The following is a 462500-nucleotide window of genomic DNA, read 5'->3' on the forward strand; positions in this document are numbered from 1 at the left end:
AGAAGCGTATTGCTCAAGGAACCGGATGTGCGGTAGTTGAACTGAAGGATACACAGCTGAAAAATAACTTATGTTTAAACTACTTTTACTGGCTATAAAGACCACCCAAAGTAAGCTTTTTCTAAACCAGGTCCCCCATCTCTCTCCCACTCCCATGAAAGGTAACCCAGACAGTATTCAGTGCTCTCTAAACTCCCCCACACACGCAATTGCAGTTCTGCCAGCCAGTCCCTCTTTAATCTGCCCTATCACTTTGTCTGACCATTCTTGCCTTTTTTGAGAATCTGTGTGGAACCAAGATTGTACCTGGGAGGAGTTCAAGAACTCCTGAGACCCCAGCCAACTGCTGGACGCACTCACAGAGCTGCAGGTCACAAGGAGCCATGAGTCTCGCTGTGTGGAACACAGGAGAGGAAAAGGACACGCGTTTAACAGCGAATTGAATGTGTGAAAGTCCTTACTGAACATGCTCCTGTTCTGAAATCTTGTATCAGAAACCAGAGGTCGTAGGTCGCACACCAGTGGGACCTGGCATCTCCATGACATTACACAATGAAAATTCCACCTTTGGGGACGCAGCTTACTTCAGCAATTTAAGGAGCACATCTAATCACTGTTTGAACGCAGAGCCAAATTCCTATCTCTAGGTTTTTAAGGAATGATCAGATGAATAAAGTATGGCACTGTGATATTCTAATCTTTGTCAGTACAAAGTTGAGGATGACTGTAGTATTTTCTCTCTCAAGTCTTGCCAGAACTCAGAAGATTCATCAACAACTCAGAATAACCAGTTGTTTTTACTGATAATTCTTTGAAACCTCTTGAAGTGCTACATTTCATTGTATCCCAGGACTTTCTTCTCCCTCTTAATTAGGGAGATTACTACTTGAAAAACGAGCGTGTTTTATTGCAGGAAAAATTATAAATCTTATAAATTTAAACTAGAATCAGCCCCACTGAGTTGGGAGGAAATCAAAGGACTATAAAATCTCTCTCATTCGCCTTTTCCCCTGGCAGCTGCCAATTCTTTCTAATGTCAGCCTCTAGCCTGCGCTCTGTCATAATGGGCTGAACTTGCAGATTCTGCAAAGCTTAAACATTGACAATTTGAACAAGCAGCGGACACGTGGTGCTAACAGAGAAGAAGATTGTTATTAAACACCTTTGAGCTTATCAGCCCAGGGCTGAACGTCTTAGATAGCTGTATCCAACTGAAGAATTTAATTTTTTAAACTCCCAATTATAAGGATAAGCAGAAACTCCTAGAATTCAATATGATGGAAATTAGAATTTCATATAAAACGAGGGCTTGATTCCTCCATGCAGATGGCTGTATATTTTCTTACTCGTTCCTAGAAAATAAAAGGGAATTTATTTCTGAGAGCGGTGGTCATTCTCAATTTATCCAGAAGTACCATACCATACTAAGACTACAGCATGGAATACTACCGTGATTGGGTGAATGTTTTGCTTCCGAACCTCAGCAAAAGATGAGATTGTTCTTACCAGCACTGGAATCAAGTAGTTCCTTAAAACCACAGAAACGCCTTCTGTGTAAATGCAAGAAAAGGTGATGGGGGTGTGGGGTGATGAAGGGGTAAATAAATTTGTGGGAATAGAATGCCAAGTCAGTGTCTTCTTAGACTCAAACAGAGCTTATCTGGTGGCCACTCCTTCCTACTAAAGGAGAGTGAAGAGAAGGCTGGCTGAGCCATTAGTGTCACTGGATACAGGTGCCTAGCTGTAGATTTTATTCCTTTAACTGCAAAGGACAGAGCCTAAAGTTTCATTCCCTATCACATCTGTGACCAGTTGTACAGGGTTTGAGACAGACTATGTTCAAGAATGCACACCATGCCTCAATAAACTACTTCCCTCCACCATCTCCACCAGCAGCCCAGAGCCAGACCACAGGGCCTCGCCGGGCCAACAGGACCACTTGTCTTCGAAATAGCCACTGAGTCCCACCTTGTGTAGATCACACACTTTTTTCAAAAAGACTACTTGTGTTTTTGAAGCGTATGCATAAAATGAGTAATGTGCACTGGAGCCAAAGGAAGGTTCATGGCCAGAAGAGGCCTTGGATCCACACCAGAGCTGGAATCGCAGGCAAAGTTACAATAGGCCTGAGGTCGATGGGAACTGAACCAGAACCTCTTTAAGAGAGCTGTATACCTCCTCACTGAGCCATGCCCAGCTCCCCAAAAAGCCATGGAATCTGATTTTAGTCTTGTAAGGTGATAGCAAGCTGCGGAATGGTTTTCTGTGGGGTGCTCCTTGAGTGTACACATGCTTCCTCTTCCTGATGTAATGCTGGTTTTCATTGCTAACGAAGCCACAGATTTGACCATAGTAGTGTGCCAAGGCCAAATGGGTAGTGGCCCCATCAACCTCTCATTGCCAGCTGCTGAATGAGCATCCCTCTGCTCCCGGTCAAAGTTTTACATAATGAAGCATTTGAGGATCATTATGAGGATATCTGCACAACACATGTAGAGGCAACACGTGGCTTTTCTCACTACCAGACTTGTATCGAGTTGGTTTATTTGTTTATACTTCAAAAGCTTGAGTCATTTGTTTACGCGTGCTTTTAATTTTTTTTTTTGTGTGTATGTGTTGTGCGTGATAAAGGGAGCAGCCGGTGTATGCATTTGACTGTGTGATGTGCAGAAACCAGAGGAAGGCACCCAGTGTACTCTTTTATTGTTCTCTGCCTTCTTTCTTTGAGGCAGACTCTCCTGACAACCTGAGAGTTCAAGTGTCGGACAGCCGAAGCCAGTGAGTTCCGACCAGGAACAGGATTACCCGCCATGTGGGCCACACCCAGCTTCCTATGAGCTGCTGAGCTGAAATCAGGTCCTGGCTTGCATAGCAAGTGCTTAAATCAATGAGCCCCATTCTCCAGTCCCTTTATTTTGAGTCTAGACTGTGATTGACCTGGAACTGATCCTCCTGAGTCTTCGCCCCAGTGCCGGAATTGCAGCTGTGCACCAATTCGGCTGGGCTGCCATTTATAACAATGATAGTTCCACACCGCCCCCGCTTAACCTCATCCCATCTATCATACGCACAATTACATTTAATCGCCATGGCAATCTTAAGAGGAACGGCCCTGACCACCACTAAGCTTGGTATAACCAGCTTGCCAAAGGCAGCACGAAGCAAGTAAACAACAGATGGATTCAACTCAGGTCTGAACCAGAACCTATGTATATTAACCAACAATGTTCCAAGTCTATAATGGAAAAAATTGAGCTTGGGGTGAGTGGTGTTTACCATTCTTCTGCTGAGGAGAAAGTTCTGTAGGAAGGGTTTGCATCGTGTTAGTATGCTAAAGTTTGTACTTGAAATGCATGAGTACTTAAAGCAAAAAGACAGTAGTTTGGCTTGGTCAGTGCTACTAGAGCTGATCTGTAGATGGTATCAATCTATGGTACTCTGATATCAGTCTATGATGCCATGGAGGTAAGACCCTGAGAATGCATTTGAGAACAGTTAAGGCAATACTTTGGAGAATAATGATAATAAATACAGCATTGTGTTTGGGCTTTACACCTTACATTTTCTGATAGTTCAAATATAGTGTATTTATAAAGTTATCATTTCTGGGGGTTCCAGGGATGACACAACAGCAAGAGCATTCACTGCTCTTTCAGAGGACTGGAGTTCAGTTCCAGGCACCCACATCAGAGGCTTACAAAATGCCTGTAACTCCAGCTCTGTAGACTTATGGTCCTACCGCACCTGCACCAATGTACATAACCAGGAACATATATACACATACATTTAAGTAGAAGGATCAGTCAGTATTTTATCATGTTAGTAATTCTACACAAACACCCTTGGTACATACATACTGTCCAGGGTGGTCTTCCAAGTACCAAATTTTACCTCTACATTCTGTCCCAAGAAGGCCCCTAAAAGAAATGCCACCTGCTCCGTTCTACATACTGCCACGCCTTCACTTGATAGTTAGAGAATGATTGCTTTTGGTCATTTAAAAATAATATTTCACACACACACACACACACACACACACACACACACTTTTAACAGGTTGTCAGGTGATTTAGTCACACTACTCTGCATCCCAGAATACTATGTCTCTCTCCAGTCCTTGACCACACCTGTATACTGGACACTGGAAGAACCTCTCAGACATATGCACAATGAAGCCTGCTTCAGGAAATGTTTGATAAATGTTGAGTGACCCATGGAGCTAGAAAAAGCATGTTTCCCAAGTTTAATTTCTATTTTCTTTCATGGAACAAAAAGAAAAAGTATGATCCTGGCCAACCTAAGATACTGACCACGGTAATTCCAGTGAGAATGTTGGAGATATTTTATACAGATTTTTTTTTTTTTTTAATTGCCTGAGCAGTATCATGGCTCCTCTTAGGGCAGAATACAGACATATATCTGGTACTGGAAGTGAGACATCTTACAATTTATACCCAGGAATCAGGATTGGCTTGTTCATGATTTCGGGAAGCCAAGTATTTAAAGAGTCAATTACTGTGACTGGTGATAAAATGCTGCTGAAGTGAAAATGTTCCTCTATGAAAGCTTTTTAAAAAGGAATCTTTCCCCACGCCACAGGCTGTTTTCCTTTATTTTCAGAGTTGTGTCCTGGCTGCAGAAACATCTGGGGACAGTGACACCTCCTCTGAGTCAGATAGAGTTGATTTTCATCACAGACAAGCATGAATGCTTTGTGACAAGAGTGGAGAGAATGCTGTCTTGCAGTTGGTCCTGTCTCCAGAAACTGTATGAGAGCATGTATGGGTCTTTTGAAAAATTATAAGAGCAAATAGGATGGCCTTCCAGTGGCCTGAGTGGGAAGTCTTAGATGTCTCCTTCAGAGTCTGAATGGGAGGAAGATGAATGGCTGGCGAAGTTACACTGCAGAGGGATAATTCTCCTGGGCAAAGCTTATAAAAGTCCACTGACAAACTCAAAGTGGGAGATGATATTCTGGAAAGCAATGGACTGCTTTCAAAGTCATTTGATTAGGGGGAAAGTACCATCGGTGAAAATGATGCTGTCCATTAAGCATTTTGTGTGAAGTGGTGCTTCCCTGACAAGTATGGGTAAACACTGCCCATGTTTGATATGGGAAGCAGCTGGCTTATGTATGTAATTAAGTGGACTAGGGCAACGTTCAAAATTGAGGTTGTCTCTGTTGATGACTCTACACGGATGGTTAATTAGGCTCTTGTTTAAAAGAAAGGGGAAGTAACATTCATTTTGGACATAAGTTGTAGGTATAGTCTATGTTATTTTTATGAATCCTATTGTACAGTCCATAAGGTAAATGTATATGACTCAGTGTTAAATTATAAACGCTAATTTTAGTATCCATATGCAAGCTTTGAGTTTATTTATTTTAAATGAAAGGTGCCCATACTTAACAGCTCTCACTGCAAGAATCTAAAAAACTAAGATATTTTGGCTCCGAACATGAGGACGTCTTCTTCCTTTCCTTCTAAACAGGTTCAACGCTCAGATGGAATAGATACTAAGCAGACAGAGCAGGAAATATCCAGCTCTTCCCCATCCTCCCTGCCAACCTCACATTTTAAAAATATGTAGAATATTAAAAAGCGGCGGATTATGCTTTTTTTCTAAATTCAATTGGCAGTAATAGGAGGTTGAAGCTTCAGGATCCGAGGATACTGAATGGGCGCAGGGCAGAGCTCTCAGCCTCAGGCAGCCTGTGCTAAATAAGAGGTTTTCTATTCAACCTGGTAATGGTAGGAAGCATCCATCTCCTGGGTCTCAGAGCCCGGCCTGAAAAATCTTCCTCAAGTGGAGAGCAGCTTATTAACGCTTTTAAAGAAGACTGAAGCCAGAAAGACATTTCTGGCTCTGGCGATAAAATAGATTAAAATTAATGGAGACACCGGTACATTATCTTCAGAACGGGAATAGAGAGAGTTGCTTTAAATATCCCGGTCCTCGGAGTCACTTACAAATAATAGCGTTGTAGTAATTGCCTCCGAGTTCTCCGTGAAACGGCCCTGTGGGCATGCAGGAGTGATCCATATGTAAGCTATTTCATGTGCTGGTTCACAAGCATGTGTAAATAAATACACGAAAATGAGAAGGTTTGAATGGTCATTATTATGCAAATGAGAAGACGAATACATATATGCAAACAAGGTGATGAATACATATATGCAAATGAGGAGACAGATATACGCAAGTGAGGAGACAGAAGAATATCTACATGAAAGCCACCAAAAAAAAGGTAAAATATCAAGTACATTTCAATAGCCCTCATTAGTCTAACCAGAGGTATTTGTAATCTAACACATATATGTGGTTTACTTGAAACTGTGTAGGAGCTGGGAGATGGCTCAGTGGTTATAAGAGAGACGTGCTGCTCTTCCAGAGGAAGTGTTATTCCCAGCACTCACGCCAGGTAGCTCACAGTAACTTCTTTATCTGACTTTACTGCTAATGCTCACACCTTGCCTGACACACAGAGAGACACAATACACAATAAATAAAAAATAAAATTAGAGACGTAAGTAAAATGAATGAAACTCAGCGTTTATAGTTGTTGTTGATCTCTCAGGCTGTCCAAATATCCAGAGATTTGCTAATGCTGACCGTTGAGTGCCCTGGAGGTTAAATACAAGTCAGCATTCCTTAGCTTAGACATTATTCCCCACTGCCAAAATGCGAGTCCTTCTCTTTATCTCGGAAGTGGGAACATACATGGTGTCTATCAGCCCACCCCAGCCTAGCCCTCACTATCCCAAAGTACCTGATATATCTCGAAAGCCTTCAGCCCTGGCACACTGGCTTCTCACATGCCAGGTATCCACTTGTTTACTATAGTTGCAACGTTTTCCTCCCAGGATAGCTGTTATTACCACCCCCTTTCTTCCTCCCTCCCCTCCCACTTCCTCTCCTCTCTCTCCTTCCTTTCCCTTCCTCCTTCTCTCTCATTTCCCTCCTCCCTACTCCCCCCCTCTCTCCTTCCCTCCATCTTTCTCCTTCCCTCCTCTCTCATTCCCTCCCTCTCTCTCCTTTCCTTTCCCTCCCTGTACCTTCTTTCCTCCCTCCTTCTCTCCATCTGTCCCTCCCTCCTTCTCCACTTCTCTCTCTCCCTCCCTCCCTCCCTCCCTCCCTCCCTTTCTCTCTCATAGTCTCTTACTCCCTTTCCCTCTGGCTACAGGACTGAGCCCTGCTCTCTTTCTCTTGTTATCTTTCTTCCTCTATTTCCCACTTTCCTAGCCTTGGCTGCATTCAGTCTGCTGACCGTGTTCAGTCTCACTTTTCTCTCTCTGCTGTCGGACTTTTCCAGATGTCGCTGGTTTCCTCCCCTCCCTCTCCCTCCCCCTCTCCCCTTCCCCCTCCCTCCCCCTCTCTCCCCTTCCCTCTCCCCCACCCTCTGCCTCCATTAATCTCCCCACAGAGCAATGAGAACCTTCATTGTGTCACTGAGTGGCTGGGTGTGCACTTTCTTTACTACACTGGATACAGTAGTTGCATATATTTGTTTAATTGGAGACTTCTCTGTTACCTCTAACATCCTTTGATAGTGAAGTGTGCTTTGCTGGGAACTTATGGAGCCCTTCGGGTGAATGGTTTGGGAGCCTGGGAGTAATTATAGGTTTTCATCAAGGGCTCCCCAAGCTAAAACTTTAAGTACTCTTGTTTTATACATTATAAGAAGCTTTATGGCCCTAGACGTGTCTATGTTGTATGCTATCTGTTCTGCCTCTGTGCCCTTTAGAGTTCTCATCTCTGACTTAAGTGACTGGAGGTAAATAGTTATGGTTTGGTTAGGAAGCCTCCTCGCTAGTCTCAGCTTTTTGTCCCCAGCTGGCAGCACCATTTTGAGATGTCCCGGAAACTTTAGGAGGTGGGACCTAACTAGAGAAAGTAGGCCGCTGGAATTGGGACATTAAGTCCCTACCCTCTCTCCTGGTCTGCCATGAGGCGAAGGACACTTGCGGTATCCTCCCAAGGCTCGCCACCTCATTCTACCCATTCCACAGAGTCAGGAGACTCCATTATCTGAAACTGTGAACCGGAATCCATCTTTCCTTCCTAAAGCTGTTTGTGCCTTGAATTTTCTCCATAGCAATAAGATCCTCACCGGCACAGGAGAAGGGACATGGCTCAGCTGGTAAAGCACTTGCTGCATACACAGGGGGACCGGAGTTCAGAGTCCCAGAACTCATACATAGCTGGATACAGCAGCACACATGTGCAATCCCAGTCAGTGCTCCGTGGCGAGACACAAGGGAGGCAGAAAAAGGAGAGTCCCAGGGGGTTAAAACTCCACTCATCTGCAGCAAGGATCTCTGCTAGAAGGGTCTCTAGAAGACCAACAACTAAAGTCCTCTGACTTCCACATGTCTGTCTCTGTGGCACACAGGTGCATGCATGTGTGCTCTGACTTCCACATGTCTGTCTCTGTGGCACACAGGTGCATGCATGTGTGCTCTGACTTCCACATGTCTGTCTCTGTGGCACACAGGTGCATGCATGTGTGCTCTGACTTCCACATGTTCATGTCTCTGTGGCATACAGGTGCATGCATGTGTGCTCTGACTTCCACATGTCTGTCTCTGTGGCACACAGGTGCATGCATGTGTGCTCTACTTCCACATGTCTGTCTCTGTGGCACACAGGCATGCATAAGTTTGACTTCCACATGTCTGTCTCTCAGGGAGATACAGGTGCATGCATGTGTGCTCTGACTTACATGTCTGTCTCTTTTTTTTTTTTTGTAATACAGGCGGCTTACGTGTGCTCTGACTTCCACATGTCTGTCTCTGTGGCACACAGGTGCATGCATGTGTGCTCTGACTTCCACATGTCTGTCTCTGTGGCACACAGGTGCATGCATGTGTGCTCTGACTTCCACATGTCTGTCTCTGTGGCACACAGGTGCATGCATGTGTGCTCTGACTTCCACATGTCTGTCTCTGTGGCACACAGGTGCATGCATGTGTGCTCTACTTCCACATGTCTGTCTCTGTGGCGCTGGCTAGTGTGCATGCATGTGTGCTCTGGACTTCCACATGTCTGTCTCTGTGCACACAGGTGCATGCATGCCTGACTCCACATGTCCACCCTGTGGCATACAGGCATGCATGTGTGCTCTGACTTCCACATGTCTGTCTCTGTGGCATACAGGTGCATGCATGTGCCTCTGACTTCCAGTATGTTCAGTCTCTGTGGCACACAGGTACATGTACGTGCTCTGGATTTACATGTCTGTCTCAGGGTATTACAGCATGCATGTGTGCTCTGATTCTCCACATGTCTGTCTCTGTGGCACAAGTGTGCTTAATGCACCACTATTGACACAGAGAACTTGCTTTTCAAAGACTTCATTTCAAACTAGAGGGGCTATTATTTCTTTTTAATGCACAAATATGAAACACGCCAGTGCTTTCTGACAGGTGGGTTGGGAGCCAGCTGGTGCTGCTAAATGAGCCTAAGCGCCAGCAGTTATTGAGGCACACGACTTCATTTAATGGACGTGGACCAGACAAGCTGTAACTCGGTATTGTTATAACTTAATGGAACAAATTGTCAAGAAAATGTGGGTCAGGCCTGGTGAGGCTTGGCAAACAGCAGAGCGTCTCTGTGCTTACAAGCATCTCCCCTTGCCAATCTGGACGCTTGATGAGCTCTTGGCTTCCTGGACTAAAATGCAAATGCCTCAGCAGAGGAACCCATCGAACTTGTCACCGGTCTAAGCTCACTGGCATTCAAATGTTTTGACTTCATCAGTCTGTATAAATTTTACTGGGTGTCACACTGACTTATTGGGCTGGAGGAAACAGGGTAGGAAACCTCACAACAGGGAAAGAATACAAAGATTACCTGAGTCAGCCACATGTGTCAGGGTCTAGTAACACCTCCCAGACAGACACGATTCTGTTGGTTGTTTCTAAGACTACAATGTGACATAGTGGGCTCACAGATGTAACCATGGTATGGTGGTTGGAGATGGAAGATTGCTCTGAGTTCACAACAGCTTGGGATGGGGAAAATACCTGGTTTTAAAGCCAAGGAGGAAGGGGGAGGAGAATGGGGGTAGAGTTGGTGGGGAGGAAAAGGTATGGGAGGAAAAAGGAGAAGGAAAGAAAAATCAAACTACAAGTAGCTAATCTGATGACCCTTTCGCCTCAGATAACCACTCATGAGCCGGCGATTGAAATTCCATTGTTTTATTTCATAGCTGATTCTAATCCATGCCTCTATGGCCTGCCCTGAAACCTAATTTTTCTTTTTATATTCTAGAACCCTGTGGCTATCTCTATGTTCCATCTGACCAGGGCCTGACTGTTCAGTCTGTATGGGTAATGGAGCTCCTGCGTGGACTTTGGACCCAGCACGCCTGGTTCTACTAACTGTCATTCCTCAGTCATTGTGCTACTGTGAGCCGCTTAGCCCCTTTACACGCATATTTGCTTTGTCTTTACTTTTGACGGATGCTATTTCCCGGAGGTTGATGAACTGCAAGGGGGGTCCGTAGAGCTTTGTAAAGGATCACCGGCACGGAATACGGGTTTGTGCAATAGAATTCTATCTTCCTGTCTTCTAAGTGCATTTTCTCTCTCCTCGCCTTTCCAAGGTTGTACAAAACCATAATAGATATTCTACATTCACCAAGTCAGCAATACCACATTTGCATCATGACAGAATTCTGATGCCTGTTACACAACACAGAGGTACCTTGTTTGGTGGCATTGATCTACAAGGTTCCATCTACCCTTTCTCACACATGCTCCTATTCCACCGTGTCATTCTTGAGGATATTGTGACACAGTCCACACAGCTTTTCAGCTTCCAACAGCATACATTGGGACTTCTCGCTCACTCTCCAGTCCCACAGCCTCCAGCAGGAAGTGTGTAAGCAGCAGTACCTATGGCCATTCAGAAGGAGCTCCTGATGCCTGGCAGCAGTAAGCCACTGAGGTTTGCTGAATTGATATATTTGGTTTATTTGTTGGTGATCCCACCGCCTACTCATATCGAGTGCCCGATATGTTTGCTTATTGATTGTTAAGGTCGCTTGGATTTTCCTAATCGCTACTTTTTTCTATATACCAGTATCTTCCTAGGAACCCCAATAATGTTACTTAATGTCTATTTACTTGCTGAATCTATCTTCAATTCATTCGGACATTTAAAGAAGATATTGTCCAAAATTAGATGTTTACTGCAGCTTGTTGTTTTTGAAACAGAGTGTCATGGCTCAGGCCAGCGACCTCAGGATCCTCCTGACTCTGCCTTCCTGGAGTGCTGGGATTATAGGGGCGGTCCTCCCAGATCTTTGGTAATGGCTCATAGGAGGCAGGCTCAGGTCTCCTGTCAGCCTTTCCTGTGGCAGAAGTGTTAACACAGCAAGCTTGGATTAACCCCAACTCTAACATTCCAAGAAAAATCAGTTGTTGGGAGAATCAGCCTTGAGCTTTGTAATATCCCCTGCCTGACAAGACTATAATGGGGGTGTCTCAGGCCCCAGGCCACTGCAGCATTGTTTTGACTTCTGAGTTCAGAGATTAGAGTAAAGCCAATACGCAGAAACCTTGGTTTACATGACTGACGCCAACAAAGATCATGTACAAAGGCTCAGATGAGTTCCTACAACTGACTGATGCTTTAGGAGAGTGAAGCCCTGTACTGCACTGAAAGCAGCAAGGCTGAAGCTTGATATAACTCAGCTGTCTGCTTTGCCTCTAAGTACATTTTGATGTGTACTTTAAATACGTCAAACTTTTTAACTATGAGTATTAGAGGTTTCCTCAACCCCAAGTCCTTCCCTTTACTAATTTGGCTCTGAATTGCTTTTGTAGACTCCTGTATACCACTGACTCTATTCTAGTCAATGATCTTAAACAAATGAACTTTCATTTAGGTTCATGTTCCTCATTTATAATAAGGGAATATAATTATCACCACCACCACCATCATCACCCTGTTTTATGCTGTTTTTCTTTCAAACTAAAGCATTCCCTATTAGAAATCAGAGGGAAGTTCATAAGATTCAGGGTAAATGGAAACTTATGCACCCAGGAAGCTTCAAAGACCTAAAGATCCACAAGGTTCTCTTCCCAAAGGTTATCTAAGCGCCTAGCAGTTGGTAAGGAGAGGAGACTCGGGCTGAACTTAGATACTTGCAATTGTGCAGGGAACCTAAGATGCAGCTTCTGATTCTTCACCCTGCTGAGTGGGCTGTCTAGTTCACTAAGCCTAACTTAAGTAGAATTGGTTTTAGGGCTCATGTCTTGAGATGAACTGACATCGTTCAGATGTCCCCAGGAAAAGTCACACAGCATCTGCTTTGCAGTGGAGTTGTGCTATCAAGTTATTTTTAGTGAGAATTATTATAGAAACGCCTGGAAAAAGCTTTCAAGGCCAGCACATAGACAGCAGCTTTGGTATTCGACCAAAGCCTGTTTCAGTTGTCTCTCTCGTGGGCTCCATTCCAGGACAGAAAGTCGAAGTTATATTTGTTTGTCTGTTCAGCATTTATTTGTCTGAAGTTCTATTATTTACCATTATCAATCATCTATCTATCTAGTTAATTTCTATATCTATCAATCATCAACTGAATCATCTATCTGTTCATTCAGCTTCATTCTATTATCTATCTATCTATCATCTATGCATTCAGTTCATTCTAATCACCCACATTCATGTATCTAAAATTCATTCTGCTTTATTCATCATCAAATTCATCATCTATCGCTCATCTTCTATCTATCTATCCATCCATCTATCTATTCATCTATCTATCTATCTATCTATCTATTCATTCATGATCTGTTCATCTTGAAGTTCATTCGCCTTATATTAATCTATCTATCTATCTACAGAGAGAAAAGAGAGGAGAGAGAGAGAGAGAGAGAGAGAGAGAGAGAGAGAGAGAAGAGAGAGAACCCCAACACGAGATCTTTTCAAGCCCCAGGACATTTCTCCTCTTGCTCTTCCCATTTCCTAGCGTCACCTTTCATCGTTCTGCACGGTACACTCTCTCTTTCTCCATCTTTTTAAAAAGTCCCCTTTGTTTTCTTACCGAACGCCCATCCTTGTTTCTTCACTGTTCCCAAGTCGAGAGTGGGCATTGCGAGTTTTGTCTTTGCTTCAACATGTCTGTGATGGCTTCTGATATTAGCCTTTTGATCACGGGTCTTTCTCTTTTAAAAGACATTCTTTAGCTTAATTCTAAGTCTTAGTCGCTATGCAGTGGTTTTTCCTAATTGCAGAGATGTGCAGTCAAAAAGTAAAACTGCCACCCATATTTATACCTTTGAGAAAGCACGGGAAGCCCAGGCGACAAGCAGCAGGGCTGACTGGGAGCTATGACACGACTCTTTGTGCCACAAAACTTGGCTGCACAATGCCCTCAGTGTATATCCCGACCTGGCTTGGAACTCGACTCTGTAGACCAGGCTATCCTGTATCCACAAAAGAACTAACTTCCTTTGCCTCTGAGTACTGGGATTAAAAGTGTGTCACCACATCCCATAGAAAGAGCCCTCTTAAATGACACATATTCTCCCCCTAAATCATACATATGAGAAGAGAGAAAGAGCATTTGGACCCACAGATCGGAGAGCCATCACTTACAACACAGCCTGTCTATTCTCCTATTCTTTTTACTCTCCTGAGAAATTGTCCCCACCCTCCCTTTGCAGAGGGGTCTTTGGGGAGCTGTCCTTGCATGCACTTTGTTCATTTATGCACCCATGTTTTATTGAGTGCCATATCTGAAGTGTTACTCCAGGCCCTGAGAGACTGAAATCCACAAAAGAACTCTGTGCTCATGTATATTGTAAACAAAGGAGGTCAGACATTGACAAAGATTAGTACAAGTATGTGATATGTCAAAGGAGGAGGTACCAAAGGAAAAATTAAGCAGCAGCATGAGCTGGTGTGGAAAGTCCCACAAACAAGAGGGCGAGGTGGGAGAGTATTGTCAAGATGGAGCGAAGGAGGCGCTGTGTCATCAAGTGGTAGGATCGCTTCCTCCAGAAGATTTTGGAGGCTGGATCGAGACAGAAAGCTAGCCAACAGTGTGAATGAGACTGCTGAAAGGCAGACTTTCTGAGTCAGTGCCCTGTTGCTCTGAAGAGCTGTGACCACCAGCATGTCTTGTAAAAGAGAAACATTTAGTGCTGACTTGCCGTTCGTGTTCAGTCTCATTATAGTCGTGGTGGGAAGTATGGTATGCAGGCAGGCAGACGTGGTAGCTGGAGAAGGGGCTGAGGAGTTCAGATCCAGCAGGCAGGAGGGAGGAGCGAGAGGGAGAGCAAGAGCCGAGAGAGAGAGAGGCAGAGAGATGGATACTGCCGCTTGAGCACTTTGAAACCCCCAGTGGAGGTACTTCCTCAATGCCAGCCACCTCCCAGTCCTTGTCAAATAGCACTACCTCAAATGACAAAGCATTCAAACTCTAAGGAGCCACGGACCATTTCCCATCCAAAATTACCACACAGTTAGAGACTGAGGAAAATGGATTAGAGTGTAGCAGAAAAGAAATATGGGTAGCTGAGTGGGGTCATTCACGGCTGTGAACAGACACTATAACCCAATGTAAGTCTTATTTTATTTTTATTCTTTTTAATGTTGAGACATATACTTACATTTTCCAGATGTTATCTCCTCTCCCGAGTCACCTTACATAAGCTCCTCATTCCCCCTCCTCATGTAGGTATTCCCCTCATACATCTTATTGCCCTTCTTATTCCCTTGCTACGAGGGATCCAACCCTGCAGGGACCAAGGGCTTCCTCCACTGTGTGTGCAACAAGGCTATTCTCTGGTGCTACATATCCAGTTGGGAGCTCTGGATCAGTCCATGTAGAGCCCTTTGCAGGTAATTAGTTGCCAGAGCTCTGGGTTGGTTGGCGTGGTATGGGGTTGCAAGCTCCTTCAACTCTTTCAATCCTTCCTCTAGTTCAAGAGGTCCTGTTCTCAGCTCACTGGTAGGTCAGTAGCATTGACCTTCTGTATTGGACATGCTTCTGGCTGTGTGGCCCCAGGAGAGATCTATATCCAAATTTTTCCACATGCATTTCTAGCTTCATCAATCTTATCTATTATGGTTGCATATATATATATATATATATATATATATATATATATATATATATATATATATATACCATGTAAGTGGTGGCCTGAACATGGCCTCCTTTGAGCACCTGTCGAAACCTTTGCTTCCATATCCCTCCTATGGGATATATTTTTCCCTTTGTTGAAGGGCAGGGAACATCCGCATTTTGGTCATCCTTCTTCTTGAGCTTCCTGTGGTCTGTGGATTGCATCTTGGGGAGTTTCAACTTTTGGGCTAATATCCACTTATCAATGAGTGCATACCATGTTTGTTTTTCTGTGATTGGGTTATCTCACTCAGGATGATATTTTCCAGTTCCACCCATTTGCCTATGAATTTCAAAGTCATTGTTTTTGATAGCTGAGTAATATTCCATTGTGTAGATGTACCACATTTTCTGTATCCATTCTCTGTTGAAGGGCATTGGGGTTCTTTTCCCCATTTCTTGGCTATTATAAATAGCTACATGGAAGAACATAGTGGGAGCACGCGTCTTTTTTTATATGTTGTGGCATCTTTGGGTATATGCCCAAGAGAGGTATAGCTGGATCCTCAGGCAGTTCAATGTCCAATTTTCTGAGGAACCTCCAGACTGATTTCCAGAATGGTTGTACCAGTCTGCAATCCCACCAACAATGGAGGAGTGTTCTCTTTCTCCGTGATCCTCGCCAGCATCTGCTGTCACCTGAGTTTTTGATCTTAGCCATTCTGACTGGTGTGAGGTGGAATTTCCAGGGTTGTTTTGATTTGCATTTCCTTATGACTAAAGATGTTGAACATTTCTTTTAGGTGTTTCTCGCCATTTGGCATTCTCAGCTGTGAATTCTTTGTTTAGCTCTGAACCCCATTTTTTAATAGGGTTATTTGTCTCCCTGCCGTATAACTTCTTGAGTTCTTTGTATATTTTGGATATAAGGCCTCTATCTGTTGTAGGATTGGTAAAGATCTTTTCCCAATCTGTTGGTTGCCGTTTTGTCCTAACCACAGTGTCCTTTGCCTTACAGAAGCTTTGCAGTTTTATGAGATCCCATTTGTCGATTCTTGATCTTAGTGCGTAAGCCATTGGTGTTTTGTTCAGGAAATTTTTTCCAGTGCCCATGTGTTCCAGATGCTTCCTTAGTTTTTCTTCTATTAGTTTGAGTGTATCTGGTCTGATGTGGAGGTCCTTGATCCACTTGGACTTAAGCTTTGTACAGGGTGATAAGCATGGATCGATCTGCATTCTTCTCCACGATGACCTCCAGTTGAACCAGCACCATTTGCTAAAAATGCTATCCTTTTTCCATTGGATGGTTTTGGCTCCTTTGTCAAAAATCAAGTGCCCATAGGTGTGTGGGTTCATTTCTGGGTCTTCAATTCTGTTCCATTGGTCAATCTGTCTGTCTCTGTATCAATACCATGCAGTTTTTATCACTATTGCTCTGTAATACTGCTTGAGATCTGGGATAGTGATTCCCCCTGAAGTCTTTTTATTGTTGAGGATAGTTTTAGCTATCCTGGGTTTTTTGTTATTCCAGATGAATTTGCAAATTGTTCTGTCTAACTCTTTGAAGAATTCGATTGGTATTTTGATGGGGATTGCATTGAATCTGTAGATCGCTTTTGGTAAAATGGCCATTTTTACTACATTAATCCTGCCAATCCATGAGCATGGGAGATCTTTCCATCTTCTGAGGAGCACTGAATCTGTAGATCGCTTTTGGTAAAATGGCCATTTTTACTATATTAATCCTGCCAATCCATGAGCATGGGAGATCTTTCCATCTTTTGAGGACTTCTTCAGTTTCTTTCTTCAGAGTCTTGAAGTTCTTATTGTACAAATCTTTTTCTTGCTTGGTTAAAGTCACACCGAGGTACTTTATATTATTTGGGTCTATTATGAAGGGTGTCGTTTCCCTAATTTCTTTCTCGGCCTGTTTCTCTTTTGTGTAGAGGAAGGCTACTGATTTATTTGAGTTAATTTTATACCCAGCCACTTTGCTGAAGTTGTTTATCAGCTTTAGTAGTTCTCTGGTGGAACTTTTGGGATCACTTAAATATACTATCATATCATCTGCAAATAGTGATATTTTGACTTCTTCCTTTCCAATCTGTATCCCTTTGATGTCCTTTTGTTTTCTGATTGCTCTGGCTAGGACATCGAGAACTCTATTGAATAAGTAGGGAGAGAGTGGGCAGCCTTGTCTAGTCCCTGATTTTAGTGGGATTGCTTCAAGTTTCTCTCCATTTATTTTAATGTTAGCCACTGGTTTGCTGTATATGGCTTTTACTATGTTTAGGTATGGGCCTTGAATTCCTATTCTTTCCAGGACTTTTATCATGAAGGGGTGTTGAATTTTGTAAATGCTTTCTCAGCATCTAATGAAATGATCATGTGGTTTTGTTCTTTCAGTTTGTTTATATAGTGCATTACGTTGATGGTTTTCCGTATATTAAACCATCGCTGCATGCCTGGGATGAAGCCTATTTGATCATGGTGGATGATTGTTTTGATGTGCTCTTGGATTCGGTTTGCCAGAATTTTATTGAGTATTTTTGCATTGATATTCATAAGGGAAATTGGTCTGAAGTTCTCTTTCTTTGTTGGGTCTTTGTGTGGTTTAGGTATAAGAGTAATTGTGGCTTCATAGAAGGAATTCGGTAGTGCTCCATCTGTTTCAATTTTGTGGAATAGTTTGGATAATATTGGTACGAGGTCTTCTATGAAGGTCTGATAGAATTCTGCACTAAACCCGTCTGGACCTGGGCTCTTTTTGGTTGGGAGACCTTTAATGACTGCTTCTATTTCCTTCGGCGTCATGGGGTTGTTTAACTGGTTTATCTGTTCCTGATTTAACTTCGGTACCTGGTATCTGTCTAGGAAATTGTCCATTTTAAAAGCCTATATTCAACAAAACTTGAAAATCTGCAGGATGATGAACTTTTTTTGAGGGGGAATGTCACAGTCTTTGGGGGATGGACAAGAAAGGACTAGGAAATGAGTGTGATTGGGGTATATGATGTGAAATTTCCAAAGAATCAATAAAAATATATTTTAAAAGAGTATTTTTGATGGGTAAACTTAGTATTTTTGTCGAAACTGGAAAATGTCTTGCTTTATTGCTCAAAGATCCTAAAACCTAACTCATACCTTGAGAGTAAGAGAACTCTCCAAAAAAAATGAGATCAAAGACAAAGGTAAGAAAGGGAAACAGAAAGAGAGAGAGAGAGAGAGAGAGAGAGAGAGAGAGAGAGAGAGAGAGAGAGAGAGAGAGAGCGCAACAGAGGCCCCTAAAATACATGTTGTGAGGACATGGTTTCTTAGGGTTCTTATTGCCACGGTGAAACACATGATCAAAAGTATCTTGAGGAGGAAGGACTTATTTTGCCTTACAGCTTCTGATCCATTTACCCAGGGAAATCAAGATGGAAACGCACGGTAAGACCCTCGAGGTGATAATTGATGCAGATGCCATGGACAAGTGCTCCTGACTGGCTTGCCCCTTGTAACTAGCTCACCGTCCTTTCGCACCCAAGACCACTAACCCAGAGATGGCACCACACATAGCTGGGCCTTCCCATACCATCAACTGAGAAAATGGAAGATGTACTACAGGCTTGCCCAGAGGCCAGGGTGATAGAGAGTCATGTTCACCATTGTGCTTCCCTCTTTCCAAATAACTAGTGTCAAGTTGATAAAAAAAAAAAAAAAAAAAAAAAAACCAAGAAACAAAAAAAACCAAAAAACAAAAAATACTAACCAGCATCTATATGTTCTCCTACAGGGAGAGTTTAGCAAGTGTCTCTAGGTTTTGTTTTGTTTTTGTTGTTTTATGTTTTTATTGTTTGTTTTGTTTTGACCATACACTGACTCCCTGAAGATATTCATTGCCCAGTCAAGTGATGGATGTTTTGATTGGTTTCAATTAAGCTGATCTACACCAAAGAAATCAAGGACAAAACTTGTATTTTTGCCAGTAAAATTATTGTTAAGAAGTGGGGAAAGTAAAGATAAATTTGTGAGATGGTTTGTGTGAAAAATAAATCTTCATCAATTATAGTTAAGCATTCTGAAACGATTATACTGAAGCTATTAGCAAGCCAATGGCATGCAAAATCATGTGATGTGGAACGTTCTCTGAAATTATCTTATTTTAGAATCTATTTTATTGAGGCATAATTTACAGACAATAAATTATACTTAAGTGTTTGGCTTAATTATTTTTGAGTAACTATACATAATTGTGAAATAATTATCCCAAGTAAGATATAGGATATTTTAATCTATCCTGAAAATTTCCTTATTTACATCCATTTGGAGTCAATTCTATGGCACTTGAATCAATGACTTTTATACTTTTATCACCACAAATTACTTTCGGTTTCTTTTATAATTTACATAAAAATAATTTGTATTCTCTCTCTCTCTCTCTCTCTCTCGCTCACACACACACACATACACACACACACACACACACAGAGGGGAGAGAGAGAGAGAGAGAGAGAGAGAGAGAGAGAGAGAGAGAGAGAGAGAATATACCTGGATTCTTTGTTTAAATGCCAATAAAATTCAACTATGTTGCTTCTATTGATAGTTTATGTCTTTTTAAATTCTAAATGCTGTTTACTGGTATACTGGTATAATCTATGATAGCTTTTTTTTTTTTTTTGAGACAAATTCCTTTATATCCCAGGGTAGCTCTCACTTCCCTGTTAAGAATCTTTGCTTATCTTACATAAGGACTTGATGAGAACTGGAGTAAAAATTTGCATATAAACATCAATGAGCTTCTTTAATTCTGGTCAACATAAGTAAAAATAGAGTAGAGCGTGCCTATTCTTGGGGAAACCATGTGTTTCCTTGCTTCTCTTTCATCCTCCTCTTTGCACTACAACTTACAGCCTTTGCTGTCACTGCTTTGATGAGTTCTCTGCCTCTTTAGGAATGAGTCAGGCCTTGGTGTCTTTGAGCTGTTTTCTAAGTTAGAAAGCAATGCTAAGCACAATCCACAAAATCACCCTTGCTCATCCGTTCAAGAACACATGAGCTAAAAATGACTTTGATTTCTGATCCTCTTGCCTTTACCTCTCTAGTTTTGGAATTACAGGTCTGAGGTACTACACTTGATGTAAACTGGCCATACATATTAAATTAGCTATTTTATCGACAGACATTTGGATTGTCTCAAGTTTTAAGTAGTTATGAATATTGCTACTGTAAACATCTCCCTCGAGGATTAATGGGCATTTGGATGTTTTTCTCCTGCTAAAATATGCAAGTTGAAACAGCTGGATCAATAGAAGGTTAATTTTTAGTTTGGAAGCAGTTGTTGCATTCTTGTTGACAGGAGAAATGTAAGATTGTTTTAGCTGCCGTGGTAGTTTGGATGTAGAATGTCTCCAAAGGACCGTTTGTTAGAGAGCTAACTCCCAGCTTGGCAACATTGAGAAGGCTTAGTGTGAGGGTCTAGCTGCTGAGCCTCATGCATTTGAAAGAAAATGTGGGATGCTAATCTTTTCTTCTCCCCTTCCCTTTCTGGTCACGAAGGGAGCAGTTTGATCCTCCACGTGTTTCTTCCATGACATCCATCCTTGCCACAACTCAAAACCGCAGAGCCAACCTAAGAGAGATGAGAGCCTCTAGGACGGAGAGACACAGCAAACATTCTCGCTTTATAAGTTGAGCGGCTCAGGTATTTGTTGTAGTGACTGAAAGGTGACAGCTTTTCTCTTCTTCCTTCTCCCATGTTACAAATTGTGGTTTGAATGAAAAGAGTCTCCCATAGGCTCCCCAGTTCATGATGCTCTTTGGGAAGGTAATGGGTAGATCCGCATGCTGGAGGCGGGATGTTAGGAAGCAGGATTTAAGAGGTCACTATTTGCTCTCTGTTCTTTGTTCATAAATGAAGATGTGATCTCTCAGCTTCTGCTGCAGCCACTTGCTGCCTTCCACACCATCATGGATTCCTGCTGCTAAGCTGTAAGCCAAGATAAAGTCACTCTTCTCTAAGTGGTTTTTGGTCACAGTGTTTTATCACGGCAACAGAAAAGTAGGCAATACACAACAAATCTGTATCTTTTTAGTTGCCTTTACATGTCAACATCTCATTATGTCTTCAAATAGCATGTATGTACTTCCTAATTAGCAACATTTCAAACATGTACCAGTCAATCCTGGTTTCTTTTTAATGGTGTGTTTACATCCTCTGTCCAGTACATTCTTTTTCATAATGGCATACGTGTATTTTGAATTTAAATTTCTGTATTTAAACATGCCAGCATAGATGTAGGTAGAGTTAGATTTTGACATTCCTAACTGTATCTCCGTGATGTTTTTAATTTTTTCTCCATCTTTATTAAATTGGGTATTTCTTATTTACATCTCAATTGTTATTACCTTTCCCTGTTTCCAGGGAGCATCCCCCTAACCGCTCCCCCTCCCCATCCTCCTCCCATTACCGCACTCCCCCCAACAATCACGTTCACTGGGGGTTCAGTCTTGGCAGGACCAAGGGCTTCCCCTTCCACTGGTGCCCTTACTAGGCTATTTGTTGCTCCCTATGCAGTTGGAGCCTAGGGTCAGTCCATGTATAGTCTTTGGGTAGTGGCTTAGTCACTGGAAGCTCTGGTTGGTTGGTATTGTTGTTCATACAACAATGGGTCTCTGTTTTTAATTTTTTTAATTGTACTTTTATTGTTTCTTTAGAATATTTGTATGTTGATTAAATGTAATTTTCTGATGGTTCCAGATTTCTGAGTCCTTCTGAGGAAGTCAAACTCTTTGCTCATTACGGGTCAGCAAGATTTTCTTTCTAGTTTTTATTAGTCTTTGTGTTTAGATCTTTGCTCCATCTCAGGATTGCATATAGCATGAGGAATGGTCTAGGCATTCTTTTGCTTAGATCGGTATCTACTAGTTTTATTACAATCTTTTGAATAGACTTTTTCTCTCAAGATACTTTATGCCCTAAGTGAAATATAGTTAATGCTGGGGTATTAACTTTATATCCTGAGCTATCCCTAAATTCATTCATTTTTTTTCTTATAACTGATTCTTGAGGGAAAGCGCTATATTAGCCAGGGTTCTTTCAAAGGAATGATTAATAGAGTGAATATATATTCATATATATATATATATATGGATTTTGGATAGATAGGGATAGATAGATAGATAGATAGATAGATAGATAGATAGATAGATAGATAGGTAGATAGATTTATTACACTGACTTACAGGATGTTGTTGTATTCTGGCAATGGCTGTCTCAGATGACAAGGCTGAGAATCTGGTAGTTGTTAAGCCCACAAGGCTGGATGTCTTTAAAGTTCCAACCTCTTCTTGAATTCTCCGAGAGCAACTGTTGTAGTCCGTGCTCCACTGGCATCTTGAAGAAGTTGGATTTAATACAGGCCACAGCAAAGGGAGAGAGTAACATGCCAGAGTGAGGACAAAAGGCAAAGAGCAAAACTTCTTTCTCCCATGTCCTTTCATGTGGGCTACCACCAGAAGGTGTGGCCCAGATTTAGGGTAGGTCATCCTGCCACCAAATAACAAAATTAGGCAAATCCCTCAGAGGCATGCCCAGCAGCTTGGATTTTAATTGATTCCATATGTAATCAAGTTGACAACCAAGATTATCTATCACAAGAGGTCAATTTGATTTTCTGCACAACATTTGTACTGCTTGAATATAGGGGGTTTTCCCTCTTAATGCCTCATTCTCCTAAGTTTTTCTTTTCTTGAGTTATTGAATTGACTAAAGCCTTGAGTGCAAAACTGTGTAGACATGTTAAGCAGGAATAACTTTGCTTTGCCTATCATCTCCTGGTAAAGTAGTTTAATATTTCACTACTACGGATGATGTTAGCTCTAGATACTATGTAGCTTTGATCAGACAGAGGAATTTTTCTTCCAATTCATTTCCCAAGAGTTTTGTTATGAATGAATATAGAATTGTATACATTTGCTGACTTGACCTTATGGCTGTTCTTTATCTTGTGACTATAATAGATTACTTATATTGCCTTTCAAATGCTAAATTCAAAGTCTAAATGTTAATTTCAAACCCTAAACTGAGATCTTCCCTCACTGAGGTCTGATGCATTTTCACTTTAATAAACCTGTATACTGCATTTTCTGATATTTTCTAGGTGTGCTCATCTGTGTTCGTGTGAGGGATGTTGGTGTGTGTGCATTCTTCTTTCTAATAAAGTCTTTGTCATTTCCTGTCTGTGTAATGCTGTTACCAGGACAAAAGAAGAGAGGGCTCTCTTGTTTTTGCTTGAAAGGGTTTGTGTAGCCTGGATATTTATTCTCTAAAGCACAGTGCTTTATCATATTCGATAGAATTTGTCTGGCCTTGGATATTTCCATATGGGAAATGTTTTTCATCACAATTCAGCTTCTTAGGCAACATAAATCTACTCAGATATTTTGACTACCTTTTCTTGACTTTGTTACATTGTAACTTTATAGCATTCATCAATTTTAGATATGTTGCTGCATTTTATTGACATAATGTTAAAATATTCCCCTATAACCTTTTCATGAATGGAGGGCCTCCAGAAATCATTTCTATTTTATAATAGATGCTAACACCGAATTTTCTTTTTTTAGCCAATCAGTTCACTGAAAGGTTTTTAATATTACTTAATTTTTAAATTAAAAATTTTATATAATATAAAAGTTTGATTATATTTTCCCTCCCCTAGATCTTTCCTACTTCCCACACACCCAACTTAATTTTTCTCTCTTTTATTATGAAAAAAAAACCTCTACAAAAACACAAAATAAAAGTCAAAGTAACAAAACAGACAAAAAATAAAACAAAGTGGAACAACAGATTTTCAGAGATAATTTTTAATTAACCATGTTATTACTCTAAATAGCATATTTTTTATTATTTTTATAATGATCTTTCTCTTTAACTTTCATAGCATTTAATTTGGTCCAGATTTTTGAATGCTTTAACTTTCAAAAATAAATATTTTTTCTTACGTAATAATTTTCAATAAAGTTTCATTGAAATTGCCTTCCATAATTTTGACATATTATGTTCTACTTTCATAAATGTCAATTTCACCTTTTGTTTACTTGTTCACACTTGGATGCTTTTGAAATTCATTATTTAATAACAGAGTGTGAGTTACCTTTTCTCATTGTCTTATTGGTATCAACTTCTGATATGTAATTCAATTAGCTATGACTGTAGCGAGAGAGCATGAACTCTATGTCTATGAATGTTTATGTATGTATGTATGTATGCGTGTATGTATGTATATACACATGAATTTATGTAAGTATCCATCCATCTTTATTTCTTTGTAACCATCTATCATGTTTTAAAACATACTCTACTTATTTTGAATTTTGAGAATACTAAAAGTATGGTGTAGATAATTATTTATTTACTTATTATAAGGTTTGCTCCCAGAGCCATGACCTTGAAAACCACATGCTCTAACATGAGCTACACTCCAGCATGCTTTTTTAGGTTTTATAATTGTTATATACAGAAAGTTTCCCAATTAAATTTTTCCATATGTTCTTCTTAATAATTGCTGTTCATTACAGCAACAATTTTAGGATCTCACATGTTGACCATCTCAATGGTTTCTGTATGCCAAGACACATGTCTTGCCTGGGTCCTTTGTTCAATGATCCATGCACTGTAACTGGGGAGTTGCATGGTGTACCTTTCTTTCAGGAGTTCAGGATTCTGTTCCAAGTTCGTGTAGCTGTTGGTAGAGCTCAGCTCCTGAAGTCTGTAGGAATGAGGTCCCACTCTTTTCTTTTATAATGTCTTCATATTAGTTTTCTCATTGATGAACCAAAACACCTGACAAAAGCAGCTTCATGCACAGTTCCAGGACACAGTTTATTAAGGCAGGACTATAATGGCAGCTTGAGACAGTTGGTCACATTGTATCTACAGTCAGGACGTAGAGCTGGATGACAGTTAAGACTGTGTTTTCTTTTCAGCCCAGAACAGTGTCCCATGAGATGGTGACACCCATTTATAGGGTGGATCTTTCCAGATCAGTTAACCTGCTCTAGCTAATACCTCCCAGGTGTGCTCAAAGACTTGTCTCCTCCAGTTTACAATCGATATTCACCAGCACAGCCTCTAATGAGAAATTCTAACACTGTGTTGGATAAGAACAGTGAAAACCAGACATCCTTGCCCTAAGAGGAAACACTTAATATTTCACCATCTAGAAAAATGTTAGCATTTCTTTGAGATGTCCTTTTTCAGATAACGTTCTCCATCATTTCTACATTTATGAGGACTACAATGAATGAATCTTAGATTTTTGTCTCAAATCTTTTCTGTATGAATTGATAGAATTGTGTGAATTTTCTTTTTTATCCCGTCAATTTGACATATAACAATAAATATTTTCAGCCAATCTTATGTAATCAAATAAACAGCACACTGTCATAGTATATAATTCTTTTCCTATATACCAGATACTTAATTCTATTTTCTATAAATTTGTTAGGTTTTTCCATCTTTCTGTTGAGTACCAAACCTAGTATCTCACAGATGATAGTCAAGGCTCTACCACTGACATACCTGCTTTTTGTTGTTGTTCTGGTGTGTGTGTGTGTGTGTGTGTGTGTGTGTGTGTGTGTGTGTGTGTGTGTGTGTTTATAACAGTTAAGAGTGGTCTGCATGATTTAGTTTAATACAGCCTTTGTTTGGTTCCAAAAGTACTAACTTTGTAAAAAAATTTTTGAATATTATTTTCTTCTTCCATAGCTGAAGAGAATGTGGTTCCTCCTCTAAACATTTGGAGGGTTCTACAGGGAGACTATTTGAACATTCAAGTGGCTTTCATGCTGCAATTCAAATCCCTTATGTGTTACGAGGGTTGTTGTCTATTTAATGCTATTTCACTGGATTTGGGTATTTTGTGGAATTTGTCCATTTGATATAAGTTGTGTGATATTCAGAAATATGATTATTGATGATGTTCCCTAATTATTTTTTATAAAATCTGTAGAAACGGTAATTGTTATTTTATTTCTGACTGGTAATTTGTAATCTTTTTCTTAGTCAAAAATCTTTTGACTTAGTCAAAAGCAAACTAAAGCAGAAATAATGAAGAAGATAAATAAATGAAACAAATTATTCTTTGAACAGATCAATAAAATTAACAAAATATTCAGCTGAATTTACAAAGTCTCACGATGCTGTAATGCTCACGTACATACTTGGTGCTCATGTACCTCATAAGTTCTAAACTTTTCACCCTTCTGTCTCCAGCTTCCAAACGCTGAGATTATTGGTGTACATCAGTAACAATGTTGGTTCGTGCACTGCTGGACATTCAATACAGAACTTGTTCATGCTGGGTAAGCAGCAGCTCAGCTGGGCTACATCTCCAGCCACTAAATGCAATAGTTTTTGCTCTGATTTTCCTTCATTGTTTTATTTAATACTGTAGTCTCTCTTTTGGCATCGCCTCAGCTGTGTCTCAGACATTTCTGCCTGCTAGATTTTCATTTTCCTTCAGTCTCATATTGTTTAATGACTCCACTGAGACTTTTTTGCTTCGTGGATTATTAGAAGTGTGTTGTTGAGGGTTTTTTTTAACATTTATTCCTGTTATTGATTTCTAGTTTAAATATATGGGTGTTAGAGAATACACGCTAGATGATTTTTTTTTTTTGCCTGGTATGGCTATATTTTTCTAGTTTGGTGATCAAATTCAGGGCCCTGGACAGTTCAAATTACCCAATGGCAGAGGAAGTGATTCATTTTGGTATGTATGCTCTGCTCACTTGAGTGTTCTGCTGTTGTTGGGCAAAATGATTTGAATATCACTTACGCTTCACTGTCCGATCCTCTTGTCTTTCTGGAGATTTGCTGATTTTCTGGTTAGTTGACAGCTAGATAGCTGTTGAAGTCTTGAGTCGTGAAGGTGGATTTGTCTATTTTAAAGGAGTCTCCTTTGATTTTCTAGACCAGTGGCTCTCAACCTTCCCTGGGCTGTGACTCTTTAATACAGTTCCTCATGTTGTAGTGACCACACCCCCAACCACAAAACTATTTTCATTGTTGCTTCATACCTGTTATTTTGCTACTGTTGAATTGTAATTTAAATACTTGTGTTTTCTGATGGTCTTAGGATACCTCTGTGAAAGGGTCATTAAACCCTCAAAGAGTTGCAGTAGATAGGTTCAGAACTTCTAGATTGTAGCTGCTCATATAATGCATCCATTTCATTTTTATGCATTTTAATGAATGGTATTATAAAAGAATATGTTGATCCATTAGTATATGAATAGCTATACCTTGAGAATACATATTCCTTAAGGAAACATGATCCAAGAGTTTGGGAAAAACGTAGCCCAAATAAAAATATTTGCAGCAGCTTGTAAAGAATGTTAAAAAAATTTGTGTTTTGCCTTGATCTTGTATAGGGTGCCATTGTGGATAAGAAGATTAGTAATATAAATTACTCTTGCTGATGAATAGGAACCTAGAGTTGGGATTCCCCTTAAAAACTGATGCCTATCATTTTCCATATAAGTTTGTACTGCCATATGTCACATATATCTTCAGTTCTGGCATATGAAAATTGTAGCTCCCTTCATTATAGAGAATTTCATCACTAGCTAACTTTTATTATTTTTACTACCAAGCTACTTGGCCTATTCTGGGAGTCATTACTATTCATAAAGTCCCCATGTATAAAATGTCTTGGTCTCTTAGATTGTCCTTCTTAACTTAATGATGACTTTCCTTCACCCATCTTACTCTCCCATTGATATGGACACATCTAGACATCATCACAGAATGTTAAGCATCTGTCTGTCTATCATCTGTCTTTCTGCCTTTCAAATGATCTGTGAACCATTTTAATTTCATTACACATCCATTGATCCTATTATGCTCTTATCACTAGTGGCGCTTCCTATTGCTCTCATATTTCCTTTGACATACAACAAATGGAATAACCCATGTGTTTCTTCTTCCAATCTTTGGTTGAAACCTGGGTTAAGACGCAAGCCATGAAACATCACTATGGAAGGTCTATATATAGTTCTCTACATTTAAAGAACATATCACAGGAAGAAAGATGGTAACTGTTTGTCCCCAGACCTTGCTAGGTAATCCTCTAATGCCTAGACCTGTAGTAGCCACCTTGAGATATAAAAGATCATTCATAAGAACTTTACCATATTAAATGAAAAAGGTACTAAGTTACAGAGGTGACTGTTGTCATAAAGGATGCTGTTAGTCCGTACTGAGTCATTCACCTTTGAACTTTTTAATGCCTAGTACTTGGCTTAATTAAGGTTAAATTTTTCCTTTCTTATCATTTTATTTTTTTGTAACTAAATGTATCCAAGCTGGTGCTTTCATCATTCTACCAAACACCTGAAGGAGTCTTCTTACCTCTTATCCAGAGTTTTTCCAGAGCTCTCCTCAATCCCCTTACTCTCCCTTTGTCTACCCTTCAAACCCACTGGCCCCACTTTGCAATATCTATTATCTCACATACTCATCTAGAACTGTAGTACTCTCTCAAACACACACACACACACACACACACACACACACACACAATTTGATGTGATATATATTTAATATATATGATAGGATATGTATACATATATTCCTCCTTTAAAACTTTCTTTAAAAAATTGATTGATTTACTGATGAATAACAACTGAAAGCCTGAGTTATAAAAATCAGTTTAGCATCCATCCATTCCAGAAACGTTCACTCTTGAAGCCTTCAGCTACCAAAGAAGTAGTACAAATGCCCTGACACTGGCATGCTGGAAGGAAGCCCAAACTCTTTTCCCATGGGTACCATGTAGAGAATTTCAGAGACCACATTAACAAAGAGATGTCTAGCCAGCTCCTACTCTTCCAGGTATTTCTAAGCCTAATTGCAAATTCATGAGATCCCCTAGACAAGAATTATCTAGAAAAAGACTCTGAATTTCCAACCCACACAAATCATGAGCGATAATAAAATTGTTATTTAAACCATTCGATTTTGTATCTTCAATAGATAACCAGAAAAGCTCTCTCTCTCGCAGGATGTCAGTTTTTTCTTAGTGCTTGGCCTGCTTTGCAAATAGCTGGAATCAACATTCAGAATGTCATGTGTGGGAGTGGAAATGCAGTCAGAGCAGCAGTCAATGTTTTCTCTGCTAGAAGGTTCTTTTCTACCTTGCATAGAACTTGCTTTTCTGTATCCTCAGTCTCACCAAACCATCCCCTTCTTAGTGTTCCCTGATCCCCACAAGTCTCTTGGTGATTTATCACCACAGCCAGGTCGATTACTGCCCTAGCTGCATTCACCAGTTTGAAATAATTCTTTATGACTTTCTTCTGTGGGGCCCTTCTCTTTGTTGTAAAGGCAATGCAAGCAAACCAATGTCATTTTTTCCTTAGTATCTGCTAACCAACCAATGACCAATGCAAAGCTCCAAATCGGTGTGCAAAAAAGTTTACAATGAGTTTATATAAATAATTTCAACTTGTTTAGGGTCCTTGAAGTAAAATTCATAGGCATGCTCCCACTTTCAGGTCTCAGGGATACCTCAGACAGTCTACGGCTTCCATCAGATTCTCAGAAGCAATCCACTGGGCTCACAATATCAGTGTCCATTAACTTGGTGGCAGAACATCACTTGGGATAGCACAGAGATATATACAGGAAAATTCCAAGAAAATGAAGAATATATAGTATCTTCCCAGGAATGATAGTGGGTATGTGCACTTAAACAACTCAATCAATGCATCTTTAAATTTAAAATGAATTCAATAAAATTGGTGGAGAAAATCTATTGAACTTGCTTCACTGTATTCCTTTCAAGACAAAACATAGAAAATGCTTCCATTATTAATGAATAATTGTTCATTAATATTAAAACTCACTTTTGGGCTAGCCTTCCAAAAGGAGTTGACTTACTTAGTTAGGGTTGCTGTGAAGAGGCACCATGACCATGGCAACTCTTATAAAGAAAAACGTTTAGTTTACATTGGTTTATTCCATTATTGTCATGGCTCTGGCTCGAGAAGCTAAGCGTTCTACAAGTTGATCCACAGGCAGCAAAAGGAGACTGTTTGCCACACTATGTGTAGCTTGAGCATATATGAGACCAAAACTTGCCTTCACATTGACACACTTCCTTCACCAAGACCATATCTCCTAATTATGGCACTACCAGTGGGGCTATGGCGGGGGGGGCGGGGGGCAATTACATTCAAACTACCACAGGGATATATGAAGTCATTAAGCTCTAAAATTCTCCAAATTCCTTTCTTATTGCCTTCTTACTCTGTCCCTCTTTAAAGTCTCCCTCCCTCCCTCCCTCCCTCCCTCCCTCCTCCTCCTCCTTCTTCCATTTTTTTCTGTATATATGTGAGAGAAGCCAGTTTAGCACTCTAAAATACTTACAAACACAAGGAAAACTAAACATTTTCTCCTCTAAAATTATACCTTGTGGCAAGAAGTTATCAATAAAAGACCACAAGCTCTGAGTGGAGGGTAGGTGATTCATTATTTTTAAGTCAGTAAGGAAGTAGGGCTTGTCTCATTATTGGCAATGCTATACCAAAGCACCTGAGGCTAGAAGATTTATAAAGAGGAAAAATACTTCTCACACTTCTGGACCCTTAGGAAGTCAATGATCAAAGTACTAGTAGAGTCAATGTCTAGTGAAGACTCTTGTCAGTTTTGTGGCACTTTCCTACTGTTCCTTACACAGCAGATGGAATAAAGGAGTGAACGGGGCCAGCTGGCACCCTGAAGTCTCTATCACAGGACACTAAGCCTTTTCATGAGGACTTGATAAATTCTACATTCAAACTACCACAGTTTATTTAAATTCATAAACCCCATTTGTTAATACATTGCACTGGGGATTAACATTCAACCTGAATTTTGAAAGAAAGCAAATATTACAAGCCCAGTAGAGTTTTACAGGACAGATGTGCATAAGAGAGAAGCAGAAAAATTGATAAGGTTGAGTATTCCTAAGTCCAAAATACAGAATACAGGACACTAAAATTGGAAACACATTGAAGTGTCAACATGATAACAAATGAGAAACTCCACTTCTGACTTCATGGACAGCCTGTGTCAAAATTAAGAGGTGGTAATAATTTATCTCAAGATGCCTTCATGTTTAGTGTATAATATATATCTAAGACCAATGAGTTTTGCCTCTAGTTTTAGTCTTGGATTCTATACCTGATATTATGTATATACAAATATTCCTGCAAAAAATCAGAAATCTAAAGTCTCGCCTTTTTTGTTCACAAAGATTTGGAGAGTTCTTATATCTTATTTTCCAAGTCCTCCATTCTCTACTGTGATTCTTTCCTAACTCTCTTCATTTCAGTCATGTTGAGGTTCCAGATCTTATGATGGATTTTTTTAACCTGTAGATACTGCTTCTCCTTTACAAACAGGATTTTTTTCAGAGCTACCCTCTGAAAGTAAATTGTAGTTATATATGGAAACTCAAGACTTCAAAACCATATTTTGTGGTACTTGGGGATCAAAAGAGTTTGCATTGCATGATGAAGACTCTTCATAAAAAAAATCCTCCAGTTTCTGAGTTGGGTCTGAAGATTCATTTATGCATGCATGTGATATATATATATATATATATATATATATATATATATATATATATATATATTCTATAGATATATACCCTTGTAGGCTTATCTTTGGAGAGGTGGAGACACTTGCTAGTAAGGATCTTTTTAATCTAGTAAGAAGCAAGAACCTAAAAATAATAGTTGGATATGTGAGTGTTGTGATAACAGTATGTACCTTGTGTTATAAAAGTGTGATAGCCCAAAGCCACTTATGACTGACTGAAGAAGCTAGAGAAGCCTTTATTCTAGAGGTACATTTTCAGTTATTTGATTAATATTTCATGCCATTCCTTTATTGTATGTCTACATATCTATGTAGATATTTATAATCCACACTTACCCAGGTCCTCAATGTGATATATATTCTCTTGGTTGGTTCTTAATTTTAAAACAATGAAAAGATGGTAAGAGTTTCTCTGTTGCCCAGAAGAGAAACCCGTAGATGGGAAAGATGAAAATATTGTGCACATAATACAGGTGTTGAAAGGCAGAGTCTAGAATCGAAGTCAGGTTGCATTGCAAGTATAGACATTCTTTCTTCTTTTCATTCTCTCTTCCTTCTTTTCTGCCTTTTCATCTTCTTTTTTATTCTAGGTCCTTTCTGCCATTTCATTTTATACAGTGAACAACTAAAAGAATAGTTATTTGGAACTTAAAATCTGGACAAAGGCATCTCAACTTATCCCTCTGAATAAGGGAGTCTGGGCAAAAGCTCAGGTTTGTCACCATGTGCTTAGGCACCAGCCTAAGGCTGGTCCAGTTTTCAACTTGTTTTCACCAATCTTCTCTAACTCTGTTCAATATAACCACCATGTTGTGGTTCCAGGTCTAATAATGTCTTTTCTGAGTCAATAAATACGTTTGATTCCTTATTTTTTGAGAAATGATGGTTTCTGTAGTAAAATCTTTTATACTATTCACGTATTAATGAAAGGAAGGATAAAGTTATGTTTCCTCTGAAAGCTTGGGCATGATGTTAACATGATGATAACCACACTAAAGATAATGAACACTTTTCAAGGGGGGATAATGACTGCCAGATCATGGACCGCTGCTGTGACTTCCATGAAAAGAAGCAGATGAGAAGACTTGTGGGACAGCAGGAAAGAACCCTCAAGATAACTGAACTGTGCTCTTCTCAAAATAACCAGAAAAGTTCTCATTCGTTTCTTTCAATTCACATTGGTGAGAAGATGAGCTCACTGTGTGATGTCTTTTCTAGAATAAACCAGATGAACATTGCTATTTGGACAAACTCATTTTATTCCAATCCATGTTCGCTCTGCACTGTGCTGCTAGTTTTATGTCATCTTGACACAAGCTAGAGTCCTTTTAGGAGACAGAAACTCATTTAAAATGACCCTACCAGATCGGTGTATGAGCAAGCCTGACTGCATTGTGGTACATTTTCTTGGCCGATGATTAATGTGGAAGGGCCCAGCTCGATGTGTTTAGTACAATCCTTGGGCTAATGTTTCTGGGTACTACAAGGAAGGCTGAGAAAGCCATTGGGAGCAAGTCCATAAGCAGCACTCCTCCATGGCCTTGGCCTGCAGGTTCCTACCTGATTTACCTGGATGATGAAAAAGAATCTACAAGGTGAACAAGTCCCTGCCTCCCTGCGAGTTGCTTTTGGTCATGATGTTTAATCACAGCCATAGTAACTCTAACTGAGATACATAGATTTTTTTAAAAGTTTGGCTCCTTTAGTAAGTTGGTCTATAGTAAGAAAGGGCCTTGCCATGTTCAACAGATATCAGACCCAATAGACACATCCCAGTATAAACTAATATATCACTGTTGGTAAATAATCTCACAGGAAATAAACCTCTTATTGATCTGAGGCCTTATGTAACACCACTATTCACAGGAAGCATGGAGATAGCAACCTGAAGTTGGAATTCTCCTTTCTAGAATATGAGCCCCATTGTTGAAGGAGATAAAATGTTAGCCAACATCTGTTTGCTTACATTGTCTTCTTGGGTTACGTTCTGTGATTTTTTTCCCACTGGAATATGAGAAACTGCTCCTGTCTCTTGTAGGAGACACAGATGCAGGTTATGGATGAATGTCAACACAGACTTGTCCTAATTGTTCTCTGTAAGAATTAATCTAAAGGAGAAAATTAAAAAGGATTGTACACCTGGCCTGGGTTAACCTGGTTATACCATATGGATGCCTCTCTTCTGTCTCAAATAACCAAACAATGACTGCTCAGCTCAGGGCACTAAATGATTTTGAGTAGTTAAGGGGTCTCACTTAAAGTTCATGCCAATTACTAAACAAATATCTTAAGAGAAAATAGCTGGCATGAAGCAGTTAGCTACCAACTATTTATTGGCTGACAAATGCTTATGTCTTAACTATTTACTGAAGTCTTATTATACTTTCAAGTCCGAGCCACACAAACTCCCACCTTCTGACTTGTTCATTCTTGTTTGCCAACTAAACATTCTTTAAACCCTACATTGTAGGGTCCTGTATGTTTGCTGATGTGTGCTGCTAGGCCTCTGTCAGTTATTCTAATGGTTATATGTCTGTTACTCATTCATTAAGATGTTCCAAGTAACATCTGTTCTAAGTTTCTTATGTGTCTCTCAATATTTAATATACAGACTCTTCATACAATTGGCACACAATAAATGTTGCTGCCAGTGAAACTGATAGATTGGGAAAAAATTGCCTTTCTTGAGATCCTCAGCCTGTATCTGGATTGAGATATCTACACAGATAATTAAAACCAAAAAAAGAAAGGAAGAGAGAGAGAGAGAGAGAGAGAGAGAGAGAGAGAGAGAGAGAGAGAGAGAGAGAGAGAGAGAGAGAACCTAGCTATTTTTATTTGCACTGAGCTATCAGGAGTCTAGGTCTGCAATGGTCAAATTCTCATCTTGATGTTTTAACTTCTTTTCTTCTCAACTGATATAGACAAAGCTAGAGCTCAGAACCATCCTAGAGAGCCAGAGTTGTTTTTTTAAAAAAATGTCTAGTCTAGCATCTGCTTTGAGAGAAAGAATAAAGGTGTCATTTTTATCTTTAAAAAAATGATCACCTCACTTACTGCATTTTGGTAAGTGGTAGGTAGATGCCTATTAAGATAATGATGGTAAAGCTGAATAGGACTGTTGAGTGAGGTCAAGAGTGGACTGTGGGAGACAGAAGTTTGTATTTGGTACTAAGATAAAAGATGTTGTTCACGCACACTCTCCCCCATTTATCACTTAGTGGGAAGTATTTTCCCCTGGTCCTTGTGAGGAAAACCATGAGTTCTGAACCCCTAGTGAAATCTGAGAGGGAATGGAGGAAGCCGGATTGATCAGGCATCCCAAAGGAGGGACCATCTCATACCCCTGCAAATGTGAAGAACAGAAATTGAAAATGGAGGTCATTGAGAACTTGCATTCTTCAGAGGTGGGCTGCTTGGGTAAGAACTGTCTCTCCAGAGTTGAGACAGATTTAGCCCATAGCCCATATAGACACTCAATAAGGAAGCTTGTTTTTCTTCTCTTTTTTTGTAGTAGGTCATCAACTAAAGCATTTATAGAACTTTAAAAACATGCTTCACACCATGGATTCATTACACATACATATACATACATTACACATACATACATTAGTATAGTAATACTAAATCTAAAACAACTATAGACTTGGTTAAAGTTACACAGAGAAACAGTGACTGATTTCTATGGAGAACAACACTATAAAACCCTTCCTTTATGAGCTAACCTTGGTATCAATTCTTTGCTGTAATTAAAATAAAAGTTCCTGCAGGAAAACAAGGCAGGGATAGAATCTTGTCGATTACCATTAATTACCATGTAACCATTGTAAAAGTTATCTTTGCCCAGCATGCATACATGCACATATATGTGTGAATGGAGAAGCAAGGATGTTTATGGGTATTTGCTTCAATAGTTTTCTACCAGGATCTCACTATTTTAGTTAGCGTGACTGGCCAGCAAATCCCAGGGATTCTCCTGTTTCTGACTCCCACAAGCTAGAATTACAGAAAGATGTACCAATGCACCCAAATTTTTATATGGATGCCCGGGATCTGAACTAAAGTTCTCTTGAATAGAAAGTACTGACTTTGCCATATCTCAGCACCCAATATACATGCCCCCCCAATGTATTGAGGAATAATTTTACCACAGTAAACTACATACATTTGAACAGTTCATTTTGAAGAGTTTTGATGGGAGAATGGATTCATCAAACCACTGATGCAATCATCTGGAGATTGCATCATTCTCTGGAGTTTTGTGCAAACCCCTTTAGAATGTTTCTCTCTTCAGCCTTGGCTTTGTCATTCTCTGGAGTTTTGTGCAAACCCCTTTAGAATGTTTCTCTCTTCAGCCTTGGCTTTGCTTTAAGCAAAGACTGAACTCTTGTCTCTGGGGACTGGGTTATATTGATATAAATGGAATCATATGTGCATCTGGCTTATTTTGCAAGTCTTATGCCCCATGACATCTACTTGTGTCCTGATGTAATGATGATATGCTCCTTTATTCCTCTGTGATTGTCCATCATGCAAATTAGCTGGCTCAGCCATTCACCTGCAGACGGGCACTTCCACTCCTATTCTTTGGCCATCATGAAAGAAGCTACTTTGAGTTTATATGAAAGTCGTTGGGTAGATACATGTTTTCATGGTCATCAGGGCAGAAATGCTGACTCATGTTCTCTTTCAAAATGATGAGACTAATGTAAAAGTGAAGTATGGCTCAGAATGATGCTATGGCTAGACCAAAGCCTCAGAGAACTCCTGGAGTCTGTTTAACTGCACGTCCCCCTACACTGCAAGCTCCTTTAAAAGATCAGACACAACCTGGCTATGTTTCCAGAAAAGTAGATGAATCTATGTTGGTTTATCTATCCCTCTGCTTAGTTCATTTCTAAATATTCTTAGTGAGCTTTAGTTTGTGATCCCACTGGGTCACATGCTGATGTTGCTTAGGGAGATGACAAGGCATTGTTCCTGGATGTGGTAGGGTGTGACATTACTCCCCAGTGCTTTCTGCTGTAAAACATTTCCAGTGAATGGATGAGCAAGGACAAGGATTCATGGAGAAAAAGCATGGAGGAGCCCAAGCAGTTGGGTAATTCTCAAAAGGAGAGTCAAGAACCAGGGAGGATAATGGGGTTATGGTAACGCTGTCACAAATAACAAATTCAAAGACCTCTAGCACAGCCTGACACTGTGCTAGCACAAATGACTGAATGAAAGGAAGACTGTAGACTAGGAAGTGTTAGCAAGCTTCCATTCATTCTAAGAGAGTGCCATCTCTCAGCTCTGGATAACTTAGCCATAAACAGTTATCACATAAATAACTGATGTGTTCTGTGCTGTTAACTACATTTGTTGGGGGCTAAAACCGAGGCATTAAGAGTGACTCCTTTTTTGTGACGAAAGTGCATGTTTCTGAACTTTTAATTAGCTTGCTGGGGCATGAAGGATAAAACAAAATCTATCCCAAGCTGAGTCCAGCAGGCGTGTAGCTTGAGATCTTTATTCTGGATCTTTATTCCACAGGTAGTCCCTCCAACTCTAAAGGTAAGAAGACTGACTTCTATTCCAAAGAGAAGGAAGAAATGAGAGCCATGAGCTGTAGTAGTAATCACAAATGACATTTTGGAAAGACTTCAGTTTGACCTTTAGAGGCAAGAAGACTTGACCACACAGTAGAAGCAAGTGAAGAAGACCAGGGAGCAAAATTAAGGGAGGCACCAACTATGAGATTGGGGCAAATGAAAGACATAACCAGACTGAAGAATGCTCACAAAAAATCAGATGTAGGAGCAGCATAGGAGGGGTACACTGCAAATGCAGATAGCTCCGCCTTCAGCTCATGTGATTTCAGTCTGTGGTTGGGAGTGAGACTGTCCGTATTTGATTCTGAATCTCTCATAGACTTCTGTAGACCTGGGGACAGGTGCTTTCAATTCTGTTCCTGGACTGGCTCCCCCCACAGGTGAGAGCTTGTGTGAACATCAAAGGAAACAGAAGCCTGTCACTTGATGTATCTTCTATGACTCCGGAGAGCAGATCTATCTATATCCAGGAAGCTGAGTCCTGAGGTTCCCAATCCCTGAGGGAATCTATGGCTCTCACATGTTCCTGGCTATGCTGCACTGAGTGAGTCACATGACCTCTCTGTATTTACTTCCTTCTTCCAAATGTCACAATTAGTTTATATAAGTAAGATTTGTTCCAACTGTGGAGGAAAAACATGTATCCATCATTGGGTAATTACAGATTTACCAAAAATTCAGACCAAGTAGCTCCTAGTCTGCGTGTCAGCAGCAGGTTATTTCTAATTCGTGTAGGCATTTCCATTTTCCCCTATCTTGATTGAGCCTCCTGTAAAGAAACTGAGCTGCGTCCATAGGTCTTTTCCCTAAAAATGTCTCCTACAGATGCCTCCTCAAGCTCCCATGCCAGTTCAGTTCCTGGAAGCAAAGACTCCCTTAGAAAATAGAAGCACTCTTTGGGATTTTTTTTCCTAACCCAGGGAAGTGTTTGCTGCTTCCCCACACTGGGTACTGCTGTTGCTAAGATCCCTGCCCATCCTCTCCCAGGTTTCTTCCCGTGGTAGGCGGTGATTTGGCTTCTCTGAGAAGCTGGCCTGACTTCTAGATTCAGCAAGAGCCAGGAGCTCTGCAGAAATAGAGATGGTGACTCACAGAAGAGTTCCCTAGAGCTTTCATCGTTCTTCTGAGAAGACCGAAGCCAGATCTTATGTAACAAAAGAGATCCGAGCACACAAAAACAATAGCTGTTCTAGAAGTTCATCTATCCAAGTGGAGAAAAAGCATTATTAATTGGCACCAGAAGTCATCATTAAAGGGGGAGGTCTTCAATTCTTTAAGAAATTCCTTCAGTTAGCAACATAAGGGAAAGCCTCAAGGTTGTGAATTAGTCAAGGGAAATGGGAGAGTGAAATTGTTCTCCATTCACACTGGAAGGAATTAGGAAGGTGCTAAATGGAGAGGAGAGAATTGATATGGTGAGACGTTGGCAGATGCCACGAGGTAAAATTTTTGCAATTAACACTGGCACCCATTCTAGGTGGGGATGTAATGGCCCCTGCATGAGGTTTTGGTATCCAGGAGACTGTCACATCACTATCCTATAGAGATGGACAACTTTTCTTCTTATTGCATGGATACTGACAGCATTTTTCACAAGATCACACCGTCAGTGATAAGAATAGGTTCTGAAGAACAGTCCAATACCAAACTGCACTGTATAAGATTGTGGTTATGCAGCGTAACAACTTCTAACTTCTTATAGTTTAGCAAATGAATTTTTCTCTCATATAGCATTGTCCAAAGATCTACTACATTCAGAAGGGCATTTAGAAAACAATCTGACATTGTTGGCCATGATTTCCAGATGCAAAGTGGCTGTGCAAGTAACTAGTTGGTTCTGGTTCCTATTTTTAAAATCTGGACTAGAAGTAGGTTTCAAGCTCTCTTACTCTTGGTCCCAGTAGGAAGACCAGTCGTTATAAAACTCATTTAATTCTCAGGTGACATAACTGATGATTTCAGAGGAAGAGTCTATCCAAATCCAGGGCTTTGGATTTGAAGACATGTGGTAAGGACATACAGCATCATGAAGGATGTAGAGTTGAACCGATATACATGGTGGTTGTTGAGTATGGAATTTATCTTGCTGTTACCATGGCCTTGAGTGCAGTATCAGGTGCACTCATAGACAAAAATTCAGACATATTTAATAAGTTTTAGAAGCTTCCTGAGATATACAGGAAAAGTTATGAAGGAACACATAGTATAGAATCAGTGAGGCTTTAGCCATATCATCTAAATATAGGAGGAGTTGTTTCAGAGGAAGAGTCTATCCAAATCCAGGGTTTTGGATCTGAAGACATGGGGCAAGGACATACATCATCATGACCACTTTCTTGCATACTCCACTCTATTCTTGTGACTTAAATGCTGATTTTCTTTAAACATCTTTGATGTAAATGAACACCACGATTCAATATACTTTAGAACCCAAAACTTTCTCCCATCCTCCAATCTCTCCGTATGATTTCTCTGTTGATGGTGTGATTTTAAGTATTAAAATTAATACTTAAGAATTAATGAGAATTGGCAAGAATATTTGAGAATTAATGAGAAATGTTACAGGTGGATGGGAACTGGACCAATAGCTCTTCCTCCATTAGAGAGATGCAAGGGGTGGTGGGTGGGCTGTTAAGGAGGATGAGGAGGAGAAACAAGTGTTCTTAGACAAAAACTATCACTGGGAGGTATCTGCTGGGAAGCTCTGATTTTACCTAACTCCTTAGATAAAACACACATAGAGTCACAATGGGATCCTAATGGATTTTGCCAATGCAGGGTGTAAGCACCATCTCCCACAGTTAACATGATTGCAACTTATGAATGGATCTTTTTATTGCTTACCATTTAAACATCCTTATATATGTTTATTCCTTTTATCTATATTTGCTACATGTATGTAGTCATCTTCTGATTTCTATGGGGGGATTTATTCCAGAACTCTCAGGACATCTGATATAAAGATTTTCCTGATCCTTATGTAAAGGGGTATTTGCGTATAAACTATCCACATTCTTCTATATATTTTATTTACTTAGCAATACTGGCGATTGAACTCAAAGCTTTGTGCACACTAAGCAAGTACCCTCCCAGTGAACCATATCTCCAGTCTTGAGTATATTTGTGTATTTAATTGACTGACTCTTGCTATGTAGCTCAAGATGGCTTCGAACTTGTGGTTGTCCTGCCTCTGCCCTCTGAGTGTTGGTATGACATTTCTATCATAGGCAGCTCTCCAATTACTTACAGAGAAGACTAGGAATTCTATGTAAATAAATGTTATACTGTAGTGCCTAGGAAATAATGTCAAGGTAAAGTCTATACCTACTTGATATTTTTATGTTTTTGATGTTGAATTCATAGACTATGGGAGGTCAACTGTACTCTTGTAACTTCATGTCTAATGTTTCATATGTTTCATGCTCCTCTGCTTAGCTTCTGTTCCCTTTAGCCAAATGAAACTGTCATATGTAAACATGATGTTTATATATGATGTATATAAATATGTTATATGCATACATGGTGATGAGTGAGTCACTTAGATCTTCACAGCAAGGTCTCCTCTTGCGGAGGAGAGCAGAAGAACTAAATGACTCTCAAGAGTCAAAGAAAAAGAAAGTTCTGTATGAATATTGACTTATAGAGATGATACCTGGTGAGGTGTAGGACTCTAGACAAGCCACGTGGATTGTTTCCGTCTCACTTCCACCATTTGCAAAACAGACGCATTGACACCTGTTTCACAAATTATGGGCATTACATTCAGTAACTGTAGGAAAGCCCCAAGCCCACTGAGAGGTGATTAGGAAATGTTCGTTTTCTTGCCTTCTTACTCCTCGGTTGTCACAGTTAAATCATGGGAGTCAGGTTGAACAAAACTTTTCTACCTATACAAACAAAATATCCGCTGTGTTCTTTGGAGATGAGTTAATGTTAATTAGCACAAACCCACTCATTTCTATTGAGGTTTTCCTGTGTGCCAGTTAATAAGCTGGCAGCCTCCTGGGACTGCATGATTTAGTCACAAAGAAAGGCATATTTGCTTTGCAGTTGCAATGCCATCACCGTTCATTTATTTAACAAGTACATTTACAGTTTTGCATTGGTTTGCTAACACTGCCACAACAAAATACAGACAGCTGGCTTAGACAACAGAAACATTTCTCACCACCTTCGCAGCTAATAGTTCAGGTCGGAGAGGGATCAGTTCTTTGTACTTGACTTACAAATGGCATCCTCTCCCCATAGGATCACAGAACCACCTCCCCTGTCTATGACTTAGTCTCTTCTAAAAATGCCCATGGTATTAGATTAGGACTCCCTGTGAGATTTCACTTTAGTTTACCTCTTTAACCATTTGCTGAGATGGCGAAAAGTGTGAACTTTGGAAACAATGATATTTAGCCCATAACAAGTATGTCCTATGCACCAGGTATTGTAAGATACAAGAGGTGTGATGATGAGTGAGTGTGGAAACAGGATAAGGATTAGAGAGAGAGTCAGATGGGGGAGAGGGGGAGAGACAGAGGGTCAGAGAGACAGACAGACAGAAGGAGACAGAGGGAGAAAGCACCATGAAGGACAGTCAGAGAAAGCAAGAGGCTTTGGGAAAGCTTTGCACCTTTGTGCTGAACAGCAAGCTATCTCCTTTCTGAAACATTCTTTCTTGTTGCCTCTCTTTCTCCTGTCTATTCTGTATTGCCATTTCCCCCTTGCTTCATTTGATATGTATGTATGTATGTATGTATGTATGTATGTATGTATGTATGTATGTATATATGTATGAGTGTGTGTGTCTCTGTGTTTTATGTATCTGTGTATGTGTGCATATATATGTATGCATGCCCATGTGTGTATGTGTGTATGTGTATATGTGTATACATGCCTATGTGCGTATATATGTATGAATGTGTACATACATGTATATGTCATGTGTGTGCATGTAAATGTTGTGTATGTGTGCTTATGTGTTTATGTATGTGCCCATGTGTGTTTGTATGTACGTATGTATGCAAATTTGTGTGTATATGTATGTATGTACAGGGACCCAGGCATATGCATGCACACATATATGTATCTTCTACTCTTAAACTGAGCTCTCTGGATATAGAAATGTTTCCTTATGCACTCAGCTGGTGCAGGGCCTGGTGCAGTGCCCGGTATGTAGGAGATTAAATGTTTGATGAATAAATGAATCAAACCTGAACAGGCTCAGCTCGGTAGGAGCTGCAGCAGGGGCCTGTGGGATCAGGCGATGGGTGAGATGGAATTTTAATAAGAGGCAGAAAATTCAAGAATCTGAGACATCTAAAGGCTGCTGCCGTCTGCCTTCCCTGCCGTCAGCTGCAGGCTTTCTGAAAGGCAAAGGCGGATGAAAAAAATTTTGTGGGCTGGTTAAAATAAAAACCTGAAGAGTGACATTTTAGTTTAGTTTTTAATTGTGAGGCTCCTGCCAGAGTAGGGGAAAGAGAGCTCAGCTCACCTGCAAAGGTGAGCCTGAAACCGTGGGCTTCTTTCTTTAATCTTAAAAGCTCAGAAAGAGGTGGGAAATGGGGGGAGGTAATGTTCGTTTTCTTGCCTTCGGTTGTCACAGTTAAGTCATGGGAGTCAGGTTGAAAAAATCACAATTTACAGTTTGTACTTCTTAACATGCCGGACACTGTCGTTTGGTTTTTGGGTATTGTTTTTGTTTTGTTTTGTTTTGTTTTGTTTTGTTTTATTGTGATGGGTTTTTGTTTTATTTTATTGAAACAGGGTCATGGTCTGCTGATGTTCTTGTCCTGCCTCTGCCAGGTAGAACAGATACCTTGAAACGTAAAGATCCTCCTGCACCAGCTTTCCCCATTGTTGGGATTACAGACATGAGCTACTATGCTAGGCTCTGTGAACTCACATCAAGTTGTTACCAACATGACCGTACTCCCTTGTCACACAAGTGTCGTGAATCCAATCATTTTCCTTTTGAATGGAAGAGAGACTGCTCTTAGTGTTTGTGTAAGCAGCTCTGAGCACCCACCTTCTAGCTCTTGGTGCCAGCGTTTCTCCTGCATCTCCCTGACATCATTCTGGGGGTGGGAACACACTGTAGCTTATAGAGTACTTGTCTAGAACGCACAAAGACCTGGGTTTTATTTCCACCATGTATGAGCTAGACATATAAGCTATATAAACATGCCTGTAAGGCAGCACTAGAAGCAGGATGACAGGTCTTTCAGGGCTACCCTGGTCCACATAAAATCCCTGCTAAAAGAACATAAGGAATGGAGGTGAGAAGGGAGAGAGGAAGGAAGAGAGAGAGAGAGGGCGAGAGAGAGAGAGAGAGAGAGAGAGAGAGAGAGAGAGAAAGAGAGAGAGAAAGGTCAGTCACAGACCAGTACACCAGTACACAAGAAATGGACAGAAACTATTTGTTCTCCATGCCTACCTTTTCATTGTGTTCATATCAAATACAACTGTGAAGAAATCAGACCATGGAGTTTGTGGTATGAGAGTCAATGTTACAATGTCTGTCAGAAGGAATGAGCATCCTGCCTGGTCACTTTGAACTGGCTCTGTGTTTACTATAAAGAGGCTTATGACTATAGAAATATGAACAGTCATGGGTAAGGGAGGAGCCGGCCCTGCTGCGTCTGGACTGGAAACTGTTTAAATGAGTTTGTTATCTCATAGGACAAAACTACAAGGTGATTATTTGCCTGTATCTCCTTAAACAGCCTGTCCTTCATTGATAACCTTACCACTGTCACTCGCCAACACTATTTGTGCTGAAAGTAGGAAAATAAATATTTGCTAGAAGAGACGTGTTTGCCCACCTCAGTATGCCTGAGCAATTTCTCTTACTGATGTGCTCCCTGACATCATAGGGGATGTCATCACAGCTGGAATGCTTGCCAAGGTTAGGGCACCTGTCTACAGCAGTATGCCCTGTGCCATTGGCTCCTATGCAGGCTCCATGAGCAGTAAGAGAAAGTCACAGATGTAAGTGGACAAAGATAATTCTAACCGGACACCAGAGCAGTTTTCTAGGTGAAGAGGTAAACAGTGTATTCATCTGACAATTATCTTTCATTTGTCTCACAATTTTTACTTTCTTCACGGAGACTGTGTGTCCTTAGCGACTTCTCCTCAAGGCTGTACTGTGCAGGCTTTTGATAAATCCAAAGTGAGGTGGGTCATCAGAAAGAAATTTTGCTGGACCATCAAGTAGGGAGAGTGGTCCAGGGATAAGTCTGGGTAGCAAACCTGACTATTTTCTTAGCAGGCTTAAGTAGCATGGATTCTTGAGTTAGGGGCAGGCCTTTCACTTTCGGCCTTTTCAAACTGTATGCTGGAATCGCATCCATTTTGAAAATCATAATTACCTAAATTTGAGAAAAGCAAGTCATTGTTGATATCAGTCCAGCCTCGCTGCTTCTGCAAGGGAGATTGTTAGCATACCATCTGAGCCAAAAGGCAAGCTTTCCAGCCCAGTGGCTTTTGTAGAGAAATTCCAGCTTTCAACTTTCAATCTTTTGGCTTTCGGAATTCTGCAAAAGGGATTGTGGGGATGGAGCACATCGTTAAGTGAAGGTAGAGATGCTATAGACTTCTTTTAGGGCCATCAGATACTCTCAAGGGAAGTCATAGGCACACAGCAGGAATGTCCTCATCGCGGCTAAGCCTGCTGGGAACCTGTGCTACTTAGACTCCTCTCTGAGGAATCACACCTTCTCGCCCAACCCTGCTTCAGCCCTAGGTTGAAAGTAGAAAGGCTTTTTACCATAAGGCATGCTTGTTTATTGTTTGTTGTTTGGTTTTTGTTCTCTATTGTTTTCACAGAAATTACAGAATTTTAATTTTAAAAGATGGTATGGCATTAACAACTAAAGGGCTTTAAAATCAGACCATCTAAAGACAAAGCCACTTATTTCCACATTGAGTTTTTTTTTTATTTACATTTCAAATGTTTCCTGGCCATAAGTCCCCTATCCCATCCCCATCCCCCTTCTTCTATAAGGGTGTTCACCCTCCCCAACAACCCCCCATTCCCTCCCTGACCTGACATTCCCCTGCATGGGGTGGGGTCCAGCCTTGGCAGGACCAAGGGCTTCTCCTTCCATTGGTGCCCAACAAGTCCATCCTTAGCCACATATGCAGCTGGAGCCGTGGGTCTATCCAAGTGTAGTCTTTGGGTAGTGGTTTAGTCCCTGGGAGCTCTGGTTCATTGGTGTTGTTATTCTTATGGTGTTGCAAACCTCTTCAACTCCTTCAAACCTTTCTCTAACTCCTCCAATGGGGACCCCATTCTCAGTTCAATGGTTTGCTGCTAGCATTCACCTCTGTCTTTTCTGTCTTTGTCTCACTCTGGCTGAGCCTCTCAGTAGACAGCTATATCAGGCTCCTGTCAGCATGCATGCATTTCTTGGCTTTATCAACATTGTCTAGGTTTATGCATATATATATATATATATATATATATATATATATATATATATATATACACACACACACACACACACACACACATATGGCTAGATCCCTAGGTGGGGCAGGCTCTGAATGGCCATTCCTTAAGTCTCTGCTCCAAACTTTATCTCCATATCCTGCCTATGAATATTTCTTTTCCCCCTTTTAAGAAGGACTGAAACATCTGCACTTTGGCCATCCTTCTTTTTGAGCTTCTTGTGGTCTGTGGATCTCCAGATGTTAATAAGTCTCTGTGCTAGCCTCGTGCAACTATAATCAAATACCCAAGAAAATGTCTTAAAAAGAGGAAAGGTGTGTTTCGGCACATGATTTCAGATATTTTAGTCTACAACTGGTTACTGGCCTGGGGTCAAGGAGTACACCATGTCAGGAGTAGCTGGGAGAAGAAACCTATTCACTGCCTTGCAAACAAGAAGCAGAGAACAGAGGCTAGGCTCTCAACATCTTCTTCAGTCAAGATCTGCTTCCCAAATTTTCTATGATGTTTTTAAAAGCCCACCGGAGACCAAGACTTCAACATATGATCCTTTAGGGGACAATCCAGATTCAACCTAGCCATGTATGTAAAAATTTTCATTTTAGCAAAACCTGAAAAATTTGATTTTTAGAAAAGTAACATTTCTAGAAAGTAGTCTACATTTTAAGCACATTGGCATAAATTAAGAACAAAGGATCCTATGAGAGGACTCAGCAGGTTAATCTGTTTGCTGTGCTAGACTTGAGATCTAAATTCAACCCTGGAACCCATGTAAAAGAGAGAACAGACTTGACAAAGCTGTTTTCACACACACACACACACACACACACAAAAGAGAGAGAGAGAGAGAGAGAGAGAGAGTAAATAAAACACTAAACACATAACAAAATAGAATCTTACTAGTAATCTTGCCATTGGGAATGGAGAATGATTTTTTTGAGGGCAACACTTAGTTTATGGCTTGTGCTACTTCTTGAGCTTGAGACTGTAGTTATAACCACTGTGAGCTTGGCTGTAGAATCCTAGTGTGTATCTGCAATCACCAAATAATGGCAAGTTTTGGCTTCCTGTTGAAAAGTTGACATGCAAACTAGAAAGAGATAGAACTTACCATAAACCAGCACAGGAAGTACAGAAATCCATCCCACAAAGAAACGGAACCTGGTAGACAGTCCACTGTACACTGCTGACACCAGGAACTGTGTTCATATCTCAGTTCTCTATGGGTCAGATCACTGAACTTCTCTCCACGCATATTTCACACTCTGAAGTGGAGCTACCTGGGGGACAGTCTTCTTCCTGTGTTCCTGTGGTTAGTTTCTGCAGACTTGCTTAACTTTGGCTGGAAAGTATGTGGGGAAAGAATAAGAGTTGCATTTATACTCACACATACTAGCATTTCCTTGTCATTGTTACCCAGCAATGCCATAAAACATATTTACGGAGCATCGACATTGTACTAGTTATTATAATAATCTAAAGATAGTTTTATTTATGCTGGAGGATATATGAGTTCTATGAAAGTAATCTGCTGTGTGTGTGTGTGTGTGTGTGTGTGTGTGTGTGTGTGTGTGTGTGAGAGAGAGAGAGAGAGAGAGAGAGAGGTGAATATATTCATGTGTACACATATGTGTTTGCTAGTGTGTTTGCCTCTGTGTATACATATAGAGGCTAGAGGTTCATGTTGGTGTTACAACAATGCTAAGTCCAGGAAGGAAACTGACACCTAGTTCATAATTACTTCCAGGAATAAGGTTCATTAGAATGAACGGGCCTCTTAAGGCCCATGATCAAGCCCTAAGGTTGGAAGAGGAGGACTAGGTAGAGAGAATATAGTACATGGAAATCTAATTATTCTTGGGAGGCGGGGATAAAGAAAGATCACTTCCATTTAAGACCTTAAGAGATGCGTCCTTAAGAGTGAGAATAAGAAAGGAGCATGGTAGCAGGAGCCTGAGAAGCCTCTTTGGGAACATCCTTCAGAATGCCCCCCTGAACAAATACCCTCGAGCAGTTTAGAGACAACCCCCCTCCCAAACAAAGTAAAGATCTGACTTTTATAACCTTTCATAAATGGTGATAAGTTTCAAATTAAGTAGTTTTAGTTCAACATGGCATGAGTGACAAAGAACACGAGGATCCAGGTACTATAAATTGAGAGCTGTCAAGTGACAGCTCAGACTACTAGAGAGAGCTGCCAGGAGGTGTGGCCCAATTCAGGCTAAGGGCGAGGCCTAAAGGTGCAAGCAAGCCAATGTTCTAACACTTGGAAATCTTCTTCGAACAACCTCTATCTTATTTGTTGAGACAAGGACCTGGAGCTCTTGATTTGGCGAGACTGGCTGGCCAATGAGAATCCAGGTCACACCCATCGCACCCACTGAGTACTAGGATACCAAGCAAATGTTGCCACACTCAGGTTTTACTACACAGAGGACTGAAGCAATGACAGAATTTGTTGCATATGGGGTTCCTGACACCAATCCTCTGCAGATATAAGGGAATAACCATCTCAGCTTAACAGACCTAAGACTACGAAGCCAGGTAACATATGCAGAGCTGAGATTACATACTGCTAACATTGGGACCCCGGTCAGTGTAGTCATGTCTGTCAGTGACAATTCTGGAAGTGGGAACTGGTCTCTTCCTTCCAGTCCAAAGCTCTTCTGGGACATCATCTAGGAAGTCTGGGTGCTCTTCATGATAGATGGACTTTCAGGACAGGTAGATGCTGAGAAACGGGAGGAAGGCTGGGCAAGAAAAACTCTACTCCACTCATATCTCCTCCTTAAACAAAATCCTCACGACAAGCAAGCAGCTTGAGGGCTCCTCTCTAATTTACAATATGAAACTTGAACTCTCAGTTGATGGTAATGTGAGCTGAGACAAACCCAGGTGTCTTAGCTAGGGTTTCATTGCTGGGAAGAGGCACCATGACCACAGCAAGTCTTAGGAAGGAAAACATTTAGTTGGTTACAGTTCACAGGTTTAGTCTATTAACCTCATGGCAGGAAACATGATGGTGCTCAGGCAGACAGGGTGCTGAGAACTGGCTTGAGCTACTGAGACCTCAAAGCCCCCTAGTAACACACTTCCTCCAACAAGGTCACACCTATTCCAACAAGGCCACATCTCCTAATAGTGCCACTCCCTATAGGCAGAACATTAAAACACATGAGTCTATGGAGGCCATTTCTATTCAAACCACCACAGCTGAGATACAGAGGTTTAGAGTGAAGATGTCTTCAAAGAGGAGCTGTTGAGGAGAATGCAAGACCTCTGAGGAGCTGGTGCTCAGTGGAGGACACAGCTTTTTCACTTGGATGTGGCTAAAATGTTTATAAACTTAAGATAAAATGTACACTATGCCAACGGTTGTGCTGGACAGTAATGAATACATTTCCTCAATGCTGTATGAGCAGCATGCTACGTGCTAGAGCTTAATATCAACTTGGTACTTAAAGGATGTAGAAAACACAATGAAATCCAGCTTAAATGTGGGGCTTGAATAAATAAAGATGTGGGATATAAATACAGATATGTCTGCCTGAAGGAGATATGATACATCTGTGTGGCTTGAAATGTACACACACACACACACACACACACACACATACACACACACGATAACCAGGCACAAACACATGCATACATAAACACATATATGCTGGTGAGCATACACATTGCAAGCATACAAACATGTGCAGGTAGACACACAAATACACTAATTATGCACACACAAATGCACAATACACATCTTCTACATTTTCTGGTGCTCTGATGGATAGAATCATTAGTATGCTCAGTGTGTGTTACATGCTAACAACAAGACTTCTCATCTTTACCAGAAAACCTTTCAATTACGAAATTTCTCCTCTAATTTTCTGTCTTTCTCTCTCTCTCTCTCTCTCTCTCTCTCTCTCTCTCTCTCTCTCTCTCTCTCTCTCTCTCTCTTTCTTTCATAAGGCTGCCGCTCAGGAGAAGCCTATTGTAAGAAAAGGGGTCTGTATTTTAATCATGTCTAGTATTAGATTACAGGAAATCTTAAATGCTCTGTTAATTTGGAGGATTCAAAACATTCAAGGCTCTTGGAAGATTGTGATATATAACCTTAATTTACCTAAAAGAAAATCCTAATGGGGTCCAATAATTTGTGGCCTGATACTAATTTTCATGCAATATCGCAATGGCCATCCATCCTCTCCCTGGGGAGTTTCCTAGGAAGGTGCCCAGCCCCTCTAAATCACAAATGGAATTAGTTTGCAGGCTGCAATGGTATTTCTTTGTTGAAAAACAAAATCACAGGACTTCTCTTTATTTCATTAGCTGTTATTTGGAGGAGGCTGCCTGGTGATCCCTGGGGGGTAAAGAAAAGAATTTAGAGTTTAAATATAGTTTGGGATCGGTAGAAAGCAGAACATTTTTCGGTATAAGGAGGGAAGGAATGGCAACGCTGTCCTCCTGTTACGGAAGGTGCCTGAAGAGAAGCCTGAAGGGAAGAAAGGAACCTGAGATCGGCGTTATCCAAGGAAGTGACATGTGTTTGACCATTAAACCTATCGCGTACCTTTCGCTGCAGTCAGAGGAGAGGTGCCTTCAGAAAGTCCCTCCTTGGTTGTGTTCTGGAATGGATGCTGGAGGGATGGAGAGTTTGGAAGAAAACAAAAGCCAATGTACCACTGCCTACATCTCAGACTTCCAACAATCGACCATGAACATATCCAGGAAACCCCTTCTTTCCCCATCACAAGAAGGGGTTGTGAAGGGACGAAGAAAGCCCATTAGCAACACATTTCTGGGCGTTTTAAAAGGTGCTCGAAATCTATACTAGTTTGCCAGTGCCCCCTGGACTCCGGCTTTAAGGACTGAGTGCCCACATGGGTGGGGCTCAGCTGGCCTTGGCCTTTCTCAGAAATGTCGACATGTCTAATCCCACACTCCAGTGCTGTGAGCCGACCTCTTAGGAGGCGCCTGGCAGCATTTCAGCTTCTCGGGAAGATGGAAACTTATTAGAAGGGAATTATTCTAGTGTCTTCAGACACACAGCCTTCCTGATACACATCTCGCCCCTGACAGCAGACTAACAAGACACATTTGTTAGCATTTGTGTTCCAGAGAATCAGCAGACACTGCCCTGCCCCTTTGTCCCAGCCTCAGAGGGAGATGTGCTCAGTGAGCAACAAGATTCAGGTATTTCATTTCACACGTTTGAGTGGGAGATGAGGTGCTATGCATTCCACTGAGTGCACTATGCCAGCCAAGACTCCATGTAGGGTAGAGCTTTTGGTGTCCTGCTCATAATAGCTGCACAAGAAATCAAGCCTATTTAAAATCTATATTAGTAGGATACAGTTGTTTATAGAATTCATGGCTGGACAGACAGAATGGAAGAAAAACAGATTAAAAACTGATAATTATATAGCTGGGTCTTACCAATCTAGCAGGCATATCCCCAGCACGCACGCGCGCGCACACACACACACACACACACACACACACACACACACACACACACACACTAGTAAATGCACATGTCCCCAAGAGCTACTCACAAGAAAACCACTTAGGAAGCTTAGCTCTTCTTTCAGAAGCTATTGTTACAAGCTTAGTTTTCTGATTTCCTATTTTGGTAGCACATTAGAAGCAGCAATTTTAAAAGGCCAGAGCTTGCTGCAAGCAGGAGGAGAAGCAGTGGGTGGAGGTGACCCAGCCATCCAGAGAGTGGGAGAGAGGCAATTAGAATAATCTGCCTGCAGGATTCAGACACCAGAGAACTTCAGGGGAGTTTGAAATACAAGTTAGCAGCCTGATGTCAACGTCTCAGTGTGCTGGAAGGGGTTTGAATACCTGGGTCCTATTTTATCCAGGCACGTTTAAAGGCCTCAGTTATAGACTCAAAGAGAAGGGAAATTAAGAGAAGAAAAGGAGGGAGAGGGAAAGAGAAAGGGAGGGAAGGAGAGGAGAAATAAGTGGTGGAAGAGACAAAGAAGGTTAAGCAGGCAGGGATACTAACCACTATTCTATATGCTCAGGAAATACTTATGAGGATGAGCTATAAAAATGGTGTTTCTGTACATGACATGGCCCTTACATCTCCAAATTCCACAGCATTTGTAATTGCTCACACAAGATCAAGCCAGTTGGCATGCTGACCTAGATGGAGGCGGTGCTCTCCAGGCCCCTGACCTATCCATGGAGCTGTTGACAGTTAGTAGTTGCTGGGGGAGGAAGTAATTTTGAGGTAATTCCTCTGGGAGGATACCCACACTCTTGGATGCTCCATGCCCAAGCACATATGGGCAGCCCAACTGCACTTGGAGGGTTATTAAAGTAAAATTTTATTAATATTGCAGAAGGATATGTTGGGAGTGATGGGGACAATTAGAGGAGAAAAATGGGGATGAATATAATATTTCATCATTTACATGCATAAATTCTCCAGAAGAAAAATTATGATAAAAACAAAGTACTAGAAGTCTGAATCTTTACAGGAAAAAACATGGGTATTTATGATCTTTTGGGGAAAAATGATTAAAATGTTGAACTGTTGACATTTTAAAGGAGTGTTTCATTATTTGGACTGCCTCCTGAGAATGTTTTTGCCAGTTTCTACAATGCCAGGTAAATAAAACCTCAGTGTGCTGCACTGTGTTTGAGAATTCTTAGTGTTATATACAAAAAGGAAAGACTTTGCCTCACTACTACTAACTATGGTTAATAGAGTCCTATGGATCTTTTTGTGATGATGTGAACATTTTTGCTTATGCTCTTTTAAAAACAGTTTTCATTGGTATTTGTTGTTGCTGCTGCTGCTTCTGTTTTGTTTCTTTGTTTGGTTGGTTGGTTTGGTTTTTGAAACAGGATCTCCCACAGACCAGGCTGGCCTAAGCTCACTATGTCATCAAGACTCACCTTGAACCCTTGATCTAACCACTTCCAACTCAGAAGTGGGAGGACTGATTGCCGTTTTGAGTACCACCTATTAATTTTCATTTGCTACTATAATGAATTGACACTAACCAGTATCATAGCCTACAGAGATTTATTGTTCTAGAAATTCTGGACGGGTGACACTGTCTGATGGATGAGTAGATAACAGCGGGGCTGGCTCCTTCTCATACCTCAAGGGGAGAATTCATTTGCTTGCATTTTCCAGCTTCTAATGACTCTCTACTAACTTTGATCCTTAGATTCTCCTTCCATCCTCAAAGCCAGTCATGGATCATCTTCAGGCCTCTCCATCTCACCCAGGATTCCTACAGTTGTGTCATAGTTTCCTCCTCAGCCATGAAGACTCAGTCTACTTCCTATGAGGACACTATTGTCTGGGCAGTGTTATGGTGGCTCATGTTTATCTTGTTAATTAGGAGGATGGGACAGGAATATTGCCAAGAAGTTGAGAACAATCTGGACTACAGAGACAGATGTAAGCCAACCAGGGCTATAGAGTGTGATTCTACTTCAGACAACAAATACAAGAAGACATCACTGGCAACAGAATATGTAAAGCTAACCTTATCATCCGGATTTCATCCCAGTCCATTAGTCATAGCTGTCAAGGGGACAACCGTAGGTTCCACAGACTGAGGCTTGAAGATCTTGACATTATAGATCATAGCCAGTAATTGTTTACTTAGGCAAACACCTCCTTCTCAATAGATTTCACTTCTCTGTATCACTCTGATCTCCCTCTGCCCATTATCTCAGACCTCCATTCTAACTGAAGAAAGTCAGTGTCTTAACCAGATTTGGTGAGTAGGAGAGAATGAGGCACCCTTTTCTCAGTCCTTTCTACACTGCAATCTTAGCTTCAAAGGCTGAGTCCGAAGATTGGGGTCAGGAGGTTGGCACCCACTTGTGTATGAGTGCCCTGTGATGAGTGCTCAGTAAAAATGATGTCATTTTGTACCGTACTATTTGTATTGCTGTGATGAAATACCTGAGGCAGGCTAGCACTGGCTATGGTAAGGTCTCATGATAAACAGGAATTACATCAGGGGAAAGAAATTAAAGCTTGGCCAGACAAATGGATGCTTGAGGCTTAAGCTTGGCTTTCTACAAGAACCAGCTTTCAAAAGAACTCAGTCCATTTCCTTCAAAGGCCAGCTACCTCAGTGAACCAATGGCTTCCCACTCTATGTCCTTCCTCATGAAGATCCTAGCTCTGGGGAATGGCACACTGAGGACTGCCAGTCCATGGACCACTGGGACATAGACCTCATCCCAAGATGAGGATAACAATTTTGCATAACAATTTTGTCCCATCTCCCACTGTTGGATTCAGTTAAAGAAGAGATGTACCTTCCCAGACAGTCACAACAGTGATACATTTTGCTATTAAAGTTAAAGCAATGTCCATTTCACAGAGAGGAGCTTATAGTCTTTCCCAAGAGAATGAACTGTGAGTATTAAAAACACAATTGAAATGCTGGTGCATATTTAATTAATTTCAGGTGGTACTTTGTGCCAATGGGACCTAAATTCACAGGTTGTAAATATGCAGATCCAATCATCTGTAGACTGGAATAACTGAAAATATGTGCATCTACACTGAATGTACCTAGTTGTTTTTCTGGTCATTCCTTCATAAACAGCACAATGTAAGCCCTGTCTGGGTGGCAGTTACATTATATTATGAATTAGGAGATGGGGGTGGGTGATTTCAAGCACATGAGAGGATGCCTTTGGGTTCCATGCAAAAACCATGGTGTTCTATACAAGGGACCTGTGCATCTTCAGATCTTGATATCTAGGGAGTATCTTGGAGACAATATCCCGAGAATGCATATACAATGCTTGTGGTTGCTTTTCTTAATTTGACAGTAAATTATGGTTATTTTTCCATACCTTTCTCTTTGTAGGCTCAATTCTTCTATAGCTGAGTATAAATGTCTCCTTATTTAACCACACACCTAATCTGACAGCTGATGTACATATTTTTGTGATATCAGCAATGGTACAATAAACTTCCTTTCATACTCTCCTAAGAAATTACCTAAATTGCTTAACTTCTCTACAAAACAGTTTTCAAGGCTGTAAAATGGTTATATCCCTGTCAAATAGTAATAAATAATGATATAAGGATTCATGTTAAAGTAAGAAATTCATGTTAAAGTAGAAATTAAGCTGGTTAATAGATGCAAAGTACTTATTATTAATAACTGGAATACAGTTCACTATATATTACTATTATTTTGTTTCTGTTTTCCTTATCATTAAGTATATTATCACATAATCTTTATTGACTCCTTCAGAGAAGTTCTTATGTTTAGAATGGCTGGATCAAAGCATACCCATGTTGTAGATTTGAAGCACATTGATAAATCTCTTATGGTATCTTCCATATGAATTGCCAATACCAGACAATTTTTAATCTGAAAATATAACCAAAGGCAAAAAATCTCATTCTCATAGTTTCATTGTTTATTACTACCAAAAGGATACTTCTATTATAATCCTCATCTATTTGATTTCTTTATTTAGTATTTGTTTTGCTTTCAACAATGAATCTCTTTTGTTATTGATCAGTAGGACTTATTTATAACTTGAAATCCTCTCACCCTTTGGAGTTTATCTTTTTACACTCCCACCTCATCATTATGTGTATTTTCAATACCTCTAAAGCCTCAACTATCATTAATGGCTATTACTAGAAATTCTGTAGTAATAAGAATATTCATAATTATATGCCTCTGTCTATGCATGCCTTTATACTAGGGACTGACCTTGAACTGTGCCTATGCTCTACACACCATTTGACACTGAGCTTTCAACCCCTCCCCCAGGCCCAGAATAATGTTTGAAATAACAGTAAGTAACTCAAGCAGATATTGGGTTATTTCTTTTTCCAAAAGTAAGTCTTTCACCACTAAAAAAGGATAAGAAATCAGTTACTGATGTTTTTATCTTAATTGTATGTATTCTTCTATATCTCTAATTTATTGGCCAATAAAAGCAATCAAATAGTAGAATACATGAAAACTAGCACATATATCTTGAAGATTTTGTCTCTTGGTAAGTCTGATTACTTCCAAATGCCTTTATGGAAAATAACAATTGCATCCCGTGGTGTCCTATGAGGAATATGTTATATTCAAGGATTGGACTTTTGTACAGGTTCCAGAGCCACTGCTGTTCCATGAGGAAGAGCCAATGTGTTTGGAGGCAAATACATGCCCAAGTCTGAGTCTCAAATTAGCAAAGTCTAACTCATCTATCCACATAGCCCAATTTTCTCATTCTCTATGCACATCAAATGTTGTGGGGTGAATTATATTCCCTGGCCTAACTCCAAGGTCCTAAGAAGAAGAGTCAAACCTTGGGCCATTGAAGATATAATGACTTACATAGATGTCACATAGGAATAGGATGGTTCCTACTCCAATATGCCTAGTGTCTTTATATAAACAGGAATTTTGACATAGGGGAGAATGAATTCAAAGGCCTGGGTGATAATGGTACATCTGCAGGCTAAGGAATATCAAGATTACTGACAGAGCACCAGAAGTCTGAGAGAAGCTTGGAATAGATTTTTGTTCACAGTCCAGGAAGGAACCATACATGGCCCCTGCCTTGTTTTATCTTATGAGTCTATTTTAGACTCATAGATTCCAGAACCACTTTTTATGCCACCATGTTTGCAAAGACTGTTAGAGCCACCCTGTCAAGTTACAGTTACATCTCTTCTCCCAGTGCACTATCTGTGGGAATGCTATCAAATATGGCATTCTCCTTGGCAGGGTTTCTGTGCCCAAAGGGGTTTTTTTTTTTGGTGTGTGTATATGTGTGTGTTTAAATAAAGACACTGGTCCTATTGGTTTAAGGACCAACTGAACAGTGGCAGGATAACATATCAATTACCTATCTTGATATTCAGGAGTATAGCTTCAGATTCTAAGGGATCAGGAACCACATTGATGCCTGTAAGACTTGCTTTTAACTTGTAAGTGGAAGTTCCTGGAAAGAATTGATGCTTGCAGTGAACCTTCTGCAAGGCTGATTAATGGACTAGAACTTCAATGACACGGAAGCATCTTTAGCCCTCTCCCTAGCTAGTCATTACCCTCCTATATATGTAATGTAATATCTTTGTGAGCATTAGATTTAAAAAGTAGACCCCCTGTTCCCACCAACCAAAAGGGTAAGAGTACCATCAAACAGTATCCGAGAACTACAGATGAAATATCCCCATTTGTCTGTGACCTGACTAACTGTTATTTCCACTAATGTATTTGAAGAGGATCCTGATTTGTAGTTTTCCTTATTCGGTTATTATAAATGTTCATGGAACTCTTACCTCATTATAACATAGAATTCAGGGTGACCTTAGTGTATGTTCTTGGTCCCTGGTCACTTACATTTGGCTCTAGAATAAACCATTAATTATCCCCTTTGTGGTGAGAGTTGTGTTTTTGTATTGACAAATGATAACGTTGGCGTGCATTAAAATGATGTATGATGATTGTCTTGCCAGTTTCAGAAGTTACCTAAAGCCAAAAGCAAAGCAAAGTCATGACCTTCTGATTCATCAAAGAGTACTCCGTACGGTACACAAGAACAACATTTGATGTTCTCCTGGTTGGGTTTGACTGACAGAGATCTCAGTTGCTTAGGCAACACCTGAGTTGCTTCTTCCCATACCTAATTGGAGGATCCTTGGGTTGTGGACTTCTCTGCTTGAGAAAGTCATTCCACCTGAACCACAACAGCCCTACCAGGCAGCAAGATGATGGAGCAGACATTTGTTTCTTCTGCTTTTTCTGGTAATTCTAAAGAAAATGTCACATGTCCAATGAATCACAAGGACATTTTACTGATATTGCTTCTATGAACATCCTGAATTGTACTTCCTCTGTTCTTTGAGACAACTATGATCCAAAATACCCGCCAAGTGCCCAAGGTCCATGGGACATTCCTACCCTTAACCTCAGAGGTCCTATTATTTGTTTCCGAATCTTAGTAACCCCTGTACAAGTTTTTAAAGATTTGTCTTAATTTTGTCATGTATACACATTTTGGGGGTGTGCATACATGAGTGCAGGTGCCCACAGAAGCCAATACATGGTAGGAAATCGAATTCTTGTCCTCTGCAAGACTAGAATGGGCTCTTGTGAACAGTCTCCCCACTACCCAGTTCATAAAAATTTGAAGTGTATTATTAGAGGACATGTACCATGTTCTTGTCCATCCCCCACCCATGCTGTATAATATATCTAATTTTCTCTTCAACCAGATGACCTCGGCCTCAGACTCTACACATGCTGCATTAACAAAGAACTGGATGACTTTTGGGCGCACTAATTGGCCTGTCAGTCAGATAATGTGTGTACAAACCACAGAGATGATGCCCAGTTCAGAAAACAAAATCTTTACTGTAATTTTTATAGCTTGTTGTTGTTGTTTAAAAGATGTATATTGTATATACTATGATTGACTTCATCTGATTTGAGGAGACCAAATAAGAACATGAATGTGAACTAGTGCCAAGTCTGACACATATTGTGGTCATGGTCAATGTGACATGAGATGATTGCAAAATAACCCCTGACAGAAAGGTTCAGTACATGCTTTTGCAACTTTTGACGCAAAGGCAATATATATTTGGTGGAAATTGTATGTTAATTTTTGAATTAGGATCTTGCCCTGGACAAGGGACATGCAGCAATGACATTTTTGCCCCCTCAAGCTACAACCCCTAAACAACACCAAGGGTGAAGCAGCTTAGCCCCCACAGTACTCTGTGCAGATCAGCTAGACTGTTAGGTAGGTAGATGTATTAGATGTTTTTGACTTACAGCTTTTTCAACTTACTGTGTGTTTGCTAAGACGTAATTTTACCATAGGTCAGACAGCATCTCTAGTAAGTTTATGTGTGTATGTAACATGAATGTATCTGTTAAATATGATTAAAATTATTACTTATGGTAGCCAGGCTGATCTCTGTTAGTTTGAAGCCAGACTAGTCTACATAACAAGTTCCAGGCCAGCCAAGGCTACACAGTGAGACCAAGAGGCAAAACAAGGCAAAATCTATAAATGGAGTTTCCTTATTCTATGCATTGCTCTTAGAGCTCCTGTTTCAGCTTCCCTGGCTAAGGAGTGGACTGGGATACTAAAGGGTATTTCATCTAAATCAATCTCAGCTCTTCTTTATGGAATCCAAAAAGAGTAATCCTAAACTACCAATAAAGCCTTTAAAAAAAAAAAACCCACCAGCTACCCTAAAGGCTGAGGCAGGAGGAAAGCAAGCACAAGGCCTGCCTGGGATACAGAGTGCACTCAAGGTCAGACTGGACAATTCAGTGAGATCCTATGTCAAAATAACAAGGGAAAGGACTAGAGGAGTTAGCCTGGTGGTGAGTGCCTGTAGTCCTGGTAGTGAAAAGACAGAGACAGGAGATTCCAGGGTAACCTGGTCTATGTAGTAAGTTCCAGGCCAGCCATGGCCACATAGAGAGACTCTATCTCAGGGTGGGAGGAGGGGAGGGAAGGGAGAGAAAGAGGGAGGAGAAGAGGAGGAAGGGGAGAGAGAGAGAGAGAGAGAGAGAGAGAGAGAGAGAGAGAGAGAGAGGAGGAGGGAGGAGGAGGAGGAGAGAGAGAGAGGGCGAGAGAGAGAGAGAGAGAGAGAGAGCGAGAGAGAGCATGTTTGATTAAGATGCCTGCTTAATCATGGTGCCTGCCTATGAGGATGGAGCCCAACTGAATTTTCCATCGCTAGGTGCTAGCAATCCTTAGGTCTTTTCCATCCAGACAATTCTACATTTCCATGTCATCTGTTTATGAATCACTCCACATCCCCACCCCTCTTTGTTTAATGCATACTGAGAAAAAAATTAAAACATTTTGAAGCTGCTTGGTTATCAGAAGGTCTTACCATTTGTGGAAACGTTTCCCTTTAAAACAAGTGGAAGGAGATGAACTGATAATTACTTCTGAGCTTAATGAACAGTCTAAGTAACAAACTCACATTAAGGAAATGGTGTGACACTTGTAGTTTTGACAACTATTTTAATACTGAGGATTGAACCCAGGACCTTGCAGTTGCTAAGTACCTAAATCCCCAGCCCATTATTTCTGAGAATTCTGAACGTGATTTTTAGCATTGATAAATAATTCTAGTACTTTATCAATAAAATAGAAATACACTTTTATTTTAGAATTTTGTTAAAAATATTTCAAAAATATGCATTATCTTACTTCTCCAAAAGACCTATTATTGAGTTCATGCAGCGAACTGATGTCATTTCATTATATGCATAACGACTATCCATAACTTCATGTATTTTAAGCAAGAATAGGATCAGAACACAGTTTCTATTTTGTGATTTCTTCCCTATCCTGTAAATACTATTTTATAATTGTGTGCCAAAAATATTTACCAAACTATTTTCAACTTGAACAGAATTAGTCCATGGTATTGTATTAGGGCTTCAAGAAGACTCTAGATGAATACATTTTTCATATATAAGTTCTGAATTAAATGAGACATAAATGTGACCTTAGTCTCTGACTAAGTTAGAGACTTGTAGCCTTCTTAACATCAAACCTTGACACTGAACAAATCTTTCTCCCAAGTCTCAGACAGCAGTAGACAATCAGATCCTGCCCCAAGAGGGGATAAGGACCCTTGAGGGTAACCCTTAAAATAAAATGAAGCCTGGCTAAGAATGCCCTACTTCTCATTCCCAAGCTCATCAATGACAATAATCACCCACCTTCTAGGGAAGATGGGGGAAAATGCTAGAAGCAGTAGAGAGTACCACAGCAGAGCTTTCTCCACTGAAAAAGATGCATTAGAAAAAGGAAGTAGCCCAACTGTGTCTGTAGATGCACCATGATTTATATGACCAGCCCCTGGGAGACACTTGGCTCCTTTCCAGTGATTCCATTATATCGCAAATTATTTTGTCTGGACACAATTATTGTCCCCACAGGTACAAAATGGATGCTCAGTGTTGTCTGGGATCCTATGATTAGTGTGGGACCCGCATTTTGAATTCAGGGTCGCCCGACTCCAATGTACACTGTCTCACAGCTTCAAAGTCACCTAGATGGTACCTCAGGTACTGTGGGGAAGGCTTCATGACAAGGGTGTGCTCTCAGCCATAGGTAGAGGACAACTGGAGAAGTAGCCAAGTTGTGGAATAGTCTGGTACCAAGTGTCTGTGCCATTGGGAAAAGTCAGTGATGGGACAGACGTAGGTTTGGCAGGATTCTGTGAACAGGGAGACTTGTTCTCAGTGCTGCCAGCCAGGCTGAGCGCTCTGATGGATGTCTGTCTTCAAAGCATCTCTCTTAAGCACTGCCCTGCTTCAGTTCAGCTGACAACACCCACACCTAATCTTAGCTTCCTAAGAAGACAGAGAAATTACAGACAGGTGTCAGCAGAGCCCGAGTCTCTGTGGCTTTTATGGGAGACATTGTCATAAGCCATAAAGTAGAAAAAGTAGCACCCAGGTGCCAGTGACAAGGCTCTGCTCAGATGGTAGGGGTGACAGCCTTCCTTAGAGACTTCCAGTTTGATCTGAAGATGGATGTTTCTCTGACAGCAGACACTTCTGCTGTGTCAAACCTCACACTAACGGATGGCTCTCGTACTCTAAATTCTAGCCTAATGCCTTACAGCATTTTATGTTCCGCCTCCCCACTTCTTCATATCTCAAAGTCCTGCTCTCATTCTGACTTAAAAAAGAGTCACAACCTTGCTTTTGTGTCAGATGTAGGATGTGTTTTATTTAGCCAGAATCGGCTAAGATACTAGAAGTAGGTTCTTTCCCTAAAACCGGCTCGACTGAATTGTTTTGTTAACAAGTGTGGATATGGTGCCCGTGGTTGGATTCAGAGAGGAAAAAAGAAACAAAAACTAAAACAACTAAAAGACGGAAGTAATAGGATTCGGAGAGGCAAGACTTGATGTGGTTCAGGATGCCACCAGCAGAAGGCAAAGAGCCAGAGGAAGGCAGGCTATGGGCGGAAAGGCATTCATCAGTGCCTTTCTTTCTAGCTCCTGGGTAGTCAGAGCTTCTCGCTTCTGAGGCTTTGTATTAACAACGGCTTTCTGTCTCCTGTGCATGAATGACGCAAAAAGGAGTGATGCATATTCCTTATTTACAAAGGTATTGAAAATAAGACATGTGCAGTGATAAACTAGTGGTTTGTGACGCACGCACGCACGCACTGGGGGACAGCTCCGTCTCCTTCAGTTTGTCTTCGTTCTTACTCCTTCTACCTCTTGCTCCAGCTCTCCTGCTTTCTTCTACCCAGAGGAAGAGTTCTATGGAACAAAAAGGTGCTCTGTGCAACCCTGTACTGTCAGCCTCGCCTTAGACCGAAACCCTAAGGTGTGATTAAACCTAACGAGCTTGTCGGAGAGTATGCTTTAGTATGAACAATATTGAAGAAGCACAACATGGAACCCGGGGGTTTCGTCGGTGCAATTGCATTGCTGCTGTAGTTGTACCTGTTACTGTTGGCTGCAATCAGGGACTATGCGCTGTAATTTTAGAGCCCTCTTTTTCTCCTCCCCTGCTTTGTTTCAATTCAGAAAATTAGTGAGCTAGTCTCCCCAATTTTCAGCTCTCCGTGCCATGCAAAGTGCAGTGGAAATGAAGTTCAAATGAATTAAAGTTGCAAGTTCAGTACGAAAAATTGCAATGCCAAATAAGATAAAGGAAATGAAGGCCCTGCTTGAGGAGGCAAGTTCCTTTGTGAGCACACTTATCATCTCCGATGTTCAGAAGCCTGGTGCCGAGAACGGTGTCCTGATACACAATGAAAATTTAGTGACTACATATAGCTCACATTGTAGTAAATGAAATTTAACCATGTATTAAAGAGCAATGTAGTTGATATTGAAGCTAAAAGCAGAAATCAGTCCTAGAAGGAAACAGAAATCTTTGATCTATTGAGTCTCAATATTAGGCAAATGACCACCTTGTTTGTATTCAAGTAAGTTTAGTGAACATTCCTTCACATAATCTCTCTTGCTAAGGATTGCTTGATATGCTCCTATATCGAAAGACATGGCAGAGCCTCCAGTGAGTACATTTATTCAGCTTCAGATTTTCTCAGTCCAGTTAACTAAAAAAAAAATAGTTTGGACCAGTGAGACAGCTTTTCTGGTAAATGTGCTCGCTGCACAGCCTAATGACCAAAATTTGATCCTCAGAACTTACACGGTTAAAGGAAAGGACAATTTCTGCAAATTGTCCTCTGATGGGATCTGACACGTGTATGAGGGAAACAACACACATACATACAATAAAGAAATGTAAAGAATATTTATTTGTTTATTAACATCTATGGAGTGATGTTGTGTTAATAATACACTACATACATCTAATCTTGGGAAACCCCAATGTCATGTTTATTGTTATAACAACATTTAGAGCTTATAAACATAAGGCTACTTCTCTTCTCCCTCTTAAAACATGGAGAAATGACTAAAATTCTAAATTTTTGGTCAATATTATCATACAGGTGGTATTTGGAATTATATGTTTATGTGTAAGATTTGAGTGGGCATTGACAGTCATTTTCTTGCTTCCACATAACACTTAAAAACCTGAGCAAATCGAAGGCTAGAGAGATGGCTCAGTGATGAAAAGCAGTTGTCATAGTTCCACAGGACCTGGGTTCAACTCGCAGCACCCACATGATAGCTAATAACCATCTGTACAGTTATGGTGCCAGCAGATCTGACGTAAGTACCAGGCATGCAAATGGCATACAGACAACATGGGAGCAAGATGCCATACACTTAAGAAATTTAAAAACATATTAACTTAGGCATATCAAGGTCAAAGATATTTCCCCCCTCTGGAAAAATAATGCTGGAAAGAGAAGCTCTTCTCAATCCATGTATTTTGGGGGATTTCTGTTTTTTGAGATGTGTGATGCCTTTGAAACTGAGGAAAATGTTTCAATTACCCAAGACAAGTGCTCATCTGTCATGAAAGGGGCACCATGTGCAGTGGTCATAGCCAACAAAGTAAGAGTGGTAAGGTGAACCTGAACCAAGGAAATTCTGTGAGGTGACGGAGTCATGGCCTGAGAATCATTGTACATAGGAGCCCTGGGGTTCTATTGCTTTCCCCTTTGTAAGCCATGAAGTCATTTTATCTCATCCCAGCATTACTACAAGAATTGAATTGTTGGGTGGCCCTCATTCAGAATACTTGCAACCAGAAGACCTTCCAGATTCTAGACTTTTTTGTCTTGAAATATTTGCATGCATGTAGAAATGTATAATGCATATATTCTATGAGGATATGAAGTTCATTTATGTTTGTGTACATCGAACACATGTAGCCTAGAGGTGATTTAATACAATGATCTTAGTATTTGTGTGTTTTGAAGACAAAGCATCTACAAAAGCCAAGTGTGGAATTTACTACTTGTGGCATTATTTTCAAGTTTGAAATAATAAGATTTTGGAGCTTTTGGAGTTTTTGATTGAGGTGATTCGCTTGGTAAAATTAGTCTATAAATGAAAACATCTCCTAATATGAAGATAAGTCACTCTTACATCCATCTAGCAAAGGGGAGCCTAGGCATGTGATACTGTGCTTCTCACTCTGTGTTCCTTGTCATTTTCCTTCTCTGTGTTCCTGCCAAACACTACCCCTAGACCTTCAGTCCCATCTGTCAAATGCCACTCTGACAACTGAAGGTTCGGAGGCCTCTCAAAGCATGTCTGAAATGGAACATTCATCTGCCCTTGATATCTGATCATTTTCTAGATTCTTACCATAGAGATTGCAATGCCATTGCCCTGCAGTATTCAGTAATCACAGACAGTTTGCCCAAGCCTGCAGTCTGGCCAATAGCGCTTCAATTTTCTAAGAATCAGTTACCTGGTAATATGTCCAGCTCTCTCTCTCTCTCTGTGCATGTTATGTAGGTGTGGTATATGTGTGGTGCAAACAAATGAGCGTACACATACTGAAGCCAAAGCAGGACTTCAGTCCTTCTCCATTCTCCACTTTATAATTCTCAAACAGAATCTCTCAGTGAACAAGACTGGCTAGCCAGAGGCCTCTCGGGATCTACCTGTTCTTTTCCCCAGTGCTGGTTTTACAGACACACATAGACGTGCCTAGCTCTTTACATGGCTACTAGATCTCTGGCTCCGGTTGTCTGGTTGGCACAGCAAGCATTGTTACCCACTGAGCCATTTCACCAGTCTGGTTCCATCTCCTTTGTAGAATGGATTTTGTCTACCTGAAATGCTATGTTCAAATTCAAATGCCTATGAAGGTGACTTTATTTGAAAATAGGGTCCACACAGATGCAATCAAATTTGTATCCTACTGGAGTAGGGTTGGCCTTCCTCCAAGAATTGGTGTTAAAGTTTTGTAAGAGAAAGGGATAAAAGAACCTTTGCCAGTGGGGGAGAGCAGAGGCTTGCTAATGTAAAATAGCATGCCATTCTTTATTAGCTAGTTCTAAGTGGTTCAGTAATATTGAAACAACAAAGGTATCAGAGAATGAGACAGAAGAAAGGGCTGGAGCAAGAAGATTATGGGAGATCTGTTTTATTCTAGGGAGCCTCGATTTTACTAAGAGGTTGATAGCATTGCTGGAGAGCCTTTATGGGTGGCTAAACAAAGACAAAGATATTTGCAAAGATATATCAGTCATCCCTTTACATTTATTAAAAAGTATATGATGTTTCATATCATGTACAGATAGTGCACCCTATGTATATATGCAGTTTTCATGTACTTGTTTCTACCAATTTCCACCGACACATGCACCTGTATAGTTCAGTGGGAGTTTTCAGTCAATTTAACTCCATAGTATACAGAATGCCAGGAGAATAAGTTGCAAAGTCAAATGCCTCAGGTCTACCTCTTACTGTCTGAGTTTCTCATAACCAGGCTTTCTCAGTGATTTCCTGTGAGTTTACTCTACAGCTGAAGGACAAGCTGGTGGAAGAAAATACAGAAACGGAAGAAGGAAAGGCCACTGATGAAAGGCAGCAGATGAGAAGCTAACCATGAGAGACAGCAGCACAAACATTAACCTGACAGGCAGATGTGGCAGTGCTGGCAGAGATGTCTCAGAGTCTCCCCGTTAAGGGTTAATAGGGTGCTTGCCCACTGCCATCCAGCAGGAGCTGGTTGGAAGCTGCTGCTAAAGGCAGACAAAATGATATTCCAGTCTGAAGACAGCCAGGAGGCATGCACATGGTGAGGTCAGAGGGGTTTGGTCTGCACACCCATATCTGCCACTCACCAGCCTTTCCCAAGTCCCTTAATACCTGCGAGCTTATTTTCTTACTATCAAAATGAGGACCACAATCCTCTGTCTGGGAAAGAGTAGCACATTTTATCAAAGGATAAACAGATCCCATGAATTCTATGCATGCCAGTGCTTATACACCAAAATCAACAGCAAGTTCAATTTTTGCAAAATAATGTTGTCTTTCTGCTAGCCCTGCCTTCTCGGCATTCATCCTACTTCTCAGAGAAACCCAGCGGGTGAGTTGGGAGAACAGAAAACCTTGAACTCCCTGGGATAAGCTCTTTGAGCTGAGAAGTGACACACGCCTCTCCCCTGAGTTTCTTGTGATCCAGTGCAGTCCACTTACAGCTAATATTCCTGCTGCCGTATCCAAAGAGGGTGGCAGTGGCAAGGTCACTGGTGTCCAAACAGAAAGCTAGTGCTGTTTCCATGGTGTCATCCTGAGAATGCTGGTTGTGACTGTAGCAAAGAGGAATGCAGTTCTCAGAGGAAGTCAACTGCTAAGCATGGATACCTCAGAGAAGGGTGATAGGGTGACAGGCTTATACCTGGACAGAGACTGGGAATGAATGCTCCTCTTCCAGCGAATCTCAGAGTCCACCTCTGACCACACAGTCCTGGGAGTTACCATCCCCCAAGTACAACAAGAGAAATGAAATGCACTTACCTTAAGCATAGAGTTTGAGGGGCCACTATTGTTATTGTTTTAATATTCATTTTATTTATTAATGGGTGTGAGGCTGTATCAACATGTGTGTATGAATGCACGGGTATGTACACCAACAGTGGCCAGAAGGTGTCTGATCCAGCAGAGATGGGATTACAAGGGTTTGCTGGATGCCTGGCTTATAACAAAGGCGCTGGCCCAGACTCTGGTTTCTCTGACTGTACATCCAGTACCGTCAACAGCTGAGCCATCTCTCCAGTCCTCAAATTTGAATTTTAACAAACACATTTCTTTGTAAATAACCCAGTCAAGTTAATACAACATTTCTGCCTGCCTAGAACATTTTCTCCTGCTATTCCATTCTTCTTCCCATGGCAACCACTATTTTTATATCTATACCTACAGAGCAATCTTGCCCACATCATAAAGCATGTTTTCTTTTGTGTCTTGCTTCTTTCATTCAACACGGTGGTTTTGAGACTCATTTATGTTGAACCATGTAAGGGTAGTTTGTTCTTTTTTTATTGCTAAAAAATATCCCATCACACAATAATCTCCCATTTTATTTATTTTCATGTTGATGGATATTTGGGTTGCTTCTTTTTATACTTTTGTTATTATGAATAAAACTGGCATAAACCTTCTTATATAAAAGTTCTATTATGGACAACTGCCTTTTCTTTCCTTTATAAAATACCTTAGAACAGCTCTTGGCAAAAAGGCATACAAATGCCCCCTAAATGCATGTGAAAATACTCAGTATTATAACAGGACATGTACAATTAGTTTTGGAATCAAGTATCACTACATTCCACAAGGATGCCCAAAGGTTGCAAGTATTTCCTCTGAGGAGACAAAAATCTGAAAGACTATTTCAAGTTTTTAATGCTTTTTGATAGGGGCATTTTGAAACACCCAAACAAAATAAAATAATCTAGTGAAGCCCATTCTGATTCAAAGCTTGTTCCTCTTTACCTGTGATGACCCTCTATGGCTCTCCAACAACAACCACTTATCCACTTTTCTGATACCATCTGGAAATCCGACAGTTCAGTTCTACCCTGACCTCAATTGCCTCAAGTTAGTTCAGACTCAGAAAGTCAAATCCTGGGCCCTACAAGACTTCTCCCACTCCAGATGATAGCCACAGAGGGGTTTCTGCATGTCTGCCTGGCTGCTCGCAAACTCAGGTGTTCCCTTCTCCCATAGAGCTCAGAAGAGTGCCTTACACTTACTAATTTGCTTACTTATTTATTTGTTTATCTATATATTCATATATGATATACTCAAATACATATATAATATTAATATGATGCAAATATAAATTTATAATATAAATGTTATGTCAAATGCAATATGTTGTATATTAAATATATTTTAATGTTTAATATATTTAGAAAAGGCTCTCATGACGTCCAGGCTGCCTCTAACTCACTATATAGCAAGGTTGTCTTTGGGCTACAGTTCCCTGCATCTACTATCCAAGAGCTAGAATTCCATGCATAAACCATCACACTTGGTCCATGCCGCACTAGAGACAGAAGCCAGGGCTCTGTGCATGTGAAGCAACCCCAGTATCACCTCAGCTCCTTCTCCAGCTCTGTGCCATTTTACTGCAGCTCACAAAGAAACATAGCTAGATCCTTGGCCATGGGCAATGAAATGGCCTCTCTCGTTTCCCCTTCCTCAGGGTTGGAGGGGGAAACCTGGAGGTCTACTTTCTCATCGCACAATTGGTTCTCCTGGGCTTGACTTTCATCCTTCCTTCCATGAGGGAACCTCACAGAGTGCCTCATTAGCATAAATGCATTCATGGCTGAAAGATGCTTCCAGGAATAACTAAGTCCAACCGAACCACTAAAGAAATCTTGGGAACTTTGTGCTAGCTAAGAGGGACAAAGAGCAGTGGGGGCTCCAGTTTTCTTGTGCCTCACACCCAACAGTGCCTCATTTGCACGTTAGCTGCAACATTTTCTGTCTTTAGAATGTTGCTGCGGTGGCTTAAATAAAATGTGTCACATTGTTTGCCCTTTAATAAGGGCATTTTATTAAGCTGTAACCAAAACATCACTTTTATCCCCCAGTAAACATTAATAACAATATCTAATACCCTCTGCATAGTAAGATTTCCCAATTCATTTTAAAGTGCCTATATAATTGGTTTGCATATTGCATTTGGCTATTGTTCATGTTCTCCTGTCTTATTCTTGAAGAGTCCCCATCGTATTCCGGCCTTCCTTACCTTTGCCATCATACTGAGGAAACCAGGTCAGCTTGTTAGAATCAACATGATGTTCATGTTATCATTCTTCTGATTTCATCATCCCTGGCTTTTCTTTCAATAATAAGGCAGATCTGCAAAGCTCAGTTTCTTGTTATGTTTTCCTTTCTTTTCAAGAGTATCTGTTTGGCATTCGTGCCTATTCACACGTGTATGGGTAAGCACGCTAGTGCACCTGTCTGTGTGCACCTGGGTATGTCTGTAGCTTCTTTGCTCGGTTTCCATCTTATTCAGTCAGATAGGCTCTTTAGCTCACAGATCCAGTTATTCTAGCAATCTACCTTGGCCCAGACCCTATCTTTGCTTCCTCTAGATTTCAAACTGTCCATCGCTTCCCACTGACTTTTTCCTTTTGTTCATCTGGGATTCTAGAACCCAAACTCCAGCCCTCATATTTGCATTTTATACACTGAGCAATCTCTCCAGCCCATGTATCCCACACTTTTAAAGCAAGAATACTTTATGGCAGGCATTTCACTTTCCTTTATTTTTAGTGTGTGTGTGTGTGTGTGTGTGTGTGTGTGTGTGTGTGTGTGTGTGTGTGTGTGCTTTGCTTTGGGTCCTGGGAGGTTATAAAAGTAAACACCACATGTCATAGTCTTGCCATGAAAGCTCTTATAGCCCAGTAAGGGAGCAAGGGAGATAAACAATCAATGTAATAGTATAAATGCCAGGGAGGATTTGGGCTGGAATATAAATTCTGATAGGAGCATTAAGACTACACGAAAGTGATAAATTGGTGGCTCTGAGCAGAAATGCAGGGTTTGACAGCCAAAGAAGAAAGAGTGAGGAAGAGTGTGCTAAGCCAGGGATCTGCTGGCTTTGGGGGAGACACAATACCCCAGAAAAGGTTGTTGGGGCTTTATAGGAGAGAAGAATCTTAACTTAGTCTTTTGAGCACTGGCAAACTGGCAGAAATTTATGTGAGGATAGGAAAATGAATGGAATTGGGAGATCCATTAAGCCCATAGTACCTTAGTGTCAATAGGTTCCTCAGGCCAAGGTAGAATTCATAAATAGCATCCCAATGCCTGTGGCCCCAGACAAAAGCCATTGCCCCACGCCATGTTTACTCTGGCCTCTGACTCAGTGAGTAGTGTTTGTAACCATGGAAACAATTCAGATTCCCAATCTTGGAGGAGTACAAAATAGGAATACACCATTGTGGGGACTATGCAGATCAAAGTTATTGGCAAGAGCCAATCAAGTTATGTCACTGCCTGACATCCAGCCAATTGGTGACGTTCTCAAGCCACTCGAGCTTGCTAGTGGTTAAACAACTAATCCTGGGCCATGCTCAGAGGTATCTGAGGAGAACGTGGACTTCTAGAATGGGGGAAAATGTCTCCAACAGAGCCCTGGCAGGTGGTTCAGCAGGGAAGGGCAATTATATCAAAGCCTGACGACCTAACTTTGTTCCCTGGAATTCATGTAGTGGAAGGAGAGAACCAACTCCTGTAAGTTGTCCTCTGACCTTCATGAGAGCCCATATTTGCACGCACATACACATGTGTGCGTGCGCGCGCACACACAGACACACACACACACACACACACACATACACACATACACTAAAAATAAAGGTTAAAGAAACAGTGACACAAACTGTTCAGAAGTTTATTTATTGTGATCTCATAGGGCCATGAGACTCCCCCTACATCAACTTAGCATAAAACAACAGTCCCTGATTTATTCCCAGCTGCTGCCGTCGGATGCTGGATGCTGAATTGAGAGCACTGCAAATACTGATACATACCCCAAACACATACCCACCTGGCACTACTGTCTGTCTGTCTGTCTGCATGTCTGTCTATCTAACATCTATAATCTATCCTCTTGCTGAACTTATGCAAAATCTTCAGGTGATTTTAATCCAGTGGGTTTGCAAAAGACTGAGATAATTCAAACAAAGAACTCAGTTGGGGTAGTCAGGAATGGAGGACGTGTTACTCAGTGCAAGGGCCAGTGTTCAACATCATAGCAGGTGTGGGGAGAAGCCCTACCCAGTGTGAATCCAGTCATGCACTTGCTGGAATCATGTAGACCATAGAAAGCTAAATGTGGGAAGAAGAAACTAGATTTGCCTAGCTTTGACTGGAAGGGGAAGCTGCAGAACCATACCTGGGAGTCCTCTGCCATTCAGTCTCTCTCCCAGGAACCCTTAGCAGGGAACTCTGGTCAAGCACTGAGAAGTTGTTTAGAAATTTTAGCAGGCAACAAAGGACCTGTGTTTTCTGCTAATGGAAGTTATAAAATAACCAAATACAACCCAAGTGGCTACTAATCTGTATATTAGAACTGTTTTGGTAGTTTTATTGTAATCTACAAAATTTCCTCTTTTCCTAAGTTTGCTTATTCAAAAAATATGGGTCATTTATTTCTGAGGACTCTCTTTCCATAGGATTGGCAAAAATCACATTTCGCATAATTGTTCAATTGCATTATTTCTCAGTGCGTACAGTGCCTCAGAATAGCACACTGTCATCATAAATTGAGCACTTCCTTTCAGAAGTTTTTCTGCTGCCTGGGAGAGCTGCTCTTTGGTCCTGGGGTATCTCACACCAGGAATGAAACAGTTACATTACAAACATGTGGATTTCTTTTTCCCTTTGTGAATCTGACACAACACACAGTGAAGTTCACCTGTTTTTGCTTTATTTTTTATTAGTAATAATTGCCTTTTGAAGCTTAATTTTGTTTTAAATCATATAAATTATTTGCTTAGTTCCAAAGTTGAGTCTATGAAAAGACGTTACAAAACCATTTCCCCAGGGGGGGACCATTTTCTTTTAATTCATGGCTTATTCTTCATCATTTGCTTCTTTTGAATGTGAGCAGGTATGTGCCACATTCACGCGCCTTCACTTTAAAATAGCATACAATTCACATCACATATTGAGGTGAATGCAGGGGAAATTTGCATCTCTATAGCTTATTGAGTCTAAATCATATCTTGACTTTCTTTTGTTTAGTTGTGCTTTGGGAAGCAGGAGCAGGAGGAATGTTATGAGTTGCAACATCAACCTGGGCTACGGAGTGAACCCTTGTCAGGAAAGAAAGAAAAGAAAGAAAGAAAAGAAAGAAAGAAAGAAAGAAAAGAAAGAAAAAAAAAGAAAGAAAGAAAGAAAGAAAGAAAGAAAGAAAGAAAAGGAAGAAAGAAAGTAAGAAAGGAAGGAAGGAAGAAAGAAGGAAGGAAAGAAGGAAAGAAAGAAAGAGGGTGGGGCAGATTTAAAAAAAACAAAAAGAAAAACAGAAAGGAACAAAGAAAACTCATGGTTTTAATGAAAGTGTCCCCCAGAGGCTCAGATGTTCGAACACTTGATATCCAGTTGGTGGAACTGTTTGGGACAAGTCAGGGTGCAACCTCGGGGAGGAAGTTTGTCACTGCCTTGCCCCCACTCTAGTTCATTCACTGTACATTGTGTTTGTTTGGAGAAAGGAGCTTCCTGCTTCTATGGCTGTATCTGAAGCTTGCTTTCATGCCTCCTGCCATGATGAACCCTTGATCCTCTGTTGCCCTAAGCCAGCAGAAACTCTTTCTTCCAGAAATGGCATTTTATCACCACAACAGAAAGCAACCAATATGGTAGCTGTTAAATTTACACACAAGTATTTGTGTATTTTGTTTTATTAATCAAATGAATAATGTCTTTTTTGAACCTTTTTATGTTCCACCTGGCTCTGATTTTAACATGTGAAAGCTATTGTATTTTACTTTTGTGTTACAATCTGTGTTTTGCTATTTTTTTTTGTAATAATTACTTTTTCATCTCTCTTCTGTTTCTAGATGCATTGTTTTTTCAGTTTTGTTTTGGTGGTAAGACAAGGTCTTGGTATGCTTTGTTGACTTGCAACTCAACAGAAATGCACCTGCCTCTGTATGCAGAGTGCTGGAATTAAAGGGGAATGTTTACATGCCCAGCTACATGCATGGCATTTTATCTTCAAAATATTTTATGTCCTACACATACTGTGTATATACTGCATATAGTGTTTATGGGGGATATGTATTCATGGGTGCCTGCATGCAGAAGCCAAAAAAGATACCCGATGTCTTCACCCTACTCTGTGAGACATGCTCTTTCCGGTTGAACCAGAAGTTCATCATTCCAGCTAGGTTGGCCAGCTAACATAGTCCAGTTGCTTGTCTCTGTCTCCAATGCTGGGGTTATGGGTACATATGGCCATACCAAACTTTAATATGCAGACTGGAGCTTTGAACTCAGATCCTTTTACTCACATACTATTCTTACTCACTGTACCATTTCCTCAGCTTCTAATATTTTATTTTCTAACTGAATGTTACCTCCCGCCAGCCATCCTTGTGTTTTGGGTTGTGTTTTTCTTACTTAATTTTGCATTCCAAAACAATGTTAATAAATAATATTAAATTAATCAGTATGTTATTTGGAAATGGTGAGTATAATTCTTCTTAGACGACTTTAGTATAAAAGTCTCTGGCATTGTACTTAATGTTCTGTAGCACATCTTTATATATGTGAAGCTAATATCTATGAATTCTTATTTTAATCAATTTCTATGTATCAAAGCATATGCATATCAGAATTTGCAAATAGTCATATGTTTTTTTCTCTTTGGACCTATTCATATAACCAGTTGTATGAATCCAACTTCTCACATTAGAGTAGCTTTACATTCTTCTAACAAACACATATGGTTGTAGCATATATGTAATATAATGTTAGATCTCATTTACTGATATTTTATTAAATATTTTTCCTGAGTGTTAGTTGAATGTACTCCTCTGTTTTTGTAGAATTTTATCAACTTCCATTTAATTTATAAAGTGTACTTAGCACCTTTCCTTCCTTTTGACACTGAATCTTAAATATTACTGGTACTGGAAAACACATTTGCCCTTCTACTTAACCAAGGCTGTCTGTCCACCAGAGGAAAGGGAATGGCCCAATGGAGGGTACGAGGCTTTAGCTACGAGGGAAGCTTGAAACTCTGGATGACTGTGTGTCAGAGTCTTAGAGCTATTTTTCATTTGAGAAAATTGGATAACACATAGCAGGTGCTACAGAATGTTGGATATTATGATCAAATGACAGAAAGAACAGGGGCCTGCAGAAAGTCATGAATCCTAAATCAAAGTCAGCATGTGAGATTTGGCAACAGGATGAAATATTTGAAGCTGGCAACTCCTGGGTGTGCGGTTATCGGTTTTATAGACACCCTAGTGGTTAATGGCAGTTTCTCATGTGTGCAGAGAAGTAGAGAAGAAAGACAGGAAACGAACTGACATTGAGGGTGCTTACTAAGTATGGAGGTAAGTGCTGAGGTATTTTCTTACTCAGTCCTTTTAATCCAAACCAAAAGCCTATCAGATTGGTGATCCCTCACTTTCAGTACTTCCAGATGGAGAAATAATTATTCAGGGTATATGACTTTCTGGGAGACTGGGTGCCTAATTCATTAGATTTAGAACTGACAGAGAAGATACCTGAAGGAACCTGGGAGTATCCTAACTATCACAGAAAGAATTGTTTTCTTCTCTGAGATTATTTATCTGAAGAGTAGATGGTAGAAAGTAAAAATCAGGCACAGGGATATATGGATACCCTCAGCACTGGGGAAGTTGAAGCAGTAGTATCAGGAGTTCACAAGAAAGAACCAATGAAAGAGTGAAGGGAAGATGGCTAGAGCAGTATCCAGTAGATGTAGGTGGTCAATAAACACTTAGTAATTGAGTAACAGTGCATGCTGAGTTCTACTTTTGAAACTCAGTGCAATATAGCCTGGGCTATATGAGTTCTTATCTCAAAAAGACCTCAAACTCTCCTGAAAGGAAAATAAATGTTAGAAAATAGAATTAATAAAATAATTGGAGAAATCTGTATTTTCAGTAAATAAATATCAAATGTATACTCCCAAGTATTATATCCAAGCCCATTCATATAAAATATATATTAGGGAACTTATACATACATATCTGTCACATATATGTAAACATTTTACATATATATATAATGTTTTGGCAAGAGTGGGTTAAAAGCTATAATAAATATGGATGGACTTCTGGTTAACTTCTTAAACATATGTATGTGCATGTATATGTAGGTAGATTCTTAATTTTTTTATTATTTATGTATTACTACATCTGTGTGGGTGTATGCCCTTGGAGGCCAGTAGAGGGTGGTGGATTCCCCCTGAAGGTGGAGTTATAGATGGTTATGAGCTGCTCAAAATAGCGCTGAGAGTCAGAACTCTGGTCTTCTGTAAGAATACTACATGCTCTTAACTGCTCAACCACCTCTCAAGTCCTACATACATTGAATCACAGAACTTTCCCCTAGCAAAGGAGACTGCGTGAATGCATCTGCTGTGGTCTCTGGTGGTTAGCCTGAGCTCTTGGCTGCATTTGTCTGAGTTTGCACATGATTTCACAAGAAAGAACCAATGAAAGAGCAGAGGGAAGATGGCTAGAGCAGTATCCAGTAAATGTAGGTGGTCAATAAACAGTAATTGAGTAACAGTACATGCTGAGTTCTCCTTTTGAAACTCAGTGCAATTATTTCGCCCTTTTAGAGACTTAGGAAGAAGTGAGTGCACATTCCTAGGGGCCGAGATGCTGCCAAGGAAAGATGGTGCCCATGTTATGCCTCTGCTTATGAGATGATAAACGGGTTCAGGAGCTCTTAAATGATGAAGTGTATTTTAGTGGCCTTTGGGTTTCTCTTCAACTCCAAATCTTATTCGGTGAACACTCGTAGAGTAGAAAACCCAGCAAGGGGCATACAAGTGCAAGTTCCAAATGGAAAAAAATATACAGAGGAGCAATTTACATGAAAGGCACTTAATCTCCCTGCGCTCAGAGGAAGGTCAATTATTATAGATGCCAAACTGGGAAACGGTTGAGAATATGCATCGTAAATTATTTTACGTCTGTGGTGAGAGGAACTCAAAGAGAGGGTCTCACATACACTATACAGCACCTCACAATTGTGTGTCTCCGGTTCCCACATAAATTGTTTGTTTTTAAAAACTGAGTAAAACATTCTAATCTTTGATTACTTTTTACTTAAAATGTGGTGTGTGTGTGTGTGTGTGTGTGTGTGTGTGTGTGTGTGTGTCACTTGTAGCAAGCAAAGGACAACTTGCAGGAGTTGGTTCTTTCCTTCGACCCTATGGGTTCAAGGATGATCTTAGTGCTCAGAGTGGGTGGTGAGTCCTTCTATTCAGTGAGGTCTTTTACCCCTCTTGAAATCATGATAATTATTGATCATAGCAGCTTTCCTTCTCTTTCTGGACAATATTCATATTATTGAATATAGTAAAAATAAAGAAGGAAAAGAAAATTCCATGTTGACTTTCATGTCCTTGATGAGGACTGCTGAGGGCTCTCCCTCCTCTCATCGGCAGTGCTGTGCCAATTGTCTCCTTTTGCGCTGGGAATCTACTGGATGCTTTGTGCTTCGATCTGTAAAGTTCACAAGAATGTTCACCAGTTTTCCACTTGTCTTTTAACTTAGTTGACTGTGTTTCATAAACCCAGGAGCTAGGAATAGAAAGTCTTGGAGGATATAATCCAGAGAGGGAAAAACAAAGCAAGCTTGTGGGGACTGAAATCAAAATGAGTGGGAGCATCGAGAAGAGCAAAGAGACTGAAATGTTTATAGACGTTAGCAGCATCCAAGAGGCCTCCCTGAGCCAGGTATATACTCTGAAACACTTGAGGGTTTTAAACAAGGGTCCCCAAGTTGAGATTTAGTTTCTACTTGTGTGCAAGCCATCCCTGAATCGGCCACTAGAGGGAGACAGAAGGTGACAGGGCAGTCACAAGACAAGCCCTCCCCTCCACCATGACCTTCACAGTGGGAACAGCCTGCTACAAGAAGAGAAATGTCCCAAAAGGAAATTGACTGTCTCTGATTCAGGAAAAGTGGCAGTGACTGAAATGATGCCTCTCTAATTGGAATCTTATATATTTCTGATATTATTCCAGTAGCAACAGAAGAATCTTTAAAAGGAGAATCAATTAATAGGTATCCAAGCAGACCTCATATAAAACAGGAGATCTGAGGAGCTTTTTGGTCTGTATATGGTCCGGGCATTGGAGATTTGGATGTTTTATTTGCACTTCCGTGCTAACAGGAGGTGCTAGCCTCCAACCAGTTCAAAAGAGACCAACACGGATCAACAGGATGCTATGGGACATCTTATAATTAATAATGCTGGACTTCAAATCTTCAGTGACTAAAGGTTTCTAAAATGCTTAATGCTATAAGGCATAGCATTGACAGTTAAGAGAACTACCGAGTAAACAACAGTTAGAGAGCAGGCCGTTTACTACAGTGCTGGGAAGTGAACACCAGCTTTGCCAGGGTGACTGTCTTGACTGAGAGTGACCTGGAGCACACTGTGGAAGGTTAAAGATGGTAGAATAACATGAAGGGATTCGAGCTCTGGCTTAGCTACATGCTGTGCGACTCAGGCAAATGACTTAACTGATCTGAGCTCACTTTCTGACTGAAGGAATTAATCCGTGCAACTTTTGACACAGCTAAAACACATTCAAACACTGTCAAATGGAAATTAGTCCTTCTGTGGTGATTGTCCCCTTTGACTGATAGGGTCTCTTTTGTATATGTTCAAGGATTCGGTTTGAGTTTGCTAATTTTAATGGTTTAATCAGATATGGGAGTAAGTACATCACTTCCTACTGAGTCTCCTTGTGACCACGCAAATCATACAACGCCCTTCTTCTTGATTTCCCTATAACTTCCAAAGCAGGGACTCTCTGGCCACCACCTCTGCTGCACCAAACACTGCACCCGGAAACAGCAGTCATGGTTCAGTTTTGTGACTAGGTTAACTTTCTTCCAAAGAGCCATTAATTAAGGTTCAAGTGGATAAAAAGGATGTCAGTTAAGTGGCAGTGCCTTTACTTGTGGGACCATCTCATGCCTGCCAAAAATGTTTGATTTTAAAAAGAAACATCATCACAACAAAACTCATATGTAGCAAAATAAATTGGGTATATACCGTCGATTTGAATATGGTAGGAATCAAAAACAAGGGGCCAGTGTAGAGACCTCAATGGCTGGGAGAAGAAGGTAGCATCAGCATAGAGGCTCAGGAGAGCTTCATTCTCTCAGAGGTAGCTGAGTAAGATGTGGGTCTCTCACCATGCTGACTGCTGAAGCTTGACATACTGGGAAATCCTGCGGCAATACTGTGGCCATTTACAATATTAATAAAAGGGGCATTGCAATGTTTAACTTGTCTTAGGATATATATGGCTATAATAAACTTTCCAAAGGCAAAATGAATGCCGCCCACTGGCTGAGGGAGGAGGTGACCTACTCTCCTAGGTAAAAGAAATGATGATCCCAAGTTTTGCTTTTAAGAACAGAAATTTTAAAACGATTATTTTGCTAATGAAAAGAATTAAATGTACTTGCTAATTAAAGCAATTAAGCATTGCTACTCATTTTTATGCCAACCACACAAAAATGATGCTATAGGCTATGTATTTCTGACACGTGAAAGGGTTTGTATTTGGAATATGTCAATTCATATTTCAGCCATTTGCTCGCATACTGGAATGAATTCTACCTTCTCATATAGCAGCTTGGGAGTTCATCCATACTGTGTGCTTGTATTGTGAGGTAATTATAATCAGCCTTGAAAACTACCCATCTGCACTACCTCTCGCCGCCTCATCGGATGCTGTGTGGAACTGGAGGCAAACGAGCACAGTGACGTCAGAGCAAACTGGACAACAATCTCACTCAAGATGTCACAGAAATCGGTGAGCTGGAGACCCGGAGAAAACCAACGGCAGGGACCGGATGTTGGCAGATGACGGTCAAGAAAGCCTATGGGAGAATTACTTCTTACTTGAGGGGAGGGGAGGCTTTTTGTTCTAGTTAGTCGGCTATTTGTTACTGTAACAAATTACCCGAGACAATCAACTTTTAAAGAAGAAAACGTTAAGTTAGACTCACAGTTGTAGATGATTCTGTGCAGGGTTGGTTAAGTTTAATGCTTCTGGGCATGTGGTGAGGTAGTGGATCACAATAGGGAGTAAAGGTGAAGAATAAGCATCACCTCAGAGCTGTGACTGAGGACAAAGGGGGCAAAGGACATAGCTGAGAAAAAGGAAGAATACCCAACCACTCTTCAGAAGTATGCCTGAAGGAACTAAGGACCTCCCAGGACCCCTCCCAGAGATCCCACCGTAGTTCAATAACATTACAGGCTGGAATCCAAGCCTTCAATACTGTCACTGTGACTCACTCCATATTAAGACCTTTTACATATACATTAGTGTCTTCCCAAACCCCTTCATAGAAACACCTAGAGTAATGTTTGGTCATATATACTGACAAGCTGACACGCAGCATGAACCACTACAAAAGCCCATTTCTAGGTCGCATCCTTGGGAGAGTATACTGTCAGCCCAGTCTTTCTTCACACTCCACTCCACAAAGCCTTCAGTTCAGCAGTAATGCAGAGACAAACAAGGTAGTGTGGACAACGGAATGAATTTCTCAAAGAAAATTCATTTGCATTTACTGAATTGAGGGTTATGACTAGAGATGAGGACAATGTCCCCTTTAGTCTGCAGCAGACATATTTGATTCTGCCTTGTCAAGTGAACAAATTATTTGACAACTGAAAAAGTAAGACTAAACAAACCATAAAGCTATAGGATTTATCTCAGTATTCTGGGCTGTTGTCAAGATAACTCTGGAGTCATTGTACACTGGAGATGTGTTTTAGAAGGATGTTCGGGAGGTTTTTGGTAGAAACATCACAGAAGCTGTTGGTCCTGCTTTCTGCTTGCTATAACACCTAATCTCTCAGTGGTACACGGTGTCTGGGTGGTCAGCATTGATCACTTGGTGAAGATGGCATCTTCGGGGCCGACATAGAAGACTTTGGTCCAGTTCTTTGGTCCCAGCCATCTCCCCAGTCACCATAGAGTTTATGATAAGGAAGACTCAGCTTGAGTCATCTAACTGGCTTCTGATGGAAATTTTCTAATTTGATGCAAAAAAAAATTACAGCTTAGTTTTTCTAATATCTAATTAATATCATGTGGTTTCACAGTTTATCTGTTTTTCCACAGCAAGTCTTCAGCCCTGAAAACTCTCATAAGTTTCGAAATATACTGAACTTAGGTCCTGATTTTACTGAGCACTGAACCCGTGGCCTTGTGCTTAAAAGCAAGTGCTCTACAATTGAGCTAATTCCCTACTCAGGGTTTGTCTTGGGTTTTGTTTGTTTGTTTGTTTTGGTTTTTTGAGACAGTGTTTTTCTGTGTTACCTTGGCTTTCCTGGAGCCTATTCTGTAGACTATGGTAGGCTTCAACTTAGGGCAATCAATTTGTCTCTGCCTCTCAAGTGCTGGGATTAAAGGTGTGTAAACACTCAGGTCTTCCACTCCTGATCTTTAAATTGTTGTATTCCTGTATTGAACTTTGATTTGCTAAAATAGTAAGGCTTTATCAAACCCATTATCAGTAAATGTTAATTGGTACTTTAGTAAAATCGGTCCCAATGTATGTCATTAGTAGAGACTGGGGATGTCGTTCAGTTGGTAGAATATTTGCTTAGCATACACAGGGCCCTAAATTTGAGGTCCAGTACCTCAAAAAAACCTCAGATATGGCAACACTAACTTATAATTCCAGCACTTGGAAAGCAGAGACAGGAGGATGAGGAGTTGAAGGTCACCTTCATGACTCTCTCAAAACAAACAAAAAAGTCAAAGTTATGTTATTAAATAAATCAATGATGTTTTGTGTTTTTATAATTCTTTTTTCCAGTTTATTTGTTCCTATAATTCTTAATATTCCTTTTTGGGAATATTTTAAGTTCATACAAAGGCACATGACCAAAAGGTTTTGTAATCCATTTCTCTTAAGTATAATTTCAAAAAGTTGCCAACTTTTTATTTCTTCTTCTTTGGAAAATATTTATTATTTATTGTTATTTATTACTGCATCTCTGCAAAGACCACTTAAATACTAAAATGAAAGAAAATTTATAATAGAGTTATTTGGATTTACTTAAAACATGTTGGTGTCCCTCAAATTTTACTACTGAGGAAACTTCTACAACATGCCAGTGTTATGGATTGGGTTACTTCCTTGCACAAAGGCAATGGTGAAGACTTAAATCCAGAAAGTCATTCACTATGCTTGGAAGTTGGGTTGATGCTTGTGTAATTCATTAAATTTAAATGAGACTATACTGAAGCAAGGTGGAATCTTAACTTAATAGGTCTTGTAAAAACACAGCATAAAGGGATGGAGAAATGGATCAGCAGTTAAGAACACTATTTCATAAGACCAGAGTTTGGTTCCCAGTACTCACACCATATCCACCTGTAACTCTGGTTCCAGGGGTTCGATGCTTTGTCCCTGTCTCTTTGGACACACACACACACACACACACAGAGAGAGAGAGAGAGACAGAGAGAGACAGAGAGAGACAGAGGGGGGCAGGGTGAAGTGAAGGAGAGAAGGAAAGAGATTCAAACTATTTTGAAAGAAAACTGCTCATGTGAAAATTGCTATGTATATTGTGATATATAAATTGTGATAATAAAAATCACATCCAAAGAATACACAGGGCACTGCAGGCTAGGAGAGAGGCTTCCTCGGAGCCCTGAGAAGCACCAACTCACTCATAGCATTGATGTGGAACCCCAGAGCTCTGGAACCATGACATAATGAATACTGTTGATGTTAAGCCATGGAGTCTGTGGCACTTTGCCATGGCAACCCTGGGAAACTGATTTATCCCACCAGTAAGGATGTTTCATGAATCTGTGTTAGCACTCCATTGTAGCAACTCTATGTTGATCATTTATGTCGTTGTCCTTGAAAGGATTCTGGGCACAGATGAGGCACCTCAGAACTGAACTTGAATGAAATTATCTCGGTAATGTTCTATGAAGCAGGTTCTGAAGCAGGGTGTCTAGAAGAGGAGGGGGTGGTCAGTAGACACATGCAAAGTGATAGCAGGAGCCTCAGCATGGAGGACCTCTCTTAAGGGAAGAGGCCAGCCACGAGGTTAAAGGCAAAGTGGAGTAGAAGAGTCTATGTGGCTGGGTCATGATGCAAAACTCTTGAATTGACTTGTGAATTAAACAATTGTGTATCAAGATTTATTAGACTACGGCTAACTCTTAAAGTAATTTTTTTTAAATTTTGTACATAAAAGCTCTAGTTACAGATATTTTATCCTGTGCTTTTCCTCCAACTCCCACATCTCCCCTACTTCCTCTCAAATTCATGATATATTCTTTTTATTATTGTTACCTATATGCATTTACATATATGTGTATGTATGTACATACAGACAACCTATGGATCTATTTAGTGTTGTTCTATGCATGTATGTTTATGGCTGGCTACTTTGGATTGGGTAACCTATCATGTAATCTGATCCTCCCTATCTTAGCAGCCTGCAGTTCTTCACCTGTAGACGGGCCCTTGTGAATGTTTAACCTTCCACATTGGTATGTTGGCTGGTATTGTCACATGCAGGTCTTGTTTAGGCAATCACGAAGCTGATATTTTATGGGTGCATCTTCCCTGTTTTCTCTTGAAGACAGTATCTGGGAGAAGGGAGCCTGCTCTTATTCTTATAGTATTTCTACTCTTCTGAGATCTACCTTGAGTCTTAGATACACGAAATATATATATTTATGTATTTATATACACATATACATATGTATGCACATGTATGTATATGTATACATGTATATGGGTGTACGTGTAGTTTAAATTAATTTATGTCATATGCGTACATGTATATTTTAAAATAAGCTTATAGCCTAGTAAGGGCACCAGTGGAAGGGGAAGCCCTTGGTCATGCCAAGAATGAACCCCGGTGAACAGGATTGTTGAGGGGAGGGCAGTAATAGGAGGAGGATGGGGAGGGGAACACCCATAAAGAAGGGGAGGGGAAGGGGCTAGGGGGATGTTTGCCTGGAAACTGGGAAAGGGAATAACAATCGAAATGTCAATAAGAAATAAAGATGGAGAAAAAAATAAAATAAGCTTATAAAATACATATTCCTATGGCATTTAAAAAATATCCTTAGTGTTATTTTTCTCACTCCCTCCGTCTTCTGCATTGATGTCCTTTTCTGTTCCCCAGTTGATACCCTCCCCTTCCAACTTCCCCTTTATATCCTCTGTATCCTAATGTTTCCATCCCTAGAGGTCCTTCCCCATCCTCCCTTCTTCCCTCCATGGTTTCTGAGTTCAAATATATATTCAGAGAATATATATTCAGATCTGAAGTTTCAGAGCTCAGATCCACAGATATGTGAGAACCCGTGACATTTGTCTTTCTGGGTCTGGGTTCCCTCAACTTGGTGTACTATTTTCTAGTTCCATCCATTCATCCACACATTTCACAATTTCATTCTTCTTTGCAGGTGAATAGAATTGTATATATTGCCCACATTTTCATTGTCCATTCAGCATTGGGAAATATTTAGATTGTTTCCATTTTCTAGCTATTGTGAAAGGAGAGACAATAAGCATGACTCAGCAAGTTTCTCCATAGTAGGATGTCAAGTCCTTAGAGCACATGCCAAGGAGTCCTAACACTGGGTTACGTGGTAGATTTACTTCTAGTTTTTGAGAATTCTCCATACTTATTTCCAGTATGTAGTCCCACCGACAGTAAATGAGGGTCCTTCTTTCCCTACATCAATGACAGCATTTGTTTTAAGGATCAATTTGAGTTACTGAGAGAAGATTCCATTATGTAAACAGAACTAAAAAAGTATTCAGGAATGCTGCCTTTGAGTAAAGATTCAACTGTTGTGGCAACAGAAATACTATTCTCTCGGTGCATGCATGTGTAACAGGGTATATGACAGTTTATTCCTGATTTTAAAAAGTTATACTCATAATTATAGATACCTGTCACATTGGAAAAAATAATTGGCTCTGTTATTCTGAATTCACAAGATTACTTCTAACCTTTAGTACATGCCACTCCTTGCACACAGGTTCTTTTCCATGGTAGCCATGAAAACAAGCCCCTCCTATTTCTGAGGGACAGAAGCCTAATTAGCTAAGGACCTCTGCAGCTCTCCGATGCTCTCATGTCCACCATTCTTTCAGTACTAAGATGTCATCTAACGGGCTGCTTCAGCCAGCAGTTGTCAGAGGAGGGAAGCTGGGAAGGAGACTCCATGAACAAATAGCTTTGGTGTCAGTGCATTCTATTGGACGTTTAGACTTTTCAGAGACTAGGGTCTTCTCTTCCAGCTCCCAGTCAGGGATCATACCTGTAAGGTGATTGGACAGCTCTTCTAGGGTTTCCCTGCCAGTCCCCCTTTTTCCTCAGACACTTTCCATAACAAGGCTCTGGCATCACTTACACTACTTCTTGTCTTTCTCACAGGACCCAGAGAAGTACAGCCAATGTGATAATGAGAGACAAAGTTGAAGACGTGCAATGCATGTTTGTCACGGTGCTAGTCAAAAGAGCAAAGGCCAGGATATTTCCTAAAACTCAAACTATAAAAAGAGATGATAAATTCAATCAGAGTACCTCATAAATTCAATTACTGTATGGTTATTTAAAATTTATGTTTTCAAAGATTAATGAAATAAACAAGGGAATGATAATGTTGAGTAAAGCAGATGTAAGACTATATGTATTTTATTACTATCATATTTCAAAATAACATAGGTATGCATAAACAGTTCCTAGAAAAATAGGCTAACACAAGAGTAATTTTTTAGGACTAAAAGAATAATTTAAAAACTTAAGACTTACTTAACAAGAAGGAAACTATGCTTGCTACTAGAAAACTAGCTAAGTACTCTGTCATAGTGACATCATGGCTGTTGGAGGAGGACCTATAATCTTACTCAACCAGCCCAGCCCCTAACAGCAATCTAAACCCTTGTCCTTATATCCACACATAAATGTAATCTTCACAGCCCATCAAGGAAGCTTCTCCTTGCAACAGACAGGAACCACAACAGAAAACCATGACCAAAAAATGCAGAATAATGGAGTCTAGTCCCAATGGCTACATCTACAAAACACTTTCATACCTAAGGCTCAGGAAACATTGTCTAAAAAGTGCTGGAAAGATTGTTAATAGCCAAAAGATAATGGTGTTTTCTGTAAGATAATGCATGCTATTAATGTCAGAAATTAGACCCATGCATTAAAAACAATATGACTTCCTAAACATGAGCTGAACAAGAACAAAAGCAATAGACATGCCTAACTGGATGGGGAAAAGCTCACGAGGCCCTGGCCCTACATGAAGAACTATAGGCAACTAAGGGCCACTGAGAGCAAGAGAAATATTCTTCCCCAGGGAAGAGCACACTAATTGGTTATTCATTATCAAATGGTAGGCCTTGAAAACTTACATCCAAGTAGCATTATATAGACTGATTATGTTATACTTAGGAAAATATATATACATATACATTTATGCATATAAATTAATTAATGAAAACGATGGCATGAAATTGAAAGAGAGGTATGTACAAGGGCTTAAAGGGAGGGAAGGGAGGGGAAATACTACATTTATGTTATCTCAGAAGAATATATTGTATTTATTTGGGCGATTGCCACAGCATGCATGTGGAAGTCAGAGAGTTGGAACTGGCTTTCTCTTTATCTTGTGGGTCCCAAGGATCAAATTCAGTTTGCTAAGTTTGGGAAGAAGGGCCTTTACACATTGAGACATTTCACCAGAACCTCAAATAACTCGTCAATCACTTCTTCATTCTTTTAAAATTCCAAAACAACCTGAGAGGTCTTCTGTAAGTATAATTACAATTAAAAACTTATACAATTTTTAAAGAGATTGGTTGTGCAGTTTCCTAAAGGCATACCTAAAATATGTGGACACATCTGCAGGATTTTCTACATAACTCTTGAGGGTTTGAGGGGTTTCTTGCTTGGTTCCTTTTTAAGCCACCTGTCTTGTGTTTCTGTAACTCTCTTGGAAAGGACAGAATAAGAAAGTGACACTTTCAACATGGCATGACTCATAGAGTCTGTTCACTGCCCAGGGTAGGGAATAAATCCCTGTATCCCTAAATCCCTAAACTTTTGTTCTCATTGCTCCAACTGCTAGTCAATTAACAGGCACGCAGACTACAGTTGAACGCCTTGAGGGCATTGCCTTTTGCCACTCTCAGTGATTTCTCAAGTGTTGCCTGGATCATTGAGTTGAAACATCTATCAAAAATTCATCATTTTAAAAGAATTTTAACCAAAGTCATTGTCCTGGTTAGGTATTGTTGTCACCTTAACACAACCTAGAGTCATTTGAGAAAATGTAGGAAGACCTAGCCCACTGTGGGTGGTTCCATCCCTAGGCAGAGAGGCCTGGGCTATATAAAAGTACTAATTGAGCATGAGGCAGAGAACAAAGCAGTAAGCAGTGTTCTCCATTGTTTCTGTTCCAGCTTATTACTTTAAGTTCCTTCAGTGATTTCCCTCAATGATACCTGAAAGTGTAGGCCAAATGAACTCTGTCTTTCCAAATTGGTTTTGGTCATGGTGCTTATCAAGCAAACATATACTGGTATCAAAACAGTATAATTCTCTTTTTTTTCTTTTTTTATTGGATATTTTATGTATTTACATTTCAAAAGTTATCCCCTTCCCTGGTTTCCCCTCCAGAACCCCACTATTCCATCCCCCCTCTCTGCTTCTATGAGGGTGCTTCCCCACCCACCCACTCTCTCCTCACCACCCTGGTATTCCCCCACACTGGGGAATCAAGATTTCACAGGACCAAGGGCCTCTTCTCCCATTGATGCCAGACAATGCCATTCGCTGTTACATATGCAACTGGAGCCATGGGTTCCTCCATGTGTACTCTTCAGATGGTGGTTTGGACCCTGGGAGCTCTGGGGGAATCTGGTTGGTTGATATTGTTCTTCCTATGGGGTTGCAAACCCCTTCAGCTTCTTCAGTCCTTTCTCTAACTCCCCGCAATGGGGTCCCCGTGCTCAGTCCAAAGGTTGGTTGTGAGCATCCGCTTTAGTATTTGTCAGGCTCTGGCAGAGCCTCTCAGGAGACAGCTATAACAGGCTCCTGTCAGGAAGCACTTCTTGGCATCTGCAATAGTGTCTGGGTTTGGTGTCTGTATATGAGATGGATTCCCATTCCTGTTCATACTAAAAAATATGCAGATAGATAGTCTTCCCTACTTTACTTCCTCACTTTATTTCTTGCAGTATCATGGACTGACCTTGGGGCTTTATGCATGCCAGATGAGTATCACTGAGATAGATTTCCAGACACGTCTTCACCTTCTTATACGTTGATAATTCTTTAGGAACTTGGAGTTTCTGACCCCCAAATGCCAATGTGTTTTTATGACTTTGCATATTCCATTTTCTCTGACTGTAATGTTATCTAGATTTCCTAGTATAAGTTTTCTAAGCTGTTCATTTTTCAAAGTCTTACTTGGTTAGAACCCTACCCCTTTTATTCTCAAGACTGATACAATTGAATTAGTACTTATTTGAATCTATTAACTTATTCTCCATCATATCGTTATAATGGAATGCTTAGTTTTATATTGTTGTCTCTCTTACTAGACATATTCCATTATTATTATTATAATTATATACAGGACGGAAGAAGATGGGGAGAAACAGAGAGAGAATAACAACTAAAGTGATGGAAGCTGATAAGTCTTAAAGTCTCAAGGTCTATAGGGCTTGTCTTTGTGATGGTTGATTTAATATTACCTTAACTAGACTAAAGGATCCCCAGATACCTGGGGATATACTCCCTCTGAAATAGTTTCCAGAAGACATTAGCATTTGAATCAATAGACTGAATAGAGAAGATTCACTCTAAGTTATGTGGGCAGGCATTATGAAATTCTATAAGGTCCCAAATAAACAACAAAAAATTTAAAACAGAATGAATTTGCTCTCTGTTAGGGATAGAGTAGAGTGTCCATCAACTGTTCTTAAACATTACAACTCTTAGCTCATGGCTCTTTAGGCCCTACAGTTGAAACTAGCATTTCATCTACCTCCAATCCTTGATTGTAGGTCTTTAGATTCAGGCTTATGCACTAGCTCTCCTGGTTCTCCATCAGATATCCTAAATGTCCATCTTGTAGACAGCAAATGGTGAGACTTTTTTGCTTCTGTAATCATATTAGATAAATCATATAATCTCAATATAAATAATTCAACATACTTAAAATAAATATATGTTTGTCTATTATCTATATATAGTTATCATTTATCTATAGTCTCTGCTTTTTGTCTATCTATATTCTATCTACATATTTATCTAGAAGAGAAAATGCTACTAAAAGTTTGAAGACCCAGAGGACTGATACTTCAGTTCCAGGCATGCAGGCTTTCTAACCTAGGAAGAGCCAATATTTAATTTGATTTCGGTCAGAAAAGAAACCTTCCCGTACTTGAGTGAAGGTCAACAGTTAGCCCTTCAACTAATTAGATGAGGCAGGCACATTGACATTAGACAGTACAATCTGCTGCCCAGTCTACCAATCAAATGTTAATACCAACCAGAAACATCCTCACGAATACTTCTAGAATATTTGACCAAATATCTGGGATTACCAGAGCTCAGTTATTAAAGTAGTCACCATCAATTATAAGGCTACCCCTGGTTTGTGACCTTTTAAACCATATTAAATCTCCAGATAAAAATGATAACATGAGCAGCATCTTGTTAAGCATCATATAGTATTCTTGAGTGTAATTAGAAATTCTCTGATGTTTAGGTGGTGGTGTTGTTTTGTCAATTTGAAACAAGCTAAAGATATGTGAAAGAGGGAATCTTAATTAAAGGGTTGTCTGGTGGAATAATCTGCTTTTTCACTCTGAAAGCCTTCTTCCATTTGATTACTGACCTTAGTCCCTGTTCATTGTTATACTTAAACCATCTAGGGAATCTCTTGCAGTTCAGACACTCATCCTTGCTTCTGTGGAATAATAGGCCAATTCTCCCTTGGTCTTTAGGAAGAGTCACTCAGAAGTTCTCCCCTAACTGTGTATTTACGTGCATAAGGAGCACAAAGCAGCTTTAACTCGGGCTCAATCGAATCATTGCATATTTCCTTATTGTGTGGAAGTATTTTGCCTATGGAGATAAAAGCACTAGGACAGCAGAGCATGATGGTATGTAGGATCTAGAAATAAAAATCTTGCTCCTAGGTCACTAGGGATACAATAAATGCTGATACTCTCAGATTTTCCACCTTGATTCTCAGATCAAGTGGGACACACTGTATAGCATGTAGATTTGGAGCGTATACAGATTTCTTTAGAACCTTACTCCATCCCTGTAAGATATTGTCACCCAGCTGGGACTGTATCTGAGTTGTCAGAGGGCATTCAACCTTTCTGTCAGGCCATCTGCTTCAAGATCATAGAAAACAAGGCAGTGAATCGTAGATTCCACATGCATGGGTTGAGTGGCACAGTTTTTTGTCTGTGAGATGTGTTTCTTAATAATAAAAAAAAGTTGAGTGGGATATCGTGTTGAGTAAGGCATGCTAGAAGCCTGTTGGTGATAATTTTGATAGTCGCATTGCATTCTGGAACGTGAATTCCTATGCAAAGAAATTAACAATAAGAATAAAACATTGCTTATTCATGATGGGAGTGGTCCAATGTAATCAGCCTTCCAACAGATAGTTGAATCATCACTCCAGGGAATGGGGTCCTTTGGAAGATTCAGTGTTGGTTTCTGCTGTGAAGAGATTGGGCACTCAACATTCTTTTCAGCCGGGTTGAGTCTGTTAAATGAAAGGCCAGGGTGCTGAGCCAAGGAATAAGCTCTGTCCTTAGCTCCACAACCATTTTCTTCATGATCTCATGAGGAATCACAGGGTTGACTGGGGCAAGGAGAATCCTTGACATTCAGAGAATGGCTCATCCTGTACACTGGCTCCTGATGAAGTCATTTTTTTTAAATAGTGAGCATGGCCACAAGAAAAAGTCTTCATGGTTTAGTCTATTTGAAGAAGTCAATTCACAGCTCTGTTACCATTTTTTTAGTCGTATTCCTCCCAAATCCCTGGTATCCCAGCCAACCCATTTGCCACAGCCCATGAATTAACATATAATCACACAACTAGCCATTTCTTCTTGCAGGCAAAGTGAAAAACCAGACGCAACACTTGAAATCCTCCCCACCGGAAAGATCTCCTTTTACCACTGTCCTTCGGGGATGAATCAGAAAAGCTCCCTGCATTTGTTGGCACCTCCACACCATGTAGGTCCACCTTAAAATACAATCTAACTCATTTCTCCTTCCGTCCTTCCTTCTTTCCTTCCTTCCTTCCGTCCTTCCTTCCTTCCGTCCTTCCTGTTTTCAATTAATTGTATGGTTTCATCATGGCAACATGATGTAAAACCTAGAAGGAAAAAGATAGTATAGCAAAAGTTGGGAGCCCTGGGCATTTTAATTTCTCTAACTTTTTTCTTTTAAATTTACATGTGAAAATGCCACGTTCTTGTGGGGAAAGAGTGTGATACTTCAATAATACCTGTAATGTGTAATGATAACAATCTGAGTAATTAACTTCCTTACAATTTCTTTATTTCTAGATGTCTAGAGAGTGTTTCTTTCTTCTAGTCCATCATGAGTAGGTGACACTGTTCATAAGCTATAGTCCCATGCTGAGTACAAGAATGCTAGTAGAACGTATATTTTTTATTTGTACATCATTAAACAGCATTCTGTCCCCCTTTCTGCTTTTCCTTTTCTAGTGTTTGTTAATCATGCCTACTCTTTCAAAATTTGAATTATTTTTGCTACTGCAAATGAGAATGTAAAGTACTTGTCTCTGTGTGCCTAATTTATTCAATTAACATGATGTCTTCTAGTCCTACCCATTTTTAAAATTTATTTATTCACTTTATATCTCAGTTTCAGTACCCCCTCTCCTCACAGTATCCCCTCTCACAGATTTTCCCCTGTGCCTCCCTCCCTTTTTTGATAAGGGGAGCCCCGTTCTGGGAATTACCCGTACCCCATTATATTTACCACTCCCAGGCACATCAAGTCCTTGCGGGGCTAGATATGTCCTCTGAGGCTAGACAAAGGGGCCCAGTTAAGGGAATGGGATCCACAGGGAGGCCAGCAACAGATTCAGGGACAATTCCTGTTCCAGTTGTTGGGACACCTGCATGAAGACCAAGCTACACATCTGCCGTGTATGTGCAGGACACTCTTTGGTTGGTGGTCCAGCCTATAGACATCTCCAAGCATTTATATAGCTTTCTTAAATATCGTGGTACTACCTGTACCACAGATGCTACTGCCTACAGTGGGCTAAGCCTGCCTATACCAATTATCAATCAGGATATTGTCCCACAGAAATTACCACAGGCCAATCTGATGGCGCCAATTCTTAACTGAGTTCCCTCTCCCCCGGTAACTTAGTTGTATCAAGCTGATAGTAAAAATTAGCCAGTGTGTAACTACTTCAAAGTAGGCATGGTATTTCCATCTTGCTTCCTGTGTACCAATGTCTGGTACGTGTTTCAATCAAACAAGTGAACCAAACCTTTCTCTGTTCTCTATCATTACTTCTAGAACCTTGTTTACAGGCCTCTCTCAGAAAATGTGTTTCTTCCATAATAGTCCACCCTATTTCAACATATCTTACATACGTTCCCTCAATTTCTCTGATCTTACAAATTGCAAAACTCATGTGGTTCTTCAGGAACACACAGTACCTCTTCATGGGTTACCATTTGCACCTTGTCTTTGTGAGCCAGATAGGACCTGAGTGCTAAGATAGATCCCAAAGAAGGGTGGTGGGTGGGTGGCTCCTGAGGAGACTAAACATCGTCTCCTTAGCAACTGCCTCACGGAGGCCATTATAGCTCCCTCAGGAAATGTAGTGTTAATCCCCACAGTCTATTTTACCATCTTTCGGTTCAAATACTAATCTCCAAAAAGACCCTCATGGGAACAACCAGAATAATGTTTGACCAACCATCTTTGTATCCAGTGGCCCAGTCAAATTGCTACATAAAATGAATTATCACAGACTAGGGTGATGGTTTCATTAGTAAACTGTTTGTTACACAAGCATAAAGACCCCAGTTCATATTCCCAGCACCATATAAAAGTCTAGGACAGTGGTCCATGCCTATAATCACTTCACTGAATAGGCAGATTCAAGAAAATATTTGAGAGGGGCTGGCCAGGCAGAATGGCTGAATAAGCAAACCTAGCTTTGTTGTGAGGCCCTTTCCCCAAATTAAGGTGGAGAGACTGGAAGAAATGGTTCAGAACACTCCTTGTTCTTTTGGAAGACTTGAGTCTGGGCTCCAGCACCCATGTGAGATGGCTTACACCTTCCCGTAACTCCAGACACAGGGATTCACTATGCTCATCTGGGGCTTCCCATTCCACAGGAGCCTCCAATCACATAGGTACACCAACACACACACACACACACACACACACACACACACACACACACACACACACACATACACACACGCCAATGAATTCATACAATGTAATCATCACAATCCCCAACACTTGTCTAGTACATGATGAGAACAAAAGCTTGAGGAGTTGAGCTGGACATCTAAGCTGCTATGGACGTAAGTACTGATTCATTTGTAAATGAGGTTTTATCTAGTAGCACATCTTCCAGCTTGCTCTATATACTGAATTGTTTGCTATGTATCAATAAATTCACCTCAACCTATACAGGGCGCTAAGAGATTTTTGTCCAGTCAAAGAATTGGAAAGAAAAAGTTGTGTTCTGATTCAGAGATTCACTAAAAATCTACACGGGAAGTAGCATTTAAGTCTAGATAGGCCTTTAGTCCCAGCAACTGTGGGGTAAAGGCAGGCAGATTTCTGAGTTTGAGACCGGCCTGGTCTACAGAGCAAATTCCAGGATAGCCAGGACTATACAGAGAAAACATGTGCTAAAACACCAAAAAATAAAAAGTACCATTTATGTCCCACATTAAAGGATGAACACAAGATCCAGATTTTGTAACTGTTACTGTGAAAGAGTAGAAGGCAGACACAACATTGCATATCTCTACTGTGTACACACGGTGCTCTCTTCTGTCACCTTACAGGTGCAGGTCCTGACAAGAGGACCCCCCACATATGGGAAATGAACTATAGGGTCTTTTTGCTCAAGGTGAACAACTGAGAAATCCAGGTACATTTACCATTTTTGATACCTCTAAGCATTGTACCAAAATATATATATTTTTGCCAACATAAAACCAAAATACAGGTAAAAGCTGGTAGTAGGAGAGTGAAGCAACTTATTCCCAGGGCTGTTTGATGGCACATTTTGCATTTGTCCACCCTTTACTTAAGATGATATTGCTTTTGGGTTTTGTTATGGATGCATGTAAACACACAAATGATATAAGAATATTCAGAATATTCAGAATAGAAGAGAATGGAAACAGTAGGATTATCTAGAGGAGGGGACAGTTAAGACAATTAAGTCAGTTCGTTCGTGGCAGTAATTCTCACATCGCTTAAAAATAATGACTAGGTTAAGGACAATCCACTTGGGAAACAAATCAGTCAAAAGCTAGAAGTGACCAGATGAAAGTGGGGGATAAGTGACCTGTCCCCAGCACACAGTCCTGATAGTAAGTGCTATTTGCAGGAAAAGAACGATGTCTTCCTTAATTCAGCTATTTGGCTCTTCAAAGGCAACGAAAGGCAAACCTGGCCAGTTTGGGGAAGTGTACCATTATGTACAGTTATTTTTCAAAATACATTGTTTGATCTTGGATTAAGGTAGGAGTTTTATAAAAGAAAAGTATACACACACTTCAGATGTCGGCCCAAATAATAAAGTCAATTCCCAGTGAGCACCAGCACAAGGGCTCTTTTGTTTGAAAACTGTCCAGTTCTAAGATTGTCCTTGGTGGGATTTGGAAACTGTGCAGAACACTGCTATTCTTGGGCACATAGAATGTCTGCAGGAGCCTGAAGTCAGAAGTAAAGCTTTTCTGTATAGCTCTATGACAGTATGAGGGAGACAGGAGCCCATGGCTAGGGCAGATGGAGAGAGTGGAAGCAGCTAAAAGCAGGGCTGGGTACAACAGAGCACAAGGAGAGAAATCACATGATGTGATACTCAAGCTTAGTTAGAATGAAACTGGTGATGGTCAGAAATATGGCCAAAACACCTGCCACTTAACTGCACTCAATGTATTGACCAATTGGTTACACAGCTTGGTGGCTCTGTCTTTCTCTCTGTGTCTCTGTGTCTCTCTGTCTCTCTGTCTCTGTCTCTCCCTGTGTCTATCTCTCTGTCTCTCTGTCTGTCTCTGTCTCTCTGTCTCTGATCTCTCTCTCTCTCTCTCTCTCTCTCTCTCTCTCTCTCTCTCTCTCTCTCTCACTAACACACCCGTAACCTACTTTCACAGATCTTATCTATCTGAGGACTAGGCCCTGGGTTGTGCATGCTAGCCCTTCATGCATACCACACTCAACAGAGCTATTGGGAGACTTTTAAAATATAATTTCATATAAAGGCCCAGATTTCACATTTATATGACAACCAATAGGCAGACAGTCAATGGTGTTCTTCCAAAAAAAAAAAAATGATGTAGTGTGTGCTTGTGTATGGGTGGATATGTTCCACAACCAGCACGTGGGGTCAGAGGACAGTTTGTGGAATTGGTTCTCTCTTTATCATGTGGATCCTGGGAATCAGATTCATGTCAGCAGCCTCGTAGCAAGAGCCTTTACCCACTGAGCCATCTCATGTGCCCTGCCGCTCTTCTTGCTATTATATAGACCCTTATTATTACAGGAAGAGACAACAAGCAGGGTCTCCTGAGCTACCCCCAACTGTGCTGCTTTGAACCATGAGCCCCTTTGTGCCTGGATTTCAGATTTTTCATGGACCTTCTCTATTTCAAGCAAGTACCACACTCTGGGTAATTTGCTTCTTCAGGAATGTGTTCTCTCATATTGTGCAGCTGCAGGGTTCCTTTGACACTCTAGACGGTAGTTCTTCCATGGCTCTCACCATGAACGGTTCTTGCAGTTTCTAGAATTCCGTATCTGAGAGTAGCATCACTTTAATTCTGCCTTCTCCCTCTTTGTCTGTGTCATTAGTTGGAGCACCCATCCTGATTCAGTGTCAACTCACGGTAGCAACACCCACATAGTCCTTATTTATGAAGAAGCACATTCATAGGTGAAGTGTGGGGGGCAGTTATGATTAACTTCATACTCATTCTCTGTAAAAGAGGACTTGCCGTTTCTATAGATCTTGGAAATAGGAAGGTTCACTCAGCTTTGGGCTGGAAGAGAACACATGTGACCCAGGGCTGGCTACTCCCTTGGCCATAGAGACCGGCTTATGTGTAGGCAATGTCCACACTAGTCAGTGAGACACCAAGATGAGGTATTTGTTGAAATCTGCAGAGAAAACATCTCTTTCTGCTGCCAAATCCATAATCTGTAATTCTAGTAATGCCCACAGTTACCGCAAGGACAAAGGCTGCCAAAGAATCGAAAGGCCAACAATACAGCCATAGGGTCCAAGACTATAGAACATAATTTGGGCCCTTGGATCCTCCTCTATCTGAATCCAAATGCATATGCCTTTTCCAATTAATGTTAGCAAATCTCTTCAGCCCTTTTTTATTTGGGACATTTGGAACAAATTTTTTTTTAGTTATAAACAAGATTCTTGAGTGAAGTCCTGTCTTTCTTCTCTTGCTACATGCTTTCTTCCCTTATGAATGAGATGGGCTGTATTATCTGATAACCATATATACTTGAACAGGCCCGTTTCCTAGCAGCTCACAATTGACCATGGATACAGACACAGGCTGTGGACTGTCTTGATTGACAGCATGAAATAGGAAGGACCCAGCCTGTCCTGACTCACTTTGCAGCCCACCCATGATTTCCTGTGTAACCTCAGGCAGGTCCCCTAACCTGTCTGTGGTAAGGTGTCCTCATCTTGAAAATAGAAATGGTGACTCTCTTTTTTTCTTATGGGATTAAAAAAAAGGATTCTGTGAGTTAATATTTATAAAGTGCTTAGAAAAGTGTCTGACACTTTAGAAGAGCTACTTATCACTATGGACCAGAAACTATTATTCCTGATTTCAGTATGAAATGGATACTACATCTGTATTTTACAAAAGACTGAGGTAACAGGCTTAACCTGATTAACACAGTGAAGAGGGAACAATGCTGGACCAAGAATGGCTTTGACCATTCTCCCATAGGTTAGAAGTAGATTACAGCTGTCTTAGGAGCAGCTCTGAGATATTTGGAATTCAAGAGGATTCCCAGGGCAAACAGTGTTTTAGGAAAGGGATCCTGAACAACAGAGATTTAAACAAAAAACTTTTAGTTTAATTGTGTGTCTATATGTATGTATATGCATGCGTGTGTTTGATGTCTGTGTCTAGGCACACATACCATAGCACATGTATGGAGGACAGAGGACAGAGGACAACTTTGTGGAGTCAGTTCCCTCCTCCACTTTACATTGATTCTTGAGCTTTAAGTAACTCATGTTGACAGCCTTATATAGAAACCACCTTCACCCAGCCTTCTGCTATCTTCGTGGCCTTAAAAAAATTATTTACTTATTATTTTGTGTGGAGATATGCATGTGCCACAAGGTCAACGTGTAGAGTAGAGGGCAACATACAGAAATGGACCCTCTCTTCTACCTTCTGAGGTCAAATGTTGAACTAAATAACATCCTCAGTCTCGGCCATAGGCACCCTCACCCACTGAATTGTCTGCCTAGCCCAGGGAGACCTACGAGTAATCAAATTCGCCTTACTTTTTGGGCTCATTATATAACATCACACCTGCCTCGAAATAAGCATCCAACAAATCAATTTTTCACAAATAAGTGAATAATTAAAGGAGAAATTTTAGACACCCCTGCTACATGGTAGCCTGACCCTGGATTAGGAGTGTAATTTGCTAGGACAGCTCCTACTAGAGCTCCTACTAGAGCTCCTACTAGTCATCCTGATAGACTTCCAACCATTTAATGTATCAAACCATACTGAACACCCACACGTGCCAAGCTTCATGTTGAGTTTCAGGAAGTACTTAGTGTGTATAAAGCCAAGCCATCATCAGCCCATGCGGGAGCCTCAGCCCACATGGCTGTGCACAAGAGTAAGGGCAGATGTCAACACAAAGAGCAGCAATGTAGCTGGGGTAAGATGGAATATAAAGGGGTGATTAAGATAATTTGGACATGGATGTCCTCTCCAAAGGGGAAATGTCTTAAATGGAGAACAGCTTAGAACTGTGGGAAAACTAGCTATATCAGAAGCCATGAGCAGATACATGGGTTTAGAGTGGAGAGGAAAGAGTTCAGTGCACCCCAAACATGAGATGGCACAGATATGCGAGAAGTGGATGGGGTGGGGATAGAAAGAGGTGGAACTGATGTGACTAAAACGGAAGGAAAGGTAGAGATGTCATGGAGTCAGAGAGAGATGAGGTCCAGCTAGCTTACTCTTTAAGTTAGAAAGAAGAGAACATCACAGATGTTCCACCTATTGAAGATCAACTCTTCCTTCAATGGTCCAGACTATAGTCTTTGACTTGACTACTAACTCCTAGGAATTAAAGTATTTTCACTGATGATGGCCTTTCCTACTTGTTTCAAATATCTGTTCGCTTTCCTTTTGGTCAAGAAGACATTCTCGTGACCATCCTAGGAAATGCTATGTACCACGCTTTTAAAATTCAGGGTGAGAGAGTTCCAAACTCTTTGATGGTGAACCAGAAACTCCCTCCTTATGTTTCCGATGGACTGTGCATTTCCATTGGCTGCTGAACAACCAGTGATGCTGTTGTAAAAATTACGTTTAGAATCTATAGAGCCACAGAGCCTTTTCACACACATCATCCAGAAGCGATGAGGGAACACTTGAAACATCTCCAGACCATGCTCAGAGCGAGGGCGTTACTTACTTTTCGTGATGAAATACGGTGTCCAAAAAAGCAAAACTGAAAAGGCAACCACCACAACAAAACAACAAATAAAAACATAAACAACCCCCAAAAGTCAACTTAAAGAAAGATTGGCATGCTTGGATTATAAGAGGGTGCGTTCCTTCATGGAGGAGAAATCATGACAGCTAGAATATAAGGTGGCTGGCCACATTGCCCCTGCATCCAGGAAGCAGAGACCGATGAAGGGCCTTTTCCCCTTCAATTCAGTCCAGGAATTCAGGGAATGGTACTTTCCAATTCAGGTCGGCCTTTCCCTTTCAGCTAACCTTTTGGGAGACACCCTCATAGACATATCCAGAAGTGTTTCCATAGTGACTGTAAATGCACGGAGCTATTAAGATTCATTACCACAGTGAAGGTTTTGGTGCATGTTGGGGATTCTATTGGTGGAGGAAATCAATATTCTACACCCCGTTTAGTTCTTTAGTCTTGTCTGAGTTTAATCTATCCTCCTTGTATCTATTAGTCAAGTTGCTTGAGTAAAAAAAAATGCATTGTCTTTCTGGGTTCTGATGGTTAATTTAATGGTCAGCTTGAGGAATTGCCTATATCAAGTTGGCCTATGGAATGTCTGGGGGAAGGATTGTTTTAACTGTCCTTATTGCTATGGGAATGCCCACTCTGAATGAGCAGCATCCTCTGGTAGCTGGAAGAAGGGAAGCTCCCCATTCCTGCATCATCTTGACCTTTACTCTTGCTGAAACATTCATCCTCTCCATTGTTGTTGCGTCTGATTCCTTTGCTGATAGAATCAATCAGCTTCTTTAGGCTTCCAGCACGGGCAGAAGACTTGCAATTCTTTAGCAATACTCTAGGCCTTTAGCTCCATATTGGGACTGCTGAGACATGCAGACTCACAGAATGCACCACTGCCAAGTTCTCCATCTGTTTGGTATGAGGCAGCCATTGTTGAACTACCTGTACCACACTGGAGAAGCTAATTCAACAAGCTTCCCTTTCACACTTACTAAGTTCTGTTAGAGAATATTGACAGACACGGGCTATTCAGCCTCTGAGTAACAATGCACAAATCTCTTTAAATGACTTGTATGGTACTCTACACTGGCTTCATCTCTTTTTAAAATAATAAATGTATTTCTTTTTGTAATTAACATTTTGCGGGTTTTATAGTTTTATACATGAGTACTTTATTTCCACATCTCCCCTCCGCTCCTCTACTTCCCTCTCTACTTCATGATCATTTAGAAATAGATACATTTTTTTTACTGTTTCCACCTCTTCCCAGGTCCTTGTCATATTTGATGCTTGATATGTTCATTCGCGTGACATCTTTTCGACTTGCTATGATATCCTCAATCTTTCTGCCTTATCCCTCTGAAAGATCCTCAAGGAGGATCACAAGTGGTATCTTCATTGTGAATCCTTCCTTGGTTTATGTAGTAGAATGGATTCCTGGACGTTCTCATTTGTAAATCTGAGGGTGCATATCATATGATGCCTTTGATGTTTTCTGTCCCATCTCTACAATCATCCATTAACCATCCCAGGCTATTGTCTGAACTCCATGTGGACAATCTACCTTCATTCTGACATCAGTTCATTCTTGTAGTCTCTTCTAATAAAATATTAATGACTACGATCGTACAGTGAATGTCTGCATGATCATGATCAACTTACAGTCATTCATTTTTGCCATCTTTATAAGAAAGACAGGATTGTTATTGGTACCCACTTTATAAACAAAAACACAGAAGCACAGAGAAATTAGGTTTCATGGCCGTATGACAGAATGTAGATGTCACGATTCAAGGCTGGATGGCGAAACTACAAAGTTTGTCCTTGAGAACTGTATTCCTGCCTACTTGTCCAATGTAAAGACCCCAGAGTTGAAGAATAATATCTCCATGATCCCCTGGTCTAGATGCTGGCTTCGTGTCTAGTCACTTGAAAGCAGAGATTATGTTTAGAAGTCTTTCCCTTTCAGAGTGTCACAGCTGTACCTTGCACTTACCAATTAGTCAACTGTGTGTTGAATGAAAGGCAGACTGCCTGAGTAAGGCATGGGCACTGGAGGAAGGATAGAGAGGGAGCCCAGAAGAGGGGTGAGGAAAGTAGTATTCTGAAGCAAATGGAACTGAGTGGAATAAACTGGCAAGGATGTCAATGAACAGAGGAAAGGGACCAGTCAAGGACAAAGATGGGTCCTTGAATGGTGAAGATTCCCAGGAAGTAGAAGGCCGGGAAGATCCAGCTGCCATGAAATCAGGGTGAGGCCAATGGCTACCAGAGATGCTGGTTTTCCAAGGGAAGATAAAGATGAGAACTAGGCTTGGTGAAACCTTCCCATTTGAAAGTGCAGGGGAGTATTTTAGTGGAAGGTGAAGTAAGCATTCTGTGCAGTAAACATACAGGCATTTGTTTTAACTTAGGTTCTGAGCTGAAACAGCATGGTGACTGCTTAGGGTACCTAGAGTGTCTGTGGGAGAATGCTTAGATGGTAGTCAATGTTCAAAATGCAAAGTAATATGTAAATAATCATGGCTCAGTTGTCCAGGGCCGTAGAATAATCAGCTGGCTTTCTACTTGCTCATGCTTTGATGGTATACCGACACCACCATATTGAATTTTCCTATTTGCATTAAAGGGCTGACGAACACTTGATTTTCTTTACTTGTGGGTCAAAAGGAGAAGACTGAAAGCTAATCTCTCTGGAGCAGCAGGGAAAGAAGGCAGGACAGAGGCAAGCAGAAAGCTGATATTGCAAAGTCAGCCATCAGCAGGGGCTGGAGACTGTTGACAATGAGGCTGGTGGGAATTGCTAGACCAGGCTTCAAGAGAATGTACAGGATGGAGAATAAAATGCAGTTCAAGAGCCTCCTTATCCCTCTCCGTCTTTCCCCATTTCAATAGTCCATACCCCTTAGGCACCTTCAATGGCCACTGGGTACACTCAGGATGAGAAAATGCTAAAGATCGGTCTGACAAAAGGTGTGTGAACCTTGTCTCTAATACTTCCTCACTGCATGTCCTTACAGAACTTTCTTAGTCTCCTGCAGCCTCAGTTTCTATATCTGGACTGTGGGGATAGTAATCAAATCAGTTCCCTAGATCTATTGTGAAAATAACAGACCACCCTCACATTCTGAGTTCAGTCTTCAGCACAGAATCTGTTTGTAGCAAGCCCTGACCAAAGGTAGCAAGTGTTACTTTCCATGTAGAAGTTCTCAAAGGAAAGAACATAGAAAGAGCACAGCTGACCCAAAGGGGGGATTATTCTTTTATCTCTCATTTTAACTTTTTCCGATCACAGCATGCACTGCAACTTGAAATGATGTTCCCAGTGTTGACCAGATCTTCTCTGAGGTGTCTTCCTTACAGTCGCTAAATAGGGTAGCCTTTCTGCTGCCACCTTTGACCTGCCTGTGCTCTATAGCCCCTAAGCTAAAAACAGGTACCCAATAACCATAACTTTGCTTGAGCTCATAGGTGTAAGGGGCCTTACAAGCTACACACTACCACTGTCCCCACAGCAGGGGCGATATCTGAGGGAGGTCCTGGAAATATCCCTAGTTACTATGGAAGTCAACTGAATAAATAGTGATGAATTAGAAAAGGTTATTCTCTGGGGCAGTGAGTTGTCTCCGAGGTAAAGGTACTGGCCTCAGAAACCTTGAGATATACTCGCTCTTTTGTTTCCTAGATTCCATGTAAATGTGGAAGGAGAGAATCAGATCCACAAAGTTGTCCTCTGACTTGCATACGGACCTCTTTCCAACATACAGTAATAGTAAATGCAATTTAAAAGGTTAATGCATAAGACTGAGTAGATGATGAATGGGTATTATAGGTAAAGAAGAGATAAAGCACAAATGTGTCGCACATGAAGGGAAGATTATTTCCTTGTGAAGGAAAGATAAAATGATTGCAGATAAATAAACGATGAATGAATGAATGAATGAGAAGCCCGGGTCTTCTTGCGATTCAAATACCCTTGTAGCATGAATGTAGAGAACTCAGACATTTTTCTACTCCTAAGGCTTTTTGCTAAAATCGAAAGCATAGAATATGGTGTTTCTGTTTTCTATGCTAACATTCTGATTGGAAAAAGGGTAATTGCAAGCAGCAAGATGACTGCGAGCAGAAGACCAGTCTCGAGCCTCCTGAAGACACAAAGATACAGGAGCAAGCCTTGGGAAAGTCACATGTGAAATTTTTAGGGACAAACAGCAAATATTTCTAGTGATAATTTGGAGGGCACTGCAAGGGCAACCCAGGGTAAAGCTTGTCTGAACCATAGCATAACTTTCCCTCTGTGGGGTTTGATCACTCCTGGGCTGCACACGGCTGCCTAGGAGCTCCTTTGACTGTAACGCTGACAGGAAGAGGTAAATGCAAACTTGGGCAGGCACCGAGCTCCAGAAATGTCTTTACTTGGGGAGTTCCTGCACAAGGAATTGTTGGCTTTTGCAATGGCCACCATACTGAAACATAAATCACGAGGAATTTGTTTGAAATCTCGTCTTTAGGAGGTTGTGTGTTTTGACAAACCTTGCAGCAAATTTGGCCCAGCTTTTGGATTTGTAATGAAACCTGAAACCCAGCATGCTGGCCTGCCTTGGGGTCTCCAGACACATGTTCTCAGCAGCCTAGCAGTAATAGCTCCCCTAATCCCATCCTGGCAAGTGACATGACTATGTTGGCCTGCACTGCTGCAAGTTTGGGGTAGACCCTGCAAATATTTCTTGCAGGTGAGACCCAAGACTGAACAAGACAGCAATTTGGGGACATTTTTACTCCAAGATGTAAACCACAGAATTAACAGCACCTATTCCTCTGTTGGCTAGTGACTCTAAAATACCCCAAGCCATATCTGGGGCAGAAAGTTAATTAATCTGCTTATTAAAAAGAAGAAATGTCTCATTTGCATGCATTTGCATCCAGGTCTTGCATTCATCTTGCTTTTCTGTGGTGCCTTCCCCCTTACCCCCTTAATGCAGCTGACTTAGCTAGGTGTGAGCTTCTGCTTTGGATTTTCTGGGGCTTGGCTTTGTTTAAGTATCTGGATAAGCACAGGGCCATGGCAATTGGTTCTTTTCTAGATTCCCTAATGCTTTGCAGCAATTCTCCCCTCCCATGGGCTATTTGGGGTTTCTTCTAGTTGCCATATACCACAATTAAGATTTATAGACTTGGCCACTCTTGGAAGGAAGCAAAGACCTTGCCCCATCAGAGTTGGGCATGTTACTTGGGGGACAATAAATTCAATTATCTGCAATTTCTTATTCAACTGAATTTTCCATAGTCATTTTTTGTGGGATGCTTTTTCCTTTGCTTTTCATATCTTACTGAGCAGTCTGCTTTTTTGGATTCTTTTCTTCTCTTAGAAATATCTCATAGAAATAAAAGCCCATTGCCTCTTGGATGGATTTTAGATGGCTCCTCATTCAGGTCCGGGGTGATACTGTTTTTACCTGAGACTGTGTAGGCAAGCTGAACGCAGGCCCCCTAAAACCATCTTCCAAAGGGCTTTAAGCCCTTTTGGGGAGGATAGGAAGGGGGCTGGGCATATAAGTAGTTTGGAAGGCAGGGGGAGGGGAATGCTAAGCCGCAGCTCAGCTCCCTATCCGAAGTGCGGCAGGTACAGCCAAAACTCTGTTGGGAGATGAGGGCCCAGAGGAATCTTCCCAGGAGTGAATCACCAACCCCAAGTCAGAGGGACCAGAGTGCCAGTGTTGTTGTGTTTGGGAGTCATCCCATTTCTGATACATTACAACAGTGTGGCTGTCAGGGGTGAGAGGCTCAGGCAGTGGGTGAACCCACCTCTATGCTAACAAGCTTAACAATCAGGCTTGCAAGGTCTTGGCTAGAGGGGGAAAAATTAAAACTCAGCCTTAGACCTCTTGTCAGACTATGAGGAGAATTATATTTTTGAACTAGTCTACAGTGCGGACAGGAAATGACCTCTTCACCAACTGCTTCTTTAAAAACAAGCAGTTGGAGCCTCTAGCTATCCAGCGCTCGCTCTCTCTCTCTCTCTCTCTCTCTCTCTCTCTCTCTCCTCTCTCTCTCTCTCTCTCCCCCTCCCCTTCTCCCCCTCCTTCCTTCCTCCCAACCTCCAACCTCCAACCTCCGCTCTCCCTCTCAGAGCTCCCTGCGCCCTCCCTCCCCTCCCTCCCCCTCTTCGTTCCCTCTCCTCTCTCGCTATAGAGGGCTCCCACAGCACTTCCCAGTCAGTGTGCTCAGCCTGCCTGCCTGCCTGCCTCTGTGTGTGTGTGTGTGAGCGTGTGTGCGTGCGTCTACTTTGTACTGTGAAGAACACAGCCCATGTGCTCTGCATGGACGTTCCTGATACTCTATTAAGCTTGATTTTCGACAAGCAGGCAAGATGTCCAGCACACCACATGACCCCTTCTATTCTTCTCCTTTCGGCCCATTTTATAGGAGACATACACCATACATGGTACAGCCAGAGTACCGAATCTATGAGATGAACAAGAGACTGCAGTCTCGTACAGAGGTAAGTTCTTCTCGTGCGTTTGTGGATTTTTTTTTTTTAAACTGTGATGGGCTTTTCCTGAGGTTCTTAGCTGAATTCTGTGGGAAGTGTCCCACCAGCTACTACCGCGTAGGTAGAAATGAGCACAGTAGGATGAGCCCACGAGTTTGAATGCTGGGTTTCCAGGGACAGTAACTCTTGGAGCTGGGGACAGTTTTCTGCCGGAATCTTAGAATCTGGAAATAGACAAGCCAGCACTTGGTTCACATGCAGAGTCTCTAGAAATGCAGGTTTCCCAGAACTCTGGTGCTTACAGGCTTAGAGATGGTCCTGTTTGTTGAGATATAAATTGCAAGAGATTTTGTGGGTGTCTGTGTCTGTGGTGTGAGTGTGTGTGTGTATGTGTGTAATATAATATATTCATATATTTCGCAAGTTCCTGAGAAAGTCTGGTTTGACGTGAACTTACTTTTTAAAAGTGACTAAAATTGAGGTAAAAGGGACATGAGAGGAGCCTTGTGTACTTTTCAGAACTCCCCGGAGGTGGGGTCGGGGAAGACACACGTTTGCCTGTTTCTGTGTTAAATTCAGAAACAGGTTGACTGAGGAGGTGGGGTTCTATGCCTTCTCGTTTCTCTGGTTGTGCCTCCCAAGGCTCTACCCTGGGACAGGAGGTAGCTCCCCATTGAAGCCAGCAACAGTTCAGCGCATTTGGGATCTCCAGAGAGAGGGAGACTGAGCCTCTCAGGCAGTGAGCCAGTCCCGGACTTCTTCAGAACTTTCCAAATGCAAAACTCCAGACTCCCCTTTCACAATTTAAATATTTAATTTTTCTCTGGGCTGGCTGAGTGGCAAAACGTACTGCTGCCCAGTGCTCATCTGCCTGTAAGTTGGGACTTGGTGTCGAAGTGTTTATTGTAGGTGTGTCAAAGTCTCTTGAAGAAACACAAATCTCTGGGAATTGAGTTTTCTCTGCATAGTACAAACACCCATAAGAGTCAAGCCTCAGAGGTGTTGGCAGAATAGCTTTGGTAGGTATTTAGATTGAAGATTGACTTTTAACTCTGAGAAAGGATTTGATTAAGTTTGCATGATAAAATAAAACACACTTGCCTTGAATCGTCTAAGGAGCCTTAGAGAATCCCTGATGTTTAATGTATTGAATAGGGCTAAAAAGATGATGTGACCTGCTTTCTGATTGGTTAACTGCTGGACAAGACCTTGTGGGTTTTGTTTGTTTGTTTCTGTTTTTTTTTTTTTTTTTTTTTTTTGTTGTTGTTTTAAAACCTGGCTGTCTTTATCGTCACTTTTTTTCTTTATATGTTAATGCACCATGAATGTTAAATATAATTGCTGGCACTTTGCCTCTTTCTAGAAGCCAGAAGCTCCTGTACAGTGTAAACCCTGTGTTTAGAGTGCTGAGTTCTTGGCAGTAAAGAGGATTGTGTGAGTGTGTGTATATATGTGTGTGTGCTTGTGTGTGTGCATGTGTCTGTGGTGTGTTGCTTTATATGTGTGTGATACAGCTTCTGTCTTCTATGAAAATCTTTGTAGCAGTGTGTTGGAATCTTCAGTCCCTGTCCCAGCTATCAGTGACAGAGCCTGCTTTCAAAATTGGGAGGATTGGGAATGTCTTACAGTTGAGGCACCCAGTAATAGTAATAAAGTGTTCAATTAAAAAAAGGGCAACTGTCACGGGGATTGATAAAAAGTTAAAAAATAAAAAAATAAATACAATTAAAAATCTCTTTGCTAAGTATTTCTAAATAATAATAATAATAGTAGTAATAGTAGTAGTAGTAATAATAGAAGCGGTCAGACCATAGGCTGCAATGGATTAATTCTTGAACATAGGATTGAAGGACAACCTGTGTCCTGCTTGCATGTTAGAAAGTTGTTGAGGTTTTGTGGTGGTGTCTTCCCATCCTCTGGCTAGTTGAAGCAGGATAGCTATTCTTGGGTTCTGGGTGTCTCTGAGCCTATCCACAACCCTGGGCAGCTAGCTTTGAGCTGGGAGACCTCCCATCCCTCCTGGTCCCCATACAAACCCTAAGATGGAATGGATTCTCCACTGTTTCGTGTTTGAGATGTTTGGAAAGTGACCCATTAGGAGTATGCTTTTCCAAAATGACACATTAATCTTCCTTGAGAGCTAAACCCAAGAACTTCCAACTTTTAGATTACAGACTGTGACTGCAAGAGATTGCTCTGGCTAGAGCTGAAGGACCAGGACAGGCGAGCTTGCTTTGAGAAATCTTTGAGTTTTTAACTGTCCTGACACCCAAGTACTGCGAGCTGTTTTTCAGTGTGTTCTGGACCAACCTTCACACTGTACCCTCTTATTAAGGCTTTTAAAAGTAATTATATACATAATTACATTGACACCTTTGTCTCAGCACAAGAAGTATATTTTCATAGCCTATGATAAAGGACAGTAATCATTAATTGCTTCTACTGTGTATATATATTCACATTAAATATTAAAATTTGATAATAATGTGTACTTAGAGGAAAAAATAACTTTGCATTAAAAAGTTACAGGTAGCATCACAGGTGGTTCCTTTTCTCTAAAACATATAATGCAGCCTGAGTAGAAATTGCTTACAGTCACCATATACTACTGCAAGATTGACCCATCTGTTCACACACAAAACTAAATAGATCACCTTTACTATTTAGCCAATGCCTACAATCATAAACATTCTCTCACACTCTGTCCTTTTCTTCTCACTCCTATGTGCACGATATATAGTTTATTATCTCCTGCTCCTCTCCCTCTCTTTATCTCTCTATCTCTCTCTCTCTCTCTCTCTCTCTCTCTCTCTCTCTCTCCTTCGTATTCTCTTTGGAACATGTACTCAGCTAAGAAGAAATTCAAACAAGTAATTCTAAAGGCCTCTCTCTTTAAAAAAAAAAAAACACAAAAAACCAAAAGGTAATAAATTAGCGCAGAGCCATGACATCACTCACTGCCCTTGTGGGATTGACCCCCAGGATATTCACCCATGGGCATTTCTTCCAATTAAATCAATGTGCTTCAAATACTGGGTTGTATTGGTTTAAGGACCACTGGGTTGTGAGTTAGTACTATTTCTAGCTTGATCCTGTCAGGAGTGAGTGTGAAGTCTGGATTTCCCCACCTGCAAATCACCTGCCATAACCCTTGAATTTGAAAACTCAGCATGGTTTGCCTTAATACGAGAAAGTATTAAGAAACAGAGTAAGGACTGCAGACATTATGCTTCATGGGTGGTATTTAGTTCAAACTTACAAATGGTAGTGAAAGAATCAGCTATTTCTGGAGAAAACTTCAAAACCTGGGTCCTGGCACAGCTGGCTCCGGGACAGCAAACCATTGGACTAAGTAGCTTTTCACTTAACGTTTTCTGAGTAGCAAACCTGGGCTTCCTGGAGATAAAGGAGGGTGGGGGGAGGCAGAGAGGGCCCCAGAACCTTGCCATTGAAATCCCAATGACAGCTCTGCTGTGAGGGGCCTGGTACCTCCCCCACCCCCAGGAGCTGAAGTTGCTTGTGGGACATCTGCCTCTGAAAACTCTCACCTCACATTGCCTGCATTTATTTTATTATCATGAGGCCATTTAGCTCTCTAATCTTTGTGGAAAAACAACAGTTTAAGAGCTCGTGACCTAACCTCTTTGGAAAGGAACATGAGCCCATTAAAAAGTTAAAAAAATATTCAAATCTATTTTAAATGCAGATGCATATTCTAGGAAGTAAAATCTCTTCCCAACATTAACACCTTAGTAGATTTGGGTAAATGTGTGAAGTCCCAGCCCCACCCCAACCCCCCACCCTACACCCACCAAGCTCTCACTTTAAAATAAACTTATGAGGAACTTTGAGATGTGCCACAGTCTTTCCTTGGTCAGTAGAGAAAATGTTACATTTTTCCATTTAGTATGCGACCATAAATTGACCCCCATGTCTTCCGAAATCCATTTATTTGAATGGTTACACTGCACATTTCTTTTGGGAGAAAACAGCTACACAGTTTAGCATGCAATTTAATTTAACATGGCACAAAGATTCCAATCAGATAGGACATAAAAATATCTTCTAAAGACTTGAGGATTTTTGTCTGAGGAAAGCTATAACAAAACAAAAACAGCTGTTAAAAACAAAACAAAACAAAACAAAACAAAACAACAACAAAAAACCTGAGGTCTACATTGTGAAAGAAAAATGTAGGTGTGCTCACTGCCCTGGTGAATATGAATTTGAGGGCAGAAATTGACTAATGCTGGATTATTGTAGAATTTAAGTCAGATCATCAGACTGACTTACACAATTCTTTGTTACTGTGGTTAAGTTCTCAGTGTCTTATTTCTTTAAAGCCAACGGCCAAGAATGCTTCCATTTCAAAGAAGATTGTGAACTCTATTTTCTTCTACATCGTCACTGCACTGATTTTAATAAAATTACATAAAACAGCAGTTACCTGCAGTGTCCTTACGTTTTTGAATTTTTCTTCTTTTATCAACATTATACACCCTATTGTGAATGAGAAAACTGTGACTACTATAGAAAGCAGTTCACAGGAGGGTTTTAGACTAATTATAGGGTTTACTTTTATACCATTTAATAGGAAGGCTTCGAAATGTTTGAAGACCTTAAAATTCATATTGACTGTTTTTTCACCCTTCCTCAGCTTAATTCTAAACCACCCTAGGGATGGGCGAGAGGGGGCGTGTGTGCTTTGCCCTCATTTATTTTCGCTCCATTTGTATATACTCAGTCCCCGGGTCCCAGCTTGTAGCATCATGGTACCGGCTCAGTACCGGTGATGGTTCCCACGGAACACAGACCCAAGGAGGTTAGTTACTTTGGATAGGTAGAAAAGAAGGAAACTTTTCTAATACTTAGGTGATCTCTCCCCCTAGGAATTCAGAAGGAAAACTTGCCAGTCCCCTGAGCTACAGTATAGGAAAGACTTTTCAATGTTCAGTAAAAATAAGAGGGCGGGCCCGTGGCTTTCTGAAGGGGGTTGGGGAAGCGTGGGGGAGGGGCAGGTATTAGCAAGACCAGCTATTTTGAAAATGTTAAATGAAACCAACAGTGAAGCTTTTTAAAATAGGAACTTCCAAACTCCCTTGTTTTTCAAGCCGCCTTCATGGCTTCAGAAAACAGACTACAGGGCTTGCTAACACAGTTCCCTTCTCCTAAGGTTCCCCCACCCCACCCCACTTTCTTACTATGGGAACTGTTTTTAATTAAAAATTGCTGCAAACGAACCATTTGTATGGAAGCCGAGAGGAAGAAAAAGAAGAAGAAGAAAAACATCTTTCAACTCCCATTCAACACAGATTCTTATCAGGTGAAACCCACACACATTTATGAAGGAGGATTTAAACATGATGCAGAGTTTTGAGCATTTACTGTTTTGTTTGTGTTTCAGAAAGAAATTAATTTAAGTTGTGCCACGAGTCTCCTCTTATTGCAACCATCCCCATTAATTTTTTTTCCACAAGGAGAGCAGGGCACCCCTTTTGGGGGAATAAACAAACAAAGCATAAAGCAAACAGCTATAAGCATCCCCTTTGTAAGTGGCTAAGGACTGTGTTCACAGACTTTTAAATGTAGATTGAGCTGGTAGGCTTCAAAATAAGAAGTGATCAAAGTGCTATCTTTTCAAAGTATCAAAATGCACAGTGTTTAGGAAATGTTTCCATGCTGTCCAAACTACTATGTCCCCCTGCTATAGTGTGGCTATGACACAGTTTTGTTTTGTTTGTTTGTTTTCCATTTATTTGAGCCTAGAGTTATTTTTCTTTTAATGTAAATCCTAGTGGCATCCATCAGAACATAGGCAAGTCTTTTGTTTTTTTAAAGATTTATTTATTATATATAAGTACACTGTAGCTGTCTTCAGACACACCAGAAGAAGGCATCAGATCTCATTATGTGAGCCACCATGTGGTTGCTGGGATTTGAACTCAGGACCTCTGGAAGAGCAGTCAGTGCTCTTAACCGCTGAGCCATCTCTCCAGCCCTAGGCAAGTCTTAATACTCAGTTATTCCTTCAAGAATTCCCATGCTTCAGGCAGTGAAGATACCAGGCTCTGCCAACAGAGAGGACTGAGACCTTTTCTGTCCTTTAGAAGCTCGCGATTGGGCGATGGAAGGAGGCTTAGAGACATACCATCATGGTGGGACACCATGGTGGACTTGTGGGGCTGTTTTGTGGGTATCTTCTGCCTAGGGAAGGCCATGCCAAGAGGCAGCTGGAATGGTTGTTACTCTCATTTGTGTGGGGTGTTTACACTGTTGACGATAGTCCTTAGTGGGCTCATGCTACCCGCTGTATTTCTACTGAGAGGTAAACTGGGAAAGAGAGATGTTTAGGTCATTTGTCTTAGGTGATCCTTGTTACTGACACGCAGCCTCAGAGTTCTTTCCTTTCTGGTGTAGCACGTCTAGAACTAGGATGTATCAGCAGAAGTCTTGTTTCACCTATACAAACATTTTTATTGTTGTTTTCTCCCAAGGGAGCTTAGGGAATAGCTCCCAGGAATGCTACACATGACTGCTCTGAATTGGTGTAGAGCTGGCTTACTCTGTGTTTGTTTGTTTGTTTCTCTGTCTTGGTTTTTGAGACAGATTTTCTCCGTGTAGGCTTAGCTGTCCTGGAATTCACTTCATACAGTAGGCTGATCTTGAACTTATAGAAATTCTCCTGTCTCTGCCTCCCCTCCCAAATGCTGCAATTAAACACGATAGTCACCATGGGCAGGCAGAACAAGATTCTAAGAAATCCTCTGAAAGACCAAGATGGAGAATAATACATCTGGGTTATTGGGAAAGACCCCGAATCATGTGCCCTATAGAAAAATACTTGATGAATTCATTTTACCAGAGGGTCTCTGAAACTGTAGACTCTTATGCATGGCCACCTGGTAGTTTTATTTAAATACATATTCATAGTTTACTTAACATATATCTACTTTTCTCTCCAGTACTTAACTGTTAATGCTGATGTTTGGATTGTCTTTTTTTGTTTGTTCATTTGGTTTTAGGGAACGATGTCCTAAAGTGTAGCTCTGGGTAGCCTGATACTCATTACACCGCCCAGCCTGGTCTGACATTAAACTTGGATCAGTTTTCCTGCTTCAGCTTCCTCAGTGCTGGGATTATAGGCGTGACCCACCAGGCCTGACTCTGGGTTAATTGAAACAGTAGCAGAATGAGTAAAGACAGGATTGCAACTTTGACAGTTTCTCTGTTGGCAAGAGGAGCCAATATAAGTATTAGGAGATTAAATTGGAATTCAAATTTGGATGGCATAGGCTTCCTTTGCAGATAATTAATTCGGAACAGGAGAGGACTAGGAGGGGACAGGATTCCATGTGTGCGTTTCTCCTTTTCCCACTCCATCCATTCCCAAACTACAGCGAGTGTGTCTACTGCTAATTTCTGTAGTTCTTTGTGGGAGAAGCAGTTTCTTTCCCAAGTTTGCAGTCCACTCTGGCTACCTTTGAGGCCAGTGTCTTTAGAGTAGACCTCTGCCTCTGACTAGAGATAAGACAATCTCCTTTGATGCTCTGCTCTGCCTGGTATGCATGCCTACTGCTTTTCCCTGAAGAGATAGGGGAGAGAGGACAAAACTGCTTAAGTCTCCAAGGGGAACATCCAGGAATCTTGAGGGGCTGGACTTTCTAGCTTCTCACATGCATGCCTACAGGTAAAGCCCTGTTCAGGCTGCCCACACCCTGTGGGGATCTGCAGCTGCAGTCTGCATTAAGATCAGCTGGACCACATTTTATCAGTGTCCTTTGCAGTTTTAGCCTTCCGATTAGAAAGAGAAAGCATGGAATTAGAAAGTAGGTAGAGCCTTCTGAAGAGGGTCCTTCCTTGTCCTGGTGATGTTATGGTACCCATCTTTTCTGGAGTGGGGTGGCCTGTGATTTCTGCTCCCACTCCACGTCACAATCGCTTCTCCATAGAAAGCCCAGGTGATATTTTTGGTCACCTTCCTTCCCTTCCCCTGGGAAAGCCTTCTAAGAGCCTACTCTGGCTTTAAGGCCAATCTAGCCATTCCCTTCCTTGCCCAGAGGGGTCTGTTAATTTGCCCAGTTGCTCGGTGTCTGGCCTCTGTTGAGGACTAGGCCAACACTCTTCTATAGAATAACTCATATCACTAATAACACACATTATTTGGATTAGAATTTGCCCATGTACTGGCCTTCTTTACAAAGGATCAATTTCATATCATCCCCCACCCACACACACACACACAGACACACACACGAAAGACCACGGTCTCAGCGAAGATCTCACGATCTTCTCCCCTTCTCAGAGAGAAGTTCCTTAATTTCCATTCTGGTCTCCTTTCTGTCACGTGCCCTCTTCATTGGCTTCTTAGGAATCTTTGTAAACTGATTTTTGCTGCTGCTGATTTTGCTACTGGCTCCTTCTGCTCCTCTTCATCTTCTTCAACGCATTCATAGTTTTACTAATTCTTTGGGAATTTCATACAGTGCATCTTGACTATAGTCAACTGCTGCCCCTACTCCTTCATCCCTTCCAGACTTCTAGTCCCACACTTAAAAACAAAACAAAACAAAACCCCAAACCCCAAACATCAAGTCTGTGCTGACTTTAGACTCCTAGATATCAGGTTATCCAATAGACTGCTCCACTTACTGGGTAGGCTGGCTTCCTCCTTTTCTCCTTCAGTTTTCTCTTGTTCTGTAGAGAATAAGAAGCCCTAAAGAGGGCAGGGACATAGTTGTCCTGTTTTTCATGTTATCCATCCCACAGCAGGTGGATGGCATGTTGGGCAAGAAAATTAAATTGTTTTGCTGGTGTTTAGGGTGACTTGGCATTTGCCCATAATTTTACAGTGTAATTGCCTGCAGTTCTGGTTGGAGCCAATCAGCCTGAGAGACATTGCCACCTGTAGAACATGGTGCTCTGAGAAAAGAGATCCATCTCTGAGAGCCCGATGGGAGTCTGTGTGAATCTTCTGACTTCTGATTAAAACTCTTGTTAGTGATCCTAGAGGTATTGTTTGGTTTGTCCAGAGTTTTTGCCCAGTCTACCTTTCTCTCTTCTTCCCCTCTCTCCTCTCGTTCATTCCCTCTTCCCCTCTCCTCTTGTCTCCTTCTCCCTTTCTTTCCGTCTCCCTCTCCTTCTCTCTCTAGATCTACCCAAGACTCATAGAGATTGCATTTCCTAGATCATCTTTGCATTTGTAAAACTTTCTTCCAGGGCCACCAACGAACTTATCTGAAGTGATTTGCACCACAGAAAAATATGGATAATTATATTATGGTACAGAGGTCTGTAATAACAATGTATTTGCTAACTATATGGTGAGTGTTTAGGAAGCCCACTTATCCCAATCAGATTGGTGTTTAGCGTTTGTGTATGTGTGCAACTTCGGGTAAGGACAGTACAAATATAATAATAATAATATAACAACAACAACAATATTGCCACCAGGCCCTTTCCCATTTCTTGGAAAAGAGAATCAACATAAATATTGCTTACAATGAGAGCGATTTAGGTCTTGTGTCTATCTCCTACTTGCTGTGAAATTGTGGGGAAGTTCCATAACTTTTCTGAACCTTGATTTCTTAGACTGACTTTTTATTGCTGTGAACAGCAGATACTTGTACTATGCCTGGCATGGGAAAGGTGCCAAGTAGAACTATGGTGGTTGCAGGATGCACTTGTTCTCTAATCTTTCAGTTAAGTGCTGTGAGCAGTACAAAACTCCAGCTTGGTATCCTCACCCAACTTTATGAACAGAACTTACTGTGACATTTCCCTGCTGTGTGCTTTTGGTGCCCCCCATGTTTGTGATTTTTCTCTTGGGACTCTTCCCTGCTGCATAGTAGTGATGACACACTAATTGTACACTATTGTGTGGAAGAATGATGGCTTTGTGAGGTGCCCGTATCTCCCCCAAATCCAGATCATTATTATCCCTTAAAATACCCAGGACTCAGTATTGAATGTTGACCAATATATGAGGTCATATGCACTCCATCTGCTTGGGAAAATACTGTGGTATTTTTCACTGTATCTAAGAAGTCAGTGGAGACAACTGACCATTGTAAGGATCCCCTTTATCACTGCCTATGTGGAGCTGTCTAAGCAGCACTCCAAAAGAGGGCTGGGGAGCACAGCTCTGAGGGCCTTGACTGACCATTTATTCTGAGAAGGAATACCTATTAACATGCAACCTGTGACAGTTACTCCAAAGGAGCTGGGTCAGCACCAGAAAGCCAGAAGTACCCTCTATGTGGCTAGATGGAAAAATAGCCTTTTCACCAAAACATTAGGGTACTTTATGGTTTAGTCCTTCACACAGTCAAGGCTCACACTGTGATCAGGGAAGCACCAAGCTGTTCTATTCAGTCTCTTTGGACAGAGGCATCAGGTTCATTGTACACAGGACACATGTCCTTGCTTTCATTTATGTTGCAACATTATGCTGACCTTCCCCCAAAATTTCACAGTGGATGCCCCTCAACTTATAGTGAATTCTACATAGCATATCTATCTATTGATGCTATATGACATATGTCTTTCAATACTTCATCCACTTGTGATGTTTTTAGTGACTTATTTTTATTTTATGTATATTGTTGTTCTGTCTGTTTGCATGTGTATGTGAGCGTGTGAGAGTGTCAGATCAGCTAGAACTGGAGTTATAGACAGTTCTGAGCTGCCATGTGGCTGCTGGGAAATGAACCTGAGTCTTTTGGAAGAACAGCCATTGATCTTAACCACTGAACTATCTCTCCAGCCCTCTTACTTGTGATTTTTATTAAGAATTCTGTTAATAGACAACTATTATCAACCTCTTTGTAGATTTATATTGCATAGTTAGAATATATCAAGTTATATATTCCCTCTCTCTCTCTCTCTCCCCCCCCTTTCCTATAGAGCTTGTTAAATTTTGCTTCCCAATGTAGGTCACTTCTTAGGACTCATGAGAATTGTATCGCGATACTAAAAAATTGTATAGCAAAGCAAAAGCTAAACCAATAAACCAGGCAGACCATTTGGCAGCACACACACACGCGCGCGCGCACACACACACACACACACACACACACACACACACACACACACACAATAGCATCCATTCTATGCCTTATAGCCTTATCCATGATTAATCTGCAATTGGCTGAAATTTCTAACTTAGAACTGGAATTAAGCAATCGTGCTCATTACCTGCTTGTCAAGGCTCGGATTCGGCAATGTCTGTTGCTTTCAAGTTAGTGAATCCCCGGCTTTCTGATCTGGAATAGGTGTTGTCTACCCCAAGTCATGATTCTGAAGCAGTCCAGATCCAGGTAGGGCTGCCCCTGACTACAGCAAGGTCAACTCAGAAGTCATATCTGGTTTTGCAAGATTTACTCCTAGAATCTAGAACTGGTCTGTATTGAGCCTCTTGCCAGCTCCCCGTGTGTCCTGGGATCTCAAAAAATCCTGTATACTCCAAGCTTCTTTTCTCTCTTTTTGTTTTTGAAACACATGAAATGTAGTTTTGCTCTGGAAGATAAAGCTATTGATGCTAAGAAATGCAGAAATAAGTCATATGTTTTAATCTGAGATCATTTTCTCTGCCAATTTATTTTAAAAGTCATTTCTTATGTCTTAAAATATGTCCTTTTAAAACTTAAAGGCACCCATACATTGTTAATGTAAAGAATTTGTAAAATGCAAGTATGATAAGATGGCAAATAAATATCCTCTTTAATTTTGCCATGCAAATATTGCTGTTAACAGTTTGGTTTCAGATTTAAAGCTTCCATTCATATTTGTATACATTCTGGAAATTCTACTTTCCTGGGGACACATTTTAACATTCTTTTCTATTTAACTTTGTATTATATTTTTTATTGACTTGTGTGTACATACAGATGCATTTGTACCACATGCCTATGAAGGTGAGAGGACAACTGGAAGCAGCTGGCTTCCAGCACTCAGGTGTGGGCCCATGGGATGGAATCAGGTGGTTCCCATTTGCTAGGAAACGTCTTTACCCGCTGAGCCATTTCATAGGCCATGAGCATCTTTTTAAATTCAGCTCTTTTAAGTAAAATAATGAACATTTTATCATGTCCTTAAAACTGCTTAAGATGTAATTTTAGTTGTCTGAATTATTCAGGCTTCTGTTTAGTCTGTTTTTGAAAACACAGGCACACACACACACACACACACACACACACACACACACACACAATTTGTTTCCTTTTACTGTAGTTTGTATTCACTTCCATATTCATAGCGATCAGCCTTCTCCCCCAGCAACATGGAGGAATGCAAGTGTAAAGGAATTAGTTGAATATGTGATTTCCAGTACCATTTAATGCTAGTCAGGAACCCTGAACCAAGGGGTTTTGTCTTTTTTGAGACACTGACTTCCTCCTCCCCATTTGAGGACAGATGCTCTTTTCCCCCTAAATTTCATTCTTTTGTATTATTTCTAAGTGAAGAAGCAGACAGCCCATACAAAGGTCCATAAATCAAAAGACTTTTGCACTATTCATTGGGAAAGAGGGAGCTGAAATTAATGTTAAGAATCCTGTTGTTCTAGAACTAGTTAGTCTGGGTATAGTGGGTTAATTTATGATTCTGTTTGAAGGACATCTTTTTCATTCAAGGAGAAAGGGTTGCCTCCAAATTGGGCTATGTCACAAGGTATATGGAGTGCTATCTTCCTGTTCTCTCAGGATTGAAAGGATTTTGGGGTCAGATACTAGCTTATTCATGTCCCTGCTTGTCCCCACAACAATTGATATCCAATGCTAACCCTTTTTAAAAGGCACATTTCCCAGAGCCTACCACTCTGTAATTAGTTTCTGAGTTATCACTGTCTTTAAGTGGGCACTACACACTCTACAAAGCAGGCTCACGTTCTGTGTATCAATAACAAGGAAATGGCCAGTTGTGTCACACCTACCCTGGCATTTGCATTAAGCACTTAACTTGTTGAAACCATGCAAATGTATTTCTTTGTTTAGTGGTTAAGCAGTCTTAGGTGAGTCAGTGCACCCTCTGTGTCTTGATTGTCCTCATGGAGAATAGGTAGGAATGACAGAATTATACCTCTAGGTTATGAAGACTGTCAGAGGTAAGTTTTACCAAGTATTTAGCACAACTCTTGTATCATAACATTAACTCCAGTTACTACTATCACTGTGCTTTTCAGTTTGATATATGTATGGTCCATCTTCTGTGCATGCTGTTCCTGGTCCAGGGATGGAGAAGACAGGTTTCCTGTCTAATAGGAACTTAGTGAGGAGACAGTAGCTATTTATTAAGAAGGAAGTTCTCAAAGGATGGATGGGAATCTGCCAGTTCAGCAAGAATGTTTAAAATGGTGGTTTAGGTAGAAGAAACAGTGAATGCAAAGAAATTGAGCTTTCAAAGGTGATGTTATGTTTGAAGAGTGGGGCTTTATGCATAGTTAGGGTTTAGGGTGTAGATGAGTACGTGTGTGTGTGTGTGTGTGTGTGTGTGTGTGTGTGTGTGTGTGTGTGTAGGATGAGGTTGTTGAAAGAGGTAAGAAATGAATTTGGATAGAAACTGAATAACAGAGTGCGGATGAGTTTGGCACGCCCATCCAGGGCTGGTACTGCTGTATTTTACTGCTCTTTATGCTGTAGAGATGATAAAATGGTCTTCAGAAGGGTAAGCACAATGATTGCCCTTCGCTGTGCCTTGGTTTGCCCTTCTGTGAACCCCTCCGTAGGGTTGTTTTAGGATCTTTCAGGAGAATGGTCCTTTTGGTTCTTCAGCCAAATCCTGGCGTGTTATAGGAATTCAGTCAGCACTGGCTTCTACTGTCCAACAAAGGGAATAAATGAAGGTGTGTGGGCTCAGAGAGAAACAATTTGCTCTATCCTCTCTCAAAGTAACTGTAGAAAAAGGACTGCTGGCTGCCTCATTTCTTCAGAGGAAGGATTTGGTAGATGGAGAGATGCACAAAAGAAAAATTATACATACTTGCTGGCTGGCTGTGCTATTTTTAGACTTGTGTATCTGAGGCAAAGGATAAATTTTCCTGTTTTTTTTAAGATGTAAAATTACTGTTAGCCAAGGTTATATAATTTGCCCAGTGGTGCTCTGTCTTTGTATACCACGGAGGTCCTCACTGCGGGGCAGGGAACCTCCAGCCGCTATTTGGGAGAATGGGTCTTGGTTCTCCAGCTTGGCATCTTCTCCCTCTCAGTAGAACTGGGGACTTTAGGGAGAAATCAGCAGGGCTTGGTACGGTTTCTGGGGATTCTTCCTCAGCTGGCACTCAGAGTGACCCAAGGATACTGTAGTGACAGGACACTGTCAAGGGAGAGAGAAATGTAGCAAGCTGAGCCCTGCCACAATCAGGGAATGACCTCAAATGTCTGAGACTCTGTTTCTAGGTTGGTTAAATATAAAACCCAATGAGTTCTCATGAGAAGAACATTCCTAGCGCTGAATGGACCAATGTAGACAGATGACCAGGCTCAGATCTAGGTGCTATCTACTCCCCTCCCTACAAGACCTTCCTTGTAAACTGCCCACTTGCAGTCTTTGGTTCGCTTGTCAAAGGTCTGTCTGGAATCTTTCTCATCTTTTCCTCTGTTTCTTAAGCTAAGCTAGTGGCCTTGGAGAGGCCTTTCCCTTTCCTGTGCCTGTTTCCTCCTCTGCTCTCCTTGGATTAGACCTGAGAGAAACTCAAGGCCCTCTCTTCTGCCCTATGCTGGTACTGAGATGGACTGTTGGTTTCTGTTTTAAATCTGCTACTTTAAGGATGACATCAAAGTCCACAGGGAACTTCTGAGTTCCTGAGGAGCCTCCTCTGCCTGCTTTTCTCCCACCTTCTTGAGTGAGAGAATCTTGCTGAGACAGGGTATGTAGAGGCTCGCATTTCTGCTAAACACTGGCTGGTGCCATGCACCATGCACCATGCACCATGCACCATGCACCATGCACCATGCATTAGAACCTGCACCTAGCGGAAGTCCCAGAGATTTGTTTTTCCCTGTCATCAGGAAAGCGGTGCAAATGCATGGTGCTCCACAACTACAGAGTTCAGATTTTCCAGAGAGGTTAAAATTCTCCTGAACCAGGACTAGGAAATAAGCTTAAGTAGTGTTAGTTTATTCTGCAAAGACTGTTAATGCCTGTTGGCTAAGTGCATTAAACTGCTTTGAAATGATCTCTTGTGCGGACTGTTTTAGACACTGCTTGCTGGGAGGGTGATTTAAACCTATTTTTCCTGGACTCAAAACTTTGCATTTATCTGTTGAAAAAAATACTGCATTTGAAACAAATAAACATGAAAATATAGTTTATTATATTTCCAGGCGTTTGTCTGGAAGAAAAAAATATGTCAAGGCATTTATAGTTAGGAACTGAAATCTCAGCCTTAATTCACTCCATTGTATTTATCAGGGGCTCAAACCTATATAATATTACCCACTCTCTAGAGACTGCCTTGAAGGGATACCAGATACTTTGGGTATAATGAGAGGATGGGGGCGGGGGGGGGGGGAGAATGGTTGGGGAATGGTTTCCCAATTCTACATTTCCTGTTTTTTTTTTCTTCTTTTTTTATGGAGGCAGGAGAAAGGCAGAGAAGAAAGGACTCTGTTAGTCTTATTATGGCTTTGGTTTTAAAACCATTTAAGAAGTAGCATTCACAGTGGCACCCTGCCGTGTCTGGGATTGAACTACACTGGCGTCTTCATTCATCAGTAGCTGCTGTGTTTTCTTTATTATGTGCTCAAGGATGAAGGACCAGAGGGAAGACCTGTCCTTAGGATGTTCTCAGCCTAGCAGGAAGGCAACCAGCTAGACATTTAGCTATGGTAGGGGCCACAGAGGAGATGGGCATGAGGGGTTTGCTGAGAGCAGCAGGAATAAGCTTCCAGAAGGATTGGAATACTCAAAACTACACTCATCTCGGATTCTTTGTCATGACAGGAATTGTGGTCTGAGTCTGTATATGTTTGATTTGGGGCACCATTTCCTTGCTGATGGTGCTGGGTATCTGAAGATATTAAGAGGAGGGGAGCTCCCTAATCAGCTACAAAAGGAGACACAGGCAGGAAGCAGCAATGCCTTGATCATGGTTATAACCAGATTCTTTTACCCATTGGAATTTGAGCCTGAAGTGAGAGAGAGGGGGGAAAGGGGCTCTTCCTCTAAACCCATTTGAAAGCTAAGATGTCTCAAAATTAATCCCTTTTATTTTCCTGGCCATGAGAAATTGTCTGTGAACAGGTAGAAAATTTAATCCTTAACAAGGCGTTGACCATAGCCCATAGCAATTTTGTGACACTTCAAGTTATTACATAGTGAATTTAAAAAAAAAAATCCAAATCCTCCTCTCACCTGTGGTGTATGGCCAAATGATACTAAGAGAACTCCGGGAAAAAGCAGGTTGTCCAAAGCTGTGAATGACTCTATAAAGCTAAGGCCAGGGATTAGCTGAGGAAACTACAGGAACAATTTTTTTTTTAATTCTTGGGTTGGTTTGTTTGTTTGTTTATTAACAAGACAGGGTTTCTTTGTATAGCCCTGACTGTCCTGGAACTCACTCTGTAGACCAGCCTGACCTTGAACTCAGAGATCCACCTGCCTCTGTCTCCCAAGTGCTGTGATTAAGGGCATGAGCCACCATTACCACTCAGCTGAATTACATACTGGGTGTGTGCCCAGGTGCTGTTGCATCGCTGATTCCATTGAACCATATGCTTCTGTTGATCCCTACCTCTCAGACTATAAAATCAAGACTGAAAGTGACTATGCCATATTCCCAGGGTTTCAGAATTAGCAAGAACTGCTCCATGGCTTGATCCAGACTGCCCAAGTCCAGAGAAGAACTTTATGGCTCAACTACGAAACCTTCTAGACAGTGCTGCCTTTATTGATGAAGGAATTGGGGCCTGAAGAGATCTCCTGTTTCTCAGGGGCCGCCACCTCCACCAGGAGCCCAAGTATAAATTATGAGAGCCATACCCATGTATTTCTTGAGCTCAAGGAGCATACCTGTGTCATTAACACAGAATCCATGGTTAGAGAAAAAAAAGAAGAAACAAAACAAAACAAGCAAACACAAAACAAAACAACAAACACTTAACATTGGTGGAATAAGATAGGAAGACATTTTCTCAGTTTCACCACCATCTGCTCATGTGAGCAGCGGGTGCCTGTGATTTCCAGCTCCAGGCAGTCTTTGGTGTAATGGTGTGCACTCCACCTACTTCCTAGGATCAGCTTGAAATGGCCATAACAACATGCCGGAAAGCTCACCAACTCTTAAACCCCTGGATCCTCTGCTGAACTACATGCTGTGATGTTACCCATCCTCTTGCAGATCCTTGTTCCTACTTAGCTTTGACTAGATGCCACCTTCATCACTTCCAATTTGTTCAACATCCTTTCTTGTTTAAAGATAATATGTTTATTCTCTTTGCCATTTTTCTGTCTCATTATTTCTCCCGAGTCATTAGTGGTCCCATTCTCCAGTGCCTCTTGTTGTTGAAAAGCTCTCACGATTCTCTCAAGCCCATTGCCACTTCGTTGTCCCGTCTTGCTTTTCTGTAGAAGTCTTAAGTGTGGCGTTAGAGTTTTCTTTTATCCACTATTCTCATCTTCAGATATAATAGTAGACACTTTACTGTTCCGAGATTACTGAGCACAGTGGAGGAACTCAACCAATGTTGCAAAAATCTTTCCCTCTTATTGGATGCATAGACTCTTATGCCATCCCTTAGAATGTTTTTATGCATGTTTTCTTTCTATAACCTGTTTGCATGTATATGGTTATATGAATCTGGGATTCCTCAAAAAGGCTTACAAAACCATTGATTTCTTTCTGGATCTATGATGTTGACATGCCCTTTTTATCTTTGCTTGTCAGTTCAGGAAGCTCGTAATGACGTAGTTACTCTCAATAAGTTGATGGATAAAGGCCAACAAGATGACACAGCAGTCAAATACACTTGTCACTAAACCTGGTGAACTGAGTTCAATTCCTGAGACCCACATTGTAGGAGAGAACTGATCCCCATAAATTGTTCTCTGAGTTCCACAAGTATGCTGGACCATGTGCAGTCAGTCCTTCTCCACAGAAAACAAAATACTTAAAAATATCTACAACAAACATTGCCTGAGAGCTTTATTTAGATGGTTTGCAACTGAGTCTCTCTCAATTTCTATATCTCAACAAGCCAGGAGTAGAAGAGGGTTTATGGTAGCTTGAGATTGTGTGTTTACCTCATGCACAGGAACTGTGCTAGAGCCTAAAGATGCAAAGACAGCTGGAATTGGGAATGAGAATGAGGAAGAGGGTTGGGGATTTAGCTCAGCGGTAGAGCGCTTGCCTAGCAAGCACAAGGCCCTGAGTTCCGTCCCCAGCTCCAGAAAAAAAAAAAAAAAAAAAAAAAAAAAGAAAAAAAAAAGAAAAAGAGAGAATGAGGAAGAAGTTGATTTGCAAGGAGCCACCAGGAGCTCCAGCTAAAAAAAAATCTAATGATCACCCTGGGTTGGCAGTAGTCTCCAAAGGGTGGCATTGTCATTATTTTTCAGCCACGCCTGCCTGTTTTTCTCACCAGGTTAATGCTAACTATAAATGGAAACAACAGAACTGAAGGTATCTTTGAATGAATGAAAGTGCTCTATTTCCACACTGAGAAACAGACACTGACTCAATAGCTAAAGAGGTTGGTACAATGGATGACGCATTCCTTTAATGAGAATCAATAGAAGTAGTTGTTTCTGGAAATAGCCTCTTGTTTGCCGATTACCATTAGTTACCATTACCAGTCTAATGCCTTTCCCTCTAATATACCTAGAGATTGGTGATGGAATTAGCTATGCAAATTGAATTCTTAAAAAAAGCTCTACAAACCTGTATGTTATATTTATAAACTTTACATTGTACTAAAGTCAGCAAATGTCACAGAATTAAAATCAGTAAATGCAAAAGTGGAGGTTGCCATGGCAACTGTAACTACCCATATTGCATGTAAAATGGAATGTACATTAGGATTTACATTTAATCGTCTATTAGCAGGAAAAAGAAAGTCCCATATAGAGCAGGTGCACTATGGGTTTGTTTGTGTGCCTATAGCAACATTTTATCTTTTAAACTTTAGGTTTCATCTGCAGAAACTCCTGTGTATATTCAGATTTTAGGCTTCTCTAGGGAAGATGAATTAGGTAAAAAAAATATTAAAGAATATTAGGGCAGAAGGGTATAATCCCAGACTTCCATACAGCACACTGTTGCCTCATAAGTTAACAGTCACCTTGGTGGCTTTCATGGAATGACAGACTCAGATGCTAATTGTTTATGAAATTCACACTTAGGGTACTTATGAACGATGTCAGAGGGGGCAGGCATAGTCACTTCATCTAAACCTTTGGTCCATCTAACATGATTTGGGGACTCCGAGTTGATTGTACAAGGACACTTGGGAATACGGCAGGATTAGAGTCCTACATGCGGGTCAAAGCCCAAGCTCATCAGTGTTTTGCCTCTGGTGGTCCTGTTGAGTTTTTGTGTCTTGTGCTGCTGTGTCTGTTCCCTAAGATGGAAGGTTCTAAGAGCCCGCCTTTTCCTCTTACATCAACTGACTGTAGGACAAAGAGGAGGGTGCCTGGCATGCTGCAGCCATAGCCCTCTCTGCGGGGTCAGTGGCATTGATGCGGTGCAGGCGGCTTTCCTGCAAGCATCATCTCCAGAAGTTAAGCTCGGACTTTGATTTGTCATGCCTGAGAAGGCAGTCCTTGCCTGGGTGCTGGCTCCTTAGATCGCACCCCTCCCTTCTGGTGCACGGTTCTGAGTCATCCACAGCAATACCGTTCTTCCTCCTCAGATTAGTCCATATCAGATGACTGTATACAGTCTCTGCAATGGAACAGAATTTTCCTTTAGAAAATTGGAAGAAATTCTGCTAGTGACTAAACATATGATTCATGCAAAAAATACGGTTGATTAAAAAAAATAATTTAAAGTAAAATCAACCCTGATTTTTTTTCTCTTCTCACAAACTTTAATATTCTTTGGTATTACTTGGTTTTGCTCTAAACTCCCTGAGTCAGAAGGTCTGCAGTAGGCTCTCCACTTATTATGTAGTAACCATAGCAATTAGAATTGGTCTGATGTCAATCACTTAATTCTTATATAGTTTTAGGAATAGAACCTGGTTACACATAGATCAACATGCTGAGAGCCAGAAGCTATGTACTGATCACTACCCCTTAACAGGGTTGTACTTAATACAAGACTTAAGATGTTAAGTCTTTCCAACATCACCTTCAGCTCTTTGTCTAGGCTTGGCCCACTTCTCTTTCCAGTGGCTATTTGTTGGCAACTTTAAATGCACTTGCTTTATGGTCCATACTTCCATTTGCTTATTGTTGACTGTTTGGTAACCATGGTGGTCTGTCCCACCAGCTTGCATTTTGATGTTCTTGCTACCTTTTCCTACCACATAGCAGTATTGTTTTACATGTGGAAAGAACTGTTTTAGACCTAGCTAGAAATATTCTTCAAATGTCATTCCTATGCATCCACATACATGGCTATAAAGAAAACCAGTTGCCTAAGCATCCCCCAGATTTATCATATACAGAATTATTCTTTCGACTCAACTTATCTAGAGGTTTCCAAGTAGAATAACCCTTGCACCATCCCAAGCATTGGTGAAACACTATTTTTCAAGTTCCCTGTGGATGATTCTAGACTATGAACAAGTCCTACATTAATATAATAGTCCTTAGTTAATTTTCGATTCCATCTCTGTCGATGTAGTATATCTTACTGGATATACATTCTCCCTGACTCCTAACCTTAACTGTTGGATTGTGAGAAGCCAAAGAGCGATCCACCTCTGCCTCCTACTTTCTCCCAAGCTACTTACTCCTCTTAGGTAAATTATGATGCTTCAGTCTTTAACATTTGTACATGCAGAATGACCACAATGTCTTGGCAAAGAAGGTGAATCAGAGTGTGATTGTAAAGGACACCTTTAGGTATTATTATTAGATTGACATTGGGGAGAACATCTTAGAGGTAGTGCAATCATACATAGGCATTTTACAGAACTTTGCTGTCTTGGCACCTTCTTTTTCCTAAATGTTTTCTAAGCATTTTTGCTAAGTGTGATATAAAACTGGACTTGAGAGATTAACCACTCTTCAACTTACATATTATATGACATGTGTAATAAATACCTTTTGGTTTGTGATTTAATTTTATTGTAAATGTTTTTCATAAGAGGCCTTCGTTTTGCATGGCTTGGTCTGGTTCATGGTAAAAGGTGATGTTTTAAGATGATAGTTTCTGGAGATAACTTTTTATCAGCGTGTCTGACAAAAATAGATGTAAAAGTCTGTTATTCTATATGCTAAAAAAACAGATGACAGTCTCATGCTTATAACTGTCAAAAGTAAAAGTCCCCCAAGTGTTTTATCTGGTAGATATTAATCATATGTAATGTGTCCATACAAGAGACTTCATAGCTAGGAACAGATATTGTTACTTACTACAGTAAGTAGCCTCACCAGCATGCTAATAATCAAAGATGCTTATGTCAGAAGACTACATTTTGTGTCTTCCTGCATTATAAAAAATATTGATACAAAATTAAGAATACTGTGAAGAAAAAGAAAGTGACATCAGGGATTAGAGCTATGATGGCTATGCTTTTACGTAATGGGGTCAGGGATGCCCTCCTTGGCTACATGGCATTTGACCAGAGACCCATGTAAATCTGAGAATGGAACCTCTAATATACTAGTAGCCGATGTTCAACAGCCAGATTTTTTTAAAAAGCACATTGATATGCCTACTTCAATTCCCTGTATGAGTTTTACTGATAGGAAGATGCAATTTACAGCTTAGGAAAAATAAGGAAATGCACAGCATTCTTTATTAAACCGATTGTGTAGCCAGCTAGCTCTCCCCACCTGCTTTCATTGATTTTCACTGAACTTCAGTAGTCATAGCCAAACACTAATTTTAATTGATGAATAAGCATAGATCTGACAGGAATACTGACGATAGTTTCTTTTACATTAATAAGAAACGAAGAAAAAAAATGAAAGTTGCTGAGGTGAATTTCTGAACCCCATTCATTCATCAATGACAAGGGTTACTGTGTATTGTGACGTGGCTTGTAGTTTTCAAATGCCAGAAGAATGTTCCAGCAAGTTTTCTATTCTGCACAGTGTAATGGCTCATGACACAACCCATTTTTCTACTTAATCTACACTATTAACATTTTCCATTACATCCATTTTTAAATCCAGACAATCAACAAAAATTTTACCAGTTTCTGATATAAACACAGGTACATCTTGATTTCTGATGGAATTATATCCCCCACAAATCTATCACCAGCTGAAATATACTGGAAAGAGAAAGCATGTCTAATAAGCCTAAACTCCTTCACAGCACAATGTGGCCACATGATGTGCTGATGTTACCTTCTTCAACTGGGGGTCTCGATGCTGACCTGAAGCTTCATCTCACCGGCCTCACCACACAAGCCTATGAGAGGATCTGAATTCAGCTTCGCAAACAGTCTCTCTCAAATGTTTATTTTTTCCATGCCATCATCAAGCTGAAACATCATCATCAATATATCATTACTTGAGGACCATTCATAATCCTACTAGGGCTCAAGCTATCAACCTGATTTCACAAAACACGGAGTTGGGGAAGAGATGTCCACCGTTCTAGAGAATTCCTGCTACAGGTGCATCCGACACAGCTAATCTCAAGAGCACCTGTAATAAAATGTGCCTACCCACCTGGGGAATTTCGTTTTCTTATTAAATAACTTTCTCTGTTTTAGAATATGCAACATTTTAATAAAGAAGCTGATATCTAAGTAACCATGAAGGATATCCATTTATTACCCCAAACAATAGAAAATATAGCTTTCTAAGACCATCATGAACATTAAGAAAAATAAATTCATAGCTGGGAGTTATGTTGAAGCACAGTGGTAGCTGCCTCAGAAAATGCCCTAAAGTTTAACCTTGTGAGAGCTGAGAATGGGAGAGAATTCCCTTGGTTCCTGAGTGCAGCAGGCAGACCTTTGAGGGAATAACCCTGCCAGCACAAGAAACAGTGTGTGAAGGCCTCCACTGGGGTTCCCAGGGGTCTGTGGACTCAAGGCAGGGCTGTGAAATAATGAATAGTCTTTGTGTGTGGTATAATGGCAGCTTAGAGGAGTAGGGCAAGTCCAGATGAGTCCACACCCATCCTCCAGCACTTCTCTCAGCAGAATTGCAGAGACCCTAATCAGTCTCGTTTAAAGAGCCACTTGTCCCCTGGGCATCCCTTTTCTGTACAGTGAGGAAGTTGAATGGATCTGATGTTTAAATTTTCAATTCTGGCAATGTTGGAATCTGAGTAAGGAAAGAAAAATCTTTTTGAGTCACGGATGCGGTGGGCTACTATCTGTGGGTGCTGTCTCTCCAAGGCTAACAATAGCTTTTTTCATGTTTCCTTAACACTGGCAAGGCACTGGGTACTCTTTCAGATGTGGTGAATTCACCGAGTCTTTGGTACCTGCTAGCTTCATCTCACAGTTGAGTGGTTCTTCTCTGTCAGTGGTGGATACATAACTCCACATCCTGCTTTGTCCAGGAAAGCATTTGTGGAGAGTTAAGTGTTCACTTCCATGGTTGTTGCATCTCCACATGATCATCCACTCACACTGGTCTGTGTTAGTCACTCTGAGCAAACAAGTTCCAGGGGCTGAGATGTGAGATCGGAAAGGCTATAGGCAGACTAACAAAGGGGACATGATGATGCTCTTGGATCTCCACTGTGACTTTCTAGATCATTCGTACATTCAGAACTTGAGATAGATGACTCTTCCTCAGCATTCACAATGGAGGATGATCAAAGATATTTCTGTGCTTAATTTCAGGGCAGCCCAGTCACCTGAGTATGAGTTGGTCTCTTCATCTTGAAACACAATGTGATAGTAACAAAAATAACCTTATCCATGCCTTCTTGGAATCTGATAAATACATATTGTTGGATGGTGCCCTTTTGGCTACCTCTAGTTCAGAGCAGTCAGCATAACAAGGTCTGTCTTTCTCATATACTCAGGTATTTTGAACTGTTGTTTAAAATGTTCATAATGTCCTAATTTCAATTTTAAAATATTGTATTACTTGTGTGTTTGGGGGAAGTTATTTAAACTCTCCAAATCTTAACTTCTTTACCTGATGCCAGAGATGAAAGTGACCTTAATTTCAATGTTAAAATATTGCACTACTTGTGTGCTTTGAAAGGAAGTTATTTTAAACTCTCCGAATCTTCTTCGCCTGATTCTAGAGATGATAGTAACAGGAACCATAGCAAGAACTATGGTTCAGAACTAAACGAAGCAATTTTTCTGAAGCACGGAGGCACTTATGACAAATGGGAACACCAGCTGTGATATTCAGTATGATCAGTGATGTCATTATCATCAGCATCATCAATAATATCACTGTCTTCAACATCATCACCACCATAATCATCACCCCTACTAGCATCATCCACTTCTTTGCCAAGAAGATCAATCTCGTCCCTGTGTTAGTCAGCCTTTCCCTTGCTCAGAGAAATGCCTGAGATAAACAAGGGAGAAAAGATCTTTCCTTACAATTTCAGAACTTTCCGTCCATGGTCACTTGGCCATTTTCCTATGAGTCTGCAGTGAGATGAAACATTATAGTAAAGTTTGTACGGTGAAGTCTACTTCATAATGAATTACTCAGGGAAGACTAACAAGATGCCAGGACCCAGGCATCTTTCAAATCCACATTTCTGGACTGAAGAGATGGCTCAGCAGTAAAGAGCTCTTGCTGCTTTTACAGAGAACCTTAGTTTCATTCCAAGGACCCACATTGGGTGACTCACAGCAGCCTACACTCTAGTTCCATGGGGTGGGGTCTGACACTTTTTCTGGCCTCTGCTAAGCACCTTCAGAAACGTGGTGCACATTACTTCATGGAGGCACATGCACACACACACACACACACACACACACACACACACACAAATAACTAGGTAAGTCCCTATTATCACTACCTAATATTCAAATTCTGAGTCATCAGTGGGTTAATCATTGGAATGTAGTCAGACTGGCAAAGAAAATTAACCATCATATTGGTTTTGCGTAAGTAGAAGACTCTGACAGCTTGCTTTGATCCCAGAGGTGGTTTACTTCCTTAAGAGGCATAGGTGTTGACCAGTACTGACTCTGGTAAGACTCTTTACAGATAGTAGTATTTGCTGTGCATTTTAATCAGCAAAATTTACTCAGCTAGACATGTATTGATTTGGATTCCAGCATCTTAACGGTGCCCCTAGAACCTGAGAAACTGATTTTGAAACAATTAGTGTTTTTGAGTAATGGTATATTGTCACTGTCAGGATGCTCTGAGTGTAGAGGTTTGGTTCCTGTTCTTGCTAATGTATTAAAACATGGAGATTCTAGTCAACTTTATCATGTTTACTCGGCCTCAAACTAACATCAAATGTAATGAAGTGAATATTACCTTCGTAAATAAGATAGTTAAGGTTCACTCAAATGATTAATTCATGTGTACCTTGGGTACCTTAGGGTAAAATTTTTCCTTTATCTTGATAATTTGAGTGATAGCAAGTTGATTTCACTCCAGGTGACAACCCTAACAGACAGCAAATTGTTCCTGAAGCTGTCAGATTAAGACAGGGATAAAATGTGGTCACTGACTACTGATATCTGTCTTGTACATAGGTGTGCCCAAGGCTGACATTCTATCTTAGGACAATGTTGTATTAAAATGTCTTATAGCAATCTGATTACTGATTATGCTGCCATCCTTCCACAAACACCTTGAAGTCTTAGTGCTACTGGGATAGTCTGCAAGTGAGTTACTAGTGCTTATTTTTCTATTTCCAGGGGTAGCAATTTTCTCTCTCTCTCCAGTAACCCCTCTTTACCTAGAAAACAGCACCTCTGTATACACCACCTGCTTTACTAGCTGCTCCTCTGTTTTCTTTCATTCTGTACTGTCATGAAAAATATCAGTCCTTGCTTATGAATCTGTTATTACCTAAGACTTTGCAGGCACAGCTGAGTGATAACAGGGGTGGGGTTTGATGTGCGTGAAGTGGAATTAGGTGAATTAGATAGGATTCAAGGTTGCTCACTCGTATGAGTGTCAATGAACACTAGCATTGTCAGCATCTGAACTGGGTTGCTCATTGGCCAGAACACTTGCACAACTCCTCTTTGGGCTCTTTTCTTTGTCACAATGTGGTGTCTTTGTTCCCAGGGCATCAACCATCTAATAGACACTATGACTACCAGAAGCCATATTTCCATATTGACTCTTAAGGCTTTATCTCAAGTTATCATATCTTAAGAGTATAAACATATCTATATGTTTGCATTTTTATGTAAAATTACACACACACACAAACACACAACATACACACACACACAAACACGTATCCTTGGTGTTGTCACCGAAACATGGGAGACTTAGCATTTTGTACTAATAGAGTCATCAGTGAAGATTCTTTTTCTACTTCCCAGATCCCTTTGTGCCTTCTCTCTTTGTCTGATTATACAATCATGCCTTGGAAAGCAGGAGCCTGGAGTCAAGTTCTGCTTCTTTCTGTCTCTCCACTGACTGACCATGAGCATGCCCTTGAGTAACTCACTCCTCATGGAGGCTTGGCTCGCTTCTTCTGACAAAAGAGAATATCAAACTAGCTGTCTTCTATCACCTTCCAATTTGTTACAAAATTATTTGCTGTAATTGATCACATGCTGCATATTTCTTATTAAGTATATTTTTAATATGGATAAAGAAATAGAAATTGGTGTATAGGGCCTTAAAAATCAAAGAACTATTATAATTCCATTCTCAAATTCATTATTTGTTTGCTTTCCCCAAATGCCTTCCTATGAGGTTGCAAGTGAAGGCTGATTTGTGATCTTCATTTTAATAATGTGTGTGTGGGTGTGTGTGTGGGTGTGGTACACATGTGTTTGTATGCATCCTTGCACATGTGTGACCTCAGTGTAGGTAAGGCCATTAACATGTATGGATGCATATGCACACATATGCACATCCTGTGGAGTCCCAAGGTAGATTAGAGTTTTCCTATTACTCTTCATTGTATCTATTGAGGCATGATCTCTCAGGTCAACCTGGGACTTGCTCAGAAGGTAATTTTATCAAGCCAGTTTGCTTAAGGATAGCATTTTGATTCCTAGAATTGTACCTTGGCTTCCATGATCATCTGTGGGTTCTGAGGTTCCAAACTTTAATCGTTGTGCTTATGTGGCAAATGCTTTACCCACTGAGCTGTCTCCTTGGGACTTTTTACCTACATTTTTATGATCCTGTATAAGAACCGTGTGTGCCCTGTTTGTTTTCTAGATTGATGCCTTTTTACGTACTGATTGCTTTCCAATGGTCCTTAGAAACAAATCTACACAGTAGGCTTTCCTTTCTTTAGATCTCCAGCCTTTATCAGGTAGTAGATAACATGTTAGGCTAGAGCAATTCCTATACTTCCATGCAGAGATAAAGTCTTTGAGAGAAAAAATGACCTGGAGAGGCACCAGACTTGTATACTGATTTAGGAAGCCTGTCTGAGGGAACAATGGAACAGAGTCCTGTACTCAGGCAAGATATGTTACAGAGGTCTGCCCAAAGAATGGCCTAGCTGGGGAAGGCAGTGGACACAAAGGCAGGATGAGTCAGGAGTATCTCTGGATACTTTCTGGGAAGGGCAGCATGCCTGAATGGGAGAGAGAACAGAAGTTTCTACTCCAGAAAAGGATTACTCCTTCTCCGTTTTTTTTCCAACATGAAACTGGATCATGCCTCAAGTGCCTGGTGGAGTAGAGACTGAACATTCTCCTTAACACTTCATTCATTCATTCATTCATCTGCTGTGCACGGCTGATTTAGTCTAAGAAGGATAAAATGGACATATCTCCCTTCCATTGAGAGGACTGTGGTTCCATCTATGAAGACCCAGGTAGAAAACCCTTCTTGTCAAGTGACTACTCATAGGAAGAAGCTGGGGATACTCCTTGCTGTGGCACTAGACCTGTCATCAGACTAACCCAGACTCCCTGTAATTCAGGCCAGTGACAGAAGAAGTTCTGCGAGTATATGTGCAAGTCCCAGGAAGGATGCAGGGATGTTTAGCATATAGGGGCCAAGAGATACACTTCTGAGTCCTGATATTCTCAGAGTCCCTAGATACATTACAGTGCAACCAAGTGAAGTCTGAGAATGGACCACTGTGTCAGAGATGTCTGCAGTTCCCTTGTCTGGATTTTTTTTTATTTATTCCTGGTGCCTTGGGAGAGATCTTTACTACTCTAGTGATAATAGGGTCACTGTAGTCTTTAATATTTACTTCAGATTTAACCTGTGTAGATCATCTGGCACCAAAGAGAGATCTAAAGTTCATTTTAGTTGTGTAAGAGAAGTCCAAGCAACCTGTTTTGTTTACTGGAGTCCTCATTACTGTATCGAAGGCCAGAACTGGATTTGGATATAATGAGTCACTCTTTGATTTCCTCCTGTGTTTGTTTGCCCGTTTGGCTCTTACAGAATTTACTCTGCATTTTAGTATGACAGTCTAATAGACTTGTAAAGTGAAAAAGAGCAATGTGTATTTGCCAGGTTAGAGTCATCACTACAAGAAAAACCTTAGAATCCTACCACCTCAATAAAATCCAGGGTCCTTTCCCCTCTGTCTCTCATTGGCTCATATATGAGCTGTTGGGACCAGTGATCAGATCCTGCTAGTGGAGGAGTTGTGATCCTGGTGCCCTGGCCCAGGGAAGCCTTGGTTTCTGTATTCAAGCACTCAACTGCCAAGAGGGCTTGCAAAGGGGATATAAGCAGGCCTAGAAGGGATATCCATTGGGTTTACCTCCTACTTCACAGAACACAGTCATATGGCTCTACCTCCAGGCAGAAGATATGGACAGTGTAGTCTAGAAGCAATTAGAGAGACAGATACCAGCTATGACACAAAGTGTTCAGCTCCCAGGCAGTCTCAGAACTGATGGGTGTGGGATGCAATTAGCAGGGACAAAAAAAAAGGCACATTCCCTAGTCCACACCAGAAAACCAAAGAGCAAGACAGTCTGCTCTTTGCCAAAGCACTCATCCTGGCCTTCTGCGCACCCCTGTTTAGGGATCTGCAGTGGAGCGAGTCCAGGGTGAAAGGAGACCGAAGCAAGCATGACAAATGCTCCTCTCGTTCTGTCTTTGCTACCTTTGGCACCCTTTCAAAGAGGAATTAAATTAATACCTTGTTGATTTGTAACTCTTGCCCTTTAAGCATGTAAGCGCTCCTCACACTGGATGTCAGCCTCATTAGTCAATACATCAATACTCTTAAGGAGTCTGCTCACTTTGCTAATAAAGCCAAGTCTTGGTTGTTTTTTTTTCCCATCTGTCCATGGCTGAGCTGGTACCCTCTGTGACCTGGTCCAAGTAGGCAGCTCCAGAAGCATGGGTGGGGGGTGGAGCTTTGCTGGGCTATCAATGGCCTTCTGTGAGCTCTTCCGTTTCCTCGTCCTTTTCCTTTTCCTGGTGATCAACCTCTGTAGGACTTGGCATCTTTCTACACCTTGCATAAAGAATATCCAATTTGCTGGACATCAGGGGCAGTACGTGGTGGCTCTGTGCCCATGTCTTTTATCGTTGGCTTAATGATTCTGATTTCCTTATATTCCTGTGGGAAACTGAAAGCCTTTCAGAAAGCACTGATGGCTACAAACCGTGTGAGTAGCTGATAGGGCTGTTTGGAGAGAATTCACAAGAGCGAGAGCCAGAGCCACTGCGCTTTTAGATTCACACAGCTAGGCTAGTCCTATAGTTACATTGGGATCAACCTTAGATTCCAAATATTTAGGGGAGAAATCTATAAGCCAAAAATGAGAAGAAATAGAACATTACTCAGGACCTGGAGGATTATGCAAGTCTTGAAAGATTTCAGTTCTATTTCTATCTAATACATGGAGATATTATATCCCAAGGAGTGAACCCTGTCTTATGAACAACTTCCTTGGGCTGGTACTAATGGAAAGATGAAAGAAATTGTCACTGGAATCTCACTTTAGAAAAGCTTCCCCATGGCCTTTCATTCTTACAGCAACCTTGCAAGGGATAGCAGCATGCTGTCTTGCAAAGGAAGAAGTTAAAGTCTAATTTGATTCAGTAACTTGACCAAAGTCAAGGCTTGGACCAACGGATCAGAGAATGAATTTAGTACTCTGCTCACTCTTGCACAGATTGGGACTTCCGGAGCCTGGTCCTACCTGTAACTAGCAGAAGGGGGTTAGAAGCCAGTGGAATATTAAAGAGTAGGGAGGCGCCTGGAGCTAAGCTTTGGTTTTCAGCAGCATGGAAGGGCTGTTGAGCCTGCGTGTTGTATATTCTTTGATCTCATCTGAGTAGGGGGTCACTCAACACTTTGCCTGTTATAATTAGAAGAAGAGCTATGGGCATCTAATGAATAGAACCCAGAGATGCTGATAAACATCAGACAGAATATAGGACAGTCCTTCAGCAGTGAATTAATCCACTCACTGTCTATGGTAGTGTCCTGGAGAGATCTGACTTGTGACTAAGGTGTTGCTGGCTGGACCTTGACTCATAATCAGTTCCCATATTCTTTTTCTACCTCTGTTGATACCTTTGTGCACCATACCTGATTTTCTTCATCTGTACAGGTAGTGAAATAAGACAATGGAAAAAATATAGAGGTAGGAGGGAGACTTTCAGAAACATCCCAGTGATTGTGCTTCTTACATATGCTTTTTCTATATTCATATTCTAGCCAGAGGCAGAGAGTAGCTCTCCACATCCTAACAAAATCACCTGCTTTGTGGAGAGGCCTTTTCTTTACCATGTCTCTGGAAGTAGGTGGAAGAATTCTTGTGTAAAGACTCCTAGAAAGTAACATAAATTTCATTTTTTTCATAACTGTAAAAATGCTCCTGGGTATCCAGCTTTTTTACTGGACATATAAGGACTGATGAGGTCCTGACGTATGGTAGCACCAAGGTCATGGTGTGCATAAGTATAAATTCATCAACACTGACTTAGTTCTCAGATATGGGTGGCTGTCCATGTGACTTTAGCATTATAAAAGGTCTTTACGGAATGGTCTGCCCTGGAGTATATGCTCATTCAGTGAAATTGTCATAGAACTCTGTGGAAGAGTCACAGAATTTGTGACTGTAGAAAACCACAGATTTTGCTCTCTGCTTTTATATAGGAACTAACAATGGTGATGTTGAGTTGCCTATGACACACAGCTGATGGGGTGGCAGCCTTAGGCCTTGTTTATGAGGGTGGACATTTCAGACAGACTACTACATCATGCTGGGGATCAGCATTCAGCGAGGACAGGCTGCTATTCCCCTCCATTTGGCCAGATGGATCAGTTGGACAGACTTCTGAATGCAACACAGATAATCAGAGATCCAATGAGCTCAGCTGTGGGAACCATTTAATGTCCTTTGTGACAGTGTTGCTACTAGATGACCAGGGCTCTCAATTGGGCTGAACAGGTTTTTGTGCTACATCTCTTAGAGAGCGTCATAGGATTAGATGCTACAAAGAAGTACAGAAGTGTAGCAGGAAATGTTTTCACAGAGTTTGGGAAGATTCTTTACTAGGACACCAAAATCCATGTGTCTTTCTGTGTTTGCCATGGTTAAGAAGGTGCTATCTTTAGATGACTACATCCTGGTGCTCTTCTTCATGTGTTTGAAGTTGATCAGGTGTCCTTGGGTTGGGCAGGCCTTTTGGGTCCTATCTTCATTAACCTCTGAGATTTCTCTTTCCAATGAAATAGGAACTCATCAGGAAGTTGTAGGCAAAGAGAAATATTTTTAAAATGCTGCATTAAAGATTTGACATAGTACCTAACAAATTCAAAGATCTCCAATAATGTCAGTTATTCTCCTGTCTTATTACCGTCTCTGATATTTCATTATGAAATATGATAAGGTTCTCAACAAATGCTGCTTCCCTTAGACTTTGAGTAATTTGTCTGCCTCCAACTGACTGTGTAGCTCAGGGAGGGACATTTTCTTCTGTGGTTCTCACGTGTTCAGTAAAATGTAGATACCCTTTTGGTGTATTCAGGATCTCAGTGACAAGCCCCTGAGTTTGTAACTCTTGACCTGTCACAGTTACCATCTCCAAAGTAAGAGTGCAAGAAAAAGTCCCAGCAGCTGGTGAGGATAAAAAGAAAAAGAACACACCTCACACCTCACTCCTGTCTTCACATAGACATTGAGGAAGGGAGAGTAGAAACAAGCTGGTGAAGACAGCTCTGGAATTGGGAGCGTTGTTCATAAAGAATCGCAGGCCATGTGGAGTTCTTGCTCTGTGTATCCATCACTCACAGAATTCAGCTGGTTCAAGTCAAATGGTCAAATGTCCCAAAGCCAGGCCCTTTGCATTTCCTGTAGTATATTCAGGAGTGGAACCTCTAGGGAACAGAGTTAACACCTAACACTCACCATTCACTGGAGTATGCTAAGCTCAGTTTCCTTGTCTGTAAAATGGGAATAGTAGAAACCATGGTAGGGCTTTAATGAACCATAGCAGAATTCTGGGTTTAACAATATCCTAAGACATAGTTTTTCTTTAAAACTATAGTATTTCAACAAGGTTCTGTTTGATTTCATGAAGCAATTACCAAAATATTGTTCTAATAATTAATCATTTACTATACAAATAAAGCAGAGGATAGCTGTTACATTTGCCCCAGAAATAGTTTTACAATTAGCAAAAGCTTTTAATAGATTCAGTGGAAACATATTGTTAAGAATATGTGGTAATATGTAATAATACAGAAAGACTTGCACATTGACGCAGTTCGTGTAGTTCAATAAATACTGTATCGGATTCAGGATGGAAAGAGGATGTTGGCGAAATAATTGTGATGTGATAGCTTAAAAAAAATAACAGCAACAATAGGCCAGTATGCATGCCAGCAGGAAGCTGCAACAATACCCCCACCTTTTTCCTGTACCTTGCCTGAGTTCCTTCAGGCGACACAGATAACTGATGGGCGATAACGTCCAGGGTTGGCTTTGGTGCCCATGGAAAATAGAAGAATTAGTGTCAAACTGTTATCTGATCAGAAAGTGGACATAGCAAACGCCCTTTTTAAGCTATGCTTAAGGAAAGTCCCTTGTGAGCTCAAAGTCCTCTTTCCACCAGAACTGTTCCTCCAACTGCTCAGAGAAGACTTATTCTTTGGGGCATTCAATGCAATTCAGGTCAATTCTTGCCTGATATGTGGTGCATCATGGGATCAGTACACACAATGCATTACTATCTGCAAATAGCAATTTGGGGGCCACCAAAGAACTTTGCACTTTCATTGCGTATGCTCATTATTTATCCTGTGAAGCTCAAAAGGCAAGTTCTGCAATCTCCCATAGAGCCTAGATCTTGAGGTAGTAGCCTCTACCGCCCCAGCGCCTTAGTTTCCTCATTTGTGCATGAGGCATATTGATCTTATGTGTATCTAATGGGCAAGTACGAGGCTTGTATATTCTGGTCAAGTGTTTAGCCAGCCACACACCGGCTACTGTTCACTGTGCATCAGTATTCAACAGCAATTTTTATTAGTAGTAGGCCTGAGAGTGATAAATTAGGGCTACATCAATGTACTTACTGAACAGCCTCATTCTGAACATCATTTTAGGTTGGGCAGAGTGAAAAGAGATGGTAATCAAGCAACATGCACAAGGAGCGTGAGAAGTAACATGATAGGTTGAAGGTCATTGTACTCAACTATTTGTTCAAAGTCAGCTGGGACTGCTTGAGACTGTATCTCAATACACACACACACACACACACACACACACACACACACACGCATGCACATGCACACACATACACAAAATCAATCAATCGGTCATTTGTACTTAATATGTTTGGAGCATGGTTGGCCATCAGGAACTGAAACTACAGAAGGCCAAGCCTTGAATGTGGAAATACTGTGTTAACCATCTAGTTGTTACTGAAAAGCAATTGGCTAACTCCTATAGTAGCCAACCTTAAGAGGTTGGGGGTATAGTAGGCAACCTATAGGTTGAAAGTATAGCTCAGTGTTAGGGCTTCTATATAGCACGTATGAGTTCCTAGATTCAATCTCTAGCAAAAGACACAGTTCATTGTACTTTGAAGGGACTGTACCAAGTTATGTTCCCTTCACTATTTGAAGTAGAAGAGTGTCTACTTCCAGGTGTCACAACAAATAGTCAATGGTCCTTACTGCTAATTTTGAAAAGTTTATCCAAGTTGATGGATCAATAAAGGCCATCTAAATTTAACTTTTTCATTTTATTTACTGAAGATTCCAAAGATTCTGGTACCAGGATCCCCCAACATTTCCTTTTAAAAGTTTGAGAACCCAAAGTCCTGTTGTCTGAGATGGTTTTGCTTTTGTGAAAATAATATCAATATTTTTCAGTTGGAAATAGGTTGATATTAATTTTATGTTTAATTTGTTGCCATAATGTATTGGAGAAAATAGACATGTGGTTGAAAAGTATTGGCCAGACTGATAGTCGCTTGAGGTAATTACAAACTTTCACCTGTGCTCCTGCACCAACTCTATAAATAGTTTCTTAAAGGTTGAGGTCAGAATGGAATCTGAAAAAATGTCCAGAGTTTTGTGCTGTATTAGTAAAGCACATTAGTCTGTCTTACACTTTAAACGGCTATTTTATTCACTCATGAATTGGTAATATCATGTATTGGTTATTTGAAAAATAGAAGTTCATTGAGTTTTGCATATTTTCCAAATTTGACACATTTCATTATCCAGCAGCAAAACAAACAAGCAAAATATAAAAACGCAAAAATAAAACCACATTCATTAGCCTCACCATCGATCTCATTTGAAAAGTCTTTGTGAATTGGGAAGTTGCCATACTCTGAGAAGGAGATAGGAATTTTCTACATTCTGACTTTCTCAATTTTCAAAGTCCATCACTGGCAAGAAACTCCTTTGGGTAAAACTTATGTTTTTACCAAATATACTGGTGGATGACCAAAGCTCTCTGCTTATTCTTTCAACTAAAACGCTATCACAGGAAACAAGCTACTACCTGGCTTGCAAACTGCAGCGCCTGCTTAAGACCATCTCTATTTCTTTCTCTTTCTCTCTTTTGACTCAGAGTAGTAAAAAGGCATATGCTCAAGCGGAGACACACTGCAATTTATACATTCTCTAAAACCTATTTATTAATTAATTTATTTAGCTGCTTTATTAAGCAATCCTTTGGAACTTTAAGCACAAGGCAGCAAGGTAAACAGTCAGTCTTGCATAGTGTGAGACAAACCCCTTCCTTTGGTTAAGTCGTCCTGGCTTTCCCACAGGTGCTGTGTGTCAGCAAGACCAAGGTCAACACAGGAGAAAGGCAAGTGGTGCACATTTTGGTGGAAGCACTCTTGAGCTCCTGTGTCCCCTGAAATCATCTAGAGCAATGGTTCATCATCTTCTTAATGCTTCGACCCTCATGTCGTGGCGCCCTACTAGCCACATGATTATTTGTGTTGCTACTTCATGGCTGCAATTTTGCTAGTGTGAAGAATCATAATGTAAATATCTGCATTCTCTGATGTTCTTAGGAGATCCCTATGAGAGAGTCATTGGATCCCCCAAAGGGTTTGTGAAACACAGGTTGAGAATCAGTGACTTAGAGACTCATGTGCTAAGTGCCTCGAGATTCCTTTTCTTCCTCCTCCTCGCGAACATTTACCGCACTTTGGTTTCTTGATAGTAGCCTTCTGAATAAACGTGCTGGTATCTCTTAGTGGTTTTGATTGATTCTGGTGCCTGGTGATGCTAAACAGCTTTTTGTGTATCTGTTGGTCATTTTTATGTCTTATTGGAGGGATGTCTTTGCAGGTCCTTTGCCTGTTTGTTTTATTTTTTTAAACTGAGCCGTTTGCTTTTTCCATTATTGACTCATATATTCTCTTTACAATTGCATATTAAGCACCGATCAGACACATAGTTTACAGATACCACTTTCTCCATCCCTAGGCTGCCACTTCATTTGGTTGCATTAGAAATTAAAATGAAGAACTACAGAAATTATAACAACGCACCTTCATAATGCTCATTGCACCTCATGTAAGGAAACATCTCTGTTCCATTTGCAATAGGATGAAAGGATAACACTTACACAGCTTGAAAAGGAATCTTGATATTGGGGAGAGAGGAGTTTCTTTGCTTGTATACCACTAATGGACTGTGCTTCCTGCTCCTGTAAGAGATGTGGACACAGGTGTTCCTGAACGATAGAGTGATCTTCCCTTTCACCATCTTCTAAATTCTGTCCAATGAATATAAACCAATGTACTTCAATATTTACATGAAATCCCGGATAGAGTAACCACTGTTTCTTAAAATATTTGGATCGCTAATTTGATTTACATAATCCTGAGTGACTTTCACTTTGTTATATTTAGCCCAAGAGAGTACAGATCTGACCTCGAAGGAACCAGTAAAGGGATTTAAAACAAATGTTACTCTTGCATCAAATTCATAGAAAAAATGAGTACATAAAATTCTAAAAATAGTAATGTCAAACTAGGAAAAGCTAGAGCAAGCTAGTTTTCTGGTATTTTCCTTTAGAGTTATGTATATGTATTCCCCGCCACATATCTTACCAAGGAAATACGTAATCATAAGTGATGGTGAACAGTCGTAGAGTATCTTCTTGATATTTCTTGAGATACTTTATGAGTGGATCCTTCTACGTGTAGTCATTCTTAGCTTGGCCCATGTGTGTGAAAGTTCATCATGGTAACAATGCATTTCAACGTGTGTGAGGGGAAAGGAGCCATCCTGTTTATGCTCTCTTGTGCTATGTGACATACGCAGAAGCATCATTTCCTTCCACCCCAGGCATAGCTAGAGCACAGGATGCCATTGTGATTTTTAGTTTAGATGCCTTGGTATTGTAAGGATGGGAAGAGGAAACCAAAGTGTACCTACGGTGTTTTGGAGGCTGGGTACACTGTGACTTTTGCATGTTTCTCATAATTTTCACCTCCATAAGAACCCTTTTTAGCAGCTAAGAAGTGAATCGTACTTAAGATCACAAAGCTGGAATCTTCCATAATCAGCGTTGCTCTTCAGCATCTGTGAATTCAGAAGAAATCAGGCTGCCATGAAGGATTGTTTAAATGCTAGCTACAGTTACAACCCTGTCAGGAAAACACTGTCCAGTGCTCTCTCTCTCTCTCTCTCTCTCTCTCTCTCTCACACACACACACACACACACACACACACACACTTTAGAAGGTCTTCCCACATGGCTGGCTTCTTCCTTGTTGACCTCCCAGCCTTCCTAAGCCAGTGCTTTCAAGGATCATCTTCTCACTCTTAAACCAGTCTGGCTTCATGCCCGCTCTTTCTCTGAATCTGCCTCTGAGACTGCTCACCCAGAATGACATCTGTCAGGTCTATCTTTGGGCTGTGATTTCTTGTCACTAAAGAGAAACCAGGTCTCTTGGGTTTAATGGCTATGGTCCTAGATACTTTTATTTTACAAGTTCTATTGTTCTTTTCTTTCTGTTCTTTCCACTTTCTCCTTGTCAATCTGCCTTTGTGATGGAAGTGACTCCTGCCTACTTATCTGAACCATTGACTTCTAATGACTTTCCTGTCCTTTTGTGTTGATAACTTGAAATTTAAGATGGAGATACCATATCCTAAAGGTTAAAATTTAGTTCTGACAACTCCGAAAGCGGGTCGTTACTCACTGTTCATTGGCACCAATCTGCATCTATGCACCCTGACATGTATGATATTTTCTAGAGTGCCCATTCTGAGTGAGTCTTATCTTCATATATCTTTCACAACAATCTCTTCCACCTCTTCAACATACACAAGCACAAGCTCACGTGTCCCCTCTCACCACTTGTATATCTGTATGCTATTTCCCCTAAGTTTCTGACTCTGGGTTTCTACTTCAGGCTTGGATTATCAGACAGCTGCTGCCAATGCATACTTTGGTGCACAGCAGATATCACAGACTTCCAAGTCCCAAACTAGAAGCATTGTATTAGTGACTTTTCTGTTACTTTGATAAAATATTATAATCATGGCAACATATAAAAGGAAGGGTGATTTGGGATTGTGGGTCGAACAGTTTAAGGGTTCTTATGATATGGGCAGCTTGGCAGCGAGCGGATGGCAGGTGTGAAGGCTGGAGCTGGAAGCTGACGGCCCACCAACCACTAACAGAATCCAGAAAGAACAAACTCAGAACAGTACAAAGGTTTAAGCTGTCACAGCTCACCACTAGTGCCATACTACCTCCAACAAAGCCATGTCTCCCAAGCTTCTACAAACAGGGTCACCGCCTGAGAACTGGACATTCAAATGCCAGAGACGGTGGGAGGCATTCAATCAAACTACTATATCCGTCATCCTGTTCTCTTCCTCTAAACCCTATTTCTGTGAATAACTCCACCATCTACCCTTTACCTAATCCAGAATTTGGTGTAAGTATTCCGTCCTGAGCCATGCTAGACCAGAGAAGACACCGTTAAAATTGTTTCTCAGGCTACACCTCCGGATGGCAACACGAGGTAGATGGGGGTCTGGGATGATGATTTGGTTTTTTTTTGGGTGGGGGGAGCTGTTCTTAGAATATTAAAATTTCTACACTGATATTCTGAGGGTCTTTATGCTAAGGAAAGGGGGAGATAATTTTTTACAAACCATATATCTTTCCTCTAATGTGCCAGGTCATACGTATACTTAGTAACTATTTCTGTGAGGTGGACAGAAACTTTCTTTTTTCCATTTTTCTTCATGCCAGAGAAAATGAACCTCATTTAAATTAAATTGCTTACGCAAGAACACTCACCAAGTAGATGGGGTAAGAAATGGGGCCTGGTAAGGCACATATTTCAAAGCCTCTGATCGTTCCATTATTCTTGGGTGCCTCTAGCTCAGTCTATGTACGGGGAGGGAACATGGCCCCTTGAGCATTTACAATGAGACCCACAGAAACCTGACCCTATGTAGGCACTTCAGAGGCCCATACTTAACAAGAAGTATCTCGAGGCTCCCCATTTCTCGCACTGAGATTATCCACTGGTGGATCTATGTAGCTTGCTTCCTACTGATGCAGCTAATGGATAGATGGCGTCATAAAAACGGATGAGCTGTTTTTGGACAAAAATAATCATGTCATTAAATACCCTTTGATATTTCATCCTGGACTCTGCTGAGTGATATCATTGGAAGGAATGTTTACTGCTGTTGACATTCTTCTCTCTACTGAGGCTTTACCAGGAAGGATACTTTCTTGTTTGTTTTGATATTTGTGAGTCACTAAATCTCATTTTTAATTTGTCTGCTTTTGTATTTAATTTTTTATCACGTCTCTTGTTTTTAATATATATAATTTTAATATGTATATAATCAAGTTTATATATGTACTTGTAATATATATATATTACCAGTATAGTAGCTTCTCAGCTTCTCTTATTCTTTGGGGACCAACCAACTAGAACCTTAGTTGTTCATGTTTTGAGCAAGTGACACTCTGAAACACAAAGCTAAGATACTTCCTACAGAAGAGACAAATTTAAAGAGTGTAGTTTTCCTCCAACTTTATGGACAAATTCACAAAGGGATGATGTTGTTTTTACATATGAAGGATGCATACTGATGGACATCCGTATGAATACAGTCAGAGCCATGAAGTGACCTTGGTCTCCAGAATCCACAAAGACTGTTGAAATACAGGATCAGGCTGATAACAAAAGGATATTGCTGAGTCATCTGCCCTGTCCTTGCAATTGAGGGCTTCATTTCCATGTAAATGACAGGATGGAATTCATGAAGAGATATGGAGAGGTTATCCCTGCAATTGAGACATCTCCTTCTAGCAGCTTCTCACCAGGTGTACAGGACTACTTTTTGCATATTCAGTGTTTTTATAGCTCTAGAAATACTTTCCTACCACCTTGGGATGGGAACAAAACATCCTTCAAAGATCTGATTTCCATGCATTTAGGCCATAAAACCTGGAAGGTTGAGACCCGTTGACAATAAGGGAAAACACAACTAGTTCTTTAGCATTCCAGCATTTGCAATCTGTGGCAGTAGGGAAGAGAAAGGAATGTATTTTGCCCTCAGTGGTCACTGAGAATGCTCAAGTTTTAATTAATGACTAGGTAGCACATGTCAAGGAACGTGAAAAGGAACATGAATTACGGCAAGAACTGAGCAAAGTCTGAGACAGTGTGAAGTAGAGAGGAGAGAAAACTGTGTGAGCATGCTGCATACATTGTCCTAATATCCAGCCTTGCTATTTATCATTTCTTCCTATGCAAGCAATGTTATTTCTCTGACATTCCGTCTCCACAGTTGAGGATTCATAAGAACTACCTAGCCTGAAAATTGATGATTACATGAGATATTATAGGTGAACCAACCAGCTCAGTGCTGGAACCACAGCAAGCATTGGCAAGTCTCTATGCTATTATCATTAATAATACTATGTTGATATTAAAAGTATATAAGACAGTCCCTCTGCCTTCAATCCTACACCATTTAATCTTTATAAAAAGTGATCTTATTTTAACCAATCAGTAACTTCTTTTTGTTATGTCTGTACTTTACAAGGAAAGTAACTTGAGAAGCCAAATATGCCCTTTCTCATCTTATTTCTACCTTAGTCTTCATCTGCCTATAAAACCAACTTCTTCTATTGAGCCCATTGGAATACTCATTCTATTCCCCAGAACGACTTAGTTACTCATCCAAAGACTGCAAATAAAGCCAATTAAGATGTTTCCATTAGCTCGTCATTTTGGCCATTGTTGAAGGCAGCTGTTGACAGTATGTGACCTATATACTAACAGATATTTGCAACCATAACATTGAAGCCTTCAGTATTAATGTTTCTATTTCTTTGATAAGAGACCTGGTATGGAAAGGTTGATAACAGTCATTGACGTTCCAAGGAATAGACTGGCCATCAACATTTTCATGACCTAGATAAGGATCACTTGATCACACTCAGGATAGCTGTGGTGATGGTTCAGGACCAGCTCCATGTGTGCGGTTCGTGAAATCTCATACCCTGGCATCTTCTGTTTTGCAAGACCTAGGACCTTCAGGACACTAAGAACAATGCCCACCAATCTTATGCAGTCCTCACCCTCTAGCCTCACCATTGTGAATTTGAGACCTTGCCGAGCTCACTGAGATCTTTAGTCTGGCCTGAAACAATTATTCTTTGCATCTCCGATGTTGACTGCTAAGAGCCAGCATGAACTTTCCCCCAGTGGGTCATAGATTCTGTTGCATCTGCTTAGAAGTGTTTACTCTTGACACACCATTAGCAGAAACTCACCATGATGTCGTTTTCCCCTCTTGTGACTTTGAACCACAGACCACATTCCATTTGCTTTGAACATTTAATACTGAATCAAGCCTGGAATCAAATGAATGTAGACAGAGAGAAACATTAGGTGGTATAGGACAGGGGAAAGTGGTGCTCTGAAAGATGGGCTAATGTCATAAGAATATCCAGCTGTGGGCGTGGAAAAGGAGCACTCTGACTAACAGCTTAAGCGAGGGTGGGAATAAGTTGAGAAAAGGTGTGGGAAGTGTTGTCTGGAATCCAGATTCAATCAATACTATTTCTTAAAAATTAACCATATCAGTGATTCAAAGACCTACCCAGTTACACCAGGAAACAGCAGAATTAGGGGCTGGGCTGAGGGAGCAGTAGAGTGATGGAGCACTTGTTTTGAGGGTAGCAGGGGCTGAGCAGGAACATGATGGAAAGACTTAGGTTTTTTTGTTTGTTTGTTTGTTTGTTTGTTTGGAGGCTTAGAAGGGCTGCAGAGTGCCTGTTTTCACTGTTTCTTTTTGGTGTTGTAGAATGAACATCAAGTGTTGATGAAAAGATGGTTCTTAATAATAAGCCATATTTTTAATGGGAGGACATCTCTACCAAAGAATTTGAAAGGAGGTATTGAAGGAGACTGGTGGAAGTCAACCAATCACTTTTCTCATTAGTTCCTGTCACTTGTGGATGTACCACTGATCATTCTCAACAGGGAAACAAAGTGCTTTGCTTTTGTTTTCAAAAGAAAATGAACACAATAATGTGGTATCATTCTGAGGCCGTTAAGTAATGTGTGGAAATATATATATATATATATATATATATATATATATATATATATATATATATATATTGCAGAAAGACAGTTCTGCCCTCAAGAAGCATATGTAGAGAAAATGCCATCTTGGGAAATAATTTTTCCTCACAGTAGATTTACTTTGGATTAGTCTCTGTGATAATACCCGTCGCCTCATGTGGTCCTTACCATAACTATATGATGAGTGAGGATAACAAAGCCACTATCATGGTGCAGAGGTTGGATTCAAGGTTGGAAATTCCTGTTCCGGAGCCCCTCCTTTTTTTGCCTCATTGAACCTTGAGGACTAGGTGGACTGGCTTTCAGAGAACTACCAAGCAGCACTCTTCAGGGCTCATGAGCTTATGCCTTGTTCTGAAGCTGGAGGCCTTAGCAAATGCCACCATCAAGTCTGTGTGGACAGAGCATTTGAAAATTCCAGACTTCTATCCAGATTGACCTCTGGATATTTATTTTTATGTGCATTTCAAATATTTGTCAAAATTATACACTCAATCATTTTTAGCACAATTTTGAACAATGTGAATATATATTTTAGAAAACTGTCTAGACCATTGATTATTTTTAATTGCTAGAAACTATCAAATGAGGTCGATGTTTTTTCAATTAGTTTCCTTTGTTGGGCTGGCTTGGCCTTGCTCTTTCTCTTCTTTCTTCTTTGACAATCTTAGTTACATCTGTTGTACAGTTTCTTGACTTGTTCCTATCATCGGATTAGCCCCACATAGCAACAAAACCTTATTTTGTACGTCGGAGGTATTTGTCAGACAAAGGCTTGGGTTCCCACTTGGCAGTTGGGATCCGGGGGTAGGACTGCCTTATTACACTTTATACCTGTTGACTACATGTCAAAAATAACACATGGGGTGGAATTATCAAGATGAGTTAAAAGCATTTGGAAAGATAATAGGGTAAAATATGTTCACCAAAGCCATGGAAAGAGACGAGTCCTCCTAGAGATGCCCAGCAACGGACATTTATAGACTCACAAAATGAGTATTGGAAGGCCACTTTGGTCCTGAGGGCCTCTTGGAGAAGCTGGGAAAAGGCTTTGGGTTCTAAGACTTTATGATGCTGTAGGTTGCCTCCTATGTAGTTGACATTTAATTTGAAAGTGGTCTATTTAAAATGTCATCTGGTTTTCATTTGTAGAGAGAGGCCCACTTGAAAATGGGATGTTAGGCTCTGTGACCCACTGCCTAAACTGTTTTTGTAGTTTGCTTGAGTTGATGGTAAATACAAAGCTCATTTTTTTTAACAGCAGTGATGTTTGCGGAGGACTTTGGAGTTTACAAAACATTTATCACCTACCCCATCCTGTCTTAAGGAAGGGTATCAAGGAGAGAAAGTCTCCACTCAGCTTAGGTGAGAATACATAATGGATAACACAGCTCGGATTTTTTTTTTTCTCCCTGGGTTAGTTGCTTTTTGAGATGAAAAGTAATGTTCTCATTCAAAGTCAGCTATGTGAGAATTAGAATCTTATTCACATGTGACAACTTCTCCAGGATTTTCAAACACCTGTTAAGACCATATACATATGATAGATAATGCCATTCAGTGAGTTGTTTCCCCAGGTGGGAGGATTTGAATAAGCCGTGTCATCATCTAATTTAAATATGCTCTGTCTCCAATTCGGATAGGCAAGAAAAATAATCATTGTACTGGGATCTTGTAAGTCCACTCGAGTTACCTATGTGCTAAAACGGACCTTCGTGCACTAGCTGTGTTAGTATGCTTTCCCTGGAAATGCAGGTCTGTTCAGAAATGTCAGGGCTAGCTATGGTCATGCCTGCCCTGAATTTTAAAAACTGTAATAACTGAATCTTTTGCTGCAGGAGCCAAGAAAGAAATGGTATTCTATAATTTTCCTTAGAGACTTGGGTAGATAAGGCCAGGCATATGTGGTGTACCCAATCAAAACACAATTTCACAGGTTCTGAGTTTGCATGAGATGTGGGCTATCTCCTGGATCCCGGGTTTGAGTGTGCATGCAGAAACAGGGAAATGCTGCTGTGACCAAATACCCACAGATGCTCCACTGATGCAGACTGTGTTACTGCTGCCTGGCTCGTCCTCATAGGGCCTTGTCCCTGGAACCAGTACCTGAGAACAGGGAAGCACCCCAGAGGCTGTCACTGGAGAAGAAGGTCCCTATTCACACTCCCACCATGCAAAGAACGACTGTTCTCTGCACATACAGTGTTCTTCACATTGCCAAGTGCTGTAATACACTCCGTAGTCTTGGTGAGTTGGGTTCTCTCCTGAGACTGAGATAGGCTAAGTAAGTTAAAACGTACAACTTTTTTGACACAGGACAGAGGCAGGATTTGAATCTAAGTATGTTGGACCTGAGGGTCCATCTATTCTCTAAACCCTGTGCTATTCTAGGGCCACATAGTCCCAGATATCCTCAGGGTTGTAAGTGAATTACAAAAGCTATGGGGTTGGAGTAGCTTCCCTCTCTCCCCTCTCTCCCAGTAGTGAGCCTAACTGTTCTTCATCATGGCTTCCAAAATGTAGGATCAGTAGCCAGGCAGGATGAGATAAAAAGTATTGATATCATTCCTATGCATATCTGTTTGTTTTATTTATTTACTTTTGCAGGGGTTAGAAGCCCAAGCTGGTCTTGAGTTCTCTATGTGACCAAAGATAACCTTAAACTCCTGATACTCCTGCTTCCTCTGACCAAATGCTGGAAGTTCAGGCATGTGCCACAGTTGTTGGCTGCATCTCTTGGTGTTCAGGTTCATTTGTAAAGATTTACATAATGATTATCATAGTACAAATTTCTGTCATATATTGTCATGTAAAGTCATTTCCATGTAGCCTTTTTCTGACCTAGGTATCAGGTTTCTCTTTAGTCTGTACATCAAGTGGTGGGACACAAGATGTTCAGAAACACTTTGCCCCCTTCTTGTGTAGAATTCCTAGTCCTTTGCTGGCATTGAATGTTTGCAGTCCCTTCTTGCAGGACACGTGTGGGGGAAAGTGGTATTGATTGCCTGTGAGAATTTCTAACCGACACAGAGCAAAACCCACCTTCTCTTAGACGCAGGAAAGAGGGCTGGAAAGAAGAGAACGAGGTTCCTCAGAGGCTCCGGCACTGAGAGGTGCTTTTAGAGAAAGCTCTTTCAAGATGCATGAACTATGCTTTCGCTATTTATTTTCCACTCCATGTGGAAAACTGAATCATTTATTAGCATTAATGGAAAACAGATTAATGTCCTTTTGCCCACACTGGAGCTGCAGGCTTTGCCAGGCAGAAAGACAGGTTTATAATCTCAGTGTGCCCTGGGAGGTCTATAGCAAGGTGCTTCCTCTGGTGTGTTCCTGAGGAAGTGACAATGTATCTCAGGTGTCTTTTGAGGATACTAAAAGAAGTGTACCACCATCCAAACAGGACTTCCTAAAATTTCCTCCAACACCCTTCACAGTAGCTCTTACAAAAGCAGACCTTCCTTTTTAAGGGAAGACACATGTTTGCTCTTGAAATAAAGTTTAAAAGGGACTTTTCGAGATGTGGAGCTACAAAGTCAATACGGCTCATGGTCATATGTGCAAAACTTGAAGCTGGAGCCCAGTAAAGCCGTCACGATGAGGTTGGGAGCCTGCATTTGTCACTGACTTATATCCATTTCCAACTTCTTCTAATAAGACAGATGATCACCCTCTTCCAGCACTGGAGATGGAATATCCTCTCTCTAAAATATTTAGATCTTGTGTTTCCATTTCAGAAGAAAATGCCATGTTGCAAGAGCACATGCAGAAGAGGAAGATGCCTGAGTATTTTACCTGGCTCATAGGACAAGATATTCCTCTTCCTTAAAGGCAGATTGAATCCAGCATCTATGAATGGGCTTTCTCTGTATTCAGACATTCTGAGATGCTCTGGCAGTGAGAAGCCTTGTTCCTACCTTCTCAGGTCTCCGCAGCACTCCCCCACAATTTCCATTTTCCGGAAATCATACATGTATACATCATCTTGATGCGCTGATGTGCTTAGCAGTGGAAGCTGAAAGGCGAACTACACATACCTGCCTAAAGTCCCACCCCAAAATGGGGTGACTTGGAAGAAGCTGTTTTATTTGTTCATAATCCTGGGCCTTAACACCTTTGGCTATTGTGAGTCAAGTAGGTCTTCTGTCCTTGTCATAAATCACTGAGATGTCTGCTGCATTATGGGTTGGATGAAGAAATTAACCTCAGGCAGATAATGACTGCCTCTTGATATTGGGTGTTTTTTGGGTTCTCATATCTCTATCAGCTTGGTTCATGTAAAAGTAAAATTCAAAGAAAGCAATACAAGCTTGCAGATGGCTTTCAAATCTCCACCTTAATCCTGTTTTCTAATACTCTGTAGACCAAAAAAGCATCATGTAGTCAAACTCCGAGTCAAAATGGATAAAGAAGGTATGACTTATCGTGAACAATTACTGTATCAGTCAGCCATAGGCTTTGACTTAAATAACATTTGCCATTAACTTTATTTTGTGTGCATGTGGTGCTAAGATTAAAACCTAATGCCTTACAGATGTTAGGAAAGGGCTTGACCATTGAGTGGAACTCCTAGGCATTCAGTGAATTTCTTTAGAACATACTGTGGGCTTAGTATGGGGCTTAGTACTTCACATGTGTCATTTTATTAACTATGTGTGATAGGATATTAGGACTTGAAATATTCTGAAGTTACTTAACTTGCTTAAACTCATACTGGGAGTAAATGACCAGGATTTTAACACGTAGCTGAAGAAATCCAGAAACCAGTTCTCTTCTCTGCCTTGCTATGGATTTGCACAAGAAACCATTTAAGATATACCAGGTGATATACAAATTTCAATGGTTATATAACAACTCAGATCAGTAAGAAGCTCAGTGAGTTCTTGAGATTTTAATTGAACCTTCCTGCCAAAGTAAAAGCATCTAAACTTCAGTTTAAAAAGTGAAAAGTTCAAACTCTACCGGGCAGTACTATAACTATGATTCCATTATTTAGGTTTTATGAGCTACAGTGATGTCATCCTCCCAACAGAAATCTTGTCCCAAGAATTAAATACAATCATAATTCCATGCATGGAACTTTGAGCATAGACTGGGCTTCTGGGAGGAACTGAGTAAGTCCCAAATGGCTGCAAGGAGAAGACAGGAAAAGAGAAGTCACTTCCGACAATGAGAACAATCTATGTTTAGATAAAGAAGAGCAGTTGTCTGACCATAGGGATGACCCTTGGCTTCCATGTAAGCAGTTATGATTGGCAGTTTAAGGCCATGGTTAGGCAAGATTAAGGCCAAGGTTAAGAGCCTTGAAACCCAGTTGGAGTAGTAGACTTGCCAAGCTAAAAATCCTATGAACCTCCAAGTCCTTTTCTGGTTTAAATTTGATTCATACCTTACAGGCTCGCATTTTGAGCATTCCACCTCGAATCTTTGGCATGTTTTGGAGGCTCTGAATCTGTCCTAGTTACTGTTCTGATGCTGTGAAGAGACACCATGGCCAAGAGAACTTATAGAAGAAAGCATTTAAATGGGAGCTTGCTTAACTGTTTCAGATGATCATCACGGCAGGAAAAATGGCAGCCAGTAGGAAGATATGATGTTGGAGCAGTAACTGAGAACTTCGTCTTACTTACATCTGATCTAGAGAGAGAGAGAGAGAGAGAGTGAGAGAGTCTGATATTGGCTTTTGAAACCTTAAAGCTTATTCCCATTGACATAGTCCCTCCAACAAGGCCTGTCCTATCCTAATCCTCCCCAACTGTGAACCAAACATTCAAACATATGAGTCTATGGGAGTCATTCTCATTCAAACCATCATAAAACTCTTTCAGAGATGAGGCCTAACTAGCAGAAGGAGGTAACTAGAGGTGTACCTTTGAAGGTTATGTCTGGCTCTCAGAGCTCTTTTATTCCTGAATTGTACCATGTGAACTAGATTCAGCCGCAAGTTTCTGCCCATCATTGTCTAATGAACTCCTTTCTTAATAAGCTGAGATTGCTCTGAAACACTGAACCAAAATAAAACCTTTCTTCCTTTAACTTTTTTCTGTTAGGTATTATGCCACTGCAATGTAAAACTCAGGTTACCCTGTACCGATTGACTCTCCTGATGAGTTTCCACATGGTATTTTGAATCTGGATCTCATGTGTCTAGTGTGTATATCTCTTTTGCAGTGTGCTCATATTTTCCTCTTGGCATCATGCTTAGTAGATGTATTTATTCCACACAAGTCAAGAAACACTATAAAGCAATGCCCTCTTCTTCACCATCCTTGAAGGTCCTGATGGCAAATATTTGCTAGGAGGAGAGCCATCTAATGGAGCTTGGAGGAAGGGCTCTATCTTTGAAAAATAAATCTATCTTTTTAATTTCCCCAAGTCAAAATATTACACCTACAGTGTGACTAAAGCTTTGAGAACAGGTAAGTTCATTTTTTATGGCAGTTGAGCTGAACACATTTTGCCTCTTTGCTATGGAGATGGTATTGGCTTGGCAAGAAGCATGAGAGAATTGTCTAGAAAAATGTTCATGTTTTGACAAGTGTGATCATAACATGCAGATACACCTATTTTAAAAGTCACACTATAAGCTGATTCCTATACCTTTTGTACCACATAAGCTAGGCCTCCAGTTAAATATCAGAAGCCATATTCTAGAATGTCGGTGCTCCAAATGGGCATTCTCTCATTTTCATTGTCATATTTGAGTCAAGCCACTGGTGTCAATCAGTTGGTGTTTAGATTGTATTTGCAACATACACCAATTATGTGACCTGGCGAAATTAATTCCTTTGGAAATTTAAGTTTCCCAATTTCAAAAATGACCTTCATATAGTCACTAATTGCTTCAACTAGTATTGCATATGTTGATTTCTATCCTGGTAGTTGATGGAAGAAATAAAGTAGACAAGGTAAGCCCTTCCCTCTTACCATGAATACTATTATCTGGTATGGAAGGAGTCACATTTCTGTACCAGTGAGGACATTAAAGTGTGGATGGGCTTGTGCCATACTAAAAATCCATGCTTGTTTAAAGACAATATCTACCCTAACCCCAGCTCAGCAATGTCATGCAAGTGTGATGTCACATTTGTGCCTAATAGGACCTTTCAAGAGAATCTAGATGTCATTGGCCAACTCATTTACATACTACAGACTAAGCATATTTACAACCCCTAGGAAAGTTTATTCATTCGTATAACAACTATTAAAAATCTTATTTATTAGTATGCCATGGATGATGTGTATAGGCGTTTATGCCACAACATGTGTGTGGAGGAACAAATTTGTGGAGTTTATTCTCCCCTTCTCTTCTGCATAGGACCAAATACAGGACTCCAGATTTCCCCAGCAAGCATGGTTATTTGCTGAGTCATCTCACTAGTCCTACATTTATTTATCCTGTATTCAATCAATGTGAACTAGTCTGTGAGGCAAGTTCTGGAAATCAACAAACCTCCCCTCACAGGGGAGACAGAATTTTAAGAATGACCAACTATGCTCTAGAATGCCAGGAAGAAAGAAAATGCATAATAGAAAGCTATCAAGGTAAAAAGGCACATTTTAGGGAAAATATCCAGGGAGGACCTCTCTAGAAGGGAATATCTCAGCAGTCTTCATCACTAAGTGAGGAGTAGTGGGGTAAGAGACTCAGGCAATGCGAGTAAATAGTGGGGCATGGAAGGGTTGGGATGGGGTGCACAAAAGAGAGAGTGGTAGAGAGTGAGGAGAGGCCAAGGTGACACCATTAGTAGGAAAGGGTCCACTGCAGGTGAAGTCATCAGACTCTGGCATGTGCCCAAGCAACATGTCTAGAGGAAACGACTGAAAGTCAAAGGAAAAGCAAAAGCATTGTGTAATTCTGTTCAGTGCACTGTTACATGGGTGCATAGTTCTCAGTGATACCACCAGTGAGAAGGAAATTATTCTCAGCTGTAAGACTGTCTCAAGAAAAATAACAATGATAATAATACTAAGTTATAAAAAAGCATCCATCTTAAAGTCATTCATTGTCTAACTGGAAACCTATAGTTGCTAGGGAACTTTCTCGAGTGTCTCATTGCTTAAATATTAAATAGATTTAAATTTTTTGATGATAATTTACTGAGTATATTTAGTTATTTGTTTTCAGATTGTTATGCCATGAGGTTAATATAAAAGTATGCTTTTATCCCTCAAATACATATTGTCCAACAGAAGTCATTAGAAGGAGAAAGAGCTGGGAACTGCTTTTTTATTAACCATTTCAGCTTCCTTTTGTGGAAAAAATGCCAATGAACCTCTCTGGTCATGTACTAAGTACTTATATGAGTTGTTTTTTTCTTTGCTGTGACCAAATATGTTCCAAGAAGAAACTTATGGGAAAGCATGGTGGTGGGAGCGTCTAGCAGCTGCTGTGGCAAAAATGTGAACATGCTTACTCATCATTGGGCTGACTGAGAAGAAGGGAGATAAACTACTGGTCTGTAATCCAGTTCCAGCATCCAGCGTCCTGCCCAGTGGAAAGTGCCACCCATGTTTAGAGAGGTTCTTCTAGTAAGAAATGCCTTTATAGACACATTTACTCATAAAACTATCTTAGGTGGTTTTTCTTCTTTCCCTTCTCCTTATTTCTCTTTCTTTGACATTTTGTTCATTCTCTTCGTGTGTGTGTGTGTGTGTGTGTGTGTGTGTGTGTGTGTGTGTGTGTTTGCCTCTATGTGCATGTGCTTCTGTGTGTATACTTCTGTATGTGTGTGCCTCGGTGTGTGTGCATGTGTGTCTCTGTATGTGTTCCTCTCTCTGTGTGTACAAATGTATATGAGCATGTGTTCATACATAAGAAAGCCATAGTATTATTTTGAATGTTGTCCTTAGGGACCAGTGTCCATTTTTTTCTTCCTTTTCTTTTTGTTTTACCACTTTGAAGTGATGCTAACTGGTCAATGCACCCCAGAGATCTGACCATTTCCAGCTCTGAGGCACTGGAATTCATACTACCGTGCCCTGCTTTTTTTTTAAATCAACTCTAGGGATTGAACTCGGGATCCTACGCTTATACTGCTAATTGAACTGAACTAAACTGTCTTCCCACTCCCCCAAGACGGTTCTTTGTCCTCTCGGGTAAAAGATGAAGATTAACTCTCACAGAATTCAATGCATGGTGAAATTTCATGAGTCCTTGAATTTGCAGTTGTTTTCCAAATTGTTTGTATGCTCTTAAGGTTTGCTCTGGAGGAAGGTTGTGTGTTCCCAGCTCACTTCCAGCTAACCCTGGTGCCATTTATCTCACCGTTTATCACAATGCTGTTGATCCTTTTTCAGGTCCCTAGAGTCTGATGATCATGGAGAGTAGCCTTCCCCAGAGCATTGATGACAGAGTGTTAAAATGCAGCTCCCAAACTCAATCTACACACTCATCTCTATTCTAATCACTTTGGAGACTTAGGCTGTATAATTTTATTTCATTATAAAATTGGAAGTTACACGGCAAATGCAGAGTTAGTGCTGTTGTGCTTGGCATGTACAAAATTCACAAATTGGTTCTCTAAAGAAGCTGGACCTTAATAGGCCCAGTTTAAGGAATCTGACGTAACTCGTTTATATTAATGTCATCCTGAAAGGTAAAAATAGAATGCTACCATATTAGGAGGTCAAAGTTATTCTGCTTTCCCTATAATTTTATCAGTGTGTCTTACCCTGTGTCTCATTAGTGTGTCTTGATAGTCAAATTCTAGCTCCTCCAACCCTGCCAATTATAAGCCAGACAAGTGATTGTGGCCAATTCGTTTGACACTTCACTACGGTAGCTCGACTTTCTATTCAGTCTATGGCTATGAGAACACCATAGTCTTGAGATTACTAGGACTAAAAGACATGGAATGTATGAAGATTTCTCTGTACTACCCAGATAATAAAAAAATTAATAACTGTTTCAGTATTTGTATTATTCTTTGACAGCCAAGGATTGGGTTCAGCTGTGAGTAACAAACTACTAACCTTCTGGACAAATCGACATTTCATTATGAAATCTGGTGGGAATGCCCACAGTGAATAAGTGAGTTCTGCCCTAGAGTCCAAGATCACTGCTAAAAGATAGGGTCAAACCCATACTAGCACACACCCAAGTTGAATGTGGGCAAAGTAGTGGGTAAGTCTATGGGGGAATGGTTAGTATCTACTGGGAGCAGGCAGTGTCTATGTACACTGCACTACTGCTGTCCCACTGGCCAGAACCTGGTCATGTGGTCATACTGATTTTCAAAGAGACTGGAATACATAAATGTGTGTGTGTGTGTCTGTCTGTCTGTCTGTCTGTCTGTCTGTATCTGTCTGTGTGTTCCTGTACCCAACTAAAATTTGAGAGTTTGCAACTGATAAAGAGGAGGAGAGAAGCACCCTTGACTTTGTCTGTACATCTGTCAAGGCCAAGGTTATGCGGTTTTATGAACTTGGCTTAACCACTTTGGCATCTCAGTGAATTAATTTCTTTCTCTCTCTCTTTCTTTCTCCCTTTCTTTCTCCCTTTCTTTCTTTCTTTCTTTCTTTCTTTCTTTCTTTCTTTCTTTCTTTCTTTCTTTCTTTCTTTCTTTCTTTTTCATCTTATACTGTTTGGAAATGAACCCTGGTTGTGATGAATCTGACTCTTCCCATTAGCACTGTCGTAGTTGGCACAACAATGGCTCCCATAAGCTCATGTATTTGAATGCTGAGTCACTGGAGACTGGCACTATTTGAAAGAAGTGGCAGGATTAGAAGGATTAGCCTTGTTAGAGGAAGTGTGTCACTGGGGGTGGGCTTTGAGATTTCGAAAGCCTATGACAGGCTTTCTCTCTCTCTCTGCCTGTGGATCAGGATGAAGTTCTTAGCTATTGCTCCAGTATGAGCCTGATTGCTGCCATGATCCCTAACATGATGATGAACTAAACCATTAACCCCTGAAATTGTAAGCAAGCCTTCAGTTTAACCTTGAAGAGTTTTGCCTTGGTCTTACTGTCTCTTCACAGCAATAGCATACTAAGACAAGTACCATTCCTTGACTGGCTGTCCAAACCTTCTTGCAGTGTCCCAAGAATTGTACCTGTCACTCATGAGACTTCCTCTTTTGATTCTAGAATTTTCTATTTTACTGCCAGAAGCCCTTGCCTCAAATTGTACAAGTATATATTTGTAGATTAGTTCTTTCTTCCAATCATTCTAACTACTTTTATTATTAAAAACTGTAAAACTTTGCTAAGCCCTGTGAGATCTGTGTCCTGGATAAACCATAAGACTGATGTGATCTGTATGTTGCTTTTATCAAAATTCTCTAGCACTTCCTTCTTCTCCCTCAATGCTCTGTCTCTCTCTGTCTCTCTCTGTTTCTCTCTGTCTCTCTCTGTCTGTCTGTCTGTCTCTCTCTCTCTCTGTCTCTCTCTGTCTCTCTCTCTGTCTCTCTCTGTCTCTCTCTCTGGGTGTAAGCATGTGTGAGTGTGAGTTAGAAAGTGGCTAGATTCAACAGTAAGTGTTTTTCTCCATTGGATCCACCTTTTGTTTTATAAAAGGGTCCATTGCAAAGCTTGAAGCTCACCAATTTGGATAGTTTTGCTGGCCAGCACCTTTCAAGAATCCGCCTTTGTCAGAGACCTTACTGTCACAGGAACTACAGGCTGACCTGTACCCAACCTTTTATATGAATGCTGGGATCTTAACTCAGGTCTTTAGGCTTACAGACTAAGCATCCTACAAATGGAGACAACTCCTAAGCCCTCATTACTACATTATTAAGGAGAAGCTGTACACATAATAGAAAGAAGACAGCCCTACAGTGAGGAGTTGGGGTTGGGTGGGGATAAACTGCTCAAGGCAATGACCTGAGATTCACTGGAGGCAGGGTCCCAATCCAAGTCAGCTCAACTGCAGGTGCCATATTTCTTCAGCTTCATTAATTCAATATTTAATGGCTGCTTGGGTAACTTGTAATAGGAAAGGTGGAAGCAGTCAGACCTCTCTAGGAAAAACTGCTTAGACTTCAGAAGATCTGCATGCTCTTCACAGGAGGCAACAATGACCTCTAGGTTCTTCCTTTGTAGAGCACTGCCAGAAGCCCTTGCCCCAAATCCTGTTGCCACAGAAAGCCAAAAGTATTATAAGCCTGAGATCAGCACAGGTTAATTGGATCTTCCTTTCATGGACCAAATGGAGTAACATTGTCCTGAGTCAACATTGAACCCCTTGGATCAGGTGTCGTGTCTGCCTCTGGTACCACAGAATCATCTTGGTTAGACACACATAGAACTCTGTAACTTTTATACCATCAATGGTTCATTTTTCCACCTACCCAGTCTCCTGCTACCTGAGCATTCTGGGTGACTCAAAAGAAATGAAAAGGACAGACCTCACCATTAAAGATGTTTCCATGCTGTTCAGATGTTTAACTTTGGGAGTGTTTGTTTGGCAGAGAGCGAGGAGCTCCTTTGGCATAGCGTATAAGATATTGTCTCTGTACATATGTGTATATATGTACTTGGTTTCTAGAGAAAGGATGTGTGCCAAGCTTTCATTTTCCAAAATGGCAAGAACTACTTGTAATAAAAAAGCCTTTTCAAAACATTTATTTAGCAAAGAATATACACACAGTGTTACATCATCTTCTTTTAATTCTCAAAACAACTCTGTGAGTTAGTATATTACCATGGCAATTTCACAGTTGAAAAGGCGAGGTCAGCGTCATTTAATTACTTCCCAACATCACACATAGATTTTAACCATGAGAATAATATTCCGAGTGCAACTCTATTATACCCCAAGAATAGGCGTGCTTTCAATATTAACTTATTTTTATCAAAACACATAAACATAATTTTAAAAATATGGTGCTTTTTAAAGAAAGTGCTTTTTCCTTATCTCCTGCACTGTCTCTTTCATTTGTTTGTCCCTTTGTCTGTTTTTGTTTTACTCTTGTGCTGTTTTGAAAACTTCACACAACTTGGAAAATCTGTGGACTCCTAAGGAATCCTTAAGCATGAGGTGTTTACCATAAGGTGTTACATACAAAAGGCAATTTTTGTCATCAATGGTCAGATAGTCAGCATTTTCTTTCCCCTGAGTGACCTACAGGACAGTTTCTAGAGCCTTTGTGTCCCATACACATTGGAATTATCTTAATAAGAGCATGGTTTCCTACACCATGCTTAGTGTATGTGAGGTTTCTGACGGTCAGGGGGCAGCTGGGGTTGTAGGCAGGAAGGAGGAAGTGGACAGGAGCCCCAGTATGGACAGACTCGGTTGTTAGAGCTCCTTTCACCAGCTTCATGTCTCATCCACCTTTATTGGCCACTTTCTCAAGTTCTGAGCCTTTCTTCATTCCTGTAGAGAACTGGCTTGCTTCTTGGTTTCCTTGCCCTTTAGCTGATGAGTTCTTGACTTCTCTTCTCACTAGTAACGATGTCTCTATTGGGTTTATATCTTCCAGTGAGTTTAGGTCGCTCATGTCATCATTTCTCCCTTTGATCCTTTAAGTAGCACCTTTTCTGTGACTTCCATGTCCTTCCCGATGGGATTTTTAAAGTATAAGTGAGTAGGGAACTATGGCCCAGTAGGTAGAGTGCTCACCCAGTATACATAGATCCCTGGCTGCAATTCCTTGTACCACATGAAACTGAGTATGGTTAGTCTGTGCTGGGAGTTAGAAGTAGGAGAAGGTAGAGCTCAAAGGCATTTTTAGCTATGTAGTGTACCTGAGGCCAGACTGAGCTACGTGAGAGCCCATCTCAACCAAAACAAAACAAAACACAATCAAAGCAAAACAAAACAACATCATCGTCATCAGAAACAACAAATGAAAAGAAAGAGCAAATAAATTCAAAAGTACAAGTGATCTCACCAGAATTCTAGAACAGATGTTTGTAGACCTCGCTTTCCCACCATCCACTGTATTACTCTCACTAGGTACCATACTCAGGGTGCTGTCTACACTCTGGAAGAAGCACCCTGCCTTTCACGTGAGTTGTAGTAGAGTGCTTGTGAGATCAGGACTCTGCCTCTAATGTAGGCATACACCACACATCCCAGAGAAGAGGTTACAGATGACAACTGGAGAAAGTGGGCCCTCCTACCCGGAATGTGTAGACAGGCACAGAAAAAACAAAGCAAGAGAGATGTTGATCTCTCTAACAAAGAGTGTGAGCAAACCCCTGACAGAGAAGAATGGGGCAAAAAGGAACTGAGCTCGACAGTCTGGTTTCTTCACTAAAGGAAGTGTGGCTGTACAAATACCCCAAGACTCCAGGTAGATAGGGACCTTTCTAGATGTTTGGATACTATTATTTTCTTAAGATGATGCACAAGTCATAGCCACAGAAGATGTTAAGCACCGGAGATGTAAACAATGGAAGCATTAGTAGGACAATGGTGGCACACACTTTTAATCTCACACTCAGGAGGCAGAGGCAGGTAGATCTCAGTGAGTTCAAGACCAGCCTCTTCTACAGAGTGAGTTCCAGGACAGCCAGACATACACAGTGAAACCCTGCCTCAGAAAAACAACCAACCAACCACCACCACCACCACCACCACCACCACCATCACCACCACCATCACCACCACCACCACCACCACCAACAACAACAACAACAACGGGAGCATTGAGACGGAACTCTGGGAAGAGAGGATTGGAGACAAGTAACTGAGGGGAACGTTCAGGAGACAAAGAGGAAATGAAAGTTTGGGATAGGAAGGAAGTAAAATTGCTTAGTGAAGTAGCAATATCCAGGAAGAGGCAGGAAACACAAAAATGTCAACAACTCAAGAGGGGAGAACAGCTGTGCCTGTCCCTGGATGGCAGGAATTAGTCCTGATCAGTAGATTATGGCTTGGAAAATCACAAAAGGGTCTCCAGATCTGGCCCAATTGGGACATGTCATTTGGCCAGGGACCCAAATGCTGACAACTTTGAAACTTTTCCTTGACTCTCTGTGCTCCTGTGAAGCCCCTCCCCTACTGTCAAAGCCCAGGTATATGTACTAAACTTTGAAATAAGAAAAATAAGACAGTGTTAATTTTCAATTCAGAGAAAAATCTGAATATAGGATGGGGGCAGGGCTTGGCAAGGGGGAAGCTGGAGGGAGACAGCAATGGAATGTAAATAAGTAAAAAACCAAAAAAAAATGTGAATAATCAACTGTAAGCAGATGATTTCTATGATCCACTCACATCCCAGATATGTGTACGTGCACATGGAGATGTTTGATTTTATTTTTGTTTTCACAAGTAATACCACATTGGTATTGATCTGCATAGTAATTCTTTTGCGTTAAAGATTTTTTCAATTACATATATGTGGTGTGTGTGTGTGTGTGTGTGTATAGTGTGTGTGTGTAGTGTGTGTGTGTGTATACAGTGTGTGTATGTATAGTGTGTGTGTGTATAGTGTGTGTGTGTGTATAGTGTGTGTGTGTGTATAGTGTGTGTGTGTATAGTGTGTGTGTGTGTATAGTGTGTGTATAGTGTGTGTGTGTGTGTGTGTGCATGTCTGGTATGGGTGTGTGCATGCACATGAAGATGCCTATGGAGGTATTGGAAACTCCTGAGGCTGATGTTACAGGTGTGAGCCCCCCAGTGCAGGTGCTGGGAACCAGACTTAGCTCAGAGAATCAGCAGACTCTGTGAACCACTAAACTGTCTCTCTGGCCCACTATGGTGGGTTAACGGACCTTATGAATTAAAATGAATGCTTTTGATAGATATGTCCATTTTCACGTCATGGAAGAAAATAGATTTTCCCTTTTTTAGCAGGCATTACTTACAAACAGTATCATGGTTAGGGGTGGGTCATTGTGCCTGCTTCCTGTCTGATTTCTAGGATTTTTTTTTTCTGGTTTGAATCTGTGCAGATTTTATGCATGTGGTCACCGTCTCAGTGAGTTCAGGCATGTGACTGGAGAACTCTCTGCTTGGAATCTGGCCCTGAGAATCTTTCCACCCCCTCTTCAGCATAGATCCTTGAGAACTTTGGGGGGGTTGTTTGTTTACTTGATGTTTATTGGATTTTTTGTTTGTTTGCTTGTCTTTCCAAAGGTGGGAGGATAATTCTGATTATGTTTCAGAGCCAAACCTAAATAGCATCTTTGAGACGCATCTTCCTATTCATTTCTTATTTTTCCCATTTCCTACGTCCCTTTAACAATCTTACCCTGTAGTCAGCTGCTGACTTGCATTCCGACCACATCGCCCAGTTTCCACCACTGGGAGCCTCTCCTGCAAGACAGAAGGGCCTGCTGGGACAGAGTTCAGGAGCACAACAACTGGTCAGGATCCTTATTTTTTGGTGTTAGCAGCTGTAGGAAGGGCTTTTGTTGTCTGAGCATTCCTTAAAGTACGGTGGGGCGGAAAAATGAATGGCAAATGAGGAATCCCAAACACTTTTCTGTGTATCTGTTTTGTGCTTCCTGCAGGCTCTAGGTTCTTGCAGGAAATCTTCCTCTACACTCCTGTATGTGAACCATGATTATGATTGAACCTCTGCACCAATCAAGCCTAGTTGAGTATTTAATCAATCTTGAATTACCCACTGTGTGGTGGCAGTTCAGATGTCAGTCTCAATGCCTCTCTAGAGTCTACCCACTTGCACTGAAACCCTTTGCCCTGCCCGGCCCCTCCCCTCTGCTGCCTCTTCTCTGCACTCTCCTCCCCTCATTTTCCTCTCTCCTCTCTTCTCTCTGCCTTCTTGGCTTCTTCCTTTCTTGGTCAAAAATTTAAAATGCGTTAAAGACAGCAGATTTTTTGAGTACTCAGAGAATGATTAATATAATAAATTATAAATCAAAACCGTAGGCCCATGAAGCTAATTTGCCCTTTTCACAATGACTAGGAACACTAGGGCTTAGTGGTAGTTAGAGTCCCCTGTTGAAACATTCTGTCTTGCAGAACCCCGGGGCAGGAGGAGCCTTGCTCAACAGACTGAGGCAGAGGGAATTTCCATGCACCAGAGAGACAATGTCTTTTGCATAAGAATCTAATTCTTGTGTTTACTGGTGAATATTCATATTGTGGGGGTAGAGTTTCTGTATTTATGAATTTGTGGAAATGAGAAATGCAGATGAGCCTCTGGGAAGAAGAATATTGACTTCATTCTTGGACATACCCAGCAGCATGGAAGCTCAATTTCATTTTTGTTCTTGGCTTTTGCTTACACTGAAATAAAGGCCACCTGCAAGGCTGGAGATGGGCAACGGAGGCAGCTGAGGATGCTCAGATGTCTTTCAGTTCAGGGACCAGAGTGTGATAAAAGCCGTCTTTCAGATTATGCTCTGAATGTTGTATTAAAACAATGTGGGTATGTGTACAGGAGCATAAGTATTTGCAAAGACTGGAAGAGGGCATCAGACCCCCTAGAGCTTGAGATAAGGCATGTGAAGCTAGCTTAGGTCCTCTGCAAGAATAGTACAGCTCTTAACCACTGAGCCATCTAGCCCTTACTGTTTTTTTAATTCTTACTGTCAAAGCTATCTATATCTATCTCTAACTTCTACCTATATATTTCTATGTTTAATTTAGAATTCAGGTTTTAATCTATAATGTTGATTAGGTAGACTCGTATAACATAGGGGTTAAATCATGATTAATGACATTAATCACTTCACGAAGATTGTTGATGCACGTGATTTCACATACGCAATGATATGAAATGATTCTCATAAGTGGCTAATAACAATTTGGGCTGTTATAATTATATCTAGACATTTTAGAGAAAATGGGAAAGTATTCGTTATTTAGTAAACCAGAAGGGAAGAAGTTGCATTTATTAGCACCCCATATACTGCTCATTTCCCAGGAAGACTCCAGAATGTAGATGTGAGGTTATCAAAGAACTGATGGTGAAATTCATGGCCCTGAATTGTCCAGTCCAGGACTAAACCCAGGATTTTGCCTATACCAGAGTAACAATCTACCAAGAAGCTATATCCTCAACTCCTTAAAAACTTTTTTATTTTGAGAAATGATCTTGCTATATAGATAAGTCTTAAATTGTGACCTTCTTGGCTCAGACTCCTAACTAGCTAGAGTTACAGGCTTGCTTCAACAAAGTGCCTCTTGCTGACCAGTGTGGCTGCCCCAAACACTGTGACCCTCAGCTCAGTAAAGAAATAAAATAGCAATCAAGTCATTCATAACCCAATTGATTCTTGATCACTTAAAATATAATCAATATCTTGTGTACTAGGAAAGAATCAGTGGATGCATAGGCCGATGGGTAAGTAACAATCTAGGGCAACTGGAACTGGATACAGTAGCAATGTTGCCCTGACATGTGATGGATTTTTTTTCTTGCCTCTCACTTTGGGTGCAGAATGAAACCCGAAGCACATGTCACCTTTGTATCCTACAGAAAGGAAGGATTTTATCTGTCCCCAAATCTTGAAGGTGTTTTGGGGCAATACATGTTTACTCGAAAACTCACATGAATAACAAATTAATTGTAATTAATAAATACTTTTGCTTCCATGTTTTCTTTGGAATTTAAAATTCCGGTAAAGGCCAGCCTCCTGCTCTGGACCACTAATCTAGAAAACTATATTTGTGTTTCTCGCTTACCATTTTTGTTATTATTTCTTCATGGTTTATCTCCTCATTTGGAAAATGACCTAAGTATCTTTAAACACATAAGCCTAGTGAGGATTTAGATTTAAGAAAAAAAAAACTTGTAGTTGTTATTCTATATCCTTAAAACTCTCTCTATATTGTGAAGCAGGTGTCTGCTTCTCTCCTGCATTGTCTTTCCTGAATAATCTGCCAGTTAAGTTGCACATCTTTCTAAGAATTTTACTACAACCACCTATTTCAGGAAGCCTGCCTTCTCTGAAATTCCTGCGTGCAATCAGGAGCATAGCATTCAGTTCTGTGCTCCCACAGACCTACACACAGGACTTACTACATGCCAAGCACCAGTTCTCTGCCAATAGTCTGTTTGACACCAAGGTAGTATGTTTCTTTATTTTCTGTCTTCCATACCACTCAAGTGAACAGAAGTGTTCCCTGACTTATTTAATGTCTAAGTGCAGGATTCATGAAAGTAATAGGAAGGAAAGGTGATTCACAGACTTTGGGGCTCTGGCAAAACTGAGATTACATGGCTTTAGAAATGTTCCTACTACTCATCTGTTGAACAGAGGAACTTAATATGTCAGGTGTAACAAAAGTTATGGTGTTTAAACCTTAGTGTAGCATGTGTAATTAATAAGACAATATTGGGATGCTGTTAGTATCTGGTACCACTGAGTGTGTGTAATTCTTCATTCACAGTTTATCGGAGTTGGGCAAAGCATGTATTCGCTTCCGCATGTATTATCTCATGTGTTCAGCCTGGTAACCTAATGCTTTGTATACTTTCCCCATTGTCAGGAAAATATGTCTGACAAATATAACTCAAAGAAGGGAAGGTATTTGCGGGGCTTGTTTGTTTGTCTGGGGCCTTCTTACCTCAATTAACCCAATCTCAAAGCTCTATCAAATATATGCCCAGAGGTTGATCTTCTGGTGATGTCAGATCCGGTGGTCATGTAGACTACATTAACCATCCCACCTAGGACATAACTTGGTTCATGCATGTACCTTGACAGAGCATCGGCATCCTGAGTATCCAAAATGTAAGAGCTAATGATGCCCAATTTGGACCATTATGCTTTATAGAATAGCACTTGTGGACACACATGCACACGCACACACACATGTACACAATCCAATCACACACAGATATAAATACAGTCAATGCAATCTCCCTACAAACTCTGAGCTCATCTTTCATTTATATCTTAAACCAAGGGATAGTAGCATTCTCTTCCTCAGAAAGACAACCAGAGCAGCGAAAGGCAGTGCAATTCTTCCTACTCGTTGAAATGTCCCATTATTTCCAAATGCGCCTGCCCCTCTACAACCAGAGCATGGCGGGATCTCCTCCATCTCTCTCAGTCATTCATGTGCTGCACTGCGTTTAAAAATAGATGTAAATAGTTAACACGTCTTTGAAAAGGAATCAAATCCTTGCTTGTAGGCTTTATCAAGCAGCTGGTTCTTGTAAGCGTCTTCCTGGTCTGTGTGCAAACATTACTTTTAAGTGATCAGCTGGTGTAATTAGGTAACATTGTACACTAGCAGCACAAATCAGTTTTCTCTCCATCTCTGCTGGAGGAAGAAACAAACATGAGGAAGGAGGACAGGACAGGAAATCCAGCCAGGAGAGGCTTTCACCAAGTCTGCGATAGCCTGCTAATCAGCAGAGAGGCTTATTTATTTATTTGTTTTTTCTTGTGTAGTTCAAAGGTGTGGCTCTGTGGAGTCTCAGTAAGAAAGGTAATTATGAAGACCGGGGAAGGCTTCATTTCTGGTGTGGATAGCAGCTCCCTGTGTCTAGGCATCTAGGTTTGACTTTCTGTCTGGATGGTTTGTATTTAACATTTCTTTCTTTCTCTCTTTTCTTTCTTTCTCTCTCTCTCTCTCTCTCTCTGTCTCTCTTTCCTTTCTTCCTTCTTTCTTCCTTTCTTTCTCTGGATGGTTTGTATTTATGCTTCTTTCTTTTCTCTTTGATCCTTCCTTCCTACCCTCTCTCCCTCCCTCCTTCCTTTTCTTCCTTCCTTCCTTCCTTCCTTCCTTTCTTTCTTTCTTTCTTTCTCTCTTTCACTGTGTACTTAAAACTCTTACTAAAGATTTAAATCGTCTGAGGAATTTAAGACCTGGCTGTGGGCAGGTGTGGGGGCTATGATTTCAGGGAGGTGTTAATGAAGGAACAAGATGTTAAGCAATAGAACCAACACAGAGAAAAGCTGGTGCACACACACACACACACACACACACACACACACACACAAAAGATACCCGAATACTTATCAGCATGGACCACTGTACGGGTCACTCAACCTTGCCTCCAGTTTCTGATTTGTAAAATGAAGGTTTTGTAAAAATGAAGTCCATACCAAATGTATTGTCCCCTTTCGTGCATCAGACTCTGTGGCAATTGACAGAGACAAGATGGTGGTAATGGAGCTGGAGTTCGGTCCTCACCAAGCGGAGCTCAGTTGCTAAGGAAGACTGTCAAGCAGGCTTGGACTGGATGTGTCAGTCCTGGTAGGTGGGACCAGACATGACAGTTCACTGCAAATCCCTAGGCTCTGTTTGCAAGGCCACTAGACTTCCTAGCTATGACCTTGGCTGTTCCTGACACCACTGGCTGTGTAAGTCAGATAAAAACATCATCATCTTTATGATCGGGCAACTGTGAAGATGAAACCAAGTAATACATGTGACATGTGCTGCCCACTGCCTGGCTTATAACATGTATTAAAAAATCCTGGTTATTAATATGTGAGCATAGACCAAACAGAACCAATAGGATATAGAAGGTACAGGAAGATCAGGCTCCTGGGAGGGAATATTTAATCTGAGACCTAAAAGAAAGTCCTGGAAGGTCTTGAGGATATCTCTCACTCTCCTAATAGACAGCTGACATGAATCCTTTCCCTGGATTTACGGTTTGTTTGTACCTTTGTATCCGTGGATGTGCGAAGTTCACAGCCCACAGACTGTTCTCCATGTAGCCTCACCAGTGTTAACCCGCTTACCTCGGCTCAGGGATATCTATTGTAAAACTAATCATTAGCATCAGGACACGGAAGCTCAGCTGTGCACTGACAGATACACTCAATCCAGTTTACCCTTCTTTATGGTCCTGTGAAGTCCTCCTCTGATGCTCACTGTACCAAGAAGACCTCAAAGTCATCAGCTACCAAGTAACAGATAAGCTTGAAGTGGCTTCTCTGGGGCAAAGCCAACTTTTCTGAAAGCTCACTGGATGAAACAAGGAAGTGACGTGCTGGGCTGAGAGGATGGGGCACTCACAGAACTGTGGATTCCTTCCTCCCAGCTTGTGCAAGAGAACACACCTTCCAGCTCTGTGCTCTTTCTTTAGACATGGAGTCCATAACTCTCACAGAAGAAAAAAGGCTCAGAGAACTTGAGTGTTTTGCCCATGTTTCTCTTTTAGAAATTCTGGTTTGTTTTTGTTTTCTTTCTTGTTTGGGTGCTGAGGGATGGAAGGCAGGCCTCATGCGTGCTGTGTGAGTAATCTACACCATGTGCCACTCTGTCCTGGTCATATATATTTTTTAAATGTGAGAAAGGTTTCAATTTTAGGCGCCAAGGAGAAAGTTTGAATATTCCACACGAAAGGCTAGTGGCTTTAAAGACTGCAGACTCTCTTTAACCTTTTTGAAAAGGAAGAGGAAAACAGCCCTTGTTATGTGGAAACACTTCCCTGAATTCTTCAGAGTAGCTAAATCAAGCCCCTTTCATCATTGACTCAAACTTAAAGTGTCTTCAGAATAAATGCCTCTAGTAGAGCAGAAAACCCAGAAAGGTGCAGGGAAGGTAAAATGTTTCAGACAAAATCTCCCATTCTTGCACATTCTTTACGGACAAAGTGTGACTTTTCCTTTTACAGCACTGTGCTCATTGAGAATGAGCTCACAGTGAGAAGGAAGGGAAAACAAAGGCCTGTAAATATCTAGCATGCGACAAGATCGCCTGACTGGCGTCTGCATTCAAACAAACCAAGCTCCAGGGGAAATGAAGACGAAATCATTCAATTACCAAATATTAACATTTTGAGCTGTAATGTTAATAATTACATTTAATGATGGGAGAGATAGTGAGTGAAGTACCTGTTAGACAAGAATGAGAATCCGAGTTTATATCCTGAAGACTCATGGAGTGAAAGTAGGAAACAGTTGTACATTATAACTCTAGAATTTGGGGGTGACAGGAGGGTCCCAGTACTTGCTGGCAAGCCAGTTTGGCCAATCAGTGAGAGCTGCAAAGTCAGTCTAGCCAATCATCAAGAGATAGGTTCATTTCAAAAAGATAAGGTGGGATTAATCGGGAAAGATGTCTCAGAGAGACTTGTGGTCTCCACCGCACGCACACCTCACACACATACACTATATACACACACCAGGGGGAAAAAGGTAAGTATCCATAAACCTGGGTTCACACCATTCAGGAATATGCACATATATTTTGTTCCAATCCTCCCTCTCATTTTCCTTGTAATTTAAAACCCAACGGCATAGGATCAGAAGGATGAGGGCCAAGCTGTTAAATGCAGCATAATTCACAAGGCGGGGATGCCAGGGATGTGGAAGTCCACATTCCGTGTCTTCCCACAGCTGCTGCGGAATACGCCAGCCTGTTTCCTCTGGAGGTCTCTGCCCTCCAGGTTCCCTGCAGAAAAGCTCAGCCTGCAGGTTTGCGCAGGCTGACTCCTTCCTGCCATTCAGTTCTCGGCTCAAATGTCACTTCCTCAGAGGTTCCCTTGACCCGTGCCACTGAAGTCACCCCAGACTGTTTTTCCCCTTCGTGGTACTTATCACAATGCACAGTGGGCTCATTTCTTTGTTTGTTTTCTTGTCCTTCTTCCTCTCTAACGAAACTGCAAAGTCCAGGAAACCTCGACTAGTTCACTGCTGCCTCCATCAGTGTCTACCCCAGAAATAGTTTTGAATGAATGAATTAGTAAAACTTGTTTTTGTTTTTGTTTTAGGGGTGGGACACAGCTCAGTGGTAGGACATTTGTTTAACTTGTGAGACCCTCAGTTCATCTCCTAGCAACCATACCCCCCCACATATCCCCCCCCCCACACACACACACACACACACACAGAGAGAGAGAGAGAGAGAGAGAGAGAGAGAGAGAGAGAGAGAGAGAGTTTTATTCATTACCATCACTATTATTTTAGATTTAGAAATGGTGTCTTATGGCCAGTAATTATGCCTGACACAATATAATAAATAGACCTTTTCTCAGGGTCCTTTTCTTCAGGCCTCGTATGGCCCAGGTTACCCTTGAAGTCTACCTGAAGCCAAAGATGAATGGCTGTGACTTCTTGAGCTGGTGCGTCCATCTTCACAGTACTGGGAGAGCAGACTTGTGTCTTAATTCCTGGCCTTCTGAAACATGGTTTTAAAATGATAAGGGGCCTCCATGGCTGTGTAAAAATTGCAATGAGAAAACCTTATTAAACACAAGATAATGAGTGGTTATTTCATTTCTAAGATTTTGAGAAAGTAATATACTTTGCCAAAACCTTCATTTTTGAATTTTATTCTATCTTATTTATTTAAGTACTACTTTCTAAACATTTAGGAAAATAATTTCTTTTTAATGCAAGGGACCTTTGCATTTAGAGGATGAAGATATATATCTTCTTGGGGCTGAGGATGTAGCTTACTTAATAAAATGCTTGCTAGCGTCTGGATTCTATCTCCAGCAATGCCTAAAGCTGGGCACAATGCACAGCCTGTAATCTCATCATGTGGGAGGTGGGGTCAAGGTCACCCGAACTCTAGACTCAGTCTCAGCTGTATGTAGCTATATGGGGAGTTGACACCAGCCTGACCTGCATGAGACTTAGGTGTTGCAGCTGTTAGGGAGGAAGTGGGGAGAAATTCTTTCTGTTGCCTGAGTGTATATACATATACACATTCATACATATATGTGCACATATATATTCCTCACCACGCATTCAGCCAACCACACAAACGTGTGTGTGTGTGTGTGTGTGTGTGTGTGTGTGTGTGTGTATCTGTAGCTATGTCTGTCCTCCAAAGATTGAAAATTGGGAAAATTGGTGAAAGCCCCAATCCTAGAGCTACATCAGACACTGTAGGATCAGAGAAACAAGTTCATCTACAAGTCATGTGAACTCAGTACTTCCAAATGCTTGGTTTTCCCAATGTAAAGGAAGCATCGGGTTCCCTCACCACATTTGATTAGTTCCCAAATTTGATATTATGTCTCTAAATCACGCCTTTACTTTCTCAAATGTGTCCTCTGGATTCATTTCTCGTTGATAGAATACTGCTCACGTTAAAGATATGCTCTTGACGCTTAATTTCTAGACATCATTACATTTAATAAAGTATGAATTGTTCATGTTACACACCAAATTGGAAGAACAGTCATAATGCTTTTAAGGCAATCAAATTTCATTTTAAAAAAAATACTCCTTGAAATGAGTACAGAATGTCTGAACTGAGTTGTGGGGACAGTTTCTGGCAGATTCTTTTCCCCTGAAGGCAGGAAGTTGAGGGTCAAGGAAGGTTTCATTTAACCAAATTTATCTGAAAGTATCAAATGTTTCCCATGAGCAGATAATTATGCCTGATACAATGTAAGAAATAGTCCTCTTCTTCAGGGTCATGCTCAAAGCACTGTTTTATATAAATTTGAGGCAGAAGTCACGCCCTTTCTATCAATCACATCTCTTTGGTTTGGGAAAAATATAAAAATCACCTCCCCCTTTGACTTTCTTCTATAATGCTGTGATAATACGCAACCTATGATATTCCTTGTACAGGCACACATGCATGTGCACATGCAAATGCACTGAGACCACCTCCGAGATGAAGAAGTCGGAGAAAGTGTGCCCCTTATTTACCGACTTGCTTATACTGCTGTGTTTAAAAACTGTCAATCATGTCTTTGTAAATTGATTTTTTAGACACAATTTGAGGAACACTAGTATGACCTCAGTTGCAAAGCAGGAATCAAAGATCCAGACACAGGAAGTTTGGCCTAGGGCTGACTCCTTCCTGTCAATCAGGTCTCCATTCCCAGTCCTCTTCTTTAGATGTTTCTTTACCGCACCACTGTGGTCACCAAGGTATGCCAAATTAACCATGAGTCACTGGCAGCTGATGACAAGGTAGTAACTGTCTTGAAATTACGTGTGCTGATTAGCTTAGTGTCGCCTCTGCCCTGATCTATGCTCTATAAAATAAGAAGTAGAAACCTGAGTTTAGCCAAGTGAAAAAACAAATTTATATTATCCAAACTTTCTCTAGGGATTGAGCTCAGTTCCTCCTGTGGAAAGTTCCCTCGCCCAGCTTAGCCTTGGCTCTTTCATTGTCTGTGGAGCTTCCTTCCTTGACATGGTGACCATGCCCTAGCCCTGTGAACTCCTTCTTGAGACAGGGTCAAAATGCCCCCACCGAATTAGAGACTGTAGTTCTTCTGCCTTACTTTTCCTTTAAATTTTGTTTTTAATTAATTTATTATTTTTTATGTCTGCATATGTTTTTTTGGTTTTTGCCTGCATGAGTTTATATGCATCACATGCATACAAAGGTGACACTCTCAACATCAGATCCCTTGGAACTGGAGTTAAGGGTGGTTGGGTGACATCATGCAACTGCTGGGAACCAACCCTGAATCCTCTGTGAGAAAGCAGTCGGTGTTATTGAACACCGAGATGACCCTCTAGCCCAGTGGTTCTCAAACTATGGTTCGTGACTCCTTTGTGGGATCACATGTCAAATATCCTGCATATCAGATATTTACATTACAATTCATAACAGTAGCAAAATTACTGTTGTGAAGTAGCAGCGAAATAATATCATTCTTGGGGGGCACCACGATGTGAGGGACTGTATTAAAGGGTTGCAGCATTAGGAAGGTTGAGAGCCACTGCTTTAGCCCTTCTACTTTAATTTCTAAAGGAATAGCAACAACAATGTTAATTTCAATAACAACAATAAACCTGCAAAAGCCAGAACAAAAACATTAGACTACTTGGTACCAGCAAGATGGCTTAGCAAGTTCAAGCCCTTGCCTCCAAGCCTGACTACCAGAGTTCAGTCTCTGGAACCCACGGAGTGGAAGGAAATAAAGTCCTGCAAATAGTTTGCCTTCTACACTGGATCCATGGGGCTCCAACTCCTGCACGTGCACACTCATGCACACACACACACACACACACACACACACACACACACACACACACACACACGCACGCACACATGCACACATACACACACATGCAAAAGACCCCCCACCGCGCCCAAGTAAGTACATAAATGTATGAAAATCAAGACAAAAGAAAAATGTGACCCTACGCTGTGGCTCAGCTGTACTTCTGAAAGCTGCCTTTCTCTGCACTAGGTGATGTGGCAGAGAAAGAGATGAGCACAGATCATGAGCAGTTTTCCCACTTAGAGTGAGGTCTGCTTCCGCTCTCTGTGTTCTGCTGGCCCATCCCTGAATGGATCATGAAGGTTCTGAAAAACGACCGTATCAATGGCAGGTCTGACCTTGGTCCCTATTACAATGACCTGTGCAGAGGCCCCAGGACTCTGCAGACAGAGAGAGGAGCCCAGCCTTCCAGCTGCTCCCCACAAGAGGTGATGAGTCTGGAAAGCCCGGGGTGGTCTGGTCTGCTAACCACTGCCATGCTTCGTGGCGGAGAGGCTTCCTCAGCCAAGCCACTGACACACGGTCACAGAGCACGGCTACCGTTCATGATGAGGTATTTTGAGGTAGTTTTAAAATGCAACGGCAGATAGTCAGAACGCCTTAATTGCTACACACAGTTCATGTAAGCAGCTAACCTAGAGGGAATGTAGAAACTCTAGATGCAAACCACTTCAGTTGATTCCTTAGGCTAGTTGCTTAATCCCTTTGTGGTTCCTTGACTACAAGGTAAAGGAGATGATAATAACCATTACCTCAGTGCAGGCATGCGAACCCTACTTAGAGGGGGAATTTGAGTACAAAAGGAGCTCTGGGGTGCAATTCCACAGTAAATAAATAAATAAATAAACATATATATATACATATATATGGTCATAAATTATAACTTCAAGGACTAAGACTGAGAACAGAGCTGCACCCTGCATTTTCTCATTTTCTGGTCTCCTCCAATCTGCCTTGCAAAGTTAACTTGAATTGGAATGTTGCCATGGGTCCTAAAAGACATAAAGAATTACAAACAAGGACAGAGAGACATGACATTTGCTGGAGTGGCATTTAGTAGCAAGTCCACTCTCCTTTAACACCGTGATTAGTGATACAGGCAGGAGGTTGAGTAGCACATTAATCATTTCTGTGGCTTTAAATCATATAAAGACAGGAGACAACAAGGATTACATCTCTCTATCAGAGGAGGGTGGGGACGAGAACCAGGAAGGAAATGAAATTGTAAGATTGAACGCGGTCAAGTTTAAGATTTAGATCAGAGCGACGAGCATGCCAGTCCTCCCTCACTATAAACAATCATTTTAAGCTTTTCATCTGGACCAATATTTACTGAGAGATTGTTACATGCTCAAAAATGGGGACCCGCTCGCTAGACGAATAGGCTTGTTTCTCTTTAAGTGCATCACAGAATCTTGATGGCAATACTCACTGGGAAAAAAACTCATAGAGACTCTAGGTGAAGAATTGACATAAATGAAAGTATAGATTTTATACAACTGAAGTACTTTGGCTTTTTAAAAAAATACACTAGGCATACTGTATGTAACAATAATGGTGTGAACAATGAAAGAAGTGCAAGGTAGTAAAAGAATGTTGAGACTCCACATGCAAGAACACCCCACCAAGTCTAGATATATTATGCATATATTTAAAGATTTGTTTTATTTTTTATTGGATGTATGTATGTGCATGTGCATGCTCAAGGCATCAGATCTGTCGAGAAGTTATAGGTGGTTGTAAATCATCAAACAGGGACATTAGGAACCAAGCTGTTGTTCTGTTGAAAAGCAGTAAGTGTTTGTAATGTCTGATCCATCTACCCAGCTCCATATTTTGTGTATTCGAAAGCCATGTTTGGTTGTGCTGTCTTGTTATGAAAGTCAAAAACGGAACCTCCTAGTGAGAGAGAGCTAAATATCATGCTATAACGAAAGAAAAGTAACCCATGTTGAAGGCATCTCTGACTTGGGAAAAATGAGTTGATATTTGAAGTGTGTGTGTGTAGTATTAATATTATTGTTATCTCTACATGGTGCAGGCATTTGCATAAAGGACATGATAAGATTTTAATAGCAAACTTTAGTCTTTTATTTTCACTCAAGGTAGATAGTACACAGCAATTGCTACCTGCTCATGGTTTTTCTAAGAATATTTTTACCCAGCTGTGACAATAATCATCTATCAAATAATAATGCCAATTGATAATCACAGTATTGTCATACTATAAGTGAAAAGTGAGGGGCCTAGGAGATAGGAAACTGGGATTCAATATTGATGGCTTCTGAAATGGGTTCATTCCCACTCTGGTGATCCTGGTTTAATTCTTGCAGAATGAGTTACATAGGCAAGAAGAGAACAATGAGAAAAGGCAGAGACTTGCTATTGTATAAAGCCCAGTTATATGAGAATTTTACAAAACAGAACATTGGGGAAAAATGGCTGTTCCACTGGAAAAGGTATTGGATTGCTTTAAAGACCAGATATCCTTAGAAATGCTTTGAATGTATTCTATCTAGCTCCTATAAGACCTCATAGTACTCCACTGACTTTTTCTGAATTGTATGAGGCAGAGTGAGAAGCCACTGAATCTCCCCTGTGCCCTGCCCCCTCCTCACTTCTTCATCCCATGTTAATGTCACTCCTCACAGAGGCAGTGCTGAAGAGGGTTTGCATTCTCAAGTGAAGGACTGAGTCGCTCCATAGTCTATTTCTCAACTAGAATATCCTCTTCTAAACCCAGTTGGATTTACGCAGCCATTGTGATAATAAACCTAATGACTCCAGTAAAAATACTATTGTGTTCTGCAAAACTGCAAGTGCTTATTAAAGTCCATGCTCTCCTGCTCTGTGAGAATTGTCAGGGTTGGTATGAATGGAGGCTGAATAACATATTTAAATATATAGGTGATGTTCCTTTAAGTTATCTTCCCTTAACTGAATGTCAGTCCTTCAAATTAATTTGATTCTGCTTTCAGATAAAGCCTTAGATTTTTATCCTAGCATTAGAGTCTGCGAGTCTGTGCAATGGGTGGCAATTGTGCTCAATGTTAGGACCTGAGAGCGACCATTTTTCGTTTGATGTTCATCATACTGCCTGGACTAGTAGCTCTGGGTAGTAGCACTTTATCATGTCTTTTTTTAAAAATCTACTGTTTTGGTTTTGGTTTGTTTTTAGCTTTGATTATATTGCAAAGAAAGGAAGGGATCCCAGCACAGCTGCCTCAGCCTGTGCTTCCGTGCAGCAGAAAAGAATGCAAGTAAAGCAAGCCAATGAGTTGCTACAGGGCTTGCTGGGAGAACGGGCAGGGAGGCTGAAGATTGGAGGGATGTGGGAGGGAGGGAAAGATGGGAGCTGCAGAAGTGACCGCCTGGTCTTATTTGAATGCAAACACATGTAGGTAAACCATTCTTCCTTCTGAGTTGATTCTTTCTAGTTACGACTCAAAGTTAATAGATAAAGAGTTCTACTGTCAGAGTTCTTGGTGTCTAGGTTGTGTACCAATGAAGACCACGTAATGTAGAAAAATACAGAGAATGTGGGACAATAATCGAGCAAGAAGAAAAAGCCTACAGGTGCCTGTTTTTCCACAAGTGGCTTTGTGGACCCTCCCACCCACCTGGCAGGTTCTATAGAGCAGGTAATATTTCTGAAGAGAAACCAAAAGAAACCAAAGTGTTATTGGGAAGATAAAATCCCTGTGCATTTTCAGTAGAATAGAATAAATAGCCCAAGCTCCAAACACACACACACACACACAAAAACCCAAAAACCATAAAACAAAAAACAAAAAACAAAAAAACCCAGAAATCCATTGTAAATAGAAAGAAATTGATTTTTTTTTTTGGTATGTAACTTGCTGGTGATCTTAGGTATGTCATTAGTCTCTCAATTACTCAACTTGACAACCTCATGTTTTTACATGTATACAAGTATTTATGTAGTGTGTATGTGTGTGTGTGTGTGTGTGTGTGTGTTACAGGATATTTGTCAAGTTCAGATTACAGCTTGCAGAGTCTGTTGTCTCCTGCTGTGTGGGCTCCAGGTATTAAACTCAGGTCGTCAGGCTTGGCAATAAATGCCTGTAGCTGCTGAACCATCTCAATGGCTTTGCTAACTAAGTTCTAGGCTTCATCTGCAGGTTGGAAAGCTTATTGACAATAACACACACATTTGGAAATAAAAATGTTATCGATAAATGTAGAGTGGTCTATGCATGATATGCTCAGAGTAGTATTTTGTAGGTAGTGGGTACTCTGTGCAGGTATTCAAATTTGCAAGGCCCCTCCTCCTTTTGAGTTTTGATGCTACAGTAAATGGGAAGGCTCTTTCTCCCATCATTATGTATCTTGATGGAAACCGTCATCATCCTGAGAGTCATATCATCCCATATTTATTGAGTGTTCTCTGTGCACTGGGCTCTCATCTAAGTCTGACTGATTTAATCCTCACAGTAGCCCCACACCTAAATTGCTATGCATATTTCTTTCATACACATAAGTAAACTGAGACAAACCAGTGCATCAGATATACCTGTCATTAACAAAATTTTTCATGTTCTATACCTCACTGACAATGTGTTTTCTTTTATAACTTTGATTTTTATTGAGAATCAGAGACAAACATTTCTGATCATATAAAGTTCTTAATATATACATTGAAAATCTTAAGACCATGCATTGTATTTCTTTTTTAAACAGTGAACCCAGACCAGTTTACCACTGGAGTGCACGTTGAACCTTGGAGGCAGACTTTTCCTTAAGAGGAACCATTAATATTGAAACACCTTTTTTTTTTTTTTGCTCCTTTGCTTTCTTGCAAAATTATTAAGATTAATGAAGAAATGTTGGCACAATATTTGAAAGAAAGCTTCTGGTAAATACAATTACAGTACAACATTTTCATAATAATGGGATATACTATTTTTATCCTCTTGTTCTCTTTAATTACTCTTCCAAGCCTAGCTTGTAATAAACTTATTTTCCTAAGCTAGTCTTCAGAACGATTGTTACTCCTTTAATTGAAATGGCAATCTATTTAACCAGTATTTGTATTTACTTTTATCTAATTACCTATCACACTCATTGATTCCAATGTCAAGTATAAACTCTTGTCTTCCCCGTGAAGATTAGTAAATTAGGTCTACAAGAGATTAAATGCTTGAGGTGGAGAGATAGTTCAGTTGGTACCTGCTATACAAGTATGAGGCCCTGAGTTTGAACCCCAGCACCCATATAAAGCCTAGATCTGGCAGCATATGCTTGTAAGCCCAGTACTAGGGAGGTAGAAGACAGAGGATCTGTAGAGCTTACTAGCCAGTCAGCCTACCCGAATCAGTGAGTACCATGTTCTAGTAAGATACTATGTTTAAAGACAAAAATAAAGCTGGTCAGCTAACTCCTGTAAAGCACACAATGTGTTCTTCCAGCCTCAGTATGCACATACAGGCATGAATATTCACCACCACCTCCAAAGTGATTAAACACTGTATCAAAGAAGAGAAGTGATCCCTGAATAGGTAAAATCTCTGATGGGATGTAGGGGAACAAACCAAGCAATCCTGTGTTAAAATGTTAGCACTCCCAAGGTACGGACAATGCAGTCTTCCCTATGTTAAGAGAGAAAGGAAAGGAGAGGAAAGTGACCTGGGAAGAATTTCCCCTCGATATCTTGTCACTCACCCAAATGCCTGATGATAATTGAACATTGGAGGCATTTGTAAGATCAGACAGAATGTCACTTCCGAGAGAAGCCACATCACTGACAATGGAGTGTCAGTCACAGTCTCCAGACGCCCAGGCTAGGTGCTTTACTAATGTCAATGTGCTAAGTCTCAATTATCAGACAAGATGGTGAGAAGTTATAAGAGGTGGGACTGGAAGCCTTCATCCAGAAGACAGAGTGTAAGGCAACGTGAGATACTCCACAGGTCCCCGTTAGCAAGGTGGAGATGAAGTGGTGGAACAGGCCTAGAGCCTCTGGAGAAAAGTCCTAAACATTTAGAGTTGTTTTCAGGTGCCTGTGAAGAACCTCTCCCAGTTTTATTAACTAAAAGACTGAGACTGTCTCTGTGTCTGTACAGCGTGGCCTCCAAGTTTAAGATGTTTTCAAAGATAAGCGAACACACACATGTTCTGCCTTTATTCCCCACACTAAGATATTGATTTTTATAGTTCTCCTCCCCAGCTGAGAGCAGAAGGTTTTATAGAAACATTAGACACGGGTAACAGGTTGCTATGTCCCTACTGTGATAAGAACTCACAGTTATCCTGCTAAACTCAATGCTTAGGAGGACAAACAGTATACATTTATGCAAGATTAGAGGGAAGGCAAATGTGACACAATTCCAGATGATAAGAGTTTGAATGACCACTGGAAAACCCCTGCTCTAGCACAAACCCTTTATCTAAAGATTTATTTCAGATTTAATGAGTTCTCCATTGGGACTAATAGAATAGCCAATAACATTATTTGGATGTGCTATTAAAACACGATAGTAGATTGATCGAAAGGGTGTTCCATTGGGCAGAGAGAACCTCAATCAATCTTTTCAAAACTATTAAAGGGACAGCTGTGGTGGAGTACTTTGCTTGGTGGTTGGATATGGATCAACCATGAAACATAGTCACGGACCACACTTGACTCCTGGTTACTGTTCAGCTAATGTTTGCAGACTGACGGGGAAAAAATGAACTCACAATTTCTGCATCATTGTGCCTTTCATGTAACAAATGCAAGCGCCATGGTGAATTCACTAAATCCTTTCCCCTAACCTTGCAGTAACGGGTTACTTTTGTACTAAGAGCGGATTGATAGGGAGGGTCAGGGTAGGCTCTCCCAGCTGAAAGTGACGGGACTGGAACTTGAGCCTCCATTCAATTCTTGTTTGGGTAGGGTAGTGCTTATGTACTGCTTGGACATTCTGTTGTAGCATTCTTAAAGACCATGCAAAGCTTTTTTTTTTTTTTTTTTTTTTTTTTTTTTTTTTGGAGCTGGGGACCAACCCAGGGGCCTTGCGCTTCCCTAGGCAAGCGCTCTACCACTGAGCTAAATCCCCAACCCCATGCAAAGCTTTTATCACCTCTGCCTCTCCCCCCCCCTTTCTCTTCTCTTTCTGTCTCCTCTCCTTCTCTCCTTTCCTGTGCTGAGGATCAAGCCTGGAGCCTCTCTCATGCTAGGCAAAGCCTCCACTGCTAAGCTCTTCATTGACGTCTCTGTTTTTCATCTTGTCAAACATAATACATAACCAGTCAACTTAGCGCCTACCCAATTTTAAGCCTCATGTGTACAGTTGAGAGGAGCCTAGGTGGCAGCAACCCCCCTGGGATGCTGTGACTTGGGAGGTCTCTTTAGGAAGAGACATTTGTAATCAGCGTCACTGGAGGAGACTGCTGGGAGTGTGCCATGGGACTGGGTGCTGGGCTTGCACAGTGCCCTCTCCTTTCATTGTGACAACACTAGACAGCAAGGAAGAATTAATTACTCCAGGGTCCTCTCTGCATTTTTCCTATGAGGCTGTCCCATAAGCTGCGGACTGAGAATAGCAGGCAGAACACCCCCTGCCAATGCTCCACGCTGAGTGGATGTCCAGCAGCTCATTTAGATCATGAACTGTTTGTCAATACTGACAATTAGTGGGCTAAAGATTGCATTGACCACACGACAAGAATCAATACGGGCAGTACTTGTTAGTTATTTACCACCAAGTGTATTAAAGCCTGTTGATTTCTTATAAATCCTTCAAGCCATCGCGCTATGATCCTCTGGACAACGTGCATCGACACATCAGTAAATCCTTTTGACAAGGCTGATCTGTGAAAATCAATGCCAGTTTATCAGCCTTTCCCATGTAGTCTTTTATTTATTTATTTATTTGTTCGGGGGGTACAGGCCATCAGGGGTTTAAGATCATTTCGCAAAGCCAAGAACCAACATGGCTTAGGAACAGGACATGCAGCCACTGAGCCTGATAGCTGTGACCCTGATTAAAGTGATTTGTTCAAAGAATCCGTGCAAATCCTGGAGGAGGGAAAAGATCCACACACTGAAGTGGAGGACAACGGCAAACACTTAAGGGAAGTGAAACACTGAAGCCAAGTGACCCACCTGTGCCTGCTCTGTTTTCTATTATCTTTGTCTCTGAGAAAATTCCCTGCCTCTTTCCAGGCCAGCATTCCGGACCTGCTGCGAAGTGGAGCTTCTGTGCGTGCCTGCGTGCGTGCGTGCGTGCGTGCGTGCGTCAGATTTCCTAGGCTTTTTACTTTTGTTTGGTTTAAGCTACATTCATCTACGAAACTCACGTGTTGTTGTAACACCATGATCCATGAGGGACCATACCTGCCATGTGAGGTCAGGTCAGTCCATTTGTTCCTGAACACTGGGTGATTTTCTTCCACGGGATGAGTCCGGCTCCTCTGATTTGTAGCTCTGCTGTGGTCTAAGGTCTTGGTGATCCTAGACTTTCAGCTTGAGGAAGAATCGAGGGAACAAAGAAGAGAAGGAGGGAGACTATTTGTGTGGAAACCTCACTTGAAACCCATATCCACATATCTTGTAGGCTTCTGTTCTTCTGATGTCAACATGGTCCAGGACCTTAAAACTCAAGATCATTTTCAACACCATTTCTTTATGTGGACAGTCTTATGCAAGTGGCAATCCTCTTTCGCTATGAGGAACAGTTTTCCATCAGAGAGAGCAGACAACTGGCCTACACAGCGTTAGGACTTGCTGCAGGCTGTAGCACCAGGTCTCTGGAGTGCAAATATGAAAGCTCATGTAGTTGCGGGGCATAGAGTAGCTAGTGCTGAGTTTCAGTCCCCATGCCCCAGACCACCAGAATGCGTCCAGGTTTTACAGAATGTTTCCAGATTTTCTCCTTGCCACAAACGCTCCCTGGTAAGCCATGCTATGTTGAAAATCTTTGTTTCTCTGGACTTCACAAACTCCCACTTTTAGTGTAAATGTTGCTAAATCTATATCTTTCATTCCTCCCACAACACCTGTTTCCATAGCAGTGAAGAAGTCTTAAGGGATGGTGGAAGATAAAAGGATTTATAACCATTGCACCTTCTCTTAGAATTAAAATAGGTGCTCCAGGCTTCGTGGGTCCTTAATAAAATCTGCTCATGGCTACATTCATTTCCAGGATTCTTTGCCAGCCTCCTTTCCTCAAACTCTTACAGAGGCCTTTGCTCAACAGCCACGTCTGTGTTCTGCTGAAACCAATAAAATTGTATCTATCACTCTCTTGGGTGGTGCAGTCTAGAGTCACATTTGAAATGCAGAGACAAGAGGAATTGTGGCTGGCATTTTCCTGTAATTAAAGATTCTGGAGTTTTTTTAAACAAGAAATGCCTCCAACTGTAGCTTGTTGAGCTTCCTAATTTTCTTTTTCTATTTTCTTCCTTTCTTTTTGATGACTTTTTTATGATTCGGTGCAGCACATTGATTGTCTAAGCATATATTTTTTCCTTTGTGAGTGTCTCTGTGTGTGTATGTGTTGTCTTTGTGTGCGTGTGTGTGCGTGTGTGTGTGTGTGTGTGTGTGTGTGTGTGTGTAGGAATGTGTTTTTCCTCAGTCAGACTCCTCTGACACAGACTGAGAAAGCAAAGTACTTTGTAAACAGACTAACTTCATCTTTTGTATGTAAATTTAAATATTTAAAATCAGACAGAAAAGATCCTCCTTGTCAGGATGTGCATTTTCCATACAGTCTCTAGGCCAGTGGATCTCAGTCCTCTAATGCTGCGACCCTGTAATATAGTTCCTCCTGTTGTTGTGACTTACAATCATAAAATTATTTTTGTTGCTACTTCATAACTGTTTTTGCTAGTCTTATGAATAGTAATGTAAAAAGCTGATATAGAGATGGTCTTAGGAGACCTACATGGGAAAAAAAAATATTAGACCTCAAAGGAGTCACCACTTTTACCCCCAGGATTTAGCTTTTAGGAGTATTCGGCAGTTTCTTCTGCACTATGCATGACAGACAGGCAAATATCAGGGAGAAAACAAGCAGATCAAAGCAAGCCACAGGGAAAAGAAAGCTGGTGGTGGTGCCAGATCCCTTAGCCACCTCAGTCCTCCACACACAAGAATTACAGACTATTCAGTGTTGGGGGTGGCAGCAGCTTATTCTTTCCCCAGCTCACTTGGCCCTGAGAATGATAATAAAACCTGGTCGGAGTTTTCTGTGGTGTAGCAAATGAAGTAGTTCATTAGCTGTAAGCAACCCATAATCATTCCTGAATTGCCAATAGCTACTGTTCCTCAGGGAAATGTATGCCAGCAAGGCTGCCACCGAAGTAAGAAGAAAGGGAGGTGCAGAGCAAAGAAAGAGTGAACGCTGACATCCTGGGTCCCAAGCTAGGGGTGGCTCTGCAGGACACGCAGAGCCAAGCTTCCCTCATTGTGCTCTAGCCTGGTCTTTTGGCTATTTTTAGCACCTAACATTACTCCTGGTTAGAAAGATGACTTCAGTTATTATCCATGATTAATTAAAGCCATATGGCTCTTAAAATATTCTATGTGTGGCTATAATAATGATAATTATAACACCATAACTGTTTACATTTTTCAGTGAGAGATCACATTTGCTTTAACCTTGCAAAATACACAAGGCAGGGATTTACAGCCGGTTCTTTTGATGGGGTAAGGAAATTATACACATATGTTAAGCTTATATTTCAGGACTAGGGACTTAAAAAAAAAATGGAGCTACAACCACAAGTCAGAAGGACTTGTCAATCTAGTCCCCAGATGGATCTGATCCAGGACCTAAAATAATACTGTAAAATGTTCTATCCATGGCTTTTGCTAGCAAGCATATCGGAAATACAAAAATACTAGTAAATTTCGATCTTCAGTCATGCAAAGAAGAAAAGTACCCTTAGCTGATTTCTCCACAGTATTTTACTAAACACTTTTTATTCTTTTAGTGAGCATGCACTGAAATGCCACAAGAGAGGTCCTGTGATTGACATGACTACAGATGAGAATATGAGTGGGAGGGGAGGGGAAGTAGTCTTTGCTTAGCAGCACAGTTGAAAACACAAGGAGGCACTTGAAAGGCAACCCAGCCTGCCTGTCTGCAGAGTCCAGGCTACCAAGCTCAGCTCAATACTCTTGCCATACCTAACACTTCCAAAGCTTAGGCAAGAGTTTTCAAGGTGTCTCTGGCATTGAGGATTGAAGGTAAAGATTCAAGATTTGCAAGGTCTTGCTTCAGAGTCCTAATGACCTCCCACAGAAGGAGTTTTCCCAGCAAACGATTGGTTCTATGTCCTTCCCCTAGGTGCCAGAATGAGAGTATGCCAACATCCCTTGTATATTCTATTTCATAGTATTTGCATAGAACCTACTCATATCTTCTGCATGTACCTCTAGATTACCAAAAATACTTAAAAGAGTGAGTATACTCTGAAGATTTTTTATACAGTATTGTTTAACAGCTGCATAAAATACGTCTGTACATGTTGAATGCAGATGCACTTTTTCCCAAATATTTTTGAACCGTGGCGGATAGAATTCCAGCATGAAGAACTCACAGATTTGGAGGACTGACAATATGTGGAGACAAGAACACCAAGGCAGTGTATCTGCCACTGGCTGCCCATTAAAGAGCAGGGCTGCCTCACTTTCCAGGTCCAGCTAGCTCTTCATGCTGTCTAGAACTCGGTGCAGCCCAAAGGGCATTTATTTGCCTCTTCATGTTCTTCTGAGTGGGGCACATGAGGAGCATAAAGAAGAAGGCACCCTGATCATCGTCCTCAAGGAGAGGGAGGGACAAGTGAACAGGTCATTGCAAGGCTCTCAGAGGTGCTTTAGTGCCTTGCTCTGATGAGCCTAGGGAAGGGAGGGACAGTAGAGACCGTACGTAGAGTAATCAGGAACCAGAACAAAACAGAGGTGGGTTGAAGTCACCTTTAAGACAACATCACCTAAGAGATGCTGGGAAAGTTACGTTTCTTCCCTGTGGCATCCTGTTGAGTCCTGCGAAATGAAGAGAGCACCGCTTTCAGCGCACTTGGCAATTTCATGAGCCGTCTCCCTATGAAACCTATCACAGAGTATGGGTTTGGTAAATGTAATGATAACAAGAATAACCATTCTGACAGCTTCCTGGGGGCCGTGAGACGTCAGGACAGCATCCTGGTGGTTTGTCAGACAAAAAAATGTGGCTGAGTGCCTGAGGAGTGAGGGCCAAACCCTCTCACACCACAAACCAGCAAATGCAAAGTCACAGAACAATTCCCTCCCTGGCAAAGTCCCCAGAAAACGGCCTGGCAACCGACTACCTTTCCTGTTCCCCATGATGGCTTCCCCACTGTATGTTTCCACAAACAGCCAGAGGAATCATTTTTCTGTGCAGCAATTGCTACCCTGACATCCTTCATACTGAGAGTGGCTCCCAATTGCCTCTTGAATCAGCTTGAATCAAATTGATCACAAGTTTCAAACGTTCATGTCCCAAACAGACTATCTCCTATCTCAGTTTTCTCTCCATGACCTGAAACATCAGTTCACCCAAATCAAGGTCAGAAGTCTGAACATTGTTCTTTACCCACCCCCTCTCCTTGGGAGAAGCTGGACTGTGCATAAACATTTGATAAAGTTTTCGGGGTGTGTGTGTGTGTGTGTGTGTGTGTGTGTGTGTGTGTGTGTGTTTAATAAGCTGGTGGACAAAAATTATATGACTCCAAGCTAAGGACCCATGTACATGATTCTTGGCATATAGATGAATGTTGATATCTTACTAGTATTTAAACATATCAGAATCAAATCCAGTGTTCATGGACTGGATCCCGTCAATACAGTTCCCACTACATCCTAGCCCGAATGTAACCATAATTGCCTGTTAGGGAATAATTACAGTTGGATGAAATGAAGAGTCCACATGGTTCTCTCTGTCTTGGTATCTCTCTTTCACTCCCTCCCACCCTTATCTCTTCTCCCCTCCTCCCTGCCAATTGAATACACCGAGGAAAGGTGACATTGCAGGCAAACCAGGAAGAGAGCCCACAGGAGAATCAACTGTGCTGATGCCCTGCTTGGACTTCAGCCTCCAGTGCTGAGAGTATGCACTCCATTGCTTAAGCCAGAGTACTACCCAGGCTGTTAGTCTGCTGTACCGTTTTCTTTTAATGTGGATTTAGATGACTTGTGTCTAGTTTTCTAGTTTCTAATTAATACTAAGAGGAAACAAACAATAAAGGAGAAAATCCAGAAAATGCTAGATTCTTTAAGAGGAAAATGCACACACCCCCAACACACACACACAAACACTGGTAAAACCACCGGACCACAAATCTTGGTAATTCCTATTGCAAAGCAGTATGTGGCAAGATCTCCTCAGCCCGGTTCTTCACCCCTCACCTCATTCTTGTGTGTTTTGTGTATGGATCTTTTAGTTTTGATGTACAGTCATCCTGTCTGTATAGAGAATGTGTCTCCATTGATGATAAACCACTGCTTGTATTGTGTGAACCAAGCACAGTAGCAGCGGCATATTAGTAATCACGCTTAACTCTTGTCAATAGCGCTGCATATATAGGCCAGCTTAAGAGACTTAATCCCACTTAACTTGTCATTTTCCAATTTGTTTACCTCTGTGAAGGGTGATTTATAAACGTCTGTTCTTGGTTTTTGCCTTCATTCCATCCTTTCTTTCTATATAGGTGTATAAACACACACACACACACACACACACACACACACACACACACACACACACACCATAAAATCTCCTTGTATAAAATTTTTATCTCTGCATGCTCTCTATTTACATATTTGAATGGGTCAGTTAACAAACCATCTTAAAACACAATCAGAAACCCTTTTCTAAAAATATTCAATTGAGTGATAAAACTGAGTCAGTGTTCAGGAATCTGATTTTCGGAATTTCGACAATAATTCTTAGAAAAGCCCCATATACATACATCCTACATATTATCTATACTGTGTTGCAAGAAGCATAATACCCAAGCAGCAAATGCAGTAGCCCCTTCTTTGTAACTACACTAACTACCCGAGGTAGGGAACATAAGAAAATAGCTTGTTTTAGTTTGTAGTTTTGAATGTTAAAAGTTCACACAGTATAATGCACCACACTGTGCCGTGGAAGATGGCAGAAATGAGAGAGAGAGAGACAGACAGACAGACAGACACAGACACACACACACACACACAGAGAGAGAGAGAGAGAGAGAGAGAGAGAGAGAGAGAGAGAGAGAGAGAGAGAGAGAGGAGATTGTACCACGACAGCAAGAGTAAGAATAATTTCGTGATAGTACTACAGAGCCCATCTAAACTATTGCTACTGATGACTTAAGGGCCACACCCCACGTCACCCCTTTCGGGGGTCTCACAGCACTTATCACATATAAATAGTCAGATTTCTAATACTCTAGAGAAACACCATATCAAAAACATAGCAACAATCAAAGGACCACACTAGATGTTTTCTGGGTTTGATAGTGTCAAACTCAGTTTTTGTCAGGATGTGTTGTTATTTCAATTTCACAGATGAGAAAACCGAGATGAGCGAGGCCAAGCAGTAATAAAAGAAAGTACAGAACAGTACCCAACTTCGCTTCCTCCAGCCCAGCTCTTGTACATTTTTTTCTTGTTCTTGCTGTACTCTGTTGAGGATTTATTTTACTCGTGACACTGAAGAACATATTTTTTTTCAGCATGATATCATGGCCTAATATTTACCTTTTGTCCTGTGAATTCGCACTGTATGTGTGTTCACATTCCTCTGTGTAAATGAGTGTACAGGCTATAGAAATCAGAAGGCAACCTTTCAGAGAGAAGGCCTAGCCTTCCATCTTGTTTGAGACAGACTTTATTTATTGTCTTTCTACTGTACATGCTAGGTCATGAGCATGTGGGCATTAGGAGCCCCTTCTGTCTCCACGACCCATTGCAACACTAGGACTACAGGTGCTGGCTCTTCTCTTTGGGCTTTGTTTGTGGGGTTCAGAGATTCGAACTCAAGTCCTCACACTTGCATGGCAAGTGCTTTTCCACACAGAGCCATCTTACTGGCTGCCCATTTAATATAAATTAAAAGACTCTGTTCCACTGTTAAATACCTCTCGAGAAGTTGAACTCTGCTTCCTTTGTGTTTTGGTTGCTTGTTTTGTTTTATCCTCTGATTCAAAGTAATTAATTCTTTGAGAATTTCACGCAATAGATTTTGATCACATTCATCCTTCCCTCAGCTCCTCCCAGACCCACACCCACTTTCCTAGCTATCCAATCTTTTTAACTGTATTTTTCTAAAACCCATCAGTTCCTATCTGTGCTATGCATATATCCATATATCCCTGGGTAAAGAAAATTGATTTTCTCCCTCCCAGTAGCCATCAGTTGCGACAGCATCTCATTTTTCTTAAATAATATACATTTACCCCTGTTCTCCCCATTCCCAAAGAAACATTCTTTAAAAGATTTTACTAAAATTTCAGCTATCCTAGAAAGTCAGTACTGCAACCCCTAAGATTAACACCTGCCGTATATAACTAGCTGAGTCCAAAGAAGTTGATGAACTGGGTAATTTGAGTCAAAAACTTTGCATATAATTCTAGGGGATATCAAGCTTAAAATAGACTAACCTGTAAGCAAATGGTGGGTGGACACACCCAACTAGGGTTAGTGAGTAGGGCTGGATGACAATACCTACTTTGCTTCAACTAAGACTCAGCAGGACTCTCCACAGAGACTGGTGTTAGTGGGCCAGGATCTAGCATCAGTAATTGGAACGTAAGCCCAGCATTGATGTCAAACACTACTGCCTTACTGGCAGAGGGTCCCAGGGTCAGTTCTCACGCCTGCTGATCACTTCCTGGCTGTGCGTCCAAGAACCTCCCTTGGATTTGTGAGCTGATTGCTTAGAGCATCACGGGCTGAGAAGGTAGCAGAAATGCAAGCCTGGACAACGTATCTCCAAACAAATGCATCCAGTTTGCTATGAGTTTGGGCTCTCACATTTGATCTGGACTTGATCCTTTCCCTGCTGATGTGTTGTCATAAGACCTTGGGGAAGTCCCATAACTGTCCAAATGTCCCTTTGATTTTCAAATGAGAACGGAACCCACACTGCCACCTGCAGTTCTCTGTGGAGGTGGGGGGATGGGTGGGGTGGATGGTAGTGACTATTCAACACATCCAGCTCCATGTATGCCCCTTTGTCAACCTCGAATACACTTCAGTGCCTGGATTTTTGTATTTGCTTCTGGCACCTTTCTAGTACCTGAGCATATCTCTTTAAACAGATCTGACCTGTTTCCTGAAAAAATGACTATTTTACAGCAACAGGAAACAGCTCTTCACCGAGCTGTACCCCAGCTTTATCTGTGGCACCCCTCAGGCCGCTTAGAGCCACACCCAACTCATGATCCCACCACACTCAGGAAGAATCAAACCAATGCCCCGACTCCAGCCAAGCTTTTCTGTCTTTTTGCCTGGGATTCTGCTCGCAAGCTTCATTCATTTTCATGAGGCACAGGAAATTGCACCAAACAATAGACAGGCAGGCATACAGCTCGGCCTGATGCTGTCTGTTCGCCACTGCTGGGTTTTGTGGGGAAAGGACAGGAAGGAGGGAGCCTGCACGCTACACCCACTTTCTCCACAAAGAGGACTCCTGGCTGGAAGGATTGAGCTCACTGCAGAGATGAGCTTGGTGGTGATGGGGTGGGGGAGCGGGCAGTGGAAGTAGCTATGAACCATCCCTAATGCTTGCTTAGATTCTGACCTCTTTCCGTCAACACATCCAACTAATTCACCTGTGTGCCACCATTGAAGCCAGTGATGTTCACAAATGGAAACCACAGCCTCTTCAGTGAGCACTTTGGAAAGAGAGAGCAGAAAATCGGGCTGCCTTTCGGGAATCATGAGGCCTTACACAGGATCCTAGACCTCCATCGGGAGCTATTAAATGGGATTGAGGTTAGAGGTGGGGCAGCATTAGGGGAGGATCCTGAACTTACCTCTTTCCTCACAGCAGCTTCTCAGCATCAATTGCCTTTTCTCTAGGTTGTGGTGAAGTAGGTGGGGCTCAAAACATGTTTTTTTCTAGCCCGGAAATGTAGAACTTGTATATATATTCCAGAGAACCGCTGTGCAGTTCTAGATGGACCGATCCAATTTTGTAGTTCAACTTTATAGGATGAATGGTGGAAGATAACTTTGACTAGCTCTGTGTAGTTCCCGGAAGGAAACCTTTGGACCGTGGGTCGGTTCTTGGGTTGGTTGGAAGCTTAGTGACCTATCTTCAGTGAGTTTTTTAACGCAGTACATTCAGGAGAGTGCTTGCCTTTCTCTCTCTCTTTCTTAGCTTGGGAACAATCGTCCTCCCCTTTGCCATTTGAGATGGGTTCATATAGGTCCAGTTTTATTTATTCAGGCAATATTGAACTTCTCTATATTATTTTGTGTCACATCTTTTTGGAGCTGGGAGTTAATACCCAAGGAAATATGTCAAAGGCAGTTCTAGCCTTGCCCTCACCAGGTGCAGTCAAATGTAGGCTTCAGCACTTAAGCAGGGCGTGTGACACAAGGAGAAAAAGGCTATGTGACACAGAGCTCAAGAGCCTTATGGGAGGCTACAGGGTGAGTATTCATTTAGACCAGACTCAGAGAAGAGCGAACTGGGGCAGGTCCTTAAAGAGGTTTGGGTAGAAAATGGCCAGGCTTGGGCCTTATCCAACACACATGCAAATGTCCATGGGAAAGACAGATGACATGATTAAATTGGTGTTTCAGAAATGTGAATTCTGTCTCCTGTCCCCTCCTCTGTGTGTGTGTGTGTGTGTGTGTGTGTGTGTGTGTGTGTGTGTGTGTGTTTGTGATACTAGAGATGGTACCCAGGGATGCTAGTTCTTCCACCCAAAATGTCCAGTCTCTTATGCCCCAGTGACCCTGCTTCCCAATGCCCATCCAGAGACATTACACATACCATCAGTGAATAATTTTTGGTAAAGGCAAAATAATTTATTATATTATGTGAAATAATCACAAGTCAAAGATTTATTTAACCCATGACTAGGGGAGAAAGTCTGTGAGACTCCAACTCAAGGAAAACTCAAATTACATATTTATATACACTAAAATAAGTTTTCACTATCACACTGACTGTCCGGAGAGCTGCGCCAATCTGATGCAGCGGGTATGTGTCCATTGCTGTGAATCTTTTCTATTTGTTTTTCAGTTGTTTTTATGTATGTCCATGTTTATGTGTGTCTATGTGCCACACACATGTGTGGCGTCTGAGGATACGGGAGGAAGCATTAAAATCTTGGAGCTGGGGTTGCAGGCATTTGTGAGCCACCATGTGGGTTCAAAAAACTGAACCTGGGTCCTCTCCAAGAGCAGCAAGTGCTGCAAATGAGCTATAAGGCTAATCTCTGAGGTAGAGGAAGGAGCATTCCCTCATCTTCCTCAGATTCCCTTTCCAGGAAGTCTCTTGACACTAACATAAAGTTTTCTTGGCTTTGGCCGTGTGAGTCTATTTTCCCATTCTGCCACTGTTTCTTTTCCCTTTCTGCACTTTAACTTATTCAGATACCAAATATCTGAAGGTAGTACCATGGGAACAAATAATTTACTAAAGATATTTCTCCAATAGGTAGAACTAATAGACTTCAGTAAGGGTAGAACTCAATAAGAAAACAGCATGCATAGTCACGTTTTACATTCAGATAAGCACCAATGGCGTCTTAAGTACATACATGCACCAAACATTACATAGAGGAAATTTTACTAAAATAGTTTCTTTTATTTGCCATAAATGAACTAAGCATCCTAAATTTAGAAGCAAAGCTTTATCTTTATTTTTCATTCGTTTTTAATTTACAATTCTTCCATACAATATATTTTGATCAACTTTTCTCTTCCCAAGACTTTCCTATTTTTCTCACCTCCACACATACCCAACTTTATGTCCTTTCTATTTTTGTCTTTTCAAAAATACAAAACCAGAAACAAAGGAACCAAACAAAAGCCAATAAGACAAAACAAACAAACAAACAACAATAAAAACGACCAAATAAAGACAAAAAGTCCACCAAAATTCTCTGAATTTATTTAGTGTTGGTCAAGTACTCCTGGGCATGGTGCCTACCTGGTAGTGTGGTTGATACACCCAGAGACACTTCACTGTAAAACAAAACAAAATGCAACTGATTTTTCCTTAATTATGTGTATGTGGTCTATGCACATGATTGGCTAGAAGACAGTCTTTGGTTCCCTGTAGCTGGACTTAGAGGCTGTTGTGATCTGCTCACTGCAGGTGCTGATGACCAAACTCACATCTTCTGTTGAGCCATCTCTCCCCATCTCAAGTGGTCTGCACTTTATCTGGACACCCTAGGTATATCCCAAGTACTGAGCACATTGTCTCGATTTTTATATTGTAAAAGTCCAAAAGGTGTCAGTTCAAGAAGATGCAGGATGTCCCAAAATTCCAATCTCTGAGTCTTCAATTTCATTTTCTTTCTTTATTGTGCAACTCTCTGTAGCTGTAGGGAGTGAAATGAAGTCTACTATAAAAATGGAGCGTAGGTTACTGGTGAGCAGGAAACCAAGTTTCTGATGGAAAAAAAAGGAAGGCAAGGAGTGAGAAAAAAAATCTTTCTATTTATCTGCTCACTCTACTCCACAGGCATGGGAGATGGGCACTGACCATGTTGAGACTTCTTGTCAATGATAGAGAGAGGCAGCAAGAGCTTAGGTTCTGTGGATATCACTTTTCTGGTCTTTGAGACTAACTCAACCCTCATTAACTCCAAGCCAGCCTGGTACTTTGAGCTTGCCTGTGCAACATGAAGCCAGCAGAGTCTGCAGGAATCAGGTTGACTCTCTGGTGATTTGATGGTACCCTGTAGAAGGGGGAATACCCATTTCTGCTTCCTTCAGACCTATGGAGGATTTGATTATTCATATTGGATAGTCAGTCTGTCTGTCTCTCTTCTTTCTTTCTTTCTTCCTTTCTTTCTTTCTTTCTTTCTTTCTTTCTTTCTTTCTTTCTTTCTTTCTTTCTTTCTTTCTTTCCTTTCTTCCTCCCTAATTTGTGCAGTAGGCTGACAAAGGAAAATTAAAACCCCCCTCAGTTTAATGTTGTCTAAGCCGTGAAGAATGTCTGTCACTGGGCAGACTGCAAATTACAGAGTCCTGCTTCCCAGGCCAAAGCCAGAGGAAGAAAAGAGCACGGGGACTTTTGCATATTTTAAGCAGAATCTGGACTTTGGATGGCCATTTATTTTCTACGTGGAATGCTAAGCAGAGAAAGATTGGTGAGGTGCTCACCCTTATGAGATGTGGAGAGAGGGAGACAGGTCTTTGAGGCTACAACAGTGGTGGTCCCCTTTTTCAAGACCTCCTGGGAGATGAGAATCACTAACCATAAAGGCATTTGCAAAACTGCATTGTAGACCAAGATACATTTTGAAGCTATGGTGTGTATTCTTAGTTTCTTCCTCTTACCTGTTGGAATTCCCATCCCTTTTATGGATTCCTTTCTAGTGGTCCTCTTGTTTCTTCCCATGGCTCAAAACGGTAAGCTTAAGCTTCTGAGATAGCTGACCCCATTGTGCTCTGAGTATGTTCCCTGAGCATATTTACAGTGTAGACAAAGGATTTACAGAACGTCCTCTGAAAGTCTTGGCTGAGGAGATGGTCCTGTTACTATGGCGTTGTGTTAGCTGATCTAGTCAAATCTCTCAGCTCTAGGTTCAGAGAAAGACCCTGTCTCAGAAATAGAATGAAGAACGATCACTCAACAGTGATGTCTGGCTTCTCCATCCATGCACCTGCTCACAGGCATACACAGTGTACATGTAAACTCTCAAGAAGGCATAATGAAACTCATGAGCTTTGAGCAGTTCATCTGTCACACCAGGGTCTCACAACACGCTGTTATCTGATCCCATTTTACAGCACAAGAAACCAAGATAGACTTAAATAAAACAATTTTCCCTCGATTATATAGCTTTTAAATGATAATGGTCATATATGAACAAGCAGGCTAGCTCATTATGAACCATGATGCCCAGAGCCACTCTAATGAATGCTAAAACTAGCTACTACCATTATTATTACTGCTCCTAAGTATTCCAGAGAACAGCAAGGCCCAAGAGAATGTAATAGCTCTTCAGTTCATTAGGCATATTAATTTGAAAAGATTCAGAATGTATCTCATCATATTAAAAGATTAGAAAAGTCCAGTGGAAAAGAAATATTCTTAAAAGTAGACTTCCTTTATTATATACTTAAGGTTCCCACAAAACTTTCAAAGAGCGTAGACAATCCCTGTATACTCTGCTCCCAGTTTCCATTATTGTTAAGAGTTCTGACATTAGTTCTAAACCATGTGTTGGCAGGGTAATATTAGCTACTGTCTATCCTGTGTTCAAATCACTTCAGGATTTTGCGTGGTGTGTGTGTATGTGTGTGTGTGTGTGTGTGTGTGTGTGTGTGTGTGTCTGTGTCTGTGCATGTGTGTAGGAATCTAGCTTTCTAACTGGGATGCTGTGTTATCTTTATGTAGTTCTCTTGGCTAGGGCAGTTTTTTGAGACATTCCTTGAGTTTCCTAAAGATTTTATTTCTTTACATGTGTGTATCTCTATGTAGGAAGTTATGTGCATGTGTATATTTGAATGCACACACCTCTGCTGGTACATGCCCATGCACTTGAAGGTGAAAAGGTAACAATGCCATCGGGTGTCCTACCCATCATTCTCTGCCTATTTTTTAGAAGCACAGTTCCCTCCTGTACCTGGGCTTCCCTCTTCCTAGATTTTATCAGTGGAGATGCTATGAGTAACAGTTAGCACCTTTAGAAGAAAGTCTCTGAATTTGGAAAGTTAACTACTTGAGCTATGCAAGGAAAATCACCAACTCCCACCTCTGCTTACAAAACCTGAGGCAAAGGCTATGTCTTTGGAATCCTGATTCCTCTTGCAAGGCAGGGTCTTAGAAAGGCTGTGTGATTTAGCCAGGAGCTTTGGCCTCCTATCCTCAGGGGGACTATTTTCCACCTTGGCAGTGTTTGGTTGGAGCCAGGATCTTTCTTCAGAGGCAGTGATGAAGTGGAGCATGCATCTGCCATGGGGATCCTCCTCAGTAAATCTGCATGATAAGAGAAATCCCCTCCTCTCTGAACTTGAGGATGTGGACAGAGACTTTCTCTTTTAAATCATGTATGGCCTATCTGTTACATGACAGCAAGAGTAGCAGACTGTCTTGGGAAGACAAAATGTGCAAGAGCAACAAGGAGGTTGACATTTATAAAGTAACTATATTAGATACAACACTTAAGTTGCCTTCTGGACTTTAAATGTACCCAATTCACCAAAAAAAATGTAGGAAGAAGATTTTCTTCAGAGCAGACATCTCATTTAACATAAGTAACTGATTCACTGACAGAGCAAGGATGGAGCCAAGATTGGATTTGATTCCAAAGCCCCTGTTTTTCCTAGCAGAATATTCTAGAAATGCTTCAGGAAATAACTCAACAGAATATATCACAACACTCTTTTTCTTCTTTCCTGAAGAATTTCCCTAATTATTCCCAAAGCTCAAAGAGACATTTAAGTTTGGAGAGATTATGGGAAAGGATGGGAAACATGGAGAAAGGGGCGGATGGTCAGTGTTTCACGTTTAAGGTCTGTTGTCAAAACACTGCCTATCATCTGTGTGGCAGTAATGATGCAGCTCTCGAAAGCAAAAGTGAAGGTTCTCAAAGAGAACAAACAGACAAGTGGATCATGCAGAAGTCACTAGACCAGAAACCACCATCGCACCTAGCACACAAGCTAGGTCCTCAATGTCAATCGACCATCTTCTGATGAATGTTTCTGACAACTATTTATTTATTCTATGGAAAAAACTCATAACTAACAATAGAGTTAGCACAATCCTGAAGAACCAGAAGCTGGGAGACAAATTGCTACCTACTTACTTTGTAGGGTTGTCATGGTGATTAACTTTTATAGAGCCCTTTAAAAGTAGAATCTAGCACAGAGCAGAGAGATGTGTTTACTGAACAAAATCCAAGGGGTTTCCACACTGTCTTTACTGGAACATTAGTTCCAGAGATAGCTTGTATTCCTATAATAGAGTAAATGCTAGATAAGACATAGTAGAAAAGAACTGGAGAGATGTCTTAGTTGGTAAAATGTTTGCCTTAGAAGCATAAGGTTCTATGTCTAATCTCCAGGACCCAGTAAAAATAATCCAGATGTATTGCTATGCACTTGTAATCACAGTGCTAGACAGAAATAGGTGATTCCTGGGGCTCATTGATCATCCAGCCTAGGTGAGTTAAAAGCTGATAAGGGACGCTATCAAAGTAAACCAAGTCAACAGAGTTCAAGGAATGGCACCTGAAGTTGTCCTCTGGCCTCTACATATAAGCACCACATGCATGATCCTGGGCATACACAACCACACATAATACAGTGGATAAAGACTCAGCAGGGCCACTGTAATGACCTCACAATATGCAGATTGTCAAATCTGCAGCTCTCTTTATTATGTGAGTATGTGCTATGGTATGATCTACAAGACCAGAGTCAAAATTAGGTTGTTCAGCTCCTTCAAACTTGGGGATTTGTCTACAAAGCCAGCATGTTTAAGGAATCCAACATTGCATATAAAAAGGTAGGGCGGTTAACATTGTAGCTGTGTAAGCAGGTACCTTTCCATGTGCATAGGCAATGTGCTCACCTGAATGTATAGGGCTGGCTTTGTTCCAGGAAAGTACCATCACACACATCATGATACCCGAGAGGTCAACCCGTAGTCTTCAACAGAGTGCTGGGTTCCCAGCATGGAGTTCCCAACCCCCTTTTTAACTGGAGAGGTGCTCTAGCAAATTACATGGTTAGCTATCTTTCAAAATTAAATTGGATCCTATGTGGATGTTGTCAAAAAACAAAACAAAACAAAGAAAAAAAAAACCTAAGGCCCAGAGAAGATTGCAATGTTTATAAATCAAAAGAAGCTGGTCCTATTTGCAATGCTTCTGCTAAAAAAAAGAAAAAGCCGTGATTTGACAAACCCCATTTTAAGTTTGAGTTCACTATCAATGTGAAAAACAGGTAAAGCATTATAACTCAAAGAATAGGTTTTATTGTTGAAATTCTAAGAAAAAAAGCTCTTAACTGTAAACGTGGTGTGAGCTGCTGGCTTGAGTTTCATTAAAGAAAGCTAATCCACCCTTGATAATCACAGGTATTTGCTTAAATAGATATCGAGAACCAGGAAATTCAACTTCCCACATAATAGTGATGCCTCAGAATGGGAAGAATGCTAAGGAATGCAAAGGGGGGCACTACCAGATGCATGTACACAAGAACTGTCACCTACATGGGGTGCTGTCCCAGCTTGGGGTGGCTGTTCCTAGGGACCCTCAATCAAACAGTTTTGAAGTGAGCACATTGCTTCAGTTTCAAGGCATTTTCTGTGTCTGGTTGGTTCATTCTCATTAATTCTACAAAAGCTTGAAGCTTGACCCTGGGTTACCTGCAAGAACAAGGAATCCTGGGGTCTTGCATTTCCCATGGAGTGGCCTTAGGACTTCACCACTCTGGTAGATTCCATCACAGGCATCAAGAAAGGATCATCTTAGCTCTACCCACACTGTTTTACATAGCATTGCTCAGGGCCAGTCCGAAGACTGTAGGGTTGTGCAGACCTGAGTTTGAATCTTACTGTCCCCCTGTGTTAGCGCTCTCCAGTGAAACAGACCATTTAAAACAAATATACACTATGAAGGGGGATTTATTAGATTGGCTTTCAGGGTAGGAGCTAGATAATTAGACAATGGCTATCTACATGCTGGAGAGGCTACAGACCTAGTCTTGTCCAATCCACAAGGCTGGATCCTTGGGGGGTGCTAGTCTGACACTCAAAGTCTGGAGAATGCTTAGAGTGACTGGTCTTCAGTCTACATTAGAAAACTGAAGCAGTTGGGTTCTGATGGCAGCACAACAGAAGAGACTCATTAACAAGCAGCTCAGGCAGGCAGGCCCGTAGCACAGCTTTTCCTCACAACTCTATATATGGAGTCACCACTAGAAGGTGCTACCCACTCTGGGGAGGGGCTGTCTTCCCTACACACTAATCCTTTATGGGGACACCCTCACAGACCTGCCTGGTAGTTAACAGAGACCACTGGCAATTGAGATCAATTATCATACACCTCTTCATAGTTTGGCCACACTGCCCACATTAATATCTTCAGATTTTACTTCCTAATAACAACTGGGAAAAACTTAGTTGGAAAGCTGCAGGGGACCTTAGCCAAAGGACATAGGGTGTTAACCTTGAAAACTTTCCTAAGAATCCTATTTGCTGTTTGGGGGATATTTTCTCTGGTTGTTGACACTAACCACAGAAATTTGAAGTTGACTGTAAAGGGGCAGCTTTATATGAAATGTTAGCTTCAGTGTTTCCCAAAGCAAATCACAAAAATCTCTCTCGATTCATCTTTACTATGGGGATATAAGAACATCCATCTGCTAGGGGTATCCAGAGTGCAGTCAGTGCATAGATAAATGCAGTTATCTTGTTTTTGTTCCTTTTACTTAAGACTACGAGCACAAATAAAAATTAGCCTGACTCTTCTTCAAGAATGTGGATTCAGTGAATGTGCTGGTTAGTTTTAACCATCAACTTGCTGTCACCTAGAATCTAAAGAATTTCAATGAGGAATTGTCCCAGGTTGACTTGTGGTGTGTCTGTAGGGGAGTGTTTTCATTGTTAATTGATGTAGGAAGATTCAGCCCATTGTGGGCAGCAGCATTCTCTAGGCTAGGCCCTGAATTGTGTAAGGAAACTAGCTGAGGGTAAGCACAAGCAATTGGGCAGCACGGGTGCATTCATTTCTCTGTTTTTTGAGTGTAGGTAATGGTGGGATGTGACTAGCTATCTCAGGTTCCTGCCTTTGTAACTTCCCAGCAAGGATGGAAATTATAAGCCAAATAAACCCATTTTCCACCTCTGTTGCTTTTTGTTAGGGTAAGCTGTCACAAAGCAGGAATGAAACTAGGATAATGATGGAGGAAAATTGTTGACCTCGGTGTAGTGTCCTTCTCTCTTTTAATATCTGATTCTTTGAAAACAATAAACATTTGCTGAATGAGAGGAGTGAGCGAGTGCATAGGAGTTTTAGGAAGAGCACCCCGCTCGTCTGTGTACCCAGACTTCTCTATGATGGCTCTTCAGCATCTGCCTGAGCCCAGGCCATTATTTCTCTGTGTGGATCATCTTCTGACAAGAGTCTTTCCACCCCCTGGCATCTTCTCAGGCCACCACTCCCCTGCCTTCTGCCCCTCCCCCAGCCAGTGTGTGTTCAGGGAATGCAAACTAATTTAAGCAGAGCCAAACATAATTAGGAGAGTAAATCTGCTGCCACTGCTGCCACTGCTGCTGCTGGAGCGAGCGGCTGAGAAAGCCACACAGAGCATTGCAAAATGCAATCCAGGCTGGAGGCTCCGTGGACTCCCCACTGCTACTGTAATCACTCCTCTGCTGTGGGCTGGCCCCTCCATACCGGCCCGGACAGGAAGGAGCTCCTTCACCCCAGCTATTTGAGGAAGATGGAAGTGGGGATAGGGACAGCTAAGATGCATTTGTCTGTTTCCAGGAATTTACTCTGACCAAAGACGGTTGCAGATTTCAGGCTTTTTTTTTTTTTTTTTGCATTCATTCACTTATTCATTTGTTCCTTTGTTCATTCATCTATTTTTGTTGCATTCGTTTGTCTCTCACCGGCCACCGTGAGCTGTGCTCAGAGTGCTGAGCTTGACAGACGCTGTCTCAGGACATCCACTGAGGACCGTTGGTTTCCGGATGGTCTAGGATCTCAAGTGCTGTTTGGTTTGCCTTTGGTTTTGGTCAGACACCTGGATAATTTCACACTCCATGAACTTCTCAGGAGTGGAAAATTTGGGATTTGAGGAGTTAGGGTATCACGCAGATTCGGCTGACTTTAGATTTCAAGTTTACTTGGGATGCTTGAGGTGGGTGAGTCTGATAACCTGGAGCACGCTTCCTGTCACCACTCTGATCTCAGTCCAGTTATCACAGCCGCCCGCCTCTCTGCTCCTCTGAAATTAATGGTTGCAGCGAGAGCTGGAACTCAGCTCCTCTGCCTGTGGATCTGTGCATGAAAGGCGGCGATTGTGGAAGCTGAGACTTGCATGCCCCTCCCTCTGTGTGTGTGTGTGTGTGTGTGTGTGTGTGTGTGTGTGTGTGTGTGTGTGTGTGTGTGTGTGTGTGAGAGAGAGAGAGAGAGAGAGAGAGAGAGAGAGACAGAGACAGAGAGAGTGAGAGAAACAGGGAGACAGAGAGAGACAGAGACAGAGAGAGAGAGACAGAGACAGAGAGAGACACACAGAGAGAGAGAGACACAGAGAGAGAGAGAGAGAGAGAGAGGCAGAGACACAGAGGGAGACAGAAGACAGAGACAGAGAGACAGAAACAGATGCATGGAGAGATATTACAGGGACAGATAGATAGGTAATCAGACAGACAGGCAGAGAGAGACAGAAAGAAAGACCGAGGAAGGGAGAGAAGGAAAGAGACACATAGGAAGGGATAGACACACACACACACACACACACACACACACACACACACAGAGAGAGAGAGAGAGAGAGAGAGAGAGAGAGAGAGAGATTTTAATATAGCCCAGACTATCCACAAAGTAGCGAAGGAGACTGAACCTTCTGCCTCCGCCGCCTAAAAGCTGGGACTGCCCAGTGTGCTACCATGCCTGCTTCTAAAGTTTATTAGTGCCAGATGCCACACAGGTATTTTGGTCTTGATGCTTAACTCCCACCCCAGTGACTTTGACACTCAGCAGAGTGTGCCCATCATACTAAAACAGTTGGGAGCAGTTCTAATTTTGAGTCCTCGTGTCCTGTTTCTAATAACAACATCTATGGTATACCGAGTCATTATAAGGGCCTTTGGCTTTATTAAGCCATTTATCTATAGCTGCATACTGAATCCTTATAAAAGTCTCACAAAGTAGCCAAACTGTTCCCACACTAAAAACAAGATGGGATCTCAGCCCCTCTGCTTTCTAGGGGGCAGAATCAGAGATTGGCCAAGGATTTGCATGTGTGTTTGCACACACACACACACACACACACACACACACACACACACACACACACCTTTGCACTTCTAAGCATCCCAGAGAGTCTTACTCCATCATCTTTGTGTTCTGTATTGATGATCAAGGGTTCTTTCTCCGTGGGTGTGTGTTTTCTGAGGCAGGATTCTGTCTTCATTGTCCTACATATTCCTGAATTCTAGTTCAATCCCTAGCCTGTGGCCTGTGAATTAAAGAGAGAACCAAGAGTAACACAGGAAATGCTAGTGGTCCTTCAGAACCTCTAACACCCCTTCCTTGGCAACAGTTTTAAAAAATTAAACCACAGAGCCAGGGATGTAGTTCAAATGGTAGCACATTTGCCTAGAGTGTTATAACCCTTTGCTTTTCGTATTGTAAAAACAACCAGAATGAAACTCAACCTATTTCTATGGAAAAGTTTTCTTTCCCATTTTTGGATTTATTTTATTAACTATTAACAGTGAGTCCCTTCCTTCCAGGCCCTGTAATCTTAGGAGAGAAGGAAATGGACTCCCGCTGTAGGCACCACAGCTTAAGGATGGGCAGAGTGCCCAGCATCACACAGTTGATGACAGTGCTATGCTCACAGGTCTGGGAGCAGAGGGTACAGGGCTTGCTGAGGGGAACCGAGGCAGATGACTCATAAGACATGATTTTCTTCATACACGAAGACTAGTCAGCTTGTAGTCTTCCTCACTATCAGTGAAGAAGATACCAACGTAGGAATCTGAGTTGCCGAGCCTGCCTCTTTCCTAGCCCTTAGTGCCAGGGAATCTTGCACTTGCTCTGCTGAAACAGATATATTGGTGTACCTGTCCACCCAGATAGGGAGACTGAAAACTCCTTCAGAATAGATCAATTTTGTTTCTTCACACATGGGAGGTTCATAGTCAGCTAATGTGTACTAGGGGCCCCACTCTGAACTGACCTGAACAGGCAGAGATCTGGGTTCAGGGAGTACGGCAGAGAGACATTCTCCTCCTTCTTGGGTTCTAGCTGGGGTAGATGGGTAAGAAGCAGATAGGAATAAGAAGAGCAGGGCAGATGCTTGCTCTGAGCCGTGTGGTTTGTAATGACACTGTCAGACGGCATTTGCTGGCAGCGCTAATGAGTCTCCCTGGAAACTGGAGTGGTTGACAAGGGGATTAAGAATCTGGAAAAGTACTGTTGTGAGATCGGCTGACTTAGGAGTGACAGAGCCCACGGATCATGACAGATATGGGATTCTGTCAATTCCATTCTTCCTGGGAAGAAATTCAATTAGAATACATATGTTGAAACTTTCTTTCTAAGGTATTTGTTCCAAACACCAGCGATCCCCTTTAATGGTTGTTAGTATCAGGAAATGAATATCTGATTACATTCTTCTAAGGCAGCTCCCTTAGCAGCAGGTGGAATCTCATCTTATCATATCTCCTGCATAATTCATTTTGGGCAAAGTCCCTTGAGTTTTGCTTTTAAAAACTTGAGAGGAAAAAAACCGAGCCCGAGTTGAGGGTCGTGAGAGCATTTCAACATTCCGGATAAGTGAGAGCACCTGGCATGATTCCAGGAAGAGACTCTGAAATGTGGACTGCTGAAGGTTCCGTGATGGGAGGCTTAGGCAAGCCTGTCACCTAATGGGGGTGTGTAGGGAGAGGGGTAGGGGGATGCCAGGTGGCCCTGTCTGGGGCTGCAAGCAAGTGAGCAGGTAGCTTGTTTATCCACTACACATTTCCTCAGAAACCATGTCCAGTATATGACCAGACCTGATGGGTCTCGGAACAGTAAAGATGGTCAGATGCAGGAGATGGCCAGCCATGATTATTGCAGTTGATGCTACCTCCTGATACATCTTTCTCTGAGCCCAGAGTTAGGTGGACGTTTAGGGTACGGAAGAATACGTTATGATGGCCTGATCTTCCTCAACCCAAAGTTTTGTTGCCCTCAGCAGAGCATGACATAGCCTCCCAGAGAGTCCACTCCCCCTGTCCTCAACCCTTCTGGCGTGGCTTCTGAAAAAACTGGGACCTGGGAAGTGAATTGGCACCGGTTTGTGTTGTCCCTGGTCCCTCTTTCAGCAGCTGTGGTCATTCCATGCTCAGTCATGGGATTCTTAAAAGCCTTGTGCAATGTGTTCATAGACTGTTTTGTAAGCTCTTCTTAAATTTAGCTGCCCACAGTATTTCTTCAGGGCTATACAAAAAGAGTTAATCCTACAAAACTGAGGTTCATGAATATGCATATATGTCTGTATGAATAGGTTGATGTCATCCATTAACCATAAACATGCTTCTGTGCCACTACTGAGAATTAGAAAATGATTTTTTTCCCTCAGTTATGAAGCAACATTTATTTACAGCAAGCTAGACACTATGAAGGACTGGTGAGTGTTAGAGGTGTCAGAGCAGAGTGGTGCAGAGAGTATATTATTATTTTTTTTCTTTTCTTTTTTTATTATTATTAACTTGAGTATTTCTTATATACATTTCGAGTGTTATTCCCTTTCCCGGTTTCCGGGCAAACATCCCCCTCCCCCCTCCCCTTCCTTATGGGTGTTCCCCTCCCAACCCTCCCCCCCTTGCTTCCCTCTCCCCAACAATCTAGTTCACTGGGGGTTCAGTCTTAGCAGGACCCAGGGCTTCCCCTTCCACTGGTGCTCTTACTAGGATATTCATGGTGCAGAGAGTATAAATCCTAGGGAGTCGGAGCTTTGTTACAAAGTGGGTGTCTTCTTTCCCTAATGCTTCTTTTAGAGGGGGACAGAAACTGAACTAGCTAGGCTTGCCCATCATTTTGCTACCGAGTCACGACATTGTCACCTATTAAGTCCATGCCTAAAAACAGCACAATCAAGTTACAACATAGTTTGCTAAAAATCCTCCTGCTATTCTAATTAAGTGTGTGCTCTGTGTTGAGTAGCAGTCACACCTATCCTGGGGTACATGGGGCCCCCTGGCTACAGTCTGCACACTCCTTGAGGAGAATGTGGCATATATGGGGGTGATTCTCGTCAGAGAAATGGGAAGGAATGAGCTTGTCAGCTTGGAATGCTGTTCCTCAACACAAAAAGAAGCGGGACAAATTCTGATGTCATTCACCAAGAGCACGAATTGGGACCAGTGTCTGAGACTCCACAAAGAGATTCTCTCATTTCTTCCTCCAAAGGCTATGGCAGTGAACCTGCTTAGTTCCCCAGTTTCTGGATGTGCCTTTAGAATCTGTGTCATCTCATAATTTGTCGGGTCTTAAGAACCCAGGAATAGGATGTGGAAGAAGCCAGTCAGTAGAGCAATGGTCACATGAGCCTGTCCTTCATGAATGCTCTATGAATTTGAGTCTTGTGCTGCTAACCAGCACTCAGTTTCCTCATTTGTCAAATGGTACCTGAATTCTCACACCCATGGACAGTGCCTGGCATTAGTTCTTGGCATCTGTAGAAAGGTTCAGGCAATGATAACTTGATGCTATTGCCACCTCCACCACCAAGTGTTGTTTGTGTAGCAGAGTCAGGCATTGATGGTGTCAATCAAATCTAAGGTGGTGTTTACTCTAAAGCAGATGTTAAGACACGGTGGCTGTGACTGCTGGATTATGACACAGTTTTCAGGAGGTTCCCTGGGCACTGCAATCTTAACATTTCAGATCACAAGATGCTTATGGACTGAGATGAAACATGAATGGTTTTTGCTGCATTATTGTAAAGGCTGGAGAAATACCTGGATATGGAGATCGTGTGGGCCTACTTTGTGCCTGCACACCTACTCTGTGCTTGGATTGGCTTCTGATATTATACATTCCAAGAAGGAATGAAAAATATCAATAAGCCACACTGCCAGGAATCATGCTTGTTTTCTTTTGTTTTTTGTTTTTTGTTGTTTTTTTTTTTTTTCTTGTACAGATGCATCAGAAAGTTAAACGTTAGAGGCAGCTTGGGGAATTAGGTCAATGAGGAGGTATTTTCAAGACTATATGACTTGTTTATAAGATAACCATAGACAAATCAGGCCTCAGGAAAGCTGACCACTTGGTAACGTCTACCCATATGTCTCCGTAGTGCAGGACAGGAGGGTGCTCATGGATTTAGTAGACAAAGCACAAAGCTCGTAGAGATAGTGCACAAACACGTGTCATGGGTGAATTCCAGTCTGTGTGACTTTGAATCTGAACCTGTTGTTATACAATACAGAGTAGAAAGACTTCTACAGGCAAGTAAGGTGAGATCTACTTTAGTTACTGTTGATCCCCATTTCCCTATCGATGAAGTGGACTATTAATGATTTTTTTCTACTTGGATTTGGGATATAATTAGGTATGAAGCATACAGAGGACTTGAATGACCTGGCAGTTAGGCAGCTAGGCAGCTATGCAGCTAAGCAACTCACAGATACTCAACCTCTGTCTTCCGGTATAGAGGTGTGAGGAAGCATTTCATATTTTTTTATACTACTTGCCCCCAACCCTTAGCCAGGTAAGCCTCAGAACTGGGATTTAAGCAGAGTACTTTGACCCTGCACTGTCACTGCAGCCAGTTTTCCTATCATTGGGCCATCCTGTCTTCTACAGGAGAGCTGGCTCATTCAAAGGCAGCCTGTAGTTAACTGCACAGTGCACACTGAGGGGTTCCTAGAGTGGAGTTCACATGGGAAGGGAGTGTCAGGTACAGAGATTCAACAGTGAGCAGGTGGATTGTAGAGGGCCTCACAGGTTGTTCTATTCAATCTGTTTGTTCAGTGAAATTTTAAAGTGCACATGGAAGAGTGTTTTCCTACCAATATGTATCAAGGCATGCAGTGTCTATGGAGGCCAGAGGTGCCATCAAATCTCTGGGGCCTGGGATTCCCAGACTGTCCTGTGGGTTCTGGGTGAACCTGACACTGGTATTCTACAAGAGCATCAAGTGCTCATAACTGCTGAGCCATCTGTCCTGCACCTTATAGTAGACTATAGATTATAAAGTGCCTTTTACCCTATACTGGTGGGAAGATACTGGCTGAGACTTTGAGCAAAGAGACAGGATCTGTGTTTCGATTCCCTGTACTTTAATTCTCTTGTTTGCTTCCCAATAACAATCACCTGTGAGGTGTCACTACATTCATTTTTATGCTAATCTCTTCATAAACACTTTCTTATTTGATTTCTAAACCAGATCTGTGAGGCAGTGATCCAATCCCTGTTGACAGCTGGGGAATCCAAGGGGTTTGCAGGTTCAGTAGTTATTACCGTTCCCATAGCCCATAGGCAGTCACACTGGATTTCACCTTGTTCTATTTGGCTCTGGAACCAGTGCCCTCTTCCTCTCTTCCTACGGAAGCTCCATATCTGAAGCTTCCTCATTCATTGGTCCAGATTTGCTTCCAAAATGGTCTACATTTGTTCCATTGCTCACTCACACCCAGGAGAGGGCCTTCTCATAAAGCCTGTACAGCATCTCACCAGGACTCCCTCATACAGGACAGAAAGGTAGAGGCATGGTCGTCCAGAAAGATTAGCGAATTAAAACCCAGAAGTGAATTGACCAGGAAATTCTAGTGCCAAGCCCGTCCGCTGGCAATAGTGAGACATGCTGATACCATAACCTGACCTTGAGCACTGACTCTGACCATTAAGGGTGTTTGTCAATTTGTGCTTTCGGGTGGTGCCCAGGGGTGGTGTTAGGGGAACAGCAGTGTTTACTTCATTTATTACTTTATCCCCATCACTTGATCACAGTTTGACACGTTATCAAAGCCCAATTAGTATTTATTGAATACAAAATAATAATAACAAGCCATTACGGACTGTTTTCTCCCTTCCAGGCACATTGCATTATCATTTAATCATCATAGCTTTCAAGTAAGAGTGGCTGCGCCACTGTCGTATCCCACAGTCCTGGGAGGTAGCAGAGCACTGGGGGCAAACACACAGTAGGCTAGCCTGAACATCCGTGTCTTTGGATATGACTTTAGCAAGCACAAATAGCTATGCCTAGAGCCACCCTAGTCATAAAATTAGTGTAGGAGAACCCGACCCTTCCATCCCCTGTTTCTTGTTTCTCAGCATGGCAAGGCTATTTCGGGAACCCTGAGCGTCTCACAAAGCTTGCTGTGTTTCTCCCCTATATTGCCATTTCAGAGAAACAAGGTGGAACTAGTGCATAAACCTGGCTGGCTAGCTGTGGTGGGTAAAGAACTGGAGGCATCGTCTTAGTGCTTGGCTTCGGGGGTCCTGGACTTGAACTTGGGCTGCTGCTAGCAGCTCCTGGCTGCTCAGATGAGTGATGCTTTTGCAATTTGCTCTCCCTCCCTAAGTGCACCACAGGATGCCCCATCTTGAAATCAGTCTCATTTAAGAATCTATGCTTTCTGAAGCAAATGTGTTATCTGAAACCTTTTTATGGCTTTATGAGAAACAAAGTGCTCTTTCTGAGCATGAGTGGCCTGGGTTTGTCTGATGGTCTTTTTCACTCGTGCTTGGCCACCCACATAGGAATGAGACTGGGAAGCAGATGAGGCTCTGTTGTTTGCTGAATAGCCCTGCCCGTGCTCCACTGTGGATAGGGCAAACGCGATTGTGTTACGATGGGACCAGTGACTATATTCCTTTGTGTGTTTGTTCATTTGTTTGTTTTTCAGAGACAAAGTCTCAGGGATATCATGTACCCCAGACTGTGCTCATACTCTATGTAGTTGAGTGTGTGCTTGATATTCCTGGTTCCCCTGTGCTTAGTTCCAATGTTAGAAATGACAGACACTCTCAAACTACCACTGCTGCCACCACCGCCACCACCACCACACCACCAGCACCTCACCTTATTTTATGTGGGGTGGGGATTGGACTCAGAGCTTCATGCATGCTAAGGGCCCAGCAGAAAGCATCTTTACTCGGTGAGCCATCTTGCCTGCCTCAATTCAACTGTTATTAAGTGCCTACTCTCTGACAGGGATTGTGCGAAGGCTGAGCTACATTCTTTGTCTGGTGACTGGTATCTCTAGAAGAGGAGAAAACAGGGATAAGAATGTCATTCAGGGATGAACTCTCACCCATGCATGAAAACAAGGCCTTGAGTTTGACTTAGCAGTGTTCGAAGGAACAGGAGGAAGGAAGAGAGGAGGAGAAGAAATATCAGGAGGAGGTGGCAGGCTCACGGAGACACACACAGGAACACCATGATTGAACAGAAATGGAGACAATGCATCTGGAACCCAAGAGACAGCAAGAACAGCCAGCAGTGCCCCTGAGTTTGGGGGGAAGGTGTAGAAAAGATGTCCTGTTCGGTCTCTGTAAGATCCGCCCCTGCTGACACACCCTCCCTGAGCGTGAGAGGAGTGGCAGCCTAAACTGTACAAGATTACGCACATTACTACAGCGCCTCTGGGGGCACTGCCTACCCAGTGTTTTACAGTGGGAACCTGTACGGTCTCACACTGTGGCTCTAGCCCCAGCCCCTCCTATGGAACAGCACAAGCTCCACCCACCCCTGGTGCTGATCTGCTGGGCCCTTCCTTCTCTTTCCTTCTGTCTCTGATCTGAATTCAGATCACTTAACACTCCTTGCCACAGTCCCAGAGTCTGAAAAAAATAAGGACAAAGAAAATGATAGAGTTTCTTGGCTACAGCAGACTTCCTAAGGCCTTAGAAACTACAAGCCACCTGCACTTCTATCTAATTCTACTGATACCATTCTCTTAAGATTCATTTTAGTTTGAGTTGTGCGGATGTATGTGGCGGTGTGTATAAGTGTATGTGGCGGTCAGAGGCATCTCATCCCTCTGAAGCCAGAGTTACAAGTGTTTGTAAGACAGCTGATGTGGGTGCTGCAGACTGCAAGAACACTGCACACTGACCCACTGAGGCATCCTTCTTGCTGATGTTATTTTTATTTTTTATATTTTCTTGGTATTATGAGTGTTTATGTGTGTTCCCACATGTACTCATGTGCACATGTCAAAGTCAGTTCTCTCCTTCTAACTTGAAGGTCCAGGGGCAAGCATCTCTACCCACTGAACCATCCTGCCAGTCTACTGATATTATCAAGTACCCATTCTCTGTCAGAACTTGTGCAAGGAGTTAAGAATATAATGGGAAGCCAAGGAAACCACAAACCTTCTGCTTTCGGAAAGTCTATAGTCTACGTTGAGGGAGGGTCAGATTAAACCAGCAAACATACACAAGTATGTTAGCACTATAGATCTCTTTGAACAGTTCTAAGCTCCTAAAAGGAACTAAATCAGGATGAGGGGACAGTGACTACAGCCACCGCTGCTAGATGGTGCTGAGAAAGGCTTCTTCTCAGAGAAGACGTTGCATCTGAGCCTTAGTTATTAAAGAGGACACATCTTCAAGACATGAAGGACAATCTATACAAGCACAGGCCCCCAAAGAAGCAAAAGTTATTATGTGGTATTTAGAAAACAGAAAGAAATCACACAGGGGCTGAGAGATATGGAATAATGTCAGTGAGACAGACAGGTCCTGTTCCTCATCTTCTGTAGCAAGAAGAGTTCCAAGTTTCAGGCAAGTGACTTATGGGCTTCCACTGTGAGGAATGTTGCTCATTGAAAATTACATTAGATGTTTATGGCTGGCAAGGGGGGACGCAGCCTTGATCAAATCCAGCCTTAGGAATGGGGCCACTTTCTCACCAAGGCCAAAGAGAGCAAAGCCAGACCTTGCATTTTCTTCTCATTAAATCATAGAGGGCCAGAGGGGCCACCCATGGAGGCTGTCCTTACTTGGCAGCTTGTGCCTGGCCTTTACTTTGTTTGAAGCTTTCTGTTCTTTGTGTTCTAGCAAAAAGGCAAGGCAGAGCTGACTTCTGGGACTCCTGTCTCGGCTGATCTTAGCCATGTGCCCATATACAAGCCCTTCAGCCATTCTGTGTCCTGTAGTTCGGTGCCGGGGGTGGGGAAGCATAAAAAATAGCCTCTTGTTACAAAGTCATCGTGTTTGTCCTTGGTTTTGTGTCTTTTTTTAAAATCATAGATGTCTCTAATTGCTTCTATGTGTCCAAAATATTCTTAGACTGAAATTTTACAGGAAATAGAGTTTTCTTTATTAAATAGCATTTCTAAGGGACTTGAGGGGGTCTTTCGTTGCATTTGCTTTTTTCCTTTTGCTTTTTTGTTGTTGTTTTATTTTGTTTTGTTTTAATTTGTTGCAATGTGTAATCGCGTGCTCTGTGCTGGAATTACTCTCTAAGCTTCTACAATCATGTAGTATAATTTCCTTTATTACTTGGGAATCATTTTTTGCCTTCCGTTACAATGGTTGGACAAGAAACAGATGAAGCCAACATACCATGTCCTTTCCTTCCATGATGTGTCTCCCAGGGATCGAACCCAGGTCATCAGGCTGGAAGCCTGCTTCCCTTGCTTTTTTGTCTTCCTGTGGTTTGGGAAAGAGGGGCACTGCAAGCAACAAACCCCAACAAATGTCAAATGAACCTCACACCTCTAGGGCGAGTAAGGTTTATGCTGTCGGCGTTTCACAGTGGAAGAGCTGCAGTCAGGGGTCAGAGCTATAGAGCCAGTCCGGCTCCTGAAACTCCCAAGCCACTCCCTTTCCCGTCTCCATCCTGCAGTGTGATTTTTCCAACGTGTAAACAAATCGGAATAAAAGCTGCTTCCGAGATGTTGGAACAAAACAAATAACATGTAGTGAAATGTGTTAGTGAGTCCCTTGCCACACACTATTGATAATTAATGCTGCTTCTTTACCTGGAGGAAAATAGTTCTATTTTTACTTAATACAGAGAACGGTAACATACCAGGGCTCCCACATATACCACAGTGTTAGGCCTCTCCAAGGAAACAGACCTAAGAGAAGGTATCTATATGATAAGGGATCAGTGCATAGTATTTTGGAGATTGCTTCATCCTCAAATCTGAAGGTGACTCAAGAGACACAAAGTCCCATAATGTGGAGTTGGGCAGGTCAAAGCAAAGGTCAAGCTCAAGCAGTCAGATAGTTAGAAACTCTTGCTTTTGAGTGTCCATCTATCCACCGGTCTGTCTGTCCATCTGTCTGTCTGTACATGCGTATATATGTGTGCACCTATATATGTATGTACATGTATGCTGTTTCTTAGGTGCTGTACACCTCTTTTAAAAACCTTTCTCTCTTTCTTGCTCTTTATTTTTCTTTTTCTGACAAAGGATCTTTCACAGGCCTGGAGACTGCCAAGTAGACCAGAATGGCTAGACTATAAGCCCCAGGGCTGTTTCTGCTTCCCAAGCACCAAGACACCTAGCTTATTCCTTTTTATGTGCGTGGGTCTATTGTTTGCATGTATGCCTGTCACCATGTGCATGCTTGGCACTCTGATTCCGGGGAACTCGAGTTATAGATGGTTGTTAGCCACCTTGGGAGTGCTGAGAATTGAACTGGAGTGTCTAGAACCAGTCAGTGCTCTTAACTGCCAAGCTATCTCTCCATCCCCTCAGCTAGCATTTAGTACGTTTCAACTCAGGTTCCTTTACAGATTAAGCCACCTTAGCCCTGAAGTTCATTCCTAGACAGGATATTAGTTCTCTCCGATCTTTAGTTGCTTTGGTGATGCCTATTCACAGAGAGAAGATCTACTTAGTACAGGTTAACAAGTGTTAACAACGTTGAAAGAGCAATCATAGGCACACTCAAAACAGCATTACCCAAGTATCTCAGCACCTGTGGCTCTGTTGAGTGGACATGCGAAATTAGCCACCCCAAGGCTGTAAGTTTGACTTTTTTTTCTTTTCTTTTTTTTTCTTTTTTTCTTTTTTTTCTTGGAGCTGGGGATCGAACCCAGGGTCTTGCTCTTGCTAGGCAAGCACTCTACCACTGAGCTAAATCCCCAACATCGTAAGTTTGACTTTTGCTTTCATTCACAAGTGACTTCAATCAAACTTCTTGACATTTCCTGAACTCCATTTCCTCTTTTGTAAATTCTTGTGCCTCTTGCCGTTTTAGTCTAAGTATTGGAAAGAAATGCACCCTTCCTCCTCCAGAATAAAGATCTAGTAATTCTTATCATTGTCCTTACTTTCATTCTCGTATGCAAATATAAAGTCTAGGAACATGTAGGTAATGTTTACATGTTTGTTGTATGTTAGCTGTCATATGTATTTGTCACATATAAATATTTTTTGCTTTGTTAAACAAAATTTTATTCAAATTAGAATTACACTCGTTGGAGTTTGGAACATTCTTGGGTGTTTATAGCTTTGGTTCTTGCTCGTTGGGTAGTGTCGAGCAAATTGTCTAACTTCCTTGAGTCAAGGCAGAGATGCGGTATGGGATATTGCATCTCCAGCATTGATCTCTTTCAGAAAATGGATTAGGTACAGAAAGGATAGTTCTTGGATACCAGGTGTTCTACCAGGTGCTGACAGAAGTTGTTTGGGATAATCCTATGTGGATAAATGGGATGAGAGCAGTGGTAGTGCAGACGCAGGTTGAGGACAGGCAGTGTGGGGCACATCAGTCCCTGTAAGTGTGGACAGCAGCAATAAGAACCTGTGAATAATGAGGAGACCTTTAATGGAAATAAGTGTTAGATAGTTTAAGATGATATAGCAAATTTGTCTCTCTCCTTCCCCCTCCCTTCTCCCTCTCCCTCCCAACCCCCTGTGTGTGTGTGTGTGTGTGTGTGTGTGTGTGTGTGTGTGTGTGTGTGATGCATGCATGTTAATGCCTTTCAAAGGTGACCATTGGTTCTTCTGGGAGAGAGTCCTGAGATAGGCCTAAGAGTTCATACACAACTACCAAGTATGAACTGAAGTACTGACCGATATAGAAGGCTTCTTTGACACTGGATGGGCACACGTCAAAGATTTGCCTTAAGTTAGGACAATGGACATTGGATCCTTTCTCTTTGATTTGTGGTGTATTAGTTGCTTTGCTCATTGTGATAAAACATCTTTCAGAGACAACTTAAGGGAGGAAGGATTTTGAGCTCACAGTTTCAGAGTGTGTAGTTCATCGTGGCAGGGTTGGTGGGTGAGGATGTGTGGTCAGCGATGATAGGAGCCTATAGTATAGCTTTTCCCATATCCCAGCAGATGCAAAAATAAATACCTAGACCCAAATCAGAAAGCAGCATAAGTTTCAAAGGCCTGCCCCTACTGAATACATCTTCCAGCTAAACCCCACATCCTACAGGTTATATAACCTTCCCAAACAGTGCCTCTTGCTGGACACCAAGTGTGCTGGACACACACACACACACACACACACACACACACACACACACATTTCATACAAATTCTAACAAGGAATGACAAGCATAATGCCTCTGCAAGATACAGAGCTCAAAGTCAAGAGGTCAATGATGTTCAATGATGTCAGAGAGAAGAGAGAGAATGGATTTGTTTGCCGAGAGTTGTAGGAGCCATCCCTGGAGTGTTTAAGACACTGATGAGAAGGAGACTATTAGAGATCCCCTGTTTCCTCACCTGTCTACGAACATATGGTTTTACTAAAAAATGAATAAATAAATAAATAAATAAATAAATAAATAAATAAAAACAGTGACTCTGCTGTTCTGTTCCCCATTCTGTGCTATGATTCTGCCTCTCTAGCCACTCTTCTTCACTTTATATTATAATGTACAAATACTGTTGTGGTGCTATAAGCTGTATATGAACAATATTCTTAAAATTTCTATTTTCTTTCTAGTGTCCATATAGTTTCTTGAATCATTCCTCCACGGTAAAATAAGCACATTGTTCCTGTTTTTTTTTTTTTCCTATTATGAGTATTCCCATGGTGAATAATTTCGCGTATAAAGCATTTACATATTTTTGGATTATATCCTTTGGATGGATTCCCAGGAATAGAATTACTGAGTCAAAGGGCATGAATATTTTTAATTCTTTTAATTCATGGCATGTATTTATTTAAATATTTCAATGGAATAAAGATTCTGGTAAGCCCCTGGTACTCTATTGTGTATTTGCATCGAGTTGGACCATGCCAAGCCTCTGTGTGCCTTGAACAGTGGGGTCTCACCACCTTACCCTTCTGCCTAACAATACTCTGTTAGAACTCCCTCCCCATGTGCACTTCAGTGGTTTTGTTTCTTAGTCTATCCCACCTTTCTGCCTTTCTGGCCAATCTTCTTCATTTCACATTATAGGGTACCAATGTGTCTGTGGGGCTATAAGCCATGTGTAAACATTACTTTAAATAATGCCCTGTGGAAGTTTAAAGGGAGATTAGAATATTCTCCTCAGTGAATTTATTTTTATTATTTTTTATCATTTCATATTTTTATTGTTTATCATGCTTCTTGTATATTCATTTATTCAGGCAGCCATTTAGTAAGCACCCATCCTAGGCTTCATAGTAAAGTATAAACAGCGTCTTCTGAACCGTTTACTCATTGACAAGACAATAAACAACAAACCAATCAACAGAATGGTTCCCTAGAGGAACTCAGGCTGACACTATAGAGAGTTGGCTCCTATGGCTCCTGAAGTGACAAGAGACTGAGATTGGATTGACAAGAAACAGAGAGCTACACCAAGTTCAGGAAAATATACACAGTGCGGCAGAAGGGTAAACTGGCCCAAAGCACCCTGTAGAAGGTGGACTGTGGCCTGGGACAGGAGGAGGGAGTCTACAGGAAAAGCCAGACTCTCAGCAGAGAAGGGAAGGTAAATGAGGTTGAGCACCAGACAGAGTCCCAGGCCTGCAGCTCTGTGTGCTCAAGGCAATAAGCAGCAGTGAGGACTGAGGGAAGGGACCCACTCTAAGGCTGTCAACAGATTAGAGTGGAGTTACAATTGAGAGCTCCTGGCTGCAGCTCTGACTGGTCAGAGGCCACCGTGTTCTTTAGCAGAGGGTCAGTGGCCAGCTGAAACTGCCATCCAGTAGTCCTGGCAGGAAGCTGGGGACTATGAAAGACTAGGGTATCATGCATGTAAAATACCCAGAGCTTGCAAAGAGAACAGGAAGGAGACATTGGAACATCATCAAGATGTGTTGAGGTTCTTCTATTTTAGGTTATTTCTCTGCGCAAAATTGTCCCATTTTTTTCCTCAACCCCAAAGAAAAATCAATTGGGGTTTCCTTTCTAATGGCATTCTGAGGCCTCCATCCTGGCATAGTCCCCTGATGTTTGGTGCAGATCTCAGGAGTGATTTCTGTCATTTGATCAACTATTCTGATACATTTTGGGTGGTTCAGGGGGAAAAAAAGCTGTTGAATTTTTCAAGTTTTCCCAAAGATGTTCTCATCTGCTCTGTGCTTATTCCAGAGGATAGAACGCTGCCCATAGTGAGTTCTTCTCAGTTTATACAGTTAGTGCCTCACCATGGGATCTCTACCACCTCGACCTTAATGCATCAGGGTGTGATGTCATCTGACATGTGGTGCTCCCCACTACAGAACTCGCACCTAGGAGACCCATGTGCCTAAAATGGCACATCACTGGATCATTTGTAAGACGGATTCACATAGAGTCTATTGTATATTATTTTTGATATGTTAAATGGCATTCTTCAATGCTTAAGCATAAAATAAGAAAATAAATTACACAGAAAGAGCCGAGCAAGTCCCCCACATTGCCATTTAATTGGCCTGGGACTTTGCATCTTTTTCTTTTTTCTTTTTAAATTAAAATACAGTTATGTACTTTTCCATCTCCTATTTCCTTTCTCCTGTCCCTCACATTTACCACTCCCTTGCTGTTTCAGTCACGATTTCTTTTTCTTTGTTATTGCTACACACACACACACACACACACACACACACACACACACACACACCCTACTACCCTACTGTATGCCTGGTCTTTCATTGTTACCTGTATTTCAGGATTGACCTGTGGCATTAAATAAATACTTAGTGTGCCCGTTCTTGGGAAAGACTCTTTCTCTAGGTCTTAGAATTTTTTAGTTGCCAGTATTTCTTTGTCCATTAGTGAGGCCCCATGAGATTTCTCTCTACCATGCTAGCATGTCTGTCAGGGTTTTGTGGATATTAGGTGCAGGAATTGTATTATAGATGCTTCTACTGGGGCTGGGCACTCCACAACCATGTATTCTCTGTATTTTGACTAGTTGTGGTTTCTTGTAATGGATCTCCATCTGTTGTAAAGAGAAGGTTCTTTGAGGAGTGAGAGCCACACTTATTTGTGGGTACAGTGATAAATATTTTAAATGTAGTTAGGTATTGTGCGAGTTTAGTGGGGTGACAGTAAGAAGTTCTCCCCTAAGATCCATGACCTCACTAGCCTCCAGTAATTGGTCCAGTTTCCAGTACAAGGCATGATTTCCTTCCTGTTGAGCATGCCTAGGTCCAATTAGAGAGTTGTTGGTTATGGACAAGATATGAGTCTCACTATTGCTCCTTAGTGTTATCATGCCATGCTGGTTGTCATTGTGGTTCATAGGTACACAGATGGGTAGGGCCACTGGTTGCTTTCTTCCCTTGGATGTTTGTACAGCATCACTCAGTATAGTCCTCTGGGAGGAGATTTTCCAGGTCAGATTTAGCTCAGTTCCTCTGGATCTTATGTCCAGTTGGTGTTCATGGTGTCTTCAACCTCTGAGAAACCATCAAGGGCAACAGTGATATATACTCTTTGGGAAGGTGGTCTCTTTGGCTCTCCTTACTAACAACTTGAAAGGGGTTCTCATGCCAGGTATTGGTTTATTTTTGTTAGACTATACACCACTTGGGGGTTGGGCCCATTTTTAAATATCCTGGGGATTAAAGTTTCTCCATGAAATTCTGGAAGTCACTAACCTGAGAGGGACATTGTGAAGACTAAAGGCCACATGTTGTGAATAGAAGTACTTGTGTTGTTGGTTACACATCTGTCAAGTGTCTTGTGTCTTTGTAAAATACAAGCTACAAGTAGAGATTGTAAGAACTCAACAGGAATCCAAATATAAAAAGGAAAAATTATTCCAACTGGGATGAAGTCTGGTGGCAAAGGGCTCAATTTGGGGAGGTAAAAACACCACACACACACACACACACACACAACTTTTTGATGATGCAATGCAACATTTGTTATGGGAATGTTCATAATTAATTCTGATTCAAATTACCGAGTCAAAGTTGGAAAAGGAAATGCATAAATTCCTTAGGTATTTTCTGGGGAAAAGAAACAGATCTATCTTTTACTGAAGAGACATACGGGCCCAAGCCAGGGCTTTCTGTGGTTTGTAGGCTGACTCTTTCCCACAGCAGCATCTACTTGAATTGGGTTGAATAAAGCAACTCCATTCTCCATGGAAAGCCTTGAATTGTGAGTGAAATTCCAAGATGCTATGTCTACAGGGAGAGTTCACTGTCATGGCAACATGCAGTTTTAGGATGTCTGTTAAGCCGATAGCAAACATTTACCATCAAATAAATACAATTTAGCTGAGAATAAACAAAATCAGAGTTGAGAATTTGAGAAGAATGAAACCATGGAAGGTTTCGTCTTCCTTAAAATATCATACAGGTAAGAAAGAAAGAGAGATGGGGGAAAGCGAGGAAAAGAATAGGAAGAGAATGGCTTTAAAATTCTTGCCTTTATCAGTTTTGTGCTTCTGAAGTTAGGAGCTAGCAAGGAAAGATGGCCCAACACTATACTTTTGCTTCTCTGTTGCCACAAACTCTGTAGGGGTGATGAATAGCCTTGCTTTGGGTTGTCTATTTGAGATGTGATAGGGAAGCTCCTCAAATTCAGCACAGTTAATATTAAGTGGAATTTCATGCAACTGAGGTTATTTTGTGAAATATTTGGATAAAGGTATGCTACAGAGTAGTGCAGAGTCCAAATGTAGTCTCTGACCTTCCCCCATTTGAGTTCTTCCTTTGAAATGACTAGCTGTATAACTGCCCACAAGTGTTGAATTCCTGAGTCTTGGTTTCTTCATCTGTGAAATGGGCCCTGTAAGGAGACGCATTGGAAGGATCTGCTTATAGGCTTTAAGAACCTATACTATTGGGAAAGTTCAGAACAGTGGCAGCTACAGAATTCTGTGTTGACCACTATTAGTAACATGTTCTGAATAAATATGGCTTATTTTTAAATAAAAGAAAAGAGATAGCTAGAGATTAAGAGAGCAGAGAGAGTTAGCCAGCATGGTGCCTTTCACCTATGACCTCAGAAACTGAGGTAATTGCTAAGAGCTTGAGGCCAGCTTGGGCTACACATTGAGCCTCAGCCACACAGTGAGACACTGTCCTACAAAAACAATCCAATCCTGAAACTAAGACAGAAGGCAGTTTCTGAGACATTTTTTTTCCTGTCTCCTATCTCAGTGTAAGGACGGGGCCAACAAAGACATTTAGAAATCCAAGGGTGACCCCGATCACTCGGTCTTCAGTTTGTTAGCTGATGTGTGCAAATGGGAGTGACTGAAATGCAGGTAAGGTACAAATTAGTGTAGTGCTGCCAGTATGTGTGCACAGGACAGGGTGTCATGAGGGAGTCTTACCGCCTAGACGGCAGGGTACTGAAGCCACTCAACAACCTTCCCACCTCCCTGCTCTCAGACCCCTACATAACACTCTCTACTTTGACCTGGTTTAGTTTAATTAAACCACACACACATTTTTAAGGAGCAGATGCTTTAAGTGTAGCTCATTCTTTGGAGGGGGCTATATGTGTACCACGTGATGAGTGGTTGCCATGGTAATTTCTCATTATTGTTGAATTGAAAAATAATTACTCTGGCAAAAATCCCCCGTAACCTGTCAGTGTTTAAGTTAAAGATGCCGGGGGGCATCCCCAGTACCAAGATCATGTTTTTGGTGGAGAGGGACAGAGTGGGAATGGGAAAGAATCCGGGATGGGAGCAAATACCTCTGTGGATTTTTTTTTAATATAATTAAGGATCATTTCTGCTATTTGGCATGAGTGTGTCTCTCATCCTGATGTATGACTTGGCTGTCAGTGGGACTTGGGCTCACCTGTGAATGGGACAAAAGGAATAAGAATTTTAATCGCTTAAATGCATATGGGGGATTATTTAGGATAGAGGAGCTTCGATGGTATTTTTACCTAATTAAAATATATGAGCATTGTCAACAGTAGTGCCCCTGTCAGTCTTCCGTCCTAGTTAATTTTGTGTTTATTTGCCTGGAAGTTGCTCTGTGGTGTTACAACTTTCTAGGGCTGGGGAAGGAATCCAGGTTTTACCTGGAATATCCACTAAACACTAGCCAGGGAGTTCAAATACAAAGCAGCAGCAGGGATGGAAACTGCCTGTGTGCTGGGAAAAAGCAGGTCCCTGGAACAGAAGCTAGGTGTGCATAGCTAGACCTGCATGTAAATTAGGGTGCTGGAATTCCATCACTCCTCTTCTGAGGGTCACTGCACAGGACCGTGATGCACTTGGCTTCCTACGACAGTGCCAAGCTATGTCTCCCTTTTGGGTTAACAAAGCTCCTAACATAGTCCTCTCCTTTGAGTCAAGAACAGACTTTCTTTAGATATCAATCATCCTTCTGCCCCATTGTTGCTTCATCTTGGACACATAGATGTAGATGTTCTTCCCCCTGGCAGAGCCCATCTCTTCTTTGTAATTCCATTGCACTCTCTATTGATCCCACTTCGAAACCCATCACTTACAGGTTCTTTCTGTTTCATTTCTACCTGTGCATCCATCCATCAAACTAGAAGTCTTCAATAGTGAGATCCAAGGTCTTCCTAATCAAAGGACCGAAGAATAGCCCAGCATATTCCCCAAGCCCAAGTTACTTCAATATTGGTCCCTGAGAAACTCTTACACACTTACAGAAACGTTGCCACCAATGTTCTCACCGTAGCACTGCTAGTCATGGTGTCAAGATGTTTGAGATTGTTAGTGGAAAATGTTTACATAAAGTTTAATACAGTCATTTCATGCATTAGTGTGTGGCTAATATAAGAAAGTAAGAGTCGGGTCTATAAAGTGGATGAGTCTCCAACCAGACAATTGAGGGCTGGACCTGTAGCTCAGTGATAGAGCACGTGACCAAACATGCACAGAACTGAGTATGGTCCCCAGCAGAGCAAAATAAACTAAATAAACAAACAAAACAATTAGAGTTGTGGGCCCAACAAGATGGCTTAGCAGGTAAAAGCCTTGCTGGCAATCTTGATGTCTTGAGTTCAATCCCTGAGAACCTCGTGGAAGAAGGAAAAGGACCACAGGTTGTACTCCACACATGTGATGTGGCAGTTGTGGGCCCTTCTTCACATACACACAATCAACAAACAAGCAAACAAATACTGTTTCTTTCTTAATAAATTAGATAATTTATAATGACTAAATAAGTGAATACGTTAATAATAAAAACTCCTCTTTAAAGGAAAGGAGAATAATGTATTTTAGCACTTACACAAAACATTGGAAACAATAGAATTGAACATCATGTAATTAAGTAGGCATTTAAATTAGAGTTGAGCGAGCAAGATCCGTTCCTTTTTAGGAGAAACTTGCCCACAGGGGAAGGAGAGAAATATACTGTAGGGTATGGAGACCGTAGGCATTTATTTTTATTTATTTCAATTCATTAGAAAGGAATCCAGCTTGTCATTGAATATTTGTCAGTGCAGGAGAATGAGCCTCCATCTTCATGATCCTGTGCTCTGTCTCTACTCTTTAGAGTAAGTAAAGCCTGCCCATTAGAATGTGGTCAGTAGCGTGGTCACGTGCTATAAGGAAGCATACCTGAGAGCCTGCTCCAGAATGACAGCAGGGTTCGAAGCTTCTGCCTGAATGCAAACTTTGGCCCTGCCTTTCTGTGGCCCTGGCAGGTGGGAGTGGGAGGGTCAGGGGAGGGAGATGTTATAATGCAGTACCAAGTCTTGACATAAACACTGCCTCCATTCCCAGCTTCTGCACCCAGAATCCCCAGATTCTTACAATACTCCTGGATCGGAGTACTCACTGGATGTGGTAGGACCTCACATGCTCATTCCAGTTTCTTATTCTTCTCTCCATTAGTCATTTCTAAGAAGGAATCTGGCCAAGGATGTGAAGGTACCAATGCCCAGTGCCCCTCCTAAAGCACTGCAGGGCAACAGTAAGGACTGGGCCTATGCACGCTGCAAGGCCATGAGTCAACAGCAGTTTCCCGTGCACTTCAGTCGGGGCTAAATTGACAAGCTCCACTAGGCCAGGGGGAATCCGAGGTGGAGAACAAGGTTTGATATTTGCCAGATTTCTCAGTCCGTAAGAATGACACCATACCACGTGACTCCTGATGTAGCCAGAGAGCTAAGAGCCACATTTCTACCAGTTCATACTCTTAGCTATTTGGGAAAGGGTTCTAATTTCTTTCAGCAGGGGTCACTGTGGCGGTAATCTTCCATTTGTAGGAAAGCTTAGCCCCTTTAGTACACAGATTGATTCTACAAGATTGCCACCCAGTTCCAGGAGCTGTAGCAGTCAGCAAAAAAAAAAAAAGAGGTGGGTACCAGAAAAAAATAGTGTAAAGAGGAGAGGGTCCCCAAATCCATAAAAGGCCAGAGGAGGAAGCATCTTCGTAGAAGCATCCTTGAAGGCATGCCAAAGTCCTGCTAGCTCCATTTCAAGGTGAAAAAAAAAATCACCATCTCAGCAGAATTCGAAGGGAAAGGAGCATGTGGCTTTGGAATCGGACAGACTGTATATAAACTTTCTCACCGCTGTCCTGTTGATAGGTTTTATGGAGCAGCTTCACATTTTGGGGATTTAGATTTCTTCTTTACAGATGAGGTAAGCATCAAATGAGATCATAATGAATATTCAGAACAGAGTTGATCAAACAGTCACTACATGCAGCTTTCTTCTCCGTCCTCACAGACCACCAGGGTTAGTGTTCCCCTACCAAAACAACAAACATGCAAAGAGGTGGATTGGCGAAAGTCATTAAGCCATTAAGAGACAGAGTTTATATTTTCAAGTTAGGGTGACACAGAGGTTAACGACACAAATTCCCATAAGGCCATGAGCTCCATTTGTTGGAAGCAATTAGGGCAGTTATGAATACAAGGTGGTTTATTGCACGTAAAACACTTAGAAACACTGGGTTATGGGTCCTGTTCTAAACCCAGGGGGCTCGGTGTGTGGGCTTTACACAGTTTCCTTTATAAACAGCCGAAACAGGACTGGCCTATGCCTAATAGATAGTAATGTTTTTCTTTTCTTTCTTTTTTATTTTTTGTTTTTCTCCCAGTTCTTTTTCATTCCCTACATAAATATTTATATCCTTATAATTAAAGATTAATCAAAATGTGTATGTATATGTTTTTCTAACTTAAATGTAACACAGAATTTTTAAGAACTATTATTGTTTATCATCATCATCACTATTATTAGTGTGTGTGTGTGTATGTGTGTGTGTGTGTGTGTGTGTGTGTGTGTGTTCCCATGTGAAAGCAGTAGTGTTTATGCTGTAGCACACACATAAAGATCAGGAAACTACTCTTAAGAGTCAGTTCTCTCCTACTGTGGGTTCTGGGATTGAATGTAGTTGCCAGGCTTATATGCCAAACACCTCTACCTACTAGGCCATCTTGCTCACTGAAAACATAGCAAAGGATTTTTAATGACTGTTGAAAATCAGCCAAGAAACCAAAGGCCAACAAACAATGAAGCTAGCTGGACAGTTTTGTCCAGTGAGTTTCCCGTGTTGGGCTATGGTAAGATACAGTAGAAGTGTTATTGACTCAGACAGCAGAAACGCTACTATCTCATGGGCATGGCAATATGAGCTCAAATATTCCATATCTATTTGTGCATGTTCTTTGAAGATGTGTAACAACACCAGTTGTTCTGTGCAGCTGATGTACCATACTCCTTGCACACTAACTCTTCTGCAGTTGGTTTGAATCAAGTGACATCCCTCCTTGGGTCATATGCCTGTTGCAACTTCTGTTCTGACTCCTGGAAGATTTGTTGAGAATCCATAATCCACAGACAGTTCTCAACCTTATTTTATCCCAAGCCTAATCTATTCTCCCAACATTCTCACTTCAGTCGATTCATGTTGCAGCCGATCTCTCAGAAACCAAAGTCAGATCACAGGAAAATGCATGGGGAGACCTAATCCAGTCTGTGGACCTCCAACCAATGAGTCAGGCAAATCTGTGGCTTTCTAATTTCCACTCAGGTTGTTCACTAAATGCCTGAGCCCGATGTATGGGCTGCAAATGGGTGAAACATGAAAAGGAACTTGATCATTCATAAACTGTTCCATAGAATTCATTTTCTGGTGCAGTTCTTATGAACATGGAGTGGCTCCTGCCCTAGAAGTGATGCAGAGGTGGTGGACAGAGGCAAAGAAATGGCATTTTCTTGATCTTCATGGAATTCTATGTCTTTGAGAACTCTAAAGCCTCTAACCCAGTTGATTCTCACAGCTACCCCGCCAGGTGGATATTATTTCGATGACATTTGTGGTTGTGATGATTGACATTTTTTTAAGGTCAGTTAAACCACCCAAGTTCTAATAGCTAGGAAGGGCAAATTACTAGCAAGGTACAGTGCTACAGTACCTAGTTGAGTTCTGCCAACAAACCTACACTACGAAGCAAAGAGCAAGAGGAAGAATGGGGCCTAAGGCGGGATATCCCTGCTCTTCCTTCTTCTCTCTTCCTAATGTGGAATTCTCCCTTCTCTAACCAAGACTGGTTAGGGAGGTGTGGCTGTGGGCCCACAGAGGTGGAAAAACATCTTAGACACCCACCTTGTGTCTGAGCATACCTGAAGTTAGGTTTTCTGCTGAGAGCTTAGTTATTGTTGATGCAAAGCACAGACAATGATGTGAGTGGCTACTTTCATTCATGTAACCTCTTCTGTAGGGAATACCATGGGTCTGACAGTATTCTGCAGGCTAAGGGGATGCAGAAGGGAAAATAAGCCCCTGATCTCAGGAAGCTAAGCCCTGTGCCAAAGAAGAAAGCAAAGTAAAAACAAGTATAAGAGATTCGTGGGTTAGATAGAGGGACACAGGAAAAGGAGCCAGAATAGCATTTGGTCTATGTTGAATACACTAGGGGACACACACACACACACACACACACACACACACACACACACACAGCCACTTAAAGTCAGATAAACCATTGAGTTCAGCATTCCCAATGAGGTCGATTTTTCCAAACTGATTTCTCTAGTTTTAAACTCCTAAACTTTTCTAAATGTTCTAGAAACTTCCATAACATAGAGTTGTGTGGTGGGAATGTCTCAGAAATGGTCAAGGCTGTCTTTGCATTGTTTATTTGGTGTTCTGCTAGTGGGTTTTGAGGGCAGAATCCATCTTTTAATTCAGATGGGTGCCCATATGGTACCAAGGATAATAATGATTAATAAAATATTTTTAGAAAGGAGAACAGGGTGGTAGTTTGAACGAGGGTCCGCTCACTGTCCTGGGGTTGTTTTGTATTGACTGTTGTGTTTTCTTCAGAAAAGCATTGGCCTTAATGTGGCTATTGGGTGAAATCCAGAGGAAAGAGACAGAAACATTCATTTGTCTGAGCGCCTTCCTTTCTGAGGGAGAAGGCAACATCAATCTTCCCAGGCTTCTTAATTGTTCTTGTAAGGAATGGAGGCTCATTCCTGAGGCATTCCAATGACAAGAACTTAAATGTTTTCTTAATCAGAACAGCTTAATGGTCAGCTGGGAGGCTGCAGTGTCTCCTCCAGGTCCCTAGTCTTGGGGACTATAGAGAAGATCCCTCCCCATCTGACAGGTAGCCATCTTTTCTCCAGCCTGGGACCAGAGCAGACAGTCTTTGGAGAAAGATTGTACTTAAGAATTGGGGGTAAATTGAACGCTAGTTGTTTTTTAAACTGGACACTGTGTTAGCTTCTGCGTGACTCCCCTCATCCCTTGGGGATCAGCAGTTATTTGAGTGGCCTTTGGCTGCATCTTTCTTAAAGTGTTTTCTAGACAACAAGGAAAACATTTAACAGAAGAGCAACAGACTTAGTGGAGGGCCTGCATTCTCCTAAACTTTTCTATTTTCCACAATCGTTTTAATAACAAACAAGTTATTGCCTTAAAAGTATTCTTCAAAAAAAAAATCTACAGACACAAGATAGTTGCTTCTGCATAATTGTATGTGTGTGTGTGTGTGTGTGTGTGTGTGTGATGCAATGTCTGTCTATTACAATAATATTATATAAAAAGAAACACAATCCTTATTTCATCAAATCAATTTTAAAAAGTCCATCCTTAACACGGTTGTAATTTTGTGTTTTCCACTGTTAAATATGCAGTCTCAAGACAGCAGACAGCAAAAGAAAGCAACTAAAGCCACAACCTTGAATATATTCATATTAAACAAACGCCCTTTCATGAAGACACAATCATTGCATTACAGAGCACGTTTTAAAAATTTCTCCAAATATCTCCTCGAGTTAATATTTAGTTGTTTGAATTGGTGTTAGTTTGTCTTGTGAACTGGAATTTGCTCCACAGTTGAAGCAATTAATTTGAAAAGTGTCTACACACTACCCATCTCCTCCAAGAACACTCACAAACATATCGTATGCTAAGTAAGGAGCCACAGTTTCTGTTTGTTTGTTTTCTTTGTTTCTCCCCTCCCCCAAACACACACACAAACACACACACACACACACACACACACACACACACACACACACACCCCTTCTCCTTTGTCTTTATTGAAATATGCACTGCTTTTGCCTTTGCCTATGAAATAAATGACCTGTCTCTTTGCAGGACAGTGACAACCTCTGGTGGGATGCATTTGCCACTGAATTTTTCGAAGATGATGCCACATTAACACTTTCATTTTGTTTGGAAGATGGACCAAAGCGATACAGTAAGAAAGAAGTTTATTTTCCTAATATTCCCTCTTATTTTTCTGGCTGCAAGGAGAGGACAGGAGTGTGATATGCTGAATTGCCTCCTGACAGTGTGCTTGCTTCCCACCAAGGCACTGTTAGGAGCAGCAGTCCAAGGCACTACTGTGAGACTCCCTTTTGAGGCTTAGATTGTTTGGGTATTTGCTGATTTAGAGAGTGGAACAAATATGCACCAAGTTGTCCAATGAGAAGCAGGCAGCAAAACGATAAGGGTTTGGCATGTGTCTTGTCAGCTACTCCCTTTTATGCCTAAGGGTTCATGCTTCTGCTCGTGAAAGTTTCCTTTAAAAAAATAAACAAAATCCCTCACCATCACAGTTTCAGCCCCATCCTCTTATTCCTGCTTATCCGGGATCTCAGGTAGTTATTTGACAAGTGCTATCTTTTCTCAAGCACAGGGGAAGTCCCAGCTGCTTTGAACGCACAGTTTCGGATTAGTGTTGACAGAATTATAGTTCCTTGTCTTTCTGGCGAGTGATAACTCTGTAAGGATCCCAAAATTACAGCCGGTGGCACCTTGGGTAACAGCTGATCTGTCCTGATTAGGTTCAGCCAACTTGTCAGGCATCAGATTTGCTGGTTGTACTATCAGACCAAGGACCGTAGATACGTCAACACAAACGCAATTAATGGTCACTTACATCAGAGAGAGACACACTTTCCGAGCCAGCAGGACTCGTGTGAGCAAACCCGTCAGAGAGGAAAACGTTCCCAGAGCACAAACCCTGAGATGATGATGGAACTTACATAGTGTGAAACAGTCTTTCCAGAGCTCTTGACAGTTGATAAGGGAGAGGCTCATGATAAACAGCTCAAACCACCGACAGCAGCCGGGTATGTTCCACAAGGGAATAATGTGTCTTTGGTTTTAATATAAAGGTGTTTTAAAGAATCTGGTGTTATCTCGTTCTATATCATGACAAACCAATTCTTTTTGTGCTAACATACACATGTGGTGACTCGGTGGGGTAACAAAGGAGAGAGTCAACCATCATGGGTTTGTTATCCTGGGGTAACTTGTTTTAGGAAATCTACTTAGATTTTGGTATTGTGGGCTCTTTAGACAATGATCTACGTCTCATGCCACGTTGGTATTTCAACTCCACAGAGGTTCTGCTTTCCCCTGGTGAGTGCCCCAAGCCAGTGCAGGCTCTAGAGCAGTATTGGAGAAGGCGCAAGGAACTAAAGAAATTCATCAGTCCAGCAATCTTCCTTCCTCAGCTACTGAGCCAATAGAGACTAAATTCTACCCAAGCAGCCACCACTCTCCACACTGTCTTGTTTTTTTCACTCAGTCATTTATTTATTTTCTGAGGCAGAGATAACTTCAAGTTATAATTATTTTATGTTCCTGGGATTTGCCAGTAGGGAACTCTGGAGGGGTCTGCTCGGAGAACTAGAATCAACTAGAATTACAGCCTTAAAGCCTGCACCGACGAAACAGAGTCTCACTGTTCCCTCTGTTGATCTGATATCCAGACACCACCCAGGGTGAGGCAGGATCTGTGCTAGGCAAGTCATGTTCATGCACAGGAGGAAATTCTTGACTGCGAACCATCATTGCCCAGGTTTCTTTGTTTCTCTGAGCCAAAATATTTCCCGAGTGGAGAAGAGAAACAAAGATGATTGACAGGCTGGAGCCGAGTCTCATCAGCACTCTCGCTGACAGCCTGGTGATGTGCGCGCCCGGCTGATGTGCGGTCGAGTGACAGCTGATTGACAGCCCAGGACGGGGATACAGAGAAGATGAAACTTGCCTAGAACATCTGACATGCTGTTTATGTGGTACTCTCAAGCCTTCCCACCTTAACCCATTCTGGATGCAGGCGCCGTGCGCCAGGCTGGGAAGATGTCTGGCTGTCCTTGTGCTCAAAGCCGAGGATTTTTTTTTTCCTTGATAACTGCCAGGGAACAGAATTCTTTGCATTTCTGGCAGAAAAATAAGACTTACCTATTAGATTTTATTATTATTATTATTTGTAGAAAAAATTTCTGAATTATCCACTCTAAACCGTAAGAAATATTCCAAGGTGATTTACAGCCTTCACTAGAACAGCCTCAAATCCCCATCCTCATCTGTGTCTTTAGAGGATCCTTGCAGTTATAAATTGTCCTAGCTGGGAGCTGCCCCCATCCTGCAATCTGTGCTTGCTACTTGTCTGTTGCCCCTTACTCTAATGCTACCTCCAGGCGGATAGAGTTTTTGGTGAGTGCTGAATTCACAGGCTGGTGCAAGAGTGCACATATCATAATTGGTGTTCGGTAATGCTTTGAGTGAGTGAACAAGGAAATAGACATTTGGGGAACTGTTAAGCTGATCAAGTGGAATGGATGGCAGAACAGCCGAGCTCTTTAGACCACCAGGTGTACTTCATCCCCAGGCAGTGCTCTGCTTCCATTTTCAAACTCTCCAAGATGTACTGGGGTCTACTCCAGCAGAAACTACCTAGCAGTAGCATAATTTTTTGGATGACTCAGTGGTCCTCCTCTGTCTTGACCCTGCTGCTCTGCCTACCCAGTCCCCTAACTTTACTCTATCCCATTGGGTGGGGCTACAGGTGGGATGTAGTGGTTCATGTGGAAATTGTAGGGCATCTTCTCAGGAGAGTGCTAGTACTTAACGTGGGGAGTTGTAGAGTGGACAAGTGTAGAATTTGGGATTTGTTTCTGAGGTCTCTTGCCTCTGCTGCACTCTCTCCAGGGAATGTAGAGATTTGCAGTTTCAGGGCTGTGGATCTCCCTTAGATTAAGCAAATTCTCCAGAGGAAAGCAGACTGGTGGGCCTTTTTTTTTTTTTCTTGCAATGTCATCTCACATAGCCTAAGGCTGGCTTTGTACTGCCTGGGAAATTGTGGGTGACTGCATCCATCTCCTGTGTGCTGGGGTTACAGGTCTGCCTCAGACACATTACCAGCTAACCTCCATCCTTGCCCCAAGAATCCTTTTGATTTTGTAACGGGAGATACATGGAAGTCTAGCTTGGCTGGGGTGGGGATGCGGAGTCACTAGACCTCCTGTCTGCTAAATATAAAGTCAATTGGCCAGCTGCTTCTCTCTCTCCCTCTGCCCCCTACACACACACACACACACACACACACACACACACACAGAGAGAGAGAGAGAGAGAGAGAGAGAGAGAGAGACAGAGACAGAGACAGACAGAGACAGAGACAGAGGCAGAGGCAGACAGACAGAGAGACTCACATAGATACACACACCCTGTCCCTACATTACCTTATAATTAAGGAAAAGAAATTATTTCATCAATATGCCTATCTTGCTAACAGATGTAAGGGTCACAAATAATTACAATGGTTTTATTCAAGATAGAGGGTTCAGGATTCAGTGGCAAATAGCTTTAAAGCCCCCTTTGTGTCTACATTGTGACTAAACCAGGGTAGAGTTATTAGTCTAGAGAGAACATTATAAAGTTAGGTTGATTCCAGTGCTTCAAGAATCTTGCTTTTCTTTGCTCTTCTTAGACATGTAGCAGAACTGTGCTTGTCTGCTCTGTCATCTCATGAGTGTCACAATCATCCGAAAGTGGCATGCTGTTTAGAGGCTTCTTAGTAGACCTAGCCAGGGCCGGCCACAATTTTTTTTTTTAGGAAATACATATACGGCTCACAATTCATTCAGGAAACATTTTCTTGGAAATGTTGTTGGAGAAAGATCCAGGGGGCCATATTGGGTACAAGATAGAGACTCTGTTCCCCATGACAAGAGTGGCCATAATTCTACCATCCTTGGCTTGTGCCAAATAAGGTGACATAATCAAAGAGCCTAGAACCATTTGGAGCACACTCACCGGGTCTTTTATTGACAAAAATGAACAGCCTTGGCCTCACCATGCCTTCTGGGCATTCAAGAAGCCAGCCTTCCGAGAGGGACTTGGTGTAGAGCTTGGTGCTGAAGGGTCCTGAGCAGGTGGGAGCCTACAAGTCCTCTCTGCTGTACAGTTCCAGTCAAAATACAGCTACAGTGAGATTCCGATTCTCTTCGCGGCCAACTGCCCAGTAAATCCACTCCCACTTCCAGTCTTTACAGGATGATCCAGAGAAGGAAAGCAGAAAGAAGGCAGCTTAAACAAAAGCCCAGCTCTGTACATTGGAGGTAGAAATTCCAGAGCATTTCATTAACTTGGTTGAAGTTTGAGAGGGGCGATACAAATAAGAAAAGTCATCTTGTTGGTCTTCCTCATAGGAAAGGGGGCCTTGAGCTTGATCCCTGAACTCAATGCAGCTGCATGGTTTAGAATAAGCCATTTTGAAAGCATCAGTAGCTCCCCCTCCACAAAATAAAAACTTAGTGAGATGCTACATCAAAAAGCTCTTCAAGCTTCGTGAAAATGTTTCATGAGCCTTAGCCATTGCTATTTGATTGAAAACCAATGAGCCTATTGCTCCCCCTAATCAAAATCTAGGCCAATTTGAGTTACTGCCTGATTGTTCCTTGAACTATTCTGTATACCTTGAATTCTAGGCTTAGGTTTCTGGTAATTATCGATTATATTGAAGTTGTTCCATCTTGAAGATTTGTGGAAGGACCATCCACCTTCAAGGTCAAGACAAGAAGGCACTATTTGTAGCAGTTAGAAGGACATTTCAATTTCCCCAAAGAAAACATAAATAAAACAATTTAGGAATGCTTTTATCCTCCACAGTCACCACATCTCATTAGGTAGCCTGAAAATTTGTAAATTGGTCCCTCTGTGGAGCAATCGCCACTCACCCACTTCCCTCTTACATTTTCTTTCCCAATTCTGGTTGTTTTTTTTTTTTTTCTGAAAGTTCTCATGACTTTCCAATATTGACTAACTTACTCAGACTTAACTTGCAGTGTGCGTTTTAATGTGTAATGAATTCAGACATGTTCCCCTAAGGTATCAATGTAGCCTTGATCTCTCTCCTCAACACTGTTGCTTCATTTACCCACCCGTGTGTTTATTGTGGTTGTAGTACAAGAACTCTGAAATAATTTCCTTCATATCTCTCTCCCCCCTCCCTGCCCCTCCCTCTCCTCCACCTTCTCTCTCATAGAATATTGTATGATTAGAAGGATATTTCTGGGATAATCACTCCTTATAATGTGCATAAGGCATTTGGACACCACACATAATAATTACTGTGGCAAGGATGTTGCCGTGTTTTAAAGTTTTGCAAAGGGTCAGCTACTGCAGCACAGTGGGAGAGAGCAAATGAAAGCCAGAATCTACACTTACCTTTTCCAGGGACAGTGTTTCCTCAGAGTCCTCCTGAAACCTAAAAGGGTACAGCTTCATGTTGCCAGGGACTGCAAGTCAGCCGCTGAGTCACCTCAAGAGGCACATGACAGCTGGCCTTGAGAATTTGGTTCTCCAGAAAGTCATTTTATTTCCCGAGTATTCGTCTTTCTTTCTCAAAGGGTCAATGTTGTGGTCTCAATTCATATAGAATCATCTTGTGTCTGCTTGAATGTATTTACCTTCAGACATTAATCGTGTCTGTATCACATAGAATTATGAGATGCATATGTGGGACACGTCAGCCTTGATGCCAACAGGGATTATGGCTTCATGAGTTAATGAATGGCTAAATAAATGAGTACATTAATCTTATGGCATGATGGACATTTGGAATTAAAATAAAGGTGGGTTTTCACTATCCATTCCAATGCAGGGCACAGAGCAGAAGGATGTCTGGTTTTAGTTAGCCTGAGAATCTCATCTGTCTTCCTAGGTAGTTGATAGCCAATTAAGAGAAAAACCTGGTAATAATGGAAGACTGATATAAACAAACAACCCCCAAATTACTACAATTATGACATCTGTCCATCACCAGTTGTGATGCCAAGGTTCCACTTTGAGAGACTAAAGTTCTGGTTGAAATAAAACAAACAATTAAACAAAAAGAGTGCCAGTAACTTGTTTGGGCAACCTATGGTTCTGGATTTCCTTTACTGGGAAGCCAAAGGAGGGAAATTGCCTTTGATTGCATTTAAAACTTTGTCTTTGAAGAAAGAAACGGTTTCCTCCGAGCTGCCTGTCATAGTTAATGACAGGAAGGTATCCCTGTGTGCATCTGTGGTGTCTCTATTGCAGAGTGACACAGATGTCATTGTCTCAGTGGCTCTGGACACTATGAGTTGCACTAAGTGGTTTTTGGGTCCCTGGTCTCTAATGTGATTTTACTGAGTTAACCTTTTCAACTGCAGAGTTCATTTAGCATTGGTAGATTTAAAGCAAATTAAATTAGGATCAAAGATTTCCATTTGTTACTCTACTCGTTCATTGTTTTGTTCATTCATTCTTCATTCATTCACTTGCTCATTTTTTTCATGACCTAAAGCTTGTGCTGTTTGTCTGAGAATGGTGGACACCTCTTTAAAGGAAAAAAAAGTTTATTGTAAAATTTTCTGTTTACTTTTTTCATCATTTTATTTAAAATTCTTAACTTAAATTAGTGTAATCAATATAGAGCCTTAGACGATGTATTTTTTGGCATGAAAGTCTCAGACTATTCACCAGGAAATGACAACAGAGAAATCCCACACTAATAGATGAACTGGACAGCCTACTGAAGGAGCAAAAGGGGAATGAGCCTCTTTGCATTTGTGCTTTCGGATGGCTGGCATCGTGAGTTACAGAGTGCCCATAACGATAGATGAAGTACACACTACATCCTCTCGTGTCTAGTAAATACCACACTAATGACCATAGAAGATAATGGGCAGAAGAGTGCTTTGAATAAATTTAAAGGGCTATACAAGACGGAGACATAATTATCTCCATATTTATAATTAGTCTTTTAGATTTGGTGAGTTTTTATTTACCCTCTATACGCTATAAATCAAAATTTCTTGGAACCTGAGATAGTAGCTAGATCTTTTCTTCAAGGTGTGAAAAGTGTGAAATTAATACATTTCAACAAGCACCACACTGCAAAGGGGGAAGTAAAAACTAGAATTAGTCAAAGGTAGGAACAAATAGGGCATATGCATGTTTTAGGATAGCATGATGACTGTCGTTAGCTTTGCATTATTTTGTCTTAAAACTTTCTTTTGAGCAACCATTCCAGGTATGTTCACAACTACAAGAATATAGGTCAACATGTAGGACGATTGCTATATTAATTTTCTTGACCTTCACTTTCAGTCTAGTTTTATATTAATAAGTGCTGTGACTTAATTATATTTAAATACTTGATCTAATCTCCCCCCCATCTCTTGCTCTCACTTGCACTCCTTGTACCTCTCTGTTTTGGTGTTGTTGGGAATAGCATCCAGGGACAACCATGCATAAGGGAAGAAGTCTATCCCAGAGCTACTTCTCTAGCCAGCAAATATGAGGCTTTTATAAATGCTTATGGACTTCTGCACAAGTGCAACCCAATATGTGTGCTTTTCTAGCTGCAGGCATGGGGTGGCACCTGTGATTTCCCCCACGATTTAAAATAGTCACACTAACACAATCTTGAGTTCCTGCAACCCATCTTGTACTGGAATGTAAGGCAGATCACAGAATAACTTGCAAATTTGTCAAGAGCGTCAGGACTTGAGACTCAGATTTAAATTCAAACCTAAAATGGCATCTTCAGCACTGGGACTTATAAATTCCTTAAATGCATGATTGGAGTGTTCTCCTAAGTAAAGTCTCATTACATCATCAAGCGGTTTAAAATACGTGATTCCGAGCAATGAGTGAGTAGCTGCTGGGATCTTCCTATTGAGTGGCTCTTATTGGACATAATTTCAGTGCAAAGACCTACTTATTTATTTAACCTTCCTCCAGGGTGGTCTATGTGTCACTTTCTATGCCCTGGGTACATAAAAATGAATGAACAAAATCCTGTGCTCTATTGATGTTAAAGAACCAATGAAGCTATTACTTCACAAAATACGTCTTAGCAGGTCCTAGACATAACTTTTCCTTACTTTGTGTTATCTCGTTTAGCTTTATTTTGTGACAGGGTCTTCCCTTGCAGCCCAGGCTGCTCACCAACTCACCAGTCATCTGGCCTCAGTTTCCTGAGTGTTGGGATTACAGGTATATTCCCCCCGTCCACCTATCACACCTCTCCGTGGAGCACCTGTTGCCTCACACCATGAACTGTTTCCTTAATGTTCAGCACCACAGTGAGCCTGTCAATTTCCAACACTCTTTACCACACACTCATGTAGAGTAATCTTCGTGTTTATGTCATGTTTTCAAGTGGTGAATACACCTTGCATATGCAGGCAGAGTAAAAAATAATGTTCGTTGAAGTCAGGTTAAATTAGCATTCTATGAGTACAGTAAGCTATATTCAGATGCGTTGCACTAAGACGGTGGAAATCCCTTATCAAAATAAAATTGCTCATCAGAATACATTTTATGGGATACTATTTTCAGAAGACCTGCTAGAGTATTGTGTACTTCAGACAACCATGATGAGTTTATTTTTATAATGGTCTATATTCTCTCAACTCCCTCTTTAACCCAGTTTTACATGGGAACTTCTCTGTAGGAAATATATGTTTTATTTTCTCTCCAAGTCAGGATGACATGAATTTGACAATGGTCAACATTTATACAAGGATTTGAAAGATCTACAGAAATAAAAGAGGCCCCATAGCATGGTGTTGAAACCACACCATTTTATGAAACAGAACACAGTTATACCCAGAATCTCTTCTCCACGTTATCTGGAGCCCCCCCAAACATTACAGTTATCTTCCCCTTTCGAAGCCATTAGTCTTATTTATGCCTACCTTCGAATAATCATGTTTTTAATTTGATTCCTGATTTTATTTTGAAAACTATGTCATTTGGTACAGGAGAATAGATGCATTGATGATGAACACACACACACACACACACACACACACACACACACACACATATATATATATATATATACATATATATATATATATATGCTCTCAGCATCTAACAGAATGGTGAGCCCAATCTGTGAAACTATTCTTCACATCTCACAGGTCCATGTCATATCTCCATGTCATTCTGTGTCCCTCATACAAATCAACCTCCTGAAATAGTTTGGCATGAAGGACAAGGAGCCATGTATGTGCTTTCAGAATTAATAGGTGCCTGGACATATTCCACAAATTCAAGTCAACTACCTGAGAGATAGAATTGTCCATCACAAGTTTCCTATAAAAATATTTCTTTGCCGCACACGAGAGGAAGTTCTAGCATCTGGTACAGCTGACTGCACCCACTCTTTTTTCCAATTAAGGCATTTAGGACAGTTCTAATATCAAGCTTCGATACCAATTAAATAATCAACTTTCCAAGGTTTTCTGCATTAAGATAAGTGAGCATCCCATGCTTGTCTACCGCCTTTCAGTAGGACTATAAGAGAAATGATTTGAGTGATTATGTAAATAAACTACTAATTATACCTTTAATTCTGTTCCATGCTTAGACACTGTACCAGACACCGCAAAGAATGCGGTATTTAGAACTCTATTTTACGTTTTAAAAAACAGGCCCCAAATCAGTAATTATGAGAGCCATGATTCAGATTCCCAGCAGTGCGGCCGTTATTTTTCACTTGATAATTATTCTGTTAAGCTAATTGTCAGACCAGCTCTGTGCCTTATTTAAGAAAATGGCCCGCCGGCTCAGTATGAGCATGCCCAGCTGTGGAACCGCTCACAGATTTATAAATCCAATCTGGTCTGCAGCACGGTCTCATTGGCTTCGCTTGCAGAAGTTCCACTAAGTTTTCTGCTTGCCGTTCGGTGAGTGCATCACCCTTCCCAAGGTCCCATGGCTTCTCTTGACAGTCAGTGCTTCATTGTGTTCCCCCGTTCATGGCGCTGGGCTTTGCCAACCAGGGCACTGTTCAGTTGGCACACAACCTTCCCATTCAGTGCCTTCAGGAGGAGCAGGGACGATGACCCATTCCCAGGGAAGTGAGGATGAATGTGGTACTTCATGTTATCAGCAGTTTTCTTTTTCTAAAAAGATACCCATGTATGGGTTCTAATTTCAGTTCAAACTAAGTAATTCTAGCTATGACGTTATAATTTCCATAAAAAATAGAATCAGAAAATGGATTTTTTTTCCAGTGTGAGGCAGAGTTGAGGTCTATGCTAAGCAAAGGTCCCAGCATCGTTTTAGGTTTAGATTTAAGGGGAGAGAAAATTGACGGAAGGAAAGACCGCATACTCTAGACGTGAGTGCTGGCTTCTCAAGAGGGGTGAGGTCACTCAGTGGATTCTTACCTTGGCTCCTTTGGACGCAACAGCAACACTTTTGACCTGGTTAAGGAGTTAAAATGACAATTACGTTAATGATGGCTGAAGCCTTGAAAATTCCTTTATAATCAGGAGTATATGATTAGGGTGGAGGTGAGAAGTATATTCTGCCCCCCCCCAACATGCTGCTGTGACTTAGTAAGTGGCGGGGTCGGGGGGCGGGACCCATAGTTAATATTTGCTGTGCAGGAGCGAATCCCAGTATCTCACACCGTCCTTACTACCTGTCCCGACCAGGGTTCTGTTTACTACTTGGTGTGATGAAGGAAGGGAGATGGCAGGGAACGTAAGATCTACCTCCTCTTCCCTGTGCTCTTTACCACGGCACCACTGAACACCCATAAACCAAGAAACGCTTGACCTGATCCCTGATTAAACAAAAGACTCCTGCTCTGATCCTAACAGAAGCCCCTCTCCTCCCCCTGCTTCACTCACTCCCGTAAGAACCAGCACACGTTGAGAATAATTTGTTTTCCCTGGCACACGGATGCCTCCTGCTTCCCTTTCTTTTCACAGTTCAGTGTGGACTGCTGAAATCCTTCTGACATCGCTGCTCCAAGGCTGACATTTGCAAGCTTTCTTCCTCCACGCAGTATGGGACCCTCCATATGTCTCCCACAGTAACTCCCTATGTTTTCAGTGAATCTGAAGATGTATTTCCTTCCAAGTGCTTGTTGCTGGCACTTCCTCCAAGCCTCCCAAACTGCCAAGCGATGAACTTCAATTTAGAGGAGCTGTTACATTTGTCATTGTGAATTTGCTCAACTTTAGATACATTTGAAGATTTATGCTTATTCCCCAGTGGGCCCTGAGACTATCTGCGAAGCTCGGAAAGTTCACACTTGACTCCCTTTTCACTGTTGTGAGTCAGGGAGTTTGCAGATGCAGTCGGTTGCCCTGCCAGAGCTCAGGGTCCCTGCCTTGTCTCATCCTGGAGAGATTTGGACTTACGGTGTTATGGTGTTGCTGACCCCTGTAGAGTCAGGAGGAGGGTCCAGTTTGTGGCATGTGCTGTGGAAGCCCTTTACTGTTTTGAGAATGAAAGCACACACTAAACCCTTACTTTGGAGGCAAATAGCCCAGGGTTGTAACTCCAACAAGCCTGACATGCGATCAAAGCGGCTTCAACAGCAATGATTCTCTATTATCCCTCTTCTCTCTGAGCCTTACTATTTTCAGCGAATACTATATTTACCTAGCACCATAATAATCATATTTGTAAGTAACACACATGCACTTCCTGGTACTTAAAGACAATCAACACATCGTAACGATAACGATTATCTGTACAGAACGCATCTGACTCAGCTTTGGCTTGTTCCCAGCAACTTACCTAGTTAATTCTAGAAGTGGAATTCACACCTCCACATACACCTCTCGTTACTGTCGTTATGAAGCACAAGGCTCTGGTCGTTAGTGACTTGTGATGACGTGTTCTCTGATCTTTTTCCTATTGGAAACAATCTAAAAGAAAAGTGGCTGATGTGTGCTACATATTATTGTGTTTTGTTCTTCGACTCACCTTTAAATCAGGTCATAGTCAAGTGCATTAGAATTGCTAACAGCTCCGGGTTCAGGGATGTGCAGAACAGGAGAGGCAACCTATCTGGTAGCCGTTTTCATTTTCAGCGGCAGCCTATCAGATTGCTATATACTCCTGACTCAAAATAACACATGATATTGCTTCGGAACTTCCTGGGTTAGGAGCTCAGGGCAGGCCAGCTGGATGATCGGGAGGTTCTGGATCCCTGCAAGCTGAAAATGGTGTTAGTTGAAGTTTAGATCTAGTTAAAGCTAACAGTTGGTGGCAGAATTCAGTTCCTTGTACTAAGGAGAGAGCCCTTGTCTAATAATTTTTTTTAAAAAAATTATTTTTTGATATTTTCATACCCCGATACAATGTACTTTGATTATATCGGTCTCCCATTGCCCCTGTGAGGAACAGTTTGCTGAGTCCAGCCTTCTCCAGAACAAGTTCCATCTTGCTGGCAGGGCCAAACTGAGTTCATGCTCCCAGGCCCCAGAACCAGCTCTTCCACTGCATCTTCAGTTGTTTCCAGTTTGTCTGTTAACCAATCAGGAACGTCAAAAGGGAAGATGCAGGTTATCTGAGCTAAGGCACACACGTTGTAAATGCATTGCTTGCTATACATGATTGACTGTGTCCATCTTTTGCCCACTCCTTTGTTTATTACTCCAATTTCCTGACAAGAGTCCAAAAGCGGAGCTAACTCCCGCCAAAGCTGACAGATCCTGAAACCTGTGACCCGTATAAGGCCCAGCCACCTACATTAACTTCCTTGCTTACCCCCTTGTGTCAAAATATGATTGGTCAGTGCAACAACCCACCCCAATTCCCCTTGATTTGTGTTCCCATTCTGTAGGAATGTTGTACAGTCTCCCTATGGGGATGAGGTTCGGATCGTGAACTGACTATCTCTCTGGGCACAGATAATGAAGCTTTTAAGCTTCTGTCTCTAAAGTGAGTTTTCTCAGCTTCAACCCTGAATCCCACACCCCTACAATACCCTTGGGATCTCTCTAACAACACCTCTCATCCAATTTCATATCCCTATTAAAAAAAACTCGCTGGACCTAATTAATGCTGTTCAAAAGTCCCGGGGATGTGGTCATCCAATGGTCACGGGTAAACTACAAGTTCTTACACCCTATCCAAAGAAAAATGACTCCCTGTAGCCACCAGCTGTCAATAACTCCTCAGGTAGGGGTGGCGTTTCACAATGCCTTCCCCCTTCCCTGGTGAAACTTTTAACTGGCTCATTCTGTGGATGTAACCACAGCTTCATGAACATGTGAGCACCACAGCCATGCTGTGTGCAGCATAGAATGTCTTCCCCGAGGTTATACCTGGGGGACTATTAAAGCTCTGGAAGCCTCTTTGCACCCCCTACTTTGTGTCCCCTACACGACATAGATGTTTGCTCTTTCAAGGCCAGCAGGGCAGTTGCCTTCTTTCAACTCTATGACTTGAAGTGTCACTGGCTAAACCCAGCCATTTCACACCAGCAGGGTCAATCTTCCACAGGACCTAACTGAGGCAGAGTGTGGTCTGCCACCATCATAGTCCCAAAGAGCTTTTGTTGTCAAGAAGGAATTGTGAGAGTGCATGTCATGTCAGGAGAATGTTGGGGACTCCTTTAGGCATGTGGCTGGCATATGTGTAACTGTATTATAACACATGAAATGCTACGGAGTCGCACGAGACATTGTGAATCCCAGGAAGACAAGCTGCTTGGAAGGTTAAAGAGATGGAAGAGGGATAGAGTTTGAATAAACAGTAGTAAGAGCAACGAGGAAGGACAAAGCAGGGCATTCCAAGGAAGACGTAGAAGATACTTAGGGAAAATGGTTAATGTTCTTGCTTGCCTGTTTGGAACTTACTTCTAAGGAATTGCTCTGGGTTTTAATTGTTTGGAGGTGTGTGTGTGTGTGTGTGTGTGTGTGTGTGTGTGTGTGTGTGTGTGTGTGTGTGTGTGTGTGTGTGTGTGTGTCTGCATGCGAGCTATTTTGTCTGTATGTCTGCATGTGTAGGTTGTATCTTGTGCATGCAGTACCTGCAAAGACCAGAAGAAGGAAATAGATCCTCTGGAACTTGAGTTACAGAATGGTTTTGAACCACCATGTGTATGTTGGAAACTGATCTGGGTCTTCTACAATATCGACAAGTACTTTTAACCTCTGAGTCATCTCTCCAGCCCTGCTCTGAGGTCTTAAATAGACTGGCAGGCTTTGTGCCTGCAGAGTCTTTAACATGCATGCTGGAGGCCTCCAAGACCCAGAGAGCACTTTTATTCATTCTCATGTGCTGAGTAACTGGGAGATGAGCCTGCTCTGGCCATAAGTCTTTTGAATCCATCCTTTGTGGTCACCCTCTCAGACATTGGAAAGGTCTATTTTTTTTTCTTCTCTATGCTTTGTCAGAGGATTTCAAATCTAAAGACCCAAGGACCTTGTAAAATGCCTTCTTCGGAAGGGCTTGCGTGTAAGTAATAAAAGAGAGAAGTCTGGGGAAAATGGGTTCAGTACTGTCTCCTACATGTTAGTTAGACAACAGTCTCCAGTTACATTGTATTAAAAATTGATCTAATTATTCACTCATGTATTCTAGACCCTTCAGATTTTAAAATCTTGAAGGCTAATGAGGTAATACAAACAGAACAATTATTAGTTATTAAGAATTACCTCTCCAAAAAAAAAATCACTCCAAATCAGCTCATTTCAATAGTCACTGCCCATCCAGGCAGCTGTCTCTTTGCTGGGGAGACATGACATTGCCCACTTTGTGCACCTGAGCTGAGCCAGGAATTATCCACCTGGACATGCTCAAGTCATATCTGCCTCTGAAGGTGAATGGGATTTTGTGCCAAGTGCTATCAGCAAAATACATGGGATAACACACGTGCAAAGCAGAAAGGGCTTTCTCTTAGTCTCTACAGGAGATAGCTGAGGATGGTGGGGAAAAGACCTAAAGATAAGCACACCAGGAAGATGCACAAGGTGGTGAACCATATCTAGGAGGGTAAATGTGCCTTGAGGATAAGATGAGGCAAAGGGGATGTCACTTGTGTTTAGGCTGAGAGGGTAGAAGGGCTTGGATCCGGGATGGGCGCATCTGTCTTGCTGTTTTCTTTGTCCTTTCTAGCTTTCAACCTTCATAGCCCACCTAGTTCCCTATACAAGAGCCCATCCTTGCCAATTGCTGGCATCATATGTCTTGCATGCCTTGCATTGGTTCCTGTTTGTATATTTACCTAGGTTTGGAAGATGTCTCTGATGTTTGCCATTTGATCACCAATAGATAGCATTTAGCTTGAACTGACACATCTATTAAATGATTTAGAGCTAATTGGAAGTAGTAGAAGTAACAAGCTAATATATTCTGTGTACGTTATCTTTATAACATTTTACACACACACACACACACACACACACACACACACACACACACACACACACACACACACACGAGACCAAATAATAACTTGTTCAGTTCAGTTCTTTCCTTTTACCATGTGAATCCCAAGAATGAAATTCAGGTCTTCAGGTTTGAAGGCAGGCACCTGTACCCACCAAGCACACTCTCTGGTCAATCCTGAAAGGAAGGTCTTTCTAGAGTATAGTTTTCCTGCATGAGATGATCTTTGGACCACAGGCAAGCTCCCTATCCCTAGAGACTGCAAATTCTGTAATTCTGTGTATAAACATATGGATTACCAGCTAAGAAGCACCCGGCTAACTTGATTGTAACTACTTGTAATTACCAAATTATGTTCCTGATTGCTTCAGCTAGGTAAAGCTTGGCTTATGTCCACATGCCGGCTGACAATTTTTCTGGGCTGTTGAATTCTGGGTGGCACTGTACGTTTTGCTCTCATTACTGAACATTATATTTATCATCAGAAGGGTAAGGTTTTTTTAAATCATAAATAAAATACATGGGTTACGTTAAGGAGACATTCCAAGTAATCATTAGGGCTGAAATTCTGTCAAACTGTCATTGAAAATATGTGTGTACAACGTAGTAAGGCATCAAGACAGACATAGTAATTGTGTCGTTTCATATAGGAGAAAATGTATATTCATATTCATGAATAAAATGTCATCCAAGTGACAGTCCTCCAACAGGAGTGAGCGACCAGAGTGGATATGTTCAAGAAGTCCACAAGTTATATTAGACACGTTTCATATTAGGAAGGGACAAAAAAAAAATCAACCCTATGCAGAGAGTTCTCCAGTTAGTGCCTGGCATGCTGAGTTTAGCAGCAGGAAGAGCATAGGGTATGCAGGGACAATCAAAAGAGCAGCTCGCACCAGTGGAGGCCTGGTGGGATTGATCCATGGCAAAGAACAAAAGATTCGCAATGTAGCTAAGCAACTGTTACCAGAGAACGCACTGTGATAGACACCTAGAAAACCTCCAGGGCTCGCAAGTGGCACGTTTAGGGCAGTGTAAAGTCAGGAATATATCTAAACGCAATGAGATGAAAGCCGCGTTTAACAGCTGGCTGTCGACCAGAAGACGAACGATAGAAACTGTCAGGTAGAGAATCAAAACTGGCTGATCCCTTTAAAGTGGAAGAGACCATGGTGTGTTGCTATTAAAACAAAAGCAAGGCATATTTATTGAGGTCTCACGGTAACATCTCTGGGAACTCCTTCCCATCTCCGGTGCCAAGCTTCATTTCTTTTCCTTCCATTAATCACGTGACTTGGACTCTGTTACTAAGAATTCTTTCTTGTCTTTTCTTTTTTGCTGCACATTTAAACCTCCCTTATTTAACCCAAGAAATAAATACATGTTTTTGTGATGCGTTTTTGACTATAGATTTTAAAGTTGAAAGTTTAAATTCACATATTAAACTCAATTATCTTTCTTAAAAATCAGGTTTGTTTTAAAGCTATTAAAGGTGCCCTTTTTCTTTCTTGGCTTTGTATTTGCTGTCCGTGGCTCCAAAAATTTTCTGCAACATGAAGATGCAACTCAGTTAAATCATCAAAAGAAGTTTCAGAAGCCAATGTGGGGGTCAAGATTTTGTAAAAAGATAATCTGGGCATGTATTAGATTGTTTATACAGAAGTCCATTTAGGAGAGTTAGAAGATGGTCCCCTACCTCTCCCTCCCTTCCCCTTTCTCTCTTCTTCCCCCTTTCTCCTCCCCCCTCCCCTCTCCCCGCCCCAATTGCTTTTTCTGCATTTTTGTCACAAAGATTAGGAGACAAGATGACCCACATGATAGAGATTTCCCCAAACTGTAGAAGAATTAGATCCAGAATTCAAAACTACTCCCCTTTATCAAAAGATTCAAATTCCTAGAAATATCAGCCAATCAGAAGTGGGGAGATTTGCATAAAGCCTAAGTAAACAATCTAAGCTGGGAATTTATTCAATATGGGATCACAAATGTTATTTTACCCACTCACATATTCATTTCTTCTACACTGAATGCCACTGACAGTTGTTCATTAATTTTCCAAATGTTCTCCATCTTCTTTCAGGCATTGCATAGGAAACAGGCTTTTCTCCCCCTTCCCTGAATACCTCTGGCAGCTTTAAAAGTCTGCATGGGTTTCGTGAAAATCAAAAGTGTCTTTACAACTGACGCAAAGCGGTATGGATTTTGTCTAGCAGGATCCAAATTAATTTTATCGATTTAAGAATGACCATCTAAGTCGTAAAAGCTAAGTGGTAGCTTCTAATCTTGGACAATGTATCTGCATAGCGTAAGGGCTGAAGAGAAGTAATTTCCACGCCTCAAAGCGCTTGCATGTTTTATCTTCAGAAACTCTTCTCTGGAGAAGCCAAGGGAAGCAGAGACAGCCAGTGGGCAGCAAGGATCTTTCCTGCTCAGAGCAGGTTGTGCTCAGAGTTTGAAGGGGAGGAAGCAGGGAGTGGAAAGCAAAGGGCAGAGAGACTGGTCTTTGCCTGCTAGGCACCTAGAGGGCTCTCAGGTCCTCTAATCCACCAGGGGTCTGGCCCCATAGGTGATTGCTCTTTTAAAGGAAATGATGAAGGCTGGAGTAATAGATCAGTTAAAAAAAATAACTGAATTGGATTCCTAGAACCCCCATTTAAAAAGTCAGGCATGATGGCATACTTGTAATCCCAGTGCTGGAGAGGAAGAGACAGGATGGTTCTCGGTGGTCACTAGCTAGTCAGCATAATCTATGGCTTCAGGACAGCGAGAAACCCTGTCTCAGAAAATCAGGGACGGATGGTCCCTGGCAAGTGACACATACGGTTGTCTTGTGGTTTGCAGACACATGCATATACACTTATATATATATATGTACACCTGAACACACTGGGAAATGCACACAACACTCAGAGAGAGAGAGAGAGACAGAGAGAGAGAGAGAGAGAGAGAGAGAGAGAGAGAGAGAGAGAGAGAGAGAGAGAGAGAGGTGTTAGTTCAGCCTGGGGATGGAAGGCTTCTTTATTACCTTGACATTCAGCTTGCGATTGTCTTCCCCACAGATCCTTCAGCACCGTATGTCCAGTAACCCTGGAGGAGTGGACAAGAACAGTGTGACAAATGAAATCTAAAAGGGCCCATGGCGAACAGGCATTTGTCTTCAATGTCCTCTCATCACATAAGCACTGACTCCTTATCCCTCTGTACCCGAGTCTCAGTATTTCTGTTTACAACACAAACCCTTAAAATATAGGGACCAGACTTCCTCGCTGAACAGAAAAAGACACCCTAGATGTCCAGGATGGCCAGAGGGAAAGAGAGGATTAAAAGGGAACCCTGATGGCAGGGGAGCATGTTGGTGACATACTCTTAAGGATGAGGCGAAGTGAAAGGCCAGGGAATAAAGATCTTTCGCTTACTAATGTTTGCTAAGAAGTGTGCATGTGTGCACATGTTGCATGTGTTTGGACACATGTGTACAGGTGTATATGGGTTTGTCTGCACCTGTGTGTGCAAGCATGTGCAGATCAGAGGTTAACCTCTCCTTGTAACTCTCCATCTTATAAGTTGAGGGAAGTTCTTTAACTAAACCTAGAGGGAAAAGCTTTGGCTAGACTGGCAGGCCAGTTTATTCCAAGGATCCCGTCTCTACCTCTCTGTGCCGGATTACAGATGAGCCCCCTTACTCCTACCTGGTACTCAAGGACAACCCCAACTCTGGCCATCCTGCTAGAAGGGAGTTCTTTACCCACGGAGCCATCTCCACTATGCCCACTGAAGGGAACTTTAATAGAGTTCCATTTCTTTCAGCCTAAGCAATTCTGTGCACTAGGCACCCTTCCAGGGATGAGACTGAGTTTGTTAAACTTTTAGTGGTTGACAATGTTGGGCATGTTCCTTTAACCTTATTCATTCATGTTCTCATTGATGGTTTACTTATCTACAAGAATGACTAGACAATTGTGTATCACTGAATAACTGAATCACCTTAGTGTAAGGATCTCCCAGAAACGTGGCTCTAAAACTCTGTTAGGTGTCCATGGTGTTGTAACCCTCATTATTGAAGCAAAGCCTGCCAGGTGCCACAAACTATGGTCAGGCTATTCGCTAATGTTTCTCATTTAATCTGGGCCAGCAATTCTTCTCCGTTATCTGACAAGAAATCTAAGACAGAGTCAAATCTGAACTGGGATTTTTGTTTTCCTTCTCCATCCATGTTCCATTTTCTTCTTCCTGGGCCAGGCTGCCTCTAAAAACTGGCACCATCTTCCTGCAGCTTCATCGCTCCCAAACACTGAGCATTTTATTCATTATATCTGTTACTACTAATAACGATATTTTAAAAAGATAAGCCAATATGTGGTGATAGTATGCGACGTAAACATGGTAATTAGTAATATCGAAATGGAGTTAATTATTGCCTTGATGGCTAGGGTGGTTTGTGTATAGTGCTAGAGACAGCATCCAGCATCTTATCAGAAGACAGTATTTCCACATGGCCGCCAAATTACTACAGTGTTGATTGGATAAATGGGTTGCCCGAATGAGTGAGCCTGCATTCTTTGGTACCAAACAAAGAATCTCTATGCAGCGCTGCTGATGCTTTAGGACATCCCTCAATGCTTCCTCTTGAGGCAGATGTATTAAACTCCAATGTGTTAAACCTTCATCATTTGACTCAGTGATTTATTTGCTGGACCCATAGCTTAATTCCCAAACCCTAGGCTGATTCCTGTGCCCATCAAGCTTTCAAGGGCTCAGACGTCAAAAGCATTTGTTGCTCTTGCAGAAGACCTGAGTTCGGTTCCCGACACCCACACCAGGCATCTCATAACCTTCTATAATTCCAGCTCCAGGGGATATGATACCCTCTTTTGGCCTCTGTGAGTATGCTTTACCTCTCTCTCAAACACAAACCATTTTTTAAAACATCTTTTTAAAATCCTAAAATAAAAAAACTTCCAGACCTACATGAAAAGCAGATGCCAAAAGTATATTATTCTAGCATGGCATACTATTCGAGCCTATGTACCATTCTAACCTTAAACAGTCATTTGCTAAAGAAAACAATTTTTTAATCTAATGGTTAGTCATCTGTTCACTTACCATATCTCTCTCATATGCTAAATTTTTTAAGACAGGGTCTTTCTACATAGCACCTATTGTTTGGGACGTCCTATGTAGACCAGGCTAGCCTTGAACTCAAGATCCACCCACCTCTGCTTTCCTAGTTCTGGACTTAAAGGCATGAGCCACAATGCACGGAATATGTTAACTTCTATATCCCTCCAGTTTACCTCGTCATTATGAATGACAAGGTTGAGCTGTGAATTTAATCTGAACTCTGTTTTAAACTCAGTTTTGAAAGGAGCTTGCATCAGATGTAGCTTGGTTCATAATTTCAATCTTTTTGTTCTAGTAGTTTCACAAAATTAGTTCCAATCAGGGCTGATTCCCCAGCACCTTTTAAGCAAGTGAACTCTGAGTTAGTGACCTCTATGGTAATCCCCTCCTCCACACTCTTTTCCTGTCCTTTAGCAAGTGGAATTGGTTTGCACAATTCCACTTTCTAACTGTTCGGTACTCATTTTAAACTTACATTGGTTTTGCTTTGTTGACAAACCCCATCTCAGAAAAGAAAGCAGCCACAAATGTTCCCTTACCCTGGTCCCTAAAAGCTGGTGTTACGTACGGCGAGAAATCATCTCAGGCCCTCAGCTCTCACTGTCAAAATAAAGCCTCCTGTCTTTGGCAGTTCCTCATAGTTTTCCATTTGACTTCTTTATGGAACTGTGTCTGTGGGTGGTCACAAGTTTGCCTGGGCACTTTTCAGCTAACTGTTTGATGAAGTCCCGTGCTATCAATGCACAATAATTAAGGTTATTAATGAAGGGTTAAATTAGTTTAAAACAGTGTACGGAGTCTCTGTGATTTGCTGGCTGTAGGTTAATCATCACACAGTTTATACCATTCATAGCCTCCTTGTGCCTAGGAATAGAAGCTCTAGAGGCCAAGAGCATTGTGATCAAATCCACACTAATGAAGAAACATTTGGAGCTCTGCAGGGGACACATTGTTACTGCGAGTGCAATTGCATTGTCCTTTACCATTTTAGGGTGTGCCAAACTGCAGAACTCATAATGTATTTGCATTTATACTAGAGAGCTCCCACCAAGCCCCAAACTCTGTGAAAAAGGCAAGGCTGGGGGTGAAACCACATGGCTGGTGTCTTGAAACAACAGTCGGCACAGAAACAGAATGCTTTTCGCTATAGGCAGCAGGTTCAAATCCATAATTAGAATGGAATCTAAGTGATGGCGATTGATGGGTGAAATTCTTTACACAAAGCAGCATGGAAGACGTGGGCCTCCTTTTCCTAGCAGGGACCCTGAATTCCTTTTGAGATGTTCTTAGAATTTCTCCTATAGCCTTGCAAGGCCAAATGGGTGGGGTTTGAGAGAGGATTTGGATAGGCCTCCATTTCTTGGCTTTGTAATGTGTTGCTCTCCTGAAGGGAAGCTTTTAAATGGAATGAGGCAGACACTGTTGGACAAACACTTCTCTCGGTTACATTCTGCAGGTAATGTAGACAAGCCTGAGAAAACTGGGAAGCTGAAACAGGTCGAGAGGAGGTCAGACCTTTCAGGAAGGCTCAAGGGTACCGCAGATGTTTATTTAGAAGTTTAACATCAAGCTTCTAGTTATTTTGGTTCTGGAGGAGGACCCTCTTTCTGCTTTGGAGGAGGCCACAGTCTCTCTGTGTGCTATCATGGCCTCTCCCGTATGCATGTGTATGGACAGTGAGCACAATAGGGAGAGAAGTAGAAGAGAGTGGCTTTTTATGATTCCACTCAAAAGATCCCACCTTCTCTAATGCTATGTGGGACGTCAGAGCTTTAACACACAGAGAAGGCCCAGCATCCAATCATCACAACGAGTAACACAAACTGAAATAGGACATAACTTGAAACGGAACCTTTGGTGATAATTCGGTGATTGACAGTTTTCATCCCAATCTATTCTCTGTCATTACCCTTCCTTCCACTCCATCACACCCTACCCCACCCCATCCTCTCCACTCCACCCCATTCCTTTCCACCCTATTCTATGCCATTCCACTCTACTGTAGTTATTCTGCTGCACTACAGTCCACTCTGACCATTCCCATCCAACCCACTCCATTCCTGTTCCAGCAAATGCCACCCAGCTCCACCTGTGTGGATAGGTGACCACGTTGCAGTCACTCTGTCCTCGACCTGCTGTTGCTGCTGTTCCTCCTCCTCCTCCTCCTCCTCCTCCTCCTCCTCCCTCCCCTCCTCCCCCTCCTCCCCTCCTCCTCCTCCTCCTTACTGTCACACTTCTTTGGTTAATTAAGATCAGATACTCATTTTTTTGTCCCCCTATCCCATCTCAAATTCCTCGTCCCTCTTAGAAAACACTAAGAAAAATTATTCAGGCCTAAGTCTAAATAAAGCCAGGGCCGCTTTTGACTCTCTTTATGGCCTCTGGAAAACCACTTGAACTCTATGGGACAAGGAGCTTAGACAGTCAGTAGGTTCACAACAAACCTGAGACTTCAGAGAGCAGCGTGGCTGCATGTGTGAAGCGGACTGCCTCACAGTGAGACCTCGGGAGCTTCGTACATAGGATCAGTCATGACAGCAATGGATGGTGCTCGACAAACTTGTCTGGGTCTCTCTGGCCAAGGTAGACAGTGGCTATAAGAAATGAGAGCCAACAGACTCTGAAGTGGGCCTGTGAATTTAAACCTTGATTCTACCCTCAGCACGCAATTAACTTATCCTCTGTCATCTGCATTTCTTGACTGTCATAGACAGTAGGTATAAGTAAGCCACCTAGAGATTTGGAGAAGAGGGAGAAAATGTATGCAATTTTTATTTAGTTTTTATTATGGTGATGATAAAACTGTAAAGTGGTAAATTATTTATCGTGCTTAGCTCACTAGACTTGGCTTGAAGGATTCAAGGATTGACAGTGATCTCTGCCCCAGTAGATGTCAAAGATTAAGGAGTATCTGCCGGTAGTAATGATGCCTACCATGGAGCAGAGGTTCTTGGGGCTACAGCTGCATAAAGGGCCTCTCAGATGTCAGCTGGCTTTGCAGTCATGAGAGGCATTCAGTCTGGGTGTCTCAGAGTCCCCATACTGTGTCATTCATGGGGAGAAAAGCCAGGACCTAACCAGAGAGGATATGTTTCTTTCTGAAGTAGCAAAATGGAAGTCAGGTTCATTGCAAACATCAAAAAGACAAAAGCAAAGGAGACAGAGCAGACCCCGGTTCCTTGATGGTACAGAGGCCAGACTGTGTTCATCAGAGGCATGCACAAGAGCAGTGTACGGTGGTCTCCTCCCTGTCCTAATATGAAAAGGTCTCACCAGAGCCACCCACTCCTACAGAGTTAAGGAAATCCCTACACAAGCCCACGACCAGTGTGTGCCCTCCTTAGAGAGGCCACCTACTTCCCAAAGAGAAGAGGGAGGATTGGAAACAATAACAGTTTTATTTAAAGCCCAGCATCTTGCTCATGGGCTGGGTGATGGTCGGCTTTCTTCTGCCTCTTCCTTCTCTGTCAGAGCTTTGGTTTGTGCAGGGAGATGCACAGTATGGGGAGGCCAATGAGCTGATTTTTATAGAGTCTGTGCATAGCTTAAACAAAGATGGAGGATTTGGAGGATAAAGGCAGCCTGAAATATAGCAGATTATGCGGCTTTATTTTCCAAAGATTTGTTAATTCCTCTCCTCCCCCTCCTGCTTTCTAGCTGAATTGCTCTCTCTGCCTCCCTTCCTCCCCTTTCGTCCCTCCCCCCTCCTCTTCCATCTCTATTGCACCTCCTCTCTCTCTCTCTCTCTGCGTGTGTGTGTGTGTGTGTGTGTGTGTGTGTGTGTTTCTTTCCTGCAGCCATTCAAAGAGAAAATGTTAAGTTTTAAATGTGATTTTTTCCCGATTGAATTTCCTATCAATTACCCAGACATCCCCCCACAAGTAAATATTTGTCGCCCTTAAACAGTGCCTACGAAGAGTCTGTTAACAGGACAAGCCTAATGCACATCGTGAGCAGAGACAACTGAGGGGTCTAGGTTTTTGTTTTTAACCTGAAAGATGATGTATGCTTTGAAACCAGAAATGGTCTAAGGCACTTCATTTCCCTGGGAAGCTGCATTCTGCCTGCTTTGTCTAATTATGGACTTTGTCCCCATGTTCTCAGGCTCTGGCTGATAATCACATAGGCTGTATTTCATACAGTCATAGATCACAGATCTATATAGCCAAGTCCTTCCAATAAAAATCAGATCTTGTTTGATTTTGAAATGTGGCTTTGATCTTTGCGTGCAGACTACCAGGGCAAGAGAGTCCTGGGGAGAATCATTTTTAAGACCTCTTTTCCTTCCTTCTCTTGGTAATGAGATCATGATTTATCTTCAGCTGGTCGTTTATAGAACTATAGTCATAGTTCTATAGTTGTCCTCTGCTTACCAAAGCCTTGACTCTCACGAGGAATTCAAAAAGTTACACCAGATGCCGTCCTTCCTGCGCAAACTGGATACTCCAGGTAATCTATGATGCCTGACCAATAGTTTCTTGCTGCAGTCAGCTAGAAATTATAGCATTATTAAAACACTAGACACTTGATATGAGTTATTGGAGCATGTGATAACGAATGAAGTTTATAACCTACGTATAATCATTAACTATTTCTGTAATTAAACTATTCTATGGCCACAAACAATGGGGTGGGTTTTTCCCCTTAATTTTTGAAGACAAAAATATTTGGAGATAGCTCCGGTACAGTGGTGAACATTTGTAATCTAGGCATTTGGGTGGGGCAGAAACATAAATCAAGGTGATCCTTAGTTATATTGTGAGTTGCAGGCCAACGTGGGGTACAGGAGACCATGTCTGATGCCTGAGGGGTGGGGGGGGGCAACCAACCAACCAATCAACCAATCCATCCATCCATCCATCCATCCGTCCGTCCATCCATCCATCCATCCATCCCTCCATCCATCCATCCCTCCATCCATTCATCCGTCTATCAATTGTAGTTTATGTTTCACCTGGTAATTTACTGTTAATTAACTCTGCCTCTGTCTAGCATGTATACAGACTCTATGACTGTCTCTTTCTATTTGTATACTAAAATGCAAGGCTTCTAGGAAAGACCGATTAACGCACTACGAGATCAGCTTCCACATTCGACGGGTCTCTTGCTGCATGAAGGTTTTGCTCTGCCTCAGCGCCCTGATATTTGGAATGCATTACCCACCCAAGACCATGTCCCGTTCTCCTCCTGTCACACTACCTGATTTAGGTGGTTTGCTATGACTCCAGTTACCTTAAGTCACAGTGGCTATGGACATCTGTTTTCCTTGCATAGTTTCCCAGAAAACTGTAAATGAATAGATAACCCGCCAGTGTGGTGCACAGAACTTCGTAGCTCACCCGCAGCAGAATGTGTCCTGTTTCCTGTGATAGCAGCTTGAGCTAAGCCAGGTGTGCTCTGGTGTGGATGAAGTCACATTTCTTTCCCTCAGTCCTCCCCTTTAATCCAAACTGTGGAGGTCCACTTTCTTCCTGTCAAGCAAGTTTTTAATAAACTCCATCCTATAAAGTACAGAGCCCGTCTACTACTTTTTTGAGTCTCATGGCTCCTTCAGCCAAGTTGTCATTGTCAAGGACTGGCTTGCTCTGAAACACACTCCCACGTCCTTAACTTCAGTAACTGAGTATGCTCACTCTTATGATCAGGTTCAAGGAAACATGCATCTTTCAAAAGCACATCTCAGTACTTTTCTCAGCTTTCCTATGGAAAATAGGAACATGCACCCTGGGCTGTGAGTTGGAAGGCCAGGTTCAATCTTCCCAAGGATACAGGACAACCGGGATGGAAACATTTTTGAGCTTCCATTTGGAGGACCACAAGACTTGAGCTGGATAGGACCCGCATGCCTTGCCGTGCTGACATTCTGTTATCACATGTTCACCATTGAACTAACAGAGGCCTCCACATCAGCAAAGCAAGGTGCATAGGAAAGGGACACACCCACATGTTGGCATGGGAGGGGTTAAGCAGTGGACATGAATCGCAGGATGCTGTCCAAAAATGAATGAGGTAAATGAAAGGGAATAGATGCTGCTTATGCAAGGGACAGTTTTGTTTTTCAGACTAGGCAAAGTGTACTTCTTTTTAAAGGTAAAATGTCACCTGTTTGTTTAAAGAACAGTTGAAGAGTGCGGGACAGGGAGTCTCATGGAAGGAGAATGTCAGGATGTGTTTCAGCAATGTCTCAACAGACTTCTCTGCTTGCCTCTCCCATTTCATAGAGCAGGGATGTACTTAGATCTGTGCCTGGGCTCCAGGGACAGCAGCAACCTTGACTATACACCCTCCACCTAGCTCAGTTTTTCTTGCTCTTTAGAATAGACCCTCGTCTGCCCAGTACTCCCTCACTGCCTCCAGATGCTCAAGAGACTTTGCAGTCTCCAAGGGTCGGTAAAACAGGGGTCTGTGCCCTTCCCAGCATCTCTTAAACTCAGCAGGTCTGTTTCCAAGTCATCATGAGAGGACTCTGCTCACCCCCCTCCCACTCATCTTTTAAATGCATCTCTCTGACTAATTAATCTGTGCAGTTATTTATGAAGCGACTTTCCATTGAGCAGTCTTAAGTATGTAGTTTTCTAAAGCAACCTGACCCATGTTGGTGGTTAGTGCGCATACTGTTAAAAATAATTATGCACAGACATTTGCAATTTCCCGATTCCAGATTTCTTAGTGGTAGTATCTATTTAGAGTTTTTGGAAGAGATCCAGTTTTTTCTAGAAAATGTGTGAGAATAGATTTGGGACTGTTTTGTCATGGGCTTAATCTCTCTTGGTTGGCTTTAACTGTGATCACTGATCAAAGACCCCCTAGACACATTGAACACAGGTTAGGCATAATAGGTTTGTGTGGCTTTAGATGGCCAGAGACTGGTATTCCCTCCTTCTTAAAGTCTTCCTTGTCCTAGACAGACTGAGATTCAACAAGGGTGCATTAATGAAGTTAAAGAGGATGAGCATTGGCTACTGCAGAGCCAATCAACCATAGACTCTCCGCCCTCATTTGGATATGAACAAACCCACTAATTCTGTTGCTTCATCCCCACCCCCATCCTCATTGTTCGATATTATTTTGCGTGGATTAAAATATAAATGTAGTGATGTCAGGATGGCTCAGAAGAGAAAGCCCTTGGTTAGCAAGCTTTAAGGACCTGAGCAAGGACTCCCTAAACCAATGTAAAGCCAGATGGCTTCAGGCATCTGTAGTGGCCTATGTAGTAGCGGGAGGTGGAGACAGGAGAGTTCCTGGAAGCTCTTGGGCCAGCTAAGTTGGCATAAACAGCAAAGAATGAGATGCTCTGTCTCAAACAAGGTAGACAGTGAGGGCAAGCACCCAAGTTTGTCCATTGATTTCCACACATGAACTACAGCATATACACCAGTGCTGTTACACAGAGAGATCATAAGTATCTATTGGTCACCCGCTTGTTTCACGTGCAACCATTAGTGTCAGTCCTTGAATTACACGTTTACCATAAATGTGCAAGTATGGATTTGTCATCTTCTTTCCAGATAGGACCCTAGATTCCAAGAGGTTAAATCATTTATTCTGGGACACACAGGATGTGAGAGCTGAAAGTTAACACAAACTTTTGTTTTTAATCTTAACACAGCATGGGCCAACTGCACAGTACACATCACTATCGGCACATGAAATATTTTTAGGTGCTAAAAGAATGGATATGGTTTAAATAGGCCATTATTTTGGTGCCCATTAGAAAGCCCTTAGCTTTCTGTTTGAATGTTAAAATTAATCTTGAAATAAAAAATGTACAAAGAACATATTTAAAGACAAATATTAAGTAAAATAACAAGCTAGTAGTCACATTAGATATATACACAAATATGTTCTGTGCACGCTGCATATATGAGGACATATGTGTAGAGTGTATATTAGAAGCATATATCTGGGCATACAGGAAACAAATGAAGACTAGCCAAATGAGAACAAGCAAAGCTATTTATTCGGAGATTGCAGTAAGGAAGTCGGACACTGTCAGCTGCCTTGCGACAGATAGTCAAAGGCATGCAAGGGGCAGCGAAGCTTCTTAGCAAAAAGAGAAGGCGTACTGATTGCTTTCTGGAGGCTGCCAGTCAGGAAAGCTAGAGGAAGACCCTTAGAAGAGGACCTTCTGTATCGTTCAGAGAAACATTCAACATTGCCAGTTAGGTCTTAAGTGGGAAGTGCGAACAAAATTGGGGAAGCTCTCAGCTATTAATTAAGGCCTGACCAAAGGAGATGACTGTTACAGAAGTTATCGTTTATGTCCTAGACTGTCACTAGAGATAGCAGCCCAGGCCTCCCACAGGTCTGATTTACAGCAGGCTGTGTTTATTGGAGATGAGGGGTTGGCTTCCTGAGCAGGGGCTACACTCTCTGGGGTCAGGGTTCTGCTTTTTTATATAGTCCGGCTGCTGTCCAGCTGAGGATTCAGTCTTGTTCTCTTTGCCCATGCTCATGCTTGCCTTGTGATCCAGACACTGCAGCAGGAGAAAAGGGGAAAACGGAGAAAATGAGGGGTAAGATGGATTGGCTTCATAAGCTTCAGGGAGCTGGTCCTAGGATGATGCCATACAGCAAGTCCCTGTTATCCTCAGACAGGAGCCTACAGAAGTAGCTGTCTCTCCAAAGTCAATCCAAGCCTCAACGCTTCTCCATACCTAAAAGGAGTGCAGTACACACTGTGTGGACACAGCAAACCAGTTATTCGCATACCGGGAAGGATGCGCTTAAATGAACTGTTTTTTAACTTTCCACTGTGGATGACTATAAGTAACTGAAATAACAAAAGACAAGGCTTCAGACGAGGGGAACAGCTAGATATTATTCTTCAATGTTTTCCCCCCAAATAAGGAAATGTCCCGCCCATGTGCAGCTTTCTTATTCTTAATTATAACAGTTTCATTTTTCAAATTTATGGGTGTGTCTCTATGTATGTCACATGGGTGGGCACATGAGAAGATCATAAGAAGGTATTAGGTGATCACTCTAATGCTAGAGTTGTAGATAGTTGTAAACTTCCCCACTTGGGTGCTGGGAACTGAGCTCTGGTCCTCTGGGAGACCTTTTAGCTCAAACTATCTAAACACTGACTACCTGAGGCTGAACCTCACTGCTCCATTGTGAGGACAAGGGTTTAGTTCCTAGCACACACATCTGGTGACTGAAAATGCCTATAAGTCCAAGGGATACAAAGCCCTATTAAGGTGTCCAACAGGCACCTGCACACACACACATGTCCAGACACTATCCAACACACAGACACATGCACAAAAATGAATCATTTAAAAATAAAAGAAATACTGACTGCCCACAAAACAGCCTGACAGACAATGCTTCTGGTCAGTTTAAGGATCAAAAGGATGCAAATCCCTCTGCTTTGGGCAGGTCTTGTGTGAGCTTGCTTTATGGAGGAAAACACAGCTGTCAACAAAGGTGGGCTATTGCAGTGCCTGCCCGTGAAGTAGAAGATCATTTGTTTGCAGGAACCTTGTAGCCTAGCTTGGTCTCACTCGAATGGTCTGAAGTTTAGAGCATCCAGGGGAAAATTAAATTTAAAAAAAAATTGATGCTAATTTTTATTAACTCCGTTTAATGAAGAAAACAATAAATTTAACGTAGGAGAGGAGCCAGACTTTTATTTAAGGAGTAGATATTTTTTTTAGCCGTGATTACATCTCACAAAGAAGTTAGGACACAGAATTTAAAGGCTATTGAAATATACTGGCCTGGCAAGCCATGATGACACATGCTTTTGATTATAGTATTCAAATGGCAGAGGTAGGCAGTTTTGGTGTGAGGCAACTCTGGTCAGCATAATGAGTTTCAGGCCTGCTAGGGCTACACGGTGAGACCCTGTCTCAAAGAAAAACAAACAAACGAGCTGACCCTTCGCTGTTGTCCATTGGTTCTAAACCTCAATATGGATGATTGAAAATGGACTTGGCTTTGACTTGCATATATTCTGTATTTCTTTCTATACCTTATGTACCCTTGTGGAAGGAGTGAAACAAAAAAGAAGGAAACAGTTTTGTTGGCTTATTTATGATTTTGCAAAAGGTCCAAGTGTGAACATATTCAGTCATTTGAGGACAATCTTATCAGCAACATAGAATATGATGAGAAAGATGAAAGTTGCCAGAGAACATGATTTTGGAATAAAGGAGTTTAGGTTTTGTCAACTTGAGTTCACATCCAACTGAATTCTAACTTTCCTGTCAAGAGACTTGAACTTGGGCTTGCATTTCCCGACAGACGGAGAGCTTTCCATCTCTTTAGCAACCCTTTCCATCTTTAGACTTCTCTTGTGCCCAGAGAATTCTTCCTTGCATCAGGAAGAATCTTCCGTCTTTTGAAATGGTATGTATTGAACAAGATAGTGATGTCTAACATCCTGGTCTTTCTTGGGACAGGATAGGCCTTGGTGTTGTTATTAATGTCTGGAAAAGAGCAGAAGAAAGGCAGAGTCATATACATACAAGCATATCTATCCGTTTTATGGATTCATGGAGACTACAAGGATAGCTCCTAAGTTGAATTCAAGAGGCTCTGACAAAGCTGTTCAGTCTCTGGGTCTTAGTGTGATCTCATCTATGAGAGGGAGAACATAATAGTTTGGATTTAACAAATTATGAGGAGATAGATATTTACGGGTAGGGATATAGCATAGAGGCAGAGCATTAGTTCAGTATGCAAAAAGCCTTAGGTTTAATATCTAGCACTTCCATCAAAAAACATGCTTAAGCTGGAATTTTTATCGTCCTTGAGATAAAATGTAGGATCTGTCTTCATTATTTTTACTGCAGGTGACTCAATATCATTTCATTTCAGTCTTCTCATATAGAGAGCAGAACAACAATATCTGTACAACTGTGTTGTGAAAGGAGAAGTGAGGGAGATTGGCTTGAAAATCCCCATCAAATTAGTTAATAACATCCAGGGCTTGGAGAATAGTTACTGGGCTCTGACACCATCATAAATGTATTTCTTGAATTATCTCCTTTAAGAGCTATAGTAAAGGTTACTAACAGAAGTAATTATAAGTGTAATCACTTCAGTGGAACAGTTGTGCAAGGTCTCTGACTGGATAGAATTGAGAATCGTGGTGTTCTAGAACATATGAGCAGCTCTGAAGGGAATTGTGCTGTGAGTAGGAAAGTAGGAAAGTTTTCAAGTAAGTTTTGGATAACATAGAACCTTTCTCAAACAACAGAAAGTGTCATAGGGTTGGTCATTATCTGTGGAACTAACACAGTGGAAATAAATGGTTTGGGTTATATCCTTAACCTTTGAACCGATTCCCTCAGGCCAGTGTACTCAACAGGTCTCTTTGCAGTTGTTCTCCAAGCTACATCTCGACTGATCATATTTCCTGGTCAATTACTTTATTCTTCTGTAAAGAATGGCCTGCAACAAAGTGCTGGTACTATGGCTCAGTGGGTAAAGGAGCTTGCCACCAAGCCTGACACCCTGAGTTTCATCACCAGGACTCACATAATGGAACAATGAAATGACTCCTGCAAATAGTCCTCTGACCCCACCCCTATTAATACAGACATATATATGTACATAGAATATAGATATCCTTGTGAATATATATCCCAATATCTATATCCCTCTATACCTCTATCTCTATATAGAAAGACATAGCTATCCCTGTGAATATATATATATATATATATATATAAATGCTATTAAAACAATAAGAAAGTGATCATATAAAACTTGAGGTGGGGGTATGACTCAATGGCAGATAATTTGACTAGAATGTGAAAGACCCTATCTTGACCACAGCACTGAAAAAAAGCAAATACTCATTCAAGAATCATGTTTATGGGGGTTGGGGATTTAGCTCAGGGGTAAGCGCAAGGCCCTGGGTTCGGTCCCCAGCTCCAAAAAAAAAAAAAAAAAAAAAACCAAAAAAAAAAAAAAAAAAAAAAAAAAGAATCATGTTTATGTGAAGAAGAAAGGATGCTGGAAACCCAGCCATTCCTCAAGCTTATTGTACAATAGCCTACAATGCATAAAACTGGTGTTTACTTGGTTCCTTTTCTTGTGCATTTGGTTATAAGTTTTTATGTTATTATCCTTTGCTAGTCTACATGATTCCTTCTATGTTTCTTCTTTAATTTCCGTTTTCAGTTTGCATCAATATGTAAACATTTGATTCTGGAGATATGTAATTGGGGTTTGGAATTTTAGTCTTTGCCAAATGTCACTGGAATCATATATAGGACAAGGATTCTCTAGATATATTTGGAAAGCCATAGATACATGCCTTCTACTTCTACAGCCTTCTTAAGAGGACACTTTGGGGTCCTAGTTCTCAGAACATCTATAGACTATATATACAAAATGCTATGTATAATAAAATAACTCTGAATATTGTCTCCTATTAGTAAAATTAGAACATTCTTCGCAGAACTTCATTGAGGCCTGTGTGAAGGTTTGGTGTAATCTCTGGTAGTAGTTGTTAAAGCACAGAGGAAGTTCAGTGATTCCGAAACTGTTGATCCTGACATGGTGAGGGCAGAAAAGTGTTGTAGCTCTCTCAACCCACTACAAGGATCATAAATGACAGTCTAACAACTGGTAACCAAGCAGTCAAATGTATTAGCCTCTTGGGCCATTCCCATTCAAACCACCACAGAAGGAGAGACATATTTTAAGGTGTCATGGCTTACTCTGGGGAAGAAGGGGGTCTAGCTAGTTTCTGAGAGTTGAAGTAGAAGGACTCTTGTGGCTATGGACAAAGATATACAGGAGACAGGAGTGCACGTGAGGGGCAGGGAGAGACTACTCCAGAACCCTGAACAGGATGACAAAAGGGCATACTTCTTGAAAGTCTTTTTTTGAACCCCCAACATCTCCCTTCTTTGAAATTTTTTGTTTCTTTTTTTTTAAATTAGATTTGTTTATTTACATTTCAAATGTTATCCCCTTTCTCTAGATGCCCCTTGAGAGGTATGAGAGCAGCCCTTGGGCAGTGGACCCCCGTCTATATGATGCTTTTTCCAGTTTTCCAATCTAAGTAAAAGTTGCCAGAAGAGCACTTGGGTAAATCCATTAAAAGCTCAGACTTGGTCTCAGCTTGGAAAATTCTCTCAAACCATTTTCATCTTTCTCTTTTATTGCATGTTACTCAGTATATTAAAAAGACTGCTGAATATATATGCAAATAATTATATGATACATATATGTAATTATATATCACATTTTCTCCTTCTAAATTGGCAGTTCCTCAAGGACAGAAACCATGTGTTATTTGCCTATATTTCCATAGTATCTGGTACAATGCCAGGCGCCCAGGAGAAGATGAATAAATCATTCCTTGTTGAATAAATGAATATGTAGTCCTAAGAACATTCTACCCTCCACGAAAACAGCTCATCTTCATTTGCATTTGAACTTACATGGGCATCTTTTATTTCTTGTTCCCGGGGTTCTATGTTTTGAAAGTTTCTATCAAGCTGTGTTCATTATATAGTAAATGTTCTCTCTTTCATTTACTAAGGAAAACCAGAATCTCAGATTGCTGAGATATGTGATGGCTTCCCAGGACCTTTCTAAAACTCCTGCCCCAGAGCAAGGGAACTTAATATTGTAGTTAATTCTGCCAGCATTATTTGGGGAGAGAGATGATATACTTTAAGAGATCTGAACTTAGGAAGCCCTATAATAGACTTTTAGAAATATTTAAAGAACACAAATACACACAAGACACATGGGGTGTCGCTGACACAATGATTTGGGAAGAAACAGCGCAAAATAATCCTTCCAGTGAAGAGAACTTGTTTAGCTAATAAAAGATTTTAATGCAATGAAAGGCAACAATACGTGCATGTAAAAAGTTGGTACGGAGTCTCTTTCCTGGCGTGTCTGTGGAGAGGTACATGTCAATACATGGGAAATTCAAAAGCCTTTTTGATAGGATTATTAAAATTCTTAAAGGATGAGTTTTAATCATAGTTTCTGATCATATCGCCTATCTGGGAACAGTTCCCGGGCTGTGTAAGGAACTCCACACACAGCTGTTCGCATGACCCACAGCTTCTCTGGCATGCATCTCATGTGTGATGAGGGGGACAGACTCTGCTTTGTATTCACCACAGGAATCCATTTTTCTCCAGCGAATTCCCAATTAACTAGGCCTGCTTTTTCTGACTCAAAAACTAATAATAACCAGAACTCTTGTTTTTCTCTGCTGATTCATCCCGTGCTTGCTTTTTTTTCCAGTGGTAGGGAGTGAATTAAACAGGCTTGGTTGAGACTAATATCATTTGCTATTTGCCTCCAAAATGCTACTTTGACAAGAAGTAACCAGAGCTCCCACTAACTGATTGGTTGGTCACGTTCCTAAGCTGCCACTGTTGCACCTTCCATTGATGATCCACCATGTGGACTAGCCATTAATTAGCATGTATCTTGTGAGTCGTTTTAGATCTCTACAACTTCTGATTGAGACCAATCTCCTGGTTAGCTTCATTCTAAGCCACCTTGTCCGTAAAGGAATGGCTCTGACAGGTTCATCCATATATTTATAGATCCTTCAATAAATGCATATTTAAATTTAGTATTGATATGATCTCTGTCTTAGTATCTTTTCCCATTGCTGCGACACAGTACTCTGTCTAGGCCTAAGAGGGGAAGGGTCTATTTGGTTCATAGTTGAGGGCTATAGTGGCATTGAGCCATTGTGGCAGGGGACTCACTGCTGTGGAAGCAGAAAGGAGTTGGTCACAGTGTGCCCACAGTCAAAACAAAAGGGCTCTGAATACATGCATGCTATGGGATGGAGGGTATGGAAAGGTTCTGTCCATGTTCTGAGATAGATATCGTAGGACATAAAAAGCTTGGGAAAGGTCAGCGGCCACCAGAACCTCAGCTTTGCATCTCTGCCTGTGAACTCCACATAGTACTGGAACAGAGGGTTCAGGACCAATTAAGAATGGACTTGAAATGAAGAGCAGGAAACATAAACAAAGACAACTCTTTCCTCAATGCTAACGTCAGTGGTAGGTGGTTCAGGGAGGAGACGCTGAGTCTTTCATTTGTGTCCTCTTTTCTTTTTTTCTCCCTTTCTTAAGTAAATCCTTCCCTTTGACTATGCTTCCATAGGTTTTTTCCCACCTGGGGAATCTGTTTTATTCCGTTTTAATAGCTAATGTTTGTCTTGTGACCATTTTCGGGGATCCCACCTACAAATACGCAACTCCAGGAGGCATGGATGTTTCACCTCCATTGTTACTAACAAGATAACCTCATGAACATTGACTGTCATAGGCTGAACACTATTGTAGTCATTTCGTGGTTTAAACTTGGTAGTTGGTTTTTCTCTCTCTCTCTCTCTCTCTCTCTCTCTCTCTCTCTCTCTCTCTGTGTGTGTGTGTGTGTGTGTGTGTGTGTGTGTGTGTGTGTGTGTGTGTGTGTCTGTGTGTGTCTGTGTGTTCCAGAAGGTTCGTCTTCTAAACAGGTCAACAAAGAACATGTGGCAGGCAGATTCTTTATTATTATATCTTTTATTTTGAGATATAATATTACACCATCTCCGATCCTACTTCTAGCTCTCTCATATACCCCTTCTTGTTCTCTTTCAAATTCAAAGACTATTTTAACATAATCATTGTTACATATATGTGTGTTTACTTCTAAATACATAAATACAAGCTACTCAGTCTGTATGAGGTTACTTTAATGTATATATTCCAGGGCTGACTCTTTGGTATTGGATAAGCAGTTGATCTGTAAAGCTCCATAGGTCCAACCCTACACAGATACATAGACAACTATGGCATGCTAGGGGCAGGCAGGACCTTTCACCGCACCCATCTTCAGCATACCTAGAGGATTTCAAGAAAATTTTTGTTTAGTTTGTATTTTTCCTTTGTTCTTCTCTTCTAATAAAATGTATTTATTTCATTGCATATGTGTAGTGTGCTGACATGTGTGTCTGTACACTACTCATAGACTTGGAGACTGCCAAGGTCAGAAAAGGGCTGTGTCCTCTGGAACTGGAATTATGAATGGTTGTGAGCTGCCATGTGGGTGCTTGGTCCTCTACAAGAATAACAAGTCTTCTTAACCTCTGAGCCATCTCTCCAGATCTTCTTTGTGTTTCTTTTCTTAAAGTTTTAAACAAGAAAATAGTTTACTCTAAGCCATATGAGTGAGTATATCCAGGGAATACAAACTCAAGTTATATGTTATTATACTTTTAGCTATTTTCCTAAACGCAGAAATTGCTTTGTTTTTTTTTTTTTTTCTGTAACTATCATTTTCTGTCTATACTTAAAAAAACTACACTGGTCATCTAAACTGCAAGTCATTTAGAATTGTAAGATGATGTAAGCTCCTAATCTAAACTGATCGCTCTTGTTTCAACCTGGACATGCTTGAATAGACCAGGGCCCTCCGGCTATGCATGCACTTTGTCCTCTCAGTCATCTCTTTTCCCATCCTGCTGTCCCTCCTTTCCCATCCCCTTCCCATCCCATCCTTGTAGATCCATCACTTTCTTATAAAGAAAAATAATTTATGTATTTCACTTTACATATATATGAGTGCTCACTGTATGAATATGTGTATGCCATGTGCATGTCTGGTGTTGGTGGATTCCAGAAGGGGGAGGTGGATTCTCTGGCACTGGACTTACAGGTGATTGTAAGACTCCAGGAGGGTACTGAGGATCAGATGACCAATGCAACTCTTATAAGGACAACATTTAATTGGGCTGGCTTTAATTGGGCATGGCAGTGTCCAGGCAGGCACGATGCAGGCAGAGCTGAGAGTGTTAACATCTTCATCTGAAGGCTGCTGGCAGAATACTGACTTCCAGTCAACTAGGGTGAGGGTCTTAAAGCCCACACCCACAGTGACACACCTATTCCAATAAGACCACATCTCCAAATAGTGCCACTCCCTGGCCAAGCATACTGAAACCATGACAATCACAAAGGTCTCTTAGCCACTGAACCATCTCTCCAGCCTCCTGCCTATCACTTTCATGTAACTACTTTTTTTCCCATTGACTCTAACTTCTGTGAAATAATAACCATTTGTGCCTTGTCTCAAGAAAGTATCTCCAGGATCAGGACAAGAACTGGTCCATATTAGGTGCAAGAGAAGTTGCTGCCTTCAGGATGTAGTTTCTCTGGGCCTCTCTGCACATTTGTGTAGAGAGAGGTGGTAGGTAGGTGTCACAGGGTGAAGTAGTGGGTGCACAGGGGAAAGAGTTGAGAAGGATATGGCAGTTGACATCCTGGCTGGGAGGGGACAGATGAGAAGTAGGTGCTGATATAGTGTGACCATGAGTGCAGGACACTTGGCTGTGCAATGTTTCTATCAGTCAATACACCCTGGGTGAGCCTCGTATTGAACATCAAGTTTCCGCCAATGAAGGAGCGGTAAAAGAACAGACTATCTAAATTCAATAAACTCACGTTGTTAAGAACAAATGTTAACAGAGCCATCCAGGTCACAGTATGTCAGACTGAACACTGGAAATGGCTCATTTGAAGCGCACAGGCAAATTGGCACTGCTCGAATGTTATCTAAGTTTGCGTGTAGAGCACTGCGCTTTGAGGCGTGTGGGACTCCACAGGTCAGTGTATAATGATATACGTCTTTCCTGATGACATTTGTCACCATGTACTTTTCTACCCAAGATTTCTGAAAATCAATCACTCATTTTTCTTTAAACTTTTTTTTTAGCTGAAGCAAAATGGGATGTTTGATTCTGCTGTCCAACTCCACAGCCATTCCTGACCTTGACATGTTTTGAAAGAAAAATTAAAAAGAAAAGAAAATCGATTTGTCTAAAATAACTTAGTAATCTAAGGAATTAATTTTGCATAATTTATGCTCAACATTGCATATATATATGTATATATATGTGTGTATGTATGCAGATAAAAATAAAGGCAATGGAGAAGATTACATTGAATAAAAGACAATAATTTACCCTTGAAACCATCAGGAAACAAATTTAGCTTTTTACTGAAAAAACTGCCACAAACACTTGTCTTAACTAGTGGTGCTTAGAAAGCTGATTAAAATCTGGGATTTATTTTATATTATTTCCACTTCTATTGGTCATTTCATGGAATATTGTAACTACAGGGAGTTTTCTTCTCCCTAAAAGGTGAGAGAACAAAATTGGAATTGTATTTCACTATTATGCGTAGTTACCTGACACATGTAAGCAATGGGAAAAGACTAGTGTATGTGTGTACATAGGGACAGGGGCACATGGGTTATATGTGTGTCTGATGTGTATGTGACTTTCAGCACATTCATACAAGGATTTACATATACAGGTCAATGGACAACTTTGAGGAGTTGGTTCTTGCCATGTACCTGTCACAAGATACAGGTCTATTTCTTCCAGTGTATTGGATCCACAACGATACCTGAACCATGAGCTTCTAGGTGAGATGGGTCACTGTACATGCTTCCCACACCTCCATAGGAACACCCAGAGTCACATGAACATGTATGATACCATATCCAGATTTTTCACTAGCTTTCCTGGGATGCAGACTTGGGTCATTAGGCTTTATGCAAGTCTTGTCAGCTGCTGAGTCATCGCCTTAGCCCCTAGTTGATGAATTGTAGTTTCTTCTGTCTCTCAAATCAAGTACACTTGTGTCACAGAGAACAAAGAAATTGATGTTGCAAATATTTTGCTTAAAGACACCTCTGCTTTGTCTTATCTTAGAGTATTTGCAGTTTACTGAAATTAAGAAGACAGAAACTGTGGTCAGTAAGGGTAGACTGAAGTTCCGTTCCAGACTTGTGAGTGAAACAATGACTGGAACAATGATTGGAACAGTCGCAGGATCTTTCCTATTTGAGGCATTGCTTTGTCTCTGTCTGGTTCAAGAACACTAAGACTTACAGTGACACTTTGATTTTTTAAGTTTTTAAAATTATCTTACTGGATTATTACTGTTCTCTCCATTTTATTTCTCACCCAGACATCTGTTGCTCATTATAAAATAAACCATCATTTGCTCAAAGAAGAATTCCTTAATCTCTCCCAAGTCTTGGGTAGATATTTCTTCTTTTTTCATAGGAAGAATGCTTTTCCTAGCCACCCATGTGCTCAACACTAGCCTGTGGATAGAGGCTGGAGAGATCACATCTGCACAGCAGCATACATGAATATATAAGGCAAAGAACCATGACCCTAACTCCCTAAGTTTAATCTCATTGGGCTGCTATTATGAAATGCCATAGTCCCAGTGGCTTATCTACAGTGGACACTTTCCTTCCATATTTCTAGAGTCTGGGAAACCCAATATCCAAGAGTCCTCCCTTACGCCTTTCATGAAGGAGTCCAGTCATTGAGGGCTGACTCCCTCATCTACTGCCACTGCTTTAGAAGTAAATATTTCAATATATGAATTGTCCCTAGGAACAAAACTGTCTGCCCATGGCACCATATCTCAGTTCAAATGACAGGAAGATATGCCCTGTTCCACTCTCACTGAAAATAGGCAAAGTCGGATGCCATCCATGTAGGATTCTCACACAGGAGAGTTTGAGGAATTGTGCATACTGACTGTGTCTTCTGTGCAGAGGTACAAAGAGTACACACTCTTCTTAGTGGCCACAACTTTGTAAATGATACATGACGACATTTATAAGCTATGAGAGGAACAGACGCAATTATTATTTCATAACACAAATCATCTTTAAAACATAATAGAAGTGAGTATCTTGAATATGTCAAACACTATAATACAAGCAGGTAAAATGGCCTCTTAAGTCATTGGTCTTCATGCAGGCATTAACTTATCGATGGTACATCAACAGGATTTCCTGCAATCAAAGATTTTTCAGGAAAAAATAGGACCTTCAGGAATATAAAATTTAGGTGCCTCAGGAATATTTTTATTTCCTACCTTCTCACCTCCCTATTTCATTGGAACACATTTTGAGAATCCTGCAAATTTGAGGCAGCTTTGACAGAGAACCTACCAAGCAGGCACTGTTGTCTACTCGCTGGATATGACTACATCACTGACCTTGAGAGTCGACAAAAACACCAAAGCCCAAGCTATAATGTGTAAATCGTACCCATGATCCCGTCTTTAATGCAAAGTAGTCATGTTATGTGGTAGTTGTGTAGAAGAGTAGGTGGAATTGGAATGGGAAAAATGGAAAGTGTATATGGCTCACTTTTAAGTAGTAAGTTTGTAGGCAATATAGACCAACACATTATCAATAAAAATAATAAGCGATAATGTCTATGATTAAACTCTTTTTCCAAAGAATACAAATAAGAACATAACCATCTGGATTGACTATAGTTTTGGTAGCAAGAGAAAGAAAATAACCTGGTTAATTTAAACAAAAGGAAAACTATTGGGAAGTTGTGGTGGACTTCTGTAACTAGTAAGATAAAAGAAGAAAAAAGTTCAAATGGACCACTGTTTTCTTCAGTTTTGGTGGCCAGAGGGAGAAGGAACACAATGACAGGATAGAAAGAGACCTTTTAGGCACCAAAGCTGGAGTGAGTGAATTCTGTCTCTTTTCCGTCTTGATGACTGCCCAGAGTTCAGACGCCAGGGAAACCTTGTCTGCCTGATGAAGCTAGGTGACTTGACTAGAGAGTAGAGGAGCACTGATTCGGGGTCTGAGGCATCCATTCTCAAGAACAAAGTCCTGATTTAAAAGGATGGTCACAGAGTACACAGAAATCACCCACTACACTAACATAGTAGCTTTTTAATAAGTTGGTTACTGATTATAAATTATACATCCACACAGTCTGTGCACTTGGTACTTACAAATGAGTCACAATAGTGACGATAATGCGTGGACCATAAACTGTCAGGCATTCACTTTGTGTACGGGAAAAATTAGCTTCATAAAAGTTAAATATGTTTCTGCACATTGGCAAAAATATAATTATGGGAATAACTCTAAAGCCTTTAAATATGATCATGTGCTGAGGAAGCCTATGGTCAGAGTTATTAAAACTCTCGCCTAAGGCCACAGTCAGTGAGTGGTAGAGAGAGCTGCTTTATTCTAAAGCTCTTTTCCCACATCCATTTGCTCTCTGCACATTTGATGACCATTGAAAGAGAGTTGGCATAACCTTGGGTTGGCTGGGAGGCTTTCTGCCCACTTGAACCAAATGTGAGGCCCTTCCCTTCCTTCCTATCTGTGTATGGTTCCTTCTACCTGGAATGTTCTATCCAGCTCCTTCCATAGCTGGCTGTCAGGATGCTATCTGCATACTAATTTTTTTTTTCTTTTGAAGAGGAATCTGTCCTCTAACCTGTCAGAGTGGATGTTTCGGGTCTTCTCTCCACTGGACCCCTTTCTTCAGACTTTATCAGGGGAGTTCTTTCCTCCTGAGGGAACCCTGTTTTCCCAATTTCACAAAGCGGCTTCCTCCTGCCCTCATTAGCCATTGAAATGGTCTTTTCTGTGATACCCTTTTCCCTCTGTCCTTGCATTTACCACCTTCTGTACTGCAGAGAGCTAGGACTGCACATACACAGATGTTGAATAAGTAGGATTATATAGAAACACTTGGGAAGGACGAAGACCCCAGTGTGGGTGATGGGAAACGTTTCCTGTAGCACACTGGATGTTGTGCTTGGCCCTAGTTTCTCAAATGAGTCGAGGTTGGCAGAATGGGACCTGAGCTCCTGGGCCCAGAGGATGGAAAGGACAATGCACTGTGCAATCCGGGACTGAGGCAGTGCCTCGTGGCTTTGGAGGAGAGATGGGGCATAGGGCAGGTCACAATGGGGTCTCAGAAGCTGGGGTGAGGAATGACTTTCCGGCAGTTTCTAGTCTTCCTCTTTGGCTGTGTATCTGTCCATAGCTGGCAGGACAGTGTCAGGCTAATTGAGCCACATACAGAATAAAATAGCGTGTGGAGCTCAGCCTTTGTTCCCAACTCCCTTGACTGTGGAAGGGGGAGGGGTGATGCGCCCAGCACATTCTGCAGAGGAGATGCAGCTGGGCAAAGCCTTGGTTCCGGCCTCTTTTGCTTCAGTTGTTTGTTTCTTCCTGACCCCTGATATCATCCTGAAGGGTAAATGAAGGAGAGGGCCAGGCAGGACTTCACAATGCTGTTGAAAAGCATGCATGGGGAGGACTTCAGGAGAGACTCAGGTTGTCTTGGTAAACAGAATCATAAGAACATGTTTCTGGATTTTTTTTCATGTCATTTTCCTTGTCATGAATCCTTTTTAGGATTTATATTGATAACTAAAAGATATTTTCACAGGCCACAGTTTGGTCCCAGATTATCTCAAACCAAGCTGGAGTTACGCATCTGCAATGCAGAGATTCGACGTTCCAGGTCATTTCTCCCTTGGGTCTTCTCCATCAGGGCTTTTCCAAGGAAGCTCTTGTCTCCTGAAGGAACTGGTCTTTGTTTCCTGGTCTTCCCAGCCTACTGCCAGGGTTCTAGAATTTTAAGAATTATGGACCGTGTGAGCTATAAATTCTCCCTTTTGTGGCAGAACTGATGTGCTGAGACAGGGCTGGTGCAAACAGTAGCAGCCACCGCCATGCAGGAGGAACTGCAATAGCAGTAGCCATAGCAACGGCCATTGTGTTAGCAGTGGTCACAGTGATAGTGTTAGGCCAGCTCTGTCAGTGCTCACTGTGCCTGGCAACATTCTAGTCACTTTACTTATATTGTCTTCTACTCTATCACATCCTCTGTTATAGCAGCCGTAGCCCCTCCTACAGAAACGGGAACTGTGGCACAGAGGACGCGGACAGCATTACCAAGATTAGTTGGCAGGTTCAACCTGGCCCAAAGAGGGACATCGTAAACCAGGCACTGAGCTTTTGCTTCCCCAAGGTTGTGGATCAGATTCGATGGAGTAGTGGTTTAAGTGAGAAATGTCCCCTGTAGGCTCGGTCATTTGCACTCTTCATTTCCAGTTGATTGTGCTGTTTGGGGAGGTTTAAGAAGTGTGACCTTGCAGGAAAATGTATGTCTCTAGAGTAAGCTTTGAGAGCTGAAGGCCTCATTATACTTTTAGTTCATTTTCTCCTGCTTCACGTATGTGGCTAATGATATACTCTCTTGACTTCTGCCTCTCCACTATCCCTGATGCTTGTTGCAATCCTTCCAAGACATGACAGACTCTTATCCCTCTGGAAGCATAAGGCCAAAGCAGCTCTCTTTTTGTAATAAGTTGTCACGATGAGGATGCTTCAACACAGTAACCAGTGCACAAGGCAATGCCTTACTTCGCTTCGTATTTGCTGTGTGTCTCTACGAGGTTGCTTTGCTCCTCTGTTTCTTCAAATACAAAATGGGCAGAACTCCTGGGGTTCTGTTCGTAGTGCACTGGATGCCCTCTATTACTCGGTGTCTGGCACTGAGCCTTGTGCGGAGTGGTGCTCTCCCTGCCCTGATGCTGTCATCATCTTTCCTCGCCATTTCCAGAAGGAACCCACTACCACACTGATGCTCAAGGGTACCCAAAGTTGCGTGTCTGGCAGGTAGACCTCGGGCACTCTACCCACTCTTTCTTTCAACCCACCTTACCTTAATTCAGGAAGAGAGTTGGGAGATGAGACCGGTCAACTAACCAACACCACGAGGTTACCCATTGAGCCTTTAGGTCACAGGATCATAACCTGTAAGTTGAAGGAACCTTCTGTGAGGATCAGCTAAGACCATTGGCAAACACAGACACTTACATTATGATTCATAACAGTAGGAAAATTACAGTTACCACAACATGAGAAACTGTACTAAGGGGTCATTGCATTAGGAAAATCAGAAACTGGAGTTGGGGATTTAGCTCAGTGGTAGAGCGCTTGCCTAGCAAGCGCAAGGCCCTAGGTTCGGTCCCCAGCTCCGAAAAAAAGAAAAAAAAATCAGAAACTACTGCTTTAAGTCTTTGTGGTGAGGGCTGAAGCAGCCTTTAAGGACTCTGGTAAAATCAGAATGACTACTGAGCAAAATACAGTTTGACCTTTGCTTATCAGATAATCTGAGGGACAAAAGGGACCGAAACCGGAAGCACCCTGTCATACTCCTATGTTGTTTGGCGTCCCATCTCAGGCACTTTGTGTGACATAGCCTTGGATCGTCACTTAACCTTTCTCTGCTTCAGGGATCTCAGCGTCTAAATGGAAGTAATAAAAGCGTGTCCCTCCCAGGACCCTTGTGAGTAACAAAGGAGTTAATATGTGTAAAAATATACTAAGTGCAAAATGAGAGCTATTTATATCAGTCAGATTCAACGTAGGCTGTGGGCTTCTCATTTATGTCTCCCTTTCCTTGTGTTAGCTGATGAGAACATTTATTCTATCAATTCAGTAGGGGGCTTTAACTTGTTTTATGAAGTCATTACCTAAACTGTTTTCATATCCAAAGTAGCCCGGGAGGGGTCAGGAGTGATGGTGCATAGGCACAGACCAATGAGATTATGTTTTCCCTTTAGTCTCCTCACACTGTGTATTTAAAGGGGACACTGGGAGGAAGACACCATGAATACCACTGCATAGCAAGCTGTCATTGGATCTGTGTAACTGATCCCACTCCAGTTCAAGCCTCTCTATACAGATCCAATGCAATTGAACATTTATTAGTGATGTGGGTATCCCTTTGAAAATCAACTGGAAGTATCCGAGGAGGAAACCAAGCAGTATTTGTTTCCCAGTCGAACTGTGTTTACCTATGTATTTTATACATGGGTGATTGTTTTTTAAAAGATGTCTGAAATGTCTCAGGATAATGTCATATTCTTATATGGCAAGCATGTGTATCTAGGATGCAACACAAAAACCCTGTGTATTGGAGATTACCTTAAAAAATCACCTTTATAGAATTAGAGGCTTCTGAATGAAAATGGGAAGTAGACCGTACACTAAATTTGACACATGAAATACAGGGCAGTTCTAAGATGTGTGAGACAAGCTTGCATTAATAATTACAGCTCATAGCTTACCTGAAATATAAGTTTCATTGGTAACTTTGTATTTTACTTGGTCAAACCTGAAGACCCCACAATCCATGTGCACCATAGTGGATGCAGCATCGAGCCGATGGAAAACAGTGGGCATCATGGGAATTGTAGTTTCTCTCCCAACTTACCCCAGAGTGGAAAGATATGAATGAATAAGATGCTGAACCCTTCTTGGGGCAACTCGTTTTTGGCATTTTCTCCTTTTTCCTCTTCTATTTTTTATTTTCATGGGTTAGAGTCATTGCTTAGTTCTTTTATATTTCTACATCCTCCATATACCTATCTCTTCATCTCTAATACCATATCTGGGAACATATCTATTCACATAACTGATGTTGATAATGAGCTATCATAGAACTAATAATGCAACAAAAGTAAAAATGATATTGACATACAGAACTTATTTTAGAGACAGACTCAAAGCAGTCCATCCTCTCCCCACAAACTAGAAAGAGATGCTTATTACTGACAATATCATCAGGGAATGAATTCTGTAACAATTTATTACACAATTAGTTCAGTGATGATGCTTATCAGTTCCTGATGGTTTGATCTTTTTAACATAGATCAAAATGATCCATGGCAGGATGTTTTATTTCAAATATACTCATATTGTCACCAGAACACACTGCGATATAGTTGGGGGGCTTTAGATTAAGTGGTATCCACCTAGAGTGATAGCCAGAGATCATCATTTTCTGACAGTGTTGTTTAGTCCTGCTCTTGACCTGTTCTCTTCCCAGACGGTCATTCCTTCCTCTACTGGTTATTTGAACAAACCAGCCATTGTTCCATAGGGTTTTCCTGGGTTTTTGTCTTTTCATTGCATTGAGTTGGGATTTTTTTATTCTATATAATTTTACTCTTGATGAGAAGGTGAAGATGTTTATTACATGAGAAATAAACATTGCCTGGGAACCACAAAAGAAAATAATGTTTGCATTTGTAGAAATTAAAAAAATCTCCTGTACAGCAAATAAAATACATGAATCATAAATATGAAGTAGATAAACGAAATGAAAACAAACAAACTGAAAAGAGATACTTTTAATATACCTCACAAAGCAAATTTATTCAATTTACAAAGATGACACTGAAGAAAAAAAAGGACAAGGACAAAAATTGATCAACCCGACACAGTAAAGGAGGAGGAACATAAAAGACAGCTCAGAGAGGAATGCAAATGACCAGTAAAGATATGAAAAACGTTCAACCTCATAATGAGCGAGATGCAAATCAGATCCAATAAGAAGAAACTTACCAGACTGATAGATTAAATGTTTGCTGATGACAGCTAGTATGGGGAGTTGGGATGTGAATGTGACACTGTTTTGTTTTATGATTTATTTTTAGTTTTTATGTTGTTCATATTCTCTTGACCTAATTATTCTACTCCTGGGAATTTTCTTCTCCAATGTGATCCTCAAGAGATAAAGATGTTTTGAGTTCAAGAATGTTCAATGAAGTATTTGTAATCACAACAAAACTTGAAAACATCCCATCAACAGGAAGTTGAGTAAATTAAAAAAAAATCAACTGTATGTGCAGTTCAGTTGGATGGAAACAGTGGCAAAATGGGTTTGCCTGGACTAAGGCAGATAGTCTCAAAGACAATGCTATTAACTGTCAAAAGTAAATTCCCAAGAGTCAACAGTGAATAAATTATGATTAATTTGCTTAAACGGGATAAACGAATGCATGTGTGCTGGCACACACACACACACACACACACACACACACACACACACTTCTTTTTCCTTCTTTTCTTTTAACTGAACCTTAAGCAGCCTGCTCTGCTCAAGCAACTTTGTAGGGACAGCCTTTGTATATTAGTTACTTTGTTCATTGATGCAAGGAAGTATTTAACAAATCAGCTTAAGGATGGGGAGGGCTTCATTTTGGTTTACAGCCTAAGTGTGCGTTCTACATAGTGAGGAGGTCACAGAGTAGAAGCTTGAGACAGCCAATCACATTACGCCCACAGTCAGAAACCACAGAGACTAAGGAAATGGCTGCCTTGCAATTCTTTTCTTCTTTTTATTCAGTTAGGGCGAGTCTTCCCACCTCTTATCTAATCTAGAAAATGCCTCACAGATAGCACTGTAGACTTGTCTCAAGTTTCCTCTGGAGTCCAACAATTGGTTAACTAACATAAACTATGCCACAGTGTAACGATAAACCAATTTCTATAATATTGTATCATTTTAATTTTGATTATTTGCCAATGCTGGAGTCCATCTTGTTTTTATTCATTTATTCTGTAGTTTCTGTCATTTTTGCATACCACAATGTCAACCTAATAAAGACAGGAACCTTCTCTTACCCTCTGCACTTGCCCCAACACTGGCACAGACAATCCGAACATTTCCCTTTGGAAGTAATGGAGTCGAGGATAGGAAGAGAGGTGTGAGTAGAGGGAAAGCAAGTATAAAGACTAACAACAAGAATGGGGTTGTGGATAATAGGGGCACTGTTTGTGGTGCTGAAGAGGTGGCTCTGAAGTTAGGAGCAGTAGCTGCTCTTGGGAGGGCCTGGGTTCCGTTCCCAGCCCCCACATGGCTCACCACCAACTGTAGCTCAAGTGTCATAGGATCCTCCACATGTACCAGACATACATGTGATGCATATATTTGGATACAGGTAAAATTACTCATACAAACATACATGTTTAAAGCTTTTTACTTAAGCAATAATTTAAACTTTTCATTTTGTTTAGTTTAGCACCACAATTACTAGTTTCATCATGAAATGCAGGGTTCTGAGTGGCCCCATCTAAAATGAACATCAAGTGAGGCTCTTCATGGCTCGGGGGCTCCAAGCCATTTACCAGTAGCTTACCATAAATGAATCCCATCACTTACCGAAGTCACTGGCTGTTAGTGCCTAACATTGGTTTGTAGGCCACATACCTCAGAGCTATGATTTGGGGAGCTGGCTGCTGATGGCCACTCAGCCATTGTTCAAGCTGGTCCCACTGTCTTTGCAGCCTCCACACCCACCTTGTCACCTATCTCTCTGGTTCTGATATTTAGTACTCAGCCCAGACATTCCTGATCAGAGTGTAATTTTATCAAAACTCCCACAGCTGGAGTCTAGCACCAAATCAAGCCCCGCTTCCCTTTGTATATGACCTGCAAGCCAGAAAAGAATTCTACATTTTTGATTGATGCATGAAGTTTCATACTGTACAAAAGTTTTATGAAACTCCAATGTCCATCAATGAAATTTCGTTGGAGATAGAGACACACCCTCTCGTTCACGGATTGCTGCTTACTCTCCACTAGGGCACACACAAGAGAGTCTTCACAGAGACTTTATAGCCTACAAAAGGCAAACCATTTCATATTCGATCTTTATAGAAAAAGGTGAGAAGCCCTAAGTTAATCCAGTCCGGTCAGATGGTTCCCATACTAAAATACATTCTGGTGTATTTTGAATCACAGTGGACTTCCGTATCCTTTCCTTTGGCCTTGTCTCATAAAGCTTTCCATTTTGAAAGGTTCTGCTAAGTTTTTTCTTGCTAAATCTGATGTCCTTTCATCTCCTACCCCAGCATATCAGGAGTCCGGTTACCCTCCAGGATCCATGCAAAGAAGTTGGTAGAGTGTAGGGAGGTGAAGATGTTAAAGCTAAGAACCACTACACCATACAATGCATCCATCCCTGTCCCCAAACATGAACTCATCATTTCCTGTAAATGCATGTTTTCTTTGTGTAAGACATGGGTTCCAATGCTGATACAAACAAAATGTAGAGTAGTTCCAGGAGCAACCTGACATGTTTTCCCTTCTTGCCCCGAGATAAAGAAGGGCGAGGAAGGGGGAGGGGGATTACAAACTTGCCTACTTCCACACACTGAAAATAAAGCATTCAGCCCATAGACTTGTAGGTTACATGTTGTGGCCACTCTCGGCCGGACACAGCATTTCACCCCGTTCAACACAAGTTGGTAACCTCAGTGCCAGTGAGCAGCCCGGGGGCTGGGGCATTGATGACAGCTTCTACCTTATCCTACTGTAAAGCTGTAGAACTTAGCTGAGCACCTACACTGCAAATGTCCCTGTTGGGTACGATTCAGTCCACACCTTTGGGATAACTACTTAGGAGATGTGAATGAATTCTCGACCCTGATAGTTGGCTTGTGAACAGTATTTTGCGGATAAATTGTCATTTAAAAAATTTTTAAATTCATTTAAGTACACTGTTGCTGTCTTCAGACACACCAGAAGAGGGCATTGGATCCCATTACAGATGGTTGTGAACCCCCATGTGGTTGATGGGAATTGGACTCAAAACCTCTGGAAGAGCAGTCAGTGCTCTTAACCACTGAGCCATCTCTCCAGGCCAACACCACTGTGTGCGTGCCTGTGCATGTGTGCAATGCACGCATGGATTTTCACCCTTCCCTTTGATTAAAAAAAAAAAAAAAACAGAAGAGAGGGCTTCTGCTCACTTATTACCCCTTTTGCCATCTTTCCTCTCTTTTCTCTCTCTCTCTCTCTCTTTTCTCTCTCTCTCTCTCTCTCTCCCCTCTCTCTCTCTCCATCCCTCTAGAACACTGACCCATACCAGCTGGAGCCAGAATATTTGCTGAAAAAAAAAAAAAAGCTAAAGGTATGATATGAAGGTGTGCCTGGCATTCTTGTTCATTGTTGTGAAGGCCGTCCCCTCAAAGAAGGCACAGCTGACTAGCAGAGGCAGCCACATTCTGTACATCCTGGGAAATCTGCCTGACTTTCATAGCTTAGAGATTTTTAGCAAGGGGCAGGCTTCAGGGTCGAGAAGTTTAAAAAAAAAAAAAAAAACTGAATGGAAAGCAATGAGAAAGCTAATTCCATGTGGCCATGTTCAATGCTCTCTGTGCCTCAGTGTGCTGATTGGCCATGTGTGTAACTAGTATAGTCATGTGTAATATAAAGTTTCATCCAGTTATAGACCACACACAAGAAAAATAACAACAGCAGCAGCAAACAGTGTCTCCTTAAGATCGCACACCTAGTGACACTATACCCATGCTAGCGTGTGTGAGCCCTTGGCTGTTCACAGTGATGATATCCTCCACACCTCATACCTCAGACAGCATCTCTGTCATTAAATTTCTGAGGTTTGAATCTGGCCTCCAGGTTAGTATGGATCTGAAGTTTTGATGCAGCCAATGCCCTAAGGATAGTGCCAGATAATTGGTACAGGATGTTTGCTGGAGTACGGTGATGATTCTGATGCTCTATCAATGCGAGAAGCGCATGACTTCTTGTGTGAGGCTGAATGGGGAAAACAAGAATTTGTTGTGCCTAATTTTCTTATTTGTCTTTTCACATTTCCATTCATTCATTCATTCATTCATTCATTCACTCATTCTATTTACTTATTGTAACTCGTAGACATATCCCTTCTTTTATAGGTGTTAAAGGTGTCACACATACAGCCTGAGAACCACAGAACCTCCAGAGCCTTCTCTCATGATCCGAAAATGCCCTTAGCATAGCTTCAATTTTTAAGCTGTATTTGCACATCTTTATAGTGTTAGTATCTTTGGCATTTTGTTCCAGCATCTCCCAAACTCAAAGCATGAGTGTCATTCTTGCTCTAGGGACTGGGTAGCTCACATCACAAAGGCACAAACCTGTCAGAAGATTTCAGGATAGCAAAACCTGCCTGGATCCCCCGCTCTGCGCCCCAAGATGCTCAGGTACTAAAGTTCTTGAGTTCTTGATTCATACATATAAAGAGCTTTGATTCCAATTTTATTATTCTCTGGGACTTAATCCTCAAGTCTCAGGACATGGTGGCCTCACTTCCAATATCCTGCCTGAAGCCAAGCCAAGACCCCTGAAACTCATTTTATTTACTTGCTTTTTATGAGAATTACAGGGGGGTCTAGCTCAGATAATTATCTAATTCTCACTCTAAAAATAACGGGGCCATGTATTGAGAGTAAACATTTTCATGATGTCTCCCAGCCACTGGAAAATAAGAGTTAATGGGGGGAGGGTCACAGTGGAGGAACGCATTGCGATAGCTAGGTTTTGACGACAGGCATGAGTCTCATTTGTGTGTGTATGTGCATGCATGTGTCTGATTCTGCATGGGTCACTCGTGTATCCTAAGATATGCAAAGAGGCATCAGCAGCATCAGCAACTCAGCTCAGATTAAACCTGCCTCCTGGGCTGAATAGTTTCCGAATCTCCAACCACTGAACAAATCACCAAGACAAACCACTGCACACGATACATCTGCCTTCCTGGATGACTCTCTTTCCTCATTAACCTGCCAGAGGGAACAGAAAAATCCAAACGGAAGAAGTTTTTGTTTTGGTTGATGTTTTTACTTCCTACCTCAATGATGCAGACTTTTACCAAAATAGAGGGGTGGGAGAGGAGTGGTCTTTCCTTCTACAACAAGAGGAAAAAGTTATGAGACTCATAAATATCGCATGCGCACGGCGGTTGGCACCTACGTATTTCCAGGAAAGATTGGAAAACTCGTTTACTGCTGCTGTCTGATTTCAGGCTAGATATAACCCTAAGGGTGAGGTCATATCTAACACTTTATTATTATGTTTTATCAAGAAACTTGGTAACAAAGCACTAACTATAATTATTTTTAAGGTCTCAGGAATCTATGGAAGATGGTGTTATGCTTTCTAGCCTGAATAGGGTCAGTTTCCCTGTCTCCCCTCCTCCGTCCAGATAGCCAACTACATATTCAGCTCTAGTTTCATATCTTTAAGCTTTCCAGATGCTCCTTCCTCAGGAAGATTTCCTTCGCTCATGTATTATACATGTTCATGTCTCCTGTGACGAATCTGAATATGGAACCTCCCCGCCACATCTATGAAGCCTCCACACCACAACTCGGAGAATGCCTCTGTTGCTAGGCACTCAGCACAATGCATATCAGAGGGAAAGCCTGGTCCTCAACTTTGTATAACCAGCATCAGCCCTGCATCAGGATGCAAACAAAAGTCAGGACAAAAAGCATCTGCTCCTAGGATCATTGAAGCAGAGAGGGAGAAATCAAGTCCTTTGTTGTCCGCTCCCGAACCCCTTTTAGGAATCATCTTTGTGGGAAGAATATGGGTCAAGTTGTTTCATTTGCCTTTTAGAGGGAGAAAATGGTAAAGAGCTGAGAGTCACTTTGGTTCCCAGAAGGAGACCAGAGACCAAAGCTGCTAAATGGGACCCAGGTGGCCCAGGGAGATGGATTTCTCACACTCTGGGGAGAGCTCACTCCTGGAATTAGACACTACGTTGTTACTCTGCCCAGAAAGGGATGTTTGCTTGTTGATGTATCTCAGTGCTGTGTCCTTCTCTGCCTGGGTTCTAGCCCTGTAATAGTGCCCGCCACTCCTCCACCTCTCCACCTCATGACTTACATCATATAGATGCCCCTAGGTCAGATCTCCAGGTCCTCATTCACACCCTAGCCCCTTTTCCTTAGGAGCAGAGGCTTTTGTATTTCTATGCATGTCCATTTTGCAAAGCCGCTCCACTTCATGTTTATCCTTATGGCTTCAGTACCTATCATAGTTCCATGTACACAATAGGACATAAATGAGTAAGATATATTCCCTGAAGACTAGAAACATGGTCCAGCCGAAAGAATTATCCCAGGGGCTTTGGAATAAATATCCCTGAATTAGAACCACAGCCCACACCTAAATAAAGACTATTTGGCCTTGGCCCATCTACCTAAAGAATTTCCCCATCTCTAAGCTATGAATAGTGAAGAAAAAATCCTGCAGTTATGGACCACTAAGTGGTGCTGGTGGGGTACTTGTTTTTAAGAGGTTAAAGGGGACTTGAAACGGATTTCTTCAAACCAAAAGTAAACTGTCCATCTGGCTCAAGCTTCTATTTTTTCTTTCTGAACTGTTGAAGATAATTTAAGCTGTAGGTGTATTTAAAATATTTCTAGAAACCAGTAAACAACAGAATTAATTTTAAACTCCAAGACGCTTAGCTCCGTAGGACCTAAGTTACTGAAGCATAATTTTGACTCTTTCCCTGTCAGCTTCTCATGTTTCAACCCTCAGGTTGAAGGCTCTAATCAAGCTTGGCTAATAGGATTTACTTTAAAAGATTCTTTTAGAGAATTTTATATATGAGTACTGTATTTAAATTACTCTTTCCTTCTCTTTCCTCCCTCCAAGTCCTCTTATGCTCTTACCATTCCTTCTCAGACACATGGATTTTTATTCTTTAATTATAATTATATACATGCATGTATATAAATGTATGCATACAGCCTTCTGCAATCTTGCTGTTTCTCATATGTGTGTTAGAGCTGGCCTACTGCTATTGGCTAACCTGTTATAGGACTAAGCTATGTAAAAGACTTATTCTTCCCCTCCCAGGCAGCATCAGTTGCCCAGGGTTCCTCCTGGAGTGAAGTCTTATGAGAACTCCATTACCCACCTTGGCATTCCAAATGCTGTGGTCACTGTTTAGGTCTTGTTAGGGCATTTTGAAATGGTGTCTGCTGTATGAAGAAGCTTCTTTGGTGAGAGATGAGAGCAACATTTATCTATTGGCATCAGGATGTTAGACGTCAGCTGGAAATTATGATCTCCACTTTTGTTTGTCTTGTTTCCACCGAGCCTGAAGGAACCTAAACTCTCCAGAAGGACCAACCTCAGTTCCCAAAATGTACACATGTAAAGGCATCACAGCTCTTTTCCCATACCATTGTGGTACTCTGTACCCTATGTATTCCTCACGCCCATGACAGATTCCCTATGAATTAAAGAATGAGGAAAACATTTCCTCTTCACGAGCAACATGGCCAGTGGCAATATTTTCTTTATTGGTTAGTTCAAGTTGATCAAATACATGTGTGGACCTCACCCTGATGGAGCTTACTCTTCCATTGCCCTCTGAAGCTACTTTCCACTAAGACTTCTGTGTTAAAAATGGCATCAGACAAAGTAGAGCTCTGAAAATAGACTTCTTTACATTCTCAGCTTCAACTTCTGACTATTCTTAGAAGTTCCTAACCTGACATAGGCAATCCCATTAGATTATATAGCAGCATGCACTGGGTAATTTAGAAAAACGAGCAAATAGACACCATTAGCTCTCCCCGATGCGTCATAATTCTCTTGCAATCTGAAAAGGATTATACTATAAGAAAAACTCTTAGTTACTATGTTCAGGGGCTAATGTGCTGTCTCATTTCACTTCACCCCTGGTTTTGGTGGCTTAACATTGTCTGTGCTATGCTAAAGATGAGAAAACTAGCAGAGTTGAGACTTAGAACTGAATGAGAACTCTTTTGTATGGGAGGAGGTAGACACCATCACATGGAGTGGATATTTCAGGGAGATTCCATCATAGTATACAAACAATAGCACCAAACCCTACCATCCTAGACCAAGTCTCTTGGATAAGTTCTTCAAGGCTCCATGAAATAAGTAAAGATGCATTACAGTTTTTATATTGTCAGGCTACATGTGGCAACTTAATGGTTTGACAGTGATCATAGACACAGAGCAAAGGCTTTTTAAGGAAAAATGTAATATGAAATGTGTTAGTGCCTTTACATGTTTCTGGGATACCCAACACAAGCAGCTTATAAAAGGAAGGGTTTATTCTGACCCAGATTGAGAGCACAACCCATCATGGCCAAGCTCACCCCCAAGACAGAAGCCCAACATGACTGAACCTCGTGCCCTTGCAGTCAGGAAACAGTGAGACAAGAGCTGGTTCTCAGCTTACTTGCTTTCTGTCCAGACCAGCACCCCAACTCTTACCCTGCTGCCCCTCATATTCAGGACAGGTCTTCTCCCATCAGTTAACCAAGTCTAAAACTCCCTCATGGATATGCTGGGATGGGGGGTATCAACTAGGTGCAGATAGATCCTGTCCACTTGAAAATTGTTATTAACCATCATGTAAAGGAGAGGAAGAGTTTGCCTACATTTCCCGCCTTCTGGTGTGTAGGTGCTGTGAGAGCTCTAATGACTTTTATCATTCTACTGTGTTGATGATTTTGGACAAATAATGAGCTGAAGATCAAATGTTGGCGTGTCAGTTATAGCTCCTTCCTGGCTGCCCTTCACATGATGGAGAAGCATGGCTTCCTTTCCACCCAGAAGGGAATAGAACTCACTTGGTTTCTGTTATGGATGCAAGGAATTTTCTTTCTTCAGAAAGTCCTAAGATGTCATCACTTCTTACTATATCCTTCACTTTGTATTTGCTCCTCTTCTTCCCTAAAGAATGCCCTACCTGCTATCTTCTCCAGTTTCCCATGAGGCTGATGAGAGTGGCTCAGACAGTGTGGCAAAAGGCCCACCCTGTTTCATAGTTTCCAGGATCAGCACACACATCCTCACCAGTCACAGGGGTGTGCCTGTACATTTCATTGTCAAATGCCAAAGGCTTTTGTTTTAACTTAGAGCCTTATGGGTACAAAAATAATTGGTAGAGAAGGAATTAATGTATCAGTTTAATGTCTGCTTCTGTGTATTTATTTATAGTCTATAAAAGGCCACAGTGATAGCCCACAAAAATGACATGTATCCATCCTTTCTAATCAGTAATTTATACCCCTCTCTCTGCACCCTCTCTGGTACCCAGGTCTGTTCTTCCCACGGAGTCCCATTCACATCCTGCCCTGCCTCATAGCCCATCGTGAATCCCTCCCTGGAAAGTTACACAAACATCTGTGTCTCGGTTGATATGCAAATTGCACATGGTTATCAGATTTCAGTATTCGGTGCGTCATTCTTTTGTGAATGGGGAGATTACAGATTAAGCTTTTAGCATGAAGCAAAGCTGAGCTCCAATCCTAGCTCCGCTCCCAATCAAACTGTGATCCTTAGAAAAGTTATCCTCTTAAGCATCCATTTTCTCGTGTATTAACAATAAATCAATGAATGAGAATGGTAAAGCCTCCTCAAAAGGTTACACAGATTAAATGGAATCACTCATGTAAAATGCTTAGCGAGAGACTTTGGGAGTGACCCAGAGAAAGTATCCAATACGGTCTGCTGCTGCTGCTGCACATGAATATGAAGAGACAGGTAAGTCCATCAGCCATGTGGGGGATTCCTCAGAATCCTGCAATTACATTCTACTCTACATGATTCAGCTTCCAATGTGGAAGCTGATACACCAGGCTAAACTTGGCAGGGGGAGAGAGCCCAGAACCCATACACGCTTTCTTCCATTATTTCCTGATGACTCCTTTGTCTTTTCACTAAGTTCTTGCTTCCATTTGGTAATGAATTCCTCTGCTCCTGCCGTGCTTGTTTACAAAATCAGTAAAGTGGTCAGGAACCAACGGACGTTAGTTCAAATCCTCCTTCTTGTACTTTTATACCTGTACTGGCTAGTTTTGTGTCAACTTGATACAAGCTGAAGTTATCACAATCACAGAGAGTTGTGGAAATGCCTTCAGGAGACCCAGCTGTAAGGCATTTTCTCAACTAGTGATCAAGGTGGGAGGACCCAGACCATTGTGGGTGGTGCCTTCCCTGGGCTGGTAGTCCTGGGTTCTATAAGAGAGCAAGCCGAGCAAGCCAGGGGAAGCAAGCCAGTTAGAAACATCCCTCCATGGCCTCTGCATCAGCTCCTGCTTCCTGACCTGCTTGAGTTTCAGTCCTGATTTCCTTTGGTGATGGAACAGGAACATAGAAGTAAGCTGAATAAACCCTTTCTTCCCCAACTTGCTTCTTGGTCAAGATGTTTGTGCAGGAATAAAAACCCTGACGAAGACACTACCTTATAATTCAGAATAATTGACTTAAATCTTTGTTTCATTCTCTTTATCTGATTCAAAGTTAATAAGAAGCTGGTGTGTGTGTGTGTGTGTGTGTGTGTGTGTGTGTGTTTGAAACATGTTGAACGTTGTATCCTAAAAACCTTAGACTCATTCTAAAAACCTTGACTTGTTATATTCTCTTAACACTTTTTCTGGGCCATTTTGCTTGTGTAGGAAACACGTATGGAAGCACGGAGGGAGAGACTTCCCTGGATGTAAGTGCACATTAACTGACAGCAGAAGCTGTCCTCAATAGATGTATTATTTGATTTCTAAAGCAACCCAAACTTAGTGTGGGCATCTTTTAATCATTCTCTTTCCTATTTTGAACATTTTCATCATTGAAAATTAGGGTTCTGGGTCTTACCTTGGGCTTCTGTAAAACCTTAGAGGAAACTGGGTGGTTTAAACAACATTTTACCTCTCACCATTCAGTTTTCTGATGTATGGCCCTTCAGTTCTGTAGATTGCTAAGGCAGTTTCCTGGCTGCCCTACATGTCATGGAGAATCAGAGCTTCCTTCTACCCAGACTGGAACTGACTTGGTTCCTGTTATGTACCCAGGGAATTTTCTTTCATCAGGATGCCCTAAGATGACATCAGTCCTTACGCTGTTCCTCTCCTGATATTTGTCCCTCTTCTTCTTCAAAGAGTGCCCTACCTGCCATTCTTCTTCAGTTCCCCATCATTCTGGGGAGAGCCAGTTCAAGGTTCCTGAAGATATGTCATCTGGTGAGAACTTGCCCCCTGGTTGTAGAAACCTTTATTCTGTATCTTTGTATAGCAAAGATCAAGAGACCAGAAGAAGAGACCACAAGGTTAAGAGTATGTTCTTGTCACGCCGATATTCCCATTGATGATGATAGAACCAGAGCTCTCCCCTCTTAATACCATCACAGTGGAGGTGATAGGATTTTAAAAGGGGATTTGGAGGGAGGTTTGGACACAGCATGCCAATCCATCACAGTTCTTCACAAGCAGCAAGAGGCATCGCACCAAGGAACTTGGGTTAATAATGGATTTTCTTTTCAAGTTTACAGAGGGAAACTTCACAAGGGAAACGTGTAAAAATAAATAAATTAAAAACTCATTTTTCCTGATATTTGGCTGATTAAAAAAAAAACTCACCTTCTCCTAGTAAACATGAGAGATGAAAATAGAGGAGGAATGAGAGACTATATAAGAGAAGTTGAGTGCAATGTCAGAGGAAGTATGAACCAAACTTGGAGAGGATGAATGTTGGATGAATAAGGAGGACATTTGTAATCTGTGGCCAAAGCACAAGCGTGTATTATAAAGAAACAGGCAAGTGGTCAGTCTTATTTTTTGGACTGGTATCACACAAACAAATGTCAGCAATCTTTCCTTCCTTCATCCATACACTTAAAAGCAGGCAACTTCACCTACAGTGCTATTGCAGGTTCTGTCCCAGTGTCAAGAATAAACTTGTGCCCCAGACTTAGATTCCCATGGTTTCTCAAATCTTACTCCTTGGTAAGTTCTGGTTTGTGGGAAAGCAGTCCCTGACTTAGGAGTTCTCAGAGGAGGTTGGTTTCAGAGGCTTTATGTCAGCTGTCAACATAGCTGCCCAAAGGTATGTGTGATTTCTCATACACTGCAGTGGTGGTGCAATCATGTGTTCCTCCCCACATACTTTGTCCTTGTGTGAGCAATGGAGCCTCTCCACCAATAAGAATGAGAAGATAGTGCTGAGAGTGGGAAACAACGTGCCTACTGAGTGACAGCACAAACATACTAAACTTCTCTCATTTCAGCCAATCACCTGCAGTTATCGCTTCCGATGTATGCCATTGGCTTTATCTGTAATGAAGGAACCATTATAATGAAGGGGGAGTGGCAGGACCAATTTGTGGCTTCTAGAAGGGGGTCAGATTCATGGTAACTCCCTTCGTGGAGCTTACATTGAGGAAAGACAGTTCTGATGCTGTGGTAAATCAGAACTCTGCCATGCCTATACATCTTGGCTTATTTTTATCTGATTCTATTGCAACTTGCTAGAGAATGTCTCCTGCTTCTCAGAAACATGAACAGCTTTGGTGATGTCACATCCTAAGGAAAATTTCTCCAAATTAGTTATAGAGTCACCTCTGGACTGGATTCATAGTAGGGTGTCTAATATACCCGTTTCCTGCTACGTTATTTCCCCCAATAAAGCATCATGTTATTTAACTCTTTCAGCAACAATTATGAGGTCCACTCAACAAAGCGTGCCCCGGGGATTTTAAGCAATCTGGTTACAGGTACATATTAAACAGGCTGCTGGGTATTCTCTAAGTCCAATGCAAAGTTTCTGTTGCTTTCCCAGCCCAGTTTAAATGAGATTGAGAGATGTAAGGGATATTTGGGGGTAACCCCCGGTAACTAGCTGATTTCAGAGAAGCAGAAACAAAGACCTAATGAAGTTAAATGAGGCAAGGAAGAATCACATCTTTTGTGTTGACAGAGCCAGAATCGGACCATAGTCTCCTGGGTCTCAAACTCTTCTCATTAGCAGTTGGTCAACATCCTTTCTTTTCATCACCTACTTATAATAGCAGTTGTATTTGTCTTTTACAGTACCGTTTCAAATGAACTTGGAAGAGAAAGGTCTAAACTAGAGGAGGAAAATTAAAGTTGTCTTTCCAGCCCGTGGTGAAAGAAATTTCCATTTTGGGTCTACTGCCATTTTGTCTGCAGTTTAGGAATTGATAAAATGTGGCTTGTTGGTCACACTCAGTTTGTCCCAATTTTATAAATAGCATTCTATTGGAGTCCTGCCAGGTTCACTCATTCCCTTATCACACAGAGCTGTTTTTTCTTCCTTCTTATGCCTGCAATGCTAAAGTAGAGAAGCGCTCCTCTAGTACTGACAATAGTCATAGCAGAGAATACACCCTCTCAAAAATTGATTAAAATACCCACTATTTGGTCATTTGTTTAAGAAAAAAAAAGTCTTTCAACCCCTGCTTTAGTTGATACTTAGAATGGCCCAGAGAGCTGAATGTATTTTATAGTAAAGTTTTCTTTTTCTCTACTTCATAAATGCTAATGGATGGCAGAGATGTTACCAAATCCACATCCAAAGGGTCCAAGTGTTTCCACCCGGCTGAAGTCTGAAAACATTCCATCTTTGTCTTGAAGAACATATTACAAACAAGGTTCGGCACTCCAGAAAATAATCCATTTTTTTTTCAACGTGCTGATTTTTCCTTACAAAATAAGAAATATAACTGTGTCAGCAGCTCAATAAGCCAAAATATGATGAATGAGCAATCAAGGACTATATACATATTTTGTAGAATATTCTTGATGAGTTGAATTCTACCTAAATCCAGGCATGCTTCATGTGTTAGTTTTTATTACAATTGGACAGAAATCACTGGGCCCATTTTCCTGCTCTTGGACTCATCTGGCTTCTATTTCTGCTTATTCAGGCTAAAAACAACAACAAAAACAAAAGCGACACAGAACAAAATACACACCAGGGTCCAGCTGGGTTGCGCTTGCTTTTAGCCATACTGGCAGTGTTTTCTTTGGAACATTTAAGTTCCATAATTCAAACCAGATAAGCCAGAAATGTACTTGCTAATATAAAAGTTACAATAGAAAATAGGTAACTTGTAACTGTAAGACTTGCATTTGATTATATGGGTTAATGGGCTAACTGTGGACGTTGCTTTCCAAAGATTGATTCTTATTTTCCATGGAGGGTCTTCGATGCTGCCCAGTGTTTGCTAAGCCAAAAGCTGTTGTTCCAAGTACTTCTTTTGTGCTTCCAAGAGCGTGTGATGCATTGCCACTAACAAAATCCGAAGCGAACACAGATTTATATCACTTCCAAGCTTTGGGATTCAGATATCAGTGGTCCTTCTTTACTCTGTTTACTCTCCTTGGCGGATTAGGGATAGAGCACCAGACAATGGTGAGCTATTGAAAGAAGGGAGCTGGCTCATGTGTCTGCATCATTATACAGTTGGTAGACCTCCTATTCAAGGTACAGACAAACAAGAAGCATGTGTCCATCTCATTAAGATACTCCATCTAGGGCTTTGTATGTTGCAGCATCTAACATGAATCGATGTGTTAACATCACTCATAAATATGCTAATGATTCACCCTTCAATGTTTTGCTTCATTTTGTTTTTTTCACAGCTTCTTCTAGGCCAGCATTTCTCAACCTGTAGGTTATGACCCCTTTGGGGATTGAATGAGTCATTCACGGGGGCCATCTAAGACCATCAGAAAACATAGATATTTATACTATGATTCATAACAGTAGTGGAATTATAGTAATAAAATAGCCGAAATATAATTCTACGGCAGTTACCACAGCATGAGGAACTGGACTAAAGGCTCTCGGCATAAGAACTGTGGATGAGCACTTCTCTAGGTGAAATTTTGTGTTAGCAATGGTATGTTCCTATAGGGATAGGACTGATCTTCAGGAAGGATGCTTGGGCACAATTTTAAGTAACTCTTAAACTCCTGTCTTCTTTGTGAGTTGGTGCTTGGACCTGTACAATTCCAGAGCTGGCAAAGCTTAGAGATTCTGTTCCAGACTTGTGATAGAAGCCATTTGATCCAGGTCCTGCAAGTCAGGATTGTGCTATGTCTAGAGTTCAGGTATCTTAATCTGCCAAAATCCAGTGTGTGTGTTTGTGTGTGTATGTGTGTGTGTGTGTACTTGTGTGTACATGTCTGTACATGCATGTACATGTGTTCTCTCCTTCACTATAGTATACATATTTCGACCATGTTCATACTTGACATTATTTTAGCTCTTGGGCTTGCAGAAAGCATACTGTGAGTAGAGTTTAGCCAGCTCCATATCTCCCACCCCAACCGTTATCTATGAGGAGAATCTTTCAAATAAGAATACATGTGGACAGTAAATACATAGGTGATGCCATCATTAAACCACTAAACTGAGAATGGGACCCCCGTTGAAGGAATCTTAAAAAGGACTGAAAGAGCTTGAAGGGGCTTGAGAGCCCATATGAACAGCAATGCCAACCAACCAGAGCTTCCAGGGACTAAGCCACTACCCAAAGACTATACATGAACTGACCCTGGGTTCCAACCTCATAGGTAGCAATGAATAGCCTAGTAAGAGCACCAGTGGAAGGGGAAGCCCTTGGTCCTGCCAAGACTGAACCCCCAGTGAACGTGATTGTTGGGGGGAGGGCGGTAATGGGGGGAGGATGGGAGGGGAACACCCATATAGAAGGGGAGGGAGGGGCTAGGGGGATGTTGGCCCGGAAACCGGGAAAGGGAATAACAATCAAAATGTAAATAAGAAACACTCAAGTTAATAAAGATGGAAAAAAAGAATACATGTGGAGATAAATGCAGTTGTTGTTTTGTACTGAGATATTTAAAGTGACATACTCTTTTCTGAACCTCGTAAACATTTATGAAAGTTCACTTCTTATTTATCTCTTGGAGAGAGAACTCCCAGATGGGAAGGGAATGTAGATTATTAACAATAACAACAATAACAAAAGCCAACATTAATGTAATTTTCCAGAAAGATAGACATATAAATGGGAAAGGACATCTGCTGAGGGTCTGATTTTGGAAACTGAGTCATGTTGGTGAAATGGATTGCAGATGAGTTATGCTTTCTTGATAGATGTTCTTGGGGACTCAAAGAGGACCCCAGTAATAGTGCTGCTTCTCATATTAATTCTGGAGAGCTAGTGAAGTAAAGAATAACCTTAAAAGGAACTGAAAAGTCGTTCCTTTTTTAATCAGGCTAGGCTGGTGACCTCGGTGCATGTGTGTTTCCTTCTGAACCTCAGAATTGAACATTGGCAGAGCTTTCCTGGCACAAGACTCCCACAGGAGATGAGCTGTCCCTACCCCAAACATATGCCTGTCTGGCTAGGGTAGCAAGGTAGCTACCTTCGTATGTCAACACCTTGAATTAATTGAGCTATACTCATAGGAAGGAAGCATAAGAGGTGGGCAATGTAAGCAAGAAACAGTCCCGGCTAACTGGCGGGTATCTCTGGGCACTAGGATGAATAGGTAGAGAGAGTCTAATATCTTTGTCATCGGACTTAGTGCTTTGAAATGTGACGCACAAGGTTCTTCATGGATACCTTGTGATCACGAGGCAGTGTCTGGTCTTTTTGCGTGCCTAAAGACATGGTTGTGCCTATATGTCCCTCTTGTCCCCTGTACTAAGAGAGATAAGACTCTATGGAGCTGGCAGAACTGAAATTGGAATCTTTTGTTATTTTGACAAGTTTCTTTCTGCTTGGTTCTGAGGCTTTACCTCATTTCCCTGACAGATTCAAATAATTACAGTATGGGAGCACACCCGTTTGACTTTGGAAAACGCACCTCCCATCAACCACCCTATACAGTTGCCTCTTCTTTTCTTCATCTATGGAAACATGGTGATGAACAATGCTCAAAATGACACGGGACGTTTCTAAATGATACAAACTCACTTGGAAATTTAGGCTTAACTGTTCCTGGAGACCTTCATTTATAAACAGACCCTTACCTCATGTATTTTCAACAGCAGTAAAAATAGAGGCAAAGGTCCACAGAGCTGGGATGTGGACATCTTTTTAAAATGCAAAATGCTGTATTTCAATAGTTTATTATCACAATAAAATTGATCTGCTCTTAGTTTGTGTAAAAAAAATCAGAATGGACCCAATGTCTTCCTCTAACACCCAGGTGCCACACCCCAGACTTGCAGCTCAGGAACTCAGATGGGCTCAGTTGTGTCCCCCATTTCATTCTCTTACTACACTTCAGTCACGGTGTTGTCATCTCACTCCAGTCTCTTCTGGGAAGAATTCAACCCCCCAGTTCATTCAGGCTGATAACAGAATTCAATTTCTTATGATTGTAAAAAACTCAAGGCCTCCATCTGCTTGTTGGCAGGCAGCCAGGGTCACCTCCTGTATGCTAAGGGATGCTCATGCTCACCCCATTTCAATAGGAAAAGACTACTGTCTCACACTGAATCTCTCTATTCCTTTTCCCCCAGCTGGAGAAGGCTCTCTGTTTTTAGAGGATTCAATTGATCAGATAAGTTAATCACCCACTTTGATAAGCTCCGTTACTTAAGACTAGCTTTTATAGAACTTTGCTTACATCTATAAAATATCTTTAAATTAGCATCCATGCTTTCTCTATTATCCTGAACAGTTAGGTCCCAATATTATTGCAGCATCTCCTTATAATTTCTGCTGACCACAATTCTGTTTCCTTAAAAGAGTTTTCATCTTAGTGGTACATTTTTAAAGGTCCTGGTTATTCAGAAACTTTGCGGCCTTTTTTTCAACCCTTCTTCGATTATAGTTGTTGCTTCTAAACAGTAAGGAAAGAAACTGCAGCGTTTCTGCATTAAATTAGTTACTCTAGCCTTCATTTGCATTCTTCTTCTATCTCCAGGCCATGAAAGTGAGCATTTGTCAGAGCAAAAACCTCCCAGTGGGAATTAGAAACTACCAGAATGCTCCAAACATTTACAACAATACATTTGATTTGGAGCTGTATGGAATCATCTAGAATCTCAGATTAATAAGCTATCAGATTCTTGCTGAAGGAGGGGGACTTGTCTCCTGGGAGCACCACACAGTCATGCTGCTGGGCCAAAGCTCTAGGCTTGACTTTTAACACAGCCTGTTTTCTCATAAGCTTTTTTGGCCCTGGGAAGCTGCCCTGTCTGACTCAGCATCCCTCCATCCATTAGCCATATGCGTCAGAGCCTTTCTCCACTTGATCTGTTGGGTCTGCATACATTATAATTCCTTAAGCTATCTTGTGCACATATACTTAACTGATTCGTTTCACTTAGATTGATTCCAAAACCTCTGGAAGTGGGGGTTGGGAGAAGTTCAAGTGTTGTAAGCGTGAAGCCATGCTTGGACCCCATTCACTATTCAGCTATTCATTCTCCAGCTCCCACATTGGACCCCATGGAAATTTTCCTCCAACATTTACTGTCTATGTTAAATGCTTCACTGGTCTTCGTATGTGCATGCAGTCATGACACATAGGCACCATTCTGTTCCTAGGATATGAGACACAGACTCACACAGGTTGAGTAACTTCTTCAGGCTCAGCTATTAATCAAGAGGTCAAGAATCAAAGTTCAAAGCTGAAGACAGAACCTTGTAACGTGAGTTTCTGGCCACTCAGCTTCATGCTCTTAGTAGGCTGTGCTTCTAACCACCTGCCCATCAGTTCTTTGGATATTCATGAATAAAAAGCACATGCACATTAGCTTATTTTTTAAATGCCTTGGCTACTCAAAGGCTGGGAAGTTCTAATCCTCCCACAGCTAGCATACTTTTCCCTCCTGAACTCCTCGCTCAACACCTCTGAAATCTACTTTAACTTTGCTGCCCTGTCACATTCTGTCAGACCCATTGGTCTTTGCTGCCCGAGACACTTCTGGGCAGTCCTTCCAGGGGGTGCTTTCCTTTTCCTCCTACCTTTCAGATGATCTTACCTCTGCTGCTCTAAATCTGATCCATTCCCCACCACCACCAGAGTCACGGCGATCCACATCTCTTCTTTTTCCAAGTTCCAATCTCGTGCAAATCTAAGGATCCCACCCCATCTCCCTTTGTCCAGTCATTGTCCGCTAGCATCTTTATTGATCGATCAAAAACCAAATGGGGACAAGAACCTTCTGCATTTGAATTCCTGATGAAATCAAAGAATTGGTACCAATCTCTAACAGAACCTGTATGTGGGGCTCATTATCTGGCTCCTGGTTTTATCCACCCTTCCCTTTGCCCTACCTTTCCAAACCCATGAGAATATTACAGCGCTTCAATTCCTACACTCATGCTCCACGTAGAGTCCCTCTTTCACGTGGCTCTCATTTCCTCTTTTCAACTTTGTACTCCTATGGTAGTGATAAAATATACTATACTATGTATTTTATTCCAAAATCAAGTATCATTTTTAAAATATTTATTTTATGTATATGAGCACACTGTAGCTGTCTTCAGACACACCAGAAGAGGGCATTGGATCCCATTGCAGATGGTTATGAGCTACCCTGTGGTTGCTGAGAACTGAACTCAAGAACTCCAGAACAGTCAGTGCTCTTAAGTGCTGAGCCATCTCACTGGCCCCAGTATCATCTTTTTTTTAAATAGGGGAATTAATGCAGGAATTTGGACCTAGACACGTGATCTACCACTGTGTTGCATCCTTAGTCCATGCCATTCTTATATTTTCCTTAAAAAGCTTCTGATTCCTGACTTATCATCCAGACTACACATTGATGAGAGAAGTCTCTAGTTAGAGCAGTATTCATATTTAGACCTTCATACTGTGTGCATGCAGTAGGTGAATAGATTTCGTTTTTCTGTATTAGCTGCCCCCTGACGTGGCTGATGCATAACAGGGCCTCCATAATATATACGCTGATCTAAGCTGGGTCACCTGTGTGTGCTGTGACTTTGCATTAAGCCCTTCTTTTCATACACACTAGTCACTTCAGTCCCAACTCATAAGCCAGCAATAATGGGAGTAGAATAGAGAAGGGGACTATTTACTCATCTTCTTGTTTGTCTTATTCTTCTTCTATCATACAGGTTCTACTTTTTAATTTTTGAACAACACATTGGGAACACACTGTAAAAGATACCTAACTAGAATTAGCAAAAGAGAAAACAGTGCATTTGTATTCAATTGAAGGTGAAGCAATGTAGTAATCTCTCAATCTCAATCTCTCTCTCTCTCTCTCTCTCTCTCTCTCTCTCTCTCTCTCTCTCATTGTTGTGGTAAATAATAAAAAATGGTTTCTTTTATCCCACGCTAGTGCTGGCACTGTAGGGCCACATGGTATCTGTGGGATATTTTCACCTCCTTTCATTTCAGTCAGCAAAGTGTCTCGCCGTGCCCTAAGCTTCATCCCATCTCACACTAGTGATGGCTACTCTTTGAGCCCTGCAGCAATCTCTCTACCCACTTAGTTCCCAAAGAGGTTTGGTGCCACACCAGTTTTATACAGAGACTGCCTATGTTGTGTCTCTCTTTCTGTGGACTCTGCTCACATTCCTAGCATGCACCCCCTAGTAGTTATGATATAAACTCTCAACAACCTGATAAAACCAAGACTCAATAAATTGTAACCCAACAATCAGATTTATATATTAAATTCTCAATCCACAATACATTCACACATTAAACTCACAACCAATTGATAAGGATATAAACTGACCACCTAGGTAAGATAAATTTGCCTACAGAAACCCATCCCAACTACTTTGACAATTCAAGACCACCCAGATTTGGGTCATGCTTCTCTGTCTCTGTCTTGATTTTCCTTTCTTCTCCTTCTCTCTCTCCTGCCTTACAAAAGCTTTGTTCTTGCCTTATTTTTTTACTGTCCAATGATGGCCTTGACCTAAGTTGCCAAGCCCTCACCTACATCTCTCTCTTCCTTGCTTCCCTCCTTTTCTTCCTTCTCTCTCCCACCCTCTCCTAAGCTCATGGCCTGTCAGTATGAACCTGTGTTTCATACTCGGCTGTTTTTCTCTAGATTCTCCAGTAGATAGCTTCCAATATACGCTTCCAGTATATTATAAAATTTTCTTCATTTTGTTTGTTTAAGTACAACCAACACCTACCAATGTGTCCCAATTTCCTTTTTGTCAGATAAGCATTTTTCCTTAGCCAAGCAAACAAAATGCATATAGTTTATAAAATGTGTATAAGCTTATAATAAAGAAACATGGGAATCTATGCATCAGCAAATCAGATCTGGAATTGATTTAGTTACATGATGACATATTGAACTATTGTAGTGAGAGGAGATTCAAAAAGATGTACTGGCATCATACTGAATATGTTATCAAAGCTAACACTTCCAAATAATAATCATTACTTTCATGATCCATATTAAAAAATTAAAACAAGTATATTGTTAAAGATACAAGCCACATTGAGATTAAGACCAATGTAATGAATATCAAATATATAACTCAAGTCCTCTTAAATGATTTTGGAACCAAGAGACTTCTTTCAGTTTGATCTTATTTGACCAAAGAGAGCATAAGTTCCATGACAACATACTGTTGCCTTTTTTCTTTCTTTTTCATGTCCTTCTTTGTTTCCTTCCTTTTTCATTCTTTACAAAAATTAATAGCACAGAAACGGCAATGAATTGATTGAACTTCTGTTTGTTAGTAATGGATCTTGCTTTATATTTTGATTTACACTGAGACTTTGCATTATATCATGTCATAAAATAAGAATCTTTGTTGGTTCACATCACAAAATGTATAGAATAAAGCAGACATACGGTTCATATATGCACATGCATGAATACAAAACTGATGGCAGTGATCTCTAAAAATGGCAATAAAAAGGGTCCTTTCTATGTCTTCTGTACCCATCTGAATAGGATGGGTAGACTATACTAGATGCCGAAGTTATAGGTGGTTATGATGTTATCATCTGGTGTTGATGCTGAGAATAGAACTCAGGCCTTCTACAAGATCAGTACATGCTCTCAACTGACAAACCATCTCTATCTCTACACAATATCCGTGTATGTAAGGATAACAGCGTATCACCAAACAGTTCAATTTGTGGTGTGTGGATGGAAAGATGGGTATTGGGTATGATAAAGTGAATAAGGACAGAAGCCAAGCATACTCCCTTAATACTGACAAGGAATTAACCAAAGATGTGTGTGTGTGTGTGTCTGTCTGTCTGTCTGTCTGTCCATCTGTCATTCTTTCTGTTTGTGTTCTTTTAATAGTTAAGTCTATTTTTCCTTTCACTAGTTTTTTTTGTAGCAGTAACCATTAACAAGAGAGCATTAGTTAATTTTCTTGTAGACATTGACTAAATCTTTATCCAACAGAAATAACTTAGAAGGATGAATGAAAGTATTTTGGCTAATGGCACCAATGGATTCTTTCTGTTTTGATTAAAAGTATCCCGTGAAAAGGAGGCGCTGACATTATGGTGTCCAGCTGGTGAAAAAAGACAATACTGGTACTCTTTGGGCTTTCTCCATTTTCTTGTTATTCTCTCCAAGAACCCAGACCATGAAACACTTAGTGTGACTCTTCCCTCCTTATTTCAAAATTCAATCCAGTTAACATCAAAACCCACCATAGCAAGGGTATATTCGGTATTGTGTCAGACCCCATAAATTCACAGATCTCAATTGATGTAATAGTAAACGTATGGATTGAGCACAGAAAGACAGAAGCTCAGATCAGAGCCATGTGTGTACCCTGTATGCACCAAATGTGTGCCCTGTGTGCTCCCTGTGTGCTTTAAGGTACTTGTTTAACTTCTCAGGTTCCTTATCCAGTGTGGTGTTCTGTATGAGAAATGTCTCCATATGCTCTTATATTTGATACTTAGTTTCCAGTTGGTGTCAGTCTTTGGGGATTTGGTACAGCCTTGCTAAATAAAGTATGTCACTGGGGTGTGAGTTTTATGACTTTATAACCTCACTCTACTTTTAAAAAATATTTATTTATTTAATGTTTATGAATACATTGTCTCTGTATTTAGATACACCAGAATCTGTTACAGATGGTTGTGAGCCACCATGTGGTTGCTGGGAATTGAACTCAGGACCTTTAGGAAGAGCAGTCAGTTCTCTTAACTGCTGAGCCATCTCTCCAGCACCCTCACTCCACTTATTATAATTGTCTTTTTTATTGGATGTTTTATGAATTTATATTTCAAATGTTATCCCCTTCTCCCCTCTTCTATCCCCCTCCCCCTGCTTCTGTGAAGATACTCCTATTCCCACCCACTCTCACCTCAATGCCCTGGCACTCCCCTACACTGAGGAAATGAACTTTCACAGGACCAAGGGCTTCTCCTTCTATTGATACCAGACAATGCCATCCTCTGCTACATATGCAGCTAGAACCATGGTTAGTTCATGTATACCCTTTGGTTAGTTGTTTAGTCCTTGGGAGCTCTGGGATATCTGGTTGGTTGATATTATTGTTCTTCCTATGGGGTTGCAAACCCCTTCAGCTCCTTCAGTCCTTTCTCTAACTCCTCCATTGGGGTCCCTGTGCTCAGTCCAATTGTTAGTTGCAAGCATCCTCATCTGTATCAGTAAGGCTCTGGCAAAGCCTCTCAGGAGACATCCATATCAGGCAGGCTCCTGAGAGCAAGTGCTTCTTGGCATTAGCAATAATGGCTAGGTTTGGTGGCTGTTTATGGGATGGATCCCCAGGTGGGGCAATCTCTGGATGACTTTTTAACTTTGGTCCTTGTTCCATTCTTTGTCCCTGTATTTCCTACCATGAGTATTTTATTCTCCCTTCTACGAGGGACTGAACCATCCACATTTTGTTCTTCCTTCTTCTTGAGCTTCATATAGTCTGTGAATTAGTCCAGTCTCTCTGCTTCCGTTGGTATTGAAGGTGTGTTCTCTCAGTTTCATGCTTTAGCCATACCTCCTGGTCCCTGTGGACTCTCTGTCTGGAGCCATAAGCCACAATAAACATTATCTTCTGTACATTGCTTCTGATTATAAGTTTTGATCAGGGCAACAGAAAATTAACAGATACACCCAGCAAATATAGTTGAGCAATGGTGTTACCCTTTCACAAACACAGAGCTCAGAAATAAGCCGTGAGCCCTCAGGCCAGAAGGACCCTAATACATGGACACTCATGATACAACAGGCATTCTTGGGTTCTCATTGTAGGAGCCCATGAACCCCTCTGGCAACTGCAAAGACCTAGAGCAGTGTGGGAGGCAGCAGTCCTGACAAAGTGTGCAGCCCTGAGATCTGTAACCATGTGTCTGTGATGGATTATTACAATTTCCTATCATGTAATTGCTTTTCTATTTGACCAAAGGTACCTCATTTAATCTATTTCTAATTTGTTTTAAACCAGTAATTCTGGAAATGCATAAAATGGGAAAGTATTCTTAGGGAAATCTTTCTGACTTCCTTCCCCAGTGCGGCTCCAGTTGAGTTAAGGTTGGGAAGACACTTGATAAATAGTAAAGAAATATACAAATGTGGGTCATTACTGTTATTATGAGTATTGATCTTTGCTCTCATTTCCCTTCAGACTCACTCAGCATCCTCGGAACTGATATCCCATGAAGTGCAATGGGTCTTGTGAAAGTGGGGGAAAAATGCAAGAGTTTAAAACATAGTCTCATTTTGGTATTCACACTTCCCATCTCTCCCAACAAGAGTCTCTCATCTGGGTAGTGTGTAATCACTGAAGTCTGGCAGCCCTGGGCATTCAGTGTTGACTGACTTTTCACTAGAGCATGGGTGCTGGGCTGTGCATTAAGGGTGGTTTGTATCATCACCAGTCTCTGCCAGGAACATCTCACTGTTGTGGCAATCAAATCCTTGTAGAGGAGGGACACACATCAACCCAGGAGTTTGATACAGTAGCATCAAAAAAAGACAAAACAGATCATTAAAACAATCAATAATTTTTCACATGACTAACACACAGCCATAGATGGAGGGTATGTAGGCAACACTGTGGGGAGATTCCTGTCTTCTTTACATTTCCAAGTGAACATAATCTCTGATCCTGGTCCAACTCAGGGCCAGCAGGGATCACCTTTGACCTAGGACTTCTTGTTCTTTTGATGTTCATTTACTCAGCAATTATTAAGCCCCTACAAGTGTTTTCAGTGGGTCTCAGTAGAAGCTACATGTGCTAAAGATCTGGAAAATCTGGAATGCTGTAAAGAAATAAGCTTGGCATTATAGCCAGAACTCAATAATGAAAATGGTGGTATTATTTCTAGATTTTAAGTGAAGCTTTTCCTAAAGTAGATTCCGAAAGGGGGAAATAAACAGAAGCAAATGTATTAAAGTCTCACACACATACTCCTTTTAAGTGTTATAATTCTAATATTTTGGCCACAAATCACAATCCTTAATAATGAGCTGGGAAAATTAGAAAGTGGAGAAGGAAGGAGATGGAAAATAATGATAGATTTAAGGAGGGAGAGTGGGGGAAGAAAAACAGGAGGCAAGAAAGGAAGAAGGAAGGAGGGAAGAAAGAAAGGAGGACTAGAGGGAGACGAGAAGGAAAAGAAGGAAGGGAAGAAGGACTGAGGGAGGGAGGGAGGGAGGGAGAGAAGGAGGGAGGGAGGGAGGGGGAAGGAAAATATTCTCTTCTCTTCTTGAAGGAAGCATTCTCTCCTCCATGGGCAGCAGATAGAATTCCGCCATTTCGCTGGTTCTGGAAACAGTCCATTGGCAAGAGGACTTCGAACGTTGTCTCTCCTGATGTTAGACTGACTGTAGCTTGGCTCTCTGCTGCCTGTGATATATCTATCTGCTTTTGTGCTGTAGCTGCTGCCTAAACAGATTCTCTGTTTTTAATAAGGAGCAGGCAAGCCTTGCAATCTTTCCCTGTAGTGCAGTTTAAAAAAGAAACCAGAACACAGTAAATAAGGGCCCAGGTTCCATTTAACCCTTTTCTGTCTTGTCTGCTAGACACATACAGGCATACATAGTGCTCTTGAACTTGGGGCAGCATTTTCGGGACTCAATTCCTTTCTGTGTTCTCTTTCTGGTGACCTAGTCAAAATACAACAATCCTAGTGTTGGGCACAGTTTCACCCTGGAAAGAGCAAAGTGGGTGTTTGTCTTGCAGGCTCTGCTTCCAAACAGAATGGGTCTCTAACTTATTTCTTCTACTGACAGCTGGGTCTCTTCAAACTAATAAGCTGAAGCTCCTATCCTTGTTTTTGTCTGCCATGAAGATGGGACTGGTGATAGTCCCTGAACCCTTGTAGTTAGCGTTAAAGGATCCTGGTAAGAGCTTATAGAAGAGTGTGGTTGATGTTGCCAGGTGGGCACCACCCCTGAAGTCTTGTTCTCCATATGTTTGTCCAGAGGACCAAGCAGTGGACCAGGAACCTGTGAACAAGGGAATTCCAGGCAGCAGTGTTTTCCAGAGAGAATTAGAAGATGCTGGATCACTAAGTCAAAGCTAGGGAACAAATCCAAAGGAGAGGGGGAGAGAGAAGGAGGAATGGGGCCTAGAAGGAAGAACAGAATTTTCTTTCACCTGTGGGAGCCCACTTCTGTCCCATGTAGAAAGCAGCTGCTATCTCTCCTGTCCTGTGCATCTTGTTTACTGTGTTCCTCAATCTCCTTTCCTTGTAGAAAGGCTTTGACGGGTGATTCACTATGGCATTGTCTGCCCTTGCTGGTTTCCTAAGGCTCTTGCACAGTTCTAAGTACCATGGAGCAGCTGATAGTAAGGAAAGAGCAGACCCTCCTCTCTCACTGGATCCTTTCTCTCAGAGCCTCTCAGAGCATGAACATCTGCCACTTGGGTTCCTGGATGCTGCTACTCTCCCACGCTCTTCAATTTGCCTTTCTTAAACTCAGAATTTGCTTAATTGTTTATTTCCCTTTCTGATAAGGGAATTCCTACATGGAACTTTCTTCCAAGCTGGACAGCAGTGAGCTTGAGCTCTGACCATTAAAGGAGTCCAGAACTGATGAACAGCAACAGATGGATGACTGCTACCCATGTGTCTATAGTCTGTGGAATGATGAGGGTTTTTATACGCAGTATCTCATTTGCCTTTTACAACAAACCTAGGGATTGGTTTCAAGCAAGCAAGAAACTCATAATGAACCAAAGAGTACATGTGATGTGATATGGCCTCAAAATAGAGATCTGCAAGAACATTTCGTACAGGATCCACTTGGCACATGATATTCACATGGTCGAATTCTCTCGAAGATATGCCTAGATTTAAATAACTGTCCCCAGGCCAAGTTTGAGAAGGAACTGGAGATATCTGAGATCCAAGTTCATGCCTTTGTGCATGTTATTTTAAAAATATTCTCCCCAAGTATTTGAGTAGTGATGCCATCTAGCTAAAGGACTATTTCTGAATATGACACAGAAAATGCAGACTCTGGTTCTGCACAGTTCTTCACATACCAGCTGTAACCAATTCTTTCTTTCTCATATAGAAGCTTGTCATAAATCAGGTGTCAGTGGCAGGGTTGCAAGTTCAAGATAATCCATGCACTCTCTTAACATACAACTTCATGTTCCTGACACTCAATAAATAACAGCCATTCATTCACATATTGACTATTGCTACATGCCAACCATTCTTTTATGGAGCACAAATTTAACCTGATCTGATCACAACACAAATGTTCAGATAAGTGCTATTATTATGCTGATTTTGCAACAGAGGATATTATGGCACAGAATAGCTAAGGGAATTTGCCCAAGGCTATACAATTGTAATAAACTGAGACCAGCTGGATTTCGGCTGAAGTTCACAATCCTTAACTGTTTCTATATTTTATGTCATGCTTCGCTGTGAACTTGACTTGACTCTGGTCTTCCATTTAATAGAAAGTTAGCCTTCAACCAAAGGTCTTGAACTATTGCTATTAGCAAGTCAATTGTGGAGGTTTCACGGATCTCTTGGAGACTAAAGTGTTGCGATGCTGCCCCGTAGAATTGTTCTTTTTTTTTTTTTTTTTCCGGAGCTGGGGACCGAACCCAGGGCCTCGCGCTTCCTAGGCAAGCACTCTACCACTGAGCTAAATCCCCAACCCCTTTTTTTTTTTTTCTTTTTTTTTTTTTTTTAAATATTTATTTACTTTTATTATATAAGTACACTGTAGGTGTCTTCACAGGGCATCAGATCTCATTACAGATGACTGTGAGCCACCATGTGGTTGCTGGGATTTGAACTCAGGACCTTTGGAAGAGCAGTCAGTGCTCTTAACCACTGAGCCATCTCTCCAGCCCGACTCCGTAGAATTGTTCTAAATGATAGTCAGCAAAGAATACTGTAGTGAGGACTAAATATTTGTGGTGAAGTAAGCATGACCACCAGTCCCTGGGATAGGAGGTTCATGACAATGAAAAAGTAATCTTCTCCAAAACTCAAAAAAGTGGTAGGTAACAGGAAATAGTTTCTACGTGATAGGGAAGAACCCATTATTGAATGGACTCCAGACCCCCAAATTACTCCTTTGCTTGAGGCAGCTTATATTCATGAACTCTCCTTCTATTCAGAGTCTGGACAAGGATTAACTTATGAGATTTGGCAAAAGTTTCCAATGGTGGAGAGTAACATGGCAGATTTCTGACCAAGTCCAGCTCATGTCTGCATTAGTAAATTCACAAAGATCTTGTCAAGACTTGTCCATAAAGGACCAGACAGTAAATATTTCAAGATTTGTATAATTATGTGATCTGCCAAAAATCCTCAACTCCAGCATTGTACACACAAGAAACCATGGACAATTCTTAGCTCAATATGCGTGGAAGTGTTCCAGTTAAGCTTTAGTGATAAGAGATCATTGGCCAATCCAATGAGCTAAACCTTCTGCCACATTTTTCTCTTCTCCAAGGCAGACCAAGGCATAGGCAGGGTTAGAACCCCGGTAAAGTAAAATATCTGGGAAAAGACCATTAATGAAATAGAAATATGGATGAGAAAAGTGAAGGTTCGAGATGATCTCCATGACCTAGGACAGGAGCAGGGATTAAGCATCAGAAGCTATAACAATACTTAGGCTAGAACTTGCGTTCTGTCATGTGTGGTGACCTTGGGCAAGCCATTCAAGTCAGTTAACCCTTCTAAATCTCACACACGTAAATACCAACATTTCTGTGTATCCATGAAAAGTCCCAGATGTATTTGTCAACATCTATAAAATGATTTTAAATACCGAAAAGGAATATATACACCTCCCCATTTCTCATTTAGATATTGATCAACAGGGGTATGTACTGAAAGAAATTGATTCACACACACAATCCAGTGTTAGGTGATGTGAGCCTGAAATAAAGCCCTGTGATCCAGGTCGTCCAAAGGTGGCTGTGAGTGTGTGTGCTGACTGACTGTGGATCTGAGATGCAGGGGTGGGATGAAGACCAGACCAATGCAGCCTGAGAAGACAGGCCCACAGGAAGCTAGGATAAGAACAATAGGCTTCCCTTATGGGCATTACCCATAGAGGGTAGAATTCAAACTACAAAATTCCTTCATATTCACCCTCATTTCCGTGGACACCCTCCTCCTATTCAGCCTGGAGGACAATGAGAATCAGCAACAGAAAAAGAAAAAAAAAACACAGACATAATTATAAATATAAGGTGCTTTGCAGATTGCCAAGCACAGAGTACATGCTAAAAAAAAAAATCACATTTTTCCCATCTACAAAACAAAAAACAGACAGGTCGACTGGCATCTATTAGCATCCCCTTTATGGGTGAGGCAAGCAAGCTTACAGAGGTCAGAAGACGTGCCCCCTTTTATACTCATAAATTTTAAAAAGGCCAAAATTCATTTTCATGTCTTTCTAAGAACAGAGATTTTTTTTCTGCTTATCATTTTATATAAACCCATAAGGAGGAAGCCCGAAATAAAGACGGATATAAGAAATATCATGTGACAGCATATGCCAGGTTGTAAGATGCCAGGGATAAGGTGAGCAGTAAGGAAATATTATGAACACCTTAGAGTGTTTAGGGATGCGTGGGAAGAAGAAAAGCAGGAGGTGAGAACGAGAATTTAAGGACAATGGACTCCATGGTGCTGGGATCTCATGATTCTTTGGATAGCCTGAAAGAAAGTCTCTCTTGGATAAGGTGCTACTCTGTATTGATGAATGTTCCCTACGCTGACAAACTGAATTTCCTTCTTTACCAATATTCTCAAACCTCGTCCTCCTTGAAAGCTAGATTGTATAAAACCAGAGTCTCAGAGTGAACTCTTGGTCTCCCACCTCCGCCCATCACCTGAGTGTTCTATAGAATCACTCGTACTCGAAGGAGTGTGTCAAATCTCACACTCTGCAGAAGCATTCGCTCCATCTTTCTTATCCCAAGAGAAAAAGGCATTGCTAATCAATCCCAACATTCTTTTCTCCAGGCTTGAATGTAGTATTGAGTCCTCTGTCTCTCTTCCTAGGCCATTGTTCTGGAAGAGGAGTCCTATTTCCCATTCATACATCAAGCTAATAGATGGAAGAAACTGGGCTAACCTTGGTTTCCTATGGTTGAAACCCATCCCAAATGTACTTCTGCCTGACTCCACACCCTTGTCTATGAGCCTATTCCTTCTGCCTTTGCCTGCTCCTGTGGCACATTGGGCAGAATTGGTACACTAAGTCAACACAGTCCCTGTCAGCATTGTAACTCCCAGGACTGATGGATACACTCATCTAGAGGTCCCACCAATCTCCCTCAGTTTCTTCAGTCCTAAATGGCTACAATTATTATTATTCATTAGCTTTTCAAGAGGATAGTGTGGCCTCTCTAACATCTGAAAGGCAACCTGGGACAGAGCAGATTGGAAATGTAGCCCAAGGTTGGGCTCCTGGCCAGAGAGCTGTTCCTGTCTTCCCTCTCGTCCTTGCTTAGCTGCACCAGCACTGCGAGAGCCAGGGTGTAGTACACACGCATTGCAGATCTCTTCAGGACATTCATTAGGGCCAGCTAGTGCTGGTAGAATCCTGAGATATGACACAGCTGTTTTCCCTGTTTCTGCATGTCATTTGACTATTGCCACTTTCTCCGTGTTTTCCTTATGCCTTGACAGTCACAGGTACTATGTAATGACAATCCTTACCCAACAGATAGACATAGTGTTCAGGAGATTAACCCAGTATGCATGAAGCTTCCATATGCCTTCCCTTTCCATCCCTTCTGCTTCCCAAAGGGAAGTTTCCCAGAAACACAAGATGGATGGAATAAGATCATTTTCTTTGTACCACCACCACCACCACCACCACCACCACCACCACCACCACCACCACCACCACCACCACATATTTTTAAAAAGAAAGAGAGAGAGAAAGAAAGAAACAAAGAAACAAACAAACAAAAAAACAAAGAGAGACAATGAAACTCTGTCAGAAAACAATTGCTGGCTGTTCTGTCAAAATCCTGTGAAGGGAAAATGCCAGTATTTCTCTTGGGCTGGCCTCTGTCCAGAGTTTTGCTCTTTGAGTGCCCTGGAGCTCTCCATGTTTTGGATTTTGCAAAACATTGTAGAATTTTTCCTCTCCAAGGGCCTGTCTTGATAAAACGGTTCCCCAACAGTAGGTAACGGGAGGAGAGCCACAGACAGCATGGAGCCAGGGCTTCAGAGGGCGTCTGAGAAGACAGAAGACCTCAGATCCTTGGTTTTTCTCCTAACAGGAGGCAAGGCTCCGTGAATCGGCAGACAAGGATTTCTTGAAAAGGCAGGAAACCGCTTTAATTTATATTTTTTCTGTCTGCAGCAGCAGCCTGGCTCTTCCCAGAGGCTGGGGAAAAATCGTGGGGCTACAGCTAGGAGGACAGCTACAGGCACGGGAGGTTAGCTCTCTTCTCCATGCTGTTTCTGTTGCCTTCTGGCTCTACGCCTGCGCTGTATCCCACCACAGCTGGGCCCAGTGAAGCTTCGTTGCCACATTGTTTCTCTGTATGAGCCGGAAGATGCAAAGTGAAAACACCTGTAAACTACTGAAAACACCGCCTTGTTTCGTGGCCAACTATCTCTACATTTACCTGTGGTGTTTTCTTTATGGTGGGTACTAAGACATACTACCAACAGCTTGATTGCTTAAAGTCAAAGGAACCAATTCCCTCCCAATTCTAAGGATGATGCCAACAGGATAGGTGCAGCCCTTCACGGCTTCTGAGACCAACTCTGTCCAGTGGTTCTCTGTCAGCTAGTAATGCTGGTTGCCAACAGGTTTGGTGCGCCTTGGTCTGATACTGTATCCCTGTGATCACCACCACTGTCTTCACAGGACCTCTCCTTCCCTTTCCATTCATAAGGATGTTCTGGTGAGTCTAGAACTCACCCTTATCCAAAACAATGTCACGTTGGAACTGTTAGTTACAGCTACCCTGCCCCAGTTTGTCTGTGTAACTTTACACTTGAAGCTCCAGGTAGCCGCCTCACTTCTGGGCTACTATTGCAACCCTGTGTCCCCTTCTATCCTACCTCAGTGTCTCAGCATAATGCTGTTCACATTCATTTTCCCATTCTCAACCAACCTTCAGCCTCTGAAATTTCGAACATGGGTCTCCGTGTTTCTAGAATTTCTGCTGCTATATCAAAGCCAAACCTTGAAGTTGACTGAGATCCAGTCTCCTGTACCATTTAGGCCCAACTCAGGCTGGAGGCTGAGAGAGGGAAAAAAAACAAAGCTCTGATTTTCCTGTTCTTCTTGGCTCACCCAACTGCACTTTCAAAACACAGTTGCTGTTTTCTTCTTTTCCAGAGCCTAAGAGAGTAAGGTGGGAATGACAGCTAGGCCATGTTTGTCTGGGTGCCTGGGAAATGTTTGAAATAGAGACTCTTCTGAGGTCCTGACAGTGAGCATGCTAGGTTCCTCCTCTCACAAGAAGCTTTGGGGGTCCCTGTGGGCATGCTGGGTTCCTCTTCTTTCTCTTGTAGTTCTCTGAACTAAGAGTGATGGAGTGATGTCTCTGATTCCTAGTCCCTGGCAACCCTATCTCTCTACTGTCTCTGTCTGTGCACCTCTCTCTCTCTCTCTCTCTCTCTCTCTCTCTCTCTCTCTCTCTCTCTCTCCCTCCCTCCCCATTTCTGGTTCTCAAGATTCGTGTACCCCATCCTGGCCCCACAATCCTTAGGCTCCAGGCTCAGTCTGTCTTTTATTGGCTTCACAGCAGGCATTCAGCCTTCCTCGTACCCTCCCTGTGCTTATAATCCAATTGCTTATTATCTCTAAATTTCTCAGATGTAGATTATCCTCTAACACCCTTTCTAACTCATACTTCAGTAATCTCTGTGTTATGCTAAAGCATCCTTTGGAAAGTGCAAATAAAGAAACAAAAACAAAACTCCACCACCAACAACAGAAACATGGATACACTGTAGAAAAAAAATGGTCATAACAACTTCATTCTTCTATTTCTACACTCACTTATTTTTTATGTGATTGTTTTGCCTGCTCTATCTTTCTGCACAAAGCTGTATCCCATTGTCTCTGTGTGGTTGTATTGGTTTCAGTGTCAGCTCTTAAAGCTCCTCCTGAAACTTAAATGCCATTTTGAGGGATTTGTAGCCAGGCCTTTAAGCGATGAGGTCACCAGAGCTGTATAGGCTGTTTTTCTGCTGTTCTGATAAAATACCATAACCAAAAGCAGCCCAAGGAAGGAACGAAAGGTTTATTTGGGTTCCTAGGACAACATAGCATTCATAACAGCAGGGAAGGTATAGCATGGTGGCCAGTAGCAGCAAGAAGCAGGCTAATTACATTCTCATCCTCACGGAAGAACAGAACACAAAGTGAGGCAGAGTTGTAAACGCTCAAAGCCTGTACCCAATCATAAACTTTGTCTGAGCAAGGATCTATTGCCTCCCCAAACAGTACCACCAACTGGGGACCAATTGTTTATATTTATGAGCCTGAGGTAGGGGAGGGACTTTCTCATTCAAAGTATTTCAAGAACACAGTCATTATGATGGATCAAAGCCCGCTTGATTACAGGAGAAAAGTCACTCTAGTGATAATGGAAGACAGGGTAGCAAATGAAGGCATCGTTTGTAAGAATGCGAATCCTGATCTGGAGAGCTCCATATTCTTTTATGCACTGTGGTTGGGAGTGGATCCAGTAACAGACACTTAGAACATGAGGCATACTTTCTCCAACTCCCATTCTCTCTCTCTCTCTCTCTCTCTCTCTCTCTCTCTCTCTCTCTCTCTCTCTCTCTCTCAAGAGCTGGATCATCTGTGTAATTGCTTGAGAATGCACTCCTACCAACCTGATGCTCTGGGAGGTTTAGGTTATATCATTGAGACGAAATTCCATAAATCAAGACGTAGCTAATTTGGCATGTTTGGTGGTTAAGGTTGTCTGTCAACTTGATGGGATTTAGAATCACCATGGAAACAGAGTTCTTGAAATATCTCCAAGGAAGAATCTAGATAGGTTGGGGTGGGAAGCCCCACACCATTGGATGGACCTGAGTCTCAAATGGATGAAAGGGAAAAGTAGCCTGAGCACAGGCTCTCTTCACTCTCTGCTACTTGACTGTAGACATACTATGAGCCAACACTTCCTGCTCCTGCTGCTGTGACTTCTCCATCACGACCAAGAATGTTCTGGTGCAATAATAACTCCATCACAAGTGACTGTAGCTCTTCCAATTCTGAGCCAAAATAAACCATTAGTTCCTTAAGTACTTTTACTGGGCATTTTGTCAGAGCAAGTATATAAGAAACTAATGCAGCATGATAATGGGGATATTTTGCAAATATATTATATATTACAAATATATTATATATTACAAGTATGTAGCATATATAGACCTCATTAACATGCTGTATAAGTTTTTTTGTATATCTTAAAAGCATATAGTTTTTGACTAGTTACCTGTGCTAACTCTAAATGGTAGGGATAATAAGAAATGGCCTACTGTCCTGACCGCAAAGACCTTCCTATTACAGGTACTGTCTCTGGGATACAAGAGCCCCACACACTACGTATGTCACGGCATGAAGGTGCCACTGAAGGTGGGAATCACTGTTCCCTCATGTCTGTGGTGGAGTGAACAGGACAATCAGACCTGTAGTGTACTGGAGCCAGGTGCTAACGTTCAGGAGAAGCAGCTGAGACCCTCTATTTATGACTATGCTCTGTGGCCACATAGTCAGATTCCTGCGATCAGTGTGATTGGAGTATTTACTGCACCTCGATTGGTGAGCAATACAGAAGCAGGGTGGCTTTGTCCCGAAGACCCAGTTGTTGAACACCTACCAGCATGCTGCCAAGCTTACAATAGTGATTTTTTTCTTCCAGCTTCCACTTTGGTTGCTAATTTACTTCAAAGCAAGCCATTTAGTATATCCGCACCTCTGTGGAAGAATCCACGTGTTTTTAAGGGAAGCCGTGGGAAGCAAAAAGGCACACAAAAGGAAGTGCTTTGAGCTCGCTAAACAAAAAGCTTTCCTTTCTGTATTCTTTGACCTCAGAAACCGAATATTAAGAAGACTTTCATGACTCATTCAGGCTCTTATAAGAATCAGTAGCAGATCTCACAGGGAGGTGTCCTTTTCTCTGTTTGTTATCATAATGCTCTAAATGATATTAAGGAAAATAAAACTGTGTAACATGAAGGTGTCATCTTTCTTGCTGCTTGCTATGATTGGATGATATATTTTTACCTAATACCATCTTACAGAAGGCACTTGGGTGGGAAGTGGGAGTGGACTTTCCTAAAAACATCAAGGGGAGAAGCAGCGTCTCTAACATTCATGCCTAGTAATTTGTGCTTCCTTCTGGACAAAGCTGTGTATATACTATTTGATCTTCTATCAAATGATTATTGAAAAACTTCTCTAGTGGGATTAGGAAAAATGTCTCTAAAATACCGTTCCCCAGGACTAAGGCTGGACGTGGTGAAGGGTCTGGGTCCATTGTGTTTACTGAAGGGATGTGCAGAGTTGGGTAATGGCCTGGGTGGGGTGACAACCAAGTTACTGCAGGATAAACTGTAAACAGGTATTTCGAAGAAAAACTTGTATAGACGCAGTCCAACATTTTCTACCTGTCAGTTAGCCTGTGCCTTTCTGCCTTTGCCCTTTAGGAAGGATACATAAATGATTAGAAGAGACTGGAACCCAGACTTGCTTGTTAGGGACTTCCTTTGACTCAAGGCTAGAATCTGTGCAGGTGCCTTGCATGGATAAATGTTACCTGTCCCCTCAAGGTCTCAGTGTCCTCTGAACTCCATTTGTTCTTTCTGCTCTCACAGGTCCACACAAATCTTCTGACTTCCATTGTCTTCCTTGAGATCTCATCTGAAGCATTCATTCTGGTTTTTCATTGGTCACTGAAGGGCTTATCGCACGCTGAATCGTCGTTCTCAACATCGTAGAGAATTCTTGCCTTTTAATCTGACATCAGGGCTCTCATTCCTTGAGAGTAGTAAACCCTATCTAAGCCAGGGCATCGGTCGTAATGATAGAAGTAATGACGGTGGTATAATAATAGCTGGAGTAGCATGTGTCTGATGCTATTCTATTGTCACATATTACTTCATTGAGTCATTACATCAACCCTATGGTATAATAATTTTACCATCCCTTTAATTATGAGAAAATGAAAGCATGCAGGTCAGGAGCTTGTTCGAGATCCATATCTAATAGGTGGCTAATATGGAAAAGTTCATATTTTTACCACTATTATATATCTAGTGTATTTCTGCGGCTTCCGGCAAAGTTGCTATATTTTTCTGAAGTTGTATCTGGCATGTCTTAGAAGATGACTAGCCCTCCAAAACCACTTTTCTCTTCCCTTTTATTTCTCTCTTTTGCGATCCAGCACTGGGGAGAGATACATTAAATAATCATATACATATACACACTGTACACGTGATTCTTTTCATATACAAGCACTATGAATGAGAATGGAATTATAAGGTAATGAGGAGTAGCAATTCTTCCTGGGAAAGGGCAGAGTGTGTTCTTATCTATTCACTAAATCCTCAAGGAAATCAATCAGGTTTAAATCCCTGGAAGTCCTGCTTTCATGTGAAGGTTTTCCTCCTTAGCCTGTGTAGGACACTGAGCGCTTCTGGAGGGGGTGAGCCTGTCACAGGATCAGGTTCCACTTAATCCCAGCTGATGTGTATATTCCTTTCTCTAACCGTGCCCAACAAGTAAGTCCTCCGTGATTGATTCTCACCATGTGTCCTTATCTGGAGTCACTCCTCATAAAGGGTACTCTTGAAATAAGGAATCCAGGGATTTTCAATATCATGTCTCCCAAATCAGTTTCTCTTGTTCTGTCTGGTGATCATAGGAGAGAAAGCTGGTTATAGACCTGCACACCTATTATCTGAGACCCTGGGAAGGGGTGAAGGTCGCTGCAGCAATGGGATCATGAACTTGAAGCTACCCAGAGCTACACAGTGAGAGTCTGTTTTTCCAAAACAAAAACTCATAAACAATAAAAACAGACACAATAACAATAAAAATGAGGAAGCATAGAACTGATTTAGTAAGACTATAAGGTCTTGGTGTTTGTCAGCCACTCCAGAACCAATTAGGGTGCTTGGCATATATAGCAGATGACTATACAATACATCTTTATCGAAGTAGTGAATGCATACAACAGAAAGGGATGATACTTCCACATGGGTATTTCCTGGATCAGGTGTTAGTGATGATGGTGATGGAAATCTACCTTTGCTCCTGATGCCCGTTGATTCATGGGTCTGAGTCACTAGTTTTTAAAGACACACATGCTTTCCCTCCATTTGTAAGTTACTGAGCTGCAGTAAGACTATGGCTCAGGCCTAGGGACATTTGCTATCTGGTGCAAAACGTGGCTCTTGAAGTTTGTCCTCTAAAGTCTGTATCTTTTCCTGTAGGATTTGGGATAATACTAGTGTTCAACCGGAAAACAAAAGGCAGGGTATGAACATTCAAGTTCTGTGTGGGAGTGCTACACAGCCACTCTAGTTTTGTCATGCTTCCTCTTTGTACTGTGGTATGTTAGTTGTACTTCCCTCTACCCTCTCAAACCATGACAAACAACCAAAACCATCTTCCAAGACTTTGCCAAGTGTACTCTGAGAAGTGAAATTGTTCCTCACTGAGATCTATGGGTCTGAAGATTTTGTGGAAACAATAAAATTTTATTGAGTTTTGATTGCTTGTTTTTAATGAGAGTACTGTACACAGAAAAGTCTGGTAAGGATTACAGAGCAAGAGGTTCAGGGGCAGATGACAAAGTCAGTCAAATGTACTCATTGCAGAATGTGGTTAGTAAATCCTGGTAAATCGTCCCATTTTCTTCATCATCTTGAGCTGCTAGTTTCTAACCACTTATTTTTTTTATAAAGTGCACTGCATTTGTTTCATGTGCATGTAGCACACACACACACACACACACACACACACACACACACACAATCTTTTCTTCAGGAATGTTTAAAATTTCCCTCCTGCCTGCCTAAAATCAAAATGAGCAGAATAAATTAATTAAGCACAAATTAAAATTAAGATATGTTGGTCTTTGACTCACAAGCAACGTCTCTCTCTTTTTTTTTTTTTTTTTACTCAACAGATGAACATTTAAATGCAGGGAAAGTCAGGGATTAAAGCCTAATAAAATGTTGTATAAACTCTTAAGTCATGTTGACTTCAATGGTGAGATCATGCCAAGAAAGTTAATGGAGCCAGATCCAGGGACAATGACCCCAGTGATTTATCCACCTCTGTACACTTCTAAGCAGAAACACATGTTTGCAAAAATGAGCCTTTGCAAACCAAAGAGAAAGATCAAACTGCCAAGTTGTATGGCAGGCCTTCTCTGTGAGTGTTATGTGTTACTGTTACACTGAAGGGCTATCTTTGTCTTTATGACTGTAAAACCATACTGCAGAAAATTTGACACATGCAAGAACGCGTCCTTTTTTGGAGTATATTCCTGATAGAGGGCTGTTTTTCGTATTTCAAAGGGTCCCTATCCTAAGAATCAGATCCATCTGAGGATCTCTCTCAGTGGAAGCACTGTTTTGTTTGGTTTTGTGGGATTGTTTGTTTCCTGAGAAAGCATTAGTCCAGAATCCATAATGAGAAGACAGCTCAATATGTTGAGAAAAATCAATAGCTTTGACTTTTAATCACCACCTTTCTTCATGTGGTCCAAAAAAGACCATTTAACCCTTCTCCTTCCTATTTTTCCTTCTTACAAATAAAGCTAAATGTCCCCCACCGTCAATGGGGACCAGGAAGATGTAGAGAATTAAAAAGTGGTGCCTCCTCTCAGTAGGGCTCCCTTATCATGCCTGCCTATCTTCTTAGCATCTAGCCCACAATCTGGTCATCTGGAGAACCAAACATAATGTTCTTGATTATTTGCACAGTGTTTTCAGATATTATGAGTTAGCTAACAATTTTTAAAACTTTGGAGGTTTCAAACAAAGACCTATATATTAGACTTTAGGGGAAAACACTCATGTCTAGCACTATTGAGGTCCTGTAGGCTCTTCTCATCCTCAAATCACATTATTCTTGATGATGTCTACACCTGGTTTGCCTTACTTGTTCATATTATTCTTTGGATATGTCTAAGATTGAAGATTTTGGCCATATGGCACAGGCACAGTTATAGAGACTGGTACACATGAGGCTCTAAGGATTCTATGGTCTAGTGGTATACTGTCTGCCTTCAATAAATTCACTATCTTATTAAGGGCTTATTGTAAGTGATGATTTCAATTTAGGGGAATTTATTGAATTCTTCCTCAGGACCTGGCACTGAGGATACAAACTTAATGAGATATAGCCCCTGCCCAAGAGAAACCAGCTCTGCTGACCTCTTCAACCCTATTGATTGGATTGGAGTTTCTCTATCTCTGTTTCCAGTCCAGGTTGAGACCCATAATATCGTTAATTTTTTATATTCTGTTTATGATACCATCGAGTTGAGCCCTAGTTTTTTGTTTTGTCTTGTTCTCGATGTATTTATAACATAAAATAGTTGCGATGACTCTGCTGATGATAAATTTCATCTTTCTGTAATTTTGTAGAAAAGACCAACAGAAGCCAGGTTGTGTTTTATTTCTTATGGAGAAGGACCTTTCCTTCTTCCTTCTCTTGGGCTTCTCAATATTCAGCCTAGTACCGTCATCATGGGAATCAAGTAATGGATGTCTACTCAAGTTGATACAGGAATGAATAATTGCAGATGAAATTCACAAAACAAATTCAACTTTACCTCTCCCCACACACCCCTCCATTCAGCAACTCAACTAATGTACATGTAATGGGAAAACAGTTGTAAGTAGGGAGAATGGGTTCAAATCTCTGATGTGGGAATTGCCTTGGCATACTTCAAGAAATAGGAAGCGGGCCATAATGGATGAGGGGGAAGGTAGGTAATAAGGACAACAGTGGGGATAAAAGTAGGTTGTCATCTTGAAAGGATAATAAAGAGTGGATGGCCAGGATCAAAGGCTAAATCTCAGAAACCCTAGAGGCAGAGAAAGAGGGAAGAGATGGGCAATGATAATAGAGTAACTGGCAGTTGATGCAAATTCCAGATGGATTTAAACGTTTGAGCATCTGCTGGCCTCCTGACAACAGCCACCAGATACGCAACACCAACCACATGTACAGTTTCAGATTTCCTAGCAATCCCATTCTAGGAACAGTATTTTCTAGTAGTAACACGTTTGTTCTTAGTGTGGAAAGGAAACGTCTATTCCAAATTACTGTGTATTTTCTGAAAATATTTCTTTATATTGTCTACTTTATTACTTTAACATCTTTTTTTACACAACAAACAGCTTTGTTTTGTTATGTTGCAGGAAATTGCAATTGACATTCCTCCTAAATCTGTGATATTTCTTCTAATCTTTTCAATGAACTTTTCTTGTTGTAGAACTGACTGGCGTTTTTACATCAGTGCTATCCTCTAAGATTTCTTTAATCTGTCTATAGTTACTTAAGTAAAAACCAATTTAATAATTCATTTATTTTTAAACCACATTCATTTGTTTGCTTGCTTGTTTATCTGTGCCAATTGGGTGGTAGGGGGTTGTGTACGAACTTGTGCACATGCCTCACATACCACAAGGCTCAAGTGCGAATGTCAGAGGACAATGTGCTGGAGTAAGTTCTCTCCCTCTAGCACATGGGTCCAGGGGATCAAATCCAGGTCATCGTGTTTGTCAGCAGTTTTCTCGCTGAACTGTCTCACCCACCCACATTCAATAATTTACAATCAAAATCACAATTTCCACTTAATTGCTAATTCTGATTTCTATAGTCCTTCCTGTAACTCATGCTGTCTATATGAGATGATAAAGTAAGCACATTACAGTGCTATATGGCATGGAACAATAAAACACTTTATGCTCAGTGAGTATCTGATGACAGTTGTATGTCATGATGTGCACAAAATGGCCCACATAGTCAATATGTTCACTAAATACATCAGTTGTTCTTGCATAGCTGGGACCATAATACCTGACAGAATGACTTAAAAGAGGAAAAGTGTATTTGGCTTATGACTCTGGGGGTCTTCAGTCTCTCACAGCAGAAAAGATGTGGCTGAGTTCTTAGTAGTATGATCACATGGAGGCGCCTCATGTCATAGCAAGCCAGAAAGCAGAGTGGTTTCGTGAGCCCTAGAAACCAAGGAGCAGAGTATAATCATCAAAAGTGCATCCCTATTGGCCTGCCTCCTCCAGCTAGATCCTATTTATGTGTTCCACAGCCTTCCAATACAGCACCACCAGTTGGACAGAATATATTCAATGGTCCATAAAGAACATTCCAGAACAAACCATAGGATTCAAGCAACGCTATCTCTTCTGCTATATAGCAGTTCAATATAAACATAGTCTAATTTTTTTAAAACAATTATTGACTTTATATCTCAATTGCAGTGCCCCTCCCTCCTCTCTTCCTAGTCTTAAAGCTAATGTAATGGTGAATTTGGCACTGCTGTGCTTGTAGCTGCTTCGGTTTTTAAGTCCATTTTATAGTGATTAAACAAAATTTAAAATTCAGTTATTTGTTATTAACGCTCTATTGTCTGTGTTATGTGCTTGGTTGGAGCAGACATGCAACATTGGACTGGTTAGTTCTAGTGGAATTTAATATTGAGCTTTGCTGCCTGGGACTCTCCTAGCCAGCTCTAACCAACAAAGGAGTTTGGGATAAGTTCTAAATACCTGCCTGCCCTTTCTCCTTCTTCCTCTTATACCCTGGAATGTTTAAAACTGAAATGAGCTTAAATCTGGGAGTGAAGGAGTAAGTCATTGTGAAGCCCAATCTTTAAGAAGCCAGCCCCCATTTTTAAAGCATGTCTCCTTGAAGAACAGCCAACCTTCTCCTTAAGAAAATGAAACAATCCACTTGACATAGGAAATTTAATTCATCTACACATGTGACTTTTTAAGCTCCTAGGTTTTAAATATGCATGTTTATGAAACCAGCAATGTTGAGAAGGCCACAGCTGGCTGCCCGCCATTGTATCATTGTATTACGGCACCGAGGAGATGGAACGAGTTGGCTTAATATAGTCACTTTTCTGTAAAATGCCTTAACGTGGTACTGTTTGACAACGGTTGTTTCTGCCATTAAACAAATAATCCCTATAAAAGCTACTGAAATTTGGTAGGCCTGGGTGCTTCCTGGAGCACAGGAAGCAAATGGGTCTGGTTTTACAATCTGTGTGCTTGCGAAGTAACATCACTCACTGATGCACTGTGCGATAGTGGGGTAGGTGGTGGCTGTCACACACGTTCTGCTATATTCGTGCATTTCCATGGCATGTTTTCTTCACCAGACCTCTTAACTGCTTAAACTCTGAGCCCTGCACAGTCACCCTAGTGGATCTTTAGACCTTTCATCAGTGCCCCTTGTTCTTGGGTATCACTTTGAAGCAAGAGCAGACCCCTTCATGTCGGTGAGACTCTGGACTTCAAGAAAGATCAACCTTGACTTCCAACTGCTTGTGAAAGACCCTCTTTGCCCCCTTGTCCCCCATGGCGAGTGTCACAAATATTAATGTTACACTTGCACATGCTGGGCTCAGAATGGCCCCTTTTAATTAAAATATGGATCTACGTTTTCAAATGCATTTTCAGATTTCTGCATGGGGAGAAGTCCCACTCCTGCTGAGTGCAATTTCAGTTTGGGCAAAATAGGTAGAGATTTCATTCGGGTCTCTTTGAAGTTGCAGAATATCCTGAAACCCTGGGATGATTTTTTTGCTGCTTTTATATTCTCAATAGTCTCCTGGATATTAGGGGAGAGCTTTCATGTATTCACATCTTGGGGATTCTGGAACATTATTGGATAAATATTAAGGGGAACCAAATTGGATAAAAGTTAAAGTGAATCAAATAGGCCCTAAATAAAGTAACACTCAATATTTATTGTTATTAACCAAGAATTTGGGAGGAAATTATAATCCAACATGATTCTCATGCCAATAAGTCAAAAATTTCCAATGCATAAATTACCTACATGCCAATCAACGTGTCTACATGGAAACAGAGCCCTAACACTCTCCCTGAAGAGGGCTAGGAACAGATACTGGGGAAAGGACTTGTCTTCCATGAATCTTTCTCCCACTTTAAATGGATCATGATTTCCTTGGATTTCACAACACAGTTCTGGGCTTCACTTCTATGTAAGTATTGACATTGGTGGTGTACTATCTATCATTTCCTCATGCATATACCTGCCTCTTCGCAGAATGGTTGTAATTTACGTCTGTGTGCTGCTGGGTACTAAAATTACCATTGTGTCCCTAGGGCCCTCCTTTCTCATTGTCCTTCATTTTGTCTCCTGACACATTCTATATTCCTCATGGGGTAAAGGCCCTTACAATGGCCTGTGTTGCATAAATAGACAAAGCAGGGGTTCAGAGGTTTAAAAAGCACTAACAACCAATTCAATATTATTTTCACAGATGTAGAGACTTGGTTCTTCTGAAGGAGCATCTTCTGTTGTCCATGATGTCCACCTCTTACCTGATTCCTTACAATCTCACATTCACATATTTATCTGAATTAACCTTCATGTAGGGATTTTGGTTTCATATTTGATCTTGTGAAAAATAAGTTGTAGATTTAAAGACTTCTGCCTTTGTGTCTATGACCAATTTATAATGAGCAATCCACTTCATATGACTTCCTTAAAAACAGTAATGATGGATCTGTGTCTTGTCTGGTCATATCTGCAATTCATACTGAGAAGTCTAGGGGAGGGAACCAACTTTCATTGCCTATGATTGAATAAATTGCCCCAATAAAATAGCCTATAGCAGTCTACAGGGATCAGGCACAGCATGTTGCACTAGCTCCTACATTAGTGCCAGCATAGCCTTCTCCTTCACCCTACCCTGACAGGTCCACTGAAAGGCCATGTTCCCACAGCTGTTCTCTTAGTTTCAGATCATTTTGCAATTGGTTTTGTTTGTTTTCCCTGCTGCCTACTCTAAGAGCTTCTTTTCTCTGTACATCTCCCCCTCTTATGTCTGAGCTACCTGGCTAGTCTCTTCTCTTTCTTGACACACTGTTGGAGACTGGGTTTCAGTCTTTGTGATGATGCCAAAGTTTTAAAAACGGATAAGGCCGGTGAGCTTGCTGTCAGGCCTAATGATCTGAGTCTGATCTCCCCAGAGAGACCCACATGGTTGAAGGAGATTCTTCCAAGTTCTTCTCTGACCACCCTATCTGTGCTCCCCCCAATAACTAAGTTAGTATAAAAATAATAGATAAATAGATAAGACCTGAAGCTGTCTTGTGACATTGGCATATTGCTTTTGCAATTTTATATTCTCAGAGCTTTGCTTAAAGGGAATAATTCCTAGTCATCGATTGTTGTTGCTGTTGTTTTCAAATCTGCAGACATCTGTTGTCAGGACGATATTGCTGTATATAAAACGCAACCTGGCTCCCTCGCTGTACCCACCAGCATATCTTAGATACTGGGCATCCAGCAACACTGAGCAGAAAGCACAAAGTGACAGAGGCATGAAGCAGGAAACAAGAGGCGGTGTCTCATTTTCTTTAGCTGGAAAGTCGGGGCAGCTTCTAATATGCTGCGGGGCCCCAGGACAACTTGTTCAAGCTGTGTCTCACAGCTACTCACAACAGTTAACTTCAGACACATTTTCACACTGTTTGGCTCAAGCTCCTGGCAGCGTTCCTAAACACTCTGAGGAAATAATTCCACAAAGTGGCATAAATTAATGTGACTAATTAACATGATGTTAATTATTTGTAAATTGTATGTTTGGATACACATTACTTGAGAGGCATATGTTATATTCAATGTTTACTGAAACAAGTGACTGCTGATTCTCCTCCTGAGTGTTTCTTTCCCGACAGTCAGCGAGTAGAGGTTTCTCTAAAAATAAAACCCGTGTCCTCAGGGGAGCTGCATGAATGACTGAATATAATCAGCAGCCACTGAAGTAGCCCCGGTCCCTTAAAATGTGCAAGTAACTGAGGCGTTCAGCCTCATACCTGGCATGCTTCAGAGATGGCTTCATTAAACCACTTTTTCTCTATCAAAGCCCACAAACAGATGGAGCTTTCGAGGTGCTCCTGAAGCCCCTAGGAGGGTAATGGCTTCCCAGAAGTGACTTATGAGCTAACAATGGGCAACACCTCCTTTACCATGCACTTGGGGCAATAGGGGTCTATTAAGGGGCACACGAGATAGAGATAGCCTGCCCATCGCAAGTGCAGACGTCTCCAGGTATCTAACCCTATAACAGAGCACTCTCTATGCGCCCCTTCTTGATAGTCTGGTCTTCGGATAGATCAAGTTGTTTAAAGTAGGTTTTAACTTCTCAGGTGTGTGTTTTGTTTGTTTCTTCAGGCTTCTAGAATCCTAAATGTCTCATTTTAAATTATATTCCTTTAAAAAAAATTAAGTTTGGGCTGAGGATCTAACTCATTTGATAGAGTGTTTACTTAGCATGAAGAAAGCTGTGGGCTGAGCTGTAGTACTCCTCAAAAAAATAATCTGACAGTGCATGACTGCTATCTCCCCACTCAGAGGGAGAGGTAGGGATATCTGGAGTTCAAGATAATCATCGACTTAGGCAATGAGGTTTAGGACAGCCTGGGCTAGATGAGACGCTGTTTTCAAATAAAATTAAAGAGAGAATTTGGGAACTCTACTTTGTGCTCACAATTTGTCATGAACACCAGAAGCCATAGGTAGGACTCAGCCCTATGTGTATGGTGAGTCCTACTGTGTGTACTCACACAGACAATACATTTTTCTATCTTGGCTAAGAAATAACCACTAGCTTTTGCGGTTTCAAGAAGAACTTGACAATCTAACAACTAGAAGATTTCTCTTACCACAGATTTCATTAGCCCTGGCATCTATCTGATTTCGTATCTTTTCTTTGTGAAGTTACAAATGTCCACCTCTTCTAGAGCACACTGTGACTTGTCTTTCGCATGTCCTTTTTGCCAGCATCACTATTCTTGTAGTTTGAGACCATTGGGAAGTAAATTAAGGGTCAGTTGAACACAAGTGCCAGGACACTACCACAGTCATTCTGGTAGACACAGTCCTGGGTGACTCATGAACTAGAACCTAGACATGCTGAGTGAAGTCATGGTTTATGCTCTGCATGGGATGGAGTAGGAGAAGTTAGACTCAACCCTGCTTTCTAAGAATGATATACAATTTAAACCACATAAATGACTTATTTCAGGAATGTTCTCTTTAATATTTTGGGGGCTGGAGTCGGTCGTGTTAACTGAAACAAAGGAAAGCAAAGCTAAAAAAATAAGAATATGCAGCCTCCATTCTTGAGACGCAGTGCTTAACAAGACTTTTAGAGCAACAAGTATCCTAGCAACACATTCATGATTATGCCATGCTACCGCATGAATAAAATCACGAGCTTCTTGAAATCCCTCATCAGGATTGAGTGGCCATGTGCATCCGGGTGAATGATGGTGATTTTTCTTCCATGATAAAATGACAACAAGATCATTGTTACACCTGCTCATGGGAAAGTCAAGGGAAGAATGATCACATCCCTATTCCAAATGGCACTCCTTGAGGGCAATTCTCCAGGTTTCAGGCTTCATTATGAGCCTACATATGAAGGCAAGATAAACAAAATGAAAAGGCGGAATGAAGACTAGTTCTTGGTCCATGGGACCAACTAAGAAGTGTCCTTGTGTTCATTTCAAAAGCAGGTACAACTTTTGTAGAACAGTTGACTAGATTGTGTGTCCCAGGACAACACGTAGAAGAAGTATTGCTGACCCTCCAAGATTCGCTGTCCTAGTCATGGGCTCTGACTGCTGAAGCTAAAACAAAGAGCAATGCATCTCTTGAGGACAAAGAGAAACACCTTACCTATCAGGCCATGCCCATAGAAAGAAGAGATAAATATTTCTTAAAACAAATATATTCTCAGTCAATTTCAGTCATGAGTTTTAGCAATTCCTTAAAATACTATTTGAAATAACCATGATTTGTGCAGGCTTTGATGGCATAACATTAATTACTAGCATATCTGTAGGAATTTATATGACTCTCTAAACTCTTGTAGCAATAATAGAGCTAACAGCAGTGCAGAGATTCTGCAGAGAAGCACTGCTGCGAGCCCTCCAGTAGACATACAGTTGGCATCCTAGAGCTGCAGATGGGGAAAGAGGTCTGTGAGTGGTACTGTGGAGATGCAGAAGGTCTGAATCTACAGCAACTTCCAGAGTCCCTGAGAAGTCTTAAAGCAGATATAAGGAATCTTGTGTGTTAATTTACACAGGTATGTAAGACTCGTCATGATGTCACACTATGAGAAGAGTTTGGCACTTGGATCTAATGTTCTCTATGTCTCTTTAAAATGCACACATACACTTGTTAAAATATGCCAACAGGTCTGTATTCACTTGCTGCTCTTGCAGAGGGCCCTTGGATTTGATTCCCAACACTCAACATCCACATGGCATCACATAAGCATCCAAAATGCCAGGAAACCCATCACCTTTTCTGGTTTCTGAGGGTACTAGGCACATATGCAGTCCTTACACATGCAGTTCACTCATACATGGAAAATAATAAGTAAAATAGAAAGGAAAATAAAAGTTTTCAACACACTGAACAGTTAGACTTCAGTATATGTTTTCAGGGACACTTTGGGACAAATTTAAATGCTCCATCTTGAAGAATAATCCAGATAAAAGTGCAATTCTAACTTTTGCTTGTTCTCTAGGTCAAATAATGTTGTCACTTTCTGACAGCAGGAGTTCTGAGTAACCTCACTGCTAGGGTTGTGCTCAAAGAAGCCAGACATAAAGTTTTAGTTTTAGCTCTCGCCCCAGTCTAGTTAACATAGGATTAATATTTTCCATTTCTATATAAAATTTAGTTTTCTAAGAGATCATAAATTTTTCAACAGAGACTGTCTGATTTCCAACTGTAAAAAAAATATTCAAATTATTGGCTTGAGCTAACATTTTTAAACTCTGCCCTGCTTTATACTTACTTAAAACATCCCAACTTCAGAGCCCTTCCTCTGTGAATTAATCATGTGCAGAGTACATGGCATTGGGATTTAGCTATAAATATAAATGAAATGGCTCCAGCTATGGCTGACTTCAAAAAAGCCAAAGTGATTTGCAGTTTTCGGAAAAAAAAAATAAGAGAGAGAGAGAAATTTGAAAGAAAAAGGGAGGGGGAAGTTGAGAGGAGTGATTAAATACAATAGAGTCTTTTTGCATTAATACGCCAAACTTGTGTTGAATATAACTTTATTCCAGATACTCAGCAAATCAGTTCATACTGTCAAAGTAAAATGGAAAAAGGATTGAATGGTGTTTTCCAGGCTCTCCCATTGCCTTCCCACCTCATCTATAGACTGGACCCTGAGAAAGGGACTTCCACACTTGGATTGTTGTGCCAGATAAGCACTTAGCAACTGCGGAGTCTGTCTGGTACCAGTAGGCCAGTGGGTCTGTCAAGCTGGAGAGCTCTGCAAACAAGATGGCCGGGGCTGAAGTGGATGGATGTTACCGGCAAGGCCAAGGATACATACTTTATATTGTATTTTCCTTCCAGCAAAACCTCTTGGATGAATTTCTAGAACATACTCTCATCTACTGTGGAGTCTGTCTTCAGATCTTGTTGCTGTCTTCACCTCTGCTCATGGATGCAGAGCTGGAAATTGAGGACCACCCTCCGAGTTAGGGTTCAAGTTGTTACACATGTTAGTGGGGTAGGGATATTTCAGTGTGCTCCCTAGTCCATGGCTTAAACACTCAACTGTTTTGTGCATGAAATAAGAACACATGCCTTCCTATCAGTGAGAGAAGCAGCGGAGATTAGCTGCCCAAGTTCCAGAGACGGATAGCTTATATGTCACAATTCTGTGTGAAGGCTTCTGGATAGAGAATATAGGGTATATTTACTCCTACACAGAAGTCCTTTTGCCTAGGACTTCAGACTATGAAGCAATGTTAGAACAGAGTATGCAAAACGAATGACCCTTAGTGCTTGCAAAGGAGAGAGCAGAGCATACCTATGAAGTGTACCAACTGTATGAGTATCTTTTCTACGGCTGCTTGATAAAACACTGTGACCAAAAGCAAAAGCAAAGTAAACAGAAGAGACCTTTTTGTCCTCCAGTTCTATAGGATAAGAATCCATTGTGGTGAAGAGGCATTGCAGCAAGCAGCAGGCATGGGGGCAGAAAGAGGAAACTTAGAGTCCACAACCTCTATAAGCACAAACGAAGAGAGTGAAGTAGACATAGGTCAAGGCCATGTGCTCTCAAATTCCTGTCCCTGTTAGGTACTTCTTCCAGTAAAGACCTCAAACAATGCCACAGAGTGGGAATCAAATATTTAAATTCCCCACATCTATAAAAGACATTTTTCATTCAAACCACCGCACAAAGACTAGCGACATATACACTACAATGGTAGAGACCCGCTCTCCCTCTCTCAAAGAGGATCTAAAAACAAGAAAAGCTCGAGAGACTTGAGCAGGGACTAACTCTTGAATAGTGATTCATTTATCTGGGCTCTGGGAGGAGGGAAGACGAACAGTTAGAAGTAGGTGACGGGTGTTGTGAAGCTGGAGTTTGGGGCGTAGTCAGAAGCCAATTGCATTCTTGGGGATCTTATGTTTACTCTGACAACCCCGAGCAGGTAGAACTAGATTTGATATGAATCTCAGAGGCATCACAGCATGGAGCCTTGCACTGTCTCCTCTGCCAAGGAGAGTCACTGGGGACAGTCTGTCACTTGTTATACATACTCCACATGAGCTGTCCTTTTTCTCAGATAATGGCTTTATTGGGGTAAAATTCACATACTGTACAGTTCACCTACTTGAAGTGTCCACTTCAATAATTCTTATTATATTCATTTAGCTATTCAGCTGTTGCTATAAGCACTTTTAAGTATCTTATCACCATCCCCAGAAAAATTCTATACTTAAACCAGTCACAGTTTTGACTCTCCCCCAAGCCCTTGGCAAGCTCTCTTGTGTTTTCTATCTATAGAATTACTTGTTCTGTACATTTTACAGAAACGGAATCATAGTATACATGTGCCTTCTTTTGATGTAGCACATATTCATGATTTGTGTTCATGTTGTCATAATAATCTTGTCTTTGTTTTCCTTTATGAGCAAATACTTCTTTGTAAGGACATAATGTAAAGCATTCATTCACCTGACTGATGGGATTTTAAGGGGTTTCTAGCTTTGAGCTACTTTGAATAATGTTGTGCCCATTCCTGTATTTTTTTACATGGATATTTGCATTCATTTCTCTTGTGTGTTCACTTAGTAATGGTATTGATGGATTGTATGGTAATTCTCTTAATGACAGCTGAACATGGTAGTCTTTATCACTATGGAAGTCTAAGAACACTTAGTGATTAGTTCAGGTACTTTGTGGAGTCGGGCACTTCTAACGTTAGAACATCCTTCACGGAAGCATTTGGCACTTAGTAATATCAAAGTACAAATGCTACCACTTCTTTCTCAACACTGCTTGTAATTCCATAGTCAGAAGTTTTTTGTCAAAATCAGAGTGTGTCAGAGTATCAGGAATACATTCTCCATATCCTCAAGTCCTTTGGGTAAACAAGGCTTCTTTCGATGCACCTGGTGGATTTAATGTATCCAGCACAGTGAGTTCTTCTGTAAACTACAGACAGCTGTGGCACGGAGGTGTTCTTAAACCGAGCAACTGACAAGTTGACAAAATATTGTCTGAGAACATTGCTTAAGAAGCAGTCATTGGAAAGGGTTGTTTCTTGTAGGAGTCACCAATGAAACCAGGGAAAAGTGGATTTTGGTACCATTTTCACCCTTGAACAAAAGAATTTATTCCTCAAATGCATCTCAAGATTTCATCTATAAGGAAATCAAGCCCATCAATGAAATGGCATTCTATGCTGCATCAAGCCTTCTCATACACTGTTTGGTATGGTGCGCCTCCTTACTGGGCTGCTTCATAAAAAAGAAATCACTAATTAATTACTCCCCTCGAAAGACAAAAATATGCTTGTTCTAGGGTGTCTATATGCAGATATGTAGAGCAGAGAAAATAGTTTGAAATGTTCAAATTATTAGTTTGAAACAAGTCCTGTACTTTCAAGGGTGATCTGTGACTTGCGTACTGCATTTCTTTTTTATTGGATATTTTTATTCACATTTCGATGTTATTCCCTTTCTCAGTGTTCCATCAATAATCCCCCTATACCATCCCCTCCCCCTCTTCTATAAGGGTGTTTGTTCCCCGTCCCCAACCACCTGACATTCCCCTACACTGGGAGTCCAGCCTTGGCAGGACCAAGGGCTTCTCCTCCCATTGGTGCCCAACAAGAACATTCTCTGCTACATATGCAGCTGGAGGCATACTGCATTTTTTTTATAATAATTTGCCCTCTTGGGCATGAACATGGTAGAAATGAACACGAGTTTTAGGAACACATAAATAAGAATTAGTTCTATCATGATAGTAAATTATACTTCACCCTTCTTTTCTGCCAGTTCGTTACTCTGAATATTTTGCTTGCACTGTCTTAATGATATCTTAATGCTGCTCTGAGAAATGAACTACTACTATCTACCCTACTTTGTAGACGAATAACCTATTTCCTAGAGCAAATGCATCCCATCTCTAGGACCTTGAAACTGATAGCTGAGGGGATTAGAATTGGAACAAGTATGCTGTGCTTTGATCACTGTACATGTAGAGCCTTCATAGGAATCAAAATGAAGTACCCATCCCTCAGGATATCTTTTCTCAATGTGTTGGGATATTGTTGTGCCACACTGACTGTATAGAACAAGAAATATCACTGCCCCTTATTGGAAAGGCATCATAATGAATGTGCCAATCTATGCTGGCCAGGATATGAAAGACATCACTGAAGAACACTGAGGATGTGAGCTACTCTAAGGCACAGGTGTTTAACCAACTTTATCACTTAGCCAGAAGACATACTCATCCATTTCAAACATGAAATTTTTTCCTTCTATCAAAACCAATATTTCCTTCTTATTCAACTTGAAGAACCTAATGAAACACTGCTTTAATCTAGATGGCAATTAGATGTCTCTTTATCCACTAGCCATTATTAAAGATTTACTCCCACCTACATGACAGGAATCTACATGCAACTTATACTTCCAAGAGCTTAACGGCTAAGCCAACAATTAATGAACACATAAATGTAATACAAACACATGGGTTTCCATAGAAGAGCCGTCCACAAATAGTTGATGGTAGTCACCTAGAGGAGACCCAGGGACCCTGGGCAGAAACCAGACCCTGAACTTGGATCCTTGAGAAGAAGGCCTAGGAGTGTTGCTGGGATAGAGAAGTGATTTTCTTTTGGTCCCCAGTTTGTTAGGTCCCTAGGTTTGTTAGGTCCCTAGGTTTGTCTGGTTATGCCTGCTCCTCTCTCCCCCTCTCTCTGTGGCAGTTTATTATCTTGTTATTGGAGTTTTCGTTTGCTGACTTCATTTTCTTAACAAGATCTGGATCGTGGAAGTCCTGGGAACATTTTTCCATGTAGTGTTTTCTTAGAGATGGGCTTACCTACTATGCTGTCTTTCGGTCTTGTTCTTTTATCCACTTGTTGTCTCTCACCTGCTCTTTACCCCCTTCATCCTTCCCTTTTTACCTTCCTCCCTTCTTCCGTCTTTCTTCTCCTCCTAATTCTTCTTCACTCATTTGTCTATTTATTTATTTGAGATCAAAATCTCTCTGTAGCACTGTAGTCTGTATTCGCCTCAAATTCAAGGCATTTCTCCCTCCTCAGCCTCCCAGTACCAGGATTATAAGTATGTGCTACCACATCCAGAATCTATCTGTCTGTCTGTCTGACTATCTATCTTTCTTTATTTATTTATTTCTTCCTTCCTTCCTTCCTTTCTTTCTTTCTTTCTTTCTTTCTTTCTTTCTTAACTTTTCTTTCTTTTTATCTTATTCTCATAGTTATAGTGGTACTATCCATCCCAGGGTGGTTCAGACTTCTATCCTGATCTGAGACTATAAGCATGACCACCCACTGTACTATAAGTTGGACTATGATTTCAGTCAAACAATTGGCTTTTCAATGCAGTTGGCATTGAAAGAGAAGATCAAGTTAAAAGATGATGCTTTTGTTTGCTCCAACTCTGAAGTTATCTGTTGAGTTCTTCAGAGCCTAATTTTCAATTTTGTCACACAGCTGCCCCCCTCTTACATCTTTGGTTATCCTGACTGTAGCTTTGTTCAATTGCTTCTTGTTGTTTTCCTTTCTTTATTGATGACATTTGATAGTAAACATCCTGAAATCAGTCTCTGTCTCACTGCATTCTCCTCCCCTTTCTCTGTGGTCCTCTCTTTTGCACCTCTGGTTTATTCCTTTCTATTCTAAATTACTTGCTCTCTCAGCACAGTCACTCCATTGCCCTGAACTCTCTGTTACAAGCTTAACATTTTCCTTCCCTCTCATTTCTGGATCCATTCACAAGGATGATGATATTTCTGTCGCAGCGACTCGTCATGCACTAATCTCCTGCCATCTCCTGAAATGAGGTGTGCTCATCTTGAAATGCCCTCGGTGTTCCTTTCTCCTAAAATGCTGTCTGGTCATCAAATAATTACCATCACCCTCTTCCCCTGCTTCCATCTCAAAATCAAATCTAAATGGAAAATTCCACCGCTGTCTCCAGCTCCTCTCCTCCATATATTTTTCTTGTTGTTGTAGCTTTCAATTTCCCATCATAATTTGAGGCAAATATTTTTTCTGTCTTACATGTATAATCTTAAAATAGAAACACATAATCTCTCACACATCCTCTCTTACACACATTCACACAAACATCTTTTTTTACACACCCACTCTTACAAACATAACCCCTCTCATACTCTCTCTTTGTCTCTCTGTCTCTGTCTCTCTGTCTCTGTCTCTCTGTCTCTCTCTCTCTCTCTCTCTCTCTCTCTCTCTCATACACACTAATACAAATATTGCCTCTCACACGTACTCTGTCACACCACATGACTTTCCCTCCCTGACACACACGTTTCCTTACATACATTCTCTTTCTCCACCACACATACTAAGTTTGTGCATTGGGAATGCTTTTGTAAAAGAGAACATGAGCAATCCATGAATTCGATCCTGTGTCTGTCAGCTATCATCTCTAAGACCTAGGCTTGTTGCTTGACCTCTCTAGTTCAGTGTCGTGATACATACAGTGGGGATAACCATACAGCTACCTTGCAGATCCTGTTATGAAAACTTTATCATATGACACAGCAAGTGGATGTAACAGTCTGCTCTTGGCAGTTTTCTATCATTATAACGAGAGTGAGAATTTACATAAAAGATTTATTTTGGAGATTCCAGTCTATTTTCCAAGCCATTGCTTTGGGAACACAAACAAATCAGCACATCATGCCAGGAACATGAGATGACCCATAAATGTTCACCTCGGAAGTCCACAAAAGAAGAGACAATGTGAGACAGTGCCAGTAACACTATCCCATTCAAAGGTGTGTCCAGAATAATCAACAGGCTTCCCACTAGGCCCTTACTCTTTGAGGTTCTTTCCCTTTCAGTAGTGCCACTCTGTAGAGCAATATGGACCTTTGAGGCACATTTTCCATGCAAATGTTATCAATTCCTAGAAAATGGCTAATTATAAATTAAAACCTGAACACTCTTACTGTGCTTCTTGCAACAGACCTGGGTAACAACTCCAAGTAGAGAAGATGGATATGGCTAGCTCTTTCTCCTTAAAAACTTAGGGCTGTATCAGAAGGCTCTCTACTAGGTCAGCGTGCTGGGGCATCTTTCATGTTCTGGTTGACCATTATATCTAGTCCATTAACTGCTTAAAAACCCTCAGTTATTATACCAGCTGACATCACAGTTGTCTCTTTACTCATCTCTTTCCCATACTATATTAGGTCATCTATTTGCCTTTTCTACAAATATTTTCAGACATTCAATAGAAAGAATATTTACTTTCCTATTCCTCATAGCATACCATGATATCTTCAGAGATTCAACAGATGATCATAGTGGTAGGTTATAACATTCTAAATGATGGTGTACTACAAAAGAGAAGTCTGTTACACAATTATGTGTGTGTGTGTGTGTGTGTGTGTGTGTGTGTGTAATGGAGTAGCATAAAATAGTTGTTTAAGAAAAGGCAACATCAGTGGATAGATGAACACTTGTACATCCACCCAACAAATGGGGGTATCATTAAGTCATTGAGAAACAAGTAGACAGCTTGTTCCATTTTCCATTTGTCTTCTATAGTGCATGCACGCCTGCATAACATGAAGGAAGGGCCTCTGGGTCTTCTGCTATTAGGGCAACATTTTGGTTCCTGATTACTTACATATTAAAGAAATACATTTAATGAGAAATGGATAATTCATCTCAACATTTAAAAAAATTAAAATAACTCCCTTGGTCCCAGCACCTTCTGTATTTATTTTCTTTCACCATAATTGGCATCTTTTTCTTATTAAATACTATCTTTGCCAATTTGATGTGTGGAATGTTACACCTGTCTCTGAGTTTTGTTTCAGAATTTTCTCCAAAGCCAAGTTACACCCATGCCAAATTTCACTAGACCCAGTTTAACATAATTAGCTTTAAATTTTCTCACATGGCAACAAAAATTTGGAAGGCCTTTTCCCCCTGCAGACAATGTTGGAATATTCTCTTTAGAATTAATTCTCTATGTCATTACTGAGCAGGAGAAATGTGAAACCTAACATGGACTACGATTCTTTTTTAGTTCACCCTCTTCCTTGGGCAAATATTTCCAAACTTCTTTGCAGCTTTCTAATGTTGCTTTTGGAATTTTATTTCAATAGAAGGATCCTAGAATGGATTTACTGTTGTTTTGCATTAAAAAATCTACCATGCATCCCAACAGCATCCCTCAAATTCCATTTGGAGGATGCTTACTTTATTCCTGTAAGTCCTTGTGGTTCTTGCTATAATATCACATATTGTACTAAATAAGCTACCTGTTTGTATGGAGGACAGGAAGCTTGATCTATTGAATGCAAGGAGAATGGGCAGCCTACTTGTGTGTTCTGGTGCACAGAATTGCCTTCTCTGAGTAGAAGTCACTCATTAGATAAAGATTGTTGAATTGGCTTTACAAATGGAAATACTCAAGCTGTGATCACACAGTGAAAAAAAAGTTTAGGAGACACAGAGGCAGTAAAAGTTAGCTTGACAAATGGAGTAAAGACTTGACCCTTTGTATTGTTTGAGCTGAGTCCATCCCGTTTTTTATTTGGTGAGTTCTTTATGTTTTCCTCAACCTATTAGTTTCTCCTTTCCAGTTATTCACTACTGTAGTATCAAATCATGACTGGATTTGTCAGGGAAGCCTGAACTTTCTGCTCCATTGTCATGGAGGACAATACTGAAGCCCATTTAGGAACTCTGTTCCAATAAGGCACAGGCTCCCTTGTTTACAGTCCCAGTCCTTTAGTCATGTAGCACTCTCCCTCCAGTAGTGTCTGATGTCATCGTCTTTCCCTCTGGTGTATAGAGTCCTTATTATGTTTTCATAGAAAGCCCTTGTCCAGAGACTGTTCTAAGAATGAACCTGCATAGGTTCACTTAATCCTCATATCAGTTCAATCCCATAAGGTAGATTCTGCTAATATCTCATTGGAAATATAAGAAATGAAGCCAAGGGAAATGAACTCACTTGTACCCACACTTTCGAGCTGCTGGGTGACAGACACAGATCTGAAGTCAGTACCCGGTTCAGTGTTGAGTTCATTCACCCACTTCTCCTTTGTCATGGGATGCGCTTTATTCAACTTTGCATTACAAGCATTCATCATGATAAAAAGTTTATGAACTCTCTATCAAAGAATAGGGCAAGACATGGTCATGATTGAGATAACGAAGAATAATCCATCCCCATGCTATTGTCCCATGACTTTTATCTAGAGTGTTCTGGCATGTTCATTGTAATTAAGCATCTCCATCATACTTTCAGAGTACCCAGGGGTTCTCTTTGTAATTTTGACCATAACATATTGCAGATATGATCATAACATACTACACATAGTATACATTGCTTTGTGCAACATCTGCTTATTGAGTAGGTCTTCATCTCCAAGAGGCCAGATAGGGACCATTGGTTGACCACATTGTTTTTTTGGTTTTTTTTTTGTTTTTTTGTTTTTTATTAACTTGAGTATTTCTTCTATACATTTCGAGTGTTATTCCCTTTCCCGGTTTCCGGGCAAACATCCCCCTGCCCCCTTCCCTTCCTTATGGGTGTTCCCCTCCCAACCCTCCCCCCATTGCCGCCCTCCCCCCCACAGTCTAGTTCACTGGGGTTCAGTCTTAGCAGGACCCAGGGCTTCCCCTTCCACTGGTGCTCTTACTAGGATATTCATTGCTACCTATGAGGTCAGAGTCCAGGGTCAGTCCATGTATAGTCTTTTAGGTAGTGGCTTGGTCCTGGAAGCTCTGGTTGCTTGGCATTGTTGTACATATGGGGTCTCGAGCCCTTCAAGCTCTTCCAGTTCTTTCTCTGATTCCTTCACCAGGGGTCCTATTCTCAGTTCAGTGGTTTGCTGCTGGCATTCGCCTCTGTATTTGCTGTATTCTGGCTGTGTCTCTCAGGAGCGATCTGCATCTGGCTCCTGTCGGTCTGCACTTCTTTGCTTCATCCATCTTGTCTAATTGGGTGGCTGTATATGTATGGGCCACATGTGGGGCAGGCTCTGAATGGGTGTTCCTTCAGTCTCTGTTTTAATCTTTGCCTCTCTCTTCCCTGCCAGGGGTATTCTTTTTCCTCATTTAAAGAAGGAGTGAAGCATTCACATTTTGATCATCCGTCTTGAGTTTCATTTGTTCTAGGGATCTAGGGTAATTCAAGCATTTGGGCTAATAGCCACTTATCAATGAGTGCATACCATGTATGTCTTTCTGTGATTGGGTTAGCTCACTCAGGATGATATTTTCCAGTTCAACCATTTGCCTATTTAATTTCATAAAGTCGTTTTTTTGATAGCTGAGTAATATTCCATTGTGTAGATGTACCACATTTTCTGTATCTATTCCTCTGTTGAAGGGCATCTGGGTTCTTTCCAGCTTCTAGCTATTATAAATAAGGCTGCGATGAACATAGTGGAGCACGTGTCTTTTATATGTTGGGGCATCTTTTGGGTATATGCCCAAGAGAGGTATAGCTGGATCCTCAGGCAGTTCAATGTCCAATTTTCTGAGGAACCTCCAGACTGATTTCCAGAATGGTTGTACCAGTCTGCAATCCCACCAACAATGGAGGAGTGTTCCTCTTTCTCCACATCCTCGCCAGCATCTGCTGCTGGGTTGACCCATTGTTAATCCTGCACCTGGCACTCCATAAAACTTAAGAGTAGCCAAATAATGTCTCTTACAAACCCACATAACTCTTTATATAAGTAACAGTTCTCTTTCAACCATTTTCAATAGAAACAAAAAAGTATTGAAAAGTGCAGTCAGGATTGGCAAGGACTTCTACAGAGCGTTTGGTTCCTTACGTGAGAACAAGACCACACCCCAGGTTCTGTGACGAAACCTCATTAACGGAGACTCCACCAAAATACACTCTAAATATTTGATCCAGCCTGAGCTGGATGGAAGAGGGTCCCCAAAGGCAAGAATTTATAACAACATGTGATGCCTTTATTTTTCCCAGAGCCAAGAGGCTGTGTGGAATTGCAGAGTTTACATTGTTGGAGATCAGGTCAGGGAATCTGACTTCAATTAAACGTGTTCAAATGGACTCCTTGCTAGATTTTGTGGTTGTTGTTTTGTTGCTGTTGTTGTTGTTGTTGTTGTCATCGTCATCATCGTTCCCAAGTACAAATTGCAGAGTAAATGGCAATGCAGGATAGACAGCACTTAAGATTGTAAGGCAATCACACTGCTTCTCATCTGCCCTTTTGGCAAATCCTACTTGAACTGCTCTGCCTCTCAGCAGCTGCAAAGCTTTGCATTCTTTTTGTTGTAGCTCCCAGATAAATTATAAATTTTAAAAACATGTCATCTCTCTACAATCATTATAATGTTCTGCTTCCTGGCTGATTCAAGCTGCCTCCTCTGTATCACCCACCCTTCTCTCCCCTCTTCCAAATATAAGAGGATTTACTGTAAATGAACTGATTTGTATTATTAACCTCAAATAAAGCTTCACTGTGAAACAAAAATACATAAATATAACTTTCGATGCAGCCTGAAGGGTCTTCTGGTAAATGAAAGAATCTTAGTGTCTGAAGATTGGCTTACCTGTTACGCACCCAGTACAGCATCAGAAACATTACACATTTAATCTACTTCATTAAACTAGTGTTGAGGTGAGATACTGGACCTGTTGCCTAGGAAGCTTCATGTCTGAGGTGTTCCACTTCAGTTCACTCTCCTTTGGTGAGTTTGGGAGAAGAGGAGGAACTACTGGCCAGAGAAGCAGAGAAGGCTTCTGTGCATGTGTGTAGCACTCTTGGTAGACAAGTAGAACTCCTAGACCTCGGTGATCCTAGCTATAAAGTGGAGTCCACATATTTATGACTTCCAAGATTTGAGCCCTGGAAAATTAGTCGTTTGTGGTGGAATATTAAATGGCATATACCTTTGATCCTAATCTCTGCAAGGATTTCAAGTGCGTCTCTCTCTATCCTACCAAGACTCTTCCACTCATTAAAAGCCCCCAACACAAGCCTCCACTTCCCAAAAATACACCTGATGTACTGAGTCATGAACCACAAAAACATGGCCTTCCAAAATAAGAATAGGAAACTCCATGTAGCAAAATTGTTGCAGAGGATCAAGTGACACCGTCCATGTTGCTGGATCCCAGCGAGGGCTTTGTGACCGTGAAGGAATGCCAGTTTTCCAGGTTTTCCTGAAATGGAGAAAATACACACAGATAGATAAACACACACACACACACACACACACACACACACACACACACACACACACATATGCACATACACACATGCACATACCCACACACACATGCACATACCCACACACACATGCACATACCCACACATACATACACACACACACACACTATTTTGATGAGTCAAGTCAAAGGAACGTATCCCATGTGCTTCCTAATTGCATAGAGCTCACCTAGAAGGATTTACAACCTGAAGAAAGGAATGCTTGCAGGATGTACTGTCCCACTGTACTAATCCCAAACAACCCGGAACAGAAACTACTTCTACTTCTTCTGCACTCACTCAGAGTCCAGGGTCTTTGAGGCTCACTCATTGGTGAGCTTTTCTATATTGCCACAGAGATTACGAAAGAATCTTTTGTTTGGTTTGGTTTGGTTTGGTTTGGTTTGGTTTGGTTTGGTTTGGTTTTCAAGACAGTGTTTCTCTGTGTAGCTTGAATGTGCTGGCTGTCCTAGAACTCACTCTGTATGTAGTGCAGGCTAGCTGAAACTCCTTCCTCTGCCTCTCAAGTGCTGGCATTAAAGGTGCACACCACCAATACCCAGCAGGATGGAGTCTTTAGTGGCACATGTATGGTGAAGAAGCAGAGTTGATTTTGATCACTTGACATCAGCATCTTGTCTCTTCATGTTTGTAGATTCTGGGTATTCAGGCTGTCCTCATAAGTCAATTTATTCCACTCCTCAGTAAACCGTATCTTATGACAGCAATTGTCCAGGGTATTTTGCATATATTCATTTCAATAATATTTGACATTGCTTAGGAAGGAACAGGAAATATTCCTAGTTATTTGGGGGCACACAGGTGGCTTCTCAAACAAAGGTGGGAACAGGTCTCCACATACCATTAAACTTTTTTTAGGATATATGATGTGTAAACTGAGATTTTTAAGATGTGCATGGATTTGTGAGAAAGACGGCCATTGTGGAAAGGAACAGAGGAGGTAGTTGGAAATCCCTGCTCTGGTGTGTGCTAAGAAGTTGTGAATCAAAGGAATCTAGGGATTCTTGGTGGTAGTATAGGCAGGTGCAAATGGTCACCTCACATAGCACCATACTTAGACAATGAGACAGAGTCTCTGGGATCTAACTACCTTGTGGCACCCATTAAATGAAAAATGTAAGAGACTGAAGCTGTAATGGGACTTAGATGGGTCAAGACTCTGCAGTAAGGAAACCACGTGGAAGACATAGGGCATACCAGCACACTCCTGTCCTTTGTCTAGTTATGAAACTGGTCTGTTATCATCATCCATTGCCCAAATACATACATCATCCAGTGACTTTCCTCACACCCAAACCGCTAAGGTACAAAGCTTGTCTCCCCTGCTTCCCTACCCAGGTAACTCTGCCCCTGAAGAAATTATAGCACAGATTTTTAAAAGAAAACAGTTATGTGGATGTGATCATTCATGCCTTACTCAAGAGATAAAGGTATGAGGATCATTAAAATTTGGGGTCTCGGTGGGCAGTCTGTGAGTTCCAGGCTTACCTGGGGTATAATGTGATGATGTAATATAGCACAAGAAATCAAGAATACAGAACTGCTGTGACTCTGAGATGTGGGGGAAAGAGGTTGCACAGGTGACTCTGTCTCCTGTAGTAACTACCACATTCAATTTGAATGCCCAACATGGATCCCTAACCTTCAGTCACCCTGAAGAGATACAACTCATTTCACCTTTTAATTTCTTGAACTAAACGCAGATTTTAAACCACCAACACTTTCTTTCTAGAAATATTCCCCCATTTTTCTGATACCTGGCATCATTAGCATCTTTGAGATTGCTTTGGATTTTCCTGAAGACTTTGACAAAGAATATGCAAGTGGAAAATGCCAAGGAAATCCAGTTGAATGATGGCAGTCATGTTCGTGGTGCTATCCCTGGGCTTTGCAAAGCCTGCCCCAGTCTGCGTGAGCTCTGTAAGCCTATTTGTGAGTTAGAAGGAGCTCCCTTTGAGCATATATATCTTATTTCCATCCACTGTTGGCCTTATATCCTACTACTTTTGGGCAAAGTTACCGTGGCTTCCATCTAGCTGAAGAGGCCTGCCATCATACTAACTGGACCCACTGGTCACAGTTCTTGAGCTGTGCTCCTCTTGTCTTTCCTAGCAGGCCACCAATCATTCAGAGTATAAGGGCAACCCATTAGAGTTTCCTAACAAATTCTCATCCACTTTTTTTTCTTCACAACCCTCAGCTTTGTGGAAGACCATCACTGGCATACAGTTGAAAGTGAAATCCTAGCCTATTAACTTACACTACCATGAAGTAAATAATTGTAATATTATCTTTTACTATATCTTTCAGATTGCAAATAGTGCATTTTGTTTTCATATTCACCCTAACTCAGAATGCTTCCCAGATTCATCCCTTCACATTCCCGCCCCTCCTTGTTTCATGCCCTCCTTTGGTATCCTGATTTACTCAGTCCAATTTGCAATGCCCATATACCCAAGGATATGGGGCCCTCGATCAGAGCATGGTTCACTTTCCACACTCTTGCATAAAACTCACTCTTCCTCCCCGACCCACCCCAAAGCCATCATCTATCAATAGCCTTTGGTCAGGGAAGGAGGCTCATGGATTCCTCCACCCTCTGTGCTAGAATGTTAACTGGCTTTATTCTATGCAAGTCTTGTAGGTAACCATCTCTGCCATAAATTCATGAGTGTGGTAGTCCTGTTGTGTTACTCCAGCCCCCAATGGTGTCAGACTCTTACAGTCTTTCCAAGCTGCATTGCATGATGGTCCCTGAGCCACATGGGAGGGAATGATAGAGATGTCCCATTTGTGGCTTAGCAATCCACTTACATTTCTCTCTGCTCTTTGATACGTTATGAGTTTCTGTTTTACCACCAATCCACTGTACACGGACAAAGCTTTTCTGATAAGGACTGAGAGCTAAACTAACCTCAGACACAGAAATAGGAATTTAGAGGGAAGCCTTATACTATTTCTCAAATAACAGTAGTAAGTTTACTGTTGAAACTTTTGAGCTCACCAACCATGGGTCAGATTTAATGTATCAGGGATATGTTTGCTTCCGTAAAATGAGCTTTAACTCCAATCAGAAGTCACTTAGTCATCCCTATAAATGTCATGTGATCATTGCACTCATGGGCATATCTTGCTAAACCAATCAGAGGTTATAGTTCACAGGTTTCACAGTGGGGTAAGACTGCTGATGACATTTTCCTCCAGAAAACTACATCACACTTTCCCGCTAGTCAGCAAGGCATAGACTTCCTGGTTAATACCAACTTGATCTCTCTATATTTTATGACCACGGTATATGCTGTCTTCAGAAACAGGGTCTTACCATCAAATTTTGATGGGTGGGCAAGAGAAGTGGCACCAGCTTATGTTGTTCTGAAGGGTCTTCGTAACACTCTTCAGCAGTAACTGGAGGTGAGAGATCTCACACCTAGCATCAGCCTTTCCATTTAGCAGCCTATGCCTTCTGGGAGAATTGTTAAGTATATACATTTACACAGTGGTTTTATCTTACAACATCTGTGGTTTATGAATCTGGGACTATCTTTCTTAAGGGCCTCTGGGCCAGTGGCTCCCCCAAATTTATAACCAAGGTGTCAGTTGGAATTGCATTCATTTTGACTCAGTGAGAGGATCTGCTTCTAGGGTCATATGCATGATTGTTAGCAGACCTGGATCTTTGTCATCTGTGAACTGGAACACCAAGATCCATGGTACAACTCACTACACTACAACTGGCTTTCTCAAGGGCAGTGAGCCATAGTCATTTTATAACCTAATTTTGAAAGTGGTGACCAATTTTTGTTCTATTTCCAGAAGCAATTCACTAAATTATTCTCAAATAGAAGGGATTATGGCAGGCTATGAGTACCAAGAGCCATCGGGGTGACTAATCCCATATTGGGACTCTTATTATTTGTCATTTAGTGTTTAAGTGAACTTGGGAAAGTAGTCTAATCTTTATGAGCCTTTATTTCTCCACCTGTAAAACATACATTATGAGTGTAAGAGACCTGATGTATGACAGATAGAAGCTAAATATGATGATAATGATGACAGTCCTAGTTAACATTAATGTTGTTGACTTGACATAGTCTTAGTTACCTGAAAAAGAAGTTTCAATCAAATGATTGTCTTTATCAGCTTGGTCTGAGGCTATGTCTATGAGAGATGGTCTTGACTGTTAATTGATACATGAAGATCCATCCCGCCGTAGGCAGCACTACCTCAGGTGTGAGGACATGGTCTATAAAAGATAGCTAGCTAGACATGAGCCTATGAGAAAGCCAGAGCGGAAGCCAACAAACAGCATTCCTCCACAGGTTTAGCTTCCAGTTCCAGCCTTGAGTTACTGTAACCTGTTTTGTAAGCCAATAAACCCATTCCTCTCTCACTGGTTACTTTTCCATTGCAGCAGTAAAATACCTTAACCAAGTCAACTTTCAAAAGAAGGAGCTTTTGGCTTATAGTTTCAGAAGGATGAGTCCATCACAGAAAGGGAGTGAGGGAGCCAGCAGAAGGCATGGCAGCAGCAACGAGAAGTTCACATCTCAACCACTAGCGCAAATCAGAGAGGGAGAGATAGAAGTGGTACAGAGTCTTCCAACTCTTAAAGCCCACTCCCAGTGACATGTTCTTCCACTAAAGCTGCGCCTTCTAAAGATCTTCAAATAGAACCACTAGATGACAACTAAGTGTTCAAATATCTAAGCCAGGTACATTCTCATTTAAGACACTATATACCTAAGTTACTTTTCTTGTCAGAATATTTCTATCAAAACAGTAGTAAGCAAGTAACCAGAATAGTTGATAATGAGGATGATGATCACAATGATACATGAGTGTTAGATTTCCTTTTTTTCCCTTCTAGACTGCATATTAGGTTCCCCATGATCTAGAACAGACAGTTATGCAGATGGGTAGATATAGCAAATGTAACATTAACATTGCCATGTTTTCTTGTCCTAGAGAACATAAGCATGGTGCTTCTAGAGGCACAAATCTATATAGTTCTAACATCTGCAAAGACAGTTTTTTTTCTTTCTATGTGCATTTAGCTCAAATGTACAGAATGGAAAATGGAATTATGAATAGAATAGGGATGACATTGAAGGAGACAATAATTTCATCCCTGTCCTTGCAAAGTGACTCATGGATTGTGCCTCACAGCCAAAAAGCCTTAGCCATGGAAATGCAGCCATCATAGAAGGAGGTGTTGAGAAAAGGTGCTCCAGGCATCCTCCCGGGAAAATTCCTTAAATGGAAGCTAAGAAATGACTCTCTGTGCCTGATTTTGAGTCTCTGCAGATGATTCCACTTGCATTCCAGGTATCTCTTTACATCCATCTAAATAGGTCTGCTTTCTGCTCATTCTGCTCATTCTGCTCCAGTAGAAAGTATCTCTTGAAGCTTACATTTCCAACTCTGGAAGAATGGTCCTTCACTGAGAGTCATTCTTATGATGTCATTACCTACCACATGTGGTAGACTTTCACATTTGCCTGTTTGCCATTTAGTATTTGCATGTACTTGGGCTAGTAACTTCTCTGTAAAGGTCTTAATAGTTCATAAATGCAAAGCTGTTGATAATGCTGTGAGATGAAAGGGAAGCTTTGAGAGTTGACTCATAGAAACAGTAGTGGCTTACACCTGCCTTGTTTCTCTGTGGTGTCCTGGCTAGTTTTCAAGCATATGGAATTCGAGTGCATAGCCAGTGAGTTCTAGGAAGGTCTTTTGCAACACTGAAATATTGGTCACTTGTGATCAGTCTCACTCTGTAGGCTTCCAGAAACATGTCTCCTAGGTTACTATTTAATTCTTGTGGCATCTGACATCATGCCACTGAGAGACAGTGGGGAGAAGAATATAGTTAGAGTCTCATGTTCTCCAGGCAGACTAGTAGAAGATGGAATTAATTCTGATAGCACCGAGATGTTTTCATGGAGCAGTTAGAGAAAAAACACAAGCTGCCCTGGTAGTGTGTGAGTTTATTAGTCACTTCTGAAATGTGAACTTCAGCTATCTCATTTGTACAAATTAATTAATCACTGTCCAATCTCATGGGCTTGAGCTATCCATAAAATACTGCAATGTACACAAACAGTCCATATCTGCAGTGTGCTACTAGGTAGTCTTTTAGGAGTTCAGCTTCCCATCTCATCCCCAAAGAAAGAACTGTCTGTCTCCATAGTCTTTTCCCTAGGACATTCTGCAATTCCCAGACTGAAGTGGAATAGAGTCCCATGGACATGTGGTGAGTGGGCAGGACATAATGGCTGCCCCAAGAATCTTCAGGGCATTTTACAGTCATGACAGCAGTAGATAAACAACATGCTATAAACAAGATTCGTATCCTATCAAGAGGATTGAACTTTCAAACTTCGCTTGAGTTTTCAGGTATTTTCTGTAAGGCTCAAACCGCTTTCCCTAAACATCTAATCGTAGGAATGAGAATGCTGCACAGAGTGAAGCACTTTTGAGGTTTGCCCCACTGGCAAGCTGCTTCCTTTCTTTATGGGTGAGTTTTCAGCAAGCTTCAAAGTTTAATTCACTCATTTAGCAACCATGAATCCAATGCATTCCATTCCTGGTACCATAAGAGTAATATAGTAAATCTGAGGGGTAGTCCCATCTTTCAGCCAACTGGTGACCTTCTTGAGTGCACCAAAATATACAGTTCAATTCAGTTGGGGATGCAAACTGGTACCACTGGACAAAAAGAATAAAGGAAATTCTGTGAAGGGATTCTTTCCCCAAAATCCCTAGAGAGTTTTAAAGGGGGAATTAACATTGCAAGCAGAGACAATATCAGTAACTAAAACTCAGAAGCAAGAGAGATCTAGAGAGCACAAAATTGGGAAAGGTTCTTCCTCAAAACCCAAGAGTTCATGTCATCCTGAGATGTGAAGTGGGCAGTAGAGGCACAGAGAGAAGCGCGCGTGCACGCGCGCGCACACACACACACACACACACACACACACACACACACACACACAGTAAATGCATAAATGCATATGTAGTAATAAAGAGATGATTAAGAAGGACACTGAAAAGCAAACGTTGAGGCCAGGCAAGAAAGATCTTTGCAAAGAGTCTAAATTGTTATGAAGACAATGGGAGTCATTGGAAGATGCTTTCTACAGAAGGGTAGGTGGTGGTTTATTCATTGAGAAATCTAAAATGAATAGGCTTGTCTTTGTCTTTGAAATGCTACCCTCAGTGGTAAACTCTTTAATATTTAAGTAATAGCCAATTGCCTTTTGTAGTCTTAGTTCACAAAATGGTATGAATCTAGCAGCACTTCGCTGCTTCTTGTTGACATCAGTTGTACTACAATGGTGGTGATGAGGGCTGGGGGACGGACACAAATGTGCTCATAGTTTAATCAAAATGCAGACGTCTCATAAACTCCTTTTGGCTGCACAATGAAAGTGATACCTCAAGATGTATGATGGATTAAGTGATCCATTTTTTAATCTGATGTTTCTTTAAGAATCCTTTTCTTATAAAACTTAATTAATAACATCTTCTGGGTGAACTCATTGGGAATGCTAGAGGACACAGATTGACTATAATACTCAAACCAATGCATGACACATACAAGAGGTGTTTGTCCATTGCTAATATTATTTTCATTTTTATTAATTAATATGTAAAATCATATGTAAAAATCAAATATGTACCTGAGCCTTAAATCATGATGATATATGATGCATATAGATGGTGGAAACATCTCTTACACTAGAGCATACTAACTTATCGGCTGACAAATTTCTTTGTAGAACAAGAATTTGTTACATCTATTTACTTTGTGTGTGTATGTATTTGTGTGTACACCTATGTCTCATGCATGATTGTGAAGGTCAGAAGACAACTTGTATGAATTAGTTCTCTCTTTCCACCTTGAGGGTTCCAGGAATTGAACTTGGGTCATCAGGCTTGTTGGCAAGCATTTTTACCCCTTAGGCCATCTAACCAGTATCTTACATCATTACCTTTATGTACATGAGAGCAGCTAAAATCTATTCACCAAACAAAATCTTCTCTATTAACATCGTTTTTAGTTTCTGTGGTGGTATTGGTATTTGTGTTAAATGAAAGCAAGCAGAATTGACTGTGGAGGGGTGGTCATAAGCCATAGGCTATTGCGGCTATTACATAGCTAGTTCGAGGAAAACTCTGGTGAAGTTCAGAACTGTGGTAGTTCAGTTAAGTTTTGTATGAAATCCTTTCCTCTGTGGGACTGGACCATAATGGTTTACAGATGTGTAGTATAAATTCTGATTGTGGTAGAGGAGATTAGGAGGGTAAGTTTCAAGGCTCTATAAAATATACTTAACCCTTGAAGCAACTTTCAAAACGTGTGTGGCATGATGACTCTCTAGCTACCATGTTTCCTTATCCAGGAGTCTCTTAGCATCATTTAAATTGGCAGCACCTTGATAACCATTGCTTTCAAGATCATTTATTCTATATAATTAAAAGATGTATCTTTGCAGCACATTTTTGTCCCCTTTACTTAGAATATCTTATTTCTTTCTCATTTTTCCCTCAGTTACTCTTCATCAAAGGTATTTATTTCTATCATCATTTATTTATTATCCAGCAAATATTTATTGAGTCCTAGTTCTGTGCCAGAAACTAGACTGGGTACTGGAGAGTCAGGGGTAAATGTGTAGACAAAGTAGGTCCTTTTTAGATCTTAAATTCTGCTCATAGACTTGGCTTTAGAAAGCAGTGGTAGTTATGTTTAGGGCTGGTTAAGTGTGCATAGATGAGTGTAGAGAAATAAACATAATGAAGACAGTCACTGGTAGATCTCAAGTTATTCCAAACACTTAAATCATTATACTTTAGAACAGTAGGGATTTTATAATGCTTTGGTATAATTTTGAGTCTCTAAAATGACCTGAGATTGAACTTTTTTCTTCACTAACAAATGCTCCTTAGGGCCATAAAATTTCTTCTAACTTTCTTCATGATTTGGTCCAAAAATCAACAGAGAAAATTAAACCCAACTAGACTTAGGAGTTTAAATTTGGACATATGGTGATGTTTCTATTCCTTCCTGCTTCAAACCTATTAATACTTTTAATAGTTCAATGAGTAATTGAGCTCCAAAAGTTTTATTCAGACCTCCACAAGGATCATGCCAGTAGCTGCTGTTGTTGCTATCTTGTTCTTAGTTCCTAAGGCGTTCAAGGAGTTAAGATGTAGAAGGGAAATTACAATCCTGCTATTTCCTGTGACTCTAAGCACATTGTAACCTATAACTTGTACCAAGATGCTGTTTCTTTTTGAGATCATGTGTCTGCTTCATGTACAGCATTTAACTAGTAGTTAACCAAAGTTTCTTACCCTAGACATGTCATAGTTTTTGTTCTATAGTTATCTCTTGGAATGCATAGTTCAGTGCATAGTTTGTTGATCCCCTGGTTCGAAATAAACCTTTGTTGTTGGTTCTCAAAGTAGGGCCTGGCCCATTTAAGCAAACCCAAGTAGCTCTCTCTTCCACCTGCAACAGTTACATGGTTTCGCTGGCTATCTAAGGCAAGAAGCTTCAAGAGCAAATGAAGCAGGAGTCTCTGCGTAGGTTTGTAATCTACCTGCCTAGGTGCATCATTAGTCTTTATTTCAAAACACCTTTTCCTTAGTGTTAAAATGAGATCAATAATTACTATGGTTAGTTATTGTCAGCTGGACACAACCTAGAGTTAACTAAAAGAAAAAAATCGCAACTGAAGAGTTGCCACCATCAGATTGGCTTGTAGCCATGTCTGTGAGGAATTGTCTTGGCAGATGATAATGTGGGAGACATAACCCTCTGAGAGCTGCACGATGCCTACACCAGTGGTCCTGGGTTGTGCAAGAAAACTGACTGATGATGAACTAGGCAGCCAGACAGTAAGCGGTGCTTCTCCATCATTTCTGCTTCAAGTTTCTTCCTTGTGTTCCTGCCCTGACTTACTCAATAATGGGTAGTACCCTCCAAGTATAAACAGAATAAATCTTTTCCTCCTCCAAGCTTCTTTCTGTTGAAATGCTTCTTCACAGCAACAGAGATCACACTAGGACAGTAATCTAGGAAAATCCTTACTATATTATTTTAGAAATCCTTCAGATTTACATAACTTATTTAGGAAATGTGACTGTCAAAGTTAAAGTCCTCTCTATTTTGCTGCCCTGATCACTAGAGACAAGGAAGATTTTTATGTTATTCTAAGTATATATCTTTCTGTATGCCTTGTAGTGCAGAGTACACTTACACTGAGACAACAACCACAAGGCAGAGACAGCCAACTGGGAATGGCATGGACTTTTGAAACTTCAAAGTCCACCCCCAGTGACATACCTCCTCCAACAAAGCAATAACTTTTTTTTTTTTGGAGCTGGGGACCGAACCCAGGGCCTTGCGCTTGCTAGGCAAGCTCTCTACCACTGAGCTAAATCCCCAACCCCAAGCAATAACTTTTTAATCCTTCTCAAACAGTTCCACCAACCATGGGAACCATTTTCATTAATACCAACACATTATGATTGGTAAGATTTGCCCATCTTTCCATCCATCCATTCATCATGTTAGCCTTCCCAGAATGATGCTCCAGAAAGTGCCTTGTTCTTGACAATAATACCAAGACCAAGGTCAGAGCAGACTTCTTATCTTCCACACAAAGATACTCTTCTAGCTTGGGTATAGATTCTACACTGTAGAATTGTATGTATGTACCCACCTCCATCTTTAAAATTATCTTTCGATTAATACTACAATCACTCTGAAACACCACACCATTCTGTATACACAGTATGAATGTAAAAAGTATTTGTGGAATGGAACAATCAAAATTTACTTCTTTTCTGAGAATTTTTTGTCGTAGGTTCAGATCCTAATAAATAATGCCTTTTCAACCCATAGGATGCAAACCAATTGAGAAATAAGACGATGAAGATGAAAGATGAAAGGCACCATGTATCATTGTGGTATACGCAGTTATAAGAAAACATGCGGGCAAAGGCCATTCCCAGCAATGAATCTTGGAACAGGCAGCCAACCGCACTGAGCCACTATTGCAGCTTGATTTTGTTTCCTGAAGAAGCTGGGCAGAGAGCACACACTCCCTGCAGAGCATGTACACCAGAAAAGAACAAAAGCGGGGCTGGAAAGATGGCTCAGCAGTTAAGACCATTTTAGAGGAACACCAGCTCACACAGGGCATCAGCTCACGACTCTCCAGTTCCGGGTACCTGATACCCACACACAGACATACATGCAGTCAAACATCAATTCGCATTAAATAAAAATAAAAATAAGGAAAGGGTCATGCCCTGCATGCCTAATTTCTCTCTGAGAAGATTCTGTCCCTCTTCCCCCTCCCTATTTCTCCAGGTGAAAAGAATGAAGCCAGAGAGTCAGGGAAGACCCCTAGAATCAGGAGCACCCTTTCTTGGCAACACTGTGTTGTTATGGATACATGTTCCTTATACTAAGTTGTTATGGATATAAGTTCCTTATACTAAGCTTGTCTCCTTTCTATTAATCTTGCTATTGGTTTCCCTTTCTGAGTGGTCTGAGTCTTATTATCCCAACTAGTCTGAACTTAGCTCTCATCTGATTCCTCGTGCGTGCATCTTCCACATAATAACTCCATCCTATTTCCTGGATCATCTCTGACTGCTTCAGCTCCAAGCCCACTTGATCTTCCAACTGTGAGGAACTCAGTATGATAGATTAATATATTAATTATTTGGCAACACTGCCAGGCACTTCTTTGAACATTTAAGATGTAGTGTTGATTGAGAGAGATATGACCCTTTCCCTCCCTGAACTTTTGAGCAGCCAGGGTCCAGAGAGGTGTAACAAATAATTATACTCCAATCCTGATAATTATTTGGTCAGAGAAAGCAATATATTTGACATATGGAAGATATGCACAGTCTTGGCTATAGATATTAAAATGCGCATTTAAAACATTTCCATGATATTTAAAGTACTGATGATATGACCATTCATGTTTTTAATGTGCTACTTTGTTTTTTTTCCTATTTAATGTTTCTTTAATAGGATCTTCTCTGATAAAAGAATACAGCCCTTCCAAATGCCCCATGAAACCAAGAAGAAAAAAAAAAACCCTCAAAGATATGCATGAGCAACTTGCAAAAACAAGGGAGAGCTCTGGGGGGTTATAAAGCATATGCATGACAACAGATATTACCTACAGTGAGATACTGTTCATATCTCTACACGTGAAATTGCACAAATGATCACCCTGCTTATAAATTCATACAGCTCACACAGGCCTGGTGACTCCAGGAATCACCTCTTTGGATTGCTGCAAATTCCCTCATCTTCAGCCAATTTGTCACTCAGAGACCCCACCATCATGAACCTTGGGTGAATGGCAGCACTTGTTAAGTGGAGTGTAGGCAGTCTCTGGGACTTAAGAGTTTAGAATGTTAGACAGGAAACTGCCTTTAAGAACCACTCCCCCAATCCTCTTACAATGTTGCCCCTCCTCCCTCTCTCCTGCTGTAGAAATATTTATCCTCTTAGCAGAGGTGTTACATGGGAGTTTCTCCCTTGGCAAATCAAGTTTCTTTGCTCAGGGTGCATATCTGTTGCCTCCTGCAGGGTGAGCCCTGAGGACATTCTAGTAGGATGAAGCCAGTCAACATGCTGTCCCTTGTTGAAAATTGTTAGAAGCAGACATGCTAATGTTTCCTTCTGTTTCTAAGATCCTGTCCCTTCTCCCAGTACTCTTTCAATGGACGGAGTTGGGGATGTCAACTCTAGGCTGCAGGCTCTGTAACCAGCCAAGAACAACGGCATATCATGCTCAATTGATAACTGTGTGACTGTGTGTGCATGTCTATATATATTCACATAGATATACACATACATGTTCATGTACACATGTGTGCACCATATACAACACACATGGGTAAATATATACTGATGCACAAATATTTGTTGGATTCATTGGCTATATCCTGACAAATCCCAAGAATGTTAACTATGTATGAGGTAGGTCAAGTGCCCATCCTTATGAGCCTACATCCTTAAATGCCATAGAAGCAATTCTAAGTGAGTGATGCTGATTATCCTCTAAGCCCTACATCCAAAGCACTAAGGATATTTACTTAAAACATCAGTCTCTGGTTATATCCCCAGCCCTCTTGAACCAAAGACTAGATCTGGGTATCTTTGTCCCAGCATTCCCCCAGATGTCTTCTACATTTGAGTATCACAGCAGGAAGTACAGGCTATTCACAGAGGCTCACAAGAGGTACACCTTGTCAGTCTGATCTGTGCAAATGAGAAGGTACCATGGAGAAGGTATTTACCAGATTGGTAGTGAAAAGAAGTCATTGTCCAGAAAAGTAAAGAGTATCCAGAAAGAATGTCCTGTAGAGGAAAGCCAGAAAACTGCATGCAAGAAGAATTTGTCAAAGTCTGTGATCTATGGTCACTAAGGGCTTCAGCAAATGGAGAGCAACGTTTCTAATGTTTTTTTACGTAGTAGGAGAGGTTTTGCTGTGGCTTTTTGCATTCTGATTAGCCGCGTGTATTAGTTACACATCCTTTCCCATGACATTATAGGAACCTGCATTAGTGTCTGTGTGTAGTGTAGGACCCAACTTCAGACCCCAAAACTGATAATTCCACTGACGGGTCTTAGGGCTATTGAATATCACTTACCTTATGCCACACATCCTCGGTGGCTTTCTCCAAGGGGACAGATGATCACACAATTCCTGTACAAAACCAAGGGATGTCCTAAGAGTGGAACGTCAACACCTAAGCACTGCCGCGTATTTCTTCACTGGGTGTAACTGCTGCTTAATTTTATGTTTGTTCAGGATCCAGCTTACTGGGTCAATTAAAGTCAGGGGAAGATGTCGGCTTGATTTAGTAAAATTGGATTCTTTGTCTGCCTTGGGTTTATCTCCTTGGGCTGGACTGTCATTTGAATTTTATGTTTTTGTCCTTATTTCTTCTGACCATTTTTTCCTAGTGAGATTCTTTTTTTCAGTGTTCTGCTCACCCTATCTGTTTGCAAAGAAGGTGTTTGTTTCTGTAAAGTGCCTGTCCTGTCTGATCTCCATCATCTTTATGGTCTTGCATTCTGTCACTGTGGCTCATGTCTGGCTGCGGTTTGTTATGTTTTGACAGGAGTTTGTTATAAAGCTGAGGATCTCGTCTGGCTTTGCCTTTCAAACTTTCTTCTTTACAGTAGTCATAAACCTAGGCTGCTAAAATGTTCCCTCTGGAGAGAGTGAGAGTCTGATAACAAACGCCTTGAAATAAAAGAAATGGGGTGGGGGTGGGGCGGATGAAAGAGAATATTAAAGAACGATTATTAAAGCTTCAAGGGACAGCCTAGCCATCATTCAAATGTGGATCATGCAAAGAGTTTCCAAACACTTGAGAAAATAACAAATGAGGTGGAGACTGTACCTCCAGTGTCTCATTTCTTGTCTTTAATCTTGGGGGATCTTGGACAAGTTGGGAAACAAGTGAACAGAGTTAGTCCTGGGGTTGCCTGGAAGACAGAAAACCAGGCATATGCACCTTCTGAAGCTCTCGGAAACCCCAATGGAAGCAAGTTCGTCTATCAGAATGCTTTACAATGTGTTGCTCTTGATCAACATGTGGAAGAAGGATGCAGATTGGGTGTATATGGTTCTTGTTGTGACATGTATTTCGAGTTGTGTTTCTTTCTTCAGCAAGCAAATATTGAGTGTGTGTCATATGTAAGACCCAACATCCATACCAGTGCTATACCAACATACCATACCTGCCCAAACCACTGTGTCCTGGGAGTGTGGCTTAGGCTGTCTACGAGAATGTGGTTGACTTACCAGGGACCAAACCTTTAAAGAAAATCAACTTACTCTCCCCAGCAGGTACCAATTGCCATTAGCTCCTCAGCTAGGAGTAGGGTTGTGTGTCCCCTCACTCCCTTCATGCTGAGGTTTCGTTTGGCTTGAGCTTACCCAGGTCTTGGCAGTGAGTTCATATGTTCAATGTCCCCGTTGTCTCCAGAAAACTGCTGTGTCGTAGTCATCCACGACTTCTGACTCTTTCAATCTTTCCTAAGTTTTAAAATGCATTCTTTCCTATGCATAATGAGGTCATATACATTCCCACTCTGGTACACTCAGGGCATTTCATTGTTTAGTGTATCCATGCTGCACATACTACCCCCATGCTAATCTTTTTGTAATGGCATCAGTTATCAAACGTCCTCGATATCACATTGCTTTTATAAGGAACCCTATGTAGTATTCCAGCATATGTAGTCACAGTGCAAGTATCGTTCACCTCACCTTTTCTCATCATATAGACACTGGATAATATCACATCACAAGAAGTCTGGGTAAAATGAGATATTTTGGGGAAATAAACCATATCTACACAATTTTTATAGTGGAAATTGTTGTTATAATAATAATTACTATTACTAGCCTTTTGTTGTATCTGATTTATAAATTAAGCCTATCTCAGATGTATGTATGTAGATGGAAAAAGACATATAGAAATCAGTACTACTATCCATGCTTTCAGACATCCAGGGGTAACCTTGGAAAACATCTGCCACAGATATAAAGAACTACTGTCCCCTCTTAGCATCCCTGCAAAGCTGATGCTAGTCCCATCTCCATTTAGTAGAGAGGCAAGGCTGGAGTGATTCAAGAATCACACAACCACTATAAGGTAAAGTTCAGGCTGACATGCAGGCAGGGTGGGTTCAAGCTAGCATTGCTTTAGTTCCCCTCAAAGGAGGAAGTCGGGCCTAGTGAATCTTGGAGCAGACAAGTTCAGGAGTCTCCTTGTCCCTTCATACTAGCATATGTACAGCATCAGAAGAGAGAGGGGAGCCAGCGAAGAGACCAGAGCTGTGCCTATGATGGTTTAGCTCCCCTACTTTCAATCCCTGATGTCTGTTGGGTATCTGGTACCCCTTATCTCTTCATCAGCAAGTCCTCTGTCCTCCCAAAGAAAATAGAGTATAATCCCAAAGATCCATTTTATTGTATGAACTAAGTCACAGCACCATCGTTGCATGAAAATGGGAGCTTTAAGCGATGGGTTAGACAGTGGTAGGAATTCAAGGCATATACAATAGCTGAATGAGTGAAGGTACACAAGCACCAGCCACTAGATGCTGAGTCTGGGCCCAGTGGCTGCCCAGCAGTACATTTTCATGCCGGCATCCTTGAGCTTCACTGAAATCCAGACCCAGAACATCAGGACCAGCAGCTGGCGCCTGTGCCGTTTGTCAGACTCGTAAGGAGTCAGCCATTATACCCTGTTTCCAGGAAGCCAATGCAACACTTAATTCTGTCAGAATGGCCGTTCTTTTCCTTGTTGACACCATCTAAGGGTCAGGAGCACAGGCCCCTACGGACTGCTGTGGAATGTGGACTGTGGAATGGAATGCCAACCTGAACTTCTTATACTGCTTCTCGTTTCCAAGGATTTTAGCTTCCTTGTAAAAATGTCCATGGAATGCTGACTTGGACTCTTTAGCTAAACAATGTGGTTTCCATATGGAAGTTAGATGTCTGGGGATTATATACGTAAATATGAGACAGAAGCCCCATCCCTTAGGAGCTCCCCTTCGATGGGAGGCATCCTTTCTTTTTCTTTTTGCAAAACTCAACATTCAGCTTTAGTCTTTCAAAATGTTTGGGTTTTCTTTTCTTTCTTTCTTTTCTTTCTTTTTCTTTCTTTTTTTTTTTTTTAGTACTTGAACATTGAAATGTGTGGATTCCAAACAGGAGCCCTAATATCTCTGTTTTGGGTGCCGGAGAGATGGCCCAGCAGTTAAATGATCTCACTACTGTTGCAGAGGGTCAGAATTCAAGTCCTAGCACCCATGTCTGACAGCCCCTAACCAGCTCCAAAGGACTTGACACCCTCTTTAGGTCTCCACAGATACCTGCTGGCATGGGCTCTTACAGGTACATGGGCACATATACACAAGTAAAAACCATAAAATATTTATGAAAAATTAAAAATAGAATAAAGACTTGATTTCTTCTCACTGACGTCCCCTTCCCTGAACTGAACGTGGCCTGACCTCTGCCCAGGAATCCCATGTGTACACATAGCAGCATAGCAGGTTTAAAATTGGCAGACTATCTAAACAGACAGGCCAAGTCCACGTTCATTTGTTTGCCAAACATCTCCTAAGTAGCTATTTACACCACAAATGTGCTGTGATACTTAAATGTTTCAAGAATGTTTTCCAGGAACCAAACTTGAAAGACAATAAAATTAACGATTACGGATCAGCAGAATGTCCCAAAGTCTGTGTGCATGGGGAGGGGGCCATGTGCGAGTAGATCAGTGTATATTTAACACAGCACCGTGCTCTGTGCAGACCCTTTATGCCTGGGTGCTGTTAGTACACATAAGTGCCCACCTTTGTTGCGCATTGCTGCCCTACCGGACAGATAAAGAAACTGGAGCTGAACGGGCAAAGACGCTCTGTTCGCACTTATGTGACTAAAGGTACAGCCAGTGTGTAACAAAGGCGCATCGATGCACAACTCCTATATGTTTACAGTTGCTCTGAGGGTGCGAGGGGGCCTTAGAAAAGAAGAAGGAAAAGGGGTGCTGCACAGCCAGATAGTGCCATGCTTCAGGGGGACCTGAGGATGCCTAAGAACGTGGATCAACTGGGAGAGAGAGATCTCTGAAGATGTCAAATGTACCAACAATTCTGAGCAAAGATGACGCTGAGGCCGAGCACAGGAATCCAGCTAGTTTAGTTTTGAGCCAGACAAACTCCTCCTGTACTTCAGACCCCATGGAAAAGGGTTACTCACAAGAAGAGTTTCTGCTTAGCACCTGTGAAGGGCATTTGCTCTGACTGCCAGCCATCCAGAGGGCCAGGCCCTCTGCAGAAACAAAATTTCCTCTTCCCCACTCTTGGAATTGCTAAAGCCCTTTGTGTCCAGGCCTGGATTAAGTTGAAAATCACAAACACACATCTGCTTTTCGGTTAGCCAGATGAAATATGCTGATATTCAAGTGTGAAATGGAATAACTCCGGTTGTCTCCACTGGGCTGAGTTTGGGACAGCTCGGTCAAACATACTGAAATGATTTCATGAGAATTCCTGAAGTTTGGGAGCGTAGGGGAAAGAAAACGCAAGAATGATTTTTACCTCTCAAGGCTGCAGCTTTGCTTTGGGACGGAAATGCTGGAGATCGTGGGAAGCAGTCAGCGGAGACGGTGCATCTACAGCAGTAACCTAGCAAGCTGCCGCCTGTGACCACCAACTGTCGTCAGTGACACATGATCACTGACACGGTGGCAGGCGCACCCTGTGACCTAAATGGTGAAAGTTGTAAAATTTGACAATAGTAAATGGGAATAAGCCAGTAGAGACCCTTCAGAGCACGAATCTTGGTTGCTAGTAAAATAAAACCATGTATTTCCCTTCTCATTGTTTAAAAGAAAAGGGAAATATTCTCTTCAATATGGAAGCTCTAAATAATAAGTAAAACAGCCATACTCAAGTGGTACCTAAAAATTAAATTCTATGAGATGTCTTAGGGGGGTCAAAAGGCTTTCTGTGAATGCCAGGCAACCTGAGCTCCACCCCAAGAATATAAGTAAAAGGCCAGGTGTGATGATGTGCATTTATAATTTTAGCACTCCAAAGGAGAGCTGGGAGGTACAAGCAGAAAAATTGCTCAGAGATTATGAGTCAGCTAGCCTAGAATATTAAAGCTAACTATCCTATATAACCACATATGCACGTATGTGTTTTATATATACTGATCTACTCATACATTGCCTCTTCTCCGTTCACACAGACTTTGAGACATTCTGCTGAGCTGTAATCATTACATATAGAGTGAGATATAGATATATGTACTTATATACATATATGTAGAGAGAGAGAGGTCATATGTCTGTATTACAATTAAAGTATCTAGGAGGCAATGTGACATTACTATCAAAGACAATCTGAGGTGAAGGCTCTCATGGTGCTGAAGATATTGGTGGCTATAGAGTGGCCAGAAAACATGAGACTTTATTAGTATCTGTTAATATTAGATGTTTAAACAAGCAAACCTTGCTATTTCAGTGGCATAAAACCCTTACAAAGTATTTTTTTTTTAATTCCAAAGTCCTAATTATTTTCCTCAGATGTAACAATTCCCCTCTTGTTACTTCTGAGGCCCTGGGGCATGTGCCAAACTCTTCTGTCCCAAACATGCAGGAAGAAGACTGGCATCACACTGTCAGGGGTGGAGATAGGGCACAAGTTACACAGTTTTACTGCTCATGTCCAAAGGCAGATCTTCTGTCTGGAGATTTATTCTGTTGAAAGAGTGAGAACTAGGGCAGAGTCTTTTGAACCCTTCAGCAAAGCAGTCCCCAACAGAGAGTTAGGTCTGGTTCCATGCACACTCCATGTCCACACAACAGTTAGGTCTAGTGAGCTCCTAGCAAGTGCCTGAAAGATTAAGCATTGCCTTCTTGGACATGGATTATTATGTGATTAACAAAATAATGACCAGGGAGAGAAGCGGGGTACTTCTCTATCATGTATAAGGCCTTGGCTTTAATCCCCAAGATCCTAAGAAGGGAGAAAGCTCACAGGACCTCATCCCCAGACAGAGACTATAAGCAACTGGAAAATGCAGTTATCTAATACCAAGGACTCAGCCCTGAGATTATGTACACACAAGTACATTACATGAGTAGGTTATAATTAGATATTTAGGAGTGTTCGTGTGTGCATATGTGCATGTGTGCGTGTGTATGTAACAAAAAGCAAAGTAAAAAAAAAGGAGAACAATGGGGTGTATGGGATAGTTTGGAGGAAAGGAAAAAAATGATGTAAAATTATATTATAATTTCAAAAATGAAAATTGTTATTAAAAATAAAAATAGTGTAGTTATATCAGAACCTAAACAATCTACAGTTGCTCCTGGTTTTACTTTTCTGGGCCTCAGGTTGCTGACCTTTAAAATGAAAGCATCAGATAGAATATTGGGTAACCTAATTACATTTATTAAATAATTGTTAGTGTTTTATATTTTATTTTTTCCACATATGTTAAGTGTCATTCGTAATCACTAATCAGGATGCAATCAGTGTTGCTATGAGTGGAGATCATTCCTATTCGATCAGAGAAACACATTAAGTACATTTCAATACGTAAACAGCTATAGCTGTGTTTTATTATTATAGAAATCTTAGGAACTATTTCTGGGCATCACTAGAATTAACTACATGTCTTTTCTAACCTTGTCCCTGTAATTTAGTCCCCAGTGCAGTGGCACAGGTAGACTTCTATTTTGACTAATATATACTGATGGAAAAATAAACGTATATATTAATTTGTGTAACAATTGATTGGATGCAGGTGCATATGAATAAATATTAAAATTTATACTCGGTATGAGGGTCACTCAATACTTGAGATATATTAGTAATTTCTAAAAAGAAAATTGAGTAGTACTGAAAATATGTTGGATCAAAATAAATATATATCAGGATTCAAGAGCAAAACAGAACGAAATCAAGGACTTGCACATGTAAAATCTCGGGACAATGTATAGAACTCCCTAATTCTTGTGCCAATCCCTAAACATGCTAACAGGGCAGGGAGGAGGTCCACTTCCTCAACATTTCAACTTCTTCCTGAAGAATCTCTTACAGCTGGTGGAGCAAGATGAGAACGACACTGAAAAATTGAAAAGGAGAAATGGAGAAAATTTCTCAATATTTTTGAATAATTTACATATGTTGAATGGTATTGTGATTTTTTAACTGTATTTTTAACCAAATACAGTTTGAATACTTCTATATTAATATAATTTTTGACTAAAAACAAAACCTTAAAGCTTAGTCCAAAAGCATTATTAATAGATGCATTTGAATATATGCTTTGATTCAAAATCACAATGCCATTAAACATATAAAATATTTTACAATATCTAAAAAACAAATATTTTCCTACCCCTAACACTCTGTAGAGTACTACGGAAATCTTAAGACAAAAGATAATTAAATTTTAGGGGCATGTGTCATATCCCTATACTGGAAGATTTTAAAAGTTACAATGCTTTCTTTCTAAATTTAATTGAGTCAATCCTTCATAATTCCTTGCGTTGGACAAAAGAATCTTAAGGTTCATCATTTTTTAATGTGTAGTATTAAAAATTTTGACATTAAAAAGCAAAAAAATGCAGAAATAGTTCTATCAGACATGAAACATGGCGCAAGTTTGAGCAGAGTCATCCGGCTCCATGCAACAGAGGAATGAATCCAGATGTAGCCATGACATTCATCTCCTCGTCTTTAATTAATGAACTGATGGGCTCACTGGCAGAAGAGAATACCTAATCACGTTTCTCAGCAGATAAAAAGATCCGTATGGAAGACCACTTAGCTAGTAAATACTACATAAGGAAGACCAGGGAGGGTTCATTATAGGATGTCGTTGGCCAAATCCTTTTAGTACTATGTTATAAAGGAAAAGGCAAATCCTTGCTTAGTCTTTCCCTGATCCTGGTTCTCTCTACCTATCTGCTTCATCTCTCGGATAGTGTACCTATTACAATGCCTTTCCTGGTGACATCATAATCCATCAAGCACATTTGATCCCAACTCATGTCTGTCCAAGGTCCATTCTTACTGCTGAACCCTAGACTTGGACTTGTCCAATCACAGGTCTTCACTCGATCTTTTTCAGCCAAGACTCAGCTCCACTTTTTCAATCAAGACTTAGCCTACACTCCTTGCTACCACCCTAAGCCTCTGTTTGAATATTTTTAAAACAAAGGTTTCACCCATAGCAGGTATTTAGTAAACATAGATTAAATGAATGAATCTTTGAAAAAAGCAAGATATATCCTTACACAGAAAATATTTAAATCAAATTGCCTTGGTAGAGAAAATAAATCAAAGCCGTATTAGAATGATAACTATGATAGCCAGGGAGTTGGTGTGACTTACTTTCCCCCCTCTCAGAAACAAGGGAATATGGCTTGAAACATACCACCTCTGTCAAAGTCTCATGCTTTAGCTCCATTGTTTTGACTATTTATAATGGTTATTTTCTGAGTGTGAAATTATCAGTTTTGTTTTGATCACTCCTGGAAACACTATCATTTATGTGTTAGCATAATACATTCATGGATTTATGAATACAAATGAGTCTACAATTTAATGAATCTGCACTTATTACCTAATATTATCACTGTACTGCAAGAGAATTTCCGTGTGCATTTCTGAAACACAGCAGCTGTAGCAGAATGGTCCAAATGACCAAGGCTCAGATAACCAAGTTACTCCTTGGCATGTCCTGTAAATATCATTAAATAATCAATACTTTTAATATAATTAATGATGCCTCTATGGAAACAGGGATGTGGAGCTATACAATTTTCTCTTAGATGTGGTAAAACCATTGGGTAACTAATGTCAAAGTGTTACGTCATCCTGGTACACTCCTGATCTACTTCTCCATTTTTATCAGAGTTCCATCTCTTAGTTTTTAGAACTGAATTGTCTTTGTAGCAGAAAAATTAACAGCATCCTAATTAGAAATGAAAAGACTCCCAAATCAAGAGTTCTCCCATGGAACAATATTTCTTTGATGGATTTAAAGAACTCCAGAGCAAAAGACATGTGGACTTTTAGAATTGTAGTTTGATGAGGGGACCTAGCAAGGCTGAGTCACACATAGCAGACTTAGAATGAGCTGAGGCTTGCAAGGGGAAGAGTAATTCTCAACATTCACTTTTCTAAAACTGCTTACTTGCACTATTTCATTACAACCTCACAAGGATTTTATTTAATATTTTAATTTTGTATTTTGATTACCAGTTTGAATACAGTCATAACATAGAATAGAGTAGATAGATGGATAGATAGATAGATAGATAGATAGATAGATAGATAGATAGATAGATAGATAGATAGACAGACAGAGAACTGATGGAAAGAATAGTGTTTTACGTAGCAGGACTGCTGCTCTGGGAAGAATACATTAATACTTTTTGGTTTTTTTTTTTTATTCATTGAATTCCCCCCTTATACTGTTTGGTTTGAGGGATGTGTGTGCTTCTGTTGACCCATGCTCAGGGAGGCCAGAAACCAACCTTGGGTTTTGTTTCCCAGGACAACAATGCACATTGTATTCTGACAGTGTCTCTCACTAGAAACTGGATGTCACCAATGCAGGTTGGCTGCCCAGGAAGCCCTCTAGGCATTCTCCTGCCTCTGCTTCTGTGTGCACCATGGCTTTTCTTATGAGTTCTAGGACTCATATCCAGATCCTTCTGATATCAACCACTTTGCCAGTGGGTCTATTGCACTAGCTATACGATATGATTTCTAAATGTGTCCACTAATATTCCGAGTATGCTCTAGGAATCCTACTGTCTACAAGTAACTTTGACTCAGTAGACAGTGTATGGGCCCTGCTTCCATATACCCACCAACTTCCACACAGAGAACTCCCAGCTTCTCAGTGTGGAAGTTGGAATCAGTGATAACAAGAGAGGAAAACAATGGAAACTTCAGAAAGAACCTGAGTCCAGGTCACAACATCCAAAGCAGCTATGAATAGATGTTTAGTTCTTCCCAGATAAATTTATTTACCATAAAGTAGACGATTATTTGAATGTTCTTTGTAAACATTCCAGGCCATGAATAATTTAATATGTGATTCTTTTTCTCTTTCAGGAACATATGCATAAATGATATGTAGTATATTTATTTCAGTTATCTATTATAACAAAATCTTCCTGTGTTCCTGATGCTCTCCCCATTGATGCTTCCTAACTTGAGGGACTTTTATCTAGATTTGTTAGGAAAACAGAATGCTTTTTATTATCTGCTGTAATCTTAATCTCACTCACAGAATATTTAAAAACCTCTCTGTGGAAATAATGTAGATTTATGCATATCAATATTTAAATTATTTTCATTCCAGGAATTAAAGCATAGATGTAAAGGGTAAGTTTAGCATATGCATGTAAAGCTAATAGATTCAGAAGTGGTGTGGCTGATGAGTTAGATCACTGAATCTCTAAACGTGCCCCATCTTTGAAGTACTTTGTCAGATTGTGCTGCATGGTCGCGTGGTTTAACACATTGAACGAATGTGCTCACCTCAGTGTTCCCACGGTATGAAATTGTGTATTGGACTTTGGGATTCAGAAGAAAGAGCTGAACAATTCGAAATTACAAATTTTGAATTACTGCACTGCGTTACGTACACTTACATATCTGTTAACTCTCCTAATAGAAACAAGTCTGATCGAGCTGATGGAAGGTCTGTGTTTGTGCCTTCAGCACCACCGGGGAGCTCTGCGCCTGCTCCAGGCTCAGAGAATGTTCACAGAGCAAATAAATAGCAAATAAATAGATGTTGAGCATGTGGATTTGGCTCTGGTGAGCTTCTCAATCACTGCATGCTTTATCGATTTATTTATTTATTGGAGAGGAAGTCACACACTCTGTAGCCTACCCTGGCCTCAAATTCATAGTACATCTTCTTCCTCATTTTCCTCAGCGTTGGGATTATAAACATGAGTCACCATACCTGACTCTGCATACAATTTATATACTGTATTTTGTGTGTGTGTGTGTGTGTGTGTGTGTGTGTGTGTGTGTGTGTGTGTGTGTGTGTGTGTAGAGGGGGATTTACGGTCACTGTCTCCTTTACCGAATATGTAATCTCTTCTAGCACCTTCTTTATAGTAAGCAGAACAATGGTCATCCAAAGATATCTATATCCTAATTTATTGTACCTATGAATATTGTTTTACATGGCCAAAACATCCTTCCTGATCTGACTAATAAGGACTTTGAGAGGGGGGAGATTATCACGGATTGTTTGTGTGGGTCCAGTGCAATGGATGAGACCAAACACGGAATATGGAAGTCAGAAAAAAAGAAAGAAAAGAAGCCTTCCTTACAAAGGCCCCACCTGCTGCTGCTGGATTTACGGATGGGGAAATAATCATAAACAAGGAATGTAGGCAGCCTGTAGATGCTGGGAAAGACAAAACAAGAAAACAGCTTCCCCAGAGCCTCCTGAAGGGAAGCCACAGCTGCCGGCACTGTTTCATTAGCTGAGCAAGACCCGAGTTTGACCGTTGAAACTCTAAGGTAATAATATGTTCGCGAGGTTTTAAGCCACTGCATTTGTGGTGATTTGTTACAGCAGCAGTGGGAAACTAATACAGCCTCTGACATCCCTTTTAATCTCCTGCAGCTCTGCACAGTGTGCGTGCAAATAGAGACCCAGTTAGCTCTCCTCAACGATCCTCTCCATCAAGTCTCCTCACAACATATCCTTGCTTACTACCATCTCCATGTCAGAATGTGACGCCTTACCCAGGTTTTCTCTATTTGCAAACAATTGAAGCTTAACATGAACCGTCTTGAGACAAAATGGAGAGGAGGGGGAAGAAGAAGGAAGATGGAAAAAGAACAAGAAAGAAGAGAAGGGAGAGGACCGGGAGGGTACAAATCGACCTTCACGGGGGTGACATTGGCCTCCTCCCAGCCTAGATCAGGGCTCTGTCAGTTCACTGACACCACGCTGCTTGCTTGTCTTTGTGTGCAAACCTCTATATGCCCATGATTTATAAGTTTTTAGTGGGAATAAATAAATAAACTTCCTGTTTGTTTAGGAAAGGGTTTTGAAATGCAGCTAGCTTCTTTTCATTCATTCTTCATGGATATAGCCTGTAGGGAGAATCTCATTTCTGTTTCCCCGGACATCTTGACTTTGTTCTAAGATGGTCTCACTCCTGAAAATGAGTGTTGGGTGGTAGCCTGAGGGCTCTCTTCTTCAAGTCACCTCTCTACATTCCTTGACTGGGCTTCTCACAGTAGGATAACCTTACAATAGCTGGGCCTGGTTCTGAAGCATAAGGTAGAACTTTCTAGTTCTTCCCAATGTGACACTTGGTAGCTATGTTATGTTCTATTAACTGAAGCAGAGTACAGGAACCAGAGTGGCAGCCAATGGAGGACAAACAATGCATAAACCCGCATGGGCAGCACTGCCAAGGTTCACCATGGCCACCTAAGTGGCAGCCTCCGGGCTAAGAAAGGGACGGTATGCCTAATGGGTTAAGTCAGTGCTGGAAATCATAGAACACAAGGGAGGTGTGCCTGACAGCACATTCTGGTCTCTAGGCTCCCACAGTATTAGAAACTGTTCAGTACATAGGGCCATGTTCCATTCTAAGTATGTTTCCTGTATGACTTGGGCTTTGTCTGGAATTGAGGAAGTCATTACAAGTTTAGGGTTAAAGTTAAAGAAATGCAAACTTTATTTCCATTTATTATTTTCTTAGACGGTGAATAAAACTATGTTAATATCTAGCAAAGTGCACTATAAAGCAATTAAACTGCATATGATTTGTACAGAATAAACCGCCATGTGATGAATCCAGTGGCAATTATTTGCCGTAACCTTTTTAATGTGACAATTCCTTGGATGTACTAGTGAAATATTTCACCCTTCAACTTCATTTTTATGCTGTGTATTTATTCTTAATAGTACAGATTCCAAATTGTCAAAATACTTGAGCTGATTTATGGTAATTAGCTTTACGTTAGAACATTTGAAGTACATTCAATTAATTTTATCTGTCTGGCAAAGTACAATAAGGTCTTCAGCTCTGTAAAGTTTTCTTTGTAATATTAGCTATGCATTTTGCTGGGGGATGTGCTGGACTCAAATTTCCCATTTGAATTTGATCTTCAGAGAAGGAACGTGCAGTTTTTGGGATTAGGCAGTATTTACGAAATGTATACATAAGGATTATTGGGGATAGCATCACCGAAATCCCAGACTGCTCATCAAACACTTGTTGATTAATCTTACCTGCAGCAAATAGGAAGCAATAACAACAGCATAAATTATTCAAGGGCTCATAATGTGGAGGTGGATTCTTTAAGGATCATGTTGAGGAACAGTTGGGTAGGAGATTCTCCGTATACTTATCCTCTCAAGTCTGTGTACAAAAAAGCTATAGATCCATATGGGATGGATTAACAGTGATGCTTTTGAAATGAAATTAAAGATTCTAAACTTTCATGAAATGGTGTGTGATCTTTACTAGCTAAAGCTGTCATTGGTAGTTTATCCTAAATATTATTTTTCTCACCGAGGATATTAAATCATGGATATGAGAGATTTATTTCAAAAACAAAGAAACAAGCAAACAAACAAAACCCCCTTGGATTGCTTGAGAGCGAGTTTAGGACTTTGCCTTAAAATCTGCACATAAGCAAACTTCTCGATTTTATGAGTTGGGATTTCCACTGTTAGAGGAATTCAAGTCACTGCTGAACTGAAGACTTGTCCTGAGCTGGAGAGCATCATATATAAGAAAACTCAGCTCAAACTTGAATGGAATGGAGAAGACCAATTTAGAGCAAGCAGAGGGTGTCAGGTCCTCTTAACTGGCCCCTTTAGTCCAGTGATACATTTTTTATCTAGCTCAAAAGCAGATAGAAAACTCAGAAGATGCCTGACTATAATGAGATTACTTCTCAGAGATTCACATTCCTTAGAACAGTTTGAGAAACAATATTAGAAAAGGCAGGTTTACTCATATTTGCATATGTGAGTTGGAGACGATCTACAAGTCCTATGATTTTGAAAACTTCGTACTAACCTTTTTCATCGGATACTTTTTTGGGTCTTAATTAGCTATTTCCTATTTTTTTTATTTTTCTGGAGACCCAAAGTGAAAATGCCAACATATTTCACAATCTAAAAGGCATCATGATATTAAAATTTATACTCTTGCTACTTATAAAGGCAAACCACATAGTTGGGTAATTAAAATGTAAATAGCTCATTGTACAAGCCATGCAGGTTGGCTGGCTTTTGTTTTTTCATAAAATATGTTCAGTCAAGAATGTATGTGAAGCTCCATGAGTAAGTGCACTCTCTCTGTTATTTTCCAACTATTAAATCTTATTTTATTGGTTTCCACGGACATAAACCTTGGTGAGGTGGTGGTCCCATTTTTCCCAAATAGTTAGGGATAAAGTTTATTACTTTCAACCCAAATGGGTCATGGCTGTTTAGAAAGAGAAATGGCCTCCTGGCATGGTTGCTAGAGATGACTGGATCCAGCTGGCCACAGTGTGGGTTTGTGGTATTCGTTGGATATGTGTGTTCATGGCTTGTTTCTCTGTGTTTCTTTCACAGCTATCGGCAGGACCCTCATCCCCCGTTATTTTAGCACCGTATTTGAAGGAGGGGTGACAGACCTGTACTACATTCTCAAACACTCGAAGGAGTCGTACCACAACTCATCCATCACAGTAGACTGTGACCAGTGTGCCATGGTCACACAGCATGGGAAGCCCATGTTTACCAAGGTATGAGCCAGGCTTGGGTACAGCCACATCCTTCAAAAGAGCTCAACTGCTTCTTCACTTCAACAGCTAAAATAGAGCCTTTGTTTTTATGCAAATAAGTCTTTGATAGCTGAAAGAATGCTTCTCTATTGTACAGACAGTATTTGTGCTTGGTTATTTTGAAAATGTTAAAGAAAGTTCAAATGTGAACAAACAAGGGAGACATTTCACTAATTACACCTCAATTATTAACTGGAAGGCGTCTGAAATCAAAAGGGAAGAATGGGCTAGGAAATCTAAAGGTAAAAGGTTGCTCCCTCACGGTCTCAGAGATTCTAGGATTGCAGTGTGTCAGCCAAAGAACACAGCAATGGTCACAGTAGAGCTAAGGCAAAGAAGACGGGGAGGTCCAGACAACACAGTGTTTGAATCCAAGTTCACAGCCTGTGAAAGATATGTAATGTAAATCACAGAAGGCAGAGACTCAACACCATCTTCTACATATTTCCAACCTGTTACTTCAGTCATGGACAGAAAACCAGCATGTGGAATAGCCCCCTCACTGAGTACTACTCTGTCATATAAGCACGTGATCCCTGTGCATCCCCTCCGGGTAGAAAAATTAGTAATAACCAAATAGTCACAGAATCTAGCAAATGAAGTTTATTATTTATGTTTTTGAAGTCCTGGTGATCAAACTCAAACCCTTGCATTTGCTAAATGCATGCTTTACCAGTGAGCTGACCCTTCAATCCTATAGTAATTTGTTTTAATGAATACTTACTCATGCAATATTGACTACAATTCAGCATGGTTTTTTTTGTCATATTAGTGATAACAGCTATCTCTTTTAAAACAAAACACAGATGACAGCCCTTTCTAGTTAGAGGGTGTTGAATTATCAGGGTTAATTACCAAAAATCATACTGTAAAGCTTGAGACATGTTGCTTCTGCAATTTTGCTTCAAGAATAATAATAATTCAATGTTTCCTGTTAGTATCGTTGGCCACATTAGTATATATCAGAGTTTCACAGTGCCCACGATGGTGTGTGAAGCCAGAGGCAGGGACAAGGGTATATAACACAAAGGAAAGCCACCATCTACATCTGACTCCGTAGCATCTTGATTTTGACAGGCATTTTTCCTGTGACAACAGCTAGGGGTTTTCTTTGCATAAGAGTTAAACAGAGTCGATAGGAATCCGTCGAAGAACTGCTTTGTAAGAATGCTGAAGTCCATGCTAGGAAGAGAGTTTCGCTTAAGGAAGGAAATGTCCTTTGGGATGAAGGCTTAATTTGCCCATGACTTGCTTCATTCTGAAGATAGAGGACATTTTCATAATCATGCAGATAAGATGCACACATATCCCTTTCTCTTCTGTGGATACAAAGTCTCACTAGTGCAGGAAAAGCCTCTCTCTCACTCTCTCTCTCTCTCTCTCTCTCTCTCTCTCTCTCTCTCTCTCTCTCTCTCCCCGATGTTAATTCTTTTAGCTGATTCAAATAAAATATGCCACCTCCTTATGCTTTAAGAGAAACAAAACATGCTAATTAAATAAAACTTTTCCACCATTCAGAAACTATGCTGGGTGTCTGCGGCCATTGAAAAATTTAAGAAGCATTTTTCTGTCGGCCATTTTATATATTGAGTCAATGTTTCTTTCTCAGGTCAGGTCCAAACTCACAAAAGAGCACAGTGAGTTGTTCTCAAGGGATATAATGGAATATTTTAGACTTGTGTCAAACCACACCCCACCTCACTTTTCTGAGGAATCCACAAGGCACGAAGCGCTTTTCTCATTCTAGTTAAAACACCGATGTTTGCTTCTTGGCTGCATTTTTTTTTTCTGGAATGTTCCCTCTGTTCCCTGGTGTGTTGTTTGTTTGTTTGTTTGTTTGTTTGTTGTGTGTATTTTGGTTTTCTTTCTTTCCAGGAAAACAAGGCAATGACTAGAAAGATCTGAACACAGCTTCCTTGGCTCTGAGACCATCAATTATTTGGACCACCTACGTCATTCTGCTCCAGGGCAGGATTGACTATTTGCCTATTCCTGTAATAAATATTTCAATACTCTGATGAAAAATATCTCTTTCTAGGACATGTAGTTTCATTATAGCGACTTAATCCAGATGCTAATTATGCACATTTATTTTTAGGAAATTTGATAGGATTCAAAGGATACATTTTCTTCTCTCTCTCTCTCTCTCTCTCTCTCTCTCTCTCTCTCTCTCTCTCCCCTTCCTCCCTCTACCCTTGATGTTCACTATACTACTCTAATTTCCTTCTCTTCTTATGTTAATTAAAAATAACTTAGCTGCATGTAATAAAACACTATGGCTATTTTAAACAAACAATAAGCCAGTGACTTCTTGGTACCACAAAGAAAAGAGAATTGTAAAACCTGTGCTGACATTTTAGTCTCACTCCTGGAATGTTTTTAGCACATTATGTGTCTGCAGCCTACATTGTTCTAATTTAGACTATCACTAAACTGTTTCTCCCCAAATAGCGTTTGACCCAATGGCTCTGAGTGGCTTTTATGAAAATTTGGTCAACTAGCGAATCGGAAATCAGCCACACTCCTAATCAACAGAGATATTAAATATCCCTCAGGGGTATAGTGAGCATTTTGCAATTTCCTGATACCAGGAACATTATAGATTAAGGATAAATATGTAATTAGAATTTTTAAATGCACATAATAAAGCCTTTCTTTTATGTTTTCAATTTCAAATCAAATAGAAAAACAAGGCTTAATAATCAGAAGAGCGTGCCGGGAGCCTCTCAGAGCCCAAGACCCTTGAGTTATATTCAAGGATGTGAACATCTGAACCTCTGAAGATTCTGAGAGAGCCACTGTAAATGTAAATTCTTGGATTTTACAAATTAAAACAATAGTTACAACCACTGCTGAATACCTTCATCACTTCTGCAAACATAGGTTTATGGATTTTTTTTCTCTTCTCAATTATTTATCATGAAATTATTTACTACTGAAACAAATATAACCTAGAAGCACATTGAATAAATATGATCTAAATGAATACTTCTCACTTGAATTTTTAACAATTCTTTCCCATTCTAACTTTACCCTGTGTATCACATTACAGTCTATAATTTCTTCTGTTGAAGATCATATCCCCCTAATTAATTAAGGATCGTATCCCCTAATATACATTTACATGTGTGATATCTCTAGATAAAATTCAGAGAACTTTTTTCAGATAGTATTCTAAATTCTCTATTTGACTCATGCCATTGTTCGTGTATAAAAATACAAAACTAAACATTCCTACCTATTAAAAAATGCACACAATGCCGTGAGAGCTGTTGAATCATACGACAACATGGTCAATATTACTTCATTAGTTAGAGACAGAGAAGGGTTAAAAAGCTCCCGGGTAGTTTGAGAAATGTTCTTTTTTACTTTTCTCATTCCTGGCCTAGTCTCGAGCTAGCACGTGATCAACTGAATGCCTGCCAGCCTCTTTCTTGTTGATCCTCCGGAGACCATCTGTGCTGGGGGCATTGATTAGAGTATGTCTGCTGGGATTACATCTTTTCTGTTGCCATGCCAACTAATCAGCTGATTTTGGTTACCACAGAAACAAAATGTCAGAGCTCACAGTACGGTAACATGAATTCAGCACAACAGAAAATGTTTTCTTAATTGGGGACCCTTTTTGATTTTTGGATTCCAACAGAAAAGCAGGATATTTTTCCTTTTAAAAACCAACTTCAGATAAAAGCTGCATTAACTGTATTGATTAATAAGAATGTACAGATATTTTCTGAAGTGAGAAAACATTACTTTTACTTTATTAGCTATGCTCATTTTTTTTATATTTCCTAACAAAGGAAACAAACACTGTTTCATACATACTTCTGTTATGATTCTTGGTGGTTGCATAGAAAACAAACCACAAAGCCTTTGGTTTCATTTAGCTCCCATTAGAGGAGGGGATTCTCCCTGATAATGCTATATATATAATAATCATTTGGGAGAGGATATCCATCTTTCATTTTTGGATATCACTTAATGTACTTTAAAAAAACAAGAATCAGTCGCAGTCAACTGGGAAACAGTTCTAAGAATTCCCACTTTACACATAGTACGCCCTGGATAGAGCACACCCATTTGACTACAAAGGGAGCCCGTGACTTATGGCAATGTTCCATTTTGTTGGCCTAAGTTTGTCTGCAAGAGAAGTTCTGACTAGTTTGCTGTGGCAGCATGAACGAAGGAAGCACCTGACCTTGGCCCTACACATGCTCTAACCGAGCAGTACATCGGACGTATTGCACACTTGCCTTCTCATCATGAACCTCGAATCTAGTAGAAGCAGACCACAGCCTTCTTCTACTCTGACCCTAGGGTTTGCAGACAGAAAACAAATAGCTTAGATGATAACAACAACAGCAACAATAATATCTATAATAGTAGCAATAAGTAATCCTGACATTTAACCAGGCTACTATATTTGTTTAGCTATCTAATAACACCATCTCTTAAAAAAAGAAAAGATTATAGCCTATGAATATGTCTTTCCCATTGATACTTTACCCATGACCTCTCTTCTGTGAAAGCTGTCACTGCAGGTGTCTTGTATGAAGTTAACATCCTGAGGTGGGGATAGGGAGTTGATTTAGTCTGCATGATACTTATTTGAGAACCTTGGTAAATTAATTCCAGTGCTCAAGATGTGTTTGGAAGAATGGATTGGGGACATTGGTGACATCTCCCTTTCTACTCATTAACACTTGTAGCTACGATGCCAGGAAACAGGCTCAGCAGACAACCCCTCTCAGAGTTTTAGGGCACGGTGCCCGCATGTCTTAACTTACTCAGAAGTTTTGAAAATTGGATTTGAGGTTAAGATCTTCACCCAGATTATCAATAATTATCTCATTATGTCCATCAGATCTTTGCTCAAATGAAGATAGCATCTTTTTCCAGCAGACCCTGCTATCGTGATTCATCCCCACAACTTTTGGATTGGCACATCAGAATATATGGAAAGGTCCCAGTCATTCCCTGTGACAGTTAGAACTTCCTAAGTGGCATGACATGGCAAGGGAAGCATTAGCCATAGCGCATGTAAACTTAATATGAACTGTTAACCACTATCTTCCTGGACTATAGCTTTACAGATTAATTTTTACACATTCTTGCATATTTGGGTTAACTAGGAAATCTTCCAGAAAGTCTGAGCAGAGACTCAGCATAGTAAAAAGGAGAAAATGTATGGAGTCTAAAAGCCCAAGCTCCAGACATTCCCCAGAGATACTTCTTGGGATCTGCATCTCAGCACATACCTCATGGTGACCTTGATTGGGTTTTCTCTTCTCTTAGGTTCTGTTTGTTTTATCTGCTCAGCTATATCTTCCCACCATTCTGCTTGTGCCAGGCACACTAGCCGGCATTCTATATAGAGAATACACTTGATGGTGTGGCGGCATATTTGATTTCCCTCAAGTTCCAGAATAAGTAAAAAGTAGGGTCAGAATTCAAACCTTGTATCCTCTGTTTTCACAGCCCCCATGCACTCACACACTGCTTCCTCAAAGCTCCCATGGGTTTATGAACTAGTTGTAACTGCGATGTCATTCCCCACTCACCATCTTGTAGTTAAAACAAGACAAGGGTGTGTATTGCCTTGTGTTACTCTCTTGCCTTTCAAAGTCACTGATAGCGCAAAGAGCGGTATGTAGAGCTGGATCAATATTCTAAGAATGATACAAATATGAAAAGTTAAAAATACCTTTGTGGGTGATTATAAGGAAAGAAAGACTCTTGACTTTTTTATGTTTTAGTAATCACATATGTTCTTAGGAAGGTGGAGGACTAGCCAACCTTTTATGTAATATAAACACAGCCTGCCACTGTCGATGATGTGATTGGTATAGTTCTTTAAAAAAAAAAACCCTCTCTTTCCCCCTGTATCAATGACTGCATTGGGTTAAACCTTGCCCTGTGCAGTTGCTCTTTGGAAATGAAGATGTACTCTTGATGGGTAATGTAGTAACTCACACTTGAATATGAGTTATCTTGTGGAAAACTTTATTTCAAGTTAAGACAACCAAGAATAGAATGAAAGTGTGTCTATTGCACCCTTGGGAGGAAGATCATGAAAATAAAGAGGGCGGTGAGTCAACCAAACTGTATTAGTTGCTTTTGAACTAATGTCCCTGGAAGATGGGTTTGACCCCATTTCCAGATAAGAAATCAGACCCATGTAAAATTTCATTGGTAGTAGACTAACTGGTATTTGGAATTAGCAAGCTACTTAGCAGTCTTCCCAACCCACTGACTCTAGAGCTGATACTGTCCCTGTCCCTATGTTCCATGGAGATATTGCCCAAGGACCTCAAACGACACTACACTGAGTAGTTGATAGGAGCTAAAAAGTATTGCTTATATGAGCTGCATGGCAAGTGAGTGTGTTGTTTGTCACTCCCAGGTATGCACAGAAGGCAGGCTGATCTTGGAGTTCACCTTTGATGACCTCATGAGAATAAAAACATGGCACTTTACCATTAGACAGTACAGGGAGCTGGTTCCCAGAAGCATACTAGCCATGCACGTAAGTATTTCTATTGTATCTCCTTTCTTCTTATACTCACTGTATGTTACACAGAAAGGAAACCCAGTTCTGTCTGAAGAAAGCCATACTATTACCACACCATAGACAATCAGTTCTAAGTATTGAGTCTTTCTCTCAACCATTTGAATGCACAAGCTCTTTTTGCCTCCTTTGTTTTCAAGCTTGTAAGAGGTTTTGTTGTTGTTTTTGCTTTTTGTTTTTTCCCCATATATTAGTGAGGTTCCCTTGATAAGTGGTTTCTATTTGCTTCAGTTACAGCAACTCAATATCAGATACTTTTCTACTCAGGTATATGCACATTTTACCTGTAATGAGAAGTAGAAGTAGTTTTCAATTCTGATTAAAACCATGTGATTGGAAGTGAGGATCCTGTACCCAGGAGCTGTTGGTCCATCCTAATCCTGATGTTTGACTAGCATGGGGATGGGGAGTGGGAAGGTGCAATAGAGTCAGACTTCACAAGCCTGATTTGTTTATGGCCCTGAAAAGTTAAAAGAGAGTAAAATAACTGCAGATACCATTTACAGAATTTACTAAACCAAGCCTTTGGCTGGAAATTTAATCTGCAACTGTCACTCAAGGACTGACTTACTATCATTCCTATTTCTAAAGGAAGCAAAGAGATGGCCCAAAGTCTTTCAGTCCAAATGTGGGAAAATCAAAGTTGTGACCCACTTGGTTCTGAGTCCCAAACCTGTTCCCTAGCCTTCTGAGTCCAGCCTGTTTCTCCAGACCTTTGCTCTCACCTTCTCCTTCTAACATAGTAACAATTTCTCTGCCCTTCCTGGTGACCCCAGGCCTTCTGCTGTAGCACGCCAGTTTCCAATTCTTCTGATTCACCATGTAAACTCCTCCAGAACTTTCAAAGCAAGTTTCATATTTTCTACTCTTCTTCAAGAAGTCTGGTGTATTTATAAATTTTTCTCAAAATATACTGAAAGGCATCAGAAGGGTGTGGGTAAGATCTGAGGCCATACATTGAGAGCTCATTGGATTATATTCCTCTTCATGAGTGGCTTTAAACAGTTGGTATGACATCTCCAGATTTCTAGTCCCTCGTCTATACAACAGTGTGGTTATTTCTTGGAGAACCCACTTTAAAATTAAGACTTAATGACCGCAAAACCTACTTAGGATGACACATGGATCATAGTGGGACATCTGTAGGTGTTATTGGCCCATTCTCAGCATTTGTTGCTGCCCAATTACCATTCAAGCTGCTTGGCTTTTAGCATGGCACCACTTAATGAATCTACACAGGGCCACCAGATCTTCCCACAGAGGCTCAATGTCCATAAAGACCTTACTTCAAAACTGACTTGAAACTGTTACTTTTTGGTTGTTTTCATTCATATTTGTATCTACGGTTGCAAACAAAAATGATTCTATCATTGAATGAGAAGCACAGATAAGAATAAGGTTCTATTAGTCATATGTGAGGTGGTCTTGTAAGTGTAGACATGGAGAGAAGTTTGTATACCTATATCTCCCTATGTATGGCATCGACTTGCTAAGAAAGAAGCAGAATGAAGATGATGGACCAATAACTCACAAATACAATGCAAAAAAGAATATATATATATATTTGTTTGTTTGTGGTCTGATCAAATATAACGTTTGGGGCAATCTGCAGTACTTTACATCCTATGATACTTTGGGAAATGTAATACCTGCCCTTTTCATCTCATAGGATAAAAAGTATTGAAGACATTGATCTCTAACCTCAGTTTAATGGGGAAGAAAGTTAAAATTGTCTTTCTCCACATACAAAAGTAGAGATTCTACAGATATATGTGATGGATTTTGGCATGTTATATTATTATATCATACATTTTTATGGTAACTGCAAGTTTTCAAATGTATCCTACATTCTGGGTAGTAAAAATACTACCCCTATCCTAGCTGGAAATTTAATCTGCAACTGTCACTCAAAGATTGACAGGGAGCAGGCATGGTTTGCCAAGTTCAGAGGCACCTCTTTCTCTTATTCAAGCCAGAGTTATTCTAGTAGAGCTCGGTGGCTTTCTATCTGAAGACACAAGGCCAAGGTCCCTCATAGCAAAAGCAACATCCCTTTACCCTGAATCCAGTGCACAGCTGAGGCATTTTAGTTTTCTACTCTTACAGAATCGGTCTCAAAATCTCCTTGAATACTAGAGGCAAGCAACTTCAAAATGTAAATTCAATTGTCTCCGGCAATCTGTCCCTCCAAGAAAAATCAACAGTGTCAAGAGTGCACATCTCAGCAGCAGCAACAGAGTCTAGCACTTTCAGAAGACCATCTCAGAGGACTGAAATATGTCGTTCCCTTCCCCTCCCTGTTTAGGCACAAGATCCTCAGGTCCTGGATCAGCTGTCCAAAAATATCACCAGGATGGGTCTAACAAACTTCACCCTCAACTACCTCAGGGTAAGATTGATTAAATGATTTTATTTTTTTTGAAATTGAAAATGAACTTTTATTTTGTTTTTTGGGTTTGTGTGTGTGTGTGTGTGTGTGTGTGTGTGTGTGTGTGTGTGTGTGTGTGTGGTTTTGTTTGCCTGGTTTTTTTTTTAATGTATCTTAAACCTGAGTTAAAATGAAGTATAAGCCAGGCTGCATAACCCAGGACATAACCCCAGCTACTCAGGAGGCTGAGGTAAGAGAATTGTGTAAGTTCAAGGCTGTGTGAACTACAGAGTAAGCTCAAGGCTTTCCTTTGGAACTTAAGGAAATCCTATCTCAATTTAAAACAAAAATCACTGTAAGAGACCCGGAGATATGGCTCAGTGACAGAGTAGTGTCCTAGCATGGGGGGAGGGAGGAGACTAGATTCAAATCTCAGTTAAACCAGGTATGCATAACATAGATGTATATTCTCCCTCCCCCTCTCCGTGTCTGTGTGTGTGTGTGTGTGTGTGTGTGTGTGTGTAGGTGTTTGTGTGTGTATAGGTGTGTAGGTGTGTGTCTGTGTGTTTGTGTGTGGGTATAGGTGCAGTAGAAGCTGTGACTTAATTGGCATAGCATCAAACCTGCACTTAGGCTTGAGTTTGCTCAGTTGTATGACTCTTGGAGTTAATTACTAAAAAGGTATCCATGGCCTTAGTCCCTAAGTGCCTTGGCAATACTCAGTCTGTAGTTGTGTCCACTTTGTAGTGTGGCGTTGAGTTCGATGCCTCTGTGCTTTCACCCTGGACTCATCTCCTCCTAAGGACATCAGTGTGCCACTTGAAGCAAGTAGCCAAGGCTATAGTCTTCTAGAGAAATTCAACATGGTGCTGAAATGCAGGCATTGCTGAGCCTTATAAATTCTCTATACAATGTGACATGGGTTTTTCTGGCTTGATACAAATTGTTTTTAAATTTAAATATTAGACAGCATCTTCCCTATACAATACACTAAGTGACTCTATATTTCTTCTAATAGAGTTACACCAATCACACCAGTTTAATATGGAATTCCACCAGCCAAGTCACTGGTGGCATATCTGGTTTCATTCACAAAATGAGCATTGTACTCCAGAATCCTGAGAAAGTGACAAGCACTTTGCCCCTGATACATTATCTCCTCTCTGTGAAGCAATTTGACTCACTAGGTTTCTCCCACCACAGAGCTGATACTATGGCTTATCTACCCACCACTGCACTCTGGGTCTATGGGTTCTATTTTGCAGCCACTGCGCTCTATGTACAAGCCTTGCACCTGCTGAAATGAAATAGGTCTTGGCCAGGCTCACTCTTCTAGGAAGGTGGAAGCAGTCTTCCAATTCATTCACACAGTTCTAGCCACTGAAAACACAATGTCAGCAAGAAATTCATCCCTTAGGGGTGAGACTCCCAAAAAGAAGACACTGAAGAGAAGTAAATAACACAATGGACGATTCCAGGAGAAAACTAAGATACCCCAGGATGGGAAATAATTCAGAAGAAGGTTTCATCTGAAAAGTGATCCATGAATGGAGTGGGCAAAGATAAAAAGAAAAGGAAGGAAAAAAAAGAAAATGCGGGAAGTTTCCACTAAGTGGGAAACAATTTACAGATGGAACTTATGTGCTATATTCCATCAGAGCATAGAGCAGATTTCATGGTCATCATGCCCAGTGAAGAGCTGGGAGGGATGAGAGGGTAAATGTGGTGTGTCTTGACTAATCTGAGGGTAGGTGGGGGAAATTATTTAGTGATGAGGGTGGTCTGGCAGAAACTTGGTTTTGGGTTGAGGAATGAAGGTTCTCTCCATCATGTAGAGGCCTTGGAACCAAAACCAGAACTGGCAAGAACCAGAATCGGTTAGGTAGGCATCCCCACCAACTCATCCATCACCCTCACAGTTGTAACAATCCAGAAACACTGTGTGCACTGAGGAGACCCAAAGTCTGCCAAGAGAGTGAGAATCATGCAAGTGCACTCAGTTGGGGCATCTGGATCTCTGTTCCCAAACATCAGAACTCTGCATTCAGAACCAGCCCTACTAGGGGGCTTGGCAGGCTCTGTGGATAGGTATCAAGCCTGGGGACCAACCGAGGCTTTATTATGATCCTATGCACAGACCCCACATAGCTACCCTTCGACACTAAATTATCTCTCCTCAGGGGCCAGAAGAAGTGAAAGCTATGGATATCTCTTACTCAGAAGGATGGCATTCCACACCATGTCCTCAGCTGACCCACATTGGGATCAGGGACTTTGTGACTAATGCCTTGATAAGATTTTTAGACAGACTCTTGGTGATTAACTAAAACCAAAAGTTTCTTCCACCTCTCCTTCCCCACCTTCTTACCCCATTTCTCCTCCCCTTCCTCTCCTCCTCAACTTTCCTCCACCTCTCCTCCCCCATGTCTCTTCTACACCTCTCCTCCTCCACCTCTCCTGGTTATCTATAAATGGTTAACTTCCACAGTATAATCAAGTCCACCCATTCAGCAGTCCCGTACCTTTAGCCCATGAAGATTTGAAGGTGGAAGAAGTGCTAGCCTCCTCACATGATTGCGAATGAAGGCAGGAACCCTTTGTGAGGAGCACTTCAAGGTGGCACTGGCTATATGCCAGCTCCTGCACCACCTAGCTCCTAACCTAGAAGTCTGGAAGTCTCACAAAAAACCCTGTCCATGGTCACCACCCTCAGGAGAAAATGAGCTATGGAGAGGCGAAGTGAAATAAGTCACCCAGGCTTGTGTACCAAATGACAGAACTAGGAAGCTGATCTGAGGAAGCCTGCAGGAGCGTCTGTGTGTTTCACGGCACAGCTCTGCTTCACAGGTAGGAATGGACAAGGGTACTGAGAGTATGGAAGCCATCAGAATCTTCATCAAAATACTCATGACTTTTTTCTTTCCAGGCTTCTACAGTCTAGCTTGCTGCCTACCACATAATCCTTGCCCTGCTCTCCCTATTTAAGTTTCCCCGGCCAGATCTTTCTCTTCCTTCCAGATGTATTCTCCTATCACTTCCTGTGAGGGTCTCTCCCCTGACATTGCTGGAGTTGTCAGCCCATGGGTCATTGGTGGATTCTTGGCAGGTCCCATACACAAAGCATCACTTTATCTCTTGCTCCATGGTCTAAATAATGTGAAGACTTCTAAGTTCCAAGGAAATGTCACTTGAATGAATACTTAGCAGATGGCTTGTTAAATGATAGATTTGATTTTGAATCACACACACACACACACACACACACACACACACACACACACACACACAACCTGTATGATTAATTTTCAAAGTCGCTCCTAGAATTTCACCATGGAAACTAAGCGGCAGAGAAGTGGGTTGTATTGTATTGAAAAATAAAAGGATCCTCTCACTCTCTCTAATGTGAAAAATTCCTGCTTAAAGCCTCTGACTCTGAATTTCCAGTGTCACATTTTTGTTCGATAGTATTTCTGTTTATTCTGTATAAGTATACCAAATTTCATTCTGCACCTTTCATTATTTTGCAAATGTATTCTTTCCATGCTGAAGAGCAGTTGGGTGTTTGGGGGATTTTTTTTGTGTGTGAGTATTTTGTCTATTTCCTTTGGCCTGGCTTTCTTAGCTGCTATGATACACGTTTTATGTTTTAAATGTTATGCTTAACACAATGTTAAGATGATTATTATCCCGAATCTAAACAGGAGATATTCCGTTTGTATGTTCTCCGGCTCTAGATCCACCCAGCTGCAGAATTCTTGCTTACATGCAATTAGGTTGCATATAACTTCCTTTTTGAAAAGATATATATTTCAGTCTTTATTTTTAATTATACATGTATGTGTCTGTATCGGGCTATGTGAAAGTGAGTGCAGATGCCTCTGGAGGCCAGAGGCTTCAGATGCCTCTGAAGCTATAGTTACATATGATTGTGTGTGATGGAAATTGAACTCAGACCCATCCATTGCAAGACAGCATCAAGTGCTCTTAAGTGCTGAGCTATCTCTCCAACCCCAGCGTATGGGTTGTTATTGTTATTTGGTGAACAGTGACATCACATTAAGCATATATAGGTGACCATGGTTATTTAATTATTCCTCTGATCAGAAGGTGAAGGCATCTTCAAGTTGCTGCTGTCATTAATTCCTTCCTCCAAACCCCTTTATGCATGCTACTCTTCACCGTGTTTCCTGATAGAGGATTCATTTACCGCTTTCTTACTTGTCTGTCTGCTTTCAAGCAACATGCTTGGGTTCCTTGAGCCTCACTGTCCTTTTCTGAAAATTAGGAATAAGGTATCTCTCAAGACTACCCTGAGGACTGGTGAACTTCATAAGAACCCAACACATAAGGAACCGTCTAATAAGTGCCAGTCACATTCTATATAGTAGGTCAGAGTCCAACGTTCACTGTTGTGACTGGTGCGCACGCGTGCGTGCGTGTGTGCGTGCATGCGTGCGTGCGTGCGTGCGTGCGATATTTATCAATTGCCTTAGCCTCTCAGAGCCCTGGCCTCTGCATGCATGAATGCTTGTGTCCATTATGAGTCAGAGCATCTGTGTCACGGGTGACAATTACAATAAGAAAGCACATGGAGAGTGCTTTTCAAACTGAATTACTACTCCAGAAGGCCAAGGAACCTTCATTGCAGTTGTTCTCTTTGGATGTTGCCATGGCTTTGAATTCTTTCTTAGGGTTCAGAAACTTACAGAAAAATCAGAAGGGGAGGAGACATATGGAAAATGAGGAAGAGGGAGAGAGGTTGAGAAATGATGTGGGGTAGAGGAGAGAGCCCAGGACATGTGCTATACTGGCCCCTCTCTTTAGGTCTCAAGGTGGAATGTCTCCTATGGTTCCATGTGTTTGACACTTAATCTCTGGTTTAGGGCCACTGGTTTTCTAAGTTGTGGAACTTTGGGAGGCAGAGACCTGCTGAAGAAAGTGAGTCACTGGAGGAAGGCCTTGAGGCTTGATAGTCCCCCACCTTCTATCTGTTTCCTATACTGTAGATGCAACATGACTGGCCACTTCCGATCCACGTGTCATGCCTTCTCTTCCATGAGAACCATATTCCTTCATATGAAAGCCAAAATGAGCCCTTAGTCAAAGAGCGGGGAAAGCAGCCAATATACTTTCTGAATGCAGCTATCGTTGCAGATGTGCAATCGTCGGGGAGATTTTAATGTTATCTACAGGCTTTATTCTAGTGTTACTTTTAAATACGCTTACCTCTTCAAATGAGTGATAGCAAGTGGGAGTGGGCATTAAAGCCTGGGAGTTTCAGACTCGTGTGTTTTTGATTGTGAGTGGCTTGTTTTGTTTCGATACTGCACCTTTAATTTCCCACATGAATGGAGAATTCTGCTGTCGTGCCTTAAAGAACACTGCTTCCTGCAAGTCATCTCCACTGACAGCACAGGGAGAGCAGACCAATGCCGAGAAGTATTGGGCAATTAACTTTGGAAAATGACCCCAGCAGAAGGACATGATGTAGCCTCCAGGAGACTGAGTGTGGCTGGAGTCAGCACTGGAATCCTGCTGAGGTTTTTCTTGTTTCTTATTTCCGGGAGATTTTGACTCCTGGCCAAATATTTCCCTTGATCACACAGGAGAAGGAGGAATTTCCACCTAAATGCCACAACAAGCCTAAGGATAGAGCAGGTGCCCCACCGAGGGACTAAAGTAGACCAACAGACTGCACTAGGCTGCAGGCTGCCCTTTTCTTGCTTCATCCATTCAGACAGAGCAGTGGCAAAGCCTTGACATTCTGGGGTGGCGAAACCCACCCAGGCAAATCTCCTATGCTTGATGTGGTGCCTGGCATATTCCAGAGCCCCAGCAGGCTCAAGCATATCATTTAGGATTTCATCCACAGGTCATGGCAGGCTTGCAGCTACTTGTTACAGAGTTAGGCTGTATCCAGAAAATGAGAACGTTAAAACTACCATAACAACTCAGCATTTTTTATACAAACAAGTGCATGACCCTGGCACTCATCCTATTGATTGAAATGCACAGCCATTCAAGGGTTATCTTAGTCACGTGATGGGTGGCTGCTGGTGAAAGGCTAGAAGGTGATGCCCCGTAGGAGATTGACAAGGACTGCCATAACGTGTGAGATTAATCTGGTTCAGAGATCCACACTGCATTCCTCAAGGACTGTCTATAATTCTGCTAACTACTGAGAAAGCTATGTAGAGGCCCCTAGCCCTGAAATTGATATCATTCCTACTTTTCCATTAATTTATTTATTCATTTTATATCCCAATATCAGCCCCCCTCCTCCCAGTCCCCTCCTTGCACATCTTGTCCCCCCATCCTCCCTCCCATTCTTCTCCGAGGTCCCCCTGGGTATCACCCCACCCTGGCATATGAAGTCACTACAGGACTAGGTGCATCCTCTCCCACTGAGGCCAGACAAGGCTACCAGTTAGGGGAACAGGAACCACTGGCAGGCAACAGATTCAGGGACAGCACCCACTCCAGTTGCTGGGGGACCCACATGTAGACAAAGCTGCACATCTGCTACACGTGTGTGGGGTCTAGGTCCAGCCCATGTTTGCTTTTTGGATGGTGAGTCGGTCTCTGGGAGCCCCTCAGAGTTCAGGTTAGTTGATTCTGTTGGCCTTCCTGTGGAGTCCCTATCCTCATCAGTTCCCTCCATCCCTCCCCCAACTCTTCCACATGACTCCATCTAATGTTTTGGCTGTGGGTCTTTGCATCTGTTTTCAATGGCTGCTGAGGGGAGCCTTTCAGAGGATAGTTATGCTAGGATCCTATCTGCAAGCATAACAGAGTGTCATTAATAGTGTCAGAGATTGGTTCCATGGAATAGGTTTCAAGTTGGGTCAGTCATTGGTCGGCCATTCCCTCAGTCTCTACTTCATCGTTGTCCATGCATATCTTGTGGCAGGACACAATTTGGGTTGAAGGTTTTGTGGTTGGGTTACTATCCTTATCCCTCCATTTGGAGTCTTGCCTGGCTACAGGAAGTGGTCACTTCATGATCCATAGCTCCCACTGCTAGCAGTCTGAGGTAGTCACTCCAATAGACATCCTTGGAAGTCCCCCCATCCCAGTTTTCTGCCATGTCCTAGAGATTCCCTCCCTACCCAATTTCCATTCTCTCTCCCCTGTTCTCCCTACACCTGATACCCACCCACACAAATCAGGCCGTAGCACCTTCTGGAATTTAGAGCTACAAGACTCTGCCCTACTCCTCTGTAAGAAAGAGGACTCAGATCCCCAAATCCAGCCCTGGACAAAGGGTTTGAAAGCCTGAAGACCCAGTCTCTGAAACCTCAGTCTCACCGATCTGCTCCCTATCTTTCTCTTCTGCCTCCTCCTCCTCCCTCCTCCTCCTCCTCCTCCTCCTCCTCCTCCTCCTCCCTTCTTCCTCCTCCTATTCTTCCTTCTCCTCTCCTCCTCTCTCTGCTCCTATTTCACCTTACCATCTTTTCCCTTTTCCTACCTTTTTCCTTACCCTCCTTTGCATCCTCCCCCCCCCTTTCTTCTGCTCCTATTCCTGCTGCTTCCCCTTCCTCCCCTTCCCTCTTCAGAGAAAAGCTCCATTTGAGAAGAAGGCAGAGGAGACCCTTCAGAGACAGGAGGATGCTTCACACTGAGAATGATTAAAACCTGGAACACCCAAAGGGCATTTTTAATTGCATTTAGAAATAGAAAAGTAGTACACATGGCTACACGGCAAGGAGGTACATGCAATTCACCCTTAAAGAAGTGAAAAAACCATAACTTACATACATCAGAGCAGCTAGCAAGCAATGATCTCCAAAGTCAGGCTGGAGGGAACAGTGGTTAGAGCACCTACTAGATAAGCACATGCATAAATATATATAATAATAGATGACATAAATAATGAAATATATCCAAACAATGAAACAAAAACACTATGCTAGCCAAGTAATCTTAAAATAAGTTCCAAGCTATAGGTGATTGGCCTTAAAAGTACAAATGGGACCTGGATTAAAGAAAGCAATTTCCCAGCCTCAGACACAGAAAAAGAGGAGAAAATTGTTGTTAAACAACACACTGAAAGTCAAGGCCCATGGCAAGGTGGAAATTGCCAGTTAGTTCAAGGAAAGATTGGAGATTGTGAAGGTAAGTGCATGATGGGGTCCTGAGTTGACTCTTTCATAAAACACCCCTTCCCCATTTTCTGGAATTATCTGAGGAGAGGGAAAATGTGTGTAAGGAAAATAGAAAAGAGGGACGAAGAGGGAGATTTTGAGCTCTTTGAGTTTAAGTTGAGGGGGAAACCAGGTTAGCCAGCTGAAACCGGAAGAAGAGCCTAGGCTCACCAGTTTTCCAGGCTCAAGGTCTCTCTCCGAGTTTAACGTCTGCTTACATTTCCATTTTGCTGGACACCGTCTTCCTGTCCACCTGAAACTCCAATTCTTTAAACCATAAACTCAAAACACCCAATTACAGGGAGCCGCAAAGGTCATATGGATTCGAACCTCTTGACTTTACTTATCTGTATCTGCAGTACACCTAAATGCAAATTCTGCTGCTCTATCAATTATGATTTGAGGGTAAAATATCCCCCACAGGCTCATGTGGAGTCCCCAGCTGCAGTAGTGTTTTGGATGACTGTGAAACCTTTGGGGTAGAGCCTTGCTAGGGAAAGTGGGTTTTATGAGGTTTTATATCCTGGGCATTGTCTACTTCCCAACTGCAAGTATGTGGCCAGCTCCTCATGGTCTACTGCCAAGCTTCCCTCTCTGTGACGTACTATGTCCCTTCATAAACTGTGAGGCAAAACTGACCCTTCCTCCCTTAAGTTGCTTCTGGCCAAGTGTTTATTGGCAGCAGTAAGAAAAGTATGTAATACACCGTCACACCAAGCTCCTTCTCAAAGCAGGCCCTTTGTGTCCTACCTGTCTGCTCACTAGCGGTAGAAACTTGGGTGTTTCTGTCTCTCTGTGCTTTCTAATAGTCTCTTACTCCAAGTCCAGTTGACAGGGTTCAATGATAGATAAAGAATGAAATAAAGAAGGACGCCAAGCAGTCCTGAGAGAGACCAAAGAGTAGGAGCCAGATTGATGTTTGGCCATGCATCTTGCCACTGCCCCTATAGCCAGCATCCAGTTTGACATTGTTCTTGGGGATGTAATTGTCACCTTCCAGATGTCAACTCCACAAACCCAAGAGAGACCTATCTTATCCTAAGGAATCAGTAAAGTTTTATTTCATTTTACTCCCAACCTTGCCTTTGGCTTTCTTCCAGTGTCTTCCCTTCAAAATAAATTTGTGACTACCTCCCATGTTCCTGAACAGTCTAATCATGGGTGGAAACTATAGATAGAAAAATGAAAGTCATCCTATGATTGATTGATAAACAGAATTTACAAGCATGCACAATGACAGAGATGAGATCAGATTTCTGAGATTCATGTCATGCCTTTGGCCACCTCACCGACCGTGGAAGGTTTGGAAAGTAAAATGCTTGCTTTGGGGACAATGTTGAGCAGCCCCTGGACCCTGGCAGTGGTCACTTCCCCCACTCTAACTATGCTGTATCTATTAACTCTGACTTGTGAAGAAAAACAGAAGTGGCATGGAAGAGGTTGAATGGCGTGTACCTCCCAAGGCTATAGAACAAACAAGGGTACACACCATGCCATGCTTAGTAAGCTGGTGATCCTCTAGAAACAAGCCTCTCTCCCTCACTGCCTTAACCCCTGTTGCCCAAACTGTTGCTGTCTTACCTCACAAATCAGCAAGCTTTGATCAAAAGCCCAGGTAAATCCATTGCAATTCCATCCTAGCTATTCACTATTCAAAGCACGTGACCCACGTTGATTCATCCAGGTCAGCATCCCCATTAGCCCCGCTCACTCTGAGTCCTCACTCTCCACATTCACAAGCTATGTAGATTCGGATGACAAGGAACAAAGTGACAGCCAACATTCTGTCATTATCTCTTTCTAATTTGCACAAATGAAAATAATATTGAACTGAATCAATGAGATTGCTATTTTTACAGGTCAAAAAACAGTAGCTATTGTCCATTTCATTTGAATCACACTACTATTTAAGGGACACGAATAACAGCCAGATAGAAAAACACCAGGCTCCATGATTTCCCACTGCCTGCCTCTGTCACCCAACCCTTATTCATTGTCACAGTGGGACATATAACAGCCATTTACCAAGTGACAACCTTGTGCCAAGTGTTGCCAATCATATAACTGTCTTCCTATTGTTTATTTGAAAAAAACTTAAATGATGCATATTTTGAACAGATCATTTCTTCGTGTAGCCCAAAATTTGAAACATACAAAAGCTCTCTACCTGCACCAATTTCTCACAGAGACAGCCACAATTGTCTTATGTCTTTCTGTCTGTCTGTTTGTTTGTTTTTATTTCAGGCATAATCTGTGTATCTTCCAGCATGTATTGCCTTAACTATACACACTCACATCCAGACACTCACAAACCCACACACAGTGGAACAGACCATGCCTGTAGTGCTGTGCTATTGATATGTCCCAGGGAAGGACATTACTTTAGCACTATATAATAATCACGTTATCCATACTAGATTGATGGACACTTTGGTACTTTCTATTCCCTTTCTATTGTTAACAGCGATGTACAAAGAGCCTTTAATATTAGATTTTTGCACAGAGACAAATTTTAAAAACTAAATCTGTAGGAGAAAATCCCGGGAATCAGTTTGCCAGAAAGACATGCCTAGAAAGGTGCACTGTAATTTTGATAGATGTTGTCAAGCTCTTCAGTATACTGGATGTAGCAAGTTTCTACTCCACCAGAGGCTTATGAAAGCGCCTATTTGGATGCAGTGAGTGGCTCAACATGTAATGTCTCTTTCTGTACATGCATGCTGGCCCAAATTTATACATGTAATGTCTCTTTCTATACATGCATGCTGACCCAAATTTAAACCTAACAACCTACACAAAAGGAGGAGAGAACCAACTCTACACAATTCATCTTCTGACCTCCACATGTATGTCTTGTCAGGTATGCCCGCACATCTCATATATGCTCACACGAATAAGTTTTCAAAATTTGATCACATATTTCCCACACTATTTAACAGTTACTGATTTTTTAAACAAACTCTAATATTGTAGGTATTCTCATTTTCATTTTAATATCCATTTCTATTATTACCAAAGAAACTAATCACCTTCTTATATGTTTAATCCATGCAGTAGGAGGATGGCAGAGCATTGAGGGTACTTCCTGCTCTTTCAAGGGACACCAGTTCATTCTCACTACCCACATCAAGTTGTTCACAAACCTCTGGAACTCCAGCTCCAGATGATCCAACACCCTCTTTTCTTTTGGCCTCCATTTAAACTCCCACAAGTGTACCAAACATTCACAGACTCATGTGTGAAACTGAAAACAATCTCAAAACTGAACCATTCGCATTTCCTGTCATGAGAGTTCATGTGTCCTCCACCCAGTTTTCTATTCAGCTCCTGTTCTTTCCCTTCTATATGTATATGCAAAGCCTGTGCTCTGCCACTGAGGTATACGCACTGGTTCTGTTATACATGTATATGTACATGGGTGCTTATATTTTACATAAGTGATTTGGTTGTAATACAACTGATGTTACAAATTTAATATTTTAAATTTTTATTTGCTTTGAGGAAAAATACACATTCGCTATATCAATACATCCAATCAACATATTATTTCTCTATATTTATATATATAATAAAACAGATTATTCTTCTGTGTCTTCTAAGGCCTCTTTCTAAATTAAACTATTTTCTGTGTTTGTTTTTTTTTTAGGGTTTTTTTTTTAATGTGAGTAATCAATCTTCCAGGAATGGGAAGAGTTATGAAATGTGAGGAATTTCTTTAGCTCCCTAGTTATCTACTACATACCACTTATTGATTAATGCACATTGTTCTCCCGGATTTAAAATGCCGCTTTTAGCATATTCTAAATTGCACTGAATACTGAGTTCATCTCTGACCTCCAATACCTATTGCCTTAATTTAGCTGTCCATTCTAAATCTTACACCGAATTTCTAAAGGTATTATCACTTTACCATGCTTTGTATCTAGTAGACTGCAATTTTATTCTTTTTTTTTAGGATTCTTAAGAAATGCTAGACTGGAATTTTAAAAATATTTTAATGGTGTTTATGCTTTAAGTTGACCTGCTTGGGCATTTCAGCTAAATTATTATATCATTGGCAGATGATAATTTTTCTCTTATCCATTCTTGTATTTTATTCTCTGTCTTCGCTCTAGTTATATTGGCTAACACCATTAGAAAGTGTTAAATGAGAGGCAGCGTAATTAACGCACTCACTCAGTGTCTGCCTTTAATGTGAATGCTCTCAGTCTTTTCATTAGCAGGACATGGCTTATGTGTGAGATAGACACATTTCTCATATTCAGGTAATTTCTTACTTTATTCTAGTAAAAACTATTTAAAAGTTTTAATGGCATTAAATTTTATCAGGTATATTTCTAGTATCTAAGGAGATGGCCTTATTTTTTCTGCTCTTACTAAACATGATAGTAACAAGCAAGGCTTATTTGACACGATTGATATTCAAGATAGCATTATAATTTCTTAGCAAGCATCAACTCATTTAGTCATCACCTAACCTTGGATTATCTATTATTGCCAGGATGACCATACCCTAAGAAACTTATTTGCACAGATGTTAGAAAACTTGGACAAGATCAAACAACATGGGCCATTTTCCTACAATAAAACACTAGGCAAATATTTCACCCTACTTTCTTGATGACAAATCAACATTCCATTCTGGGGAAGTCTTGCTTATTCAGTGTGTCTATTCCTGCTAATTGCTTACATTTAATATTAAATAATGCTAATATTTACCATTGCCTTATCAATATTCAAAGGAAAAAATTTAATGAAATTATCCTATTTCATTTCTTGTATTGAGATTTCTGGGATTCTCATGAATACTCATGAACATTATAGAAACATTTCTTCTTGCCTTTTCCAGAAAAATTTGAATGGCACTGAAGTTATACATTATTCTTTAACTTGTAGGATTTGAGGATATTTATAACATCTGAAGTTGTTTTTTAAACGGTGATCTGATAAAGGCTTGTAGACCATTTGGATGTCTGGCAATTAAATGGTAATTAAATCCATGGAGATCACTGTGGAATCAAGGCCAGTGAAAGAGGTGAGGGTGGGGGAGGGAACAGGAGAGGGAGATGGAGGGGGAGACAGAGAGGGAGTGAGAACACCACCGATTCAGACACAGCACTGAAGAGTACCATCACTATTCTTATGTGCTTCTTATTGAGAATCTCTGGAGCCAGGATTGTGTGACTGTAATCTAAGGATCTTTAGACACTAGGAATCCTATCCACTGAAATAACAGCCCAAATGGGGTTTGCAGGCACCCCATAGATACTGTGTGTTAGGCATTCATTCATTCATTCATTCTCATTCTTAGTATTCAAAGGATGTGAACTAGACTGTGTGGTGCTAGATACTGGATGTATAATGACTGACAAGAAAAATCATGTCTTCATTCTCAGGTGTTTGTGGCCAGGTAGAGAGAGGTGTCACACAATCTCACCAAAATTTTTGGTGTTTGTGACTTTAGACTCAGAAAAGAAACATAGTTCTATGAGTATAACAAATGAAAACTGGCTTTCAGTATAGAAGAATTCAGAAGGCATCCACAGAAGTGTGCCTTGTGAGTTGAGATGATAGGTTTAGTTGTTTTAATTTTGTTATTGTTGTTTCGGGGTTTGTTTGTTTATTTTTGTTTGGGTTTTATTGTTTGTATGTTTATGTTTTTTTTTCAAGAAAGGGTTACTCTATGTAACCCTGGCTGGCCACTCTAGAACTCTCTCTGTAGACCAGGCTGGCCTCAAACTTAAAAAGATTCACCTACGTCTGACCTCCAAGTGCTGGGCTCAAAGGCATCTGCCACCACAACCTGGAAGCTTAGTTGGTTTTAACTGCAGGAGAGACCAGAGGAGATGGAGGGCACAGAGATCAATCCTGGAAAAGTTTCCATGGCTAAAAGGAATGGGTAAGGACAATGAACTGGGGTACAGAATTAGGGAATAGAGTGTTGGGATATCAGACTGGTGACTATACAAGGTGGGCTAGCAGAGGGCAGATGCTATGTTTAAGATCAACTTGAAAGCTGAGGCTTCTGTGTCCAAAAGGCTACTGCCGAAATACCCCTGGACTGCTCTGTGAACCCAGAGAAAATATCCTGGGCAGAGGGACATTCAGTGAGCTTTGAAAATGAAAAGAAGTTAAGTAGTCAAGGAGGAAAAAGAGTGTTCCAAACAGAAGGAACACAATGTACAAAGACCTGGACATGTAAAGCAATATTTACATTCTAAAGGTACTAACCAGTTTATTGAGCATGTGAGCCTGTGTTCATGTGTGTGCATATACATATGCAAAGGGGTTAAAGTAAAAAATCTTAGGAGACATATTTAGAAATTCAAGTTGAACATTAACAAACCAGCTATTCCTGTTAATTCTATGCTATAGAATTTCTCATCAGGTAAGAAGGTTAGCAGATGAGATGCTGTGTATGAGCTTTTTTTCTCACTTAGAATAATGTTTCTCTTAACTTTAGTGAGTACCAGGATCATTTGGCAGGTGTGGGGAAGGTGAGATGCTCAGACCACACCCAACCCAGTCAAATGGGAGTCTCTGTAGAGCTCAGTATTGTATTGCTGTTGCTATTGGTGGTGCTGCTGCTGGTAGTATGGTAGTTTGTTAGTTTGTTGGGTTTTTTTCCCTTCCTAGGTAACACATAATAAAATTGACCAGACAGTATGGAAATCACCCATATTTTCATGCCCAACCGTTCCCTCAAGATTATCTATCTGTTGCAGTCAGTGAACCCACACAGACACGTCACACTCAGCCAAGCCCCTGGTTTCTCATAGGATTCACTTTTGGTTGAGTATTTCTGATAAGCTTGAGCAAATGCACAATGGCATGAGTCTACTATTACAGTAGAAATATAGGGCAGTTTCTCCATCCCAAACACCTGCAGCTCCATCCACTCTTCCTTCACTCCCTCTGGTTCCTGTCTGGAAGAAAGAAGGTTACTCCTAACTAGTTGAGAAATTGAACCACACAAAAAGAGATAAAGCTTTAATATTTTTGGTTCATTAGTTTTAATAATAATAAAGGTTTATCAATAAGATTATGACAAAGAACATCAAAAGCTGGAGACGTTCTCAGTGAGTTAAAATTCAAAGAAATTGGAATACGAGAACATGACTTTCCTAGTTAGTTCTAATTGTCCATTTGGCACGTTTCTGAGAAACTTGAGAGGAAAGCCTTGATCAAGGGACTACGCAGATCAGATTGGCTGTGTGCATGTGATTTAGGTGGTATCATTTTGGGCAGGCAGTCCGAGCTATAAAAAACGAACTAAGGATGTAGCTGAGTGTGAGCCATCAAGCATTATTTCTCCATGGTTTCAACTTTAAGCTCTTGCTTGAGTTCCTACCCTGACTTCCCTCAGTGATGGATGAACTATGACCTGGAAGTGAAAGAAAAGAGACTTTCCTTCTGAACTTGCTTTCAGTCTGAGTGTTTTTACCATCGCAATGAAAATCAAACCCAAGCAATGGCATTCTTAATGCTCTGAGCGCAGTCCTAGGAAAACATCATGTCAAATGCATTGATTAATCCATCAGCATATCCCGTGAGTATTCAAATTTACTAAGCCTCTGCTACTCACCAGGCACAAATGACAGCAAGCATTCTCCATCACTAGATACAGGAACTGGAGCAGATATAACTATAATGTAATCTCAATGGACAATGGCCAAACCAAATGGAAGATTTCTATTTCAATGATCTACCCCCCAGGACCCCCCAAAAAAACAGTCTATAAACAGTAAGAGCTTGCTTCCACATATGCACCAAATTAAAGAATGACTAAGCGAATGAGTGAATGAGTGAGTGGGTGAGTGAATAAAATACATGTGACTTAGAAAACAATCATAGAAATATTTAGGTGGGTTGCCTACTATACCCAAGATTTTGGGAACAATTATAAAATCTGTGGTTAACAAATACCTACTCTTTATTCTTTTGACACAGTCATTTTATTTTTTTCATTGCTTCCTAAGTCCCATGTTTTAATGCATTCATTCACTCCTTCATTCTTTCAAGAGTAGAAGCATGGGCCGGACTATGTGCTTCTGCAGTGTCATTTCCTACAGGGTTGTACACATTTACACTCCGGAAGTTCAGAGGTCTTCCCATCCCACCATTCTCATCAGTATTTGGTGTTGGATTTTTTTTACTACTCTTAGGAATATCAAATAATTTTTATGGTTGTTTTCCTTCATCCCGTAGTGTTTCCTCCTTGTTTAGTGCCCTCATATGACTTAACAATGCAACAAAGGTAAATCTCTTGGAATATAGAATTGGGACTAGCTACCATTTATGAAACACACCTTGTTTGCTCCTCGGAGTTCATTTTCTCATACATTCAATAAACAGTACCAAATTAGGTACTCAGGATAAAGAGGTGAAAGAGATATGCTCCTTCCTATCCAGGAACTCAAATATCCAGGTATTGAAGAGAAGTATGACATTGAGAACAACTAAAAGAGAATAACCACAGTGGTGGTTTATTGGTTCTAGAGAAGGAAATTACAGAAAGAGGGATGTTAATTCTATAAAGATTTCTTTTAGAAAGGAATATCCCAAGAGGATTCAAAATAGTTGAGTACAGTTTAGCATAAATGGAGGTAGTTTCCTGAATGACACACTATCATCTAGTACAAGAGAAGAGAGTAAAAAGGCTAAGATTCAGGGAGCTTATCCAACTTACTTGGAAAAGAAAGTAAGCTGAGAGAAGAAAGGTTTGAACTAAAGGCTTCTCTCCAAAGCCAACACACGCACATGGAAAGCTAGCCCTGCTTATCCAAAAAATCTTGACAGTCAACTAGAATAAAACGTGTGGAACAAGAACATGCTCAAAAATGGTGACTTCCTACTGCAACTCAAACACCATTTGTATTTTCAGTTTATTTAAACCCTTCTATCGACTGTGAAGAATTTAATTGACTGCCTTTTAACAAAGAATTTTGTGACTACTTTAGAGAAAAGTGATGATATTGCAAGAGTCTACCACACTTCTGTTTCTGATCTGGGCTTAATGTCAGAGTTGATGAAAAAGTAACTTCTGATTTTCCCCAGGAGCCAAAGGCCAAAGACCCTGTCCACCACAAAGGGGGCTTGTGGTCTGACTCAGTAATTTTACAGGGTTGCCATGCTCTGGCTGGGTGTGATTTAGAGGACTATGGCTATTGTGTGAAATGGAAGATAGCTAAGTGTAGAAACAGAGAGACAGGTCAGGAGGTACTTAAAACCAGCATTTCTCAACCTGCAGGTTGCAACTCCTTTGGGCGTCAAACAACCCCCAAACAACAGTAATCACTTAAGACCATCTGCACATCCAACATTTACATTATGAGTCATAACAGTATCAAAATTACATTTATGAAGTAGCAACAAAAATAATTTTATAGTAAAGGGGTCATCACAACATGAGAAACCTTATTAAGGGGTCGTTACATTAGGAAGATTGAGAATTACTTATGTAGGCAAACTGATGGGGTCTGCACAAAGGTCACTGCTGAGACACTTGTCCTGAGTCTATTGAAAACATTGATTTATAGTACTTACTAGAAGATTGAATACAATTTGAGAACAGTTATGTCTTTTCATATGTTCCCATTCACTTCTCGTACTTCTAAGCAGAGTGATCAGGGGTCTTATCAAGAGGGGACAAAGTAATCTCTACTATTGCTTTCTTTTCAACACCAAACCCGTGAACTGCCCTAGAACCTACAGACTGGACATTCTTGAAATGATACAGATGTCTCAAAATGCTCTTCAGAAAAGAACAGTGTCTTTGTTCGCTCTGCAACAGCCAGAGAACATTCTGAGCAGCAGAGTGGCATATATCAAATTCCTGCCTGGGTTCTAGGTCCCACGTGAATCAAGTTGGCTTCAGAAACAACAAAGACCTTGATATTCTCATATATCTTCATCAGGTAAAATGTCACACTTCCATTTTCTCATTTGCTTAGGGTCTCACTCGATGCCCTTGACTTTCTAGAAATCCTATTCCTTGTCGTTAATCTCCCTGGCATATCCTCTCTGCCGCCGGCATGCTCTGCAGTTTCCCTGTGAATTGTGCACCCCCTGTAATCTGTCAGCAGACTGTAGGCTGTTGTGCTTTGTTGAAATCTAAATAGTGAGCGACTATCGTATATCCCACAAGGCCTGTGGCTAATAGTGATGGGGACGGGGTAGGGATATCATTTGGTAGCAAAGATCTGCTTTCAGGCACTTCTTGCATTCCATACCTGCTGGGATACAGAAGCTGCTTTGAGAAAGAAACAGTTACTCACCTCACAGAGGTTCCGTACATTTTCCACTGTATGCTGACCATGAGCCAACACTTCAAGATGCAGACAGGAGGGAAGCATAACCCTCCTTTGAGGAACTGACAGTCTCCTAGGTGACAGACAATAAACAGATCATCGCACTTCAACTTCTGGAAGCTATGGAGAGGGTATGGAAAACCTGTAGCTCACTACTGATATTGTATGAGACGAGAAGACACAGGAGAGGGAAAGAGCACACCAGATGAGGTGGGTGAGGGGCCAGAGACAGGGACAGATCTTATTACCTGGAGGAAGGCAGGCTAATGAGAGGCACAGAGTCAACAATGGGAGACAGACCTCAGAGAACTGACACAGATGAAAACCATTGCTTTTCTGGGCTACTTAGGTAATGGTTGTGTTTCGTTTCCTGGATGGTGCTGAAGTCTTTCTGACTTTGAGAAGCAGGATAGTTCTCAATGGTTCTGAAAGGATTTATCTTCCTTAAGGAATGTAAAATATAGAACTTCGTAGATACGAGACAGTGCTCTAAACCCTTTAGAAAGAGTAATTAATCTCTGTTCACATCCGGCAGAGGCTCAGAATGATTGTCAGCCTGTATGGCAAGGTGGAGAAACTGAAGCACAAGAAGCCGGCCCAAGTGGCACAAAGAGTAGGGACCAGGATTGGGCTTGGCGCTGTGTCTGCTGCTGCCTGTCAAATCAGCAACCAGTTAGACATCATAAAGGGCTCAGGAATAGGAATGTGAACGCCAAGTCTCCGTGATCTGGATGCTGCCAAAGCATCAGGAAGTGGGCATGGGCTCTAGGTTAGGGATACACTCCGAAAAGGATGAAGTCTGTAAGATGCCCAGCTCACACTCAGAAAGTGTGACACTGGGACAAAGTAGGCCCTGGGGTCTGAACTTGGTGGATACATCTCTTAGATCAGGATTGATGAAGGCAATGTGAAAACAGAAGAGGAGACAGACCTCTAAACAAGCAGGTTGTCCTTTAATCGGAGCACTGAGAGGCATTCTCTCCAAGGGAATGGAAGGAAGGGAGATTGTGGGACAAGGGGCAGGTGTGCAGGGGTGGATGTGGGGGAGGGGGTCATAGAACAGAAAAAGGAACGTTGGGATGGCACACAGCATCTATAGAGCTGTTTGTTCTCCTGAACTCTCAACTTTGCAAATGCCAACAAAAGTTGGTATGTTGATTTTTTTTTCTAATCCTTCCCAGCTCCTAACTGCCTGCAGAGCATGTTACAAAAGTGTCAAATTTCCTGTATGCAGTATCTCAGCTCACCTGAGGTCTGGGGATTATTGTCCTTTTAGTATTAATTTCAAAGGGACTTCTATGGCAGTTTTCCACATATCAAGGAATTAAAGAGATCAGCATTTGGCTGTGTTAATATCAGGGTTTAAAATGAGAGCATTGCTGGGGCCAAGCGCCCGCCCCTCTCTGTCTGAAGGGCTAGCCTGTGACATACCCTTGTCTCTTTCAGCGTTTGATGATCTCAAGTGTATCCAGGTGGTTTTTGATGGATGGTGGTCTGACCTGGGCTGCCTCTGTCTTCATGTGGCTGCTTTTACTGGCTGCTTTAATGTGTTGGTAGGTTGGTTGGTTGGTTAAGCAAAACCAGGTTAACTTGACATAAAGCTAGAGCTATCTGAGGAAAAGGAATCACAATTGAGAAAATGCCTCCATGAGATTGACCTGTAGAAAAGCCTGTGGGGCATCATCTTATTATGATGTGAGAGGGCCCAGCACAATGTCTGCCAACCATGGACAGGTCCTGAGTTGTATAAGAAAACAGGCTGAGTAAGCTTTGGAAAGCAAGCCAGTAAGAAGTACCCCTCTAGGTCTCTGCTTCAGTCCCTGACTTCAGAGTTCCTGCCCTGACTTCCCTCATTGATAGATTGTGACCCAAGATTTGTACAATTAAATGGGTCTGTTTATTCTTAAATTGCTTTTTTTTACCTTTTTCCTTCATTAATTAATTTATTTATTTATTCTCTTTACATCCCCATCACAGCTGTGCCTCCTCACAGGTCCCCTTACACAGCCCCTTCCCTAGCCCCTCTCGGAGGAGAAGGAGAAGGCCCACCCTGGGTACCAACCCACACTGGCATATCAAGTCACCTGGCATACCCTCTCCTACTGAGACCAGACAAGATGGCCCAATTATGAGACCAGGAATCACAGGCAGGCACTAGAGTCAGAGACAGCCCCTTTGCCAGTTGAGGAACCAACATAGAGACCAAGCTGAACATCTGCTATATATGTGTGTGTGATCAGTGGCTAGGTCCTGCCCCATGCTTGCGCTTTGGTTGGTGGTTCAGTCTCTGGGAGCCCCCAAGGGTCCAGATTAGTTAGCTCTGTTGCTCTTCCTGTGGAGTTCCTATCCCCTCTGAGTTCCTCTATCCTTCTCCCAACTTTCCCACAAGAGTCCCTGAGTTCAGTCCAATGTTTGGCTGTGGGTCTCTGCATCTATTTCAGTCCACTGCAGGATGGAGCCTCTCAGAGGACAGTTATGCTAGGCTCCTGTTGGCAAGCATAACACAATCACTCAAAAAATAAAAATATCAATAGCACTTGTTTATGTATGTGATAAACAGGCTGAGAAAGAAATCAAGGAAACAACAGCCTCACAATAGCCACAAGTAATATAAAATATCTTAGTGTAACTCTAACCAAGCAAATAAAAAACCTGCATGACAACAACTTCACATCTCTGAAGAAAGAAATCAAAGAAGATCTCAGAAGATGGAAAGGTCTCTCATGCTCATGTATAGGTAGGATTAACATAGTGAAAATGGTCATCTTACCAAAAGCAACCCTAAAGATTCAATACAATTTCCATCTAGTTTTTTTTTAAAATAATGCACCCCTACTACCTCCTTCCAACTCCCTCTTGAGGCCCTCAAACCTATCCTTTTCCCTATTTCTGTCATCATCATCATCATCATCATCATCATCATCATCATCATCATTAATATCTCCTAGCAATTAGTGATGACCATGGGTTTGAAGCATAGGTACTCTATCAGTGACCATATCCCCACCCAAAAAAGTGACTTTCCTCCCTCTTTAGCCATCACCTGTACATAGCCCCTCAGCCTAAATGTCAGGCCTTGGTGTCCACCACCCCCCCCCATTCAAGGCTGGAATTTGGACTGGCTTGAACTTGTTCAGGTCTTGTGCAGGCAACCACACTTGCTATGAGTTGATGTGTGCATCAGTCAGATCACAGCTAACAGAGGGTTTTACTTCCTCAATCTCTGGCTCTTACGTTTTTCCGTCTATTCTTCCTAGATATTCCTTGAACTTGGGGGTAGGACATTTGACCACATATGACTGAGTACTCACAATAACTGATTTTCAGCATTTTGGCCAATTATGAATTCCTGAACTGACCCCTACTCCACTACCCACTGCAAAAGAATCTTTTATAAGCAGGGTTGAGAAGCGACATAAATCTGTGGGTATAAACATACTAAGAAGGTAGTTAAACAACACAACCACTTAGTGACACAAACAGTAGGTTCCCTCCTACATCTACATTCTCCCCAGTCATGGCTCTTGACCAGGCTTACAGTAGCAAACAGGCCTTCTGCAGAGAAGACCTCAGATCCAATCAGAGGAGGTTGGCTAACCCCATACATGCTGTTCTGCTATTACACTATCGGGGAAAAATGTGACTGGCAGGCTAGTATTATAACATACGGGTTTGCTAGGGAGAGACCATGGTTGTCTTTTCTCTTCCAGCAGTCTGTATAACACCTTTCTTCACTGTGAAAGTCAGTATGTCTTTAAGATCAGCTTTAAGGTCTACACTAAGCACAACCTGACACCATCTTATAATCTTTACCTTAGTTACCTCTAGAAGGGCCTTGGTTTCAAATGCCTTGCATTCATAGGCTGCAAAAGCCAGGACTTAGGTTAGATCACTTAGCAAAGCATCATTCAACCCTCTTCCCTCCAACATCTTGCCCTTAGGCAAGAATGTGGGTAAATTTGAGACAGAATGGTGGGGAGAACCAATATTGGGAGAATGAAGAAATGGCCCCTGAGAGAAGACCAAAGAGAAGCCACCAAAGAAGGAGAGGGAACTCAGAGAAAGACCTAGAAACTGCAGAAGCTGGAGGGAATTCTGTTTACAGCAAGAATAGATGCTAGCAACAAAGTCATACACCACAGAGAAGAGTAGAACAGAGTGAGTGGCAGGGGCACTTCTGGTGATCCTGGCATAAATGAATATATCTGTCCATTTAGAACAGAAAGAATAGGAAAGTCCGTGGCATGGGAGAATTCCTGCTAGTCAGTTCTATCACCACCTGGATGCTCTTAAATTCCATTATGCACATCAGGAGCCTCGGGATCCCAGTGAGGATCTTCTCATATTCTTACATTGCTGCTCTCTCTGATGCATACATAACAGTGTATTTTATATCAATTTTCTCACACAATGTATCGAAGTGGCAGATAAATGAGTGACTATGTCTATATAAGGTAATTATTTCACATGACAATATTTTGACTTTCCATTTCCTTTAAATTAGTTTTACATGGTAGGGGGCCAATTCGCATTTTAGAACTCATGCGGAAGCTATTTTAATTGTGGCTTCAAACACAGACACTTGTGTTTGGTAAATGTCAGCCTTATTCTGATGTTACTTCTTATTGGTTTTATTTTTGTAAGTGTGTTTTCACGAACACCAGTTGTGAAATAGCGTAATCTGCCCAACCCAAGGAGGCTTAGATGCTTTGAAAAAAAATTACCTTTTTTTATCTGCTAGCAAGAAATAATGTGACTTTCCTCACAGTTACCAGAGTTCATTTCAATTAAATGTTAATGAGGAAAAATGAGACAAATGGGTTTGTGAGCGTTACTTCTCAGGCCTTTTAATTTTTATAAATTCACTTGCTGAGTTCGACTTAGCCCGGTATGATGATTTCATTTGGTGCTTAGAAATCTCACCCAAATTTCATACAATGGGTGCCAGAGGCAATCTTCAGCTCCTGTGCCTAACTCTGGTAGTCACGTTATCCATCTAAATCTATACTCGGAGAAGGGGCATGCTAGGAAGGTGAGAGTGTCATTTGTCACGGTGTTCTTGCATAAAGATGGCTGGGGCTCTGGGAATAAGGCACTGGGCTACTTTTTCTTCTCATTAGTTGCTTTATTTGTAACTGCAGGGGCTGTCAGAAGCAGGAACTTAATAACCTTCAAGTTTTGTGCATTCACATAAAAATGGCTGCATGAATTTTTGCCAAATCATTTTCCCCAGGAGGGTTATCAGGACGACTTTTGCTGGTGAATACAGAATAGCTCTTCTTTGGGGAACTCTCAACTGAATTAAATATATAATTGAAGTAGATTTATCCAGAATGAGACATTTATGCTGATCATGTACAGGTTTTGATGATTCTGAGCCTTTACTCAGAGTGTCTTTTCAACTCTCCATCGGGAAAAGTTGGAGGGAAAGGACCAGGCTGGCTGTTAATGCAATCCCAGAGTTAGAGATGGTTATCTCTTCATCTGTGTGTCTTCCCATGCATTATGGGGAATCAAGAGAAAATCTGGGGCCCTGGATTCTGTGAAGACATCCAAAAATGTTTGTTCTGCGTCTTAGACTGAGTACACGGGGACAGGAGAGAGGATGGACATCAAAGACTGCTGTAGCTCTGATTTCTTCTCAAAACTTCTGTCATGGCTTCTGTGTTCCCTCACACATGGTGAAGTTCTCTAATTTCTTCTTACAATCAATTCAATACGATGATGCTGATCCCCACCCCCGGCCGGGTGGGTGTGTGTGTGTGTGTGTGTGTGTGTGTGTGTGTGTGTGTGTGTGTGTGTGTATGATGTGTGTATGTATGTATGTATGTATGTATGTATGTATGTATGTATGTATGTACATGTATCAGTGCATGCAAAGAATTGTGTCTCTCTCCATCCACTATGTGTCCCAGGGATCAAACTCAAGCCACCCTGCTTGGCCCATATACCTTTACCTGCTGAGCTCTGCATCTGAGTTTTCTAAACAAGATCTCCCATTCAGCTAGGCTGACATCACCTTTCCAGATCTGATTGCCTATGGTTCCCCGGGGTTGAGGTAGATATGTTGCCAAGCGCAGTGTTTTTTATAGGTGAGGGGATCCAATTTCAGGTTCCCATGCTTGTCCTCATCCTTTGGTACAATTTCTCCATTGTTAGCCCAGTGACTGCTCAGGCCCACCTTTCCCATGATATTCAGCTCCCCAGGTCCCACTGCATTCTGTGGATTTTTACTAGAAGAATCTAAACATGCCAGCTTTGTGCTCAGGATCGATCTCAACACCCCACCCTTTACCAGCATAGTCGCCTAGGAACACCCTTAAACCGATAATCCTGGCATTTTTCTCTGAATTGTCTTTGCATCCCAGCAATATTTGTACTTGGAAAAACCTAGCTGGTCGGTCTTCCGAGTGCCCAGGCGCTGACAGCCAGCCCTTCCTTCTCAATCTCGTATTGAACAGTTGTTCTCCTCTCAGCAATAACCTCACTGTCTTCCCAGAGTGAAATCCTTAAGCCTTCCCTGGATTCCCCTTCCACCCTTCCTCATCTCTCCCTCCAATCACCTGCTCTTCCTCAGCTACCCCCAAACTTGCTACTTGGCACTTTCTCCATGAGGTTGACTGGTTTTGTATTTAGTATTCATAGATTCCTCTCCTCCTAATCATAACCCATGCAAATTTTCCTATTAGAAATCAACAGTGTATACTCATATCCACACACAGTGTTCTGTGTGCTTATGACCCTATTTTCCTTATAAATGTAGTATTTCTTAATTTGTTATACATGTTTCCCTCAGTATCTAAGACCATCAAGGGTGCTCAAACCTGACTTGTATGGGATGAATTTGCATATCTAACATCCTTTCATACATGTCAAATAAATACTATATTATTTATTATTCCTGATAAATAGCAAATACTGTGTAAGTAGTTGCCATACTGTGCAGTCTAAGGAGTGATGACAGGAAAAAGAAAGTCTGTATATGTCCAGTAGAAACATAATTTTCTTCAAATATTTTCAGCCTACAGTTGGCTGAATCCCTAGTTGGTGGACACGGAAGATACAGAACCTGGAGATGTAGAGTACTGGTGCGGTTGATTACTTGCCACTCTCCACCAGACTATAGGGCTCATGAGAGCAGGAATTTAATTTATGTGCTCTGCCGTGAGATCAAGGCCTAGCACAATACCTAAGGAGAACGGGTGCTAAGTCATTATTAGGAAAGAAAGAAGGACAATCATCTGACATTTTGTTCCAGGATGATCACAATAAACAGAATGATCTCTTTAGACTTCAGGCCTGCTATATTGTCCAAAAAGCACCTTCCAGTGAATCTGTTTGCATTTGGAAGCTTTCTGTATGGATTGCAAATCTTACCCCATCTAGTCCCTGTCCACACTCCTCAATGTACTACAGTCACCAAACCTTCATCTAATAAACTGAATTCTCCCCTCCCTCCAGCCTGCTCAGACCCTCTTTCCTTCACTTATGAGGCTGCACACTTACTAAATCACCCTAGAAAAATCTGTTCAAGCCTGTTCTCCTCTGAAGCTATTTTGTCATTATCTTTCTGAAATATATCAACAGCCAAGATGACCTGTAGGTTGGAGCCTTGGTTTGTTTTACCCATAACTGCCTTCTACCAGCTCCTCCACGTCCCCTTGCCATGTGCTAGGTCTTGGGTGTTGTTTGCTTAATCAATGAGGAATTCAGCTCTCAACAATCTCCTGCTGTCCCCTGCTGTCCCCTGATCTGATCACAGCCGAGAACTGTTCATGGATTTGCTACAGAGAGCTCACCATAAACTAGTCAGCTAGAGAACAGAAACATTACCACCATTCCTGTCAGGAAATTTGGTGGCACACAGCTTTATCCTCAGCAAAAGCAGATAGTTTCGAGGCCAGCTTGGTCTACAGAATGAGTTTCAGCACAGCCAAGGTTACAGAGAGAACCCCTGTCTAAGAGTTGGGGGTGGAGAGAGGGTGCTGGGGGGAAGGGGGAAACATGGTTGGACAGAGGATACTTTCATCATTACAAACCAAATTGGGCCAATCCTAATTTCTTGGGACAAGCCTCCCCACAGAGGTTCCCCAGCTTCTGAAGCACCGGCTCTCAGCTGATGCACATCAGCCTTGAGCTGTATCACCATATGGGGATCACCCATACGGGAGATTTCTCTTCCTGTGACTTCTTGTGGGGTGGAGGGAGAGGTCTCAAGGATTAGGAGACAATTGGTTTGCTGGGCATTATAAATGTCATATGCTTAGAGTGGCATGCACTTGACTGCAGTCCAGAGATTCAGGGCCTTGTCACCCAGACATCCTAGCTCTATGCCAATAACTAACTATGTGAATACTCTGGTTCTCATCTTATAGGAAGCTCATTTCCAAAGTTATAAGTCCTCATGCTACTCATTTGGTAGTCATTGCTATTGTGTATTCTGATGCTTACCTGAACTCTCATGTAAAGCACAGACCTTGTATGAAATATAGGTAAGACTCTTCCAGGTAAACATCTAATTTTTATATTTTGACATAATTTTTTTTCATATTTTGACATATAAAAAAAATCAAAGACTGAGAAACAAAGTCAGGTAATAATCAGATATCAAATGATATAGAACTAGAACCTGCCTAGAATGCAGTCAACTAAAAATTCCCCCAAGAAAAGTAATTCTTTCTCATAATTTTTCTCAGTAATATTCAGTCCTGTGTACATTTCTTTTGCACTACACTCTCTCCTTCCAAAAGGTTGTTACCATTTTGACTTCAGGGAACCTACAATCAGGTGGGAGAAGACTATCAGCAAATAATTCTCAAAAGATAAAAACAAGGGACTCGAGGAGGCTGAGTAAAAAGCAAAGCAGGTGAAACAGGTGTCACTGTTTAAAAAAGCAATAGTCAAGGTACAATACTGGAGTGACACACAACCTATAACCTCAGAGGACATGACCAATGAAGATTTGTTTTATTTCTTACTTTGGACTGTTAAGCTTAAGTTCATCTCCCTCCTCCATCTTCTGGAAAATGTGGTGACTACTTTAGTAGGCTAAGGAGACACACACACACACACACACACACACACACACACACACACAGAGAGAGAGAGAGAGAGAGAGAGAGAGAGAGAGACCTACAATGTTCTCTAAAGGGTCTTGGATTGAAGGCTTGATGGCACAGCAGACACTATAGGGAATGGGACCTATTTGGAAAAATAAATGAGGGAAGCATGCTTTTGAAGGATATATTTTTCCCTTGCCTCTAACACTCTCTATGTACCTCTTGTTGCTTCCCTTTATTATGAAGTGAGTAGCTTCCATTGCCATTTGCCCCAACCACCCAAAAATTCTGCTTCATCAAGCACCATTATAATAAAGCCAGCCCAGCTTTGACCGAAACCTATAAAACCCTGAGCTAACATAAATGTTCCCTCTCTTTCTATTGTTTTTATTAGGTATTTTGTTATAACAACAGAGTGATGGACACACTCCCCTTTAGGCTGTGAGCATCTTAGATCAGGGGAAAATCTTACACCTTCCTCTCCTCTGCAGACTCAGGATTAGAAACTCCCATTCCCAAGCACTTGCTTGTGTGATTTCTCTGCCTCAGTTTTCTCATCCATTACAGGAAGATAACAAAAGAAACTCCAGTCAAATTTTCATGATAATTATAATTTTAAAACACATTCAAGCATGCTAATAAAAGTATCCAATGCATAATAGCTTTCCTGTAAATATTGTGTTGAGGTCATTAATGAGTTCACATTCAACAGATATAGACAGGGGATCCCACCAAGGATGTGGTAGTTTTTTTTGGTTTTTGTTGTTGTTGTTTTGTTTTTTTTAATGAGGAACACAAAGCTAGTTTGTGCTGACTAATTCTAAAACTCCTCCTGTAACTGCTCCATGGGAAACCTAGCAGGTACCCAGCAAATGTGAGAAGTAAGCATCAGAGTCGTGGAGCCCTGAAAACAACATGGTATTAAAAGGAACGGTGTTGAGTGCTATGAGACCATGCTGTGTACTCTGTCATTGTGACTTTTGAAAATTATTTTTATTACTATTTTAAATTTTTTTATTAACTTGAGTATTTCTTATTTACATTTCGAATGTTATTCCCTTTCCCGGTTTCCCGGCCAACATCCCCCTAACCCCTCCTCCTCCCCTTCTATGTGGGTGTTCCCCTCCCCATCCTCCCCCCATTACCCCCCTCCCTGCAACAGTCATGTTCCTGGGGGTTCAGTCTTGGCAGGACCAAGGGCTTCCCCTTACACTGGTGCTCTTACTAGGCTGTTCATTGCTACCTATGAGGTTGGAGCCCAGGATCAGTCCTTGTATAGTCTTTGGGTAGTGGCTTAGTCCCTGGAAGCTCTGGTTGCTTGGCATTGTTGTTCATAAGGGGTCTCGAGCCCCTTCAAGCTCTTCCAGTCCTTTCTCTGATTCCTTCAATGGGGGTCCCGTTCTCAGTTCAGTGGTTTGCTGCTGGCATTCACCTATGTATTTGCTGTATTCTGGCTGTGTCTCTCAGGAGAGATCTACATCTGGTTCCTGTCGGTCTGCACTTCTTTGCTTCATCCATCTTGTCTAATTGGGTGGCTATATATGTATGGGCCACATGTGGGGCAGGCTCTGAATGGGTGTTCCTACTGCCTCTGTTTTAAACTTTGCCTCCCTATTCCCTGCCAAGGGTATTCTTGTTCCCCTTTTAAAGAAGGAGTGAAGCATTCACATTTTGATCATCCGTCTTGAGTTTCAAGTGTTCTGTGCTTCTAGGGTAATTCAAGCATTTGGGCTAATAGCCACTTATCAATGAGTGCATACCATGTGTGTTTTTCTGTGATTGGGTTACCTCACTCACGATGATATTTTCCAGTTCCCTCCATTTGCGTATGAATTTCATAAAGTCATTGTTTTTGATAGCTGAGTAATATTCCATTGTGTAGATGTACCACATTTTCTGTATCCATTCCTCTGTTGAAGGGCATCTGGGTTCCTTCCAGCTTCTGGCTATTATAAATAAGGCTGCTATGAACATAGTGGAGCACGTGTCTTTTTTATATGTTGGGGCATCTTTTGGGTGTATGCCCAAGAGAGGTATAGCTGGGTCCTCAGGCAGTTCAATGTCCAATTTTCTGAGAAACCTCCAGACTGATTTCCAGAATGGTTGTAGCAGTCTGCAACCCCACCAACAATGGAGGAGTGTTCCTCTTTCTCCGCATCCTCGCCAGCATTTGCTGTCACCTGAGTTTTTGATCTTAGCCATTCTCACTGGTGTGAGGTGAAATCTCAGGGTTGTTTTGATTTGCATTTCTCTTATGACTAAAGATGTTGAACATTTCTTCAGGTGTTTCTCAGCCATTCGGCATTCCTCAGCTGTGAATTCTGTGTTTAGCTCTGAACCCCATTTTTTAATAGGGTTATTTGTCTCCCTGCGGTCTAACTTCTTGAGTTCTTTGTATATTTTGGATATAAGGCCTCTATCGGTTGTAGGATTGGTAAAGATCTTTTCCCAATCTGTTGGTTGCCATTTTGTCCTAACCACAGTGTCCTTTGCCTTACAGAAGCTTTGCAGTTTTATGAGATCCCATTTGTTGATTCTTGATCTTAGAGCATAAGCCATTAGTGTTTTGTTCAGGAAATTTTCTCTAGTGCCCATGTGTTCGAGTTGCTTCCCCACTTTTTCTTCTGTTAGTTTGAGTGTATCTGGTTTGATGTGGAGGTCCTTGATCCACTTGGACTTAAGCTTTGTACAGGGTGATAAGCATGGATCGATCTGTATTCTTCTACATGTTGACCTCCAGTTGAACCAGCACCATTTGCTGAAAATGCTATCTTTTTTCCATTGAATGGTTTTGGCTCCTTTGTCAAAAATCAAGTGACCATAGGTGTGTGGGTTCATTTCTGGGTCTTCAATTCTATTCCATTGGTCTATCTGTCTGTCTCTGTACCAATACCATGCAGTTTTTATCACTATTGCTCTGTAATACTGCTTGAGTTCAGGGATAGTGATTCCTCCTGAAGTCCTTTTATTGTTAAGGATAGTTTTAGCTATCCTGGGTTTTTTGTTATTCCAGATGAATTTGCAAATTGTTCTGTCTAACTCTTTGAAGAATTGGATTGGTATTTTGATCAAGATTGCATTGAATCTGTAGATCGCTTTTGGTAAAATGGTCATTTTTACTATATTAATCCTGCCAATCCATGAGCATGGGAGATCTTTCCATCTTCTGAGGTCTTCTTCAATTTCTTTCTTCAGAGGCTTGAAGTTCTTATTGTAGAGATCTTTTACTTGTTTGGTTAAAGTCACATCGAGGTACTTTATATTATTTGGGTCTATTATGAAGGGTGTCGTTTCCCTAATTTCTTTCTCGGCTTGTTTCTCTTTTGTGTAGAGGAAGGCTACTGATTTATTTGAGTTAATTTTATACCCAGCCACTTTTCTGAAGTTGTTTATCAGCTTTAGTAGTTCTCTGGTGGAACTTTTGCGATCACTTAAATATACTATCATATTGTGTGTGTGTTTGTGTGTGTGTGTGTGTGTGTGTGTGTGTTTGTGTGTCCCCGTGTGGGTTTGTGCAAGGGAACACAGGTTTCCGAGGAAGCCAGAATGTGGGATTCTCTGGACCTGGAGTTACAGGGAGTTGTGAGGCATCTTTGGGTCTAAGCTCTAGGAAAGCGTACTTTGCCAATGTGGCAGACATTTGAGACCTGCCATGAATCCTGCTCTCTCATTTTTAAGACACAAGAAGAGAAGATGTAGGAGGCCTCAGACATCAGCCAATGGACCTCTGGTCCTGTAGGAGAATCTTTATCAGGTTTAGTCTGCTTCTGAAAGTTTTCCATAAGCAACAGTTGGTTTGGAATGGAGAAGAAATCAAGAGGGAACACAGAAAGACTGTGGCACATGGTTACCTCTCGCATGATGTTCTAGTCTGATGTTAGGAAGTATCCCATTCACGGGTCACACAGTAATCTCATAAATAGAAGTTATCTAATCAAAAGATTGTTGGTGTATTTAGTATGAATCACAGTAAGTTGTCAATATTTTCTTCTTGTTGATCTACAGAAAAAGAGAGAGAAAATAGAAAAAGAAAGGAAGGAAGGAAGGAAGAAAAAGATAATTGTCCCACCACCAAAAATAATCCATTAAGGAAATTTTAATATTTTTTATTTTGTGGAATGCAGGTAAAACTCTAAGAAGTCCTATAGCAAAGAGATTGATTTATTTTCATTTGTTCCATATATTAGTTCACATTTCTTCAATCTTGACTCTCTTATATTCTTTTGTCTAACACTTACCAAGATCGGCAAATTATGTTGCAGATACATAGATATATTTGATGGGTTTGGGGTTTCATCTTTTGCCAAGTCTCCACACACTGGCATCACACACAAACACACACACACACACACACACACACACACACACACACACACACACACACACATCTCATACGTGTGTGTTTCTTTATATCTGTACCCAGTTTTCCCTCTATCGAGAAATTCTCCTTCCACATCCAAACCCTAGCCAAAGGGAACTCCCCCTTTCAGGGATGTCCTTCCAAGTTCCGAGCAGCAGAAAATAGTCTATGAGACAGAATCCTTGCTAAGATCAGCTCTGAGTGTTCCCACACATGGAACACTGCCTCTGGGACCATACATAGATAGCTCAGACCTCCCCCAGTTAGACGACTCTTTCTGCTGGATTTGGAACATAAAATCACCAAAGATTCACCGGTACAATCGAGCTTTTGTACAGTATGTGAGGGAGTGCAACGGGGTTAAATAATCACTCATACATACATATATTCAGTTTTCCCCACAATGATTTGTAATTGGAATTTTGATTCACCTCACTGCCCCAACTGGGTTTTGGGTTCTTCCAGGTTTAGGAAATAGGAACTCATGTGCTTCTGCAGCCTCAGACATTAGCCTAATGTTCACGTTAGCTAAGAGAGGTGGGAAAGCCCTGGTTTGAACTTTAAGCATTAGCATGTATTTACTGTAAAGAACAAGGAAGCAGTTAAACACCCATTTGAGTAGACAGTACCCCTAGCAGCAGCAAGGGGACCCTCCACAGGCAGAATCTTCCCATCCATCCTGATCTAATGTCATTCTCCTTGATGAGATCTCACCCAAGTTGGGCTCCTCTGAGTTCACTAGAATAATGAAAACCATTCCTTCTCATTCATTCATCATCTATCAGTTTCAAATGGGGAGCTACATATATAAAGACAATAGGCAGTGTGTGGGGGGAGCTATGTGAAGTTCGATGCCCTGGCAGCTGCTTGCAGATCATAAAGTGGTGCATACCTGTCCCTCTACCTTGTTCTCATCACCCAAGACTGCTGTACTACTCTAGAAAAGCCATCAGTATAAAACATGCTACTCCCTTAGGCCAATGCTAACAGAGTCCTGTGAAGACACGTTGAAGTTGGGGGTGGGGAGGATAGATGGTACAAACTGTGGAAGCACCGCACACTGGGGTTAGACTGACTCTAAGACCATCCTCACTGTCTTGTCCATTGCCATGAAAGTATCACACTGCCCCTTGGAGCGCATATGTAGACTGAGATTGAATAAGCACCTCAAGAGTATTAATCATATTTTGCCCTGTGCGGACTTTGGGACCCAAGCCAAGTGTACTCAAGCTTGAACTTTAAAACTGACATCCCAAAGATGCTGTGACCGGGCACTCATTGTTACTTAATGGTCCCCAGGCAGATACTAGCTGTATGTTCGGCTTGCTTCTCCACTCGGCTCCTGCCCCTGAATTTATACTCACTTTACTTAAGAGTAGAAATTACAGCTTGGTGCTCTATGCAGAAGGTATACTGGAGTGATTCATAATTCAGAACCTTCACATTCTGTATGATCTGAGTTGTGTTGATAATTACATGATTATGAGTCTGGTTTGAAATATTATTAATGCTGGGACTATCAATACATACACACTTCACCCTTCAGTGGGGTTTGCTCTTCAGCAGGCTTGGGTCTCAAGTAACCATTGGATGACCCTGCTTAGTGGCCTCATCTGCATTCCCTTTGAATACATTTAATTAAAACTTTCAAGTTGAAAAGAATTGCGGCTTTCCTGTAATTCCTAATGGAATGTTATTAGGCCTGTGCATTCTTATCCCAAGTGACTATCAACCAAAAGCGTGTCTGGCATTACTGGTCCAAAGATGAGAAGGAAGCTGGCCTTCTCTGTCTTGCTCTCCTAGAAGTTTCAGGTTTCTGGACTAGAAAATAAACTCATGCTCAGAGTCAATCAGAGCAGTGTGCCAGAAGGATGTTTTATCTGTGTCTCAACATTTTTTAATCATAATTCTTGTTGTTATTAATGTAAGAAATTGAAGCAAGTTGGTGATATACATCTGTGGTATGTTGTGATGACATATGTACACAGTATGTGATGGCCAAGCCATAGAGCGCATTCCCTTCCTCTTCCTGAACACTTACCGTGCTTTGTGTGTAGTCTCCAAGCTCATCTTCTCTAACCCAATCTGACAACACTGAGCTTGAAGAGAGCCACATTGCTGTAGGCCCAAGCTGGGCTTTAAATCTAGGTCTGACTCAAAAACCCAGGATCTTTCTTGACCTGCTGCAGGCATAAGCAAGTAACTACATATAAGATGTGCTGCTTATTGGTTATGTTTAGAAATTCTTAAAAATCTAGAACTCTGTAATTCTAGTCAATAGATCTGGGGATAAATTAGCAATATATATATATATATATATATATATATATATATATATATATATATGAGAAGGAATGTTTCTCAGGGTATCTTTTAAAATATGTTTAACTCCAAATATACTGATGATGCTCTAGTGACTGCCTAAGACCCTTTGAAGGTACCTCAGGGCCTTCTTCAGATCTGTGAGTTATAGTCAAAGACTGTTCTGGGAAAATTAGAAGATGATGGCCACCCTAATCTCACCACCAAATTCCTTTCCTTCTCCCACCCTCCCAGTTGTTTGAGATTGTTAGTTCATCCATAGAGGGGACAAGAGTCTACTGACTGACTCCCAGCTTCCTAACCTAGGAAGTAATTCCCATCTTGTCAAAATGGGAAGATCAGTTTGTCCAGAGAAGAATGGCAGTTCTTCGAACCAAAGAGGACCTAAGAAAGCCCACTGAACAGCCTAAGGATTCATGGCTGCTGGACCCCAGTACCACGTCTGAAGAAGACACCCTCAACTCTGGGTTTGAAGGAGCCTCATGACTATTGCTCCGTGTATGGTGTCATGGAGACAAATAAATAGACGTCACTCATTAGCGACACAGGAAGATCAACATTTGTCCAGTGTTCACCTCTCCGAATTACTTTCAGCTGATTTAAGAACCACACAATGAACCCACCTCAGAGCAGCAGATGACCAATAAAGTTCAAAATATGCTGCTCCTAATAGAGCTGGAACTCAAGAATGGGGACTAAATGCCTGGATGTTTGTCAGCTGATTAATCATTCCTTTGTATGCACTGTTTTTGCTTTCACTGTCGTAACATCAATCCACAGTCCACTGGCTAAGGGCCAAGCTGGCCTTCACCTTGGCAGGACCATGTACTGTGGCTCTGTGTTTCTTGTCTATGTATTAGTGCTGCAGACTTCCTATAATTCAATCTAAAAATGGCATTCTGCGGAAAACACTGAATCGGTGATTGAGGCCAGTAAAGAGGCTCTCGGGTATATGTGTGTCCCTAGAGAGAACACGGTGAAGCCTCACAGCCATCATTTGTTATGTGCCTTCAAAGCCTTAACTCTTATCAGAATATAAAGCAAGGAAAAATGGAAGGAAAGAGGGAAAGGTAAAGAGAAATGCTGATTCTTGCCCCACCCCTCCACTAAGAAAAAAAACCCTCAGTCTAAAAGGAAATCTCTATTTTTAATGACTGAGGGAGATTGAAACCAAAGAAAAAGGTTTTTATTAGAGGCTTTATTTCTAAATAGAACTCTGTTGCACTCATGTCAGGTCTTAGTCTGCATTTCCTCATTAGTTTGAACGACAAAGTCTTCATGAAAATCGCCAGATATGGGTGCTTCCTCATCTGATACCTTGCAGCATCCTCTCCTGGGTGTTTTTAGACAAAAATCATTGTGAGTGTAGGTGCTCCTAAACCACATCCCTGATTTGAAAGTGACTGTCCCTCTGCTCGGCTTGCCAGCCCTCCACTGTGGGCGACGATTCTCTAACCCTGTGATTGATTTGGGACCCAGAAGAACTTGAAGGAGACAAATGATGTTTGGAAATCTGTGGGAGCTGCCAAGGGCACAGGTGAAGAACGACAAGGGATGCGTTTCATAAGCACAATGAAGACCAGCAAGGGCGATATGATCTCACGCTGCATGGAGAGATGATGGGTGCCTGCAGCTGGCTTGCTGAACTCAGGAGCTGACGCAGAACTGCTGAGGAAAACATTGTTTGCATTTCGGAGGAATTAAGGGAAAGGAAATATCACTTGACAGCTTCATACCCGATAGCAAAGAGGGGCTGGGAAACTGCTGTTTCCTAAGCTGTTTCCGAAAGATAGAGTTGGTAGCTGGGGTTACAGGGAGGTAACAGAAACTGGAATGGCCCAAAGCTGGCCTAAGAGGACAAGGCTTGGCCCCCTGCTTCTCAGGCAGCTTGGAAGAGATAACCACTTCCCGGCAGCGGGAGTGGAAAGAGAATGGAGACTTTGGGGTAACCCATTTGATCCATGGGTTATTACTGAACACCTGCTGTTTGCTGAGTGCTCTTCTGCCCGTGGACCAAAGGAACTGATTCCATGACTGGTTAGTTAGTACTCTGGGGACAAAGTACTTAACACCTCTAAAAGCAAAACAAAGAAACGGGGACAGGAAGCACAAATTCAGATCTACAACCATTGTCATGAAGATAGCACGAGATAATAATGGATGGATGGAGATAGAATGAAATCATTTATGCATGGCCAGCCACCTCCATCTCTCTAAGCCTGATTACTCTGCTTTTAAGAAAAAGACAAGAAGGCCTATCTCAGAGCCCTCCCAAGGTTTACATGAAGATAAAGGCAAATTTAGTCTATTCAACCTTACATACGGCAAAAGAGTAGCTGGCAGTTTGGGGGAGTCCCTCAGTTGGCACGCACAAACAAAATTAAGTAAATCAAACTTTAAGAGCATCTTACTGAGGAGAAATGGGAACAGTAATTTAAAGGACACCTGGGCACCTGGTTGGGGATTGGGGATTTAGCTCAGTGGTAGAGCGCTTGCCTAGCAAGCTCAAGGCCCTGGGTTCGGTCCTCAGCTCCAGAAAAAAAGGAAAAAAAAAAAAAGAAGGACACCTGAACTTCAAAGCAAGACTTTATCGTGCAGAGAACCCCAGAAGAAAGAAAGTATGGGTTGAGCCATTTCTTCTGTTTTTAGATGAAACAAAACGTTTTCAAGTATGACTGAACAGGTTCTTCCTGTTAGGCCTCTGGCCACTAGTTCTGCTTCCAGTCACAAGGGACACTGAGGAGGAGCTGGCTCCTTGTGTGCCTTGGGAGGTTTCCTCTCCACCCACAGGCAAATCGTACTGATAGCACAAAGTTCCAAAGACTCTGGAGAGTAACTTGCTATTCCTAAAACTAAGGACAAGCCCTGAGACTACATCCTCACAAAAGTGAATGTCTGATTGAAGAGAGAAAAACTACCACACTCCCCGGCACAGTGGAGAGGGAAGGACCAAGAGTAAGAAGAGATAGGACCACAATGCCAGGGCTGATGCTCCCTGGGCATGGTAAGGCTGTCTCCCAAATCCCATGTGCTCTGTCCTCACCACTGAAAAGGCTGAGCATGTTTGGGCTTTGAGATTCCTGTAATTACCAGAATCCAATCAGCAGTGGTTTCTGGTTTTAAAACGTTGGGATTCTGAGACTCCCTCCAAATATAGAAGCCTAGAAAGAGGGAAGTGCAGTTGCATTGCCATGCCCTTCTGGCTAGAAAGCACCCAAAACACCTCTAAATAGCCATCTCCACCTAGCACACTCACTTCCTGCTCCTTCTTAGGGAACCTGAGAAGCTATACCGTCTATTATAGCATCAAAGAGCTCAATGCCAGGAGTCAACCATAAAGCCATGTGTGTGTCAAGACACCCCAGTAATATTAGACCCATTTGGCTGACTTGAATAGGAAATATTTTCAACATTATCTATAGATCTTGTGTAAAGGACCCAGTGACCATGACGCCCTAAGCAATAGAAAGGCTGAGACCATGTGGAGAAGTATAGAACTGGAAGGTCTTCCAAGGGAAGCACGAGGGGGACAGAAAACAAGAGAACATATCGCGGGGTTAGGGATTTGGCTCAGTGGTAGAGCGCTTGCCTAGCAAGCGCAAGGCCCTGGGTTCGATCCCCAGCTCCGGAAAAAAAAAAAGAAAAAAGAAGAGAACATATCTGTAGTCCTTCCTGAGGCCTCATAATACTCTGGGGTATGTGGGGAACTATGGCCACAAGGACATTGTTTCCAAATGACAGCAGGGCAGAAAGATGAAGACAGGATTTGCCCAGCTCTAACTTCCTCCTCCTGAGGATGAAGGACTTTCTGTTCCTGTGCCCTGGCCCCAACAATATTTTGTACTGGAATATCTAGTGATAGGAGTCAGAGAGGAGAGCTATAAATAGGGGCTCAGAGAGTAAAGTACAAACATGAGGACTGACTCCAATCCCTAGAGCACACATTAAAAATCCCAGTGTGACAGTGGGCACTTGCAATCCTAGAACTTGCGAAGTAGAGGCCAGTTTTTCCCTGGGCCTGGCTGGGCAGCGAACCTGACTGAAGAGATAGATCTATACTCAGTGAGAGATCCTGTCACAAAAATCAAAGTGGCTAGCAACTGAGCAGGACACCTGGGATTGACCTCTGGCCTCCATGTACAAGCTCATACAGGCACACAAATACACACACATGAACACACACGAGAGTCAGGAAGAACACACCCCTTTTTCCTTTGCTCCCTCGCCCCTCCCTTCTTTCCACATTACTTTGTTTTTGCTGTTTCGTTTTGCTTTGTTTTGTTACTGGCCTTCTATGTGCCAATTTCTGATGATATGAGGCTGAACAACTGTCCTTTCCACTGGGACCCTAGCACCACTGGGAAAACAGTTACTCAGCTCATTATAATACAGGGCAGTAGAGATCCATTCACAAGCAGGGACATGAACAATAAGGGGGAACTAATTTGATCTCCTCGAAAGGTATGTAACTACAGTCTGGGTTTCATGGATGCACATCGATGGGGCAGCCAGGAGCAATCCAGATGCTGAGTGCCAAATGATTGAGAAATCGCTCCTTTGCTGTGTCAGCACGGCAGTTAGCTGGGGGGCTGTTGCTTGATATAAATCCCAGAGAAGGCAGGCTAACACAGCAAAGGTAGCCACACTTTGGGCACCAGTACCAAGAAAGCAAATCCTACCTCTCACCAGCAACTACCCAGAGAGTCCTTCCAAACAGTAGCCTTAGGGATGCCAGTCCAAGTCCCAGAACACGAAGCTGTTTTGGCTGGTCTTGTGGGAGGCAGGCAGAAGCATTCTGTGAGCTTTTACAACTGTTCACACAAGATAGCCATGTTCCTTGGAAACTGTCACCAACAGCTCCCCACGACAATTCCCAATTCCCTTACTTGCAGTATTAAGATTTTAAGGTCCCATTTATAAATGTTAGTGTTTAATGCTCTCCCATTGCAAACATGCGGTTTCTGAGCTCCCTGGGAAATATACCCACATGCCAGGAAAGATGCCTCTGTTTACTAAGGGAAGGGCAGAGGGATACTACTGGGGGATGCTACTGGTCTCCATGCTGTGACCAATGGCTCCCCTGAGGGGTTGGTCTTCCCTGCTCAGAGACTGAAACAACCAATATTTGTCTTTTAGGATGTCTGATGCTTTTGTTTCATTAAAAACATTCAAATGCTAATTGGCAATGTGTCTCATGTGATGGAAGGAATCCACTCCAGCAGTCATCATATTTCTGTTAAGCATTCATTTCTGTGGAGCTTTGCAACATTATTCGCACCCCTCACCTCTACTTTGAGACAGAAACTATGTATGGCCTGGCTCATCCTCACCCCTGCCCAGCCTTTGCAGCACCTTCAGCCAGTCCCTCCCTTGGAACTGCTAGAACCATAGTGTGGCAGTTTCCAATGCCAGGTGCGATCTGACATTCAGACATGAATCCTTCTGCCATTGACCTCTTCCACCATGTATCCTGACCACCTCATTTTCCTGTATGTTTCCACGTGGACACCAATTCTTTCTGATGGTCCTCATAGGTTTACCCTTTTAGAGTATGCAGTGGTCTCAGTGACTTCTCTGTTGTTGCCATGCAACTCCATGACCAAGGCATCTTATAAAGGAAGTGGTGATTTGGGCTAATTGGACTCCATCATGACAGGGAGTGTGAAAGCAGGAATGGTGACCGGAGAAGAAGCTGAGAGCTCACACCTTGAACAGAAAGAATAGAGCAGAGACTACACTGGGGAAGGCAGGTGACTTTGAAATCTCAAAACCAGCCACCAGTGATGTACTTCCTCCAAGGCCATACCTCCTACATTTCCCAATCAGCACCAGCAACTGGGGCCCAAGAGTTTAAATGACCAAGACTATGGGGAACATTGTCACTCAAGCCATCACAGAAGCCAATTTGGAAATGCTACTTTTCACCTGTGTGTCCTTTCACAAAGTGCTTCTCAACCTTCTTAATGCCGCTACCCTTCAATGAATACTTTCAAGTTGTGGTGACACCCCCATGCATGAAATTATTTCATTGCTACTTCATAGATGTAATTTTTCTACTGTAATGAATCATAATGTAAATATCTGATTTGTAGGATATCTGATATGCAACCCCCAATGGGGTCTGTACCCAGAGGTTAAGAACCCCAGCTCTAACCCAAAGCCTACTAATGGAACAGAATTGGCCCATGGTCTATATCATGTCCCTAGTACTCTTCCCTTTTCCATTTTCTGAGCACACAGAAAACCTTGAGGATCCCATGAGATGTGTTCTTGGCTTATGACAAGTTACTTTAGTTGTGAAGAGGATGGTGTGGATCTGGGTTATTTTGATGGTGAACTCTTTATTAGCTTTTCTTTTACATCGTGTCATAATCATATGTATGCATTGGTTCATTACCCTCAATGAACAGGCAGCTTAGTGTTCAGAAATATAAAAGAAAAATCTAATTAGAGATGAGGACACAGTTCAGCACTGTCACAGTGTCATGTGCCATCTTCTCCAGGCTGGCTGGTGGTGTGGCTGTGAAGGTATTTTGTAAATGTGGTTCATCTATGATCTCTTAGCTTTAGGTAAATGAGTCTCATTCACTGAAGGATCCCAGAAAAGAGAACATTCTGCCTCAGGACCACACTCTCACATCCATACATCCCACTTCTGTTTCTCTTTCAAACCCTAATTCAGTAACAACCCATGAGTGAGTGTATGCCAGGGTAAACCTAGCATTTATTTTCAGACTCCTATTTCAACAGAAGCCACAGAAATTGATCAAAAAGAACTATTTAATTGTACCAGAAAGTTGTGCCTACCCCTGTAGACACAAACAGCACTGCCTGGATGTCTGTTATGATAGATCAGAGGCTTCTCTTTCCTTTTGGAAACATCTAGACACCATACTGAGAACCCAGATGCTAGTAAAAGAATCTAGAAAATGCCAGAACATACTGCATAGAGGGGGAACATTATAGGTATCCATTCTATCATTAAAATCTAACTCTCTGTTTGTCTGTCTGTCTGTCTGTCTGTCTGTCTGTCTCTCTCTCTCTCTCTCTCTCTCTCTCTCTCTCTGTGTGTGTGTGTGTGTGTGTGTGTGTGTGTTTTCGTGTGTGTGTGTGTTTTCATGTAAAGATATACAGGCATATGTATACACATACATTTATATGTAAGACCATAAAAATCATGTAAAATACTTTCCATCTGCTAGCACCTGGGTAAGTAGATTTGCTGCTTGTTTTACTATGCTACTTGGTGAAGTACAAGCACTGCATTAGCTTTGACAATGGGAAATCACAACACCAAGAGATTTAGGAATTTATTCATGGCCACCCATTTATTAGGTGCTAGATTTCAAAGCCAAGGCAATGTTAGCATACCATATGCATGAAGCCCCATACACCCCAACACCATCCCTTACTCTTCTACATATTGCTGAATGTCTTCTAAACCATGTGTGTTAAGCAACATCCAGCCAGGAAAAATCAAAATATATATAGTGAGCAATATACTAGAGAGATTTCAAATGGAAAGTTAACAACAATAATACTAACCTGGACAAGCAGCCAGAGGAAGATGAGCCAGCCCTAAGACTGCCAGGGTCACTCCTGGGCTACAGGCCCAAAGGCAGGCAATGCTACAGTCAGGCTACCTAATAGAAGCTGGGTATATATGTCATGGACCTGGGTGCTGAGAGCTGTACTTCAGACAGAGTGAGAAGCACACACTTAATTCAAAATTCAAATTTTCATGTCCACCTGGAACTTTAGAACATGATCCTGAAAATGGAATCTTTGCAGATGTAATTAAAGGATCTCAACATAAAATGTTGTTGGATTTCAGGTGTGACCTCAACCCAATAACTTGTGTCCTTCTAATGAGAGGAGATGACACAGTTCCATACAGACAAAGAACATATGGAGAGGGAGGCAGACTCTGGAATGATAAAGTAAAAAGACAGAAACACCAAAGATCCTGGAGCCACCAACATCCTGAAAGCACAAGGATTCTTCATTAGTGTTCAGAATAGCATGGCCCTGCATACACGTTGCCTCCAGACTTCCAGTCCTGAGACCTAAGAGAATCTTGGGGTATCTCTGTAGCTGTAAGCCCATGCTCTGCATAACTCAGACATGAAGTCCCAGGAGCATACCTCACTTTGGTCTCCAATAGACCAATCCTTCCATGAACTGAAATGAGTTAGTAAATAGCATGAGGGATCTATCCCCTTGTCCCTGATGTAGAGCTAGAAGAGAGGGCATTAAATGCATATAGGAAGGCAACCTCAACACTGTGAAAGATTTGTCCATGCCAAAACCCTTTGTAGATAAATTATAACCATGGAAGGGGAAAGAAAGAGGACCTTGAGTCTCCCTCCCATGCCCCACCCCTAATGCTTCATGGGTCTAGGAAATGCAGTCTCTCCAGAAGCTGCCTTAGGTCAGCAAAGCAGCCAGGTCACATCTTCTCTGGGTGAACTGGAGACTCCATCAGGGTGGTCAAGTGGTAGCAGCTTTTAAAGTGAGATCAAAGAATTGATATTAAAATTTTTGGTCTGGTAGCTGTGGGGAGAAAAAAATATTCAATGGTCCCTTTAAGCGCAGAATGGTGACTGCTGTCTATCAAAGCAGCCACTACTACTATCTTTCCTTAATAGCAGTGGTCCCCAGTCTGAAAGACCCATTGGATAAGATAACATGCATGAATAATCAATTTAAAAAACAATTGAAAACAGGCAAAGGCTCTCCTGGTCAAAGCTTCAGATAAAAAGAGGGATATTTTGAATTTGACAACCAATCTGCCTTTAATCCTATCAGGAAATAAACTTGAATCATAATCTGATGTTTGGAATTGCATAGCTTGGAAGGCAGAGCTATTTCCTCTGCTGGCTTGTGTTTCCTCTCTGGGCAGAGAGGGTGTGGTAAAGAGCGGCTGCTCATCTGCTGCTGATGGACAACTGCCTGCTTTCTCTCAGCTTTGTTCTGCCTCTTTTTGAAAATTTCCATACATTATCTTCTTCTGATATCTTATTTAATACTGTGTTTCCCATTTAGGAGCAACTTATTGAAGAATATTCCATAATGGCTCTCAACACCTTCTTACTAGATCTATGAATCTTGGTTTTGCAGGAGGAAAGAGTTGGTAGGAATAAGAACTGAGATTTGTGGATTTCAACCTTCTATATCTATGGCTGAGCTCTCCACAGGACTGATTTTTAGGCCTTGGCTTGTAAAATGTCAAATGCCTGATTAACATCCCTTGGGGGTTATTCACAAGGACCCTCTAAGTCCAGAGAGACCATGTGATTAGCTTCACAGAATAGCTTGCCAGGCCCAGGGTGTATCATTCCTCTGCCTCAAAGGGGATATGCAAAGAGAATTCTTCAAAACACTGATGTCTATCTTTTGAGTACTGGTCTGTGTCTGGCTCTGCAACAAGAGCTTGCCACAACTCTTTCAAGCCATCTGCTATGAACATCACTTATCCCCAGTTGTAGATGAGGAAACAGATTCAAGGAGTCTAAAGTTCTTGGGAAAGAAGAGACAGCAAATGGCAGATGGGAGGGGTTTGACCCAGCTGAATCTGAGTCTAAGGCCTGAAATACATATCTACGCTACATGCAAGAACTAGACAAAGATGGAGAAAGACTTTGGACTCTATTTCTTACCAGCATTTAAGCCATTTGTGTCCTGTTCCCACAGGTAAACAGAACATCAGTTAAGAGTTAATAGTGCAGTAATAGAGCCAGACAAACTCAACCAAACCTTTCCCCTGCCCTTCAGAAGGCTCTGCTATGATTTTACCTTAGCTGCATTGAAATAGTCATAGCCTTCCTCATTAGCTCTGGATGACTTGCCAGCTCTGGGTCTGAATTTCCTCACCTGTAAAAGTGGGCCAAGAGGTGATCAAGGTTAATGATAGAATTAGCACGTGAAGGTACACACTCCAGGAAGAGACGTAGAGCAGGCACTCTGTGGCTATTTCTAAGTTATGACTCAACAAATATTTGAGTATGCCTTTTACTGTGTTAAATAAAAAGAAAAGTAAAACATACCCTCCCATAAAGAAGGGTATGAAAAGTCCACAAGAAATCCCCAGTGTCGATGTAATGCTGGAATTATAGATATTAATAAAAAGTGTCACAGAGTCAAAGGAGACCCTTGCAGTAGAGATTCTCAGATACAGGTGAGATTTGAGTTGGACCTTCCATGATATTCGAAGTCCAGACTGATGTGAGTCAGGTGTAGTTTTCAGAGCAGAACTAGGATCAACAACAAACCCCTACTGGTCTACAGCAAGATAAAAATATTTCTTCATCACAAAACAACTGTGTCACTAGGTGCCTTGTCTAGTTCATCTGATGTTTTTTGTTTTAAGAGCAAATCTGTCAATGAAAGAAGCAGTGAATTGAGTGGTGATCTGCTTCTGCTCCTACATTGCCACGGAGCCATGACAAGTCATTTGCAATCTGACTCCTTGGAATTGCACTGTTCAGAATAAGGGTCAACATACATCCTCAGAAGTCAAGGTAACAGGTAGCTTTGGGTCTGTGCATCAAAGGAATTTGGTCCAACTGCTTGTCATTGTTATAGAACACAAAGAGGGGTTTTGGAAGAAAGATGGCCAGATATGGCACAGAGAACATCATTTCTCAACATCCTGTTGTGATGGCTGGATGGAACAGAGGAAGGGATTAGATAAGGAAAGAACCTACGAGATGGATGTGAGCAAGATGTCTACCTGAGTCCTTGCAAAGACCTGGATATAAAAAGTAGATAGGAGCTAGAGAGCTGGCTCACTGGGTAACTCACTTGCCATACTAAGGGGGAAATGTGTTTGAATCACTAGAACCCACAAAAAAGAGTTCAATGTGGGGCCAGTGAGAGAAGTTGATGTGTAAATTGCATCCAACCAAGCCTAATCACCCAGAACACAGATAACAAAAGGGAAGAACCAACCCCAACAAGTTGTCTTCTGACCTCTACACAAATACAGTGGCTCAGAACACACACACAATAATTAATTAATTAATTAATTTGAAGTCCAATGCTCTTAGGTTGAAAAAGGGGTAGGGAAAGCTCATAAACCAGCTGGCATAGCATACACAATAACCAACAACAAGGAGATCAAGTTTCAGACAAAAATGGAAGGTGAGGGACTATAGCTGAGGTTATCCTCTGTCATATCAGCCACAGAACAATATACCTGCACTCACCCATAGACAGACAGACACAGACACAGACACGCACACGCACACACACACACACACACACACACCCACACACACACACACACACACCATTTACATGCATAGCCCAAGAGTAGATGTTAAAACAATGTAGGTGAGTCACACTCAGGTATTGTTCAAAAAGGATAGGATTTGAATGTTGGTGGCAGATAGGGACAACCACATGCTGACTCAGGACACCAGCTTTATTGTAGTTCAAGGCCAACTCGAACAGGTACCACTTCTTTGTTTGACTCTCTAGATGCACTGCACCAGAAGAGTGGATATGTGCAGCTGAAGATAACCAGAGTCCGCCCAGAGAACTATCGGATGAAAGGGAAACAAAGAGAAGTGACACACTGTCCACATTTGCTAGGCTCTTTCTTAATATGAAATTGCAAAAATCTTGAGAATTACCAAGCCTCCCTGCCCAGTCAGCACACACATATGCATTTGGGTCAGGTATTCAGCACTGAAGAAGCAATCAGTCATTTATTGGATGGATAGATTGATCACTTCTAAGCCCACAGGACTGTGCCTGATTTGTCTGCTACTGACAAATGACTCCTAGCTGTTAATCTGGCTTCTCAATCTGACCCATCCATCCATGCGTCTGTTCATTCAGCAAATCCACCTTGTCAGGAATCCAGGAAGTCCGAATGGAATCTGCAGCCCAAGTCTTGCCTGCACTCTCACTAAATCAGCCAAGTGGCACCTTTAGAGCTCTTTGAGTACAAGCAGTGACCTTCTCTAGGTTCCTTCCTGGCCTGGGCAGTCTCACATGTTGAAATGTTTCATATTGAAGCATATTCAAGGCACAGTCTCCTCTTGAGCCTTGATGGCCCTAACCTTTCCACAGTACCACTGGGATACCTTTCCTGGGATACCAAGGGATATTCTACAGTACCACTGGAGGAGGCAAAATTAAACTACAGACCTCTGTGCATGCTGCTGCAGATGTTGCAGATGATACAGACATAAAGATTCAACAACTTCCAAGCCAGATTCTCAAGAGATTCTGAGGCATCAGAAAGAGCAAGGGTTGGTTAGGCCCAATAGACACCTACTACCCCAATACTCTAAGAGTTGCAGGGTTTTGCTGTGATGCCTAGCTGCTCAGGAGACCCGCTCTTATCTGAGTTAGTTCTGCCACCTACAGCACACAGCCCAGCAAAGCCACTGTATCTGCGCAGCAGACTTGATGGCTCATTTGCATACATGAATAAAGGGGGGCTGCCTCTTCAGCCCAGGACCTCTCCAATGGTAAGAAATGACTGTGAGAATTCTTGATTAGCATGCAAGGATGCAGTCTCCTTTGGGATAGGTTACAATGATAGAAAGATATTTTCACATTAAAGTGGAAGACACAGATTTTAAGGATTAGCTTCTGAAAAAAAATATTTCCCAATATCCAAAAAGGAGAGGCAAGTTAAAAAAAAAAAAAAAAACACCTGAGTTCAAAGTTCTAATGGTAAGTATAGCTACCCCAATCCTTACCCTGCTTGATATTGGTCACCCTTTCTGGGTTCAAGCAGGTCCTCTTTGTCATTCAACCTGTCATGTAATGAAAAATAGTTTTGTCAAAAGGAGGTGATTTCCTGAGACACTTGAACTTCAAACCCAGGGTAAATTTCTTAATCTGTTTAAATCATTCTTAAAGGGACAATATGTTCTTGGAGGGCAGAAGGGTATTCTCACATTTTGTGTCCCCAACACAAAAGCCTAGGTCCTGACAGCTGAGTAGGAAAGGAACCTCAGTGAATGTGTGTTGATGTCAAGAAATAAAGTGTGGTGTTTATCTTGTGTGTTATGCTTCCTAACTCTCATGTCCTCATACTGGCTGCACTGAACGCTTGCATGTGACACACCTTACCTCAGATTCTCACTTTATAAGGTGGGTATCTGTTTTCCAGATGAAGTTGAAACCCAGTGCTTATCCAGCTGCATGTCCAAGGAGACATACCTGATGAGAGTCACACTCCATACGGAGACTTCCTGGATAGTTCCAGTCACCTGTGTCTTTTATAGTCATCAGGATTGCATGTAGAACAAACAGAAATGAACTGAAAAAAATTTTTTAAAACTTTCACTCTCTCACACTCTCCTTTTCTATCTTGCAGGTGTGTGTGTGTGTGTGTGTGTGTGTGTGTGTGTGTGTGTGTATGTTTTAAAAAAATGTTTCCCAGTCCCTGGGATTTCTGAAAGTTTTTCTTGCCATAGTCATGACTACAAACATCTCTGAGTCTGCCTGAATGTGATCTGGCTCTGCTCTGTGGGGTGATTGGCTCTCAGATATGCCAGTAGAGACCATGGTGGCATCATTCACAGCATGTGTTCTGTATATCCTCGGAGTCCTGGGAAAGAATTCTTATAGGAAAATGCACCCATACAACCTCTTACCATGTAGAAACATGGAATTAGTTACAAGAGAATTATGTCTGATCTGTTGATTTCTCTTTAATGGCACTTTAGGTTTCAAAGGGAACTAAAATAAATTTGAAGGTTCGGTAGATTGAAGATCTAGCAAGCAATTGTAGGTTGTATTGCTTAGAGGATCTATAATGTTGGAGTCCCCAGGGCAAAGGAGGAGGCTTTCTCACTTCTGTGCTGGACGTTGTCTGTATGGTGGCTCAGCCTTCAAAATCTTTCTTCTTCCAACCAAACTAAAAGAAGTTTATAGAAGACTCTTACTTAGGGTTAATGAATTTAGCAATTCTGTCATTAACAAGTAAAATCTTTTTAGGTAACATTCATCACGATCCTGATTAGATCTGGGGAGGGAACTTGGGCAGGAGGAGAAAGTGAGAAAAGAATCGAGAAAAGCTTGAAACATGGCAGGGATGTCCAGTTCTGGGAAGCAGAGGACCTGAAACTCTTATGCAAAGTTATAGAACTATATGCAGGTATGGAGTTTTAAAATGTGGATTAAGGGCCACATGTGCACAGCCTGTGAGAGGGGCCTGAGCACCCGAGTCTGTGTCTTCAGTAGTCAGACCACGTGGTTCTAATGGACATACTCCTTAGACTACTCTTTGAGTCTGGACAGTTTTTTTTTTAACTTTTTCCTTTTATTTTTTTATTTACATTTATTTACATTTCAAATATTATCCCCTTTCCCAGTTCCCCCCCACAGAAACCCACTATCTCCCACTGCTTCTATGAGGGTGCCCCCACCCACCAACTCCTTCACACCTCCGCACTCTGGCATTCCCCTACACTGAGGCATCAAGCCTTGAGAGGACCAAGGGCCTCTCCTCCCATTGATGCCAGACAAGGCCATCCTCTGCTACATAAGCAGCTGGAGCCATAGGTCCATCTCTGGGTACTTTTGGGATGGAGGTTTAGTCCCTGAGAGCTCTAGGGGTCTGGTTAGTTGATATTGTTCTTCTTATGAGGTTGCAAACCCCTTCAGCTCCTTCATTGAGTCTGGAAAGGTTTTATAGTCTTCCTAAGAATTACTGCTTAAATGTATCTGTTCACTGGGACACAGGGGTAAAAGTAAAGCATTCCAAGACAAAAGGACCTCATGGAGAAGAGCCTTGGAAGCAGAGGGCTGTGAAGGCTGCATAAGTCTGTGAAGCAGAAAGTTCTAGTTGCAATAGGAAAGTCAGAGGAACAGCACACTGCAGTTTACACAGGGAGATATGTGGTGCCAAGGTAACATCCTTCTCTATGTCTTCAAGGATGGGACAGGCATTAACCACAGGGAGAAGACCAAGCAGGGAACAGAAAGTATCTAAGGGAGATGCTGAAGATGAGGGCTGACGTACAGGGAGAGGAACAGTATGGAAGCCAACAGAAGCCAAAACTTAGGGACTGCACATATGCCTCTCCTAGGGCAACCATGCATTGCACAAGGGCAGCCACAGGACAGCATTTGCAACTGTAGACCTCAAGTGTGGTTGACGATTTGTTCCAAGTCTCAGATTTTGTCCTAATAGGTAGAACATTCTCCATGCAGTGATGTTCTGACATGTGTGGACCCAAAGGCATCCAGAAAAGTCTAAGGTCACCCTAAATGATTTTGTCTTTTCGTTTAATTCAATCTTTGTCATTAGAAATCTTGGGCCAAAGTAAAGCTGAAACAAAGCTAAACAAAGGAGCTGACAAGGTGACTAACCGTGGAGTCTACAGATATGTGCCCCTCACATGAACTGAACGGGTAAAATAGAAATAAAAGCAACCACATGAATAAAACGTGTATAGTGCTCATCACCTGCCTTTATGAGAATCAGCATCAAGAAGCATCATCTGGTTCTGCAAAGTTGAAATGGTGCATTTCCCCACCAGATAACCTGTGTAAACCAGCACTGACACTCACAGTGTGAGGTTGTACGAACAGGAAGAGCAGCCTGAAGCCAGAGCAGAAAGCAGGGCAGTGAACTCCACAGAAGGCAGCTCTACTTAACCAGGGAAAGGCCCCCGAACTCATCCCAGAGCTGTCTGTATTCAACAAGTCTGTACAGGAAGTGTGTGTGTGTGTGTGTGTGTGTGTGTGTGTGTGTGTGTGTATGTGTGTAAATCACATTCAGCTGTAATACCATGTTATAAATGATACTACTTTAAGTGGGTATAATCAAGTATGGGTAATATTTCATTCCCTTCCAACTTACATAGAGAAAATCAAAACCAGGAAAAGAAAGGGGGGAAAAACCCAGCCCTTAAGCTGTCTAATAGATTCCAGCTGTTAGAATTATTATTGTAATTAATATGATCAAGTAGCAGAACACCAGTGACTTTGCATTCCTTGCAGTTGTGTGTAATACTGGAGCCAATGCAGGAACTGATGTCGAGACACAAAACCTACAACCTCAGTCCCCGGGACTGCCTGAAGACCTGTCTGTTTCAGAAGTGGCAGCGGATGGTGGCACCGCCAGGTATGCTTTTGTTCCTCACCATCTTTATGAACATGCTCTCAGAGGTTCTGGAAGAAGGGCCATGGCAAGATGATGATGCGTTTGTCAGGAAGGGTTGGCAGCTAGGAGTATTTCAACCATGCTTCGGGACATAGATATGCAAAACTTTCTAAAGATATACTTATTATATGCATGTGGGTGTGTCTGCATGATACGACATCGGATACATCTGAATACCGAACAGAGTCAACAATTGAATTAATAATTCTCACCACACACTGTCATGAATCTCGTTTTCTCAGAAAAGAGTTGTTCCATTATTCGAATCCAAAATATTTTTCACTATTTCTGAGTAGAACTTTCTAGAAGTCTAGTTTCCCTCATTTTCTAGTTAGACCGTAAAGAGACATCCTAAGAATATTCATTAATAAACAGCACATATTAAAGACCAAAGTCCAAATCATTCAGTATGTGTACACAGCTATGAAGCTCCAACCTCACCAAGGCTGTGACATCCAAGATTGTTGGCAGGCTGCCATGTGACATGGACACAGTAGGACAAATGTTGCCCGAAGCTTTGCCCACAACTGGCCCGGGTTACTACTTCTTTGACAAACCTAGCATCTTTTGAGGTAATGATGGGTCCTTGTTTCCTTTGTTACAAAGAAAAGAAGTAGGCCAGTTTCCAACTTTTCTACTGGTAAAAATATTTTAAATTCAATTATGAAAGTGATACCTGTAGCTTGCTTCTGAAGCACTATTAGTGAATCACAGATAGATAATTAGATAGAACAATTAAATAAAATTCGTGTCATAGCTACGAGCAGAAGAAAAGAGTTTCACACATTTTGTGCTAGGAATAAATCAACCTTTTATTGTTATTTTTAGGTTATACAAAATGGGGACGTTTTAAATAGTTCCCCTTTCAATGTGTATGAAGAACGTCATTGGAGGGACAGTATGCTGGGGGCTGCCTCAGACTCTTTCCCTAGAGCCCATTCCTCTTCCCTTTTCCCTATTACAGCAGAACCCACAAGGCAACCGACAACCAAAAGGAGAAAACGAAAAAACTCCACGAGCAGCACGTCCAACAGCAGTGCTGGGAACACAACCAACAGCGCCGGCAGCAAGAAGAAGACCACGGCCGCGAGCCTGAGCCTGTCCACTCAGGTACCTGTAAGTCTCACTTTGCTTTTAGGCCTAAAGCCTTGCCTTTCCTCTTCACCCAATTCGGGGGGCTGGGAGTCCTCTCTGAACTTAAAAGAAAAAGATAGGTTCTGGGTAGTTTAGAGATGGGAGGAGGGGCGGGGTAAGGAAAGTGTAGGATGGGCCAGGAGGTAAGGACACTGCCATGGTAACGTCCCCTGCAAACGAGGAATACGGAAGGGAATATTAAGAGTCCGTGCTGTGATGGGACCTGAATTAAAAAGCCATCAGAGTCACTGACAGGAGATATGGCACTCAAGGTTTAATTAAAGCATCACTTAACAGCATGCCTGGTGGCATATTAAGGCCGCTCAGCTGCAGCCTTGGAGACCCAGTATGCCCCTGGAAACTGGTCCCCTGAGCTCTGGCCCCGTACTGTAATTTGCCTAGGTCTTCCCAGCATGGGACTCCCCTCTTATTTAAGAGCCAGGTAATTAGCTTGCAGCCACTAGAAGTATGACTCTGTAAACTTTTGTCTGACACATCATTAGCCCATGAAGAGCCAGCCTCTGGTTTGATCTCACTTCTTTTGACCCTTAACCTCTTGCTTTTATTTATGGGCCTGAACAAAGGCTACTTGCAGGGGTGGGGAGCACGCTGTATGGAACTTTAAAACTGAGTGTTAAAAGTAGTGTCCAAAGAGAGTAGACTGCACAGCCTTCTTCACCACTGGTTGATTCTTTCCAAACTGAACCATGGCCTTTCCTGCTTCTGAATTCTCACTGCCGTGTTAGACTGTCACTTTCAAATACTCCTGTCCTTACAAACACCTGCTGTCACCACCTACCATGATTCCTTATGGCTCCTCTGCCCATGTTCATAATTGTCACCAGGCCTTTGACTCTGTTGAATCCAGACCCTTCCTTGACACTATGACTTCTAGACACTATGGTTTTGGAGGCATACCACTCTTATTCTGGCTTCCTTACCCTCTCCACCCTCTATCTCTTGTCCTCACCAGCCTCCTTCTGATCCTACTTCACCTCTGTCATCAAAAGTAAACTTTTTCTCCGGAAACTCCCCACTTGCCAATGTGCCTCTCTAATCTGCCCTTCAGCCCACTTCTTATTGGTCAGTCTCTTTCGAGAAAATAAACCCAGTGCTCAAGGATTCCCTGAGTCTACAGATTTCTCCCTGTCTTCCACAAAGCAGGGCATGGTTTCCATCCTCACTGCCTTAGAGAGACAGAGATAGTAGAAATAATAGCCACCACACGTGAAAGGGGTTATTTGAATTTTAAGACTGCTAGGAATTATTATCTCAAGTAACGCAACGAATTTCTAAGCAGTCTCATTTTCTGAATAGAACTTTGCCCTCATCATACCTGATGGTCAGAGAGGAAAGGTTAGCGGAGACTATCTGATATCCGTGTCTTCTTATAAGGCACCAGAGAATTATACCTGTTCCTACCTAGCAAGAATGTGACTGGAGAACAAAAAAGGGACCCAGGCTAAAATAAATAGACTGAAAATGTCCACACAGGCAGCCCATTTATTCCTTTAGCCCCAGGTTTAGAAACTAACATTTGTTAGGTTCCTCTAGCAAATAAGGAAAAATGGACATCAGAGAATTCTGGAACTCAAAAGTAGTATTTCAAAGGAATTTAGGTCAGCTCAACTAGCCTTCTCGAAGTTCTTACTATGCGCAAGGCTATGAAAAGCACTAGGAATTCTGAGATTTAAAATTATTTTAAAAAACAAGGCAAGGAGGCATTGTCATTAAGGAGCTCACTGGTTAACTTGGGCATGACCAAGAAGTTTCCTCTTTGATGCCAGATTCACAGAGCATCATGTTGAGAAGAATTCTGACAGGTAGTGCTTAGTAGGGCATCCATTAGTGATGTCTGCCAAGGGTTTAAAAGTTGACAGTAAAAGAGTACCTGGTGTATTTTGGCATCCCCAGTCTGGGTGGAGTTATTTCAATTTTAACAAACATAGGTTTTTCTACTCCATGATCCTCCTGTCCTCCAAGCCAACAAGTGCTTTTGAATAGAGGATTGCTACATTGGGGAATATTCATGAGTGTGGATTGTGTGCGAGCAAGGCACCACTAAACAGAAAGGTGACTGTCCCTGTCCCATGCATCTTAAGGTATTTACATTAAATAGAACTTACAGATGACCAAAAGAAGCAAGGAAGAGAAGCAAGCTGTGACTATGCAGACTCTAAAGTGTCTTCAGGTTCGATGAATTTTAAATAATAGTGACCACAGCTTTTTAACCATTTTTAACTGAATCAACATCATCTTATCGTTTGAATAGAAATGACCTGCAGGCATCAACTGCCTGGCCAGTGACCACAGCCCTGGCCTGCATAGATTCTGCAGCAGCAGTGTATTGTGCGTGTGTGCGTGCGTGCGTGCGTGCGTGCGTGCATGCGTGCGTGTGTGTGGCCAGGACTAGGGTTTAATCCTTGGATTCTGCTTCTCACTTCATGAGCAGGGGCTAGGAGCCATCCCGAACTGCAGCCTCAACCCTGGGAGGGATGGAGACCTGTGTCATTCAACAGCAGTGACCCCTTCTGGCCAATTTAAGGAGAAGCATTGAGGGGCCCTGAAAGGAGTCACTTCCAGTCCTCCTCAGAGGTTGGTGGTCCTTGCACGGGGGATTAGTGAGAAGGTGTGAAATGGGAAAAAATACCTCGAAGCTCCCAGCTCTGGAGCAGAGGTCAGCCTCGTGGGAAACAAGGGTATGTGGGCTACTCTCAGATGGATCCCCATACCCTTAAGTGGGTCACAAAGAATGGAGATGGGAAGGAAATTCACTCTTACTACCGAACTGGGATTTCCAGGACGTGGGGGTGGGGACTTGCATCCCCTGGCTAGCAGCAGCCTGTACTATACAACATCTCTACTTAATTTGTGTGAATCTCTACTCTATTTGTGACAAATAGACATGGTCAGAGCATAGCATTCCTGGCCTGTTGTAAAGGTGTGAAAGGAACCAAGTAGAAGTGTTCATATAACTCTGTAAGTGGCCTCAAGAATCGACGTGCACATAAAGTTTAAAGTTCTTAGTCTTCTTGTAGCTAGCCTCCTATTAATTAAGTCATGCGTGTGTGCACATACACACACAGAGAATTTTGTTCCTAATGAAAATACTTTTAAAAGCAACCAATAAAGCCAATATAGCATCTCTCATAAACTTAGAATGTTTACAGATGCCTATGCCTGGGCATCTTTTCCAGCAGTTGCTAGTGTGGGGGTGTGGCAGAGTTGTCCTCCACAGACTACAAGCCTCCTCCAGAGCCCCACTAGAGTGATGCAGACCACTACATGCCTATTGTTTTTCTTGCATGAATGTCATTTTTCTAATGCAGAGGACACATCTGCAGCGCTGGGGACTTTCCTTCTCAAGTCACACTTAATTCGACTACTTCTGACATTTCTCCTCTGCTCTTTCAAACCACCCTTTCCTTCTTCATCCTCTTTCAGCTTCCCTCGATGGCCTTGGAATCACAGTACTAACACAGACCCACGTGGTTGGTCCGATGGCCTGCTCCTGCTAGCTGTCACTCCATGCATGGTCCCCAAAGCCTCCCAAGCGTGTCCATTAACCCGAATGCTGTGCACAGCCAATCTTTCCTTCCCTACTCCTTCTACCTCCTCCCATTCTTCACCATAAGTAAAGCCTTCTAATTGCCTGTACCTAAGTGACACTTTTTATCTTCAAACTCCAGTGAGTGAGATGGTGGCCTCTCGGCTAATTGAATAATGTTCACAAGTCTGTGTGGTATCTACGTTCCATCTAAAATCACATGGTCCCTCTTCCCCATCGGAAAGGCAGTGTCTATTTTGCATCTCATCTTAAGGAGTCCTCATGAGTATCCTTAAATGTCAGTGTCATTTCCGGCTCGTCGTTACCTACTAAACGCTTTCTGGAAAGCATCAGTTCAGTATCTGGCCAGTATCTCTTACTAGAACCTTGATTGCTGAGTTAGCCAAGCTCACATTTTATACATTTACTCCATCTGGGCTATTTCTCCTTAAAATCAATTTTACCAGTTCACAAGAATGACTAGTCAGAAAATATAGTGTGGGAACTTGTTTATCATCTCATTCAAATAAAGAAGGGGTCAGGGAAGGAGTAAATGAAACAAAGTTTTTCATCCCAGAATAGACCAGGTGAGAATACAGGGTTTGTTCAATGGGCACCTTCATAGTTCTAGCTCATATTTAATTGGTATTCATGTTGCTCTCTTCTCCAGACAGTAGGAAAAGCTCCCCAGGGTTTAAAATAATGTCCAGTGGCCAAACATTTTACTGAATTAGTTCCCTTCGGAGGGCTGCACTCCTACCACTCCAATGCAGCTGGTCTAGCAAGTCGGGGTTTTTTTTGTTTGCTTGCTTGCTTACTTCCTGCTTTCTAAAGGCTGAGAACAATTCACCCTCTTTAGGCCCGGAACCTTTAAGTAAATGCTGCTCAGATTCTACTCGGAAGAATCTACCTGACAGCCTGTCCCACACCCAGGTCATCCCTGTATAACCAATCCCCCATTTGAACAGAGAAGCTGGAGTTCTGTCTTGTGTGTCTCCTTACCCTGACTCTGGCCTTGGGCTTTTCCAGCTGTGGCTTCTACTGGAGCTCCCAGCTATAGTAGGTGGCTTTCTTGTTTGCATGGAAGGACAATTTGTACTTAAAGGAGTGATTACTTGGATTCTTCTTGCATGACCCCACCCCTGATGACTACCAGCTCCACTGGAGTAATTATAATTAGCTCGCTCTTCATCTTTCTCTTCTGGTACCAGCTGGATGGACTGGTTCTCTTTACTGCCCAGATTGGTAACAGGGTTGCCTGTGCGGAGATAGGTGACAGGCACCATGAAATAACAGATGGTAAATTCAGGGCTTGTTGGCAATCAGCAGGTTTTTGCTAATGACTTAATTAGCTATGCAAATTGTCAAATCAGTGTGAACATTGTTTTTATCGAAAACTTTACCTAAATTAATTACCATAATTAAGTAGCAGAATGTCAAGGATATTGGCTGCATAAAAGGACCTGGCAGAGTAGAGAAGAGAAGGATTCTGTCTTCAATTAAAGTGTATATCATCCTGGGGACAGAGCGAGTATTATTTGGATTGAGTCGTGTGGGTATTGCAGAATGGTACCTTACCTACCCCGGTGTAAACTCACTGCAAGTTGAAGGGCCACTCACAAACCCTCATTGGAGATGGCATTTTTTGGAAGTATTGCCAAAAAGGTTCCATAGCCCTCTCAAAAGTGCCCCGGGTCAGCAAGTTCAAAGCGTGGATTTTTTTAATTTTGAAAAATCCATTTTTTTATTTCTGCAGATTGCTAGCATTGCTCGTTCTCCGGTGTCAGGCTGCGCACTAAGGACATAAACTCGCGTGGTTGTTACACATCAGGAGGCGATGTTTATTTCCTGTAGAAATCCAATATGCGTCTCGGCCCACCCCCGACATTGAGACTTGACCCTGTTGTGCAGTGCACAGAGTGTCTGTCCTAGGTCCCCCAAGCTCCTCCCACTGTTGTTTTAAGCTGAGCTTCTCTCCCCTAAGGTTTCCCTGTAATAATGTCAGCTGCTGTTCACAGGATGTGATGGTGGTAGGAGAGCCAACTCTGATGGGAGGTGAGTTTGGGGACGAGGACGAAAGGCTAATCACTAGATTAGAAAACACGCAGTATGATGCGGCCAACGGCATGGACGACGAGGAAGACTTCAACAATTCACCTGCCCTGGGGAACAACAGCCCGTGGAACAGTAAACCTCCCGCCACGCAAGAGACCAAATCAGAAAACCCCCCACCCCAGGCTTCCCAGTAAGATGGGCTACTGGCTCCTGATTTCGCTGTCCATAGGCCCCGTGGGGTAGAATTCCAGTCGCAAATCTCTACTATCAGGAGAGAAAAGAGATGAAATTTAAAACACACAAGCAAAACGTTTCCATGCAGACATCTATTTCTAAATATAATGACCTGATTTTCTTTCTTGCAATTTTTTCCCCTTTTTAATTGAGAGGATCGTTCGTTCAAATGAGCCTCCATGGCCTCTCTTTGGAGGCCTTCACAAGAAATATAGACACTGTCCCTGACGGTAATTAGAAGCAGCAGAGACTCATGCACCTCCTGGCACGGTCTTACCTCCCTCATGTGTTGAACATCCTGTCCATGCACCCTACGAAGGCCATGCTGTCTAAACGTGCTCAGGATCTCAGTAACATGCCGACCCCAACTACAGATGACTTTTTAATATTGTAAAATATTTTCTGCTTTTTGACTTGCATTTGAGAGTTTCTTGTTTCAGTAAAAAAGAAAGAAAAAGAAAAAGAAAAGAAAAGAAAAATATCAGTTTGGGGAAAGTAACTTAAAGGTACTTCCCCCAACCCCTCCACTCTCCACTGGTTTTCCATGTGGCAAGATCTTTAAGAAAACACTGCTAGGTGACTTTCTGACAAGCTGCACCTAATTGGTTCTTGAATCTGAATTGTTTCAATTTAGGCCAAGTACTGAAACAAGGAATCATCAAAGATATATGGGTAGATTTTATTATGTACACAAAGACAAATGGACCCTGAGAAATGTATGCATTTGTAAACTTGCTGTGGGTCCAAATATTTTCAAGCCATGTAATCCATTAATTTTGTGGGAAGCTTAATAAATCTGAAACATTTTATTTCTTCTTATTTTAATTGTATCTTAGTTGACTGAGTTTTGGTGGGTTTTTTTTTTTTAATGCTATATTTCCTGTGTAAAATTTTGTAAATCCTTCACCTGTTTCTTTCATGGGGACTGTTTCTTTTGGGGCAAGTTCAGCGTATTTATGTGAAACTTTATAAGAGAACTAATTTTCCATTTGCATATTAATATGTTCCTCTATACATGTAAGACACAGTGGCTCCGTGTGTCATAAAACAGCTGTATTTTATGTATGCTTTACTGGTTAAGTGTGCCAATAATAAACTGTGTTAATGACCAAAGTAAGTGGGTCTGGTTGCTGGTGTGAGTACCTGTGAATCCATCTGCCCACAATGATGAGAAGTCTCAAGATTGGATTTAATATCCAGACTCCAAATGGAGTGATAATACCTGTGTGAAGCAGGCTTCTGCCCACCAACTTCTCTGAGACAGAATACACACATGGGTAGCAAGTCACATAAAAGGGGGCAGGAGAGCTGGCCCTGCCCTTCAGTAGTGGAAATGGGGAGCTAGCTGGGACAGTGCCGGAGAGCGGGTGGGCTGACCAACTCAGCTACCAGCTAGGCCCAGATCCAGAACTTAGGCCCACCCTAACCTCTACCCCATCTATAAACTGTTGGAGCACTTGAAGGGGCTGGTCCTGCAGAACCAAAGCTGCAGGATCTCCATGACACAGGGCAACAACAGGACATCTGAGAGGAGTCCCAGTGAGGATCCAATATTGAGGGTGTAGCAGAAGCCAGAGGCCTCGAACAAGACTAATAATTCATTGCAGTGAACACTAGCAAGTTGGTTGGACAAAAGGGTAAACTGTGTGACACATTGTGACAAAGACAGACTATAGCTGCCATATGAGATTGGTATTGTTTTGGTTTAATTTAGTTTTTATGTTTAATTTTCTTTGGGGGGGGGTTGCAACAGCAGAGGACAGATACAAAGGGATGGAGAGATGCATCTGATTGGGGTGCATGATGTGAAATTCATAAAGAATTAAAAGTTTTTTTAAAGTCTGATTTACAAGGTTCTTTTGACGATCAACAATTTCCTAGCTGTAATAATGTGTATATTACTCAATAAAGATGACACAGTAAAAAAGATAGATTGGTTACCTACAAAATGGCAGCCACAAAAAAAAAAATGACAGTCTAAGACTCATGCCAACTGATCCTCCTAGGCTTAGGAATGCTGCCTAGGGCAGGCAGGGTATTGACTGTTCATTCCTCTGACAGATCCTGAAAAACACACCCCTGCCCCTGGTCTACATCCTGTGTCACTGGAAACACTGGGCCAAAGTCCAAAACGGTATCTTTATAACAAAATACCACATCCTGGATGATTTATAAAGAGAAGACACATTCTTATCAACATGGAGGCTTGGAAATCTGACACTAAAGTGTCATTGTCTGGCAAGGGCCTTTCTGTGTCACTCCAAGGCAGGTGGTGAGAAGGTAAGAGTCACTGGAAGGAGAGGAGGAAGGAGATGGAACTCCCTTTATGGGAATTCCACTCCCACTGTGATGATGCAACAAACAATTCATGGGAGCAGAACTCTAACGATATTGTCACTTCTTAAAAATTTTTGTTATTTTTTTACTTACTCACTTTACATACCTCTCACTTCTCCCTCCCAGTCACCCTCTCCCACAATCGTTCCTTCATCCCCTCTACCCTTCTCTGAGCAGGTGCCCCCCCTCCAAGGTATCTCCCTACCCTGGCACTTCAAGTCTCTACCAGGCTAGGCATTTTCTCTCTCATTGAGACCAGACAAGGCAACCCAGCTAGAACAACATTTCCCACAGGCAGGCAACAGCTTTTGGGATAGCCCCTGCTCCCTCCAGTTGTTTGGGACTCACATGAAGACCAAGCTGCACATCTGTTATGTTTGTAAGGGGAGACCTAGGCCCCATGTATGTTCTTCAGTTGGTGGTTAAAACTCTGAGAGCCCCAAGGGTCCAGATTAGTTGACTGTTGGTCTTCCTGTTGTGCTCCTATCCTCTCAGGGTCCACAATCCTTCTTCCTATTCTTCGAAAAAGCATCTGCAAGCTTCATCTACTATTTGACTGTAGGTATCTGCATCTGTCTGAGTCAGCTGCTGGGTGGAGCCTCTCAGAGGATAGCAATGCTAGAGTCTGCAAGCATAACAGAGTACCATTAACAGTGTCAGGGATTGGTTCTTGCCCATGGCATGGGTCTCAGGTTGGGACTGTTATCGGTTGGCCACTCCCTCAGTCTCTACTCCATCAACCATGCCTGTGTTTCTTGTAGACAGAGTAAATTTTGGGTTGGAAGTTTTAGGGGTGAGTTGATGTTTCTATGGTTCCACTGGGGTTCCTGCCTAGCTACAGGAAGTGACCTTCTCAGATTCTATATTCTCAATATTGTGAGTCAGAGCTAAGATCACCCCCAATGATTCTTGGGTACCTACCTTATCCCAGGTCTCTGTCTTGTCCTGGAGATGCCACACACACACCTCACCACCCCCATCAGTTGCAGATTTCCATTCATTTTCATGGCCATCTGGACATCTCTCCTGTCTCTCCCCTCACCTGATACTGAACCCCCACATTCCCCTCCCCATCCCGTCCCCCTCCATGATCCCTCCCTCCATCTGCCTCTTTTGACTTTTTTATTCCCCCTTCTAAGTTATCACCTATTTTTTATTCTTTGAGAATGCTATTCAATGTATTTGATCCTTGGGAAGAGTTTACCCCCAATTCCTCCCAGGTCCACTCACTTAATTTGCCACCCCTCCCAATTCAATGCCCTCTGTTTTCATTTTAGTAACCTAGTAAATCCTATTGGTGCTGCCCGTATATTCCTGAGTGTGGGTCCATCCACTGAAGTACGTGGCCTCACTAGAGGCCATCCTTAAAAACCTCACCTTCTCTTCCCTAAAAGCTGTCAACCATCATTAGCTCCTCAGTTGGGCGTGAGGGTTCCTGTGCACCTTCCTGCTTCCTACTGGGATGTTGACCCACTCAATCTTGTGCAGGCAACCATAGCTGTTGTGAGTTCATGAATGTAGCTAATCTTGTCACCTTGTCATGTCTTAAAGGCCCCATCTCTCAACACTGCTATGCTAGTGATTAAGCCACTAATGTGTGGAGTTAGGGAAATACGTTGAATCCATAGTACAGGGCACCTTGTTGCTGAAGCAGTGAACTGGGACAGAGCATGAAACCTCTAGCCCTCTCTGTTAGCTCTGAGTGCTGTGTTTCTAACACCTTCTACAGTTACTCTTCAGATCTGTGGGTGAGAAGTAAGATAGGCAAAGGCTATAAAGGCCAAAGAAACCAATCCACTGAGGTTTTGCCATAAATACATCACACCTGCTCTTCTGAACTCCATGCTAAGGGCAGCCTGGGAACTCAGGGACTGATCTGTGCTTCTCACCAAACAGAGAGGCAATGGGTCACCTAGTGAACTCACAGACACTACTGACACAGCTCCTTAGTTACTCCATATAATAAGGATAAATATTAATAGCCCCATGTCCCGCAACTACTTTTTAAAGTCTTCATATATTGAATATAGAAAATGCACTTGAATACTGTTTGTGTTTAAGGAAATCCTTGCATTTTTCCACTTTATGACAATAAGGAGGAGAGGAGAGCTGTTAGCGTTTGTTGAGCAAGTGCAAGACACTTGTGCTAGACAATTTAGGTTCCTCATCTCAGCACATTTTAGACTTCAAAGAGGAATCTAAAAGAGAATACTTAACTTATGGTTCCAAGAAGGTGAGTTTGAGGCTGGAACTTGGAGACGTGGTATTTGCAGAGGGGAGGAGGGGGTGGTGGTGTCCGGAAACCAACTACTAAGGGGGTGGAAAATGCAGGCTGAGCAAGGAAGCACAGCCAAGGAAAGCTGTGAACCTCTAGCCTGTGTCATAGGCCGTTCCTTGAGAGGAGAATCTGAAAGGATAATTCTCCTTACAGAGTGACTCCTCTTGGGTCAGAAGCCAACTTTGTACACCTCTATCACTCCATCATTGGCTAGGGACCATGCCCAAGGGAAGGGAAGGTGATGGGACCATCAAGGAAAGATGGCTTCCACCAGTTGAAGGCAAATCTGTGGTGGAAGGGTCAACTATATAGCAAGACTCAGAGCATCTTGGGTTTTATAGAGGATATCTGGGCAGACACATAGTCTTTTGGATGGACCAGTCAAGTTGGTATGTACCACAGGTAACAGGTAAGATTTCAGTCTGGGTGTTCTTAAACCATAAATCATGAATTTTTCTAGAATACTACATTGTTTTGCTATAACATTGGCTGGAAGTACATCAGCAGTAGAGCCAAAAACAAACACAAGACCTAGGAATGGCTGTTTTGTTGACTCCCAATTGGTGAGCTGGTACAAGGCCTCTTCCTGCCCCTGCCTCGACATCTTGGGTTTTGATTCATTGATTCTTGAAAGTCATTTATGTGTGTATTCTTTGCAGATACTTTAAATCTTATTCTAGTTATGTATGGTTGCATAACAAGTCCATCTACAACTTAGTGAATCAAAATAATTTATTCTAACACTATACCCCCTTGAAGAAGAGGACCTTGCTGATCAGCATACACTTAGACTGGCAGCTGCCTACTGTAGTCATCAATGGCTGTCAAGAATGAGCATCCACAATGGACTGACTACTCACAGCGGTAGGACTAGGTAGTAACACAGCCAGAGTGTTGACTTTTTAATAGCATCTCCACAGGACATTCAGAAGGGGGGAATCAGTTTCAGTTTCCAGTGGGCCTGAGAGAATAGGTAGAGGTTTGGGGTCTCTCTGGGTGACCTGGTTGACTGTTTGAGCCAAAAGGATTTGGGATTCTAACAAGGGTTACAGATCTTAAGCTAGGGAGTGGGTGTCACATCAGAGAAGCCACTAGTTGATATATCCATCCTCATTCTCAAAATCCTCCTTAGAGTATTTTAACATTCACTTCTACCGAGTCTTAGGACTGCTCATTCACTCTTCTATTTCAAGACTGTTTTTTCAAACAACAGAACTCACAGAAACACAGAGACAAACAGACAGGCAGAAGTAAAGACAAGAAGCTGTGTCCATCACCTATATTGATACCAGGGGATCTGGTGGCATCTCACATGGATCCTGGACACTGCAATTAGGGACACCTACAGCCTTCTCTAAGTACAGAAGGCACCACAAACAGACTCAGCTACTAAGGCAACAGATCCAGGCAAGTTTCTATAGTTTCCCACTTACCTTTACGGTGAGGTGTCAGAAGCCTCTGGGTCAACAGAAAGAGAGGGGGGAGAAGTTCCTTGTGTGCTGGATGTCTCAGACCTCGCCCCTCTAAGAGCTATCCTCCCTCAATATTGGCCCAGAAGATCTGAAGCTCCAAGTGACCCAGTGTCTCAGCCTCTGGCAATCTCATGAGGGACTCCAGAATGTTATCGGGTAATTCCACCAGAGAATATATACAGACACTCTCAAAGCCAACAGTAAGTCTGTTTCACTGGCTAGCAACTGTGAGCTTGCCTAAAACATGCAGCCCTGAGCCTCATCATCCTTCATCTTTTACACACACACACACACACACACACACACACACACACACACACACACACACACACACACACACATTCAGGTCGACACACTTCAGTTCAGTGAGTAAAAACAGAGAGAAGCTAAACTACAGAAGCCAAAAAGCAATTTTTTGAGACCTTCCTGAATCCTGGAATTATGGATGGATTAGGTCTTTGTTCCCCTTATGGCAGTATTTGGATCTATGTGCTAGGTTCTAGGTTGGTCACCTCCTCAGCAGGTATGGGGGCCTGTTGCAATCCCACCTCCCTGATTTACCAATATGTCAATAGACAACCTTCCAGTCTTTCACCTTTCCTCAAATGAATTACAATACTAGCCAGATATAGAAATAATAGTCACATGCCCTGTGCTTTGTATTACATAATATTATGAGTCAGCTCATTAAGAATTCTTTCAACACACAGCTTCAGTTTCTATATAATACTCCACTCATGGAATACACTGTAGCTTATTAACCCATTATTTGTAGTTTGTCAGTTTCCCTTTTAATATCCTATTAGAATTATATAATCACTAACAAGTTGGTAAAGAATTGATAAGAGTTTTCCCACCAAACAGCTTAAAACATACTCTTGTATCTGGTGTCCACACCCTAACATGCTTAGAATCTCCTTTCAGATAAAGAACAAGTAATATGCAACAAAACACAGAAAATTAAAGGTACAGTAGCTTAGAGATGCGGGGGTTCTTGAGCGATGTTCCCATTGTTCCCTTGTGCCTTGCATCTTGTTCTGTCTTCCCCCAAACCAGGAAAGCAGCCAGTGTTTTCTTGGCAAAGTACAGAGAAGTAAAATTACTTTCCCAAGATCAGGCAGGTAGAAAACATCAATGTCAAATGTGAACCAGTGCAGAAGAAATTCTGATACCCTGTCAGCTCTGCTAAGCTCTAGGAAAATGCTGGGGTAAAGGCAAGCACATGATGGAGTATACCATGAAAAGATAACATGGCGTGGGTGGAGGAATCATGTACTGATTCTCATACACAGTGGAGGCTCTGCTTGCTTACCTGAACTTAGTGTCTGTTCTCATCTGTTCTCCATCAATAGCATCAAGGCGGTATTTGAGACTCTAAAGGAGTTTGAGTATTGCAGAAAGATTAATACAACCAAGCGGTTGGTGTTTAGATGAACATGTTTTACAAATTGATCCTGAAAGGATCACTTAACCCTGAAATGTTATTAAAACTTATAAATTTTACAAATTAAGAGAATTGTAGAGACTCTTTCAAAGCCCCACCCCCCATCCTTTTCTTGTTGGTATCTGATCATTCTAGAATTTCACCTCCCACAATATGAAAAACCTCCTCCCCTCTCCTCCCTTTTTTCCTCTCTCCTTCCCTCTCCTCTCCTCTCCCATCACTTCTTCTGCTAATCTTCACAGAAACTTCTGAAAATGTCTATTGCTCAGATAAGCACTCTCATTCTTAACAAAATGTATTGTGTCTCCCACAGCCCACACAGTGTACCCTAAGTCCCTTTCCTTTGAGTATAGATTCAAGCCATTATGATAAGAAGCCACTCTTTCCCCACTTTTAATTTTTTTCTTGTTTGAAGTTGTTGTTCATTCTATGGAGGGTTGCAGATTCTTCTGTTATGTTTCAACAAAAGTATGGGTGCCTTAAAAGAAATCTATCACAGTTCAGAAATGAGCGTGAAAGTGTTTTCATGGAATAGACATCTACTGGTCTAGCTTAGACAGCATTGCCACAAAATGAACACTTTTGTTTCATAGTGAAACTTGTGGGAAACCTAGGCTCTATAGGGGATCAGCCAAGGTCTTCTCCCCTGCTATCTATACTAATGGGACCTGGAAACTTGCAAGCTTCTACAGAGAGCTTTCATGCAGAAGCTTGGGAGCAAAGAAGCACAGCTCTCAGTAGAGCAGCCTTGGTGAAGGTGCAGGGCACAGGGAGGGGACTTCTTCCACTCCCCTCACTAAATCATAAAGCTTTCTAATGGTTGCTGTTTCCCATAACAACTAGATGACCCTACATCCCATTTCCCTTAGACTCGGATTAGCGCTGATCATTCCCAGTCCTGGGAAGCTCCCTGGTTTCAAGCAGACTTATCCAGATTCATAGCAAAACCAGCTTGTGTGAAACATAAAATCTTCCTGAATGAAGCATCTCTTTGGATCCAAGTGTTCTGCATAGATTGATTCTGATCCTCACACGTCTCTCAGGGGAGGAAGGCATTGGTGACCTGGTTAGGAAATGAGAGTGAAGAGTCAGACATTCAGGAAGATGCCCAAGGACACCAGTCTGGTGGGTAACAGAGTAGGTGCCGGAACATGGCAGTGTGACTCAGTGCAAGCCTGTGTTCTCTCTGTTGCACTAACAGCTTTGAACTGATTCTCCACATACGATCCACAGGAAAAAGTGGGAATAGGGAATAAGCAAGCTTTAGATTATGAGTCCCAGAACAATCCCTGAGGACTTGGAGTTTGGATACCTGCCTCTCACACCATCACTGCTCCTTCATCACAGGACACCACAGCTTGCCCAATGGCATTTGTGGTTTAAAAAAAAAGCCACCAAATACCGTCCAAATAAGAAGGTAGCACAGGCATCCAAGGATTCACTTATCTGGCCCAACAAATGGAGGCTGGGCCAAGACAAGAGATCAATTAGAAACAATGGTGGACATTTGCACTTTGAGACAGTCAAGTCTGTGTTTGAGGGCCTTGTATTTTCCCTGAGTATCTAGAAACAGTACGTCAGTGTCTCAGTAAAAGAAATCTCCAAAATGGGTGCTTCTCACTGAACCAGGTAGCTGGTCACCATGTCACCATGTCCATCAAAAGTCACCGGAGTGGGACTCTAATTACCCTTCCAGCCTGGCTAGAATCGAAAGACATCATCATTGTAAGGCTGTCATATATATATAGTACTTTTTTGAAAAAGTAGGCACGGAGCTGGAGATAGCTCAGTGGTGAGGAGCTCCTGTCACTCGTGCAGAGGACCTTAACTCAGTTCTCCACAGCCACATGGCACAGCTCACAACCACCTGTTTCCTAGTTCCTTTTCCACTGCTGTGATAATGCACGAGGCCAACTTTGGGGAGATAGGGTTTCTTTGCCTTGCAGTTCATCATCCAAGGAAGTCGGGGCAGAAACAGGCTGGGCAGGAACCTGGAGGCTGGAGCTGACAGGAAGCTAGGGAGAAGTGCTGCTTCCTGACTTGGTTCCTCATGGCTTTCTATTAACGTCCAGGACCACCAGCCCAGAGGCACCACCATCGATAGTGAGTTGGGCCCTCCTGCATAATTCATAATCAGGCATATGCACCACACACATGCCTACAGGCCAGTCTTATAGGGACATTTTCTCAGTCGAGGCTCCTGCTCCATAAGTGACTCTAGCTTGTGTCGAGTTGACATAAAACTAGCCATCACAGTCTGTAACTTCAGGTCCGGGGAATCTGACTACCTCTTCTGGCCTCCTCACGCACCTGTGTATTCACATAAGTAAAAGTAAACTAAATGGTAAAAACAAACAGAAGAGAGTGAATTATCTTTATTAGTTAAATTGATATTCTGGTCCTACAACATAAATTTCCTTCCTTCCTTCCTTCCTTCCTTCCTTCCTTCCTTCCTTCCTTCCTTCCTTTTTTTCCCTTCCTTTCAAATGCATATAGCAAGGAGGTAATGCTACAGTGAAGTGCCAGCTGACTTGTTTCATATTCCCAATAGAAAGGATCATGGATATCCTCTACTTTTGAATGGTTCTGAAAGGAAGACAGCTGCTGTCACCCCCCTTATACAAACACTCACACACAAACACACACACACACACACACACACACACACACACAATCATATTTTTTAAACGAATAAGACCACTTCCACTTAACACTTCAAGATGTTCAACTAAGTAACTATCACAACAGTGAAAACAAAATTAATAGAAACATGCTGGTTGAAAACTAAAGTCATTGTTCATAAAACTGATAGATTCTTTTCCATTCTTTTTTTTTTTTTGTCTGTGCATTGATGTCTTAATCAGAAAGCCTTCTGGATTTCCAGTTATTTTTAATAGTTTCTTCGTCCACTCCCCTGTGCTGCTTTTAAAACGTATGTAATCAGCTCTCCTATAAACACTGATCGCTCCTTTTCTTTCCATAAATACACCTTTGTTTTCATTTCTTCGTTCAATGCTCTTGTTAACGTTTAAGCTGGGGTGAGTGGTGGTGGCAACAGTGCTCACTTCAAATCACCACTGTCTCCTCCTTTAGTATGATGCTGTCAAGTCTGTGATGTTAAGTCTTCTAATGTTTTAAATGTAATTACTAGTGGAAATTAAATTTCTGTAAATGCCACTTAGTCCACTAAACAGATAATAAAATATACCTTTTGCTTTTCTACTGTTAACAAGAGTGATTCTGTTGACTCACCTAATGTTATCTGGCTTGTGTCTACTTAGTCATCATTAATTAGTTAATTAACTAACATTTTTAACACTGACAACAAATCTTAATTTTTAAAAGTACAAAATCTATCTAAACAGAACAACACAATTTACTAAGATGTAAGAGAAATGAGTCAGAGGCCGGATCTTCCATACATGCACAGAGAAACCAGACCTGTGATTAAGTCCAGTCTCTTCACCTACACAGTTCTGACTTTTTTTTTTTTTGGAAGCTACATCATTTCTCATTGATCTCATATGTCATATGAATATCATAATTCCTATCCCATATGTTTATTTTAAATTAATGGGCCTGCAAGGTAGCTCAGCAGGTAATGATATTCACTGTCTAGTCTGACAACGTGAGTTAAACCTCCAGGTCCCACACCGTGGAAGATAGGGGGTACAGGTCAGATCCCCAGAAGGTAAACAGACATGGACCAGTGAGTCTAGGCAGATTAACATTAATCTTTTCATGTGAATGGGTAAACCACCCCCCTTCTGCTTCCTCTCTCTCTCCAAGAAAAGATTTGGTGGGCTTTTCCCTGCCAGAGGGAACTGTTAAGTGATATTTTAGAAGAATGTACCTGGTAACAACCAATCAGCTTTCCTGTCTTTCTTCCAGATTTTCTAATTCCCTGTAAGAGCTCAGAGCAGCCAACTCCAACAGAGGAAAGGAACCCATCCCACCTCCAAACAGCCTGATATCATATTCCTCTCCCTGCCCTGCTTTCCCCGCCCTAGGGAGTCTATCTCTTGGTTTGTTTTGCTTTGTGTGTGTGTGTGTGTGTGTGTGTGTGTGTGTGTGTGTGTACGCACACGTGTGAGCACACGTGGTTGCATGTGGCTTTCACTATCAGTAAAATCTGACAAGAGTGCTAAGACCTCACTTTTCCTGCCTTTTTATCAAGGAAGAAAAATAATCTGTTCAGACAATCCCAGAGACTATCATTCTGACTATATTACAAGGACTGAGCAAACTTCAATGATCATCTGATCACCACATTTAAAACACACACACACACACACACACACACACACACACACACGCAATAAAAATAATTAAATTAGATAATAGTTTCTTAAGATATTTGGAAAAGCAAAATTATTCCATGAACACCGGCTACTTTATTAGGTGTCTACAGAGATGTGTGTTCATCTCAGATTAAAATGTCAGTCAAACTTTCAGAGAAGCTTTGCTGTGATGACACAAGGTATGAACAGCATAAACTAGCATGGTATACTAGAACCTACCAGGTACTGCTCACTGGAGCCACGGCACTAGTTACAGCCAGCCAGGCATGATGGGCTGGGTCACCCCTTTCACAGAAATGCAGATAGCACTCAGGACCACCACTGAAGCCCAGTAGGGCCCAGTCTCAGATTCATAAAGCCACACCTTCTTAAACTGTAGACCACAACCTCATCAATGAATGTAGGAGTTATGAAAATCTGAAGAAGAGTAAAGGGCAACCGAAAATTAATTCGAAATCAAAACTGTGATGAAGCTAGTGCTTTTCACCGCACTCCCCCAGGTTGATTCCACTGCAGCCTTGGTTCTGAGCACACAGCACATGTGCTCTGTGTTGTACACTGCGTGACGTCACTGAGTGCTTCTAACGCACCTCAGTTCAAATCCAAGGCACCGCTCTGTTATAAACTGCAGTGTTTGTACAACCTTCTGCTTTAGAAAAATGTAATGGTTTAAATACAGAAAACCATGGCTTTTGATAGCCTTCTACCTTTATTCATTATTGTGTAAATATTAAGAAAGGACACCTTTGGGTTTGTCTTAGCATGTTTGACTTTTACTCCAGTTGCCGTCTGATTTACTGACTTGAGTTCCACAAAGAATCATTCCTAGGTGTTTGTGCTTGGATTTAGAACAGTTCCCAACAATATCTGAACTGGCCCTAAACTTACTTCTTTCATTTTGTCTTATGTATGTAGGCAAAGCAACGCTTTAAATGTTGACAAATATAAAATCAAAATATCAATCAACTCTGAAAGATGCTGAAGATTCTCTTTGTCCTGCAGGCTCATAGAGTCAGCCAATGTTTACTGCTTTATGTAAAAATAACACCTACCTCCTTAGTAAGCAAACTTTTAGCAAGTAGTAAGATGTATACCAAAGACTTATTTTTAAATGATTTCCTTATGACTTATTACAAGTGAAATATATATATATATATATATGCATACCCAGGGTCATATCAAAATCTCTCAGGAAAGAAGGGATCATGAGTAGAAAAAAATTAAAGAAATTGTACATTAAATGTTCAGATGAAGTGTTCATGGGACCTGATGGGTTCTTGTGTTACAGAAGCATTGTGTACAGCCTTTCATGCATCTTATATTCAGATGATCAAGAAAATGTTTGGAGGCATGACCTTGACCAACTCCCTCTTGACTATACCTCCAAGTGCACCTCTTAGTCTTTGCAGGAATTCAAATCTTCCCTACACAATCACGATTTGTACTTTATTGTTCAGAGAGAAATGGATGATTGTCTATTTTGAGTATTAATCTTCAGTTGTTTCCATGGATACCTAGTTCACAAAGAAAGGGAGCAAGGGAAAATAAGAAACTTGGAGGCCAGAGAACCTTTATTCGGTTCCTCATGGGTGAAGAGCTGAGGCTTGGCCCAGGAGGTTGAAAACCTCCTGACGGGGAGCACGAGTTGGTGGAAGAATGAAACTCCAGCTGCTGCACTTGGAAAAGGGAGAAATACGCTTAATCGTTCTTACAGCCTGTGCTGTAAAAATAAGAACCTGGGTTTGTGTTCAGTGCATGGATCCATTTTCAGATCGTGTTTCAGATCAAGGGGCAGCTTTAACAGCAGAGAAGAGAGGGTGGACACACGCTTCTAAACAAACTGAAAAGGGAAAAAGGCAGATGTGCACCCCTCTCGGTGGGAAACTAGTGGGGCTATCCAAAAGTAGACTGAGCTCCCCTCTGCCAGAAGCAACACATTTTCAGATACACTGGTCATAAAATAAGGTTTTCTATAAATACTCACATTTGATTCTCTTCTGGTTTCAGTTGTTATTATACATACCATCCCTATATTGCCCTTAAGACAACATAAATATATAGTTAATGAATAATTATGAATTACAAAAATTAAAAGTTAAATAAAATTTGATTGTCAAATAGTAGTATTCAGACATCCAGATATTGGCTCACCACCTCACATTGAATAAGTAATCAAAAAAAGAATTTCATCAAGTTGTGTAGACTTTGGGTCTAGTTCCTTTTTATTTGTGATGTTTTATTCATTTTAAAGACTTTTTTAATAATAAAGTTTAAAACAAGAAGCTAAGGTGGCGCTGTAGCATAGAGAGTTTCTCAGAGAGACCTGCTTCTCCACATTGTAGAAGGCCAAGTATGAGGGGAGAGTGCAGCCCTCACCAGAGCAAAAAGAAATGAAAAGATGTGCTTACCTTCACTTCTCTAATTCATCCGGCTGGTAAGAGATTGTACTCCAAGGAGGAGAACGCAGAGAGCCCAGGAGAATCCTCTACAGTATTCCACCACCTCCATTCCAATAATGGGGTCCAAAGTCCATTTCTCAAGATAGATTGCATTCTGGATTTTTATCAGATTTGAATTTCCTGTACTATCATGTGAGCAATTCACTTCAAAATAATCTCTTCTTGGTAGTTAATATTGGTTGCCAACTGGATTAGATATAGAATCAAGACTCTAAGCATGACCATGGGGGTTTTCCCTGGATAGATTAGGAGTTGGAGAAAGCCTTCCTGCAGTGGGTGGACCAGATATGAGACAGTTCATGGGGTGTGCTGTTAGTTTTTGCCTAACTGCCTATTCCCCTTGTTAGCAAGTGCATCTATGTTGTAGATATAGCTGTTGCTGCCATTCTTTACTTTGGAACCCAGCTTCCTCAACTTTCCAGCAGAGACTGAAGACTAGTAGCTCTTCCAGAATCCTTTAGGACTTCTGCTTTGGACCAGAGCTGCTGAAGCCTTCGTTCTCATCAGCTGTGAAATGAGCTGGTTTTCAGCCCCTCCGTTATTCAGGAAGCCCTTTTCAGAATACCCAGTTCATATTCCGTGAGCCAACCTAATAATTCCACTTTGAATAGATAGTCATTCTATCACTTCTGTTCCTCTAGAGAACCCTGGTTAACACATACCCCTTCCATGTGCTTAAAGCCAAAGTTATCATGGCAGCATAGATGTTGAGTATCTCCAAGGCCCATGCATGAAAAACTTCATATCCAGAACTTCTATGAGGTAGAGCATAGAAGAGGGTCCATAGATTATAAGAGGTGTGGACTCACAAGGCATTGCGGGAACCCAGGCTTCTTTCCTAAATGAGGTAGCTTCTGTTAGCTCATCTTGAGTTCATAATTCTGCAAAGTTAGAAATTGTATGTCTAATATTGCTACCATTCAATGTGGGATCTCTGTTGACTAGAGTTCAATTGCAAACAGCCACAGAAGAGAATGACTACCTTACATCTAATATTGGAGAAAACCACTACTGATTTCCATAGCAACCTATGTTCACAGCTAGAGCTCAGACAATATGTCTGCTATCTTTTTCAAATCATAAGACTTGGCAGTTGTTTCCTAAGTGATGAGAATTGCAAAGCATAATGAATGAAAAGCATTCACAGTTACTACCATCCACTCATCCCAGAAATATCATAGAGTCCCATATCTACAGGGAATACATTCTATCACCCACAGCAGATACCAAAAATCTCAGAGGATACCAAATCCAATGCCCCCAGAGCAGCACATTGCCATCACCTGAAGCATGTTCTCTGTCCATATCTTATATTCATAGGGTTAATGCCTTTCTCATTTCAACAAAGTGCCTGTCACACACTAAGGCCACAACTTTTGCAGTTAGGGGTTTGCCTGCGTAAATAACAGGAATGTCTTTACCTTTCATTTCAATGTCGCATAATGAAAATATAATCTTAACAACATTTCTCAACTGCAACACTTGCTGTCTTAGTTTTTTGTTTGTGAGACTAAGAGGCATCTTCAGCCATATGGCAGTCTCAGGTGTATTTTCAGAGTTTTGAAGTTCCGATAGTTGATTTCCATAAGCTCACTTAAGAGGTCTTCATTATTAGGTCTTTAAGGTGGCATTTTTAATTTCTGAGGTATTTATCCCATGATGTTACTCCTCTCTTGCCACTAAACAAACACGAGCAGTTAGAAATGGGAACAGTACTTCCACGGCCACTCCTGATATGCACAAAAAGACCTTCAACAAAGGCACCCTGTTACGAAGCAGTTTCAACTGACCCTGTGTGTCCCTGCATCCCCATCTGATCACACTGCCCCTGCTTCTAACAGCTCTGAAGCTCACTATGTATTTGTCTCTGAGGAAATCTGGGAGGTGTTATCAATGAGTTTCCTTGTTTAAACCCTGACTGGCAGCTCAGCGTGTCACCCTGACAAACCCGATCAGCATTTGCAGTTAGATGGGAGACAGAGATGCCAAACTTGCTAGTAACTAGCTAGAGGCATGGCGTGAGAGTTTGCTTACAAGAAAAAAACACTCATAATTGGCCTCCAGGCTCTCCTCCTCCGGGAAGCCTTGGTGGATTGCAGCAATTGTTTTCCCCTGGGAGACATTTTTTTAAAAGATTTATTTACTTTATTTATTTATATGAGTACATTTTAGTTGTCTTCCGATGCACCAGAAGAGGGCATCAGATCCCATTGTAGATGGTTGTGAGTTTCTGGGAATTGGACCCCTGGTAGAGCAGTCAATGTCTGCTGAGTCATCTCTCCAACTGAACTTTTTTATTCTTATATACATATTAAAAGCTCACAAAACCAGCCAGAGCTGTTTTTACCCTTTTCTATAGATCTAGAGATCTATATACCCTTTTCCCAGATCATTGCCCATGGGCAATGATGACCCAGAGATCTAACAAACAAACAAAAACAGTCATTGTTTGAACTACATAATATTTTAAGAAGTGTTTCTCCACCAGTTAGAAGTAGAAAATGGAATCCCACTGTCAACAATCTAGAGCACGTGCTTCTTTCAAAAATGAGTCAATCTTCCAATGCTAGTTGGGCTGGTAATTAAACTACTACTGCTGAGCAGCAGCCAAGGCTGCTCTAAGCTGATACTGTGATAAACGGTTCTCTTTAGGGCCCGACCAACACTAATGCGAAACAATACCCCACTTAGAGTCACTGTTGGTGAAGTGAAGAGCCTAAACAAACAAGTATGGTATTTCCACTAAACCACATAGCGTTCTTCAAGTAATTAAACTTCTCTTCATCAGTGAACCGAGAGACTCCAGTTAAAATCCTATTTTCTAGTTTAAAAATACTTTGTCCTCTAAGTCTAGAGACATTTTCATGAATTTATAAGATAAGTTCCAAGTGTCCAAGAAGCTTAAAACTGAGGCAACATGTCAGGAAAATAAATTTAGGTAATAGAACAAGTAAAGAAGAAAGGGTTAGATTATAGAGGGGTAGGTGAGTAAGTAGATAGATAGATAGATAGATAGATAGATAGATAGATAGATAGATGATGTGTAGATGGAGAGATTAGATAGATAGTTTGATAGATAGACAGAGATAGACAGACAGGTAGACAAATAGGCAGGAAGTTGAATGCAGTAGGCTCACATGTTATCTGGAAGCACAGGAACTTAGGAAGTTTTCACTAACGAACAAGAAGGGAACGTTAAGCTTTTCGAGTGTCTAAATCACAGGTCAGTCTGACGCTGCTATTTTATACTTGGTCACCTATAATTTGGGCTCTTCCAACCCCATGTGCCATAGTTCCTGAATAATAACAACTTAGAGGTTTATCCTTCCAACTTCTTCCAAGTCTGTGTGGCCCAAATCACCAGATCTTATCTAACTCCCAGAATTCCAGTCTCTACTGGAACTCCCACCTATTACTTCCTGCCTTTTGCTAATAGGCCATCAGCTTTTTATTGGCAGGTGATGCTTCTGCACAATGTACAAAGGCTTCTCTCTATAGTCATCTTTTCACAATTGGAGCCCAGAGATAAAATACACAAAGTCACAGCACTTGTAAGGAGAAGAAAGTCCCTTTCAACCAAGGAACATTGAACTCTCATGCTTATGGTGGATTTCCCAGCAGCCGAGACTGGGAGTAAACCTGGGTAGAAAGGATTCTCAACACCACAATAGTTAATTAGAAAAGCAGAGACAGATAGGGAATGGTGCTCGGTTAATTTCATGGAAAACTCTTTTCCCTTCCAAGTGTGGGCAAAACGGACTGAAATGAAACTGTCATCTTGAAAATAAAATCTGCTCCCTGCAGCCAGCTGAGTCTATGTGCAATATGCTGTGATTGGCTCTTTGGAGATTTAAGCTGGGTCAGGCAGTACTGACCTCCTTAGCCAATTTTAAATCCAGGCAATATTTAAAACATTTCACTCTGGCAAAAAAAAAATAATAATAATCTTCCTTATAAAGCAATTAAGGAGACTGAGCAAGAAATAGGAAGCCGTTTCTAGGAATAAAGGAGGGAATTGCTGGCCTGGCGTTCTCATTGCCTGTTTACTTAAGGTTCCCCATGACAAACAGAGTTCATATTGCAGAGACTTCTCTAGCATCCAAGTTAATCAACTGCCCGTGCTCCACAGAAAACCATGTCAACTCAAGGCAATCCTCTCATCAGCTAGACAAACACTGTCTTAGACTTCCTTGTAGTGGTCCAATTGCCTTTGTTATTAGTATAAGCTTGTTAGTTTGTTACTACTATTGTATCATGTGATTATACACATCAAGTCCCAGGGAAAACCCAGCTGACTAAGGTCAGAAAACCTGGGTGAGGAAAGATGCCAATGTCCCCAGGGAGATAGCTCTGTTGATAAAATGTGTGAACACAAGCATGGAATCAGTTTCTAGCAACCACGTAAAAAACCTCCCAGAAGATTCGCACTCACTTGCAATCCCAGCACTTGGGCACACAGAGGCTACCTAGATTTCCCTGACCAGGCAATAACCCATCAGCAAACTCTAGGTTCAGTGAGATGCTCTGTCTCAAAAAGCAATGTGAATGGTTCCTGGGGATTGACACTTGTATCGACCTCTGGCCTCCAGATGGGCACAATGGACACAATGTTATATTCATGACTTTTCTAAAAAGGGGTGGAGGTTCAATGTAGTTCAAATGGCTGGCCCTGAGCATACACTATATAGCAAAACTAGGTTATAAGGGATGCAGATCTAAACTAAGTGGGAAGAGGTTCTACAGTGAGAGTGAATTATTTCAGGAATGAACGTTGTTCTGGGAGCAGACATGCGATAGCAAAGTGGGCACATTCAGAGAGGCAACTCTCTGAATCTCTCTCCTGTTTTAAATAAAATGTATTGAAAATAGATTCTTCTCCCACACAATCCATTTAGACCACAGTTTCCTTTCCTCTTCACTCTCCCTAGATGACCTCTACCTTTCCTCTCCCCCAGATTCACCCCCACCTCCATTTCCCCTTCAGAAAAGGGGAGGTCTCCAAGAGACAACATTGAAACGGGACAAAACATGACAAGGCAAAAGACCTCATATGAAAACTGACAAGGCAACCCAATAGGGAAAGAACCATTGTTACACCCCTCCCACAGTTAAGAGTCCCACAAACCACCAAGCAGACAGCCATAGTACATGCGCAGAGGACCTGGTGCAGAGCCATGCAGATCCATGCTTTCCATTCATTCTCTCTGAGCCCATGAGAGCTGCTTAGTAAATTCAGTGGGCCATGTTCTCCTGGTGTCCTCCACCCCCTCTGACTTCTACAATCTTTCCTCGCCTCACCCACAGGTTACCCAATCTCTTTTTTTTTCCTTTTTTTTTTTTTTAATTAACTTGAGTATTTCTTATGTACATTTCGAGTGTTATTCCTTTCCGGTTTCCGGGCAAACATCCCCTCCTCCCCCCCCTTCCTTCTGGGTGTTCCCCCCACCTTCCCCCATTGCCACCCTCCCCCATTGCCACCCCTCCCCCTGACAGTCTAGTTCACTGGGGTTCAGTCTTAGCAGGACCCAGGGCTTCCCCTTCCACTGGTGCTCTTACTAGGATATTCATTGCTACCTATGAGGTCAGAGTCCAGGGTCAGTCCATGTATAGTCTTTAGGTAGTGGCTTAGTCCCTGGAAGCTCTGGTTGCTTGGCATTGTTGTACATATGGGGTCTCGAGCCCCCTTCAAGCTCTTCCAGTTCTTTTCTCTGATTCCTTCAATGGAGGTCCTATTCTCAGTTGGTGGTTTGCTGCTGGCATTCGCCTCTGTATTTGCTGTATTCTGGCTGTGTCTCTCAGAGAGATCTACATCCGGCTCCTGTCGGTCTGCACTTCTTTGCTTCATCCATCTTGTCTAATTGGGTGGCTGTATATGTATGGGCCACATGTGGGGCAGGCTCTGGATGGGTGTTCCTTCAGTCTCTGTTTTAATCTTTGCCTCTCTCTTCCCTGCCAAGGGTATTCTTGTTCCCCTTTTAAAGAAGGAGTGAAGCATTCACATTTTGATCATCCGTCTTGAGTTTCATTTGTTCTAGGCATCTAGAGGTTACCCAATCTCTTAGGGGAGGGACCTGAAGGAGAACTCCAACTTAGACTCTGTCTCTGCATAATGTCTGGCTGTGGGTCTCTGCACCTGCTTCTACCTGCTCCTCAAGGAAGCCTCTCTGATGACTTCTCAACAGAGCACTGATAAATGAATACATAAGAATAGCAATACAAATTTATTTTGCCAGTCATGTTTAGTTCTATTCCATGTCTCTGGGCTACCCAGTCTCCCATTCCTGCTCATCCAGGCAATGTAGGGCATAGGTTTCCTCTCATGGTGTGAGAGCCTTAAGTTAAACCAAACATTGTTTGGCCACTCCCACAAAGTCTGCACTACCATTGCCTCAGCACATCTAATAGGCAGGAAAGATTGTAGGTCCAAGGTTCTGTGGCTGGGCTAGTGCTCAGGTTTCTCTTTCTGTAGCCTACAGAGTATCTTTTCACACTGAAGAGGTAAGAATGTAGGAGTGAAGGCTCCATGCAGGTATCAGTTCAACCACTCTAAGTTCCATGGGCCATATAGATGTTGTCCTTTGCAATGGAGCCCCACCTCCAGCTTTAAGAGAGTGGCCTTCTGTCCTAACATCAGTCTGAATTCTTTAGAGATCTCCATGGAACCTCCTTGGCCAACAACTCAACAGACTGCAACCCAGTCCCACCACTAAAAGCCTTACCTGGGTACAAAGGATGGCCAGCTCAGACTCTGAATCCCCCATTACTAGGAGTCCTGCTAGGGTCACCCTCATAGATTCCAGGAACTTTCCACCATGCTAGGCTTTCACAACACCCACCCACCCACAATACTTCCCAAATCCAGCTGCCTCTCCCAGTACCGTCTCCCCCATCCCTACTACCTAATCACTCCCACTCCAATCCCCATCCACCTCAAGTCCATCCACAAAATTTAGAAAAGATCTCTTAGATATGAAATGGACAGGGTTAAGTAAGTTGTTGTAAAACAATTATCCTTGACCACAAAGATCAATAACAAGTGTGGCATCAGTCCAGGGCTTGACAGGCTGCTGCTGGCAGATTTCCCTGTGGAAGTATGCTATTTGTAAACGACTTCGGTGGCTTTGTGCTCCGTGTTTCTGGCAAAGTCTCTTGGGTTCATTCTTGTTATCATAGGCATATGAGCTCTCTGTCTTCCTAACGTTCTTGTTCCATTGCTTTAGTTTAGCACAAGTAACTCCATTTTGACTCTAACATCTTTCATAGGACTAATTATGATTGTTCGTTGACTACTGAAGACTGGAACATAGTGAGGAAGTGACTGCCAAACACACTGGCTACTGGGTATGTGGCAGTGTGCAAGACAGTCTGTGACAATGTCATGATGTCATGGTCCAGTGCTCTACCTGCTCCCCTTCTTCTTCATACTGTATGTGATCTTCTCCTGACATATGAACTGACATGCCTTACAGTTCATACTCACAAGGACACACACACACACACACACACACACACACACACACACACACACACACACACACATCAGAGCATTTGCTCTTTATTCATACCATTGTATGCTGTCCCATGGCAATGACTGATGGAGATGGGTATCGCTGTAGGTTGAATCATATTCTTCAAAAAGATACTGGAGTCCTGGTTCCCAGCGCCTATGAATATGACCCTGTTTGTTATGTCTCTTGTTGCTGTGACAAAATACCCCCTATATTAGTTACTTCTTTGTTGTTGTTGTTGTTGTTGTTGTTGTTGTCATATAAGAACACCAGGGCAAACATACAGAAGAAAGACTTTATTTTGTCTTAAAATTCCAGTGGGTTGAGAAGGACACACCAATTAGTCATCCGATGCCAAATGACCATCCCTGAAAACATACATATAGGTAGCATGATAGGGACTTAACAGACTATATTATGGATATATATGTATACATACATGTGTACAATAACAACTAGAAGAAAAGAGGCTATGAATCTGAAGGGGAGTAGAAGGGATGTATTGGAGGAGGGAGAGTTGACAGAATAAATAGGAAGGGAAAATGCCATAATCATATTATAATCTAAATTTTAAAAAAATATTCGAGAGTCTATCATGGCATGCAGGCATGGTAGAAAGAAACAGGCATGGAGACAGGTGCAGAAACCTGAGTGCTCATATCCCAACTTAAGCACGAAGCATAAAGAGTAAATTGGAAGTAAGGTTAGGTTATAACCTTGCAAAACCCACTTCCTCCAGCAAGGTCAAGCCATCCCAAATAACAATATCAATTGAGGACCAAGTGTTGAAGTACCTGAATCTAGGAGGAGGGGCCAGGGAAGCATTTGTCATTTAAAGTACCAGATACACTGACAGAAGCAGCTTAAGAAACAAGTTAACTGGGCTCATAGCTCAGGGTGTAGTCTGTCATAATGAGGAAGTCATGGAGTCAGGACTTTGAGGTGACCATTCACACTGCATCCACAGTCAAGAAGCTGTGTGAGATGAATGATGGTCCTCAGTTCCTTTCCTTCTTTTCATTCCATTGGAGGCTTCAGCCTAGGGAGTGATGCTTTGTACAGCTAAGGTGTGTCTTTCAAATTCAATTGGCCTACTAGATGACCGCTCACAGGTTGGCTGAGAGGTTTGTCTCCTAGGTGATTCTAGATCCTATCAAGTTAACATAATTGTGACTTGACATCAAGTAACCTTATGTGAAAATGGGGCTAATGGCAAAGTATTTCTTTTTAACACTTTTAATACAAATTTGAGGGTTTTTTCCCTATACCAAGAAACACCCTGCAGACACCAATTAAGTGCCTTATGATTTAATTCAATTCTAACACCAAGAAGCCAGAGTTATCACATAACCTACAGGTTGAAGGCTAATCATCACAAGTCTTCACCCTATATTAGGTGGCAGTCAAACTTGGACACAAATCTAAAGTCCCCAGGATTCCCATTCTAGTGTGAGAGTCATGAAAAATGAAGGGTTCACAGCATTCAAATAAAAACTTAACTATTATTTCTAGTTTATCATAAAGCAGGGGAATGAATTAAAGATAAAAAGGCCCGAGGAAAAGATGCAGAAGGGTTTCACAGACACAAGTACCAGAATGAATAGGAAGGGAAAAATGCCATAATCATATGAGAAGTTAGTTCTAGTCGAAGCAAGCAGGTGATTGAGTATATAACTTTGAAAGGCATATTTGGGTCCCCTATCCCCTATCCCCCATCATCCCCCATCATCCCCCATCATCCCCCATCATCCCCATCATCATCCCCCATCATCATCCCCCATCAATAATCCCCATCCCCCTATCCCCTATCCCCACCCCCCATCCCCCATCCCCCATCCCCTATCACCCCTATCCCCCATCACCCCTATCCCCTACTACCCCTATTCCCTATCCCCTGTCACCCCTATCCCTATCCTCTACCACCCCTATCCCCTATCCCCTACCACCTCTATCCTCTACCACCCCTACCACCCCTACCTCTACCACCCCTACCTCTACCAACCCCTATCCCCCTACCACCCCTACCCCCTATCCCCCATCACCCCTACCACCCCTACCACCCCTACCACCCCTACTCCTAACCTTACCCCTACCCCTATCTCTACTTGCCAGAATTCATGAATTGACCAGCTTTGCAGCAAAGGAACCATTGACTGAAAATGAGAAGCAAAATCCTCCATGATGCTTGCCTGTCCTCATTATACATTCCCTTTCCTATGATTCCTTCAGCATTCGATGTATGTATCTGTATTTGCTGCCATTTTCTTGTAGCAGTTAAATTTGTCTATAACAATGATGTATAAAAGTGATCTCCAAATGTCCAAAGGTTATGAAAACAAATATCTATTTCCTCATCATGTTGAAGCTATAGTGTTAATGCTGTGGCTATGCTAAGCTGCAGTTGCATTAGGGTTTGATGTGCATGCCTTCTCAATTTAAGAATCCAATCTGAAATTCCTGCCCATGGAACATATATATTTCTCCTGGTACAGAATGGAAACATGAGAAAAATCTAAAATACCTCTTAAAAAGCCCTTGCATCTGCCAAACCATCATTTCCATGCACAGTCTCATAGACTAAAGCAGGTCATGTTGCCATGTCTAATGTCAGAAAGATTGTTACAAGAGTAAATACTTGGAGAGATATGAAGCTTCAATAGTCCTGGTGTTTTAACAATTTATTCACTCTTGTCACTAAAGTGAGCTCATGAAAATCAAAAACAAGTTCCAGTCCATATTTATCATGACTTTTGATAAAATACAGAAACTCACTTTAAAAATCCAGTTAAAACTCAGAAAACCATGTTACTAGAGTCCCTTGCAGCTAGAACATCTAAGCATTTAGATAAGTCTCCAGTCAAATGAACTCATGAGAGACTTAAGGTCAGATGTTGGAATGTATTCCGTATGACTCTTCTCCTTTTGAAATATAACAAGATAAACCCCTGACTTTCAGGAATGGCTACAATCTGAGAATCCCTTTCCCATTGTCAGCAGAAGATGATTGCTGAAGCCATGCTGTAGTAGATACTAGCATTATGACCACCAATCATAACCATTCCTAAGGTTCTATTAACAACCAAGTATCTTCCTTAAAAAAGAAATTCTTCAGGTAGATTTGCTGAAATACAAGCAGTTGATTGCAACAACAAGGAGCCTAACCAATAGATTATGTCTTATCACACTGCCTAGCACATAGTAGGTACTTCAGGTTTGCTGGAAGAAAGCACTTCATCAGATTTGAGAAGAGTAAGTTCATCAAGTACTAACTATAAACTACATTCTGAGATATTTAAATTAACCCTCTCATTTGCTTCTTTGAACAACCTCTTGAGGTAGAAATTATTCTGATTCTAGAGATCAAGACACTATAGCCTAGAGAAATGAACAATGAATAACTATCAGTCGTCTAGAGATGAGCCACAGCTCCTCTGGGAAACATTGCCTGGCATGCACTGCTTTAATTAATGTGGTCCTTAAAACTTTGTGGAAATCTGACCAATTCTGAATGCACCCTCCAGTCTTGAATGACTATGTGCGTCTCATGATGTCTTTTTCCCTCAACTTATGTCAGAGACATCTAGCAGAATCTCTATTTGATATAGTCATTTAGCACTTCTTATCGCAGTCTCCTCTAGTTCTCATTTCATCAGATAAAGTTTTATTCTTCTCCTTGAATGATCTCTGGAGGATTGAAGGTCTGAAAAAGCTTTTAAGAACATTGTTTCAGTAGCTCTGCCAACCTCTTTAAGCAAATGGCTCTGAAATAACTCAGGTGTTATTTTTAATCATTGCTTAGTGAATTAACCCTTTGGTTACCTCCAGAGATGAGAAGTTTTATCAACTCGATTTGGTTTACCCTCTGTTCTAAGATTTAATACCTATGTAAAGTTGGAGTGAATTTTGCTGCAGACTGGAAGATGGGTACACAGAGAAAACTTGCAAGATCTTGAAAATATATTTAGCTGATTTCTATTGATGTAAGATAGCAAGGAAAAATGAAATACAGGCATTTATAATCTACACAGATAGATACAGAGAACAAAAATAAGTAAATCTTTAGAAAAAAAACCTGAGGAATGAAAGTACTTGAAAACTCAAAGCAATGAGGCAAAAGTTTGGACCAGAAATAAATTGGTCTTCCCCAGGCACTGTACAGCTGAGGTGTGAAAGCTTCCCACATGTAAACATACAGTATACACATATACTGTATGAATTTCTAGAAGATTCTATTTTGATGCTACTCATATGCCAAAGTAAACACATTTGCAAGAGCTAAAGAATCCTGATGAGTTTTTGTCCTGCGTCATCATCAGCTGTGTCATAGTCCTGACGCTCTGAAGATATGGTTATGAGACTCAAATGTGATTATGATTCCGTGTGGAATTAACTTTATAAACTTTGTAAACCTTCTTTACACTACCCTGACCTCAGACAGCAAAGGATGTAGCAGGATTCCATTTGCTAAGGGTGTAAGAGAAGGCATGAAGCTCAGGAGTTTGCTCTGAACTCAGTGTTGGGGTGGTAGGGAACAAGTGGTGTTCACAATTTTTCCTGGAGAGATGTACAAAAATGCCTGTTTGCCCCAGATAGGGCATTGTCAGAACAGAAAAACCATTCCACCGAAGTCCGACTTGTTGAAACAGTCAGTTTTCTTGGAGCACAGGTCACTCCTAGACAAGCGCATGGCCAAAAAGCCCCACTCTAGAATAGAAAAAAAAATGTGTTACTAGAATCCTAGCCCCAGTTAACCCTTTGTCTCCTATATCTTCCTAGCATCACAAACGTGCAGCAGGGGCAGGATCCACACATCTTCTAGAGGAAGGATAGATAAGAAGAAGGGGTGGTTGGTTGAAAAACCAGATGAGGGTCTAAAGGCCCATCTCTCCTCAATCTCCCAGGATGGAATTCACAGGGTCTTTTGCAGGTGGTGACAGGTATTCTGATTCAAGATGGTAATGGTAGTGTCCTGAAGGAAGAAACCTGAAGGGAGGAAGCAACTACATAACAACTTAGCAGATATAATAGCCCTCAATCCTAAGCTAAGACATGAAGCCTCTGAAGCATCTGGAACAGCACAAATGCTGAGCAGAAACACACACAGCCATTTCTATTCAACTGGTATTATGGTTGGCTTCATCTGTCCTGGGTTACAAATGACCTTGGACCAGCTCAGAAGAAGACAGCCCAAAGCAGTGTGGACTGTAATCCTAACCCAATGCTACACTCGTGTTGTAGGGCTGTTGGCTCTAAGGCGTGACACACTACACTGTGCACTCTCCATTCTTTCTCCAAGATCAAACAGCAGTTGAATGAAGAAGTTGTCTTTGTGGGGAAAGAGAAATGGGAAATCTCTAAGTCAATAAAAAATCCAATTGCAATCCTCCCAGTTACCCCATTCAAGAATATAGATTTGACTGGAAAAAAGGTGTGTTCAACTCTGTCCATTTTCTTCTAGTAGTTTTACACTGAGTCTTTATTTTGAGTTGATGATCTGTTTAAAACTTGCTTATGTCTTTTTGTTAAATATAGGAGTGCTTTGCCTGTTTGCACACCCACATGCTAGAAGAGGGCATCAGATCCCTTTGTAGATGGTTGTGAGCCACCATGTGGGTGCTGAGAATTGAACTTAGGACCTCTGGAAGAAAAGCCAGGGTTCTTAACCACTGAGCCATCTCACCAATTGATGGTTTTTCAGTCTGGCGAGAAACAAGTTCTCAGTCATTCTTCCCATGTTCATTACAGGCATTGGCGTCATTGCTGTTCTACTCTTGTTTGGTTTTGGTTATCAATTTACTGCTTATCTTGCTAAATGAAACTGGGTATTTGTTATTTGTTTGTTTATTCATTTGTGTGTGTGTGTGTGTGTGTGTGTGTGTGTGTGTGTGTGTGTGTGTGTGTGTATCTGCATGTGCATGTGCCAGAAGAGGCATGAAGTAGTCCGGAACTGGAGTTCAGGCCACTGTGCACCACTGGGTGTGGGTGCTGGGGACTGAACTTAACTTCTCTGCAAGAGCAGCAAGTGTTCTAACTACCCACTGCAGCCCCAATAAATAACATTCTTAGACAAGGTATTTTGCTGATCAATTAGGACTTTTCTATCAATACCAGAACATAAATTCTTCTGCATATACGTTAAATGTCTGTTTATATAATTAGCAATTTCTAAAGATTAGTTTTTTAAAATTTTACCTCAAATTAGGAGTTTCTTTTCTTTCAAAAAATATTCTTACAGATTCATAGCTTTCTAATTACTATGTTCTAATCCTTGTGACATGTTATGATATATTTTAAGCTGGCTCCTAGGTCTTTTTAACCTGTACCGTAAAACATTAACAGTTTTCTTGCTTTTTGGCATAAATTCCCTTTAATTAGTCTTTTATTATCCCTAATCCATCTCACCACAACATAATTTGACATCAAACTAAAAATGTATCTCTTTCCCACAAGAATATTCTCTAACTGTGGGCATTGCTGTCTGTGCTCCAGAATGTAAGGGGTTCTGTATTGCCTCTATATTTAGAGTTAGAAGTTGGAAAAAGTCTCTCTCTCTCTCTCTCTCTCTCTCTCTCTCTCTCTCTCTCTCTCTCTCTCTCTCTCTCTCTCTCTCTGTGTGTGTGTGTGTGTGTGTATTTGTGTGTGTGTGTGTGTCCATGTGCATAAACATAGTGATATGTCACTTATCAGTAAGGATACATTCTGAGAATGCTGTCTCTGTGATTTCTTCATTGCACACTTGTCACAGAGTGAAGGTGTGTACAAATCTGCACAGTGTGTGGCAATTACCTGATGTGGCCACTGGGTGCAAATAAAAGACATGACAGCACTTGCCAACTAGCATCATGGAAGACTTCAGTAGAAGGGGTATATGTTAGACTGATAATCAGAAAGTCAAAAACAATGTACAGGAAATATTTATGTGCTCTATAATTCAGTGGACTGGCAGCACAGCGGGTGTGTTCACACCAGGACCACCATAAACATGTGAGTGTTTTGTTGTGGCAGCAATTGACATACATTGGCTCAGCAATGATGGTGCCAATAGGTTCTTTATCTGTTTTCATTAATAGGACAAGGATTTTATTCAACCTATTTATGAAACAACACTCAAGAAAGTATTTATGTTATTTAATTTATTTAATAATAGTTTATTAACTATTGTTAAGCAAAATTTATTTACTTATATATTCAATGTATACACAGTTCAGTTATATGCATGTTCATATTCATATGCTGCTTCATATGTGCATATACGCATGTGTATAGAAACCAAAGTCTATCATTGTTCTTCAGGAGAAGTTCATCTACTCCTTGTTTGTTTGGTTTTTTTAATTCTTAAGAGTTTCATACATATATACATACAGTGAAATACTTACCATTTCCCTACTCTCCCAATAGCTCTCCTAACACAGCCCCTTTCCAACTTTATATTTTTGTTTTGTTTTGGATAAGTCACTAAGTTCTTTTAATCTTACCCATATGTGAATGGGGGTAGGACCATCCCATCCCCTGGAGTATAAGAAGCTCAAAAAAGAATGACTCTCTCTCCCCCCAGAAGCTGTCACCTGCCAACAGCTCTGTTAACCCCTTAGAGAACCGAGCAGCATATCTGAGGTCAGTAGCTGAATGAAACACTACTCAACACATAGCATGCAGTCTATTTTCCTGGCAGGATTTCTATTTAGTTTTAACATTATGGTGACTACAGTCTAATGCCTTTTACTTTTTAATTGTTCTCCCTCATACAATGAAAATGCTGACTTCTGAGAGTCTTAACACAGCTATTCATTTGCTCTACCCAACATTATAAAGAAACAACCTCAAAATATTAATATTGAAATTACTATTAATAACAAAAAACATTTACAAGTGTTTAGCCTTTCTTTGTAATTCTTTTTGTATCCCTAAAGTATTTCCCACTGAGGATTTCAGTGTTCTAAAGCCCCATAAAATAGAGTTGGTTTTTGTTTGGCTATGCTGTCAATTTGTCATAAACTTCATGGTTTTTTTTTCTGTTTTCAATTTTGAATAGGTTTTTAAATGGTCCTGCATGAAGAGGAGCTGAAGGGATGGTCCAGTACTTAAGAACCTGCTGCTCTTCCAGACGAGCTGAGTTCCATCCCAGCACCCACATCGGGCAACTCACAACCACCTATAACTCTAGCTCCAAGGCACTGGAGGCCTCTGCCTTCCGTGGACACCTGCAGTAACATGCACACGGAGACGCAATTAAAAATAATAAATTTAAATCATTTTTAAAAAACTCTGGAGAAAGTATACCAAGAAGAGTTTTGTTTCTTTTCTGTATCCCTTCAGCTTGGCTCCCACATCCCAATTCACTAGTGTATGTTTTGGTTGTATGTACAGTGGTTATGAATGTTTATGGGGTAAATATTGTTTCCCCAATCAATGTTAAGCTGTTGCTGAACTTTCAACTGTCTGGAAAAATTCCTAAAAATTAACAGCTAGTCCTCACAGGCTGCAAGACGTTGCCACACATGTACCTATCTCTACCCATCTTCCATTTAGAGACAACATAGTCACTGTTTTAAGGCTTGGTTTTTGTACTGTTTCGTTTTCTCCCTTCCTTCCTTCATTCCTTTTTCTCTTTTCTTTTGTGACATTGTGACAGGGGCCTTTTCACTAAAATTATTCTTGACTCGAATCTCAGATTTTAGGGTTTTTTTGTTTGTTTGTTTTTTGTTTTGTTTGTTTTTGTTTTTGCTTTTTTTTGTTTGTTTTGTTTGTTTTTGGTTCGTTGTGAGGCAGGGCCTTATGTAGCCTAGGCTAGCTTCAAACTGACTTTGTAACAGAGGGTGACCTTGAACTTCTAATTGTCCAACCTTCACCTCCCGGGTGTTAGGATTACAGACATGTGTCCCCTAACCCCATCTGTGCAGTGCTGGAGATTAAACCAGGACTTCGGATATGGTTGTTAAGTGTTCTGTCCCCAGTGGCCCAGCCTGCTTTATGTAACACTTTTTTCTAAGTATGAACTTATGAGAATACTTTGACTTGAGTCTAAAGAGACTTTATTCTGATTCTCAATCAGAACATAGTTCTTGGAACCTTAATCTCTCCATTTATGAAATGTAGACTCACGAAATAATGTAAGTACAGTCAAATCAAATTAAATAACATTCACATATAACATATATGATTGATAGCACACGTGAATGTTCAAACCTTGTCAGATGCCCTTCAAAACACTTAATGCAGAAGCACTAAAAGGGGAATATTATCCTCATTTTTTAAGAAAGACACATGGAAACTAGAAAATATTCCCAACTGTACATAGCTAGCGAGTGGTAGAATCCTCAAGCTCTCTGCCTCCATGGGCTCTTTCCTGCTTGACCCTTTCTCACTCCAGTATAATAAGGCCATCCTTGTGGTCTCAGAGACACTTTGAATTCCTTTTCGTATTCCTCAAACAACTGACTCCAAGTGTGTCCATAATAAAGTTCAGTGGTTTTGCCAGACTAGTGGCTAAATAATCTTAATATTGAAATAATCTTAATAGTGAAGAAGATAGATTATCATTCATGTGTGTGCTTGTGTGTTTTTATAGATAGATAGATAGATAGATAGATAGATAGATGATAGATAAATAGATAGATGATAGATAGATAGATAGATAGATAGATAGATAGATAGATAGATAGATATCCGTCACTTAAAAGAGGGACCTGGGTCAGAGATGTTAAATAATTTGCTTGAATCCTGGGAGAACAGATGCTAGAAATCACACTCAGATCAATGTTTGAGTTGGTTGGGAAGGAGATGGAAACCATCATTTCTGAGAGTTCTTGGGCCAGAGGCTCATTTCACTCAGCGAGTACCTAGCTGTCCAATTAGAAAAGGTTTTGAGTGCAAGGCTGCCCTAAATCAGAGCTGTAATCTCAATCACAAGCATTTGACTTATTTCTGGGATCCTGGGGCTGGCATCAAGATTTAATCATTTACCACACTTATTGCTGATTTAACAAAGACCATGTTGCCTTAGGAGTGGATGAAATTGGATGAAGTCATGATTCACGTCTGGCACTTGGCAAGGATTAGATGAGATAGTGAATGCACAGCTTGGTATGGTGCCTGACATCTAGTCAGCTCTGAGGAAATACTACCTATTTCATTATTGCTGTAAGAGACAGCACAAAAGAAAGAAAGATCGGGAAATAGACAATGCTTTAAAACTGAAGACTGGCATTGAATCATCTTGAACAAGTCTTCGACTGATGTCTAAGGGCTGAAGAGATGGCTCAGCAGTTAAGAGCACCGACTGCTCTTCCAGAGGTCCTGAGTTCAATTCCCAGCAACCACATGATGGCTCACAACCATATACTATATAATACTATATAGTATATACATATTATATATACTATATATAATATTAGTATTCAGTCAGTAATAGAGAGCCAAATGAAGCACTACAGATGAAGAGGGTTATATACTACAGACAATCAATGTGTGGCAGCAGGTATGACTCTGTGCTTGCCTGGCAGCAAGAATTTAATGAAATGCTTCGATATGTATGTAAAGGACATAATCAGATGGGGGCAGAAATATGCCTTTCTTCTTATCTGAATAAAAGAGTCAAGCTATGGTTCCTCTGCACTCCCATTGTCAAATGAACAGAAGGGAGGCTATGTTGACTTCCCAGCTCCTGTGAGCCTGTATTCTTCGAAACATTGTGTTGGTCTTCCCACCAATGCTGATCAGCATACCTCATAGTACTTCCCAGACGAGAAGGCTATAATCTAGCATGCTCAGGGCCCTAAAGATCCTTACAGAATGCCCAGTCTGGTGACTCTAAGATCCGTTCATAACCTCTTCCTCAATTCTTCCCCTTGTGGGTAGGTTGGAAACTCAGGAGTACTGGTTACTATTTTGAGACGCTGATCAAACAATAGAGAGTGTAACCACACTGAAAAGGTAGTTGTGATCCTGAAAGGGGTTCTGCTATGCACAAAGGTGTGAGAATGCTAAATAACAGGGAATGTTCACTGTGAAGATCCAGGAACCTGGTATAGGAACTCTTGCTTTGACCTTATCTCCCTGTGGACAATGTTATTCTGTCTTTTCTGTACCAACTCCTTCCAGATCCACCCCAATCATCCAGGTTAATTTAGAGATATCAGACTACCTAGCATCTTTTTTCTAAATCTGTTAACTAGTGCAATTCTATTCCATATACAAACTACTACTAAGCATGGTGTATGTTCCATACCAACATTTTTTTCTAACTAGACCTTTGCAAATGTCCTGTCATCACAGAGTCCCACAAATATCTTGCCATCAATGACTTGACTGTAATGACTCAGTGAACCAGAAGCAGTAGTAATATCATTTACACTTTATCAGATAAAAGGATACATGACAGGGGCAGAGTGGGAAGAACACTGCTCCTTAGAAGTCCAGAGGCAAGATTTCCATGTCCTCTCTTTCCAGGGAATGTTGTGTAGAATGTGTTCCTTTCTCCAGCAGTAAAATAGAGCATGTTCAATGTTCTGCCCAATTAAACATACCCAAGACTCAGACTCGGGAGTTCTCATGAAGGGCTGGTCATCCAAGTATCTGGTCCCTTCAACATATGATCCTCAGTGTTCACACTCTTTTGTACAAATCATCAAAAAAAAAAAAGCTGATTCTGCACAGAGGAATGCTTTTGACACACCAAACTGTTTAAGTTAGTAACAAGGAGAAATTCTACAAACCAAGCTACTAGATGCTAGCTAACAGTCAGTGCTAAAGCAAGCATACCTAACTAGCAACCTGAGCCTGCTCTGTAAGCTCTTTCCTTCATATCACCAGTCATTCCTACTTAGAAAAAAATCTGAAAATCCAGCATGCTAAGCCATTTTTGAGCAGGAACACATTAAGATTGCATTAAGACTAAGTCCCACATTGTGATGGTTTGTACATGCTTGGCCCAGGGAGTGGCACTATTTGAAGGTATGGTCCTGTTGGAGTAGGTGTGTCACTGTGGACATGGGTTTTAAGACTAGTCCTAACTGCCTGGAAGTCAGTCTTCTGCTAGCAGTCTTCAGATGAAGATGTAGAACTCTTAGCTCCTCCTGCACCGTGTTCCTGCCTTGATAATAGTGGACTGAACCTCTGAACTAGTAAGCCAACTCCAATTAATTGTCCTCATAAGAGTTGCCTTGGTCATGGTGTCTATTCACAGGAGTAAAACCCTAACTAAGACACCCACATACTCACAAAGACTTAGACAACATTACTGCACTTACCTATGACATATTTGTAAGTCATGGATGTAATCCACCTGCCACCACCCATAGTGACACCTGGGCTTTGAGGCTAGATCTTCCAAACTCTGTCAGGTTGATCATCAATCATGTCTCTATCTAAGAGTCTCCTAGGGAGATTTTAAAATAATGGAGTCCAGATCCTACCCCTATAGATTCAGATCAAATTGGCCTGGGGTAAAATTGGCCTTTGAATTTTTAAAGCTCCCCTGAATGATCCTGAGATACAGACGAAGTTGTAGTCTATTCCCTAAGACCTATGTTCTCAATGAGTCTGGAACCGACAGCTTCAACTTCACTTGAAAGAATTAGAAATGAAGACCAGTCCCCATCCCCACCCCCATGGACTACTGATGAGCAGTTCTGAAGAGGCCAGAATTCTGTTTTATTGAACTGTTCTGTTGATTATGATGTGTGGTCAAAGCTGAAACTCTCATCAGTGACCTGAAGAGAAGTTTTCCACCAGCTTC

General features: G+C 41.4%; 1 protein-coding gene across 10 annotated transcripts; it reads left to right on the forward strand.

Annotated features, from left to right (window-relative positions):
- Positions 1 to 104086: 104086 nt before the first annotated feature.
- On the forward strand, positions 104087 to 429082 carry Ldb2 (LIM domain binding 2). Of its 10 annotated transcripts, none has more exons than XM_032916621.1 (9): positions 104093 to 104438; positions 226183 to 226285; positions 361518 to 361690; positions 368133 to 368255; positions 370603 to 370686; positions 420833 to 420956; positions 421960 to 422111; positions 424582 to 424724; positions 427695 to 428013. In XM_032916621.1, exons 1-8 carry the CDS (start codon positions 104307 to 104309, stop codon positions 424684 to 424686), a joined length of 996 nt encoding a protein of 331 aa, XP_032772512.1. In that variant the 5' UTR covers positions 104093 to 104306; the 3' UTR covers positions 424687 to 424724; positions 427695 to 428013. The 10 variants fall into 10 exon arrangements, with proteins under 10 accessions (XP_032772507.1, XP_032772512.1, XP_032772513.1 ...); XM_032916622.1 differs by having other exon boundaries at positions 421963 to 422111; XM_032916623.1 differs by having other exon boundaries at positions 421960 to 422105; positions 427695 to 427796.
- Positions 429083 to 462500: the final 33418 nt, after the last annotated feature.

The sequence above is a fragment of the Rattus rattus genome, chromosome 11 (assembly GCF_011064425.1).
Source record: "Rattus rattus isolate New Zealand chromosome 11, Rrattus_CSIRO_v1, whole genome shotgun sequence".
Taxonomy (NCBI): domain Eukaryota; kingdom Metazoa; phylum Chordata; class Mammalia; order Rodentia; family Muridae; genus Rattus; species Rattus rattus.

What these genes read in the sequence shown, in the direction of transcription:
- Ldb2 (XM_032916616.1), top strand. Translation starts at nt 104,307, where the DNA reads ATGTCCAGCACACCACATGACCCCTTCTATTCTTCTCCTTTCGGCCCA. An exon ending in GACTGCAGTCTCGTACAGAG is followed by an intron (nt 104,439 to 226,182) that starts GTAAGTTCTTCT and finishes GTCTCTTTGCAG; the next exon opens with GACAGTGACAACCTCTGGTG. An exon ending in GCCTGTCCACTCAGGTACCT is followed by an intron (nt 422,112 to 427,694) that starts GTAAGTCTCACT and finishes TGCTGTTCACAG; the next exon opens with GATGTGATGGTGGTAGGAGA.